Source organism: Corvus cornix, chromosome 1A, assembly GCF_000738735.6.
Source record: "Corvus cornix cornix isolate S_Up_H32 chromosome 1A, ASM73873v5, whole genome shotgun sequence".
NCBI lineage: Eukaryota > Metazoa > Chordata > Aves > Passeriformes > Corvidae > Corvus > Corvus cornix.
In genome coordinates this window covers 39,762,861-40,339,576 of record NC_047057.1, presented here as the reverse complement: position 1 = coordinate 40,339,576, position 576,716 = coordinate 39,762,861, and the positions used below count along the sequence as shown (strand labels likewise).

The 576,716-nt window shown below is 37.5% G+C and overlaps 3 protein-coding genes and 1 long non-coding RNA gene across 4 annotated transcripts; 1 reads left to right on the top strand and 3 right to left on the bottom strand.

Moving 5' to 3' along the window:
* Nucleotides 1-175,342: 175,342 nt before the first annotated feature.
* On the bottom strand, nucleotides 175,343-411,118 carry TMTC2 (transmembrane O-mannosyltransferase targeting cadherins 2). The gene is made up of 12 exons (XM_039571159.1): nucleotides 410,978-411,118; nucleotides 309,254-309,824; nucleotides 272,938-273,766; nucleotides 258,543-258,657; nucleotides 248,984-249,069; nucleotides 247,951-248,135; nucleotides 246,250-246,328; nucleotides 233,458-233,579; nucleotides 219,753-219,834; nucleotides 205,975-206,089; nucleotides 198,981-199,044; nucleotides 175,343-178,248 (listed from the first exon to the last, which is right to left on the bottom strand). Exons 1-12 carry the CDS (start codon nucleotides 411,058-411,060, stop codon nucleotides 178,069-178,071), a joined length of 2,511 nt encoding a protein of 836 aa, XP_039427093.1. The 5' UTR covers nucleotides 411,061-411,118; the 3' UTR covers nucleotides 175,343-178,068.
* Nucleotides 411,119-466,461: 55,343 nt separating this feature from the next.
* On the bottom strand, nucleotides 466,462-518,460 carry METTL25 (methyltransferase like 25). Its single transcript, XM_020584704.2, is given in 14 exon segments — nucleotides 466,462-472,422; nucleotides 473,995-474,066; nucleotides 474,687-474,761; nucleotides 484,039-484,140; nucleotides 485,572-485,665; nucleotides 487,778-487,851; nucleotides 488,881-488,910; nucleotides 491,380-491,474; nucleotides 501,123-501,267; nucleotides 503,555-503,872; nucleotides 503,874-504,188; nucleotides 509,956-510,056; nucleotides 515,295-515,459; nucleotides 518,301-518,460. Coding segments are annotated over 14 exon segments (1,698 nt in total). The 5' UTR covers nucleotides 518,314-518,460; the 3' UTR covers nucleotides 466,462-472,323.
* A 1,272-nt stretch (nucleotides 518,461-519,732) lies between these two features.
* Nucleotides 519,733-525,644, top strand: CCDC59 (coiled-coil domain containing 59). Its single transcript, XM_039570322.1, has 4 exons — nucleotides 519,733-519,878; nucleotides 521,151-521,373; nucleotides 522,145-522,244; nucleotides 524,916-525,644. The coding sequence occupies exons 1-4, from the start codon at nucleotides 519,749-519,751 to the stop codon at nucleotides 525,075-525,077; spliced, it is 615 nt and encodes a 204-aa protein (XP_039426256.1). The 5' UTR covers nucleotides 519,733-519,748; the 3' UTR covers nucleotides 525,078-525,644.
* A 36,430-nt stretch (nucleotides 525,645-562,074) lies between these two features.
* On the bottom strand, nucleotides 562,075-567,250 carry LOC109143243. Its single transcript, XR_002043265.2, has 2 exons — nucleotides 567,212-567,250; nucleotides 562,075-563,097 (listed from the first exon to the last, which is right to left on the bottom strand). It is a non-coding gene; the product is annotated as an uncharacterized LOC109143243 (long non-coding RNA).
* Nucleotides 567,251-576,716: the final 9,466 nt, after the last annotated feature.

Genomic DNA, 576,716 nt, shown 5'->3' with positions numbered 1-576,716 from the left:
AATATGGATGAGATATTAAACTTTGCGAAGTTTGCTGCATATTCAGCAGCTAATTTTCATCAGAAGTGTTCTAAATATTGTGTTGAATGAGCCAAATTCACTCTCTCATTTTTCTCAAACCTCCCATAAAAGTCAGCGGAACACATATGCAATCATCAGATAAGAGAATTTTGTCCTACAGAGTTTTTTGTAGAAGCTACAATAGCATGAATGACCATTCAGGGTCTACATGGGAATCCGGACTGGTAGTTCTGCCTAGCTGATGGATTCACGGACTAACCTCCTTCTCTTGCTGCAGTGCCAGAAGTAAAAATCACTGAAGAATGATAAAACAGTCAGAGTATATGTTATGACAAAGAAAGGCATAGTAAAGAAAAATAATGCTAAAGATTAGAATTTTGTCTGTAAAGGTAAGAATTTTCTTGAAAGGAAGAATTAAAAAATAGCTTAACTGAGGTGAATATGAATATTATGAAGTATAGAGCAAAACCAAAAGATAGGGTATTCTTACTTTTAGGGGGAATAAAACCCAAACCCTAGACATTTAATTTGCAAAATGCATAGAACAAAAAGTTGATTAAAATAAATACAAAAGCCAGGCTTTGTAAACCCAAACCTCTAAGTCTATCAAAATCCTGCTAGGAAAAACAGAAATACATAGTACAGTTTTAAAGGATGCAATAGTGTTTATCGCTAGTATTTTCAAAGTATTTAAACTGACGGAAAGAAAATAGGCATTAGGCTCCTAAATTCCACTAATCCAGTAATTCTGATAATTTCAACCTGTTTTGAATGTTTCTGCACACCTTGGATAAGATTTTATTTCACCTAAAATTTTTCTAAGATATTTATGTATTTTTTTTACAATTCTTATACTGATAGGTAGCAGATTACAAAGAGTTCTTTTGCAACATTTTCAGCATCTTCTAAGTATGAATATCTATGCCTAAAAAAAATCTCTTTTTTTCCACTTTTTTATTTATTTAATCTCATTACATTTCCCAACTATATTAACAATACTGCCACATTAATTTAAATGTTTTTCAAAGTGGAATCAAAAAGCATATGAAGAGAGAGGTATAAGAGACAGAATGTGAACACCCTTATGAAAATATTCAGTTTAGTAAGCAGTAAATTAATTGCTTACAAATTCAACTTTTCATAACTTGCTAGTATTCAAGCATATAACCAAACCCAGAATATTCATAGAATAGCTTTTTTTGTTGCAAATGTTTTTCCCAATACCACACATGGTAGGTTAAAAGTCTTTCAGTTAAAAGAAAACTTGTGAATCAAATTTTACGACTTCTATGCTTCTATTGCACAATCTACCGCAACATGACTCATTTAAAAGTAAAAGACAGGAAGAAAAACTTGCAGCTTCACAGAGTACAAATATGAAGTCAATACATGTCCATTAAACAATTCCCTTTCTTCAGAACTGAAGGATATTTCAATGTTTTCCATATAACTGAAGGTTATTTCCATTATTTAAACATTTTCCAGGAACTCTGCTAAATTACATTGAGAAAATTTGTTTACGTCCAGATGTCAGCTGTATTTGTACATAATAGGAAACAAGAAAGAAAAAATTAAGTTATGGATGTTTCTTCCATCTAAACACCAAAAAATTTAAGTATTTAAAGAAGAACGATAATAAGAAAAAATAGTGTGCTATACATAGGGTAGGAAGTAAAGACTTTGCCATCGCACAAAACTCTCTGTTTCACCCCTAAAGGATGAGAAAAGTCACTATTTCTATGACCTTTACCAAGTTCTTATACTAAGGAAAGATGTATTCCTGAAAAAGATAATATGAGGAAATGTAAGTAAATAATTTCATGCTAATGTTACTCACATGTATTTCCTGCTTTATGATAAATCATAAGTTCTAGTATGAACATATTTTTGTCCTGACTATAAACTTCACTCATTTTCTGAACTGGTCACCAAAAAAAGAATGTTTTCTATCTCTTTTGTAAATAGGTTTCATCTTTATCTCCTTCCTGTAAAAAATCTCCCTGTGTAGTGTGTAAACACCCCTTTTGCTGTGTGGCAGTTAATTTAGGACTCAGTGACAGCCTTGCTGCTATGAGCTACCTTTTTGTAGGATTGCACTCTGAAATAAAACAGGTCTGGATTAAGTGAAAATACAGAATAGTGTGCAAACAGGACCTTGAGGTATTGTATCAACAGTACAGAAAGCAGAACAGTCTTCTAAAGAACTATTATGTTAGTTTTGGGGTCACATTTTCAGAAAGACTGAACGTTCTAAAAGCTTTTAGTGCATTTTATGTGTTTATTTAAAGATATAAAAAGTTTCAAAAGAGTTTATTTTTCAAATCAAATGTTTAATTTACTTTAGCATAGTCAAATATCCAAAGAAACTCAAATCAAATCACTGAATTTTAGGTTCAAGTAAAGTAGAGGTCAATAGAGAATATCTGGTGACAGTTTAAGTTGTTTTAATACAGTAACAACATTAATCCATAACAGCAATAATGAACAATACTGAAATATTCTGAATAAAAATTGCCAAATTCTATATTCAGAGTAGAAAATTCAGATGGTAGGTATTTATATATTTATTTATGTCATATTCTAAAATTATATGCTTTTTAGTGATGGCAATTTGTATTTATTTATTGGATATTCTAGTAGTGTAAAGCAAGATAAACACTGTTGAAAGCTGAAGAACATTTGCACAGATTTAGGTTGTTTAAGGTATTTATTTCACAGCTTTTCTGTATCTACTTACTGTCACCTGAAGAAGGAAGGCTGCATTTCCAATACTTAGAAAGGGCTCACTGGCATTCCACTGCTGTGTTTGCACTTACTGTCAAACACTATCCAGAAAAAAGATGTTTGTGGTGTATGTTTTTTCATGTGAGGAAGCACTCTGGGCAAAGAGGGGGAAAAACTGTCAGCAGAGAAATAAAGACATGGATCATTTGTTATTCAATTAATGTTACATTGATGCAGGTGGTTAAAAAAAATCAGTGAAAGCCACATTTTTAGATTTTGAAGAGGATGTGTTATTAGTGTCATCACCAAAACCACAAAGGCTAATACATCTACAGAAGTTCCTGACTGTATTAGGTATGTCCATGCAGACAGCAGAAGTACTCTCAATAGGCCTAGTTTCAATATGGAAAATAGTTTACTTTTTACCTACCTGAGTTTCCAGAGTGGAAGCTAACAGAGAGTGAACCAGAGTGAAAATACATTGTACGGCATAATGATTACTACTCTAAAGCAAAATTAATTCATTTTCTTGATTTTACTGATGAGGAAGGATGGATTAAATTATCAGTATATTTTTGGCATCAAGATATCTTCCTTTCATAAGTGGCACCAGTTTTGGCTTCCTCTGAACTGGGATCTTAGAGGATCTAAGTTTTAAAGTTTTCTAAAGATTTTGACCTGAATGAGGCAACAAATTTCAAGAAATTCTGAACACTCTGGGATCTGAAAACCAAAAATTCCTATCTTGAAAAGAAGAAAATCTTTCTTCATATGAGAAAAAGAGTTTACTTTTATTATATTGTGTCTGTCCACATTTGGGAGGATAGTATGTGCGAGTGGTGAACCTCAAAGAGCATCTTGGTTACAGTCACACAGGCTTAGGAAGTCAGAGGTTTTATTTGTACTTAACTTCTCACAGAGGGCAGTCCAACAGCCCAAAATAGTATTATCATCATCATCATCATCATCATCATCATTTTAATTCGCATGCATATAGCCAGTGTCTACAGCAAAACAAAGTTCTATAGACATCACTCCTGATGATAATGCCATAATTAATAATTAAAGCAGTGTCAGAGAATGTTCCAACCTCTGAAACTTGATTGTCTTCACTATTAAATTGCTAAAACAGCTCCTAAAACAGTTTTAGCCCGTACCAGGTTTTGACATAAACAGTTCTCAGGCACAGCTCAAGGGTTAGTATGGGTCATGGACTAACTATTCCCAGCAAGCAGCTTCATGATGGCATGGAGGTTTGCCTGTCTATGACTGACTTCAGTGCCAATTTACAGTCTCTGACACATGTAATTTGCTGATTGAGCAAACTTGTCCCTCTAGGTAGGAATTTTCTGAGGGTGGTGAAATTTGTATAATTGCTTTATAGCACAGTTTTACTTGTGAGTTTGAAAGACAGAACCTTTTAACAGGAAATCAGCAGTATTAAAAAAACAAAAAAAAAAGAGGTATTTTGAGACAGATGAAAGTTTTTGTGCTTCTTCAATCCAGGTTTAATTACATTCAGTATTGGGAAGTGGTGTATGTCAAATGAAAATATCCTAGATCACCATGACTGCAATGAATGGTATTTTTTCATACATATCCCACAAACCCCATAAGCCCCTCAGGTTTTGTCAAGCCAGGAGAATGAATAGTTAACTAAAAAATAAGCTACACTGTTTATAAAGCCTCTCATTCCTTTCGTTCCTTGTGTTTCCTAAAGAAAACAATTTGTTTGTCTTCATGGCAATTAGTGAATTCTGTCAGTTTAAATCAGTTTAGAGTCCTTTAGAGCATTTAGGAAAGAATACGAAGAAATAACCCAAACCCAGAAATTATTAGACAGTGATATATTAAAGTAGGATTAGGATAACTATGAAGAATAAAATTCCTTTCCCTGTCACCCTGATACACATCCACACTGACTTCCTGAAGACAATGAAGCCATTTGAAATGATGCAGTTCAAACCAGGAGTTCAATCGGCTGGCAGTCCAATGCTGTGCAAATGTCACCGTACAAGACCCAAGTTGGGGCATTTGAGTCTTTGTCCTGCCAGTGAGAGTAAAGATTTCACACACAGTAAAGGCTATCCCTCAGGGCTAGATGACAGCTTGACCAAAGGCACTTAAGAAAATGACAAAAGGAACTATATATAGCAATTGTGTTTCTTAAAGGGTATTTTAGAAGCTTCAGTACACAAAAAAGGTGTTGCAGATTTTCTTATTATGAGTTTGGTTTATTTATTATAATTGTATCTTATGCATTAAAACCATAAATAATCTGTTTCCATCACTTTTACACACAGAGAATGATTCTAGATCATTGTGCTTGCCTTTTATTTGACTGTGTTTTGATGTTTTTTGTATTTTGGTGTTTATATTTTGCTTAGGCTTTCTGATTAATAACCTAAGTAATTGCAAGAAAATACATGCACTTGTGCATCATTTTTAATAGCTATGGTTTATATCATTTTTTAAGTAGCAAACCTAACAAATTACATTCTGGAACTTAAGATGTACCACAGAGAAAGTCATATACAACACTATGTCAGACAGCCATTTTCTTTGCTTCTTTGTGGCCTTCATTTTACCGAAACAATATGGTTCAGTGCTAGATGAGAACTTGGGGGAACAAAAACAAACCCGAAGACTTCAGCAGTGTTTTTAATTAACAGACTTCTAATTTTATCAATTAATAGACGCAATTAAATTTATCATGATATGAACTGACAGTGAAAATTCTAAACAATTTTCAAAAGCAAATAGGTTGAACTGAGTTAGCTACTCAAATGCCCTTTCATAACATACATTAAATATGAATGCATAGAAAGAAAATTGCAAGCATTTTATAGGTGAATGTGTGAAATCAACTTAGTCTCACAGTAATGCAAAGATACATAAAGATATATTATTAATCCAAGTTTGGCACGGACAATTATTTATGCAGTTTAACTTTGCCAAGCAAAGATAAGAGTCAGATGTTTTTTCCACCTCTTACCATCCATTCCTCTGCCCTAGTGCAGTTAGCAGTGAAGCTGAACCAGCCTCTGGTTCACTTCTTGGGCAGGTTAATAGGTCTTCAGACTTCATTTACCACTAAGATTTCAGACCATCATAAGTTTAAAACATAGTTTCATGCTGACAGTTTAATGGTCAAATAAGAAAAGTAAGTTTAGATGTTAAACTTACTTTTAACATCTAAACCTACTGACCTTTCTTACCAGGCCACAGAAATGAATTTCAGCATGGATTTTCTGATGTGGCATTGTCTAAACCAGCTGCTTGTGTTTACGTTATAAGCCTTTCAAAACATTTTTCTTTTTTTTTTTTTGCATGGCCTCTGTGAGACAGAAGGGTAAGCAAAGAAATTCTCCTTTTCTTACCTTTTTTTTGTTAAGCCAGCCTTCAAAGTCACATTATAGATTGTCTGAGGGGAGGGGATTCTCACGCAAGTTAAACATTCAACTTTGTCTTTTGCCAAGAGAAGGGTCTGGAGGTTGTTTTATTTTAATGAATGTGTCAGACCTGAAAGCATTCACCATACACCAGCTCTTGCCAACAGTAGGTCAAAGAATTAAATCATTGTATTCATGAGACAGAAATGTCATCCCTTCCTTTTACACAGAGACCCTTCGCCTTCTAGCCTTGTAAACACTCTAACTGGCTCTTTTCCAACAAAAGCAAATTAGTTTCTTGACTTCATTTTAACATATGAAGGTAAAAGAGAAATTTGCAATTTGTGTAAAACTCTGTCAATATCAATGAAGTTAGATTTTTGATGGTAGAAAAAGGAGAATTTCAACTTTCAGATTGTAAACAAAGTAATTATCTTAATTTTTAGCTTTTAGTAAGTTTCTTTCTTTGCTTAGAAAAGTCTATAATTTTTAATGGCTTATATTTAGACATGATATTTGTCAATATGGTATTAAATGTTTTTAATACATGCTGTTAAAAGGGAACAATTCTGCTGAATCCTTTCAAGACCTCAGAGGCCAGAAAAAAAAAATCAAAATAACAGTGACTAATACTTTGCATTTTGTCCCCATCAACAAACAACTGGAGAAATAATGTAAAAGTACAGAGTTAAAGGGCAAAAAAAGGAAGAAAGGGATAAAATTAGGCATACTAGTGATAACTTTTGGGACAGTATGACAGCGTTTGAGGGACAATGTTCTACTGAGGTTTTTCACTGTGTCCCACAGTATGCTGAGTACACTGGAGCGCATTAGACCTATTTGGACAATAGTTCACACAATATGAGGAAAAAATAAGAGGAAGTAAAAGCTTTGGCTATGGCATCATTGGCATAAGTGAGGCCTGATGGAAGAGTTCTGGTACTGGAGTGCTGTTAGGGGACGTTACAGGCCTTTGACATGGTCCCCTACAATATTCTTCTCTCTTAGTTGGAGAGAGATGGATTCAGCAGGTGAACTGTTCAGTGCATAATGAACTGGTCACATACAGAGGGTAATGGTCAATCACTCAGAGTCCAAATGGACACCAGTGACAAGTGGTGTCACTCAGGGGTCCATACTGGAACGAGTGTTATTTAATATTTTAATTAACGACATAGAGGGACTGAGTGCACTCGTAGCAAATTTGGAGATGATACCAAGCTGAGTGGTGTGATTGACATGCCTGAAGTTTAGAATGCCATCCAGAGGGACCCAGACAAGCCAAGAGGTGAGCCTATGAGAATCTCATGAGGTTTAACAAGGCCAAGTGCAAGGTGCTGCATCTGGGTTGGGACAACTCCCAGTATCAGTTCAGGCTGCGGGATGAACAGATCAAAAGTTTCTTCTTCTTGTTCTACTGAAGAACTCTTTTTCTCTTGACAGTGCAAACTCAGTGGACAGTAAGCTCTAGGTGGAGGCAGAGCTTATTCTGCCAGTGTGAAGTCAAGGCAAATCTCCCTGTCAAAAAACTTTAAAACCACTTCTGCTTAACTTTAATCTTTACCAAGTCACAGTTCCTTTACATGGAAGCACAAACATGGAAGAGCAAACTGACACTTGCAGATTCTAAGAGCTATGGCCACATGGTAAAAACTATCCTCTAATCTGAATGCCAACAGCAATTCCAGTATATTGACCAGAGAAATTATGGAGTCTCCATACTTAAACATATTTAAAAACATGTTAGACACAGCCCTGAGCAACTGGCTCTCGGTGCGCCTGTTCTGTGCAGTGCAGTGGACTAAATAATCTCCAGTTATTCCTTCCACCCACTGCTGTTCTGAGATTCTGTGATGTACCTCGTTTCAGTGATTTCACAGGTGCATGAACTTTTGGCAGGATAATATTGATGCTGCACAGTTGCAAGGAAAATAGAATAACACATTTGTTATGCACCAAAAATCTTCAAAATTTGCCAGGATAACAAATTTTTCCTTTTGACTGAGAGTCTTTCAAAACTCAATGGTTTCTGAAGGTGAAGTGATTTTAAAACAGCCTTTAGCACAATGTTTGTTTCACACTGAAAATGTCAAATAGGCACTAGAAATGCTTTTCAGTATTCTATTCAGCAAACTAGGTGCCAGTGCAACTGATAAATAGATAACATATTGGTAACTCAAAGCCTGTTAGTAACAACAAAGGGAAGAAAAGAGAGAGAAATTTATAAGAAAACAACTGAAATGTTAAGTAGCAACCCTTTTCTCATTTTATTTTGGATGTTTTTTCTTAAGAGATCTTTTTCAGTAAATACAGAATCCAGTGCTGTGCAAAGACAGCAGTAGTCCAGGATTCTCTGCAATGGCCTCTCCATGTGCATCAATCAAGACTTCAGACATCAATACTTCCTTTCCTCTCTAATATTTATGAACCTGTTTCCAGTTTTCAAAAAGTATATGTCATGGAGTCACAAGAGCTGCCTAATTAATCCTCATATTTTCTCCAACAGGAATGTCTGAAAGTATAATTATGTGCTTTGGGCATACTATATTCTACTCGTACTATTTTAATGACCTTTGTAGAGACACCCATATAAGTCAAATGGTAAAAATAAATAAATTTTTGGAACTTTACACAGGGTTGCTTTACATTCTAAAACTAACTGAAGACTTTTCCTCTCTTGCATTTGGATCCTGTAATTCTATTTGAGTTTAAATTCACCTGTCCTTCAAAGAAACCAGTGACTGGGTATATAAACTTTTTCAGAAAAAAAACAAAAAACCTTTTAACATGTAGGTGAAATAAAAAGCAATGATCTATACAACTTTTAAAAGAGTGGCTATAACCTCAAAGTCGTTATCCTTTTTATGTTTATCATTGCTCTGGTGAAAAATAAATTACATTTTTCGGAACATCTCTATTTTTAGAATATATTTTCTACTAAAAGAATATTTTAATTTTTCAAGCAAGGTATATATTTCTGAGGTTAAAAAAATAATATCTTCCAAAATTTAAGACCAAAGTTTGCCTCTATTGCTTCCTTGTAGGTTTATTAAAGCAAATACCCATTTCATAAAAGTAATACCAAAGACATAAATCAAAACTAACATGCATTATTGCTTTCTGATCATCATGCTATTGACATTTAAGAAGAATACATCAGGTAATGATGTGTCTTCTTCATACTTGATTCTGTAATCCCTTATTTTTAACCCTATATTCCATCCTTTTTTACCTCCTGCACACGTCTATACTTTACTTATATTCTCTTCCTTTATTCACATCCTCACACATCCCCACTTTCTCCAGACCACACATACAGGCATAGACAAGCACAAGCAAACTCCATCCTGAACCCATTTATTTTTCAAATTTTTTCATATTCTCACACCCACACATAGCACCACACAGTCTGGTTTCTCCAGACTTACCATCAGCTAAATTTATTTTAATCAAGAGAAAGGAAAAGGAAGTTGGCATGAGTAGTAACATAATTCTAACCACTTTACAAATACATTAACATGGAATTACTTCCTACCTGTGTCCCTTATAACTTCCATTCAACATGACCCTTCTCAGTGAATAATAAAGGAAGTAACAATTGTTTACTACTTTAAAAAGTATTGCCAGTAGATAAAAAAGTTTATAAACTATTAAAGCAGTATACTTACAGGAATCATGGTGAACTCCTCTGGTTTTAGTGGGAATGTGAAATAACGTAATTCCATAGTAATTTCTACATACATTGGGATTGTCCAGAATACTGCTTTTCTTCAGAGAAAGAAAACAGCAGGAAAGGCAAGGCAAGGCAAGGCAAGGGTCTATACATCAAGATTCCTCCAAGGACAGTGGCTGAGAGACATGTAAAAAATGAGGGAAATAGCAGTAAAATGCTGTGTGGAGGAGCTGAGGTTTTAAACTTATTTGATACTCATCTTTGGACAGACAGTGTTATGGATATGCTGGTAAAGGGATCTGGAATAATGGCTAGTACAATACGTCATCCATCTGAACCTAAACAAAACAAAACCCAAAACACAACCCCAAAACAAAGATGAGGAAAAGAATACCAAAAAAAAAAAAAAAAAAGGAAAAATAAATATGTGAGCTGTAATAAAAGTGATGGAGTGGATGTTTCTGTTTTGAAACAGAGCATGCAAGGAAAGCAGAAACATCAGACTCTTCAGAAAGCAAAAGCAGAAATATCTAAAGAAGAGGTGGGAGGGAAAAAAATACACAAATTTGAAAACAGATTCTTGCGTAAACAAAAATGTTACATCTATTTACAACAGAAAAGGCATAAAGAAGAAGAGAGAAAAATCTGTAGTAAATTCCTCAAGACCAAAGAGTGCATAAAGACTCTTTATGTCTTCAAATGAGCTCTCTCCTTGTATTAGAAAATATCTTTCTTTGCAAAAAAAAAGCTATTTTATTTCCTCATTTAATGTTATTTTGTGGCTTTGAAAGCAATTCTGTTTTAAGGCCCATTGGAATCAGCTTTTTCTTCTAATCTTTAAATGGAGGCTTCATTTTTGTCTATATATGGTATATTTCCCTCATTTTTCTTTATTACAGATAGCATGACTACACTTAAGGGAAAATGAAGGTTTGTGTGCATACATTGTTGTCAACACAGTATATAAATTTAGTGGGTACCAAAGACAGAGAAGTAGATATGCTGGACTCTTTTAGACTTCTATCATTTCAGCTTAGTAACCCTGTATTTTCAGTAGTGGTGTATACACAAAAGAATTCATCTCTTTCTTTCATTGCAGAGAAGCATTAGATGCAACACAAAACTGACTTTTATATTTAATGGTGTTTAAAAATAATTTGGATACTTCAGCTGCTCAGTGAACTTGACTTTTTTCATGATTACTATCCTTTTAAAATTCTCAGTACAAATTATTCCATAGCAATTCCCCTTAAACACTGAACACTTGCTGCCAAGAATAATTGAAACTATTTATAATTTAAAAATAGGGTGTGGTTTTTTCATATTTTAAAAGCTTTATCACTAATAAAATCCATTTTTATTAGTGATCTACTACACATCACTAATATCAACTGATAGCAGTTTCCACTGGAAATTTATTCAAATCTATTTACAGACCCTTGCTGAAGTGTTTGATAAACAGATGTGAATTACAATGGAATACAAAGTTGCACAACTTACACATTATCAGCCATTATATAATTAGCCATAATTAAGTGGTAGTATTCCTACAGGACCCACTGAGTTTGCTACAGAAGTACAAAATAAGGAAAACCACCTCTATGTTTTCATTAAGTTTAAAAAACCCAAAACACACCAAAAAAAACCCCAAACCCCACACAAAACACAAATATATGACCACATTATGTATTTAATAAAATAGGACAAAACTGAGATACTTGGGGTTTGTCTGTGTAAAAATTAAAGGTGGAACCCAGAACTTCAGAATTATTAATTAAAAACATGAAACACCATCTGTTTCTTATCATTTATAAGGAGCAAAGACGTGCACTGTATTACATGTGGAAAGAGTTTCTGTAAGCTTGTTTTGCTTCTGCAGAATCTGTGCCACCCCAAAATCCATTGCTGCACAATGTCTGAGCAATATCAGTACAGTAAAACTGGTGTTTTAAAGGAACCTGCCTAACTACAAATAAGGGCTTCTTTCCCATAGTAGTATACCAGACAAAAATATTCTTCTTACATTTCTTCTAAGCAGACTTTGAGTCCACACACATTGGAATGAAAGAAATAACCCATTCACTTACCTCAAAATCAACTGGGCATAAAAGAATGGATAATATGAATCTTGGACTCAGCTTACAGTTGCAGAGCCAATAGGAAGGAGATGGAGTGATGCTCATTTATTCATTGTATAATAAAGCAATAAATGACTACCTATTTGGAGGCAGCAGATGGGCGAGTTAAAAGGAGAGTGTATAGCATATGTGAACCCGAAGTACTTCAAATACTATTATGCCTTTGGATGGCAGCTAAACTGCTACTCAAGGCTTTCTGTACCATCATCTGTAAGTCATTTTTACTCACACACTAACCTAGCCTTACAGACAGACTTAGCAGAGAGATACCAGTATTTCCTTCTTGTAACAAAGCAATTTACCTCACAAATATTGCTCATTGTTACATGTTGCATCACAAGACAGATGAGATGTTCTTTGGCAGTTCTCTTTTGCAGCGAAACTTCTAAATATACTCTGTCTGACTGTAACTTTTATTTTCTCTTTTCAAATCACTTTAATATTCTTGACTTTCATCCAGAATTCAATAGCTGTGGGGATTATTTCCATGTTTGCATTACAAAATGCAGGAGTAACTATAAAACAGCTCCTCTGTTTGTTACATCTGGCTCCATTCATTTGACACTTAATCCTGAAACCTGTCTCACAAAGCTATTTTAGTCTCGCAATACGGGGGGGAACAGAAAGCTGTTTTATTTTTTCATTGTTAATTATTCGTCTAATTTGATATTTATTTATAATACATTTTGGGGCACTGAATAGATATTTTATTTTCCATCTTGATGATCGGAAAAATATCCACTACTTTGAAATTTGATTCTGACTGCAAGAAAATACTAAAGGATTACTGCTGCTATAATTTTCATAATGATTTTGCTGTTATTGCCTGCATAACCATGGAACATTATATACATTTGCAGTCAGAATTTTTCTGATTCTCAGAAGGCAAATGAAAAGTCTTAAGATCCTTAAGTCTTAAAGAAAATACTGTATAATTTACTCTGGATTTGGATATGGACAGAGATCACTTTAAAGTTTCTATAATGAGAAATATTACCAAGGATTTTATCTTAGGAGATGACTTAACCATTCCAGATATGGTCTAACAAATAAATTCTGTCAATTCTTTCTACATGGAAAAACCAAGAGAAATATCAATGAAGCAGCAATTAAACAAGAAGCAATGTTATTATAGACACAAGGCAAAAATTAACGGAAACCCTTTCTCAGGATTTGTTTGCATGCTGTCCATTTATGTCTTTATAGCCTCTTAATAAGTGCACCTAGTTCTGAGGGCTATTTGAATGTTGCTGCTAAAGATATAGATTGGATAGATAGATAGATAGATAGATAGATAGATAAATAATTATTTCAAATATGCATCAAATCAATTCAGTTTCAGATTTTTCTAGCCTAAGCTTAGTCATCAAAAAGTTTGCCACATAGTTACTCATTCAGACTTCCAAAGAAATAATAGAGAAATACAGTGGCAAATCTCTTTTTGATATTTCTAATAAAATTTTGATTAATTAACAAAATACTTCACTAAAATCTGTAATACATTCTTTTTAACCAAAGGCACAATGAAGAAATATAAAGATATACTTTTATCTGATTTTAAGTTTTACCAGAAAATACTTGTAAATGTGCAGTAACATTTGAATTCTCAAACTCTTTCTGGGCAGACACCCTCAGAAGGGTTTAGAGGTGCAGTCATTCTGGACAACCCCTGCTGTCCATGCAAAACTTGAAGGAAAATTAAACTTATTAATTGTTTTTATCTTAGTATATACATAAAGTTTCCAAGGGCTATAGAAGAAAGTGAAGAGTATGAAAGGATGAGTTCTATCCTAAGATTCCATTTTTCTTTAGATTCATTCAGTCATTAATGTGCGGTTCATCATTCACGTTTCCCCAGAAGCGTAAATGTAATGAACTGAAGCTGAGTACCTCACTCTGTGTATTGAATGGACAGCCTTTCATGAGAGGCAGTAGGCATTTTAGAGGTGAATAATCTGGTGAGGTCTGCTTTAAACATTTAGAATTTTGCTTTTCCAAATCTCTTCTCTTCTTTAGGAATTTTATATTTTGTAATTTACAGCATGTCACTGCAAAGTGACATAATAGCACAAAACTATCTCACAAAACCCATGTTTTTCATAACTGTGTTCAGTTCTAAGTGCAGAAAACATTTTGCAAAACCATTTTAGGGAAAATTCATTTGTCTTGAAAGTAAATAAGTCACCTTCCTTTGTCAGCTGTCAGCTAAGATATTATAACCAGTCTTTAGCTCTATTTAGTGAACGTACTTAGAAGACTGACTATTTCTGTTGGAAAGTAATTCTGAGTAGGAAATTTTACCAGAAGATAGTTAATTAATCTGGAATCCTCACTGACAATCTTCAGAGCAGAACCCTCTCATCTGAAAAACACAGCCACTTAATTCCAGTAACTCATCTACTATTTTAAATAAAATTGAGTCGCAAATATAAAAGCTAAGTGTGTGAGGGTGTTTTGCATTCTTAAATTATTCAGATGATTTTAAATTAGTACCCTAATGTTTTCATTTAACTTTCCAAGAGGGCATACTGCTTTTTAGTTGTCACCTTTTTTTTTTTTTTCATTCACTTTTAATAAAGAAATAGTTCCCAGGAAGGCATTCTGAAATTAGGTGCTTTTTTTGGCAGGAGACAGAGACAGAGAAGAAAGGCAGTAAAATTGCTACTGATATTTGTATGGATTATGTCATCTGCAATGTCCCTATGTATGTTTTCATATATATAGGGACATTAAAATAAATCTAAAATTTGTGCATATACTTCATCATTATGTACCATATAACAAGGGAAATTTGATTTGAGCTCATTAAATGAATAACATGTCCCTCATAAAAGTTTCAGAGAAACTGCTGGCAGTAATCAATACAAAAATCTTTTTTTTTTCCCGTGTGTCACCTAAACATCTCATTCCTTTTAACCCAATTTCATTGAAGGAAATCAACTCCATTTTTGCAATACACCTGAAAGAGTGGGCCATTTAGTGATTTGAAAATATAAATGAAAGCTTCTTCAGTTCATAAGATAATTCTTCTATTATTTCATTGCAGTTACCTCATAAGTATAATGATAAACAGAAGGCCTTGCTATTTTTCTAGCAGGAATAACTTATAAAAAAAGTATTATTTCCCTTGTGGTTTTGCTGAACCAGATGGGGTTTTTTTCTAGGAATATTTTTAGCAGGCTAAAAAATTGACTGGATATCTTATTCACAGATAGCCAAGATATGCTATTACTGCACAGCACTTTGGAGTTCTTTACAGTACAGTTACAGTTATTGTAAGCATGGTGATAGATTTTAATGGTACTATTACTCATTTTACCGCTATCTGTTAGGATGAGGTTGTAGTTTCTTTCCACCTCCTTGCAAAGAAACAAGGCCTTCAAGGACAATCCAGATATTTATATTAATATATTTAATAGCAATTATTAAGTCTGAGTAGAGGAAGGAATTGGCAGTAGTTAAGGATTTTCATTGGATCACTTATTGAGTCTTTTTAGAGTTCTTATATGAAGGTCTTCTACCTTACAGTTTTAATAATGTTGTGTTCAAATGCACACTAATAATAACTTTTTGTAAACAGTTTGTATGAATTATGTTTATTCCTTAATAGACTGCCTGTTACTGATACTGTCATACAACTATTATCATCAAAATTTGACTGTTTGTATAATGGTCAAGTGCCCTCCGAAATTTATAATCCAGTGGAAGCATATACTGGATGGAAGCATACGGTGCACTAAAATTAACATATACCTTCAGATATATTGTAAGATGTATACAGAAGTATAGAGCAATAGAAAACTGCATTTTAATGTTGTGTGAACTCAAAATGAAATGTCACCACCTCACAACCAAAGCAGCTTTTACAGTGTACTGGTCTTTGACAAGGTCCAATTTTTCAACTCAATTAGGTACAAAAACCAAGTGTTGAAATAGCTGAATTTCCCCAAGGAACAGTAATTTTAATTTTTGCTCAGCTCTACTTAACATTACCTCAGTAACCTTCCTTTTTGCCTGTTAGACAAGTTTGTCTACATTACCAGTGGGAAACCATCCTCATTTATGAGGTGGGAAAGCAACCTCTGCAGAGCCATTACTTCCCCCTTCCATAAGGGTGTGAAGAGAGTAGGCTGAGCCTTGATATTACTTCTTTCCCCAATAATGTAACTGCACTAACACAGTGGCACCTGGCCATATAATTGCATGAAGTATAGAGCTGTTGTATTCCTCTATTCTACCCAGAGGTGATGGCAGAAGGTAGATTGTGGCCAAGTTACAATCTGTGTCTGGGGCACTCCAAAAAAATCATTCTCTCTTTGCTCTTTCTATCTGCCATTGGCAAAGTATTCCTACAAAGTCACAGTTTAGCTGTTATCTGCAGCCACTGCAAAGAGTGTGGTCTAGCAGTATATCACCTGAATAACTTTTTGTCTAGGATAACAGTGTCATTAATGTCAATAAAATTATCATTGTACTCTAGGACTGAAAATAAAATTTCTTTTTGAAATGTGATCTAGCGAGATCACAGAGAAAATCAAACAAAAATCATCTGCAATTCCAGCAAATTTCAGATCTACTGTATATTCATGTACCATTTTTTAACAATAATTTTTAGTTTCTTAGAAAGTTACAGATATTATTTACTATTTCTTGCCTCAAAAAAAATTTTTTGGGAGAAAATAACTTATTCTCTGGAGATGTGCTTCAACATTCATTGACCTGATATCTGCACAGCAATGCAAGCCAATACATTTGTACTGCACATTTCTGTATTATATCATTTAACATCTCCCGTGTTCAAGCTGAAAATTAGGAGGAAATAGTGTTTTGATACTCACCACATGTTGCCTTTAAGGGGAAATCTAAGACATCAGTTCACAAACATAAGGGTGTTTTCTTCTCTGTGAAATTCCACTGAAGTTAGCAGGACAGTCCCAGGACAGTTCTGCTGCTCAAATTATGGACCCTGTATTCCAGTCCCAACATGCCTCTTTATTACATCTACATATACATATGGAGTATTGAAATATAATTACCTAAGACATTAAGAGTACCTTTCTAACCAAATTCAACTTAATAAAAGTTTTACATTCACAAAAGAGTTTGGCTTATGCACCCATTTAATTGTGTTTTATTTTTAACTCATGAACGGATCAAAATTCATCTTCTTTTACCATGCTGACTAACTGAAGAGGCACATATGCTAAGTATGATTAGGTACAACCACATGTAAGTTCATAAAACAGTCATCATTCCTCTTTCCCTGCTTTCTAGGAGAAAGAAGAATCTTATAGCAAACTGAGCATACCATTTAATGAGAACCAAAAAACTGAACTTCTACCTAGTGTTACTAGCTACAGATACAAGAGTTAATGACAATAATCTTTGCACCATGATTCAGTGTTTTCAAGTAACTTTGGTTCATTGTTATTTCAGGCAAATCTCTGTGATCAATGATCTGTGACATGGTAATGCTGTATTAAAATCTGAACAATTATGCCTTTTAGGAAATGACATCAGAAAGAACAATTGACAGAATTTTTTCCATGGATTATTGTATTTATTAAAAAGGACTCCCATGGATTGGCACAAGTGTAACAGGAGATTGAACCCAGACAATCATAATTATTACCCAGTTTCTGCCAAATTAACTGTAATCGATATAATCAAAGGGGATTTTTGTCAGTAACTTATTTATGGTTTAATGTTTTCCTGTGTATTAACTTAATAGGTTACAAATGGAGCTTGCTGACTTTCACTGTTAAGGCACATATCTCGAGGAAAGACATTTTCTTAGAAAAGTGCACTAACTTCAACATTCTTCTCTTGGCCACCTGACTATTTGTCTCATTGGCACACCTATGTAACTGTTTTCTAGGAACAGATTGATTAACATCACTTTGGTTTTACCAGACTCGTTATCCATTGGGATTGAGAGCCAATGGTAAATAAGGGTATTGTAAACCCCCTGAAGAATGTTCTGAAATTTTAAGGACAGGTGAGAACAATATTTTTTTGAAAACAGACCTAGAGACTGTCTGCACAGTAAGAAGAGAATTCAAGAACTTACCAAAAACAAAAGGGAAAGAAAAAGAAAAAAAAAAAGGCACTGGAAAGTGTTCAATATATCAAGTAGAGCATTGCATATGGCTTTACAGGTTCAGTGTCCAGAAGACGAATGAGTAGAAACATATGCCAGAGATTAGCCAAATAATCCAGTCTGCCTAGAAAAAGAAAAGCAACTGTATTGATCTTGCACATAATAAAAGCTTGATTTTTCCTTAGACCTTTGGAAAATGCAGTACTGTCTGTTCTCACTAATGAAAGCAGAATCAACTGCTGATATACCATGCTCATTAGAGACAATAACTTCACATAATTCCCATTTATGCTTTGAAATAAAAATTGAATGGAATTGAAGAAATTTTAATCTTGTGAAATTTTAGACTTGGATGTTTCAGTTAAGAAAAGTGTTTATTTGCCTTGTGTCTCTGAGATGCATGCAATAGGAGCCTCATTTAATTTTGTTTTTCTAGAAAAGAATTTGATTTGATCTCTTGATACAGCCCACTGAAAAAGATTTCCCTTTTTACATGGAGTTCCAGTTTGCCTTTTTGATCAAGTATAGCAAGTATGTGCATCTGTTTGTTACAAAATGCACTCATTTCAGAAAAACATTTTTTTTCAAGGATCCTGTTCTTCAGATCCTTTTGCAGTCTCATGGCATGGCATATCGTATGTGCCATGTCATTTATCCCAGTTTATCATTCATTAAGTACAGGTGTTTTATTTCAAAACTAACTTGGACATTCTCATTTACATTAGTGATAGTGCATTCTCACCCAGTAGTCTGAATCTGACCTAGTAATTTAGTAAATAAACAGAAGCAATTTCTGTATAGTTTGATGCATATGATCTATTTTAGGGCAGATGGATGAGATTAATCAGCCCCTAAAAGCACAAACCTCACTATCTTAAAAGTAGCTACTTAGGCTTTAGAAAGTTCAGTTAAGCAAGATATAATTTTCCCATGATGCTCAGTCATGTATTCAACCCTCTATATTTGGCTTAAATCTAAAACTAGGAAAGAGTTAACTACATGCAAGAACTCTGCTATCTTGAAAGAATCAGGCCATTTTCTATATCTGCATAAGAATTCATTATTATAATGTGTAATTTAATGATTTTATGATCAGTTGTTTAGCTGTCTCTCTCACTGAAGTATTTCCTTTTTTACTTGTCCTATAAACAGTAATAACATTTAAAATTGTTTATCATTCACAAATATTCACATATTAATGAACCATCAAATGCAGTAAGAACATCAGATTGCTAACCGTTGTGTAAATTCTATGGAGCCTGTCAAGACACTGACAACTATTAATATGAAAGAAAAGAAAGTTGAAATAATCACTTTCCTATAATAGGAAAACAGAAAGAAAGAAACTCACATCTGTTAATTAGACACAGGTAAAAAATGAAATACCCATGTGCAAAACCACAAGAAATTTGTTAGTGTGAAAAATTCATTAATTCCAAGGAATTAGTTTCTTCCTGCGTGTGTCTCTGAAGAGAACCCCACCATAAAGTCTTTCTCCTGAAACAGTTTTTCTGTGTAGTTAGATAACCCTGAAAATGCAGAACGATGCACATTGATGACAAGTATAGACAAACACTAGCTTGAAGATTATTGTGGAATGATTCCATTCATCTCCATGGGGTGTTAAATGTGAGGCCTAATCAGCTGAACCTGCTCACCATTTTGCTGCAGAACACTCACTCTCCTTTAAATATACATCTAAAGCTATCTATTTTGATTAAATGACATTGTTAAGCTTAGAGCCAGGGGAGCTACTGAAGCCATAAAACCAAAAAAGCATTCAGGGTGCAGAAATTCAGCCTTTGAATATGCTTCTTTTTTGTGAAGTTAATTTTTTATTTAGTTGTTTGTTGTTACCATATTTTTTTTCCAGGGTGAGACATTAATTCCTTAAAGAAACTGTATCAAACTATGAACTACTTACTTAGTAAATAATGTCAGAGATTTTTCAGCTACCCAATCTGTGAGCATATTGAGGGTTAAACAGACGGAGACTTTCCACTGCTACATTTTTCAATATATTTACCACAGTTAAGAAGTAGCTAATAATGGGGTTTTGGTCTTTTCTTTTCAAAGTACTATGTACCAAATCAGCATGGAAAGAAATCTGTGGTGTGAAAATGAAGGGCAAACTCAGAATGTTCCTGAGAAGAAAAAAACAAGGCAAGCCTAAGTTTAAATCCAGAGGCAACAAACTACATATGTTCACCACATGAGCAGGACATGTGATTCTAGTGGGTGTGAAAGCCATTCTGTATCCTTTACATAGACTTCATACACTTCCTTTGAGCATCTGCTAACATTTTAAATTTTGAAGTGGGAGTTTTAAAGATACAGACAAGGTGGTAGCAATATCTTAAAACCTGTGAAATGGAGATGAATTAATAGGTACATGTGAGTTGGAGTAACAGGAGATCTGAGACATCTATGTGTTCGTTACACTCATGGGCAGTACGTGTCTGGGTCAAAAAAGCAAAAAAGTAGCTTTCAAACCATCCTTAATTCAGTATGATTTTCAGTGTGCTGAGGATTATGACAAGGGATATGGAGCATGGCACCTCAAAGACAGAAATGCAGGATGGAGAAAAATAGAACTGTAGTTCAGTGCATGACTGTGTCAGTCAGTCTGTTTAAGAGGCAGGCAAAAAACTGTTACATCCATGAACAGGGATCCTTTTGGCTATGTTCTACTTCAACTCTGAATAACACCTCTGATAGTCAGGGGTCAAAGATATTCTGCTCTTGAAATCTAGATGTACACGTCATGATCAGTCCATAATATTTACCACAATTTTCCCTGATATAAAATAGGGATAATACTAGTGATCTAATTCAGATATCTTGGAAAATTATTAACAGAGATAAACACTGAACTTTTTATGAATGAGATTTCAGTTACTAGGAAGTGCATCAGTTAAAGAGCTACTTGAACTGTAAGTCTGAACACACCTTATTTGAACATAGAAAAGTTAGTGCATTCCAAGCCTCGCTTATGCTTGTGTAAATTTGACTCAATAAGCACCAGAACAAAATAAGGTTATGTATATTGTGGCTAAGAGAAAAGGAAATAATTTATTTTAAGAGAGTGTGGAGAGATGAATTAATCTGAAAGCAGCAAAACGTCTAGTTTTCAAAACCTACCTTATGGAAAATATTTGTGTAAAGAGATTAATAAATATTTCTAGTAAGAAAACAAGTGTTCAAGCAAGGACAATTTTGACTGGAGGTCCTCCTTACTTCAGTATGCAGTTCTCATCAACATTACCATGTGATAAGAAAGTTTTAGGTAAAGTAATAAGAAATTTTTAAGAAAATAGTAAATCAAAACCTTTCAAAACTATATTTTTTTATGAGGAGGTCACTGAATATTTTCTGTATCAGTCAGAGCGCAACACTTCTCTTAGTAAAATTGCCTCTGGTTTCATTTTACAAGAAGTCTGATGTTGATCAAATCAATTACAGAATGCAAGATATTAGTAAAGCTGATTTCAGATACGCTTCCTTTCTGTTTGCATTTAATTTGCATAATAACCTTCCAATTGAGGAAATAGTCAAGTGCTCTGAAAGACAGAATGCATGTATCTTTATGTAATATTTAATCAATGATTGTCCACTTTGATTTGGATGAAACATAAGCCCAGCTGCTAACTTCTCTTATTATTACCCATTTCCTTAAAACAGTATTGTTCTCTTGATTATAGAATGGGTTTACTGGCTAGCAATTTATTCAGATTCATAAATCCTTTCCCAGAGATGTGGAGTTGTTAAATTTTCTTTTTCAGATAGGCATGGGAGTGAGGGTAGTCAGACAATCATCATCACCCTTTTCAAAACACATAATATTTTTTCTGCTCTGAAAATTACTGCATTCACAATTAGCTAGAACTAGTGCTATGGTTTTCACTCCAGCAGAGTTGCATGACCTGATAAAGCTGTGTTAATATTATCAAAATTATGTATCAGCTGTTCTGTTGCAGAGATGGTTCTGTTCCACAATTCTTCTGTTGCACAAATCTGTACACAAATCAGCTGTAAAATGGCATACCAAAAATTCTTCAAGGATCTTTAAAAATTACATGTATGTTGTGTTCCTTGAAGCTATGGATAGAACATGAGTACTGTAAAATAGTTTGTGTAACAACAAGACACCAGGAAATTATTGAGATTTAATGACAATATGGTCCATACTGAAACACTAAAATGTTGGCCATTTAGAGAGTTTCTGGTGAACTTCAGAGATAGAATAGGAACCCTGTGCTCCAGGGGTTTAATTCTAAGTTCTGTTTAGTCAAGATAGAGAAGAAAGAAACCTAAAAGGCTTGAAATAATTATCTAGTGTAGTACCTTAGCAGTAAATTTTTGGCAATGACATAGCAGGAGGCATTTTAAAGAGGTTTTAACAGAACATTTGAATGAATTTTTTATCACATCTGTTTTATTGTGGTAACTAATATGCTTCACCTATTGCAGGTAAGAATTTTGCTTATTAAGACAACCTTTTAACAGTTTTCAGATTTCTCTGGAGCCATGCAGAGAATAAAAGGTTAGGGAGAAAAGACAAGGCTTCTTAGCAAACATGCAACTGTGAACTGCTGTAGGCTTACAGTCTGTAACTTTCTGCCTTTATGCATCTGGACCTACAATTAGCAGAAGAAGCCAATGCTCAAATCCTTGCCCACAGCTACTGTCCTTTTCATAATCTGAAATCAGTCAAACTCTCAAAATAACAAGACTGACTTGATTTTTTTTTCAGATAACATGTACATTTTGTATTTCTTTTGGTTTCCATTCTGTCAGTCTCTAGGAACATTTTATTTTCTTTTTACTGGGGACGGTAGTGTAGGATCTTGAAGATAAAACTAAAGGGTTTCTTTCCATATGGAAGGCTTCTTTTTAAACCTTAGGTCTTATAGACTCAATTTGATCAGAAATGCAAACAATTAAGAGCTATCGATGACAGTGGGCATAAGGTATATAAATGCCTTTTTGTATTTGGGCCCCCTTTCTATGTACCCTGACTTCCCTGCTGAAAGTGCAGATTTTCCAGTATTGTAAGAAATAAAAATAAATATATTAAGCCTTCATATACTACCAGGAAAAAAAGCTATATAGATACCTAAGATAACAGAACTATGGATGATAAAAATTAATCACTGAAAAATTTATGTATTCACATGGATATATAAAAAACCAAACCAAAACAAAACAAAAAAACACAAAACAAAACAAAACAAAAACAACCCCACACAAAAACAAAACAAAAACCCACAAAAAGCAACAAAAAGCAAAACCTCCATCATATGCCAGGATTCATGAAAAACTAGTAGGTAAAACAGTCACAGCAACACACAGCTCATCACTTCTGTTGAAAAAGTATTGTATTAATTTATAGTAGTTACTCTAGTGTAAGCAGATCTAGAAATACTCAGGATATTCCATTCTCTTTATTATAAAGAAAAAAAAAACCAAAAAAAGATGTACTACCTTTCCAGCAGTTGGTCACAGAAAATACCAGTCTGGTAGATTTACCTTAGTATCTTTGTAAGTGTGTTACAGTGTCACCATGGTTATGGAAATATTTCTTTGCATGGTTCATTTTAAAAACACAAATGACATGCAGTGAAAAAGCCACAGCACAAAGGAAGGAAATTCAGCAATGGAATGCAAAAAGGCTGAGTGATACCAAAGATGCAAGTATAATAACATGCAAGATCCAATTACCAACAGCTGGCCTGCATCCAAGCAGATTTTGCAAAGAATGTGTGAAAGATACAGCCAATAACTCATCACACAGCATTATTTATATAAACCGCTAAAAACATGACTTCACATTAGGAAGTATTTGACATAAAAACCTAAAAAATAATTTCCTGGGTTTATATACATTATATAGAGATCACTCACAAATCTGCTGTATTACAAATGGAGTCTCTTTCAAATGTAAGTCACATCTGTATCAGAGATTTCAGGTATGTTTTTAAGGAAGGTTGCAGCAAGTGTGTTCACATGTGGTGGTTTCAAATTATGTTCTGCAATTCTGAACTTCTTCTGAATTTAGGTGGCAATAACACAGCTGCTGCACCATTTCACATGGTTTCTCCAAAACAGAAGTACTTGCAACTAACAACTTATGCATGCTTGTTCTGCTTCAATTTCCCATAATGTATTGATAAAAGTAATTCAAGTAAGCAGAACCTGCAGCTTCCAGCGTTTTCTTCTGATAGTAAAAGCCTCTACAGTAAATTTGTTTTCCTGTACATAAAAATGGTGAAAAATTAAAAAGATGGACCATGGCGCTATGTCATGGTCTTTCAAAAAGACATGAAATAACTCATGAAAATCTTTTCATAGTCTAGAAAAGGCAGGATCTACATGTTGTTTCTTTTCTTCTTTTTTTTTTTTAATAGTCTTGTTTTTCTTCCTCTGAAGTTATGTTCCCTCTTAATAATCTAAGGAAATTATTGTAACAGTTTTACCTTCCTGAGGAGCTGTTGCTGCTATGAATGTACTATTGTTTTATTTATTGTCTACATATGAAACTTTTTTTTTTTATGGTCTGCATCTGAAATTGGGCCAGCCTTTTTCAATCTTTGCAGTATTAGAGCTTTCAGGAGTAAATCTTGGCTGTTTGCAAGCCATAATAAGAACATGGAAGAGTATAGGAGGATAAGCAGCATATTGAAGATACTGGGTTCAGAAATTTCATCACATTTTTCCCATTGGTCCACATCCACTGTGAGCTGGACTTTGAATCATAGAATCGTGTTGGTTGGAACTGACTCCCATGGGCAACTAGTGCAATATGCTTAGAACAGGTCAGTAATAGCCAGTTACTCAGGGCCACGTCCAGGAAAGCTTTGGATGTCTCCACAACCTCTCTTCCAATATGTTGCAGTGCTTTACTTCCTTCACAGAGAAAGATTTTTCTGCCCTGTCTCCCTGCACGTACCTCCATCTGCCTGATTACCTTGGTGACTCTTTGAGTGATACATTGAGGAGTTCTCCATGATAGACACTCACATCTAGGGTGAGATTGTCTGGCCTGCATTTCCTTGGATTCTCCTTTACACCATTACTGAAGATGTCTGCATTATCCATGTCACAATTATTCACTTCCTGAGCCTATGACTGCAGATGACAACCTTCAGTAGAAATCCTTCTGTGGTTCAACACCTACCATGTCCCAAATAACCTTATTTCAGAGTAAGAGGTTATGTCTCATGCTACATGAAGTATCAAATCACAGGCCTTAGAAGTAGACTAAAATTTTTACAAAATATGTAGAAGAGCAGGATTTCATACCCTGACTGTTAACATTAAGGCTTCACATAAGAACATTGATTTAATGTGTTGCTTAAAATAGAGACATTGTTATTACTTCTTTACAAATACATGTATTCCCTTCTTGATGTGCTCACTGATTTCTTATTAGTGCTAACGGAAATTAAGTGCATTTACATCACTCAGAGAGCCTCATTACTGTAAACAAACCAACAGAATCACAAAGAAGCAACAGAGATTATTTTGCCTACCTTGAGGAAACTTTAGATTGTAGATAATTTAATAGCTGTTTTACTGTGTCTTCTTGAATCTAATCATAAAGCTGTACCTGGACAATGAGATTTATGGCCTGGTTATGTTCCACGATGTTTGAATTCTGGAATCATGCCTTTGTGCCATTGGCAATAGCATTAACAACACATCAAAGGATAAAAATGGATCTTTGCAAATCCCCATGTCTCTTCCATTCCGTGAAATACACTTTGTTTGTACCAGGCACCTTCAGGATCTGGGTTATTATCTTCAGGGAAAAACAAAAAAACCCACACCTGTATTATATATAAAAATAGTGAAAAAAAATAATACATTTCTTAAGGTTTGCAAAAGGAACGCCAGATGTGCACTGAATCAGAGATCTCTATTAAGGATGTTAGTGATATGTAGAAAGACTCTTTTCTATTATATATTAACAACCTTCATACAAAATCTGCATAGAATTCTTACAGTCTGTAAAATATGCAGAAAACATGATGTTGCTCAGATTCACACGGTTTTCTGTAAGATGTTCCCAGAGGAAATATTTAACAGCTGTGGTTTATCGAAAGATTGTATCACAATGAGTTGCTAGAATACTTTAAATGTGATTCTACTTTACATTCCAAAATGGCAAACTGAGGAGTTCTACTTTTATTAGTTTACACTGATTGAGTCTTTTAATGAGCTTAGTTTACAAGAGACATTTTTTCTGATTGCCAGTCCTAATCACTAGCCTGTGAATACCTGGAAATATCCTTCTTACCATCTGGAAGCTAAATGATGCTTTCAGTTTTACCTGTTCAGTCTTCTCTTCTTCACTTTATGCCGTCAGGTTTGCATAGGTAAAGGTCAGAATTGGAGTCCTGTATCGCTGGTATAAATGTCAGCATTTCCAGTTTACAAGAAGTCCTGCCTGCATACTCCCAAGTTATACCTCAGCTGTGCACAGACATGGTAGTGATTCAATTGCTCTGTGCTACTTAACCAAAAAAGGAAAGCTAAATAAAGCATTTTCATGAACACACTTGTCATACATCAGCAGGCAACTAATTGCCATATAGTCACAGAGACTTACGGTGGTTTAACTAGACCAACACACTTGATTGAAATGGAACAACTAGTCCCTACGTGACTGAAATACTGTGGCTAAGATCTCTTCCACAATAGTAATACACTCCCATTTTCATGTGTTATGAAAGAGAACTTTTATCAATCAACTTATTTGATCTCCACAACTGTGGAAACACATTTACGCCATCTGAAGTGGGGAAATACTGTGATGGCCATTTCAGAAATGGAGAGATACATTTAGAGCTAGTTCCTTAAAGGGATTTTGGAATACTGCCACCAAAGTGGAAGTCAAAGCTCCAACTAAACTTTCTATGCCATGCCTGGAGGAAATTATCCCTTCAAGAAGAAGATTCATAGCAGTCAGCATGATGAACCAGGGATATGCTTAAACTGGAGAACAGGAAATGGTGAAGAGAGCACATCATTTGACTCCCATACCTCTTTTTGACATTGATATATCAGCTCTGTATACTCCAACAGAGTATAGAAGTACGTAATCTAGCTCTGTACTGAGAGTATCTCAGCATGAAAAATAAGCCAACATTTTGCTCCATTTGATGATGATATACTGCTTAATCTGAATAATTTAGGTTTTTATTAACTTTACATTAGAGTATATATTTTAGGTTGTAGTCTGACGTCCTGAACTTTTTCCTTTAAGTAAAAAACTTAGCTGTTTTCCTGGGAGAAGAGTAGCCAACTTCCCTTTTCTTATAAAACATGGCCAGTGGTAAAGCTGTATTTCATTAGAGTGTTTGAACCCAGGGGCCTTCATTCAGCAGTGGAACATTGAATCTGAATTTTCTAATATTATAGAGGAGTGCCCTAACCCTAAGCTTAGAGGGCAAGCATTCTTCATTAAAATACATTCTGCATTAGGACCCTAAGAAAGGCGATTGGAAACCAGGAGTCAGATTTTCACTGGAGAGCTGTAGTCACTAGTGTAATAATGTGTAATTCTTGTTTCATGGAGGCACCATATCAATATGCTGGCTAGAGCGTTCAGGCTTCATTACTAAACTGCATCCTTTCCTACATCTGGCAATGCATTTTTCTGTACTGTTTCTGCATAGAGGGAGAAGTTGGATTTTAGAATTTTGCAGTCATGGATCTTGAAGGAAAATCCTAGAATACATTCCTTCTCTCTCCCTCTAGATTTGTGGTAAAGTACTTGGAGGAAAAAGAACCATGAAAATTGCTCACATGCAAAAAAATTGTTTTATAGCAGCTACCTGTACCCATCTATCTATACATTTGTGATAAACAATATATATACACACCTATGTAAATACATGTGTTTTCAACTTTTACATTACAACTATATGACATGCGCAGCATTCTTCTATGTTCATATTAAACAGAAGCTTGGTTTTTAAGAACATGAGCCATAAAGTATTTGCTCTTTTTAAACATGCAGTACACACTGGTCAACCACAAAAGTACAGGGAGAGCAACTGGGCAAATTTTTTACATCTTTCAGGAAGGCACTTAAGTCCTATGGAAATGTATATACTCACTTGAAGGCTTAAGAAAGATTACTATTTATAGAATCCATAATTCTATTTTTCATAATTCCTAGCAGTTTTATGAACTGTTGGGTTGAATGAAGGTCTTTCAGACCTGCAGGCATTATGCATTGATACATGTTTATATACGTGCATTTGTGTGCTGGAAATATTCATACTGCAGCTTTTTAGAAAACATCTGTGTTTGGTTCCTAATTTTGACTGATTCTTTACAAATTACACTAGGCCATAGACATAATTTTGTGTATAAGCAAATACACAATATTCAGGGATGACTGCACATCTTTTTCTTATACCAATGCTTAGAGCTTTGAAGTTCCTTTATAAGATAGATACAATCCGTTCTATTGCCTACAAATATAGGAATGAAAGTAATTACCTTTTACAGCCAATGACAACTTACAAAAAAAAAAATCTGAAATATTTATTATAGCATAGTATATATCATCAATTCATTATTCTGTGCTATTACAACATGACTCTTTTGTGGGGATATGAACATGGTTACTGTTGGTACATCTGTAAAACTATTCTCATGAAGAAATTTTATGTGATGGATAATACAAATGTGTTTACATTTTGCTGTTTCCTAATGTTCCAGGATTTTTCACCTGTCCATACACAAATAAAAGTAAACTAATATCTTGATATTTCTTTTTCACTTAGCTGTAATTCAACTTCTCTCTGCTCTAATGAGGAGGATTTGATTGACAAAGGGCTTTCTACTGAAGAATAGTGGTATCTGGGCTTCCCAAGCTGTTGTCTTCCTCAAAGACAGATGGTAAATCTGTCAGCAGTTGCATTCTGCACAACAGCAGCCCAGATGCTTTTAAGCTTTCTGAGTGAAGCCTCTCCACCCCTCAAGAGTACCAATGGGCTACTTGCCAAAGAAAGGTCCCCATGGCAATTAGCTGTCTCTGAATTCAACTCCAGCTGTCTGGAAAGTCAAACGAAGGCAGCTTGTTTGGTCATACACCATTTAATGGGAAGAGTCTGCTTCTTTATAATTAAAGCAGCCTTCTGTGTATCAGTCCAGCTGTGTCCTGAAAAAAATACCTATGTGACCTTCATTGTTTGAAATACCAACTTTCCATTTACTGTACATTTTATTTTTTATTTAGGGAAAGATATAGGTCTAAAGATTATTATTTTGCACCTTTTTTGAATGTATATGTTTGCCATTGCAAGACACAATGTTTGCAAATCATTTAGTGCACACTAAAGGACCAAAAGACAAAGAACGCTGTGTGAAAATTTTCACATTATTCTTCCAACTGAAGGCTTTGCACTTCACTTTGCATCAAAAATACTGTAGTGGTTTGGTCCAAAATACTCATTACTGTTTTTCTTCTGTGAGATAAGAATTAGGAGAAATGCAAAGCAGGCACCAAACTTGAAAGAATATAAAGAAGTTTATTAACAGACCTAAAAGAGGGAAAAAAAATTATACCACACCTTCAGAACTCTTCTCCTCCCCCCACCTTCCTCCCTTCTCCCACTGACAGTGTAAAAAGACAACCCTTGAGATGTTCAGTCTGTTTACCACTTCCATAATAACCTTGTTCAGTCCATTTAGAAAGAGAAGTCTCTTCTTGCTCATGCTATGAAAACATTATCACAACGAGACAGCCGCCCACTTCCAAATATTGTTCAGTCCATTTAGGAAGAGGAGTCTCTCTGCCTGCGTGTGAGTCCTTTCCCCCGACTTGCAGCTTTTCCCGCAACTGCTTTCGAGGGTCCACTCTTGAAGTTTTTTGGGGTACAGTTTTAAGGTTGAGCCATTCGGAAACAAAAACAGAGGCCCTTCTCCTTCCCTGGGAGCAAAGGGTCTTCATCATCTTCATCTTTAGGACTATCTCTGGGAGCATCTCTAGGTACTGAGGTTTTCTCCTTTCCCGTTTGGAGCAAAAGTCCTCATCTGGTTCATCTCTCCCTGTCCAAACTTCTCATGAAATTACAGCTGCGTCAGCATCTGCCTATCTCAGCACAGGTGCTTTTGCTCACGAGTTGAACACTCCACCCCCCATATCTTCATGAAATTACAACGGGATACTCTGATATATCATAGCTTCACAACAGAATTTCAGCTTTAAGCATCTCCTCTCTCTCTTCCCTCAGGTTTTCAGCTCTTCACAGCAATAAAAAGGGTTAATCTCACCTCGGCCTTGCAGCTTTGCAGCTGGAATGTTGAATTTTTCTTATCGCAGTGGAGGGGGGGGAGAGCCGAGCCGCTCCGGCTGCCCACGGCAAGGCAGTGGGGGGGGTTCCACGGCTGGAACAGGTCCATGGCTTCAGGATGGCCGTGGCCCGGCCCAGCCTGGCCCAAGCAGGGCCTGGCCAGGCCCACTGGGCCCCCGCACGGGGCCTGCAGCCACCTGTCCCAGCACTGGAAACGAGAGAGAGCTCTGCCTCAGGGTTTCTATTCTTAAGTGTGGATCACAGAGGTGATCACAACTTTAAGTGGCTTAGAGAATTGTCCATATTCAAACTGGCCAGCTGATAGGTTCTATCAGTTCCCAGAGGAAACTGTAAGCACCCCTTAGCAAGGACATCCCTTCCGGGACTATGCTTGCTAACCTATGACAATACTTACAGAGTGGGTTCACTGCTTGAAACCTTCATCCAAAAAAAAAGGGATTTCTATATGCAGAAGTATGTATCCTACATAAGATCTTCCAAGACACAAGAAACAAGAAATAGATAAATTATGGAGGAAACAAGATAAATAAATTTAGTGTCATTCCTTCAAAAACAGTAAGAATGCTTTGATTTGATACCAGATGTTTCCACTGCACAAGATTTTATGCAGGTTAAGGTCCTCAGGAAAATAATGTGACTGTTAAAAAAATGATATTGTAGATTTTTTAAGAGATTAAGTATTAGTGTTACAGACATGAGCTGCTTAAGAAAATGGTAATGAAGACTGAAAAAAAAAAATGCTAATTCCAAAATCAGTGAGCCAGAAGATGACCAAAAGATCACAGCTGAAAATAGGGAATAAAAATTATACAAATAAAGAGCATTCACAAGAATGAATTTTTGGCAGTAAATAATCACATAATTAATTATTCCTTTTCTTGGAATGGAAGATGATAACTCTTTAGGCTTATGAGATACTGAAGTGACAGCAGTCATGCAAAAAGTGATGTTATCAGGAGAAGTAGAAAGGAGAGAATTCCATCCAGCTCCCAGGCTCTCTTCTTTTCCTCTGTTCCCGTTAGAATTAGCCCAACAAAGGCCCTGTTGGGTGTATTAGCTTGGCTGCAATATAACACATGCTATGGGGTTAGCACCGAGGTTAAAGCCTTGCAATATAAAAGCCACTTACTGAGGCCTGGGTTTTAGACTCAGTGCAAGTACAGTCCGAAACTCATTTGAAAACTAATTTAACAGAGTCTCCACAAAAGTGATGGCAAAAATAGTAATGAATGTTACAAAAACAGCAACCACGTTTTCCAGAATGCTTTAATACACTCAATGCTGTGACCAGAATTATCTTTTTACTTCCAATTAGTCTATGATTATCTGAAATCCTGTCACAAGCTTGCATATTACTTCATTCACCTAGCTAATATAATAAGTAGGGTCTGCTGTCCTGGTAAGGAAAGACAAAAATATCCAGCAAATCAATTCACAATCATGCTTCAGCATGTATTTTACCCAATGCAATATTGATTTTAGAAGCACAAGCTATTTCTGGTCTGCAGCAGTCTGGCAAGTTCTACACAATGAGAAAGTTGGAACCGAGATTTCCAAATTACTTTATGAAGCATTTAGTCCTTTTCTATGTCTTACATGCTTTTGCCATGCATTCCTAACTCAGAATGCTGGATATCTACACATAGAAATAGATGTTAAGTGAAAGAAGAAATTTGAAAAACAAAAAGGAAACCTTTTATCCCATCTATGTAAAAGAGTTAAATCCTACTTCAAATTCAATTCAAATTCAATTTGAATATGTCATCTTCTATAGAAGACAAAAGGAATTATATGTAAGAGACACCTATCCTTGTGTTATAAATTCATCCAGCTGGCTGCCATTCTAGCTTTTTCTTAACTTCATTTCACCAGATTAGCCAATAGAAATCTGCATGTTTTTCTCAGAAAATCCATGTTTAAATTTCTAAATAAAAAGCAACAAAAAACTATCTGTGTAATTAATGATGTTATTCAAACTCTTGGGAGAGCACAGTTATACCCTTCTATCACTAGCTATTGGATAATTGGCTTGAAGTGTGAATGGGTCTATTTGGTGATTAGGAATATTGAGAGTAAGTGGAAAGATTGAATGTGAGAATAGTTTTATCAAAAACCAGACATGGAAGAAACAGATTAGACAAGATGTCCCATAGTCCAGCCAAACACAGGTAGCTCTTTATGATATTTGGTCAAATTTTCTTTAAAGAAGCTAATAGGTGCATGAGTTTTTTTCTTTTCAGTTTAATATGGCAGCAAAAAATGGACAGTAATTCCATTTGAATGTTAACCTTACCTGTGAATAAAGTATTTTAATGAATTATTTACACAAATTAAACATACATACAGGATTTCCCCCTTTCTTTTCCCCCTACCCAATTAAAGACCATCATACTTCAGAACAGTTCTAAAGGTTTCCAATCTACTTTTAGTTAATGATTTAAATTGTCAGTATATTGCTTAGAGATTACAGGTTGTTCATAAATAATGTTTCTGCTTGTTGCATGCAATGGCAATTGGGAAATTGTCCTGTCATTACATTTCAACATGTTAGTGTGCAAATTCAGATTCATAAATGACTCAACTAAAAAAAACACGTGGTCAAAACTTGTGGCTAAATCGTTAAGCTATCTTAGGAGATGTTTAAAATCATTTGTATTGATTAATTACCAGACCTTAAGTGAGGTAAATCAAAATAATGTTAATGACTTCAATGCCACTATGCCTTCTCATTGACAGAAAAAGGAACTTCCCTGGAAAAGTCATGAAGTTTTGCCCCATTCCCCTGTGTAGGTCCTCAACTAGAGTATTTCATCCATTTTTGTACAGTGAACTTTAAGATGTTGTATGCTGAAATGCAGTCCAGAGGGAAAAAAACAACCAATGAAACAACAGCCACAATAAAAAAGATCAAATGTTGTCCAATGAAATAAATAAAAAGAAATATTTATCCTAAAACCCAGACATTTACAGTTAGAAAATGTCTTGAAAGAGTGTTTTCTGTGTTTATTGTGTACCAAAAAAAAAATAGGTTTAACTGCAAAATTAAAAAAAAAAAGGGAGATTGAACTTCAAAAAAGGTTTTCTAAAAACCTAAAAGTAAGAAAAGTAAAGTATGAGAATAGTTGGCTGAATGTCTCTAAAGTATATATCACTGAGGGTTTTAAAAAGGAATTAGGTAAATATGCACTCAAAATCATATAAACATAAAGAATCCTGTGTTGTATCAAAAGAGGTTGAGGTGACCTTGCAGTGATCCTTCCAAGAATTTTTCCATCTTTCTATTATTACTGTTCTTATTTAGCCATTTACTCTTAAAAGCAAGTTTGATTGATTGAACTGGAGGGAAATTTTTCCCCCAATTCCTACAGACGTAAGTACAGACAACAGATTTTGAGAGAGGTTCTCATACACTCTGGCCTTCGTAAGCTATAAGGGAGAAACGCATAGGAAGGGTAAAACATAAATAAGCCACATATCCGAAGAAGGCACACGCATAATTCTAGGAAGAGATACTGCTAAGGTGTACAATGGCAAGCACGATGAACCTGAGAAAACCATCCCTTGCTGAGTTACATCATTATTAGACACTGAGTTTGTTGTAAGCTCGAATGCCTCTTGGTCCTGTTGCTGGGCACTGCTGTAAATAGTCTGGCTCGATCTTTGCACCCTTCCTTCAGGTATTTATACAAGGTCTACTCTGAGAAAATTTCCCCTGAACTGGGCTAAAGTATCCCAGCTGTCTCAGCCTTTTCTCATAGAAGAGATGCTCCAGCCCCTTATTCATCTTTGTGCCCCTTCATTGGTCTCTCTCCAGTATGCCAGGGTCTCTGGAACAAAGAAGCCCAAAGCTGGACAGAGTACTCCTGGTATAGCCTCAACAGTAGGTTGGCACCTACTGGCAATATTTTGCCTAATGCAAACCAGGATGCCATTAGCCACCTTTGACACAAGGGCACAGTGTTGACTCATGTTCAGCCTGGTGTCCACCACAACCTCCAGGTCCTATACATCAAGGTGTTTTCCAGAAAATCTGCTCCCAGAACATGTTGGTGCATGGGGTTGTTCCTCCCCCAGTGCTGGACTTACCTGTGAAAGCTGTCGGCTGGCCCAAAGATTACCTCGCAGAATTGTCCTCTGACCGTGAACCAATCATCGTATACCTCTGAGACGAGAGGAGGAACTAGAAAGCAGAAGCAAGCCAAGAGAAGCAGGGAGGTCGACTGTTGCATTATTGCTGTGGACAGGATGCGAATGATAAGATAGGATGTTAGAACCAACAGCAGTGCAAGATGCTGAAACTAATTAATGAGTTATTGCTATGCCATTTTTGGAAATAATGCTATGCTATTTTTAGGACACTATATATACTGAACCGGTATAAATGTAGCTGATGTTATAATAAAGCCAGAAGAAGATGATGAAAACTCGCTGTTGTGGCATTCTTTGTCCGCCTCAATAGTAACTAACACGCCACACTTTTTGAATTTCCATGAAGTTCCTGCCAGCACATCTGTCCATTCTCTTGAGGTCCCTCTGGATGGTAGCGTGACCCTCTGGTGTATCAACCACTCCCCCCAGTTTTGTGCCATCAGCAAACCTGCTGAGGTGTACACTGTGTCCACTCATCCAGATCATTAAAGATACTGAACAGGACTGGACCCAGTATTGCCCCCTGAGTTACATGACCAATTATTAGCCTCCAGTTAGACCTTGTGCCACTGATCACCACCCTCTGGGCCCAGCCATTTGGCCAGTTTTCAGTCCAGCTAGTCTGTACATCTGGCCCATACATCAACAGCTTCTCTCTGAGGTGTTTGTGGAAAACAGCGTCAAAGGCATTACTGCAGTCACAGTAAATAATATCCACTGCTTTCTCTTCAGTGATTTTTTAGTATTTACATTGCAGTTTGCATTGGGTACAATTTGTTGTCCTGATGAGTCAGATGAAACTCCCAAAGCTGCAACAACCCTTCACAGGTTTAGTATTTTCCCCACCTTTTAAACCTGCTAAAGTGCATGCACTCTGCTACACATCCTGTTTGGATCTGAGCATGCTCATTTAAATCTCTGTGTGTGTGTGTGAGTGTGACTATGCTGTAGCAAATGTACTATGAATGTTGCTCTGCTAGGTTCTTCAGCATTTTAGATTTGTAAGTTAGGCCTTACAGTGAGTTAATGTTGAGCTATAACTTCTTAACTTAAGCTATCAATTAAGTGCTGTTAAACCTTTAAACCTTATCTGTTTGTAAAGTCTGAGGCTCAGTTTAACAACGAGGTCTACTCTAAAGAGGTCTAGTCTAAATCTCTTGATTAAATGGGAGGGTCTTCCTTGTTCCTTTTTATCCTTATCCTTTTCTACCCTTGCCCTTTTCTCCTCCCTGCACCTCCAGCTTCCACATAGATAATTCTTGAATTGATTTTGGATTTAGACTGATTGATTTTAGATTTTAGGGGTTTTTTTCTCTGTGCGCTTTAACCATTTAGTAAGCAGTTGAGTGAACCTTGCTAGTGAACTTTGTCATGCTTTTGCTTGTATATTAAACAAGCTTTTCCCAATTTCTTTTGCCAATACCTTTGATGGGGATTCTTTAAGAGACCTTGAAACACTCATTCATGACAGTATTAATCAGAAATAATCTGCACCTGATGCCATGAATATTGATATTCTTATTTTTAATATGGTAATACCTAGGAACTTTCCAGTCATCAACTAGAATTCTACAACATAAGGTGATAGTCTTATTCTGTGGGAGAAAAATCTAAAGCAAAAAGTGAGAACCAAAAGGAGAACTAAATTAGAAAATAGAGAATAGAAAATAGAAAATAAAGTTGAAAAAAGGAAAATGAAACAGAAAGGGGAGAGGAAGAGGAAGAGAAAAAGGAAAAAAGAAAAAAAAGAAAAAAGGGCATATTTTATATTAACTGATAACTTCTAAATCAATCAATGTACTTCTCCTTAAAGGAAAAAGTGTTCAAATGCAACACAAAAGCAAACATTTTCTGCAATTTTCTCTGTCTTTATAACACCTTTCTTTACCCTACCAACAAAAGGTGAATCTCCATTTCAGTAGCAGCTGTACACAGTATAGCAGAGAATTAAATCTATTTTATTAAATACCAACCTGGCATTCAGCATTTGTAAGTTGAGGCCTTTATGATACCTGCAAGAATAAAAAACAGTCATTACATAAAATAAAACACAGAAAAAAAAGTTATTAGTACAAGAATTGTAAGTACAATTTTATCAGTAGTCGTAATCCATTATTTAATAAATATAACCCTCAGAAAATTGTTACTGAAATTTCAGTTTTCACCAGGAAAAAAAAATGATTAGACTGAGGCTTTCATTCTTCTGGATTAATAGAAGCATTTTCGAAACAAATATTTCTGTTGATATTCATATTCTAGTCACTTAATTAAATTTTCTGTTAGCCAGAAAGGACACAACAGTCACAGTTATGAAAAATGAGACTAAAAAAAGATCAAGTTTCATCCACTAACATTAAACTCTAAGCATTGGAATTCATTCTGAATCTTTCACAAACCAGATTGTACCATCCCTCCCTTTCAGATATTTAGTCACTGTCTCCAGTACTCTACGCAGTCAGAAAACAGATACAGGTTTAGAAGAGCCCAGGATCTAATTCAGAATAACACTTCATAAATATTTAATTCACAGATGTGTTTCCTTTAAAAGGTGTAAGCAAAGTATCTGTAAGAAAGCCAACTATTTTCCCTTATCCCACACCAGACATTTGAAAACTCCCTTGCGGCAGGAGACATGAAGGACTGGGGAAAATGCTTAGTAGTACAATGAAAGGAGCACAAAGAGGCAGAGACATCAGTAAGGTGAATTCAAAGCTGAGGCACTGATAGCATTTCCTCCACGTATGACTGATTTCTAAGAAAACAGTTTTTCTTATAACACACAAGATTTCCCTTCCTCTTTTAAACACACAACTGCCTTATTCAAACTGTGGTTTTGTAGGACAAAATTTACTGTGATTTCCCTCAGCAATAGAGTAGGATTTTTTTTAATTCAGTCCTACCTTGAAAGTGATTATTTAATTCTCTGTTCATTATGATCCAATGATTCCAGTATTAAAACTGCTAGCAGTGAAAATTATAAAAACCCCTCTGCCAGCCACACAAACTCAAAGTCAACCTGTTTCCTTCCTTTAATAGACTAATAAAGACTTTGCACATCAAATTACACCTCAATTACAAATGTGTAGCTTCATTGTCTTCTGATTATATTTTCAATGACACCTGTGGCACTCTATTACCATCAATGATTTTATGCATGTATAATCTTAGGTAACTAACTGGAATCTGCTCAACCTTGTCCTAGCTAGTGCTCTAAAAGAGATTGCATCATGCTCCTCTTTTTTAATATTTCACAAAAATTAACATAGAGAAAAATAATTTTAGAACTCCTACCTTTTTTTGTGATTATTATGCTGGTTTTGGCAGTAGACTAAATTTTTTATGCAGTAGTTTATATATGGGGCTATCTTTGGGATTTGTGATGGAAACAGTGTTGATAATTCTGAGATGTTTTCATTATTGACCAATTACTGACCAATGGTCACACAGAGTCAAGGTCTTTTCTGCCCCTCATCCCACCCCACAAGAGAGATACACAGGGAGCTGGGAGGTGACACAGCCAGGACAACTCACCCCAACTGACCAATGGTCCAGACCATAAGGCTTCATGCTCAGCATATAAAGCTGGTGGAAAAAGGAAGAAGGAGACACTCTGAGGGATAGCATTTGTCTTCCCAAGTCACCATAATGCATAATGCACCCCTGTTTCTGGAGGTGGCTGAACACCTGCCTGCCCATGGGAAGAGGTGAATTAATTCATTGCTTTGCTCTGATAGCGTACACAGCTGTTGCTTTATCTCAACTCATGGGTTTTGTGTTTCACACTTCTGATTCTCTCCCCCATCCCACCAGGGTGAGGGAGCAAACAACTGTGTAGGGCTGAGTTGCTGGCTGGGGTTAAATCACAATACAATTCTTAGTAGAGAATACCCTCTTAAGAAGCTGTTTGTTCAGAATAATAGAAATCTTATACTTAATTTCAGTATACCCTGACAGTCATCAGATACATCTGCATTGCTGAAAAAATCCTACTGCAGATCTTCAAAATTGAATTCACGGAGTATTGTACATTCACAAGAAGGAGGAGCAGCTTCATGGACAAGAAAAGACTTGAGCTGTCCATACACTGTAAATACAGAGTTACAGTGTGAAGTCTAAGATAGTAAAATGTCCTTCAACAATGGTTTTTATCCTGTGGCCATGCTTTAGTTTTTAGTTTTCAGTGCTATTTCTTTTCTAGAGAAGAAGCTATTAGAAAGCCATGTGACGGATGCAGCTAAGTGATGGATTTTAAAGAACATTTTGGTACATAAAGACAGGGGTCTACTAAGTAGGGTTTTTTAGAGTTTCAGTTCCAAATTATGGTTGGAATAAGTCATTAAGTTCTTAAATGCCTTCTAGAAGGCAATAGCTTTAAATTTCAGTTTGATCACTTCTAATCTTCAGTTTATTCACTTCATTCCTTTTTAAGTGATATTTTGCTCAATAATCTAATTTTAATAAAATAATCTACGGAAAAGTCATGCATGCCTGAGGGAAGTTTTGTATTAAAGCCCTTTGGAAGAGGAGACATCTTTGGAGTCCATAATCAGAACATTTAAGCGCCACAGCAATGAAAACACCTTTCCCAGAACAGTGCTAGAGAGCTGCCCTAAGGGACGTAGTTTTGCCCATGAACCGTTCAACGTAACAGCAACTTTTCATTTATTGGATGAAATTGGATTAATTCATTTAGCTAGATTAGTGCATCAGTATCCTCATATATTGTTTTGTTCATATACATCTGCTTGTGCTTTTATGTTTCTTTTAAATCCAAAATATAAATGCAAAATCTATAAATTAATTCATAACAGCTGCATTTTAATGGGATTTGGAATACTCTAAAAGTAACAAAATAATGAATAGACTGTAAAAGGACATAGATTTAATTTTCTAGGCAATAACATCTATAATCCTACTTGAATGCTTTCATACAGAGGAAGTCTCTGTTTCTTTCAGATCAGTAACCTAAAACTTCATTATATAGTCCTACCAGCATGAATGAAATGAGGAATAAATATAGTAGCTCTTTAAAAAGACTCACCATATAAAATGAATAAATGTTGAGGACAAACATTTATTTTCAAAAATATTGTTTCAGATAGCATGTATTTTTTTACTGTTTCTCATCAAATCTTATTATAAACTTCTTCTCTTTTGAGAAAACAGAGGAAAGACATTTGGGGTTGACTTTTTAAAGATAATACTTTTTTTTTTACAACAGAATTGGAGTAATTCTTGATTTCAAGAGACAAGGGATTTTTATTTATTTATGGACTATTTGTGATGGCATCTGTTCCAGCACTTGTGAATGTGTGGAACCAGAATAACATAAACTAAATTTACTCATAATATAGATATAAAATTTTTCTCCAATGGTAAGACAATCTGACTTCTGCTGTTCCTCAGAAGGAGGATTGAATCAATTAAAAAATCCTTATAGCTGTCCTGAAAGGCTAAGGAAAGTTAAAACCTGAAAACCACATTTGTAGAAGGAAACATCTAGTGCAAATACAGGGTTTTATAACAAGCGTGTATATTTATGTATTAATTAAAGGCTAATCAGCTTTAAATTGGAGTCTAAATGGTTTCATATAGAAAAATCAAAGATCACAAAATCACAGATAAGTGAAAGTATAAAGCATGTGGAAAATAAGTTTCAAAACACTGTTTTGGGGTTTGCCAGAAACCTTCAATAATAATACCTATAATATTAAGTTGGAGTTTACAGTCTCAAACAATCTAATCTATTGTTCAGATTTCTTTTAGATGCTTCCATTATCATCATGTGTCATTCCATGTGACAGCTACTCCAAAACTGCTATGTTTCTGCTTTGGTAGGTCTTGAACTCATCACTTTAAATACCCTATCAGCTCTAAAACTCTCTGAAAGCCTAATTTTCTATCCTTGAATTTGTTTTGCCTCATGCCATAAAATCATAGATATCTCATAAAATGAAGCCTGAAGTCTATCTAAGAGCAGCTATAAATGCAATTCAGTCAAACCAGAATGAAGAAACTTTATTTAGAAAACCATTTTATCAAACTTGGTTTTACACAAACAAAACAAATATAAATCGGGATGATATTAACATAAAGTATTTTACACCTTTAATGGATGAATTATTGCATACAAACAACCTCAGTAGTATTGGAACTGCCTCTGATCTGAGCATCCAATCAATATTTCCCTTTCAAATAGTCTATTCTACACAAATATTGAAAATATAAATTCTGGGTGAAATTTATTTTAATAAGACATTTGCCAAGGGTTGAACTTTTATATATGTTGCCTTACTGTATAAAACTATTATATCTACTCTTCACTTACAATCAGAATGGTTTGGTTTGAAAAGGACCTTAAAGTTCATCTAGCTCCCTCTCCCTCTTCACCATGGACAGGAACAAAGCTGATCTGAGAAAAGTAATAGGGGACCTAGTTTTTAACTCGTGATTAGAAGATTTTACCTAAACTGCATTAAAATAAAGTGTCCCAAAATACAATCAGTCAGCACAAAAAAACCCCAAAAATTGTATTTGAAGATACATGAAGAAATTAATTGTCTTCCTCTTTCTTCCTCTCTTCTGCCCCTAAGTATTACAAGGTGCTAAAATGTTATATGGCTTGAAAAAAATAATTCACAAAACCATCTGCAGCTTCTGAGAAGGAAATAAAACTCAATTACCTTGCTGCCATACTTGAAACCCAGAATAAATCAGTGATTCTCAACATTATACAAATAAGGCAGCACCAGCAAGTTGTGAAGGAAAACAAGTGCATCAGAGAAAGAAAAACTCTGATAGAGATTTTTAGACGAAAAAATAGGAATTGAAAATGGCTGTAGAAGTCCCATACACAACAACAAATGAAAAATGAAAACAAATGAAATATGGCAACCCATCCTGACCCAAGAGGAAAAATGAGACTGAGTCTTGAAATTTTATTCATTGATTTCTGGAAAGCTACCAAATGTAGTTCAGTCAGTAGGATGCCTCTACAGCTGCAAAGACGTGTTCAAATGCAAATTCACACTCATATATCACAACCATGTATTTCAAATTCAAGCAAGATCAATACTTAAGCTTTCTCTCACATGTTTGGACATGATACACAGTGAATAAATAGCCAGTGACAAATAGAGAAAACTAAGTTTCTCCAAGCTGTTAAATAAAAGAATGAAAGTCTACACTTGCCTGGTCCAGATTAGTTTTCTGATTACTGTTGTTTTATCAGTTCATAGAATATTCTAGCATCTGTCTATCATGCTTTTAACAAAAGAAAACAAACTACCAGGAACTATTGCAGACTACTATTTTAAGTTTTTCAACTTATCTTTTCCTAGATGTTGCAAAAAGTGGCCTGACTGTAAAGTTTTAAAATTGCCTTTGAATCATTCAGTATGGTCCTCATCAGAAATGTTACACTTCCAGAGGAAAGTAAAGGAAACATTTCTTCCTGACCCTAATTATGGAATAAGTTGTGTTCTGAAACTTGATTGTTAGCCCTTAAAGTTTTATACTAGAACTACTAGGAGAATGCTCTTCTCATTTTTGTGATGTTGAAATATGCTTTTTAAATTACTAGGCTGTATGCCTATCTTGTGTTAATGAGCTCCACATAGTAAATCCCCACATAAAACTTTGCTTTCCTCTACATTTTAAAATTAACTCCTTTAACGTTGAAAACCTTCCTATGTTTTTACTGTGGATGGAAGTAAATGCGTGCAAGTGATTGACTTTTCTGTTATTTTTCATTACTATGTATAACATCCCAAAGTGATTTATATACTAAATATTAAAGCAATACGCCTACAATTTTGAATCTGAGAACTCATTTCAAAGAAAGTCTGAGTGAATACTAAAAAGTGTTTAGTCAGTCTTGATCTTCTTGTTTGAAACCAATGGAAGGTTTCACCACTGATCTCTTGGGAGCATTGCTCAGCTACAAAGACACTGCAAGTCACAGATCAACACAAACATCAGGTTCTCTACCATGGGATGTCTAAAATAAATAAAAGTATTTCATTTAAGGGTCAGTTTATAAATAATATTTTTATTATTATTATAGTTTTTATTTTATTATTGTTTTATTATTATTACATCTTCCCCATTACGAAGAAATTTTTGCATTTTTAATGATATTCTAACACATTTCAAAATGCATGTCCTGACCTTTCACTTATGATGCATTTGCAAGAGAAATTGATGTGCTCAGATCAGCACACTCACATAACGCAGTCTTTTTATTATAACTGCTCAAGAGCGCAGTAGTTATATTTTATCTCCCAGCTCACCTGCTGCTGTGCACCAAAACAATAATCAGAAGGTTTTTTTACTTCTTTCACACCCTATCTTCAAAGGGACAAGTCCTACTGTATAGTGACAACCCAGGTACATGAATAGGCAAAAGGTATTTGGCTCAGAATAAGCACCATGCAGGCTGGGAACAATTCTTAGATTGCCTAAAAACTGAATAAATGACACCTAAAGCTAGTCCAGTTTCTCTGTCTTTTAGTTTTTGGAAACTCTAATCAGATTGCTATCACTCTCTATGTAGAGTTGATGCTAATGTTAATATCTAGCCGACTTTAAACTATTTCAGGTATTAATAGTTCAGGCTGACCTGCTTTCTGTTGTGCAATATGTCTTAAAAAGTTTTACAAACCCATGCTGCAGATCAAGAGTATGGATTCAAATTTTAGCAAGTGTATTAAAACAAGCTGAGGGATATTCTTCTGCCATTGTCATGATAATCCTTCCACTACAGCCTGGGCAAAGTACAATCCTCTGACAATCTGTAGTTGTCACATATTCCACACCAACTGCATATACTTCAGCATTTTGATTCGGTGCAGTAATGTGGTTTTGAGGCAAATCATTCACTCTTACTACAGGTTGCTCCAGGTTACAGAGTACTTTTGTTACACAAGCTAGATTCCTACCTGGGAAAAATAAATCAGAAACTCCCACACAGATACACACCAATTGTGCTCAAACCTCTGACGGGTACACAAGCATTCCAGCCAAAAACTGATCCATTGAACAGCTTCAAAACAGCCCATGAAGAGATAATCAGTGGGTGGAGATACTCCGTTTGATGTTAAACCTTATCTCTGCCTACACTGGTTACCTTAGTTTAAGGACTGAGCTTAGAGAGCTTGTGTCAGGTGACACAAGCAGACCCAATACAGACTGCTTGTATGAGGTGATTATGAACAAATTAGTTCTTAATGATATATCTGTACAAAGATATGACCATAAAACATCCTAGAGAACTAAGTTCTCTAAACTTCTGGCATCTGTGTCTCCTTTATCTCTTCCTCTCATGAGTTTTCTAGCTCATCTAAATTATAACTTGCCTCCAGGTGGAATAAAGTACTTAGAATGTCAAAATATTTATCTTAGTTTGTTTGATTACTCATTCAAATTTCTCTACCTTAAATTTTGGTAGAGATATATTCTTTTCTTTAAAATTCATCCTCTCAGTTTTAGTAATTTCTATGCATATTATGGGTTTTGAGGATGAGTGTTGGGATTGTGAATAGATATCAAAGAATCAAACCAGTAAAGAACAAAAAAGTTGGAGTAGAAATAATTGGGAAAAAATTAAAATATTTTAAAAGAAAAAGACACAATAATAAAATCAATCTAAATATAATCTCCCTCATTAATCCTGAACTGACATACACAATGCTTTCACCAAGAGTTAAATAACATTTATAACTCTCTACATTATTGAGTTGTTAGAAGTACTTGTGAAGCTTCTTTTATAGACATTTTACTTCCAAACTTCAGGGATTATGGGAAAATGTAGCAAATAATTCTGGCAAGTATGAGCAGGAGAAAAAAAGGCAACCAGAAACAATAAAGAGTATTAAAAGCAGAAGTACAAAAGGAAAAATACAAAAAAACCCACATTGCTTACATTTATAGGTAAATCAAGGCAACACAATCTGATTGACTGATTATATGAAACAAACCCCAACAATAAAATAATGCAAATTCAGTAGGTGTGAACCCTCTTAGTCAACTGCTGTCCAGCTGCTACTTGGATTCCATCTCTAGTTTACAATGACAATTTGAGCTGGCAAGTATTTGCAGTGTAACTGTCAGATTTTTGAAAGCTTTAGTAGATAAGAGTTCCCACAGTTCTTACAGTTATGGATTCCAGCAGTAACTTTAAAGAAACTTTTGGCAACGAGTTGCTTTATTTTATTACTCTGGTATATATTTCTTAGAAACCTGCATTCATTAGTTTGATAAATTTAGCCAGAAGTGTCAAGTAACATGTTTCCTGAGAGTTTATTTCTTTGGCTTTGCTAAAAGTCAAGCCTAGTCCCATTAACCAAGAATGAATATTTGTAGTACACTTATTAAATTTCCTGGTAATTAACATTTTTCCTTAAACTTTAGATTTGAACACTCCAGGTAAGTATGGAAACCCTGACATAAATTATTATGTAGGATGCATGTTTTTCAACTCTATTTTGTCACTGTTTATATAAAAATGTTGAGTTGAATGGTGAATTAGATTTTCAGAAAATTACTTTTTCAATCACATCAACTGGTAAATTATTTTTTAAGGTATTGTAATTAAAAAAAACCTTTAGGCAGAAATTTGTATGAAATTTCCATAGAATAAAATTACTTTTGTTTAAAAAATATTATATTAATTAAACATTTTACCATTATAAAGTACATTTCTGTTTACTGATGTACATAGCTGAATTATTTAGGGGGATGTTTATTTCTTTGTATTCACATGACTCTCTGAAGATCACTGAATGTTATTAAGTGATATGGTGTATTTTTCCAGTATACATATTTTTGTTCATACACACTTCTATATGCTGCAATGAAGAATGGAAGTGATTCTAGACCTTCATGTCAGGTTGGTTTTTGAGTATTAAAATAATCATTCAAACCAAAGAGGCTGACAGTCATCTGAAGGGTGTGCACCCTCTAAAGCTAGTCCTGGCACCCGTCGGTGAGTATCATGCCTGTGGCTCTCCAAGCTGGCCTAGTGCAAAACCTCGGAGCTTCAGCTTTCAGGCTTTGAGGGAGGTTCACTTCCATGTGCTCTGCTTTTGGAGAAAGAGAACTGAGAGCTGTAAATAAACTTTCTCCAAATAAGTCATTCCTAGCAGTGATAATTTAATGTGCCCTTACCTTAAAGTTAGGGATTAAAGACCAACCTTAACTGTATGTCATACTTACATATCTGCTATCTCACTTAAGTCTGAAGCTGTTTTTTCTGTTCCCTATCAAGTTACTGTTCTATAATTATTCACGTTACAACACTGTCTGCCATAATACTTTTCCCTGATGTTAAGCTATTGTTTCACTTGCTGGCTGCTGTGGATGTCTTGTTTTTTCTCAGGCAGTGGACCTGTGAGCCAGATTCAGAAGTGATATGTAAGGTGCTGTAAGATAGATCACATAATATTCACTTGAATTCCCTCAATGTTTCATACTCTGCTCTTCATAATGTGAAAGGCAATGTAACCCAGTATAACTCTCATACAAAGTAGCTGAAAGGACTTGGGTAAGCTAAAGCATCTCTTTCAATGAATTATGCTTTCTCCTAGCTGTTTATTATGTGAGCTAACTCTGATTTAAGTACAGGAGGTCTGAGGGAGAGAGTAAGGTGGTAGACACAGATCTGAGGTAATTCTGTTAGTTGTGGTTGCACTGGCAAGTTCATAGATAAACCACGTAAAAGTATAGGCTCTGTGTGGGCTAGTTCAGCTCAAAGACAATTTAACTGTGTTAACTGCAGGTCTGCCTGGCTCCATGCATTTATGAAGACATTATACTCCCAAATCAGCAGAATCAAGCCATCCAAAAAAACATTTTTTGTGGGAAATACAAATGAGACACTCATGCTGACGCAAAGAAGGAAGAGTATATCAAAACCTACAGAGCTCTCTGGAATTTTTCCATTATTTTTTCTTTCTCATCGTCTGAGTAAATAAAATGGGGTTGACTATGAGACACTCTGTCTGCATTACTCCTCACTTTGACCTGGTGCATCACTTCTGAATTCCAGCTACCCTTCAATCGAACTACATACATATGTTTGGAGAAACTTAAGTGTTTTGATGGCAGTCTTACCTTATTAGGAAAAATAAAACATCCTCTTTTTAAAGCCAATTTTGTATTTTAAAAAAAAGTTATAGTTTGTTTATTTCATTGTTTTGAGGTTTTTTGGGTTTGTTTTTTTTGTTTGTTTGTTGTTTTTTTGGTTTTGGGGTTTTTTTTCCTGAAAGAGAGAAAGAGATTTATTTTCTGCGGTGGTCTAAGTGAACCAGTCCAAATTCTTAGGACACAGAAGACATTGTAGCATATAGTGGCTGGTGACAGAGAGAACAAAATGTGAATCAGGGTGTCCAGAAGCTCTGGATAAAATATAGAAAGAAATAAAAGTAAATATATTTGGGAGTAGTAGTGGAAACAGACTGTGAGCATGAAAGTTGACGAAGAAAAATGAAGTAGATAGTTTCTCTGAAATATATTGGTATTTCTAGTGCTGAGAAAAAAGTTCAAGCTCAGAGAAAGCAGTTAGGTACTCTTACTTCAAAAGTTACTGGAGGGAGTGGCAGGAAAAAGGAATCTAATTTTTAAAAAGAAAAACAGGCCTGCAAGGGTAAGTTTCTGCAAGCTCCCACTAGACTAGTGCCTCAATCCTGTCTGAATATTTCCCCCAGGTATTCATTGCCTCTCATGATGCTTTATTCTGACAACTCACATTATAGAGCAGAGTAGCTTATGGGAACTGAAGTATACATTAATAGGCTTTCCATATTCATTTTTCCAGAAGGTGGATGTGTTTGCAATAAAATCTTTGTGCTCAATCCTCTTTGTCACAAGAAGTTTGCAACATGTCTTGATAAATTCTAACCCTGTTGTGGAATTTTCAGCAATAAAAATTTCAGTGTTGCCAATATGACTATATAATTAAATAATGGATAACAAAGAAAGAAATGGCACTCTAGATCCATGCAAATTCTCTATATCTGAGAACTTTTTATCAAGTATATATAGCCATAGAAATTAATAAGTCATGCCTTTTCATTTCTGTTGAACATAAAAATACTTGAATGCAAAAATTTCTTTGTGTTTAAATTAATCTCCATCTTCTGTGCTAGTCAATTTTCACTCCCTGATAACAGAGATCTCCTGCAATAATTGCCTTGAACAAGCATCCTTTAGGCTTTGCCTAACTTGGAAATATTTCTGGAGAAGCATTAATACATTAATTTAACATACAGTTTCACTGCTAGAAAACATGACAATTTTAATATTTGAAACTTGAATCAAATATTAAAAGGATGAACACTTGCATCTTCCTCAATTTCAATGCAAGCATCAAAATTAAAAACAATTTTAGTGAAGCTCCAGTTTTGTCTGCATTATAGAAAATATATAGATATAGTAATATGGAAGTAATTTTTATTGTTTTCAAGAGGAAAAAAGGGATTTTGCAATTACTTTGGGTTGTTGTTCTTTATTAAAAGTCTACATTGTTTCCTAACTCTAATAATTTATAGACAGTCTCTTGTCTTTGACAAGACACAAAGTACTTATCTGGAAGCAGCATCAGACTAATGAGAACTGACATGTTATGTATACAGCAGATCTAGAATTTTGCAAAGTCCAGAAGCCGAGGAATTCAATCTCCTTCACTGAATTGATCATGTTGATGGAAAATGTCTGCAAGCCACATAAGAACATGCCTATTTCTAATAGTCCTGTCAATATCACTTTCTCCTTGCATGTATATAATCCTTATAGTTATTCCACAACAAAAAAAATCCTAAAGCCGTCTAATATTTTATTACATATCTGTAGGTATTTGAGCTCTGTAATTGTAAAAGTTCCCTTTCTCCTATGTGGCATTCCCTTAGTGTGTGCCACATTTGGCAGTTGAAAAGCCCCATTATATGCTCTGGTTCCTATTCAGTCAATTAGCATACACTCAGGAGTTATTCTTCTGTGGCAGACCTACCCATAATTGAATTTATGTCAGATAAGATGCTGTACTTATACATCCTCTGGGAGCAGAAATGAAGATATCAGCCATAAGGCACACAAAGATTTCTCTTCCCTATAATCTCAGTGAAACACCTGCTATTTGTTTTAGAGTATGGTGCACATGCTTAAAGCCAGGGACTGCTTTACCTGACTTCTTATACTCAGTCATTGCTCCAGCTGATAATATATGAAGTCAGGCCATCCCATGGCATGAAGATGATAGATGACAATGTTTTGCTAACCTATCATTAACACTGATGTCAGAATGACCTATGTGCTATTTCAGCAATTACAAATGTCAGAACATTTACCATTACAATGGGTTAATCAATGTAGGCAACGACTGACTCAAAACCTTGATTGGTAGATCCCTACCAGTTTTTCATCTCAGGAGGACTGACTTCTTTGCAAATTACAAGTCATTTTACATTTCTAAACTGAGAAATACAGGAAACAATTTTTTAATAATATTGTGTCATTTCCTTTTCTGGTTGTAAATTTCATTCTGAATATATCCAAATGGAGAAAAGATGTTACCATTAATAAATTGTATGAGGGAAAGCCAGCATCTAATGTTCCATGTTCCATTCACAGGGCCTCCATTTCTCACCCACACAGACTGAAGTCAACTGAACAAGCTAACGCTGATTCATCCACATGGTCTCAGAGCAACACAATATTTCCTTGTGACAAAAGAATCACCACTTGCTTTTTAGTTGTTTCTTTGCAGCCTCTTCACACAACTATTGCAGTGAAAAAGGGCGAAGAGCAAGGTTAGAATCTGGTCCTTGGTTGTAAGGTGATGTACAACCAAAAGTGAAAAAAACCCTAAAATAAAATCAACTCAGATAAATTTAATTAAATTACAAAAGAGCTACAGTATCATTACAACAGGGCGTTCAGTTAGCACCCAAGGAGGTAAGTGATTAACAGATCCATCCATGTACTGGGTCATTTTTCTTGCATAAAAATAAAACAATGGAAAATGACAATGTGTCTTTAATACTTACCATATTGAACAGTTAAAAACTTCCATATTGTGAAGGATTCATTCAATTATGGGAAAAGACTCGTTAAAATAAATAGAGCATTTTAGCTCACCCTGTGAGAAACTCCTATTAAGGACAAATGTTTGAGTCAGAAAATTTCTTCAAATCTTCAAAAATAAACTGTATGGCTAAAGGGGATGCTTCAAAATGCACACTGAAAATGTTTGATTCCTCTTCTGTTTTTACAGATGTAAATCATATTTCATTTAAACTGGCAAAAAAAAATGCAGAATCCAGGCCACATTGTCTACCCAGAGGTACTCCAGTTTTCAATTTAGAATTCTTTATTTTTATCTTCATTTTTATTTTTTTACTGAACAGAGGTAGCATTTACAACAAGTCTCAATGGTTAGAATCACAAAGAAATACCCTGTAGTCAGTGACTGATTGTTCCTTGATTAGATGATCCTCCAGACTGCATTTGTTCACATCACTTGTTTCTGTCTATTTTCAGGATCCACAGTTGCAATCAAATCTCAGACATAAACAAATAATCACAGTCTACTTTAGCTGAGAGTTCTATTTACACAGAGGGGAGTTCCACTGTCTTTATCAAAGCATAGAGAAGGGGGTTTTGCTACACGCATAAAGAAAAAGATCTGAACCTTTAATTTTTATTTCTGACTTAGTGTCACAAAGTCTGCAGAGCGATGTTAGATCAATATGTAGAATATGATACCCTGTAATACCAACTCCCATCCTAACTTTCTAAATTCTAGTTCATGCCTGTTCCTAAGCAAACTTTCCCAGGCTCAGGTGTCCCCTGTCTGTAACATTACTCAGGGGTGGTCCCTCAGGCTGATCTGAGCCTAATCTAAGAAAATATAAACTGCTTTGCCTTATCTAATGTTACTGCCCAAAGCAAACACTCTATAAGCTATCATGAAAATCATCTTCTTAAAGGAATTGGCTTTTAATTTTTAGGACATTTCAAATTGCTGTAGACTATTACGGTTTAACCCCAGACAGCAACTAAATACCATGCAGCTGCTTGCTCACTTCCTTTGCCTCCTGCCCCCACAGCAGGGAAGAGAATAGGAAGGGAAAGGTAAACCTCATGAGCTGACATAAGAACACTTTAATAATCGAAACAAAATATAATAATAGTAATAATAATAGTAATGATAAGGAGAGGGAGAGAGTAACAGAACACAAGGGATGCACAATAGAATTGCTCACCACCTGCTAACAGAGATCCAGACCATCCCACAATCAGCTCCCCTGACGTGTAACTTTCCCAGTTTATATACTGGGCATGACACTCTACGCTATGGAATACTCCTTTGGGCAACTTGGGTCAGCTGTCTTGGCCATGCTCCGGGAGAGCCTTTTATGCAGTGCATGAGACACTGAAAAGTCCTTGACTTGGAGTAAGCACTGCTTGGCCACAACTAGAGCAGTGTGTTATCAACATTACTCTCACACTAAATCCAGACAGCAAAACACTGTACCACCTACTAGAAACAAAATGCACAATTGTTCCCAGACAAAACTGGGACAACTAATACTAGTCCAAAATAAAAGTAAAGGTGCTGCAAATCCTCTTCCTCTGGCTATAGTATAATTTTAATACCTTTTCTTATGGGTGAAATAGAGTATGTTTAAGGATGTGAGCATTTTACTTAATTAACACATTTTATTTTCCATATGTTCTTCAATAACTGTCAAAAGCTGAGACTATTCTTTTGCTATGGGATTAATCATCATCAAACACAAACCCGTCAGAACATAAAGTAACATGTCAAAAATTAGCAAGCTCTATCGATTTAGCAGGCAGTACCACAGAATTTGTCACAGACCACCTTTAATGACCATGTCATTACAAATGCATTCAAATTTCTATGCCCCATCTATGATTGATCCATTCTACAAATGTATTAAATCCACTAAAGTATCTTGCCCAAGAGACTGCCAGAAATTAGATAGCAGACAAATGAGTTAAGAATTAACTTGTTCATTGAATGTACTCAAATAAATATGAAATTTTCATGATCATAAAATCCATTAACTTCAGTACATAGCCTAGTTAATCATGGAGCACTTCCAAGATTGCTCATTCTATGGGCCCAGTCCAGAGAAGGAAATAAGATGGAATATCTCTTCTTTCATGCAGACCATGCCCACATTCTGAAGGAAATCAGACATTTCAGTAGCATATATAACAAAGTCTACTAGCAATCTTGTTAAAAATTATCTTTAAGAAAATTATGTTACTTACCTGCAGAGCACTGTTACATTTCCCAGGCTTCCAATCATCCTTTCTTGGTCAAATACACAGTACAAGTCAGATTTTAGCCAAGATGGAGGTTCCATTTACAGCATATGCTGAAATAAAACATCACGCTCTTTCCATGCCAGCAAAAAGGTATATCAATAGCAACTTATTTGACAAAAACACCTTGGACCATGATTCCTTTAAAGAATAAGGAATATGCAGTGGAAAACACATAACTGTAGATACAGAACATAGTATTTCTATCTTTGATGAATAAATTAATCCTAGAGCCATAGAGGCAGACCACAAACAGCTTGCTCCCCAAGGGAACGGGGTCAGCCAAGAGAATTAGCCACCCCGTAAGGGTGAACACTTAGGGCAAACACGGAAGCAGGACTCCGCAGCATGCAGGAGCAAGACATGAACTGAAAGACTCTCTGAATTCAAAGGCCACTAACTGAACTGCATTGTAGTGAGAAAAATAAGTATTTTGCCTATTTTGCCAGATAGTATCTGGATGTGTTTTGCTATGTATTATACTAATAAATAATAACTGGAATCATCAGCATATGCTTTGTGTTTAATATTTCCTTCTGAGAAGTTAACCCCTACAATCCAAAATTTAGAATCAAGGAGTTCATAGACTTCAGGGGGTATTTAGAGTCACAAGTGTCAGTACCAGGGTCATGGGTTGCCAGCTTCCAAGCAAGGATACACCTTCTGTCCCTGACAATAGGGGTGCAGGGATGCAGAGAAACAGTTTGAGAGCAATCACAGCAGTCTCTGAAGTACCCAGAGAGGGAGGACTTGGCTATGGCTCTCTCAGGGTCCCAATATCCCTGGATGCCTTAACTCATTGTACTCAGGGAAGGAAACAAAAGACTGATATCATAGTAAGAACACAGGATAGCCACAGTGACAAACACAGAGGATGCCCTTTTAAATGTCATTAAATCAATTCTACACAAATCAATTCTCATTGAAATTACATTTATCTAGCCTCCTGTTCACTCTGCTCTGAGCAATAATCTGATTTGCTGCTATTCTCAGTGACCCCTGGGATAATAATGCTTCCTTTGCTTGCTCCATACATCTCTTGGTAGTAATGAGTTTCCCTGTGCATGTGCACTTTTAAACCCAGAGTTAATAAGGCAGTCACTAGTTTATAAGAGACAATCATATTTGCTCCAGTCACTTGATGTTGCGCTGTGACGCATTTCAAGAGATAAATTTCTTTTCCTTGGAGCAGGTAGAATTTCAGCCTGTTCAAAGTTTCTGAGTCACATATATCACATAGGTTTCCTACTTTTGGTTCATCAAGGGCCATAGGGAAGGGGCCAAGTGGTGTTTATTTTGTTTCTCCAGATTGAGAAGGCTATCTTTTAAAGACTCTACTTTTTGGGTTAGGAAAGAGAAAACTGCATTGAAAGAAAGGGAGTAAACATGAGTCAGTATTTTATGGGACACAATATACAATCTTTGTGTATTGCTGGATGCACAGCAATGACGTGAGAAAAATTTTACACTATAGGTGATATGCGTTATGAAGGCAACAACATTAACATTTGATGCCAACAACTTTTGTGTTAGAAGAGGTCTCCTGCCCTATGAATCTTAAAACTAACAGATTTTCTGTGCTGCTTTGTAACTGTGTTAGTTGTTTTTAACATGTTATTTTCTTTCTGAGTTCCCTTTGATAATGATAATTCACAGTTTCCTACCTTAGGCTGACAACCTTATAAAACAGCCTCAGAAAATAAGTGGTCATTAATGCCCACAGTTCTTTTCCTCAGAAGGACATAAGAAGTCATAAGAAAGAACCAAGGACTTTCATTGAAAGAAAGGTAGTCCCTTTTTATATGAGCTAATTTCTACTAAAGTATATGAATCTCCGTTGCAACACCATGGCTGAATTACTTTTCTAATGTGCTACCTCAGTTCATCGGGACACTGGATCAGCTGTACAGAAACAATTAGCACAGTCCCTAACATCTGTTCTGAAAGGAAGAAGAAGATAAAAAATGTTCCTTATTCCATATGGCTGGATCACATATCAGGGCAATGTTTGTTCAGAAAGAGCAAGGATTTTTCTTCCACTTTCCCTTTTCTTTTGCTTTCATGTCTTATGTGGAACAATTCAAAATTCAGTCCTTATTCATGGCTATAAAGTACTATATGCATACTTATAAACAAGAAAATATTATTCTTTACTCATTTAAACAGTATACATAACAGCAAGTATATTTCTAGCAGTTAAAATTTAATTATTTATTTTAAAACTATCTGTATATTTAAATAGGTATAGGAAAATGCTTAGACTCCCTCATCTTGAATTTTGTAAGTCTTCTTGACCCTTTAATGGAAATTTTAAGCAGTTAGACAGCAAATACAATATTTGACCTAAAAAACCATGATGTTCCTCTGACTCATTTAAAGAGCAAAATTAATTTTTTTAATAATAAGTATGCTTGTATACATACATAAACTGTGTAGCAAAATACAGTATTTTCCTGTATTTCAAGATTTTATTATAAAATTGGTAATTTTTATTACAACTACCATTTCCTCCTATTTTTCTTCTGAAAGATACCATAGAAAACTGAAATGGTATGTCTGCAATGGGAATGTTGAAGAATTATTCCAGCAAAATTCCATCTGGATCTGTCCATAAAATAAAAACTAAAAAACCACCTGAACTGAAACTCCTGAGAAGAAAATGAACAGATACTTTAGAGTTTTTGGCATGTGTATTGTATCTGTTCATGTAATAAAAGCCACCATGGAAATTTAAGTACAAATTTAAGTCCAAAATAACAAAATAACTCCATTAGTTTTGTCCTTGCATAATTTTTCCTTTTCTCTGACTCTGGTAGGGGAGCCAGAGACATTTAAAGGTCTATCTTTAAGTTCATGCCTTTGTAAATCATCTTGCAGCATTAGGGCTGATTTTCTGACAAAAGTTTTTTCTGTTATGTAGCAAACAACACTTGTATTACATTGCCAATCAAATAATGATCAATGACAAAGTAAGACATTATTAGTGTGCAGAAAGGAAGAGAAATAATTTTTTTACACTGAAATTTTAGGTGCTTAGCAGTTTTGGCAAGAGGATTTTTTGTTTCTATAGCAGTATCATATTCACATCATTCACAACGTTCAGTAAATGCCATAGCACAGATCTTTAAACCTATTTAACTGAAGGATGTCATTTACAAAATTTTCATGGAAAATATTTTTTACCAATTCCAAAACAAAAAAATTCAAGTGAAACTCTCTGTTCATGGTAAGAAATCAGAGAATATTCTGTTCCATGTGGATCATAAGGGATCATATCCCTTCATTAGTAGCCTTTGTTAGTACAGCCTAAAGGAAATTTGTATCACAAAACACGCACCCAAAATCAATAGAATTCAAGACTAAATAAGCATACCTTTCTTTATTATATAACATTTGGTCAGAATTAAATTTTTTCTCACAGCACAGCAGAACACAAGCTATATTGATAACTCATTATAAACACAGTGAACCACTGACTTTTACTTTGGTTTTATATAAATAAATTGCTTCTATGTCTTTACATAGCTTCAAGGCTTGGCAATAAAGCCTTCAGCTTAGAAGGACACTTTTGATACACAATTATCTACAAACAGTCATCAACCACTGGAAATAAGAGCATAAAGAATACTGGAATAAATTATGAATAAACATCACCACAAGCCAAGCTCTGAGCTTCTTCCTCAGTTTTCACTGAGCCTTCATCTAGGCAGAGCTCTTTTGAAGACAGGAATTTAGAAATGAATCATTACCTACAGCTCAGTGTTTGGTTTAGCCTCTGGTGTCTGCAGGACAGTAAGACTCCCATTGCTTCACATGACTCCAAATCCTTTGTCACATTGGAGGATGGTTGGTAGGACTTGCAAGGGTAGGATTTGCAAGATTATGTGTCCTGTTCACATGAAAGGAAGGTTTCCTCAAACACTTTGGTTTTGGTTGGTTTGTCAATGCCCCAGGAAGGCTGAAAACCTTGCACCCAACCCGTCTGTCAGTGCCCCCTTGTAGGGACCCCAGTGAGCAGCCCGCTGTACCCGAGAGCAGTTTGACTGACTTGTTCAAGGACACAAACAAACAGTGCATAAGAGTGAAGCCTTTATTGCCATTTAGAAAGAGAGACCCCCTCCTGCATCTCCCCAGTCTCAGTCAGGGATGTTCTCCACTGCCAGCAACAGCTGGTGCCCTTGAAGGACTCACACTAAACACTTCACAAAATTACATACTTTATTAATAAATACTGAAAATTGTGACAGGTTAAGTTTTGAAGATCAACAGTAATAGTGACAGACTGCAAAGACAAATTTAAAGCAACATACAAACTCAAATCATTAATGAAATCCAGTTCAAGATAATCATTTAGCACTCACAGAATATGGTTCTTACCTAATAGGTGTCCCTACAGGGAAGAAGACAATTTCAACCAATCAACTCGAAGTCACAAGGGTGTCTTCCCTACCTCATTTTTATACTATGTCCTTACATTTAGGAGGAGCTTGAGTGACTCTGGTCACACATACATTTATTACTGATTGGTATAAAATCCTCTCGCTTTGCTCTGAAAGATATAGTCAATAAATATGGGGTGCATGCCCAGTGAGAAGTCATACCTCGGAGGTGGGTAATTTTGGCATGGAGGTGTGTGTTAGTATTACAATTAGAGGTGTGTGTTAGTATTACAATTAGATTATAATACACCAAGTTCATCCAAGGAGAGTGATTTCACCCCAGATGCTGGTTCAGCAGCAAGACGTCTTCTCCTCTCTCCCTTGGGTGACAGCTGCTGTGCAGTTTATTGGCTGCCTGGCACCATTGGGTTCCCATCCCTGCAAGGATTTTCAACAGAGGCTGGCCAAGGTGTCTCCACTTTGCTCCACCTCCATGTACTTAAGGTTGCAGGCTCTGTGTATAGTAAATTATCATGGAATACATTTCCTGCATGTCAATTGCATTCCAACCTGGAAGTAGCAATTGCATTTAACCCTATAATTTCCAGGCTTTTATAACCTCTATTGGAATGTGAATGTAACTTCCAAGTTTTCTAGTCTTACTCCCAATCACCTTTCCACAGTCCTACCTTTTTTGTTCAGATTTTCCATATTAAATAAAGTACTTCCTCAAAAATGTTACACATTTAGTATGAGACCCATCACATTTTCAGACGCATTTTTCCCATCATTTATGTTGGAAACTACAAAGGTCCATAATTCACCTGCAGCTTCATTCCAGCCTCAATTCTGTGAAACAGAAGGGTCAGGTGCAGTAATTCCCACTGCTTATATGACCAGGTTTGCTCCTGTAGGTATGCTGCCAGAACCACAAAAGATATCTGCTAATAACAGCAGATCCAAGAGCTTATAGGATGTTTCACTCACCAAGGATGTGACATAGGATCATTCCTGGCATGCACAGTGTCTGTTAATATGGAGATTCAAGTCATCAATGGGGCAGATTTTTGGAAAAAGCACACCCAAATGATACAGGCAGCAACTATTGAAAGAAATGGTGAATCCTTTTCCAAATCAGCAGAGATGGGTATATACCTTCAAGATACTCTAGTTAATCCATCCAAGTGAAATGCAAGATATTTATATGGAAATATCTGCTGACTGCTGGCTGCTGACTGCAGACTGATGGCTGCAAATATCCCTGACATGGAGGTGATACCTTGCTACACTGGGGATACTGCAACACGCGTATCCATCAATGAGGCTCGTGGAAAAGAAATATAAGGACCGATTCTTGATAGATGTTTCAGAGATGTTTATTTCTTCAGCCGCATGGCTGGGACCTGCCGAGGAACTGCCCCAGTCTTGGGACCCGAGGGTTCTTCCCGCAGGCAGGGGAACACAAAACAACCAATGGGGAACAAGGCTGACCAGGGGCAGGGAAACCCCATGTCTCCCCCTCAGGGCCCCTCTCCCAGGGCTACATGGCAGGGGGAAGGGACCCCAACATTTCACCCGTTTATTTTTAACAAAAAGAGATTTAAAACTTAACATTGAAACAACTGGATAAGCATGAGATAACAAGGACCGTTTCAAAACAAAACAAGCCACTCTCCTGAGTCTTTAAATGCCCAAACAGATTCTCTGGAACATCTTAAGGCTGACAGAAGGGAGACAGGACTCTCTGGACATGCTTTGTGGGAAACTGAGGCCGGAGAGGGTTTCTTCTATTTGTTACCTGTTGGAATGCTAAACAGCAATAGTTAATTTCTTCCCTCCCCCTCTTCATCCCCCACTCGACATTGGAAAGGGATTTTTGGGTAAACAATTGGCAAAGGCATGGTTTTGTGAGGGAAACCATGGGTGAAAAAATGGATTGGGAATACACTGGGGTAATAGGATATAGGATAAAGGGGAAAGGTAGGATTAGGAAAGGGAGACTGTAGGGGGGGCTTATAATGGAGATATTCTCTAACATGACTACAATTTTTAGCATATATACTGCCTTTTACAGAAACACCATCAGGCCCAGTGACCTCTGCTGCCTGTAAACCTTTCCTTCCTTGGATTATTTTAAACTCTACTATTTCTCCATTTCCTAATCTTGGGATGTATTTTTTGGGGTTATTCTTTTTAATAGCAGTTTTATGAACGAATATGTCTTCCTGGTTGTCACACCTTGTTATAAATCCATAATTTTGTTTAACATTATACCATTTTACTATTCCTAAAACCTTGGCTATGGTGATTTTTTCCTTTTTCTGAGTTGCTGCTGTTTTCTGTCTCTCTGTGTTTTTGTTTTCTCTTTCGCTTTCACTCACTCCCGTGTTGGAACTGCCAGGGCTGCTGGGGCTGTCGAGGCTGCTCGTGCCTGCGCGCTCTTCCCGGGGTTGCATTCGGGGCCACACGGGCTGGGCCGGGCCGCACCGCTCAGCTCCCCGCGCATCGCCTCCTCTGGTCGCAGCTTTGCTGCCGCTGCCTGGCGCCGCTCCCATGTCTCGGCCGGGCCTCTGAGCGACGACCTCCCCATGCCCTGCTCCAGTGCGTGTTTCGGCTGGGCGCGGCTCCACTCCACTGCCATCGCCGCCCACACGCTGCTCCTCTCACAGGGCTCGCTGCACCATGCGCTGCGCGGGGCCGGGCGGGCACCACCGGGTCATGCCGCTCCCGCCGCGCCTCACTCCACTGCTGACACTGCAGCTCATGTTGCTCCGCCCGCACGCAGGAGCTCCCTCGCTGCTGCTCGCAGAGCTATTGGTCCATGTGGCTGTGGTTGCACGGTCCCTGAGGCAGGCTTCCCTTCGCCAGGACACAGCTGATACTGTTCAACAGTCTCGGTAATTAAATAATATTCACGAAAATATTCTTCCATCGGCATATATTTTGACTCAGAAATTAACTGTGTCCAAATGGTCTTCCAAAAGTCTTTGGTAAGAATCAAATCCCAAGAAACGTAATAAAAAAACAACCATGAAAGGAAATGTTTCAGTTCCTTTTGAGCTTGAATTAAGCTAAAATTTACAAATCGTTGTTCAAGAATCTTTTCAAGTTTAAGATAAATGTCCATATGTGGCTTGGAGAGTCGAGAGTCTTTCCACGGTTCCTCCATAGTTTAGAGATGGAACAGCAAAATGAAAACAAGGAGGGAAATCCAGAGTTTACTCACAAATCAGTTGCTGTCCTTAGGGATTGGGGATCGCTCTGCTTGCATTATGCACCATTTGTTACAGTGGGGATACTGCAACACGATGTATCAGACAACGAGGCCTGTGGAAAAGAAATACATATGGACCGATTTTTGCTAGATATTTTCAGAGATGTTTATTTTTCCAGCCGCATGGCTGAGGATCTGCCGAGGAAGTGTGGCAGTCATGGGACCCGAGGGTCCTTGCCCACGCAGGGGAACACAAAACAACCAATGGGGAATGAGGCTGACCAGGGGCTAGGGAGATCCCGTGCCTACCGCCCAGGGCCCCTCTCCCAGGACCACATGGCAGGGGGGAGGAACCCGAACAATACCTAAATGCACATCTTCTTCAGCTCATATTGTTGGCAGTTTGTCCTGATTTGAGACAAATTCAGAGGAACGTCTGAAATGAACATCCTCTGATAGAAGGCAGGTTACAGCCATCCCTCCCCTACCAGGTTTGGAAAGAATTTTCCTTGGAGGAAAGTGAAAAAAACCTATTTGTTTAACAAGTAAAGTGCATGCAGGCATGGGAAAAAAAAAGAATAATGCTAAATAATAAAACCTCTTACTGTGGAGAGAACCTGGGTAGACTTCAGAGTCCTTTGTGGGTATGGCGTTCTCCTCTCTGGAGCTGGGGTTCAGCGTGGGCCCCTCCGGGCCTCAGTGGAAAGGCCTCTCAGTGAAGTTCTGATGTTCTGGCGTTCTGAACAGTTCAAGAAGAGAAGAACCCAGGGCTCCGTACTTTAGCTAATGAACAAGAAACTATCTAAAAAGCAAAAGGAATGTAACTCTCTACCCTGCTGCAGAAACAGACCAGCCGGGCAGGAGAAGCCAGCGAGCTTATCTGTGTTTTGAATACAGCGCCAAAGGAATTCCATCACCTCTCCTTGCCTCTCCCTTAAAGGTGCAGAAAGGCACAGGATTCATGTCTGCGCGTAGAGCAGATGATAGGGAATACAGTATCATACAGTCGCCCCAGGACATTGTTTTCAGGTGGATTTCTTTACTACAACTGTCCCAACCTGCAGAAATAATTTCAGGATTATTGCAAGAAGGATTTGAGTCTCAGATTCCAACATCCTGTGTTTAAAGCTCTGAGGTATAGATTCACTCCTTTTCCTCCAAACACTGTTTAATTACTTGTGCAGCTCTAAAAAAAGTGCCAATAGAAAAAGTCAAGAGACTTTCACAAAAATATGTGAAACCGGTGATTTATCAATGAAGGCGGTAGAAAAAGCAGCAGATAGGGGAAAACATGGTTTCAAACCAGAACAGGCAAAACAAGAGATCTATTTTATTGACTATTATGATGTGGGGTTTTTAGATACTGTTTCTCTCTCTCATCTTTGCCAAAACACCTAAGTTGCATGCTTCTTCTCCTTGTATCATGTTCTATCTAGTTCATTTCCTTCATTGAATATCTTGCTCTTTTGAATTCCTGTCTTGAGTAGTTAATACCCCCTCCACACAGTGTGGCGATGGAGAGGACCTCAGTTAAGACAGCGGCTCCTACTAAACAAAGAAACTTGAAATAATAATAGTAGAACATTCAAGCTCTCTACATTCAAGCATCTCTCTGACAATGGTGCATAAGTCATTATTGCCATAAAATATTTGCATCTTTGGTTCCTTCTGACTTCAGTGAGGGATGCAGGCATTCAACGCTGTGCCAGATGAGGCACAGAATTCCTATCTTTTTCAGAAACTGAACTCAATTTCTTCAGTCATCTTTAAGACATTTGGGAAGCAACATGCATTTCAAAGGTCAAAGATGGAACAAATCTAACCACTAGTATAGAGTAGTTTTTGCACAATAATGGATGAAAAGGAGTTTATTGTAACTTCATTGTACCTTTTTTATAAGAAAAGCTACCACCATATGTTTTTATATTAGAAATACATCCAATACAGAAATCAGCTAAAAGTCCAACCTACACTATTCCATTCCTTTTTTAGTTATTTCTTTCTCTTATTCCTCTCACTACTCAACAGGTCAATTCAGACCTCATTGAACCAGCTACAAGATCGTTCAAATCTATAAAGCACCACTTGGCTCCATTTCTGTCGAAACTGCTAAGACACATTTGATCTAAAAGAGATTATTCATAATAAGGGTATTGATCTGTTCATAACCATTTCAGCTGAAAGACTGTTTCATAAAGGGAACCTCTACTGTCTGCAGATTTATAACTCCATAGTAATGATATGTTTGAACCGCATGAGAGAGGACCAATGTTTTTTATGAACCCATTATTTGAAGCTACCGTTCTTTAAAGTGGTATACAGAATGGAATGAAATAGTTTCATTTTATTTGTCTTACTTAAAACATTCCACATCCCTATGCAACTGGTAGATTGAAATAATGGATTTCCTAGCACACACCACGAAGCAAAACCACAAGCATAACCAGTACCTTCCCTTACGGCCAAAGAAAAATGAATAGTACGTTGCTACTAAGCAAATTTCAGGTAAAGTATTTCAGCAAAATCTCATGACAAGTACACTCACTATCTTTACATATTCTTGTACATTTTGCATACCACTATTTGGAATACTCAGATGTTATTCTTAAAGTTATGCAGTTTGAAATACATGTATAAAACAGGGTGATCAGAATGATGCAATTCACCCTTCTCTAGCCTAACACTAACCCAAATCTGAAACCTAAGTCTAATCCAAACGCCAAACCAAATCCGAACACTAAACCTAACCACTAACTCTAAACCTAACCCTAAACGTAATCCAAACCGTAACCCTAACCCTAACCTTAACCCTAAAAAATCATGCCCATGTACACGAACCATGTAACCTAACCCTAAGCTGAAGAAGCCTAATCTAAACCTAACCCTAAGAGGAACTTAACCCTAACCAGAACCCTCAACCTAATTCTAACACTAACCCTAAAGCGACACCTTCTCTACCCTAATATTAACATAAACCCGAGACCTAACACTAACCCTAACATTAACCCTAACCCTAACACACTAACCATAACCGTAACCAGATCCCTAAAACCCTAACATAAACTTAAACCTAACAAAAACACAAAACCTAAACCTAAATCTAATCCCTAAACTGTGCGATAAAACTAACCATAACACTTACCCAAACCCAAAAATACTAACCCTAACCCTAAAAAACACTACCCCTAGTCCTGTACCCTAACCCTGTACTCTAACCCTTACCCAAACCCAACCACAAAACTACCGGAAATCCTAACCCTTACACTAATCCTAATCCTAACCCTAACCCTAACCTAACCATAACCATAATCCTAATCCTAATTCTAATCCGTCTGTACCCTAATCCAAACCCTAACCCTAAACTAACCCTAATACTAACCTTACCCAAATCCTAACCCTAACCCTAAATAAATACAAAAAATTGTTCTGAAGATGGAGAGTGGAGGGGGATTGTTTTTTTAGAGGAATGGATTTGGAAACACCCCTTGCAACAGCAATAAGTCCCCTCATACCCAGATCACCATGGGAGTTTTCGAGATGGGTGATCATTTTTGGCTTAGCAGTTGAAATCTTTAACCCTGGTAACTGAGGTTTCAGCACATGACAGACCTGAATATATTCTCCTCTGCTTGGTTTCGGGATGCCAGGCTTCACGTGTATTAAATCTAATACATATTGAATTTGACCCAGTGTGTTTTAGGTCTAAGCACTTTTAGAAATCATAAACTTCCACAGGAAGACTTTGCATCTAATTGCAAAGAGATCTGTCTTGGGGTGACTTTATGATGTGTATCCCCTATCTCTGCTCTATGCTCAGACATGAGTCCTGTGCTTTTCTGTGTCTTTAAAACCGGGTGCAAGAGAAAGAAAAAAAAAAGCCAGATGAACTTTTCAAAGCAGTTTGTGCTCCAAGGTCACTCTATCTTCTCTGCATGCTTCTGCAGCAGCAAGAGTGGAGGCAAGCACCTTCCTGCTTTTCCCAGCTCTTGGCTCTTTTTCTCGGAAGAGAGAGATGGAGAGTTAAACTCCTTTGTTTTCCTGGGACTTCGGTTTCTTCTTCTCTTCTGGACTGTTCGACAATACGAGAACACACCGGGAGACCTTGCACCAGCCAGGAGGGTGGGGGCGCCCACGCCGAACTCCAGCTCCAAGGAGGAGAGGGAGACAGAGACCACAGAAAGGACTCTAAAATCTTTCCAGGTTTCGCTCCACAGTGAGAAGTTTTATTATTTAGCATTGTTATTCTTTTCCTGTGTGTTTGTTAAATAAATAGTTTTTTTCCCTTTCACTTTCCTCTGAGGAAAATTTTTTTTTTCTGAACATGGTGGGGGAGGATGGCTGTAACCTGCCTTCTATCAGAGGACATTCAAATTTGGATGTTCCTCCAAATTTGTCTCAAATCAGGAGAAGACCAAATGTTTTAATCTCTCTTCATCTGAAAACCTAACTGTTGGAACCCTGAGTTCTGAGAATTTCAGCCTTTCAGTGCTGACAGTGATCCTCAGAAGCACACTGTATTCGACCTGAAGCCTTTCCCAAGGCTTCCTTTCATCACTGAAAGTCTGAAATTCTCAGATCTCAGGGTTCAAACATCTAACAGCTGAAATTTTACTACAAACTAGAACTATGATTTAAATAAAGAACACAATTTTAGTTTTTCCTGATCTGATATGGGTAACATCAACAGCTGTTTCACTGAGAAGAAATGAATGAAGGAGAGAAGGGAAAAAAGAAGAAAGAGATAGCATTCAGTGGGGAAATGTTTTGGTGTAATCATTCCTTCTACTTCTCTCTATGTTTCCCAGCTTGGTATCTCCAGAAACTATTTCTGATGGGACAGAGTGGTGGGCAATTTTTCAGATGTCACTAAACTCGGATTCTACTTTGTTTGCTATGAAGGATATTAATTTGAAGAGCTTTGGTTCAGCACTATTCACTGAAAACTAAGCAATGTATATTTTGGAATTTTCAATGGTTCTTATATATTTGCTTGTTGAAGTGTCTCATTTGCCTCAAGATTATTTCTCTTCTGTCCAGATTTAGTGAACAAAATGAGGAATTAACTTGGAATCTAAAGGAAGTCTTTATTAGTTCCAGGAGAAGTGACATTTGGTTTTCACTTACTTTGCTTCAGTTATTCTATCCAACATCCATTCTATGAACATATAATGAAAAATGCAAAGCCACAGAAACAGAGAGAAAAGACCTAAGAAAATTTTAAAAAGTTAACAAAGGAAGGATACAAAACAGCAACCAGTAAAAATAGAAATATAATTTCTTATTAATTTCTCTCCCTTCTTTACTCTTCCTTGTTCTTCTTTCATTCTGCTTTAGTTTATATATTCCTGACACCCCTGACTGATCTTCTTTGGCTAACAAGATCATTCCCATCCCCTCTCTTGCACATTAGCTCTACTAAAACAATCATCTGCAAAACTGAGTAACTGTACCACATTCAACACGGCTTTTAAAGAAAAAATCACTGCTTCACATGGAAACATCATGAATTAGGTTTTCACATCTTGAGCTTAATTTACTCTTAGCTTTCATCTGTGAGATTCCTTAAACAGTAAGAGCATGAAGTTTTTCCCGCTGATGCCAGGATTTTCATGTAGCACCTCACCATTCTGCGGCTCCCGCGACAGTTCCACCATCAATTCTGCCAGACAGGCTTGAAAATCTGAATGCTGTACATATCTTACCTGCAAGAAGTCAAGATTTTACTTTAATCACAGCTGCTAGACTTCTTCACTTTCTCCATTCTTCCCTCTTCCAAGATATACTTTTTCACTCAGTCTCTTTAAACATCTGATTACCATTTATGAGGATTCTGGTGCCACAAAGGGTTATTCCACCACAACTGATCAACACTGGCATAGTCAGAAAGGAAACTAAGTTTTTGAAGTTGTGTATTATTATGTGTTAGCTGAAACGACGGCACCTCTTCTCCTCTGGTTTTATGACCTTGAGGGTAAAATTGCTAGAAAAATCGACTGCTTACTCTGGAAAGGTGGCAGTACAGTTCAAGAAGCTAATTCAAAGGGTTGTTTCATTGCAAAAGGCATACATGTGAGAATAGTTTCAAGGTGAAATGTTATCAGCAATTCCAATGATTAATGGTCCAAATTCCAGACATATCAACATATGGGGAGTAATGATACAGTAACAGCTTCAGAACTGCCCACTGATAGACTGTGAATTTTAGGAATATTCCTATCTCCACAGCCCCATCATCCAAGCAATGACCACAGCTTGTTTTCTTGTGAGTTTGGATTGAAATGAAACAGGAGAAAAGACAGAGGTTATTGGCAAGTGTAGACAGTAAAAATATCAGACCACTGGGAGGTTTTGTTGGTAGTTTACTTTTTTTTTTGTCTTTTGACTTATAGAATGTCTCAGAAATATTCCAGTATTGCCAACTTGGATGCATTTGCTGAAATGTTTATGAGATTTATGAATTGAGCTTCTGGCCTTTAACATTCATTTTTCAAAACAAAATCAAGTGGTATTTCACAGAAAGTAAGTGTAATAGTGAAAAGGACCATCTTGCAAGGATTCCTCCTGAAGTGGTTTTCTTTCCTTTTCTCCTCCTTTCTAGCCCAAGCCAGTTGTGCTCTGAAAAGGGAAACTAAGAAGAATACAAAAATGACAGTCAGAAGTGGATAAACAAAAGGCTTTCTTTTCTGCCTTTCATATAGCATAAACTTTTATTACATCCTATCACTGTCTGCTCCTCTGAAGAAAATGGAAGAAAAAACTGCCTTTGCCATGGCTCCTTCTCAGGCACTAGAGTCCTACCTTCTCATGGAGACAGTCATCATCATTCATGCTGGCTGACAGAGGAATCAGCTGATCTGAAAAACCAGTACATAAATCATTTGTCCATCTTCCCTCAACCTTGCACAGATGGGTAGCAAATAGCCTGAATCTCCACAACCTTCCCGAAGAATCTAAGTGGTCAGAAAGAAATTATCTATCTCTCTAGTATTAACAGCACATTTCCTCTTGAGAAGCAAAGCATGACATGAGTAAACCTGAATGAAAGAGTTTTCCCTGTAGATACATCCTTAGATACTTGGATTTTAATGCAATTTTTTTGCTTAGATTTTAGGCTATACAGTCCTGTAACCCAGTAAATACATTATTGTCATTGCTGAGAACAGGCCACAGGCTCTGTAAGGGTTATACAAGGCCTCAGGGCTAGGGCTTGTCTTAACTTTGCAATTTACATGCAACAAATTGGTGGATAATTAAGTCAACCTGCCTGCAATTTTACATGGCAATTGTGTGTGAGGCCCTCCTAGGAAAGCTTTTGGAGGTACCAGGCTGTAACCATTGCAGATGGACAGAAGATGTTCTTACTGTATTATCAAGAATAGTATTTAAAGTATCTCACCTCTGAGAAACCTAGGATGTCAAAATTTAATGTAAGGAATCAGTGGAGAATGTAGGCAATATGGACTCTGGTTTGGGTATAATAACCTGAAGAAGACCAAGGGCCAGTTTCATTACCTTATTCTAAAACTCTCTAATATCTTCTGTGTACTACCATATTCACATAAATCCAGATCCAAACCAGAGTCCTGAAACACCCTCAGAATGCATAATAATTATAAAATTTCTCTAATAATTATAAAATTTCTATAGGAAGACCTGGTAGCTTTTAAGATGAAGAGGGCAGAGTAGATCTGGTGATGATGACCAGAGCTGGCCACAGCCTAGACAGACAGATAGGTCCAAAGCAATGATGGAGGTCCCAGGTGAAGTCAGGGAGTCGGTCCTGGAAGGATACTTGTGTCAGACCAGAGACATTAAAGGCACAGACACCGGCACAGGCAGAACTGCAATGTAGCTCAGGCAAGAATCAAGAATGTAAATCATCCTTCTGCCCTCACTTCTTTTCACTACCTCTGAGGTTTTCTTGTGGTCAGATCCAAAGTTACATGAGAGCAAACCTGGTCTTGAGCATCAGCAGCCAAGTCCTTAGAAGGGGATCACACTTGGTGACTTGTGGGAACCCCACAAAGATCATCCTTCAAGGTCTGTGATGATGGCAAACATGACTTTCTTTGTTTTCTCATGCATTTCTCACTTCTTTCATTACTGAGACTCTCCATCTACGTAGTTATAAAAAAATCACTACAAAAAAAGTGTCATTAATTAGCACAATTCACCTGCCTATACAAATGGATCTGGAAGCATTGATTTCAATGAACACCTTTGACAGCAAAAGCTAAGTAAAACACCCTGGAAACTTTTGTGATACTACAGTACTATATACTGACCAGCATATATTGTCACAGAGACTAAAGTAGTAATCTGTTTGCATCGTACTTTTAAGAAGTAATTTTTCTTACTCTACAGCAGAATAATAACTATGAAGTATTTATCAAAAAGCTGCAATGTAGGGCCTAGCTTGATTAAATCCCTAAATATGAATTTTTATCCCAAGTTCATACAAAGCTCCAGAGTCAGCAAAATTCGGCAGAAAAATGTACAGTATATTTCAAATTCTGGCTGGTTCCCAGAATTGCAGAAATATGCACAAACATGCTAGGTAATAAATGAGAAATTCTATGTTTCAGAACATGAAAATATCTAGCTTTAATATTGATAGAAATAAATATGTAAGAGAGTGATTTAATTTAAACCCATTTTGTCAGATTTCACCTGTTTGAGTATGCATTTGCATGTATGAAAGTAGACAATAAGAATCAGTGTCTGAACACAAAAACTGTGGGAAACCATGGGACGAGTAATTTCAGTTGTGTGTATATTATTGATTAAATAAGAAAAAAAAACACGCAATGAAATAGTCTTTAACATCCATTCTTGTGCTAATTTCAAGGGGTTTGAAAATTGCATTGCTTACTAAATATTTTAAAGGCTTCCATGCTCAAGAAAGACAGGGAATTTTGAAAACATCTATTTAGCTCATTTGAAATCAGGATTGCATTTAAAGTCCTCAAGTAGCATTGCAAAACATTTGATTTAACTTTCCCTGAGATCTATGCTCATTTTAAATTCATTTAATAATGTACTTGATAATGTACTTTAAAATCATCCACACAAAGTCACAAAATTTCATGACTCTTCAGAAACTTAAAATTATGAATGGTGTTTGTGAAACTCAAAATTGACACTTCTCACAGTGTTGAGAGAAGTTCAACATCCGTTTTATCTTCAGCATTTAAAGATGACTGAGCTACCCATCAGATGTGTAAGCCTAGACAAAAAATGCAGTTCACAGTTTCATTCACCAGTCAAATCAGGCCTTTCAAACAAAGAAGAAAGTCTCTCCGAACAGGACGTTGCCCTTTGCAGAATGCTAGTCCAAGTCTGTTGCATGAGGAAATGAGGATTTCTTACCTCTGAAAAATGACAGACATCTGGAGTCACTGAATTTTATTATTTTGCTCCTCCTTAGAAGAACTTGGGAAAAAAATTACATTTAATTCTGTCTCTCAGGAATCCCTTGGAATCTAGTAATATTTAGCAAAAGTTACAGTGCAGCACACATAAAAAAAGCAAGGGAAAAAGTAAAAAGAAAGCACAAAAAGGAAAAGCAATTTAGAAAGCATTTAGAATACTGTTCTCAGTAGCCTAAAGGAAAATCAAAGAAACAAGCAGAAAATATCCATTTCCATATTATTTGTTTTAATGATGGCAAGAAAAAAATCATAACTCTCTAATTTAAACCCTGAGGAACAAGATAAACTTAAAAAAAATAATTTTAAAGGGTTTAGAGTTTTTTCTATTTTAACCTATTCCAGACAAAGTGAAAAATAGTCTGTAGTGAATGAGATTAAAGAGATGTCACTGGAGAACAGTTTTCTTTTCTGTACCTTGTTCATCTCTTGACCCTTTGATTGAAGTTGTTTTATGTTTTAACATGAATAATAGACTGAAAATGCAGATAAAAGTGTCCAGTGTCATCTCCTCAGATAAAATTTGACAACAGACTCAAATTCATAATTTATATAAACAGCAATATCCAGTATTTTTATGCTGTTTTTATAGTACAAGTAATAGGTTGGCAGATTTTGAAACATATTTATAGTCTCAAGGGTTTCTTGCTCCAATACTTCTGAATGTGTATGTTTGTGGTATTTCTGTTTTCCAGAAAAGCCCTGAATCTTACTTCATTTTATGTGATTCTGGATTTTCCTTTTTTATCTCATTGCCTTCTGATATCAATACTCTCCACAGTTTTCTTCAGCCTTCCCAGTCTTAACATAAGGATAAGGCTTATCCTTACAGTTATGAATAGCATTATGGTAATGTAAAAAATTTCCCCCTCCCCTGGCAGGATCCCATAACTCAGCCTCCACTGCAACAATACACAATTCAGTCTAAATTCTCCTTCCAAACTGGAGTTACCCTTTTCTCCCTTTTTTTAACAGATGTAAGATTGAGACATCACACCTCCCCTTACTTTTTATGACTGAGGGGGAAAACATTCCACCTGAAAGCCTTAGATACGCAAATCATCAGAGTATTTCACCCAGCTTTCTACCCTTGAACTCAGTCTCCTGTTTCCATCCAATTGTCCAGAATTTATGGGCTTTGGGCAGCTCAACCAAATCAGTCCCCAGGCTGCTCTGAAACCAGCCAAACTCCAGGAATCCCACCTACATATTTAAGGTTTCATACAACAAAGGGGGAAAGGAGGGCAAAGTAGAGCTGACAGGTTAGCAGGGCTTCCCATTATGATTCCTCTGGGGAAGAAAAATAACACTCTAATGATTTAAACAGCCTGATGTGTGTTGTCAAGCCCATAAGTCAGCACCAAAGAATTATATGTAATATACCCTATAGCAGCTAAAAAATGCATTTGCCATAAAGCAATACTGTGTTATTCACCTAATATGCTCCACAAATCCAGCCCAGGCCCTTTAGTAGGTGACCAATTTAAATAAGGTAAAGCTCTGGAGACTGGTTATACCATATATTGTGTCTTGCAGAACAACTCTGTACTAATGATCTGCCTGAGAAAAATCTCCTTTGCATACACTCTTCTTTTCTGGTCTTAGAAACCTAACTTCCACAATATCAAGGTATTTTAGAATGCAGTTAATTTTCACCAAAAACAAAGCAAATGCTTCTCATTTAAGGAGTCTCCACAGTGTAAACCTGCAATGAATTGGAATAAAATGCTTATCTCAGAGAAAAGTGGCAATCAAAATGACATTGTTTTAATTACAAATTAAAAGCAATACAATATATGCATATTGGATTGCGTTTTTTAAATGCTATCAGGGGAATTATTAATCTGTTGGCAACGATAACTTCACTGTATCTGCATCCACCTGTTGTTGTTTAACCCCAGCTGACAACCAAGCAACATTTGTGTTGAAGTAAGATGAGTTTAATAATTAAAAACTCCAAAATATTTTAATAACTTGGGGGGGGGGGAGAGAGAGAGAGGTGATGCACAATACAACTGCTCACCACCCACTGTCTCAGCCAGTCCCAAGCAGCACCAAACAGCTTTCTCAATTTATATGCAGAGCATGGTGATTTTTGGTCTGGAATATCCCTTTGTTCAGTTGAGGGCAGCTGTCCTGGCTATGCTCCCTCACAGCTTCTTGTGCACCTGCTCACTAGCAAAACATGAGAAACTGAAAAGTCCTTGACTTAGAGTAAAGCACTACTTAGCAATGGCCAAAGCATCACTGAGTTATCAGCATTATTCTCAACTAATTTCAAAACACAGCACTGTACCAGGTACAAGGAAGTAGGAAGAAAGGTATTAGGTACTAGGAAGAAAATGAACTTTATCCCAGCCAAAACCAGGACACCATCTGACACTTCTGTTCTCTCTGATGCACGAGACATGTTAAGGAGACAGGAAATTGATTCTCACCCCTATTTCAAGGAAATCTGGCATAAATACATTCCCAAACTTGGGGATGCAGGGATCTGTGCTAGCGGTTACCAATAAGGTGCATCCATGCCAACGCACTGCACATCAGTAAGCTGTGGCCATCTCTCACTGCTGCTGTCTGCTGGAGGAAGCTACCACGTCAGTGCGATATTTGCCTCCTGGCCAGTGGGTGTGTGGGCACCCAGAACATGCTCTGCTACAGTCCTCCAGCAGTCAGGTGTCTTTCCCTACCAGTGACCTAGGAATCTGCTCAGGATTTGCTGTAAAGTCCAGCTGAATTTGGCTCTGATTTGAATAGGACTACTCTTTATCCTCAAGCAAAGCATCATGTCAGGAGAGGATATGAGCCAAGGTTTGGGTTTGGCCCTAATTTTTCAACCTTTCTGAAATCAAATCTGAGCAAGCAGGAGATGAAAATCAGTAATAATTCTTTCCATGTAACTGACTATTATTCCTGTCATTTGGCCAAACAGAGAAGTTGAGGGTCACCACATTTTAATACAGGCTCTCTTAACTTTCAGTGTTATTAAGCCCTCATGAGTCACTCAAGGTGGTTATTCTAAGTGAGGGGAAAAGTAAGGTAGATAATGGAGCCTACAGGCATGGAAGAGATTTTATTATTCCTGGGAGACACTATACAGAAATGTCAGACAGGACACCTACTGAAAACTGCTGGAAAGAGTATCTTTACGTAGAAGTGAGTAATGATCAAAATAAATTCATTAAACTAACATTTATTCAAATAAAAGAGGAATTGGGGAGAGGGAAGATTCTTATCTGATATTTACTCTGGTCTTTATTTTTCTGAAGATTGAAGTGAATGAAAAGTAATTCTATATTACTTTTACTTTTGGAATCCTAAAACACTATAAGTACTATTCATCTGAACTTAGGTGAGTTGAAGTGCAACAACCCTTCTGGTAAGTACAACATACCAGAAGCTCCCACTACTACCATGACCTAATTTTTCCAGCCTATTTCCCTTCCTTCCTTATGAAAGCTCTTCCCTAAAACTTCAGTACAGCTTATTTTGTCTTTCAAGTATTAGAAAAAGGTGTCCTTGCCTGGAAACAAACTCAGTTTCCAGAAGTAGAAACAAAGCCTGCTTTTGAAAGGCAAGAATTAGTAGCTTAGATACCCATTAGATTACTGAGTTTCAAAATCAAAAAGCTTAATTAATAATGTACTATTAATATTGCTAACAAATCGAAGGTCAGAATCACCATGTTGAGACATAAGTTTCAGCTCTTTTGAAAGTATGAGTACATTTGCATATCTAGCAGAAACTAAATTTAAGGACCTTATTAGAAACACACTTGCCGGCTCAAGAGGTAATTTATTCAAACAAAGAAAAATAGTCTGTTAGGTTTAACAGCAATCTGAGGAAATCTGTCATAGTCATGGACAAAGGCCCCAAGATACTTTTGGTAATCATTTGGTCTGGTCTTTTCTAGTCATTGTTTCCTCTATCTCTGTTCTGCAAGTTAATATTTAGAAAACTAATTAGCAAATACCTTTTTTTTTTGTCCAAAGTTCCTTTAATATGCACAGAATAGATATGACAGGGATTTTTGTGGTTATGGTCATCAAATTGATTTTCCCTTTAATCAGAAACATCTAATTTCCTGTCTACTGCTGATCTATCCAGGGGCAAAATGAAGTTCCAAGAAAGTCCCACTTCATCACATTTCATTACAAGTCAGGTTTGTGTTCCTAAATTTTATAGGAGAAAATATTAGTCACACAGGTCCTTGTGACTGATTACTTAATATATTCAAAATTGAGGATTGTACTTGAGCCAGTCCCGAGCAATCTGGCAGTTCACTGCACCATTATTTAAAGACATGAACTGTGTTTCCAAAGTCCTGTCTTTACATTTCACATCCAGTTTACTTTTTACTCATATAAAAGTAGATAATCTGTCAAGCAGGTTACCAGACTGCTTGTAAAACAACTTCTGCCTTTTTTTTTTTCTCTGAACGATCTCTGCAGGTTTAACAAAATCACAGAATCATCAAGCTGGAAAAGATCACCAATATATTCCAATTTCAACCTAGAACCACCAAAATCACTCTTAAACCATATACCCAAGTGCCACATCCAGAGGCCTCTTGAACACTTCCAGAGGTGGTGACTCTACCACCTCTCTGGGCAGCTTATTCCAGTGCCTAACTGTAGGACATGGGGTTATCTTTGTTAAAATGGTTGGTTACATTTTATGCTCACCAGAAGCCCTGTGGGAAAGGCCCAGCTGCGGGCGGGACGAGTGGGAGATGGCTGAGGGAGGGGTGGGAGGCGGTTGGGAGAGAGGAGAGAGTCGCTCCAGTGACAGCTGGAAGTGAGACTGTGATTGGCTGGAGGGACACGTGGACATGGTATGAGCGGGAAGCTGATTGGGTGATAGGACACGCGGACAGCAGCACCGCAGCGGAGCCAGCCAATGGGCGCCCTTCTGCTGTTGAGGTCTGTCAGGCTTCAGCTTGGTTTCGGTTGTGCCTGGTGGAAATGAAGGGTATAAAAATGGGATGATTTCTGACAATGAACCAATCGTCTTTGGACATACAAGGGGGTCTGTTGGCTTTGTTTCCCATTGCTACACCTAACCACTCTTTTAGTGAAAAATATTTTTCTAATATCTAATCTGAACATGCCCTGGCTCATCCAACTCCATCTCGTCTCATCCTTTCACGTGAGACATGGCAGAAGAGACAGGCTCCCACCTGGTTATAATCTCCTTTCACATCTTTTTAAAGAGTGATAAGGTGGCCCCTGAGCATCCTTTTCTCCAGATTAATAACTCCAGCTCCTTCAGCTCGATACTCATAGGATTTGTGCTCCAGACCCTTCACTAGCTCTGTTGCCCTTCTCTGGACATGCTCCAGTACCTCAACATCTGTTCTCAAATGAGGGGTCCAAAACTGGACACAGCACTTGAGGTGTGGCCTTACCTGTGTCGAGTACAGGCGGACAATCCCTACCCTAGTCCTGCTGGCCTCACTATTCCTGATACAGGCCAGGATGCCATTGGCCTTCTTGACCACCTGGGCACACGCTGGCTCATGTTCCACTGCCTGGTGCTCTTCTGACTCAAGTGCAGGAACCAACACTTGGCCTTGTTGAACTTCCTACAGTTTGGCCTTGGCCCATTGATCCAGCCTGTCCAGATCCCTCTGCAAAGCCTTCCCACCCTCCAGCAACCCCACTTGGTGTCATTTGTGAACTTGCTGAGGATGCCCTCAATCCCTGCATCCAAAGCATTGGTAAAGATGTTAAATAGTACAGCCCCAAAACTGAGCCTTGGGGAGCACCACTAGTGACTGGACACCAATGGGATGCAGTTCTGTTCACTAGCACTCTCTGCGCCCTGCCATCCAGCCAGTTTTTATCTGCTGAAGAGTACATCCATCCATACCATAAACATCCAGTTCCTCCAGGAGAATGCTGTGGGAGATGGTGTCAAACAGTTTACTGACAGCTAGGTAGATAACGTCCTCAGCCTTTCCATGACATTTGGTCATGATGTTTGTACAGATAGATTTCTAAACATCCTTCTCCTCATCACACTCCTTCCTTTGTTCAGGCAGTTGTATAAGGTTTCTCTGTTTGTTAATATGATTTTATTTTTCACCTACAGATTCACTTCTGTGTCAAGTGATATTTCAGCAAAGAGGAGACACATTTCCAAAACATGATGAGAATTCAAGTTCAGGAAGGGAGAGTTTTGGATTTGGTGTCCTATGAATAGAGGAGATTGAAAATCACTGGCTCTGAGCTTAGAGCATTTACCAAAGAACTCCTATCTTTTTAAGTAGAAATGACCCAGTGTGTCCCTGATATAAACCAAAGCAAAAGGTATAAAATTGCTTTTAACTTGGGTAGATTAGGAAACAGTAACAGAACTAAAAGCTTATAGTAGGTGCGTGAAAGAGATATTGACATGTTATGAATCTTTGTAGCCCTTCACGTCCCCACAATTTAAAGCAAGACAGAGTATTTCTTTTCAGTTATGAAAAAAATGCAAACCCCTGAGTCTCTCTGTCTTTCCATCTGAGACATGGACTTAACAATTGACATAATTCAAAAAAAGGAAACTCAAGGTACTAGTTACCATTTTTATGATTTCTTTACTTTGGAAAGCTGCATCCAACCACAAAAAAAAAAGTCTGCTTAGGTAGAAACACCAAAATGAAAGTGTATCCTCGGAATCTGCTGTTTGTATGAAAATATGCTTTTGATGAAATTGTGACAAAGATGAAATTGTGCCAGAAACTTGTTATGATTACATTTTGTAGCCTTGAAGATAAAAACATGAAAAAGAAAGAAATTTTTAACAGAAATTACAATAACCACACTTATGGCCTGTGTTTGTTTTTTTAAATATGCAAAAATTAAAAACTATTTTCTTTCATATCAACAATACCAATAAAGTGTAAAAAACAGAGAAGTTTCCCAGATAATAAGCACCATAAATCTACAGTTTACTTTTCTTTAAAATGTTCTATTTACATGTAGACACCTTACTGAAAGAAATTGTAGGATTCATGGTATTCTTTACATAAAAACACAGCCATTGCAAAAACCACAACATCTAAGAGGACTTCAGTTGAAGGGATGACTAACATCAATGAAAGTTGCATTGAATTCGGACTTTACATAATGTAGGCAAAATCTACACTTCAAATTTGTTCAAAATACCTGAGTTAGTCCTCTAAGGAAAAGTGCATTCCTTTTGCCTGGCTGGGAATATGGATACAGGCAGGGTCTTTTCCAGCATATCCACTCGAAAATTACAAGAATCAAACCTGCAAAGATCCCAGAAGGAGTGATGCCAACATCAGCATTTTTATCATTTGACAAAGAAAAACCATGATGTAGTCAGCATTCCCATATCCTTTGTGAGACAGAGATTCCAAGTCTCCCACAAGCAAAGATATCTTGGTGTGATGTTACTTTTATTCTAAGAAAGAAAAAGATACCATGAAATGTAGCTTTATGTCTGAAATTGAATCAGGATCTCTGGGTCTGATGCACATTTAAATATCATTTAATCTTTGACAATGTAAAAGGAAACTACAGTGCAAGCAAATACCCTATGAACACCATGGTATAAGGAAAGAAATTATCAAATCTCTTTCTTTCCCTTAGACAGATTTTTGTAGTGTTAGGTTCTTTGCTTTAAATAAAAAATGAAACAAGGTGCAAACTTGACTATGAGTTATTCTGCTGTTACACTACCTTCAGAAATTCCATAGACTGCAGTAGGAAGAAGTCAAACACACGTGGGAAGTGTCAGTGTCAATGCCTTTTTTTAAAATTAGTGATGCCATCAAAATATTGTACAGTTTTTTTAATCTAGTTAAAGACTAGCAATGACTAAAAACTAGTTCCTCTAATACATTTTTTCTAATAAAATACATTGCAGCAATAAGAGTATGGCCTCCACCAAGTTATATATTTTTGTAGTCACAAAACCATATTATATCATAGACTTGTTACACAAAAAACATCAGGAAGTAAGCATACATAGATGCTTGTTCTTACAGCAAACATTATAATTAATAATTATAAACAATTATAAGCTTAGTAATTCCCATGAAGGTTGTTCACACTTATCAAGAGTACTGGTTTGGATTGTTGCAGATTCTGAGAAAATATAATTTCTTCAAAGTAGTTGGTGTTTTTAAGGTAGGTGTTACAAAGGGAAATGCTAGAAACCCAGTTTTATCAAATGAAAACAGGATTTTGGAACAAAATACAATACAGGTGAGTTCCATTAGTCCACTGAGTGCAAAGAAAGAAATAAAACAGTACCAGTAAGAGCAAAAAACCCAAAAGGACTTGTTTCACAATGCACAATCATGTTCCCTTTGGAACTGAGACACTTTAAAATGAGTCAATTTTGCAAAGATGGAAATCAATTTACTTTTGAGGAAAAACACCATCATTACATAAGATTGGAGGGCATTACATCTTCCATGTAGTATTGGACAGAGTTATGTACAACAAAATGAAAAAAGAATTATTGGAAAAGTAAAAATAAAGGTGCCATTTTAGCCAAAGGCTCGAGAGCTGTACAGAAGGGCAATTTCTATTCACCTCTAGACTAAGCTGCAGTTAGTTCAGCTAAGAGCCTGAACATATGAAAGAGCTCAACATATCAGCGCTTGGATCAGAACTCTGAAGGCCTTTACATCTGCTACATGTATTTTTTGTATTAGATGCTCAAAAAGAGACAAATGTCTCAAGGGTTTTCTTACTTCTGTCCTCAAAGATGTCTTTGTGTTTGCATCTACCTCATAAGGAGAGTATATTGATATTAACTGGAGCACTTCCACTTATGTCTTGGTCTGACTCAAAGGATGCGAATTGAAGACATCACATAAACTGAGACATGCTCTTTATCAATCAACAAATGACAGCAAAAACTAAAAACCAGGAGATTGAAAATCTGCTGAGCTGTGATTTAACTTAAAGTGGAAATAATTTAATATATTTCATTTTGCAAGGAGGAATATGGAAAAAGCTATTATACTATAACCCATTTGGAATATGAGAATACTGAAAGGAATAAAAAGGAAATAATTGTATAGGGTAGAATATTGTATAGGAATAAAAAATGAAAATAAGTTTTTAAAAAATAAAAGAAATACTTGTCTTTTGATAGTAAGTTCAATAATCAGCATTAATATGTATTTTGCAAAAAAATGTTACCATTAATTTTACAATAAAACACACCAAAAAAAGCTGAGAAATATCCAGGAGTAGGAGTCTGTGGATAAGCAAAGGGTTTTTCAAAGAACTGAAATAAGGCATAATTTGGCAAATATTTCTATAAAAGCTCACAGCTTTTTTCAAATTCCCCTTTTAATAACACCAGAACAACCTTCAAAGTTCAAGAGAAGGCTGATACAGTTTTACAGAGGTCTTGCTGAACCTAACTGAGAAGGCTTTGTTTTGTGGGGGGCCTGTGTTGGGAATGTGCACAGGGACAAAATGAAGATGATATGTTGAGTAGAAGACACAGCATTATCTTATGCAGGGTGCTATGTACATGCCTCAATTTATCCCCTATATAATATTTTGTCTCAGTGCATAAGCTGCACTGTATGAAAAAACATGATAGGAAGGGCAAGTAGGAACCTGATAGCTGAATAAATATTGAATTCTTGTTCCCCAGTGTTCTGACCTACATGTTTCTAGAAAGACTGCCAAGGCCGGAGAAAAGATAGGAGAAAATGCATCAGTCAAGTGCTCCGCCATGAGAAAAAAATGGAAGAAGAATAGTGGCTTATCAGAAAAAGAGGCAAGCAAAATTTCCTCAAGATCCTTTTGAGACAGACAGCTGTGCTCATTTAAACTCTGAGCAGGTGACAAGCTGCAGGCAATTGATCTAATAGTATGAACCCTGACTGCTGGCTGAATTGCTAGGTGAATAGAAAATAGGCCTGTTTGTTCCTAGCTTAATAACAGATGCTTGAAGGTAGGACCTGACAAGCCTTAATTGCTGTTTTGCCTTAATATTGATATGGAGGGTAGAGGTAGGGAGTATCATTTTAGTGTCTGGTCTAAAAATTTAAAAGAGATTTTTCTGATAGATGGATGTATCTGAAGGGCGTATATTTGACCAGTAGCAAGCTGGGGCTGTGGAAAATGGGAATAAAAACCTCTCCCAAACCTCTAACAGGATGGTAGATTATGGAATTTTGTGATCTTTGTGGAACCATCCAGTAGACTTTTCATTTGGATCAAGGCAAGCAACAGTCTGTCACTGGGAAGAAGATCTACAACAAAATGGAGGTGGGGAATCGCATTCTGCAATTATTGAGGTTTCACTGGGCTCTCAGGTAAACACAAATATTTCTCTAGGGAATTGTTCCAAGACATATTTTGCTGTGTAGAGTATTTGTCAAAAGAGGCATCTATTAGAGGACTATTTCTTCCATTTTAAAAAAATTACCTATCATGGTGTAACTTTGACAAATTTAAAATACGTATGATATGATTTTTGTGAATGTCTACGACTCTTGCACACATGGAGCAGTTAGTTTATCTTGTACTGGAAACAGCTGAGCTTATTTTGGTTTTGATGTGAATTATAACTAATTGCATACTCCTAAATGGCTGGTAACACCAGTAAGCAGATATTATTTGCTATGACCTTTTGAAAAAGCAGCTGCATTTGCACAACTGAAAAAAATAAAATTCTGACAGGCTTAGGAAGAAATCAGCATGAAGGAGAAGCCGAGTCAGATGTCAGCACAGGACTGCTGAGGAACATCCTGTTGCTGCCCTTGCTGTGAACTAGAGACTGATGTCTTTAGGTGGTCCGTTTAGATGGACCAGGCAGTAATAAATTTCCACCGTGCTTGACTCAAAGAGGGTGAAGATTAACTTCTGCCCTGAATATTGTTCTATAAAAATGAATTGTTTGGCAGTTTGATGATGAAATAGATTTTACAATATTAATAGACTAATCTCGTTCTTTCTAATGTTGATGATATTTCAGTCCTGTTATCAATTCACCAAAGCTAATACTAGTGAAAATGGACTGTTTGGGTTTTTTACCAAAACCAGGAAATTTGCAGAAAGGGGGAAGACGGGAGGAAGACTGAAATGGACATTTTCAAGGTGTTGATCAAACAAATGCAAAAAAACCCACTGGAAATTTTAGGGCGTCTTTGGATTATTTCAGGGATGTTTAGACATCTTGTCTTCTTATTTTCTAACTTACACATATGTATCTGAAATACGTAAGTGTTTAATCAAAATTAAAATACTAAGTATCTCAATCTTTGAATGCTTCAGAAATGCTTCTATGCCTCAAAAATTAAATATTTTAATGTAAAAAGAAATTAAATTAAATGTTTTTTTCCTTAGAAAAACGGCTGGTTTACTGTTTTTGCTGATTTAAAACAAACGTACAAACAGATACTGAATCTGTGCCTAATTTCAGTCTCCAGTTACAGAATTTTCCCTCAGTGCCATATAAAAATTGTTCCACTCTAAATGCAAGAGTTATTTTGATTGTCTTTCACGCTTCACTCCCCCTCTCTGAGGCCTGCCAATGTTCACGGTTGTCACTTCTATCCTTGGCTTGTGCTGTGTAATGAGGAGCGGACTACACTACAGCAAGAATCAGAAAAGGGCAGAAATGTAAATCAGAATGGCAGGTTTGCCACCCTCTGAAGAGATGCATTGTACAGTCTTTTCCTGCATGGTAGTGAGGTAGTGATAGCTTTTTAACATCTTCACAGTGTTTGTTTTATATAGGAGTAGCATTAATTCTGAGCAATCCTCCTGAATTCACTGTGGCTGTGTGTACAGATCACATCACCTACGCAAGAAGATGTCTAAGCCCCTTCTTGTGCCCTGAAGAGGGAGTCCAGGACAATCTAGCTATCAACTTTGACCATGCAGGTTTTCTTTTTTAATTTATAGTTATTCTGCTCTTTTCTCATTAATCCGTTAATTACTGACCATCTTTTCTTATTAATCCATTAATCACTGACCATCATAACAGCTGTAACCAGTGCCAGCACAAAAGACAGACCTTTTAATTTTACTGAGCCAGTAACATAGGGTGCAGGATGTCCAAATCCAGCGTGCTGTATGTGAATCCAAATGAGAGCCATCTGTAGACATACAGCAGGATGTCTGCTATCCTGTAAGCACTAAAGCCCATATGAGGTTAATTGTTTTTCAGTTCAAAAATACCACTCTTCTAAGTGCATTATTATTTGGTTTGAAGATAAATGAAAAGAAGGAAACAATAGGCTGTGCAGAACAAAACAATTTAGTTTAGGAAATAGGCATCAGAAAAGTGGGTTTTAGCCATACTGCAAAGGTCATTTACCAACAGGGTACTTGAAAACTTACAATGAGCATGTCTCTAGTACATGTGAGTCTTGAAAGAAACAATAGCATGTAAGACATCCTGAGGTGGGATTAGAGCAGAAATCCCTCCCCTTTCATCTATGGATGCAGGACTTAGCCAAACCAAATACTCAGAGTGCCAATTCCTGTGTCATTATGCCCTGCCAAGCTCTGACTTTGGAGTGGTTTACCTCTCTGTGTCTGTCTGTCTCAGGGTTTGTAAAATGAATTATTGCACCAAATACCAGACTGATTTTTTTCAACTTGTGGTAAAACAATGGGTTATTAGTAATTCTATTGCTTCCTGTGTGTACTACCAGTTTGAACAGCATTCTCTGTACCGTCCCTCAGCCTTTCTACAAGCAGTGAGAAGGAAAGACTGTGGAGATGAAGGAAAAAGGTCTCAGATCTTTCCTTAGGAAAATTCACTCATTTTCTTCAACTAAGCTGTTAGTTTTCGTTTTGCCATTAACTTAGCTTACAAAAAATCTTTTCTCTGTCATTAATAATATTCTGATACTTTAAGTTTCTCTGCACTATCCAGATATGGCTTTACTCATAAGTAACAAGAATACAATTGATACAGTCAAAATCTTATGGTTCTATCTCGGTAACCTACATGAAATTTGGGAGGAAAGCAGAAGCAAAGGCTGCAAGAAGAAAGGGCTTGCAAAAGGCAGTAGGAAGTCATGCAAATTTAATGTAAATAAAATAGCTCCCTTGTTACCCACAGGCATCAAAGCTGGAAGAGATGGATTTTTGTCTGGTGATTAAGACAACTCCTAACCACTCTCCCAGCTGCTATCCACTCCTAATATTTTATTTACTGAAGAGCTAGGAAGACAATTAGCCTAAGGAGAATGGAGATGCTCTAATTTGAACTAAATTTCACAGAAAATTTAAAGATAGAGAGCAGGAAGAAAAAATAGTTTGGAGAAATCTGCAAGAAGAAATTCTATCTTGCTCTTTCATTTCATGTTAACAGGAAATGCAGGATCTATAAAAATGTCTTTAAAACTGCCATTATTCTTCATATATATATATAAACACACAGTTTTATATGCATGCATACATAGATATTCAAGTTATGTTTTTACCTCACATCTGGTGTCAAAAACCAAACTTGAGGTATCTAAGTGTCTTTGGCAGAAAAAAAACCACCAACCCCACCCCCCAAAAAAAAACCAAAAAACCAAAACAAACAAACAAACGCCCCAACCAACCAAAAAAAAAAAAAAAGGTAGACATGAAAAACTTACTACTTAACCTCAAAAATTCCCAGAGTGTCAGAGCATTGCAACTCTTACACAGATTCAAATGTTGATCTACAACTCCTCAGATTTCAAGACAATTTAAAGAGCGGCGTAGAACCATTTCAGGAAGAAGTGTGAAAGCAAAGACTGAATGAAATGCTCTCCAGAGAAGCAATGTCCACAGAGGTACCAAATCAGTCATGGGTTCATTATAAAGACATATTTTTTCACATCTTAAAAACATTTACATTAAGCTTATGGTGATTTCTGCAACTTCCCAAGCTCACTGAAAGTTTCCAATCAAAAGCTTTTTTTTCAGTTTATTATGAGTTTGACTTGCATAGCTTTTCTGACCCCATTGCACATTTTCTTTCAATAACTATTATTCACAACAATTTTATAGATTAAAGTGACTTCTGTTTTACCTTTCAACTGCTTTGAATAATGTGTTACTTAACAGTAATATTTAAGATATCTCTTCTGATCTCATTTATCATATTATCTGATTGAATTAATTTCAAATTAGGCTGCAGAGTATTTTGGGCAAAGGTTGCTTCCAGCAGAGTATTTACAGAGCCTTTACTTCAAACGGATCTGCTACAATTGGGCATTAGCAGAGTACAATAGCAAATGTTATTAACAACAACAGTTTTAGGTTCAAAGATCAGGTGAGTTGATGTCTGAAAACAAATGACACAATTCTATTCTGCTGGCTAGTGAATAGTAATCACTACACAAAATGAATTTAGTTTTGCATCTTCTCCTGAGAATACCTGATTGATGGGAGTCCTGGCTGGTGCCACTTGTCAGAGCATAACCTTGGTGTGTACATTGCAGCACTGCCTGCTTCCCTCTGTCACTTACACTATGTGCAGAACTCTAATTTGCTAATTATAAATTGATGGTCATTTTTGGCATTACTGATTTTCTTCATTTAACATTCTTGATACTGTCTCTCCACTACAATATTCATGCAAACACAAGAGAAGTACAAAGTAACAGCTGAGAAATCACAATCACATAAAGAAACTTAAGGTGCATAGTTGAAGAATAGCAACTTGAATTATGATGGGATATTTCCTCTCTTATGCATGATTGTTTTCATTTTTTTGACTCAGCAATTTTCTAAATTGAAATGAATTGCTATAAATTCAGCCTTCAATACAATCAGTAAGGTAATTTAAAAATTTTAAGCCTAGGGTGGCAGCACATTAAAATTTTAAGCCTAACTTGTAGCGAACATCAGTGAAGAGCTATACATGTGACGATTTTAATAACATCATGCAATGTGCTATCTATAATAGGAAGAGCATGATAACTCATGGCAAATTAACATATTTATTAGTCAGCAAAATTGTCAGTACAAAATTGCTGGAGAAATTCAAATAACGTAATGGGCATACATAAGATGGAAAACAGATGGGAAACTACAAATTAAATAATGTTGGAATTAATGTATAAATTTTGTATCATAGCACAATATTGGAAAAGTGAAAATATACCTTGAAGGTAGAATATTTGACACACAGTAATTCTGAGAAATTGTAGAGATTTTATATCTTCTGATAATAACATAAACATTTCATTTCATTCAGAGAGAAAGCTCCCATGTGACTTACCTAGAAAACAGTTTCATAGAAGAAAAACAATAGAAGATGACTTATTATATATGTTTATTTTTATGAGGTGTGCATATAGTCCAGTCTGTATGGTGGAGAAGATTCACATCTTCCAGGAAGCTCAGAACAATTACAGCTTCGTAGACACACAGTGTTTCATATGCCTAAACAATAGAAAATTCAGGCCATTTTTTACCCTAGAATAATTACATGGGACTAGTTTATGTGACATATGACCCACAAGAGACACAGGCCCTTTGAAGATGCTATTGTATATCAGGCTTGAGATCCCAACTATTGAGCCTAGGTGACTAAGTTTACTGTGTTCACCTCTGCTTAGCTGTCTTGCTTGAGCAACTGATAGATATTGTTTTACTCATAGCCCTCCATTCTCTCTTCTCTCTTCTAGGAACTTGTTCTTAAAGAGTCAATACTGGGTCCAATCCTGCATAATATTGTTATCGATCTGGATAATGGGAGAGGGTGTACCCTCAAAAAGTTTGCTGATAACAGAAAACTGGAAGAAATGACTGATACACCAGAGAGTTGTGCTGCATCCAGAGAGATCTCCTCCACAGGCTGGAGAAATGGGCTGAGAGGAACCTCATGAAGTTCAATAAGAGGAACTGCAAAGTCCTGCACCTGGGGAGGAACAACCCCATGCACAAATATATGCCGGGTGCCACCCAGCTGGAAATCAGGTTTGCCTAAAAAGACTGAGGGTTGTGGTGGCTCCCAAGTTGAGCAGGAGTCAGGAATGTGTTCTTGTGGCAAAGACAGCTAGTGCTGTCCTCAGCTGCACTAGGAGTGTTACCAGTAGGTCATGGGAGGATATCTTTCCCTTCTACTCAGCACTGGTGAGACTGCACCTGGAGTATACTGTGTCCAGCTCTGCATTTCTCAGTGCAAGACAGGCATTGAAGGGAGCCAAACAAAGGGGCCCAGAGATGATTAAGGGGCAGGAGCATCTGTCTTACAAGGAAAGGCTGAGAGAGCTGGGACTGTTCAGACTGTGGACAAGAGAAGACTTAGTGGGGAATCTCTTTAATGTGAACAATTATCTTGAAGGAGGATGTAAAGAACACAGGGCCAGGCTGTTTTCTGTGGTGCTCAGTGACAGGACCAGAGACAGTGGGTGCAACACAAAACATCAGGAAGCTCTCCTTTTACTGAGCACTGGCATGCAGTCTCCCTGGTTGGAGATATTCAAAATCTGTCTGGCCATGGTCCTTGGCAATAGGCTCTAGGTGACTGGTTAAGCAAGAGTTTGGACCGGATTACATCCAGAGTTCCTTTCCAACTTCAGGTTTTCTGGAATTCTGTGAAAGGAAGAGCAAAATATTCCAACCACATCTCTACATACCTAACAAAAATAACATCATTCAAGTTCACAAGCTATGAACATCCTAGCATATGAATTTGGAAATCTGTAACTCTGAAGTCTCTCTCAGCACAGAGGATTGTGCAATCTCAAATTACAGTTGAGGAACTATGTTATTCCTGAAGATGTTCTGGAGAAACTCATGCATTGCTACAGATATGGGCCCACCTGTGATGCAGGCACACCTCCATAGCACTGCATTTATTAAGCATATAGTACATAATCATGCAAAACACTCAGCTGTATTCACAAAATTAAATTTGTAGGATACAAGAGATACCACCTCTACTTTAACATGCCTCCAATTGCTTTATGTTTGGGGTTTCTCTCCAGATTAACAGAGATCCATAACTAGCTCCACAAATATTTCTTCAATTAATGTGGGAAATGTTCCAATAAAATATCCTGTAGGGGTAATCTCTATCATTAATTTTATGCCAGTGGTTTTGTGGACATTACATTATAGCATTTTATCTTCTGTTTTGCTTTTTGTGATGCAGTTCATTAAACACATTCCTTCTTTGATCCTGTTGTATTCATTCTGATTCACTAAAGCCCTCTGAGATCAAGAAAAGCCTCCAGGAAATATATGCATGAAACAAACCTGAAACTCTGGAGAACATTTTTTTTTTTTTTTTTTTTACATATCAATATACTCAGCTTAATTTGTTACAGTAATATTAAAATTTTAAAATGCAAAAGCAAGGGACTGTGTGGGAATTATCCCTCCTACACACTTTCCCTTTCAAACAAGTAAATTATCTCTATCTTGTTATTTGTAGTAAAAAAATAAACCAAAAAAATTGCAATACAATGAACACTTCCCAGCTACTTACCTTACAAGTTTTCCTACCACCTTTCCTGTAAAAAGCATGAATAATATTGCAAACTAGTAAAGGGTTACAGAAAGAAACCATGTTTTATCCATACTTTAAGTCAACTGGTTAATAAAAGACGAAAGAATTAGAAAGCCTTGTTTTCAATCATGACAGAAGATATCTCATACCAGCCAAGCTCTGAAGCTGTTAGACATTCGACAGGTCTCAATATTTATTGAATGGAAGCGAGTGAAACAACAGGTGATTAAAATTTTGTTAAGTTTATTAAGCCTTGTCATGGTTGAACTATTCTTTCATAAAATGTTTCACTTTTCTTTCAAGAAAATGGAAAAATTCCATCATCTTGAGTACTTGATTTCTACGTAAAAAGAGAGGTGTTCTGAAGCCATGTTTGGATTGTGTTTCAGTCTTAGAGGAATTTATGAGAGCATGTTAATTTAGAAAGGAGGGAAAGAGGAGGACAGACCAAATGCTGTACCTTTCAAATGTCAAGAAAGTTAACAATGGCCTGTACTGCCACTCACAGTCCACATCTGAAGTTTGATTATAAACAAGTTCCTAGACCACCTTTCCTAATAACAATAAAAGGTTTCTGAGGACCCATGTATTTGTTGTTCCTTATTTCATATTTTCAGGCTTTGGATTTCATTTATATATGGAAATGGATAAACAGAGAACAATCACATTTCTTTCAAATCACTTCCCCCTTATATCTGAAAGAAGCAAAATGGAGCACATACTTGTCCACACTCCTAAAACCTAAGTTTCAACTGAGTTTTTACTGATTATAGATCTCCTGCAGATGCTTACATCTGTAACCATAACTGGTATCTCATTCTCATTGAAGAACAAGTGGGAAAGCGTGAGCCTGAAAAAGCAACTGCTTTTTTAAGATACAAAGATGATGTAAAGTATAAGGTTACTTTAAATTGAAGACATATTAAAAAAAATAGTATTAATTATTTTGAAATTTTCTTCCAAAATTTTTGTTGTTTCTGAAACAAACAAGAAAGTATGGTAAGAAGTTGGCCTGAGCACGTAATTCTTGCAGGAGAACTGTAAGTATTTCATCCTTCTCTATCAAGAACTTCTAAGAAGTAAAGCCCATATGGCATACTTGAAATTTGCCTCTTGGACTATCCAGAAGGCAACTATACTGTCCATATGTCATACAGTTCAACAGGAAGTTTCTCATTCATTCATGAAGATATGCCTTATGATGTTTCAAAGTTCTGCCAATTTACTCAGTCTGCTACTGTGAAGCATTTTTCTCTTCTGTGAACCTCCAGGAGACTTATTTTGAGATTAAAGGGAGTAGAATATGTAATTTTTTTCTCTCTTTGTTTTTTCTTTTTTCTTTTCTTTTCTTGCAAGCAACAGAGATTGTTTTGCTTATTATTATTTGCTTTTGTTGTGGAAAAAGTATTTTATTACAACATATTATACTCTTATGTTTCAGAGATAACTTGTGCAGCCTTCATGTGCTGATTCCAGGTTTTTTACTTATAGTTTTTTTACATTTTCATACTTTCTTATTTATATAAACGTGAGTTGTAGCTGTATAGTTAAATATGTGTTAGACTATATATGGAATGTAAGTAATAGATAAAGAGTACAGTGTAATACATGCTATCAAAATTAATCAAGAAAAATAACTGACAACTGCTGTTATCTTCTGCCAGTGACATAATTTTTTTGAGCTGCAAAGGAAGAATTTAGCAGTCATTTATCTGGGTGATGTTTACCCACAGCATCATGAACATCTGAAAACTGAAATGCAGTAGACTTTTTACTACACTTTGCTTTACTTACTGCTGTGCCACTTATATGAAAAGTAGGACACAAAAGCATGCTAATCAACTATGTGTTTCATATGAGTAAAATCCTGAATCTTGCACAAATTTCAAGTAAGGATATGATCCACAATACGCTTTTGATTAATGGCACCTATTTCTAGAGGCTTCAGTGGACTTTGGATTAAGCTCTCAAAAAAGATAGCAGGGTCCAAGGAACAGAATGAAGCTGTTAAAGTCATACAAAAATATATGATGCACCAAATATGTCCAGGTAAAGCCAGCACTACTGTTTTCCCAGCATCTGTACACTTTCTTATGCAGGATAATGTTTTCAAGGTGGATCCAAATAAACTGTTACACTGACATACATATGTTGGTAATAATGTGGCCAGGCTCTTCTGTACCAAGCTTCCAACCCAGAAAGATTATATATTCTTAGAGCAATGATGTGTTTCATTAGGCTGTGGTAAAATATTCCCGAGGGTATAACAGCATGGATGCTGTACTTGGCCAAGCCAGCTCTCAGAAGAAGCAGCAGTGATGACAACTTAATTCAAGCCCTACAGCTTTGATAATAGCACAGCTGTGAAGTGCTGCTAGGGACATCTTAAATGTTATAATTGGTCTTCAGTGAAGTGACCCATAAGTATCGCTTTTGGAAATATTGGTGACATTACAGCTGCTTTCCTTAGACAAGCAAAGTCCATATGCACCTTCTTTCAGATTCATTAAGATAGCTACAGATCCAGCTAGAAGGTTGGCCAGAGAACAAAAAGATTAGCACAGTGTACCTGCCACAGAGATCCTGACCCAATCTATTTCAAAAGGTCTGTCATTCCTATTTTCACGTGACAACAGAGCTATTGTTTCTGATATTTGTATTTATCAGTAAATAAGAAAAAGGCAATGCAGTACCTGAGGAGAAAGCCTAAAGGCACTGGAGCTTGGGATTAGAACTCCTACTCACAGAAATATACAGCTGCCAAAGTAGATGAATAGTAAGTACTATTTTAGATCAAGTCTTTGCTTGAAACTGAAAAGTCTGATCTGAAGAAATCTTTAATATTCTTTACAAATATTTCCTTTTTTGAGCCCAAAGGCTTTGACTGCTTCACCCATTGTCTCTCTGGGCAGCAGATTCACTATAAGGGGTCATTATCCTTGCCATAGTTCATCAGCTCATTTGTGCTTCTTCATGATGCAGAGCTACAGCTTCAATCAATTAGGGCTAAAAGTAATGTGTCGGGGTTTGTGGCCTTCTTTCTTTTCTTATGTTAGGCCTGTTCACAGGCATGTGGGTTTGTGGTACTTACACTAATTTTTGACCTTGTCATTATGCATAATGGTCTTGAGTCAAGAGTGTTGTCTCATCTATGAAACAGGAAATGAATACCTGGCTGAATGGCACTTTTGTTTTTTCCTACTATTTGATGAAACTACATCTAAAATATGGCTTTCCCATCTCTTTAAATTGGCATAAATCAGCATTAAGACAAAATGGCCATATAATGCTCAATCCTGCCCTCCATGTACTAGTGCAAGCATCTTTTCTGAATGCTTTTTAAACTATTATTTTTTGCTCATCATGTTTGAATTCAGATTATTTCCCCAAATCTGTTCAGTTTTGTGTCTTTATAAATACTTCTTATACCAACAGAAGGGAGGGGATAGTGGCAGGTAGGAAACTGTGGTCTGAGCAGCACAATACCAGAAACCTTCCTCAGCCTAAAGGCTGAGTGACTGCACTCTGCATTATGCAGCCTTTTCCTTGGATGCTCTACAAAGGTGGTGAAAAAAAAAAAGAGTTGAGAGAACATGTAGTTTTGTCCAAAAGTTTGGATTCCAACACCAACTTTCACATGCACATGGTATGAAAAGGCAGCACCTTGGCTCTTGACCAGGGTCATAGCTACTTGTTACAGATTTTCAGCTATGGATTTCAATTTTTGCACATGGATGAAAGTCAAATTAAGGGATTTCAGAGAATTCAAGTGAGAATGCAGGTATCCATGTACGCTTAGCCTTATTTTAGGCCTGTTCCTCTTGGATGAGTGGTTAGAACAAGTCTTAATCAATTTTTGTCAGAAAGTAACTGTGTATTCTTGCAACCAGATGTGAACCAAGTTAAATAGTTAAATAGGATATTCAGTACTGTGGAAACATAGTAGAATGTTCATAACAAAATTATATTTTAAAGAAAACTTTTTACTGGCAGCATGAGATTCAGTAGCATTTTCTCACATTTTCCCAGTGCTTTGCCTTATGTTCACTAGGATTCAGAAGGCCTCCTTTACAAATCGTTTTAATATTTCTGTGAAGGTAACATCAGTTCCCAACTACATACTGAAATACTTTTGATTTTTTTTAAGTGTGGATATTAAAATGGAAGTTTAAATAATTAATTTTGTATCTTTTTTTACACAGGCATTTACTGCACTCAGACAGAACTTTTCTGCTGGCCATCCTTTTAATTCCATAAGCAGGAAGTCCAGAAAAATGAAAAGCCAGTATAGTTCTGGGCCTACTTTAATAGTAATATCTGTGTTATTAATTTCATAGACTGTCAAGTCACTTTGAGGACCAGTCCAAAATTTGAAAATATTTTCATTCAGATATTTGCATTGTACTCTCTTCAAGTCTACCTAATTTTCATGCATATGAGCCACCTTTAACAGTGGTGGGAGTGGTGGGTATGTACATCACAAAAATGAACATGAGATGAAAAAATCCTGATGTATTTGTCTATGCCACTGATATTTTCCCCATGAACAGGAAAGGCAAAGATTTTTAAATCAGAGGGTTTTTTTCAAAATGAGAATAGTTACTGTTGTATCCTTGCTCTAGCACCAGAAATTTTCAAATGCCCTTTCAAATAATGTTTATAGATGTTTTTACATTTGAGATATTGAAAAACTAAAGGGTATCTTCATGTTTATAACACTGCAAGCACCCATTTCAAACATGTGGTTGCACTTAGAAATAACAAAGTTCATAATCTTTCATTAGTGAACTCAGACTCAATTCAATTAATTCCTGCTCCTACTAAAATTGTACAGCACATTTGACCTGCAAGACACTTAGAAAATTCTATTTTCCTTTTAAAGATTTGAAAAAAGAGTGATTTTAATGTACAACCACTTTTTAAAATCTAATAATTAGGATATTTTAAAAACATTTACTTGTGTTATTAATAAATATTTACAGCAAGCCAGCATTTCCATACTGAATCATCACTAACCTGGAAGCGTATTATCTGTTTTACACGTCTGGCATTGCACAGGCCACCTAACTTGTCATGATAAGAAAGATGTTTCCCTGCACATGCCACCTGCATATGACAGCTGACAAGCAAATGATTCAACTACATGAAGAAAAATTGTGCAAAATTTCATTCATCATGCTAATAGAGGAGTTGTTTTACAAGAATTAACTGGGAGACTTAGAAACATTCAACTAATCAACTATATAACTTACAAATATATGAATGAATAGAAAATAGATAAGCTTTCTTCAACACGGAAAAATGGTAGATCAGTGATCCAAATATGCCATTGCCAGGTTACTTAAGGGTGTAATGGACCCTTGGGTAAAAGACAGAAAAATTTTAACAGGTATTATATCTGTTTTTCTAGGTCACATTTGTGATCCATGCATAAAAGAAGAGAAAGCTGTATTTTATGACTTGAGATGGCAGAAGACTCAGGTAACTCTGAGGTGATGCAGAAGAAATGGAAAACATTAAATGGTAGCCACAGTAGTTCTGTCTAACATGTTTAGGACTGCTATATCAACCTTTGAGAGTTAAAAGAAAGAACTACAATAAACTTCAGGATACAGTCTCCAAGACTTATGGGAGAACTGCAAGAAGGTTCTCACTTGTCATACTTATTTTCAGTGCACAAGGTATGTCTGGCAGATAGGAAGGAAACAGTTTCTTCAAAGAGAACTTTGAGGAACATAATGAAAGGGCCAAACAATCCTTATCTATCACATCCATCTAAATTTTAATAAAGTTCTCTGTCATTTTCTGCTTTAAAATATATACAGCTGACTCAAAGATTTCAGCAGCTGATGTGAAATGGTTTTGATATGTCATCACACTTGTTTCATATTTAAAAATGTCAACGTGATACAGGTTAACACCCAGGAAATATTCACCAGTTATATCCTTGGTTCTACTAATACTTTTCAGACTGATTTCCAGCAAAAAACTCTCTTATCTTTGCTTGCCTGTAAAGAGGTCAAAATGATACCTTTGGGTCTACAAATACCCTACACAGAACTGTTCATAGTGTTCAAAGGTGAGGTCCAAGCAGAGACAACCTTTAGCATTGTGCCAGAAAACACATCCAAAAAGTGTCATGCTCACTTCTAGGGTGCCACAGACCAAGTGAACAAGCTGTGGATAGCAAACTTAAGCAAACATAAAATGTTTTACGATTAATTTAACAACAAAAGTTTAGAGAGACATTTCACAATGCCATGGAATTTAAATTTTGAAAATTAAACATATTTAAGAAACTGAAATTTTGTGGCTGGGTTTATCAACCCCCTTCTGCCTTGACAGAGCAGAGCAACTCTGTATCTGTTTAATAACCAGATCTGTTGGAAATTCAACAATTAGGTGTTCTTGAATCTAAGTGCCTTTAAGATATTAAATCCATTGATGTATTTTGCATATCTCTAAAAAAGATGCACAGTACCGAGTAGAAAATCATTTATTCAAATACATGTTGATGTCTGTGAAAATAGGTCATGACGTTATGAGTTGTCCCCCCAGGTCTTATTCCTTCCTCTGGGGGTGCTGCCTCACTGAAGACTTTACTTCTTAGTACCACATACTAGCAATATGACAACACCTCCCTTCAGAATAACTTTTTTATAGGCCAAAACATTCCAAGTTACCGGCATCAGAAGGCAGGCTTTCTTACATTACCGAATTTTTTATACCCAAGGAAAAAAATCTATTACGCCCTTGTAATCACCAAAGTTCACTTTAAGATGTAATTATACTTAAAGATATCTTTGTTTTGCTCAAATATAATCCTCCTGTCTTTCCTTCATACACCTTTTGAAAAGTTATTCCATTGAAAGCACAGCTTTTCTATTTATACTGCCTCAGGTTGTAATGACTCACAATTTATCTATATCCTGCACTGTATAATATGTTACGTGCCAGAGAAGAGCATGAAACTGCATCTCTACCACACTTACCCCATATAATTCATCATAGAAGCTCACTTCCTTCTCATCACTTAAAACAGATTAATAATACCATGGAAAACTTGACATTTTGGAAGCCATACTTTTTTGTTCCAGAAGTTCTTGGCATCCTAAATGTCTATTGACATTCTTCATGAGATTTTTTGTGGTTTTTTAGTTTTTTAACCTATTGCATCAGTCTTTGAAGAAATTATCTAAACCAACAGACTACACACAAGGCTGGGTAGAGCATAATACTCTTCTCAGGTTTTTTGTTTGAGCTAAAATACAGTGTAGCTAGGCGTGGAAATTGTAGATGGAGAAGTGCAGGCAGAGGAAAAGAGCACATAAATTTCAAGCAGCTGGATTTAATAACCTACTGATGAATTCATTCAGGATCTAATTATCAAGCACACCAGGTAGAGATTCAAGAATATTACAAACCAGCCATCCTAATGAAAAAGATAAAAGTTTGATTATTTCTAAATTACAGAAACAATTAGGGAAGGATAAGGTACGGAAATATTACACTGTTGAAGCAAAAGTGTACTGGATGAGACCACAGTCCATATAGTTCCATGTCTGTCCTTTTGGAGTAACATTAAAGGATCTGTGGGAAGACATTTAGATCAAGATGTATAGATAACAATTGTACTCTTTACGTATTTTTTCAGGACACCTTCCCAGTTTTCACTCATACTTTAGAGGCTTCCTGAACTAGTGGTTTTTCTACTAAACTATTTTAATAGCCACTTGTAGTGGGTTGACCCTGGATAAATGCCAGGCACCCACCAGAGCCACTCTATCACTTCCCTCCACAAGCAGACAGGGCAGAGAAAATACAACAAAAGGTTCATTAGTTGAGATAAGGACAGGGACCACTCACAAAACACCATCACAGGAAAAAATAAGGTTCAGGCCTTAAAGGAAGTTTCAAATATTGTTGTAACTTAAAATTTCATGTGTGATTTCCTTTGGTCTATTCTAAGACCCACAAGAGCAAGTCCAACTGAAGCCAGAGAGCTGAAACGATGTCTTCAGAGGTGCAAGAATAATGTTCTTTATGGAAACTTTCCAGTCCAAATGTGAAGAAGTGTTCTCACTGTTGTACCTCTTGGTGACTAGCAGACTGTTCTATGTATGAGGCTTTCTGTGTTTGCTTATTGTGCTTTCATATTTATTACTCAACTGCTTAGATCTGCTGCGATATATTGCCTTTTTTAAATTAAACTGGTTTTTAACCTCTGTTGTTCAGAACTCAGGTCTTTTGGTACCCAATAATACAAATATTTCATTATTATTCTTTCTAATATGGCCCATTGTTCTGTCATATATTATATACTTACTGCCCAAACTACTTTTTAATATAAGTGGAAATATAAACAGAAATGTTTATAGAAAAAAACAGCTGTTCAGTAAGCAAAAAAAAAAAAAAAAACCCACAACAAAACAAAAAAACCAAAACCAAAACAAAAAAAACCAACCAAACCAAAAAAAAAAAAAAAAAAAAGAAGAAAATAATAAGAAAGAAAAAGAGATAAAAAAATCATTCAAAGACAAACATTGTAGTATCTACTAAAAAATGAGAGACCAAGAGCAAATTTTACTGGCAGCATGGAATCAGGAAGAGATATCCTGTGAGTGAGGAAAGATTTGTATTTTCCTTGACCTCAAGTCATTGACACAGAAAATTTATGAGGAACTGGAAAGCATTAAGCAAAATATTTTCATAGATTAAATGAAGTGGCTTTAATGATTTCAATATTTTAATATAGAAAGTTGTCATTCAGAGCTATTGTTAATAAAAGTAGGAGGCATTAACAATAGAAATTTGGTAGTGCACCTTTCAGAAAAGTTGTATTTAAAGACACTTCATACTGTTAAATAATACAGTAACAGATCTGAATAATAAATAATACAGGAATTGAGGAAGAGAGATATTAAACAGCATCGTCAAATGGACTTTATTCTTTCTAAGAGACAGATGAGCTAAAAAAATTAAAGAACATAAGCACAGATAGACTGTTCCATATGATAGGAGCTGTACTGGAAGCAATTTCATCTGTAACTAAGCTGTGCTATGTATAACTAAGTAAGTAAGTATTTGGTGAGTGTTGCATAAAGACATGACATGATAAAATGAAATAGAGTACTGAAAATCTCCAGAGAATGACTGGGGAGAAGAAAACACAGTCTGGAGTTTGGGAGTTTTCTGTTGGTTTCTTTTTTTCACTCTTATACCTAGTGATTTTTATTTTCAAATTAGAACCACTTTAAATGTGATTTTTGTTGTTAAGAGAGGAAAGAGAGAGAAAAAAATCACGGAAGGGATTAATATTTAGGTACTCAAACCCATAGTTAAGCCACCTGCCACCATTTTAAACATTCAGAACTGAAAAATACCCATGCTGACATGGAAAGAGAAAATGGTATTATTAGCTCTAGTTCAGAAACCCAAATATAAGCACTAAATACAGAAGAAGAGATGAAAAATAAAATCTTGGATGAGTGCATCATGTCATCCCTTCACCCACCTGTGTACATGTTGGAAGTCAAGGCCAGACTTCCTCTGATTGGAAAAGACCACCATGAAATAATTTGTCATGGTATGGTAATATTTATGAAGAGAATTCATTTAACAAAATTTGTAAACTGGACACTAGAAAGTCCTAGAAAATTAAATGAACTATCATCTTTAGTAAATATTCCCTTGTGTTGCTGTGTCCACTGGGATAAAGAAGTTCCTCTGTGAAGAACTTAAGTGAATCTGAATCCAAGTTTTAATTATTTATTTTCCTTTTAGAGACATCTCTGCTGTCCTCTGAGTTTAGCAAGGGGCATACTTTACAATTAACTTATCATTCATAAATCTGACTTTTTTGACTGAATCTTAAAAAATATATAATTTTTTAGTATTTCTATTTTACACTTTGTGGGATGCAAACAACATCCATATAACTTTCAGAATTTGTATCTGTGTGATTCTTTTGCAATCAGTTTAGACATCAGAATCCCCTTTCAGATTATGATCACAGCTTGTTCACTATGATAGAAGTTAGGCTGGTAAAAAACATTATTAATTAGAGGAAAAGGTTCAAAGCAGAAGATTTGGCAAAGAGGGAGTGGTTTTGATTAAATGACCTTGTAGCTGGAAATACCAGGGTGGGAAAACTCCATTTATTACACCTACTCCTGTTTTATCCTCTGCCAGTCTTGAGAAGTAGAATCCCTGTGCAGAGATAACACACTCTCACAGACATGCTTGAGCCTCCTGCTGGGAGAGAGAGAGATCAAAAGCTCAGAGATCACAAAAAGCACACGGCATATTGGTAAACTATGCATGCGCGAGTCTTTTGATAAATTGGTGGGAAAAAGAGGCCTTCCATGGGCTAGGATCAACTAAGCCTAATAGTGCCTGCTGTTCCTGTATCTCCGCCTGGGTTTTGCTTTAGGATCCTCCAGGTAGCCAGGTAATGAAATAAATTTACTCTTTGCATTTCAGCCATGGCTTTGTGGTTGTCCTGGCAGCCTACTTGTTCCAATTCACACAGTCTTCTTAACACAGGAGTTTGCAACAGAGTATTGAAATAGCTTGTTCTTAACAGGCACTATGTTGTGAAATTATCACTATTTCAACCCTGTTACAACCATTTTCTTCAATAGTGTACTCTATTTTTCAAACAACTACAATTACTTATGTAAAAATTAATGTACTAAAATTATTCGTATTTATGAAGCTGTATGTTTGGTCCTCCTTTGTCATGAAGTGAAGAATATATAAACTTTTTTTAATAACTGTATTCATTTTTATTTTGCAGAAGTGATTCTTTTCTATTCTAACACAGAAAAGAGAACGCTCATTTTAGAAATGAAGCTCTATTGCAGGATGCTCTTTAACACTATCTAGCACTCACTTTTCAGAAATAATTGGGAATCTTTTGCTAAGATATGTTAAGAGGCTGTAATATTTGATGAACTGTAAACTTTTTCTTAAACAGTTACCTCAGTTTCCATTTAATCCCTAGGTCTTTTATTTTGTAATGTGCAGTTTTGTTTTCATTTATTGAGAGGAAAGGAGGCAAGAATTTTTATTTACAGAATTATAATGCAATTTTTTAAAAAAATTAAATTAAAACAATAAAGCTGGATTGCTTTCTTTTTCTTAGTGTATTAGTATTGGGCTTTGTCATCTGCACAGAGAGGCTGTCCTAATCAGCTAGAGTGGATTGACTTCCTAAATTGACCATACATATCTAACATTCATATTTCAGTTACAAGATGTAAGCAATTCTTGTGTCAAGAATATACTCAAATATTTCACTTTCTTGCCCATTACTCTTTTAAATAAGCTCAGCCTCTCATAACCAGGAAGCAGATTGTGCCTTGTGATCTTTACATCTATCTTAGGAGCTGGAAACGGACTGGAAAGGGGTACCATGGCTTTATTCTGTCTTAAGAGTATAGGATCACTTCAGATACATGGAAAAGTTTTCCACTAGGAGAAGGCTAGGTGCAGCAAAGCTCAGTAGTCTAAAGGCAGAGCTTGTAAAACGTGCGAATGGGATTGCCCAATAGAGTTATTGGTTGGGGCTGTGCTGAGAACCCTCTCCAGTCCAGTGTTCCCACAAACCAGAAGGAAGTCCTCCCCTTTCCCACTTTGGCAGCCTCAAATTTTTCCTTTTAATTTCTGTGATACCATTCTAGGTTTGGAGTAACTTTCCTCCCTTTGCATCTTTGTGGCTGAGTGTAAAAATGCTGTGTCTTTTGCTGCTCTCCCCAGCCATCACTGATTCGACTTATTCCCTCATCAAGGACACAAACTAAGACCATAAAAATTCTCTGAAATCCCGCAAAACATAATCTCTTTAGTTTAGGATGTCTTTCAACTTCTTAAGATGATCTGAGCTCATTAAAGTTATCTGTGATTGCAGTAATTGCAAAACTGATTCTGTTGCGCCACTATTGGGGAATAATTTTTTTTACCTTATAAAACCGTGTCTGCCCTATGTAGTGCCTGACTTGTATCTCTCCTCAGCTCATGCATCATCTGCATTTGATAACAAATGTCATCTAATCACATGGATGAAACAATCTCAGATAGGGAAATAAGAAAAAAAAAAGATTAAAAAGATCAAGGAAAAAGTCCCTAAAAGATTATGGAACTGTTTAAATGTCAGAGAGATGTATATGTTAACAGTACATTGACCCATTCTTAAACCTGACTCAGATAAAATTCCCCAAACACAGAGTATCTAATGTAATATGCACCAGATGTAGAAGAACACAGCCCTCCCCACTCCACACATATTGGTTAATGGAATTTCATCACTCTCAGTACACCGGCATCATATATTGAATGGATCATTATCTGCAGTAGGACTGATGCAGCAGCGCCCTGAAGAACATTATGGTCATACTTTCTTGCTGTGGATGTTACAGACCTAATCACACTGTTATACCCAGGCCAAAATTGAAGAAATATGTCAGGTTTAATATGATTGAATTTGGATATAAGAAGGATAACCAACACAGATAAGAAAACCAGTAAAATGGAATTTCTTAGGATGAAAATACTAGAAACTTTCCATTAGAGTCTACTTTAATAAAAGTTTCTTCAAAATCCACTTTAATTTGGAGCTAACAATTGCCTTCTGGAAGAGCATTGCATTTACCATTGATAATAAAGATGGACCAAATTCCTTACATAGGAACCTCTCCGAAGTTTCAAACTAAATGAAATGAACAGGGTTTTTTTAGTTAATGAATTTCGTATGTATTCTTGAGAGGAATTTTTTAGTGAGAAAAGGAACTGTCCATAACTTGGGTTGCTAGAGTTGCTTATGAATATCTCATATTTCTAAATGGTAAACCCTCAAAAGAGCAGAGGGAGAGAAAGCAGAATTTGATACCCCGGGACTTGCCTTATATTTGCAACCTCTGTCCCCTGTGTAACAGCCCTCAGTGGCAGTGATCAAAAGCAATAAAGCTGAAAGCATTTAATTTAAGAAGAAAAAACATCTGCTAATAGGGAGCTCTCTTAACTCTGGAGACAAGTTTGCTCAATTTTCTTTTTTAATGCAGGACCAATAAAGACTCCAAAGTTCAAAATTTATACAATTTTTTTATGATGATGGCTGAATTCTTCAAGAACATTAAAGTACATATTTTATTTATTTTGTGATTTATAAGATCAGGTCAGCTAACATTTCCGGCCAGCAGCTGTTCTTTCCTCTTATTTTGAGTCACAGTTTTGTCAGGTAAATACTAAACAGCATTTTTGGATGATACAAGATCTTTTTTTTTTCATAAATTGGGAAAATAGAATTTTTTAAAATGCTCTGGGATTTGAGAAAATACTTTATTTAGATGAATATTTTACAGATGAGTTTTAAAATATGATACATGTTTTCCCCAGCCACTGCACATTCTAAGCTTTTTATGCAGTAGTTTTGATGCAAAAATAGTCACTAATAACTTTTCTGAGGATGGCGAGGCCTGTACTGAAATTAGAAGAGAAGCAATTTTTCCTCAGCATTTTAGAACCACATAGCATGTCCCATAGAAAAAAAAATTGTTCCAAATGGAATTTCAAATTAAGCAGTGATTTTGAGAAAGAATAAGGACAATTCTATGTTTTAAATTCAGTTGCATTTGTGTTCCTATCATCTTAAGGTGAAGGACGGACCTTTAAGAACTATAAACTCATTGCACTGTCTAGAATATGCTCACTTACCAAGTAGGAAAAAAATATTCATAAATAAAGACTTAAATATGGATTACATGGCAGTGGTCATGAAACAAATTTTGCCCATACAATGTCCCACCAGTGTTAAAGCGTAAGTGCAGGAGTTTATTCTTGTGGACCTGACTGGAGGGTAAGAAATTTATTTGTTCAACCCTTACTTGCTGGCCAGAAACCAGAAAATTTACATGTTGTGGCATCTCAAGATAAGTTGTGAGATACTTAGTTTTTTCTTTGAATTTTGCAAGATAAATTGTTAATGGAGATACGATAACCTTAAAATGTAACATTAAAGAGACCCTATCCTTTCCTTTTACCTATCTTTATAGGTCTATGGTACTTACAGAGAGCTTTCTCTAGCCTTTCTCTCTAGTTGGGTAAGAAGTTCAGACAAATGCAGTAGGAGATGCAGGATGCTTAGACCTTGCATGTGTGAAGGAGGATGGAAAGAAAAAGGAGAAAATAATGCAGAAATTTTTTTTGCTACATCTGATGACTTAAGTGAAAACTTCCATGGAGATTTCCAGAATACCACTATTTTGAACTTGAAACTGTGTTATAGTGAGGTAATTAACATTTCTAACCCAGTTTTAATGCTGCCATTAACTTGCACTTTCTCTGACATATGTGCATATAGTTTAGAGCATTTATCTCAGTCTCTATTTTAGGAAATCTGCATAGATCTCATATTCTCATAAGTAAGAAATAGATACTCAAACAACCTGACAATCTAGGCTTAGTTCTCTGGTCAAACAGATATCTGAAATGATGTATTATTTGCTTTAGTAGCAAGTTTTTGATGTCATTTCTCTGAAACTGCTAGATGATACTTCAGTCACATATAGTTAAATTTCAGGTTTTTTAGTGTTGATCCATCATCTATGTATATTTTTTAAAGGATTTTAAATAAAAATTGTAATTCAATTATTAAAAACATTTGCAAATTTAAGACACTGGATACAGCAAATGATCTATATAATTGCATGTATATGTATATGTGTATGTATATATCGTGTGTGCACAGACTGACCATACATAGAAACTATGGGTACATAAGTCTCTACACACTTGAGATGTAAACTTGCAAAGAAAAATTAAGTTAACAGAACAGAATAAAGAAACCCTTAGAATAGCAGGACAAGTACTGGAAAGAGATTGGTATTTTTTAGATTTTCACTCTTTCTGCTTTCCCACAGAACAGTTGAGGTAATACAAGGCTCTTTCCTCTGTTGTGTCAAGACCAATATTGGTCTTTGCCATTTCAAACCCCTGTTGATCTGAGCACTAACCAACAGCCAAGAAGGGACCAGTATTTGCTTGAGTCTAAGAGGCAAAAGCTGAGGCAGTCCTGGACACAGTCACAACTGCAATATCAGGGACAAGCATGGAAGAGTATTGGTCCTCTGCTGTTGGAGGTTGCAGACCAAGCTTTCCACCAGGCAAACCTAATGGAATCAGAGTGGTTTTCTTCCTTCAGGTACATGGAGAGAGCATCTGGATGTTCATAGAGCCATAGAATTATAGAATGGTTGGGGTTGGAAAGGATCTTATGATCATCTTATGATCCAGCTCCAATCCCCTGTTCCTGGCAGGAAACCTTCCACTAGACCTAGTTGCTTAGAGCCCCATCCAGCCTGGTCTTGAACATATCCCAGAATGGGTAGTCCACAGCCTCTCTGGTCAGCCTGTATCAGTGCCTCACTACCCTCACAGTAAAGAATTTCTTACTAATATCTAATCTAAACCTACCATCCTTCAACTTAAGTCCATTCCTCCTTGTCCTGTCACTACATGCCTTTGCAACAAGTCCCTCTCCAGGTCTCTGTTAGGCCTCCTTTAGGTACTGGAAGGTGCACTAAGGTCTTCTCAGAGCCTCCTCTTCCCCAGACTGAGCATCAATTCTCAGCCTGTCTTCATAGGAGAGGTGTTCCAGCTCTGTAATCAATTTAGCAGCTCTCTTCTGCACTCTTTCCAACAGGAGCATGTCTTTCTTTTGGTGGGATGCCCAACCTGGACACAGCACTCCAGGTGAGATCTCATGAGACCAGACTAGAGGGGAGGAATCATCTCGCTTGACCTGCTAGTCACTCATCTTTTGATGCTGCCCAGGGTGCAGTTTGCTTTCCGGACAAAACTAGGAATAAAGCAAGGTTCCTGTCTCCAAATAAATGCAGGCAATCCTTTATGATTTTCCAACTAAAAATACATGTAAAATTTAATTCAGAAAAGATCAGCTCTGGAATAATAGAATGAAAAATTTTGTTGAGGCACTGCAAATGTGTGCACATTAATGTCTTGCCAGTAATAGATTTTTTCCATGGTCGCTAACAGAGCCATCTGGTTTAATAGCCATACTCCATGTCTGTTTAGAGACAGTTTCATTTCTAACCTTCGGGTGAACTTAAGGGAAAGACACAATTGGCTGGTTTTAATTTACATTCTAAACACACCGCAGGACAATTGAAGGAGGAGAAGTTATTTCAGTCTTGACTTACAACTAACATAAATATCTGCAAAATGTATGCATGTGTCTAATTTTCCAAGCATTTGGCCTTGATTGATAAATACATACACATACAAAAGGTTGATGTGTCCATTAAAAATAGATTATATACATTTTTAATTATTTAACAATAAAAATATTCTAGTTACAATACAAAAGGCTCATGTCAAGGCATTCACTTATCTCCGTGGGATATTTTTCCTGTATTGTACCATGGCAATGAACCTTTAAGGAATTTTGTAAGTAAATGTGGCAAAAACATTGATTGTGAATTTATTTTTCTTATAATTCAAGTATGTTTTCTTTCTCTTTAGAACTTCTTCCCTTGTTAGATGAGGGATTTGGACAATTCTTTTTACAATTATGCCACAGATTCTGAGGTCAAAAATTTCCAAAGTTTCTGGGTAGAAATAGACAGGAAAGAACAACAAATGATTCCAAAAATATACATAAATTTTCATGGTTACATACAAGGAAAGGTTGGGAGCACATACAATTTAGCTGTGGGAGCTCTCAGAAGTATGTCTTCTGTTAAAACTCAATAAGAAATCCAATATTATAATTATGGTGATAACTAAGCGTGGGTTTTTAAAGGAAGTTAACAGGGCTTTCACCACCCTTGTCATAACATGCTAAGGCAGTGCATGCTACTTTATCATAGGAATGAATTGTGGCTTCTCCCTAAAAAATTAGATCAGCACTCTCACCCAACCAAATATGTTTACACATGTAGACTATGATTAAGACTGTGCCTTTTCTACAAACAGTTAGTAGGAGATAGTGCTTGCTTGTGAAAAAGCCTGAAGGGTACGAATAACTAGATCTGATCTTTAAGAGTCTAAATGATTCACATTAGAACATTATATGGAGACATTTTTTAACTCTGGCCATGTCAGTCTGGTCCTGCACTATTTTGCGAAGATAGGTAGTCCAAATTAATGGAGATTCCTCACTTTGCATCAAATCTCAACTCCCCAGATTAAAAGATCTGAAAATAAAAACAATATCAGCAAGAAGAAAGCAGAACTATACCCTCAGCTTGGAAACCCATTCACAATTATCATGAAGACTTCAGAAAGAACAAAAAAGCTGTCTTCCATTTTTTTCACTTGAAGTATGTATCTCAGCCATAACAGTAGAGGTTAATGGTAGCTGAATTTGTAATATCATGCTTTTTTCCTGGGTAATAGCAAGAATACTTGGCAATCATCAAAGTCATCTGAACCAAGAAGTCAGGATTCATAAGAATCACTGATTCATTCAAGTTTTATGGCACACTCACACAGAGTCACAGAATGTGCTGAGTTGGAAGGGACCCTCAAGGATCATCGAGTCCAACTCCTGGCCCTGCACAGCACAATCCTCAAAAGTCACACCATGTGCCAGAGAGCATTGCCAAGTGCTTCTTGAACTCTGTCAGGCTGGTGCTGTGACCACTTCTCTGGGGAGCCTGTTCCAGTGCCCAACCACCCTCTGGGTGAAAAACCATTTCCTGATATCCAACCTAAACCTCCCCTGACACAACTTCAGGCCCTTCCCTCAGGTCCTGTCACTGGGCACTACAGAGAAGAGATCAGTGCCTCCTCTTCCCTCAAGACCAAGTCAAAACTGCAGTGAGGTCTCCCCTCAGTCTCCTCTCCTCCAGGCTGAACAGCCCAAGTGACCTCATCTCCTCCTCACGTGGCTTCCCCTCAAAGCCTTCACCACCTTCATGGCACTCCTTTGGATGCCCTCTAAGAGCTTAATGTCTGTTTTATATTTTGGCTCCCAAAATTGCCCCCAGAACTTGAGGTGAGGCCGCCCCAGTGCAGAGCAGAGCAGGACAATCCCCTCCCTTGCCCAGCTGGCGATGCTGTGCCTGATGCACTCCAGGACAAGGTTGGCCCTCCTGGCTGCCAGGGCACTGCTGGCTCATGTTCACCTCACCATTGACCAGGATCCCCCAAGGCCCTTTCTGCAGTTCTGCTTTCCAGCATCATTCCCAGATCTTTCCATACATCCAGAGTTACCCCATCCCAGGTGAAGAATCCAACACTTGCCCTTGTTGAACTTGATATGGCTGGATATCATCGCAGGTTCTTCGCTCTTAAAAGAAGGCTTGCAATTACGTTCAATGGAGTGCATAACTGTGCAGCTCAGAAAACAAATAAATAAGACATAAAGATATAATCAGTGTTTTCTCTGAGCAATGTAATAAGTTAGAAGGCTGGTAACACGATCATTATTCAATTTCAGTTTTACATTTGTAAAAACTACTAGTTTAAGCTTGTGTAGTTGTTCTTCCAGAAATGCCTCCCCTGTGAATATTTCTTACATCAGTTTATAGCAACTGCCTTGCTTCTACAAGATTAAGATGCCCTGGAAAGCAAATGTGATTTTAATGTTACCCCTCGAAGAGTACGTGACATCTGCATTCACTACATTCATCCTGCAAGTACCACTAGGAGCAGTTGCTGCCAAGTGTTCCCTAAGTCCTTCAGCCCACTGTGAGAATAAAATCTTTCAGCACTGAAGAAAATCAATTTAAATAATGTGATTTTACTGAATGGTACCCTAATTACACATAATATTAAATGGCAGTTACAGAAGATGCAAAACAAGCTTCAAGTGATATTTAGGATTTGAAAAAGTTTTCTCTTTTTTCCCTAAACTCTGTTTAACAAATCATTTAAATTAATGATTTTTAATTTTTATAATTTATTAGAGAAAAAAAAACCTAAAAAAATTTAAAAAGATAACATCTGCCAACTGTGTAACCATGACAACACTAAATCCAGTTGTAAAACAGCTCTTTCTTGCCACTAAACTCTCATTAAAAAGAAAGTTATTAGCTGGTTTTAACTTATAGGTCCAGGGAAAGTGAGATGAAACAGAAAATTAGTATAGATTTATACCAGAGTCTGGTATAAAGTGTAATGTCACTATAACACATATATAATAGGTAGCAGATAATAGAGACTTCTTTCAGAGCCAGTGATCCAGCCCAGAAGCATTTGCATAGACCAGAGAAAATTCAGTTATGAAAACATACATGTTACTGCATAGAGTAGATACTCTGATGAGGAAGAACTTCTCTGGAAGTCTTTCTTGGGAAGAATTTGGGAAGAGGCTGCAGCTACACTTAAGTCTCAGGTCCTACAACTGGATCACAATGACCCCAATGCAGCACTACAGGACTGGGGAAGAGGGGCTAGAAAGCTGCACGGGGCAAAAGGACCTGGGTGTGCCAACAGTGTGCCCAGGTGGCCAAGAGGGCCAACAGCCTCCTGGGTGACATCAAAAATAGTGTCTAGGACACTACAGTGTCCAGTACTAAGGACGTGATTGGCCCGCTTTACTCGGCCCTGGTGAGGCTCCACCTTGAGTCCTGTGTTCAGTTTTGGACCTCTCACTTCAAGAAAGACATCGAGGTTCCTTCCAGAGAAGGCCAACGGAGCTGGTGAAGGCTCTGGAGCACAAGTCTGATGAGGAGCAGCTGAGGGATCTGGGGGTGTTTAGCCTGGAGAAAAGAAGTTAAAGGGAGACCTTATCACTCTGTGATAAGAAAGAAGGTTGTAGCAAGGTGAGGGGAAGCCTCTTCTCCCAGGTAACAAGAGATAGAATAAGAGGAAACAGCCTCCAATTGTTCCATGGGAAGTTTATATTGGATATTAGGGAAAAATTCTTAATCAAAATGATTGTCTGAGCATGGGAACTGACTGTCCAGGGATGTGGTAGAATCACCATCCCTGAAAGTACTCAAAAAAATGTATAGATGTGGCACTTGGGGACATGGTTTAGTGGTGGACCTGGCAGTGTTAGATTAATGGTCAGACTGGATGATCCTAGAGGGTATTTCAAACCAAAAGTTCTATGATTCTATGATATCAATATTAAAGTAGACACCTATTATATATTACCAGTCTAACTAACTTGTTCATGTAGTGACACTTCTTAGAAGACTCACTTACTCTGAGCCTGATTTTAGACTTTGAAGATTCTTGATAAGATTCTGTTGTCAGATTTAATTTGAAATGGGATATATATTAAAATATGGAAAAACATGTACATATAAATACATAAATACAGTGCCACAAAGTGAGTTCCAATTTTTTCTTTCTATTTAACATGTTCCTGATCAATATTTGACTACTTTGGCAAGCATCCTTCCAATGAGCACAGAGTATTGACAGAGCACAGCAAGGATGCTGACAGACTGCTTTGGTGCAGATCTAGGCTAATTCATCTACTGGAAAAAGTCTGTGGCCAGGAACTTTGAACTTGCTTTTTTATGTCATCAAACTGTAATTCTTACTTGCATTACGTTTAGGAAAACTCAAAGAAAGAAACTAACACAGTTAGCAATTAATATCCATAAGAATAAACTTGATTACATCTTGACTATTTAAGGCAAATCTGCAGCAGGTATAAATAAGCTTGGTTTCATGGAATTCAAGAGACTTATGCACACAAAGTCAAGATGACAGATGCCTATGCTCTCATATAGGTTTGTGATATACTTGGGATTAATTCCTAACATCTTACCATGTCTTTGCAGAGATATAGTCTGGATAGTTGTAGTGCTTTGACTTAATGGCATTAAATTCTGCAATGGATGAGAAAGAAATAAAGCAGGAGGGAGGGAAAGATGGCTTAATATAAATACTCATCTGCAAAAAGGAGATGTTAAGAAATCCTGCCAAATGATGACCATGTTATTCTAATGAGGGATAATTAAGGCAAAGAAACAAATGAAAAACAGCTGGCAAGACGTTTACATACTTTACCAGACAATATCAAATTTGCCTGGATGAAATGGCCAAGGCATGTCCAGATTCAAGCGAGCAAAGACACTGGACATGAAATTCTGGATTTTGAGGCCAATGCTCAGTGCACTCATTCAAAACTCCTTCATCTGAAAATATAGCCCCTACTTCTGCACAGAAATTACTTTTAAGAGAGGGTTTATACAAATAGCTGTGTATCAGAGTTATGAAAGAAGAGAGGTCTGTGTAACTAATTCCAGATGACTCTCACAAATATCAGCCATTGATTTACACTGTTCTACAGTCCCAGTGCTCCTATATAGATACGTATGGAATTCCATCTGGGGGTAGGTGAAGAAGTCAGGAATTATAATGAAAGAGAGAATTCAGAAAATATAAAATTAACCTCATTTATTTTGTATATTTTTCTTAGTTTTAGAAATATAACTGCAAAGACTCCTAGCCTAATTATTGTTTCTTTTACATAATAATAGTTAAGAAAGCAGCAATATCAAATTTCATTAAAATATAAACTAACTCCTGTCTGGGATTTTATTTTTATTTTTTTAGTCTCAACATTTATTTAGCAGTAATCTTCTAGAGCAGAAACTGAGTCACAAGCTGTTTCTGTCTCAAGTCTGTCATACTCCAATATCTGCTTTAAGCGAGATATGCATATTGTCACCATAAGGCACGGACTATCCCTGAATGGCACATCCTTTAAGAGACAAATCAAAACACAAGAGAGTGAAATATTTGCCACACACATGCTAGAATTAACCTGAGAAGTATCATGAAGATGAATATGCTTACCTTCAGTGCTTTTTCCCTGTAGTTCAGAGACTGAAGTGAAAATACTAAGATGAAAATTTGCAGCATCACATAAATGATGATCAACACTGAAAAAAGAATGAGCATGCTGTGTTATTTACTTACAACATAGTATATAAAGAACACCATATAATTTAACTTACCTAAGGCAACTAAATTTGGTTGACTGCAGAACCTGTAGGATTTCTTCTGTCCCAGCCCTGTGGATGTGAAGCTCTTGCTTTTCCTTGTCCCCAGGACCAGTTACCAGAGAGGCTGAGCTCACACACACATGATAGTCAAAAATAGTATTTAGTAAGTGTATAGAACATATTATGATGATGAAGCCACAGACTCAGACAGAAACAGCTATTAACAACCAGCAGCTGCTTATACGTGGCCACAGAATTCTATTTCCTTCTAATTTCAAAAAGTTGTTCCACCCAAGTCTTGCTTGAGTCATTATTTTCTCTGCCTTCAACCTGTCACCTAAATATCCCATAGTAATCTCCTGGTTTTCATTGTGCCTCTGATCCCTGTCATATCTTTGTGCAATTTGCTTAGCCTTTATTCAGATAACATTACAATATCTGAATTTAGTTTACAAAACTAGCATTTATTAGCATTTATTTTCATTAACTGTTTCAAGCTAACATGATTGAGATTATACAATAGTACAAAAACAGCTAACGAAAGTTTGACTACAAGTCTGGTGTACTCCACCTGGCTCTTCAGAACTCCTTACCAAGTAAGCAAGTCATGGGGACTTTTACTTCACTAAAAGACATATAACCTTCCAGGAAACAGTACAAACTTGCATGAAAAACCCATATTAGGTAAAGAATTATGCCTTGGACCTTTTTTTGAAACATGGGAAATTAGGATGTGCCTCTGTTAATTTTTGAAAAGAAAGACTGGCATATTTTCATTTGAATGTTAGTCACTGACCTAATTGAAGCTGCAGTAACTTCAGGCATTCGCAGGACAATTTAAATGATTCTTCCTTAGATGGAAATTATAGGATATGTATAAGAAATTATGAATATAATTGAAAACATTATTTGAGAACAAGCCTTATGAAAGGCCTCACAGCCTTTTGCTGACAGCAAAATTCTCCCCATCCTTTCTTTCCTTTGACAGAGCCTTTGCAGCCCCACTCCATCCACAGTTCTGGCCTTTCTTTTTCCCTCAACCTAACTCTAGCCTTAAATAAAGCCCGAGCCTTACACAAGGACCTCTATCCTCCCTTAGTTTAGAACTTCTCAAAACAAAGTTTCCCTGAATCCCACATTTTCTTTTACCTTCCAGTCCTACTCCAGCTGCATCTTTTTCTTTCTTCACCTTAGCCTAGCCACAAGCATTATTTAAAAAAAAAAAAAAAAAAAAAAAAAAAAAAAAAAAAAAAAAGAGGTGGTTATGTTTATCTTCAATCAGGCTGATAATGACTCAGAACTGTTTCAGCTAATGTTTCAGACTGAATTACAGCCTGAAGCTTTATGAGATTTTAATTACCGGTTATTCATAAAGATTGCACTTCAGGAAGTAAAAACTAATAGTAATTTTATAAATTATTCTTATTTAAGATATTCTAAATGCCTACTTTAGTTGAGAACTACAAATGGTTTTGGTTTCAATTCCTAACACCAAGCTTTCCTTAGGAGACTGAAACCTAGTATTTGAGATTTCTGTCACATCATACAACTTTAAAATAAGATTAGTTATAAAACTGATAAGGACAGTAGAACAGAACAACACTTCACTCTTACCAAATAAACGGAACGAATATAGCCTTGAAGATGTAGGTAAGGCTGACAAAACAAAAGTAATGCAAAATGCAAGCAGGATGCCATCTCAACTTTGTGGACTTAGATACGGCAGACAAAGCAGGAGCCATGCAAAACAATGATGTTGAGGTGACTCAAAAGTAGGGGTGAAGGAACAGCCACCTGAAATACTGGGACACCAGATATTGAAGACTACTGAAGAAGACCCCAAAAGACCAAATAAGGACTTCTGATAAGGGGTGTGATTAGGTAAAATAAAGTAATCCATACACATCAAGTGAGCAGGGAGAGCTAATGAATATGTAATCGGTGTGTATGATAAAAACTCTGTTTACCCGACACTCAGGGCACTTGATTAGAGGAAAGATCCTTTGAGTGCCCAGTGTGCTGCAAAAAAAGAATGCCTGCTTTCTAATACTCAAAACTATGTTAAAAAGTTTTTATCTGACTGATTTTGGCATCAAAATCATGTCATTTATTCATAATTTTCCAATTATGAAAATATTCATACATTTATTATATTAATCTTACTCCTTTTTTTTTCTGTCATTTGTCAAAAATGTCCTGGTTATTAAACACTTTCAGAAAAAGTATCTTTAAAGTTATTATCTCCATGACGTCTTAAAGCTGAGGAAGCCTGTTACAATGTTCAGAGGATGAAGAAAATACTAATTTAATTCTTGGAGATATTCAGCAGTGAGCCCTGGCAGTCCAGGCATCAAATTATATCTGCAGTGCATGGAATATGGCATGACCAGCTGGACAAAAGAGGTGATTATCCTTCTGTACTTAATGATGGTGCAGTCTCTCCTTGAGCACTGTGTGCAGTTCTGGGACCCACAGCTTGAGGATGTGAAGGTCCTTCACCGAATCCAGAAAAAGGCATGAAGAGCAGCTGATGAAAGGACTGAAATGAATGTCCTGTGAGGAGGAGCTGGGAATTTTGGGCTTGTCAGGTTTGGAGAACAGGAGGGATGACCTCATGGCTCTCTCCAGCTTCCCAAGGAGGGGAAGTGGAGAACAAGGTACTGGTCTCTTCTCTGGTATCTGGTGATAGGACTCCTGGGAATGAATTGTAGTTTTGCCTAGGCTTCATGGTCTAAGAAAACAACTTGATAGTTGAATGTTCATTGCAATGACACTATATCAGTCCCAGTCTCTTATGATCCTGATGCTGAGTTTTATTCTTTTTTTTTCTTTCCGCTTATCCTGAACTAAAAAGCTGTAAAATACTAGATCACACTCTCTATATTCTTCAGAAATTCAACCTTAGCAGACAAATAGAATAAGAAATTTCTTTATGACTAGTTGAAGTAGAGCAAAGTAAAAGGAAACTCAGAATCAGATCTAAGAAAAGAAAGTTTTGAACAACTCACTTAAAAGCTTTCTATAAGCTTTACACAAAATACAAAACAGCAGGCAGCAATTTGGTTCTAGAGCAACTCAGCTAGAATGCATCAGTGAACAAGTAAATTGAATAACCTATTTTGCTGCTGTTATTTTCTATAGGTACATGCTTTCTGATTATAAGGATGAGAAATTCAAGTAGCAGTTGTATTAAAGAAATGGAATAAAGGTGCATCTGGAATTCCATTCACATTCCCATAAGGAGTGTAATAAAATATAAGCCAAGGGTAAATCCACACATTTTATGGAACTCCCTTCTTATTTAGTCTGTTTCATAAATACTTCTATTGCAGATAGCATGTCCATAATGTATTTACCTTTACATGTTACAGGCAACACTTTAGAAATCAAATCCAATCCTTACCTATTCTAACTTTTAGTTTTCCAAGCAATCATGCAGCTACTCACAATTTCTCCAAGAATTTGTTCTAAAACAATGCCTGGAAAAGAACATAGGAATGACTAACAGCTTATTTTATTTTTCATATTATAAACTCTCCCTTAGTCAAAAATGTAAGGTAAAGCTTCATCAAATCAGTAAAACTTATTCTTAAGAAATTCTTAAATGCAGTCCCACAGATCTCACATTTTCCTCTTGTATTTCTCTTGACAAATAGATTCCTTATTCTTTTACATCAGACAGTACTCATGAATGTGTAGTATAGTCAGCTTGTCTGCTTTGTTTCTTCCCAAGACTGGAATGCTTTTCCTATCAATCATTATTCAATTAATTTTTTTCTTCTTGGTGAATGGTAAATCCTACCAGACCTTCAGAATAGGCATCAGAACTGTAACAAACTTCAGCACTTCCTTTAGCTGCCTGCAGTTCATAGCTATTATCATACTTCCTTGGATTTTCTCAAAATTTCTGGTAATTGCAGTTCTATATCTTCACAAGTTAAGAGTAGGAAACCCAATTTCATATTAACTTATGGTCCCTTATTAACTTGGACATGAAACAGTAATGGCAGAGACATAAGGCATTTCCAGCAGTTAGCAGCCATGTAGAAGACATGAGTTTCTCATTCTGCCATACATTCCAGGACATGCCTAACTCTGATGTCATTACTTCTGTTAACGACTATGAAAAGATGAAAAAATAAATAACACAACTGAATGTTTTAAGGCACTCAAAGTTGCATTTCATGATGCCATAGATTTAGATCTCTGCTTTCAATGTTTTACAACAAAGCTTTTCCTTGGCCCTTTAATAGTGGACCAGAAATTCTTAACCCAGGTCTCTTACAAACATTATAAACAGTGATGATATGATTGAAGATTTGTTCTGAGAGATTACCAAACTGCTCTTTAACTTTCCAGCAAAAGATAGTTCCTCACAATATGCAATTCAAAATTTCAGCACTTAATAAAATATTTTAATTTCCTTCACAAGGCTCTTATATGGATCTTGAATCCTCTTAGTGACTCACAAGATGCCAGGAATTATCCTTTCCAGAAGCACTTATAATTTAAAGAGTTCAGCCTTGCAGAGCTATTATTTGTTGAGTCTTATCAGAGCCAGCAGCTCATATATTTTTTATGGAATGAGTCTTCATCGTATAATTTGAAGCTGCTAGGTTCAACTGTTGAAAAACATCATAATTTGCTTGTCTTGGAAAACTGATAACACAATAATCCTTCAGCTCTACTAGGTCTAGCATTTGAATGAGAACAAATTCACAGGAGCAAGAATCTGTGAGTATGTATTGCTTTTCTTGGAATATCCAACTCGGACACTGTTCTCTGAATTGGTTTTCAGTAGCCTGGTGTACAGCATGTCTTACAACTCCAACTGCTCAAAGAACTCTCATGAAGGAGAACTAAAGTAAATAGCAATCTTTCAAAATCCTGTACGTGATCTTTTCATGTCAGAAAAAGATTAAATGTTTTCCATGTGGGACACATTAGCAGCACTTGGCTTTGTGTATAGAAGACACTTAGTTTCTGTCAGTCTTGAATCTTTTAGAAGTATTTGGGCGGATAGATGATGGTACCATAGTAATTCAAGAAACCATGGTAATTTTTGTCTCTCAACCCTGAGAATTTACTTCATGCTTTTACAAATATTTAGGAAAATTTAGTAACAATAATAACTCTTTTATATTCATTTTTGCAGTTTAAATAATCTTATAGCATTTGGGTATTTCTTTCATGTCTGTAATCTTTTGTCATTTGTATAATTTAAACTTAAGTTAGCAAAGAATGCTTTATTTGTAATATAAGGAAGAAATACACGACCGATTTTAAAAGGTCTTCAAAGAACATTCTTATGAAGGTATTTAAAAATCTATGTTAAATACCTTTGCCATAAAATTTTGTTTGGCTTCTAAGAAGAAAATAATAAAATTTACTGTAATACAGATGATAAAATTCACCCTTGATTTGGACATATGCCACATTGGAAAACACAGAGGCAAAAAGAGGGAGGTGTTACCACCAGCAGATCTTATGCAGACCTTGATGCATTCATTGATCCACATAGATATGTACAGGTTTTTAACTTCTCTTCCAGATTTTTCAGTTTATCAAGATTCAAATGCAATATACAGTTCTTTTTCTGCACATTGTTTAAATAATGAAAAATAGTTCCAGTACTATTCATAATGAATTATTACAAGTAGTATTGTATACTGTTCATAATTAATTATATGATTCATCATGAATCATAATGAAGCCATTTTTGCCAGCTTACATGGATGGTTTTCTTATCTGATGAACGTACTTTTTTTTTATGCTGTAATTCTGATATATTAGTAGGATTACACATAGTTTTAATTTCATATCATAATTCAAAAAGATGTCCATGTAGTTAGATCAATGATGTATAAGAATCTGAAATACATCTTGTGCAATATATGTCCTTATTTGCAAACAGTAATAAGAGCTATTAAATTAATATATTTTAATCTTATCTCTTATCAAAGATCTTTGCTTTTAAGAAAGACAAGGATACTTAAGTTTTTCAGTAGGCAATATTTCTCTGCTGCATCAACACACAACCCTCAAGTCGACTTGTACAAACATCCAATACAGCATCACTGCACATGATACCAGCTCACACCTTGTTGCTCAATGTCATGGAGAAGTGATGTATATCCCACCAACTCTGGGAGCAGGCTGGCCATAACTTCTGCAAAGAAATTGAATCACTAAAGAGTGATTGCAGGATCAAAAACTGTCCCAAAGGCTCACAGCTGTCTTTGAATGTTATGAATTCAAATGGAATTAATAAGCTGCAGTGCCAGATACTTCAAAAAACAGAGACTTTACCAAGTCTATACCAAGACACATTAAAATCTTGTGATTAATTCCCAGATTATGATATTTATGAGACAGAAAAAGATGATCCCCAATTTAGAGATGGAAAAAAAGGCAAATTTTATTCTTGTGTAAGGAAAATGAATTCCCATTGATTCGATAGGAGTATCGGTTCCCAAACTTATGTTAATAATTAAGAGATAATAGTGTAGGACTAGTGAATCTTTTTCTTCAAGACTCGAACAGAGATTTTATTTTTAAAAGCAGAGTTCCATCTGTCCATCCATCCTATCATCCCCTGAAGGATCAGGAAATTATATCACAAGAAAATTAAAAAGAAACATCTTTCTAAGAAGGGACCTGTATATTGAATATTCAATAATAAGGTTTGTAAATATTCAGGGATTTTACTTTGTGGGATTGAGGCTGGTCCTATAACTGAAGAAAATTAGCTTCTGAAACAGTGCACACCTGGAACACATCTTCCAGTGTGACGTCATCAAAAGGAAACCCCATTCATATCCTCTGGTTTCCTTGGAAGATGTTGGAGAACAATAGACGGATTTTACACCTAAAACACTAATCTACTGTATATCATAAAATTAGATACATCTTAAGGTAGCATGATTGGGTTTAACAATGATAGAGTAGAAAAAAATGAGTCCATGGTAAGTCAGTGATAACTGTGAGAGTTTCTATCCTTGAAAAAAAAGCATAGTTCTAATATTTAGGAAGAGCATGACTACTTTTGGTTTGAGTTTTGTTATCACTAAAGGCTAATAGCCTGATCCATATGAAATAAAAAGTCCTTTATTGTAAAACACTGCTTTCATGACCTGGAATTTTGGGGAATTCAGAAAAAAATTAGATTTAAATCTTAAAACTTGAGCAACAAAGACATCTTTGTGGAGAGAGCAATGTGTCCAGAAAGTTACCATACAGAAATGACTGGCAGCAGCAGGACGACCTGAGTATCTTATTATCTGAGTTCAGCAGAATGGATAAATTGATTGCTGCAGCCTTTTGTGGTCAGTGTCACAGTTAAGCAAGAAATTAATATGTGTCAGCTGTCCTTTAATGAAAAACATGCAGTATCAGAGGGAATTCTGCTTGCTACCTAACTGGGGCCACATCTAGCACTGATACGAAAAAGCACCACTGTGCTGAATTCATTACACAGTATGAAATTGCTGCATTTGGTTATTTTGGAAATGCTGAAGGAACCTGAAGAGACTCCTTGTAAATTGACACCTGCTCTTATGACTTCACTGTGAAACCTGATGAATTATTCCATTATGAGAATATACCTGGCAATTGCATTCCAAGGTGTGCAGGGGGAATAAAATAAAGGTATGAAGGATCATTTGGTCATGAGTTAGCTGAGAGGCTTGTAAATCTTTGGAGCTCAATCTCATGATTCAATAATAAAATCAAGGTTATTTTTTTTAATGGGGATATTCCTTCAGCACTCTGCACACAGTATAAGCAATTTTAGGGGAAAAGAAGAGATGAAATCCTGAAAAATCTGTATAAATCAAAGTTTAGTGTAAGATGCAATAAGTGCTGCAAGTATTCTAGACTCTGTTAAGGTGAAATGAAATGAAGTGGCAGGGTGTGTAAAAATGCTTGATAGACAGGAGATTATTGTGGCATAACTGACATCAGAATTTGGCCAAATTCACAAAATACGCAAACTCAGATGGGAAAGCTACCCACAACCTAACACATCTTTTTGCCTCTTTTTCCGTGAAAGATTTCCTTCTGAATCAGAAAGTGCACATTCCCTCAACAACTTTTAAAAGTGGCATTTTCTGGGTGTTTTTACAATCCATCCAGCACAGTCTTTTGAAAGCACTGAGATTACCTGAAGGAAAGTCACTCAATCACTGTAGATGAGTTATAAAAACTGTCTGTTGATTACTGATCCATACATTAGTGTCATGTCAGCTACTCAAAACTGCATAGCCCACTTGAAACCTAGGAAGCTGTGATGTCTTTCACCAGGTGGCAAAGAAAATTGCACATCCATCTCTATTGATATCTGGCCACAAGTGGATTTCCTCACTGATCTCCAAGTTTTCAGTTAGGTAACAAGCAGAAAAGCTTCCATTTAACTACGCAGTGTCAGAATGTGGTCTGTCCCTTGCTAGTGCTTGTAAGACACAGTTTGTTAACAAAAAAAAAGTAATAAATTGGAACCCAGCCTTTTTATTATCTAATGATCTATTTTTAACTAATTAAGTTAAAAAAAAATCTATTTTCCAGCACATTATATGTCAGCATTATTAGACAAATTACAATTTTTATTTTTGCTGTTTATTCAAAGAAAATATCTTTTGATATAGATGTCCATATAATATGTAATTTCCAATAAATGATGATACAAAATGCAAAACATTAATATGTTTTAGTTATAGAATAGCTTAACAATTTTCTGTTACTCTTATCTTTATACAAACTTGTAAGGCTAATTCTATTCTTAAGGGAATTTCAGGAGCCACTGTGAGAATTTCCATATTACAAAAGGCAAACTTAGCTCCAGTTCTTAGCACAGAATTCTTTAGAATACAATATTAACATTTATTCATAATGAAGAGTGAGAAAGCTTTTTAAAGCAAGTAATATTTTACTTGCGTGCTTAAAATATTCATTCCAAAATTGGTAAAATAACTCTTTGCAGATCTGAATTAATAAAATACAAGAAAAGCTTTTCTTCAGGCCTATGCCATACTTAACCATCACAGGAACTTTGAGAACTGTCTTCTAAATCAAGACTTGTATGCTTGCCTTTGCTGGCTATTCATTCCTCAAAAACCGTGCTCAGCTTCCAGATTTACAAGCCTGAGAAATAATGAAAGCTGCAAACATTTAGGGCAGGAATAAAACATAGATCAAGTTCAAACACACTAGTCAGCTCAACGTAAAGCAGCCCTATCAGCTTCAAATAAAGTTGATATGGCCCTATCAGTCATATGAACTTTCAGCATAAATTTGATCACAGCTCACAATGATTCAGATGTTTAAATCAGATTATTTTCCTCTGGTTTATAATACCTCGGCTGTGCTACGGATGTTTTCTTCATTTCAAAAATCATGATCTGTTCCATCAGCATGGGGAGACTGCTGTCACTGCATATTATTTTGACAGTGATACATCTTACTGACAATATCACCTCCTTTTGATTTACATTGACAGGACCTAAAATATATAATTGGGATATTCTCCAAGGCATATAATCAATTGCATCTGCTGCATTTCTGGTATTTCCTTTGCCCTGCTTATATCATTACCATCTCTGCTGAAGCTGTATTATTACTATAAATGTTTCCAGAAAACATATGTTGGCATCAGCTCACAGCACTGTTTCTACAGCACTAACAATTTGAAACTTCAAAGGAGTATCAAAAGTGTTATTATTTTATTGTTCTAATACTCAAGTTATTGTGATAAATATGGTGATGAAACAGGCACATCAAAATCCTCTGTAGTATATTCTTGGTTAGAGAAATATAAGGTAATAATTACGTGGCATTTTCAAGAATAATTTTAAAAGTCTTATTTTCTTGGAAAAGTGGTAATTAGGTATTTTTTACAAGAGAAAAATAAATAGTGTTCAAATACTAAAATCAGCTAACTTCTGGGAGAATGCTGGCATAAAAATCAATATCCTCAAAAACTGTTTGGGATAATATAACTAACAACAAGAGAAAAAATTATTTAATTTTAAGGAAATATGTGTATGTGCATTAAGTCAATTATGTATTAAGTATTTATTATTTATGTATTTATTATTATTTATTTGTGCATTAAGTCAATTATGTATTAAGTCAATTGTGTATTTTCTGACATAAAAATACTATTAACATGCTGTTAAATATGTTAGCATATGTAAGCATGTTATTAACATGCTGTTAAATAGCACAGCTGAAAATGAAAGGATTATGTTAAAGATGGACAGTAGAAAATGAGCTGGAAAAAAAAATCTGATAAACTACAGGGAGCTGAACAGTGGAGAGAAAAACCTATGCATAATTTAAATTAAACAGCATGGTCTGACATAATTTCGATAAATGTATCAGTCTGAGTACTCTAAAATACCTTTATTTTTGTTAATGTGCTTATCTTAGGCACATAATGATTTATGAAGAATATCTGATATAAATACCATCAAATTGTTTAACTTTGGGATAGACTCGTAATTGTTCCAAATGGTTATAAACAAAAAAAAAAAAAAACCAAAACGTTAACATCTAAAGTGTTCAGGTGAAGAAAGAGAACAGCCAGTGCAACTATTTTCTCTTAGGCAGCTGAAGAAACACTTTCCTGAATCAAGCTAAAAGGCTCTTTCAAGGTGAAATTCTAGAAGAAAATTATCACATTTTATAAAGAGATCTAATGAGGAGCTTGTTGAAGCTTATCATTGGAAGTGGTATCAGGAGCACTGAAAGATAATGGAGAACTAAAAGAATTATTGCAGATCATTTATGAGCTGACTACAATTCATTCATCATAGTAGCAAATATGCCACAAACTCAGCTCTATACTAAACTCCATATGCTTGTGGCCTGCGAAAGTTCAACACATTAAACCTGTTTTGCTGAATAATGTACATCATTTGTATTTCTTACAAATCGCTTGGTCTACCAAGATGACTGAGGATTTCTTTAGACTAAAAATAAGTCTGTATTAAACAATTAAAATTAGATGCCAGAAATTGTTTAAATATCCCTTAATTGACAATTTTGCTTATCTTTAAGAAAATAATTTTTCAAAATCCCATATGTGCTATCATTGTATTAAAAAAAGCAGGGACATCAGTATTTTCAAGTTAGAAGTACTTATTTCTTGAGTAATAAAGGACAATTAGTATCTTTTGGTTTGTGTCTAAATCTGGTCCCTTTTCTTGAACTCTTTATTGAGATTATGTCAATTATATAAACATTGTAATTTTGGGCTTATTTAAAGCTCATTTTCATGTAAGAATGAAGGAATTGGGTGAATTGTCACACAGCAGTAGTCATTCTGAAATCTGGAATTATGTAATTTCAAGGCCTGATCTACCATAGAAATGAAATTAACATCAAAATATAGTGACCCTACGGACAGAGTCATCTTAATCCAGTAAGGATTTTTATGTCATCTAATTCCCTAATGACAAAATACAACTGCCTGGCTGAATTATTTAGCACTTCTCAATGTTTAAAAAAAGCACTTCTTAAAGTTTAAGATGCCATTGTATTCAATAATGCATTGCTTATAAATAGCAAATGATTGCTTTATATGCTCATTTTTTGGGAAAGTGATAAAATAATCTCATTTATTAAATCACTCAAACTATACTTTTGAGTTATTCATATAAAAACTGTGTTGTATTTATATACAAATGTTTGGGGTTTTTTCTTTATATGTTTTAATGGCGCAAAATTTGAGTTGTTAACAATTCATATTAGTATAGTCTTGGTATGTATATCAGGTAAATATTCTCTTACAAAACTGCTTTGGGCTATTTCAAGATTTTCTTAATCTTGTTTTTAGTCAAAAAGAGATCTTAAAATGAACAAGAATAGTTACTTGCTTCAAATACATCACTATTTTTATGCTACAATAATGTCTAAATGGTAACTTTTAAAATTCAGAGGACTTTTTATTCCTAGCTCAGTTACACCAGCGAATGATGCCACAATCAATGTATCAGTTATTATAATCAAATGCAGGCTCCTGCCTAAAGAGAATCAGTGATCAAAGTAGCAAAGTAGCTCACTCGGGGAACACTTATGTTCAGAGCAGATCTATTACTACATCACCTTTTTCTGTAACTGTGATGGTATTAGTTAAGAGTTTTTAGTCCTACTCTTCTTTAGAATTAAAACAAGGATGGTTCAGGGTCCTGTCCAGACTGTAAATCTTAAATCTTATCTCCGACAAATAAAAAATGTCAAAATATATGCCTGCCCCAAAAGGTAGAGAGATACAGGAACAACTCTGAAAATACGTGTATATAAGCTCTATAAATAGAGTACTAGGAGCTTCTATGAGGCATTTCTTAGTATGCCGTACATCAATAAATGTGAAGCCATCTCCTCTTCATAATACAATTCATCTTCAGCTTTCAGTATCTTCAATTACTAATTTTGAAAGCATTTTTTTTCTAGGGTTTTGGATATGATGTAGTTCCAAAATAGAGACTTCTATACAGTTTCTCAAAAGATCTCATTCTTGTATCCTTCAATACTTTCCCTTCAAACGTAAACTGAAATGTAGTTCAAACATGCGTGGGTGCTGGTAAAGAATGGGAAGAACTTTTGGTCTACCTCATCCCTAGAATTCTGGAACATTTTAAGGAAATGTAAAAATACAGTAACATATTACAAGAAGAATAGAGAAAGAAGATGATATTTCCACATTACAAGAATCTTGGTTTTCCTCTGGAAAACTTTCTTTAACTCCTAGAAGAATATGGTGCTTTTAAGACCTGTCCACAGAGACGGCTTCTGCCACTCACTTTCCCTGGCTGTCTGAAAACCAAGCGTTCCAGACTTCAGGCAAATGTTGCTGACATTCAAAAGCCTCCTCTAAGAAAACAAATGCAGTCAAGGATGAATCAATTATAGATACATTATAGGATCCACTTAATAAAAGCCTTACAATAAATAATAGAATCACGGAATCATAGAATATCCTGAGATGGAAGGGACCCGTAAGAATCATCAAAGTCCAACTCCTGAGAAAAACTCAACCATCCTTGGTAGAACTATGCAGTCCTAGGCCAACAACTCACCCACACTGACAGCCACAAAAGGATGCATGGCAGGTGGAGTATCTACTAAATAAAACATCTTACATTTTCCCTACATTTCCTTTCCTCATTGCTCTGAGGTCATGAAAGTAGATATTGACTTTAAAATCATATTTCAAATAGGGACATTTAAATTATTTGTCTGTGATTATCTCCACCTTTCACAGAATCAACTCAAATTTCATTTCAAATTGTGCAAACATCAAGTTAATATTCTTACAGTGGCTTTGCTAGCAGCTATGCACATTTTTGCGTCGATTAGTAGGCCTATACTTACAACAATTAACTAAAGATTATAGTTTAAAGTGGTTATTATATAATATATATTATATAATATATATTATTCCATATAACTTGTCTAGTGTTCTGCAGGGTTTTTTACATTATTAATATTCAGAAAATTATTTCTTGATGGGGAAACATCTTTTGAGAACTACCTGAGTGCAATTTCTGCAAAAAGTAGAATAGAATATAAATTACATACTTCATTTAGTAACAGAGTATTAAGACTGGCAGTCAGTCATCCATTACATCTCATAGCTATAGTATTTTTGATACTTATTTGGTTAGCAATAGCTCCAGGAGAATTAACTTCCAGTCTAGAGCAGAGAAATGGCCAGGAACATCTTGTTTTGACAACAAAAATGCATAGTTTCTCTGAAAGAACAAGTGGGAGACAAGTTTCACACTGCTTTATTAGCCACTTAAGGATAGATATAGATAGTCTTTTAAATAAGAAATTGCAGCATTTCTCCTACATATCAAGGTTTTAGTGGTGTCAACTGTAAGCCTAAAAGGAATGTCCTGTGGTCTGAATTCTTCAGTATATATCTCATATATATATACTAGCAGATAAGCCCACAGATAGGACTCAGCATCTTATTACAGGTGCTTTTAGGAACAGGCAGCCATCACAGCATATCCTGGATTGCTCTACCTAAGGCTGTTGTTAAGCACTGAAGTGGGTTTTTGGCCTTACCTTATCTTCACATATGACATGTTAGGACATCTTACTATAAAGAAAAGATTTGAAATACTTGAAAAAGGATTTATGCCACTCAATGTCTGATGAACATACAAACTGCTACAGTTTGTTGTGCAGAATAGACCTCTGGAGCAATGCTAATTCAGATGGAGGTGCATTATAGTGACAAATCTGATTATGGAACTTAATTTTGTTTTCAAAATACAGTTTAACTTCATAGGTTTTCTGACATCTTATTTCTTCTTGAATATTTGAATGTCCAAAACCAGTTCTTCCAGAAACACAGGGCTTCCAGATGGAGCATTAATGTATAAGAAAATGTATTTTACATTGAAAGCAAAGATGTTTAATTGAACTCATAAAAGGCTCCTGGAGAGAGATGTAAAAAATCAAACAGAAAGTCAGCTCACCAGGCAGGTTCTTCTAATCTTGCAGGGCATTAATCATGTCCCTTGCAATGAGAAAATTCTATTGGCTATTCCATTTAAAATGATGCACTAAAACATTGAAAAGAGCTTATTTTAACAAGTATATTATGTTCAAAGTTTTTAATGGAACAATTGGATTCAATACAACATGACATAAAACACATTTGCTATATATACATAAGTATATAGAAGCTCAGTATTTGGATGACTGGGTATACATTTGGACATGTATTTGGGCAGTCTGGCTGTGTGTTTCTTTTCATTCACAAAGTGACTGTTTCCCTCCACTACAGCTCTAATAATTGAGCAGTAGTCTCACAGTGAAAAGATATTTATACACTGGAAACATCATACTCTGTGAAAGAACCAAGATAAATAGCCAGTCAAGATCATTTCTGTCTCAGCTCACCAAACTTTCTGCAACTGAAACATTCCTGAATGGTATCTAAACTGCTACATTTACCTTGCAGCCAAAAGTACAACCTAAATTAGAGTCCAGACCTGCCATATTTTAAGTACTTCATTAAATTTTTGGATTCTATGTCCATAACAAAGCCAAACATTATTAATGTTAGCCACTTAAGGCAATTGGGCTATATTATAACCTGTGTTCACCACCTAAATGATGTGAAGGATTCAATTTCATTCAGGAGACTGCAGGAGCCTTCTGCTCCTCACTTTGCACAGGATTCAGAAGGATCCTGATTTCAGACATCACACAGCAAACCAGTTTTACTAGCAATAACTAACTAGTAATTTTTCCCACTGGAAACTGAAAACAAAGCTGCAAGTACTGCAAGACAACACTCTCTGTACTCTTGCAACAATTGCACACACGTACATTTGAGTTTCATGTCACTGACAGCCCATTAGAGAAAGCTTTATGTGGAAATTTTATGTCTCCTTTCCCTCCCCACACTGTACACTATTCAAATATCATAAAGTTTTTGGCAAAGTAAACTGGTAGGAAGGGATACTGTACTCCTGATGTTTTGAGTACATTACCCAGTCTTTCTCTGCAGTGCCATTTCTCTCTTTTCCATAGATACAGAAACAAATTCAATGAACTGTCAGGCTCTTAATTGTGGCTCCTGCTTAAATGGCAAGAAATATTATGTGCTTTTTTCACTGAGAATAATCACTAGAATGAAACCAAACAATCTCATTCAATATATGTGTTTCAGCAACTTTGATATTTTTACAATATACCTCTTATATATATTGGACTTTTTATTTCTTTTTTTTTGGTTTTGCTAGGCTGTTGAGTGAGAGGCACTTTGAATGAGAAACTTAAAATGACAGCTCAAATTAAGTTTTCCAGTTATGAATTTAACCAGACAGCTATTGGACACTACAATCAGTAAATACTAACTGATTGTTCAAAACAAATTCAGACATGATTAGCTGTGTAATATATACATATATATTGTATTACTGTGAAAGCTCTGTTTTACTGGGTTTTACTAACCAAGTGCTATTTCAAGTGCTTATAAAATCCAACTACACTATTAAATCTGGTTCTTTAGCCTGGATGTAATGGATTATGTATTATTCAGTTACTATTTGTGACTGCTGTCTGTTGCCTGTATGCTGAGATTGTTAGCATATGGCTGTGTTTTGCTACTGGCAGAGTTGGATGGTCAGTGTCTTCCTGGCTGTGCATCAGTGAACTCACACTGCACTAAACACCAATAAGAGAAATACACAGTGCACAACAGTCCTGTAAGTCCTCATCATACAGCAAGGGCAGCCTTCAGTCTTTTGTAATAAAGAAATCAATGCCTGAACATGACTGATAGCCCCACCTTCAAGGTGACTGAAATTTAAGTTTTGACTCACAGATTCAGAGAACTCTTAAGGTTGGAAGGCACCCCTGGAGATTGTTCTGTCCAACCACTCTGCTCAAAGCACAGCCAGCATATAATGTCTTTTAATACCAGCTACATTAAGGAACTTTGACATGCAGGGCTGCTTCTTTGAATGAGACAACTGAAAACCAAAAGGATACCCTGCCATTAAAACATCTCGCCAAAAGAGACCATTGAAAAGATGCTTTTCAGATAAGCAGATGTTTTCTGCCCGACCCAATCTATTACACTCTGATGAAAAACAAGGAACTGTTGTCCTTCCTTCTTGAACTACAAAACCCAAAAACTTCTTCAAGAAGAGTACCAAATTTCTATTTAAAAGGGCTCTTGCACATGATTATGTTATTACAGCTTTGAGATTTACTCTGCCTCAGCTGAACACGACTGGCTCAGGGAAAGAGGTTTCAGCCAGCACATTATAGTTCAAGCTGGAGTACGTGCACAGCTAGCAACAAACGCTCGGCTGATCAGTAGTGTGCTCATATGTAGCTTTGGTTTATGTCTGAGCCATAACAGAGAGACAAAGGAAATCCAGCACCCACTGCCATTGGAAGGAGTGTCTAATGTGAATCTGTGCTAAGAAAGTTACTACCCTATGCAAAATATTCCACATCACCAAAATGAGTCCAGAGTTTCCAGATGCTTTTTTCTTTCAGTAGAACGTGTTCATTCTTAGTTTATAGAACTAAGTCATCACTAAAATCATGATGACTTGGGACCATCCATACAAATTCCTATACACTGTTAAAAGTGTGCCTAGGGAAAATGCCTGCATAACTACTTGTTAGATTTAAGCTTTGAGTGCGAGGAAAATACATGAACAATAACTGAATCTCACACATTTCCATTTTTAGTCTGGAACTCCCCATCTCAGTCTATTCAGAGAGGTTTCAAATTTTATTGCCATGGTAGTAAAAACAATGACCCAATAGCAAGTCCACATCCAGCCAGTGAAAATTCCAAAACCTAAAAGGCTGATCCAGTAAGATATTTAAACCCATGTGATTCCTTAGTACAGAAGTAGTCCCACTGAAGTAAACTAGAACTATTTTTTCATTGAAATAATGCCTTCAATTAGGTCCCAATATTCTGCCAAACTGGGACCTAAGAGAAAGTGTGTCATAGAAAAGAAAACAGCTATAATTCCTATTTTCTATTGGGGACTATCAATTTCTTTTCCTAAGTTTTCATGTCTGGGCTCAGACTTGCTTGCTTAAATAATTCAACCGGCATTAGGCACACATAGACTCTCCTTTTTTAAGAAAGTGGCTAAGTTGGAGAACAAAGAACTTAAAATGAAAATAAAACAGCACATCTGAAGACCAAAAAGAAAGTTTCCAAACAATTCTGAGGCAACTCTCCAAATTATTTGTGTTCCAGTAATCCTCTGCATGCAACAGATCATTTCAGCATAGTTAAGACTAAGAAATTCAAAGAGCCAGTGAGTTCTGATTGTTCATAATAAATTAAAACCAAATTATTTGCCAAAATTTTCTGGGGAGGCTTTCCCTGATGGTACAGTACATTCCCTGACTACACCTTCAGTATACATTTTCATTCAGAGAAGATGAGCTATTTCGTGTGATCAGGTGGCATCCTTGTTCAAACCTTGCTCTGTAATGCTAGATATCTTAGGGGAATTCAAGCACTAAAAACATAATAACTTTCTAGTTGTTTCTCTGATCTTTCATCAGTAAAAACAAGTCAGCATATAGAGGTGCATACTGCTTGTAACTTAGTATACATTGGAGATTTATTTTTTTCATTCTTGCTAATGTATTATGCTGTTAGGTGACATTGGACCTGACTTAGCCTTTTGCCCTGTTTGCAGCCTTCTGACAATACAAAAATGAATTATTTCTGGGTGTCTAATTAATACCACACTTTTGCAGAGGGAGTTTTATGACTCATCGAGACCATAAAGTCATTGCTATTAGAAGACTCACCCTATATTGTTTTGTCAGAAAATTCTGATTTATATGTCATCTACTGAAATTTAGTGAATTCAATCTGCTTCTAGTTTTAGCACAAACAGGGAAATGCATCTGGTTTTCACATACTGCCCCTCTAATCACACTCTTCAAAGACAATAAATATCCGTTACACCCTTGTACACAACCTAGCATAAGTACAATAAAACCAAATAAGTATGCTTATGACACCACAACGTTTGTAACAAATGGATTTTGAAGACCCTCAATCCTGGAATGGTAATTATATGATTTGATGAGGTCCACAGTAGCTGTAATCTCATTAGAGAACTCATAACATTATTGTTGACCATGAATCTGTGAATATGACCAAATGGCTAATAATTTAAATTGTTGAAAATATATTTGGCAACTGTTATTTAACAGCTTATTTAAACTTCCTTCTTTCCTTAATGATTAATTTAACCCATAAGGTTTTTTACAATGGTGTTCATGAACGATGTGGAAAATAGATTGGTTTATAGTTTGAAAAGTATGGATGAAACAGTAGCTAGTGAGCTATAGGAAATTGAAATTTTTTTCAGTAAATGTAAATACATTAAAACTAGGAAATAGCCTTTAATTTCCACTTCATCATTAATCTTTAGAATTATTTTATAATTTTTATTTGTTTAAAGAAAATAAAATGTGAATATACTTTGAATTATTTTTTAATAATATATACCAACAACATTTTTTTTAATTATCTGGTAAAAAAGAATATAAAAGATACCTTATGTCAACATTTCTGTTTTGCTTAGGGTAAAAAAAGTACCTCTAAAACTTCCCCTCTGGTAATATCACCTGTTAATTGACCACAAAAATTTCAGTGGTATGTCTGATGATGAAACACAGTTTAAATCCGTGTGACTTTCACAGGCCTGTTAAAACTTGAACATTTTAAAATAAACATCTTAAAGCCACATCCTCAGTTTAGGGGATTGAATGTGCCTTCCAGCGACTTTGTTTCTTTCTATTTTATACATTTCAGGAGAGAAGGCCCATCCCTGGTCACCGTAAGTTCTGTGGACCAGGAACCCTGCTGGTTCTGGTCTCTGAAAGTGATTTCTGTCTCTGTCTCACTCAGCCTCACTCACCGCCCTCCCTGCCTTTCTCCTTCTCTAGCTATTCCCTCTCTTAATATATATTAATTCACTCTTCGTGCACCATATTCACGTGCAAACTGGATACATATTAATGACTAGTCCTGACTCTAACACCCTACAAAAACAAGAAATATAATAAAATGATAATTAAATGGGTTTTTAAAAGAGTGGTATTTTATAGCAAGGCACCAAGTAGGCAATAAGATAATCACTACCTTCTTGAGACAGCGAACTCATACCATTAAGCCAGATTTAAAGTCAAAAGTTACGTCTTTGTTCAAAGGTACCCCACACATAATCTTATCTAAATTAAAAATGTAACAAAACAGCTCAATCATCAAAACTTAATTGAAAAGCTATGCAGTATATATCTTACTGCTCTTGAAAATGGACACTTCTGGGGGGGGGGGGTGGTGGGAGTGGCAGTTCAGGTGTTTTCTAATACTGCTTCCCAAGACTTTTCCTTTGAAGCCTTACATAGTTTTCAAGTGACAAACCACATGCTTTTGAAAGATGTCAGTGGCCTGCTTGGAAAAGATAGGGCAGGAGAGGCTGACGAAGTCAATGCATTTTATTTACAGAAAATTTGCCTCAGTGATCAATAACCATGTGGAACAGAAGGATGGTTTTATTCTCCCTTTGACGTGATGCCATCTCCATTGCCTAAGGACCTTTTTCACTGTCACACGTTTTGTTCTAGTATCTATAGGCAGTTTAACAGCAATATAATGTTTTATACTCAGAGGCGCCAGCTACGCTTTCATGTTTGATTTGCATTTATTCCATCAAAAGGTCTATATTCTAATATGCTGTAGCACCTGGCTTTAAATCACTGGCAGAAAAATAAACCTGCTGAATAACAAGTTCAGACTCAGAGGAGATATCAGAAAGTGGTTTTACTGCTAAGTTTCATTTTCTAGAACTCAATCTTCACAACAAAACTTCAAATATTGTGGCAAAGTTTATTATTATTCTCAAACTATTTAGTAAATACGGCTACTTGTGGAAGGTAGACATAAAATAAGCAGTACTGCTGAAAAGTACACATTCCTTCCCTTCTCCACTTAGATTTAAAAAAGAAGGTGTAAATGTGGATGGGGTACAGCATACAAAAAAGCCCGCACGTATCTGGTTGTCACTCTGACATTCACCAACCTTTACATCAGGAAAATCTGGTTTGGATTTAAGATTTTTAAGTTATTAGTCTGTGTTTCTTTCCTTCTTGTAAAAGCAGTTTTTCTTTCAGATTTTCATATTAAGTTTCTGGACTCATGACTAAATGTCATCGTCTTACCCTGATCAACAATTTGCACACTAACAGCTGAGCTGACACAGCTGACCTGCCCTGGCTGGGAGATAAAATGCATTAGCTCAGTGATGAGGAGTGTGCTAAAAGCGTGGCAGTGGTCAGGAAGACCTTCCACTTGTTCAGTAGCTCTAATTCAGTTCCATTTAGCTGTATGTCCCTGCCTTTAAAATATGTCTCTGCTGCAGACTACCAAACATAGAGGTGTGGGTTTGGCAGTGCTAAGTTCATGAAGAAAAAGCTAAGTAGGTGTGATTGTTTATGAAAAGGAACAATTCTATAGAAACAGTAGGTTGTTTCACTGAAATGGAAATATAGATGAAATGCGAATTTCATTACTTAGATTTAACAGGAAGCCCTGGGTTGTTTGTCAGTTTTGGTTCATTAGGACAAAAGTCTTAGAACCTGATCTACTGATGTTTTAGCTAAGAAAACAGAGATTTAAAAACTCTGCCAGAAGTGGTAATCATGTCTATACAGACATGTCTTTAACCAAATGAGTTCAAATTTTTCCTTCATGTGGGATCAGGTAACAAACAGCCCATTTATCGCTGTCCAGATCCTAATGTTAAGTCCTTATTTCCTTTTATGTTTCTTTCCCCATTGCAAACTAATGGCATGTTTTTCTTAAATACAGACCACATAATACATATAAAAATTTAAAAGAATAAATCATTAAAAAGCAAGCAATTTGCAACATAGTTGTTTCTGCTTGGAATCCAGTAGAGTAAAACTGTGTCATTTCCAAGTACTGTAACTTACTACCTGGACAAAATGGACTTTGGGAAGGTAGGAACCAGAATTTATAAGTGTTTTGACCAACTTCATGGGCCAGCACTGGATCAAGGGGCCAGAGACGATTATTATTTATACAAAATTTAATTTAGTCCCCTGTGTTAAACCAATGATCTAGGGAGGAACTATTGTCAAACAGTAGCTCACCAGTTATAAGAAATAAATTAATTTGCAGTCCAGAAGCAGCAGAAGACTGAACTGCTGTGAAAATGGCCTTATCCTGTGATTTTTTTGGTCCTTTTTTCAATTTGTTTATTCAGGCCTTCCACTTTTTTGGTCAAAAAGCCCAGAAGACACTGACCCCAAGTTTCAGTTTTAGTTGCTTAAAAACATCAAGCTTCTGAAAAAGAGATAGGGTAATCAAATCACTTAAAATTCTGATAAGATTTTGAAGTATTAATGTATGTGAAGATTCAGAGAAGGGCAAAAACATGGATGTTGGAATCTCTCAGGCTGGGAGAAATTTTTTTCTTTTAGACAAGTACAAATCTCTTACTAATATTTTTGCAACATCATCACTCATAAAAGGGCTTTTGTTTTGGATATGACTCTGAAGGAATGTTAGAAAACTTGAAGTGGAATTTCTTTTGTTTGCCAGAGCTTCACAAAAAATAAAGCAGTGAGATGCATGGAATGAAGCTGCTTTATAGCTTTGTTTTTTCCTCATGGAACAGAGGAAATGTCAGGGCTTTCACAAGGAAACAGTTGATAGGCAGGTGCTAAAATAATTCAGTGAAATTGAATTTGACTTAGGCAATTACAGTGTTGACAGTGCACGTACGTGTGTGCGTGTATGGGTTTTCATAAATTGTTTGGCACGCTTAGTGATTTGAAAAAGGCACCCAAAGTTAATACAAGATTTGGTACGACAGAACACAAAAACTGATGAAACTATTTGGCAACAACACAGTAGATTTTTCTTTAAAAACCAAGTTATTTCACTGGTTGAAAAAAATTATATTGCAGGGTGTTACACCTGTTCTATTTTCATTTTTATCCTGATGACCTCGTAATGTTAATTTTATGCTTAGTAAAAACAAGGACGTGTTTTCCAGGAAATAAAGATTTTTTTTTTCTTTTTTAATTAATTGTTACAGAAAATAATCTCTGGGAGCCACAGCAGCCTCATTTCTGCTTATAATTATTTAGGGCCTAAAAATGTTCTAGAGATCTTTAGGGAGTTAAGAGAGTCTATTCACATTTTCTCAATACCAGTATAATTCTTGGTTTTGGTTTATGCTCAGTTTTTGGAAAATCACCTTCATGCACTGAGAATAAACAGGAGAAAATGGGATTTTTTTTTTCAAATGTGCACAGAGCTAGATATTTCTCCTGGGTGATACTTCGAATTTGAAGCTTCTGCAGTTTTACTTTGGTATTTTCTCTAGGATCCACAGAGAAATGTGGAAGGGTCTGTGCTGAATATCCTGAATATTTTTGCAAAGATGTCCTGGCAGTAGCTTTAAACCATTTTGCTATTATTTTTGGAGACAATTACATAGAGGCAGTCCAGCTAGTATAGGCTATCTGTTCAAAGTTCCTCATTATGCAACAGAGTTACAGAGGGGGATATCAAGGTCACTGTACCCATCCATCTAATATTTCTCTCCTGCTGATATAATAGTTTTAGTCAGCATGGTCACTTTTTTACTTACCTTGGAAAATTGTTGGGGTATTTTTTTACTACAATTATAGATATGTAATATTAATGGTTACATTAAAGTAATATTAAAATTGCATATTGAAGTAGGAAAAATTTCCTTTAAAAATTAAGGATGTGACAGTTAAGGGTCTCAACCTACAAATAAAAAAAAGGAAATTACTAGAAAATTTTGTCCAACACACCTAGCTAGAAAGAAGTGACCACTTGGATGAAAACAGGTCATGTGATGAGAAAATGTGCACCACTTCTATTGGCGTGTGTGCATTTCTGAGCACTGGAAAATGCAAACAACCTTCCCCGGTATCCAAAAGCCTTAAACTTGATGGAAACCTTCTTACCTTCCTGACTTTTGATGCTTTACTTCTCACTCTTCACACCAAATGTATAAAAGAACTAAAAGCAGTCGCTTAAGGAAGGAATTAAGTTTACAGGTATACTTTTACTTACTAACCTTTATATTTTACAGTTTTCAGAACTGGTTGTCAACATTTTTCCTTAGACTAATTTTCTAGGTTGAGAGTGCGTTTTGTTTTCTTTTCTTTTGCTGTTGCACATTACCTTGCATGACTTCTTGGATTTAATTTGTGCAGCACAGGAGTAACTCTTATCTTATTCACTCTCTTGTTAACTGTAGAAATACTCTCAGAGGGGTGAAGCTGGGTGCCATTTCCTGAACAGAATGAGGTGGACTGGGCCCAAAAACATACTTCAGCATTTAGACATGAATTTGGCAAGATCTGAAAATATGGAAGATGGAACACATCAGTCACTAACAGCCAAGCCACACATTCATGCGAATCTCCAGCTGGTGTAATTTAGATAAGCACAGTGTAATTAGTGAGCTGGAATTTAGATAGAACAATGGAGTTATCCCTCTTCCTCTTGAAAATGTCATCAAGAGACTATTTTTAATGACAAGCAATTAATATCTTGATTACACTCTTCCGTGAAAAAATTCAACTCCAATATCATGGACAATTATGCAGGAACATTAATTTAATTAATATTGAAAAACAGGGAAGAATATCATCTATTAAAATGCCACCATTGCTTGTTTTAGAATCTGAAAATATCCTATTTTATCCAGGTGTATTTTGTACAACTGATGCTCAGAGAGTAGATTCTGAAATGCCCTTTTTTTTATATGCCTACAGATAATAGAAGCCTTTTGTTGAAGGCTAATTTATGGTTTATGTCCTAACACTCATATTTAAAGGGGGGAAAAAACATTTTACAAGTCCACATAAAATAAAAATATCTGATATACAGGCCTCAATTCTGAGTAGGAACACTATCCTGTTACTTCCTTAAGTAATAAACTACCTTTTTCATCTACTGTTGATTCCCATAATTCAAAGCAGAATAGTTTCCAAAACAACTTATACCTTTCAAAGGAAAAAAAGTCACTTTAGACTTGCCTGATCACAGGAACACATCCTGTCAACAGCTCTGCAACAAGATCCAGTGGATAGGTGGTGTGTAAAGAATACTAATCAGGTTTCTGTATAAACAAAGTGCATCCTACGCTTCCGTTTCTGGAAGCTTATTGTCCAAACATTTCACTAAAACAATAACTGCCTTTTTAAAAGTGCTTTTGCACAACACCAATGACTATCAAAGTGCCTGGGGTAAAAGATAAGCTTGCAAGTTAACTTTCATTATGTGTTTTTGCAAGTACAAACACTGATGCTGCTATCAAGCAATTGCTCAATTTGTGCAACTTCACATTCAGGGCATCTGAGATTCTGCCCTTCTAATATTTTAGTAGGGGAGGTAAGTGGGTGGTGGTGGGGAAGGAGAATCTCTTCTGTGGTTTATGTGTTGGGATTTAAAATGTTAAGGTAGATTCCAATAAAAATATTAGAAGCAAGGGCTGCACACTATCCTCTTGCTCATCTCATTCCTTTAAAGCATAAAACAAAGGATGCTGAACACATTTACAGCACAGCTCACTCACTGAATTGTTGAATACCTAATATCAAACCAGCAGCCGCAAATGCAGTAAATTCCTCTGAGGCAGCACTTCAGTGCACAGATTCAGCAGCAGGAGGTCCAGTGTGTCCAGTCTAAATTCTGAGCTCTCAAAGTCCAAGAGACATGCAGCCTAAGGCATACAAATTACAGGTCAAAGTAGAACTGTGAAATTTCAAGGTTTCTTGTTTAAATATTGACCTAGAGAAACAGACGGATGTTAAAGGGTGTTTAGTTTGTATTTCATCTGATTACTTTTTAAGCTATAAATTACAGTCTTCAAGGGGAAAAAGTTTTCTGCAGAACAGTGTGAGGATGTTTTGTTTCAGAAAGCAGAAAGAGGAATGTGAAAGGGCAAACAGTCCCAAAGTTTCTGTCTACACAAACTAAATGCTGTATGGATTCCTGGTCAGGGAAGGATAAACCAGAAGACCTTCAAATCCCAGAACCCTCCTGCAAGAGTTCTTAAACCTGAACTTTCTCTATCTCCCTAAACTTAAAATTTAATTCCAGGTTTCGATCTTCTTGCTAACTCTTTCTAGCAGTAGTCTAAAGAGAAGACTAGTAGGGAAGGCGAGAGTACTGGACAGTCTTTGAGACAAGCTACTGTAAAAACATGGGGATTATCCTTTATCTTCTGTACCAAATCCTTTTCCTATGAGCCCCCTCCCAATTATCATAAATGATCCAAGGCCCTGTCTCTTTTCTCCCTGTGGATGACTCCTTACCCACTGAGTGGTTTGGAATGACTTTAGAAAATCTCCTCTGACATTACCATATCTTCAAAGCACTACAACACTGGATTGCTGCCTTAGCAAAGATCATCATAGCCTCATCCCTCCAAACACCCACCCTACCGCTAATTTCTGAGTTGAAAATGCCTCACCTTGTTGTCACAACATCCCAATTTTCTCTATAAGAAGTTCACCAAATAATCCTTGTCTCCTTTCCCATTTCTTCTTGAAGTTTCTTAATTAAGTCATCTAAAAATAAGTGCTATCTTGAGCCTTCTGCTTCAAAAATGTGCTCAAGAAGCCAGATGTTATTCCTTACCTGTTTCCTTCAAATTTTATCTGTCACACCACTGAATCCCCTACTTATAGCTGCTGTAAATGCAAACTCATCTGTGACCCACTGAATCTCCCAACCGGTTCAAAATCTTCTAAAGCCTCCTGAACCATCCTTAGAGAGGTAACTGTTCACTAAATCCCTATTCTCACCCAGCCATTCACTTAGGATTAACTTTGCCAACCTTATTTCTTCCAAGAAATTAAAAAATCCAGATATAAAAATCCTATAGGGTAGGACCCTATGAAAGGGAAGGGACCATAAGGAACATGCCTCAGGGGGAAAAAATCCCCAAAAAACCTCCAGACCCATGGTCCTATTCTGTTTGCTTAGTCTCTAAGGAAGAAATTGCATACTAGGGTGCAAGGTGTATATGCTCAAGATGTAGGGGTTTTCCTTTTCTGGGTTTCCCTTCTCTTTCAGTAACATAAGAAACAGGCTCCAGGCAATAGCAGCTGTGAGAAGTCATTCCCTTTGTGTCTCACCTTTTAATTTGGTCTCCATCTCAGGTTGTCTGCTGTACTCCCCACCGCTCACCAGCTGGGCAGCTTTTTCTCTCGCCAATTACTTGCACACAACCTGTGGACTCCAGCAGGGAGAGAGGCCAGGGCACTGCCAGCCATGAGAAGCTGTGCTCCTGGATATGCCAGGCACACTCAGCATGCAATCCAACACAGGCACCTGCAGCCTTCCTACCTGTGACCTGTGACCATGGAGAGCTCTGACTCAGGGTAGACTGTCTCATGTGCTAGAACAGAGGGAAGCTGGTAGGTGTTCTCAAAACCTGAGAGATTTCACACCCAAAATAATATCGACTCAAATAGCCCTGGACATTTACAAGATCCAAGAACATTTTCCAGCTGTTTGCCTCAGGGAAAAACATAAGTACCCACCATTTTTCCATACATTCTTTAATTGCCATGGCAGAAGACCTCACCATGGGACTGGAAGTCTGACACAGACCACTCCAGCCATGTGTTCCAGCAGCCCAGCCCAGGGACTGCAATCCCAGGTGCATGGCACAGAGCACTGCCTCAAAGCCAGGAGGTACCTGGACCATTTCTAGATTGATTTCTCCCTGTCTGCCAAGTAGCACTGGGTAGGTATTTTCTGTGGAACTGTGTGGAACAATGTTTTGTGCCAGCGAGGAGATATAGGGAATTCAGGAGTCGAACTGGTCGTGATTGCCTTGCAGGAAAGCCACCACTATCAGAAGATTGTTGGTCTTTCACCTAACACTTCTCCCTCAGGTTCCTGCATACAATTATTATGGATTAAAAACCCATTTTCATACACATCTCAGTAAGATTAACTGGACAAAAGTTTTAATTTCAAGTCTTTATGAATAACTTCTACAGAATAGCCATTGTGCTTTAAATCCACACCAGACAATTCCACAATAACTTCCACATGGAGAAGCCCCCCACACCCCACTCAGGACCTTTTAAGTCTTTGTTGTCTTGCAGCAACAATAGAAATCCAGAGAAAAAAATCTGTTGAAGGGTCCAGATATGTTGCTCATGTGGTGATTTGCTACTCAATATCATTGGGTCAGACTTATTTTTAAATGGAAAGTAGATGTTATTGAAAATGTTTTTATTCATCTACAAACTAAGCTCCCATTGATTTGATAAATAGTTTTCTGCGATGTGTTATTGGCCCGGGATTACGCAACCTCTTCATGCAGGCCTATGCATGTCAATACATGTGCCAAGGTGGTAACTCCTTGGATTAACAGGTATTTCAACAGCCTCTTTGGAAAGAGCTTTAGTTTTTTTAAGTTCTATCAGAATTGTGATGCAAATAAACCCTTATAATGTCATTGACTTCATTGTAGTATAACAGCTGGCAACATTTGCATTTTCCTCAAGTTTATCGCCACAGAATTGACAAGAAGTGATTTTTCCACATCATAATGCTACTAGAGAATTTTAAATGGCAAAGATAATGTCACAGGAATATTCATTAATATGACAAAATTTCTTTTAAAGTTGCCATAAAGCCTCTTTCTTAAAAATTGAATAATAATACCTGCCAAATACATGTCTTGCTTCAACAGAACACCACTACATAAAACAATACACATGTAGACACTTTCAGAAGATCCTGTAAGCATCAGTTGGGTATTCATAAATTAGTTCATATGTGGTATTTTGAGCACACAAGAACTGTTACACACATGTTACTGTAATCTCCTGAATTTGATTTTCCACACTTAGAATAACCTTAATGAATGACCATGTCAGCCCAGCTAAAAAAGCAATTGTATTAAGGAAGAATATTTTCTAAATACAATAGTTATTACACTTTGAAATGCAATTCCTTTTCAACATAATTAACTTTTCAAATGGATTCTCATGTGAAATTACTCAGGAATAACTAATTTCTTGTGTTATCAAGTGCTAATGAAGCTTCACATCTCCTATACTATGCACAAAGTAGTATCACCTTTGTACAGACAACAAATTTGAAGAAAAATATCAAGGAAAAATAAAGTTATTGACATGACTTGAATTAAGACCACCAGACACTCTTGCATACACACACTTAGCATTAACTAACCCACTTCTCTCCCTTATACTTTATAACCTATCACAGGTATTGAAACAAGTAACACAATCTCGTGATCAAAATGAAAATGTTTGCTATCTGTAGAAAATTTTCATATGGCTAACTCAAAATAAATCCTACCACATTTATTTATTGGTGATTCATAACTAAAAAGGGTTTTCTATCTTAAATAGTTGTTTAAGAAGAAAATTTGACAAAGCATAAAGATTCTGATCTGGATAGGCAATCCCAGACATATACATTTCTGAGACAACAAACCAACAATGCCTGCTAGCATACGCAGTTACATATTCTTATCGCTTGAAAAAGAAATGATGTTATAATCACATTGCAGGGTTTGAATAACTTCTCACATGTGCTTGTTCCCTTGAAACAATACTTCATGTCTCCTTTTGGATAACCTATCGACATACACTGGGTATTCATAAATTATTAAAAACCGTTTTGCTAATACTTTTCACATAGAAGGCTGCAGCAGTATTTAAATAAAAAAAACCCACACTTACATATTAGAGTTTAACTTAAGTAAATGAATTTTAGAATAAACTATTTACTTTAAACAAATAATATTATTAGAATAAAACATTATTACATAATAATTTCTCACTAGGATTGACAATTTAATATCCATTTTCTTCTCATAAGTGAACAAATCCTTAATCAAATTCAGTAAAATATCACAAGTTTCTTAAACCCCACTGGCATTAAAATTATTCTTCTGCTTTTAGGTACCATTAAATGTAGCCCTGTGTGTCCTCTTTCTTCAATTATTCTGACAATTATTCAGAGTACTTGAGCAAGATCAACAACTCCCTTGTAGTGGATGCTCCAGCAGTTTGATTGGCACCATGCAGAACTCCAGCTGCTAAACCTTAAATTCTTTAAAGCAGTGAATAAGAAACTCAATTTGCATAATAAATTCTTTTGTGTTTATTGTGATTGCTCATATCATTATGGAATTTGATGGGTGAATAAGGAGTCAAAAATATGGCCGTGAGAAAAGAAGCCTCATTAAGGCTTATTTCTCTTTTCTGAAAAGAGAATGGATGTGAAAGTATAATGCAGTATATCCATACATTGTGGAGCAGCAGCACGAACAAAGAGTAACTTCCCTATCTGTACAAACTGCAAGATGCTTGCACATACTTGAGAAGGAATTCTTTGCAGTTCATTCCACAGAGAAGATGGAAGTGATGCTCATTCTTGTCTTGAAATTGTATTATTACACAAATAGTAAATATTACTTAAAATGTGAATAGAGTTCCTGATTATATAATTATCTCTTGTTTCCTTTGGCAACTGAAGGGTTGAAGGTACTCTTTGACACCAGCTATTAGTGGTCTAACCTTTCCACTCTAAAGACATGAATTCAAGTCATGTTAAGAGTAGGTTTTGTCCCTGTGCCCAAGGACACAGTTAGGCATGCATATTTATAAAACTTGCTTAGAGCTGGACAAGGTAGGCAAGCCTTGCTCTCAGGAAATCCATGACAGCTCTCCTTTTGGCTTCCACCAGCCAGGCTTTCCCCTAAGGCCGAGAATATAAAAGTGTCACAAGAGATCTGCCTAAACTTTAGCTTCCTCTTTGGCTCTTTCACTTCTTGGCAACACTTCAATTTTTCTTGGCCAGCTTTCCAGAATTCTGGCAAAAAGAAGACAAAAAAACAAAGCAAAAAACCAAAATTTTTTCTTGCCTCTTGTCTATTTCAAGATCATGTTTTTCCTTTAAGTTGCATCTAATTTGATCTATTCTTTCTTGCACCAGCCAGAACAGTCCCTCTGGGACATTCTCCTGACTCAAGAGCTCAGAAAATTTTGGACTCCTTTCCTTTCTGCTCTGGCAAATCCTCTATACCAAAGGGCCAGCAGTAAGTGGCTTACATCCAGTAATACAATAGTTATTTGTTTCCATAAACAGTTGTTATTTTCTTCTACAAAATTTTCTCAAACTTCTGAAGACTTTATTTGATTTACTTATAAAAATGGGCTTTGTTTTTTATTAAACCCCTCTTTTAACTGAAATCTCCTTTTATAGCATGTTTTCTGCTTGTGTCACTTGCTGTCCTTTAGATGTGTTGAACTTTATTATGGCTTTTAGCTACAGCTGTGATTTGAATGAGCTTTCTGGTGAATTACTTCAGACTAAGCAAGGATAGCCTCTGGTGTTATTCTCTGCAATCATGTATTTTAAGAAGCAACCACTTAAAGTGTCAAGAAATAGTTTTCACAAGCACTATACCTTTGCATGTGCTACAAGTGGGTAGCAGAAGTCCCCTTTTATCAGTCGTTAGATTTTTGTAGCCTCACTGATCACACTTACTGCTAAGCACCAGAATTCTTCTCCCAGACCCTTTTTTTTTTGTCCAGAGGCTGCTAGTAATGTCTCACCAGCAAAGACTATTACATCTTGATATTCTAGTCAGATAGATTACACTTTTATTAGATAAGGGAAATGAAATGGAAGGGAAAAAAATCATTGAGGGAAGAGATTCCCATGACTCGGATAAATTTAGCAATGTAACTAGATCTGTACTATCAGCAACAGTAGCAGAGCATCAGGTACCAAACAGGGAGCAGTTACAGCTGAGCAGACATTCATTTGTGCTCACCCAGGGCTGACATGCTCTTTGGAGCGGGACACAGCTGGAGAGGAGACTAGAGCAGAGATTTAACAACATAAGCTTGGCCAGAAAAATTTATTCTTATTCTTAGTCTTATTCTTATGACGCTTGTATCCTAGAATAGGTCTCAGAGAAACAAAGCAAGAACTTATGTAATTTTTTAAAGAAGATGGTACATTTTTCTAAGTAAAGAGGCAGAAAACATTTTCACAGAGACAGGACAAAAGAGGTGACAGCCAGCCATCAACCTATGCAAATTTAAGGGCTAATTTCAAATTAGTGAGGTATAAAAGCTAATTTTATGTCAAATCATGCATGAAAAATCAGACCAATCATGCATGTCAATATTATGCTTAGATTAGATCTAAAAAAACATTAAGCTAAAAATAATGCAAATCATTGCCAACTGAAGAGCCTAGCACACAGGGTGTGAAAAAATATATAAAGAAGATGTATTCTTGTGGGAGAAATTCTTATTTATATATAGTTGGTGTCATTTAACAAGGAAGAATTTCATTTAAGGCTTTTTGAAATAAACAGAATTGTAAGTGGATATGTATGAGACTGCTGGAATGACTGATCTATGGAAGGCAGTGAATTTTCTCTTCCTGAAGAATTTAACATTCCAAACCCAGTAACCATTCTGGAAAATGGAGAGTCTGCTTGTTATTTGCTTACTTCCACCAGCATTAATTCTATTCAATTTGTTCTTAAATAGTGCCAATGTTGTTGTTTTCTTCTTTTTTTCATGGGAAACTACAAGGATTCCTCTTCTCTTCCTCTTAAAAGCAGGTTTGCATTGACAGGCACACATCACGCTCTGAACTTGGTTTCATTCCCTGAAGGATTTTGTTCTATGGTCTACAAGAAGTACTAATGACTGAAGGGGAATTCCCTGCTGCCAGTAGATTCTCCTATCTCCACACAAAGCTGATTCTGCTTCCAGAGTCAGTGAAAGGCGCAGTGCTGTGTGATCTCAATTCGTCTTCGTCACAGTACGCAGCCAGTGACAATACACTCCTGAAACAGCGCAGAATTTCAGAGGGAAAAGTCCACCCTTGCAGAGCATGCAGTCAGTGTGATTTGTAATAAAGACAAGAACAGAACTCTTTGCATAAATAATTTAAATGCAGCAACTACTTTAGCAACCACACGGAATATAAATTGCTAATTTCAGAGACTAAATCCCCTGATTTCAATATCAAACCATTAAGAGGCTATATTTGTCAGACCACAGCCTGCGCTTACATGGCACAGCTCGGAGAAACTAATAGCATTTCTGTATTCAAATGGTAATTACAAGAAGTAGAAAACCAGCTCCGCCTTAAACCTTCAGTTATAAATGTTCACTTTTCTCATAAACGAATAAAACAGCAGCCTTTTTTAAAGAGCACTTTTGAAGTGCCTGTGCAGTTATACTGAACCATTTTGCATGCGTGCTTCAAAACGTCCCTCTGCTCTCTGCCAAATCCACTCCTTTGAGCAGACAGGTCACGGCAATTTACAAGAGTTCACTTCCCCTCGAGAGGTTATTCCTGCCTGCCCACAGGCACTGCAGATTGTGCACACTCACATGCATCTGATGAAGTAAGGAAAGCCACGACATGAAAAAAACAACCCCACAGCAAAGCCATTGGATACTAGAGGTGTAATGAAAATAAACTACACACATCTGGAAGTTCAAAGTTCTGCATCATTTGAAAAATGCTAAGTAATCCTGAAAATTGCAGATGCCAATGAAAGTCTCAGCCTCTTTCTTTTGTTATGCAAAATAGTTTTGGGGGTGTTTTTGAGATTAGTTCCATTCAAAGCAAGAGTTCTAAAAACAAACTCTCTACTCAGCTTTTTATCCTCAGGTGAAAAATGCCGGGTAATTTTCAGCCAAATTCAGCAGAAGAGGCTTGATCAGCTGCATTGCTCATCATCTCATCCATTCTGGTTTGTTTGTGGGGTTTTAATGCCAGTTAGGAAAACTCATAATGTCCCACCAAGACATCCTTTCAATACCAACCCTTTCCATACCCAGATGATTTTCTTTGGAAAAGATTTTTCTTCTGAATATTGGTCCTACCTATACTGAACATGGCCTGTATGGACCAAAAAAATAGAAAAATTCCAGCTTTATGCAATATTACTTCCACTTGAAAACTGCTCCCTTTTAAGACTCTGGAAGAAATGTTTTTGTCATTCAGACATATGAGAGTGCTGAGAAAGACTTTTCTTGGATCTAATTCATTCTATTTCTCACAGGAAATCCAAGTGTCTTCATATACTTGCATTTAGCATCAAGAATGAAATGTAGAAATATTTTATATCCTCAGTAGACATAGATTTTACTCGGAATCTTAACATTTTATAGCAACTTTTAGAAGAGACATCTTCATTGATAAGACCCACAGATGATTATGCAATTCTGTAAATAAGAAGCCCTTGAAAATCTTACTCCTGAATACTTCTGAAGACAACTTAGCAAGGATCAAAATTTGTGAAAAGTCACCAAAATCGTGGCCCTGATTGCTTTCTTTTTTGAAAAAAAGACAATAGTTCTGGCCACTTAAAATTCACCTAAAAATTGTTTGGGTTTGTGGTTTTGTTTTGCTTTGCTTTTCCCCTAAAGAATCTGATTTTTTTGATTCAGAAAACACAAATAATTTGCATCTTTATATACGTTTGACACTTGGCACTGTGAGATAGGTGGCACCACTGACACTGACTTGAGGAATCATGAACACTAGCTAGTGACGAAGCACTCAGTTAAAAAATAGCTTCTCCACAATGGTCTATGGAAAATATGGATAGCTGTAGCAGAACAGAACAACATATTACATGGGAAGACATAATCTTTACCACTTTGAGCAGTTTCATAGGTTTGGATACCGTCTCTATCCAAGTTGTTGTGCTACTTATTATACAAATTCCACTGTCCCTGATCAGGGAAATATTTTTTGGACCCTAGAAACTATTAAAATTATTTTCCAGCTGGCAAATTAAGTCATAAAAAATAGAAGTGTCCCTTATATGTGACATTCCAGAGAAACCTTACAAGGAGCAGCTCTTCTTAATGGTAGAGTGGGTATAGACTGTTGACACTGGTGGAAGTCATCATCTTTTATAGAATGGTAAACATTCCTTGACCACACTGGCTCTTGCATCTGAAAGCTAATAATGTGTGCAGCTTCCCTCTATCCCAAATGTATTTCTTCCTTTTACAGCTTTACAATATTTTTATACTCTTTTAAATCCTTCTGTCTCAAAACCAGCTAAAGAGAAGATAGAATGATGGAAAAGATCCCTCTGCTGAGAAAAATCCCAAACCAAAACAGTAAATGCCACTGTTTTAAAAAAACATCTTCTGTTATATCCATTTGCACTGGCTGTCTCTTTATGCTTGTCTAGAGCCTACACTGCATGTCTTTTTAACTGTCTTCATTACTAATCCGTGGTTTTAGCTACATTTAAAACTACTACTCTTTCAAGTCAAAATAAATAAGGCTGATATTTACCCCAATAATGGGAATTCCATAGTAACTCCAAAGCTATATTCTTCTTATTTCTACTTTTTTTCTTGTCTCATTTTTCTTTTTATTTCCATGATGAGATATGTAGGGTAAACAGAATAAAGATTTCTGTGCTGTCATATTAAAGACAACTGCAAGCAGTCATTCATGAGTACTAAATTCTTGGAAAATTGGATCTATATTCATATACATTTATTGCTTTGCAGCTAAAATTCAGTCTGTCAGTTTTACTGCCTGTTAATAGGAAAAGATAAATAAAAGAAACTGCAAAAAAATATATCATTTTCACTTGGCAGATGTTTTAGCATATTTTAAGAATATGAGTTGATACTTCTTTTTTGATTACTTAAAGTAATGAAAACAGATGAAATATTAACTCTAAAAAAACTTATACAGTAGGTCTTTCACCATCTCTAAACCCCTCAAAAAAAAAAGCCAAATTCTTAGGTGAAGGAGTCTACAAACTGTAAAAGTGACTGGAGGAGAGATAAATAAAAGTAGGGTCCTGTTACTGTAGATGCTGCTTCCAAAATTTATTTCCATGGGGACATGAGTAGAATAAGGAAGAGAAGATAGTGGACAAGGCAAAAAAATGCATAAGAAGAAGATCCAAAATGAGGATTTCATAATGAACATGTCATAGTTTATCCAGAGGCGGCAACTCAGCCCCACACAGCCATTCACTCCCAGTCCACCCCGGTGGGATGGGGGAGACAATCAGAAGGGCGAGGGAGAGAAAACACATGGGTTGAGGTAAAGACAATCTAATAGATAAAGCAAAAGCTGTGTGTGCAAGCAAAGGTAAGCAAGGAATTCACTTACGACTTCCCATGGGCAGGTAGCTGTTCAGCCATCTCCAGGAATTCAGGACTCCCTTGCTGGTGGGGCAGTGTGAGGGGCAGAAAAGGCCCTGACTGTGTGAGCACTGGTCAGTGATAGCTAAAACATCCCTGGGACATCAACACTGTTTCCAGCACAAACCCAAAACACAGCACCATTCTACCTACTGGGAAGCAGATTACTCCAGCCAAAACCAGCACAAAAAGACATCAAAGCATAGGCTGTTACAGAGTCCATTTTTTGCATTTCAGAAAAAGAGACAACAACAAAAAAATCATGACTAATATAGAGAATAAAATATATATTAACCAGTCATTATTTAACATTTAACCACTTGTAAAACTGGTCTTTAATGCATCAAAGTTCTTAACTATTTTAGTTGCAGTTAGTATAATTCAGGGAACTGCAGTCTTCTTTTGGTAAACAGCAGCATCAGCACCAAATCACTTGCATCTCCGTGCTCTGCACCAACTGCATAGTTCTACAGAGTTACTATCTCTTTAGCAATACACTAAACACTGTTTGGAAGCTGCCTAACTTAAATTGTTAGAAATTAAATAAAGAGCAAATACTCAGCTTTTATCCTTCCTGTGGGTGCTATTTTGGGGAACTAGGTAATACATTGCTTGGAGTTGAATATGTTGCATGCATCTATCTTTTTTGTGAATCCATATTTATTAATCTCAAAACATAGAAACAGACTTAAAAAAAAAAAATTGAGATTTAAAATCATTGTGGATATTTGTGGGGATTTTTCCTGTGGAATACTTAAGGAATTTTAGATGTGCCCCCATCAATCTCCTTTGCAATGTTTAGCAACACAAAATAAATCTCCAGCACAAGGCTCAGTAACCCAGTACCTACAGTCAGCATGGAAACAGAAGCAAAGGACTGCTAAAGAATGAACATTATCTTTTACTCTGTACAAGGGCCACAACAGTGAAATTCTGATAACTGATACAAGAACTGAAAAGCAGAGTACTTCACTGGAACTGCAGACTAGTTTCTCAGTGGTCTTGGATTTGCTCACAAAGGAATTTCCTTCACTTGTCTGTTCTCCAAAATAAACTTATCTCACTTGAAGCACATATCATATACCAAAGAGAGTAAACTGAGATCCCTATATGGTAAATAGAAGGTAATAGTCCCACTACTTTGAGTAACAGAGAAACCTATAGCAGGCTTTTACTCTTCCAAAAAGCCTGTGGAGAATGACTTCTTTGTCTTACCACCAACATTAAATAGCACAAAAATTCCCCATTTTATTGATAGGAAGAGTGTTTAGATGCTGATGTCTTCAGTACAATTTTCCTTCCTGATGAGAAGAAAGCCCTAAAGCTCCTCTTATTGCTTACCTTCAAAAAAGTGTTAAAGTGCCTTTAACATCTAAAGGCACTTAGAGAAAGCAGTTTCTATATGACAAATTGTGGCAGACCAATATAATCTGCTACATTTCACATGAGTAAAAAAAAAAATCTGGATGCTGATGTAAGAACTTTCTAATTGTCAGGTTTGGTAGACCAAACTGACACTAGTTGTTTATCACATCATTGCTTTGATTGACAGAAATTTAGATCTTTGTGCAGATGAGCATATAGTGCACCTCCTGCACTTGGTTTCATTTCAAAACCATAGGAAATAACTGATGAACATGTAGCAGAATTTGACTTCTCATGAGATTTTATAGAAATATTCACACTTACTATCAAGCTTCAAATACTTTTTTTGGCACACAAACACACATATAAGTTTTGATCACTCGGACTCTCTGTAATGTGGACTCTGAATGTGAACAGAATTAACATCTCCTCCCTGCGACTAAAATCGATAAATTATTATCTACAGCATATTAGTTCAATTCAGTTAAGGGGCAAGAAAAATGTTAACAGAAAAACAGAGGGAGACAAGGTATGAGTGACCAGAGTATATTGGTCTCCATGTTTTTTCAAGAGTTTGCACGGAATAATAGTTTCTGGTTTGCATGATAGAAGCAATACAATTACTGTGAATAAGTTAAAAGTATATGGATGCGATGTGATCTGATGTAGAGGCCTTACATTAAATGAAATTGAAGAGTACTGATGTCTCTTCTGGTGTCATAATGTTGGTTATGTTAACACTAGTTCTTGCAATACAAATACAGCAGGGCATCTAATACAAATTAAAGAAATTGGGGTTCTGAATAGCATTCATCAGGACAATGCAAGGCGATAAAATAACCAGCCAATAAGAAATTATCAACACACAGCGTACTTTGTAGGCCCAATGTAAAAAGAGCCTATATAAGTAAAGACAAAGCCTCAAAGTGTCTCAAATTTTCCCCTTGGCCAAGACTACCAAGTCAAAGCAGTACGGTTTATGGCTGTGTTGCCTACACAGGTTGTTTCATGCTAGGTTGCTTTCCATTGAATCAAAATTTTCTCCTCAACTGGTAAATTCTGACAAACAATGCTGTGTTTCAGTGCTTTGACTCTACTCATAGCACATTTATCACAGCAGAGAAGACTGACTGAAGAATTCCAATCAAACGCCTGCCTGCTTTCTATGATGAGCGAAAATCTAAAGTTGCAGTTATTTACCCAGCATTTTTGTGGCAAGCTTGTAAGATCAGCCAGGAAAGATGATCAGTGTGCAGCTGAACATGTCCACTGTCAGCTCAGTGGCATGGAAGAATGTATTTCCTTTGCTTCTCCTGGACTGTAATATGCACACGTGGGTTGTTTTGACTGCTCCTGTTCTCCTTAGGCTTGCCTAACAGGATTCATAGTGCCACCGTTTCTACATACATTTAATTCTCATTTAATTCTTATTTTGCAAGTTATTTCTTACAAAAACAAACCAAAAATTATTTTCCTACTATTATTATTGTAAACTTCACCACTACAACCCTAGGGCTGTAAAAGAAGGTCTTACTTACAGGACTTACATAGCAGCAGCTGCTGTATCCAAAGTTTTCCAAATCTCCCATGATATTCCTGGGTCACTTAGCTTCTCTCCTTCTTGTATTTTTATGTCTTCTGAGACCAACCTGAAATTGTGGTGATTACTGATATTTTTCATGTGCTTTTTAGTATCTTTCCACATATTTCAAGACACTAAGCTCTTATTTTTCCTCTCTCCTTCCGTCTCCCTGCCTCTCTCTTTTCACCACCACTACCACCCCCGCTTAGTATTTCTTCAGGTAGATGAAATTATAATTAATGCAATATATAAATTATATCTTTAGAATCCCCACATGGGCATTCAAAGTATAAACAAATGTTGTTTTCCACTCTGCTCAAATAAACTTTTAATAGTAGAAATAGATAATTTCTTTTCCCAGAGAAGTATTGATTTAAGCTGAAGTAAGTTACAAAAGTACTGGAAAAAAAAAAAGAAGTACAATCTGGCTGCACTAATAGATGTACCTTGCACAGCTGAAAACTTACTAAAGTATATTTAATTCTTTGTCATCCACAAAGTTTTGTGACTTGTAAAGCAAAGCAATTTTGAAATAAACTACTAATGATTCTCTCTTTCCTGAAAATGTTCTCCTTTCTGCCCTACTATAACCAGTTTTTTGGACACTTTTAAAATGTTTCATTCTAGTAATACACTGAAAGCTCTGATTTAGAAGTTTCGTCCAGCAGACTTCCACTTAGACCTGGACTTTGGACAGATAAAAACCAGAATCGGATTTGCTTCTTATAAGACCAAGGAAAGATTCAGAAATTCCTGATCTGCACTAAATCCCTATTTTTCCCCACCTGTAAATAGCAGACTGCCTTGTATGAAATCCAGGCTCTGGCGATTGGTCTTAATTCAGTCATCCAAATTAATTTGTTGAACTGTCCCACTTTCCATAAATAATTAAATCTGCTTTGGGCTGCAAAGAATAAGACTAAAGGAAGATTTTAATCTAGGTCTCCCACATCCTGCCTAACCACTGGGCTTTTCAGGAATTTTCCTTGAAAAGAAACTACAGACTGATTTTCTTTTTTTCTTCAAACATACAAATCCAGTAAAAATATTAATTTTGACAACTTATCAATTTTTTGAGAGAAAGCAGCTGCTCAAAGATTCCTGCCCAGTTTTTCTCAGAAAGGTAACATCATTCAACATCCACCTGTTCCTCAGTCCTAGGAGCTGTCTCAAGCTGTACTGTGGGACCAATGGTCACTTTTTGGGTTAGAACCCTCCACTGGTACCAGCCCCAGTCTGAGAACATTTGCCCAGTGGGGAAGCCTCAGGGATGTAAACAAGCAACATATTGGTCTGGATTTAGCAAGATTCTTTATTTCACCCGAGAAGCAACTCATTTGGGTCTGAAAGTTTGCTTGCTTTTCCTTTTCGCTATTAGTTTTTAAACGAATATAGGGTCATCTACTCTTGACATACGATTTTGAAGCAGCAATTGACTCTGAAGCAAACACCAAAACAATTTGTACACTGACAAAATGAAGCATAGTTCTTTATGATTTTTTTCAGGTTTTTTCCTTGTTTTTTATGAATATTGTTCATCAGATTAAGAATAAATTCTCAAGGTTTTTCCCTTTGACTGCTATCTACTTAGTCCGTCACAAATCTAGCAGAGTACCTGCATATGGGTAAATACAATAGCCGTTGGATTTTATTGTCAAAAAGTATTATTCAAGACAGCTTTTGATATGAAAAGAGTCCAGCTATTTGAAAGAAAACATGTGGCTATTTCTTTTTCCTGTTGAAAGAAACACATCCCAAATGTGACAAGGCTGTAGCTTTAAAATTTCCTTAAACTTAGCCCATTTTTCACTGTTCTGTGTTGGACCTGATATTGACAGTCTAGCATTATTCCACTAAACCATCTCCTGGGAACCCTGAAGTGTCTTCTGTGATAACCTCTGAGATGGGCTAGGAGGTTTTTATTTTATTTCACTTCATGTAAGCTATTTTTTGCTGAACAAGGTGTTTTTTTAAGAACTCTAGTTTCATGGGCACAATCCTGCACCTGCAATCATTGTAAGTACCAATTAAATTTACACATTTTCCATGCTCAGTTACACATACAAATGCTGACATTTGACTTTACAATTAGGTTGTGGAGACAAAACCATAATCACAGAGCAACACACTGGCTCACACTCACTTTAGCAATTGACACCACAGCAGCTTTAAAATGCCTTATTCCCAGCTAGAACCTCTCATTCCTCACAGCCTTCTATCAAGCACAGGGAGGCAATTGACCCTCCTTTTATACTGCAAGAATGAATACTTCCTAATTGTCTGAGTTGTTTCACCACATTGTACACCTCAAACAATAACTGAACTTATGCAACGCTTTTTTTGGCCCGCATTTGAGTTACAGATGTGGAACTAAGTATAAAGATCCATTTAGGATTAATCTCAACTGGCTTTGCTCCTTAAAATGCTTGTTCACTGAATGATTATATGTTAAGGGAACATCCCTTCAGAAGCTGTAACTCCAGTTCTGTGTACCTCCATACTGTGAACACCTCAGTCATCCAATCTGACAGTGCCATTTTCATCATTCAGTAATCAGTAATAGGTAAAATTTCTGGTGAAAGCAGAGCTGAAACAACAAGTTTATACCTATATATGCAGAGAGGGAGTCTTTAGCAACACCCGATACAAAGTGTATTAATTCCTAAATGTGAACAATAATTATATTAGGCACCCAGTAGAATTGAATTTAATGTGATTTAATTATTTTAAAGTTTCAGGCCAAAGATTCTCTGCAAAGGGTTGTCTCATTCAATAATTAGATTAGCTGTTTCACTTATTTTAAGTCCATTAAAATGCACATTCATTATCTAAGAAATCAGAGTACAATACTAAAAATACATTTGACTCTTACCTGTGCTTTTATTAACTTGTGGTTCAGTTGAATTTATGACAGACAGTTGCATATTTTTTAAGTACTTGGTAGTTATGCTATAAAATTAAAAATTATTGTGAGATATACGAAGAAACAACTTAAAGGAAAAAAATTATAACCATATAGTTATATGGGGTGGGAAGAGAGCAGGATGGACACCATCCATGCAGTATTGTTTGCCACACATTAAAAAGCTGTAGACTGGAATCACATACTGAAGAAAAACCATTATATTTTCTATGTAAATTGTTTATCTAGTTCATGGGGAAAACAGGAGGGAAACTGTTGTGGCTTTCATCACAGTCCTGCAGAGAGATGACAATGAACAACAGGAGGAAATTCAGATATATTTCAGCAATAAAAGAGGAAAGGATAAGCTGTTACATAAAAAAAACCCAACCATGAAACCTCTCTTACTCTAAAGTTATTTCTCATTTAATCTCATTACTCTGAACTGCAAAATGTATAAGACATCTGAAATTCTATGCTCCAGTCAGAGTGGCCTTCTGAATGTGGGAATTTATAAGACTGCAGAAGAGTTATATTTTCTTTGATGGGCTGTTTTCATCATTCCAAACTTTAAATTCTCAAAAACATATCGATATTCAGGAGTTATTAAGGGGAAACTTTGTTTTTTAAACTAATTTATGGTGAAATTATGTTCGGGTTTTCTGTGTTCCAAAACTGTGTATGGAAGGAAGGCAGGAAGGCAGGCAGGCAGGCAGGAAGGCAGGCAGGAAGGAAGGCAGGAAGGAAGGAAGGCAGGCAGGAAGGCAGGGAGTACCAGGTTAAGTCCCATCTAGGCCGGCATCCTGCTCTCTGCAGTAGCCATATATTATTATCTAGAGATGATTATAAGACAATACACCCATAGCACTCACAAATTCCAATAATTTTCAAGTCAGGGATATAGGGATCTAGGTGGGGTTCCTGTGTACATAGTAACTCTCAATATTTATTTCCTCTGAAGTAAATAAATAAATAAATTAAAGAAACAAGTGTTTAAGTAGGTGGTTGTCTTGGGGGGAGAGAAAAAAATAAAAAAGGAGATAGCTGGAGGTGATGGGGAAAAAAATTGATTTCATCCCACGGGGGAAAAAAAAATTAATTAAGTGCTAAGGGATCATAGGGTGGATGGAAAATATAACATTTACAAGAATAAGCTGGGCTAAAAATTTAAATTATATGGTAATATTTGCTTTTCTCTGTTTTTTCCCTCAGATTTTGCAGTCAACAGCCAGTGGCTTCATATAGAGTTGGTTATACTTACAAAATAGGTTGTATGCAGAAACTGCATATATGACACAGATTTACTAATTATTCATGGGATTGTGGTGCCTGGCCAGAAGAGCAGACCAAAGAAATGGTTAAGTAAGCAAAAATCCAATCACTGTTGTTTAAATTTTCAACTTATATACGTGTTTCTGTTGTTTACTTATTTAAAACCTCTGTCTGTACTTCTCCAGAAAACATTACACCAGCCTGGGCCTACAGCACTCTTTTGAAAGAAATTTGTACTTGTCCTTAAATAAGTTTTAGGGATAATTCTCAGCAGTGGTAGGAGATGATGATATCCATCCTCACCTGAACTTTAAGCCCTCTGAATCTCTAAGGATCAATTCCCTATTGCGATGAGCATGGTGGCTAACTGCTGGCACCACTGCAGAGGTGCAGAAGGGCAGCCTGGATGTTACAACAACCTGTGCTGGCTGTGTTGAGGAAGACCCACTGGGCAAAAAAAAAGGATTAGAGCAGTTGATGAGCTGTATGTCTTGGATAAACAACAGGAAAAGTTACTATCTATCATCCATGCTGCTGACTTAAAACATTCAAATTACCATGAAGAAAAAAACAGAAGAAATTTATGTGAGGGTCCAGGCTCCTGCTCAAAAAGGAAAAAAAAAAACAACCCAAAAACAAACCATCCAAAACAAATCTTCTTCGGCAACTTCATTTTGGATCTGATGTTCATAGAATCACACAATCATAGAATTTCTTGGGTTTGAAGGGACATTAAAGATCCTCTCGTTCCACTCGCTTGTCATAGGCAGGGACACCTTCCACTAGACCAGATTGCTCAAAGCCCCATCCAACCTGGCCTTAAACACATTCAGGGATGAGGCATCCAGAGCTTCTGTAGGCAACCTTTTTCAGTGCCTCACCACCCTCACAGTAATGAATTTCTTCCTAATATCTAATCTAAACCTACTCTCTTTCAGTTTAAAGCCATTCCTCTTTGTTCTGTCTCTACATGCTCTTGTAAATAGTCCCTCTCCAGCTCCCTTGTAGGCCCCCTTTAGATACAGGAAGCTGATTTAAGTGTCCCCAGAGCCTTCCCTTCTCCAGACTGAACAACCACAGTTCTCAGTCTGTCTTCAAAGAAGAGGTGCTTCGGCCCTCTGGCCATCTTCATGGCCCTCCTCTGGACTTGCTCCTACAGATGCAATACATGCTCCATCTTACGAGCCTGTAGTTGAGCAGTGTCCAGTACTGCCGCTGCTCACACAGTTGTCTTCCAGGAAAGGAATCAGTTTTAAGGGCTTGGCACCAGCACTGTGTTCTCATCTTCTTTTACCCAAAAAGCAGGAGGACCACCCAGTTCCTTGAAAGAAAGGGCCCAAGACCGAAATTCAGTCTGTGGCAGCCTTTCAGTGGACATGGTGAGTGCTTTGGATGACATGTTGAAGAACTTGACTCTATTGCATTGATCAGTCCTATTTTCCTTCTAGACAGTTTGTTTGGCCTGTGCTAGACCTATGCATAGCTGCAAATATGCAAAATCATACATAGATATAAAGAGCAAAGAAGAAAAAAAAAAAAGGCAAGTTTGTCCAGAGCAAAAAATTCACAAGGAAAAAGCCACATCAGTGAAAAATTGTCCTGGCTTTATAATGTGATCAAATAATACTGAGGTACAAACATGTCAGTTACTGCATTACATGATTCAGACCTCCAAACTGGTAATATTCAGGATAATATTAATTAATTTTACTGGAAATTTAATAAAAAGAAAAAAGTAATCTAATGAAGAAATGGTAACTCATTCGTGCAAAACCAAAATTCTGTAAAACTAAACTGTTCTATAATATGCAGAAAAGATATGCAAATAAGAAACAATTCTGGATTGTTCAATAATTAGAATATCTTCTCAGTTCCTAATATGAAAGAGAATCTTTAAAACAAACAGACTAGAATGCAATTAAGAAGTATCAATGTGAATGATGTGCCTCCTGTTTTGTTTCACTGCCCATTAAATCAAGCTTAGTAGTGTAAGTTGATGGAAGAGAGAAGAGCAGCCTAAAAAGGAGTAACTGGGAATGCATGACTCATGAATGAGAAGTAGATTCCACCACAATGTTGTCAAATACAGCACTCTGTTGATAAATGGAGATGAATTCCTGGGTTCCTTTTTGTGCCTTTTCTTCAACCTTCTATTCTGTCTGTGGGGCATGGTTTGTTTTTCCTGACAGTTTGAAATTTCTGAGCTACTGCGTTGTGGTGCCAACACACACTGTGCACAGTAAGCGAACAAGAAACAATCTGGCTGTTGTTTCTTGCTTTGCAAATAGCAATTTTCTTCCCATGACTGTATTTTAGATCCTAGTACCAGATGCCTGCTTTTAGAAAGCTAAATGTTTCTGTCCCAATTTTATGTGTCTATTTAAGGTTACAATTCTGATGAAAAATCAGAATTGTCATCCAGTTAAAATAACAAACTATGCAAATAATCAGAATATGTCACAGTACTACTTCAGCAAACTAGACTGAAAACAATTGCTGTTTATATTTATTACTGACCTTGGCTTTCTGAGGAATCAGGCTTCCAATTATGAATGGGTTCCTCAAGGTGAAGTTCATTCAACCAAATTTAAATCAAGGGGAAATTTAAAAGCAATTTTCATAAATTGTACTTCATTATTATCTAGCATTAAAATAAAAATAATTCAACAAATCTTTTATATTTAAGACAGATTAGGTAATGAAGTAACAGATTTGCTGCTACCATTTACTCTATTTAGACATCCACTGGCTATGGTTAACTTGATGCCAAATTTCTAACAGCAGATTTCAGATATTTTGCCAGATAGTAATGACATCATGTAAAAAAATGCCTAGACCAATCGGTGTTATAAATGAAATGCCATGTGCAATTAACAGTACATTTAATTTAGTTTTTATAGGCTATTTACTGCATGATCGTCTTATAAATTATCACAGCTCTATTGAAGTCAGTGGAGCCTGCTTTTACCAGCTAAATCTCTTCTCCTTGCTTTTGGATAATTAATATTGCCTTCTAATATTCAGTAGAAAAATATGTTCTGGTATTGAGAGACATAAAGAAAAGCACAGGCAAATAAACATTAAAACTGCATTGGGACTTTCTAAAAGATGTTGAAAGCCAACACTTGTGTAGAAAAATAAAAGCAGAAATCTCATCATAATTGGTTTACAAGATCTTTAAATTAACTCCCAAAGAAGAGGGGGAGAAGGCAAAGAAGTAGTATTGAAAATGAGCCCTGCATAAAAGTAGCCATTAATCACACATGTGAGATAAAATGACTAATTACCTAGTCTAGAGATTATTGAAGATCAGACTGATTCTGCAATAATGACCATTCTTAAACACTGGATTACATAAAATAATCCAGAATCATTCAGTTTAATTTCTTGTACTTTTGTCTCTTCAAGAATGTGCCAACTTCCTTTGTAAATGCTCTAATGAAGAGCATCAGCTGCTCACATACATCAGTATTCATTTCTCAGTGTTGTTACTGAAGTAGTATGTTCTTTCTCTTCTATTCTAACAGACCACTTCACTGTGTTTAAATTTCTGAAAAAAAACAGAAACCATAATGACCTTTACAAAATAATTAAATGTGATAATTCTGGATTATCTCTTAATTAAATCAGAGCTTTGAAACACCCTTTGTGATTCTTTCAACAACTGATTCCAGATAATCTGGGGATAAAACAATTAATCTTTCCTTTTGATTGCTTTCCTTGATCCGTTTTCTGAAAGCAGGTATTAACATTATTTGCCTTCATCATCATCTGTCTGAGCATTTGAATTTAGTTTTATTTATGTGTGTATTATCATATTTCCAACGGATTGGGCACCTTTTCAAGCTGTTTCTGTCATTCATCAAGGGTTTTCACACAAGCAGTAGCTCCACACTAGCCACGCGGGGCTTTTCTTGTGTTAAACTCTTTGGTCGGTTCCTGAGAACAGTCATATTTTGATCTCTCCATTTCAAAGGTCTGCTATATAGGCTCGTTAGTCTCTGTATTCAGCATCATAATATCTGAATAGCTACTGTCAATCAGTCGAAAAGTAGTGGTAGACTTTGGAAAGGATAGAACATGTTAAGGAAATTGGAGCTGAAGTGAAATTTTACTTCACATGATTATTTTAATTGACCTACTTAATTAATGGAAAACCACACAGAATGACTTAAAATCCCAGGAGATCAATATCATCCCTTTTACATTCTGTATTACCTCATTTTGGGAAACTGAAAGTCTGCCATTGAATTTGCCTTACTGGATGTAAAGGTTTTGTAATAATTTAGAACATAGGATTTATTTAAAATCTTTTCTGAAGAGGCTTACACATGTATTAGTGCTTTGTTTCTCTTTCATCCCCATTAATCTCTATGAGGGTTGTTCATAAGGGCCAACATTATTCTAACAAGGCTAATCTCTCCCTGTATATTCAATTCAAAAAGGTGGAGGGCCCTTTAGAAGAGCTACGTCAGGTCTATCTTTCCCAATTAAATTGTAGCAAGAGTGTAGGGAGTTTTATATCACCCTCTGTGAATATCGTTCTCCAAAATTTTCCCATGTAAAAATAGCTATAACAATTTCAGGCTGTTTCCTGTAAGCTATAAAATAATTACAACTGCCATTTGTCTTTCTTTTCATTTCATGTTATCCAGAAACATATTAACACTGAAACAGCAGTTGATTATTAACAGATATGTTGCAGGGACAAATAAAATTTCATAATGAGCAGGAATGTATTGAGTTATAACAAACCAAGGTCAAGACTAGTAAAGAGGATAGATAGAAATTACTGGTCTATCAGCAGTCATAGGTGGAAAGCATTTGTATTACAAAATTTCATTAAAACAGACTTGTCAAAATGGTGCATTAATTTTCTTGCTGGTAGAAGGAAATGGAAATTTTGTTCACATTGATAAAAAATTTATAATACTTACACCTTGAAAGCTCCCATCTTTAAGGGATTCCATGACTTTAACATAAATGTCTTTATTAAATAATTTGTTAAGATGAGAGCAATATGTGACCCAGTAAAAATCTGTTAAATAAGCCAGCATTCAGGTACATTTCTGATGATTATGACCAGGGAATAAAATGGAGAAATATCATGTTTCATATAGAATTTCTGCACATGAAATACCTGAAGAGTCTGTGGACTGCTGAAAATAACTGAAACACACGACAGTGTTGTAGATTTTTGTGCAGTAGGAGTGTTATGTCACCACTGAAAATCAACCCATGATTTTAATGGTATACATACCACATTCCTGAAAACATTAAAAGCATTATTTCACACCTATGCTTTACGAGCCACAAATGACACTGAAGAAGGTTCCTAAGTTTGAAGAAAAAAATTTTTGAAAGGTGTTTCTAAACCCAAGCCCATTTCTACCATAAAAGGATTTTCACAAGTGTATCCTCTTCTCACACACATACACACACTCATATAAGCACAGTAAAATATCAAAAGGATGAGAAATTTTTGACTTCATAAAGTGCCTGCTGATGATAAGAAAATAGTCTCAGAGTTTATAAACAAACTAAGTACATATTTTAGGTAACAAGCACAAACTTACACCTGAACCTCCCAGTTGGAGTATGCAGCAGATCAGACTGTCCGAGAGAATCCATCTGCCAAATCCATAGGCAAAATTGTAAAAATTACAGTAAATTCAAGTAGCAATTCTCAATGGTTTCTCTTCTTTTTTTTTTTTTTTTTTTTTCAAGAGACACTGCTGGTAGTAAGCTAAAAATACAAGCTAAATCATAAGCTATTCCAGGAAAAGGGAACTCCTGTATCTTGGACATAAAAGAAGAGAAGACATTATGCTTATCTCTCAACAGTTACATTTTTATGTGTGGAAAGAATTTTTTTTTTTTTTTTTTTGGTGGTCAAGTATATAAAGTTTAAATTTAAAAGTCAGAATTACACACTCCTTTCAAGGAAACACTTAACTGAGGCTTATTACAGAACTGCAAACACTGGCCATGTTTGTTTAATAGGGATTTTGGTATGTATATAAGTAAAAAAAAATCAACTCTACCTGTGAAAGTGAGGTTTTCCTGTTTCTCCTACTTTACAGGAGTAGAATTTGCTACTGGTTCCACTGTTCCTTTCAAAGTCTTCTCAAACAACAGACTGGGATTTCTTCTGAATGATGAAGAGGCATGTGAACACTTCTGTCTCTTCTAATTAGTCTGCAAACTCCTGAGAGAAGAGGTTGTATCTTGTGTGCGTATGAAGAGTAACAAAGGTACTACCCTTGTTATGTAACAAGTGACCGCATTTCCCCCTCTGTCCCTTTGCATTGCAATGTCCTGTCTTTCGCTGCCCCTTCCTTGGGCTAGAGGAAGAAAGCCAATCTAATCAGGAAACTGAACCAGGAGTATCTAGAAGGTAGTCAATATGAAGACCTGTTTAGACTGAAGCTGTTTCTCAGTTCAGATTGTCCCAAACTGATGATGATGACTCCCTTTTTTCCTAAGAGGCCAGTTGATTGGTTTGTAAGAGCACAGTCCAACACTACCAAAGCCAATGAGAACACTATAATTTACTCCAAAAGGATGGAAATTGAACTCAAAGAGAGAAATGAGTTATTGTGCTGCTTAACCGTTATTTTTCCTACTCACAAAGAAAATGTTTCTCCTTCAAGGATTAAGAACATGGGAGGACAGTGCAAGTCTAGTGTGCCTACAAATTGTGAGGCTTTGAAAAAAAAGGAAATACAATAAGCCACAGGAGGTTCACAGCTCAAAGCAGATATCTGGAGATGTAATACACTCAAAGCATTCACTCAGTGAGGCTCAGAAACTCTACTGCAATTTCAGCTCAAAGTGTACGTACGTGTATATGCACATCATTAGTGCTCTACTTGACATATCTCATATTATGATCATACTGTGAAGTTCCTCTTGTCTCAACAGCCACAACAAAGGAAGTTGCTGAGCAGTACCCAGACTACCATTTGAAAAGAATCTTAAAAGAATGAAAGAGTGAATGCAAAAAATGGCACTTGCGCTATTTTCTGACTTCAGATGGTAAGTAAAGTAGTCTGTGCCATCTGCTGAACAATTTGCCTCCACACTGTCTTGTCTGCCACTTGTTTAACTTGTAATGTTATATGTCACTCTGACAGGAGTGCAACATTAACAGGCCCTAACAGGGTATGTCTCTCAATGGGATGACAGCTGACGCCGACTCTGCTTCTGAAATACCGCCAGTTTCAGTTCTATCCTCCAGACTCATTTCTCAAGATTATTAATGATAGTTTGAGACTGAATTTGCAGCACACTGAGTTTAGCGTCTGACAATTATTCCCTGTCCTTTCCAGAAGGGAAGCCTGTGGGTATTATGACAATATCATTTTATTCTTTTAGTTCACATCTTTTTTCCTTGCTGTTTTTTATCACACTCACTCTGTCAACCTCTCTGCCTTTTTATGTGATTTTTTTTTTTAACTTAACATTGCCTCCTTATAAAGAAACCTCAAGAGTCTATGCTCAATGTCTTCCTTCTCTGCCATCCCTACTTTTGATGCATGGGCACACTGAGGAATCAGAATCACTGTGGCAGTGTACAGAATTTTTGGACAACGGGTGGCTGCTCCAAGTTATGCCTGCTATTAATCCAGAGCACTAAATTAGAGGCAGAAGCAATGTCATACAATGCTACAACGCCCCAGATACTTCAAACAGAAAACTATCTATGATCACTAGCTGTTTACTAGAACAACTGTCATGGTTGCTAGGTTTATCTCACTTTTGTACACTCCTATCAGACCTGGGTCTGATAAATTTTATGGGTTTTTTCACAAGTAGTTAGAAACAAATGAAAATTTTCAAATAGTAACTACTGATCAGTTTGCAGGTCCAGAAGCATTTAAAACATTTCATGCCTTCTTTGCAAATGTGATTTGCGGTCCTGTTAAAATAGAGTATTTTATATAGTAGTTGGAACAAACCATGGGAGCAACTTCATTAAAAAAACAGTTATAGAGAGGTTATTGAAACAAAAGTAGCCCTAGCACTGGTAAGGCTTATGAGCTCCAGCATGGCAATGCATTAACATGTCTTTATGGTTTCCAGGCCAGAGCTGGCTTCCATTCAGACAGCTCAGTGTGCAAGCAGATCAAACGCGTGACTGTCTGCACCCGTCTGTGCAGACAAAGCCTTGGCTGCTTTCTCTGGCTCATCCTGCTTAGGCTGGTTTTGATGCTCCGCAAAGAAAACACACTAAAGCCATTAAAAGTATTTATGTATGCTCTCCTAAGGCCCCAAAAGCTAAGTGCTGGTGGTCAGCAGGGCTGCCATCTCTTTTCTTGTGGAAAAGACTCTGCTAAGTAATCAGACCATAAGCTGAATGCTCATTTGATTACATAGCACACACAAGAAAGAAACTACCAGTGACTCAATATTAGCTTTACGAAAGAATGTGCCATCTTACTGAATTTCACCTACAAATGGAATTAACGATGCTTTTTAACTCACTGCATGGACAGACCATCACAGCTCAGGTTTGATCTGGAAGCAGTAGTCAGAACTGAGTGTGTCATAAATCAGCCCCAGGATGAGACATGCTTCCTAATAAAAGCAGTGCATTTTTCCCAGTTCCCAAATTGCGGAAAAATTCAATGATCTTTATTTTATCAAGAAGACTCATCACCACATGCTGCTATCACACCATGTCTGAACAGAAACAAAACATTCCTTCGTCCTTTTGTGGAATCACCATCCCTCACAGAAAGGTTTACTAATGCTAGACATGCCTCTTCATCTAAGAACCATAGAAAAAAAATTAGAAAAGAGTTATCCTTGGCTTTCTTCAGCAGAAAGAGTCAAGTTTCAGGTCAGATTAGCCAATATTCATAAGTTTTCAGATTTCTATATCTAGCATGTAAAATGTTTACATAAACCCCTTGACAAAAATTATGGTATACAGTTTTCTTGTCTGGCACAACAGAGACTTCAAAGCAAGGATAAATCTTGCCCAACCATTAGAGAACATTTTTACACAGCCTGGTCTGGAATTCTTTTATAGATTTCCATATGAGCTAAGGTCCAAAGCCCTCACTGGCTTCCACTCTAAGATGCTATTTCACATCTTTTTGGCCAAATATGTCCAGCATAAGCTCAAAGTAGGACATCTACATCAATGACATTAAAAAAAACCACTATTAAAACAATAACTACAAAGCAGATTCTAATTATAAATTTAAGTCATTCACATACATTGTCTTGTCCCCTGGGAAGAAAATAAAAATGAGCTACAGGTCAGTTTTCCAGGTCACTTTATGAACTTCCAGAACATATTCAGATACTATTGTAAACAAAGCAATTAAAAAAAAAAAAAAAAGGCACAGATAACACAGTAGAATTGGCAATGCTTAAAACTGTATGTAATAAACATAATATTAAATTCCAATGGTCCATGCTCCCATCGAGTCTGTAATTTTGCACCTCCCAAGCAGCCGCATAAAATAAGGAGATCCCCATTTGTTATGATTCTAAATAATTTTGGATACATTTAGATGAAAGATACAACATCAAGATACTCTATTTCTGGGTGGCCAGTTTCTAGTTCACTGCTTTTGATGGTTTGTTCCTTGATGTCAGTTTCAAAATATGTTTTCGTTTATTGGAAGGTTTTTGGTGTAGTATTTTACACTGATCTCATGACCTCCCTTGATCTCCAGGAATCCCATATTGCAGCAGGAAGTGGGTAACTGAGCAAGCAACTACTGCACAGAACCTTGAACATAACACTGTAAAGCAGTAAACTTCAGAGGGATTCTCTCTTTCCACGAAGAATTAAGACAGAGTGTCTTCTCAGCTGTGGTTTCTAAAAACTTTGTGGATCTTTGGTACAAGAAAGGAGCTAACCTCATTATCTTTCAAAATTTCTAGACACATAATTGCATCTTGCTGGCCTACATTCCTCTGGCAGATGCAATTGGGTTTAGTACTGTTTCTCATTGACTCCTGCAAACGCCTTTGAGCTTCAGTTGCTCTGAAGTGTTAAATATTGCTTTGTTTTGCTTCAAAGGCATTTCTGCCATGGGAAAACTATCACTTTATGACCCTTCTGTATGTTGCAGGAGTGATGGGACATTAAAATATTCTGATAGCCTCAGGAAAAGGTATTAAGGAATACACCAGTATTAATAAAATAGTGAGTGGTGTTTTAAATCTTTCCTTATTTCAAAGCTCTTAATGTGACATTGAAATCTATAGAACACACAGTGCATGAGCAGACTGCCGGTATTGCTCAGCTTATCATACAAGGAATGGAAGTTTTAAAAACATCAAATACACAACAATTAAAATAAGTGAAATTTTCCTTCACTGCTGGAAAACAGGTCCAAAATATCTTATGGCATATACCCCAAAACTATGCATCCAGATTTCAAGTTTCAGAAAAAAAAAAAACCTGCTAGCACAACTGAACCTCTGTACATTAGAAAAACAGGCCTATGAAGTGCAGAACTAATGAGCCCTGGCTTCCTTTGGGTTGTGCCTAAAGGACAGATCCCCTAATGTCCAAAAAGATGCAACCTCTTGTTTTCCAACACTGAGGTTCTCACCCTCCAATGTGGATTTGCTTTTAACATTTCTCTCCCAAAAGGACTGAAGGAGGGGGAGGATAGGGGAAAGCACAATAACAGAAACTTTTTTCCCATATCCAGCTGCCTATTTTCCAGCTACTAACAGTACAACTACATGTATGTCACTCTTGGTGGAATTTGGCCAAGAAAGATCACAAGCTGGTAACAGTGGGATAGACAAACATCATGTAAGCCTTATCTCACTGAAAGAGAAGTCAAACTTTGTCCATATTCTTGTATTTCCAGCCAATTCTTTCCAAAGTCATCTACTTGATGCTGGTCTTCCTTAACCACCGTTTCTGTTTAGAAACCTAGTCTTCATCATACTGATCACAGTAGTACGTGATCCAAGAGCATGCAAGGAAGCAGCCACTTCAATAGGTAAACCTGTTTGCTTATGCAAAACTACTGATGAGACAAGAAAGCTAAATGGCTTTATGAACATGCCAGTTGAGAAAGGTGTTCTTCTACCTGGCTTTGGGTAAAACATTTTGTTTCCTTCAATTTGTGGAGGGTTTTTCTGGTTTCTTTCTTGTGCATCAGGTATTTTTCCCTCCTCTCTCTTTCCCTTGCTTTATACTCCTGTCAGCATTTGATAGTCTTTGTTTAGGTAAGTTCACTTTTTCTGGGGAAATGCAATTCCTTCATCACTTTAAAAACAAGGCAGCAACAATGAAAGATGTCCTCAAACTTTTAAATGCAGAAGCTCAAAGACAGAATAATCACAAAGAAGAATAAAATCTCTTCTGTCAATGGTTTAGACTCTTCTGTTAGAGGCTTCTGAAGTAGCAGTACAAGTAAATAATTTTCTTAAATGTTTGAAATCAATTAACTACAATGAAATGGAACAGCATAATGATCAATAATCTCGGTATTTTTAAAGTAATAGAACATAAACTTCTTAAAGAAACATATTCATTGAGCAATTTTACATTGAGAACATTTTCAAAACATAACATCTTAGAAATGGATTGCCTCTCAACCAACTGAATAATTCTGTCAAAGTCAAGAGCACTTGGAAAAAAAATCTATCAAGTGAGCAAGAACAGTTTAAAAATACACTAAACAGAAAGCATAACAAAATTTCTCAGTAATGTTAAAGGCTAAATTAAACATTAAAAAATAAAGCATCAGTATCTCATATGTGCCAAAACCCAATTACACAGTATTGGACAACTGGAATTAGGAAAAACATAGAATATTTAACTCTTTTGAAAGCAAGTCCTATCCATATTCAAAAACACTGAGATGTTGCACACTTTGTTATGGGGATAGCAGTGCTTCATTGATATTGAAAATTAACTGCTAGGTGTTGTCCAAACTGGAGACAGAAGTGAGTCTGTTAAACATCAGTGCTAGAGTTATCACTGAGCTACAACCACGTATGAAAAAATACATTCTCAGTTCAGAATTAATATTCATAAATTACTCTTATACTGAATTATTTGGAAAGTCCAAAGCACAAAAAAAGTTTAAAATATAATTAAATCCAATATTACTCTTCTAATTTACGTGTAGTTGTGTGAAATCAGGTACCCTTAAATCGCACACGAGGAGTAGATCTGTGGGTGAAATCAGACTTGCTGTCACCATAAAACAAGCACCTTCCCTCAAGGTTAATTTTGTCAGACTCGCCTTTGTTGTAAACCTCCAGCTCCAGAATGCATTTAGCTAGTACCAAAGATAATTAGTGAGCACTCCAGCTCTTTGAATGGCCAGCTTCAGTCAGAACTATCTTGAGTCCAAACGTAAGAAAATCAGAAATCCTCTTTTGAAACCTAAGAGTGCTGCAAGATGCAGTGACTAGTGATATTAGTGTCTCTAACCCACTGTATAAAGGTAATTGAAACTAGTAATTTCCTTTTTCATCTCTTTGCAGGCATTATGAAGCAAGGATTAGCAAGTACAGAATCAAACACAGAGCTGGTAGCTATTCAAATAGTTTGGCATGTGTTTGTTATCACTGATTCATCTGCTGTGGTGGCCGATTGACAGAGAGGGCTCTTGGTAAGAAAGTCTCTGGTGCCAAAGACTTACCGGCTATGGTGAGGGAAAGGAGCCTCTTCCAGGATGCCTTGTTTGGTTATGGAAATGTACCCCAGCTCTGCTACCCCAGCTGGCTCCTGGTGTTAGCCACACCCCTGTACTTAAGCTTGAGCTGCCGTGTTTGGGGTCATTTGCCTCTAGAACCCTTCACGAGCTGTAGCAATAAACCGCTTTCTCTGGAACTCTAAGCAAGGACCCTTCTCAACTCCTTGCCATCGGCTTAATATTACTGAACCCACCTGTGCATCTGTGGGTGCACGTGTATGCCCCACAGAGCCAGGCAGGGACAGTAATAATCTGCAGTGAATAAAAGATGCTGTTAACTTTGTATGGGGGTTTTTTTAAGGGCTTACTTGGAAATAAATCTATGTCTTATTTAATAATACTCATTCTTTAGCACGCTTTCCTTTTTAAGCTTGCAGTAACAAAAAATTAATTACTGCTCTTCATAATTATTACCTGCTAAAAGGAATAAATGACATGACAAATAATAAGAAAAGCCTGGAGTCTTTGGGTTCAATTCTGTGCCTTAGCCTGTAGTGGGACCCTAGGATTTTTCTAGATACGAAACTGTAATGTGTGGGCATTGCTATAGACTGCAACGAGTGTGGGATTAATTCATCGTGTGATAGCTTTCAAAAAGCTTACACGTCTAATCCTTATTACAGCACTGGACTGAAAAACAGATACCATATAAAGGTCATTTTTGTTGTGTTTTTGTAATACATTCTCATGTGGCATTCTCTGTCCTTGATGTATCCTATTCCTTCTACTAATGATGGATTGCATTAGGACCCACTAGCTTTTCTTTGACCAGTTTCAAGTGATCTGTGTATTTCAGTCAGTGTTCTGCTATGCTTGTGGCTTTCCCAGCCAGGCTACTGCTTGTCCTACTTGATCTCAATGGATTTCATTAAGTTCACCTAAAATGGGGGTGATCATATTACAGTTTGGTTTTTGTAGTCCTATTCTTTATGCAGAAAATACTTATATTTCTTTCCTCCTAAGCATTATGGTTTTAAAGGATTAGAGATCACCTATTCTGGAGTGAGTACTGTGATCAATTACATTAAGGAAAGGCCTGTCAATAGATCCAATCATTCTGGCTTCTCAGATGGAATAATTGTCCTCATTCATGTGCTGTAGGCATGAAAGACATCAACTGGTACAACTATAGAAGCAGCTTCAACAAAATGAACTTGTCAATTTGCTTTGTTAACACTCTCAAATATAATTCTAGGACAGCCTAGGATGCAGCTGCATCACTTCCACTCATGTTAACTTGTACTTCAGCAAAAAGTAGATTTTTGATTTCAGCATGGATAATACACAAGTTACCGTAGGTCAGCTGACAAACAGTAAACATCCATGAAAAAAAAATGTTTAGACACATCAAATGTGAGGTGACTAGCCTTAAATTAAGCTTCTTGCATTGTTGCTTAATTAAATTTAATTAGCCCATGCTTGCAGTGACTGTGGATAGTGACTGAACCCCAGCTGGAAAACATCCTGTAAAAGCCACAACAGTTTAAAGGCAAACTTGGACCCTGCAATTAACTGCAAGTTTTGTGTGGGTTTGTTGGTTTTGTGTTTGTTTGGTACTTTTTTTAAAGGAAAAGCTTAACAAAAAAATAAATACAGTCATTGATTTCTCTGTAAGGTGGTCCTGAATGATGAGACCTTCTACAAGCTTCAAGCACCAAAATACCCTTTCTAAATCCAACAAGAAAGTTTATAATCAAAAGTGCTGTCATCACTAATGGGTTGAGATTTGGAGTGGGAAGCTTTCACATTTCAGGTATGTATGTTTAATCTATACTTCCACAAGAACGTTAAGCCCTGATGCTTTAAGCTCCCAAAAAGCCCACTCCTGCCATTGCACAGACCTGCACTGAAGGGATGAAAAGCAGCAGCACAGTGAGAGTCAGGGTGAAGCTGAGCAAGCCTCTGAGAAGCTGAGAAGTAATCTACATGCAAAACAACAATTAACCCTTCCAACGGTTCTTTGAAAAGGTAGAGTTCATCACAGCATAATCAATATTAAAAGTGGTGATTAGGTAAGATTAAAATACTGCATTTTTATGAATTCATGAATTTTCAAAAGGCAAGTTTACTGCTTCAGTAATTCTTCAGCTGATTCTTTCACTTGAGCTGAAAAATTGTTTTGCTTTACCCTGTAAAACTGGAATCTGCCAGCTGAATGACCAGCACTGTGGCAGAAAGCAAACAAACCTGAACTTATTCAAGAGGTGGGATGTGAGGCTATTAGAAAATTCAGGGAGGGAAATGATGCTTTTAGAAAAATCAAGTGAGCATGCAGTAAGTCACAGCTGTGACACTGAAGGTAGAGCTGAACTAAACATGAGAACCCAATCACTGAAAAAAAAATGAAATTACGACAGAAAAAAGACATCCATTACTGAAGTTATTTTTGGATATTCTTTGATAAATAAAGCGAGGTACACATTTTTCATTAAAAGTTAACAATATGAAAGACATAAAAGCATTAGCATTTCAGAGGAAAAAGTTGTTCATCAGGTCTGTGATAAAAGAAAACTAATTATTAACATAAAAGAATTATTATAACTGGACTTTACAAAAAAAAAGTGTAACAGGGATTAATGATACATTTTACCCTCATCCTCATGAGAGAGAATATTTAGAACTAGATTCTTTGGCTGACACCAACTAAAACCTGATCTTTTTTACACTAAGTTGAGGTTACAGAAACCCATATAATTTAAAGAGGCTTGGGATTTATTACGGGTGCTGGTTGTATTTGTGATTTCTCTCTTTTTGTGTGTTAAAAAGTAAAAGAACTCATCTAACTTTCAGAAAATAACAGCTTTTTGTTTCAATTACATTTTGCTAGTGCAGAAGTAAGTTTCAGTCTGAGAATTCTCCTCTTCCCCTTGATTACTTGGGTTCATCCTATCAATCATGATTATGTTCCTGGTACAATAATTACAGTTTTTAATCAATTTTCAAACATTGCTCAGTGAACTGTGAAGTGCATTTGAAGTCCATCATAAGAGAAGTCATACTGAAAGCAACTAAATAATAATGGTTTTTGCAGAATGGGGGGAGAAGGGGTTATACACAGGAATGACAGATCATCTTCTTATCAGGCTTTACCATTAATTCAGTACAGCACTGAAATAATTACCAATGTGCACTTGACAAACTGAAATATAAATTAGTTGATTACTCCAGTTGCCTTAACAACAGAAGCTCTCCCAGCATTTGGAGGGAATGTATCTTTCAATAAATTGTATTTTCCCAAACATACAAGAAAAAAATTACTTTTGCAAAGCATCCTTGTTATAATTTTGTAATGTGACCTTGCACAGTAAAACAACAACTCAGTGATTGTATCCAGCCTTTCTCTGCTCCAGCACTGATGCTTTAAAGCAGCTTCTGTCTTGATGCTCTTAAATAACACAGCTTCACATTGCCTGAGCAAGGCAGCAAGCTCTAGCAGAAAAACAGCGTACCTGAGTGGTTTCTTGTGTAAAGACCCATCCATGTCTATGTTTCTGAACAAAGTATGTGTACTATTTACCGTGCTAGGAGATCAGAAAAACAATCAGCAGAAGCAGCATATAAAGGTTAGTAAGTCCTTATCGCAAACAGTTTTCTACAGTGAAATTTTAGCCACTTAAGTCAGTGACAAAACCATTATCATCTTCAACTGGGACAGAATATTTTCCTTACAAGCAAAGTAAGTGAAAAACAGCAGCACATTGTCTGAAAAGCAGCAGAAACTGTACAGTGACAATTTATGTTATTTGGGAGCAGGCCCTCAAGCAGAAGGACCCTTGATAAGTTTCCTGTTTGAAATAGTATGTTTATTTACATTTTCCAGGTTTGTCACATATACTGCTGTCTTGTTCTCTTAGGATTTTGTTAGTAATCAAAACTTCTCTCTTCAAGAGATTTATTGCCCTCTCCCAGTTTTCAAAGTACCACCAAGACAGAAATGTCTGGCAGGGGAAATTACTGCCAGAAAAGTGCCAACATATTAAAGCATTTATTTAAAAGATATAACTACCTGGACCTTTCCCAGCATTTCAGTATTTCAGACACAGGATATACTGTATCTATTATAGAAGGATAGGAGCAAATCGTTGCCATTGAACTTTGCAGTGAGTGACACTACACTAAAAAAACCACCCTTCAGTTCTTCTATTTGGGTATCCAGCCTTCTGAATCAAGTAGGCTCCAAGGGCTTAGGTATATGCACAGAGCTATCATCCCCCTTGCACCTGGTCTGCTCCACATGTCCATGGTAATCATCAATGTTTAATTTAACAGATGGTTGGAAGCTGTACAATTCCTCTTACGAGGTACAGAGTATGGTTATATCATTCCCAATGTTGAATTAAAAGTAGAAATCCAACACCAAGTGATGCTGCTTATTCACAAGTTAATCTATCATTTCTACAGCTTTCTGAGTCTTTCTGATCTGAAATGTTTGAGGTAATTTTATGTTTTAGGTATTACTGTCTTTTATTGTCATTTAAGAGGCAAAACCAGAGGTGCATATTAAAAAACTATTAACCTAATAACTATTAACCTAATATTAAACTATTAACTGCAATGGAGTAATTTATATGAAAGTTAGATTTGTGTACCCTGTTATTCTAACTTAAAGTCCCTTGAATGAAGCAGAAAAACTAATTACTTTTATTTATACAGTCCCATTAGAGCACTTTACAGCCAACTGGAAGGAACAAATCACTGCCCTCAAGACAGTACTGTCTGCAATGAATACAACAGGGCAAGTAGGGACAAGAGCCAACAGTAGGAATGGGGTTATGGGAATACTAAGGTTAGGGAAGTTTGAGAGATGATCTCTTTGTCTTGCCACCTCCTGAGATTCTAAGCAGGGAACAGTCAAGGTAAGCATGACAATTTGGGATTTGCCAAAAAATGTATTCATGTAGTCCCATTCAACCCAAATTTCTAGGAGCCCAAATATCAGTTGGTATTTTTACAATAAGAAATAAAAATCGTCAAAGCCACCAGCTGCAAGTGCATCTTCCCACATTGCTTGTCTGCCTTTTTTCCTCCCTGAAGTAGTAAGAGTTGTCCCCAGGAATCACGCTGAAAGAAAAAGAAAGAAAAGAAAAAACCCTGTATACTTTATTAAAAGGCTGCTTTTCCCCTTGTTTTGCCACTGAATGCCTTCCTTTCTAAGTTTCTATTTAATTCAGTTTTAGTATTACATGTCTCCATCATGACAGTTTTGCTCGTTAGAGAATTTCTCATCAGAACTTCAATTAAAATGGCTTCTGCTCTCACACCAATCTTCATAGAGTTGCTTTTAGAAAGACATATTTGGTTTTGCCCTTAGGGCTTGGACTAAAATGGAGATTTCCTCTGTGCTTTTCCTTTAGATGTTAGTGAATTGTTATGGCTACTTTATAATTCTGAAGGTAGAAAAAAACCCAAACCAACAGAAAATATGTTTTTGAACCCTCTAGCAAATGTGGACAGTTGGTTCAGTGTGGTGTCTGATCTACTGCATAGCTTTGCAAGGTAATAATAGTCGATTTTTAAAAAAAGAATCCTTTTAAATTTGTACACTTTGATTATAAAGGCTTTCAGGATGCTTTGTTCCAGTATTACCATAATTTTGTATTTTGTGTCCCTCAGGCCTAATGAGGTCACTGGGATTCCACCCATACAAAGAAAAAATTTTCACATAATCAGTATAGGTGGTCTTTTTCATATTGTACTTTTTAATAAGGTGAATGAAATCCATGCATGATTTCCAGCTTCCCTCTCCTGCCTCAATGGCCATTCATTGGGGAACTATCAAGGTCCAGCCTGCTTCTCTCAGCTCAGTCTCTCCCCATGGTCAACGAACACTTGCCAGCTTTCTAAAGGTATTTTCAGTAGAAACAATGCTTTTGCAGTCCCTGTGTAATTTTTCCAAGCATACACCCTGCATATGAAAGATCAGCTCTTCACAAACATGGAAAAAGCTATCAGCCAAGGCCATCAGAGAACCCAAACACCCATTAGAAGGTTATCTTCCTGCTTTGTATGCCAGAAGGCTGTTCAAAAGATGTAGAAAAAAGAAAAATTTCTGATGTAATTCCTGCCAGTAGACATTTTTGAGACTTAGTGTATTATATTCTAGGTGATCCAGGGATGACCATCATTTAGCTCATGTGTTCCTTTCAGAAACAGACTTAGTCTTGAGACTCAGATGGGCTCACCTGATTTCAGGATTAGCAAAATTATGGTAAATGTCCTGACAAGCTGTAGCTGGCTGTTATGGGTTAGCAAAGCATAGTCCCGGAAGTGATGTTCTGCAAAGGGGTGCTTACAGCTTCCTCTGTGACCTGACAGAACCTATCAGCTGGCCAGTTTGAATATGGACAATTCTCTGAGCCACTTAAAATTGTGACCGCCTCTGTGATCCACACTTAAGAATAGACAAACCCCGGGCAGAGGCTCTCTCTCGTTTCCGGCGCTGGGACAGGTGGCTGCGGGCCCCGTGCGGGGGCCCAGCGGGCCCAGCCCAGGCCCTGCTTGGGCCAGGCTGGGCTGGGCCAGGGCCATCCTGGAGCCGATGGGCCCTGTTCCACCCGCGGAACCCCCCCACAGTCCTGCTGTGGGCAGCCGGAGCAGCCCGGCTCCCCCTCTCCAGTGCGGCCAAGATTCAGCTGAAGCTGCCCTGCTGTCCGGCAAAGATCATGTGACCAACAGCAATAAGCAAAATTCCAGCTGCAAGGCCGAGGTGAGATTAATCCTTTTAGTGCTGTGAAGAGCTGAAAACATGAGGGAGGAGAAAGAGGAGATGCTTAAAGCTGAAAATCTGTTGTGAAGCTATGACATATCAGAGTATCCCGTTGTAATTTCATGAAGATATGGGGGGTGGAGTGTTCAACTCGTGAGCAGAAGCACCTGCGCTGAGATAGGCAGATGCTGACGCAGCTGTAATTTCATGAGAAGTTTGGACAGGGAGAGATGGAGGCGATGAGGACTTTTGCTCCAAATGGAAAGAAGACCTCAGTTCCTAGAGATGCTCCCAGAGATAGTCCTAGAGATGAAGATGAGGAGGACCCTTTGCTACCAGGGAAGGAGAAGGTCCTCTGTTCTTAGAGTTGAAATGCTCCCAGAGATGGGTGAAGAGAACTTTTGTTTCTGAATGGCTCAACCTTAAAATTGTACCCCAGTAACTCAAGACTGGACCCTCAAAAGCAGTTGTGGGAAAAGCTGCAAGTCGTGGGAAGGGACTCACATGCGAGCAGAGAACCAACCTGGGCGGCTGTCTTGTTGTGATAATGTTTTCATAGCATGCGCAAGAGAGACTCCTCTTCCTAAATGGACTGAACAAGGTTATTATGGAAGTGGTAAACAGACTGAACATCTCAAGGGTTGTCTTTTTACATTGTCAGTGGGAGAAGGGAGAAAGGTGAGGGGAGGAGAAGAGTTCTGACGGTGTGGTATGATTTTATTTTTTCTTTTTCCCTCTTTTAGGCCTGTTAATAAACTTCTTTATATTCTTTCAAGTTTGGTGCCTGTTTTGCTTTTCTCCTAATTCTTATCTCACAGAAGGTAAATAGTAATGAGTATTTTGGACCAAACCACTACACTGGCATAATTGTAGAGTGAAGATCCCGCTTCGTAATTTTGTGTCTCTTCAAGGAGAGATATGTTTCCTTATCTTCACTTGGAGTTACCTGGGCCCAGGTGCGTGCATCAGACAGAGCCACTATGCTTTATCCATGAATTTTAAGGCAAAGTGCCATTCATAGAACTCTATTGCTATTAATAGTATGTTTGTTTTTTTAAAAAAACAGTTGTTAAAGTCTTTCTTTCACTAACAAGAAGGACAAAAAAGGCTATGAAATGATGGTAGTTGAAAAAAAAAAAATCCTATTCTACCATCTTACATCATCATGTTGTTATATAAAAACATTCTCTGTCATGACAGGAAAAGCAATGCTGTATTCCAGAAACTGTGAGTGTGCAGAAATGAGTCACCTTGGCAATGATTTGCTTTGCACATTGGGTATAAACCAGAAGAACAAATTGATTGAATACAAGGAACAATTCACTGTATTACACACTCATGTACTGTAGAGAAACTTATGGTTGTGGTCGCAACAATCATGACAAAATAATAAAGAAATCAATTCTATGGAAAACTAATTTCTCATTGTAATAAAGGAAAATACTGGGCCTGCAGAAACATCTGTTTTCAAGAAAATTAGAGACAAAATAAAACATTTCTCCAGAAAAGGATACAAAATGCTTTGCTGGCAGGAGGAAAAAAAAAACCTAGAGAAGAATCAACAAAGACTCTCAAATTATCTCTGCTTTCCAGGATTACTTGTAGCAACAAACCACTGCATTATTGAGTTGAAAAATCTGTTCACCTGGGTTAAATAATTCTGGAAGTCAAAACTAAGCACAAGTTTAGCCATCAAAGCTCCATTTCTCCTTAGCTCTAAACAGAACTGGTAACTTAAACTACTGAAATTCTGCAAGAGAGAAAAACCAAAAATATCCATGTAGAAATAGAATGTCATCAGCTAATGGACCAGTGATACAAGGAAAGACAGGCTCACACACAGTTCTAGCAAATGAAAAAAACCCCACAGCTGTTCTCACAACATGGCTTCCACACCCATTTCTTCAAAAGGAAATCTCAAATTTTTTTAAAACATAAATCTGCACTTAAATGCACACAAACTGACAGAAATTTGTATGTACAAACAACAATTTAATCTCCAGCTTTACACACAAATATTTGTAAGCACAATAATTTTAGTAAGTAAAATTACACTTTGTTACTGAAACTCTATTCAAAATAATTTGAGTGTACAGCAAGAGAGAATGATTTAATCTATTTCATCTTAAACCTTTCTAGAAGGTACACTGGAAGGTGATGTTTCTGCCCTTCTGAAATGCTTCCTTATATGTAACCTTTAAAGCTGTCCAGCTCTAGAACTGTGGTACCACTAAAGAGCCAGTGCACAACAACAGGGTAAATAAGATCAAGAATTTATCTTTAAGACAAGGGAGAAACATTGACTTGCAACTTTAAAGGCTTTCCAATCAAGTGGCATAACTTGAGTCACGCATTCAGTCTCTCGTGGGTGTCATGGTTTAACCCCTGCCGGCTACTAAGCACCTCAGAGCTGCTCACTCACTTTTGCGGCGGGATGGAGGACAGAATTGGAAAGGTAAAAGTATGAAAAATCATAGGTTGATTTAGAAAAAATTGAATAATTGAAATTTAAATAAATTTAATACATTAAAGAAAATAGTAATAATAATAATGGAAAATTACAAAAATGTGAGAAAAATAAAGCCCAAGAAACACAGATGAAACAAGTGAAAAACAATTGCTCACCACCAACCAACCAACGCCCAGATGGTTCCCAAGCAACAGCTGCCCCCTGCCAAACTCCACCCCAGTTTTATCACTGAGCATGATGCCATATGTCTGAAATATCCTTATGGTCAGCTGTCCTGGCTGTGTCCCCTCCCAGCTCCTTGTGCAGCCCCAGCCCCTTCGCTGGTGGGGCAGTGTGAGAGGCAGAAAAAGCCCTGACTCTGTGTGAGCACTGCTCAGTGATAGCTAAAACATCCCTGGGACATCAACACTGTTTCTAGCTCAAATCTGAAACACAGCACCATTCTAACTACTGTGAAGAAAATTAACTCTATCCCAGCCAAAACCTGCACAATGGGGAATATATTTTTATGTCCTGAACTTTAAAATACTATATTCCAAGGCCAGCTTTTCCTGTTGGCAATGTTTGGTTTCGATTTATTATTATAACAGAAGAACTCACAACTTTTACAAGACTGTATAGCTTTGGGGGGTTTTTTTGTGGCTTTTTTTTTTTTTTAATTTACTCATGCATATGCTTTTCCATAGTTTATCCTAGAATAACTTGATCTCAGGGCTTCTTCTTTGTTCTTGGAATAAAGTCTGTCCCTCTAAAGGTTAATTAATATCCCCCAAAATGTCTGCCTCTGCTCCCAACCTCCCTCATACTATCCCCTCACAACATCAGACATAGTCTATTCCACTAACCACACTCTTCCAATGTCACACTACTGAATCTCAGGCAGATTAAATGTCAGTATCTGTGTGAAACAAGGCAGGGACTTTTCAAATTGCAGGGTCGGTCTAACTAAGGGAGCTTATATAACATCTGCTCCTAACTCAGCTGCTGGTGACTGTTACCAGATGTGAACTGGAAGCAGTGTCTCTCCCATGCTACCTGAAGCCACCTCTGTCAGGCAAAGCTATGGGAATGCCTACAACAGAGGCCCAAGCCAGATCCAAATGAGCTGGTATACTTACACAGAATAATTTAGTGCCTTACCTTTCTACTAGTTGAAATCCCAGAAGTGATACAGCCATCCATACCAGCTACCAAGAGCAAGTTCAGATGGGTCTGTGAAAGCAGGACTAAAAAAAATCACCAGAGAGCTGTCATGTGCCTCCATCAGAAATGGAGATGTAGCAAGAATCTGCTGCCTGATTCTTGGAAGGCAGAAACATTGGAAACATAGCATAAGGCAGACAGAACAGGATCTACAAAAAAGGCTTCAGAGCTAAGGTGCCAGAGCAGGAGCTTAAGCCCATGCTTAGAATCTATTTCCACAAGAAACGAGTGACACAGTTCAGATGACTCTTTGCATACTCTGCATTCATCATCTGCCATTTATCAACACCTACTCAGGCAAGGAATGTCTGAAGGTGAGGCGTGACCTTCAATAAAAATAAGGCATGACAGGTGAATTTTCAATTCAGTGACCCAAAGCCTCTCTACAGCTCTGCTCATGCCCATGCATGTTTTTCAACTGTAGAGCAAACCTATCAATGCATGGGACCTGAATGAACAGAACTAGGAGGGTATAAGAATATTAATACAGCACTGAGCTAAGAATGCTCTGTCCATAGAAGATTAAGAGGAAGCCAAAAGGCCAAAGAACCATGTCGTTTCATAATATCTCTGTGCAGGAAGCCAGAAGATTTGAAACTCATCACATGACACAGCAGCACGAGGAAAAGGTGACCATACATGAAAAAGACTTCATATGTAAGCAAAATCTGCTCTCCAGCTTTTGCACCCAATTACATTTTAGCAACATTTTTACTGACATCGTGTTTGTATGTAAATATAAAAGTATTTTATAAATATATTCATCAGCTTTTATTCCTATAAAGTTTAGATACAATAATCAAATACGATCATTATCATCCCTTTGGCCCGATTTTGTGAGTATAAATATTAAAAAAGGCTTGCAGGGAACCTTTTTGAAAATATCCACTGAAGTCTAACTGCAATAGGGTATAGAAAAAAGCCAAATGTGACAGGTTGTGTTTTACTTATGCTATACATTTCTCCCATGCAAAAAATAATGAAGAATACTCATTACATTAGAACAATTAAAAAAACCCAAGTGTTGTTACAGTAATACAAAGGAATACACAGTGAATTAGTTATCAATGCTTTATTATTGAAAACAAAATTGAAATTCTTTTATCTGGCACATAAACAATTATTTCTACAAAAAGGAAAGCCTACAAATCTGATAATTTATACAAATAACAGTTTTTCAAAAAATAAAATTTTAATTTAGTAAACTTGTCTTGTGCTCTTTTATTTGTTTTTAGCACTGTCTGCAGTAATCCACCATAAATCCCTGAGCAGAGAGACATATTTTAAACATGTTTTAAATTTATCCCAAAAGAAGAAAGTTATCAAGCTCAGACCTATAGTAAAAAAATGTATTCAGGGACATTCTTGGTAAATTTATGGTAGTCCTTTTTTCTTTTTCTTTCGTTGTTTTTTTTTTTTTAAGAAATAAACAAAACCAGTAATCAATGCAAGCATGACACCGTATCACAGGAGTGCTCCCCTCTTCCCCCTTTTGTGCAATGAATAAAAATTACCAAACAAGAATAAGTACAAGTTGAAGGAGACAAATAAACTGGTGAATGGTTAAGACCAAGAAGCCGTCGAAGTTTGATGGCTGTTGAGCAAATAAAGCTGCAGGATACCACAGTTCTATACCAAGCTCAGTTACAGTTACTATCTATTTCTATATCTTTTCCCAGAAAGTCAGTAAAGCAGGAGAATAAGTTCAAGCTACCATTGTATTCTAACATTGCTTTCAACGATAAAGTAGAAATTCAACTTTTGATCCTTCAATTTTGCTTTTCCAGCAAGAACATTATTTGAGAAAGACTTGACACACTCCACAAAACCAGACAATCTTGCCCCTCTGGCCCTTCTGGTGGGCCAGTTGTAAACTTAGCAACTTATGGTATTTTAGTGAGCAAGAGGAAAGAAAAGAAAACACACATTACTACAGTTTTTCTACTATACTGACTTTGAAACAGCTATTCCCCAATCTATTTCAATACAGATGTAAAATCCAAGTGTAAGGGGAGAATGACCAAGAAGGTAGAGTATAACTCAAGTGTTCTCTTTCCCATTCAGTACGTACACCAACCACAAAACAAATGCAAGTAAAACCAAATAAAAGAATTAGCTACCCTTAGAGACTGTTGTGTTAATGGCAGGTAACATTGCTGCAGTCAAGTAATAAATAAATAAATACAGCAAAGTGTTCTTCTCTACATTTTTGTTGGAATGGTGCTCAACAGTTAAAAAGGAATACATAAACTAAAAACCCCAAACCCTTTCTCAGTAATAAAGAGTTTTTAAGAGAAGATCCTGAAGAAGCTTCAGTTCAAGGTGCTCTACCACTTTAACATTTTATCTATCATTATGAAAGGAATACTGAAGCAGATACCAAAGGGCCATTAAATGAAATAGCAAATTGTCTTACAAGCAATACTACTTATTCCAAAGAAAGAAAGCAGTTAACAAATGTCCTGGAAAAAAAATTACTAAAGCTTCATACACTTCAATTCAAAATAAATTATTTTTACATTTAAAATCTGAAGACCAAAACAGTAATGAGGCTAAATCATTCTGAAACAGAAATAAATTGAGCCTCACCAAAGGCGTATTTAGATATTTGACAGCTCTGCGGCTAGCATGTGTCAGAATACAAACATAATGCTAACATTTGGTTAGAATCTGAATAGATTTGTTCAAAACACCAACAATGTGAAAAGTAACTGGCAACCACCATTATGGATTCCTCTTAATCTACACTATTTTAAGCATGATTGAATCGAGTCCCTTCAGTTATTTGCTAGCCTCATCAATGTATAACATTCCCTTTTCTCTGAGTTGCTCATGAAGTCTCATTTTAGCATATCCAAGCAGTAATATCTTCAAATCTCATTTTAATTAGTTGTTGCAAAAATATCATATGCAGAGTCCAATTTAAAGTTAGACTTATCTGACAGCAAAGTAAAGAGAGTCAAACACGTTATTTTATAATACCAATTATTTTTTTCTAAGATGACAGTCTGATCACACTGATTTAGTATCCGGGCAAACATCACTCTTGCTTGTATTACTAAATCACACCTCTGGTCTTTTTTTTACCAGGCTACATACTACTTCTGATGTAGAATACAGACAGTTCCTTGGTCATTCTGTCTACCTCACAGAAATTTGACTGTACATCTCAAGAAAACTGCACTGTAAGTTAACAAGCTGAAGTAACAGGCATATTCTCAGTAAACAATTTTGAATGCTGTCATCTAATCATGTGACAGGTTTGAAAAAAGATTGGCCATATAAGCTGTGAAATTGATTAGCAAGTGGTTCAAGAGTGAGATACAGCAGCATTAAGACAAACTGCAAACACATTGGATTTAGTACACATTTTAATGAGTTACAGTATCAGCAAAATACTTTAACCTACTATTACCATTTTAACTCCCATATGGCTTAGTATATACTGTGCAATTTTCCCTTTGTATTTCTGTGACAGTATACTATTTCAAGTACCCACCGAAAAGTAAGCAATATGGGATTTGTAATTATTTATCAAATACACCAAAACAACTTCTCTCATGTGCCACTGTTCCAAATATTTTTGTTGCGTAACAAGTTCTTCATGAATACCTCAAAGTCTCCCTTTTTCTATTTATCTAGCAGAACAGCTTCTCCTAGCAGCAGTTAGGACCTCTGATCCTTGCAGTCAAGTCCAACAAGTTCTCTGACCTGACAACTGTGTGGAAGTTCTAGTTTGTGGGTTTAATCACTTTAAGGAAAAGAAGTTCAGAGTTTTCATCATCATGTTTTGGATGTTTTCAAACCTTGTTTCTCCATGATATTCCACAATTTGCGAAGATTGGACTGGGTGATCACATCATCAGGTTTAAGTTGAAGAGCAAGGAGGTAGTTTTCTTCAGCCTCTTTCAGTTTACCATTCAGATGGAGAATGGCTCCCAGATTCATTAGGGCAGCAGGATACTGGTACAAATAAAAAAAAATAAAAGTAAGGAGGAATATTACAAATATTTTCAATTTTTCTTTTCAGACAATCTTCTTCCACCTAAGTTATTCCCTTATGTTTGCTGACTTTTCATGGAAGCAATTTAGTAATTAAGCAAATACAGATAACAAGAAAAAGTTTCTGAACAGCTGCTGTGTACTTTGTGCTTTAAACAGGTCAAGTTCTTGTGTCTACAGACATATGACTTCTCTCTTTAATGAGAAAACACAGAACTCAGTAAGCTTTAAATGTGGTAATGTTGGCATAACACAGGTTCCAAGAGAAAATTAAAGTAATCCAAGAGTGAATTAGCAACAGGAATTTAATTTTAATCAAACTCATTGCCAATAAAGAGTTTATAATCACTGGGAATAGTTAACACATTGGAACTTATCCCTTTCTTCTCTTTGTTTTAATTGTGACTGGTAAAAAATATAATTTTTTCTCAGAATATAAGAATGTTCAGGGGTTCTAGGATATCCATATAGATTCAGGCTGTGGCAATTATTTCTTAATGAATGATTGAATAAAATTAATTATGGTGGAAACACATGCTATTTAATAACAAAGATGTTAAAATTTCATAAAAAATCAATTTAAAGGCTTATGTTACTAACAATTTTTTTGTGTTTAGCTAAGACAAAATGCTTAGCTTGTTTTTATTTTTTTTATCTCTAGGTTATTCCATTATGAAATAATAGGTTCTTCATGATAATAACATGCCTGGTCACTGGAGCTAACAAATATTACAAGGGCAGAAAAGCACATTTATGAAGATGAAGAGAACAGTCTAACCTACCTTTTGGCAAGTACCAAAGGTATTCACATCCTAGTGAGAGCACAGTAAAGGCATTTATCAAACTAGTACCTTGCATTTTAAAGAAAAAGGGGAAAAAATATACCACACAAAGTTCACTATGGTTCTCCCCCTCAGGTCAGTCAAAGTTTCAATGAGCTTCAGGAAAATTCACTTTTGACATCAAATAGTTTTGCCTCAGAAGATAAGTGTTTCAAGTCACCACTCATCAGTGTTCTGCTCAAAACACCATATTCAAAATGTGAAGCCACATGGCATATCAGCTTGAGAGTACTGTGACAGGGTGCTGGTACGCTTTAGAAGCCCTTTAGTGACAATAACTTCAGGAAAATGGTTAGACACTGGAACAGGTTGCCAGTGAAGCTGTGGATATCCCATCCTTGGAAGTGTTCAAGTCCAGGTTGAAGGGGGCTCTGAGCAATCTGGTCTAGGTGTCCCTGCGCATGGCAGGAAGGTTGGGATTGGATGATCTTCAAGGTTCCTTCCAACCCAAACCATTCAATGATTCTATGAAAATATGTGAGGTAGAAGGCAATAAAATATGCTCTACAGTTGGTCTCCCAGACTGTTGTGGCAAGAGGAAATCATTATGATGAGGAAGACTTACCTTTGTTCCAAACCTCTCCACTACAAAGTTAAACTCATTATTCTTACCCTTTTTAATCAAGCTTCAACAAAATTGCCATAATTCCTACGTCCAACACCTAAATTTTGTGGTGAAAATGTTGTTCAGATAATTCTAATGTTTTATATCTTACAAATATTTCATGCTTTTTCAACTTTCTTCTTGCTTCTTTTAACCTACGAATATATGCATCACAAAAACTCATAAAAAACTGCAATGCATCAAATTTTCAGAGCAAACGGTTTCCAGAGTTTCAAAATTAAGCAAAACAAAATTAGTTCAGCTCTCCTTATTGTAAACATCACAATGCTAATGCAGGGCAATCTGAAGATGTAATTTTTAGTTTTATTTTTTTCTTGCTTTACCCTGACAGATTTTTTCCACCTTCTGTAAGTCAGTTACTTCATTCTACTGAGAATAAAACAAACAAAAAAACCCAGCTGGGTTTTATATAGTTTTATCAGTTAAATACTCTCCAAAAGAAGGGAAATTAGGCCCCTAAAATGTAATCTATGCTACAGGTAAATCATATTGGTAGCCATATTTTCATAGCTCCACCTTTGAAGTGCCAGTCTTGCATGCTATTTTATAATGAAATAATATACTCCTTACTTACAGATGTTCTGGGTGCTAATTGATGCTATTAAAATGAAGAATGCTTGGAAATCAGCTCCCATGTATATGGATGACTGTCTAAATATCCCCATATCTAGTTTATTTTTAGACTTCAGATTGTTTGATAGAATTTTCTCAAATCATGAGTAGGAATGTCCATTTCCTCTACTCATGCTATTTCTTTGTTTAATGAGAGTTCATGAATGAAAGAGCTTTCTTCAAGTCATTGACACACAGCTGTCTTCTCACTTGAATTATAACTATGTGCACATGTTTGCACAAAGACAAAGGTTACAATGGATAAGGACTAAAAAAATCTTAAACCTGGAAAAACTCATATAAATAAGACACATGTTTAAATGTGCTCCAAGCTAATTCTACAGCATTCACAAAACCTACTGTGCAGGAAATAACTCAGTTGTATCATATGGCTTCCAGAATTCCTCTCCATTTCCTCCATGCCTTCCTGAAAATATGGTGCATGTATGGGACTAATCAAGAACTTCATATATGTAAGACTATATGCCTAGCTAAGAAATTCTTCTACCATCATGTCTTCAATTTGATATATCACTTCACAAGAGCAAGCAACAAAAACAAATAAAAAGAACAAATTGCATGCTTTTTAACTGAAATTTTCCAACTTCTACACATCATTCCTGATTTCCTGGAGGCCTAACAAATTCTATTAATGCTCTACACAAATGTATCCATGGAAAATGTGAACTGATAAATCATTTCAGGTAGTACTGAAAGTTCATTCCAACTCCTTTACATTTTAAATAAAGAAGTGCACAGGATTTTGGAAAGACTGCTCCCTAACTTTCTAGGGTATCAGTCAGCCCAATAGGTATGGTTTATTGTAACAGTCACAAGAATTTTGTGTGTCCACAAGATTCTACATCGGTGCCATTGCTCTCTGACACCAATAAAGGATGGTCAGAGGATAAGAGAGCAAGAGACATTTGCTATAGTTTTTCTTCACTGGTTGTCTTTTATTAAAGACAGCTGATAAAACTTTTCAGTACGTTAACAAAGGCAGTCAGCAGCTACCACTGCAATAACATGGGACTTGTAGCACTGTATAACAAATGACACCACCTACTACTTCAGAGACTTGAAAGGAGAAACAGGCCTGCCTTCATTTCCTTCTGGAGACAGATGCTTTACATCAAAAATAGCTGACTGGCATTTCTATTGAGGTTATAAATGCTGTCTTTTATGGTCTATTTGGAATTACTCCCTTTATTAGCATTTTATCGTGGTGTGCTTGTTTCCTTAGTGGTTTTTTGGGGGTGGTGGGGGAAGGTGCTCATGGGGAGGAGGGGAGAAGAATAACAGAGTAGTTAATGAATAATGAAATAACACAAGGCAAGCATTTAGTTGCCTGAGGTGTTTTTGGTTTACACTGATGACAGTTTTTCCAAATTTTCCCTAGAGTACCAAAAAAAGGAGAGCACTGGGCCATGCAAAAATATTATCATACAGTTCTCTCTAAAATTAGAGAACTATAGAATCTTCAAACAATTCAAAATCATTCTGAGTAGTATTTCAGGATTACACTAATGTAACCACATGCAGTATTGGACCCATAAACATAATCAATCTTAATGACATGGACGATGAACTGCCTCCTTGTTTGTCATCTCTGGCTCCACACACAGAAAGTGCCATAGCAGAAGTACAGCCCCAAACATAAGACAATTTTACTCCTGCATGGCCTCAGAAGTTATGGAGAGACAAACAAATACAAAAACACTTAGCCTAGGCACAAATATACCATGGCAGACAAGTATGAACAAACAACAGTCCAAACACAAGCAAGGAAATCTGAAATTGTTTTCCTCAAAGCTCTGCTTACAGATGACCTTCTCTGCTCAACACCACAGAGGTCAGAGCAGTAGATTCTGAGATGACAGTGCATTTTGTTGATGCTGGGGAACTTGTAAGGAAATTTTTACTCCAGTAGAATCACAAGTGCAAGATACTTCTCAATTACCCATTTTAAAAAGACACTGAAAAGATGTTGCCAAAATCCATCTTGCTCTTAAGGAATTACTGCTGTGTGTGATATTGTAGATGTTTCAAAACAACTCCAGGACTGTAGAATGAATACTGTTGTAAGCATGGCCAACCTACCAGAAACACAGAGGCTGTGTATTGTTTTAATAAAGTCCAATTAAGGACACTTATTCTTTTACGGGTTCCTTTTGAATTAAGTCCATACTTCCAGAAGGACACAAAATATCAATCACAAATGAATATTTCATGCCAGTACTTCTAGTTCAAAAGGGGTGAAGAATTCAGATACTTCTCTTTGATAACCAAAGACACTTAGGTGGTACATTGACTGAGTAGTCAAACAGCGTATTAGTTGCAGAATGGCACACTAGGCATGAGAGAAAAGCACAGGGGACTGCTGCATCTGATCAGTGGCCACTGGGTAATATGCTGTCATGCCCTTTTTTATCCTCCTACAGTGATTGCAAGAATTTTCTCTTGAACTGTTATTACAGATATTATTGCTACAGCACAGTATTTTCCAAAACAATCAAAATGTCTATAGCTCTTTTTTTTTATCACTAAAAATAACTGTAGACAACAGAATCATTTCAGGTGTGGCACTTGCTTTTGACAGATACCACAACTTTGGAGAAAAACCACGACCTTGGAGTTACTCAAGGTGGAAACATGCTACTTTAAGGCATGGTGTGGGCAGAGCAGGTAGAAGGAGAAGCAGGGGAGGGACATGCAGCAAGATGATTGCTGCCAACTGGATCTTACTCTCCAATGTAATACATTGACAACACTGTAAATTCATCAGTGGCACATGGAAGCAGACCTTTCTATAGGAGTGATCTGGTGTTCCCAGATAAACCAAGTGGCAGTTATGGAGAGAGACTCATGTTTCTGCCTGGTTCTCTACACTATAAGGCTTCTAAAGAACTGCAGTTTGCATATGCTGTGTCTGGTATTTTGTCCCAAACAGCACACGAACCACAACTAAGACACTGATCTCCAGTAAGCTGGCTAAGACAACAAAAATCAGTTGTCTAGGTACTGATAATTTGGTGCAAAAAACATTCTGGATCAAGATGACAGGATGTATGTCAAAGTACGATAGATCAGACAGAATAAAAAAGCTAAAATTCAAAGTTGAAAGGGATTTCCTGTGTCATCATCCCAGACAGCAAAACATTCAGTTCTGCTGGAAAAAAATAAACAAAAAAATCAGCATCTTTGCAAGCTCTTGAAATGGAAAAATGCTCTGCAACTGTTCCTCTACAATAGCTAAGTAGCTAAGTACATCACTTAAATTGCAAATCTGCTTACGAACAATTTTAGTAAGTATGCTTTTGTGTCAAAAACAGTTTTCAGTTTAAACAGTTAAGAGGGGAAATGGACAGGAAAACATTTGCCCTGCCAGGACTAATTTGAACACAGAGCACAGTTTCCACTGTTGTATTAGTCAGAAAAGGACCTAAACATCTCTGCTGCAAAGGGAACCTGTGTCCCTCTCTAATTACCTTAAGAATGACTAACATAAATAGCTTTATAAAGCTAAATAACAATAAGCCAAGGCTCTAGAGGGGAGTGGATCCTTGGATTCAGTCATCATCTTTAAGAGTACTATGTTGTTAACACCGAATAGAGAATAACCTTACCTATTATTTACTAATATGTCATTAAACAGGAAGAGACCTCATTTACTGTTCACCGAACTAACAAATTATTGACTTCCAGGGAAGGTGAACATCCTGCAAAAAAACCGGGCCTCCAAAGAAATAATAAATAAATAAATGAATGAAAAAATAAAAAGATTTTAAAAAGTAAATAGGAATAAAATAGTTTCTGTTGAATACTATTTATATATAGTCTCAGGTTAGGATAATATAGCAAGCTAGTAAAGCAGAAGAACAGAATGAATTAATACCTATCCACCTTAACACCTGATGATACTACAAAAACGTTAGTTTATGCGTACCTTTTAAAATTTTCTTTATTCTTTTATATTTTAATACTCTCATCTAGACATCTAAAGCAGGTGCCACTTTAACCTGCCTGGTGAAAGGAGGATAAAATTGTAAGCATCTAACCTTGTGTATTTTGAAACACTGGAGACTCTCCCATCTCAAACTGCAAACTACATGATATGTGCATTTAAAGCCAGAAGGAAGGGTTTCTCACCATTTTTTTCCTATTTATGGATGACAGATGTGGGAGTCTTCATCCACAAGTATACCATGAAATTACTCAGTTTGCTTGTAGATTGAGACATCAGCACCATTAAGGACACCCACAGCTGTGACTCAGGGAAAAGTTCTAGACTTAGCATAGGAAGGAAGCAGCAAGCAGTCTACTTTGTTTCTCAAATTATCACATCAATAGGGGACGTTTTACTACCAATGTTCTCCAGCCAGTGGGGACTTTTTCTTAACATCTTGTTCATCTCAACCCTCAGAGACTGCTCAGCATACTATAAACATAATTATCCAAAACTAAACAAGCATATATGGATATAAGTTACATCTTGATGCTGGAAAACTATCTACCACTGGCCTTTATGCAAGTTCAGGGTATGCCAGTTTATGTATCAGCAAGTTAACAAAAGCATGTTAAAGGCTGATAACAACAGAGAGGATGATAACAACAGCTGAAAACATCCTACAAAAATGTACCTAATTTCTTATATGTACTTAATGTACTCATAATTTCTGTGTATCTAGACATTTTTTCCAAATGGTCATGCAACAATTGCTTTGGTTTATGGTTGAAAAGTCTCCCAGTAATCACTCAGTTTATATGGAAACTGTGATGGACATTTTTAGATAACATACTTGTATTACCATAATAAAAGCTAAAGAGGAACATACGTTATGAGCATTTCATATTATGGTTGTATTAAAAAAAAAAAAGCAACACTTTCCAGACCTCAAAGTGTTTCTAATTAAGCTTCTTTGCTTCCCAGCTCAAATGTTGTCATCAGTATAGAACAGGATAATCTTATTCATTTTTCCTCACACTTTAGGATCCCATTTAAAACAAAAAAAACATCAAATTATTTAATTTTTGTTTATAGAAATCCAACTGTGCTCTAATGTCTGCAATGTGATGATTTTAATATATAGCTATGATTATGTTATAAAACATTTAAGAACTTATTTACCTTATCCAACACAAATATGCTGCATACTAACTAAGTTTCAAGCAAATGGGAAACTTGGTGAACAGAAATGTCATCTGTACTATGATAATGACAAATAAAAATTGCTCAAAATTTTTCAGTAACAGAATTTTGTCCTATTAAGACAAAGTAAATTTATTAAAATGAAAATAAATGTGAGTAAATGTATTTTGCATTTTCTTTCTAAACCTTGGAAATCAGAAAAGCAAATGGCTTCGTGTTGCTGCCTAAAGATAAAGCACACTTTTAACTTAAAAGAAGTGTAAAATGTTAAAAAAACCCGAACTACTTCACCCAGAAGCTCACATGCAGGGCTGATTAGAATAGCTGTCCACATTAACACAATCAAAACTGGCTAATCTTCAGAGAAAACTAATGTACAGATCATCGGAGTTTTTAATCACAATTATACTCACAATACTAGCATTAAAACATGTTCATTTTTCTCAAATAAATAAAATGTCATTAGAAAATAAAAGTATCTGCTGAGAATGAATGCATCATCCACTTATTTTTGCCCAGATACTTATCAAATACATCAGTACACAGAGAAGGTTGTATAGCTCTTCCAAGATGCTGGTAACAGGCATATTGCATTAGAGTTTCTATTTTTGAGTAGAACAGACAACAACTGCAGTTTCAGAAAGAAGTAGTGTTGATTTCTAGTCTTGAAAATTTCACTATGTTCTAGTTAGGGGAATCTCAATATCATGAGATTTCCAGTATTTCAACTCAAATGTTCAGTCAAACATTAAATTTCCAACAAGCCTTTGCACCTTTGTCTCACAACAGTAGTCGGCTGAATTAAATGCTTGAGAACTAGATTAATATTGGTATGACTGTATGTTTTCCCAAACTATTCAGGTATTTGTAGTTACAAGGCATTGCTTTCAGGCACATTGTGTAAACCATTATGCAACTTGACACACTTGCTCTGAGCACAAAGAATGACAATTTTGTTAATTTTTTAAGGCTTCCATCATGCACAGTTATTACTAAGACAGCCCACAGACAAAGTGTGCTCTTAGAGCATTACAAAAAGAAAAACCTAGAAGATTTTGAGGCATCACATGTTGTTTTGGGTTGAATTTCAGCCATTATCCCACTCCTCCATTGAAATGCTTTCTGTTGGCTAGCTTTCCCTAGACAACAGAACCAATCATTATTCCTCTATTAATAATAATCTCCCTGGCAGGGAAGGACAATGGATGTCTATCACATGAAGTGATACAATTTCCATATTAACATGGTTTATGAATAGTATCTGAAGGTATTTTCAGACTGGTTGAAAACGTAACAGTAGCGCATGGAAATGTTATCAAGGCAATTTTGAAAATAAAAAATAACTACATAACTTTGTAAATAAATTAAAAAAACTTGAGATGACATATTAATTAAAGAACTACAATTTTATTACAGAGTAGGTACAACTGAAAACACTTGAAGAAGTCTTGCTCATAAATATTTTCTTTTCTCAAATTCCAACATGGAAGCCCTATAGTATTTGCATGTCAATCTTTTTTTCTTCCCTTTTGTCCTTTTCATCTGGCTCCTATCACTACCATGCTTCTTACCTAATGCAATAATGTTATGCCCACACTTGTCTTGAATTTGAATTTTACCCACAGAATTATAAGGGCAGCTGAGAAGAGAGGCAAATACTAGAGGTCCTTTGCAAAATGCTGAATTACAGTGTTCTGTGTAATTCATTAAAAATCATGCCTTACTTTTTGGCAGCCAGTAACTTGCAGGTGTTCCCTATACCGTATTTAGCAATTAAATGCACAGTACATATTAAAATTATTAACTTCCACAGTAAGTGTACGGATTTCATTTTTATTCTTATAGCTTAAAGATTTCAGGGCTGCAGTTTTAGTCCTTTGATCGCTAATAGTAAGATGACTGGGCACTAATTGCTCACTAGGCTTTTACAAGGTTGTGAGTTCTGAAAAAATGAAATTACTTGCAGCTAGGGTAGGCTTATTTACCACACCTGAATAGTGACATGTGTTTACAGTAATTAATATCAATAATAGCAAGATATGTTCAGTGGTAGATCTACACATTCTACTCTGAAAGACTGCACTTGATGCAGCATATGCTGACAAATGCTGTTTATCAAACAAGTTTTCTGTATTTGTCAAATAAGGTTTTAAGAAATGGACACATGAAGCAACAATTTGAATAATATTTTCCTTTTTTAAAAGAGTTTAATTATTTCTGAAGGCACAAGAGGACAATTAATATTTTTAGGACTAGCACCAAGAAATCAAAGTTCAGTTCCTGCCTCTGGACTTCAGTGTTAGAAATTATTCAGTGAAAACAGATGCTTGCTCCAAACTGGATCAGAAAAAGTCCTCTATGGCTGGAGCAAAGTATAATCCAGAGCCAGTAGAACTGCTGTGTAATTCTGTAGTTGATGGCTCAGGTTATTTTGCCTCAATTTTCACTACACATATTACTCATTCTATATGAACATCACAGGATCCCACAGAAACTTAACTTTGAGTTCTACCAGTGAACTCTCTGTTCAAGACCATTTTTCCACCCAAACCAAGAAGTTTGCTTCCTGTGCAATTTCCATGATCTCTGTTCAGAGAGAATTTTCTTCCTTTATTATGGGTAAAACATTAAATTTGTGAACTAATCAGCAAAAAACTCTTATCAATGCAGCTACCTGAACAGAATTTTCCAAAAAGAATTAATAAAGGATCATGTATTGATCTTTCAAAAATTACAGAAAATATGTCTGATAATTTTACGTATTTAAATGCAGTCAGAGTGAAAAAATGAAGTAGAACTACTGCGTTGCAATAAAACTCCACCAAGTAACTCCACCATAAAGATATTAATCTTTCACCCTCACAGAATCTAAGAGACATACAGCAAATCTTCCTAAGGAATTCAATCTAGAGGTTTTATTGTGGATTTTATTTACTGTTGCTGTTTTATTGCAAAAAGTTTATACTTTCTTTCATGCTGTAATTGTTTGCAATGAGCTTGAGGCAACCAGATGTTGAGGCAACTGGCACTGTTACAAACCCTAATGTCAGATTAAAGTTATTTATTGTTAAGGAAGACAATCCCTACTGGAACACCTGAAGAATTAGTAAAACTCCCTCATCTTAGTAATAAAGCTGTTCATTGTACGGATTACATTTCAATAGGGTAGGTACACTGGAATGCACATTTGCTCTCCAGTAAAACTAACCGTGGTAAACAGAATCATGTGAATGCAAAATGAAGCATCAATCACAACCAATAAACAGTGGGGTTCAGACAGTCTCAAAAAGGGACTGTTCTTTGGGGGAAACAAGCAGCCATCCATCCCCCCCCCACTGCATCTCTTATTTGCAGGCATCTGATCTCTAGACTAACTTTACGAGGCACAAATACATTCAAACTCATACTGAAGTTACTCTTAAAAATAAATTTCAAGCAAATTACTTCATACAGACACCTGCCACCCATTCCCTTCCTAGCAGTCTGCAAACGTACAGTTCTTCTCAGGCAGATCTCACACCAAAGCCAGCCTCACTACAGGGCATTTCTCCTCTATACACAAAATTACATTAAACCCAAAGGTGTGGGAGGGTAGGGGAGAACACCAGTTGCAGCAAAAAAAAATCTAATAGGATATGTCAATACACAACTAAAAATCATCCCTAGAATGAGAAATACATCAGAACTACAGATCAGCAAGAAAATTAGGAAGCTATTTATTGCAAAACATCCTAATGAGAATGTACAGTTGCTGGGTTTATTTAATGGGCATTAAACCCACTTTCTTATGAGTTCTAATTGCACGATAAATGCATTGTATTGTTTCTAGAATCAGCACTAGAACACTCTATTAGGAATAATCTTGCTGGATTCTTTTTTAATTGAGTTCAAACAGATGGTTTAATCTTCGAAATGCTAATCTACTGGTGTGAGTTCTCTATTTCATGGCACTTTATTTCTGATTGACACCAAGGGCTACATTTACCAGGCAAAGGCAATCTTGCTCTCTCCAGGAAGTGATGCAGGCAGCACAGTATCCCTGCCATATTACAATCAGACTTACTGTAAATCACAATCTAGTGCATAAATCTATCCATGATGCGTCATCTTTGATTCCACAATATCAGCAGAGAGACTGCATCTTTACAAACTACTACCTCTCATCATCTCAAAGCATAATGATTCATTTTATTTAATTCAGTAGTACAAATCTAGACTATTCAGTTTCTTATTAATTAGTTCCAAAAACCTTTTTGAATTATTCAATAAATGAACATCACAGTTGAGTACAAACACAATCATTTTGCAGGTTTTTTTTCATTCTTGAAGAGTAAGCACAGGAAAAAAAAAATCTCTGTCTACTAAGATGTGGATGAAAAACACTAAAACGCTAGATTAAACAAATCTGCACTCCAAGAGACAGGCCCAGCTGACTTCACAGCTTTTTTTTCCTCAAGCAATTTTGATGCTGGACTGAACATATCTATACATGAGATAAAGACTTCAGATTCACATAATGAAAAAATATATATATAAAAAAGTGAGATTTCATTCAAGTTAACTGAGATGCAGTCCTACAAAATTTCTGTATCAAGATCTTGACAATTAAATAGCTCAAGTATTATTTGCTATGAGAATGCCTTCACTTTGGAGAACTTATGAGCTTTCCATGGAGAATTACATCAACCAATGGTATTGGAAGAACAAGGGTAGGTGGCTGGAGAGAAAACAGAATCTATACATTAATACTTCCCTGATTAACTTCTTGAGAAACATACTAAACCAATAATAATATGTATGATTTTTGTGAAAACATTGTCGTCTTCTTTTTAGAGATTTAGTCACATAACATTTGGACCCTGTGGGCAACAGAGCCAACAATGGAAAATGGGTGCATAAACCAAAATACCCTGGGGTACTTTTGTTTCTTTTGTGAAGAAAAGACTTTATTAGCATCTCCAAGCAGCACAAGGGATTGCCATCAGACATACTGAAAACCTGGTATGACCTATGTGCTAAGTGAATAGCATGAATTATCAGAGAGTTACTTTCTCCCAAATTACACGTTTAGCACAAAATTACTGTTTCAGCAGCTCTTGGTAAGAGTAATTGATTATTTAATGAAGTTCTAAGGGTTAAATAAATTAGAAAAGAGGAGTTAGTCTATAGGTGCCTATTTCCACCATTTGTTTTCCCCTTAAGTAAAAGCATGTCTATACATTTCACTGTTCATGAATGGCTTGGAAAAACCATTATGTCAATAATTAGCTGTAGAAGGACTAATATTTATGGGAAATTTGTAAACATTTTCATAGCTAAAAATGAAATGAAAAACACTCTGAATTACCATGACAATGAGTTTCTGGCTTACTTTTACCAAGTGTTTTTATGCAGTGTACTGCTTGGAAAACTTTAAGCTAAGGAGAGCTCTTAAGATGCTTGCATAATTTCACTTGAAATCAGAATCTACAGAGTCCAATTTATCTCTCATATGCAGGAGAAACAGAAGCAACTCTAAACAAGTCAATGGTGCTACTGCAATGCAGTATCTGTATAAGCAGAAGAATTTCAAATGTATTTTCATTTCAGTCATTTAGAACTTGCACAGACAAAATAGTTCCATATTGATTAGAATATCAATGTACAACAAATTATTCTAGATGGGAAATAAACAGCAACTTAAAGGCATTTTAATTCAATTTCAAAGCTCACAAATTACACTGAGCAAGCCAATTGATCCCAGACATTTGCATGTTTAACTGCTTGTGTAATCAGGAGAGTACAAATCAACTCCCCATAACCTATCTCTCATGAAGTTGAAGATCAGAACTGTAATGACATGATTTCCAGCTTGCTCCTCCGCATCTTATACAAAGATGGATCACAATATTGAGAACTAGATTTAAGTATTCCATAATTGCCCAAAAGCACATTAGATGCTTGCTTTTACAGAGCTGCTACAATGCAGGAGAAAACACATGTAGGATTTTCTGGAGTAAGGCAATAAATATTTTCATGTATTTCCCAAAGGAAATTTAGTGTTTTCCACAGCTGAGTAAATCGGTTTTCAAATTACATAACTCATCCTGATATTGTACTTCAATATTACAGGTAAATATCCCCATTCCAATAGCCTGTATTCTTTCTTTGGCCCCTGATGGAGATCACAGGGATGAAAATGAGGTTTTCTGGTTTTTCTGCTGTATTTTTTTTAAGGTGGGAGACACCAATATCTGCTGAAGTAGGAATACTTTAGGATTCAGAGCAACAGCCTGTACAGAAGCCTGTCTTGAAGCTGACAATGGTGCACCAAAAAAACCCCAAATGTGTCTTAAAAATATTTCAAAGGGCCGTGAACAAATATAATTGCAAATATAGAAAGAAATTGTTTTGTTCAAAAGAATAAATGCTGTTTTCCCCAAATAGTGGGATGTAAATAATAGATCTGCCTTGGACTAAGCTTCAGACAAGAAGGACCTGAAAGGGGTGAAGCAAAACAGCAACAAAAGAAAATTGAGTTAGGGACTAATTATATTTTAAAAAGCTCAGGAGGAGCAGAGAGACTTTGTGCATGGATAACTCCTTACATGGGGAAGTATTGCTATTTCTGTGCAAACACTGACGGTAGAAGTCTCTCTACCTAAAATGAAAGGAAGCTTGCCTTCATTTAATATTAATTTTCTTGAATTTTTCCATTCTGCACAACCTTTAGGCTAGGTCACCCTTGCGCTATGCAGACTGAAAAATGTCACAGCTATTCTGATATCAAATCTCAGAGTCATTTTTTTGTGTTTCAACAGGGACAATCTAACCAATTTACAGTAACCAAGAAAGGGCTCTCTTAACCTTTTAAGATCAGAGAGTGATGCCCTCTTTTCGATAAGGGTGTTCCACTATGTCCTCTCCCAGTGGAGCTGATCCATGCCTAAGCATCCCACCCCTGTATCTCTCTGAAGTCAAACTATCAAAAACATGTCATCTGGAAATATAGTTCGCATCAGTCATGCCTATTCTTTTTATTAGGATGCCACAGTACTTGTTTTAGTCCCTAAAAGTCCTGCATTCCCTATAACGATTGGTTCAGTCTTCAACAGGAAGAGAGGAAGAACTGGATCCTAGGAAGTTTTCTTTTTCCTCACACCTTCAACAGAAGCAAAGAAAGGAGGCATTTTCAGGAGGCCAAGAGCATTGCTGGGCTGGAAGGAATCCACAGCTATTCATCTTATTGAGGCAGAAAGTTTGGCACACACTGAGGAAGCCTTAACCAATGCAAGGCTTAGCAGCAGCTGGTGCTAGTAGTAGGAAGATGTGCAGCCCTGACACAGGGCAGGAGAAGCTGGGAGCGTCTCGGAGAGCACACGGGCAGTCAACAGAAGCTCCTTCTGTTCCACAAGGCCCACTTTTCAACTTTCAGTATAGGCAAACAACTGAACAGATCAATCTGCTGGATGCTAACTACTTAAAAATACAGCTTTGTGGTCATGCCACAGCACCAGTAGATAAAGATAAAATACTACCATGTGTTCATTATTTTGAATAAAGAAGTAAACAGGCAAAACAACACTTTAAAACAAGGATTTGCAGCTGGAAATTGTGATGCTTTACTGGCAATAATACATAGTGTTAAAACAATATATATACTGTTTCTCTAAGGAAATAATGTCAGCTTTATCTGTACTATGCTCCAGAAATCAGGAGTATGGATGGCAAGGCACTTCAATTGCATTTGGGTAACAGGCACTAGGTAGACCTGCTCAAAAGAGCTGCAGGAGCAACAGATACATTACTGGTGAGGAATCTGCTATATCTCTGGAGCAGGGTGACAATGACATTGGATCCAAGGTAGCCAGTTCTTTGGTCAGCTGGGGATCAGCTGCAGACAATGCAAGAATTGCTGTTAACCCATTCATTACTCCCATCAGCAGCAGATTTAACATAGCAGAAGTACAGAAATTCTCCCTGGCAGTAAAAGGACCTGTCCTTAACAAAGCTGGCAAAATGCATTAAAGTTTTTTTTCCTCACAATTACTCCAAACCTGGTAAAGCTACAAGAGGCAATTACTGAATTTTCATGAGAAAACCAAATAGGAAAATTTGACACAGAAACATTGAAGGAAAAATTATATAATAAATCTTGATTACAGATGTTTCAAGACAAAAATGTTACATTCATTTTTTTGAAGATGTATGTACTATTGGAAGTATTTCTTTTTAGAAGTCCTGCCATGAATAAACCCCATGCATTATGAACACTTTCCCTAAGAAGGCAGTGAAAGCCTGTTATCTCTAAGGTGCCTATGAAATTACAGTCAATTATGTAGAAATCACCAGCATTCTTCTTTCACCAGTTAGACAGCCTGAGGTAGAGCTTATTGCAAGCCTGGAGCCCTTGGCATGAAATCTGCACTCCAGAATTGGGAAAAAAAAAATAAAAGAAGCACTTGTAGAAACTGCTTTTTAATATGATATTGTGTTAACTGATTACATAAGCCCTTCAATTCAAAAAATGGTTTAGTCCCCCACATCATGATTAAACCATCTAGTGGAAATTGTATTTATTTTGCTTATAGGTACATTTCTCCTTTCCCCCTCACTCTGTATGTGTGTCTTTATGTATGTTGTTACAGTAAGACATTTAATCAAGCCCTTTTGAAGTGGTAGAGTGGAAACAGCTGTATCTGACAATGTGCTGATGACATGGGGCTTAAAGCTGTCATGAGCTCCAGATTGCAAGCAGCACTAATATGTGGTTGGGATGGTAGTGACTTGCAGGTCACGGCACCTCCTTGAGGAATGCCCCTAAGCCAATCAGCTCAAGGTGGTGGCTCAAAGTCTTAAGGCTCTGGTGAGCTCGCTTTCATTTAATACTCTTGAGGTCACACTTCAAAGTGCCCTTTCTTCTCAAAAGCCATTGGCCATATGTGGGGGTTCTAGAGCGGCTTTTTAAAGACTGGCTGCTTCAGGCTCAAACTTAAAAAATTAGAAACGCAGCTCTATTTCACAAGTGATATCTTAAAAGCTGAACAAAGGCCGAAGCTTAAGTCGGTATCTCACATTCTTGTAAAGAATGACAATTTAAAGAGAGTTCCCGGATGACTGATTTTTCCACAACAAAGCAAGCCTAAAGCTCACATTTTAGAGTGCCTAACGATTTGTTAAAACAATTTCCTGGTTTGTGAGGATTACAATATGTAGGGCACCCAGAAGTCATCTCTGAATACAGCTTTTCTTCAGCAATACTCACACTCAGAATAATTACTGTATAAATGAAACTTACATTTCATTTCTTCATGCAACTGAATTTGTTAAAATTAGACTAATGTGATTAATGTACACTCAAGCCAACATTGCTAAAGCAAACACATATGTGTTTCTCACTGAGAAGGCTCTATAATGATTTTGTTTTGATTTGATCATGGTACAACACACAATGCAGTAACGTATTTTCTGCAAAGCATTCATAAAGATGAAGGGGCTAGGGAGGCTAATCTCTGTAAGTTACCTAAAGAGTTGAAGGAAGAAAAGACAGTCCTGTAAGAAATAATTAATTGCAAATAAAAGTAGGCTTGTTTTCTGAACTGCTTCCTGGATTCCTCTCTACCCCTTGGCTGTCCAGGGGAAGTTGACTCTCCAAAACCTAAAATAGACATAACCTTGAGAATGCTTGCTTCTTCAGTAAAGACAAATTGTTCCCATCTTAAAAGCAGCAGTATGTTCTACAGAAAATACTGCTATTCTGAAATTTGTCTGGAAATTACTTTCATGGAGGATAAAACCAACCTAGTGCAAATAAGGCCAATTGTCAACATTATTAAGAGAACACCTAGGTCTGTATCTCCAACAACAATACAGCCAGAGTTGTTTTTAATTTGCACCCAAGCTCCTTTTCAGCTGGTGCAGCTATTGTACCAAAGTTTCTTAATTCTTTTACCATCTGCAGACAGAATGTGTATCCAAAAGCAAAGATGGCATTCCAGATGTGGATATACATTTTAACGCACCTTTGCTGGATTCAGTCGTTCCTTTACTGAGTATAGTTTTCTTGGAAATACTTTATTCATTGTAATAAGGCTTGTCACAAAAAAGTAAATTGTATTCTCAGACCTCTCAGAATTAGTTCAGTGATGAATGAATCACCCCCAATATTGCAAAAATAAAATCTTTTAATGTTTGCTTTCTTAAAAACAATAGGCTGCAAGTTTCAGAGAAGTTACATTTTCTGTAACCAAGTACTGTGTTTCTGGCAATGTTTTTAGCTGTCTTAGTCACAACCTTTGTAAAAATGGATTAGTTGAATGAGAATGTGACTCAGACATGCAGGCGTATTGGTTGCTCTCTCTTGTTCTCCCATTCTGAGACACTGAAATAAAAGGGCTTGTCTAGGAGACAAATGCAAGAGTGGAGACTGTTGTCTGGAAAAAGCACTAAAATAGCCAATCAAGTATCTCTGAAAGTAGTAACTCAGATGGCCATTTAAACTGGACATGGATGTAGAAAAGCTCAGCAGAGCAGTTTCTGGATCCAAAGGGCTTATACATTAGGCAGCAGATGAGGAACCGTGCATACAGTACTGCTTCAATACAAAAGCAACAGGAATGGTTGAGAAACCAAAGAAAGGGATGCAAAAGGAAAACAGAGAATGCTGAGAACAAAACTGTGTCATGATAGCTAAATGAGCATAAAAAATTCACTAACAATCAGTAAAAGATTGAGTTTACAGTATTACTAAAATATCTTATTGCTCTTAAGGACTGTATCTTATAGTAGCAATATTAGAGATATACAATATGTTATATCAGTAAAGACATGGATGCAAGAGAGTGGAAATCCGAGTTTTGTTTCAGGCTGTGCTAGCTGAAAATCTTTCAGGAGCTAGGCATTGGTCTAATTCTAAAGAATAACTGATAATTTAATTGTCTTGGAACAGTGAAAGAAGGAACTTGATAACAATGAAATGGATCTTCAACTTGGGATCTGGCCAAGTGACTGGGGAACCAAAGGTAAAAAGTCATACTGAAAAAAAGCAGAGAGCCAGTTTACTTGGGATGCTGCTCCCTAATTCACTCATGTCGAACAGTACTGTTTAAAGCACCAGAAGAAGGAAGATTCTTGTTAAACAGAAACTTTCAGCACCCAATTATGCTAGTAACAAGGCTGATCCACTGCACAGAATGAGACTTCAATGCTGTCACAGTATTCTCACTGAGAGGCAATCTGGGGACAGACCTCTTAGCAGCTAAACAGGTGCACGCAAATATACATAGAGATATGTGTATACATACATGGAATGGTAGGAATCTGTATATTACATCACATGAATACATCTAGTATTTTGAATTTTCTGTCAAGAAATGTTTCTAGACCATTAAAGATGGATACAAAAAATAAAACAAAAATCCTTCAAGCACTTATTCTGCCTAAGGATATCAGTTAGACTCACATAATTTTGCTGATCCTTCATACTCATAAGGCAGTGAGAGGATACATAGGGCATATACAAAACAACAAAATCAACTGTGGGCATTTTCAGGCTGTGAGGATGGTTCCTACACAACTCTGGACTGGATCACTGCAGTCTCTAGGACAATACCTGGACACACTCTAAGCAGCTGGTTCAGTCAGCACTAGAGAATAGTTCTGGGCACATTTAATTTATTGGTACAGATGGAGCCATGAAGTACACAGTTCTTCACTAATTCGCATTCCATGCTCCTTTGGAAAGATTGGGAGCTTCTGCCTTACCATGCATGCATTAAACTGCTTACTACCAAGTAAGCCACCCTCGAGTTCTTTTCCTCCCAATCTGAAACTATTACGGTAAATTTGAGAGTTAATAACAATAAGAAAGATATGTTTGACTACTTCTGGTTTTGTTTACGTTTTCGAGAAATACCCCTATAAAGTCATCAGACAGTTGATAATGGCTGTGAAAATGGATAGAAGTTTCCCACTCTTAACTAATAAAATAGTCTTAAAAACCATAGGCACACCATGCTGAGCTACAAAATTAAACTATCATCTTGAATATAAAAGTGAAATTATCTTTTGAAGAAAGCTGAACACCAGTACCTATTGGATTTTTACTTACAAAAATCAAAGTTAGAAGAAAATTTCTACAACAAGTTATTTTGATAATCTTATCCTTCAAAAAGGATACTTTGGTCATAATATGTAAAGCTTGTCATCAATAATGAGAATTATCCATTGCTATGAGCTTGCTGTCAGTCACTCCAAAGCTCTCTGAGAAATCTCACACATATAACAATATTTTTATAGGGTTATACACAATAAACTTATTTCTGAGTTTCTGAGAAGCATTTTGAGCATACAATGAACCACAGAAAAGAAGAATTGTACCAATTTGCAGACAGCTGAGAGAATCCTTTCAACATTAAGGCATCCTCTCAGAAAAAAAAATGAGGCAAAAAAGCCTTGCATCTAAAAGCATTGTGAATCACAAAGTCTTTATTGTTATTTCACAAACTATGAAGCAATGAAATAAGTAGTTTTTTGAGAGTTTTTAAGAGACTGTGAAAGTCTGTAATTTCATATGAATACGTCATTATGGGTTTTTTTGATTATATTTTGTTAGCTTGTTTTGAGTCTTAGCTGGTGCTGCTTTTGATTCTTAGCTCTGAAAACTCTTTTAAGCCTTTTTTTTTTTTTAATTTGGATTTTTCCTTTTTGTTTACTGCATTTGCTGACTTGTATCCTCAAATTTGGCACTACAGAATTCTGTGACAGAAATTTTCCTAGATTTGATTTATTGCATAGACAAAATGTTATGTATTTAAAATAAATTCTGCCCCATTTATATTCATGATTTTTCCCCAAAATGTGACAGTAATTGAAAAGAAATATAATATTAAGGAAAAAATGGGAAGTAAAAAATATTTTATTTCTTTAATTCCTGATGCAATGAAAATTGAACATAAGCTTCCCTTTTTAAAAAGCATCTGTCACTTACTCCTACATATATCTGCTCAATGAATATTTCTTTGCCAATATACAACTACATCAGAGATAAGTATCTTTAAGTTTGCTGAACAACGTCTGCCAGAAGTTCATGACAGATGAAAATGCATAAATGTACTATTAAAAATGCCTTTAACAATAGCTCACAGGATAGCCTTTCATTCTCTTTTACTAGTGAAAAGAGATGGAATTGGAAAAGCTTTCCAAACTTAACACATTTAAACATAGATAAATAAATCTAAATCTAGAAGTCTTTTCCAAGTATGTTACCAAAGTAAGACTTATGGCTAGATCACTTCACTGAGGCAATTTGAAAGTGCAGTGGTTGGTTTGACAAATGAACAGCTTCATCTGACTACCCAATAATTAACCATTAAAAGAACATATATAACACAGGCTGAGAGATCAAATGCTCCAGCAAGACACAAAGGGTTCAGTACGTAGCACGTTCATCAACTTAAGTAACAGATATCATTAAGAAGGTACTTACATTAGGTCTTAATCCTGCTGCCATTTCATAGTACTTCTCAGCCTCTTCATTAAGACTGGCTTGTCTATCAGGATGGAAAAGAACAACACGGTTACACCTCATTTTCCTCTTAAAATGAAACCATACCTACAGAAGCATAGCTAAAAACTAAACACTGCAACTACTCCCTGCTGTTTAAAGATATTACCCTAACAAATGCACAAAATATGTAAACCTAGAAGTTTTCTTATAGTTCAGAATGTCCATTAATACAACTCCATTTTCTTTTTAGTTCTGAAATGATATTAGTACATAATGGAAAGAAACACCGAAGGCTGAACACAGAAGAAAACATGGCTCATTTTTTGTAATCAGACATACTTTAAATTCTGAAACTGTACGATATGTACAATACAATAATGTAGTTTCTCACTCTGTGCCTTCCTAAAACCACTATAATTCCAGTAAAAAAAAAGGAAAAAAAGTAGGGAACATAAAGATTTCTGAAAACTAGGTTTCTGTGATTGAGGGAATTCATTCAGAAAGGAGTTCTGATTTCAACATTCACTCACATCATTCTGAGAAGGGATTTAAACATAGATCTCATATCCCAAGAGAGTAAGATGAGTTTCTGGGTACCTGAAGCAACATCATCTTAACACTTTTTCTTCTCCTTACTACTATTGTCAGCATCTACATGGTCCTAGTAGTTGAGTTTTTATTTCTTCTCCTGAGTTTCTAGTTTAATGTCTTCAAACAAAAATACAGTATGTTGCCAAAGAAATCAAAACATGTTTTTGTCTCAACAGGCCCTTTTTATCTCTTCTCTCAAATTCCTCTCTTCTCCTTTTGTGTCCACCTTCTTAATTTCCCCTAACTGTTCATTTTGGCTACTGGTCCAGTGAATATCAGTTGATCACATACATGTCAAGAGAAAGGTGGTAAATCTGTAAGAATAGCCAAGTAGGACTCTCAGGTGGGCTACCTATCTTCTGCTAAAGTTATTTGCTATTTTCCTATGAAAAGTTAAATCCTTTCATAGGACAGTTAGGACAAGAGATCTTCAGCATATTTGTGTTTGTTATGTGATTACAGATGCATTCCTGTGACACAAAATGGAAACATTAGAGAACAAGGATAAGACTGTGTAGGGTTGGCTGTTTGATTTCTTTTTTCCTTTTTTTTCTGCTTTTGTGAACAGTTACTAGTTCAAAAAGTATCAATCAACTGAGCCCTTGTATCTGGAGATTTTACCTTGTTCATTACATGAGCCTTTACATGCTCTGTTATCAAATTGTGTTCTAATTTTGTTTCTATCCACCCAGATTTTAAACATTAGCCACATAATACACGATAGGCAATTAATCCCAATCACCACATTTTGACAGCTATTGGTCTTGGGGGGAGAAAGGGAGAAAAGATAATCCCTTTGAAGTTTCTCACATAATTCCTGTGCAAGCTGAAACCACTTCATGACTAACAATTTGCTAAATAGAACCTGGTTTATACCTGCTAACTGTTTTAAATTACTTTGCACATGTATCATTGACTCAGTGGTTGCAGTGGTTAAAAATGATTGAATGTCTAAAAATATTCATTCAACCTGCTTCTGAATCACTCCTGCTGGGCATCAGCAGCACTTGAAATGATTGCAAAAAAAAGTAATCTCATACTTAGGAATTTCAGTATTTACAGCAAGGTACTATAAAATGAAACATGTTACAGAGTTGGTTTTTTTTTCCTGTTTGCACAAAACTGTCAGGACACAACTCACTTCTGAAAGTGGTGAAATAGCATACAATAAACAAGGTGCCTTACCCAGGAGGCAAATACAAATGGTACACTTCACCTCCAAGAAGAGTTGCTGGCATGTGAGTGTGGAACACATTAAAATCCTGTCCTCCTTTTAGGCCAGTGGAAATACATGGATCTCTTTCCTGCCACGTGTACATCTTGAAACATGGATCATTTATTGCTAAGTTGAAATCAGTTTGAATATATAGTTCTCCATTAAAAACAGTTTATAGAAATGAATGCACAACACAGTAACCTGATCAGGAAAATGCCACTTCAATTTTTGAGGCATTCACCAACAGTTCCTTTAGTTAAGATGCTGCAGAATTCTGGTTCCCATTTTCACTGCAAATCTAAGCTAGAAATTAATTATGTTAAGCCCTGAAACAGCTTTCCCTTGAGAAAAATTAAAGGCACAGAGGTAGGAAATTGCAGTAACCCTATGCCACTGAGCAGTAAAGAGCTCTGGATCAACGTCAAATAATGGAATGACACTATTAAAAGTAACATAAATCACATTAGAGTAAAATATTAGAAAAAATGTTGATAATAAAACAGAGAGGAAGGAAAGGGAGCAAAGAGAGGTTCAGAAGAGAGTCTTTTTCATAGTTATGAGCTATATTTTAACCTCTATCCTAAATCTTTTTGTGAGGACTGACCTTGAAAACACATCTGATTTTCCCCACTAAAAACTAGCACCCAATCTCATTTTAAGGGAAAAAATGTTTCCACTTTTTATTCTCTCATATCTCTTAACCTGAGCTTCCAGACCAACCAATTCCCCATATTTAGTTCCAGCTGACTGTGACACCTAATAAATGTGCTTGACAACACATCACTCTTAGATTCTCCTGACACCCAGCTATAATCAGTTTACATTCATTTTGAATTTTTGCATTGCTACTGGAAAAAATACTGTTTTAAGAGAAAAACATCACCAATGCTGACTGGTTTAGATACATGTGAGTGGGAAAGGGTTAGTTTTAATCTGCCTGCTGCTTGGTACAAGGCTTCAGACTGTTGATTTTTACAGTAAAATCATGGATGTCAGCACACCTACAAAAAAGTTTTCTTCAGTGATTCCTGTGTTAAAATGCTGAATGTTGATACTTGGCATTATTAATGGACCTTTTTGTGTAACAACAGAATTATAATCAGGTTTTATAATTAGCTGCTCTGTTGCAATGAACCCTTCATCTACATTTTTCTGTTTTAAAAAATTATATAGACTATATGCTTTGCCATACATACATACATATTTAAGCACATAGATAATAATTAAAGAATGAATATAGTCTGTTCAGACAATAACACAGGGTTAAGTGGTGCCTATGATACTGTATCAGCAACTACACTCCATGTTTGGTCAGTGTATTCTGGAAAGCCAAAATACTCTTACAGAAAATCACTGAAAAATGAAGACCATGTCATGTAGTACTGCTCTAATTTAGACTTCCGTTTTCAAACAGCCAATAAATATGCTGTAATTTCATGTCATATGAGATTTTCCCAGAACAACCCTCTTACAAAAGCAAGGAAAAATTAATTATTCCTACAAAATGTGCTTTCAAGCAAATAAATCTTTTTCCCAAATTTATTTTCATGTGGAGACAAGGTGAAGTTCTTTTCCTGTTTCAAATTATTATGGCGATGCCACCACAGTGCCATCCCTCATTCTAAAAATAATCATTCCCTAGCCCACGGGAAACCTTGCTCATGGCAGCTCACCTGGTCTACAAGGGCAAAGTGAACCTTAGCCCTTGTTAACACATGGTTCAGTCACTACAGCCACCGTGCCACATTGCACACACGCTTCACTGCTTTGCTGAGAGACTTCAAACTCCTATAAGCAAGAGCACTGCAAATACTACAAACGTAAAACACATGACCAGATACCATTTTAAGAACCACCCAAACAGATGCATGACCCTTGAAGAAAGCTGTCTGGAAAACAAATTTGTTGAGAAAATGAATTTTACAGGCAAGTACTATGCAAGTTAAAAGTTACCAGACTGGTGCAAATAAATTAATTGCATTCATCCCACGTCCCACCCCTCTTACAGATGACTTGAATCATCTTGCATTGCACTAACAGGATGCTACAGAAGTCATTTAGGAAAAAAAATTAGTAACTGTAATGTAATTAGGAAAGGGGAGGTCTCTCAATAATGCAAACAGAACTAAGTCATTAATTTTTTGACTTCAGATTCAGTCAGAGAGAGGAAATAAGCAATGTGGGAATATCTGAATGGAGGAGCAGAAGTTCTTGTGACTGCCAAACTGAGAACAGGCTATCTACAAATACAGCTACTGCATTTGGACCCAGTTGACAATTCTGTTTCAAGTTTAAGAAAAAGAAAATTAACTTGCAGCACTCCAGTTCAAAATTTTTAGAAGTTGTTAATTTTTATTTAGGTTGCATTTTAATTTTTTTCTCAGCAAGTAAGGGGATTAAAAAAAAAAGGAAATATTTTAGCACTAGGCTAGAAAAATAAATTGCATTTCAAGAGAATGGTGTGTTTATTTTCTATCCAAAACAGCTGTAAACCAAGAAATGTCTTCATATTTCTGAGTCTTGTGACACTCCTTAGGCTAATGGTGGAAACAGTAGTAAGAGAGGAGAGAAAGATGAATTTTTCCTAATTCAAAAACACATCACTGTGTAAAATACTTAGTCTGAAAAAGAAAACATCAGAATCTATACAAAAATCTAAGCTGCTGTTATTATCTTGCAGCCATTTTGGAAATCTTGCATCATCCACATTAATATCAATTTCTGTCTCTTATTCCACAACACATCTTTAAAATTTATCCTGTGTCCCTCACAAGAGCAATTTCATTTTCATGCTCTGTGAACTTCTATAATGCATTTTCTATCTCACAGCTGTGCAGTTCATTCAAAATTCTTACTCACTTACCAGTCAGTTTTTACAGCTCTCTAGGGTACCTAAAGAGCAGTTGGTCACCTACTTGAAACTATGTCAGCCTTTCATTTACGACTGCCTTTAGCATTCAGTTTCTAGCTGTGTCACTCTGTGCCAGTTGGAGTACTCCCTTCTTTCCATCCTCCTTTGTGTCTTGGTAACTGTTTTCCTCTTGGAATCACCTCAGCTCTCCATTGTTCTAAAGATCCTAAAAATCATCTGCTTCTGAAGAGCCAGACTCATGCTGGATTTGTAGCTGCTCTGTTACAATGAATGAATATGCATTGCCCTTGTCCAACAAGTATTATGGAAGCAATATATTTGAATCAATTGCTAAGTAAAGAAACGAACAAGGACAGACAACAAAATCATAACCTTTTAGCAAAAATCATTCAGATGCTAACACATGGGGTTTTAAGCAAATACTTGTCAGCACTGAATTCAGCTTTGCCACCCTGACTCTTGCTAAATCCTTCAGATCATTTTAGACCCTCAGAAAATATTAGGAAGACATTATGATCTTCCACAAAGAGAGACAAGTATTAGGTAAAAAAATTAGATCAACTGGGTATCCCAAAAGAGCACAAGGGATTCTAGCTAAACTAAAGCAGGCCCCTATTTTTTTTTTTTAAGTGTTTCAGTTTGGTGCATTTTCTTTGTTTTTGAAGGTTTTGGCTTTTCACTTACAGTAGAAATCGAGAATGCAGCTTAGAATCACTGAGCTCATTGCTTGTCAAGGCCTCCCAAAAACAGTACACTCCCAACCAGATCAAGTAGGGTAACCAAGGCTGATGTAGAGCACAGCAGCATAGCTGTTACTTTAAAAGTGAAAAAATACTCATATCCAGATGTAAATACATGTGCCTCAAAGACCTAGAATGCTACACTCAGTGCTCACAGAGAAAGCAGGAGATTTATTAAACCTATTTTCAAAATACTGTTGATCTACACCACCACATTTTAAAATACACACAATCCTACCACTAAACTACCTTCTATAACACATTCACTAAAATCAGGAATCTGACCCCTCTATACCTTTCTAAATTCAGCTGTCATGCCTAACTTGCTATGCTTGTCTGTGAATTTGTAACATTAATCTAAATGTTTCATATTACTGAATTCTATCTTGAGAGATATCATTCACAAAATAATCATGAGGAAGGGAAGGATCTTTAAAATAGCCTATATGCCTCTGTCAAGTTGAACTATTGCTTACCAATGAGCCATTTGTCTTGGTTTCCTTTCTAATCTACAATCAGTAAGCGTTATTTTTAAAAAGGTGTTTTGGGGCTTATTTCAAAATCATGGCACAGAAACGATAATTCTGAAACACAGGTCACTTGCCTGAAGCTCATTCTACCTTCTCTTTTATACTATTTTCTTTTTCTTTCATTTCTTATTTAATATGCTAGAAGTATAAAGCAGCCTAGTAAGATATCTTCATCAGAGAAATTATCTCAAGAACTGTTTTGTGCTAACGAAGTTTATTTTTTTTATTTCCTTTTTCATGCCTTTTCTATTCTTAGATACCATCTAAATGAAATCAAGTATCCTTAGAGCTGTTAAGCAGACAATAGACAATGATTAGATAGTTATCCTAGAAATAAGCATGGAGGATACCTATTACAGTAATGTGAGTTTAATGATAATGCTAAACTCACAGACAGAAGCTTAATGTTACTGAATAACCAGGTCTGACAGCTTTAAAAGCTAAAATGGAAGTTGAAAGTTTTATTGTATTCAGATAGAAAGAATTAAATGTAAGACTACATTTTAGATCACAGATTCTGAGAATATCACTAATTGGTCCTATGAGTCTCAAAGTCATTATCAGCCCGGGAATATTTAGATTTCTAATTATCACAGTGTTCCCTACTGATACTACCAGAAATCTTCAATATTCTATATTTACATCCAGATGAGAAATATGGTCTCCTCTTTTCAGTTGCTATGCACACTAAAATTTTAAAAATCAGGTGAAAGGAAATCCTGCAGAAGGTTCTTCCCAAAAGAAAGACTTGTTCTCATGTGCAAGCAAAATAATTACCTGCTTGTGAACAATAGAAGTTTTGAAGGCAGGAAATTATGATATAATAAATAGAATTTAAGAAATGCAAAGTGCTAAATGCTGCAGCAATTTCATTCCACTTCTTTGTATCTTACTAGCAATAATATTGAATTATTCAAAAGAGGTGCTGGGCTTTAAAAAGAATCCTGCATAAGCAAAGGCTATAAAGACTTTTTTCCTCCAAAAAAAGAGGAAAACCAAGTGAGGCATATGTAAAAGCACTAACCTGAGCATATGGGCTGCATTGAAAACAACATCGAATTCCGTATTATCAAGTTCAGCTGCTTTCTTTGCCATTTCAGCTGCTTCTATCAGGCGGGATTCTTCTAGGAGGAACTGACCTGCAACAGAGTGCATGAACATGAGCCCACAGAAAATACTGATGCAATGTATTTTGGACAGTGTAGTCAGGAAGAGGAATTACCCAAAAAAAAAAAAAAAGCAACAAACCAACATCTCAGGTTCAATGTTTAATTATTTGTTGATCTGCTCTGTATTTCAATATCTTTAAAACATAGTCAATGCAGAAAAACTGCAATAAATATGACAAGTAATAACAATATTTGTGGAATATATTTCAGAAAAATGAGAAAAACTCAGCCATCAAGAAACAATACTCCCAAACCCCAAGAAGCCTGCCATTTGAGAATTTGCCTTTCTGCCTATACAATGATATTTACCTCCTCAAAACAAATTGAAATAAAATAGTATCTACAAATTAAACACATTCCCGTTTTAAAAGTGTATCCCAAAATAATATAAAATGATAAGTTTTTGTATACATACATGATAACATATTTTTTCAGCCTCAGAATTCTAAGCTGTATTTGCTTTAAAACCATTATACATATATGTATACATTAGTGGGCTGGTATTTTATCATGTATTTCAGTAACACTAAAAGAATCACAACAGGTAGCTTTTTACAAGTTTCCTATATGATACTTACCTCTCACGTTAAACAAAAATATAAGATGGCTAAAATCAAGTGACTCAGTTTTCACAAATGAAATTATAATAATCATTAAACCAAATATAAACTGAAAACAATCAATAATTTAGCATTAACCAAGCTTTAACTGAAGTACAGTAGTTCCAAAACAAAAGATGTAACATACGGTACAACTCCATCAAAATGAGTTTTCCTTTGAAGAAGGTGAAAAAAAGAATTTGGAAGATACTCAAACAAGCTTATTTTTGCTTCTTTCAATGCTTTTCACACCTAATTTGTAAAATGTGTCATTTTTTGCAACGACTTTTTAAAGGAATTCATCTTTTATGAACTACATCATAGTCTCTTTGCCTACATAACTTTACATTTGGAAAAGCTATCCTAAAGCATAGTGATTATACATTCCAGAATCCCATCCCTCCCTTTTTATCTTACCTTGCAAAATAGGATCTCTGAACCAAAACTCCGCCATGCCGCCCCTAACCACAAGCCTCATGAGGAACAATATACCATGAGCAAATGACTTCCTCTCATGGTGAGGGATTTTCTCTTTTTTCTTTCCTCCTTTCCTCATGCATTCCCATTGCTCACATACTTGCTATGTGCTTATGCAAAAAACCCCCTTAACGAGAGCTAGTAAGGTCTGTACAAGCATTGTGAACCCAGTGATGCTTTGGTACAACAAAGACATTTGCAGAAGGAATAATTTCAATACAAAAAGTGATGAAAGGCAGCTTTCTTAGCTTTTTGTTTTCTCTGTAGATACATTTCAGCTTGGGAGAGTTGGCAGATTATTTACTCAGTCTCCAATATCTTAATTATTGAGATCTGCAAAACTTGTAAAAACATTCTGGTGCCTTCCTGCATTCACAGCATAAGGTTTGCTTGCTTTAGTTACATCCACACTCTAATATGAGCCACACTTTGACGCAGTACAATGCTTTGTGCTTATTGCACCCAGAAGCAGATGATTTATAAAAAAAACCTTCCCACACAGGAAAATAAGTAAAGAAATAAATAAAAAGAGAGAAAAAGCATAGGAAGAGAATATGGTTTGAGAACAGTTTGGACCACAAGAAATTAATTTGTCTTCAGAATTATAAATCAGTGGTTGAACTGTTAATGCAAGTCTCTTAATGGAAGTTTCTTCTAAAGGGAAAAAAATCTGACAAAACCTAAAAGTTTACCTTTATTTTTTTTTTTAAATCTCTTTTTGTTTCTTTTGGATACAATATCAGGGTATGCCTTATATGCAGCAGGACAAACTCAGATTTGAATCTGAAAATTCTCCAAGGAAATCCAAATAAAATAGTTCATATCTGTTGATTTGGGCTGAATTCCTATTTTCTTTAAAGAGCAATCTTTGAAATAAGCTTGACCAACTAGTATTCCAATTCTCTTCCAATGAATGAAGCGAAACAGTATCCCTAATCTTTAGGTTCATGTTAAAACAAACCAGCCATAAATTGTTAACATTAAGGTACTTTTGCTAATGAAAGTCCTGAATTAGCAGAGTGAAACACTAGTAAGTAGATGTGCTATTAATACATTCAGCCAGGGGGAAGAAGGAACATATAAGTAAAAGTTTCAGTTCTTCAGAAAAGCAAATTCTAGGACTGTGCATTACCATACACAAGTCTCTCCCCTACCGGAAGTGGTATTAACAGTCGCAATAACTCATGCTGAGTGGGTAAGTAGCAGATGATATATATATGAAACCAACTGTATTATCCTCTATATACCTCTATACAGCCCTTACAGAGCTCCATTTCAGGGCCAGTTCTCTTCATAAATGACTTGGATGCAGGACTTAAAGGCATACTAAGTAAGTTTGCAGTGATACTAAACTGGGAGAAGTTGTGGGCTCCCCTGAGGGCAAGTGCTGGATTATGCACCTGCGATGGGGCAAGCCTGGATGTATGGAGAGACTGGGGAATGAGATGCTGGTAAACAGCACCATGGAAAGGGACCTGGGGGTCCTGGTAGATGGCAAGTTGAACATGAGCCAGCAGTGCCCTGGCACTGAGAGCCAGTTGAGGGAGGTGATTTTCCCACTCTGCAGTGGTTTGGTCTTGCCTTGACTATTGTGTGCAGTTCTGGGCACCACAACATAAGAAATTTATAAAGCTATTAGAGAGCATCCAGAGGAGGGCTGCTGATCAAAGATTTCCTTAATTGCTTGGGCTACAAATAAAATTCGCTGCAACTTTCTCCATCTAGTGAAAAAGTCAATATCGGAGTGTACAGGCGTGTGGTGGGTTGTCCCCTGCCAGTATCCAAGCACTCACAGAGGGTGAGGGGAGAAAACAGAAGAGCAAAACCAAGAAAATCTCTGCATCAAGATAAAGACAGTTTAATATGGGGAAGAAGCCCTCCCCCCCCAACTAAAAGAGCAAACAGCAAAGTGAAGGAAATTTCTCATCACTTCTCACAGGTAGACGGATGCCCAGCCAGTCTCCAAACAAAGAGCCACCTCAGAAGCCAAAAACCTTCGTCTTTCTCTACCCCAGATTTTATTGCTGAACATGATGTTACATGGACTGTTATATCTATCCCTTTGGCCAGCTCAGGTCAGCTGTCCAAGCTGTGTCCCCTCTCAAAAAGACAAAGCCTTGACACTGCTCAAACACTATTCAGCAACAGCCAAAACATTGCTGTGTTATCAAGGCTGGTTTAGTCACAAATTCAAAACAAGGCATCATCCAGGCTGCTATAAAGTTAACACTATCCCAGCCAGACCCAGTACAAGGTGGAAACTTTCAGTTGAAAATTGATTTGCCAAGTTCTCCTGAAAGGCAGACTAGTTTTATTCACACATCTCTATTTAATTTAAAGCACCTAAGTAGAAAAATACCATTTTGAAAAACATTAGCTGCCATTCCTTTTAATCTGATATACCAAATTCATACAAGAATGAACTAGATTAGCAGTTTACTGCTGCACTTTCTTCATTAAAAAACAGACTTCTGAACCTTTCCTGTCAAAGCCATAAAGAGGTTTTCCCAAGAGAAGAGCACAAGCAGGGTGTAATATTGGCAAGGTGTTGAAGGTGGATCAGAAGGTATGATCCACAAGCCCCTGGATCCAGGAACCACTTGTGTGGGTCTAAATTTATATGTAGGATTTTCTTCTCTGACAAGCAGCTGGCAAACCTCATGATTTATGAGATACTGCCCAACATCACAGAGAGCTTACTTATTGCAGGTGTCACGATTCCAACTCTTGCCAACAATATAAATTATGGTAGCCTGACTGTTTTTTGGAATCACAATAGCTTTTGAGAAAGCAGCCTTCCTGAAGCTCCAAATTCCACATTTTCCTACCTAAAGGAAAGCATATTTTTCATTACTCTTCTTCTGAACTGGAAGTGGGAAATCCATAGTCCAGGTTCAGATGTGACTTTCAAAAATACTGTTCTTTGCCTGGAATGTACTTTTTTTAATATAATTTTCCAGCTTTCTTGATAGACAGCACAGGGGTGAGTGTAAATGTGTAGTAAAGAGTTTTTAAAGGCCTTTGATAGCAGAAAACTGATTCAATACTTCACAATCCTCTTAGCCACTTTTCCCTAAACGATCTAAGAATCATAAATAGAATTAAAGCTGCTGAATTCTGTACCTGCAGCCTTGTTCAAACTTATTTTCATATCAAACCATCAACAGTGGTTCTGAGTCTATATTCGACCAAAAAGTTTTGGGGCAATATATGCAATCTACTGAAAAATAAGATATAAGCATGTATGTAATTTAAGCAAGAACAAAAAAATTCCAGTTCCTAGCAATTGAAAAGAACAGTTTATTTTAATCTTTTTTCAATTTTAAAAAAATATTTATCCACAGAAATGAAAGCATACAGCCCTCTATCCTGTATAATTGTCTCTCTAAAATGATCATGAACATTTGCAAAGCATTTGTTAAGACATGCACCACCAGCAATTTAAAAGCTATACATCTGAACTGGTAGTTCTGCTGCTTTCTTGTAACAGGAAAGGTATTAATTGGTTGGGATATGTCTGTGTGTAAAAATCTTTTATGTTCAGAGCACAAAGGCATTAGTGTGTTCCTCTAGAATGGGCTTAACTATTCCTTGCAGGCAGTGTGAGCTTTTATTTTACTAGATAAAACTGCAATTTGCTTAATTTACTAGATAAAAGTGCAATTTGCACCAATCTTTCAGTTGAAATGTTCCCTCTTTTACTCACTGGCAACCATACAAAGGTACTTTGTCCCAGAACAGAGTAGATTTCTGAAATAGCTCATCTTGCTGGTGTTGCTTTTGAAAAGAACCATCTTAAATGTTCTCAGAATACTGCTGGTTCTGCATTTACTCAGGTTGCAATGACAGACTTGTGTGGTGATATCTTTCAATGACAGACTTGTGTGGTGAAATCCAAGCAAAACTGAGTAAACTACCTTCTGAATAATAATGAAAAAAACTTCCAGTGCCATCCTAGTAGGAATTTGATTCATTTAATATACATTTCTCACCAAGTCTTCTGCTTCTTTTCTTCTTCAAAAGAGTTTTTTACTTCCACAACACCAAAAGTGGCTCTATCAAGACTCAACTGTAAAGTCTGTTTGTAATAAACTTCACTAGAAGTTCTTTCAGCTCATTCAACATTGAGGATTTGAAGCTGAATACATGCTGGTGCTTTCAAAGCATTTCAAGCTTCAACAGAAATCAGAAGAGGGAGCAGATTCTGGCTGACTCAATGCATTGTATCTTGTCTTTGATGCAGATGATGTCTTGAGAGCAAAATTACATTGTCAGTGGCATGAGCAGAGCCATCACTGAAGTTACTATCACCTTCAGCTCTGCTGTGGCAATGCAGAGCTCAAGAGCTGATGCAACCAGAGATTGCTAAATGGAAAATTTAAACTGCATTCGGTGGAAGAAATGAGGAGAGACCTTGTCTGCAAGTTGATTTCCAAAGTATTTCAGGTGATGAATCAAGGTTGCAAGATGCAAAGTCAACAGACATGACCTAATGTAACTGTTTCCTTTAGGAGTTTCAAAACAGATTCCCTGGCTGTGAAGGAGCAGTTCCCAGAGCAAGGGAATGTTTGCTTAAATATCCTGCTTTTCCAGGCCTGTGTAGACAATTTTTTGCTGAATGTGGAGGATTTGATAGGAGAAACAAAGGCAATTATTCCATGCAAATGACATACACAGAAATACTAAGTAAGCCAGTGGGTGCTGAATGGTCAATATATGGGCTGGCTTGAAAAAGACTTTTTTTTTATTAGCCTTTTTCTTTGTCTGAAACACTTACCTGCTGCAGTTGTGCTAAATATACCACTGGATGTCATCCAGAGCATGATCACAGATAAGAGAGAAAAAATTAACTAGCAAACCTTTGGGACTTGATGACTAAACTTGTGACTACATCTGGATCACTGAAAGCTCTCACCAAACCAAAAGATTAATGATGAAAATATATACTACAGAGGACCTCATGATTTACAAATATTGAGGAAGATTGTGGACTCTATATCATCTCCCAGACACCTGGTGATGTATAAGGTTTGGAAACGTGAAATTTGGATGAAAAAGAACTATCCAGTTGCACTTTTGTAGCAGCTTCATGCTATCTCTACAAAAATCCTCATGAGATAGTACTCATAGGTCAAAACATATGACCATTAGCAAAGAAGCCTCCAGCATTGTTCGTGCCACAAAGCCTCCAGCATTGTTCATGTACATTTTTCAGTCCCTAGAAACACTACATTTTGACAATATGGAAGAAGCACAAAGGCACATTTCTAACCCTGTCTCTGATCAGCAATATGAATATCACATCTCTTGAGCAGTCCAGTATATTGTGCTGAGGAAGCAGAGTCCACTACGTATTTGAGATGTCAGAACGATTAGATTTAAGGCTAAACCCAAGGGAAGAGCCAGAAGCATGGAAACTCCACAGCATTTCAGGTCAGTGACCTAGCTTGTTTGGAAATACTCCACTGCATTCCACTTTAGTGATTGGTTCTAAAGGGAGTTTGGAAAAAATAGTTATTATAGTGGTCTGTAATAATCTTCTTTTAATGTTGTGTGATAAAAGCAACCTAGAGAGTCACAAAAAGGACTTAAAATTGGTAGATTGTTCTGAATAGCTCAGCATCTGGTACAATTTTTGTCTTCAGTTTGGAAGTAAGATATACTGTTGGTTAGTAGTAGCTGAAGATTTTCTTAAAGTTATTAGAGAGAGTTTGGGGAGCAGAAAGGTCAGAAGCTTAATGAAGTCTTTCTGCAAGGCAGTTACATCTTCCTGTTTCAAGTCTAGAAATCCTGGCTTCTTGGAATTATGTTCATTGATATTGTAGGAGCAGGTATAAGCCATAGACCAAAGTCAGGACCCTGATTTAATGCCACTGTATGTTCAAGACAGAGAGAACCTTTCTTCAAAGAGCACATATGTTCTGTGAACATGTATTATTTGAGTATCATAAACTTGTTTCATTGGCAGAAAGGTTCATGAGTACATACTGGACTTAGTGATGGACATACTATATCTGGTTCACTTTGACCTCACCTCATCAAGGGATTTAATTTCTCAATGCAAAATCACCATGGAGTATCTGGGCTTCCCAATGTAGCAGATCCATGCACTTTTATTTATCATTTGGTATATACTGCATTTAGCTAGCCTATTAGCCAGAAATGGGATAATTCATTCACTGGAATTATGGCTTGTGAAGTTTTTATTCATTTCATTGACAAAAGTGAACACTGACCTACCTATGAACTAGGGTGACTTTTCTACCATCAACATAAAACTCTGCTACAGAAATTAGTAAGATTTCACGAGCAGGTCATGGTTGATGTTTCTCTTATAAATACAACATCGATACTCTGTTTTTCATTAGTGCACTGTTTTCTTCATAGGAGCTTTTCCTTAAATATGTGGGGAAAAAAATACATCTTTCCTAGGCTGTTCTTCAGTCAATGAAGAGAAAAACCACAAAGCTCTAGCACTGAGAACAATGAGACTACATGAAAGTATTATAAATATAGCACACAGAATAATTTAGATTGGAAAAGACCTTCATGATCATTAAGTCCAATCTTTGACTGACCACCACCATACTCATTAAACCATAGTACTGAGTGCCATGATTAGTCTGTTCTTGAACATCTCCAGGGATGGTGACTCCACAGCCTCTCTGAGCAGCCTGTTCCAATGTTTAACCACCCCTTTCAGTGAGGAAATTCTTCCTGATGTCCAACCTGAACCTCCCAGGCTCAGCTTGAGGCCACTTCCTTTTGTCCTGTCGCTGGTTGCCTGGGAGAAGAGGCTGACCCCCAGCTGGCTACAGCCTCTTTTCAGGTAGTTGGAGAGAGGTCTCTCCCGAGCCTCCTTTTCTCCAGGCTGAACAACCCCAGCTCCCTCAGCCACTCCTCGTAGGACTTGTGTTCCAGACCCTTCCCCAGCTCCACTGCCTTTCTCTGGGCATTCTCCAGCACCTCAGCATCTTTCTTGTAGTGAAGGGCCCAGAACCAGACACAGGATTTGAGGTGCAGCTTCACCAGTGCCCAGCATAGGGGGAAAGCCACTGCCCTGGTCCTGCTGGCCACACTATTGCTGATACTGGCCAGGATGCCACTGGCCTTCTTGGTCACCCGGGCACACGCTGGCTCATGTTCAGCTGCTGACAACCAGCACCCCCAGGTGCTTTTCCTCTGCGCAGCTTTCCAGCCACTCTGCCCCCAGCCTGTAGCATTTCATGAGGTTGTTGTGACTGAAGTTCAGGATGTGGCACTTCACCATACTGAACCTCAGTCTAAGCAGAAACATCTAAGAAAAAAATGAATTCACACCTGTAAATAGATAAAAATTCTCACACTCACTAACACATGTAAGCCTAAGACTTGAAGACCAAAAAAAATGGTGCTAGAAAATTCACTGCTATCATATTTCAATGAAATATACTTTGATCCTTAAACCGTAGCAATTCCAACCCATTTTCAGGCTGTGACATATGAGTCATCTTTGGAAGTAAGACACAAAAAAAGTGCTCATAAACTTAGCTAAAAATTTAGGCATCGAAAAGGGCTAAGAGCCATTTGCAGAAACAGTGATTAGATAGACTAGGATGAAATTGAAAAACAATAAAAACAGCAGTAAAGAAATTAAATTTGCTTAAAAAGAAACAGATAATGTAAGAAAATCTGTAAAAATAACTCCTAAATTACCACAAATTCAAAAGTGAAAGACAATGTAAAAACAAAAGTATGTTTGGGAACATGTTAATCTGTTCTTTGTTCAATGAAGATACAGCTAATACATTTCAGTTTTATGTAATCTGAAAGTTTCTTTTTGTTTTACATCTCTAACTGGGAATGCACTTAAAAAGGCAGATGATCAATGTGAACTGCCAAATTAAGTGAATGCATAATTAATATAATGAGAATAATCCATTTTTATAATGAAAAAGGAATCTTTAAACAATTTAGAGTTATTAGAAAACATACATTATTCAAAGGAAACTATTTTAAAAGGAGGTCTCAACACCTATTAATAAAACAGAGTTAATTTGAACATCCTGTTGTATTCTAGACTTTTATATTCCAATTAAGCCATTACAAATATAAGGGAGAAGGGACCTCTACACTGGAAACCTCACTCCTTTTTCCCCTCTCTTTTATTCCCCACTCCATTTTCATCATGTTGGAGAGAGGCCACTGCATGCACTTTAAGAGGTATAGTGGCAAAACCTATTTTTAGCAAACAAGTAAAATGAAGTCTGCTTTAGTGGTTTTTTGGAGGTTTGTTTGGGTTTTTTTGTGTGTGGTTTTTACAGTTTTTGTTGTGTTGGGGTTTTTTTTGTTGTTGCTGTTTGCTTGGTTGGTTTTTATTATTATTTTTTTTTTAAACAGCAAATTATAAATAAAATAAGACATTTCTGGAGGTAAAATCTTTACACAACAAATATCACTATAGATTTATGGTGGGGTTTTTTTTAAGGAAAGCTAGTACAGAAAGCTTTCAACAATTTCTAACTCCTCAATTACACTGCATGCTACTTACAGAATAATTTTTTTTTCCCAAAAAGATGAGTACACAAGTATGCCACTGTTTGAAATTCACCTCATCTCTGTGCAGTGACAAATTTTATTCATAATCTTTCTTCAACTTCTCCTGAGACAGGCTCAGTGCAGACAGAAATAGAGAGCTTTACATCTTTTGTGAATGGTCAATACTATATCCAAACCTACATAGTTCCTGAGCCATAAGGGCACTTGTCTGACCTGACTGAATGTTCCTATGTTGGGCACGTTTGGTAACAAATTTGATGTACTGACTCTTTAGATGTCACTACATTCTTAAAATATTTAGAAGACAGTTCCTTTTAACTTGTTTAGTTCATAGATACCTCTTTGTGGTTTCTAAGACTGACACTTAGATTCATCCCATTCATTTCATTGAGGCAAGCAGCTCAGAAAGAATCAATGGTCAACGGAGACCACTTCAATTATGTAATTATGTCATCAATCTGTTGATGACAGACATTACCAAGATCTTGCAGGATTCAAAATGGCCTACTTGAGTTAAATGATCTAAGTAGAGTGGGATGCATTGACTGCCAATATCTTGAGTAGATATATTGAGTAGTGGGAAAGTCAGTGTGAAGAAAACTTTCCCAGAGAAACAAAATGGAAATTCAAAAATAAATGAATGTTAAGTTTGACCTCTTTTAGTCAAAAGTGTTCATTTTAGGCAGTCTTTAAAAAATGTGTATTAAAAATATCCAGTTAAAAGCATCAAACTTTGCAGAAGCATTCAAACTCAGTATCCAAAATAATTTCCTCCAGTGTTTTAGTTCAAAAACATATATATAGTGCAAAAAAAAAAAAAAGGTGCTTCTGCCCTCTTTCCTCTCTTGCTTTCTCTTCTTCCTGATTCACCAGAATTTTCTTTCATCTGTGAGGTGTTTTTGGTAGTGTACTGTATACTTGAGCAGTTTGCGCCAGATCACTCATCAACACTCATGTATTTGTAAGACAATGGTTTTGCACCAAGTTCAGATGTTCAGAAAACTGGCATGTGAGAGGTAGAAAGGAAAGAAGGGCAAAAGAAACATGGTCAGGTGAGCAGCTGCCTGAATTTCCCTCTGAGAGGGAACTGCCATCCTCTTTGGCCACTAGAGTAAAAGCCACTTCCCCTTATGTCCAATGAAGTGGCATCATGTCAGCAGTCTACAGGGATTTGTATCTCTTCAGCTTTTCCACTATTTCTCCCTTCAGACATCTTCAGGCATAATGAGTCTGGGAAACACTGCTTCAAACTTAAATCCCCTTAAATCCAAAGGCAGCCAAGTACCTATAGAAAACTAATTATAATGCCAGCTTGAGCAGAGAAACATGTTGTGGTGGTACTTTTCAAGGAGCAACTGTGAAACTGTTCCCCTTCCTCCAAATTTTCATGTGATTAAATAAGCTGCCTCCTGCACTAAGTTATACCTAAAAACATCTTTGGCTTATGGCTTGAATTAAAGCACATTATAATACAAACATAAGCCTCTTAAAAGATACAGTATATTGACAGTTTTTCTCATAGCTTCAAAAAAAGTCCAGAAGGTTAGAAGTCAAAAAGAACATCTGCACAACCTGGAAACAAAATTTTAAGTGTATGCAATCCATGTGCACTTGGAAGAAAATCTTCAGTCCATTTATTCCTGCTACTCCATCAACACCCCGTCATGTCCCAACTGACCACTCTTTTCATTTGGCTGTTTTGTGAGGTATTTTTTTTAGGACTGATGCCAACTACTTTATTCTCTCTTCCAACATCTTCATGCTGAGAAAAAAAAGTAATCTCTAAGATTTACATGAAAAATACGGATGTAGTTCCCTATAATTAAACTCTTGGCATATAGTATGTAGAATGTACCTGTGACAAGGTGCTGGAACAAATTAATGAGATGGAGAGGCAAAGCTTAAAGTGTTCACTAGAGATTCCAATGGATTATTTGTAATGCCCCTGGTAACACACAGTACACAGTCCTCATTAATTCAAGAAATAGGTGGAAAGGAGAAGAGAAATAAAGATAGGAAGAAAATAAAGGAAAAAGAGAAATAAAGAAAAAGCAAGGGTAATTTATTTCAAATTTTATAAAGTCCTGTGCCCAAAGCAACAAGGATTTGAGATCAGCTGTACTACAAAGACACAAGAGCCAAGCAGAAGTAGACCATATCTTTCTCATAGCTACTTTGATATAAACATAGAATAACATCACTGAATCGGTGAGATGATCAGAGTTAAACAAATAAAAGGTTTCACATACATTCAGAAGAGCTCTCTGGGTATAATGCTCCAAGAAAGAGACCGAGTGACTGTTAAAGAGAACCTTCTTGTGTCTATTGCCCTTCAGTATCCCTTCTTTCTATGCTGTTATTCCAAACACTGACTAAATTTTGCCCTTCACTCCTAACCTGCTGAGTAGAACCTCACTTATGTTGCAATTATGACCTCTGCACAATGACAGAAACCACTTTTTGAACCTGGGACACAATAAAGGAAAAGTTCACCAATGTTTTTAAGGAAAAACCTTAATGAGGAAATAACACACCACTTTAATATTGTAATCTGGTAATGAAGAAGTCAATATATCAGACATGAATGATGATTTGACTAACCATGCATTTTGTTTATAGGGTACTTGAAAATGAGACAGAGGGGATATTGCAGGAAAGGACAAGCAAGCTGATGAATAATGAGAGAAAAAGAAGACAATTCTAGACCTGTAATAAAATACACTATATTAACATCATTTGCTGAGATGGACTGTCGAGACCAACCATTGAATCTATATGCAAAGATTTCCAAATAACTAAGGACAGATTTTTTAATAGCAAAGGCTGAAAGGGGCTTGAGTAGGATTTCAAGAAACAATCAGCTCTAACTTTTCCTCACTGTCTTGAGATATACATAATACTTACATCCAATTGAAATAATGGGGCTTATATGCACAAATATCCCTATCATCTTTACCTGTACAGGCGTAACTAGAAGACAAGGCCATGAACTGCAATGTTTCATAATGTAAAATAATGCAACACTGGGCTACATTAATTTAAATGCAGTGACATGTTCTAAGTCCAAAGATTGATTCTGGGAATCTAACATACAGAATTTCATACTCCATATGACCAAACAGAAATACAACATGTGAGAAATTCAGACAAAGATATCACAGAGTAAAACCATTGTTATTATGTGAGATTAATTTTCCCTTTTGCCTACTCATTTTTATTTATCAGTTAGAATCAGAGGAGAAAATTAAAATAATACCCAAAGATATATATATTGTGGTTTGTGGTTCTCTGTCTTCTTCCTAAACTAAGATTAAACTTATTACTTTCTATATGTTCCAACTGGCACAACACAGCTTGTATTTTAAGATTTGTCCATTATCAGCTTTAAATTACAGTAAGAATTAGTCCATAAAGATAAATCATTTTGGTTCCCTGAGATTAAACACATCTGGAAATATTTTTTACACATCTAGCAAAAACAATCCAAAGTTACAAAGACACCTTCAAATTAACTGTGTGCTTTATGCACGTACATGGCTTAGAAGGAAAGATACAGCCAACTTGTCAAAACCTTTTGTAATACTTAGCTGTTTCAAGCCAAGAAGGTGCTGGGAAGGAGGAAGATGTAAGGCCTGTAAGACACTTCAATATATAGAACCCACGCACACTAAAGTGAAACTTCTGGTTGCCCACCCACCAGCAATCAGTGAAGTCAGGCCAAAACTGTTAACATTAATATTCCAGGCCATGAAACTTTGACATACGGCAATAGTCACCTTTGTTCTTTCCCAGAGAGACAGCAATACTGAAATTCCTCTCATAGGAGGAAAGCTATGCAAAATATGAAATCCTTCTCCCTCTAAAATGATTGAAAAATTGAAATGAAGTAATATATGGTAGAATATCTTTCCTTTTAAAGAAGATATTTTGCCAGTAGAACTTTTCAAACCTTTAATCACTTGGAGAGATTAACAGCAAACCTGGAATATGTGTGGAAATCCTATCTATCTGAAACGTACCATAATGCATGTAGCAGTTTCCTTTGGTAGGATCCAGCTGAATAGCCTTCATGAAGTACTTCTCTGCCTCACTCTTGCGTCCCTAAAAAAAAAAGGGGGGAAATTATTTTAACAGTGTGTCACCCTGGAGCAATCATGTATAGCTAAAATCTCCAAATTCCAGGCACTGGAGAAAAACAACTACTATTATCACTAGACTTTAACCTAAATAAATAGGAATGTTTAAGTGCTATAGTAAGTTTTGTGGTCAGCTACTTTATGGAGCAGATCTCCAGACTGAGGAAGAAATGTATCCAACATCATCAATATCCAAGAAGTAAGGAAGGGGTAGAAACATTGCAAAAAGTATTATACAGGGCTTTTGGGTGAACATTAGCTCCATGCTACTCTTCTGGACAAGCATTACACTTACCCAAGCTAAAATCAGAAGGGAAACTAGGACAGAGCTTTAGTGATGCTCTTAAAAAAAAAGTGGGTGGGGGGGATGGGGAAACTAAAGCATGCTGTGGTTTTATGAAATCACAGAATCCTAGAAGTTCTCATGTTGGAAGGGACCCATAAAGATCATTCACTCCCACACTCCCTGCTCCTCACAGGACTACCTAAAACCACGTGACTAAGCGTTTTCCAGATACTTCTTGAGCTCTGATAGGCTGGGTACTGTAACCATTTCCCTGCAGAGTGTGGTCCAGTGACCAGTCACCTCCACAGTGAAAAACCTTTTCCTAATATCCCCTCATGCAGATCCGTTTCTTTTCCTCGTATCCTAAATAACACTATATACACAGGCAAAGGTAAAGTTACCACAAATGAAAGTACATAAATACAAAATATTTTAGGGTTTAATGTGGAAAGTAAAAAAAAATATGTATTTCTGATTTTAATGTGGGAAGTAAGATTTTATCAGAAATCAATTCTGACAACCATAAAACAACTGTAATAGAAATGGAAATTTTTAAAGACAATGGTCAATGGAATGACAAAATGGTCATGGGACAAAAACACCCAAAACCAACAAAACCAAAGCATAACAGAAATGATGGTAAAAAGAATAGACATTTTCTAAGACAGAAATTTCCTTATCACTGGAATCACCAACCACTATAGTTGCATTATGGTCTAGAAGTGCCAGAGCAGATCCATTAGTGGTGATTATTCTTAAGAAAACTGTGATATTGGATCAGCCTTGTCTGACACTCAAACACAAATCAACATCGCATATTCAGTAAGACACCTGCGACTTGTTTATCCCTACCCCACGAAGTAGCTACTGTGGTTTGTGCTATAAAATAGGCAGCCTGCAGGATAAAGAACAGTAAAGCTTAACCCCTGTGGAAGAAAGGCATTGTGGTCTGCACCTCTCGAGTTGCCTTGAGTGTTATTTCACAGATACAGCCACATAGGCTTTCTCAAGTTTTGTGGTCTGGAAACAGAAATGGCAGACATCCTGCATTATCCCACAGGTTAACATAGGAATAACAACGAGGTCTGTTCATGATTACAGCTGCTTTAGATTCTCAGTATTTCCCTCAGGGGTCTTAGAGACAATAAAATAGAGTGAAGGAAGTTGTGCAGCACACCAAGAACTATATGAAGACCAGGTTCCACCAAAACCAATACAGAGGCCATATTTCAAGAGATCATCCTGGCAGAGATACAAGCAGGCTTAACATTTACAAAATTCCAGTTTCACAAAATGAATGTTCATTGCAGGTAAGAATTTAGCCTTATTATTTAGTAAGCTTCCTTTGGTAAACCCATATTCCTTAAAGTCAAATCCACATGGCACAAGGTTCCCCTCAACCCAATGGTGCAACTACATGATAGAGTACACTAACTTATACTGCAGTGGCTCATCCCTGCTTTATAAAAAAACCCAAACAACAAAACAACAAACCCACGAACAAAAAGCCCCAAACAAATAACCATATAACACATAGCCCAGACTGATTTTTCCTCTTCTACTAGTGCAGTAAAAACACACACACACACACACATATATATATTAAACACAATTTTTTTTTTAATAGCATATAACTATAGTTAAGAACAAAAAGTGATGAAGAAAATCATCATAAATTAAAACAATTGGCAGGGGAAGGTGATAATCAAACACGCAGTTTTGCACATTTAAGTCCAAGGCTGGCAATTTTGGTCTGGCAAAAGTTACAGTGGCTTATCTATATTCAGTATCTCTTCAAAATGAGAGGCACTAAGCATATGTACCATTAATACTGGCAGAATGAATATATACAGATTTTGCGTAATTGCCTTTTTTAACAGACTAACATAATTAGTTTTAGCTGCTTGCACTCTGTGTCTGTTTCTAGAACATAAAAGGACAGCTCATTGCATACAGTCACAAAATTGTAGCTTCTACCTACAGAACTATAAGGCCACAGACATTTGTCAAACATGATTAATTTTTATTTACTGGAATCACCAAAAATATATGACTGCTCTACTCTTTTTGGCACTTTCCAAATGGCATAGTGCACTCAAGTTCAGGCTAGTCAGGAGACCTACAATACACAGTGATGACAGGTGCCAGCATAAATAACATCGAAGGAACAGTGCTATTTACAGGCTCAAGTGGTCATTTCACAGATAAAGGGGAGAAAAATCTTTAATTATATCAACCAAGACATAAAGTTATCTGATCAAAAATTATTAACAAAGCTCTATTTGCTCATGTTGCCCATCATTTTCATTTATCCATGCTTGTCAAAAATTATTAAAAAACAAAGAATAAAAGTGTTTTCTTGCAGACTGGCATTGTGAGGAACCTTGCATCACACCAGCTAAAACGTCCTCTTTAATGCAGTCTACTGCTAAAATGTCAATATCTCAGCACAGATTTAATACACGTTATTTTTTGTGTCGGATTATGTAAAATCCTACCACTTGACAGAATCAGACTATTTCACAATTAAAACTTAGTATTTATCAACTGTTTTTTCAACTATCCAATGTACACCTTAACTACCCAACAAAATGCACATGCTGTGTAGTTAACTTGACAGTAATCCTGTCATTGTCCCTTTCCCACTGCACGTTCTGTGTTAAATAAAACAGATGGTCTACAGGAATAAAATTACAACTTTTAAAGAAAATCCAAATAATTGTTTAAACAGCTGAAAAACACTGATTTGGGGCAGGAAGGCATTTGGTGTGCATGCTCACTGTTATGTGTATTGACCCATAGAAATGTAGGCATTGAGAGCCACTGGAAACCCCCCAGTTTCTAGCAGCAGGGTTTGCAGTCATATATGCACAACGACATGCTCTGGCACTTTTACAAAGCAAAAAACTCTAAGTTTACAACTGCATGATAGCAGACTTACTTGAAGGATAAAGAAGTTATTGACAAATTTTAATGAAAATACTTGACAGCTCTGAGGATTAATAATGGGATACAAAATACCTTTCCCCTGTTGGTCACCAGTTTACATTCAGTCCAGGTCAGTAGCTAATGAAAAGGTGCTATATGACAGCTACCGGTCTGCTCAGGACAAATGAGTGGGTGGTCTCAGCCCAAGCCCTAATGGAGATCCTCTGCACAGACACACTGGCATATTTATGGCTTCTCAGTGCAGAGACTAATGAGACAGAATCACAAAACAATCAATGTCAATCTCCTTGCTGAGGAAAAGAACATGATGAAGACACTTCAATAATTGATCTGGAAGTCTGGGTGATATTTGCCTTACTGGATCAGGACCTAAAGAATATAATGAGGACAAACTTTCTGGAGTTTTCCACTAATAAAGAAAACATCAATCTTCCTCTCCCCTGTCTGATGCCCAAATAAAGATGAATTGCTCCTCATTACGATCTTCCAGCAAAACCAACGAATTTAAAAGATGAAAAAAAAGTTTAAAAAGTGCAGGTAAGTAACACAGGGCTCTTATATCCTAACACACAAGTTGTCCTGGCTTTCAGAAATACCTCACTCACCACAAATCATGCAGACTTCAAATCAGAATGGCTGTGTGCTTGCAGTTTTGGAAGACAAACAGTTGTTTAAATATTTTTTCAGGAGCTTGATTTTTAAGACCTGTTCTTTGCAGTTGACTGCAAGAGGTTTTTTGTTTTGTTGGTTGCTTCTTCCCTAGAGACCAGAACAATGTATCTGTGCTTGATAATACGGTCAGACATACAGCTTCTTGGGCTTTCCTACAAATGACTGTTATGATCACCAGAACAAACAAAAGAGAGCCAGCTAAGGGCAGTTGATACATTAGCAGGAGACTGTATTTATCCTTAAAATATTAAAAAGCTGAGGACAAAACCAGCATTTCGATATCCACCCCTATTTTTTTTCCTCGCTTTTCTGGTAAACTGTGCCAAATTCATGTTGAGGCAGCTGTTGTACTTCAGGCTGCTGGAAGGCCAGGGACCCTGCAATGGTAGTAAAACTGGAAAAGACTAATACAGCTGAGCAGCTCTGAATAACCCTCCTGTGGAAACTATGATGACACAGTGGCAACCAGTAAGGTGGTTCAACAAATTAGGTGGTCTCTGCAATTTGAAGCCACTTTATATGACATAAATATTCATCATTCTTCAAAACTTATGAGGGTTTCACCAGTAGGACACAGACTTCATTCTTCAATACAGTTTTACCAACTTTAACTGGTAATAATGGGATTGCATAAAGAACTTAATTTATGCCACAAATGCAGTTGACTGTCACTCTCCACATCTGTTATTTTTTTTTTTGGCAAACATTCACATTTTTAATAAAACAAATTGAATTATGAAAAGATTTATTAATGGAAGTTTGATTAAAATGTGCACACTGAATATAGAAAAACAAGCATTATGTTACATGTTTTCTTCTTCCTCTCTAGAATATTTTAAAGTCACAGACTATTCATTGATAGTAAAAATGTTTGAACTGAAGCTGTGCTTCATGTTCAGTTTCCATGTTTCTTCAAGTTATTACAGACCTGCATATCTGTTTCACAACCAGTTCCTTTTCCCTTACAAAAGTTGTGAGGCCAAACACAACTTAAATGGTGTGATACTGAGTAAATGAGTAATAAATTCTTCACAAGCTTTTACTTAGCTGGACTAAGGAAACAGGAACTATAGAGTTGTATCTTACAATGATGTCATTGACATGGGCAAGCTCCCCACCCCTGCGATAAATATTAGTAGTTCAAAAACAACTTTAATATCTAGTACTTACTAGCTAAAGGGAGTCTTCTTTTTCCTTCATTTTGCTGTTATTTCTACCACTCTTCCCTCTTCACTATGAATCACAATAGAATTATCTTGTACCATAATTTGTATGTGAAATGCTAGCCCAACTGAAATATACAGGACTTGGATTATTAACATCAAAGGCCTGAAATTTATCTCAGTTTCTATGCTTCCTGTGCATTAAGGAGATAAATCCTGCCGTCTCATCTCATCTTTATTAAAATAAAATAAAAACAACCGAACATGGCAGAGAAGCCATCTCAGCAAATGGAAGCATGAACTGGATTACTCTGGAGGAAATTACACTATAAATCTTTATCTACCAATTTGCAATAATTCACCATGTACTAAACTTTACTTCATAATAAATGTGAGGCAACTTTCTCATTATTGTCCAGTGCGACACATCCACATAACTTTGTCACTGAGGTCATGACTGACATTCTCCTTCCCAGTCACTTCACTGGACCAGGGTCCTCACATGCACAGTCCAGTACATTGCATACTACTTGCATAACCCAGTACATAACCCAGTTGCTTTTTGAAAAAAAGCCTTGTTAGAAGCAATAAAACACAAGCTCTTTAGTTTAATCCTCTATTTGCATCTTAAGTGATTAACTTCCATCTTAATGTATCACATTAGTCCTCCTTCAAACACATGAAGATTTTTGTTGAGTAAAAATCCATCTATCCATCTACTAGCTTCACTGAGATTCTACTGAAATGTGATTCTACTATGAGCCAAGGTTAATTGGGAGAGCAGTAACATAAACTGTGCTCTTGAGTCTACATCTACAGTGATAATTACAGGCATGATAACCACAGAGCTGAGACTGGAGCAGTGTCCATTGACTTTGGTGGGAATCTACTGGAGATTAAGCATTTTTGAATGTGACACCACTGCATATAAACTGGCACACAGACTTGGAAATTTAAAGCACAGCTCACAACTTTACTGGCTTGGGACATGATTGAAAGACTATTAACATGGTATTGTCTTCAAGTATTATATATCAAATTAATCAATAATATGTTAAAGCTACTTGACATCCATTTTCTTGGTTTATGTGTCTCCTATCACCAAAACCATTCTTGTTCTACTGAAGCATTCAAAACAATATAGAAAAAAAATTTAGGCATAGGGTTTTTTTCCTCTTGGAGGTTTTTTTTTTGGTTGTTCTATTGTGATGGGGGTTTTTTGTTTGGTGGGGGTTTTTTTATGAGGTATCTATTTTTTAGTCTTTCTTTTGGGGTAACTTAAAGTCTAGAAGGAATTTACCTCATTACGTCACTGTTGGAACCAAGAAATATTGTGTTAAGTCTTAAGTAAACTTTTAAAGAACAGATTACATTCTATACCTTGTGATTTATTTACTGTCTAGATCCCTATTGAAATGTTCACTTTGGTCATTAAGCTTTGACCATTTTGTATCGAAAGTATGTAGTGAAATGTGAAGTAAATTTCCAGGTAAGTCCCTTTCTTTTCTGTTCAGTCTTAAACCGCATTTTATATTTTCTGATACAGAAGTGTATTAGTATCTACTCATATTTCACTTGTCAGTCAGTAGAATATAAATTCAGTATTTTCACATGCTGTTTTCACTGAATCCTATGAATTTCTTCTAAGCTAAATTTGGCCTATTTTTCCACAATTACTGACAAAATTACTACACATAGAGTAATTATGGCAGCTATATTCAGCCATGTAATAAAACAAAAAAGATTTCTCTTTTGGTGGCTTAGAACTAGATGATCTTTAAGGTCACTTCCAAACCCAAAGCAGTCTGTGATTCTTTCATGAAAGCAATTCATCCTGTGTCAGTGATGTTCTCTATAACAAGCTTTAAATTTATGTTGAGTAAAGTGAGAAGTTTAGGGCTCCCCCTTTCCTGTCTACAGGAAGTTAGAAACACAATACCGAAGATGAGATCCCTAAAGGAGGTTAGTGAGGGGTTATGTGCCTAAATACCTGTTCCAGAGTCATTTATGAACTAGACAGATTTGTCATATTTAAATGAAAAAACTCTGTTTTACAATTAATTCTATTACAACTGGCATGCAGCCAAGCACATGTCCTAAGGGGACTGAAAAGTATATCTATGGATGCAATACTTCTGGCACACAGCCAGCCTCTGAAGAAATACAAGCTCAATAGATGTCAGCTATTGAAATTTCTGTAGTTCGGAAATCCTGTCATTCAGATTGGAGGTGCTAAAGCTGCAGATACACGAGGTAACCAAACCTTAAAAAAATAGGGCTCACACTTCTGAAGTCAATAAACCTGATTTTCCACATTGAAGAGGGAAACCCCTTCCTTCCAACCCCTACAAGTGAATTGCTTGTAAGCTGGAAACAAAAACGGAAACAACTCACATTTTGCAAACTCAGAACTAAATACAAACTTTATGCTTGGATCAGTTTTAACCCTCAAGATATTTCAAGTGGCAAGAAAGCTCATAGTGTCTGCACCAGGCTCCAAAGACAAACTGAATACAAGACAGAAAAGCAGCAGTGGCTATTGCTTGGCTTAACTTGATTTCTCAGGGCATTCTCATGGATTCAATGTCATTTTTATATTGTCATGATGTGACTTTAACTGAAATATACTATTTTCATTAAAAAAAAAAAGAAATCTTCCTAGAAGCAGTACTAACAGCCAAAGGATATAGTTTCCCAAAACAAAGTACCTAACAGCTTTGCTGATCTAATTAAATTGACCTGTTCAGAAAATGCCTTTTCACTAATTAAAGATTTCTCTATGTGTAAGCATTTATCATTCCCCTAAGTATAACTAAAAATATTTTTGTTTGCTTTAAAGGAGTGTATTAGTAAAAGAAGAAACTGCTCTAGAAAATCATGCCTAGATTTAACATAGAGCATTTCAATTGCTGTGTCTTAAACATAGTCAGGATTCTTTTGACATCATGACTGTTCTCCCTCATTCCTGCTTCCTTCCAATTTGCGCAAATCTAGAGAGACAGAAGAAAAAAGTAGCAATCAACCAGTGACATGAAAGATGACAATATGACAGATTTTTCCAACAGAAATGCAAATTTCCTTTCTGTGCTGAAACACCAGCAGCAAGTAATTACAGAAATAGTAAATATTGAATTAGTCTATTCATTGTACACCATTCTCCTCTTCCCCTGCTGTCCCATTCTCTTCTGTTCTTCCGATCTTCCATCTATTTCTATGTTGTCATTTATTTCTATTTATTTTGAGATGACAGTCAAGGACTACACCAATTACTGAATATAGTAGGGTATTTGATAGCAGCACTATGAGTAATTTCAGAACTAACCAAAAATGGCAGGATACCTCTCTGGCCCTCTGTTTGTCAGAAACATAAGCAACAAACAACTGCAGGCAAAAATATGGTCACTCACTGAGGAGCAATTATTTCAAAACTTAAGGAAAGTATTAAACTTCAATATTGATACTTGAATGTCACAATCCTGTTACTTTACATTAATCCAAAACACTGCCTGTTTCTATCATGTCTATGACTGCTTTTTCCCAGTCCCCTTTTGAAGACAACATTCTAAAATAAAATACTTTATATAATAGGGAATCTTTTGGGATGATTATTGCTGAATTTAAGAGTTTGGAGCTCCAGCACAGAAATTTTACAAGGCAAAGTAAATTTTTCTTACAGCACTTTGGGTGATTTTCCAAGCCAGTAAAAAATAGGAGATTAACAGCACTGCATGGTGCCATGTAAAATGCAAGAAAACACTGTGCAGTTTTTTCGAGAGAAATATAGCAAAGCCTGTAATTCCTAGATGCAACACACTAAATGTTACAATATGAGGCTGTCCCTAAGTACATTAGCAATTACAGCCACTACTGCAAACTATGCAGGGTGGCTTATGGGCTCAAGTTCACTCAAAACAGATAAAACAAAACTTCAAAACATTTATTGATAATTGAAATAAAGCTTCTCAGACTAGCATGCTACTGTAAGAACCAACCACTGAGTGATGGCAGAGAGACCAGCCATCAGGAAGGAGGGTTTCTTAGTCTTCTCTTTAGGACTACTAAAGTGAGAGGAGGAAAAAAAAATTAAAAGCCTTACTTGTAAATGATTTTTTTAGCATGACAGCCAATGCCTTCTCTTCTAGAAGGTCTGCTCATATAATGGAAAATGAATTAGAGTACATGCTCAAGGCATCACCTGGCACTATCATTTTTGACAGACTCATTTTTATCCTAAAGCTGGGAGCCTTGCAATTTTAAAGCCTTTTAAAAAATTATGCTTTTCTTTGTGATATAGAAATAAATTAGGTAAGCAAGGATGAGGCTCATATGCTGCAGTATGAAGCTACCAGAAGATTGGCTGTGTCAACTAACATGTCACATTGACAAATAAATTCCTCAAGTAATTTAAGCAGCTTAACAAGTTAAAGGTATGAAAAGCACATAATGCTAAAGCACTACAGTTCTAAACAGCTACATGTCCTTTCAAAAAAATTAAAAAAGCACAAACCTAAGCCCCAGACAACTGGCTATTTTCCAATTATTCTACTAACTGAACTACTAATCATGATTTTCAACCACTATATTATGCTGTCTTAACATATTTTCAAGAAAATTGTAGCTTAGTGAGCTGTAATTCTTAGATATAAACATATAACATGAACTAATATAGGAGTTAGGAAATTCTTGTGACTTACAATATTAGGTAACAAGACTGTAAATTCATTAGCTATTCTTCTGGAGCTCTTAAGCTGGTCTGGTTTTTCCTGCGTATAGAGAAGCATCCCCAAGTCCATCTGGCATCACTTGTATCTTTTCCAACATAAATGATTCTCTGATTCTATGTGATGCTGCATTCAGTAAGCATTAATACTGGCAACAGACTTGAGAAGGCAGAAAAACTGGGATTAAAATTAAGCCACTTCATTGGAATTAAAGTAAGGAAGTAAAACATAGCTGAATTTGTGAACTTTACAGGTCTAACTTTACTGCTAGGGGGTTTCATACTAGAATTGCTTTTGGCTGGAATTTAGGAACTTGTCAGGAAATTACCTCCTCTCCTCCCTTACACCCCCAATTTCACTGACAGAAAAATTTTCTATCTATATTACCACCCTTCATTTCATCAGCCATCTCACATTTCTCTCCTAGAAAAGAGACATAGAGAAGTGTTATCAACAGTTTTGTCCCCGTATCTATAATCAGAAACAGGTTTGTAAAAAGTTCAAAGGTTTGGTTCCAACAGAAAAGGGTAAAGAAGCCTTCTAACACATCTCTTCTCTAACATCCAAAAACTAACTGAAGTAGGCTTTTCTCTCTCCTGAATTTACAGGTTGTGAGAAAATTATCATTAACCCAGGTAGCAAAGTGTAACAGAATAATAAATCACAGTGGTAACTCAAGTTGGAATTGGGCTGAAGTAACTAAGCTAAAGGGAGCACCTCTAATTCAAATCCCAAGGAAGTTTATGAAGACTTCCAGGAAGCATGTCAGTTACAGCAATCATATCTTTGTGACAGGAACTAATACTAGGACAGTTCAGTATGCCAGAAACTAGACAAAATTAATTTTGTGAATCACTGAGCAGACAGTAGCCTGCAAAACAGATTAAGTGACCAACATGGAGACAAAACCCCCGTATTTTACTGCCAAATCTCTTCATCCATTTTCCTGTTGAATATTTTTTCAGACCTGCAGCTCAAAGAACTAATTGGAATAAATGCCAATTTTCAATAGATCAAAGATAAAGGAACTTTATTTTTCATTAATGGAGTAACCATCAGAAAAATATTGTGCCATCTCTAAATACTTTGTCATCATAACGTTCTTGCTGTATGTTTATGAAATCCTACAAGTCAACAGGACATCAGCACCATCCTTTCAGCTTATACTGCTGTCAGTATAACAGACATCAACCCTATCTGCACATATTGCCATGAATTTGAGAAGCAACAGTAATAAAGAGAAAAGCGTCAAGAGATAATAAAAAACAAATGTGATTGAGAATAGACTACAATTATGGCATAGACCAAGTATAGGAACGTAAGTGTGTGTTGAGAAAGGAAATAAGGATTTATTGCCTATCACAGTGCAGTATTCAGTGTTCAAAGCTGTATACAGCTCTTCTTGCATGAGACACATTCTTCCACAAACACAGCTCAGATGCTCAAGGTGGAATCCACCCCACACATATCTTCCATTTATATCCCCAGAGAAAAGTAAACAGTTCAATTTTACCATAAGGGCTCATGAACATTTTTCATTGCTTCCTTCTAAAAGTTGGGATAATAACACTAAAGTTTAATGCTATACCTGCCCTTTCATAATGAAGGGAAAAATTAAAAAAAAAAAAAATTAGTGGCTCACAATGTTGTACACTTCTGGGACTTGGGGATTTTGCTGTTTTGAAGAAAACTGTGAGACCTTGTTTCTCAGAACCACTGCAAGACTTTCCCTAGCAGACCTCATATGTCACACACTCAGCAGTTGAAAAAATTAACCAGAGGAGTACAGAGGAGTACTGGGGTGGGGGGGGGGTGTGTGCATAATAAAAAAATAAATTTAAAAAAAAAAAATTTTGGATTTTATTAAGAAAACTCTTTACTTCCTGTCCTGGCTCTGGACAGGGTTAACTTTTGCAGTGGCCAAAAGGGGGCATGGCCAGGACCCAGAGGTTATTCCATACCACCTCCCCATCCAGGAAAGGGGGAAGGGGGGTCACTTGTGGAGCGTGGTGGTACGGTCAGGTATTGCTGGGGGTTTCTGTGTTGTGAGCATTCCCATGTGAACTGTTCGCCACTCTCGTACACTTCATTATTAATATTGTTGCTCTTACTATTTGTTTTCTTATTTTATTACTGTTTGCAGGTAATTGTTCTTATTTCAGCCCATGATCTTTACCTTTTGTGCCCCCAATTCTCTCCAGCCTGCTGCAGCAGGAGGGAGAGGGAGTAGTGAGAGAGCAGCATGTGGTTTGGAGTGTTACAGTGGGAACACTAAATTGGGAAATACCATTCCTAAACCACAACACTTTCCACAGCAATTCCAATAAATTAGCACTTTTGTGTCGAAGATCTGCTAAGAAGAAACCAGTAACACCGACTTGCTCCTATTATTCTTAGGTGCAAGATATAAAGATATCTGCTAGAAAAGCAAGGCAAATAAGGAAATTCTCCTGTACAACCTACTTGCAGTTCTATTCCAGAAGAAGGTAACCAGTAGGCGCATATATTTGTCAATATCCTAGCAATTTTAACAGTAACTAGAAACTGTTCAAAAAAAAAAAAAAAGCCTTTCCAGGATGTGGAACTGACAGGCAGTGGGGATATAACACTACCATCCTGACTTCCATCACAAGCTAAAGCCTTCCCTTGCAGGTAGCTTTTAATCAAACTCTGCATTTAACATTACACAGCAACACTCACCAACTTTTTAAGTATTTCAAACTATGTTGTCACCTGTTACTCACACAGAAAACTTTTGTTGTAATTCCTTCCCCTTTTCCAAATTCAGATACTTTTAGCAATAATAGATCTGAAATTTATTATGAGCTGTTGTTTTCCACTGGATATCTACCCTGTGTAAAAAGACATTTTTTGCTTGAAGACTGGACAGCAAAATCAAGGCCATAGAAAAAGCTTATCACTAGGTAAAAAGCTGAAGAACTGTAAGTTGAGGAATATTCAGACTGAGGCATAAGGACTGAAGAGCCATACAGAGGCATATCAGTAGAGCACAGAAAGCAGTTACGAACCCACTACAACGAACAATGAAAGCAAATGTAGAATGGATGAAAATGAAAGAGGATATTAGTCAGAAAAATGTGAACGAGAAACAGAAAACAAATGAAAGGCTGTTTTAAAACAGAATTATTTTAATAAAATAGAAATCCATTTTCATCTTCAAAATGTGTTAAAATCAAGGAGGGACTGGCACTTTGCTAAAACTATCATGAGGCTAGTTTAGCTGGAGCTGCAAGCACATCTACAGTCAAAAGCTAAGTAAATTTTACAGAAATAAAGAAGCCCAACTCTTCTGATTTTTTAGAACTAGCTCTTAGTAATTGAGTAGTTCCTTTCACATGCTTAAAGAGATACTCCTAAAGAAGTGCAAATTTAATGCATGAGATTTTTTTCACAAAGTACAGGTGACACCCAGCCATAGGCTGCTTCAACAGCCGAGTCAAACACTGAATATCTTACTGAATTAATTCCATTACTTGTCATCCAAAGTACTTATAATAAAGGCTTTATTAAACAGAGAACTCCTTACTGTGCATTACAAAGTTCATGTGCCATTATAACTGTTTTCTTCCAGCACAGAGTTGGCACTACTTCAAGAATAGATGCAATGTCTCAGAAAAAAAAACCCAATGCTGTCAAAGTCCTTAATTAAACTGAATGACTGAAATAATGTGACAAATAAGGCAGTAAGCAATTTTCAGGCCAAAGCCTTCCCATCCATTTACCTAACCTACTCAAAGGGCCTGGGACCACTTCCCAGGAGGTGCTGATAAACTCACCGTCAGAGCCAGCAGTTTTCCGTAGGTGAGATGGGCTGGGATGTGGTCGCTCTTGGATCGCAGTGACTCCACATACCAGTGCTCTGCTTCGGGCAGCCGGCTCATTCTCATATAGGCTTCTCCTGCAGGGTCAAACAAACGCTAGTGAGAATGCCCAAAATTCTTCAAGGCTTTCATAATTTATTATCTCATCATTTTCTATGTTTTAAATGTGCACAGATCTTGAAATAGGTGAAGTTATTTGAACACTTGCAATCATACGCGCACAAAAAATTCTTGGAGACATCTGAGTGAGGAGATTAAGTTAAGGCCTTATTAGGGCTGAAATAGCGTAGTTGAGATGAAAACTATCTTTGGAACAGAATTGCCAGAGAGAGCTCCAGTTGCTAGGTTTTAGTCAAAAGTCTCCAAGTAACAGAAATTTTACCTCATCTACTTTAGAAAAGCTACTTCTTTTCCATTACTCTACATTGCAAAGCATGGAATAGCAGCAAGAACATGGAAATTTTGCATTTAATAGTAATAACTCAAGAACCTAAATTTTGTTCTAAAAATTAGGGAAGTTTAAGAAAAAAGTCCTGAAAGTATATTAGAGGGAGGGACAAGACAATAAAAAAACTAATCTCTGAATGTAGTTATATTAGGTCATCTGCCACAATTTGTTCAAATTATAACATAGCATCCATTATTTTAAAATTGCTAGTCTTAAGAAGTCACGTACAAAATGACCAAAACTGGACATTTTTCAAAGTGAAATACTTTATTATGAGAGGCTAAGGCAGGCAGTGTTGAAGAACAATAGATGATGAACGGGATGTCAGAAAGCCTGCTATATTATGTTTTTATATATATTATATATTAGTGTTATACAGGTAATTGCTGTCATGAAGTTTCTGAGAAAGAGTTTAGCATACACAGCAAGAGTCTCTTTCTTCAAGAAGCAAACACATTTCTCAAAGGTTGGAAACAAGCAATATGAAACAAGTATGTAATGTTGAAGAATAACAGCTTTCAGATGAATACTCTGCACTTACACAGCTCTTTCACAAGGGCTCTGGATATAAACGTGCCCTCGCCTAAGTCAATGATGGTCTGAAAATTCCTATTGAAGATTCGAGATTTCATCATCGCTGCAGCTGATCCATTTCTAATAAATGACTAAGTATCTTCCAAAAATTATTAAGTCACAGTTTATCAAATGCTACTACTGGAGGATCAAGAGACTACAGCTGACCCAAGTAAAGATCAGCTAAAGCTGTCTCCAGGTGAGTCACAGCCTCCAGTTCTGCATTACATGGAAATTAATAACTGTGAAGGCATCAGGGACACAGAGGGACCAAAGTTCTTTATTCAAGATTGAAGCCAACTACCACACCCCTAAAACCTGAAGAGAAAGTTTCTAAAAGAGGAAAAATAAGGAACTCATACCATGGGAGCTACTTTATCTCTGTATCTTGAATATTTACAGAGGCTAAGGAAGATTTTCTTTATGAAAGAAAATTGGACAAGGCCAGGTCAGATTTTTCTTTTTCTGTCTTTGTCACCACAGGAGAAGGATTCCAGGCAAAATATGGCACATAAGTTTTGATTTTTGGGCGTTAGGGTGTGGTGCATGCAAAATGACCAAACTTCAGCCCACAGATAAAATGAGCATGACGTGGAGTCAGAAGTCATGCTGAGTCAAGGCTAAGGGAAGCCAACACGATTGTTATCAACAGACTTTTTTCCAAACAGGTCTGCTGTACTTAGAGGCTTGCACCCCTGTTTGGAAAACAGTCTATTTGTTTTAAATCAAAGATCTACATAGCATTCTGTACTCATGCACTGATCTTGGATATCCAATTACATACATTGAAGCACTCAAGTAACTGCTACTGTTTAAGCCCAAACTAAAAGAACAGTTCCCTCAAAAAAGCCTAGGCTAAATTAAAAACCAAATCCAACAGGTAAGAAACCCCAAAAGAGCATGAACATGAAATTCAGTAACCACAACACTGCATGCGATTTTTTCACTATGTCAGCACTCACAAATCAGTGACATAACATTACACCTTATCTGCACAAAGCACTCAGGAATGTTGAAAGGATGGAAGAAGCCAGAAGTCAAGCTATATGCTCCCCTCAACTCCTCCCCCTTGCTGCATGCTTTATGGCAGAATGTTTAATTATTTGATTGCATACTATTTTTCCCACAGGCCCCTGCTTCATTAGTGTACAGGAAATGAGGGATCCATATTATCCTTCTCTTGTCTTCAAGTGAAAAATTCCACCCCAACCTGTTACAGCTTGGCAGAGTTTCAAGCAATTAACAACAAGAAGCTTTAAGAAGTAATGTAAGCAGCCATAAGAGATGGAACTATTATCTGCGGTAGTAAAGGCTGAATGCACTGCCAAATTTCAAATAGATCCAAGGTTCTCATCTATTTTTCATTATGTATTCTGATATAAGAAGAGATTAAAAACTTTGGAGTACTTGCAAATTCAATTTTTAACTGGTTTTAAGAGCTCAACTACTTCACAAACTAAACACCTAAAACTTTGAGGATATTTCTGAGTAGGGCACCTAGAAACGAAGCTACAATATGTGAATCTAAATATCAAACTGTAAAGAAAGAAACTTTCAGAAGTTCACAGATGAAAACTGGGAGGAGCTATTGACTTCCCTGAAGGAGAAAGGCCCTTCAGAGAGACCTCAACAAATTCAAGAGATGGGCAATCACCAACCATATGAAGTTCAACAAGGGAAAGTGCCGGATTCTGCACCTGGGCTGGGGCAACCCTGGATGTACAGACAGACTGGGGAATGAGAGGCTGGAAAGCAGTGCCTGGTAAAGGGTCCTGGTCGATGGCAAGTTGAACATGAATCAGCAGTGCCCTGGCAGCCAGGAGGGCCAATCCTGTCCTGGGGGGCATCAGGCACAGCATCGCCAGCCGGGCAAGGGAGGGGACTGTCCTGCTCTGCTCTGCACTGGGGCGGCCTCACCTTGAATATTGTGTGAACTTTTGGTCACCACAACAAAGAAAGATGTTCAATTATTAGAGAGTGCCTAAAGCAGGACAATGAGGATGGTGGAAGGCCTTGAGGAGAAGCCATATGAGGAGCAGCTGAGGTCACTTGGTCTGTTCAGCCTGGAGGAGACCAAGGGGACACCTCACTGCAGTCTGCAACTTCATTGTCAGGGGAAAAGGACAGGCAGGAACTGATGTCTTGCCTTCATTGCTCAGTGACAGGACCTGAGGGAATGGTCTGAAGTTGTATCAGGGGAGGTTTAGGTTGGATATTGGGAAAATGCTCTTCCCCCAGAGGGTGGTTGGGCACTGAACAGGCTCCCCAGGGAAGTGGTCACAGCACCAGCCTGACAGAGTTCAAGAAGAGTTTGGACAATACTCTCAGGCACATGGTGTGACTTTTGGGGATAGTGCTGTGCAGAGCCAGGAGTTGGACTTGATCCTTGTGGGTGCCTTCCAACTCAGCTGATTCTGTGATTCTGTGACTCTTTGCAGGTAATTCTCTATAAATGAACATTTTTTTTCTGAGGAACCTGTATCAAGAATTCCTATATTTTGAGTAATTAGAACATAGATTACTACAGAAGGAAGCACTGTTAGGGGGTCTGTTATTAATTCCATCTTCTAAATGAGAAAAAGAAAAGGTTGAAAATTGACAACAGCTCCTATCACTGCCATACTCAAAAACCAGAATAAAATCAAGCAATTGGTAACTGAACCATTAATTCAATCAAGTGAATTTATGCATTAGACTGATCCAATTTAATAATAGCTATGCCAGCTTGAGATGATTTTCCAACAAAATGTCAGAGAAAACATGTATGGATTGATTTCTGTAATGCAGGATGCATTTGTGTGTCTGAGATAAAAATAAGAAAAATAATATTTGTCATTTACAATCATGCATTCATATAAACTTGCAACACAAATGATTTAGTCATTAGAAAGATAACAGGAGTGTCCATTGGCAGAAAATATGCAAACCAACATGTAAGCAGATTTCTTTATTACTTTAACAATTACTTTTTTTGCAAAATCTTTCAGCTCTCATGCTAAAAATCTGAAAGATCACACATGGACACTTTATTAATAAAACTTGTCAGATCTGTAAAGCTCAACCGAGGTAACAATGACAGAGAAAGAAATTCATGGCAGTGAAAACATTAAGACATAAATGGGCAGTTTTTTCCAGTCCCTAATCTGTATCAACACACAGACGTGCAGCACTGCCTGCACAATGAGTGGTGGTAATAAATTCAATAGACAACTGGAGTAAAATGGGAAAAATCAGTAATTCAAAACTGTTTCCAGTTTTACAGGGGTTAGTTCAGTTAATATTGTCTGAGTTTTATGAACCTATTTCTTGGCTTATTCTACTAGAAAGAGCATATATTATTAAACTGTAATTCTCATTTACTAATGTAGTGCAAGAAAAACACTGATATGCAACCATTTAAAGAAGTGCCTACTAAGTTCATTAACATTTCTATTAATACCTTCAAAGAAATGAGAAACAGGATACCTTTTAAGTAGATTTACCCCACCATAATTAAAATTCCTGTACTCAAGTGGACTTTATTTGCCACAGAGATAGACTACTTGAAAAACCGTTCACCAACAGTGTTTTCCCATATTTCCTCAGACTCCCTGGAATTTAAAAATAATTCTTCAAAATAAACAAAATTTAACAAAACCCCACAAAAATAATAAACTAGCCAAAACCTCCCCACTAAAATCATGCCAGGATATTAATTATAATGAAATATTTGATTAACATAGCATTAACAATAATTAACATATAATTAACAATAATTAAAACCCAATAACAATCACAATAAATATTAAATATTTATATTAAATAACAATTCTAATAAAAGATTAGCTTACTAGCAGCCATTTCCCCTAAAGGTTAATATTTTACTTGATAATTACTTGATAATTAAGTGGAATGTGTTTGTAAGAAAAATAAATTTTAAAAAAGGACACAAGACTTTCCAATACATACCACATATTGTTAAAAAGCCAAACTAGATAGCATTTACATGAATATATGTTACATGGTTCTAGACTAACCTCTCATGTTGATTTCATGTTTGTTCTGTTTCAGATGCATGTAGTCATACCAAGCAAAGGCAATATCCTGGCAGGGAGCATGCCAGACTTTCTGATCAGAAAGTACAATAGAACTATGGATGTAAAAGCACTGTATCTCCACAGGTGAAGGTACCCATACTTTCAGATTAAGAAGCTATGTCCCTCCAGTGATCCTCCTTTTAGGGCCCCCAAAGATATTGCTGAAAAGACAACTGAAAAATTATCTCCATAAAGGGGACAATGTAAGGTAAATCTGCCTTGCATCATCCTTGTATTTGTTAATTATCTGCCCCTCAAATCTCTGGGTGGTAAAATTGTAATATAGAAAATATAAAATTTGACATGGACAAGACACCAGATGTCAAAACACAAAGGAAGATGGAGATGCCCTTTGAAAAGAAAAATCTTTAATATATACACTCCATCAGGATTTAAATTTAATTTTTTCATCATTTCTTTGAATCGGGAGTAAAAACAAGATGCCTTAGAAAATGATGGAGAGCTTTGCATCCCTGTGTGACACAATACCACAAGGAGTTTGTGTCTTTGACAATGCAACCATGCAGCTTTCTTGTGCAAATCAAGACTGCAGATGTGCCTTACCATAAATGGACCTCTCTAGATATACGACTTCCCTCTTTTTTCCCTTCGGTACCAGTGCATAAAATAACATAATAACTCTGGAAGCACAGTTTGATGTTATACTATACTGATGTCTAAGACATACTGCAACAGATTAACAGTTTTGGTTATAAATATGCAGTGCATGCACATCTTCCCCGAAACAGCTGAAGCATGTGAACATAATGAGCATCAAGTTCTGCACAGACCAAGTACGTTCTGCGTAGATATTTTTCCTTTTACAGACTAATCTCCTTGAAGATTTCAAGGAACATATTGTATTTTATCAGGGTTTTTGATAGATAGGAGTCAATCCACATTTACTTTGGCCGAGCAAATTCTTATAGCCTCAATTAGCCAAAGCTGGTATTATCTGATTTAATTAGACCACTAAGCTACTTTTGAAGGATACACCTAAAGTAGAAAACAGATATAAAGGAAGGGCAAAATAACATCAGTTGCAGCATGGAACAGCATGGATATTGCAGAGCTGCTTCCTGCTGTACAAAGGCTTCCAGTAAAAGAAGTATACTGACAAAAATAGAGGCATTGATTGAGCCCACACAAGATAGGTAATTTCATTTTCATGACAGTATAGGTTTCTTTAAAACACTATTAAGAGAAGCACTTTCCATTAGAACCATACCTAACTGGGATCCCTGTAGTCCAACTTCAGTATTGAACCAAATTTTTGGTCTGCAAATGTTCTGATTATACTTATTTTCATATAAAACCCTGCATGTTTAAAATAAAAATGCATTTCATATTTAGAACCAGCTTTTTCAGACTATTAACTAACAAAACTCAAGCATTTCACATTAAAATACAGATCAAAGAGACAAAAGTAAGAAAATATGGGAACCTGGGGGAAAAAAACCCCAAACATGGTCTCAAACACTGAATCAATTACCATCTCCAGCAATCCACTGCTGTAACCTTCATACCCAGCTTGAATCCCTCAAAGAAAAGTGAAAAAACAGGAGACACTGCAATCAGATTGAAGATTCATACTTAGAATCACAGAATCATTTAGGTTGAGAAGACAGCACAGATCATCTAAGTCCAACCTTTGACTGAACATCATGTCAGCTAGATCAGAGCATCAAGTGTCACATCCAGGCACTTCTTGAACACTTCCAAGGATGGTGACTCCACCGCTCCCCTCAGTAGCCCATTTCAATTCTTGACAACCTTTTCAGGTTGAAAATTCTTCCTGATGTCCAGCCTCCCCTGGCACAGCTTGAGGCCTTCTCCTCTTGTCGTATTGCTGGCTGCCTGGCAGAAGAGACCAACCCCCACCTGGCTACAACCTACTTTCAGATAATTGAACAGAGTGATAAGGTCTCTCCTGACTCAACCCCAGGCTAAATATGCCCAGCTCCTTCAGCTGCCCCTTGTAGGACTTGTGCTCCAGGCCCTTCATCACCTCCACTGCCCTTCTCTGGACATGCTCCAGCACCTCAATGTCTTCCTAGTAGTGAAGGGCCCAGAACTGGACACAGAACTTGAGGTGTGACCTCATCAGTGCAGAGAACAGAGAGACAATAACTTCCCTGGTCCTGATGGCCACACTATTTCTGATACAAGCCAGTATGCCTGGACACACACTGGCTCATGTTCAGCTGTTGGCGACCAACACCCCCAGGTCCTTTTTCTCTGGGCTGCTTTCCAGCCACTCTTCCTCCCCGCCTGTAGTTGTTGTGACCCAAGTGCACGACCCAGCAATGAACCTCATACAATTGGCCTTGACCCATCATCAATCCAGCCTGTCCAGGTCCCTCTGCAGAGCCTTACTGCTCTCCAGCAGATAAACACTCCCAACCCAAATTAGTGTCATCTGTGAACTTACTGAGGGTGCACTCAGTCCCCTCATCCAGATCATCTGTAAAGATATTAAACTGGATTGGCCCTAATACTGAGCCCTGCAGAACATCACCAGGAACTGGCTGCCAGCTGGATGAAGCACTTAGCTACTTAGCTTTGGACACCAGATATAAACTACCACAGTCTGCAAAGTCTCAGAGTGGAAGGGTTAAAGTATCAGGATGAGGGTGGGAAGGGGGAGCAAAGGAAGCCCAGCATTTTATTCCCATCACCATTGGAGAGGACTCCGTTCTTATTTCCGTGGAATATGTAATAAAATGTACATATGAAAGAAAAAAAAATACCCTTTTTCCATTCAAGCTAGTTTTAAAAGAAAAAAAAAAAGACTTGCAAGGTACACTTAGTAAGAAATTACCAGCAAAACTTCATGAGATGCATAGGAAGCACACTGATGACTAAAGCTTAGATAAGTGCAGGTACCATACTCTGCCTAAGTTATGATGTGGGGTACATATTTCACAGCTTAATCATCTTTGGATCTTATAAATTAAGTGTTGCTAAGCATGCACAGTAAAACTATACCAAAGGGTTTCCTGGAGTTCTAAACAATATTTCAAATTAATTCAGTAAGAAAGCATCTAATGGGAGCAAGGGGTAAATGGGATAGGAGCCTTAACAATATTAACAGGTTTGCAGAAACAGCCACATCCACCCAAAAGCATAATCAAGTAAAGTGATAGTTATGTTATAATCATCAACACAGAAAGTCTCTCTGCATGCTAAGCCTTTGTACTTATGATACAAACCTCTGCACCAGATGTAAAATCTGGCTCTCCTTTTCTGGTCTGTACACTTGCATATGATTTGTTTTCTGTCCCTGTGCAATCCAGCAGATTCACAAGGAGAAATTTAAACTTTATTTGTGCATCATGAACTGTATTCACTCCTGCAACGTTAGCTTTTTTGTGACTTGCATTTCTCATTAAAAATGTTTGTAAGGCTTCGCCTGAAGCACATTTGAAAATAGACATTCAGATGTTAGTTAGCAAGGGCAGATGAAGTGCATCAAGACATTTGTCTTTATGACAGTATCTAAACCTGAACAATGCCACCCCAACATCTTTCTTGTTACTGTTTGGTATTAAAATAAAGCCTCCATGGTCCACTTCACACCACTTAACTGTCAGGAGTATGAATTACTGTAGCAGGTGGGCTAGTGTGGTTTTAAAAGCAATGTAATACAATCAACTGTACAATATCAGATTTCAAGGAACGCAAAAAGACATCTAGAGCAGAGGCTGATCCTTAAGCAATCCTAATATTGGCATTAAAGTGTTCAAGATCCCATAGGGACCATTTTATCTTTTGACCTCAGGCTTTAATTGAAACTTTAAACAAAACGTATTACCTATTTAATACAGCTGAGCTGGACTCTGGCCTTTGTAGTGCAAGTTGCCATGCCAAGCAAATTAATCTGTGTAACCTTACCATGCACTTTTTAATTTACATCAAAGCAATATGGTATACAGAAAATAAATACCAAGCCAACCTTATACAGCTCGTTAAATAATTATTTTGATTCTAGTTTTAGAGTTTTAATTTTTAGCTGTTTTGGGTTCTCCTAAGGAAAAAAAAATGAAAAGGTTTTATTTCTTGGTACAAAGCCAGAGAAACATATGGTTTCCTTAGCTGAGTTGTTGCACACCTGGCAAAATAAATCACAGCAACAGGAGACCAAAATCTTCCCTGCAACTTTTTCATATGCACAAACTTAGAACATCTGATGCCGATATTACAGCCCTGTCTTTTGTACCATGAAAAAAATGCAAAGTCAAATGGATGCCTGCTTCTTGAGCCATTCTTCTACCCATTAAGAGGCAAGTTACAGAGTGTTTTAAAGGATGAGAGTGTCAGGCAGACTGACACACCAGAGGAATGAGTCACTGGGCCTGTCAGAGCAAAAGGCCAATAGAAGCAAGCACAGGAAAAGAAATGCAACACAAATAGGGAAAGCAGGTGGTGCAAAGGCTTAGCACTGCTGGAGTGTTAATGCTACTGCACTCAGAGTGCTGGAGTTCAAACCTGATTCAGTTTAAACAGTTCATCTCCTGTTTATTCTCTTTCAAGTAGGTCATGTATATCATACAGGAGAAAAAAAACCTTCCAAAATATCTTCAATTACATGAATGAGTAATTATTAAAAATTAGAGGAAGCACTATTTCCTTATATCACATGCCAATATGTGGCAATATGTGCACCACTCAACCAAGCAAAGAGATTGCCAGAGACTGGGAATACATTCATCACAAATAACAACCACAGCAGATAATCGTCAAACTGTGACTACTCTTGGATTTCACAATAAGCTGTGAAGACTATTTCCACATGTAAGGAGATGGGGAAGACTACTGCCTTCTGCTACTTCCCAAGCAGATGGGGAGCACTCCCCAGTTTCTCCCCCTTCCTCCCCAGCAATGAGCTTACAACAAGCAGGCACATCTCAGTTCCGGTTTATGCAGTTGCAAGCACACGAGACAGGACTGGCCTATTTCAGTTCCTCTAGTCTCCCTTTTAAAGGCAAGAAGTAGGCAGACAAGTTTATGCAATGCTGTTTATCAAAGAAAGTGTTTTAGTGAACGTGTTTATAATTCTGTCTTGAACATCAAAACAGAAATAAACACTCCAGTCGGCCTTCTGATACTCAGTGACACAGTATGGGATGCAAAGTGGATGCACTCCTGATAATGGATGCAGTTCCCTTGTTCTCCTGTCACACAAAGCAAAGAGATGACTGAATAGGCATTTAGGATTTATCTCACCCAAGTTGAGCTACTAAGTCTAAGTTAGTCATCTCAGCTCCTTTTAGAGAAGAAGTATGCTTGCAGGGATTATGTGTATAATCTTAAATAGATGTCTACATCAGATGGGCTTCATTACTCCCCAGAGGTATGGTTTTCTTTCCACACTATAAAGAAGCATAGCTACCTAGCTCTGTCTTGCCATCTCAGGTAGGAGAGACTAAATGCAGTCACGTAGGCTTATGTAGACAAATCCAGAACAGCTCTGAACAAATCAGTCTGAGTCCTGTTAATATAGCTGCACTGCATTCTATTCAAGTCACTACCCAACTTTATGTGGCCTCTTGGTTTGCCTTCACAGCATAACCTACAAGCAACACTTCAGCAATCAGTATGAATCAAGTTCTGTCTTCCCTGCAAAAGCTGCCATCACAACAGCAACCAAAATACAAATATATGCTATGGTAACGGTAAGCTGAAATTCTCAGAGCTCCACAAGGAGCTAAGGTACACTCAGTTGACCATAACTTGTTGTGCCACCAGGACAGCCATGAAGTGCTGGCAGCAGCTTAAAGGAAGCAGAAACCAGAGTCCAGACTATGGAGTGAAGGGAGGAAGTATAGCAGGAGGCAACCCTGGGCAAAGGACTGAGCTAGGCTTTGTGCTTTTGTGAGTTAAAAAAATGCAAACCCCAGGAACAGAGAGAACTTGGACATGACAGACTGTGCTTACAAAGGAAATTGAGAAAGGCCTCCCAAACCTAAAAAAGCAACCAAAAATAATTAAAAATCTGAAGAAACTTATAGGTCATAGTGGTTGTAGAGGAAGCATCTATTCATTGGAAAAGAAAAAGGGTAGCACAAGCCTGCTTTGCAATGGAACAAGCATTACATGCTAGAAACAGCACTGGTTTATGTTTCCCAATTTTGTATTCTGAGGAAAAGAATTATGAAAAATGTATCTACACAAAAGAGGGCAGTCAAACTTCAGAGGATTTGCTGGAGCACTGTAGTATTTCAGCAGTCACTGCAGGACACCCATAGTAAGCAGAGGTTTAATTCACACAGTGGTGACTGTTGATACCATGACCAAATTGATCAGCAAATGTTGATAAATAAAACTGATAAAACAATAATTTCACTAAGACTGACAATGAACAAAAGTGTATGTAATAATCAATTAGTGCAATTTACGGATTTTAGCCGTTTGCATCAATCTGGTAAAGCTTAGCATCCAGGGAGAAGTAACTCTCCATTGAACTGCATGAACTGCTAAGAAAATGTTTAGACTGACATTAGATACTCTGTCACTGTGGCAAGAGAAGTATTTAATTTAGCATTTACATTTACATTTTTCAAACATATAGCATTAGTTACAACTATAATTTTACTTTTTCCTGCGCCCTAGTACTTGTAAGGTGCTAATAAAAGATGCCTTTCCTGAGTAAGTAGTCAATAACTGTGTCAAACCAATTGGTATCAACCAAAATATTCCCTTGTATGCTTGGCATTGGCAGGGGGGAACCACACAAAACCCCACATGCTTCCTGTTGATCCTAATTGTTTCCACATATATATTTTAATTGCTCCACTTTGAACTACTTTAAAATAAAGGTTCTTACATCCTTTTCTATCCCAAACAGGAGAGTAGTGGGCCAAACACTGAGGTTGCATAGCAGAAACACATGTGCTTTGAGAGAGAATTCCACTTACAAGCATCTCTAAAACAATAAGAACCAGCCCTCTTGTTTTTGGAGCTGAGTACTATAAGTAATACCTCATATTATCTTCTTTCTTTTATCTGTTTAATGTATCCTTTATAAGAATGCAATGAAGAATATAAGGAAATGAAGTTAAACAAAAAAACACCTCACAGATAAATTGATTTTTTTTTTTTTTTTTGCAGCACTCAAGGGACTCTTAAAATTTTGAAGGAGAGATAGCTGGTCCTGGGAGAAGAATAAGAAGCATTCTCTCATTGCAGATGTCTAAACTAAAGTATATCAGCTGGAAATAAGTTTTTTGGCACATCCTAAAATAAAAAAGTACAGCTATCTCTGTGGGTCTGTTTGGATACCTTGTTGGTTTACAAGGCAATTCAACATCTAACACCCACACACACGTGGGCACATGGGACCTCCACAGTAGTGGATGAGAGATTCTGGAGACAAAGAAAAACACTAATCCATGCATTCTAAATGTAAAACTGCTGCATTGACACTCTTAAAGATATCCACTATCTAATAGTCTCATCATTTATTGTGCCTTATCCAGCATTGCAGTTGCTGGTATTTAAGCTCTGAACCTAGCTTGGCTTTTATCTACTGAAGGTAATTATTTTTGGGTTTTATTAGCTCATTAATTTGAGCACCAGTTGCCTGGATAAGGTCCTTTGTTTCACCCTCTCTCCTCAAATATCATTCTGAAGCACTAACAATGCACTTACCCATCATGTTATATAAGCTCTGTGGTGCAAACTGCCTTGGCATTTTCTGTATTGCTTCTTTGTACACTGTAAGGGCCTCCTGAAAAGAGACACACAGGTGGGAAAACATAGACTTAAAAGCATCCTTTCAGATGTAAAGTAAAACCAACTATCTTCCTTCCCCAAATGAAAGGTGCAGGGATAAAGAAAACATATCAGCATCAAAAATGCCACAGAAAGTACAAAGTTTCTCCTTTTAAAATGTTTTTTTTAACCTGGATTTTAACAAATTCAGTGAGGCTTACAGACAAGAGATCAAGTTAGTTCCAATACTGCAACTTCTTTTCCAGGCAAAAGTAACAATAACATTTTTTTATACCTCTTAATGACCGATGAGTTTATAAAAATAAAATTCTATAGGCTGTCAAAGAAAATGGAGTATTATTGAACTGCAGACAAAGCACTTTCTGATTATTAACTACACTAAGCGACCTAAAAATAAAGAAATCATTGTTCACTGCCAAATAATAAAGCATAATCCTCACAACTGAAATCTGCTCCACAGAAAGAATGAGATGCACTATAAAGTCAAGAATGCCAAAACTCGAATCCCTTTGCAAATATGCTGTGCCTTAAATTACCTGATCACACATTTATTCATTCACCACTTTGGATGCTTACAGGTCAGTCTGTTAGCTCTGCATCAAAGTCACAGTTTATGAAGGCTGCAATGACCACCAGGAAGAAATCTGAAATTTTATATTCTTAAAAGCACTTGTATCTGACAGGCACTGAACTCCAACTCTACACTCTATCAGCTGTGCAGACAAAATGCTGCTCTTCTCTTCTCTGTACATATGAATTAGCTGTCCATGTTTTAACCAATTAGTAACTCCATGTGACAGAGCTGGATGCAGCAGACAGATGACAGGGAATCTGCCCAGCTTGCACATGCCTGATCTTAAACAGCTGACATAACTGTCACGGTCAAGAACACTTCTACGGATCAAAGCCACTCACAACTCCCGTTCTGAAGTATGCCTGACAATGCAAAGAGAGAATGAATTTCTTCCAAATACTGCTAAAGGTCAAACCTCAAGTGAATGTCCAGTTTCAGTTAAGCTCATCAGGGAAAATGAAGAGGAATCACAACAGTCACAGTTGCACATGTAAATAAGATGGGATGGCTGGGGTGCAGTATATTGTTACATTAAAAATATCTAACCCACTTTAGCACTTAGTTCAAGTTATCTGAAAATAACACACAGTGGGATGTTTTCAATCACCGAAGTTTTAAATTATTTCAACTGGGTCTTATTTTTGGAGACTTAAATGCAAGCATAATGGCACTTTTCCAACTAAAGATGGACTTACTCTGTTTTGAATTATAAAGCCACTACACTTTAGGTTGACTGGCCTTTAATCAGGTTTTATCTTTGCATACCAGCTACGGGTACAAAGCCAAAACCAATGAACTAACACATATCAGATGTGACCACTGCTAATGTTGACTTTGACATGAGAACATCACACCGCTAATTAATATCATTACACCAGTGGCTGTAGAGAACAAATATTCTCTGTACAGAATGCTAATCCTGATCTGGTGAAATTCAACCAGTTTATGCCTGTGATGTATTTTGAAAGTCTGGGTGGAAGCAATAGCTATTATTTGTATATGAAGGTTTTATAAATATATTATATACAAATCTGGAGTCTTACCTCATAGTGTCCTTGTTCATGAAAAAGTTTTCCTAAGTTATAAAGACAGCTGGTAACAGAGCTTTTATGAGCATGAGGATCTTTCAGATTTTCATCAGGGATCTCTGAACACTTCACAAAAGTCCTCCTGGCTTCCTCTGTCTTCCCCTGATTCATCAGAATGATACCAGTATTTAAATAGGCAGCTGTGAAGAGGGAAAAAATGTTATCTTTTAATGGAGTTCTCTCACGCTGTATCTACTGTTTTAATTCTAAGTAGTACCTGATGGAGATCCCATGGTTATCTAATTTGGTTTTTGAATAACATAGATCACTCACTGGTGTGAGTGTGAACATGTAACATATGTGAACATGTAAAAGGTAGAAGTTCAGAGTCAAGGAAAGAAGAAAGTGGTACAAAGACTGAGTAAGGAGAGAAGGAATCACTGGTTAGGCAGGGTGTTCCCATTTCATTCCTCCCTTTGGGGCTGTATAAAGCATATAGCACCACTGTTTGAAGTGTTACAAAAAATATACATATACATAAAATATAAACATATAGAGAAGATTTAATATTGAAGGTACAAAAGTCTCAGCAATCTTAAAAAGCACCACTTGATTTTGGAATCTATTACTGGCAACATCCCAATGATTATTCTCCATTTTCCCCAGGCAAGAAAGAAAAAACGAAAGAATTAAAAAATATTTGTATTATTCACTCACACATACAATAAATATCAGGGTTTAGCTGTAAGAAACAGAAAACAGGAGCCTGAAAATTTGGGCAGTATTATCTGCGGCTCAACACCGCAGATCAGAAGCATTTTAAGTTCTTGTAGTGCTGCTGAGTATTGATTCGTTATCTGCTTCTTACTTGTACCACAGTAAATGTAGTTGTTTACTAATAAAGACTTGCTTCCAAGGGCACAATTTCACCTTTTGCTTTCTGACTTAAAAGCTTCTGAAAGAAAAGAAAGTGTTATTAAAGAGTAGGAAAATTTTCTATGAAAACTATAGTCCATATTATACAAGCTTGTATAGTTAAAATACTTACAAGCTAGTGTGGGTCTGCTACCAATTGCCAGTTTATAGTAATGCAATGCCTCTGAAAACCTGCTGTTTTCCTGAAGTAGTAATCCTCTGCATAAGGGGGAAAAAAAAAAAAAAAAAAGGAAAAAGAAAAGAGAGTAAGGTGTGAGGTTACTACAAAGAGTAACTTGAAAATAAATATTGAAAACAAAACTTGGGTAACAAAGAAAAATATGCTGACTGGTATTTCAGAGATATAAGCACTTACTAACAGTTCAGTGTGAAAATTATTTCGTGTTTAAAGACGAATTCATAGACATCAGGTGCATCCATATGGCTTTAACAAAGCAGATGTTAAACAGAATAGTTTGGGCTTTTTTGGAAACCAGGAAATTAATTTACTCAGTTGAGAAAATGTTAGCCTGTGAGACTTTTTGAAGTGAATAGAGTATGATGGAGGTATTTGTAAGTCATTAATAATTAGCATCTTTTCTTGACCTGAAATAAGCAGGTCTTTTTCAAATGCATGATAAAGTCAAGCACCCAGCCCTTCACATGTGTTAAGGACTCCCCTTGTTGAGCAATTTCACTAGATTATTCACTGTACAGCTAAGCATCTGTAACAGTTCTCGTTTTTCCTGTATTCTTTATGCTCTGAACAAATTTACTAACTGAAGAAGAGGTATTAAAACTTATACTGAATATTTCCAGCTTCATACTATATGGGCTTTAATTTAGCTTTTTAGACAAACATCATTGTGAATTATGATTTACACCAGCCACCCACAAATTTCTGAAAAGTGGTCTGAACATCACTGACATGAATGTACATTGATGCTTAAATGAAGGCCCAAAGCACTGCAGTTTCTGAAGTTTTAGAAGACTGAAAAAAAGCATATACAAATATATTAAAACCAAAATTATTTAAAAATCCTTAAAAACCAGTCATTTCAGAGTGGAGACTCAGACCTCAGTACCCAGGGTAAATGACCCTTGTCATATAACTCAAAATAGCCAGGAAAACACAGCTTTTCCTCTTAGGTGGAAGTGGTATCCTATTTATTTGTAGTTTTCCTAACCTACAGCAATTTTCTTTTCTTCCTCTGTGCTTTATCTGCTGATAGCTTTTCAAACTGCAAAGAGCTTGGACTTCTTCCATCTCCAGTCTCAAATCAGAGAAGATTTGATTTCCCTCCAACATCTCAGGAAAACTTTTTGAATTAAACCAGTAAACTTCAAGGGATGACAAGAGAAGGGCAGTTAGCTAAAGAAGTAGACACCATCTATGTTGTTTGCTTCTTGTCACTGGGTTAGGATTTAACAGAATTGAGGAATACATCCTCTTTTTCTTCTATACTATCCTATCAGCATCACATGACCTCACTTTGAAACTGTCTCTCAATTAACTTCAGATTAGACAGTAAATCACTTTTAATATTAACAGAACTTACATTTAGTAGGTACTTGCAGTAAAGTGATCAATGAGGGAATACATTCAGGATACTTTTTGCCATGGCACCAAGGTTTGTAACTATTGTCAAGTATCGTGCAAATGGCAAGAGGTATGATCATCAGGATAGAAATAACGTCTTCTAAATTATTGAGAAGCTGAATTTTGATTACTCCAATATTTTTTATACACTGTCCTTACTTCAAGGAAGATTACTTATGGTAATTTGATCCTGTTTGCTATTGATAGCGGGAGAATCAACAGAAAAAAATAATGTGCATGGTCTGACAGTTAAGCTGCTTCTTAATTTTTTAAAAAGTAAAATCATTCTCACACACAATCTTGAAACAATTTATCTAAGAAATTCCATTCTTATTTTAGTTCTGGAATAAATAACGCAACATATTGAGAGAAGTAATACAGTAATTGGTCAACTTCAGCAATACAAATTACTTTCCTAAGTGTACATTTGTGGTTTTGTGATTAAAAGAACTTTTATCTGCAATTATTACAAATTAATCTTCTGCATTCACTACATGCTCTAATACTGACTCTTTTGATTAATTACTTGATACTTAGAGGTGCATTTTTTTTTTACTTCTCTTTCAAAAGACTTTTATCTTTCAAAAGCTGTTCTGTTAACTGTCAGTCTGTCAGTGTGTGTGTGTCTCTCTCTCTTTTTTTCCCACATATATAACCCAAGCAGCTCAGATGAAGACCTGAGTGCTGAATTCCACCAGTGTTTTATTTGTATTTGTTTTGAGGTTTGGTAGAAGAAACAGGAGAAGAAGGATATAATCTTACTAAGGCATGAAATTGCTTCTTCTCCTTGTGAAATTGGTCCTGATTGATCACTAGTTTTCACTGTAGCTTCTGGCAGTACAAAAATTACTAGATTTATGAGTCTCCAGTTCTAGTTTCAGATAAAATAAAGTCAGGAAAAACTGATTTTTCTAGATTCAGTGAAAGAACATCCACCAACTGCAGTTCACACCTTGCAGGCACTGCAGATTCCAGTGTCTCACTCCTCCCAGCGGCCAGGGCACTTGGTTGTATAAGGAAGTATCTACTATGGCCAGGAGCAGATCTGCTCTTGACATGCCTTTCACTTCTTTGCTTACACTGCAAAATGATAACTGCTCTTTGGAGATTTTTGGCAAAGGGAAGAAGGAACAGAGAGAAAGACCACAAAAGCATCAATACAGTGAGAAGCATTGGACATAAGCCAGAGGTGGAGCAGAGCCACTGACACATGCTGAGTATGTACCTAACTTTTGTGGTTACAAAGATATAAAGCCTTCCTTTTTCCTTACTCAAGGATAAACAAAGGAAAGCAGATCCTTGAAGTAAGGATGCTTGATACAAAAGAGTAAGTTCAAGTGATCAACTTGGATGAAGACCTTAAGGTCTTCTGGAACTTTTAAACAAACTTTCTACAGTTATTAAAAATGCCAAAATAACTAAATAAAAAAGCCTAACCCCAAAATGCCCCCACAAAAAACCAAAACACAGGAACAGTTGCTTCAAGTTGATACTTCCAATACTTTTTATTCTCTCCAGCTTGCCTTCCCAGTTGTAAGGCAGACAAATGAAAATGTTAAATGCAACATGCAACTTCTGTGCAAAGACAGTTTACTGACATAACTGAAAAAATGTGGCTTCTAAAGTTTAATAAGATGAGTAATGTGAAAGAATAAATGAGTATGAGGAAGTTCTTCACTGTGTGGGTGACCACACACTGGAACAGATTGCCCCGAGAAGTTGTGGAGTCTCCCTCACTGGAGGTATTCAAGAACCGTCTGGACACAGTCCTGTGCCGTGTGCTCTGAGATGATCCTGCTTGAGCAGGGAGGTTGGGCCAGATGACCCACTGTGGTCCCTTCCAACATTACACATTCTTTCATTCTGTGAAATACATGAGGATAAAAGTATTTGAAAAAGAGAAAGCTACTTACAACATTGGACACATAGTAGACAGTTATAAACTGTCCATGAATTAATTTAGGATTAATTAGGAGACAAGTTCTAACTGTCATAAGTAGCAAGATTCTGGAACCTTACAACAGGATTTTTTTTTGCCTGCATTACTTCTACATGGAGCTACTTTTACATGGAGCATTAATGATTTACAAAATGAAGGATATGTGCTGACTGCTTGCAGGAGTAGCAGACTTCTCCTAGTGACTTAGGAAGTGGCTCAGAATCCTAGGGCTTTTTTAAGAGGAAGAAAAATAAAAAAAAATTTAAAAAGATAAGCAAATTCTGACTATCTGGAAATGATGCACATCACTTCTGTAGATAGAATTGCTCATTGAACTCATGCAGGAAAACACTTCCCCCAAATGAGTTGTTTGCAACCTTCCTGAATTCTTTAAGCTGCCAACTTTTACCTATCTTGATTTGCTACAGTGGGAATTACTGTAACACACATATATCAAACCAGGAGTCCCGTGGAAAGGAAATATACATGGACAGATTCTTGGTAGATGTTTCAGAGATGTTTATTTCTCCAGCAGCATGGCCGGGGCTCTCCCGAGGAACCCTCACAGTCTGGACTCCGAGCCCGCCCAGGGAAGCACAAACCAACCAGTGGGGAATGAGGCTGACCAGGGGCAGGGAAACCCCGTGCCTCCCCTCAGGGCCCCTCTCCCAGGGCTCCATGGCAGGGGGAGGAGACCCCAACATTGATTGACCAACAATGAAAAATCTTCCTGTCTTCCTCCTCTGCTTTGGTTTTGACCGAAAGTCACGAAATACTCATGGCACAAAAATGTTTTCAGGGACCAGAAGGCAGTCACAGAATACAAACAAGCAGTAGATGGTCTATGGTCTTTCTCAAGTTTCATATTAATTTCTTCCTGTCGGTAGTCCTATTAAAGCCAGCTGGTCTACTTACAAAGCAAACTGCTCAGTGACTAAAGCTGGCATAAAATGACCAAGTACAATACACAGGAAATACAACTGTCAAAGTAAACATGTATGTTAGTGAGATATTTATAACATGTATCCAAAGGTACAATATTGAAATAGTTTAATCAATTTCGTTTACTGGTTTATAACAACTAATACAGGGCCTGTTAGCTATTATTTTGCCGTGACTGCAATTCTTCTGTGCCTCAAGCTACATTCATCCCATTGATTTCAGGGGGGAATTATCTACAAAGGACTCTATTTACCTAAATGCTGCACTGGTAAACAAAGAAAGAAATGGAAGAAAATCCTCTTTTATTCCCCACAGAGATGTGTCTCCAGTCACACAGCAAGAGAGAATGTGCTTTGCCTAAGGCAACTCTTTCACTGTCATTTGCAAAACTAGTGGGTAGAAAGTTACGTATGGATGCTACCATAAATCTTACTTTTTTAATCAATAAGAACCCAAACATACAGAGAATAACCATTCCCTTTGCAGAACTCACTAGGTAATCTATTGCCCCAGTAATAAAAAAAGCCCCAAAAAACAAAACTAAACAATCAACCCCAACACAACCTCTAGTCTTTCAGATAGCGCAGTAAAACTCTTGTTATGTTCTCCCAAATCTAGGGAAGAGCTTCCGAAATGCAAGCAAATTGGTCAGCAAATATAGCCCCCTTTTTTTTTTTTTTCTGTTACTGGTGTAGTTTGATTGGGAATACTACCCTTTCAGGACCACATCAACTATCACAACTCCTACTTCCTTGACAGAGGGAGGGCTGCTGTGAGGATGAGGAATAGCACTGCTCCTGTCTTTCTCATTCCTCTGGACAATGGGCAGTGCTGTGCTGTATCTGCAGTCCTCAAACCAGGTGCCTCTTCCCTCACATGTGCCCCAGTAGTCAACACAGATAGAGAGCTGGACAGAGCTTCCTACAAGAGGGGTCTCTTTTGAAACTGAATGGGGTCTCTTTTGAAACTGAATGGCAGACTCAAACTATTATTTTCCTCATTTTATAAAATGGTGAAAGTTTATGTAAGGACTATGACCACAATTTCAAATATTGAGGCATTTAATTGAATAGCTAGGTCACTGAATGCCTTTCATCTCTCAACATGACTTTGAAATCTGTACTTCATATAGGCCCTACAAAGTGTCCCAGAGCAGAGTTTGCACCGCAGGAAACCACCAGTCACCCAAGTGACCTTTGGGTGCTACCTCAAGAGCCAGTCTGACTACACAGCAAGATTTTATCAGGACAGCTTTGGTTATAGCAAGACACAAATTTTAGCTGCTGTCTTTGACAGAGGAAGAACTAGCTGGCCAAGCAGAGAGTAATTCCAAACAGGTTTGCAACAAGTTCACATTCATAGCTGAGAAAAACAATGATCAAGTACTGAGACACCAGATGACACATCCTCTTTGCTTTTAAACTCAACATCCTGAATGATAAAAACTTCTGGGCTATCAAGGAACAGGAACCATAACCTTGAGCTGTTTCCTACTAGGTGGTTGCTGCAGGAACTTTGGGGAAGGTTCAACCACAGTTCAACACAGGTTTGTAGGCCAGACTGCTTTTAGAGTTTTTTGTCTCTGATAAGGAGACTTTTATGCCAGCACCCTTAAAAGGCAGGGAACATATTTTCCAATGTCTAAAAGCTGACAACAATAGACAAGGAAGAACTTTGCTCATACTGATTTTTACCCAAGGATGCAGAGTAGAACTTTGCTTGTAAAACACTGCAATCCTAGACTTCCTAGGATAGGTAAAGTCTTCAATAGTGGCTGAAATTTCTAACAGAAACCTAAAAAAATCCACACTTATTGATAAAATACCCTAAGTTTTCCAACGTAAGTTTATGGAAATTCACAATCCAACCTTATTCAAAGAAATTAAATTATATGAATAACGAACTTGTACGCGCAGTCCTGTATCACTAAAGGTAAAATGAGATAGCTCAGGAGAGAAGCAAGGGGATGGCCAATTGCTAGAAATTAATCCTTATAGGGCATTGTATACTCCAAAATTACAACATTTCAAGCAATTAATATAATTTTAAAGGAATATTCAATATCTTTGTGAGATTGAGAACATCCTTATTAATCCAATGAGAAACTCAAGGTAACATAGGTTTCTAATATGGATGACAAAAGAATATTCTAAGCATAGCCAGGCCTAAATACAAGTGAAATAATATATGCAAAACTGTCTTTTAACTGTTAAACAATTTTACTTTAGACACGAATTATAAGCAATTTGAAACAATACAAAAAAACCCACAAGCTTTAAGTAACAGTTGTAAGGTAACAATGATTGAAAAGCCAAAACAAAGTAAAATAGTTTTGTTTTAATCTACTGAACGTTGCCTTGTTTGAAAGAATAAACTATCATTTCTCTACAGCTCTGTCCTTGGTACTTCCCAGTATTAAAATAGACAGTTTTCTCAGTTAAAAAAAAAGCATAGAAAGACAGGTTATTTTATGGTGATTTACTACCCTGTGAAATCTAGTTGAAATCAGCAGAGCTACTGAGAACAGAGCTTTGAGAATACAAATATAACATGCTCATAATCAGGCAAGCCTTCAAATGAAGATTATATAGTTATGTATTAATGCATTTTAAGTTCTTCTAAATGGCAAAAACAGCTGTAACTCAGAGCCATAAGGTATAAGCCAGAAAACAAAATCATAGCACTGAACTCAACTATTCATCTAGTCTGTTAAATTCTTTAGATTTTAAGGTATTAGTAGTCAACTTCTAAGCCAACATTTCAAATTATTGGAAAAGAAGGAAAGAAAACAGATGCTTCTGTTTATGTAGGTTCTCTCTTTGATTGTTATCCATTAAAATCGTGAAGTTAAACCTTAATAACTTGTTCTTAATCAGAGAGCACTTGGATTTGTTATTGCTATGAGTGAACACTGAGCTGCACATGCCAATTAATTTGCATCAAATACTGAGGCATAGGTGCTTAGAAACAATAGCGAACATGTGAAACACATACAGTGCTTCTAAATAACTGTAAAGATACTTTTTTTCCAGGAGTTCTATTGAGTGACTGTTTTAGTTTCAAAGGCACATACTCAAAACTAGAAACAGCAAAACTGACATATAAGACACATTTTTCCATCAGAGGATTTTTGTAAAAGGCTCCCATAGACCTACATGCCAGGGATGGGCTTAACTTGCAAAGGAGCTCTCGAGGACTTGTGCTTAAAAGAATTGATTCATCTGTGCAATATCAAAGGACACTCCATTTACCACCTATTTTTCATGCTGGATATTGAAGTATCTGACACTAAGAAAGCCTACAAAAAGAAAAAAAGTGATGCAAGATTTTTCTTTCAACTAGCTATTCAACTACTGTTGAATAACTAAAGGTTTTGTAAAGCTTGTTTTAAAAATAAACATTCTATTCTATGGTATTCAATATAGCAGTAGAAAGGCTAAGAATTAAACTTTATTTCTTAAGCTCTATATACACCAACCATCCTTTTAGTTAAAATCCTTCCACACAAATTAAGTAGAATTTCAAAAAGTTTTCTGTTCAACAAAGATGAAGGTTTACAGACATATATTTTGTGTATCAATGGAAAACTGGAAGACTAGTAGCTTATTCTGAGAACAGTGAAAAGACTGAAAGCTGATTTCTTTTATGTCCCTGTCTTTATTGTGCAACCCCCTTTCCTCTTCTTACCCTGCTATTAACTCAGCTTCCCTCTATGACACAGTAAGAGACAAAAGTACCCTAAGGCATACAAAAAACTTAATAGTTAAAATTTTCACCTTCAAAACGAATAGCATATGGGAAATATACATGTATCAATCTTGTCACTTTATTTGCTACAATCTTCTGCTGGGTTAAGAAGTTATTTTTTAAATGTGAGCAGAAATTTCCTCTTAAAAATATGTTTTTCATGCTCCTCACTACCTAACAGAGAAGGAAATTATGTGCATACATACATTTGTGTAACTAAATGATTTTTAAAAATACACATATTTTGAAATACGAATTTCATTTTGGAGCAGAAATTCTATAACGAAATTATTTTGAGTTTCATTGTGCTTAACTGAAAGGCAAGTTAATGAAATGGACAACTCATTCCTTGTAAAACAAGGAAAAAATTAGTAAAAAGTTAGTGTTATGGTAAACTTCATTTTCACATATTATATGCAGCCATTTTAAACTGGACTTAGGCAGAACAATATTTTTTGATTGATTGATTTGAAGAGGCTTATTATTTGAATGCAGGTTTTGCACACTTTATGTAACAGTCACACTTTTCTGCTGCACATCAGACATTATTCTCAAATGGCTCCCTATGGAACAGCAGTCACCTGGATTCTGTCCTCCACACACATCACAAAACAAGAGCATACATGGTGGAGGTGACCAGCCTGTCTTGCAGCAGAGCCCCACTCCGACGGCTTGTGCTGGCTGGGTCATGGCAGGAGGGGGAGGAAGGGCAAGGGCCAGCAGGACAAGCAGTGCTGAGCAGGGCACAGGTGTGACACCCAGCTGGGACAGCCAGGGAATCAGTCCCCTCCCTGCTGGGACACGCAGCACCATCCCACCTCAGTGCAAAGCTTGGCACGATGTTCGCTTCCTGTTCATGATTTGGTACATTAATGAGTTGGGATATCTTTTTTCCTGCTGAATAATTATCTTGATGCTGATGTTATTTATCCTTTTACACACCGACAACAGGGTTCAAGTAATTAAACTTTATTTAACCTATGCTGCTCTGAAGTCAGTCACAGGAGAAAAGTAATTTGCTGTTTTAACATTTCAGACCTCTGCAGCTAACAGAAGGGTACTGGTCTATACTTGGAAGCGCTTACACCACTCTGCCCACCAAGTGTTATATAGACTTAAAAAAGAAGTCTAAATAACACCTCACAATTTAATCGAATCACAAACAGATGGAGGCCTGCAGCTGACAACTCATCTATTGGTACTTTGTTTAGTGTGGGGTTTTTTTTTCTCCTTTTAAAGCAAACAGATTTGTAAGTTTACCTTCCATACCCATTACATTAATATACGATAATGTTGACCAAGAAAAAAATCCTGTCCACCCCATAGCTTAAGGAGCACAATTAATGAAATGACTATTACAAAGCAACAAATAACATTGTCTCCATTTCCAGCAAGTAAATCAATAGCTCCATTCACAACAGGTTTCAAGCACAATTCAACCCCAGGAAAGCCACACATACTTACAAATTATAAAGCATATCAGCCATGTTGCTGCGGTAGTACAAGGCATTTCTATAGGCGCTTTCAGCTTCAGAAATCTTGCTCTGGCTCTTGAGAACATTTCCAAGGTTACCCCATGCTGTCGAGAGGAGAAAACAGTATTCAGAAAGAGCTACAATCCAATTACACATGACAGAGTATCCAAGTATCAGGAAGTTTCTCAGGGAGACAAACCCCACAAAGAAACTATTTTTATTTAACAGGAGAGGAGGTTGGTTATTCCCCCCCCCCCCCCCCCCCCAGTCCTCTAGTTCTCTGCATCTTACTGTGAGACTCATATTTCACAGAGGTGATTTACATGCATTCTGCATGCTTATAGCTTTCGGGTGGGAAAAGGAAATTTTTTACAAAAATATGTCTCTAGAAATTACTAAGCAAAGGGAAAGGACCATTTTATTTCATACCACCTATAAATAAGTATCTCCTGAGTGAAATGTGGAACTGAGGCAACTTCCTAGTTTTAAGGCTTTTTTTGAGCCTCTTGACTCTAAACAGCAAGAAATTTTTCCAGAGTAGATGTAGTCCTCACTGAAGTATTAAAATTTGACACATGACACAGGAATTGAAAGAGCAGTTAGGTAAGTAACTAGGATTAAAAATATGCCATATGGATATAAACATACTGCACAGATCACTAAAATGCTTTTTTTTTCTACTAGAAAAACATGAGGTCCCATTCCATACAACTTGTGTTACACAATATGCTTTTATAGCCCATCTATAAAGGACTTTAGGTAAAAAAATATTTAAAGGTCCACATGTGTTCCCTTTGGTGTTTTGTTGAGCAGCACAAAAACTACTTAAAAAAGGAATTGTAACTAACATTATATTGAAAACACAACCTATGCTACTCAGAACTTAGGAAGATAATTTAACTGGAATTATCATTACAGTGTGTGTGAACATGAAAAAAACCTCCACATTATGCTTATAAATGCAAAGTTGTTTCATAAAAAAGTTCTACTTTCACACTTTTTTTTAAATGAAAAAACCAGTGGAAAGATGATGCATGTCCTTTCCACCACACACACAATGTATGTCAGAATATTCTTCCCTCCAGATGCACTAACCACAAACATTAGCTCAAGTAGCAAGTAACTCTGATACTTCAGTCGAGACCAATTTTTTTTACAAAAATTTGCATCAGTTCTGACTAATGCAAAATTTCAAGGTAGTTTTAATATAACACTGCTAAAGAGGCTGATAATTGAGATAGGCATTTTTTTCCACAGAAAAGGCATAGCTTTCAAGCTGCTGTGGCTTGTTGCAGAATCATCCTAGCACAGGAATGGAAACAGCAGCAAATACAGAATTTCCTCTGAGCAGAATGAACTAGTCATTGCTGGGAAAAAAGTATCAAATCCCTTTAGAATTCATAAAAATCATGTCATTCAACTGAGCACATCGTTTTCTGTACACCAAAGAAAGTATATGTAATATTTCCACAGGAAAGGAAACTATCACTTCTGTGAGTCAATTGATTTTAGCCTACTATTTAATGAGAAATAATTCATATATTAGTTATCAATAAATCAACAAAGTCATAAAATGTTCCATCATTTTGAAATACAGCTGCTAAAACTATTCTCAGATTCACTCAACTTTTATACTCGGCTAGCATAGGTGCAGAATTTTCCCATTACTGCTACTCTTCCCTTTTTACACACAGAAAACACTTTAGAAGTACCAATGAAGATGACTAGCCAGTCTGTAGGCATTAACCCTTGTAAGAAAAAAAACAGACTTATATATGATTTTTTAAATTAATGTGAAAACACAATCTGATCTTGCTTCTGCAATAAATGAACATCCGGTTTCCCATAACTGTATGTTCCATATAATCTGTAGGGACTTTTGTTTTCACTCTAATCTCCCGTAACAGAGCATTACATCAAATGACTGTTTGAACTACTGGTAACAATTTCCTGACACATAGTTATTTATTCCCAACCATTCTGAAGCTCAATTAATGAAAGGATGCATAAAAGGATGATTCAGTTCATCTTTTCATCTGTTAGACTGGAAAGACACTGTTAACCCTGTTCAATGTAATAGTTTCTCCTCTACATTTCATTTCATGCCATAGGCTCTAATATTTATCTGAGCTAACAATTTTTAAGGCCATACTTTAATTTACATTTTGCAAAATAATCTGTGTCAGGTTTTTAATATCAATCCTGGCAAACATTTAAAAATAACATAGCAAAGAAAAAGAAAATGCTGCCTTTCCGAGTATGTTATGAAAACTAATGACACAAAACACAGAACTTAAAAAAAATTGATGCACGATATTCACATGAACAAATCACTGAAGTTTGATAATACTATTCTCACCTTATCCTATCAGACTTGCATAAATTAATCCACAAATCGATGAATGCATTAAGGAGTGTGAAGTAGATTATTATTTGAGTAAAACAAACTACTTGAACAAAGACTGAAGTATTTAGGGAACAGCCAAGTAATTTGCAATCAACTTGTCAGCAGTTCTAAACTAAAACCTTTAATTTACAGAAAAATGCACATGAAGCCAAGAAAATCTCTATGGAGCTTTCCAGATATTTGTGTATTATTTATTATTTTTTAGCTTATGAAATTAGAAACAGCAGTTCCAGTTTGCATTCCCTCTCTTTAAAATCCTTCTGCATTTCATCTGACTTGTCTATGGAAAAGAAGCAAATGCATGGCAATTAGAACATCTATTTTTTTCTTCAATAGTGTTTAAGGATGAAGCAATTCTCGTCCAGGAAAAACGGTCCTCTTTTTTTTACTGTTCACCTGTTTATTTTGCAGACATTAGATTTCAAGACTCAAAGATGACTAAAGCATGTGGGCCTGAGAGATTCTGTAAGGGTACAAAGAAACATCTTTCTCAAAACAGTTTGAAATTCCTACCCATTGCTTTGGTAAATCATTTATTTGGATGATAAATGAGGGGTCAGAATTCTAATCCTACTTTTCTTAAAAGCTTTTTTCTGGTTCCAATGCTGTCCAAAAGGATTTTCCATTTGCTTATCCTCCCTCCCAAGGCTTACAATTCAATTAAAAGTAAGATACGCACATCAATTCACTAATAATCTCCTGTTGCTCACAGCATCAATATTTGAAATCTGCATTACAGTTGATGCAAAGTTTTGTCTTCTTTCATTACAAACTTGTTGAGTAAGAATATCAGAGCGAAATAGTTTAGAATAATATGACAAAATTTAAAACATTACTAGGAGGAAATTTCACTTGCCACTTCTAAATCCTGTGATGTTTGCCAGTAATTACATCAGAGTATGCTTTTCAGGGTTTGAGCTTTTTTCTTTCAAGAAATTAGCTACTTGCGTTGTTACCAGTGCAATGGAAATAAAGTAACTATGGAAAACTAGGAGGTTTTACTATTTTCTAGGTGATGCTTCTCATAAAGTGACTAAAAGAGCACAGAGAAGATGCTTTTGACCTTGACCACACCATGTGTGTTAAAAGGTTTGGCAAACGCTAAATTAACTTCTAAAAGTTTGGAGCATAAAATGAAACCTGCCCTAAAATGAAATAACCTCTTCTCTTTTGCTACTAACTTTTACATGCACTTAATGCTCATTCCTTGAGCATGACAATACAGGTTTCCAGTTTAAGCTGCTTTTTTTTTTTCTTTTTCTTTTTACACCTTCTGTTCTTAACACTTTTTTATTTTGCACTATAAGTGAATGCTTTACAGTTATCAATCTGAAAGTCATGAATTACAAGCATTCACCTTTCCACCTCACCCGTGGCAAGATCACCGTGATCTAGGCAGACACAAGTGGAGTAATGCATTGTGAATCTCTCAGCTCTGTGGCAAAGGGGAGCAAACAGAATATTCAATATTCATGGAACTTTGACTATGTTTTTTCTGTTCATTCTTAGCACCTATAGGGAATACATTTTATGAAGCAAATTTTTCATTTTACCACCTATCTGAATCTCCACACTAACAGCTGAAAGCCACATATTGTCCTACAAAGGGCACTGGACCACTGCTAAAGTTACAAACTATTCAAAGATTAGAGAACTTTGCGAAACAATGGTGATAGCAAAAAAGGATGCCTCAGCATACATCACAATGTAGAATGTGGCTTCATTAAAAAAAAAAAAAGGATTATGTTCATACCTTTTTAACAGATACATTCCTGTCACCAGACTCAGCTGTCTCCTGCTGAAATTACAGGTGCTAAACTGCAAATTAAAAGAGGTATATTCTGTTTGCTGTTCTGCTGCTGGTCTGTTATTCAGGAGGCTTTGCCTCCTGATGCCTTTGTATTCTTGAACACTTACTACTCATCTATTGATTTCAAGGTTTTTCTGCCAAGGATTCTATCTTGCTATGGGTTTGCACAGGGACTACTCTTAACAATGCAGGCAGGTACTAACAGATAATGAATATTTTATAACCTCTGGAGGAATGAAGTAAAGGAGGAAGAGGAAGTGTTCTTGCAATACAGAAGAGAAATGTAAGGAACATTTCCCCACATAATTAGTATCCTCTCAAAATGAGGGCCATTTAAACTATGTTATTCACAGTCTAAATATCATGGGAACATTGATACTTGACTAAGATTTTCATATTTTATCTATATTCTTAACTTCTGTTAAAGGGTCAACCTTCTTAACACGTCTGGAAGCAGACAAAGCATTTGTTTGGTTAAAAAAAATTATGAAAAAAAATAGCTGTAAAGTTTGTCATTCCCCTGACTCTTTTGAGGACTTCTGAACATGATCTATCATGAGGCAAACTGAAACATTAATACCAATGGAAATGGTATTAAATGGAAAGTTGATCCTAGTGGAGAGAAAAAAAAAAAAAGGCTGATACTTGCAGCAGAGTTTCCAATATCCAATTATTCCACACCACCTTTGTTTGGTAAACTGTGAAGAAATACTAGCACAGCACCAGTTATAAAATTCACATTCGAAAGGTCATAACCATAGCTATAAAGAACACCACCTTTCCCTTTTGGTCAAAAGGTTAGATTCAGCAGCAGCTTATGGCTTTTCCTTTCCTACTTGATAAAGCAGAGTGGTGTTCCAGTCTTTAGCATTCACATTTCATCAGACAATCACCTTTTTCTTCAAGGGTGAAACAGTTTCACAAACAGAGGAATGACAGGCTTCCCCAAGAAAAACTCTGAAAGCTCAGTTGCACATTCATAAAAACATAATGAAGAGAGTTCAACAGCTAAAACAGTTTTTCTACAATACAGAGCCACTCACAAAGACATTCAGAAGATTAACTAGATCATGTCTGTTGAATGGTTTGAGAATGGAAAAATTCAACTAAATTGCTGCTTTCAAAGTGGGACAAGTTTTGCATAATTTCTGTACTATGGTTTGTATAAGGTATTTATATTTTTCGTGTTATTTCAAAGAAATAAGGATTTTTTTCAAAATATGTAATAAATTCATGCATATAATTTGCAATAATTTTCCTCTAGAAACTTCACTTGTTAATAGAACATTTTGATCAAGCTACCTCCTTTTGCTAACTCAACCACAGAACTGCCCTATTTCTTGTTTCCTAAAGGGATAAATGGTTTCTACATAATCATAATTTATGAATTTAATCTACCTTGAACATCGATTTTTTTTAAATATCAGTGGGTATGTGGTAACGTTGAGATAGACTGTGTTAGAGATCTATCACCTCTTTTACATATTCTTCTTTTATTAAGGTTGTTATTTATATCATTTTTTCAACAGTTCATTTGTTGATCAATTGCAGAGCTTTTGTAATGACAGCAGGTGAAAGAAAAACAGAATTGAAAACTATGCAGTGCTTTGAAAGCTATCCAACAACATGTCAGCATGGGTACTAACCAATTCACTTTTGGCAGGCAGTGCTTCGGTTTTGCTTCTCAGTTCTGCAACCCTGATGCAAAGGGGTGCGAATGCATGTTCTATTGCTGATACAGCCCCTTCATCCCCTGTGTTACAAAATCCTTTGTGTCCTCCTCAAAGGATAGCAGAGTGACCTTGGCAGCTCAGTGAACATGAGAGATGAGACTGAGCAGCTGGTAGTGTTCTTTGGCTTCACCATTACCTACCCTCCACAGCCAATTAAATTCTGCCACACCCTCCCTCATGCTAAAATGATTTTTGTGAAGAGTATGGTATCGATCAGACAACCAAGTTAGGAAAAAAAAAAAGAGAAAAGGATGACCAAAGTACCTCTAACATCTAATCTACTCACTGTTCTGTTCACAGCAGAGCCCAATCACACCTTTGCAGAGCTTTGTTAGCTATGTGTCGCAAGTGTGTGAACACAGTAAGACATTACTGCCACGAAGTTCCCATTCCATGAAACTTCACAATGGTCAGGAACAGAGCTGTGAACAGTGCTGATCTGAAACTCTCATGATATGAGGAACTGTATTTTGTAGAGGCAATGGATATAAACAATGCAAGTAAACGAAATGAGGACAAAGGAGCAGAAAAATGCAAGTGGAACAAGAGGACATTTCTGAGCACCCCTGTCATCCCAGGATGAACATTGAGATCTTCAGAGCCTCATACTGACTCAGGCAAGGTGGTGACCATGTACTAAATTTGTCAAATTATGTAACCTTCTTAACAGCAGGCTTCTAAAAAATTATCTATGCTACGTTCAAAATTATCACTTAGGTCCCAAGTGATGAACTGCAAGCCAGCCTCCTGCAGCAATGGCAGGGTGCACTGAAATGTCAGCTCTGGTCCTCAAAGCTAAGAGTAGACGGATTATTGTTGGCTTCTTCCCAGAAAAGGGGAACAGTGAGAACAGTGTCCTGGAAACATCCCAGAGGAGCCACAGGGAGAAGAAAATCAGCATTTGGGTTTGTCAAACCAAGAGAATCTTCAGATGTGCTCAAACAACATATGTCAGACTTGGAAAAGGCAAATTAGTTCATACCCAGGTAGCAGGCTTTTCAAAACGCTTCAAGTTGTCTGGTTTTGTTTGTTTTGCTTTAAATCATTTAGAAAAGCAAGACAAGAGCCTGTGAAGCTTTGCCAGCCAATACATATCCACATTGGTATGGAAATACAGGTGGCAGGAAGGAAGGTAGGTCATAAAATTACCTCCTTCATTTACCAGTAGTGAAACTAATTAAAGACACTACAACTATTAACTAGCATCTTTAATAGTCCATATTCAAAATACCTTCTGTATTTTAAGACCTCAAAGAAAAGTTCAGTGTGCTAGAGCATTCAAGGAAAGAGAAGGAAAGGGCATTGAGAATTCAGTCATTCTATTTCGTGATCTTTTCAGCAATTTAAAACAAAACTATGTGCAAGCCTCTTGTGCATACTGTAATTGCATCAGCTACCATTTACTTTTTGGATGCATGAAGATTGGCAATGACGACAGTTCAGGTTTAAGTAATAAAACCCCCTGTTACAAAGGAGGGGTACTCGAAACCTTAGAATACTTGTGTTTATCTATATACATTGGGATTTTACCCTAACACAAGTGGCATAAAAATGCATAGATGCAGATTACTGCCCTGCCCACATTAAAGGTTAGTTTCTCTACCACATTTATGTAAGGGGACCTGAATATGTACCAACACAAAATCCATTACAGATAGGAAAATGAAGACATGTAATTCAAGGCAAAAATTTTACATAAAGAGAAATTTTTCCAAGTCATCATATTTTGAAAAAAAGGCAAAATAATGAAACAATTGGATGACTATCTAATGCACTTAGACAAACATGCCTGGCTTGAGAACCAACTCAGATAATCTCATCTTCCTCTAATTAAAAGTAACTCCCTCTGAAAAAAAAACCTCAGGCTAATTCCACAGAACACTCAAATATGGACCAAAAGTTTGTCTTTTAATCAAACTGGAAAATAAAATATATCATTTTCTGGAAAAAAAAAAAAAAGACATTTATGCCATTTTGCTTGATATGCTACAAAAATTCATCTTGCCAAAGCTGATTCCTCCTTGACCAGGGATGCTTGTTTGGTTTTTTTTTTCTACACTGTAGTTTTTAGCCCAGATGAGCTTGTTGAATGATTTTGCAGAGCACCTCAGGGAAGGCAGGAGAGGAAGGAACAGTCTGATGGATCCATGTCTCAATGTCTTATATTTGTTTCTTTAAAAAAGCCTAACTATTAGCTAATGATAGTTCCTCTTCCTATCCCCCTGCAACTTAAGAGTCACAGATTTGAGTTGCTGTTGTACTACACTCCAAGAGGAAAAAAAAAAATAATCCTTCTTTCCAGACCTCTACACATATATACATATATAAAGGAAGAATATCAGGCTTTCTCATATCCTGCTGAAGAAGCACATCCCACACTGACTTGGGTTTCAGAGGAAATTACAGCACTACTAAAGAACTGAGAGAGAACACTGTCACTGCAGAACAAATTCAGAGTTTGAACCGAACTGTAAACCACTTTCCTTCAGCTCTCCAACATATTTGGCATAACCAGACTGTTTTGCTGAGGCTGGGCTGCCTGTGGCATGTTCAAATGCTTTAAATAACTATGACTGTTTCCCAAAAAACTTACTAATGACCATTTCTTCTACACTGTTTAATCATCCAGACCAGCACTACCATGCATTTAGAGAGCCCCACACTGTTTTCAGGGAGTAGGCTTTTTATTTAACTTTCAAGCAATTCTATGTGGTTCATTTGAGCTATGTCCTTGTTCCAGCCAGGACAGAGTTAATTTTTTTACAGTAGCCTGGCAAGGTGGTGCCTGTAGTCCCAGCTACCCCACCAGGCATGGCCAGACCCTAAAGTTATTTGATACCATCTCCCATCACTTACCAGGGGCAGGAGTAAGGAAAGATCTCTCTCACTCCAGTCAGGGGAGAGAGCATTTGGGAGAGTCTGGATGGGGACAGTAATTTGGGGAGCAGTATTCCTAAACCAGGACAAGCTGTTAACAGTGGCAGATACAAAAAGTATTTCCAACTTATTTTAAGAACTTTGAAGAATCCTGTAGAATATTTATCCTTCAAATTCTGGCATTTTTGTTATGAACAGAGACACCAAATCTATCATGGTATATCCTGCATAACTCATATATAACAGACTTATATAGCCATATAAAATTATATATTATAAATTATACTTTTAAGTGTAATTCCAGCCTACAATTTCTTTTCCTAAAAAAGATCATTGCATCTGCCATATAGTAGCTGTTACAAAGGTTCTTACTGGTGGTTGGAAACATTTTACACCATTGACAGAAGATACACCTTAAAGTAATTTCTTCTTAGAAAAAGCTGAAAATTACAGAAGTCAAGGAAAATATCCATGCAACATTTAATCAAAAAAGACTAAGTACCAGAAAGTTCTGGCAAAGGTATTGAGAAAAACTGATAATGACTTGTTATTATGTTTCTCTGACAATTTCTAAAAACATTAACTAAAAAGAATGCCAAGAATCACCATAATGACTATATATTCTGATATGTATTTATCAACTGGCTTAGGAGGGATATTATACTGCCATAAATACAGAGAGGTTTTAAAACAACCATGAATCATCAAAATAAAAAAAAAATCAGTAATATCTTATGATAGTAGGTAGTATGAGTTCCATTCCAGAGGGAAAAATTGAGATTAAAGTGGTTTGTTCAAAGACTAAAGAAGAGTTCATTAGCAAAATTAACTCATGAATACCTACCTCCAGATGGTATGCTCATACCACTCATATCACTCATTTCTTAACAGTGATAATATGCAAAACTTTTAAGTGCACTTATTAGTGGGTTTTATATGTTTAAAATCCGATGTTTTATATGGCAATCTGTGCACTGAAATCACTTTCTCTCTTAAACCTTTTTTTTCCCCAAACCCACATTTTCTATTCAGTGCAGTGTTATATTAATCACACTGTTACCATTTTATTATTATTGAAATTAAATGAACCAAAGGAAAAAGAAATAACTACTGTGCAGAGTAGTATTTTGGGCTGTTGGGCCAAAGATGAGTTGGAGTTTTACTGACAAGCTACGTATAAAAAAACCTGAATATACACAAAAAAATACTTAAATGAAATCCCAAATGCTCAAACTATTTTAAAACACACAAGGTGGTACTTATTAGGACACACACTGCTCTATTTAGGAGGTAAGAAAAATGTGTAGTGAACAACAAGCCGTGTTTCAGAGCAATAGCTATTCAAAGTTCTAAAGGTATTAGAGGAGATCTTGTCAGCATAATGTAAGCTCTTAATAATAAGCATATTTGAGGAATGCTGAACCTTAAAATACTTAATCTCCTTTGGTCTCCAGTCATCAGTAGTGATACAAAAAAAATAATAATGGAAAATGATGTTTTATTGCATTTTTTTTGTTTGAGGGAAATACGGTTTTTCTACCTAGCTTAGTCCAAATAATAGTAACTGTTTTTCCTCACTGAACTGTTAGTTGAATTTTTAGTTAAGCACCCACTTTGTGTAGCAGGTCAACTATTTCCTGGAAGGATCCTCAAAGCTTGCTTACAAATGTCATGGCACCAGGAGACTAAAATTTCATCAGTACATATGACCAAGCAACTAATACTTCTGTGGCAGTCTAGCAATTTAAGCCTCTCTATTTGCTACTTCTTTAGTCAATGTCTGTACCAGGTACAGCAAATATATCATAATGATCTTTGATGTTCAGATGTGGATTGCAAAGTATGAAATGGCCCAGAGGAAAAAGAATACACTTTTTGAAGCTTATTTTTGGTACTACAGGGAAAACTAGAGTTAATGAGGCATAATAAGCACAATTATTTTGTGTGTCATTACAATTTTATATTAAACATAAGGTAATCATCACCACAGAATGACCCTTAGTCTAACTGAAAAAGACATGACAGCTACCACCCACTTTTAACTTTTTTGTTTGTTTTTACATTTTGGGAGGCTTCCTTTGCTATACGAAAATGTTCAGATAATGAGTATGGTTTTTTATCAGTAGGACTGCTCATTAAGTTGAAGGCAGAACAGAGAAACACTTGTGTCTTTCCCTCCCTGCGGTCAAAATATGCATACGCCCACTTCAGAATTCATAAACTGAATTAGTCAGTCTTGCGTATTTCTCCCTCAGGTGCTGACAAACTGTAACAAGGTACTGCTTGGATCACTTCAAAGTTATTTGAAATACTAGTCATCACCCAAACAGCAGAACAAGACCGGTAAAGATGCAGCTAAGGCATCCCAAGTCCTCACAAGGACTCCCTCAGCCAAGGGATGGCAGCTGCCTGCCACACAGTGAGGCAGCCAGGAAATCCGGCACGCACACGGTAGTTTGGAGGCAGCTTCACCACTCTCTTCTCACTTGACTCTCCCACGATGCATTTTGGTGGGTTTTTAAGAGATAACCCATGCACCATGCTTTTGAGTATTTTTTCCACATCGTCAGTGATTGACAAAAACAGCCTGGAGAAATGTAAATTGCAGAAAGGCTGTGGCTGCCTGCAGGGGTAGAGGCTTTCTCACCTGAGGCAGAACATTACTCTGTCTGCACTGCCTGCAAGGTGCCTCTGAAGGGACCAGAAGAAAGTACTGGTGAGGTGATTATCACCTATTTCTTCACTGAGGATTGAAGATGGAGAAGCTGCTGAATATGTTTGCCTGGAAGTCCCACAGCAGCAGATGAGATTATAATCTTACACATATTACAACACAGAGGACTTGATTATAAACCATCACCATGTGAGACAACTCCATTTCCAAAGCAGTTCAGCCACATTAGTACTCAAATGTACCCATGTTAAAAGCTTGCCTCGCTAACACCCTTATGAGTACAGCACATCAGCTCAATGCTGCACAGCATTCAGCCATCAGCGCCTTTCATCCTGCTAGTCCAGAATACAGATGGACCTGGAACAAAACACTCATCTTTTTGCTTTAGCAAAGCTGGTCTTCAGAGATTTCTACTTCTTGATCGGTTCTCACACTGAGAGTTTTTCAAGGGATACCTCATTGCTTTTTAGATTAGTACAGAAGCAGCTCTTGTTCAGAGGAAGCTCTTTGCAGGAGCTAAGAGAAAAAGCAGAACTATCAGGGAAAATGATCCTGCTACTCCAGAATTTTCAGAAGTAAGAAAATACTATTGAGGAGAAACTTGCTGTGAGTTGAGGAAAGCAGAGAAATGAGGAGTGACAGCCTCTTCTGAGTAGCCTAAAAATAAGGAAAACACTTCTCCACTCTACCAATTGACTGAGCAGCCCATTGTCTCACTCCTGAATAGCCTATTTATCACCACCATTCATGAAACTAAAAAAAAAAGAGGCAAACAAAAATAAATTGTTTTTCCTACGTCAACCTCATTTAATTACTGAAGAGTAGTTTGAATTGTTGATCTCCTAATGCCTTAGCAGGATTGGCAGCCAGTCTAGTCCAGTCAGGCTTGCCTGATTGTATGAGAAATAGAAAATAAAATTACCATAGTCAAAGCCAGGAATAATCTTAGAAATATTCACAATAATGAATAGAGTTGGGTGACAGGTCGCATTAGCTAGGGGTTTCCTGTACCCAGCCTTGTTACAATGTGTGTGCGCTAGCAAATATTCAGCAGAAGTTTAACAGGATATTTTAAGGAGATTTAAAGTCAGCTCAGTCATGTCTGTATCATCGCATTGACATACTGTCTTTGCTTTTACACATCTCACAAGACACTTAATGTCAGCTTATACAGCAAGAAACCAGACAATCATATACACACGAGTCTGTGCATACTGAGATGTGTATGATGAAAATAGCTCATCTTGTCTCCTGGGAGTGTAATACCCAGTAGTCTAATTTCCAGACAATGCTGCAGCCTATCCTACTATTGGGCAAAAAGTAGTATAGTTTTTTTTGATCACAAAATTTGGCTCATTGCAAGCAGACAAGTAATGTCTGGGGATCTCCACCAAGGACAAAAATAGAACATGTATTAACTAATCGAATGCATACACACTTTTCTTTTCAAGGAATTACAGTGTTTTAGTACAAGTTTTATATTGTCACTAAATTTGTAAGTCTCAGAGCTTCATATAATCACTCTGGTGTGCTGGCTCGCTGTTCAGTTACTACATTTCTTGCTCTCCTGTGCTAGTTTTGAAAAAAAAAAGTAAAACATGGTACGTGCTTGCTCACAATTAACAAAAGTCACTTACTGCAGCAACAAGTTTAGTAATTCTCCTAGGATGAGAAAGTATATGAAGAAGAGTTACAAAATCAGACTGACCACTAAAATGCTGCTTTGCAAGGTATTTTGTCTGCCAAATCTCCTTTTTCACTCCCTATCAGTTCACAGTAACCACCTGCATCTGCCTCTTACTATCAAGCTTTTAGATTATGGCATGATATAACTGTCTAACCAAAAAGCACATCTCTATCAGCAGATGACTTTGAATCATATAATGGGTTTCTCTGCAGAGGACTGAAAAACCTTGAGTATTCAAGTGCTGTCAAATTTTTCTTTCACAGGCAAAGCAATCAACTGATCCCTTCTCACTTCTGATGAACTGTGAATAAGGAAGGCTTAGTCAATGTCTACATTGACTCACTCACAGGTGATATTTTGACCATTCTCATATAAACTTGCATGTGTGCCAAGAGCAGTACAGCCAGGCAACATGGAGTTCAGGATCCCAGCTGGATCTGCCATGTATGCATGAAACCACAGAGCCACAGATAAACATTGTTACTGATACCTGAATTAGCAGGTCTACTGCCTGTGTGGATGTGTTTACACTAGCTGTGGTCACATCTCATTACAGCATAGATATAACCTTTGAGACGTGGCTGGGTAACGTTACAAATAGCTGATATTTACACATGAACAGGGAGGCATAAGTATTTGACAATAACTCTTTACAGTACTCATATGCAGGGGGAACTACAGTAATTTCATTTCCTAGGCTGAATTATATGACCTCATTTCCTCATTTTTATTACATAGTATTGACGTTATTTGCATCAGATGAAATAAAGGAACAGCACCTCCCTGATGATGTCCTTTACTATTTCCCATATTTTCTAGTCATAGAAAACAGAACATTTGGTAAACATACGAAAAATCTTCATTAGCATGCTAGATACCAGATTCCAAATGGAAAAACACCAGGGCATGCTCTATAATACTAATAATACATCTTTAATTTCAAAATACAGAACTAATACGACTGAAAAAGAAAGTATGCCCTTACCTTAGGCTCTCCTTTTCTCTGTGTTAATGCCAAACCTGTAACACCTAATCAAAACATATTCCTGCTTCTCCCCAATTTTTACTAATGCACATACCACTGCAACCTGAGATGACATTTCTTAAAGTATCCTCTTTAGACGTAGCTGATAAAATCAGACAATTCAAAGGCAGACTGTATAAGTAAAGCAGTCATGATAAAGAGCAAAAATTACCTTTAGCAGGGTTTACTTTTATCCCTGACCTGTACAGCATCTCCTCATTCTGCCAGTCCCCATTCCTGACAACAGTCTTGAGTCCATAGAAAATAATTAATGCAGCAGTGGAACAAAAAACCAAGTTCTTTAGAAAGCGCTTTTGGGCTTTGACATAAAGGGCCCTGACACCTACTGTAACCAGCAGGCAGAAGCCCATACTAGGAACATACAGCACACGCTCTGCTATTACAAAGCCAACATAGAAAAATAGGTTTGTGGCAGGAACGAAGGGCACTATTAACAAAGAGAGAGACAGAATGACAATGTTCTCAGTTGAAGGAAGCTGCAGTTTCTGAATTTCATGCTTTTTTAGGCCATTCTCTTCTTTTGATGCAAAGCTTGACTTCACCTCCAGTGTCTTGTACTCCATCTCTGGGTGGCAGCTATGCCCATTAGCATTTTGCTTGCCATTCATTACAGTTTTCCCATTGCATTCTCTCTCATTGCTGGAGCCCTTCAAGCTGAAGTAGGCAAGGAGGAGGAGTCCTGCATAGAAGGCCACAGTGTGTAGATTCCTCCAGTCACTGACTGCTTTTAGAAGAGGCACAGCATCCATAGACCAGTCAAAGCTGAGGGTATCTGGGCACAGCAACAGCCAGAGGTTCTTGGTTGGCAAGTAAAAGAAGGTCAGGGTACGTGTGAGAAAACTGTCTGAGTCAGCTGCTGGATTGTCAGAATTAGAAAAACTTGGGGGCTTGTTGCCCATCCAGTATAGGCGAACACCCAGCAGCGCAGTTCCCCAGGAGCTCAATAAACCAATGCTGAAGAACAGGGTCAAATTCTTTCTCTGAAAAGAAAAAAAAAGCATTGCATCAACACTATGTATTTAGCTGTGTAAATTATACACAAAAAAGAACGAAGAAAATATCTGATAGAACTTTTTTCAGTAATGGAAACAAACACAGTAGATCTTGGTCTCTGACATTTGGATCACGCCACATTGGGGTACATGGTTGACTACAGACTAAAGGAACTGGCTCTTTCATTTAAGCTGTATCAAGAACGTATCAGTCAATCCTTCAGACATTTTAGGGCTGTCAGTCCTCACTTAAGATTTAGTTTGCATAATGCTTTGGAAACTCTTATTTTAGAGGAATTTATGGAATCTTACATTAGTTCCTACATAATGGCCCAAATCCTTTCACTGTTTCTGGCTGTGACCAAAACACCAGTCTGCCTTAGCTGGATTTAAAGTCTAAAGGATGCTCCAGCTCCATATTCCTTAATCAAAGTCTCTCCTGAGGCATTTCACCAGAGAACTGATTAAAACTTCCAAGAAAGCAAGAGAGGAAAACAGACACAGATTCCATACTTAGGTTTCCTAGCTCCTACCTATTAACTATAGTGATCACTTGGAGCCTTCAGAGGCTACCTACTATTGGAAGTCTCACTTCATTTTGCATAAAACACAAAAAGTTTCACCTCAATATGAGGAAGGGCTTCTTTACATGGCGAGTGGCAGAGCACTGGAACAGGCTGCCCAGGGACATTGTGGATTCTCGTTCTCTGGAGACATTCACAACCCACCTGAATTTGTTGCTGTACAACCTGCTCTAGGTGACCCTGCCTTGGCAGGGGGATTTGAACCGGATGATCTCCAGATGTCCCTTCCAACCCTAACAATCAGTGATTCTGTGATCTCGGAGCCAAACAATACATTGGGGAGTTTGCTTCAAGCACACCATAATAAGCGCTCCAAAACCTTTCACATTTTCATATGCATCTACATAACATTATATGAAGCAGGCAGCTGACTCCACCTACCAATATCATCATGCTAGCAACTTGAAGAATATCCACTTATTTATGGAATAACTGAACATTTTCCAGCAGGAGCTGCTTCTTGGGTAAGTTCTTCTCTCAATTACATGGGCACCCTAAATGAAAGCTGGTTTACATTACTCTTTCTCTATGAAGAAGCTAAAATACATGCATTTTTATATTTCAATTTCTCAGATGCCTTTTGTAAGGAAAAAAAATACCTATTTGCCAAATAGTTCCAGATACAGTATAAGTGCTTTAATAACCTTTTCCTCATTATTAGAAAGAATTATTTGTCAATCATTTTTTATTTTATTAGGTATGTTTTTTCCATCTCACACTACACATTCCTGGATGATTATTCAATGTTTACTTAGTTATTCAGAAGCAGAACCTCACAGTAGAATGTTTTATCTTATTTCTGCAAAACAGCTCATTTTTCTCCTCTTTGGGCAGGATCAACCCTTGATATCATGAATTACAGATGATAGTGTTGACCATTTTAGGTCAATTATTAATAGTTTTCTACCACCAGTCTACTGATGTTCTACTAAGAAGACAGTCTAGTAATGATAATTTATAGTTTATAATTTAGCATGAAGAGATTTATTCCTTTTCACATTTCTATAGAGTTCCTCCTTGTGAAGTTTAAAATACTAAACGTCAGTTAGATTCATTCATTCAGTTTTGATACAATATGGAATTTAATGGAGGCATTAGTAGGGAACAAACAAATTTATGAAGAGAACATTTATGCACTTGGATCACAAACATCTAAAAAACACTGGCACTTTTTATACATAAAGTAAAGCCTGGGTCCAGATTTAATTTGCCATATTAACACCAGTTTGATTTACTAGCTTTTTTACATCTTGAATAATCCACAGTTTTTTGGTAACATATAAATCAAAAGCCTCATCTACACTTCATGCTAACTACATTCCCTGGAAAGCCTATTAGAACAACTTACTTTTATTTGTAAGCTGGATAATACTTCACAACTCACTTCACATATGGTTTCATCCATGCCTGCCAAAACTATTTAAATGCTTTTAATGTTATAAAACTGTGTAAACTGGTTATCACTGAAACTCCCAACTAAGTTTATATTTGGAATAAAAAGATTATTCAGATTTCATGGATTTGCATGTATGCCCTCATAGTAAAACCTCATGTCCCTGGTTCAACTATCCTTTAATTCTTGTCATATTTTTCGACATGAAATTTCTTCTGCCCACCCTTCTGACTCAATTATTTTTAAACTCATTCCTTCAAACACACATATAAACAACCCTCAAATGTTAAATGTGACTAGGTGCTCTTTTATACATCCTTCTTATGAATCTCTTATGAGGAGGCTGCTTAGACAGAAAGAAGCCGGGAAATGAAAGATGGTCTTTTTTGTTTGTTTGACTTACAAATAGTCTTTTCTGGAAGGCTATACACCACTTGAAAGATTAAGATATCCCAAATACTAAGGAAGTGAAACTTGATTAACAGATGAAAAGTGAGCTTTCATGGACTGATTAGACTGCTTTGTTGTTTTGTTAATATTTACATAACAACTGAAAGAAAATCTCACTTTTCTGAAGTCCTAACCACCACACTTTTCAATTAAATGCCAAGAGAGGTCACATTACAAAGTTCTCTGACAAAACCATGCAAGAGCGGATATGCTACTCCTCATGGGTAACAGTGAAACCATCTAAAAATTTTCAGATCTTCCTCATATGTTAAACAACTACTAACAATTAGAAGTTTGCCTCTTGCTCCTCCCCCCAGAAATGTTAACAATATGTAGCTCAGAGTTAATCAATCTTCACTGCTCGAGTAACTATGAGCAGCCTCTCTTTTAAGCTTTACACTTAAGGTCTGTAATATCTGGATCCTCACACTGGTTGGTTCTAAAAAGAACACAGATTATCCACATACAGTTTTGTGTTTCATGCTGTAACAAAACTTTTTTTACTATTTTTTAAGCATTTTACAGAGCTTTCAAATGAAATATGTAAGCATTCACTCATGGAGCTCAGAGATATCTGAGTAGGTTTACCACCCCAGCGTATCAATATATCATGCTCTAAGGCACTAGTCAACTGCAGACAGAGCTCTGGTAGATTCTTAAACTCAGTTAACTGACCACAGGAGTGAAGCGCAAATTTCCTGTTGCTGCCTCAGACACAAATGGTTTGCATTCTTCCCCAGATTTCTGACATGGAACTTTTCAATAGCCAGTAGCTTTACAACTTTTTAAAATTAACTACATGTTAACTACAGTTAGCAATAACCTGTGTAACACTGACATGCCATTGTGAATTTTCAGATTTCAGCGGAGGCTCAGGCTAGAGCCAAGAAAATCCGTCCCTAACATTTAAACGTCTGATACAATAATTTGAAGTAGGATGCCTTTTTTCTTTCTTGTTTTTTAATTTTCAATTTTCAAATCTCACAGATAGCATTGGCCTAGAAGGGAAAGACAAAGTCATTCCCTTTTTTTCCTGTCTCAACATTCACGACTTTTGCATCGCTTTTATCCCTCTTTGCTAATATAGTCACAGATAATGAGAAGGGTTTAGCACACATTTTGGCTTTGCTTTCTTTCAGGCTTTGGAAGAAAATCATTCCAGCAATTTATTAAAATTAAATAATATAGCCAGTTCCCCAGTAGACGTCTGCCTGCAAAGGAAGTGCTTTTAAAATGAACTCTGCTCAGACAAGCACTTTCACTAGTGACTCTTCCTCTGAGCCTCCTGACAACCTGTGCTCCTCTGATCTGATTGTGTACATTCAGTGCAGTCCAGCAGCAGAAGAGATCCTCTGTAATGCCTGGCAGAAAGGATTTGGATTACTATACTCATAAATCCAAATCCATCCCATCTGCCATATGTTTTGACACCCCCATAAATCCTCCAACCTTTCATAAGTAGTCATTTCCATCTGAGGAAAAAAATGAGTACTGATTGAGATGAGATTTAACATCTCTACTGCCTGCTAACAGCCAAGTACCACCACTGCAATTTTAGTCTCTGTGACTATAGAAACCTTTTTCATTGCCCTATCAAAATCCATCTGCATGACCCACCCACTCTGAACATTTATCTTGCATTAAATCCTAATCCCTCACTTCATTATATTACCCTTAAATAAGGCACTTAAGCAGATTTCTTAATTGGGCAGCCACTGCCAAAGCTCAGTCATCACCTAAGTGGTATCCAAAGCATTTTCGAAAGACACTGTTCTTTTAACCTCACCTTGTCCATTTCACAAAGCACCGTTAAATATGGCACATGATCAAGACAGTCAATATCAAAATCATCACACACAAAATGTTATTTTTAGAACTCAGGAAATGCAGAGTTGAAAGAAGATGTGTCATCAGGCATTATTCACAGGAGTTTCTTTTCCAAATTAGAGCCCTTAAAAATATGTTGGCTTCAAAACTGGGACTTCCAAAAGTAGTAAAATGCTGCCATATCACTAGACTGACAGTATCTTCTTCCCACATTAGATAGAGGTTCCTGGATAACAGCTCATGCAAGCTGGAGCCAAACTAGAATTCAAAACATATCCCCACCAGGAATGAAGCTATTTACTACAACCCCTGCTGGGTCACAGTACTGAGATGGAAGTGGCCTTTAACGCTGCTTGATCACCTGCCCAGTTTGTTCCTGCTCACATGACCCACTAAATGTTCATTTTCACTGGTGATGCAACAACTGGCCTGAAGGTCTGTTTTTACTCAGAGCTGGAACTCTGGCTACAGCTTGTCCAATATTGGGACCAACTGTGCATATTTAATGACATTTATTTCTAGTGTTATGACCCCACACAACTCTTCTCCAACAAGGAAGCGATTGCATTCACAAAACAGCTGAAGATTATCTGCACATACTTTTATTGTAATTAGGCTGTAGCACAAGCTAAACAGTCCTTATCACTATGACTTGCCTTACATTCGAGTTATAAATACTGGCATTTAAAAATGCCAAAGTCTTACTCTAAAATTCTTCATTCTTTGATATGAATCTTTAATTACCAAAACAAAAAAAATCCAAAACCACAAAGACTCTAACCTCTCCACTGAAAAACAGTTATAAGGACTACAGAGGAAAAGACAGACTGCATTAAGATCAGAAACTGTGTGAATGACTGGAGATAGTATAAGAGCAGAAGGACTTGATAAGGACAGGAGAACAGAACAACACAGCCTTGACAAAAGATATAACTTGGGCAAACAGAAGTCAAGAAAAATACAAGCAGGATGCCAACTCAGCTCTGCAAGGCTGACAAAGCAAAAGTTATGTAAAACAATGATACCACACTTACTCAAAAGTGGGGGTAGAAAAGCAGCCACCTGAAAAGGACACTGGACACTGAAGACCACCAAAGAAGACCCCAAAGAACCATAAAAGGACTTCTGATAAGGGCTGTGACTATGTAAAATAAAGCAATACATATATATCAAGTAAGTGGGGATAGTTAATGAATATGTAATCAGTGTGTATGATAAGAATTCTGTTTACCCAACACTTGGGGCACTCAATCAGTGAAAGGATCCTCAAACTGCTCAGCGCTGCAATAAACAGTGCCTGCTTTGCAATACTCAGGAATGTGTTAGAAAGTGTCTATCTGGCTGATTTCAGTATGAGAATACAGTAGCTTGATAAATCTGTTTGCATGATCAGTGCAAGGCAAGGCTTTCTCGAAGTCCACACAGCTAAAAGCTGTGTGATAATGGTGATGCTATGGATATCTATCCAGAGTTCATCTATCTGCAGCAGAAAGAACTTTACACAGGAGATTAGAAACTCATTGGGACCAAAAGACATTTCTGGACTGCCAGACTGCTCTGGGATGCTGTCCAGTACTACTGTTACCACTGCACAGTAAGAGAGGTGGTCATCACTACCTGCATTTCATTTAACAAGTATTGTCTTAACCAGAGCTTTTGCAGTGAAGGAAGGGTGCTGCACTTTCCACGCTAGACAAAACACTGAGAGCTCACTGATCATGCAAGTATGTTGTGAGGCAGAAGTGGAATTCAAAATGATTTTGAAATAACAGAGAAATGTTCAGAAAATTATACCTGTATAAAAGGCAGGGACAACACTGATTGCTTAAAGCTACACAAGTACAAGAAGTGGAACACGTGGTTGGCCCATCTTCAGAGAAGCATGAGGGATTATCACGTATCACAAGCAACTCTTTTGAACCACTGCTAGAAAGGTAAACACTATTGAGACTACAAATGAAAGCACACCCTCCAAGATATGCGAAGCAATCCTTCCACTCTCCTCAATACTAATAAATCCTAAAAGGTCTGGTTCCAACACAGATCTTTCAGAAATAAAAGATGGAACTGGATAGAGCAACGCAACAGAGTAATTTGTTTAATTCAAAGGGAACCAGAGGAAGATTCTGGCTGTGTAAAATGGAACCAGTTTGCTTCTGCCACTGCCACATGGACTATAAGGAAGCAGGACAGTCTCATAGAGGAGTGGCACAGCTGAGATGGGCAGCACAGTTCAGCACTACACCTGAGCAAATTGATCAGTAGGCCTGCAGAGCCCCAAGGACAAAGGAAGCCTTGCCCCAGTCTCACTGGGAATGCAAAGGCTGCAACTGCTGTATAGCTGGCCCATCCTCTTGAGTAACAAACACACATGAAAATGAGTTTCTACAGCTAAGGCTCATGATAACATTTATATCTCCTACATCACATTAAGTAAATCTGACCTGACAATGCAATTTACTAAAGCCCTGCTTGTTGAATGGATAGATATGCTGCTTTTTCGTCACAAAGTTTCTTCTCCTCTTCTATACAATGTACAGCCATGCTTAAGAAAAAAAGAAACAAAGTACAAAATGGCAGCACAGACTGCAATCCTACCTACCACCAAAAACTGTAATGGCACATTCTATGCTCCCTACACTAATAAAAGGGCAATAAAGGAAAATTAAAGCCTATGGGCTGGTTTAATATGCAGTGGGAGAAAAACACACACTGTTAAAATGTAAATAGACACATACTGACCAATGGATTTTATGAGCAAAAATGTCATTAAATCCCAGATTAAGCCTCTGGCAATGACTAAGCAACTTTACCAACCCAGTAGAAGAAAGTCATCAATAACCAATTTCTGCACACGGGATAAATAGCAATTTGGCTCTAGGTCTGACAGAACAACCTCTCTAGGTGTAACAGAAGTCTATCAGTAGGAAGCCCATCAAGCTACAGCAGTTATTTGCTACAGTGGATAACAGGATTCTAGAGTGGATCATGGATAACAAGCAGCATCTTATGTGCAGATAATTTTGTTTTTCTCTGCCTACTGAAAAAAATCAAGGTGTTTAATTTTTTTTAATTGTACTTTTAAAATACGTCAAGAGAACAAACAGCAAAGCAGTCTTAAAACTATACTCATAACAAAGAAAATACATTACAGTCTTGAACGTTTAATTGCAATTTTTCTAGTAAAGCTTAAAACCCTAAAACATTTCAAAGAGAAACACAAATAGCATTGGAAGTCCATGCAAAACACAGAACCTGCTTATCAACTCAGAAGGCATTTTATACCGTCAAGGAAAATTCATTTAAGATCATACAAGTAGACACTTATTTCCTTTAAAAAAACATTTAAACCTGATTTTTGTGCAGTTATTTTATTTTCAGATCTAGCAGTTTAGCAAGATAAGGAAAAAATTATTAAGTGACTCAAAACCTATCTGTGTGACAAACTTAATACAGGCTATGTTTTAAATAAAACATTATTTTTAAAAAAACTCACCTTCCTTCTACACCCACAAAATATATTTATTTATGAGAAGGCACAGTAGGATCACCAAAAGACACTCCCAAGTAGATAAGTATTATGTTTGAAGTCAGTACCTTTTAGGAGCAGGAATAAATTTCACAGTTATCAGCTACTTACTGGGCATTTATTTCAGATGCAGTGCTTATTATAAATAGCAGCCTGAAGGACATCTCCTGCAGTCTGGATGCAATCTCTGTTTAATTACACCTTTTTTTATGATCCACTAGGATCACAGTTCAAAAAATGGGAAGCACAAAGAACTGGAGAAGCTAAAGGCAACACAGCAACGACTAACAGTCTCAGAAAGCCTTAACAAAAGTGACTTAAAAGCGAGAACTACACACCTTCAAGATTTAACTCCCACCAACAGGAGATGAAAGGTAATTCACAAAGAATGCTGACAAATAGTAGTTCACCCACCACTGATGAAAAGCTTTGTTCCCAGGTGTACTGACAGGAACTCCACTCAAACTCCTAGTCAAAACAAGCAGTCTGACGCACATCTACATGCCTCCTTTCTCACCTAACCTAGTCGTGCCTCCCATGTAGCCAACCAAGTAGCTATGAAGCACTAGCAATAAAATTCTGGATATATGTGCAAAGAAATTAAATTAACAACCTTTTTAAGGCCTTACCAGCAAGTACTGCAATCTTGAGAAGCAAGACTGGGAAAACTACCGTTTTAGTAACAACTTCATTTATTCCTCTTTTTCATTAGATTGCTAGCTTTTTAATAGAATTGGTTATGGTCAAAGATTAATTTAAAGAAAAGAGCGCTTGGTGTTTTTCTGTGTTAATTACTGGGGAAGCTTTTCGTATTCATTCCCTATGGAATACACTAAACAGAAATTGGAATGAATACCTATTAGAAAATGAATAGAGAAAGCAAATTAAACTTTTTGCAGCAAACAGTCCCAGCTAACTACATAAGTAATTCCTGCTCAATGATAGTGAAGAGTGTTGCAAAGATACCACAGGAGTAAAAATGCACAAATATAAGCATATTTAGCCAATAATTAAAACTGTAAACACTTTAACAGAAAATTTCCTCCAAAGTATGTTTGATAAAAATAACAGAATACCTTGAATGGGATGTCCTCTACTTTGTTTCCTTATACATGAAATATGAAGAAAACAATATAAAAAACATTGGCGCTAATTTTTTTCTCCCCTTATTCTAGGGATCCTTCTAAGGTGTATTTAAAAGGATATTTAAGCATAGCTTTTTAAAAATACAAACTGCATTACTAGAGTCTGAATCAGAGATAGAGTTCAAGGTAAAGCAATTACTGACCTCCATATTGCAAAACCAAATCCTTAATAATTCAAATAAAGAGAGATTAAAAACAGTGAAGCAGAATATGGATAACGAAACTTATTTCATGACATGAAATGTCATTACTCTCCATTAAGCTAATGTGAAGAAATGAGGCAGTTAGTAGCAATGTCCCATGAACCAATACCAAGATACTTCTCAACTATTAGGGGGTGAAGTACTTAAAAGAGGTCAGTTACTGGTACTGTAAGAGGTGCGCTGAAACCCCTTAACCAATTACATTAAACTTATTGAAAGCCTGCACAGTTATCTTGTTTGGCCCAAAAAAAGATCTTTCATATTTCCTGTGAGGCAATGATCTGTGGTCAAATTAGTCTACCTGTAAAACAACCCAGTTTCTCTGAAGGAAATGAAAAATTACATGCTCTTTTAGAAGAAAGGAAGAAATTTATTTTGTCTTAAATACATTCAGTACCATTATCAAAGCTTTTGTTTTAAATAAATTTCTCATTTTTTATAGCCAAAATGGAAAAATAACAAGAAAAAGAAGAAGTGCAAATAGACATCACATTGCCTGCATGTATTCATCCACATTTACACACACAAACACACAGAGCTAGCCTTGGTAATTCCTGGTTTGTCCAGGTCCAATGCATGGCAAATGTGTTTTAGGCATCAAGAACATAAATGCAACAATCTTTCCTTAGCACAGCTCTGGTGCAAACAGCCAGCTATTACTAAATTCATTCCAGTCTCACTAATGAGTGGAGTTTGGAAGCACAGCATATTTGAGCCACAAAGAGATGATTTATAATGAGAAGTCACTCAGCAGGGAGGCTGAAGTACAGCAGTTCTCTCTGCAAGTTATCATAACAGAAAGCTATTTAATGAGTGTGGGTTTCTTCAAGAATTCAAAAAAGTCGAGATTTGGAATAGGATGTGTTACATTATGCAGACACCCACATCACTGAACATTTCTGCTACAGTAAAACCACCAAAAGAAAAATCCTCGAAGTTGTTCCTATCTTGAGTTTTTGGCTCATTTTTTTAGTAAGTTCTTTCAAATGTAAAACGTGGATTTGTAGAGATTAGCAGATAGACACAATTCAGTACAAAAAAAGTTAGTGAAGTTTAATGAACTAAACTAGGTTGCCTAAGGTCAGGCACTCCACAGTGCAAACAAGAAAAAAATGTGCCCTGAAGCAAGACAGTGTTTGGCAAAGACACAATAAAAGAGGAGAGAGGTACCATTCCTCAGCAAGCCCAGGAGAGGCCCGAGTTACCTGCAGTTACCCACTCCTTACAGCACTCTCCCCCGCAGGGGAGCACTACGGGTGCTGATGACTCAAATTCACTTACACACAAACCTGAACCCTCCCCTTAATCCACCTCCAGATCAAAGCCACATCCAGCTGCCAATAATCATTTAAAAATAAATACTTTTTCAGTAAACCATATGCCATAATCTTCACGCATGTGATGGGGACACAGGGGCTTTGCATGCTAGAAAATTATCCACCTTGACTTTCAGATTAAGTTATTGAGTTTGCTAAGGAAGGATGCCAGCGAGAAAGGAAGACAGTGGAGCACAGTATACCAGAATTTCTAAAATCAAAATGTAGGCATAACTGATTCAGGTTGCATTTATTTTCTAACCAGTAAATTTAGACTGTGGCTTCTTGACAATAGGAGAATTTAAACAGTAATGATGCTTTGGGAACTTTTGTGTTTATTTTTTCCCATTGTTTCCAGAGTGAGCAGTTCTTTGTGCAAAGTGATCTTGTGTCAGCACAGTGGAGGGAACAGTGTATGGAAGTGGAAAGCTGAAGAAAGGGGTTAACTTTGTTAAGCCATGACTGCTACCAAACATACCTATCAAAATGTGACTTCCAAGAATATCACTAGGGCAGCTGCAATCTTGCCATGCATGGTAAAAAAAACACAGCAAACTGAGACTTGTAATAGAAATATTTATCTGAGAACAGTTATAACCATTATACCTCAAGAAGTAACATTTCATTTTCCTAAGTCTTGAAAAATGAAACAAGCTCCACTAAACAGAAGATATACACGACATTAAAACGAGAAGTCCTTGAGTTATCATGCACAAAGAAGCATTACATGGCCACAAAATTCCCTCCCACCTGACAGTCTTAAAAATACTCATTCTACACCAGGAGCATGTTTTCAGGGTCACTACACAGGTTACCTAGATGTCATGATAGTAAAGGCCCAAATTTCTGAATCTTTCAGAAAGCCGTGTGACATATTTCCTTGTCCCTTGGAAGAATGCACATCTTCACCTTCATGATGATAGGATGATGATAGGATGAACTTCATTGCTAGTGTTTGTCTGCACTTCAAACCATCTGCCCAGCCTACAGATCCTTCATCAGCTCATCATTCTTCTGTCAAAAGCACCCTAAGTCTTCCTATGAAACCTTCATCTATACCTCATAGACAGTAGTTACCCTCAAACCATTCCAAAAAGTTAAGATTCTTCAAAGTTTTGCTGTAAGTACCATGACAAAATGCAGCTGATAACAGATCAAGATGATGCTTCTGTCACCAGCTCTTGACACAGATACGCTGAATGATATTAACCAGATGGCTTAACCACCTTCTGTCTTCTTTTGCTCTAATCTTTCCATACAGCCTCTAAATTCAGACACCATATTTCTAACAGTAGTAGGAATTTGCAATTTTGCTTTCTATGGAGTTTAAGAAGGTTCTAGCCCTACATAAGGATCAATTACACAAATAATTAAGCACCACAGACAGCAGTGGACTCTTCTACTGTGTGATCTGCAAATTGTCATCCAACATGCTTCCGTTGCATATTTATCCAGCCTAAGTAGCAGCTTTCAACAATTTTATTTTCATCTTTCTCTGCCCCTAGCTCCTTTCTCTGTTTGTTTCTGCCAAATATTACCCAGAAATGCAACGGTGTTTTTCAAAGTGGTGCTGTCCATCATTTTACACACAGTGTGTTGTAAAATCTGCCATGATTGAACACTGCATCCTAGGAAGCCCATATAAATATTCAGTCACAGAATAGTTTGGGTTGGAAGGAACTTTTAAAGGCAATCTAATTCAACACCCCTGCAATGAGCAGGGGCATCTTCAGCTAGATCAGGTTGCTCAGAGCACCAAAAACCTCAGAAATTGTTAATCATTCATGTACTTCTCAACTTTGCTAATCAACGAACAAAATAGATTTCTTTACATTGCTTAGAGAAAAAAATGAGAATAACCTTCAAAGACTGGGAATAACCACACATTATGGATTTACCTGGCTAGCAATATTCATTTTAGTGGTGAAAAATTTGACAGAAAAGACTAACATTTTAAATTCTGTACCTACAATTTTCCTTAAAATTCCTTCTTATCTGCACAAGTACATAAAAATCATTAACCAAAATACATTCAGGGACAGAAATGACAGCTGCTAAATTTTTCAAGAGACTCTATGAAAGGACACTGAAGTTCTTCCACTTATTAAAAACTACATCTTCCACAATTCACATATCTAAATAGAAACTAAACTGTAAAGACTACCCTGTAGCAGTATTTGTAGTTCTTTGAAACAAACTCTCTCAGTATTGTAGGGTTGTCTGCGGTGACTTCTGAGATTAATGTTTTTAATACTACAATTATGAAAACTATGAAAATGATAAAAACATCATGATGACAAAAATCCGTTTTTAATCACCTACCAATTTAAAAGCATCAACATCTCAAATGTTTGAAAGTGAAATGCCTTAAAGCAGAGGCTCCACAGAAACCATCACTTTGTCAAGGCTAGTCTCCAAGTTTCTTAGAAACCATACTTGTCTTAATTTCACAAACAGAATAATTAGGCAGTTGGACTTCTTTTTTAGAAGACAATATATTTTCCTTCCTTTTGCTCAGTAACTTTCCAGAATCATGGAAAACACTCCTTTCTAAGGAGAAAACCAGAATACCCACATTTCAGTCCCTACTCATTATCTGTGATAAGACTCCAGACTATACAGACGTTCTCTTCCAAAGACTGCCATGAGTACACATGATTTGAGTCCTTTGTTTTGGAGGAGACCTGAGCTATGCCATCTCACTGAATAAGTATTTAAGTACCTATCTGAGCACATTCTCATCACTCAGAGCTGAACGTGCATACTGCAGCCCTGTTACGCTAGAGCACAAGGGGGATAAAACATCCTGACAACACAGAAGTAAAGATTCATGGTTGGACAGGCTTTACAAACACTCTGCACATAAACCAGTTAGTGCATGCCTAAAAGAAGCGAAGGATGGTATGCAGGGACACAGTTCAGCTGCAGGCAACAGATGAACAGGACCTTAAGACACAACTTTTGGACTTGGGTAATGCAACAGTATAGAATCAACTGCGTCCCTACCTCCTCCTTTGTATCTTGGCCAAGGTTTACATACTTTCCACATACTGCAAGTATAAACAAAGAGGAGTTTAATCCAAGAGTTAAATTATGAAGAACACCTCCTACTGCCTGCAACAGGCTTCCCTTGGACCAGTGCATTAACAGCTGGGGCTGACCTCACTTCTGTCAAACCCACAGTCAGCCTTTGAATCTTATCACAGAAATAACTGGAAAGCTAGAAAACCCACTTCATTTTAATTTTTGTTATTTGCTTTCTGAAATCCCAGATTAAAGAGGTTTACATTCTTAAACACTGGCCAAAACCATGATGACTACATATACTGGTCTGGTTTGGGGTTTTTCCCGTGAAAGCTGAGATTCTCACTGGGACAGATGTTACAAGTGTATAATTCGCTGCTCTACCGTACGTGGATGTTTTGTTAAAGGGCTGTGGCTTGTCAAAAGAGCACCGGGCTGGCTGCTTGTCTTACCAGGCAATTTTGCACTGGTTCAGCTGGATGTTGGGAAGGAGGAGGGAGCTCGCTCTCAGAGAGCAACAAACTAGGAAATGCTGCTGCAGTGCAGGGGTCAACAGGGAAAGCTGTGGGAAGCAATGAGCCACGAGGCTGGAAATAGGCGGCTTGAGAAAAGGAGGGAACTACATCTCAGAGACAACTGAAGACTTTTCTAGAGGCCTACAGGAGACCACGAAGATCCAACATGAGAAAAATAAGAGGCTTTACCCTTGCAAGGATGATAGTAGACAAGGATGAAACATGCTTTCAAACACAATTATTTGAATATACACCCCCCAGCAAATCTGCAAATCTCTTTCATGAGATCCCCCTTTATTTTACTATTTGTATTCCAAAGAAACCTAAAAAAGTTTTAAAGATTCTTGGTGCATTCTCTTTAATGAAAATATCCAGACAGGACATTTCTCAGAGCTCTGACATGGCATTACTGGCCTAAGATCTAAAGTAGAAAATGCTGAGAAAACTGACACACCATTTGGAACTGCATGATGTGCCTTCTTCCTCAAGATGCAAAGAGGTGCTTTCTTTACTGCTGTCAATAAACTATTATTTCTACATGAAGGTTCCCCTTTGTTCTAAAAATATCACTGACTCTGACATAAAAAAACCTCATTGAATAAAAGGCCAACTTGTCTTTACAAGAGATTTGATTTTTCAAATGGAAAAGATCAACCAATATACAGCATTTTGAAACTAACAGCAAAAACCTTCCATTTCTACACGGTCACAAGCAAAACCAACGCAGGAGGAATTTTAGCACCACAGAGAGTAGGGATTAAAAAGCATGCCCAGAAAGCTGGACTGTCTTTGCCTGGGATCTAAGATAGGATACAGTCCTGGAAGGGTTTCCCCCAGCCCAGGACTGCAACATCAGCATGTAGGATGTTGAGTACGCTTGTTCATGACCTGACTTCCCCATCAGCTTCAATTATTGCTTTTTAATGAGCTTCTTAAAGGATAGGAACTTGATACAATTTTGACTATTTAAGAATCCAACTTCACCAAAAAAAACCAAAAAGTAACCAGAAAAATCTTTCATCAAATGCCTGTTTGTTCAGTATATCAGTGATTCAGCATATCAGTGGATTAGTTCTAAAAACACAAGAGTGACAACAGTTGCAGCTTCATGAGGGAGAAGGTGGTGAGACAGTAGAAATGTGCATTAAGATTCTTTAAGTTGCTGTGGATGAGTACAAAATACTGCAGGATGTCTAAGGATTATGCAGGAATAAAGTTCTTTTCTGGAAAGGAACACAGATGAGTAGAAGGTGCTTGAACTTTGTTTTTTGAATGCCCTAATTTGTTCACATTTACCCTGAAGCTACCTGAAAGCTGTATTTTAGGCTAATCTACCTGTCTTTTGAACATTTCCTAATTATTTACAAAGCCAGACAGTACTGGACTCAAAGCAGGGTAATATCTAACCTTTTCTGATGATGCCCTATTGCTAGAACACTTGCTAACTTCTTAGAAGGTAAATTTTCTTTCATCCCACAACTGCAATCCATGAAGAATTTATACTTTAAAATGTTATTAATGCTAAGCATGCTGTCCTCCTATAGCTACAGCCTGGAAAAGGTTATTTTACAAACCAGTGGGAAAGAAAAGGTTTTCTTTTGTATGTTAAAATATGGACTTCCAAATTTTGAAAAGAAATAAAAATCAAAAAACATAATATAGCTTGCAAAAATTTCAGCATTGTTTATGCCACATTGTCTTTCTGTGACAACATACATAGTGAATAGAAAAAGGCTTGTGAAATTGAGAGCATGCTTTAAAGAAAAATACATTCAGATGAAGACTTATGGATATGTAAATATGGTTAGAAAAGGAAAAGAAGCAGCTAAGAGACACTTTTTTATTGCAATTTCATTTAACAAAGACTGTGCTCCAGAGAAGTCACTCTGACACCTCATCACAAGCATGTTTCAGTGCCATCTAGCTAATGCTCAAGTTAACTTGCATCACTGCACAAGGATCTTTGTTTTCCTGCAAATATTCTTTCTTCAATAAAAAAAAGAAAAAAAATGGAGAAGTGGCATATTGGTTTGTCTTCAGATCCATCAGTGTGTTGAAGCATAAAGAATTTGGGTTGTTCTTGAAATACTTGAGCTTTGATGCATTTATGTGAGGAATGTTAAAAATGTAACCCCTAAAACCCTTTATGCTATGACTGAGTTCCTGATCTGGATGGATCCACATGACTGAGTACTTTAAATACTGCTCTTTCAAGTATAAACATATTAGGTGTCATTATGCAACCCCTCTGTTCAACTATTTTGTGCCAGACATTAATGGAAGAGTTGAGACAAAGGAAAAAAAAAAGAAAGTGCAATAAAGGAAGCCCATTTCCACTTGTTTTAGAAAATGCAAAGAGTATTGATTTCTACAGAAAAGAAATTTGTAAAAGTAAGTGAAGAATGTATTTTGAAGAGTGGTATGCTTTAAATCCTCTGAAAGTTCATTTTGCCTCTGCCACAGTATACGTTTCCATACAAGAAAAGACATTTGCAGTCCTGAACATGTCACTGTGACCATGTAACACTGTGCAAGCTGTTTCCAAATTTTAATCAAAATTCTTCAGATTAAAATAATCTGATAGGCTGACAAATCTCCCTCCATCCCAAAACAGATGGGAGTTTCCTTTGACTCAGCAATGTGATTTTATATCCTCTAAAAATCATAATTAAATCATAATGGCCCAGTTTTAAATCCTTCTGCCTTAAAAGTGTACCTTCCAAACCTCTTTAGAACTACCAGACTAGCCAGGATATATCTGGTAAATTATGCCACTGAAAACCTCAGAAAATAAAATCTATAACCAAAATATGCTTGGTTTCCTCTGCACAGTAAGTGCATTTTGGATTTCAGACTGTGAAAGGATGCAAAATGAATATGCTCAGGAAAAAAAAAACATCAGCAGTTCCAAATTCTGTTAGTGAAGTGAAAAACAAACTAACAAAAAAACCCACCAAGAAGTTGCAAGTTGCAAAAGCACCAAGTACAAGGTTGGGGATTATTGTACCAAGATCAAATGTAATTACTAGACAATTCTTCAATAAAGTAAGACTTAATCCTACGTTCTTTTTTTTGGTAGTATTTTAATTAATTTCCCTTCACATACCTAGCAAAACTTTTTACCAGTAGTTTAACAGGTTTCTCAAAGAGCACTGCAAAATTTTTCAGGAAGGATATCCTGAAAAATAAGAAATGTCACTGAACAAAATGTGAGTGGGATTAAGGCAAAGTACAGGAATTTGCTCCTGAGACCCGTTGTGTTTCCTCCAGTTGAGCAAAAGCAGCACCTAAAAGCTTGCTCCAGCAAATTGCTCTTTTCCCCCCACCCTCACATGTCAGCCCCAGCTCTTCCTCCCCTGCCCACCTTGATTCTCAGTGCAATACACACCCCTCTTCTCCCCTCATCCTTCCCACCAGCTGTCCCAACTGAAACTCCCTCTTTTGCACCCAGCTGGGACAGCTCTTGTGTCTGCAGATTGGTAAGGAGTAAGGGAAGAGCAGGACGCGGCAGCAGAAAGCATGACAAGGCAGAAGGTGCTTTGAAGGGCATCTGTATAACAATGAAACAATTCTCCCTGAAAAAACAAGGAGCTGGTAAGTGGACTAAAGATGAGGTGTTTGGCACAGTGACATTTTTGATAGACTGTACTATTTTAGACTGAAGAACAATTTCAGATACTGAAGGCAGAGAGAGCACACATACAATGAATTGGTAGGGACTTGGCTGGTTGAGCTGCTAGAATAACTACTTAAGAGCTCTCCCATTCTGCTAGGCATACAGACAAGCTCCACAACACCTAAAGAGACTACAATTTGTTTCATTGATTTGGGGTTTTTTGGTGGGTTTGGTGTTTTTAACACTGCAATTGTAACTTTATTTGGCTGAATAAAACAACTGTTCTTTAGCTGACCACGACAGTTTCCAACTGGTAACAACCATCAGCTTACACAAACTGATCTCCTTCTGTGAATTAACAACCTTCATTGTTTCATTAACATTAACTGCTTAGCGATAAACCTGAAAGTTTCCAGCAGAGTCTAAAGAGGGTTAAAACAACTTTGAGAAATCCAAGCTTAGCTTTTGGGGTGGATAAACAAATGAACAATGAAGGAAGCTGCTTCGAGATATTTTTGGTTGGCTAATCGTCTTTATGTTATCTGAAGTGAAAAGTTTCCATCTTGGATCCTACTTTGTACAGCTACTGGGCAACTAAAAACAGCTTGTACAAAATGTTGCTGTCTTCCAAAAATTTATCATAAGACCCTACTATCAAGGAAATACTTTCATGAGTAACTTAAAGCAGTGGTAGATGTTTTTTTCTACATCATATAACAAGCACTTTGTACACGTTAAACACAGCCTTGTGTGAAAACCTGAAGACTAACAAATTTCAGAAATTATTTAGAAAGTGATCATCTGACCCCACACCATTTGTCCACAATGATTGAAAACCATCAGTATGTGTTAACTCCATTGCCAAAACCGACATTCTCAAAGAACCTTCTTCTCTGTTGACCTATGAGATTAGACAACTTGTCCAGAGGATTAAAGTAATTGTATTAATTCCTAGATAAATATGTCTAATGGGAATTCTGCCTGGTTTGGCCATCATGGCTGAGCTGAGGCACTTCCATCAAGTTGTCAGTCGTATCCTGATAGGTTTTCAGGATTCATGAGCCTGCTGGGAAATGCTGGGTGGTACTTTATCAGGTGCAGCACTCATACAGAGAGCAGGAGGAGGGGAGCAGCAGGGGAGGCACTGGGCAAATTTGTGGAATCTGACCTTTTGCTTTGGGCACCTCCTTGGATTTTTGCCTTGTCCCAGGTGGCCAACAGTCATGCTATTTTATAGAAATCTTTTGTTAAGTATGTGTGAAGTGTTGCAGTGAAAGTTCCTAATGGATTGCACATCTGGCATAGTAGGCAAACATGGCCCTCATGAGGCCCCAGACTTGCAGACCAGCAAGGAAGCCTGTACAGGTGGGAAACAACCACCTCTTTAAGAGAAAACCTCTGTTGTGCCAAACTAACTTAGCTGCAGCAAAGAGTGAACTGTTGAGGAGTAACTGCAAGACCTGTTGACAGAAGTATGGAGATAGAATAGGTTTTCATAACGCTATGGTGGCCAGTGCAGCAGATAAAGCATGAATGTAGAAACTTACCACTGAACAGCACAGGTATTTCCTCCAAAAACTATGAGATGTATATGCAAATCACATTTCTCTAAAGACTAAGGTATTTCCAGTCTTTAAACTGCTTTCTCCATGATTATTGTAAATTATACAATTTGACAAAACTGATTGGAGTCTGATAAAATTAACCTACATAAAAGAAGGGGAAGATCTACCACTTGAAGGAATGAAGGCTTAATGCAGTCTGAAAGAGAGGTAGATGAGAAAAGTTACTAAACAACTCTTATAATGGAGTTAAATTTAGAGTGTAAAATTCAAATTTGAAAATTTTACCACTAGATAAAACTATCATCTTCTGAAATTCTTCTAACACCAGGCCTTTTCTTCACACAAATTAATCTTCAAAATTTTAAGACCAAATATTCCATATATTTTTTTTCTAAGTCCTGTTTGGAAATCTTCTCAGTAAAGGAATCTCACAGACAGAAGAGATGTCTTCTAAAATTGCTGGTCTCTTACAAACTTTATAAAAGGACTCCATTCATACTTGAAACCTGAAACCAAATAGAGTACATCCTTCAAGGAAGAGGAATTTACACCACCAATGCCATTTACAGACAATCCCATTCCTTTCTATTTCTCACCCTGAATTCTCGTGAGCTGTTTAACTGCACTACTTCCAAAAATGTATCAATAAACTTATAGCAAACCAGCCTATAGAAATTGAGCTTTTTAGAAGATAACTACTTGTGGAAATCATGGAAACAGTCTACTACTATTATTCCTAATCCACAGAAAAAGAATCTAGACAGAATAATGGAGTTGTCTAGGGTAATAATGGGCCAATGGTAGAAGCTGACAGAACCTGACATTCTTAAAAATCCTTCTCATCTTGCCACAGCAGTTTAATACATGTTGGTAAACACAGCACATGGAAAGTATTTTAACAGAGATACTAAAGCAGAGAGGGGAGAACGCAAATATTGTCAGATTCCTCAGGGGAAAATCTACAGTTTGAAGCACTGCCCGTTACGATAAGCATTCCTTTTTTGGGTAAATTTCTTTGATAACCAGCTGCAAGGATAGTAGTCACATTATTTTGCCCTTTCCTCGTCACATTTTCTAGAATTGACAAAAGCATCTATAACTATTAAGAAAACAAAGCAAAATGAAATCTATATTTTTTAAAATATTAAAGCATTTAAAAAACTGTCATTAACCGTTTTCAAGAAACATTTCCTCCACCTACAGCCAATTGTTTTATTTTTAAAGCAAAAAGAAACAAATTTTCTTTCTGTGAAAGCTCTGAAGTAGCTTTAGAAAATCTGTAAGGGATTGAGAACTTTGATCAAGTAACCACAGAGAATATTCTGTCTTAAACATTCCAAAGAAAGGACAAAAGAGGGGAAAAACAATTGCTAATTATCATCTTGGTAACATTTTTAAGCAGGGAAACTTGTCTCTTCTCTATTACAATTTTAACAAAGCTTTTAAATGCTTCTTCACCTTTGAGAACATTGTTCCTCCGTCAAATTGGATTCTCCTTGACTGATGGATACTAAAGTAAATAAGTAGAAAGGTGGACAGAAATTCCAAGCATATTAATGCCATCTGTGTCTTTTAGAGTAAGCTTATGCTAAAACTAGTTTCTGAGACAACACCATCCAGAGATTGCTAACTTGCTAAAGATCTTCTGTGAGATAGAAAATTAGCAAGTTTTATCTATAGTTCAGGAATACCGGTCACTTTATGCTCTGTACTAAATTTTGACCTAAACATCATTTATAGCTAGGCTATAAATTCTAGAAGTTTAGAACTAACATCTGTTTGTCGAGGCCACTTTAAGAGGACACTGGAAGGAAAGTAATAAAAATGTTATTTTGTTGAATAGGTAGGGAAATGTTAACACTGAGATGCCTAAAAATGCCAAGTTTCAAGTTTTATCAGGAAGAGTTTTGACATTAAATTCCTTCTAGAGTACAAAATAGAACTTGGAAGAATTAGAAAAGGAAGACACTCAGAAGAAAACACAGTTACACTAATCACCTGTATTTGCCAGACATGGGGTTTAATATATTTCTATTTCTCTGATTCATAACAAATTATCTGCTTCCAGTATTTGGCATCAGGTCTTTGGTTCTTAGAAGCAAGTTCCAAAATGTGTTGTCCCTTGCCCCCTCCACACAAGGAATTACACTGCTGAACCAGTCCATTCCCTTGACTTCTGGAGCCCCCAGTGATTGTGACAGACATCCTGGTACTCCTTACAGTGCTGAGCTGCCAGGATGGTACTTTTCTGGTTCATGCCTGAAATGTGCTACGAGCAGTCGTGTGCACTTAGGATTAGGTACTAGAACTGTTCCCTTATTTTTTCCCACTGAGTTTTTCTTAAGCTACCTCAGTGATGCAGATCTCAACAAGCTTTACTCTTGCTTACTAACTGAGAAGCACCCTGGGGTCTGAAGACTGCGTTATAAATATAGTGACTGATCAACTTTCATTAATGATGCTACCTTCAGACTGGCAAGTTTAGTTTTAAGTGGTATCAAACTAAACGTAGTTCATAAAACAGAAGGCACGGGACTTCAGCTTTCTGTAAAAATGTATCATAACATTCACTGATTTTGAGGGACGGTATTTTCCCTTTTAGGATTGATGGCTGGAGGACCTCCTGGTGCTCCACACATATTATGATTTACTTGACAGGAGAGAGACATGACAGCATAACTTTCTAAGAGGTTAGTAATACCCAGAGATACACAATAAAACATTAAAATATGCTGTAAGCTCTTCAGCTTATCCCACGAACTCAAAAAAATCTGCTGTCACTCATTTGTCCAGGCATTCTAATCAGTTGTTAACATTTCCCTAAATAACAGTTGACAGTATAAAGTAAGATTGGTCAAATACACATTTTTAAATCCTTTCTAGTAAGAAACTCTGCTAGACCTAGAGAGCAACATACACACCATTCAATCTCACTGACAAAGTAACTTTTCACACAGTTGATAGAGAGATGTGGGCAATTACCAGGTCTTTCAGGTTCAGCAATTTTTTCCTACTTCATTTCCTTGCTGGGATTTTAAAGATTATATCTTTAGATAAGACTTTAAACATTTTGCCTTTAGGTTATCATTGACCACACTAAAACAAGAATAAAGAAATGGGTCCATGGGACAATACAGAGCTAACATGAGAGCAACTGGGTTTTGTCTTTCCTGAAAGAAAGCCTTCTACAGCAAATTTACAGTCTTGGCACGTATAAATTAATTATGTTTAGGTTTGGTCTGTATTACATTGTTCTTCTAAAGCAAAGGGCTATTTTGCAGAAACTAATTAAATAAAAGTCTAGTTCATGTCTTGGCCTGATCTGTTGTATGTTTATGGCACAGTCCTGACTGATATGTCTTGCCAATAAGCTTCTACAGCTAACTTGTATTTTCACCTCTCTTTCTTTAATATTTACATTTTTATAGGACATGTTTCTTCTGACAAAGCATGAAGGTAAAGACAAGATCTTAAGATATCAGACTGTGAATTAGGAACACATTCCACTTCCACAATTTATCTATTTTTTTTCCTCCTGATAACAAAGCCTTTCCAATCTGGCTTTGTTCACACTATATAAAAGACTTCCTTCTTAACTTGAAGGAAAATTCCCACAGCCTGGTAAAAAAGGTTCATTCCTTGACGGAGAACATGAAAAAAAACTCCTTTCAAGCATTATATTTATATTATTTAATTATTTACAAATTAACAGCCAACTCTGTCATCATCACACTAAACTTGCATATTTTGTTTTCTGACTTCCCTTATTAAAAAAAAAATAAAACCATCTAGCCCACAATTTTATGCTGCTTTTGTCTGGTTTCTAATTTTTTTTTACCCATAATTATCTCATGTGGAGAAAATTCTGGAAACAAGTTTTGGCTTTAAAATATTAAAATGTTATATACCAAGAAATAACTTCATTCTTGCATTATTGCAGAATGACACAGCGCACAGAATCTATTTCAATGACAGTTTCTCTCCTACGACAGCAAACAGACATTCAGGTTGAATTCACTGATCCTTATTTTTAGGAAGATATGGCAGGACATACTTTCATAATTGGCAACTTCAAATTATTCCTCTTCTAACATCTGGTTTGTATTTTGCAACACCACCACCCAAAATTTCTTTACACAATTGTCCTTTTTTCAAACAAATCCCCTGCATTAACTAGCACTTTCTTCAAACAAATTCTCATATCCGTATTTCTGATCAACTTTTGGTAGTAGCTCCTAAATGGTTGCATATAAAACCCTCTTTAATGCAATCCCAAGGGCAGTCTTCTGAAGTAACAGCTAATAGCATAACTTAGCAATACTTTGAAACATTAAGTGGAAGATAGGAAGGGCAAAGCTGTATCCTGACTTTAGGTATGGTAATTATTTCTTATACCTGAGTGAACATCTGTGATCATTAGTTTTAGATTACAATTTCTCAGAAGCAAATCACTCTGATTTCTTAAAGCCACTTTGAAATTGCACATCATTAAAATTAGGTCCCCCCTTCCAGTTCCAAATGTGTATTTGAGCACTACAGTGCCCCTATTAAAGAAACATTTGGCAGCATAAAAATTGCAGCAGATGTGCAAGGTGCCAAGAGGCACAGGGGTTGAATGTAGTATGTCAAACCCCCCCCAAAAAGCACTCTTTTCAGATCCTGTGTTCTAGTAAAAGAACAATATACAGAACCACAGAATGTACTGGGTTGGAAGGGACTCACAAGCATCAAGATCACCTCTTAGCCCTGCACAGAATCATCCTCAAGAGTCACACCATATGCCTATTGTCCAAATGCTTCTTGAACTCTGTCAGGCTTAGTGCTATGACCACTTCCCAGGGGAGCCTGTTCCAGTGCCCAACCACCCTCTGGGTGAAGAACATTTTCCCAATATCCAACATAAATCTCCACAACACAACTTCAGGCCATTCCCTCAGGTCCTGTCACTGGGCAACACAGAAGAGATCAGTGCCTGCCCCTCCTTTTCCCCTCATGAGGAAGTTCTAGACTGCAGTGAGGTGTCCCCTCAGTCTCCTCCAGGCTGAACAGACCAAGTGACCTCAGCCACTCCTCATACAGCTTCACCCAAGGCTCTTCATCATCTTTGTTGCCATCCTTTGGATGCTCCCTCTAACAGTTTAAGATCTTTCTTACATTGTGGGACCCAAACCTGCCCCCAGCACCCAAGGTGAGGCTGTCCCAGTGCAGAGCAGAGCGGGACAATCCCCTCCCTTGCCTGGCTGGCGATGCTGTGCCTGATGCCCCCCAGGACACAGGTGGCCCCCCCGCTGTCAGGGCATTTACACCTAAGTAGGCTTTCAAGAGGAGTTTGTATTTCTGCAATTCACAATTGGCTGTATCAGACAGCTAATGATGGAATATATCAGCTTACCAAAAAAACTATATATAGGAAACATGATAAACTTAAATTTCCAGAGCTACTGACAGTATCAATGGGGGAAAAAATGGGAAAAAAATTACTTATTTCCTTTAACGCACAGAAAATTTAGCTTCCTTAAAAAAGACTTCTAGTAGTTCTAGTTAGAAAATTTTGGAGCCATTTTGCTGCACCTCTTCATGTTGACAGGCTTTGAAGTAGTCTGTTGATGTGAAGCAGCACAGCTTTGGGACTCATGAAAAGGTTAAGCCTGCATTTTCAGACAAGTACATTTGGGGTTCTTTTAAATACCTTTTTCTATAAAAAATATTAGCATTTTAAATTATTTGTGTATCACAGTAATACAACATTTAATCAAAATACTGAAACCATGCCCAGAGGATAAAATAGCAAAGCAGAGCATCTGACAGACGGACTTATAAGCTCCCCCTGAGGGTTTGAAGCTGTCTGCTACACTACAAGCAAAACAAATAACTGTATTAAAACATGAATTTATTACCCCACTGAGGCAGTACGTTGGTTGCTAACCACCAATGCCCTGGAATGGAAGGTCACATATCAAGTAAGATTTTATAAAATTTCACTTTTCATTACTTTGCCAAAACTTACAAGAAAAAGTACAAACACTGCATACAATAAGAACAGAGGAAAGGAGCTACATCATCTGGCTGATAAGAACAATTCTGCTGATTAATAGAGATATTTGACCTGTATAGGTTCCCAAATTTTCATATGCTTGACTTTCAAATCAATGCCTTTTTTTTTCCACCTTTACTAATTTCTCCCTTTTTTCCTTATAATTTCAGCAGATAGTCCAAAGAGTTGGACTTAAGCAGGCAATGAAATTCTTTCATTCTAAATACCACAGGGAGAAAACCAAACATTTTAATTAGGATTGGTATATACCTGAATCTAAAAACACCGAGCAATAAGGACTAAGTCAAAGAGCACTGTCTTCATTAATAAACCTACTAATAAATCTCTGCTGTTTCAGAGTAAGGTTTAGGTCTCAGACTGAATTCATTTCCAGTAGAAAACCAGGCTATAACTGAAGGAGATATCTATGCCATGTAGCTGTTACACAGACATATCCCCTCCTTACCGGATGTAGATTTGCAGCCACAAACATGAGTAAGGCAGATAATAGTGAAGAAGCTACACTGACACCTGTATCTTCAGTATTTCACCTGATGATGCCTGGGGTGATTAGCAGAGCACAGAGGCACCATCTGGGTATTTCAGAGCCTTGGAGACCAACCTGAGAGCACAAGGACACATCGACCTTTTTCTCCACTGTGCAATCACAGATTGCTGACAACACGCCATACCATGAGCAGGGCAGTGCCAAGGCAGAAATGGTTATTTGACAGGATCCAGAGTTAATATAGTACCGTAGATATAGTGCTCATGTCAGAGTGCAAACAATTTTCTAGTCCAAAAATTTAAAAAAGCACTGTTTTTAAATCTATCAAAGATGCATTTAGAAACCACATCTTCAAAATATATCAACACACAGCTATCAAAACAATAATTAAAATATAAACATATCTTAATTGTGCTTTTTCCCCCAAAAAATGTAATTGTTTAAGCAAACAAACAAAGAAAAATCACTCTACGAGATTGCTAATATTGACTTTCCACAGATTTCAAACTACAAACAGCCAAGAACGCTATACATGAAGCGGTCCAAAGAAGCAAGAGTTAAAGTTAAAGAAATTGGCATTTCTTCTGTTTTAAAACTTGTAAGAGCTATTTTGTGGTGATGTTTTGCTACTTCTAATAATGCTTTAAGGAGAAAAGTTTCCAAGTATAGAGATAGAAATATAATAAACACATATTTTAAGAATAAACCATAATCTCACAATCCCTACTAAATGAACACGGCTGTTGATGCAACCTTCATTGTACTCTACAGCAGTACAAGCTGCCCAGGATACTTTTAAAACATGCAGACTAAAACATGCAAAAAATTTATCCATAACCCCCACAGTCCTGTTTTCTGAGAGAGGAAGAAATTAAGGAGACTCAATACTATTCTACCCTCTCTTTTCCCTTGCTCCCTCATTGCCTTTATTAACTCAATATGTCCCTACACTCACTTTAAGACTTTGTTGCTATGGGAATTTATTTCCATATTTTATTGTCAAGGAGAAAAACAAGATTTTGGTGATTAAATGTCACAGAAGCTCTGACTTTTGCACAACCTAATCAAATCTACAGCCTTAAAAACAATCTGTGTATGTAAGTCTTACCATTCTGATCATAAAAAAGTACATATGTTCTACCTGGCATTTAAAAGCCAAGTACAAAAATTCACTCTCCCTTCCCCCAAAAGCTTCTGGATAATTTTAACATAATTTCTGCATGCACATTTTCAATTAGTTTCCTAGAAACTCTGGAATAAAACATATTTTCTTTTCCTTTTCTCCCAGTGAGGACCATCCACAGCATCAAGAGATTCTTTTCTTTTCTAAGTGACATTCAAGGTTAGTGAGGCTAGAAATTCACCTCGTAATAACTGACCCATAAAGACAGCTACAAAATTGTAAGCATGGGTTCCTTCCCTCCCCATACCTAATCTATATTGCAGCTGGAAAAAGAAATACATGCAATAGGTACAAAATATTGTTCAATTCCTACAGTAAATATGCCAGAAGTGTTTGCTGTCTTCTATCAAACTGGCTGCTGTTTCCACTGTAAATCTCATACACTTGTACTTACCCCCTTTTTAATATTGTAACTGTCTACATAGGTTAATGTTTAGAACCACTCACTTAGGAAAATTGTGTACGTAATCATTAAATCATTACGATTTAAATAAAACTGAGCATAAGCCAGAAAATTCAAAATTAAACCAAATATAAAAAAAAAGTCTCCGTTGTGGCTCACGGTTTGTGTATGTTTCCACTCCTTCAAAACAAGTTCTCCCAGGTCTGGAATCAGAGCTCATGCTCATGTACCAGGAACTGCTCTCTGTTAGGTAGGACTCTAGGAACACAACTGAGAATGCAGCTCTATCAACTAGACTCAGGCAATGCTGTCGGAGGACTACAGTGCTGAAGCTTAGATGACCACAGTTAAGATGCTCAAAAGATCAGGAGCCTGACCTTCACACTCAGTAGCCTTATCTTTCCCAAAGGTGCCAAACAAACTGCTGGGAGCCAGAACTCGGAGCATCCAGAAGCTGCACCTGCTCCCTAGTCTATTTGATTCTGACTGAGGACATACTTCCAGGTTTTCCCTCTTCTGACACTATTATGGTATGCCCTGACTTCTGGGAGCAAGAGGTTTAGCTTGCTATTTAGCTGTGATTGACCAAGTACAATGGGTTCATTAGGTAAAGCTCACCAGGAGCTACAAGCATTCAGCACTTCATCAAACCAGGACATTTAGGTGTCTAAACATGACATTAGGAGGCTAATGTAAAGTACTTATGATTGAACACAGAGGCACAGGTATAAACTTTCTGTGTGGCATTTAACAAACACAATCCATACTTGATGAGTAAAACCATGAATGCATGCATTTTAGCCACGGCACTAAACCAGGTTTAGGCAGATAGGCATAATTTCTGAGGCAAATCTGCACAAAAGGAATTACACCAGGAAACGTTTAACTCATTAATATACCACTGAGCTTTAGCACTGTTTTTCCCATTTTGTGGCCAGTACCCACCCATGGGAGAAGCAGAGCCAGAGGGGAAAGGAACATGGCTTTCTAGCTAGTGGAGAAACGGAAAACTGAAGATTGGCCAAAGCTGCATGTATTTCTTATCCTGCAGAGTTTGCAGGTACCCAAGTCCCCTTATCTCAGCATAAAATACATTTAAGTATTAAACATTGACTAACCCTACCAAAAACCATGAAATTTAACTGTTCTTTAATACTTATATTTTAAACAGGAAAATTGTCAGCTTCTGGAAAAACAGTTTTACAGAATCCCTTTAATTAGGAAGCTAACTAATCACTACGATGAAAAAAAACCTACATCTGTAAATATGCCTAATACTCTGAACAGTTGCTAGTCACTACGATAAGCTTGGTGCTTTCAATTGATTCCTTAAATATTTTAAAAACATTAAAAATTAGGAGACTAACATTTTCTGATTGATATTATTTGCAAAGGTTTTGTAGAGTGGAAAGTAGCAAGGCCCCCAATACCCTGTAATTAAAAACCACAGTGAAAAAGTCATGCTGTTCTTGATGTCAGTAATTGGCATGTTCCTCAGAATGAAAAATAAGTTCTAGCAAAAACTATGCAAAGCCTTTTAGAACTTTCTTACTTTGTGCCCCTTAAAGATATCCTTTTTAAGCCAGGGACAATGTGCTGGTTTTGTCTAGGATAGAGTTAATTTTCTTCATAGTAGTTAGAATGGGGCTGAGTTTTGGATTTGTGCTGGAAACTGTTGATGTCCCAGGGATGTTTTAGCTATCACTGAGCAGTGCTCACACAGAGTCAGGGCTTTTTCTGCCTCTCACACTGCCCCACCAGCAAGGGGGCTGGGGCTGCACAAAGAGCTGGGAGGGGACACAGCCAGGACAGCTGACCATAGGGATATTTCAGACTTATGGCATCATGCTCAGCATATAAAGCTGAGGGAAGAAGCAGATGGGCAGATATCCAGAGTGATGGTGTTTGTCTTCTCAAGTAACTGCAGTGCATGATAGAGCCCTGCTCTCCTGGATGTGGCTGAACACCTGCCTGCCCATGGGAGCCAGTGAATGAATTCTTTGCTTCGTTTGCATACACAGCTTTTGCTTTACCTATCAAACTACCTTTAACTCAGTGTCTGAGTTTTCCCCTTCCCCATCCCACTGGGAGGGAGTGAGCAAGTGGCTGTGCGGGGCTGAGGTACCAGATGAGGTTAAACCACAACAGGGAAGAATGGAACAACACAGTATACTGTGTATGCTACCATGCAGTATAAATCTTATGCAAGACTGAAGACAGTAACAACCCTTCTCTGGCAAACTAACCTCTCTGTTAGATTGAAGGTTCTCCATAATTCCTGTAAATATGAAAAGCCTTCTCTCTTTTTTTTATTTACTTACTCATTTACAGAAGAAGACTTTGCCTTTTTCATCCTTCTACAGAGGCATTCTCAAATATAGGCTCCTAAATATTACTGTAGACTTCAAGTCAATAGATAAAAGTAATGGGGATTTTAGTGGCAATTCTAATAAAGACATTACAGATATAAAATTAAAATATAATCTATATTATGTCAGTGTCAGTGACTTCAGCAAGACAGGTTATGATTCCTCATTTTAAAAAAAAATACAACATTGATAAATTTGCCTTAGGATGCTGTATTTCTGTCATATGTGATCTGTGCCAGTGGTTTAAATCACCCCATGAAAATATTTTCAGGAAACAACAGCTATTTATACATATTGATGTCCAATTCAGTACTGCTCCACCGACATCACAGGGACCTGCAGGAGATTAATATCTCTGAGAAGATAGCGGAGGCCAATCTTGCTTTTCTTATTTCAGGATCAAACAGAAAAGCAGCAAGGAGCTACGGGAACTACAGGAAACAGCAGTATTAGCTACTTGAAATTGTCAAGGGAGAAGTAAATTGGAAAAAGCTTCTTTTGTCTAGGAAATATCTGCTGGGGGGAGGGGGAGCGATGGCCAAGACCACACAGGCCTCATGCTGTTGCCATCCAGCAGAGTGAAGAGAAAAGCATCAGGCTGGCTCATCTGCAAATATGAGCAATGTATGTGCAGGCACATTCGTCTCACCATTTTCAGTATTTTGTACAGCCTTAAAGCTGACAGGAAAATTAACCCCCAGCTGACTACTCCAGAATCAGAGATGCTAGGGATAAATGGGGCCCCAGCTGGCACTGGAGCCCCCAATCTCTTCCATAGTTCTTGAAATGCTAAAGGTTACCCAGTCCACAAATGCAATATTTAACAGCTCAGTGCACTTGAATATGTGGCTCTTGTTAGACAAAATGAACCCATGAGAGGTCAAGTCATGTTTTGAAGCTGTAAGTTATTTATTATTTTTAACTGGAATAAAAGCAGTCTCTATGAAAAGCATATTTACTAAATATCTGACTCCAAGGATTAAGTCTGTCCTGCAAGGGAGTAGCTGCTGCCCTAACAGTCTAAACACTGTAAATGCTATACTTCAAAGACATGGAGACAAGACCAGACCATGCCCATCCAAAAGGGAAATAACTTACAAAATAACAGGTTTCTGATCAGTTGTGCCAAAATATCAAGACTTCTGGGTAAGTTCAGCATAATAAAATTGCTTAGATGGTGGGAAATGAGCAGAAAATAAACCGTTGAGTTAGATTTTAAATAATGATGGAACACTACTGCAAAACAGTATAACTTGCAAACGGAGAAGAGATGAACAATAAGCAACACTGACTACTACATTACTAAGGCTTTCAAGTTACTCAGAAGAGAAAGATAAAACTGTAAATTTAAATCAAGAGCAGCATTTTATTTTGACATTGCTTTTCAAAGCACAATAGTTCTAAAAGTAGCAACTTCAAAGACTAAAGAAAGCAGAAAGTGGCCTACTTGAAGTTTAGAGTATTCTCAAAAATCAGCAGCTTTATCTAATACCAGCAGCATATCACCAACAACTAAGACTGCTCCAAGACCATAAAAGAAAGTAGAGTTTTATAAAACTTGGTTTGGTGGTTGACCATGTCATCCATGGATGCCCCAGGTTTTCATCATTACCTTAAATAAAATATAGGCCTCCAATAAAATTGCCTTTTACAAAACGAATACTGTGATAATAGCACAGGAGGCTAGATAATGCATCCTGCAATCCAGTTCATGGTTCATGTTAAGCTATAGACACCAATAACTAATTCCACATGTGAGACAGACTTCCCAGAGGGAGATGTTAATCAAATAAGTGATAGGAAAAGATACATTTCCTTAATTTAGTATAACAACCCCCCTGTACTAACAATATGTTGATCTGGTAAAATGTTACTCTATTGTAGCAGTGCAACATTAGCAGAACATACATCTGGTTTAGTTATTTCTGTAAGGCAGTTTGTATACATAAGACACAGAGCAATACTTTATCATTACCATTATATTAAAAATGAGATTTAAATGCATTTGCCCCATCTTTTTAACTGCTAATGTTATTCAGATACATTCACACTTTAAAAAAAAAAGCAACAAAACACCAAAACAACCAAGCAAACAAAAGAAAACCTAAAAAACTCACAAGATGAAAAAAGAGCAGCACAGTAGGGTCTGTATTAGCTTTGCACTATTAATTGACAGAAGACTGATGATTAATGCTTCTGCACTCAAGTTGAATATTGCAAGTACAAAACAATTAAGCCTCTGTATTTGCATATTTTCTACAATAACAAACTTGATTACAGCTCTCTCCTGTAATCAAGTTCCCCCCTCCCAGTCCTATACCTCTGGTGGTTTAACTTGCACAAGTGCAGCTGCTGACAGGTACAATCATCTGATCCCTATCACACCTGACAACTCAATCTGCATACCTGCTATGCAACTTGCACTGGAAATGACTCAAGGTCTAGAATGCTGAAAAATAAAACAGAAGTGTAACTTACTTCCATAAGGAATGCTTTGCCCCAGTAGAACACCACTTTTTGAATTACTCTCATTTCAGGCAACTCATTTATGACTGCAATAAATATAATTCCATCAAAGTCTTCTAATTTAAAGACAGTGAATACATTCTTGTCAGCCACTCAGAATAAAACAGAGCTAACCAAATGAAATGCAGACCAGACAACAACTTTTCCAGCCAGAGTGAGAGCATCACAGGCAGACGGGAATACAAGACTTGGCAAAAGAAAAAAAATCAGCAGCCAAGTTCTACTGAATAACCAATACACAGATGACAGAAAAGAGCTGGGTAGTTTAGTAAGTGGCTACAATATAAATTTTTAAGATGCCTCAAGAATAGCTTCTAAATAAGGGGTAGCATTCATCTGCTCTGCTGGTGGTCCAGTTTTGCAACTACCTTGTTTAGAAGTCCAGCCAGTCTACTCGAATTGCCCTGGGATGTTTTCATGTGCTCAATATGACAAATCAGGATGCACATGATAACTGGTCTTGTATAGTAGCCATCATTTATATCACTGGATACTTGGCCCAAAGATAAGAACACAATGGAAAAAAATAGGCTTGTCCCCCTCAGTACCATATCCGCCCATCAGCTGGAGCATTAGTCGTTTGTGCCAGCTCATACTTTACTGACCAACCTGAAGATAATCAGTAGTTTTACTATTCTTGAAACATAAATAATCATGCCTCAGTTTCCCCAGTGGTATATTCTGAAAAATGTCATAGAAGTTGAAAGCCATAGTCTGGCAGCATACCAGGCCAGGTCCTTAACCAGCCACTCCCCCAAATCCGTCTCTATCCATTCCTTGTTTCTGTGCCCACACTTCACCTTTCTTCTCACTGTTTGTCGGTATGGCTATTTGTAGTGCAATCACAAGGACTGAATATAACTGAACCGATTCAGATTTAAAATAATTCCTAAAAGATGTATCTGGGATATTTGGGGTGAGGGGTATGGTTATGTTTTTACCTGCATTTCCTCTCACTTCAGTTTGCAGCACAGCCTAGGAAACAGCTATATCAGCTCAGCTGGACAGGGCTGAGCTAAAGGTTAGGTAGAACCTAAAGGGTTTAAAGGAATAGCACCTTTCTATTGTACCATTACAAAGCATTCAGTTACTACTTAGATAGTACAGACTTGAGCTAACCAACTTTTAAATTATTTTCCTTTCTTCTTTGGCTCCATTCTACACTTTTGCCCTCCAGCGCACTACAAAAGACCATAACTTTTCGCTCAACTTTCTTGATGTGCTTTCTTTCCCCTGTCTCCTGAAGTTGCCCTCTCCCAATATTACACTAGGAAAACACAAATAACAAATTCCAGAACAGGTACATGGACACAATTCTTTCTAATTGCCAGCAGCACTCAGCCTGAACATATGTGCAAGAAACATGCAGCCCAGTAATTTAGTGAATAAAAAAATGCATTTCTGCCCAATTAATCAAAATATTCATGTTTTCATTCAATGTAGACTCTCCCCGTAAAACTGTCTCCAGCAAAAATCAAATCTCCACAAAGGTCTGCAATCGACAAAACACAGAATCTTCTATCATTACAGAGGAAAAAATAAATTTTGAAGACACTGGCTTTCTGTCCAAGACAACTCTGATGCTGCGTGCAAAAAGACCTCACAAGCTAGGCATCCAAATTTTGAGCTCCACACCTAGGAAGAGAAATCTCGTGTTCAAAAAGTTGGGATGTGGAAGCTTGGATTTCACCTGTGTCACTTAGGTCTCTTCTGGACCAATTTTACTCTGGGCCTGGCATGGAAAAGAAGGAAAAAGGTGAGAACTTTTCCCAATTAAAAGTCCATCAGAAACATCTGCAAAGATTTTGGGTTTAAGCAATGAGTGTTGAATAATAAAAACTTTCTGGATGTTCAGAATTTTCTGTCATATGAATGTTTTTACTACTGTTTAATTCCATAGGATAGGCTAACATTTGAGTTATTAACTAAACTTCTCAAAGCACTTGAAAAAATCTCATTTTTGTACCTTTCAGTATAAAGCCTGCTGTTACAGATGTACTTTAAAGGAAAAAAAACCCAAAAGAACGACTTAATCTGTTTACTGTTTGTTTCTGCTCCGCATTAGGTGCACAATGTACCATACAGTATATGGCTATTGACATTCAGAGGTCTTACATACTCCATTATACATGAGTAAAAAAACCCGAGTATGTGTGTATATATATATGAAATTATTCTTTCCTTTTCCATTTTGTCAGAAAAGAGCATAATAACTAAGTCAACACCTCAGAGCAGTTTAAGAGGAAACTACCAGTGACTGGTGTTTTGTTTCTTTTTTACTCCACTTTATATTTACTCCACTTTACTCCTTTTATATTACAGCTTTATAGTCTGTACAAACAGAAATCATCACAGCTTTATCAAAAAACTACAATTTCTTTTCAATCCATTTGGAAGAGAAATCAGAATTTTCAAATCAAGATGTTAGAGATAAATAAGAAAAGCAATGAAACAAAATACATTTTTGCAATCTACGTCTCACTGAAAAATGTGAAAACACTGTCCTTTTGTTAAGACAGTATTCTTCTGAAAGATAGCCATTTCACTGAAAAGAAAATTACATATACTCAGCTTACTCATTTGTACACCAACTGCTGTAAAGGATTCTTGATTTTGACTGTGGTTTCTGAGTACCACTAAAATACACACAGTTTTGTGAGTGGGAAGCTAGGGGATTTGGTGCGCTCATTTGTTTGCTTATTTTACTTGTTTGTTCTTGGGGAAGAAGTTAAAAATAGGAAATACTTATTTTATTAAGGCAATAATACATTCAAGTCATAGCTCCTACTAAGAGAAGAAAAAAATACATGCCCAAGGCATGCACCCAAGTCCTATGCATCTCCGTTAAACTAGAACAATAAGAGGTTTATCTTTGCCTCAGGGAGCAAAGCTGATGATATCAGCTGCCACACTTGCATGCCTGACCAAACTAAGCTGAGTTTGCAAGATACAAGAGGATAAGAGCATGAATGAATTCTTTGCAAAAGGCAGTCAGATATTCAGTGCTTGGTGGTAAACAGAATAAGGGAGATGCTAGAAGTAAGGGAAGTAATTGAAAAAACCCACACCCAACATCAAGTAATAGCATTAATAGTACACTGCTTAAACAAAATGTAAAAAGACCACACTAAAGCTCTTGAAGTGTTCTTTTAAGCATTAAACATCTGTGCTTATTTCTGGGAGTTGGCTAAACTACTAAGAATTATTGTGTACTCAAAAACTCATTTAGCACCTGTTTAACAGTGAATGGTGCCTCACAAATAGCTTACAGCAAAGAAGACTCACCTTGTATAAAGCAGAAATGAGCTGATGCATTTTCAGTCGATGAAATACAAAGATATCGTACACGGCTGAAATGGCCAGAACAGTCACTCCTTGCTCCTTCCACAGCATGCTGCATCCTGCACACAGCCCTGCTCCCAAGATCCAGCCCCAAGTACTTGATGAGGAACGTCTGGTAGAGCAGTGCTTCACATAACACATGAGGGAAAGCAGAAAGAAGAGGCAGGCTCCAATATCTGCCCTCCCTACGATCCCCGCTACGGCTTCCGTGTGGATGGGATGAGATGCAAACAGCAGGCCCGCTATCAAGGTCCAGTACCCATCGCCAAACAGAATCCTGGAGAAGTTTGTGAAAAGGCCTGTGACTGCAGCATGTAAGAGGACGTTGACAAGGTGGTAGCCCCATGGGTCCATTCCCCCAAGAGCATGGTTAATGCGGAAGGAAAGTGTGCAGAGAGGTCTGTAGGACTTGTGGCTCCCACTGTGAGTAAGCAGAGTCCCCCAAAAGTCATTGTAGAAGATATGGATCCACGGTGTCTCAGGCAAAAGGTCCTGGTTTGTCTTGATAGCTCGACTACAAAAGACAAACAAAAACTTCATTTTAACAGAAGAAAATGGCTACAAATGAAAGGCTGTGAAAATGCAATCACACTGCTACAAGAAAAAATGGCATTGCTTTGGTGCTGCTTCTATTCAAGTTTTGAATTTTAACAGGAGGTGTTAAAAAACTACATATCTATTGACTTCCTTCTAGAGCAAAATTTCCATATAAATTGGCTTTTAAAACATTAGAAATAGACGTTATGCTGTTTCTGTTAAATTAAAACACCCTTCAGTGACATTCTTCTGAGTCTAACCCAGGAGTAATCAGTTAAGATTTGATGAGTTATAATTAAAATGTAATAGAAATATGAAAATCTTGCAAACATTACTGTTGAAACAATGGATCCTCCAGTAACTCAGAACTAAAACCCCAACTGGCCTTTTATACTGAAATTTTAATTCAGATGTTGGAATGGATTTTGCTAACATGGATAAACAGTAAATACAGAAGTAGGTAGGAGTGTGCAATTTTCTGCTTCTGGACAGAGCATTCTCACAATTGTCTTCTACATATTTAGACTGACCACATTTTCTGCTAACACCTTGCTGAAGACAGACAACAGATTATTTTACAGACGAAAATACACTTTCTCTTTAAATTCCTTGTATTTCCAGTTGAGGGAAAAAACCATATTGTATTAGCTTATGAATTCAAGTCTATCAGCTTGATTAGAAAAAAAAAAATGCTGCAGCTTTCAGCATTTTATGCTTTCAACCACCCTGGCAAGGGCTCGTGCCAGCCATTAGCAGTCTCTAAGTCTAATTTGTTACTGTAAAAATCTGGCTCTTGTAGTGTTTGTACAAATCCAAAGATTTGCATTTAAAATTTATGCAGTGGGAGAAGGTGTGAGACCTGCTTAGTGCAAAAAGATGACTAGAATTTAATTAGTTACTTGTATTTAAGCAATTATTTAAAGATGCATTGTTGTTATTACTGATCTTAACTCATTTAGCATTTATTTTATTAGGGTAATTAAGAATCCAGCCAGCTAAAGACTCTTCTACTCAAAATACTAAACAAGAGAGATGATTTATATCTCATTCTCTATTCAAAACCTCTATCTGCCTTACCAATAAACATCCTCCTATAATTAACAATTTTTCAATTCAGATGAGGAAGGGGAAAAAAAGGTGTGAAACTCAAGCCCACATTTAAAATGCATGACTAATTCATACTCCAAGATTCCCCTCACATTCTCCATTTCCCTAGAACCTGTATGCAAATTGCCTTTTTTTTTTTCTTTTTTTTTGGTATTAGTTTCAGGAATGTTGTCTTGTTCTACAAAGAAAAATGCTCAAAACTGATATACCGCACCACAGAATCTCCATGCAAATACTCCAAATTCCACACAGCTCAGCATTTCCATTGTCCAGAGCATCCTGCTGTAATGCTTTCAGACATGCTTCCTCTCAGCATGTCCTTTTGTCTGTGAGCACACAGAGGTTATAGAGAGGTCACCTTAAATCCTTTAAAGATCTGATGATGCTTTTTAGAATATTTGAAAATTTTCATTTTGACTTCTGCTTATGCAGTGGATCAGGTTGCCAGTATTTGTTTTCCCAACCCCACACACATTTTTCTCATTTTAGGCAAGTTGCAAAAGAACACTGGAGGAAAACAAGATCTTTGTTTTCACATTATTTATCTTGTCCTTCCATGCAGTCCTTTCTTGAAACCTAATTCCTCTGTTTGAGATTTCCTTTTGTAGCATAACTCTCAGAACCACTATCAGAAACTTAGGAATTTGGCAAAAATAAAGCAGGTGTCAGGCAAGAAAGAGTCCTTTCTCTGAGAAAAACATAATATATTAGACTACAGGCTCCCAAAGGCTAAGAATGGCTATCAGATGTCAGGATTCAGAGTTGAAACCTTGAACTGCAAAAGTGTTTTTTCTTGGGGAAATAATAAGAAAGTGGCAACAACATTGCCGCACAACCACCCTCCCCCGAGACAGAGCATTCTGCTACAAATAGCCCAGACAGTTCACAGATTGTTCCCAGCTTTTAGTATTTTTTTTGCCCTCTAAGCTGATAGTTTTCATGCAGCAGATATTCATATTGAACTCTTCCCCACCAAAAGTAAACTGTTTGTATCATAAAGAAACCTAGTGTACAATCCAAAGGCATTAATTCAGTCAAATCTTATTCACAGCTTTAGCAACAAATTTTACGCCTCCTTGATCCTTTTCTGTTTAGACCTGCCCATATTAAAAATTAAAACAAAGAAACAGACAACAAAAAAACCCACACACACAACAAAAAAACAAAAGGAAGCCCTGAAGATACAGTATTGATCAAACTGTATTTGGGTACAGATGTCAGCAGGCTGTTATAAAATACTCCTAATTTCTTGTGCATGTAAATGCAACGAATTCTACTACCTGCCCATCAGCATGAAGAATACAGAACCTGACAGTTCCAGCTTACTCAGTGTTTAGTCAGGTCAAATGCTGTATTTTCCATAAATCAAAATTTTAAATAAAGTTAAAATTTCTTTCCATATGATTATTTTTATTAAATATTTATAAGAAAAAAAAGTCTAGCTAATGCTTTGAGATTATAACAAAGTCTAATACAAGAGCAAAGCTAGAGGTCCTATAGCAAAGAAACAAGTCTCACACAGTTTGATTAAGTTCAACTACTCTTACATTATAAATGTAAGAAAAAATATACTTGGACATCATTAGACTTGACTGTGCAGGAGGATGCAGGAATATGAGCACCTGAGATACCTCAGCCAGGCAACTCCGTGTCATTTTGGTCTGAATAAAAGTGAACAATGTCTCAGTAACCTGAGGACTGGGGTCAGACAGAAATAGTCTGTGGGCTGAGTCCAGCCCATGCACAACTGGCCAAGCTGTGCCCACCTCCATCCCTCACCTGGCTGTCCAACAGCACTGGCAAGGAAAACATGAAGAGAAATGTTTATCTCTATGAAGAGGTAAGAAATACAAGCTCCATATCTAATAAAATAAAATAATAAAAATAAATAGCACTAAATTGCTCATGTTAGGGCATTAATGAGCCTTGATAGCCTGACCCTCCTCCGGAGGTTCCCACAACCTGCCCACAGTCCCAAGACCTCATGCCAGCTCCAAAGCTCCCTGGAGGCTGCCCAGGGCCCAGCACCCCATGTGAGTCTCCCAAGGCCATCAGCCCCTGCCCCAGGGACACCTCGGGAGGGTCATTCTTCAGCTCCCCAGGCCCTACTCTGACAAGGGTCTTGCTGAGCTGCACCCATATCCCAGCCTGTCCTTGTCCCCAGGGAAGTGCTCAACGCCCAGAGCTTGGGCTGCCCTGGCTCCTGGCTGTGGCAAGGCTCTGTTTTTTCTCTAGTTACTAAATCACCAAGCTGTTAACCCTGCTTAGTCTCTAGTTCCAGCAGCAATTCTGAAAGCAACACCTCCTCACAGCCTGGTAGCAGTGCCAGCTTGTCTCCAGCAAAGCCTCCTGTGCTAGCAGCTACCCTCACCCTCCACAGGTAGAAAATAATATTAATTGTTGGCTCTGGAAAAGACTCTAGGATAAAGGAAATGACAAAATGCCTTATTAGCCTTGCCTCCTGCTTCACTCACAGTTTACCTTGAGGTTATGTCCTGCAAATTAGTCCAATTTTGCTAATGGGCATAAGAGGAGCTTTCCAACTGCACTCATCATTCTTCACCAGAGCTGCAAACTCTGCTCTCACTAAAAGGCAGCAGGTCTCCTGAGAAAGTCATTTCTCAAAATTCCAACACAATTGGCATTTTACTTCCAAGCAGCCTCTGAATAGGGTTGCACACTCAGGCAGGGACCTTGCTTTCTCCAATTTGCAATGCCTATTTCACACATCCCAGGAGAATGGGATATCTTATTCAGTATACAACAAATGGACATGCTGGGGGGTGGGGGGAAGGAAAGTAATTAGATTCAGCTATCAGTCCTTCAGAAATGGAAAGCTGAAGAAAGACAAAAAAAATTGTAAAGGCAAAATCATCATTTCTAATCCACTTGAAACAATGCTTCTGCCTCCTGCCATAAATCACTTATTTGCCACAGGTCAGTATACACCTTGAGCATGACTCACCAAGCTTTTATACATCAAATTTAAAAATGCCAGAGAGCCAGCCATTCACACATGCACATATACATGCATACGCACACAAAAAAATTTCCAGATGTTTTCAAAATTAACAGCTACATATGTCCTAAACTTCTGTGGTGGTGCTAAACTGATCCAGGTGTTAATACTAGGGTAAAAAAACAGATGCGACATTCTAAAGTGATTTAACGAGTTAAGCCTTATATCCAGGTTCAGTATTGCTAATGGTCCCCATATGCTGAAAATTAACATCAGCATTTGAAGTAGACAACATATTTTAGAGGAAAAGGAGAATTCCCAACTGTGCATGCAGGAAGCCATTGACCAGACATCTCTCACATAAAATAGATAGTCAGTGATGGACTGGCAAGGTTGAGTATGGAGGTTCATTGTTGTTTTTCCTCAAAGTCATTTTTAAACAGTATTAATTTGGTGCTTTTTTCTTGAACAGCAATGGGAAAACACCCTAGAGTATTTTTACAGTGGATCTTAATGAGACACCCTAAGGATGCTTTCAAGACTTATGTTACTTACAGAGACAACAAGACTGAAAACACAGCCAAGAGCCTACTTTTTTGAGTACAAACAGCTTCACATCCCCACAACGTAACAGCAGCTAAGTAAATCCTCCAAACTACTTACAGGCTATCTGTTAGGCAGGTGGTGGTCAGAAAGCAGGGAAATAGAGCTGTCATACCTTAGAAAGTTCTTGTATTTGCCTGCAGACTACAATATATATATATACACACACATATACATTGTCTGTATTGACAGGATAAAGTAGAAGTCAGAAAATACTATTTCGTATGCAGAGATGTCAAAGTAATAAGCATAAGTACATGAAAACACATTCATCTAAATGTCTAATGACTCAAGGGAACTATTTGCCATTCTGGTAGAATTCTGGTGACAATTATGTCTGATATCCTGTGTATTAAAGTTCCTCTTTCTCAACAGTTGTGAAAGTGGAATTCACCTCCAAACCCAGCAGGTAGTAAAGTTTTAACCATGCCTCTTCACAAAAAAAAAAAAAACCAAACAAAAAAACAACGAAAACCCACCACAAACAACAAAAAACCACCACCCCCTCCCCCCCGCCCCCCCCCGCAAAACACCACCCCAAAAAAAAAAAAGCCCAAACACAAACATATTGTATATCAAGTAGGGACACCTGCAGGAGACCAGAATCTGTGCATCCTCTGAGTTTCAAGTTGAAGCTTTTGGTTTCTCTTAAGAAAATTAGTTCTTAGGTGAATCCCTAAGGAAAATCTAATACTACAGCTGTTTTCAGAAAGGAAATACTTGGCAACAACTAGCTCAGTGACATATAGGATCCTGAATTGCTAGCTGGCTCTGAGAATGGGTTTATACATACCAAACAGACTGATGGAAACACCTAGGTTCAAGTCATATTTTAAACTAATTAATGGAAAACATAACATCACGAAAGGGAAATCAGCTTACTAGAATTTTGTATCTAGTTAATTTCTGCCACTAATATGGTCCTTTTCTAGCTGTATAGAAATATCTGAACTCAGAACTCAAACACTGAAGACAACACACAGTTTTAATATAATTTTCCTATCTTACGGAATTACTAGTGAAAGCTATTAACTCTATACAGAGTTAGTACAGGACCTCTGGAAAATATGTTAACAAATGATAATATTAATTCTGTATTTTGGACTATGACAGCATTTCTATAGCCAACTTCAGTTTAGTACCAGAACAAACAGGAGCTACAAGTTAACAGGTCTGTAAACAGTGTTTTACTTGTAAAACTTTCTTGGACGAGCCTTTCCTGAATTAGATGAAACAGAGAGGAAAGATGGATGAGACAACTGTAACTATACCCTTAGATGATTGCAACCACTGCCAAAAATAAAGACAATGAAACAAAAATACTGAAGAAAACAAAACAGTAAAATCACAGAGAAAGGTTATGGTCTTATACCACAGTATAAAGACGCAAAGTTTCTAAGAATTTTCTATACTGCACAATGTCTTTTAAAGAAATTGATCTTTTAAAATAAGCAATAACCTGTTCCTTGTTTATTTCCATCAACGACTTTATCAGCTGTGGTTTGACTTTGTCTGCCAGCAACTGGCTATGATCCAGCAGCCCATCAGCTGCATGCTTCTGGACTTCGTAATTGTGCAACTAAAGATGCAGGATGTTAGTCAAAAGAAGGAAGTGGTGGCAATGCTTACATATAACACTGAATGCTACTAGGAATTGCTTTAACTACACGGAAGTATGCTACATCTATTGATTTTCTTATTGACTAAGAGACTTTTGAAAACTTTAAGTAACTAACAAACATTCAAAACATTTTTGTTACAAGAAGGTCAAGATGGCCTTAAACATTTTTTTCCATCCAGAACATAAATATTTCAAAAGCTAACTATAAAGGTTTTGAACTCTTTCTCCATTGTATAAGCCTTTCCATTTCTAGTTATGTCCTCAGATGGGGAAAGAATATGGCCTTAACAGTAACCCTAAATGCACCTCACTCCCCTCAGTTTGAGATTTAGCCTGACATAACAAACACTAAAAGATGGACTATGTGAAATTTGAAACCCTAATTAATTCCAACTGCCTGGCATAGTATTATTTGATTATTCACTCACAGATTAAAAAAAAAAAACACTGGAGGGAAATGAAAGAAGTAATTAATATTTTCAGGTGCTGAACAATGGGATGCCATCAGTGTCCTCTTAAGAAGCAGCTGATAAAAATGTAAGGAGAAGAACAGCTCCTATCTTTGTCTCTGCTTCCTGAGTTTCTTCATCATGGCACGTACCATAGGTCTCTGAAAAGATACTTTCATTCCTAAATCGGAAATGCTTTCTGTTATCCTCACAGCTAGTTTATAAATTAGCTTCACTCCCCACTACACCATGCAACACAAAATTGCATCTTCTAATTCTGTTCTTCTGAAACTTCAAGATAGTTTGCTTTTACCTGGTAAATATTCTTTCAAACACACAGTTGAAGTTGTTCTTTAAAACATTCTTCCGTGCCAAACGACTGCCTGGCAATAACTCACAATTTGTTTATTTCATATATGTACGTAATACCAGCTTCTGAAGCATAGTTAGAATTCATAGTTAGAACCTCTGCTGCCCTTTTCAAATCTATTTTAGATTATAAAAGTGGGCCCAGCAGGCCTTATTAGATTTACTGTTCTGCAGCAGAACATGGCACTACATTATTCCTCTTCCCCACTTCCCGTTGAAAAAATTAAACATAAATAATTTTTGCCACTTCATTGTACAGCAACTCATAACAGTACAAGGACAGATATTTAAAGGCTTGAGAATATAGTGATCAGAGCAGAAAAGTTTGTTTTCTTACCTAAATTAATACTATGGAAAATAAAGTACCTTTTTTGACAGGTCTCCTTCTGAATATACACCAAGCCTTTCCAACACACACATTTTAAGCCATTATCTGAAAATAGAGGCACACATACTGTAGCAACACACAACAGAGTTTATCAGTCATACATCAGTTTATCAGTCATACATCAGACTATTCACTTCTCTGTTTTTTTTCAGTATTTGACAGACTATGGAGGAAAAAAATTTCAGCAATTTAGTTTTGGAAAAATTAGGGGGTTTTTTCCCACTTTTTTTTTTGATAGTGCATTTTCAGAAAGTTTGAGGAGATTGTACAGAATTATGCCTAAGCCCATGACTCTTGTGCACTCTAAATTTAAAGCCTGGAAGAATTTTTAGGTAACACTCTGATTTTGATTTTTACAGAAACACTGAAGAGAATAACCAGGGACACGTACACATACCAATATAGAAATAATGACTAGAGGAAAAACCACTGAACCACAACATCACATTCAAATACTGTCCTTTTTTATTTTTTGGAGGGGACGAAGGATAAAGAAATGCAACAGGGTTTTAGTGCATAAGCTTCTTTCTTCAAGTCTTTTATTTTAGCAGCAAAACAACCCTTCATTAACAAGGGCTGGTCTAAACTTAGTTTTACTGGTTTAACTGAAAAGTATTATTTGAAATCTAATCAGTGAAAATAATTTTGTGCATGCATATCCACAGAGGTCAATTTAACCTTCACACTGTCTTTAGAACTCATGCTGAAGAAATATCCATATTGGCATAGAGGGGAAAAATACCCAATCACAGAAAAAACAGCTATCACTTACTTGTCATGTTCATGTTATTCACTGTAAGAATCAAGTGATTCAGAGAACAGTCAGACCCACCCTGGCTTTCATTATCCACGGATTTGGAAGTACAGACTGTGCCACACTACAAACTATCAGACATGTGCTCACCCAGAATTCTCCTGTCTCCAAGAAATCTCCTCTTCCCTCCCTCCAGCCCCACTATGAGATACACAAATGCATAAAACTGATGTTCTGACACACATCAATTGTACACCCTGAATCACTTTTCCTACCCAAAGGATATCATGTTAGCAGATTTGTGGGTTGGGTTGTTTGGGTTTTTTTTAATAATACTGTACAGAATAAGCATTTTCCATTTCAACAAAGCCTGTTTTGGTATCTTACAAATGTTGATGCTGAGGCTTTAAAAGACTACTTTGTATGGCAAGAAACTAGAACTCTTGCATATTTTTTCTTGCAGTATTGTCCTTTTTTAACATACCTGCCCTCACAAGTTGCCAAATTATGTACATGAAAGATTGCCCACAAGTACATTAACACACTACAAAAGGTATCATTTTTAGACAGCAACTTCTGCTTAAAATTTTTCTTTCCTGAAATCAGTCTGGTCTAAGAAACCAAACAGATACTACTTGACCTTCAAGTCACTACTATCTTCCTAGTCTGATTTACCAACTTGCCTGATATGCAGTCAATGGTGATTGTAGTCATAGTCCCGCTTAAAGGCAGATATTAAATAATAATGAGGGCAAGGGAATCCTCCCTGAGGATTACAAAAATTTATTCTGCATCAGCTACAAAGTCATTTCAGTATAGAAAATAGTCTTGAGGAAACAGAAAAAGCAAAGCAAGCTTAATTTGATGAAAAAAGCAGCAAGAAATGTTAACATACAGTTGAGGCTTACATTTCTCTGTGATGAAAGTTTACTCACCAGTGAATCAATCAAAATATTTTAAGTGCCTTCTCAGACAATTCCAAATTAAAAGATAGTGCAGCACTGTTCCTTCTCAGATGCCTATTAATCAAAATTCCTACATAATATATAGAGGTCCTAAAATCTGACTAGAAAGCATTTGTGATGGAGGAAGACTTTATCTTCAGTCTTTGCCATAGACATGTCAGACAAATTCCTGTAAGCATTTTTATAATTTTATATTTTTAGCAGGGAAAACATGGAACTTGCTACAGACTTATGTCAAAACCAATTTTTACAAAAACTAAATTCTCCCAAAAAGTAAAACAACCAGATAATTAAAGGCAATATTTGTTCATGCAAAGATGTGTAACGACTTCTAGTGAATAGAGAGACTGTTCAGCATAGTCCTGGAACAGGCTCCCCAGGAAAGTGGTGAAGTCACCATCCTTGGAAGTATTAAAAAAATAAGCAGATGTGGCACTCTGTGGTAAGGTTTAGTGGGTATGGTGGTATTTCATCAAAGGTTGGACTTGATGATCTTGGAGATCTTTTTCAACCTCAATGATTCTATGATTCTATGAATGAACTATGCTTTTTCTACTCTTCAACATCTTCACAGAGGGCACTGTGGGATGCCCTTCAAAAATGTACTTCAACAGAGCAGATGGCACCCACTCGTTCGGAAAGCGCGAATCCTACTGAAAAAGGCTCAAATTACTTTTACTGCTTTGTTTCACCTTTGTGCCTCAATAGTTTATAGAGATGCAGGGATTCAAAAGAGTAAACCAAATTTTGTGGCATGCCATAGCAACTGTGAAACACTAGAAATTGAAACCATAGCAGTGTTTAAAATAAATTTTATTTTCTCTTAATTGCTTGGTTAGAGCACCCAGTTAGCGGGAAACAGTTTGGGGGTGACATCAAGATGACTAATCACAGTCATTTTGGAATAAAAATGTGCTTTATAGTTACCATTATATGCAAGTTTGTATCAAGTATACTCTGGAGGATTTTACTGGATGCAGTCAAAGATAGAGGTAAAAAGGCAGGAAATCACAAATTAGTTGAATTATGTTATCAGAACACACAGGATCAAAACCTGATTTCTGCTACAGTAGCTTTAATTCACATTGGTATTGGAATAACCTGCACTTTATGTCACTGAAACCAGTAGGTTTTACAATCAACTGCAATTGGCCTAAGCTTTTAGAGCCTTTCAGTACACTTTTTAGAATTCCAAACATAAAAACAAACAGCAAAACCCCATTCCATTCTGTGTTTTAGAACAGCTATCAGGATGCAGGCACTTAGCAAAAAGGATCTCAGACAGCAATTCAGGTAAACTGAAGCTATTACCTGAATCACATAACTGATCAACCTTTCTTGACAATAAAACTAGAGCTAAGTCAAGCTGAACTACAAAAGCAGGGAACTTTGAACTGAAACATGCCAGATTTTCAAGTCTCTCCAGCTCTATGCTAGACAAGTGCTTGCACTCTTCTCCACTAGTGATTTCTGTGCTTTTGGGGTTTTTTTCTCTCAAGTAGCTTCAACTTTCCAAAGTAGTATCCTTCTATAAATGAAGGTCTGAAGATCTCCTGGAAGATCAAACCAATATTTAACTGCTAGGCTTAACTTCCCTACTATAGCATTAAAGTACAACCACCCTTGAAAGCAGCACAACAGAGAACTGCATTTTTTCCTGGCAGATGAGAAACCCAAGTGCCACAAAAGGTTATGGTATTTCATAACACTGGCCTTTAGACAACAACAGCTGTAAGTTCTGCCTAGAGAGACCCATAGAGGAAAGCTGATCACACACAAAGGTTTATGAAAGCTTTAAAACAGTAAGTAGGTTTGCTTCTTTCGGCAGTCTTCATCAAAAAGAAATGGTCTATGAGAGCACAATTCATGTAGCATTTTATCACAACAGAAATTGTACGTTAGCTTTTAAAATTCCAGCACTGCTAAAGAACAGCAATACATTTTCTCCTCTTGCCAAAGAAGGACTGCTTGAGATCACAATAAGAAGAAACTTCAAATATGGGGAAAAAAACACCGGTAGATTAAGAGAAAAACATGCAACTCAGTGCAATGAAGCTGACCCAAATGAATCACAGAACTGGCTGCCTTGGAGAGGTCAGCTGGTACTTACAGACTTCAAAAAGGGAAAAAAAAAAAAAAAGTGGGTACTGTGTTGCTGCATTTGTTCACAAGGCAAACGTATTCTCTTCAAGTATCTACTATCCATAAGTGAAAAGATGAGCAATACGGAATTTCACCTTGCAGAGAAGTAGCTTCAATTTCACATGGCTCAGCTTGAACTGAGATTCTTTTCTGCTAGGGCATGAAGACATATGATATGATATATGATGATGTTCGATAAGATACATGATAATATATAAAACACAGGTTTTATGTATCATTTAAGAAAGAGCAATGTGATGCCTTTTTTTATCCAAAGAGCAACAGTCCATTTGAATCTTTTACATAAACTAAACAAATTCATATTGCCTACAAAGCTAGGGGAAGGTTACCTCTTCAGAGTTCAGGGGCCCTATTTACTGTCTCCCCGGCACTGTAAGCCACTGAAAGTTTAATGAAGAAAATTATAGTTTGCTGGCCATATAAAACACCAGGATGTATTTATTTCTGCATAATAAAATCAAACTAGAATAGCATAAGGAATAAGTAATTTCTGAGATACCAGACTTGCTTCTCTTTCTGGGGCTCTACATTGATCTTGCTGCAAAATAATCAAGAATTCAAGATTTATTTCTTACCACAGGAAATCAGTTGTTTGGAATAATACAGTGCTGTGTATGCATCATAAATTTCCCAGGTTCCTCACATGCTGTGGTACACAGAAAGACACTGAGAAATTAATTACGACATAGACAATAAATAATTACAGCTCTGCAACCCATATGTTCCATCCAGAAAGACAGAGTGGCAGCAACACTGAAGATTTCAGTGTAGGCTGCCATGTTCTTTTAAAGAAATCTGAAAAAATAGTGGGACAGTAAGATATTGCTATCCAACTATTTTTCGAAAAATCACCTGGATGATGCACATAATCAGCCATAAACACCTCATTCAAATCAACTTCATTGCCCCCTAAAGTTCCTTCTCCATCCAAGGCTTTTAGGACAAAAGCATGTAGAAATTGTGGTGGAACAGAGGCACTGAGAGTCCACAGGAAACCCAAAAGTTTTCAAACTCTCTGGGAGATGAAGTCCCACCCCTGCAGCAGTCTAACTGGGAACTGCAGCAGTGCTGAATATAAGGCTTATTTCACTTATTTCAATGAAGACATTCAACTAAAATCCCAACCTTACAGCAAATGCTTAACATCAACTTCTAAGAAAGATAAAACGGTATTTCTAGAGACACAAGTGGTTGTTGATTTTATATTACAGGCCAACAAGGTGAACGTTTCTAATTAAACAGTCCTTCTGTAGGCTGATATTCTGCAATTTTATGTATAAATCAAGCCAGGTGACTTATTTCTAGTAAGTATGAAAATAATAAAATTGGTTTCAATGACCTCAGTGATACACATGCTTATTTGTGGTTATGGCCCCAGGCAACCCTGAAATCACTCATTCCATTAAGTCAAAAGCATGGCACACAGCCAAGCTCCTGTAAGAGTTAGAGGTCTTGCACATACTTTCTTTGTGTGTTTATTTGAATAGAGTGGTGACTTTGGGTTTTGGGCCACCCATCACTTATAGACCTCCCATAATATTTAAAGGAACTGTTCAACTGAATCTTAGCATACACCAGTTATCCTTGGGACACTAGCTCTTTAAACATGATGTAGAAACACCAAAAATTGAAGCAACAGGGAAAAACATCACAACAGTATGTTTATCTGGAGATATTTTAATGTGTATATTCCTCTACAGTTGAGTCAGGCAACATTTTGGGTCTGGTTTAATTACAACAGTAGAATAAAGAACCTAAATGCCCTTACACAGCCAAAAGAAATATACAAACTGTCCAGTATAATAAAACAAGAAATAATGGTGATAATTATCACAAAACAAAGAAAGTAATTCAGGCCACCATACTGGGCTTTTTGGGTCTTTTGGGTTTGTTTTTTGGCTGTTTGGGTTTTGGGGTTTTTTAATAAATAAAACTTTTTTCCTTTTCTTCTCCAGGGTCACAAAAAAGAAGCTGCAACAGCTAACTCATATTATCAGGAACATCACAATGATGTGGGGAAATCAAAAACAAATTAATATTTGAACATTCAAAAATAACAGTAGCCTTAAGGGCACGCTGCTACTAAAGAAACATGCAATCATTTTCTCATTCTGGGCTACATTCAGAAGCTTCAAACTTCTTGGTATTTTTTAATTAAGGGAGTTTTCACAGTACAAGAAAACATCAGAATATCCCATTTCAACCTTTACAGCTGAGGTCTCTCAAATAAGAGAAATTCACAAGGAAAAAAAGCTATGTGAAATGATGAGCAGCAAGAAAGATGTGTCTAACTGTTGACCTCACACACAACAGAAGTTAAACTTACTGTTCTGTTTTCTTGCTGGTGATACTGCTATCTACCATAAAAGGTATTTCTCAAAGACAAGTGTCAAATTGACCCAAATAATGAGAATGAAGTTTTTAGAACCTCCTAATAGCAGCCATTCTCATCCATTCTAAAATACATGGCCCATGTCTATATTTCAGACTGTGAAGAAAAGTCATCAAACAAAAGAAAGCAGCAAGCAAAATGTACTAGAATAGGACAAAACTGTGATGGTTTTTATCTTTGAACAGGTACTATAATAAAACTTGGCAGGTACCAATTCCAGCAAGTACCAGTTCCAGCCAGATCAATTACCACTTTGAACAGTGTGCAATAAATTATACAAGTGTATATATACATACACTGCAATTGAGGAACTGCTGTTTTAGAGAGTTCAATGCTAGCATCTAAAGTTTTCAATTTGGCTTTTGTATGACTTCTTACTAAATGCTAAGGAAGGGATTCAGTGCACCTTTCAGTAATAATAAACACCTGCTAATAAAATTGAATTATTATTATTACTATTATTAGAACAACATATTTTTTAAGTGCTCTTTTCTTTATGGCCTTAAATAAAGAGAGGAAAGTATTGCCAAGAACAGCACACATTCTGAGTTCCTGAAACTCCACCTTTCCAAGTATCCAAAAGATTGCTAAAAAAAGATAATGGTTGCTCCAAACTGAATTCCACAGAGCTCTTAACTTCAAATGGATTAACTCAGAAAGGAAAATTGTTAATTAAGCACAGGCTAAAGACAACACCTCTAACCAGTTAGCATCTGTGATCTGAAAGACTGCATCTGAATTAATCCTGAAAACTAAAACAGGACAGAAATATACACAAATGTCTAGGTTGTATATGTAAGTAAATGTTTTAATGGCCAGCTCAGCTTAAGTGTTCAAAAAGGAAGAAAAAAAAAGCCAAACCTGCAGTAGGGTATTCACCACATAAGGTAGAGGTGGTAAGTACTGATTCTTGCAGCATACTTGCAGTTTATTATGTTCTCTCCATCAAAATAGCACAAAAACTAGTTTGCAGATACCTCACTCTGATATGACACCCCACTGGGCTTCCTTCCCACCAGGCATCTTTTGCCTTTGTGGAATTAATTTAAAGCCAGGAACAACAATCCACCCTTCCTCTCCATATTTATTACACGGCTTCTTACCCTCTGAAGGACACTGATGTCTCTTAGATATGTTTTTGTAATTTTTTCAGAATGTAAATAGATGCTGTGTAATTACTTTTAAACTGAAGTTTCATGGTGATGTTTTTCAGGTTCAACTGATTAAAGCTTGTTTAATGGATCTTGAAGAAAATATATTATTCACCTTAATAAGAATTTATGCAAATCACTGCCACTAGCTTTTACAGAAAAGCTTTTCAATTAATTATAGTTAGGCTTTTTAGTTCTAGGTTTCTGGGCATTTTGTTACTAGAAAATTATAAGCATGGTTTGTTGGAGGTTTTTTTCAATTGTGGGAAATAAAACTTAATTGTTGTGATGCAAAAACTCCTATACAAATGAACTTGTAAGTGCAGAGCCCTTTTCATCTCTGCCATTCAGATCAGGTCTAACTACATACCCCCAGATATCTGTGTCCGGAAAGAAGACAAAGCAATTTCATCTCTGGTGTTGATATACAGAGATTACTCTTTGGCTTTAGGAGAGAGATTTTATAGGAAAAAGAAAATAATTCAAATAAATAAAGTATTCAAATATAGGCATATCTTCCCATCACTTCTGAAACTCTCACAAATACACAAAGATCTCTCTCTAAATATAATATTGTAAAAGGTTTTTTTGGTACATATTTCATGGCCATTTCAGTGTCTTGTCTACTTAGCATTAATGGAAAAAAAACCACCTTTCTTAAGTGAATAACTATTCTCTGAATATAGCCAGAAATATTCCAGTAGAAAAGCTGCAACAACTCAGAACAATGCACTTACCAGTAATAACACTTGAACCTTTTTTACAGGTATGGATTTACAGTGAGGAAGAGGGTGCAAAGCTTCATATCGTAGAGTTTATAATGATTAATTAAGAAGCTCCTCATATAAAAGTGAAATCCTTATTGCTTTGCAACTGATTTCCTAAGCCCAAGTGCTTTTAGCTCTTCTGAACTGAGAGCTACCAAGCACCACTTTCGTTCTCATTTTATTAGTTGAGGCAAGGGAGGGAAAGTGGGAGATTTCTGCTGCAGTCTTTCCAATGGAGCATCTTATTTTTACCAAACAGCACACATGCAATGAGTCTTGAATGTTCCCATCATGCTGGAGCAGGGCAAAATCCAGCCACTGTTTCGTTCCACCCCCTTTCTTGAGCAGTGAAATACCATCCCTGACCACAGAAATGACAACTCAAACTTCATCCACTCTCTTCATCAAATTCCTTATTAATTTGAGAGAAGGAAAGACAATATGGGAAGCAACTGCAAGGCTCTTAGCTAGAACTAGAATTCAGGGAAGCCAGTTTCTGTCTGCTCCTATTTCTCCCTTGAAGTCACTGGATTCCAGTCCTAGAATGCCAGTGTTAAAAGCAGTCTAACCTACCTTGCTCTGTTCTAGCCATTCTTTAGGTTTTCCCATACTGGAGAACAGTAGGGACAGAAATTAGGCAAAAAATGAATGACTGCCTTGAGCAATCCAAGTTCTACAAACAAAGCTACTCATCGATGACACCTCCCTTTATGTCCCTTTTTCAAGTCTTCAGGCATGGCATGTTTTCTGCTACAAAATGGAAGTTCTAATCCATGCTTATGGCTGCAATCATAGCTGCCATTCATGAAACAGAGGAATTAATAATTGGACATAGATGTTTCCCTCATCTGTCACAACTCTTTAATGCTGTGTCATTTAACCAGAAATAAAAGAGCACTTCCTCTCAGAAAAGCAACCGTGAAAATGACTGACTGGTTCTAGGTTTAAAGCCTTCTAATCCAGATCAAATGTGCTCACAAAAAGAAGTCACCTATCTCCAACTGTTGCCTCTACAAAATCAACCAGGGTTCCGCAAACTGCTCCCCTTTGAAGCTTATACGGCCATTGATTTAGGACTAAAACTTTGGTGGACTAATTACAACTGCAGTGACATTTATGTAATGCAGTGTTAAAGATTACAGACCACAACAAGACATGCATAGGAGTACAACTACTGTGCCCAAAACAGTAACACTGAAAATTAATGTACAAGGACAATCAGTTTGAATTGAACATAAAAACAAGAGAAAGGCTTTGGAGCAGCAAGCAGATTCATTAGAAATTAAAAGGCAAAGCAGAATATTAAATAGCCACGTAAACAAGGTGAAACTGTTCTATGCTTCTAATTTGCAGGCAGAATTTGGCAGCTGAAACTTCATTAGCAGTTCTCTAGGTGATGTATGAACCAGCTCAGCCTCCCACGCCTGTACCTGTTCTGCAAGGCCAGTAGTAGTAAAAATGACATAATAGGTGGAATCATAAAGACAGAGAACACCACTTTTCAACACCCCAGTAAAATGATGTGGTTTATTTTTAAGCAGCCACTTAGCCCTTTTGGAAGCGTGGTTATGGTCAGATGACAGAACTCATCTTTTGAACTTCAAAATTTACTGCCAAGGGGATATTATGATGCAAACTCACATCTCCTTGTTTTGCCATTAACACTGTCTAAGCTGCCAACTTCTTTCTTAAGAGTAAATCAGATCTTGTTTTACAGAAAAATAACTTGCTGTGGATTATTTCTTTATTAATCCAAACAACTAAAATATTCACCAATTTCCTAGATCCAATTTCCATGTAGATGTGGCACTTACGGATATGATTTAGTGGTGGTCTTGGACTCTGTGATCTTAGAGATCTTTTTCAACCTAAAGGATTCTGTAATTCCATGACCTCCAGGAAGAGGTACAATAACATAACAGCCACTAGAAAACAGTGTTCAGGAGACAAGTCCAAACTATTAGGTATCTGGAAGCTCTTTCACTCCTGGGGTAAAGTGGTTAGTATAAATAAAAACTCAGGCATTCCAAGACAAATATTCCTGTAGAGAATTATTTCTACATGACTGATGCATTATTGGCTAATTTTCCTTTTTTAAGACTCATCTAGACGAACAAAGACAATCTAGAGGAAGAAAATTACAACAGCAGCAGGAATCTAACATTCAGTAGATTTTCTTCTTGTAAGTGTACTTCCACACACACAAACATTCAATACTATAATGGCAAACTGGCTTTACACACTGCAATTTCAAGAACTACAGATTCTGAGTCTCAAATATTTTTCTGCCATAAGACTTCAGACTTATTCTGCTCTGGTCAAACCTTTTAACATTTCTTCAGTTCTACATCAGATTAGAAGACATTTCCCTCTCCTCCAGCTTTTCTGGTTTTTTTGGTTTTTTGGGTTTTTTTTTTGTCTTCTCTCATTTCCATTTAAGAATGTAGGATTACTAAACCACACTGGGGGAAAAAAACTGTCACACAATATATAATACAATTATTTTCCCCATGCTGAAGAAATGAAATTTCAATACAAAGCCATTAAATTGTCCAAATATATGATGATCCTTGTCAGAAACAACAATTCCATCCAATAAATGTTTGGGACTTTTTTTTTCAAATCACTTACTTTTAAATGGCACAATAATATAGAAATTAATCAATTTACAATAATTACTTTTTTCCTTGCTGATAGCTGGACTAAATGCTAGGGGTTCTTCACTCTCTGACCAAGTGTTAATTTAAAATGTAGCATTCAGTCTTAGGAACTTAAACACTCTATCAAGCAAGTGATCAAAATTTCAAACAATCTGCCTTTTTGGATTATGTCACTTCTTAATAGTCTGGCTAAGAACTTCTTCATAGCAAGTTCTAAAATCTTGCTCCTAAAAGCAGGTCAGAAAACTTTTACATCTGACAGTGAGCTGTTGCAAATACGCACCCTCTATTTTTCCCCAATTACATCAACAGATTTATCATCAAGCACATTGTTGTTTTATGGTTTTTTAATGCACATATAAACTTCACACCTTACAATGTCCCTCTCTAGGCACCACAAACACATTAAATATATTTAGGCAGAAACCAGTCAGCATAATTTAGGGGGGAGAAAGCAAAGAAACGTGGAATTGTTTCTTGCATGCTACTGTCCCATTCTGCCCAGAAGAGCCAAGAGTCCTAAGGGCAAGCACAGCCATCTACTGTTCTTCATGAACAAAAGTTAGGGTTAGCAAATTACGTCAAACTAAATTAAACAGGTTTTTAATTTATAACATCTTTGTTCAGTCATTTTTATAGCCTTGTGGGGACATTATCAGTACTGCTGATGGGTATTTAGACACAAAGTTTCTCACCTACAGTACAGGGGTGTTTTGAAAATTAATGTTAGTACAGCACTTCAAAAGTGTAAAATACTACATAAATACTAAGTACATGCAGTCAATAAGAGTAGTTTGGTTAAATCCTCATTCATCATACTGAATGTAAACATTTTATATTTTTGAAGTTCACAGACTGTCTATAAAAAGCCTGGCAAACATTTAATAGGCACTGAAAAGAACACTAAAAGCATGAACAGCCTCAACTTGTTTCTATAATCAATTCTAAATGAAGTCAACTCAGAGCAGTCACCTCACAGAAACAGGAAGCCCCCATGAAATCACAGTTCCCAAATGAAAGGGCAAGGAGTGAGTGCCTTTTTGGCTGCTGTGACCCAAAAAGTCATAGAGGACAATGAGATTGCTTTAACTACTGTGAACTTTGAATGTTGTAGAGGTCAACATCTACTAGCTGAGTAACAAAAAGAAGCTAGCATCTTCATTACCTGAAAAATTCATTGCAGTAGAAAAAGAAGTTCCCATAACAGATCCCTGGTATCTTCTCCTTCCTCCCCACCACCAGTTTCTGACAACAATATGATGCTGATTGGTTTTCACCTCTGCTGGAAAAATTCCTGGGTTTTAAAGCATGAAAGGCCAGCTTAAATAAATACACATGCTACAGCATCTAACTGCTATCTACAACCTACATAACCAACATGAGAAATATTTTATCTATTCAAGGAATCAAATAAAGAAGAATATTTATCAACCTTGCAGTAAACAGTACAGAAAGTGGAGAAAAACATCACTTTTGGACAGCACTGCCAATTCTTTGACAGAAGAAATGGGTCTGGATGAAAGGACAAACATTTTTATACACCATGTCCCATCTTCTTGTCAGTCATACATACTCCACCTGGCTATGCTTCCCAACAGAGAGGTTAAACACTCCATTATGCCTTATTTACAAATAAAATTTTTAACCCTCTAACAAGATAATTTACTCAATGCCAATATTAAATAGTCTCCCATCGTCATAGTTTAACCATAACTGGCAACTCACTTAAAATTTACATGGGCTACTAAAACCAGGTGAACTTACATAATGATAGATATATAAATGTAACTACTTTGAATCATAGAATATTCTGAGTTGGAAGAGACTCACAAGGATCACTGAGTCCAACTCCTGGCCCTGCACAACACAACCCCCAAAAATTACACCACATTCCTGAGAGCATTGTCCAAATGTTTCTTGAACTCTATCAGGCTTGGTGCTGTGACCACCCCCATGGAGAGTGCCTTTTGGTTCTTGACCAAACCCCTGGGGAAAGAAACTTTTCCCAACAACCAAACTAAAGCTCCCTTGACACAGCTTCATGTCATTCCCTCGGCTCCTGTTACTAGTCACCACAGAGAAGAGATCAGTGTTGGCCCCTGTGCTGCCCCTCATGAGGAATCTGTAGACCACACTGAGGTCTCCCCCTCAGTCTCCTCTTCTCCAGGCTGAATAAACCAAGCGACCTCAGCTGCTACTCATGCAACTTTCCCTCCAGGCCAGGATTCCTGTGACCCGCCTTTGGACACTCTCTAGTAACTTTATATCCTTATGTTGTGGTGCACAAAACTGCACACAGGACTCGAGGCGAGCACCTGCGGCTGGAACAACAAACGGAAGATTTCTATTAATACTTGTGAAACCAGAAAGGACTGAAAATATTTCAATTGTTCTGTGTGGGTATATAGAGGTATTACTGCTCTTTTCCATCATGCCTCCAGCAGGGAGATCAGTAAATGTACTGGAAGTCTGTGCAGAAACATACCTAAATTTAAACTTCTCACAGCTGTGTAATAAGGAGCTTCATTTAACAAGATGATCTGAAGCTACACTAAACAGTTCACATTTTCAAATCAACATCAGAAATAAAAATAACATACTTTGAATATGCACACACAAAATCAGTAGGAAATCAGCTCAATTCTCTTTGCTACCACTTCCAGATAACAAAAATAGGACCTTCTATATTCTGCAGAAGTTGATACATTTCAGAGTTCAAATGGCTGGTACTACTACAGCAGTGTCAAAGCTTGATGCAAAATGAACAAGAAAAGGGTTCCTGGCATTCACATTTAACTTAAATCTCCAGTTCCAGATGCTTGGCTTCAACACTAACATTGAAAGCGTCTTCATTGACTTGAAAGGCTTCATTTCAGAACATCATTTCTGTTCTTAAGACTTTAGTAGCAACTTTAACCACCAGTGAGTTTTATATTCATAGAAGGCAACAGCAGTCAGTCAGATGTTGGTTTGCGGGCCCATACCTGAAAAGACACCTGAACACATGCTGGGTCCTGCCATCACCACTCAGACAAGCCATGCACAACACTACCTGTTCCCAACAGAAATGCTATTTATGCACCTGATTTCTACAGCCTAAATCTGTCCACCACATCTGGTAGGATCCATTTTATTGGCACCTCCAAATCTCCAGGGTCTTCTCACATTTACGTACAAATCATCGTCTGTCGGAAAGAACACTATTAACTATAGCAAAGACAGAGGGCCAAAACTGGCAAATATCAACACTGAATATAGTCCGTTTCATTTCAGAGTAAGATTTCCCTTTAGAAAAAGACAGATAGCTAATTTAAGCAATTTGAGAATAAAGAGTGATTATCACAGTTTAATGGCAATTAGACCACTCCTAGAACACTATAGCTAGAATACTCCCCCCAACACTACATTACACTACTTTCCACTGTCATTCCACAAGAAAATAAAATACTTGAAAAACTGAATATATTAGAACCCCAAAAGCTAGTTGTTCTGTGATAAAGTTTTTCTGTTATTAAGCTAAAAATAAATCCACTTTACAATTACTGTTTTTAAAAAAAAAAAAAGTATTTTAAAATCTCCAAGGAGACCTTGCCTTTTCATGCAAGTATTTTATTTTAATTAAAGTTGATTGAGTAATGCTACTATCCTTCTAGTAGCAATGGTTTAGTGCCCTTGCCCCAGGCTTTTTGCAAGACCTGCCCCAAAGAGACAAGTCAAAAAATCTTCAGACTCCTTTATTGAAGCAGTTTATCTATCCTCAGTCAATTTTTACTTCACTCAGTTTCCTTGTAAAAATATCAACAACAGGCATGGAATAAAGCAGCAAGTAACCAGAGGAGATAAATAAAACCCCTATGAGTTACAAACGGAAAGAACGATGTAAGCAACACTTTATCACACAACAGTACAGCAATCCTTCCTTTCTCTAAGTTTTCAGATCTTCAGGATTCTTGAATGCAAGAATGAAAACCCAAGACCAAGAATATAATAATTACAATAACAACACATGAAAAAAATTATCACGATTCTTTAAAATATCTAATCACAATGATGTGCCTAGGGGCAGAACTGCCCACTTGGTATCAGATTTTATTAATTAAGGTTCTGTCACAAACAGTAAAACTATTTAATTTGTTGCCAGTTCACTGCTTAAATGATATGTGCGGTACATTTTGTTAGGGAGATGTGTAATACGGCTGTCCCTTGACACCAGCTGATTGCTGCAGTTTCAGGTCACACTGAACCATCTGAAGAGGAGGAAATTATGTCTCCATGTCCCAGAGAGCAACAGAAACCTCTCAAGTGGCAGGAGCTTTCATAGCTGGCTTTGCCGAAGACATTACCTCTGCGATATAAGGAAACACTGCTTAGAGGCCGGGCACCCATCATTACTATTTGCCATGCTCACATCAAGCAAAGGCAATACAGCTCCAGGCTTGGTGGGAACACTACTCAGATTACCAGAATTTTAATGCCCATTAAAATCATTGAAATACACAGAGAAATTCTCTAAGATGTAACTTCAAAAAACTTCTTGACTCATAATTACTTCTCTGTAGAAAAACACTTTAAAAAAATATTTACTGTGCTGCAATGATGAGTACTACAAAGACTGTGAGGAGCTCAAGTGCTATGATGATGTAGAAAGGAGAATTCCATTTCAAATGCAAGAAGTGAAGACAGAACAAGCACTAACTTGCTTAACAAATGAAAATAATTACAAATAGCCCTCCCTTTTTCCCTCACGTATTTTCATTGGAAGACATTAGTTTGATGAAATGCAGAGGGATTACATGAATAATGGCAAGAGTACGAGCAATACTGCTAAGACATTACACGTTTTTCTCCTGTTGAAAAGAAAAATAACAGCTCAGTGTCTGGGCCTCCACTCAAGCTCTGCACTGAAGGCACTCATCCCTGTAGAGGATTCCATTTGGGAATTTTCTTTATTCTGTTGTGGAGAGAGAGGAATAAAATCATTATGTAAGCAAAGAGAATAGTCCTGGAAGAAAAATATTAAATGCTAGTATTTCCATTCAACAACGTTTCAGGGCAGACAAATTGAAAAGACATGTAAAAAAAGAGTTATTAAGATTACATGGAAGTCCATATCTGGATCTTGCTTCACTGATGAAAATGGGATTTTGACAATGAATTAGCTTCAGAAAGATCTGGACTTTTCTGAATAGCCTAGCAATATGAAAAATGGAAGTTCAGCAATGAATCAGTTGGCTTTGCAAACAATCACATTTCATGCCAGATTCTCCCTTCAAAGACTTCTTCTGTCCTTGTAGGACATAAAGTAATTTATAGGCTTTAAGAATACCATATAGAGTGCAGGATTTGCTGCTCTGTGCCTATGACTATGACCAATACAATAACTAAATATCATTCAGTAGGTTAGCCATGAATTTCTTTAAAATCTGGTACACTCGATAGAAGTTTGGAAGTGGTTGCTACTGAGCATATACACCCAGTGTCTGCCCTGTATGTACAGAATTCTTTATTTACACATATATACTTTATTTGTAAATATTGGATTGCACAGTACTCATAATACCAAAACATGACTTTTATTTTTAGAAAAACAAATCTTGCTTGTCCCTTTCCATAGACAACTATCTGAAATGCTCATGTTTCACCACATACTAGAAATAACTTGAAGTCTGCAATTACCAAACCAGCATTTTTATGGCCCCCCAAGTGAGATGGCAAATGAAAATCTTTTCAAGCACGAAAACAAGATGCGTGCATTTTTCGTGATATTCAAAGACTGTATGGAAAAAGCAGGAGGAGGAAGGCAAAGGCTATCCAGTTAAGAAAGTTAGAAGTACAGAAAGCAATACAGAGTGCATGCAGATAACAGCATAATTTAACAATCTACATTTGTAAGCAGAAACTATCAGTACTAGCACCCTTAATTTCTCATAATTTTTTTAAATAATTAGCTTGAATTATGCCTGTTACACTTCTGAAAATTCCTGCTTTGTTTTCTTAAACTTTTGCTGAAGTTTATTCCCTACTTCTCTATTCAGACTGTGGAAGAAGTGGCAGCTCAGTACCTTCTGAATAAGCAGCAAAGACATGTCTGTTCAATTCCTTCCTCGGTTAGCTGAAAAGGACTTTTACTCAAGTGATTTTATACAAAAGCAGATGTCCACACTTCTTAGAAGTCTCATGTAAAAGTCTAACACATCATTCCATGGAAGCTGCATCCAGGGAAAAAGGCATCTATTCACACAACAAACACACACTTATGCATGGGTTCACAACACAACCCATGCAGAATTGTGAGGCTGTTCTGCCAAAGGCAAATTAGACCCTTTGAATGGGAATGCCTACTTTATGAAGCTGGTACTGAAAGTCTGTTTCTTTTAACACATTTTCCAAAGAGTAACAGAACCCCTCTGTCCCTCCCACATTTCTGGACAATACACCAATAGATCAGTGAAAGGTCACAGACCTGTGAATCAGCTGTGTTTGATATGAGGTGGAAGCAAGGCTGCGCATCCAGTGTCTGAAACATTTGGACCACAGCAGGAGATCATGCAGCAAGGGCCAAAAGAGTAAGCTTATGCTGAGCACATAAGACATAACAGGTCTGTAAAAGTAATGACTTCCAGCCTTCAAGAAATACTCTGTGGCATTCCAAATCAATATAGCAGCCAGCTCTTTGCCTACCCTGACCTCTAAGATGTCATCCTCTAACAAATGACCCAGATGACTATTATGCTGCCTTTTTTATTATTATTATGAGAATACAGAATTACTTTTTGGCCAAAAAGACAGGATGATTTAGGTGTGAATGAGCATATCCTATTGAGAACTTCCAGCAGAAACAAAAGTACAAAGCAAATTTTACAGCAACAGCCAGTGAACAACAGCAGACAAGGACTATACAGAAAGCATGTCCATCCTGGAAGCTTTTAACAGCCGAACAAATGAAAGAAGTGCTGTGCCACCCCCCAGCACACACCTCCCCAGTTCAAGATATGTCAGCACCTGCTTGGAGCCACATATACCCAATTATCTTCCTTCGACAAGGACTGTCCAGACAATCATAAAGACCTGCATGGCCACTTTCCCTGCTAGCACCAAACTATAAAAGGTGAGGGAGGAAAAAAACCAGGAACCACGAATTAAGTCTTAAATAAAGGAAGAAGGTGAGAGAAATTCATTTGTTTGTAGTTGTGCTGAATGAAAAACAAGAATTAAAATCACTTCCACATGTTAAACAGTGAGGATGTGCCTGTCCAGAATGACCTGGTAGCCCAGACAGCATTCTCATACTCAGCATCTGCATGCCGCCAGGGTTTCCCAAACCTGCTGCTAAACTCCCACCACAATGCAGAAGAAACAATTTACACAACCCTTCTCTAGCTTTACCTCTTGGGTCTTCTGAAGGAGCATTTGAAAGCATCAACACTTAACATCTGCATCTTCCATGCACATGCACCTACCTGAACAACCACCCCTTAAGCATCAGCGAGCCCCTGAGGCAAGCCCCTTTCTTGACTGCACTCACAGGACAAAGATGTCCATCTGTCACCTCTGAGTGCAGAAGAGCAGCATTCCAGGAAAAATAGTAAGGACTTGGGTTTGCACTAATCTCTTTGTCGATTTGAATTAATCTCTTCAATACAAGGTCTTTCTCTTGGGTGTGGTCACATCAGATGCTAGACAACAAAGTCTGTTCTTAACTGTAACCCCTCACAACTCCAGAGCAAGTACAAGTGACAACAGACCTCTCTATTTCCCTCACAGTTATTGAGAACAAGGTTGGGTGTTTTCAGCTGGAATGTCGTACCTCAGCTGGGAGGAGGCAAGGGAGGGTGACAAGGAACAACTTCAAGCTTTAGGACATTTAAGGCATTAATTCTTGTGTAGAAGAACAGCTATGTATCTCTGACTATCTCACTGCAAATAGCATATCAAGACAAAAAGCAGCAGCACTCATTATTAATCAACACAATCTGCTATGAATTACTTTGTTACCTCAAACACTCTAAATAAATGGTATTAGCTAAGTATTTCCCAAAGGAACAGACTCTACAAAGAATGAAGCAAATGAAGCCAAAGGACAAGGTCTCCAGCTTCCCAGCAGCCTTCCAACACTGAAATTTACTACCAGGTTATAAATAGAACTAACCCCACCACCACCACCCCCAAAGCTATTTTTCCCCATACTCTTCAGGGAGGAATCCATCATAATATTTAGTACAAAATCATTATTCTTCTGCTTTTAAAGTACTTCTGTAAGAAAAAACCCCAAGCTTTAAGTGATCCACACACTTGTATCCCCATACATACACATGTAATTAGTGCCACAATGCATTTAAATAACGAAACACAAGGATACACCCAAGTACACCAGCACATGATCTTGTTACAGATCCATCCTCCATTCATCCACATGATCTTTTTTCCTAATTAGAAAAGTTCAACCCACTACAATAATCTAAATAACATAAGATGAGAAATTCAAGTATGCAACACATGCATCATGCTTTAAAATACCAATGGTCTACCCCAAAACAATCAAAATTTCTAAATATTAAACCAGTAAGGGGTTTGCATATGGCAACATTTAGTCTATGCATGCATACAAATCCTTTGATAGCAAAGGTCTTGTTCATGGTCCCACCAATGTGGAAGTTTACATTACATTAGAATAGACTGAAGACAGAATAATGATGGTTTTCAATTTCCACTGACAGTGGAAATGCCCCAAAATGTTTTAGACAAAGGTAAAATAAACCCAGCTTTGCTTTCCTACACACCAGCTATAAAACTTACTACATCTATGCTTGCTGCTAAACAGAAAAGTTTTTCTTCCTAAAAATTGCAACTCAGCTAAAACAAGCAAACAGCTTACTTAGCTCTCACATTTGAGAGAATCAGGAGGAAGTGTGAAATGGGGCAATGAGCTCAAAATAAAAAACAGCAACTATGTTAACTGTTGAAAGGAGTGAAAAACTGAGAAAATAAATTCAAAGCCAAATGGATGATACCACAGAAGAGAAATACTACATGAAAGAAACACTGTAATAACACCAAAGTAATAAAATATACTATTTTAGAGTTTATAATATGCTAAATTAATTATGGTGTATAGGAAGAAAGGGGCTTCTTTATTCAGAAAGTTTAAAATCCTGTAAATTACTTTCAGGGTGCAATTTTCAGTAACAAAACGTATATGCTTTACAAAAAGAAGTAACTGAAAAAAAACCCTAAACCTATGTAGATATGATTTCACTTTCTTTGCTAGTGGGCATCAGAACAAGAGCACACCAGTGCTACAATTTCACTGGAAAATATCTAGCTGCATCCTTCATTACCACACACCATCAACCCAAATTATGGTTTTCTGCTAAAACCCTCTTTTATTGAAGGGTAAGCTGTAGCATACTTAAAAGTGAAAAATATCTGGATGTTGAGGACCGTGAGATTGATTCTACATGGAGATATAAAGCATTTTGATGAGCATTACAGGGATGAAAAGAAGGACAGCCCTTACAAATGAAATATTGCCTCCCTCTGCAGCCAGAATTCTTTAGGAGATTTAAGAAAACAGTGGGCAAGGAAGCAGCCCTGAATGTAGGTTACATGTCCTACATCAGAGGCGGTTTAAAAAACAAACAAAACAAAACATAGCCCTGGTAACCGCAGAGTGAGTAGTAAAGTCCTGTCACAGCCTGAAAGCCAGCCAACAGGTAGGAAGCAAAGCAGTATTAATAAACGGCAGACTCCAAGCACAGAAAGAAGTTAACAGCGGTGTGCCCTGGGGAGCTGTACTTACACTGTTCCATGTACTTATTAATGACCTAGAGGAGATGGAAAAAATGCTGATGGCAGGAAATTATTTAGGTTAGTCAAGATGAAACAGCACTGTGCGAAGTTCCCAAGCAGCCTAGCAAAACTAAGCTGGAGGTAAATCTTCCTGCATATTTAAATAAAGCCTGTGTACCTTCATGAAAGACAAACTGCATATACACTTCTAGGTTTACAGTTTATCTCTCAAAAATCTGTTCACTACCATGGCTAGTGAAAGTAAGATAGTCAATCTTATTTTAATTTGCATAAAGTGATAGTGACCATTTATGTTGATCAAAATTCTGATACAAGAATTCAATGAAAGAAGAACCAGATCTTCTAATACTTTCAAACAAAGCTAAATACAATAGAAGATTAAAATAGAAAAATGCATGTATTATAATACTAATAAGTAAACTAAAGGTTTGCTTTCATCCTAATGAATTCAACTTCGGTGTTTTCTTCCAAAAAGTCAGTGAATCTCCAGAACCGCACACTGGTTTTGATAAAAAGCTCAGGAGATTCAATGCTGCCATGTAAGGATATAATTAAAAGAAAATGCTACATTTAAAACAAGACAGCTAGAACAAAGGCATAAACCTCATGACAGGCTCAAAATATATTTTTAACACCCATTGGAATGTCTTTAGAAAGATCCAAAAAAGCACCTCTGCTGTTCTCATTTTATTAAGCTATTGAAAAACAGGTGTAGGAGCAAGTAACAAGAGAAGTAACAGTGAAAATAACAAAGTTTGCTGGGTTAAATCCAATAGTACGAATTATTGCCAACTCTGAGAAAGCCCTCAAAATATTTTGCAGGCAATTCATTACATGAAAATTATTTAATTAGTAAACCCTAACATATTCTATAGATGTACATTTAGTCAAGCAGAACATATCCTGAGTGTACCTATTTAGAAAGTAATGAACTTGGACCTAGCTATTGCCCATAAAAAAGAAAAAAGAAAAAAAAAAAAAAAAAAAAAAAAAAACCACTCAGAAGTTATTAAATATTCATAAGCTTGTGTTTTAATGCTGATTTATTACAAATTTCAAGTGGAATATAAAGATATTTTTAAAAAAATAAAATCTCATGCTATATACTTGTGCACGCCCCCAATTATTTATTTATTTAGAGAGCCCATGCTCTCTTTGTTTTTCTCTTCTTAAAAAGGAAACCAGAAGTCATACAGAGAGAAAAAAGATAAACTTATTTCATATAAGGAGCAGCTCAACAGACTGAGAACTTTCAAATTGGAAAAAAACACCACAAAAAAGTCACGGAACAGCTATGTGTAAACATCTGGTGGTATGTAGGAAGTGAAATACAAAGTGAGGTTTTTGCTTTATTCTAACACACACTAATAATACAGGTATTCAGTGCAGATCCAAAATGCAGATTCTTGGTATTAAGGTTCCAAGAAAGTCTCACTGTGTTTTCCTCTGCTCTCATTCACACCTTTACTCACTTGCTGTTCACTCCTGTGAACAAAATAGTAAGATGGATAAGCAATTTGATCTAGAATGACCATTCATACATTCCTATTAGCGAGAATAAAAGCTTATGATTGAAGGACACTGGGAAAATTACTAAAGAAATGACAACTTGGAGGTTAAAGTTTGTACGAGCTAGCATTAAAAAACAATAAACTGCTTCATACAACATCCTTTCTGGGTTTTAAGTGCTATAAAAGTCGAATGCTGCTGATAATTAGCATCACAGAACTTACTCTCCTTAACTTAAAAAGCTTATTAATAATTTTAAACATAGTCATACAAAAGGCATCGTAAATGACAACTTGAAGGCACCAGCAGTTCAGCAAAACATTCAGATTTAGAAATTTGGTATGAAAGAAAAGGTTCTGTTACACCTCAAATTTGACTCTGCTTTGCTTTGCATCGTATAGTCACTTTTACCAATAGCAGAAGTGTTGGTAGAAGAGCCAACAGAAAGTCTAAAACACTGCCAAATTAGAGCACAGTGACTTATACCTGCCCTGCAATAGTCTGAATAGCTGCAGAGTAATTGAGCATTAAGACCTGATTTACTGTGAGAAAAAGGGGATAGAAAATGCCCAATTATTTAATGACCTTTTCTAACCCCACTCCACCGGAGAAATACATAAATAAATAAAACATTCAGGATGCAACACAAATAACAAAACAATGCTCTTAAACAAAACTAGTCAGAGAAGAGAGCTCTCTAATTTAGACGAAAATTAAAAAGAACAGATTTCTCTGTAGAAGCAAGAGAGTGAGGTATGTGGAATTAACTCTTGAAGGATATTGACTCCAGCAGTCTGGTAAGAGTAGCAGCAGAGAGAGCACCATCCATAGTTATAGCAAAATAAAATAGAATTACAAAGGGTATCGACACTTAAGTTCTAGGATTTTTTTAAACCCCTAGGCAGTCTAATTTTATATTTATATATTTATATTTATATAGTCTAATTTTAATATTTATATATTATAAAATCAGGTGTTTTCACACTTGTTTTTATATAACTTTACTCACTTTTAGAGGAAAAATATTCCAGTACATTTCCCACATAAGATCACAAAGTTTTAAACAAACTTTTAAGGTACCCCTTACATCAAATGGCATCAGCATATCAGTTTTGAAATCACATTAAGAGGTATTTTATGTTTTATCAAAATGTTCAGGTAATAGTTCAAAGAGTCACAGATTCTAAGCAGAGAAGACTCTAACTGCCTTTTTCTTTAATAAAGTAAAAACGAACCTGTTTGGAAGTAAAGTAACATTCAGGAAGGTATCTGTAAACCAGAGAGTGATGAAGGGGTGAAAACCTTGATGCTGCTTTAGTAAGAGAAAAGCAGTGCTGTGATTAAAAACACCTGAAGAGATCTTATGTGTCATGATATTTTTCTATATTACAGGTCTTCCTCTTGTTCACTTAATAGTAAGGTATCTTATAACTATAGTCACAGACAAGGTGCATGCCAAATACATCAGCCAAAGCACTCTTTTTTAAAAATGACTGGACAAGGTTTCCTGTTTAAGAGCAATTTGGGGCTGTGATAGGATCACAGAAATCTCAGCAGTAATCACTCACAGCAAAGACACTGGAAATAAAATGCATGCACACATGAAATCCACGTTCCTACATTACAAACCACAGATACATGCGCTAAAAAGCTTTTACTCCTGTAATTTTTCTTCTATGGGTAATTTTTCAGTCTGATGACCAACCAAGATGACTCAACGCAATCCACTCATTATGGCACTTCTCTAAATATTCAAGCATACCAACAAACATTTAACAGAATAGCTCTGTTCACACATAAAACAGTGTAACAGTTCAGGTAAAATTATGGAGAAAATTATCCTGGAAGGTACTGACAAACATCTGAAGGACTACACAGTCATGTGTCACAGCCAGCATGGCTTCATGAGGGCAAAGTCCTTCTTGTCAAAATTATTTCCTCGTATGACAAGGTGACCCATCCAGTTGATCGAGGAAAGCCAGCTGATGTAATCTTTTTGGATTTCAGTAAAGCTTTCGATTCCATCTCTCACTTCTGGACAAAGTGCCCAGCCCACAGCTGGATAAACACATCATGTGATGCATGAACAACTGGATAACAGGTCAGGCACAGAGAGTTGTAGTGAATTGGGTGACATCAGACTGGTAACCTGTCACCAGTGGGGCTCCACAGGACTCCATCCTTGGCCCTGTGCTCTTCAACATTTTCATAAATGACTTGGACACAGGCATGGAAGGAATACTAGGTTTGCAGAAGACACTAACTAAATTGGGAAGAGCTGTTTAGTCCCACAAAGGCAGGGAGGCCCTGAAGAAAGACCTTCACAAATTAGAGGTCTGGGCAATCACCAACCATACGAAGTTGAACAAGGGGAAGTGCCAGATTCTGCACCTGGGATGGGGCAACCCTGGATGTACGGACAGACTGGGAAATGAGACGCTGAAAGCAGTGCCATGGAAAGGGACCTGGGGGACCTGGTCGATGGCAAGTTGAACATGAGCCAGTGGTGCCCTGGCAGCCAGGAGGGCCAACCCTGTCCTGGGTGCATCAGGCACAACATAGCCAGCCGGGCAAGGGAGGGGATTGTCCCGCTCTGCTCTGCACTGGGGCAGCCTCACCTCAAGTGCTGGGGGCAGTTTTGGGTGCCACAACAAAACAAGGGTATAAAGGTATTCGAGAGCATCCAGAGAAGGGCTATCAAGATGGGGATGGGTCTGGAGAGAAAGCCGTATGAGGAGTGGCTGAGGTCACCTGGGCTGTTCAGCCTGAAGAAGAGGAAGCTGAGGGGAGACCTCATCATGGTCTATAGCTTCCTCACAAGGGGAAGCACAGGGGCAGGCACTGATCTCTTCTCACTGGTGACCAGTGACAGGACCTGAGGGAATGGCCTGAAGTTGTGTCAGGAGATACTTAGGCTGGATATTAGGAAAAGGTTTTTCAACTAGAACGTGGTCATGTACTGGAAGGGGCTCCCCAGGGAAGTGGTCACAGCACCCAGTCTGACAAGAGTTCAAGCATCTGGACAATGCTGTTTGGAACACAGTCTGATTCCCGGGATTTTCCTGCAGGGCCAGAGGTTTGACTGCAATGATCCTTGTGGGTCTCTTCCAATTCAGGATATTCTATGATTCTATGAATAACAATCACCCTTAGTGTATTGCATTGTATGTTTGTATTTGCAATTTTTAAAAATAGTCAGCAGAAAGTAAGTTTTCCATCTTAGCTGAGTCTTTTAGCACTGTCTAATCACTTCCAAATAATAAGGCCCACAGCTCCCAATTAAAAAGTGACTGTGCACAGTCCTTTTTGCTCACAAATTTCACTCAATAGAGCACTTAGGTCTCACTAACAAAATTGCAGGAATTAAAACTTGTCACATTTTTGAAGTTTTACAGACTATTTCCTTGACTAGACAAACTTTATACACCTGCAAATATGCATATAAAAATGTTTCAGCTGTTTTTGAGTACGGATTTATTATTATTCATTTGATAAATACAAAAAGAAATCTAACAGAAATTAGATTTTGTGCCTTTGTTAACTCAAAATAGCTTGGATTTTAAAAATGGTCCTCAATTTATAATGGACTCACAAGCAAACTTATCTCATCATTCCTAACACTTACTACTCTAAACAAAAAAGGGAAAAAAATAATCAAAAGCATCTGCAGCTTCTGAACACCACCATCATCAACCTTTCTCAAATTATGTAATCGTGATACAAAGAAAACGACAGAAAATTATAAGCAGAAGTTTTAGTTCATATTATTTCTAAGCCATCCTAGCTATCCAAGGACCTACCTGTGAAGCTGATACTAACCTTACTGAGATGGATTTAGGCAACTCTGTTTTCTATCAAAGTATTTTACAATATAATTACAGGATATTCTAGTAGATTGGTGCAATATAACAATGTTACACTAATTATTCAAAAACCAAAAATTCTATAGGCAAAATTCATAGTTTTAACAAAGTCCTGCACAACAAAGAAAGAACAGAAACAGGTCATTTGAGGGTAATTTATACATTGGTTTTGGTTCTATTTAGGCAGCTGCTGCAAAATATTCACATTATTTTGTGAAACCCTGACACCCAATGCCTATTAGTTCTGTGCTACTTTTAGAAGAAATACAAAGGCAGCCCAGCACACAAAAAGTCTTGCACTATTTGAATTTCCCACATAATAGTCTTTTATATAGCACTCTCCGTGTTTTGAATCAACAGCTACATTTAATAAAATTAAACCAGAATGTCAGCACAGACAGGCAGGACACCAGCATGCTCCTTTCCGAATGAGTTACCTAGCTAGTCAGAGAGCAGGCCAATGCTACAGTGTTTGAGCACTTGATACCTTAACCTCATTGCTTAATAACTACATAATGCACCTCACATGGTAACTGCTCACAGTGCAGGCAGTCAGGGCAACTGGGAAAATGTGTTGCATCACTCTGTTTGGGACCACCAATGTGGTCTTTAGACAACATTCTGCTTTCAGGAGAACACAGCTGAAAACAGCTCTCTAATTAGCATCAGACAGGCACAAGCTTGAGCAGAAAGACAAGGGTCAACAGACTGAAGAGCAGGTCAAGCCACCAAAACTCTACGGGACAATACAGAAGCTACAGGGCAGCAAAGCTTCTCGACTGTGTAGACAATAAGCTATGCTAAAATCTCTAAACCCTCCTCCTCCCTCTCAACTGCCTTCCCCTTCCTAAAGGGGAAAATAACATTAAATGGCTCTGTTGTTACTGTTACACAATCACTAATTTGCAGTTACAATTTCCTGAAAAAAAAAAACAAATAAGCAGAGGCCAAATCCACACCACTTCCAGCCCAAAATGTTTCTATTATATATAAGGGCCCAATTAGCTGAGCATTAAGAAAGTACAAATATTCCCTCAAAAAATTTCACACTTCCCATTATACGGAGGATAGAGAATACACAGAAACACTTCTGTAAGGAATCAATTGTACCTATTCAACCACTGTTTTATTTACTTACAAGGACTGAGGCTTTAATAAAAAAAAATTTTTTCAAAAAGATAGTAATTTAAGTTCAGAAAGTTTGTTTCTCAAAAGCAAAATTACTACTGATTGTTGCTCCCAAGTAAATGCTCCTCATCCCTGAAGAGATTCTCCTGTGAGATAACACACTCCAAACTTTAGGTGAGTGCTTGTTTCTCAAAGGTAGACATCTGACCATTTTCGACACCTGCTTTAAACGAGTCATGCCCAGATTGTCTATTTTCTCTGCTGGCTAGTCCAGAATCCTAGCTTAGATGCTAACATATATATTGAAGCTCTGTTGCTGGTAGATTTCCTTTTCTTTTCCAAATTTCATGTAAGATTGAGGTAAACACAACACTGTACACTTTTGCTAAACTGTTACAATTAGGACATTTAATAAACTTCACATTTTCCTTAAACTTTGATGAATTGCTTGTCCTTTTTCAAAAATTCCCTGTGGAAAAATATTAAAAAAAAAAAAGAAAAAGGGGGGGAGGGAAGCAGGAAAGTGTTGCTCTCATCAGAGGACTAAATTTACCTGCAGCTGCTTTGCTCAGGAACAAGCTGTCATCAGCCAGCAAGACCATCACTTCTCATTGCTTCCCTGGCATCAAGTCAAACTTGTCTAAGCCCAAAGGGCCAAACCTCAATATAATGCATAGCAAAGGCAGGAAATGGCAATGGGAAATGAGTGTATGATGGGGAGATGTGGAGGGCAAAAACCAGGTTTACACATGGGAGGAGAACGGAGCTAAGGCATTAGAAGAGCAAGGGGAGAGCCAGACCAATGAAGGGAAGAGGAATGCAGGGCATCAAAAAAAACCTGAATGGGAAATGAAATTACATACCAAAGATACTATGAGTCCTGTTGTATTTGGTGTTTTGTAGTGATTATTATAAAATGTAGAATAAAAAATTACCATCTACGTGTTACCTGGAGGGGGTCAAAAAAAAAACAAACCAAAAGAAACCAACAAAGCACTTCCCGGGACTCCAATCTTCTAATTAGTTAAGGAACTTTGGTGAAATGGGATGAATAAATAGTAAGACATCATGTAATTATTTTATTTAAGGAGGTATACACTGCATTGCTAATCCTGTAAGCCATGTACTTATAAACAAATGGGAAAACATTTTAGGTTAAAATGAAATAAAAGAATGTGTTTTTAAAAATACTTCCACATTTTGGGACGCTTCAGGAATTATCACTCAGTATATTTTCCAAAATAATTAAGTGACTAAATGAGGAGACCACTAAAAATATGAGAGTAAGAATAAACAGGTGGTCACCACTCCAAAGACAGTAGAAGGATACACATGAACAGAGCCAGAGCTCAATGACCAAGAGGAATACACTAAACATTACTAAGACAAAAACACTAAGATAATTCTAAAACTCTGAATTCATGAAGGGAGGTGGGAAATTAAGCCTTGGGAAGATGAAAGAAAGGTTTGTTTTTAGGAGTCAAATCTGAAGTCATCATTCTAATAAAATGAACATCGAAGAAGAAATTCAGGGAAAGCCAATACACAACCTGACTAAATACTATAGGCCTTAGACTACTTCAAAACCTAAAAATTTAGGGCGACAGATGTTCCAGAATAATATAGGTCAGGAAAAGCAGTTCAGCATGTTAAAAAAAAAAAAAAAAAAAATCAGTGCTTTCACATTTGAGTGTTGTTTACAGATAGATTAATTAGAAAAGAATAACCTTCCTAAACAGAATAATGCCATCGGCCACTTCAAAAATAACACCTGTATATTAACTGTTTGTTAACTGGCATGTTTTCTATATTACTTATTTTAATTACAGTGAATGCTCTAGAAATTGTAACATTTAAATGCAGATCTATATTCCTATTGTTTCAAGTTGAGAATTTAAGAAATGCCTCATGCTATGTCTTAGGAGTGATAACTATCACAGTGCCTGACTTGCAGGAAATTTTCTTCCAAGGAGGGAGAAAAAACCCAACTTATGCTCATAGTACTATATATGCCTACACATGCCATAGGTATAATGTGTTAAACATGCATTCAGTTCTCACTTCAGTCACAGATAGGAATTAAGGAAAAAAAAAGGTCACAGACAGTTCCGATTTTGGAGTACATTTTTGTCTTGAAAAACAGCTGTTTTTTTAAATACAATTTGTTTTTAATAGTTTTCCTTTAAGGAGCTGTTTTGAACATAATGGGGCAATTTTTTTTTTTTTTCTCCTTGCTTATGCGCAGTATTGTACTATGCTGCTTTAAAGAATGGAAGAGAATTTAAACTTCAGGGAAAGCCCATCTAACTTCCCTTTTCAAGGTCTATCATTAAAGTGAAAAGACTAATTATTTTGAAGCTTCAGGAGACTTATTTTCATGAATCTTTAAACCAATGAGTTAAGCAAAGTTAAGGTGGGAGAAAAGACAGAGAATGGAGGTGGCAATTAACTATAGCATTATCCAAGATAAGCAAGTAGCAAGTTGTGTTAAATATTTCAATCAAAGAAATTGAAGAACAAATGTTGTAACAGCAGAATAACCACTCTGGTTTAAGCAATTCATCAGCTCCTTTCAAAATACCAGTTTGGGTTATGACTGAAAAGGAGGACCATGGATTTTAAAATTAACTTCAGAAATTGTACTTTAATGATTGTAGCCTGGTAAGGACGGATGGGATCCACCTGCCCAAAAAGGGCAAGAGACTCTTTGGCAGCCAGCTGGCCAGGGTGGCAAGAGGGGCTTTAAACTGAAGGACTCAGGGGTTGGGGGCTGACCTACTAGAGAACAGCTCTGTAAGAAAGGACCTGGGAGTCCTGGTGACCATGCGCCCGCAGTGCCCTTGTGACCAGGAAGCCCAGTGGTCCCCTGGGGTGCATCAGAAGAGTGTGGCCAGCAGGTCAAGGGAGGTGATCTCCCCCCTCTGCTCGGACCTAATCTGGAATATTGCCAACTCTGGTCTCCACAGTTAAAGGAGCTGCTAGAAAGGGTCCAGCAGAGGCCAAAAAAAAGATGAGGGGTCTGGAGCATCTCTCCTATGAGGAGAGACTGAGGGAGCTGGGCCTGTTTAGTCTGGAGAAGACTGAGAAGGGATCTCATCAATGTATTTAAATATATCAAAGGGTACTGCCAAGAGGGTGGTGCCAGACTCGTTTCAGTGGTGTGAAGCAACAGCATGAGGAGCAGTGGCCGTAAACTAAAACACAGGAAATGCCACCTCAACCTGAGGAAGATCTTCTTTACACTGAGGGTGGCAGAACACTGAACAGACTGCCCAGGTTTTGGAGTCTCCCTCTTTGGAGACAAATCAACCCACCTGGATGAGTTTCTGTTTAACCTGCTCTAGGTGACCCCTGCCTTGGCAGGGGGGTTAGACTAGATGATCTCCAGTGGTTCCTTCCAACCCTATCTATTCTGTGATTCTGTGAAATAAGCCCATCAATAAAAATGAAAACAAATTCTTCTTCATTTTCTTTATAATTGCTTTTCCTATTTTCTACTACTTGACACAAGAAGTGACCATTTTTACAGTTAAGTGTAATTTGGAAACAAAATTTGTTCTAATTTTGTTGGTGAATTCAGTCACTTACAACACACTTCCTTTAAAAAACATTACAGTACATTCACATTCTGACCTGCAGCTCCATATGTATTAGTTTTATGCTTTTGGAGCAATTAAAACAAATGCATTATTTTATGCTGATCTGAAGTTTTACTACACAGGACCTGCACTTAGCACATCTAATAACCCCAAAATTCAGTATTCTTTTTCTTAAAAAGAATTTACTGAAGAAAAACTTTTGAGATAACATGCTCAAGACCTTAATGTAATTCATTTATTTGAGAGGGATTCATTTAGGACAGGCCCTTAACCAAAGGATTCCTCATCTAATCACACAAAACAAAACGTAATCTTTCTGCTTTTTAAGTTACCTATAAAAACTTATTTGCAATATTATTCCACAGCTGGCAAAAGCATAGCTTGGACAAGAGTTCACAATTTTGTTAAGCCAGACTTGAATGCTTTGGGTTTCATACACAAAAATCACAGGTAGAACCATACCTCAACTTCTCTAACAACAACTTGATCCCTTAAGGCCATTCCTCACTGACTTCAGTATAGAAAAGCTCTAAGGTACTAAGGAGTAAGTGCCCAAAATTATTCCACACCTGTAGAGCTACAGGAATCCTGACTTAAGGAATTGCGGAATATGGGTTTATTCATCTCCTTTTCCTTCCCCTTTTCCAAATGAGACAGTTTAATCATGACCTGGCACATCACAACTAGCTGGAATTTGATGCTATTCCCAGTACCAATCAATCAGGACCTTGACATTAGATGGATGCATTAAGGCCCAGAACATTTTAGAGTGTAAGCTTCAGTTCATATGGAGCTGGCAATGGTTTTGCTCCCCCCCTATTGTTCAGCAATCCATAGAGAGTTCTTACAGATGCTGAAAGTTATATTGCAGAGAAACCAAACCTTTAAAAGAGAAAAAACAGAATGGGATTGAATGAAGCTGCAAACCAGAGTGAAGACAGCCTTTAGCAAGATTCTCTAAAAAGGAAAAACAGGCTTAGTATTTTGCAATTACATAAAAAAACCTTCCACGACTTTGAGACTTTCTTCCAAAAGAGTTCATGAATCTGGATAGAAGCCTGCTTTGTACAAGCAAGCTGAATACCAGAATACTGATTGCAGCACTTCTTCACCCCTCACCTGCCAGTTTGCTGACTGTCAGTGTAAGTTCTTCTGAAACATAGCTCTGCTTGCAAAATACAATTCAAATGACTGCAAGGGTATTCTGTCTTTCAGAGAAGAAGGCACATACTGTAATAAGTATCTACACTGTCCTCTACAACACCATTTTATTAGCATGCTTGCTTGCTAAGGTAAGGGGGAAATAGATGCCATTCAGAAACTTAATGAGAATATTTGTTGGACTGTGCTTTTTAAGGTCTCCTTACAGTGTCTTCATTAGGGCACCCAAACTGCATGTTGGGCTGCTTACAGATTTAACTCCAGAATCCACTAGTGGAGTTTTGCAGCATCAAGCAAAAATGGCTCAATTCTTTCCTCCCTCATGTGAAGCAGAGTGTTAATTTGGTTCCTGTACTAATGTTGTGACTAAGGGCCTGGGACAGACCAAGACCCAGTAAAGGCAGGTGCTGTGCAAGCATGATAAAGCTTTGCCAACGTGGCTCCCTCCCTATCTACAACTACCCATCCGTTCCAGTGCTGAGCCTCTGCGGAAGACAGGTTGCCAACGCTGTCACAATGTGTGATATTTCTCTGATGCAGACAAATGTCCCCAGAGGGAAGAGGATGAATCCCATGAACTCTATCTCACTCCTGCGTCATGCCAGAATGCACATGTAAGAATAAATAAATAATAATAATTTAAAAAGCAGCTGTTCAATGTTAAAAACTATAATAACAAGAATATTTCTCCTCTGCGCCACTCCAGGAACCAGAGAGAAGTCAAAATGGAGAGAGCAGAAAGGAATTCCCCTTTCTCACACTTTTAAAACCACACAAACAGCTCTAGCTGGTAAACCTACAAGAATGTAAACCACACATAATCAAAAGTAAAAAAAAAAAAAAAAATTTACATTTCAAAGACAATGCAAGCCATTAATATAAAACAATAATAATAAAGCCCCTGTACTTCAGAGACAATATTAGAATCCAGTCTCAGAGTCACATATGATTATGGATATTAAAAAATTGTTTCTCAGAGAATCATTAGGGGAACAAGCAGGCACTCCATCGCATGTCAAAATTTCATATTTATTCCCCAATAAGAGATTGGTGTTCCACAGAAAATTCTGCATCTCACCTTTTTCACTGAAAGCTGGGGGTAATATACATTACTCCCTTCCTTTTCATTCCTGACCCCATAGGGCTTTCTACTTTAAGCTACTGAACAGTACCAACATAAGCACTGTCTTTAAGCGCTTCAGTTGCTCAACAACATCAGTTGGGTTGAAAGAGAAAATAAATACATAAGGTAAAACTCTTGTTGAGACTCTAGAAAACAAGAAATTTTGTTTCATTCTGAGGAGGAATCATCAAAAATACAAGAATTTTACTTTAAATCTCAGGTGCCAAGGTATACCAGGGAGACTGTTGCTCATCATCCTCATGACCAGATAAAAGATTTCACTTCCTTCCTGCTCTACTTCTTGTGTCTCCCCAGGTATGTCAGTTTGACAAAGTAAACAGAAACAATGACGTCCTTCTTCACCATCACGAATCTTCAAGGTTGTTATCCTAACGCCATCTGCTCTGGCCTGGGTTAAGAGCAGCTTCCAAAAGTAAAAGACACTGTGAATGACAACTCATCCATGCTCAAACTCCAATGTTTCCTCAAACAAGTAGGATAGGGTTGGTGCTGGCTATTGCAACAGCAGATCAGTGGGACATGCTGACACTAGCAGTGGACATTTTAGTGAGTATATTACAAAGAGAATAGAGTTCTTCAGCTTTCTGGGAGATCCATGCCTCAAAACTGGAAATAGGGATCCAGAACTGAAATACTGAAGACTGCAGGGACATTCTTATAGGCTCTTCTCCTATACCTGACAAGCTCTTTCCAGCCTCTCTTAGGAGGCTCACTTGCACAACCATTACTTGAAGTACACCCTCCTATTTTACTCAAACTCTGTCTTGGTGCAGAGACAGAACTGGTCATTTCCAGCTTTTCCTTCTCTACATGAAAGCACAGCTTCAGTGAACTTGAGCAAACATTATTCTCCTCCTTGTTCTCATAAGCAAGAGGCACACAATACCAATGGCAGTGCATTATACAGCTATATGCTGCTTTTTTTGCTTAGAACCATTATTTCTCTGGATCCAATGAAGTAGAAAAAGCAGTAAGCATTCCAACATTAAAATAGTCCCTACAAAGTTTTGTAGCATGTTAGCATCACATATCCTTAGCTCACATTCCCAAAAATGCCTTTTCTGATGGAAAAAAGATTAGAACATTAGTTGCTCATGACATCACCGAGCAACTACAATGTAGTAACTATTAAAACAGAATGATAAATGTCTTCAGGAGTACATCACAGGGCAGACACATAGTAAGAGTACAGCTGCTTTATTCCTAGAATATGGATTTCTTGATAAACTTTGGAGTTTGGATCATACTTTCCAGGCAAATTATTACACTGTACATCACCTGAGCTAAGGAGAGTAAGCAAGCAGGCAAAATACAGCAAGGAACATGTCCAATGATACTGTGAAAGCTAGCGATATTGTAGGTAACTTAACACAGCTAAGAGACATTGGCCGCACAGAACTAATGTGCACATGAAGTCCAGCCAAAACACTTGTCAAAATTGCAAGTGCTGAAGTGCCAGAGCTGGAAGAAAGAGGAACAACAAGCTATCAGTTGATTAAAAGTTAAAGTCATCACTGTATAAGCTACTCTGGAGAAAACACACAGGCTCAGCTCTTGAGAACAGCTTGAGAAGCACTCCTATGCTACAAGAAATAACAATTAGACTCTGGAAACACTCAATACCCCTGTGCAATTGGCAGATAGGACAGCGTGTCAACCAAGGAAAGTAAAAAAAGTATTTAATTTGTGTTAACATTTTTCTCCTAGTTAACCTAAATTTTCCCTAGAGGTCTACACAGGAAAAATAGCACACAACATTCAGTCAATGAAGAGCACTCAAATTTATGAGAGACAAACAAGCTGGAGGTGAATTACATTTTGAGTGCTTTTCTTGAAAATGTTTCCTCTAATTTTAAGTAAGTAGCTAGTTCTCACCTTTCTTCCCTTCAGGAAGCACAAGGAACAACGTGTCTACAGCAACAGCAGTGCAGAACAAGAAAGCAACAATATTAACTTTGAGGCTGCAGAGCTGCCTGGATCTGTTCTTGATGTCTATCACAGTAACAGCACTGACACAAGGTGCCAGGATTCATTCTCTGGGGTAATTGGTTGGAATTGGGCTCTGATTAAAGTGGAAGCAAATCTGTTGCCCACTGCTCAGACTATAAAACAACACCTTTCACAGCACAAAACCACCAAACATTTCTGCAAAAGCCAGCAGCCTAACAGACCCACCAGTACGAATCACCCGGACAACAAATGTTAAGCCACTGGCACTCCGTTGGACGTCAAGGTTATCTGCTATTTTGGAAAGAGAAGGTACAGAAAAAGTATATCAATAATGCAAGAAATGTGGGACATGGATGATCATGATGTATAACATTACCTTGGATGCTTTCTATTTTTTATTATGAATTATCCTTACTCTTCAAGTACCCCTAGTAAATCAGACAGCTCTGCTGCTGGCACATGCACACAATCCTCTCATGCAAGACTTCACAGCACAACACACTGCCAACATGTCTTGCAACACATTAAAGCCCCTCCAATAATTTCTTAAATATTAAACAGTTCATCTACAGCTAAAAGGAACAAGGTATTCACTATGTGTTTCTATAGATGTTCATACAATAAATATTCACAGCAGATTCATCATAAGTGGGGGAAAAAAACAGCAAACCCACTTCAAAATGAAAAAAGAGGATTTTGCATATTTTATTGGAAATACCATTTTACATGGTCTGAGAAGTTTAAACATTTCACTGCTCCCTAGAATTCAAGTTAAGCTACAGCTACACTTTTAGTGGGGAATTTTATTAACTCATCAGTTAACATGATACTGTAAAATTCCTTTCTATGTTTGAAGTATTTTGTATATAATAACAAAACAAATTATATATTGATAGCTACAGAAAGCAACTACTAAGCTACTCTGTCTATCTCAGCCCTAAATTGTCTTGCTTCATTATGCATGATTATACATTCACACCAATCTGACAAGATTACTGCCTGGGACCACAGATCCTCTTACTGCAGGCGGTATTTCCAGAAGTTCAGTGATGTCTTTCCTTTCCACAGAACAAATACTTTATTAGTTCCACTCAGCCACTTAATAGGAGAAGATACACAATTCGTTTTTTCCAGAGTTCCACAACTAAGAGTTGTGATGAAGAACTCATTGAATGGTGAGGGATTTTCCTCAGAGAGACAACGGGACTCTGCTCTACCTCCACCTTACCTGCAAGGAAATCCTCCCCTCAGCTGCTTTAAATGACAACTGATTTTCTTGTGGTTGGTATAGCTTTCTCAACACATTCCTTTGTTAAAGTGTAAAGCGGTTTACCAAAGAACATCCATAAACAGAACTTAATTAACTTATTTAACAAATTCGATCTTGTGGCTGCTCACACCCTGCCCCCCTTTCCTTGAACTTGTATTTTGCATATTATGGCCCAGAGACAGACTGAACAGAGTCCAGGTTTTCATTCATGTTTTTCTTCTGGACAACATAGAATCCAGTTTTGAAATCACAGCACTTCCTTAAATTTGTGAGGCCTGATTTTGATTAAGCAAAATCAACCTCGCTGTATGAGAGGTCTCTAGGGAGGAAGTAAATAGTTCCAATTCTTTGTCTCCTAAATTCAAGTCAGACTAGGTGAATGTGATCACAAGGAAGTCTGAAAGACAGACTGCAACCCTAAGAAGAAAGATTAATTGGCAAGTTTCTTATGCATGCAGGTAGACTAGGCCAATAACAAAGCTGTAAGATGAGAAATGTTTGCATGGCCAGATTACAGATCATATCCAGAATTTCCAAAATACCATGAAAAACAGATTGCATGAAGGTAAGGTAAGGTATAATGAGGTTTGGGTCTGTTCAGGTTTTTTTTCTTTTTGCAGGGGGAGGCGGGAAGGATTTTTTTTCCCTTTTTTGCAAGTAGGCAAGTAAAAATTTTATTCTATTTCACTAAAGTCATTAATGTATTTGCAGCTGCTTATATTTCATTACATGATCCTCAAAAGGGAAAAAAACCTCTATAAAAGTATGTTCAGCATTACGTCTTTTGATTTGCAGCTCTTCAGCACACAGGAAGAAGTTTTGATTCATATTGTTTCTGTAAGCCAGTTCCTCCGAATTTAGACTGAGGACATGAAGATGCTAATTACTTTCATGTTGATTCTTTCTTATTAATTTAGTAACAGCAAGGAGTGTCACTTGCATTCAAAGTTTCAGATACTCTGTATCAAAAGACATCACTGTAACATGCAATATGCTTTGAAATTTAAATATCAGCATAAATTGGATTTCTCTAAATGAGAGAGGCTGTGACAACTTGTAGGGAATTTTACATTGTCAACATGAGCCTTCAAAATTTCAATTTCCTCTACTATCAAAATCATTGCCATAACTCTAACCCTTATCTCATTTTCAAGTCCTGACATTTCTTTTAACATTGTGATCTTTAACGAGGTTGATTCAAGGAATTTACAGATCAGTGAAGTAACCTGGTGAATATGTCCAGGTCACAATTCCCAATGGCACCTTTCTTTTTGTTTTCCATTTTTTTAATTAACAAAACAAAGAAAAAAGGATACCTCTCAGCCTAGAAATACTGACAAGACACTGACTCTCTCTCTCTCTCTGCTTTACCCAAGCTTAAGCCACGAGGAGGTAACAACATGAGTATATGAAAGTCTTACAGGCAACAAGGCTCAACCTGGCCTGAAGAACACCCACCTCTCACAAAGAGGTTCAGCACCCACCCCTCTCTGCAAAGTGCACATGATGAAGACTTAAATCTTTGGGACTTGAACCCAAGCTCTGATGAAATCCTCCCAAACAATATGATACTGCTCTTCATTGCATCCTATTATAACAACATAATTGTTCACATTTATAATGAATAGCAGTTGAGAAGCATTCCAGGTCATTACTGCAACAAGCTTAAATCTGGAATAAGCTACCTCTGCTGATGCAGTCTTTGCCTGGAATTCACTTGCTCCAACAGTTTACAATACTTTAACATCATCTCTGAACCAGCAAGATTGTTTTCCCTGAAGCGAGTTCAAAGTTTAATCCATTTTATCAGATATTTAATCTTACTCATTAAGTGAATAGGCATTTAACCTGTTTCTTGGACTTACATGAGACTTTCTGTTGTAATAAAGTATAAAACAATACTGATTAGTATTTCAGAACAACAAACAGCAAAGAAATGAGAATTGTTTTCTCTGAGATCACAAAACAGAAAAGTTAAAATATTTGAAGAAACTGTATCATTCTCAGAGGGCAAACCTTCCGCAATCTTAACAGACTGCACACTCACTACATATACTATCTGTTCCCATCATACCTTTTTTCCATTACAATTCATTTTATATTCTTTTAAAACCTACTGTACACAAGCACATCATCATAACATGTAAATTCTTTAGTTGCCAACTTCATTAATGTGGGTGAGCTGTATTAAATAATGCTGCTTTCCTCATTTGCCAAATTAAGAGTATTGAAATAACCCCCGGGAATTGGAAACTAGACAACTTAAGTCTCCTTTTGAAATACATACATTTAGCATTAATAATTGAGGAGATAAGGCAGGTATGTATATCTGGACATAGCAATAAAATTAAGATTAATCCAAATACAACATAGGTTTTAATTGTCAACAGTCTTTCACAAAAGCACTTGTGGGGACAGTGAATGTATCTGCACCCAATGCATGTGTACATGCATTTTAATGATTCTGCCCTAATCTACACACACACAGCTGGAGGGGAGGAGGGAAAAGAGCATAAAAGCTTTTAAGGTTTGGAAAGACTACTTGAACCACACACGTAAGACCTCTGAAAAAGCCTGCTTCAGTGGTGTCTGTGGGAAGAATGAATTATTTCCTAGCCTCTTACTCCAGGATCCTACCATCCTACTGAGGGCCTGTTTACACAATGCACACCAGAAGCTGACAAGTTTAAGGCTCAAAAGTTCAGAATATGCTTCTTGGATATTTGCATAATAAATGTTCATATTGTTTTGACAGAACTATTTTTTCCACATCCTAAATATAAAGCTAAAGCTGCTACATGATTTAATGTACACAGCTGATGGGAACAAGACTTGTATATTCAACATCAACTTTCAAGTTTAAATACATTTTGAAATATATATAGAAGATCATATTTTCATAGCTTTGACTTGACATATTTTGCTTTCATTCTCAGATATGGCTAATATCAAGGGAGAGGGGTTTTGTAGGGGGTTACAAGCATGCTTGAAGATCTTTCTTTAAAACAATAAGGAACAGTTTAATCTGTGGACTCTTGGCATTAGGAAGACAACACCTGTAAAAAACTCATTTCATTTGAAACCCTACAGGCAAATGCTCTTGCAGTCTCCAAAAGCTACATCAAATCATACAAACTGTTAGCAAGATGTTGTAGACAAAGGAAACTTGCTTATGCTCAAAAAAGCTCAACACATTTAATTCAACTCTTGTGTCAAAGTGAAACAATCCAATATTCAATTCAATATTTTCAGGAAGAATTAGTACACACAGATTTTTCAAGTAATTACTTAGCAAAGATGTTTGTGCAAATCATTCAAAATGGAGAGGAACTGTAGCAAGTTCAGACATCTGCTTACTTGTACATGTTAGAATATATTGCACGATAGCAAACCAGAGACTTTTAAAGCATTAAATACTGTAATAATCAATTACTTGCTTCTATTTTTTGCATTAAAAAACCAAAAATAGTGCACCTATATCACTGCAGGAACTTGTCTTAAGAAGTCACAGCTAAGCCTACTACCTCCATCTGGAAGAAAAGCAGTCTTCAGTCCATCAGGAGGCGTATCATCATTACCAACATTTTAGAAGATGATTAAACAAATTCTGTGACCTCTATAAACCAGAGATCAGGCATTTCATTTTTTAAACTGAGATGAGCTATTAATCTGCTTACTTGAGTATATAAAAATGAAAAGCAACTGAACTAGGAAGCAATTCTTGTGTGTTTTTTTACTAAATAAGTTAGTTATTCAGTTAGTAAATTACCTCGATATTGTAACCAAATCACCAATCACCTTACTGAAAACAAAACTGTCATTTCATGGGAATGAGAATGGCAATCCTTTTAAATACTGTGTGTCCCCTCTGGGGACATATAAAAATATCCTTTAGCATTCTGAGATACATAAAAAAGGGTATATTCCCAAATTTCAGAAAACAAAGCATGTACTAGCCAAATTCTGTGTCTGTGCCTGCATTTAAAAAAAATCTTAAACTAAGAGAACAAGTCAAATAGAGGACAGCATCCGTAAAACAGGAACTGATTGTCAGGGTAGCAATGACAGCCTTGTTGCTTTGACAGAGTGATGCTTTGTGTACTTATCCTATTATAAACTACAAGAGGTTTTAACTGGAAAATGTCTAAATAAAACATTGCTTACCTAACTAAATAGCAAATGATATTTTACCAACAAATGCAGCTGATTAGTGACAAACTGCATTCATTCCTTGTCAAATTCTAGAAATCAAATTCAAAAACAGTGACTGCTTCCAGAACAGCTACAAATTTAGTACTTGTGAGACCACAGCTATTGGCACCTGGTTACACATACTAGCTACAATATCCTCACGTGTGCTTTCGGTTCTTGAAATTTTAAAATTAAGCCATGATTTTAGCATCCATTACATGTAATTTGAGAAGTCCAAGTATTGTACTGTTTTAATGAACTTTAAGTTACTCTCTCAACCTTTCCTTCTCCTTTTAAGAATTATTTTCACATGTTAGTTTGTTTTTAAAACCTCTAGCCCAAGGGAGTAGTACTGCCTGGCATTCACACAGGCTGCTGCTTTCCATTGTCAGATTTTGGTCAAATGCTTATTTTACTGCTCATCTACAGAATACCATGAACCAGTAGCATTAGCTTGCTTCAAATATCAGATAGCAGCATTAAATACCTCTAATATTTGCTTTCTGCAGCCATTCTACTCAGAGTCATTTACAAATCTTGATGTAACAAGACCTTGACCACACTGACACAGCCTGATAATCACAACAGCATTACATTTTACACAGAAGTTGGAAGTCAGAAAGCAAGAATACATATTCACATACAAGCACAAAGTCTTGGATCTGGATAACTAGTAGTGTATGCTGTGAGCATTTGATAAAAGAAAAAAAATAAGGTAAATATTCTTGGTTTATACAGTACCAGGAAAAGCCTAATGGTCTACAAGAATTCTAATTATTTCAACTGGTTTTGTCCATTTCATTTTATCAAATTATGTATGCCAGTAAGCCTCCCCATTCTAATGTTAAACAACAACAAAAAAAGGCCTCTAATCACTCTTCCTTCTGTCCATGCTGAGATCTGCAAGATTATAATATGCCAGGAAAAGTCTGGGCCAGGAACAGTAAGGTGCAACACTCGTATAATTCAGGAATTGCAACTTCATCTACTATAAGGCAGACAATAACCTGGTGTTATGAAGACAAACTTTTCACTTCTCTTGTCACCCATCAATGCTTCAATTTTACCATTTTCTTTGTCTGACAGCTGACCTCGAGGTACAATTCTGTATGTAAATTCCTTTTTTTTTTTTTAATCTCAAAATATATAGATACTCTGTCACTTATCCAAGCACCTTTTTTCAGATTCTTGTGCACAATGGAGCATGTATAATGTAGAGAAGTAAATTAACATAATAAAGAAATTTGTACCAATTTAAGAGCAGAACCATATTGTATATCCAGACCTTACCACACCTATGAGCTAGAGATCACATTCAAAAATATTTAAATGGGTAAAGTTGCATTTATTTTTACTTCTTCCACACAGCTACTCCACTGATCACCAGGAACACACTAGGAGAAATTCAGAGCATTTCCTCTAAAAAGTATCTCTTCTATACAGAGTCCTTTATGTCTCTCCTAAGTTGTACAGGGAAAAAAAGTTCAGCTCATCTGTCTTGAACCTATTACTGGGTTTAGTAATGGGAACAGAGGAGGATTTTCAGGTATGCACTGCAATATGACAGGCAAACCAGAATTTCTACCCAAGACATTAAAGAAAGGTGACAACACTCAGTGTTTTACTATTTCCCTTATTAACAAGCCAGGATGATTAATTAATTTAGATTAATGAGGAGGGGGGAGATTTCACTTTCTTCCAAAGCATGACAGATCTATCACAACTATAGAGAGGATGCTTTAATGTTTCTACTTACATTAAACTGATGTTCCCTGCTCAAGCACTTAGTATCTTATCAAATCTCCACAGCTGAGTCATGACAAAACTCTTCCCCATGTCAGACTGGCAGAGTGCCACCGAGATTTATAGGTACGTACTTCTCCACATCCTTATTTAACATGGTATATATGCTTACTAAACAAAACCCCCTGATGAAACAGACCACCACAGAGATATTTTCCCCACCTCAGTCTCATTTTTTTTGAGGCTAATGGTTGCTTCCCAACTCCTAAAACCCATAAGGGGTGTACTCAATAGCTAACAGCATATGGGTTGTGGTTTCATACTGGCACGCAAAGCAGATGAATCCCTCTAGACCAGCCATGTACCACACACTTTCATAGTAGACATGATTCTAGCCCAACTTTTCCAGCAAAAAAACCCAGCCACAAATTGTGGAGGTCATTTCAGTTGAGGTCATTTCAGTTGAACTGCTAAGTGAACAGCTCAGCTTTTAAGACTCAGCTGGCTCTGGACTGCAGGCTTCACTCAGCTCTGCTTCTTCATTTTTTGGAGAACTCGTTGTCCAGTTTGTATTGAATCAGAGTGTTTTCATGCCATATTAGAGCCTCATGGCATAAACCAGCTGTGGGACAAAAGTCACTGTCAACCAAAAAAAGTAAAATCCATAACTTAAGCACTCGGAAGTTGCTGTAGCCAGGAGACGCATGTTGATCCATCTAACCAAGGTACAGAGCGAAAAGAAAATCTGACAGCAGCATTTACTTATTGCCATGGGAGAAAAATATTTAATAACAGGATGAATTTAAGCACATTTTCTTAATTAAGAATTTTAAATGAGAAGTTATTTTAGAGCTTCATTTTTTAGAGTGCTACTCAGAAACCCCACACTATTTTCATTATAGTCTTCCTCTCCTCCTGGTGTCCAAAGACTGAGATATAAATGATGTGCTAGGCTGCTTAGAACAGCAAATTGCTCAAAAAGCCTTCACTAATGCTGCTGATATTGAAAATTACGTGTAACATTTGAATGGCATCTTACCCAGCTCTGTCAGCAAACTGCACAGCAAGAGTTAACAACCTATTCCACCACTATGGCTCACAACGGTCTTTAGATTGTATTTGTTATCACTCTGCAAATCTCCCAAATGGAGTAAATTACAGAGAAGTACGAGTTTTACTAAGATGCAGTTTGTTAGGAGCATGAAATGTTTCCTATGTTTGTTTTCAACTCAGTCACTGAAGAACATTTCTGTACCCTGACAATGGTATCATGTTTAAGAGCAATGTATCATGTCCCCTGAGCTTTATCCTGTCATCCTCTAAGGGCTACCTTCCAGAGGGCCACAGTCCCAAAGGCAAAAACTCCTACACCACACTTTAAAGCAAAGCTCCTGAACTAGCTCTGAGCAGTCATTGTCCACAATGACAAACATCAACCACACCAGCCAAAGATCAGTGAAGGGTCAGCTCTCATAAGATAAAACATCACACAAGAAGGTAACCAGGAATTTCTGCCTAGCATTGCAGTAACCACATACTTAAATATAATCTCAGAGTACTACAAATATCTACAGCCTACATCTCACTTCTTCAGTTTTACGAGGGTAGATATTTGCAATCTGAAATACCCTGACCACTCTCTAAAACTGCTTAATTGATTCAGTCTCAACCACACCAAACATCTCCATACCCTCCTGATTAGCAGGACAATACCGATTTTTTATGGTCCCTGCAGTCACAGAATCCATGTCAGGGTTACAAGGGTACACAGAAAAGAAACTTAAAACCAGTAAGTCCCATAAATGAAACCCAGCAAGCACCATGACTGCTTCAGGCAGTTGTTCTATAGTGAATCACCAAGGAACAGAAAAGCTCTCCAGCAGCTAAACTTTGTCTAAACATACCGGCTGGAGTCATCTGCTGCAAAGAGCTGTATTTGCTGTTTCTTTTTTTTCCCCATCTGTTTAAACAGTAGAAGCTTGAAAAGGATATGATCAAATTGTGATTCCATGCTCATTTGAGAGAGGAAAGGCTTTCAGTACTAGAGAATGAACTGAAGAATAGACTGAAAACAGGAAGTACACTAAGAAGCTTATTCACTCTAATTTTTTTTTTTTTTTTCTGTAAAATGGCTACATAGCAAAAGTTTTGTTCTGGTTGTACCATGTGAAATGTTGCAGAGGTACAAACTTGATGAACTAGAAGGCACCAAAGACATTTTTCATTACATTAGACAAAACTTGTCTAAGTGATCTCATAAGCACCCAAGCAACCCATTTTTAAGTCAGTGCTTTTTCTTTTCTGTTTACAGAAACCTTTTCAGATATCAATTACTATCAGCTGTCTTGAATTCCTTTCTTGCTATATGCATTTTAATGAAATATTTTTCATTGCATTCTGTACTAAACTGAAATATTAAAGTGAGATACATTGAGCAGCTGTAGGTTCCTTGACCAGCCAAAAGAGATGAAGAACTAGCTCTAAACAACTAGCAGTGACTTGCAACCACTGCAACCATTTGCACCATTTCAGTTAGTATCAGTGGAAATTCACTTTAAATGTAGACAGCCTTAACTGTATTTTCATGTGTTCTTCCCAGTAATCAAGCTTGGAAATCAAGAACACCATTTATATTTACAACCAATGTGATTAGCTTCTCCCTCAACTTACTAAATAGCGTACACTGGACTCTAAAGGAACTTCATAACATGGTTTGACATTAGTTCTATGAAAGGCCAAATTTTAAACAATTATCACCTCTTTACAATTCAGTTGCTTGAAGCAAACAAAAAACTTCATTAAAAATTCTGATCTCACACCCCAGATATCTGGATTGCAGTTTGGCTACTGAGAGCTTCCACTTCAGCAATGAATCGGACACACTTTCATCCACAATGAATAGTGATGAAAAGGTATTGCTCTGAGGTAACTGAAGTTCTGATGCCAAGTAAAAAAAATCCTAAATGTTTTATTTATTTAAAATCCATTGTTACTGTAGGTGCTTTTATTCAATGTCAGATACAGCCAATACTTCAGCAAATGTATGTGAGTTCTGCTATTTAAGTTTAAACTAAGAATAGATTTTCAAGATAAGAAATGCCAAAGCTAAAGATTTGTACTTGCTAAAATGCCAGAGCAAAAATAGCAGTCCGTCCTCACTTCTCCCACGAGAAGTTTTGCAAAAACACTTTCAAACTGAATTCCTGAACTGTTATCCTGTCTACATTACCCCTGAAGAAATTCGTTACAAAAATTCTAGGCTTGATTGAATTTTTCTGTGTCATTTCTTCCCCTCCTCTACATCCTGAAGGATACTTCTCTCATATAAAAGCTATTCTGGTCTCTTCCTAGTCTAAGGGTCCAGTTATAGGAAACTAACTTCCTTCTCACACTGATTTTTTTCTTCCTAATAGGTGCAAAGACTGATCTCTGATAAGACACTTAGTAATGGGAGGTAGGCAGAGGGGAGCAGAATCCCTTTGGCTGAGATTAAAGGAAAACACTGATTCAGGCCAGATCAGCCATCAAATAACTTCATGCACAGGAAGTTTAACATTCATAACATCATCTCATTGCTACTCACTACACATACTCTTACATGAGAAAGAAAATATCTGTTACTTTCAGTTACAATAATGGGAAATACTCACAAATCCTTAATTCTGTTGGCCAATAATAAGTATTTTATTACATTGGTATTTCCTCTGTACTTCATCGAGCCCACCTTGTGAATGAGGCAACTGAGCTTCTCTGTGACTATCACTCACAACATGGTCTAGACATGCATTTACACAGATTTCTTAAAAGCCATCAATTAAACGTGAAGATCACTATAGATTTGTTGCAGTCAATAATATTGGCCATCATGTGACTGATGCAAACTGCCAAAGGAGAAGCATTTCACTGCAGGGCACTTCAGCACACTGCACCAATTCTTGCGATATCCACTCAATGCAGGTGTCACTTCTCCCCGTGCCAGGAGTAGGAGGGAAAAGCTGCAAATAGAGGACAGAAGATGCAGCGTGGCATCAAAGCCAGCTCCTGCTTTTGTTTTATCTACATACAGTAACTCTAACCAACTACAAGCACCTTGGAATTTCTACATAAAATGAGACTGGCTTGTCTCCCCCTGTACATAGCATTTTAAATAACTCATTGCATCCCAAATGTTTCTGCACAATACCTACATATTTCTGTTCTGCAAGACTACAGCATTGTTTTTAAACTTTCAAGAGAGAAGTAATTTTATTTAAATATTCCTTCTCACGCTGGTTATTTTTCTCCTTGATAGAAGCTACTATCAACTTAATTCAAGATGAGGAGAGGAGCACTATGTATGGTTAAAAACTGCTGTCATCTTTGACCTTATTTTCTCAGTTTTGCACCATCTCCAAACCATAAAAACATTTCTCCCATTTTACAGATGGTACTGGAGTGAAGCCAGATTTGCCATCCATTCCTATTACAAGATACAATGAAACCTATTTGCCTTCAGGGCTACACAATAGCAACGCACATCGAAAAGTAATATTACCACTATTTCAGTATCGGATGAAAAAAATACTGCTCACCACCTTCACCCAAGAAGAACTTTGAACACCACACTACCAAAAGTGAATTAAAAGCAGCTTCTCAATCATCTAGAATTGGGTACAAATCATATCAACACTCAACTTCTTACTAGTATTTCCAGTGTCAACATGTAGGAAAGGAGACCACATGAGATCTGCTCTTAAACAACTTACATTATTTCAGGTATGTTTAAGGCTTCCCTAAGCATTATAAGATAAACCAGCATGGCAGACTGTTTCAGTTTTATCCTTCTTTGCAAAAGGAAGTCACATGTCCTTGGCTACAAACCTTCACTCCTGTGGACTACGTGGATTTCCTACAACAGATCTTATCTAACCTTCTTTGATGTAGCCAGAAGAAATATGTCATTAGATGATGCACAGCATTTCTTGTTTCTACTAATCCAAGGTTATGCAGTACACAGCTTAAGGGATCAAAGAGATGAAAAGGTCACATGTTAAAACAAAGGAAAAATATTCTGCATTTCTAAGACTGCTATCTATAGCCCTTCCTAATGATTATATGTTACTGCATCCATCCTATTGTCCAGACTTAAACACCACAATGAAAAATACACTTTTTTTTATTTCCTCTCCCCTTGTACATACAGCAAACAGCCATAAAGAAGAGGGTAATTATGACACATGTGTACGTTAATATGCAAATTCAAAATAATGATAATGAAAGGTATTGACAATCCTTGTGTCTTATCATCAGCTTAGGACAAAAAAGCTCAGCAGTACTTATTAGGTAGTAAAATGGGACACCAGCAAAGATGATCAATACAAATCATCTCAAAACCACTACTCTGCATCTGGTGCCATCATTTTAGTCATTATGGGATAAAAATGCTTTTCAAATAAGCTAACATTTCCAGCAGATTGCATCTTTCTCAGTTGACCTTCAGCTACAGCATCATCCCCGCCCCCCTCACCACTGCGGGAAGAGCTGACAGTAGAGCCAGAGACAAATCTCACAGCACCAAAGCTGTGCCTGCCACCACTGCTGACCCCTAAAGCCAGGAGGAAGATCAATTAATCTAACATTATTCATAACCTAGAGATACCTGCAAAGGCCAATAACACACACCTTCTTCCAGTGTAATGCTTTTCTTCCTACAGGATAGCATCTGCTTGATTTCACTTGTAAAAGACATAAATTGGAGCATCTGAAATATGTAATTGTGGTTGTGATCATTCCCATTTTGCTGTGAAGCTATCTAATAGAAAAATACTATTACTAACACATTACATCAGTTATATGCTTTATAACCTAATTGCATTGTTTCTAAGTTTGTGGTCTGATCTGTGCCTGGAAATGCAGTTTGTTTTCTGCACAAAAAAAAAAAAAAAACCAACCATGAATATATTTCAAAAGCAGATAAAAAAAACCAGAACTCCATTCCTAATTATATTAAGAGGAAACAGAAAGGATAGTTTGTCTGAGACAAAAGAACACTGTGTATCATTTTGCTAAAGCAATGCTGGGTGAGCCCACTGGTCTGTTTTCTCCTTTACATATTTCCTCCACAGTTAAGCTTTACCTTTTGATAGTAAAGAGCATTTACAACCAAGAGCATTGAAAGAGCCATTGAACATGACCAGAGAGCAAAACCCACTACAGAAACAGTGCGCAATATACACGCATGGCTGGCAGGCGTTTGACCACACCTCAATATACAGCCAAACCCTTCTTGCTATACACTCTTCTCACCAGACTGTGAACCCTCAGGACACTCACGACATCACCATGCAGAAGTTTTGTGTCAAGCTTTTTGTCTGCAGTTTCTAGAGGTTTTGGTGGGATTGCTTTGTTTGTTTCCTTGAGGTTTTGTTTTGCTGGGATTTTTGTTTGCGTTTTTTTCCCTCTGAATCAAGCAGGGTATATGAAGAGTGTATATATGGCAATAACCTGTCTATAAAAAAATGAGATGAAGTTTTATGCTATTTCCCAGTGTTCTCAATCCATCTTAAGATAGAAAGCAGTGATTCTATCATTATTACATTTCTAGGTACACACCAGTGCTTTTAAAGAGATCTCATAGTCCATGGGCACAGGGATCAGTGCTGTTTTCACCAGCACCTCCACACCCCAGACTGTCCCTGAAACACACATGGTGCAAACTGAGAAAAGAAGGAACAGAAACCAATGAATACTCATTTCTAAGGAACTACTTCTCCACTGCACATGCCTCCTAATTTCACCACCCACAAAAACTGCATGCTAATGGGGAAAGGATGTTTGAGCCATAGTGTATAGTTTGAGCTACATGTATAGTCAAAGAAAGACAGTGATTCAGGTGCTGGAGAAGTAGGAAGAATGTGGAAGATGGAAATGAAAGAACATAACCTCTGGTTTAGGTCAGTCAGGGAGACCAAAAGGATTGCCAGTTAAGAGACAAAATAGAAAAAAAATGGGGAATGGAGAAGATACTAAAATAATTAATGAGCATTTTTTTTTCCTCCAATCCTATCCCTTGCTCCACTCCACACACACTCAAGAAAGTCCTTAACATTCTATAGCCCTGCCAGGGAGTTGCTTGGAAAAGATTAAGATCTGGGACACATGAAAACAATCACAATCACAGACAGGTAATTTGAGCTGATGATCAGCCCTTCCAGTTTTTTGAAGGGGATGTACTGATGAACAGTGCTGTTCAATGACATTTCCCAGTTTCTTTCCCTACATTTAGTTCACAGTCAACCAAAAAACAAAATTACTGTGCTGCTGAGGCAAAACTTTGCTGAGGCAACTTTGCTCATGGCACCAATTTAAAACTTTCCCTCCATCTCAGCAAATATTCAATTCAAAAGCAAGGAGCTACATAGAGGGAAAATGTAACAATAAAATCCAGTCAAACAGCCCAAGTTTACAGGCTACACTGTACTATCTGCTAGAAATTTTCAAAACAAAATTCCTGTCTTTTTAATCTCCTTTCCCCCTAAAAGGTCCTTTTCATGCACACATTCTTTACACTTCTATTCCACATACATAATGCACCTGCTCTCCTTGGCAAAGAGAGGTGACCAAGACAGGTGAATTTTAACGCATGCAAAAATGTACCAACATGCTCAAAAAGAATTATGACTGCATGACAATACAAGAGTGAAAACTTTTTAGTGAGCTTTTAATAAAAAAACCCCACACAATACATTTATCTGTCTAAGCACATGTAGTTCCTTAAAGATAGAAACCAGCTTTGACCACTGTAGCATGTTTTATGCATACAGCAAGGCTCTGTATTTTTTCTTTTTATCTTGGTTCATGCCAATAGCTCGATTCAGTTACCAATTTATTCAAAACTGATGGACCCCTGAGGAGTTGCAAAAACAGGAGAGCTTATTTTCCAGTCCATCAGTAAAACTAAAGTGGGATCTCTCTTAGTTTCACAAACAAATCTGGAGGGACAATGGTAAGCAAAATTAATTAGGTCTAGTCCCTTAACTACAAATACCTCCCTTGGTAAGTAGACATTAGAGAGAAGGCTGTCATAATTTCTCTTATTTAATCAGTGTATGTAAGGCAACAAGAACTTTAAAAAAATTAATCCATCATTCATAGGGATACTCAATGAATCAGCACATACTCTGGGTTGGGAGAGACTTTTGGAGGCCATCTTGTCCAAGCCCTTGCACCAGACACGGCTAATTAAGAAGAAAGATCAGTTTGCTCCGTTACCTTGATCAGTCTAGGATGCTTAAGGGCTCCAAGAGCACAGAAACCTGAGAAATATTTTCTACTGCTTAGCTCCATACACCATGGATGTTTTTTTCCTTTGACCTAATCAGAATTTTCCTGCAACAACATGTGACTGTTGTCTGCCATTTCCAGTAAACATGCCCAAGAAGATCTATCTCTTCTAAATGCCCTTCTATAGAGCGCTGAAGTCAGCAGTCAGATCCCCCTTAGTCCTTTCATCTTCAACTTCAGCCAATCCAATTTCCTCACCTTTCCCCCTGCACTTACACCTTTACCCCCAAACCACCTCAACATTCCTCTGCTGGACTCACTCTTCTTCATAATCTTCCCTTGCACTGGGAATCCCCACACTGGACACAATTCCCCAGATGCAAGCTCCCAGGCACTGGCTAGAGGGGAGCCACTGCTTCCCTTTACCTTCTGGCTGTACTCCTAAAATGGAACACTATCTGGTTGACTTTAACTGTCTCAAGAACACAATACAGTAATATCCAAGATACTGCAACAATATTTAACAGAAAGTAGCCTGATAAAAGCTAATTTAAGAAAAAAAAAAAAACAAAAAACAAAAAAACACCAAAACCCTAGGGAAAAAAATGCAATTCAAAATGTCATTCACTGTTTTATAACAAAAGAAAAATTAATACTGAACATATACATTGGAAAAAGAACAAAAATTAAGCAATAAATATGTTTATTTTCATACTAAATAATTATATACTTAATCACTATCCAATATGTCATGATAGTTAGAGGTCAGAAAGAATGAAATACTCTTTAAACTTAATATTTCCTGATTTTTTGAAAAAATAATTATTAGGGCAATTAAAATAGCATTTTAGAATCATTCTATTTAGATTAATCCATTGTGTGGGGGGAAAAAAAAAAGAAAATGTTGTCTTTTTTGTGCTGTTTTTCTTCAGTTCATATTAGTTGCACTAGATACATCCAGATCCTCAGAAGAGACAGAGGATTAAGCTTCTGAAGAGACTGCCTGAGCAGCCTAAGCAACGGCACGCAGGGAACCAGCGTCCTGTCGGCCAAACAGGCTTTGCTCTGAAAGGCATTTGGCAACACAACTGTGGTCTCCATTTATGAGTCTGAGGATCAGCAATGAAACCCTACTGATGAACAGCACAAAAAAAGCTGAATACGCCCTTATAAACCCATAAATCACAGCAAACTTAAATGTCATGAAACACAAAGTATTTCTGGCAAGGCATTTCCTTATAGACTCCTGGAGAAGACTAAGCCATCTGCTTACTCAAAAATCAATCTTGATGAAATTAAGTGAAACAGTATAGTATTGCATGAGATCACAAGAACAGCACTTAGGTGTTGCAGAGCAGTGTTTTGCAAATGGTTGAGCTCAGGATGATGGGATTCAGTATGAAAATTATGAATTTATCACCATCAACGAGGATCTAAAATCGTCATTTAGAGTATTGGCCCAGGAGAAAAGATAAAAAGGAGAACTGCAAAAATGCATTAAAGATGCTTTTTAGCAAGTGTCAGTATTTCTGCCAGCTTTACAGAAAATGAGTATCTGGCAAGATAATAAAGCAGTCTGTTTACTTATCTGGAAATCACATGAGTATGTACCAGTGGACTAACCTGGGATTTGATAGAGACTGTGTGCTGCATCAGTGATTTTCGGAAATCTCAGCACATCACAACAAACATGGTTACTCATACGAGAAGTCAGATTTTGCTCATAGTGCTTAGAATATTATCTTTGAAATACTGAAGTGTTGTGCCGCAGCAAAATTTATTCAGTAAATCAGACAAAAAGGACAACAAATGTTCCTAGCCATTTTTTGGTACTGTTCACTGTACAAAGATACAGTATTTGTATCCCTTAGACGTAAATTATTTTGGACATTTGGGAGGATAAGACGCTGGATTACACGACAGTCATAAATGCTATTTCCACATTTTGAAAGATCTGTATTCTCTCATTCAACATTTTTTTCATGAAACATGAAGTATCAAGCACTGATTCTGCTCTGAGGCTGCTTCTGGCTGAAAGCTCTACTAAAACAGATACTCTGGTTCTCGCCTAATATTGTAAGTGATTTTAATAGACTTGTCTCAGAATAGAGATGAGAGGCAGTATCAGCTGAGCATCTTTGACAACCTGTGTTGTCAGGAACTAAAAACAGATATTGTAATAAAAACCTTTACATATTTTATTAAATAGTAAAACAGTATAGGAAGCTCACTCCTTCATACATATCATGTCTTCAACAGTAGTTCTTTTGTTTTCCCTTTTCTAGGTTTTTTTTTTTAGTTTTCTAGTTTTTGATGTGCCCTTATTCCTGTACAATTAAAAGTGAAGGCTAGTCAGCAACCAGAGAAATGTAGTTTACTCAAAATCAAGCAAAAAAACCCCTCAGTGCAGTGAGGGTGCTGCAGTGCCCACTTACATTGAATCTCATAACTAAGAGATTCCCTTTATTTTCTAAAGAAAGGCATACAGATGTTAAAAAACAGTCCAAAAAGAAAACCATGAAAATGAGGTAGAAAACAGTTCAACTGATAACACCAGTCTTTGATTTGCTCCAATAACTGGTGTAGTTCGACACTCATCCACTTTCCCAGATCTCCAAAGTCTCCTCTTGTTCCCAGGAATCACCCTAGTGGAGATACTGACCAGAGCTCTCTGGACCAGCCACACCCACACGCCCTGACACAGCCAGGGCACATCCTGAAGCTTCATAGAGTGCAACCAGAGTGTCCAGAGCAGGAGTGGATGCCCCCAGGCACACAGTCACCGCTCTGCCTCCAGCAGCAAAAGCTGACTGGGGCCCAGGCGGGATATCACATATGTGACTCTTTGGAGACCACCTGGAAGCAGCCCTCAGAGCAGCACTGACACTGGTCACTAAACTTCCCACTATATGGCTGTACATGAACAAAAGAAAAAAAAAGTAGAAAGTGAATAAAATACTACATTTTTCCTTCTCAGAATTCAATAGGATTATTGCATTGTGCATCATCACAGAAATCTAGAAAGGGATTGAAATGAAAATAATATCAAAAGGTGCAGAAGCAACAACACTACACACATTACACAGAAGTGTTGCTTTGACAGTCTGACACTTTTCTATGGAAACCAGATTTTATGGATTTATGTTTTGGCCATAAACAAGCTGCAAATATCATCAGGCTTTTTAATAATCTGATGCTTGTGTGTGATTGGTTTGTTATCTGAAGTACTAATTCTCCTGTAGAGAGTCAAATTATGAAATCTTGCCTTCTAATTGCATTGTTTGGCTTCAATTATTATAGTCATTTAATTACTTGTGCTATAGACACTGCAACTCAAATGTCAACTAAACAGAATGTTGCTGTACTCATAAGGTAGTCTGACTCCCCTACTCCCTCTCCCCTCAGAAAGCTGATGAAGTAAACACTGAGGAGCACTTCAAGAGAAGTGGAGGAAAGAATTTGGGTTTTCAACTTTTCCGATAGTACAAGATGGTCCTTTTCCCTCCAGAATTTTACCTTCCTCTAGACAAGAGAATGGCAGAAAGAGTCCTTATAACCAAAACCCACCTCCTAGACTCGCTTCAAGCTCTTTTAAGACACTTCCCCCAAACACCACTGTCCTTTAGTGGGGATGCAGGACTCATCCAAAACCCAGAGACTACAGATTTTAACAGAAAAATGTCCAAGAAACCAACTCACCTCTTTTTCACACTATACAAAGAAAGATGAAAAGAGAAGTGAGTTGGAATGACCACAACTGCAGAAATTATGCATTAGGCGAGGAAGCAAATATATTTGTCTTCAGCTTTCTAGGAGCCACAGATGTACAGGCTGCAGGTCTTGATTAAAAACAAAAACTGAAAAAATAGCGAAGTACTCTAGATTGTATTTTTGTCCAGTAATTTAACACTTTTACAAAAGGGATAATTGAGTGAAAGATAGAAGTATCTAGTATAATTCAGATCACAGGGTGTCCTAACATTCCTGCATGCCTTACATTGTGAATTTATGTGAAAATATACTTTTTATTATCATTTTACTCGAAGTCCTTTTGGGCTTTGACTGTGCTTCAGTTTAATATTTTCTAGCAGATCATGCAGGCAACAGCATACTTGTCTCCTCTTTTTTTTTTACACAAGGTATCCATAATATTTTTTTGACATACAACCTTTTGCAGCAGATACTCCAAGAACAACTTTCTTGCATCTGTATATTACCTACTTCCAGAAAATAGCATCTGGGGATTTAGAGAACAAAAGCTTTTCCCCCTCTGGGCTATATTTTGGCATTAAAAAGCAAATGCTGAGCCAGAAGTTTCCCTCACTAACACAAGTGCTAATTCAACCCTGCCACACCTCAAAACAAACTTAATTTACAGCAATAGAGTTCAAGGTCACAATCAAACCCTCTATTACCAGCTAACTAGCAACCCATTGTTTAAATGTATTCAGCATCCCTACACACACAAAGCAGAAATGTGACCTTTTCCATCTCAAAAATACAAATTTGTGGCCACTCCAACACACATTTTCATGTGGCTCTGAACTGACAACATGGTGTAAGCATAACCAGCCTTACACTCTGCTTTACTTGACTTATACTGTTACAGAAGCATCTGCCTCTTACTCTCTATGTAGGTTAGTAGGAGATTTTTGGCTTACTTTTAAGGAAATAATAGCATAGTTATTTTTGTAGAGTGTGTATAGCTGCTAGCTCAAAGTCATACAACTAAACATAGTTTCTCAGCATAGTAGTCTAAATTGAGTGTGGGTTCAAACCAAATTCAAATCAGTGTTTCAAGAAAGACTTTAATTATTAATATTATTCTCATACAAGTGTCACTTGTCGGAAAGAATGTATTTTAAGTGTCATGCCTACTGGAACTATTGTGTTACCTGCACAGGATTCCGCACACACATAAATCAATGAGATGTCACTTATTGAGAACTGGCACGGAAGAAACAGGAGAGCCCACACATGCAAACACACAAGATCACATGAAATACAGGGTGGTAGTGGAATCACCTCATGCACACCCCTAAACAGAGAAGAATGCTTTCTCAATAAAAGGTCTTTGACAGTAATTTTATTACAAAATATTTACCTGAGATCATTCATGTTCTCATTCTGTGTAAGGGACTTCAATGGAGCTCAAGTCTGCTATAAGGATGGGGACAGAGGCCCTATCCTACATCAACTTCAATGGGAGAGCCATATTGAAAATGAACAATAGATTATTTCCCCTAGGTCAGTATAAACTCTATTCCTCCACCACACTTTTAATATATGTAAATTGGGGGATAAATAAAATACTGTGTCTCACTCCCTTGGCTCATCCAAGAAGTAACCCCTTCAGAGAGACAGCACCCTTCCAGTGGCTGCCTACCATGAAGAGGCTGAGAAACATCAGGAAGGACACTGCACAACTGCCAGCACTCCCTTCCCAGATCCCAGCCAGACTTGGACTCAAACCCAGCCCCCTCCCTTTTTTTTTTTTTTTTTAATTTCAAAATATGATCTCTTACCTTTCAGCAAAAATGCTGTAACTTCCAGGTTCGAAGGCTTCCCAGGGGTCAGCAGAGGACAGACTCCTTTTGGAACTATTGCCAAAACATACTAAACATGCAGTCAGAGGAGAGAGAAAAAGGGCAGGAAGACAACTGGAAGGCCAGACTGGGAGAAGTAGGATGCTCACTTACAGGATGGCAATCTTGACTCCAGCCTGATGCTTAGCAAAATTATTTATATGCTCACTAAGCATTTTAGGCAGTTTTATTTCCAAGTAGTACTGCAGGACTAAAATCTTCAGCCCAGAGCTACATATCCCATTATTAAAATCACGGTACATTACAACTGCACAAACATTAATAAGGCTAATGCAATCACATAGCTGGATTTCTGAAACTGAATACATCTTTCACAGTAAAAATTTCCACTTAAAAAGTTCAAAGGTGTCAGAGCCAAAGACACAATAAAAAGCACACATACATATCTCACTGCCAGCCCTCCCCACAGACCCAGAGAGTCACATCTGCACACAAAAGAAACAACATAAATGTCAACAGACCACTTCGGGAAAGAAATAAGCAGCAACACTGGATCCTAAATTCTTGTTACCTGAGTTACAAAGTACCATTATTTTTGCTCAATTTCACAGTGGATCAGATGTCTGGGGATGCTGAAGCCTATCTGAAAGGCTCCAGCTTTCTCTGGTGTCTCCCAGGGCCAGTTATTCTCAAATCCTTCACACTCCTTTGCCTAAAGCCTGGAGGAATTCCCTGTGAACAGCCATGCTGTTACCCAGCTTAGTAACTATTCCAAAGACAACAAAATAATTCTGTCCTTAAAAACGCACTCCGGTTTCCTATCAGGTGTAAATCCCTACAAGATAATGCTCAGAGCCCTATTCCTGCCTGTTAGTATTAGAGTCCGGGGGGGAGAGGGGGGGGAGGAAATCAAAGCCTTGTTTCATATTTTTGGTTCTTCTGCATGTTTGCTTTTTAAGCACACATCAAATTCTTTGATACTGTTCTGTGAACACTGAAAAGAAAAAAGCATGCTGCTTCTACTTCCTGTATTTATGAGGAAAACAATCCTCTTCTCAACAAAATGTTTTAGACCACTTTATCACTTCAGAGGACTTTACAAGAAACAGTACATTTGCAGAGAGTGACTTCCATCCCAACGCCATTGATTTCACACACAGCACAAAGGTGATAGGCAGACATGAAGTAATTTCAGTCATGAAATCAGGGGGATGATTTCCAAAAACCACTGATCTGCTAAAACCTGCCTTCAGAAAGGAAAAACCGAACATGTCTGTTTTGAAAAATTGGAAGACTATTAAAATATTTTCTAATGAACACCACATTAGAAGTTCAGAGCCATAAATGATGACTGAACAGTGATTAAAAACTCGTTTTCAAAGACACATCATTAAGTACATGAATTAACTTTTTTTTTTTTGTTATGATAATAGCAAGCTGAAAATAGTGAACTGTGTCAGATCACAAAACAGCAGAGAAAGGTTTGTTTTTCTTGTCTGAATAGGCTGCCAGGCCACTACCAAAGGCTTCTAGATGAGTAGAGCACCAGTGGACCAGGCACAATGTGATTGTAGAAAAAAATGTGTATTTCATTTACGTAGTCTTGTGTCACCTGATTGAACTTCATAACCTTTACATCAGCAATGCTTACTGATTCAAGCACGGCCACCACTTCAAAGCCACCAAAATGTATCCAGAACTAGCCTTTGATCCTCACCATAGAAAAGCCAGGCAGGTGTGCAGGTTAACATCACCCATAGCAAATCCTATAATCCCTCCCTCCACCTTCCAGGCACAGGCTGCAGATGACATTTCGCAAAATCCTTCTGAACTTCTTGATAAATGTTGCCCTCCCTTGTCAAAAACTCAACTGTTCAAATAAATACCACAGGACACTGCTGTAGCCATGTCTGCATCTTGCACTGACCTCAGAAGAAGGAACCAAGCTAGTTACCATGACTTATAAACAGAAGCTGACAGCCCAACCACTGATCACTGGGAACAAGGAGCAATCAGGGTGGAAGCACAGCATTTTAGGAGATTGCCCAGCTGACAGTTGCATATTAGCAACTTTCTACTGGACAAATGTGTCTCCTGCAAGGTCTACAGCCTCTATTTCCTTCCTGCTGTAGTCACAGGTTCAAAGAGGAAAAACATACTCCCTAGGAGGAAAGCACCTTTTACAAGCATCCCTCCTCTCTTCCTCCTCCAACTATAAAAACAATATAGCAACAAAAACGTCACAGTTCCTGCTCAGCTATCATCTCCGGTGTAGATGTGCTCTCCACAACCTCAAATGCCAGAAGACTCTGGGAACAAAGGGCTCCTCTTCCAGAGCTCTTCCTCTCACCCTGCCTTCCTTAACCCACAGAAAGTCAACATCACCACAAGCGGCCATCTCCTACACATCAGAACAAAACCAGACTGACGTTTCAGACTCACCTTTCAGTGATTACCAACCTCCCACTTCTAGGACTGTGCTAGCTATTATTTGGTTTATAGCTATTGTTGGTTTTAAATAGTGACTATGACACTAATCCCTTTTTTAGGGCTGAGAAGGACCTCCTGAATCTCAATATATGGAAGATGCTCCCACCTTCCCTGAAGAAGCTTGAGGGCTACTTGAGAAGTCTTAGGTTATACTGTACTAAAGACGTCAGGTGCTGAGTGCAAATACCATTTTAAAGACAGTTTCCTGACAAATACGGTGTGCCAGCCACTAAAAACAAATACCCACAAGAGAATGTCTAGTATAGCAAAGATGTAAACTTCTCTCTCATCTTTATTTGATCAGATTTGAAAGGAAGCCAAATGGGACTCCTGACAGAATCTGGAGCCAGCACTTCAAAGAGGTGGATACCAGTGAGGGGGAGGTAACAGAGTGACTGGCAAATATCTCCCCAGCTTGAGTTGCATCTCCATCTCCATCCATCCATCTCCATCTGTTACCACCTGCAGCTGAGAAAGCTGCTGCTTTAGGAGCAGACCTTGGCTACACTAGGATAACCTTTGCTGCTAAGGAATCTGAGCTGCATAACCAGGAGGGAAGAACATGTCATGACTTTTTTTTCCTGTTTGATTGTTATGAAACGCTAAGAATCTACTAACTCAAATGCTTTCAGCTGGGCATTTCTCCTGACTCTCAACACTTCCTAATTCAACTTAGTTGTAGGCAGACCCTTACGATGCGTCATTGCAAGCTCCCAAGGAAATCACTTTAACTCCAAACAGCACAAAAGAACTGGAAGAACCACTGAATTAAAAAGTATTTGGGAAACCATAAAGTGGGGAAAAGATAAAGTCTTCATAAATTTTTAGATACATTTTTAACTTTTAAAGCCAGACATGTTCTAGTTCCTCCTTTTTTTATTTACTGTGTTAAGAAGATGCAAAGTAGAATTCCCAGATGTTGTATACACTAAAAACAATTACAATTATCCTACTTTTAATTCAATGTTTTAGGTATAGATTTTGAATGGAAGGCTCTTTAAAGCAGAACAAGAATTTCATTTTATTAGCTACATGGTAGCTATATACATAGCTACTTTTTTTAACTTACTCCTTCATGGAGTAAGACATTCTCATGAAAAAAAGAGAGGAGATGAGGAAAATTTACTATGCATATTTTCTCATAAGTTGTATTGTTTACTGTACCTCTCAAAATCAGCAAATATCAGCACTCATAGTTATATGTTTATCAAGAAAGAAAATACTATACCCTCCCATTCAAGGTTAGGAAACATTTTATTAGCCACAGACTTTTATTCCCAGCAGGAAAGAAGAAAAATGCAGCATGTGTTAATCAGATTGTAAGCACCTCCATATTATCAAAATATCAGCACAGTCAGAGACATCTCTTAACTAAGTTTGCAATAATTCAGGGGGAGTATTAGAGACTTGATCAGTTCTCATTTTGTTTGTTTAACTGAAATAGAATAAAATGATAGTACAAAAGGAAACAGTTGTGTCTTTACACAGCCCACAGCCTCTAATGCTTAGATCTTAAAATCTGAGACAGAAGGAGAACACAGTAAGAATACCACTCCTCTTGATTAATTTTTAATATCATTTGAAAGTTTAAAGGTCTACATTCTTTTTGCTCCAACGTAATTCTCTTTCTATTGTCATCAAAACCACATTCAGCAAGTAGAAAAAAAAAAATCCCCCCTAGTAATTTTCAGACATTGCTCCAGGTAGCATAGAGTACAGGGATATCTATTTATACACAGCCAGAGGCTCAGGGTTTCATGAAAAAGGTTACCAGCTAAATAAATTCTCTTCCATAAGGTGCACTCCTTGCCAAAAACCCAGAGAATACACTGACTATGGATGAGAACAGTGTTTAAGGAGAGTAAAGTCAACATAACCTTCTCTTCCTAAAGTCTGGGAAAACAGAATGACTTCACAGCCTGCTTCAGAGATAATCCTAGTTTGGACTATTTCACACCAGTCAGAGGGAAAAAGAAACTAAGTAAATTCCAAGTGAAGAAAACCCCAGACCCAAACAGCCCAGTCCCTTTCCAAGCAGCCTGAGTTTTGGGTGCCTCTCCTAAAGACACATTCATTGCAACAGGCAGTGGAAGACACCTGCTTCTCAGAGCCTATGAGCAGATTCTCTTGCAGACTCTGCAGACAAATCCAAGCTACATTTTTGCACTCATACATAGTGGTAGAGGCCATCTAGCAATGGTAAGGAATACCATTAACAAACAGCACGCTCTCTTCTTGCAGCGACTTCATTCTTTCAAGAGATTTAAGGAGTGGTTTAGAACAGTAGTACAGTAACACAGAAATCAAGACCATGATCTACATCTGCATTAAACTTGATGACCAAAACTCAATGCGCAGGTGAAAGGTCACCAGTCAAAACTAAAGATCATATCTCCCTAGTGTGAAGCAATGGAGATGAAAATACGTGACTAATACATAGCTATTTCTCTCCACTGTTCTCAGTGTGTCGTGGAAAACCAGTTAACCATCCATCAACACTGAATGTGCTTTGTTTGGTTCCCAAACTCTACCAGAGAAGTGACCTTTGTTCCAAGCATACACCAAACAAGTTGGTAAGATCCTTTCTTACACAATACAAAATCAGAAGGCAAAAAAAATTTTTAAAAGGGAGGGAGAGCAGGAAAGAAGAGAAAACAAAAGACACAGCACTGTACTACACTCTTCCTAACTACTTGTATGCACTCATCATTAACAGAGAAAACTTCACATTATTCTCATATAATAACTTCAAATTCAGACAAAAAATAAAATGTTATAAATAAACAAATATGATTTGAAGCTTCAAGATTCATGATGGGACCTATGCAAACTGAAGGGGTAGTTGTAACCATCCAGGGAAAGTATGCTGCAATCCTTTGCAGATTCGCCGCCAAGGAGTGCAGCATACTTCACCTCTGCTTTACATTCTGCTTATCCATATCATTTATACATAGGATAGCTATTCATTCTTTTAATGCCTTTGATAAAAGCCTAACCTAGGAATGTTAAACCCTACATGAACCATGATGTAGTTATTCATTATGTACTTTAATGCAGTGTGTACCAGAGCAGTCAGATAAATGAGTCTACAATCGTTTTTGTACATTTTAAGTACAGCCTTATCTCCTCATTTGCTGGCTTCCTTGATAGGAACTTCTAACTATGACTAACATGTAGAGTACACGGTATCTTAAGTACCATATATCCGTGAGAGGTGAGATCTTATATTCACCAGTTGAGAATCAACAGCAACACCATTACTTTACAAAATGGGACAAAACACTTCACAATTCTTGAACAGCCAAGGTTTCTTTTACTTCTTGGAAGAAAAGAAAAATAAATATTTGGACGTTTACAGTCTTAAAAGGAAACATTCCTAAATTTCTTGCCAAGAATTTGCCTCCCCCTACAATTAGTATATGGTATGCTATACAGTTTTCTTTAGCTATTTCCTGATAGAATGTCATTTCTCCTCACCAAGAACATTATTGTACTTAGTAAGCGTAATTTCCAGCAGAGGACTGAGACAGTACACCATACCAAGTAATTTCTAGCGAGGCACTTTCCAATCCTTCCACACTGAACAATGGCAATGTGATACACTGGCAAGGATTTGGCTTGACTATCAAAGCAAAATGCTGGAAGGACTTATCCTCAAACATCAGAGTTCAGCAATTTCACAATTAAGCACATAAATCTTTTATGTGCCTTCCTTAACTAAAACTTACCACTTCGTTTACAAGTTACCTTTGAAGCAAATGTGAAACCATCCATTTTCAAAGCTGAATTCTTGTGCTTGCAGCTCAAAAGAATCCATGGAAGCCTAGCTTGATGAAGAAGTGTGATATAAACCTCTGCTCGAGAACTATGCAAGGCTTCCTGTATCAAGGAGGTTAACACATTTGTTTCTAAATAAATCTCATAATTATTTAGTTCATACAGCTCTGTAAGCTATTTTAAAGGTAATTAACATTCTAGGATATCAGGCCTTCTTTTGGGAAAGGTTGTATTTTCCCTGAGTTCATAACACAAATGGATTAGTTCATGAGCAAATTGGACACATTACACACTGGCATTGTACAGATATAATTTCAAATCAATCTTACATTACTGGTGGTGACAATACTGTCAAAATAACGAAAGTCTATGAAAACAATATGCAACAGATATATGCATAACATTTCACAAATCATGAATGTATCATTTAACAATCTTGCAAAACAAAACAAAATTGGAAGAAAATGCTACTATCATGTATCAAGGACACCAAGTCCTAAGTGATATAGAAGAAATTATCTTCAGGTAACTAAGCCGGGAACACAGTCCCTCTGAAAATGTTCCCTTTGTCTTTGGTCCTCAAGCACTCTTCTATACTGACAAGAAGATTAGAAGCATACCTGGAGGTCACCTGGAAGCATGAATTAGTATTTACAGCCAGAATTTTCAATTAAGCAATATCCTTACTGACAAAAGAATGACACTTTAATAGTAGAAACTGCTTTCTCTGAAAAATTGGTTCTAATGTCAGGTAAAATAAAGGTTTTACTGCTAAAGTGCTAAGAGGACTCAAGAGAACATAGAAAATAGGGGATTTATGTGGAACAAGAAACACAGATGGAAATCACTTTTAACTTGTTTATCCATTAATCCAACTCAATTACACGCTCTAAAAAAATTCTTTCACTACCAAATACTAAACAAACTTTCATAGAATATTTAAAATTAGCCTCTCTCACTGTGAGGCAAGAAATGCATTTGATTACAAATGTTAATGTAATTATGCACATGTCAAAACCTTCATCATGTCCTGCAAACAGTTCCATCCTTTTGGGAGTCTTATCTATTCCATTTATTTTAAAATGTGCTTTTTCATCTCTTAATTGATTCTCTTCTGTCCCACCTCACCTCCAGGAGGCAGCAAGTACAAATTGGGCTGATATCTTCCCTGCTAGCCAAGAACACTTCTGACAGCAGACAGCATAGAGTGCAGCTGTAATTAAGGATGCCTTCAGTCAGAGAAAAAAAAAAGCAAAGGCAAGGCAGAAGTAGAAGCCAAAAAGCCAGGCTGGCCTCCTAATCCCTTGTTCAGATTCCTGATGCTCTGATGAAGATGCAGAGAGCAGAGTCACCAACATTTCTGACAACCTGGGCATCCACCCAACACACGTAACACAGATGCTAAAGAAAGCTGAACCCCAGCCGTGAAGTTTGAGACAGACTATATTTCTAAGAGCATTCTTCATGCTGTCACTCACTATCAGTGCTTAACAATAAATCAAGAATACAAGTCATAATTACATTCTCTCCTACATAATGAAGCAGCCACATGCAGCTTCCTTCCCTTCCCACCAACTGTGAAACTTAAAGGTTCAAGAGAAAGATGCTTACATCAAAAAGGTCATTTTTTGTCTTACTCTGCAGCAACATGAGCACCATTAAGTTCATGTGCGCTCTTCATGCTATATGCTTCCTTCACTACAGAACACGAGCACTTAAAGGACTTTGCCCATCTCCATTTCTTCTGCACTGCATATCCTCACCCTGTCTTCCCACTGAGAAAAAGCAGAAGCCCCACCACAAAACCCATTCCTTCATTCTACCTTTGCTCTGCAGGAGAGAATGATGCTTTTGCCCAGGAAGAGATACAAGGCCACCATCCTTACAATAAACTGTTTCCATAAAAAAAGAACAAAGAACATAGGGCCATATGGTACCCTGTAAGAATTCTCTTATATGGAACCATTTCATAGCACACTCAGAACGCAGGAGCGATTGCATATTCACCTAAGCCATGAAAACCACTCTGTTTCCATTTCACTGTCAACAATGACTTATGGTAAGACTTCTTATCTGAACGAATAGTCAAATTGCTTTAGGAGTCTCAGTTTTACATTATCATACACAATTATATAAGCACAATGGCAAAATAGATGTTATCTAACTGGTAGAAGGATTCCCAAATCCTTTGAAGAGAGATTGTCCGTTAACCATAAAATTATGTAGGCCATGCAATTGCACAGCAGTGAAGTGGAAACAAAAAGATCACATTTATAGAGGAGATTGGTTAAATTACTAACCAAGAATATTAGACATGGAAGCATGGTTTTAAAAACATTACTGGAGGCAACAGTTTCACAATGCAGAAATGCATGCACACAGCATGGCAATGCACTTGAGAAGATCCCTGTGCTGCCAGCAGGATTCAGTTGCTCATGGAGGGATCACACCAAAGGTTATTGAAATTCAGGAAACCAATACACTGCAGGTAAAGTGTTATCACCATTTAAAATGAGACGGTTTAGATAGTGCTCAGATGTATGTATTCAAAGCATTTATGTTTCCTTTTTCTTTTAGCTTAGCCAACACATCTTATGATGATAGCTTTAAAAATTATTAAATTATCCCTGAATTGTTAAAAAAAATGCCACTAGGAGTGTGTTAGTTAACACTGCAAGCACACTGACAAAGCTACTCCCAGCTTTGATACCAAGTATCACACCAAGCAATTACAAAAGCAACTGTCAACTAAGAATGGTGTTGAACTTCAGAAGTCAATTTTCTATATGCACAAACATGTGCAACAGCATACTGGAACTGCATCTGCACAGAACAGACTAGCCAGTTCAGTAATATCATCCTTGAAAATGGTCTGTGCATTTTTAATTGGTTTTTTCCTTAGGTCATCTATCTATGCTGAGGAATAAATAAAAACCAAGCTCACTCAAAAGGCAGTAAGCACAAGCCACGCTGTATTTCATCTCCTCTGAACATGGGTGTTCACTTGGATTTTATTCCTCTTTGAATAGGAATTCAATGATAATTCTTTCTTTCCCATGCAGCATTACTGAGACTCGGAGCTGTTGTGATAGCATATGCTCGAGAAACAGCTGTATCTCAGGCAAAGAGACTTCCTAACAACTCACTTCACAATGTCCGCTTGTTCTGATGCAATCTGATTTCTGCCGCCCGTGGTGGAAGAGATATGCCAGGCTTCTTAAACTGTTTAGAGAATCCCAAGACTGAGGAGATATAAGCATACAACTGAAAACTCTCAAGATGGGAACCTTGTCAATTAAGAACAAACTGTTAAGGGCAATAAGCAGCTGCTAACCACTTCCATAGGCTGGGAACAAAAATTACATTGTCCCACAGAGCTTCAATACACTTTCCACCCTACCCCACCACCACCAAAAATATCTGTGCTGCTATTTCAGATTTAATGTATTTTTTTCCTGTCAGTCTTGTATTCTGTCATTTACAAATACTTAACTTTCACAACAATACTGAGAGGCACGAATTCCTTTTTCATTATAACTCAAGACTCAAGTCCCTATTCCACTACTTGAAATAAAGAGCAAAGCAAGACAACTTTAGAGCTTACTTGGCACTACTTACTCTCCAATTCCCCCCCCCCCCCCTTTTTTTTCACCTGGCAAGCATTTCAAAATTTAGCATGCAAGTTACACGGGCTCAATTCAATTCCTAGATTAGATTGTTAACCCTAGATGTATGAAGCACTTTCAATCCAGGCTCCAGTATGAGGGATTTGAGCAACTCACAAGATTTTTGTCCTTAAACCTTGCAGATTTCTAGAAATGCAGGGTCAAATCTGAAAAAACAGAATCTTATCCTTCTGTCAAAAGGCCAACATCCCTCCTCCATCCAACCCAATATCCTTCATGTATCTTATCTTCTCTGGGTCAGTGCCAGGTTGTCTCAGAATGCCCCCAAGGAGGCTGAGAAAGGGACTGAAAAGGCCAGAAATGGTGAAAAAAAGCTTTGTAAGAAGCATACCTATTACCTCCAGCTGATTATATAGTGGTATCACTGAATAATTGCAGCAAAAGGTTTTCTGGGTCTGCTACAATCATGCAAATTCGGTTCAAAACGATTCACAAAGGAGCTACTAAATGAGCACTGACAGCCTTGTTTGCTAAATTTCATCCAAGCATCTTTCTTCCAATCTTAAAAGTATGATAATTGCTGAAGCCTCTGGTATTTCCCCATGAAAAACGCATTAGGCTTTAATGAAATACGCAATCTCATTCCAACATACTGAGGCAGATTCAACCCTGCTTAATATTCCACAGCTAGTACCAAGCAGCTCCTGAAATCCAGGGTAGCCCTGGCAGATGAAGCTTCCCCAGCAGTCGGTAGGCATTTGCCTGCCTCCTGCTCCATGTCAGGGATGCCAGACGTGAGGAATGCGTGTGTTCCATCACTGACAAAGCCACCCGTGCAACACCAGCAATGGGCTGTCAGCAACCAATGGGAATGCACTTACTAATGTACCCAGAGAGTCCTAAGTCTCATTGCTGGTCAGCTTTTAATCACTGTGATTTCATTTTGAATTTTTGATTCCCATGTCCATCAACAAACACAGCAAACTAATAATTAGGATACAGGACCATCATTTGAGAGAAATTAAATGAGACTGAAACTACAACAGGTGTACACAGGCAGCCTGCAGTAATCCTATACACTTACCTTGAAAAACTACATTTCAGTTGATTCCTGATGAAAGCTTATCCCATTTTACTTCTAAGTCCTCCAGACTTTGAAGGCAGAGATCAAGGACACTTTTAAAGAGGCACAGATTACAGAAGGAGGGGCTTTCACATTCTAGCCTTCAGCTACTAAAACTGGACTGAATTTCTGAGCTGCATTAGATGTGAGAAGTTAATTTCCAAAGAGTGAGGGCTTGCATTAGAAGTCATGATTTTTCTCAAGATCAGGTGGTGGTATCACTTCACATGCATGCCTCCTCCTTTCACTTTGTTTTTAGTGTTAGGCAAGGCTTTTTCTCTTTCCTAGTAGCTAAATCTAGAGCACAATAAAGGACTCTCTACTTCATTTGTCTCCTAGCAAGGCAGTGCATTCCTAAACAACTTCTGTGTGCATTTTTCCAAAATTAAGAAGTTACAGTGCTTTAACAGGTAATGCAACACTTCATATTTTTATACTGAACTTTGAAAACATACCATGGTTCTTGCAGAAGCAGCAACACAAAAAAAAAGAAAAACCGTCTCCCAAGTCAGACCACAGTGGGAAAGCATGTATTCCTAAAGGAGAATGCTGTTCCATCACATTTTCAAACAGCTTTGTAAAGTGAAGCCAAGCAGAATTAGCTATTATCCGAACACTACTTAATCGCAGAGCACTGTATATTTCTCGTTCAGAGTGCTGCTCCAAGGGGCAGAGAGGTCCCTGGTCGCACAATAGCCTGCTACCAGGTGGAAACAATTAAGGAAGGAAGCTCTCCTCCACTGTTCAAATTATTTCCTAGCAATCCCCACTAAAGCTCATGCCACAACCTAATTTAACCACTTCACTTGCATCATGTCTCTGTCTTCCTGCATGCCTAGGGAAAGACAACTCCATGAACTCTCCTTCTTTCTACAGAATATTTTGATTTCTTTCCTTTGTCGTAACTGTAGCTGTTTTTAGAAATCAGTCTGCCTTCTTCCTGCATCTGAAAGCTGAAATAAGGAACATCTTTTTTTTGCTGTCAGTCTAATTCTGTTTACTATCTATGTATTAACTTACAGCAGCTAAAACTTTAGCTCAGATATAATAGCACCAGGGTATTTTCTTGGTTGTTTTTTTTTTTCCAAACATGAAGAACAGGGGAAGGGAAGAAGGATAAAAGTTGATGCCACTGATTTTGTAATGGTATTTTTCTAGTAATCCTGCTTAAAAAAGACTAGTATTCATGTGCACAGTAGATCAACAACAATGGTAGTCTCTCTACCTTATCATCTTTTTATATGATAGTTTTCTCATGTAGTATTACAGGCAAAGGAAGATTTTTAAAACAAAGGTTAACATGATATATTCTGCACATTTTAGCCACACTATTTGGTCATCTTCAATATCTTTGTCATCTAAAGCAAGAAACTGGTATCCACTCCTTATCAACCAAGATGATTATTTCTAAAGGTTATTAATAAAGTTAAAAGAGACAATCTTATCATGCATGTAGGAGGAGTAAATATTTTAAGACACTTGACTTGAAATACTAAACCATTATGAATGGACACAGAGAAGGGGAGAAGTCTCTCTGGTAATGAAAGTCATTGAGCCCACATGAACTGCACATCTTTGTTCCCTCTGAGCAATATCCTTATCCCCATGACAACTTTCAACTAGACCGAAATATTTTAAGAAGATGAAGTTAGGCAAAATAAATCTCGCTCATACAGCTAGTATAACATCAGACCCAAGTTTTTAAATCAGCAATGGGTTACACAGCAAGAGCTATCAGTATCAGATACCACAGTGCCCCACCTACCCAAACGTGCACCAAGAACATGCATAGCAGGAAAAAGTAAAATTCAAACTGCCTCCAGTTATGTTTCCTCTTTATTCAATAAAAAAGGCATCACCACGTTTGCCAACATCAAAAGTAAGGAAGGACATGGCTTCCTGTCTCTCTCTCGGAAACAGCTAGAGGAAGAGGGTGAGGATGCAGCATCATGGTCTCACTGCAGATTGGTCACTCCTGAGTCTTTCACTGATGTTCTGAATTCAAAGAGGAAGGAAAAGTGACCAGTACCTGAGTTAACATCACTTTATCATGAGCACAGATACCCAGTGCATATAGTAAAACTCTTAAGTGCAATGCCCTTAAACACACAGGTAACTGCAACAGAGAGCAACCACAGTTTCTGTATCTTATTTCCTAAGTACATGTACCAAAGGAAAAAAGAAAGGGATGAAAATAACACTTCTCACTACGAAGAGATAAAGTAGGAACAAGGCAGTTATGAATGGGACGTGGGTAACAGCTCCTCCTCCCAACAATGACCTACAACACCAAGGAGTAGTAAAAAGCAGCAGCAGGAAATGCAGCAGGGAGAACTCCAACACACTTAATCCTCGGTAAAGGGAGCCTGGCTTAGAATGTCTGTGGAGCTTTTTAGACCACCAGTGGGACAGAGAGTGCCTAATTACTTGCTATAATTACCAAAATTCATTAAATAGGGAGTCCATTCCTCTGTCACCTTGAGAAAAGAGGTTTGGGGATTTTTTTAGGGAGGGAGGAAGTGTAAAAATATATTTTAGTCCCATCAGAAACATTAGTAAGAGTCCTTGAATTTTACATCATCCTCAACAATTGAACAGCCTTGTTCTGAAAATATGAAACATCAGCAAAACTGTCAGACCCATAACATGGTCATTGCTTTATCTCCTTGGCAACAAAGGAAACTTTTAATGGAAAGAGATTTAAACTACAGTGTGCACATTCCTCTCCAGACTGTAACCTTTTCCAATAGACTCTAGTTACAATACATCTGCTGACTATCTCTTCTAGAAGGGATTTGTAAGGCCAAACAGGTCATACACAATTTAAGAGCTTACAACACCACTTGATTAAAAGTACATTACTCTGAAAATAGTAGTTCACCTCCTGGTTCTTCTATGTACCTGTTCAGGAAAGAAACATCACAGAGTTAGAGAGAAAGTCCTTAAACAGAAGCAGAATTCAGTGAAAAGCACGAACTAAGCAAATGCATCCATGACTTCTGCTTACACAGATCTGTGCTGGGGAAACTCCCACTCTGAAGCACAGCCACAAAATAGGTGCTCTCCATCTGTGCACTGGACTGGTGCTGGTTCAAAGCTGACAGTGTGCTTAGCCTGTTGTCTTGATAGGTAAAACAAACAAATTAATAAACAGAGGTGTTCTGCAAAAGGCTGATCTTGCAAATATATCATCATCTATTAACAAACGTACTGCAATAACTAAGCAGATCTCATCAGTCTTAGCACTATCAGTAATACTGCTCAGCAATCCAAAATTAAAACCACTACAAAGAAAAACCCTATCTGAGTAAATATCAAAACCAGGAAATACCTGGAAAAGAGGAAAAAAAATACAGATGGACCTTAAAGCACCTGCCAGTAGGTCTGCCTGCATTACAGCTAGCAGTGCCCAGCTACATCAACACAAAGACTCAGGTAAAGCTGCCTCACCAAAAGCACTTTTGTGTCATTTGTTACAGGGTCATTTTCAAAACTGTCATAAAAAACCAGGGAATTAACAGCTAGTTTTTCCACAGTAAAGAAGAAAAATCTGAGGAAGGTAGAAATGCAACACAACTGAAAAACCTAGACAAACTCAATGACCCACATCAGAACCAAAAAAAAAAAAAAAAAAAAAAAAAAAACAAACAAAAAAAAACACAAAAAAAAAAACAAACAAACAAAAAAAACACCACCACCAAAACACAAACACAGACCAAAGCAAAACAAAACAAAACACCAAAATCTGTGAAATATCAGATGGGAAAGAGAAAGTAAAGCTGCTGAGAAACTGCATTTTACAGAGGCTAAAAATACCTTTTTCCCCATTGTACATTATCTCCTCAAACAGTTTAGAAGTTTAAATATTTGGGCAATTGTTCTGGTGGTAAGAATGCCACAAACTGGAACTCCTGAAAATTGCCCTGGGTAAGAGTCTGTAAACCTGCAAGACCTGGAGAGATCCACTGGACAGCTGAGTAAAGCTTGACTAGCTCAGCAAAGAATGGCTAAAGGCCAAGTTGACTTCAGTCCCCATCCAGCATTCACAGAGTGACTGTGTAGCACACTAGGAGCTACACACATAACAACTATTTTCAAAGCACAAACTACAATCAGTATGTGAGAAAAGCCCTTTTCAAAATCAGGAGAAAATTAATTCAAACACTGATTTTGTATTTTCTTTCTTTCCTACCACCTTTTTCAGGTTAAAAAAGAAAGCGATAAAAGACGGACTCCCCTTTCCAATACATAAATGCATATTTCTTGCTTTGAAAGAATGAACCGAACAGACACATTAGGTGTTTTTTTTAATTAGGAAGCCATGAAGCGCACAAAGGAACAAACAATCACAAAGGGCTCTGTTTCACTCTGGGTTTTGAAATGGTGATAGGATGGTATTCATAATACCTTGTGCAAAAAGCACTTAGGTACTAATTCTACCCGGATGCACCAGCAGCTCAGGCACCCGTAAGCAGGTTCTCATGTTCCTGCCTGGGTTTTAGCTCTCAGGCAGCCAGAAGCATGTGTGGCCCCTGAGGTCCCCAGACACACTGTGAGTGGGGACCTCGGGCTGCTGCTTTTACCTGCAGCTTGTCAGATCAGTACTGCCAGCAGCAGGACAAAGAGAAATGCTTCAAGACTAGGTGACTTCGGAGCTGAAAACATCTTCAGACAGGAGTTTCTGATACCTCACAGAAGGGTCAAAGCCAAGCTTACACTGGCCACCTAGTAACAAAGCCACAATCTACACATTTTGATAACAACAAAAGGGAGGAAAACACATGTTTAATCTCATGACATTGCAAGTCTTTGCAGAAATACATTTCAATCTTGTACATGTACCCTTCAGCAGTTATGCTGGGATTAATACTGTGTAGAGGGGCTGAGGGTACGAGGGTTATTGCGAAGTCCAGTTCCTCAAAGAAGAGTGTTTGTAGGTTGAAATAATAAGGCATAATCTTTGTATCACCCCTGTACATTTCTAGACATTGAAAATGTTACTATTAAACAAAGTGACGTGGAAGCTGTAGAAAAGGCAATCTGCAATTCCTACATACTTTAAAAGGTCTCATGTACCAGGTTCCAATGCTAAAACTATTGGATCTGCCTAGCTGAGTAGAACATTACGTCAAAACAGAAAGAGAAAGTAGATTGCGCTAATACAAGTTAAACCCAGATTAATTTAAAATTAGAAGATTAAATTTTTACCTATAGGAAAACAAATTATTTTAACAGATAATGATGTCCATAAAGTGGAGGTAGTTAATCCGAGCCGTATATGTTCAAACTGTCTATCAGTATTTATGGAATTATTTAATCACCTACCCTTCTCACTGCCAGCCTCCTCACACTGCAGATTATATATTAAGCCATTTCCAAAACAGTGGGGATGCTTTGCAGGAAAAGAACGGAATCAACGGCAGAGCACCCTTCCTGAGTACAGTTAGTTCACAAATGCATGCTGAAGCAAGCATTATAAATAGTAAGAGGAAAACTTTTAAGAGACATTTTTTCAGGGACAGTGGGACATCATCTAAAATAAGGGATGTGTGGTTCCACTGAGCCTCACAAATACCAAATACAACAGGACCAACTTGGCAGCTCTGTGTTTTTGATCTCTTGCTGCCTAGCAAGCAGCTCCCCCCCCATCCTGACATGCACTGACAACACTTTTTGCACTGGATCACAACAACAGACAGCAGGCAGGTCTCAATCAAAATTGAGTATAACCTGATCTACAAACACCCACTTTTTCCCTCTAGATGTCACAAGCAGGGATTCAATCACAGGGAACTGCTGACACCACATGACTACTCCACACCCTACCCACAGGGGCACTGGGGACAGGGCACATGCAGCTGGCATCACTGGGGGACCAGCGATGGGGGGAGGACTGCCGGTCACTCATCCTTGGAAATCAAATCAGGGATTTTATTTTGACCATTCTCCGAGCTGAAATAGGGCAATGGTACACAGGTTCAATAAGGATGATGTTGCTCTTATCTCCACCAGCTCAGCAGGGGTCAGGGCTAGGTTTCTAGTGTCCCTGCAGCTTTGCTGAAGCCAGAGGAATCAAAGGGAAACTCCGACAGCTGCTGCAGGATTATCCGAGCAAAGCAGGCAGGGAAGGAAAAGCCAAAGGCTTTAAGTGAGGCTGACACACCAGTTCTGCAGCAAACACTCTTGGAAACCAGCACATCCTCCAGACTCCCGATGCTCCAGATCTAAAGGGGGCCCTGACCCTTGACAAGGGGAAGACTCTCACCTATCTGCTCTGCTGGCAAAGGTGTCCCAGAGTATGTACTGCAGCTCATGAGCAAAATTGATGAGTAGAACACATTTTACATAAGCACAGTGGTTTCCTACCATTTTTCTATTTTATGATCTCATAGTGTTCAAGGACTTCATGTAATATAGAAGAGACACCATTACCTGTATTCACCAACATCAACACTGACACTCATCCTGACCAAATACTTACAAAAGTGAGAGGCAGCAGGTTACATGAATTATAAGAATCAACAAAAATATCAGGTTTAAAGAAGAGAGTAACGACATTTAAAGAATTCAACCCATCACTGAAGATGCTTTTTTCCTGCAAGACAAGACATGTACAAGCTCCAAGCAGGTTTATCCTTGGCCCACGGGAAGTGTAAGAGTGAGGTAGAAAAGAATAAGTGAACACAGACAAAGCAAATGACAACAATAAAAAAATAACAATTTAAAAAGAAACAAACACAACATCACAAAAACCAGGAGACAGAACAAATTTAATATTGACTTGTGAGAAGATTAGTTGAGCTTGTATCACTTTCACAGTTCATGGTCTATGATGATATGAAATTGCTTTTATTCCCAACGTTTTTTTTCTGATAGGATTTGGGTTTTGCTTGATATTGAAAATGAGCTTCCCTAAAGATAAAAAAAAGAGAAAAAATAAACAAACCCAACACACAGAAGAAAGTCATGTTAAAACAATTAAAAGGGAAAAAAATTTGTAAAACACTACTGAAAAATATGCATAGAATTATTTACCTAAACAAAGCTATACGCTGGTCTTCGTTAAAGATGCAATTTTTATTCAGTTAATCAATGGATGAGTGCAACTTCAAATATAACACTCTGAAGGCTCACATCACCACCTCAGGCAAATTCACAGATTAGCTTGTGGCACTGCTGATGATTCCAAGCTTAAAACCAAAGTAAATATTTATTAACATTAACCATTGCATTTTGATTCAATGATTTAAGAAATATAACTACCTTCAGGAAATACTGAATCCCTTCTCTCCTAGAGATAGTTACACTGAAAGAGGACAACAGACTTTTCCAAAAGCTTTCTGAAACATGAAAGGGAAGTTACGAGTGTATGATTTGGATACATAACCAAAAAGAAAAAAAGGTACAGCAATCCTCTATTAAACACAATTAATTTTGATTGTAATAGTCAATGCTTTAATTATGGTTGATGAGAAACATGGCACACAAATTGCTTCCCCCACAACAATGCTCCAGATACAGATTTTTATTATCTCATCAATACCCACAGCATGAAGTAATCAGAAATAAAACATGAGCAAAATCTCTGAGATTTTTATATTGTTAAAAAAATAAGACAGCCATACCAATGTTTAGGTTTATAAAAGCAATCCTACTAAGTAAAATAAAAAATGGGCAGGGGTAGATAGGAAGTATGTTGGTTTTGGGTGGGGGCTTTTGTTCCAGAGTAGGGGTCTGAACAACAACCTTTTTAGGGCTAGAACAGCTTCTATTTCTCTAGTCTCTCAAATAGCAAGGACGCAACTCTAGAAGGATCAGACTGCTTCAGAACTCATGTTGTGATAATAAATTGGAAATTATATAGCATATTCTTCTGAACCACTCATATTGCAGATAAGCCATTTATTGACTAAGTCTGGTCCTGGTCTCCATCTCAGTTTTCTGGCTACATCTGCCCTGAAGACAGAGGTATAACTCTAGCATATAACTCAGATTAACACTGAAGCACACAAACGATGCTGTTTCAGCTCAGACTCTGAGTATATTTAGATCTCAGAGGAAATCAAGAGTATGCACTGCCCATATGTCACCCTGGATGATTTCCTGCTTTTAGTCCTTTCTTAGGTCGGACAGAGATTGCAGTTGTTCCTCATATTTAAAGAGTCTTCAAAACTCCAACTTAATCACCTTGAAAATAGAATATTATTGCCACACAAACTTAAGATAGTTAACCAAATCACGTGATGAAATCATTACGCAAAGTACTAGCATTCCTGAATGCTCACTATAATTTTTTTTTTTTTTTACTTTTACATATAATAGGTCTTATTATTGCCTTCTGAATTTTGCCATTATCTACCTAGCACTTTAATTGTTTTCATAGCATTACCTTGACCAACAGCTTGGGTGGAAGCAGCACTTCCAGGGTGCAAGAAGACTTTCTCTGCAGTTGCTACTGGCTCGCCTGTGCAAGCACGCTGCTCCCACACCACACACAGACCAGTTCTGCCACTAGGTACCAAGCCAATCCCACAGAATACAGACGCATTATAAGAAATGCTGTATCAGCTAAAGATGAACACAGGCCATAACCATTAGCACTTCTAGAGCATTCCCCTTACCTAATAAAATGGTATATTAAAAAAAACAAAATGGCAACAATGTGAAAATCTCAGTGTTTTCTTCCTGGTTTAAGATGAGAGAGGGAGATACATGAACAAGCTACTGGGGATGGGGAACACTATCGCTGTTCTGTTTTTCATGGTAAATTGATAGGTCTAATTATATAATGCATTTTTACCTAGATTATGCCAGCATTAAAAGTCAGGCAGTATATAGGAAACTACAAGAAAACTTTTAAAGCTTCACTCATTGCTTTTGAGAGCATTCACCAAACATTTCAGTAAAACGCCACACTGAGTTGGTCTCTGAATACATTAGTTGTGGCTACATTTCCAGTTTCAGACCAGAAGTCTTGGAAGCCTGGGAGTATAATGTGTCTTTACAAATAATTTCTTCTTTAATGTAAAAATTAAGTTTTCCTTTGTCCTTGAAGCTAAGACATGGTAGGAAAGAAGAGTAAGTCCAGAAAGAAAGAGAAAAGCCTATCTACCTGGAATTAAATATGTGTGTCTTCTATAACAATAATCTAAGCAAACATGGAAAAGAATACTTGTTTAATTTGTAACATTTAATCTAAAAGTGGGGTAATAAACAACTACCACATGCAGTGCTATGATTGACACTCACAGTCAGTTCTCATGTTGAGAAGGATTTGAAAACTTCTTTAGTATAAAATATTCAAAGCACAAGGCACAGGGCCAGTTTTCAAGAGTTTCTGTAACTTTATATCAACTATTTCTTCATACACATAGCCCTAAAAATAGCCTTGTCTCTGATGATAGTTCAGCTTGTACTTCCATCCAAACCGCTATTGCCAAGACGAGGTTAAAGCCCCGTGCTTCATTAGCCACACAGCAGCCTTGGCAAGGGCCAGTTTAAAGCAGCAGCACTCCGCATCATCACCGTCTGTCCCAAACTAGGAATTAGTGTGAGGAACAGCCAAACAAGGCAATCACAAAACTGTAGCTTCTGCAGCCATCTAGTTTTTGCACAGCATCACCCAAGTCTCTGTTTTCAGTCACATTGTTTTATCCATTTTCCTTTTCCAAACAATTTCTCTCTTTTTTAGGCCATATTGTGTCTTTCTTCTTGAATGGGCCTAAATCTATTAAGTAAGTCATTGCTCACTTCTCTTCCTTTGGTTCCAGCATCTGTTTTCTGTATATGACTTAACAGCTTTCCATTATAGGAAACATGAGAGGAGAAAAACCACCCAGGGAGACAGAGAGAACAGGTTAGAAGAGCAAGCTGAAAACCCATGAAAGGCAGGAGTGAAATCCCCAGAGACCTCTCTGGACAGGCTTCCCTGGTACCCTCCAACCAGATTATCTGCACTGATTGCTTACCCTCATTTACTTTAGTAACACTCATCCCTTCAGACCTGATGACCATGCTGATGGTGTAATCGATCTTAGGTTTGTTCCCATCAAGCAAACAGGCTTAAGCAGTTTGAGCCAGCCTGGCTTGCTACAACAGAAACAGCTGAGATTGCCAAAGCCCAGGGACAATGTCTCTCAGCAAAGGCAGCAGCAGCATTCATACTCTGAGAGATTTTTCTTTCAGCTTGTGTACTGGGTTTGGATCTTTTGCATCTCACTCACTTAAGTGCCAACAAGGTCTATATCTCATTTCACCCTTCTCCTATGTCTTCTGCTTTGCCTTTTCCTTTCTTCGGACCTCCCCTATTTGACACCATAATGTTTAGATGGCTCTTGTACCTGCAAACACCACTCTAAGACACAGGACCACTATGCATACACTGCCTCTTTTCCATGTGCTGCTCTTCTCCTACCTTTCAGTCCAAAACTCCTCAGGGCAGAAAATCTCTTCTCAAGAGTTCATGAAAGCACCCTAAGGCATTGCTCCCTCCACAGCTGGATAAAGCAACTGAATTGAACGAAATTGCATCAGTATCTTATCAGACTGAAACAAAAATGCCTTAAACCTTAAAAAAAAAAAAATCAACAAAGACTGAGTAAGAAGTACAGAAGTATTTACCCCAGTCATCTGCGCACAACAGCCAAAGAGCTTGGTACCAGTGTCAAACCTTCTACCGTCTTGCTGCTTTACTTCTTTGCCTTCTTGCCCACTACACCAAGTCTCCCCTCTCTATTCCCCAGCAACAGCTGGACTGGATTGCACAATCAACAGGACAATGCAGCTGGGATCTTCTTCTCCATTTTCCAAACACATAGGCACTATTAGTCTCCAACTTGGAGAAGAGACAAGGTTCTACACCCACCTATGAGGAGAGAGAGAGAGCAAAGACAGAAAGAAGCTTTGCAGCCTGAATCTCACCTCACCTAGGAGGTCATGTTCCTCCCATCACTGGCATTTAAAGCCATGCACACAGAGAAAAAACAGCCTTAGTGTGACAAAATGAGGTCACTCAGAACAATGAACAGTACCTATTATTTTCGTAAGACCTCAACATTTCTCTCTTTATGCAAGTTCATCATACAATAGAGCAGGTTGAGTTTAAATGAGAATTAGACTGCAGCTTTTTAGTATGCCCCAGGTAAAACAAGTGAGCACGCACAAAGGGCACCTGATAACATTATCTGCACATGCACTACTTTGTAACTGTTTCCATAGGCACAAAGGACTGTCAAGCTGCCTTAAGACTTCATGCTAATTGCTTTGTGTGTGTTATGAAATGTAAATTAGGACTCCCTCAAAAACCCGGAAAACTGCACTTATCTAAATCTCACAGGATTCTAAGAGGGCAGTCATTCAATAATATTTCTCACCAAGAAACGTGAAACTAGGCTCTGCAAAGATGCTCTGCACAAAGAGAGACAGATCTGCTAGTGTATATAACAGTTGTTTTGCTGCACATGCAGCTCCAAATCAAATTTGCAAACTGGTGAAACATCTGGAGGGGAGAGCCTCAGATGGTGAGAACCATCACAATTATGGTAATACCCACAGCGTTTCTTTACCAAGTGTGATGTAAAATTAAGTAGTTAATATACATGATAATTAAAAGAGTTGACACAATTATCGAATGTTGCATGACTCCTACAACTGAAAGGACAAGTTGGAGGGGGGGGAGGCTGCCCTGTAATTTCTATTTTACCTCCCCTCTTCCAAAAGAAAGTGTCCTGCTATTAAGTTCTTCTGAATAATGAAACACGATAATGATACTTTCATGTATTTATGCCAAAAATATAAAATAAAAATATATTACAAGGACATCCCATAAATACTTTCATTGCTTCATTATTTAGGACCAACCAAGCATTTTATGAATTGTAGTTATTTATGATGTTTTATATACTGAATTTGTTTATGCACAAACTGGTCACCTACTTCCTCACTGTGTCTCTTCATCATTCAGCAGCAAGACAGGTCAGACTTCGAACTGTGTCACAAGGGTCTTAGCCTTGTATCCTTGCAGGCCCTCTATCCTGCAAACACTCAGCCATGTGTTAGGCTTTATGTATACAGCTAGTCTCACTGAACTCATTCATGAAATTCTAGCCTTATTTAAATTGCCATAGGTTTTACCATCGATTCCATTTAGACCCAGATTTCATCTAATGGGACTATTTACATCTGAAAAGCTGAACACATGTCCAAGTGTTTGTAAAACTGAAGTCCCAACTGCAAAGCCAAAGCATCCGCAGCCATTTTATCTCTTACTAGCACATCCAACCTACAAAATTATTTGCCTTTCTTTTGATTTTAACTAAGTTAGGACAAAATAAACAGATCATCACTAAAGCAGATTATTAGGTTATATTTATCCTTCTTTTTGAATATTACTAAGCAGGATATCCATCCTGTCTAATCTGCTCATTTTTTCCATGCCAGTAAGCAAGAAATAGTTAATGCATAATTGTCTAGGCACAAACACTGACTTTGCTCAGCTGAAGAATTCACTTGTTCATTTGTACTTCAAAAAAGAATAAATTTTAGGCAGGTACAAGAAAAACAGATTAGTAAGCTGCAGTTCTCTTCCTTTAATTAGAACAGCAGCAATATTCAACCAATCTAAATTGAATTCAATTAAATCAAGGTTTAGTCAGTTCCTGAAGCAACACCTGAAATATAATCTCTGCATTTGCTTCCTCATTTAGTTTTATTTTAACACATGGATAGTAAGATGACCCAAATAGCTGACTTCTAACCTTCAGCAGAAAAAAAGGAAACCCAAATACTGCAAAGTCAGAAGAGATCCTTTGCTGCAGAAAGTAAGAATTTAGCAGTTCCTGATGAAATTCAGAACAATGACTAAAGAAATAAGGACTCACTAAACACAAAAAAACCATTTTGCTTTTTCTGATTACCATACTGCTTACTATATTTATAAGCTCAGAAACTCCCAAGGGCATAATTGGATAATAATTTAACCACTCTGTTGGAAGAGTCACCGATTGCAGGGTCCAGCCCTTCACTTTATCCACGACCTGTACTGCTGGTACAGACATAAGATAGCATGCCAGTATAAATGGGATGAAAAACTGTGTCTTTTGTGTGTGTATATATATAGCTATATATATAGTTATATGTGCAATTAAGTATGCATATTAAATGCAACCATCCTGTTACGAAAAGGGTTCTTTTGCATTTTACAACACATAATACAGCATAACAAGCAAGTCTTCCTTGAGCACTTACTCTGCAAGTGTGCTCACTTACTCTTGGCAAAGGACTAACTGGTACAGTTTCAGATTCATGCTTAGAATTATCACGGTATCTACTATTCCTTAACAGGACCATTCTCTACTACCTCATGCACTTCTATATAGGATTTCAGTCCAAGAAAAATGAGGATGGAAAACAAATACTCTCCACTAATACAGCATACAGCAGCATATAAAGTACAACATCATACATTTCCGTACTCTACACACAGATGTTTCCCCATGATTTCTTATCTTGAAAGAAGTATGCAAAATAAAGTGCTCTCAGTGCCCTTATTCAAGCAAAAACCTTCAGCCATCACTCCCACTATGCTACACAAAGACCAGATGTCCTTATATCCTTGCCCACACTAAGATCCAGTGCAATTTGTATTTTGGAGCAGAATTTTTTCAATTACACAAGACAAGCAGGAAAAAAAATGATAAATTATTTCAACCACACTCATTACTGAAAATTCTCACCCACATCACTTATATTATTCCTTAAATATTTACAGAAAGACTGAGGGACAGGTAGTAATAAAATAACTCTTTATTCTGGAATCCTGTAATGTTTCCCATACTTAAATTTACCTGTGTCTTAGTTCTTTATTTTTATGCTTTAGAGTCATTTTACTTAAGAAAACAGTACCCTAACATTAGGATTCAGTAGGAAGAAACTGAGTTTTAAATCTTCTTGCTATAAAATAAACTCCTGTGCTCTTTCACATCATTTACAATTAGCAAGCATAGTGCGAACACAAACTGAAACTTCCTGCCTACAATAAGCTACAACACAGAGAACCTCAACAAAATGTACAAATTTCAGTCTGCAAGGTGTTCAGAACAAACCAAGCACAGAGCCAAATTGGTAGATTGAAATATCACACCCAGCATGTGTTCCTAGAAACTGTGCCTAACAGGGTGGTATTTTGTGCCAAGCTACTGCATCAGAGCCTTTCAAGACACGTATGATACTCATCACCATGGTACCTGTACATCTGTACTACCCAAACTGACTGCTTAGAGAAGCCTTCTTCTCCAAGACTATCATCAAGCAGCCCCAAGATCTAGAGCTGCAAAGAGCAGCAAACCTTTTTTCCTGAAAAGCTAGTTTATTTCCATGCACATCAAGTCAACAGCTCAGAATTACAAGAGGGTTAACACTTATCTTAGTGATACATGGACAAAACGCTACAGGTATTCCTATATCAGTCAGTATTTTCATCATTTTTCAAGAGTAAAATACCAAATGGTAATAATTATTAGTATTGCAAGCTAGCAGACTAGGTATGTGGCACACAAATTGGTGAAAGCCAGTATTCCTTAACGCCTTTCTTCTTTGTGGGATCCTTTCCTCACCACACACTTGCACAGCCCCTAAATGAGGTGGCCTTTAATTGTTCTCGGACAGGATTGTTCATATTGATTGAAAACAGAACATTTAGGAAAAAAGTGGAAGAAAGAGCTGACTGTCCCCTAGAGGAGAAAAGTTTCCTGAAAATTCTCACAGGTTTACTGTAGTACTTTAGTAGATCAGTTTTGTTAACATATAAACATCACCTTTTTCATTAATATCCTATTTTCTTTTGTCACATGCTAGAAGCATGCTCTAAATTCCAGAGGACCAACTAACTTCCTTGGTCACTGGACATTCAATCCTTCCTTTTGCTTTTAACCTGTATCAGTCAGGCATGAAACTCCAGTTACTCAACTCCATCAGGGTAATCCCAGGTTCTACTTGGAACACATACAAATCTACTCATTCAACATTAAACAAAACAGATTTATAAAATCTAAAAATAATTTAAACATTCATATAATTACTACTTTTGAGAGGGACCTCTGGAGGATATTTAGTGCAAGACCCACCCCACTCCATCTAAATAAAGCAGGTTCACCTGGAGGAGGTTGCACAGGATTGTGTCCAGGTGGGTTTTGATTACCTCCAGAGAAGGAGACTCTCCACAACTTCTCCAGCCTTTTAATTAAAGCAAGTACACTGCTACAGCAAAACACACTCCAGAGAAATGAAAACTACCCTGCCTAAGCAGCATCTAGACAGCTCACAGTTCTGGGGGAAAGTACACAAAACAAGTTCCTTTCTTAAAGCCCAAGTCATCATTTCAGAATAGCCAGGCACCCTTATGAAGGCTTGAGCCACACGGAACCATCCAGCACAACAGACCTACCAAAGATGCGGCTTCAGCTGCCCCAAGTTTGCCATCACATACTGAGCAAGAACAAGGAGGGAAGAAGCGAAGCAGTAAGAGATGTAGTGACTTGCACCATCACTCAGGGCCCATCCTGACACAGAGCCCCAGGCTCATTCAGGTGGAGCAGGCACCCATCTGAGGCTTCACCTGCCAGCCATTATCCATAAGCCACATCACCACAACCATCTCCATACCAGGAGCTGCTTTCAACAGTCAGGCAGAGCAGGAATGCACCTGGCAGCAAACAGCAGCACAGACAGAACTCCAGGTGATCCAGCTTGGGCTTGGCTTTTTTACCATGAGTGCAACAATGTGAGGAACCATTTTCTTTGTGGCCTTTCCCCATCCTTAAGTCTTTCGTCTTCTGGATAAAAGTGCATTTTGCGAACTCTCCAGAAGCACAATGTGTATTAAAGAGAAATACTAACATTTTTAACAAGCCAAGTGATGTACATGCAAGAGATGAACAATGTACTGTGAAATTGAATAGAACATATAACTACATCTTTTCACAAAAATAGAAAATTTATTCAAGTACACTGGTGTTACAAAGAAGCTATAAAGAACTGTTTGTGCTACAAAATAAGAGCTGCTAGACACAAAAATGCCATTTTAATTGGTTCAACTTTTTCATTATTCTCTTAGAACTTTTTCTTTCAGCAGGCTTTATTTATACAACCATGCAGCATTTAAATTATATTTTTGGCACTGGAACCTTAATTCAGATCAAAGTGATTTAAAAAGCCTAAGTTTTCTTCTCCTTTAATTATAAAAATGTAAGAGAGCAGAAGTTTAATTACAAATAATTAGTCAGAAAAGGAAACTTTTCTTCTGCAAAAAATGCTAATTTTGCCAGAGCAACCCTCTTTCCTTTCTCAAAAAAAAGAAAACAACCCCCACAAACAAAACAACCTTTAAAAGTTTCTTCAAGTGCAACTGAAACGGTTTGTTTTAAGAAAATGAAACACATATACCGAAAATTCATGGAATTTATTACAAGGAAATTCTTGCTATAATTCAAGATTTTGCAGTAACGAAATACATAGAGAGATGCATACCATACCTAGAATTATCTTCCCAGGAACTGTACAGTGTTTCTTTTCGGTATGGGTGCTGGAAGGAGGCCTGGAAAGCCAAAGAAAGGATGGCAGAATGGGAGCAACTGTGCTAGAGACTCACAAGTCAAACTTCCAAACCAAGCTTCAGGAATCCTTTCAGAGAGGTGCCCAAGATGGTTCACCAACTAAATTCTGGCACCAACAAGGTCAGATGGGCCAATACAGAGAGGCTTAATCCAGGACATAAATATTCTTCCCATTTTAGTGGCATCTAGAGTGCTGATGTGCAACACACAAAATAAGGCTTGTTAAGATCCTGCCTCAAATGTGAGTCTAATTTATTCATCTTCTTGTTTTATCTTATATTAAAACAATCAACACTGTTGCCACTCTAAGTAGTAATATCAAATAAATACAGTATCAAATGCAAGAGAAGACATGACAGCACCTTCACATAACTGTTGGAAATGAGAGGATAAAACAAGGCACAGTGTTCCTTCAAATCTATTTTTATTTTAAAAGAAAAAAATGTATTTTTAAAAAGCATATGAAGCATGAAAAGAAGAGTATATAGCAGAAAGTTCATAACCTACAGAACAACAGCTACAACACAGCATGGGTTCCTTCCACTTCAGTAAGAGAAATCCACAATTTTTTTGGAAATAGGAAACTTAGGAAAGTTACTCTAATGGCCAGGAAGCGACTGCAGGCATCTCATCTGAATTTCCAACTGGACCTAATCCTCTTCTCAATGCAGTCCAGTACAAGTCCCCTCAAACAAAAGAGCCAGCCAAACATAACTGATTCTGACCCAGGAAAGTTGACAGGCTATAAAATGAAACTAAGAACATTCCAGTGTTTCCACAGTGCTACAATATCACATAAAGACCAAAAGTAACAACAAGATCAGTCTGCAGAGGAGAAACTACTAAACAGCCTATAAAGGCACAGGCACTGTGTGCTTCAAAAGGAAGATTTCTAAGTGTATTATTTAATATGCTGCTTTGCACACTGGGCAGCAAGATCCTCCCACATCTTTTAAAAGGTCCACACACTCTGAAAACAATATCAAACTGTACACACACACAAAAGACTTGGAGAAACCAAAGTTAAAGTCACAGAAGTGGCAAACTTTTGAAATTAATTCCCACTTCATGATTTCATGTGAGAGACCTGAAACAAATCAGACATTTGTGAAAAAAGAAAAATCAAGTTATCCTGGATTAAGAATTCCAGTTCTCCCCAATTTGCCTCCAAGACATTGGTTATTACTTTATAATCCAATGAATTGCATGTTTCAATGCAAAGTGTCTACTAAAAGCCTGTCACATTTATAGGCATTAATGTAGTAAAGAACTTCAATTTGACAACTCACAGCATCACTTACAGAAGGTTTAACTCTGAGCATGCCACAAAACACCTCTGGGAAACACCCTGGGCAAAAATGCAGGCTCAGGAATTACTGCAACACACATGGTTCCAACACCAGCCACACACTGAATATTTACAATTTAAATGACAATGGAACAAACCTCCTCTGCCTACCTTGTAGAGGCAACTTCAGCACACCAACCTTTTCTATACACAACCTGGCATCCTCCTGAAGTCTTAAATCTCCTGTTGGAATCTTGATGAAGACATATCAAGGGGCATTTTGACAAAAGCAGTTTCACGCTGGTTGGCTGGATTTCAGGGCTTGGTTTTAACCGTGATATTCCACAATAAAGGGCTTGGCTGACCCCTACGTACAGACAGGTTTTAATTTTCCTTAATTCTTAAAGATCTTTGTAACGGACAACATCCAGTGACTCCGGGGTTTTTCCTCCTCCCCCCACTAAGTAATTATGTCACCTTAAAACTGCTCCAAACATAAGCTTCAGGAGACTATTTTCAGTAGAAGAATATCTCTTAGTGCTTTATTCATTATACTGGAACTCCATGGTGGATTTTTTAATAACAAAGTAAATAACCATTATCAGCTTCAATAGTTGCTGAGAAAACATAAAAACTATTTTTAAAAGCATCAGCTGAGAAATATTCCTGCAGAGAAATTGGAGGCTGGATATTGCAAAGGCACTCCTGATGCATCATGACATTGGAAGCCCATGCACTTAGCCAGGCACCACCTCCTAAATAAAAGTACCTGATTCACAGAGCCATCCAACTTTGAGCTACGTTCCCTTTTATCAGTGGGAGAGAAAAATCTTAGACAAGCAGTTAACTCAAGTAACACTTAGAGAAGGTAGCCAAGCAATTGGAAACACTGTTGAAATGAAATACTGTCTCTAACTTGAGGCTGCAGATAAACATTTGTGGTGTATCTTTTAGTTAGGTATTTGAGAGTGTTCAGAGACTGGTTTGCCACCTAAGCACTGGGTGTAGGTCTTCTACAGCAATGATGGGCAAGTGGCACACTAGAGTCTGGTTCCTGGGCCCAGCATCAATTATTAACTGCTGCATGTAAAAAGCCACAGAGGTGAGAAGACTGGACAGAGACCGCAGAAGGGCTCAGGCTGCTGTTGAGCAGGTATGTTTCCATTACAATTCTGGTCACTGAATAGTAACCCTGCTTCAAGAGTTCAAGTCCTTTTTTAGGATTTAAGTACGCAAATTACCAAGCTGCATGAAAATAGCATCCAGGCACTGGCAGAGACTTTACAGCAGGAGTTCTGCTACCAATTACTGCGTTGTTCCCCTGAATGTGAATTGGACTAGCTGACTAAAACACGTAGGAGCTAAAAATCATACAAGCCTCTCATTAGCAAAATAGCCTAGAGTAACACTAAGTTCAGAAACACCCATCCTGGACACAGGATGCTAAATTCAGAAAAACCTGTCCTCCCTTGAAGTCCAGGTCAGAGGTCAGGGCAGGGCTTTCTGGGTCTACTGACAAGTTGGTGAGTAATAGGGGATTCCACAGACCAGTCCAGTCATCTAGAAACAATGGTTTGTACCATCATCTAGAAAATCCGTGTTATCTGTCAGTCTCTGGCTTCCTGGGCCAGCTGGGACTGGGAACGCTGCTGAGGCCAATGTGCTTAAATCCTGGAGAGAAGGAAATGATCTGAGGCAGTCAACAGTGACCCCCACGAATACATTAAGGAGCCTTTGTGGCAGACTAATAGCAAGCCTGTCCAGCTCTCTGTTGGAAGAAAGATGATAAAAAAGGCATAGTCTCAAATTTAGTATACAATAGAATTCTCATACTATAATGATAGTATATACACCCACAGTGTTTTACAGATTACAGTGATTCTTAGTTTTTGAAGCATTAATATGGGTCACTTAAATAAACCACTGGACAAAAAAAAAAATCAAAATAATCAAGACATATAAGACAAAATATCTTATGCTGAAAGCACAATATTTCCAATAAAACAAAAAGCAATTAAAAAGATGAAGAGGTAAAGGAAACAAGGGACTTGAAGACAGTAAACAAGTATTATTTATCTCCAACTGAAACCTGCCACTATTCTTGAAAAAGTTTCTCATGAAGCCACTAGGACAATGAAGGCTAACAGAGTAATTCAAAGTGTCCTAGGGAACACAAGGATTAGTATTCAAGGAAGTCACTTTTACTTTTTCTCCCTCTCGAAGCTTAATGAGGCCAGGAATGGTCAGTGAAGCGTCATTGATGAACCTTCCCCAGTTACAGAGGCTGGGCCACAAAATTTTATCAGTTTCAAACAGTTGGATTTACCAATTTTCTTTTTCCTTGAAGTAAAACAGAGATTGACAGATTACTTGATCCTTGGCTGCTGCCACAGTGACCCAGCTTGTTTCTTTGTTTCACAATCAGCTGTCATACACAAACAGCAGCAACCCTGTGCTAGCCTGAAGCATCCTCTGAAGACAGAGCCAAGTGCATGTTGCTGCCTTTGGAGATCTGTCATAAGCCATTCACAGGTCCACAAAATATTTCAACTGTCCTGAAGTAACAAACTGAGCAGTAGAGTTGACATGTTAAGTAATATTTAGGATGTCATTCCAAAAACCACTTTCCTCTGACTCTTTGAGTTTCATTCACCAACAGGCTAGCCTTTGGGGAAAAATGGTTTAGTATGGAGCTCTGCAGAGGGTAAAACTGGGAAAGAAATTGCAAAATTTACACCCTCTTACTAGGGAGGGACTGCCCACACAAAAAATGACACATTTTAAGTCTGGATGACTATCCTGAGACAGGATAAGAACCTGATCTAGTGGATGTGAAATGAAATCCTACTGCCATCCTGACTTAAATAACCTGCCCACAGAACAATCTCCCACTCTAAAGGAAAATAAGGAGAGTTTATATGATCAGTCGCCCCAAGTGGAAAAGTGGAGGGAGTCAAAGGCTGTCAAGCCCAAAGAGAAACAATAGGCTTTCACAATCAAGAGAAATTCCAAAATTTATTTTAAAACTTTCAGCTTAAGGTTCAGGTCTCCAGATAAAATGCTTCCACCTTTTAAACAACCATTTCAGACAAAAATTAGCTAAAAGAACAGAGAAGGAAATGGACAGTTTAAAAAGGTTTCTTTTACAAAAAAACAGTTAACCCAAAATCTGAATAAAGCCTATAAAATATTTAGAAATAATTTTTTTTAAAAATCTAACATAAAACACTGGCCCAAAGAACAGATTCACCTTTACATAAGTAACAATAACACTAAGCATCTCCACCTTCAGATTTAGTCTGTTTCTCCAACTGTGTATTTGGAGCAACTCTCACCACGGGTTGCCAGCAGTCCTGCATCAGTTTCAGCATCAAATATTTCAGCTAAAGAAAGAAACTCCATAAACAAACAGCAAAGTCTGATTCAGTCAACTTCACAGAAAAAAAGAATTAAAAAAAAAAAACTAGCAGCAAATAACAAGGGAAGGGCAAACTTCCAGACGAGGGAAGCAAAGGAACTCTAATTCATCACTCTTGCAGCTATCAGATGGTTAACAAATTGAGATGAGATACTTCTGAGCCTTTTCAGCGACTTTCACTCTGGCAAACTTCAAGGATTCAAAAGTGCAGCTGGAATACATATGGGAGATGTTGGAAAAAGTCAATCATTTGAATTTGTAACTCCATTGTGTGCTGGAAGAACTTCCTGCAGATGAGGCACATCCCATCAGTGACTCAGGGAGATTCTCCGTCTGCTAACAGGGATGAATTTATTCTCTGAACCAGCTACCAGAAATTACATGCTTTATGCTAGTGCTACATATGCAACAAGAAACTTAAAATAAAGCCTGTGGGGACATAATTTCTTTCTTGCTTTCTAAAATTTCTATACTACAGCATCTCAAATGTAAAAAAAAACCCAAACAAACCGCCCACCTATATTTTGATGAAACTAAGATTTCACATGTTGATCAAGGTGTTTCATTCAACATAATTTTTTATGTAGAAACCATTTTTAAATGAAAAGTCAAATACATATTTAGGTTATGTTCAGCATTTAAAAAAGAACTGGTACTAATAGAATATTATTGTGCCGGGTTCATCCTATTAGATAATCGGGTACTGGTTCACTCGGTTAATACTCAGATACAACACAAACTCAACTATAAACCTTTATTACACAGGCTAAGTTACTCAGGCATCTTCTCCAAGTTGCCTTTATTCCTTTATGAAAATGTTAAAGCTCCTTTATATATCTGTATGTGAAATACGTTTCATATACAAATTATCTTTATGGTGCTTTGAAATTAGCATGCAGAAGATGGAACAGAGGGGACAAAGGGAAAGCACTACAGAGAAAGCACGCAAGTCCCTGTCTCCCCATCACCAAACTCACTCCTAGAATTCAGAAGATTGCAGCTACCTGTAAACTGGAGATACTAAAAGCTACTGGAGAGGTGCACTTGGAGCTGAAAATTTGAGAAGACGACAAAAAGGGGCCATAAAAATCATAGATGTAAATTAATAATCAAATATACACACACATCAAGGAGACAGATGGCAAGTAATTTTCCCCAGTGTACTTACACTTGTTCTTCTAGTGCACGTATTTGGGTCACTTGCTAGATTAAATCCCATGTGGAAAACCCAACAGAGGTACTGTCAAATGTGTATGGGCTCGGCCTGTTTTTAAATGATGCAAGTCTGACACTACAGGGTGAAAACATTTAACAGGATTTCTTCAACGCAGCCTGGAATATTGCCCAGCGGCTTCGAAGCAGGGCTGATGGATATTTTCTACCATCAGCAAGGCTGCCCCATTCAGGCTTGCTAAATAAAATGCAGTGCAAGCTAGAGAAAGTTAGCCTGTGCTACCAAATTTCATGGAAGAGCCCCACACAGACAAATCTGTACACATTTTCCAGAATACCGATTTTGTCAATGTGTCACTGAGACAATACATCACTCAAGGTTAAAGCTTCCTACCATACTCTCCCTAAAATATGCCTTTCTTCTGAGACTTAGAAGAAAGGACCAGCACAACAGATGAGTTGTTTTTGCCATGTTCACTGTAAAAATGCATGACCTCAGATACTCAGAGCACTAAATCTTCCCCAGCCCAGCTATAAACTGACAGTGACCTGTCTTAGTCAGCACAGGCCACATGAAGGACGACAGCTTCAGTGTAAGGCACCTGCAGGTCAAATTGCCAGGTGGGCTGGTGGGGCTTAAATGGCAAGACAAAAATAGTCATGTGTAAGCCTAATTGCAGCAATGGGTTTCCCTCCTGAAATACTGGTAGATACTAGCATGAAATACAAACTGTGTGTGCAAAGATTAGCCGCCCTTAATCTGGCAAGAAACTGGATTTAACACAGTGCAACAAGCAAGATCTTTAACACATCTAAAGGAATGGAAATTGCATTTCTCTCTACCCTGTTACCAGTTTCAAGACGATTTTGCTTAGCAATAAATAAACCTTTATTAACAAGAAATGTGATCTACTGTGGCATTAAATATTTTCCCCCTTCTTTCCTCATTCATCTCTTGTTTTGGGTTACTGCATGCCACATTCAGCTTCAAATGAATAAGTAAAAAGAGGGGAAAAAATACATCTATTTGCTCCTAGCTGAACAAAGAGATTTTGAGCCGGGGAGGTGAAACTCTCAGTAATAATCTACACACGTTAACTAGGAAATATCACAGCTGTCTGTAAGAATTACTGTGGCAGGGACCAGGGTGGCAAAAGCTTGTGTTTTCTAGGTCTACATCTACAGAACAAAAAAAAAAACAACCAGAAAAAACTCCAACAACACTGGCTCTTGTCTTTAGAAACTGACTAGAAACTGACACCTGATACTTTCATTCAAAATAATGAAGAAGTCAACTGCTCAAAAATATCAGGATTGCACTGATTATGTGCAACATATCTGCTTAGCCTGAAAGAAACAAGTTAGGCAGACTAATGATAAAAAGCTCACTCAACTTCCTCAGGCTTAAAATTCATGCTGTTTCATGACTGTTTAAGTGGGTAAAGGGTGGGACACAAAATATTGAATCTTTTGATACAGAGTCAAAACCCAGACTACAAGCAAGTCTATTATATCACTGTCCATACAGTCTTTAGTTTGGTGCTGTGCTGCTGCTAAAATATTAAGTTTTACCACTGGAAAATTGATTTTGCTATAAGAAGTTTTATGATGCCACTTAATCTTGCCCAACCTACATAAAAAAATACAGATAGCAATTACAGACACGCTTTATGTAGTAAGTTTGATCACTATATTAAAAAGAGAAGAGTCTGATGTAATTTCAATATAATGGCAAAGGAAGCAGAAAAAAAGCCATGGCAATATGCTGCCCTCCTAAAACAAGACATTGCTGGTTCCCAGCTTAAATGCACAGTCTTAGTTCAGTTAAAGTTAGTAGTATGATCCATCTTCCACATGGAGGGCTGTGTCCTGCAGCTCCAGCATCGACCTCCTTTTCTACTGTTACATTTTAAGCCGACCCCTGTGGGGCAGCAAGATTCTGTGATTACAGTTAAAAGAATACTTTGGGTCTGAGAGCCTGCCTCTCTGAATAGATAACCCTTTCTAGTTCAACAATTACTAGCATTAAACAGCCCTTTCTGCCTTGTCCCTTCCAGTGCTACAATTGAAAAACATCCTAATTAGATGACCCCCACATACACAAATGCCATTAAGTGGCTTTTAGAGCACTCTAGTCAATGCCTAAATCTTAGCTACAATGATGAGAAGTACTTTATTTAGTTAGGAGGTAAACACATGAACAAAGCCATCTTTTAGAACACCTTTTAAACAGCCTGGGATTAGTACTGGCAAAATCAGTGTGTGATTATCTTTTCCACACTTTCAGAGATGCCACTCAAATACCACTTTTTTCTAACCGCATTAAAGCACACTCAGGCAAGACCAAGAGTAACCTTGACCTCGACATCAACAGCACCAGAAAGTACTTCATACTGCTTTCTATGCCTAGCCCATTTGAACTGGCCTGCAGGACAGCCTTTTAAGTTTGTGCTTAAACAACCCAGTTTTGCCCAAACATTGCAACATATGCTATGTAGTGTTATGTAAATATTCCACAGCTCCTGCAGTTCTTAACTATAATAAGCGGGTTTATAATAGCGTCACTGTATCAAAATATTCACTACTTCCTGTTGATCCAACTCAGACCTCACATTTCAGGGCAACAGCAGACTTTTCTCCTTTATTGTTTACGAACGAAGCTTCAAAACTTTGAAACAGGTTTAAGAAAAATCACTGTAGAAAATTGGAAGACTCACAGAAACCTAAAACCATTTAATTGCTCACAAGGCTTCAAGTACATGTAAATGACCTGGAGGGTTGAAGCCTGAATTGCCACATTATGTAGCCAACTCTGCTCCCAGCCGGAGACCTAAACCAGGACTAACACTTGGCATTTGCCTCCAGTATAATAGGTTTAATAGTAGCAAGCCTTGAAAACAGGGGGGAGTATTCTGGAAGCCGTGACAGATCTTAAACACGGCAGGTGCACTGTAATACCGCTTAAGGGAGGAAAATTCCAAGTTTAGTAACTAATTACTCCAGGACAGGCAGGTTATTTCCCAAGGCAAATGCCCAATCAAAGACACATTTGACCCTTTCGCATCCCATCAGCGTGCAGGGAAGTTCAACTCATCCAGCAAACATCTTCCTGATCAGGCACATCCCTCATCCCGCCTCACCGTGCTTCCTCGCGTTCCTCCTCTCACACCAAAGGCTCCAAGGCACCAACCCTGCCTGACAGCTGCTCAGAGAGTTCGCCGGCACCGTGAACCTGAGCCGCGCCGTAAGATCCTCCGCTCACACACCCGCCCAGGGGCACTCCTCCGTCCCTCCCTCGCTCCCACACAGGCACCCCCGCACGCGTGGCCAGCTGCCGGCTCCCGCAGGATTCCAGCCACACTGCCGGGACGGGACGGGGCCGGGCCCGCCGGAGCCCCCTGCACGCCCGTCCCCGGGGCAGACGGGCTCTGGCCACAGAGGAGAGAGGCTGATGAAACGCTGTCGAAGTCAATCCCGGCTCACTTTTTGGATGGTTTAATTCCAATGGAGCATGAATCACCCCAGGACGGTTAATAAGTTTAGCCAGGCGTGCTGTTCTCCCTAATAATACATTATAATTATGCATCTGTTTTAAATGCGATCAGATTAAGTCACCGGAAAAGGCACAAATCGGAATTTCCCCTGACTAAGAACAGCGCCTTTTCGCAGCTCCGGCGGGCAGGTACAGCCAGGAGAGGAGCAGGTGGGCAGCCCAAGCCAGCCCAGCGTCGCTCCCCGCCGGCGGGGCTCCGCTCCCCGCGGCCGCCCAGCGCAGCCCGGCAGCGGACAGCAACTTCCCGCGGGGGCTCGGGACGGGAGGCGGCCGGCGCCCCGCTGACACCGCGCATAAGGGATAACCCAGAACATGCCAATTTAGAACGGCGGGTCCCCTCTCGCTGCGCGGGGCTAGAGCGGACCGAGTCCGAGCTGTCAAAGCCCCGGGAGCGGAGGGTGCCGCCGCGGCCACCCGGAGCCCAGGAGCCACCGGGACCCTCCGGCGCCGCCCCGGGCACCACGAGGGGGGCGGCCGAAGCTCAGCTCCGCTCCCAACAGGTGAGCAGCCCCCGCCCGCCCACCCAGCCCCGCCGCTCCCCGCCCTACCTGTCATCGTAGCAGAAGTCGGCGTTCAGGGTGTTAAGGTACAGGGCGAGCCCTAGGGCGCTGCTCAACAACTCCGCGATCATCTCTCCGCCTGCCGCCGCCGCCGCTCTCGCACCGGGGCAGCCCCCTGCCCTGCCCGGCCTCCCGCCCCAGCCCCGCCGCGCCTGCCCCTCGCGCCGCCCGGCACCGCGGGGCGCCGCTCCGCTCTCCGCCAGCGGCCACAGCCTGACGGCGTCCCCCCGCTCCGCCGCCCCTACCCCATGGCAGCGGGGCGGTCGGCGGCGAGAGCGCAGCTGGGCTCAGCGGAGTGGGGCTCAGCGGAGGGGGACTCAGCAGACCGGAGCGGGGCGCGGCTCCGGCTCCCGCCTTCCTCCCGCGACGCCCCGGCGCTGCCGCAGCTCCGCTCCCGGCCCGCGCCCCCCTCGCTGCCGAGCCGGGCGCCGCCGCCGAGGCTCTGGGAGCGCCCGCGTGGGGCGCCCCGGGCTCCCACCGCGCCTGCGTGCGGACCCGCCCCGCGCCGCCCCTCCGCGCCCGCCCCGCGCCCCGCCCCGCGCCCCGGCTGCTGAGCCGGCCCCGCGCCCGCGCCCGCTCCGGCACCGGCGGCTCGGGCTGGGCCGCGTCCCGCTGCCAGCTGGGCACAATCAGGGCTTCTTTTCCTTCCCCTTTCCTGCTTTCCCCGTTTTCCTTCTCCTTTCTGTTTTCTCTTCGACTTCTTTCTTTCTGTCTTCTTTCTGTCTTCTTTCTGTCGTTTTTCGCTCTTTTCAGATGCTATTTCTTTCTTGACATTTTTATTTTCTCTTAGTTTCTTTCTTTTCCCTTTTTCTCTGTTCCCCTTTTCTCTTCTTCCTTTTCCCATCGTTATTTTCCTTGTTTTTCTGTTTCCCTTTCCCCCCCGTTTCTTCTTTTTTACTCAGCAGAATAGGTCAAATTAGTAGGAAAGAGAGGGGCCATACCATTGGGGATGGAATGCCAGAGCAGGGGGCTCCACACTTGCCCACAGCCTGTTATTTCTCTATCATGTAAACATCCATGGGGAGCTCCTAGCTAAGCTTACAGTTAAGCAAAATCACTGAAATTTGGCAGAGGGGGTCGGAAACAAAGACACCCCAAGGCAAAGAGTGCTGCAAGCTGGTGCTCCCGCAGTACAGTCCCGCAACTGCTGCCCATGAGAGGAGGGATGGGTATAGCCGGAGATGCACACTTTGAGTGGGACAGATAAATAGACTGGAAAGGAAAGCCACCTGTGGAGAATAATGTACTGAAACCAGAATTCATGGGATATAGAGGCATGAAGTTATGGAAAGAATTTGGGTACATCAGGCTGATTATTTCTTTTTTATAGAGAGTTTTTAAAACGTTCCCCTCCTTTCACCGCCAGCCAGCCCTTTTATGTAACTATTTCCTCATGATTTCCATCAAGTGGCACATCATGCTGTCCCAGAAGAATGGGAGTCTGTTCATCAAGCTGTGTCTAATAAATTGGGGAGCTTTTAACAAGTTTTCTTTCTCCCCTATGTGATTATTTAATGCTGTTCTTTGCAACCTCAAAATATATGAAGTGCACTAAGACCTCTATTCATGCAATGCTTAAAGTGCTCCTGGGAAGTCTGCCCCAAGTGTCACAAACATCTCAGCTGCTTCTACTTAGATTCAGGGAGTGTGTTATCACCATCAGTGGCAGTAATTGCAGACATTGGGGGAGGGTACATTTTTTTTCAGAATATTAAAGCTTTGAGGGGCCTTATTGAACCCATTAGCAGATCACATTGATCTGGCATTAAACTTTTCAGCCTGAAGCACTGAACATAGTAACCTAGAATTTAAAGAGCTGGTACTCTTTGTCAGAAGACCTGTGATCCTTCCTTTCAAATACCAATTTTCAATATGCTTCTGCACCTAGTGCCAAGATCCCAGTCATCATGACTTAGTCCTTCTTGCTGCAGTGGAATTGCTGAATTTACGCACTAGGTTTGTACAGCTCCTTCTTTGGAACATCCTAATAAACTCTGCATAAAAAGCAGTATAATTGCTGCTGAGTCATAGTGGCAGAAGCCTCTTGGTATCCATCAAAAGCATATGTATTTTTTTCTTCAAAGAGGTAGGACTACTGACTGGGGTAGATGAGGTCTGGCAGAAAAGCTTTAGAAACAAAATTGATCCTCCAGGAAAAAAAGCTTAACAAAGCCAGGCACTGTCTAATAAAAGCAAATGTCAAGAAAGGGTGGGATGAAGTGTGCAGACTGTGTAGAGAGTGCCTGTTCCCCAGGACATCCCAAGTGCTCCAGGGTGACAGGAAGTCGCATTAGGGCTCCACCAGCTTGTCCAAGTAGATTTAGCTACACTATGAGAATCCACAAAGTCTGATCTCTCAGAGACATTTCTCTGTATAAACAAAGGACAAGTTTCCTCCCAGTGGCAAGAGCTGTCTCCAGTGGAGATAACCCGCTCTGTAGAAAGATATAGATGGCAATATGTGCATGCACCACCCCACCTGTCAGCTCTGGGACTCCACAAACCAGGCCACGCTGGGGGCAGCAGACAGAAAGAGCTGGTGCAAAAACCTGGAGGCAAATTGAACATAAAAATTATTGACCCCGTTAAACAAACAACACCACAAAAGAAAACAAGAGGGTAGAAATCAAATCATGATAAAAGAATTCCTTCTGTTCCTCAGTTAGTTAAAAGTATTAAATGCATGTAGTTATGAACAGCATTATATTTTACTATATCATTGAGAGATATCAGACAACATTCTGACTCATAGCAGATTCACAGTGTGATGTACAGGAAGCAGAAGGTGTCAGAAGAGGTAATTTAGAAGTTCAGATCTGTCACTAAGCAGACATTTCAAAAACAGTCTTTACCTCCAGAAAGGCTGTGGTACTGGGGAAAAGGGAAGCGGTGTAGCGTTGTAATAACACATAATAATAACAGTAATTGTAAAGATAACTAGAGTTATATAGTCTAACAGCTGATCTACAGTGTAGAGCTCAGTAGACAAATTCACTTTGTTTTGCTTTATTGCAAATATGACAATCAAAATGATCTGTTTTAATACCAGCTGGAAAATTTCTTCATTAAAGACATTATGGGGTCTGAGTCACTGTGCTACAAGATATTTCACCTAAACAGTGCCTGAAAGATTAAGTTGTGGCACAGCATGTAGAAATACATGTCTGTCACAGTGACAGATTTGGTTAAGCGGTCACTGACTATGAGACCTTAAATGTCAGGGTAATGCATGTGGTACAGATCCCTCAACAGATTAGATTAGACACTTCAATTTCTATACACTGGGTTCATTTGCTGGAGCCTGTAAAAAATATTTGTGCCAACTTCCTTAAAGCATCTGAGAAGAGAAAGGCTAACCCCTTGAAAGCTGCTAGGTTTTTTGATTAGAATGAGGTAACTGGATATTAAATGTTACTATAGGAATAATTAAGTGGGATTTTTAATTTTTTTGCCAGTTCTTTTGCTCAGATACCATCAAAGAAATGTCGTAACGTACTGTGCCTAATTTTGAACAATCCAAATGACACCCAAAGATGTAGTTTAACAAACCTCAGAAATGTAAACTTTGGTGCATTTTGAAACACCCATGCTGTTAAGAATAAACTGGTGTTATCTAAGGAAGGAAAAAGTCATTTTACTTGATCAAAAGTGGAGAAAGTAGAGTAGAAGAGAATGCTTTAGCCAAGTGCTGCTTTCACAATTACTCACTGATCCATAGAGGTAAAGCTGTTGGATTCTGTGGGCTAGGGTCCAAGCTGTTGTTTTCCTTTCATGCTAACAAGATCATGTTAATCCTCAAAGACACCAGTATTTCTGCTTTCTCTAGGCAATTGCTTGGTTTTTTCCTTTGCTAGTGTTATGATAATAATATCAGCAATGACAGCCAAAGTAAAAATAAATTGCAACTCCAAAACTGTAAAATTTAATGAAAATCTATGTGAAATACGACAATAAAAAATAAACAGATGCAGGAAAACCAAGCACACTCAGGACTTCCATCAGTACTTGGAAGACATTTTAACTGAACACATTTCCTAAGGATGTACATTTCTGGGAGGCACCAGTTCCTACTTTAGATCAGTCAGTGGAGCTAGAGTATTGCTGCAGAGCTGGAGAGAGAGAGGGGAAGAGAGAGGGAGAGAGAAAACCGGTGCATTTTTAACTTGACCTAATCTAATTATGCAGACTCTCTCTATAGAGAAAAAAAGATAGTTAAAGGGAACTTTCCTCTATGCACAAAACATGCAGGAGCATTTGTATGACTCATAGGTGAGCATATCTCAGTGACAGAGGAAAAGGTAATTTTTTGTCTCTTCTGAATTTTCAAGGATTATTTTCTTAATATTACTCCATTCTAGACTAATCCTAATCTGCTCTGCATATTTATCTCCCGTGTCCTTTGAGATAGCTCAAAGAGAGATCAAAAAGAGTTTTTAATCCTTCTTGTTCAGAGTAAGTCGACAGTGTAAACTTACTAAATGCAGATATGTCTATTTGTCATCTGCCAGAACATGAGCCTCTTACTGTTTTTTTCATGCTTTATAAAAATAGCAATATACCAGTTTGGGATTTTTGGTTTTTGGAGTTTTTTTTGGTTTGGTTTTGTTAGGTTGGACTTTTTTGTAGTTCTTTTTATCAAAACAGCTCAAAGAAATACAGATTCTTAAAAGATGGCTCTGGAAGTAAATTAGAATTAACCTAATTCTATATAGGTGGAAATCAAGGCAACTGGCATTTGTTTCAGTTTATCCAAATCATATGAGAATTTTACAGCAGAAGAGGAATCTATCCGAGGTCCTGGCCATGATTCCAAGTCATTCATTTGCTTTCATCATGAGATCATCCTTCCGTTCACAGTAATTGATATTTCCTTAGACAAAACACAATGGAATTATCTCAGGGATTAATTTGGCCTAGGACACTAATTCTGTAAAAAGTCCTGCTTGACAGATGGATGCCTGCAACATAACCAAGAGGTCTGTGCTGCACAGCCTGGATTTTGTGCAGGTGGAGGATAGGGACTATGAGTTGTATATCACATCCTGCCTCTCATAATTTTTTGGCAGCTGTATTGCCCAATAGATGGAAAAGTTTCATCAGCAGCTGAAAATCTGTTCCTTGTCATCTTCCTTCCCATAGAAAGAAGCGAATCGTTGTCCATAAGTCCTCTACTTTTCAGGGTATTGACACTTCCCCTGTGATGCAGATGTTGAAAGACAGTTTTTACTCTAGATCTATCTACATCTGCTTCATTTGTCTTCCAAATGCACAATCTGGGACATTGGCTGTGAAAATTGGACAAAAAATTATACATCTCTGTGACAGCAAGATCAGATCTTCATCCCACAGCAGAGCAAAAGCAGCCAAAGATGCAAGTGTAATTTCCACCTCAATCCCTGCAGATTTTCTATGGAATAACCTAATTTACTTCTTCACTTCAGTACAATCCTGGCTTCCTGCTGTACAAGCCTGAAGTAAAGCCAGGAAAACCACGATTACTCTTATTTTAGAGGGAATATGTCAACATTACCAAAACATATCTAACACCAGCAGAAGCACAATTTTCAAAAGTTAAATTAACTAGGGAAAATTGTTATAGGGAGTAAACCTTTGAACCTCTCTAAACAGAGTCAGTTTGATTTTTCATAATAATATTGGAACAAAATGACTTTTTTTACTGCAATATAGACAAGCCCAGAGAGGATAATTCAAGGAGTTTTAGGTTCTTAATGAACAATATAGCAGAAACAGCAACTAAATTAGCAGGAATTAATGTTTCTTCTCATCTGCTTACTCAGTTTGAGAAACATCTTCTCTGTATACATAAAATTCTGAAAGAAAAATTCAGATGGCCTCTGTCTCCATGCCTCAAAATATAATTAACACATGCTAGCAATAAAGACACATTACATTTAATTTTTAATGGAGTAAATACATTACTGCATTTTTTGTGGTTTAAGGACATTGCTATGTTGATTTAGAGGTAAGGCAATTCCTTCTTTTATTTTCAAATATGGTAAAATGCAAAATATGAAAACGTGTGAGGGGGTTTTGTACACATGATTTGTATCAGAAGTTTAATCAGTTCAGTGGAGCATTCACAGCTTTTAAGTGACTGCAGTGACTCAGGAAATCCAGGTGACCCAGATTTCTCCCCTGCTGTGTCACACGAACAGATAGATACAGAATTGTATACTTTCTGTGAACAGTGAGTCAATTGCTTGGCTACTGGCTATTACATATACATGCTGGATTCCAGTTACAGTGATGTGTGCCATAGGATGCAATGAAGTGAAGGTTATAATCTCCAGTGTGCACACCAGAAATAAAATTCCTTGGAGACTATTCCAGCACTTTTCCCTCCCATGTACATTGGCAGAGAGGAGAGAATTCCCTGTGTTTTGCAAAGTACAGCTTTCTAATTTATTTCATCTTTTCTTGCTTTTATTCTAGTAATGTTTGCTTACTTTGTTTGCTTGGGAAAGTACAGCTTGGAAAATATACCTAGCTCTAGCTCCCATAGAATTTACCATCACCAAACTGGCCCATTTATACCAAGGTCTTTCCACACTGGTAATAGCAAACTTGGACTTTGCTCAATCTCTAGTGACCTTGAGGAAAATTTAGCATCATGAGATTGTTTTTGTTATAACTTTTAGATAAAGTTGGTAAAAGAATGTTATTCCTTTCTACTTCCATTAGGAATTTTTGGAAAACAACAATGTCCTATTAAATACATCTCATGGAAAATACTGACTTCTTGTGTTAAGGCCTTCATTTCGTTTCCTGAATCTGCTAATGAGTAAAAGATGCAACCTGCACAATCAACAAAAGGATTTTCCCATATGCTGGCTGCCATGTGATTAAATCCTTATTTTGTAGGGCAGGTATGTTGTCAGAGATTTTGGATCATGTTGGCAGCTGGTATAACTTGTCATATCTTCAGCAGAACTGTCACAATTTCAATCATCTAGTGTCTATTCCTTAATACAGATCGAGGCATGAAGAGAGATAAACAGGTCTAGAGAATGTTGACATTTTAAATTCCTTCCTACCATATTTTGCACAAGAAAGATCATTAAATTTGGCTATGTAAATAGAACCCAGATTTTAAAATAGCCAGGTTCTCTTATGCATCAAGGACAAAGAAAGATATAAACCAGAATTATTGGCTTTCTGTAATATTTTATATTCAATTTTCTCTTGTTACATTCATGCCAAGTAATTGCGTGCACATGTGTACATGCGTGGTCCTTATTGCGCAGGGTTACAGCCAGATTCTTGTTCATTTGCCAGAGCTCTACCGGGGGTTCAGGGAGTTGCTGCTGCGCTCTCCTTTATTCTGTGTACAACAATGAATGCTCCTTCCTATATCTGCCAAATGCATGGTTTGATCCCATTGATATCCATTTGGCATCAGGCTGTTACTCACTAACCCTTCACCACAGCTATTAATCACATGCACATGCAAGGTGGGTCTGCTCAGTCGTCTTGTGTTATTAAAGCCCATCACCAAAATACGTAGTCACGGGTGATTCCTGGCTCTCCAGCCTATTCCCAGCGCCGACAATGTATAGACCCCTCCAAATCACCAGGCATATTCCAACGGTTTTGAGGAAACTGCCTTGTCCATTACCTCAGAGTTACCCCTCTTTCCCTGGACTCACCCTCAGCACTGCACTGTTGTACATTGCAGCATATTTTAGCAAAGGACTTGGAAGAAACCCACACATTTTAGAATGCCATTTTGAAAATTTAACTGGCTGCAAATTCTTCATTCTTCAGATGATTCGATCTCAGAGACTTGCCTAATTTGGGCCGGTTTAGACAGTTTCCATTAGCAGCAGCAGATGGTAGTTGGCTGAAAGGTTCCTGTGACACAATCCTCTGTGTGTACAAATAACCCACAAACAACCCACCAAGTACTGTTTTCGCCTGGCCATGGCTGAAATCAGATAAGAAAAAAGGTTCTTTATTTGCAATTCCAACCCTTCTTCAATAAGAATTCAACTTTGAAAGGATCCTGACAAAAGTTAGTCATGAATACTGCCAGATAAGCATTGCCCCAGGGCTGCCAAGCAACACCAGCCGGGCAAAAGGGCTACCAAACAAGACTCCAAAAGTGCTGCTGGCAACCCAAGAGCTTTACCAGCGAGAAGGAACTGAGCCATGAGCCGATTTTGAGAACAAGGAGCAAATCCTTAGCTCACTTACATTGTCATTGCTTCGGTACAAAGACACCAAAGCTGGCTGCCCGTCTTACTTGGGCTATCTGTATCTCCATCTTTGCCATACACTCTATGGGGAGAGTGCTGTAATATTATTTATACACACACCAAAAAAGAGAAATGTCTAATTTTTGCACATGTTTGAACTCAGCTTCAGAGAAAATTTCTGATAGTCTCTATAATGTGCTTTCTAAAAGCAAACCTTCAGTGGCAAAACATAAGGAATAACAAATTATTTTCCAGCAGAAAAAACAAGCTCTTGTCACAGGGACACATTTATCTGATTCATATTCTCCAATGTTCACTTTTATTGCAGCTTTTAAAGCCAAATGGTTTAGTTTGAGTTTATAAGTTTTCTGATGTTTAAAGTTTGGCAGTGGATAGACAAAAACACTCACATAGCAGAGGACGTGATGGAAAAAAAGGGAGAACAGGGTTGGAATGGTCTTCCTGCAATGCTGAGCTCAGGGTCCTGCTGCAGGCAGTTCTGGAGGCCAGTACCCATTATATACTGTGCCAGTTTCCCAGTTATATTCCTCGAGGTGTTTCTTCTGGTGTTCCTATCACAGAATCTGGTGCCTTTGAATGCTTTTTAGAGCATTTAGGGAGCTCAGAATTACAGAAACAGATGTCAAACATCCCTAATTCTCAGTGTAGCCATTAGAAATCATGTTTTCTTAATCCCGTTGTCAAAATGGAGACAAGACAATCTTTGCCACAATTAATGTCTAGAATTTTCCCCAGCCTGCTTTGCTTATCAGGTGAAATGGTGAAGTGTTTGGGAAGGCCTCCAAAACCGAACAGCAAGCTCAGCTCTACATCCTCAGACAGATATGTACTCATCACCACTAGAAAAAGCACCTACTTGGTGCTGTACTTTTAGCAGGTCTTAAATGCCCAGTGCACTGCACTGCAGCAACAACCTTTTTATCCTTTACATGAGGAATAAATATGTGTGGCTGCACAACTTCAGAAAGGAGGAAACTTTCGTTTGTTGAAAGAGTTTGAGGAACTTAGAAAAACAATAATTTAAAAAAAAAATAGTATTGCTGTCAAAATTGACCTTTATTCTAAATGAAGAGAAGTGACTACACAGCAGGGAGGGCATGGCTGCCCACCCTTTGCATTAATCACTTCTGCTGGAAAGTGCAGAGGGGAGTGATTAAACCAAAAGCAGTGTGAGGATGGCATTCTAGAAAGGGCACAGAAGTCCCAGGTCCAGAAGTTCCTGGTATACAGTAGAGGATGATATCACTTCAGCAGGCAGTTGCAGTTCAATGCCACATTGTCAAATTTTACTCTGTAAGTATATAATATAACAGATCAAGAAAGAAGCATGTTATTCTTTCTAAATCACAGGGATTGAAAGGTAATAATTTCCTCTGTCTGTCTTTCTTCCTTTCTGATTGCAGTATTCTCTCTCCTCAAATCCTAAATAAAGCTACAATAAAGTCAATGGTTTAGAGTGTCTTCCAAAATGGCTTTGAAGAATTCATCATGAATTGATGAAGGAGTTTACTTTCAGGCAGTATTTTAAGTTAGAGACATTTCATAACAAAAAAAGGAACTGTGTTTGTTAGCAGGTGCAGAGGATAACTGTCTCTTTTCACTTAGAGACACCCCATCCATTCTCAATCTGCTTTCAAGTTTGTTTGAGATTATTTTAGCAGTGCAGAGACTTAGGAGGCTTTAGAAAGCCTGTGTTCCTGTAGTTTAGAATATATACTCTTGGTTTTGGGTTTGAGTCCAGTGGAATGCGGAGTTGTATTTCTTCCCTTTCACTGTTTCTCTTGTTCTTAATCTGCATTGATTTTTCCCCTATAATGCAGAAAAAAAATCAATTTTCCATTATGTTTTTTAATCAGTCATAGTAAGATTTAAATGGTCCTGGACACTGCAGGTAAAAGAGCTGATAATCAGTTGGGGAGTTCTCTCATTTATTACTCTGAGTTGACAGGGGGTTAAATTCTTCCCTTAGTATCATGGCTGAGGCAAGTGGAGCAGTGGTGCCTTGCATCCAAGTATAGTGCTGGCCAGAGCAGAATCTACCCCAGAGCCCTGCCAGGTGCTGTTAGAGACAGTCTGCCATCCTAGGGTAGCTCACACTGATGACTGAGACATCTAAAAAGAAAGAAACAGCTAGAAAGAGGCAGCAGCCTGCTGTCAGAAGACTTTAGAATCGGGAAGTGATTCTCCAATTCTAAGTATTTGTTAGTCACTGGCTGGGAGACCTTGATCTGCTGCCATATTACAGAGACAACACAAGAAGTGCTGAGACAAGGGCTGCCCGTGCAGTGACTCACCCAGGGCCTGAAGCAGCTTTCCTCAGAATCAATGGGAGCCTTTCAACTGGTTTTACAGCAGGAGTTTGTTCAACAGCCACCACTGTGTGCTGGGAATTATCTGTCCAGTGGAAAGTGCAGTGAAAAAAACAAACATTCCCATATTCATCATCCTTGACTGACAAGAAATGAAAGGATCCTGGTAAAATAATACTGTTTCAACCAGCAAAAAAGACACTTAAGGAATCTGAAGACTGGGATAAGCAGATCTTTTTCTTTCTTGATTATTATAGTACAGGGTCAGAAGACTGCTCTATGTAATAACTCTCTGTGGCCCAGCTTCAGTTTCACTACTATGAGTCACCCTCAATTGCTCTTAGGTAAGTGCCAGATGCCTTCTTATTGCTCTCAAGCTTCAGTTCAGCAAAACATATAAGCATACGCCTAAACACTTTTCTGAATAACAATGATTGTCACACATAATTAAAATTCAAAGCACAGTTAAATGCATTGCTGAATCAGGGACTTCATGCTCAATATGAGTGATTAAAGGATCATAATCTAATTGTTTTTGCTGACAATGTGACATAATTTTTCACTGTACCTCTGTAAAATTTGGACATGAGCTTAAAATTAAATTAAAGAACACCTTTAAACTAGCTAAACATTATGGTACTGAACAAAAACCAACAAAATTAAGGTTCAGGTCTCTGCTGGAAGCAAGGGAATTTAATTGTTCCATTAATCACACTTTTGCACTGAATGACATTAAAGTGTAAAATATCGATCAATGGTACCTTCGGTGTAAGTCAGGGCATTTTACAAATCTCCATATTCTGTGACCTCTCTACTCTGTACCTCTAAAAAGAGACCAGTGCTGGGCACTCTCCTGTTGACTGGCATCTACAGGCTCTCAAGGCCATTTTCACAACCACTGCTTTATTTATTTATTTGTTTGTTTGTTTGTTTATTTCAGATATCCGAATGGTGTCATAGGGATAGTAGGGCAGATCTTAGGAAAAACATGGCAAAACAATTAAGAAAATGCTGCCCCTTGGTGGTCATTCCTTCCTTATCACTGCTGAGTGGCAAAGGACTGAATACTAGTCCCTGCTTCCACCGTGTTTTTTCAGGCAAATCCAGCCAACTTCCATCACTTTTCGGTGTCAGTCTCCTCTCTGACTCACATACAGATTTTGCTTCGCCTCCATGGTGCTCTGGGTACATTGTAGAGGTATGCGTGAAACACAAAGAGAGTTGAATCCTTCCAAGCAGTTTGGGTATAACACCCGTTACTTTTTGCTTTGGCAAAATACCAAATGTTTCTGCTGTGCATGGCTTCAGACAGCACTAAGTTGCTAGTAGCAATCAAAAAAGGCAATGCTTTTCTGTAGGGATGTTCTGGCAGATCCCACAATGTAGTTTACCAGCCACTCAGCCCTATCAGAGAAGTCAGCTAGAAGTTATACCATTAGGTTAACTGCGTGTACTGAGAGCAGCAGGGTTACCCAAGTCTCGTAAATCAAGGTTACATGTTTAGTGTTTTACTCTGTTTTGCAGTATGTTAATTTTTACCAAAAAAGCATGTGACACTCTTATGTGCTGCAAGTTTATCTTGTGCTAGTCCACCTAGTGATTCTTTCTGTTCAGTCCCGTTGACACCTCAGTAAGTGTTACTCTTTCCCCAGGCACTAGGTCATCAGGAGCACCTGCAGTCTCGTGCAGCTGCACCACTGTGGCTCACAGCCAGTGTGACCCTTAGATTTTCTTCTTCATCATTGGGTGATGGTGATCCAGGGGTGAGCATCTACAGACACCAATCACTTTCTGACATAATCCCAAAGACTTCTGTTTTCCTTAACTGACAGAGAGCTCTTAGCCAGCTGCCCTGCTTCATAAGGTCATTTGCAGGACAAACTGCTTTCAGACCCCAATTGATCTTACAGACCACTTTCTGTGATGGGTAACTGTGGAATGGGTATTTCTGTCTAGCTTCAACTTTCCCTCCTGCTGCTCTGCTTTTCCCCCCTTATATACACTCCCCCAGGGATGCCACTTTCACTGCTGGCATCTGTCCTGATCCATCCTTGAGAACACGGAGCCAGGGTCGCCCACATAATTCCTGGTGCTCTGTGAGGAAGTGTCTGGGTCCCTCCTGGATATTGCTTGGCCATCACAGCGATTTTCCGCTCTCAGGCACATCTTCCTCTGCCAGCAAGCACACTTTGTGGTTTCCTGTATTTGGCCATTGGTCTAGACCACATGAACTCCTGCTATTGTTTTGTTGCCTGCTTTAAGACCTTTTGCTAGGACACACTTTTACCACACCCAGATATTGTTGATGCTCTTTAAAGACTTCTCATATGATCCTAAACCATAACAAATCATCCCTCCAGGCTTTGTTTGTGGTTCTTACCTCATACTTCCTGCTCTTGTATTGCTCTCCCTCCATCAGGAGGATGAAATGACCAGCCACAAAACTCTTTAATTCTATTACTTGAATCTAGCTTTGTGACCCCTCAGCTCAGCACCTGCTGCTTGGTAGGCTGAGGGTACCACAGGCACAGCCCAGACTGTCTCTGTGAGCTAGCTCTCCAAGTTGACAAAATTTCATTTGTCAGGCCAAAATTAATCCCAGTGCTCATGGGTAGTTTTCCCAGAGACATCTGACTTGTGGTTGCTTTCCAGCATAGTTCAGAGAATACCCATAGTCTCCACCAGCCCAGTGAAACTAGGTCATTTTTAATTGACATGTCCTGTCTGCCTTGAAGGCTAAATGGCTTCTTCAGCTACATTATACAGAGGCTCTTTATCGTCTTGAAACTATTCTAAAAACTGATGGACAGAGGTATTCCAGCTTCTAGCCTTTACTTGTGGGGTGGGTAAATCATGCCGGCTTCTTAATCCTGGGCCCTGTACAGTAGATTTTTCTGTGACACTCAGAATGTCACCAAAAATACACATATTAAAAATACTTGAAAAAATAATAAAAATATGTATTTATATATGAAAATACATATATTTTCTATACTATGACACCACACTTCCCACTGCACACTGGCCCTATCCTACCCAGTTTGGGATGTCCTTTTATAGGACTGCAAGAACTGATCAGATCATTACACTGTAAAATGCTTAGGGGAAGTGGGGAAGAAGAGGATGGTGATGAAGGCAGAGAAAAATTGCATACCCCACTGCCAGGAGTAAATTGTCACAGGTTAGTACTTTCCCAGGGATATGCCTGGGCATCCGTTGCTGCTCACCACAGTGGAGCGCTGTTCTCTTTTATCTCCTTACAGGCCTTTTAGCTTATTCCTCCAAATATCACTATCTCTCAAAGTAAGCTGGTCATGTAAGAGTTGTAGCCACTCTAATATTAATCTAGCCACAGCCACAAAAAAGCCTCTGCCATCTTTGATGGATTGCATTCCCTAAACATTCTTCATTCCCTTATAAACAGTAATGATGGCGGGAAAAAAGTATATTTTTTAAAATGCATTTTACCTGAGTTCAGCTTAAGGTGATTTTTTCACAGCCAAAAAAAGCAAACACAAGCTCCCAGGTCTACTGTTCAACAGGGAAGTCTGACACACAGTACCCATTTTGAGTTTTAGTCACTGTGTTCTTCAGCTGTCTGTCATGGGAAAGAACTTTAACATGGATCTGCTTCTCTCCATCTTCAGATTTCAACTGGGTAGGTGTAAGTATGGCACAATGACTAAAGGAAAGTGGCCTTTGCGAGATATGGACATTGTGAAGGCTGAGTTCTTTTCATTTTGGGAAGGGACATTAATTATTTTCTGATTTGTATGATATTTGCACATACCCCCTACACCTAAAACACCACACACCTAACATCTATGCATTTAATATGTGAGGATTGACAAAAAGCAACCCAGACCAACTGCTTTGGATTGTGTTTTCCATGATGATTGTCAAGGCAAGAACCAAGAAAGAAGGAGTTAAATATTGAAGTATGGTTGTAGAGGCTTTATGGTCCTCTGGAGCATGGCAGAAGTATGAGCCCAGTTCTGCATTTCCTGGGGTTAGTCTCTATCTAACAAAGCCTCACGGATAAGTGTCCAGCCTGGCAACACACTTTTTCCATTAAAAAGCAAGTAGCTGGAGTATCTTCTCTTGTACACCCAGATCTCCTGGCAGTAATGAAAGACACCAGGTGTTTCAAGGTTTGTTGTGCATTGCATTATTATTATTGGTTATTATTAATTATTATGTAGTGTCTACTATATATTAAATTTAGACATCATAATTTGTTCTTCGTTACCAGATTTTATCTAATATCATCGAGCTTTTTATAATTCTAGTTCTATTTTACTTTGTTTGTTCAAAGGCAGTTATCAGAAATACACTGATGACACAATGACAAGTGGAGAAACAGGTAAGTTAAATGACCTGTGCAAAAATTCTTGGAATTCCTGGGTCTTAACTCTGATATTGATTTAATTTAACAGAACAAACCACATTGTAAGCAGTTTTAAAATCTTTTAAACTTTGTTTCACTGTGATAGGGGAAGATAACATTTTCTAAAATTCTACATCTTGTCTACTTTTCAGTGCTTATTTCAATAAGAAACGCCCACATTTCCAAAGATAATAAAATGCACATCAAAGCCTTATCATCAATGTTTATCAGAAAATCCATAGCTTTAGAATTTATACAAAAAAACCCCACAGTTTATTAAACTATAATATCTGTAGTATCACTTATATTCTTGTATAATATGCTTTATCTCAATTGTTTTCTCATGGGATGCTTACATGGATAGAGGAAGCATAGCCGATTCTAAAAGAAGGTTGAATGTAACTCTTGGGATGTCTTCTGAAAGTGATGAAGAAATGTACGAATATGGTGACTTACCAAATTTATGTAACATAAATTCCAGACACTTGTCAAATGAATAGTCACTTATGTCAAACACACACATATATTTTCCCTGATTCAAACAGAGATTCCACACTCCTGCTTGTATTTTTAGTTTTAAAACTAAAGAAACAATTTGATGCGACCACAAACCTTTTGTATGTTAGATCAAATTAATAATTATTAACAGACCTGTTAAATCAGCAAATGTGTTAGTAATAAATCTGCTGTGCAAAAGCAGATGTAATTTTCTCAGGTACTGTAAGAGTTATTTATGCTAAAATATTTGACAAGTTAACTGATTAAGCGCACACAAAAGAAAAGTGCAGAAGAAGCTCTCTGATGTATATTTCCCAATAGAAAATTTACCTTTCCTCTGGACTTACCTGTTAGTTGTACTTTCCCACCAACTTGGTTTTGTCATATGAAACCTTATCTCCATCCACTCTATTAGGAACAACTCCATTCTTATGCTACAGAATCCCATTTTTATGATCATGGAGTCAAATCTCAACTTGGTGTTAATGGAAGTTTTGTCTAAGTAAGGCCTCAGTGAGGCCAGGACTTTGGATATGGCCCAGTTTCGTTTCGTAATTAATATGGTACTATAGCTACAGTCCATATTTACGAAAGAGTCAGCAGGCGTCAGGAGGCAGCTGTGTGGAAAAGAGGATGGGGGAGAATCAGTACTGGCAGTGCTCATTTTCCATCTCTCTGGCCCTGATTCAGCAGAGCACTTAACCACATGTTTAATTTTAGGCGCATGAGTAATCCCATCTCTGCAGAGCAAAGTGTGTGTTTCGTTCTCATTGACTTTAATGGGGCTACATAAAGACCCGTCAAACCTTGTGTGCTGTGCGTGACACTTTCACCACTGCCTCCACCTTGCTCGCCCCTGCAGCAGGGCCTCTGGTCTGAATCTTTGCAAAACACCAGAGCCCCTTTTGCTCTGCAACCCCATGAGCCTTATGACCTTGTTCCACCTAATTGTGTCCTTATAGGAGTATCTGGCCTCCAGGAAAATGGACTGGGAGTAAGTGGGAACTATGGTATTTATTCAGAGCATTGTTAGACCAAAACCAACCAGTTTCATCTTATTATCCACCTTATGCAGTCATGCTCAGCACTTTTGCTGAGTCAGGCTCTACCATTCTAATCACCTGAGATTTCTAGTAAAGATACTCACAGAATAAGCTGTGTTGTAAGACACCCACAAGCATCATCGAGTCCAATCCCGGCCCTGCATAGGACATCCCTAAAAGTCACACCATGTGCCTAAGCTCTTGAACTCTGTCAGGCTTGGTCCTGTGACCACTTCCCTGGGGAGTCTGCTCCAGTGACCAAGAAGTGAAGAACCTTTTTCTAATATCCAGCCTAAAGCCCCCCGACACAACTTCAGACCATTCCCTTGGGTCCTGTCAATGATCTCTACAGAGAAGAGATCAGTTAGCTATCCCAAGTCTGGATAAATAAATAGTCCTGATGGACAGTACATTCTCTACTCAGGACACATGCTTAGACCAAAATAAGCCCAGATCCACGGTTCTGCAAGTCCTATTTAGGAGTCTAATTCTGCAGTTACAGAAGTCAGTGGATGTTTCCAATAAAAATAGGATCAAGGTAGGTCCTCATTCAGTTTAAATATTTAAGCAGATGCTTACTTTAAGGACAAGATTAAGTCTCTTTGAAGTCACTGGGAATGAAACACATGCTTAAGTACTTCAGTGAATGAGGGATCTATTCCAGCTTTGGATCCACAGTACTGGAAGGTATCAACAGAAGCAGTCCAGCAATTTCCTGTTGCTGCCTACATCTCTGGCTGCAGCTATGGTATTATTATCAGCTTATTTTGATAAATATAGTATTCTTCCCATTTCAGTATTTTTTTTTCTTTAATATGGAGGGTACTATAAGTATGTCTACTATAAGTATCATTTTCTGAAGTGACTATGCATGGAACCTGATGCTGGTTTATTCTACTTCAGCCTTTCTTTAGATTTTTGCCCTGGCCCATTGATTGAATCATGACAAATGATTTCTTGAGCATGCTGACTGCATTCAGCCCTGGTGGCATGTTCAAAAGCCTGCTTGTGATGGCTGATTTCATTTTCAAAACTTGCAGGGGCTATTTATGGCAAAACAAAAGCCCTTTAACAGATACCTAACAATGGATTTGGCTAGTTAGTTCATTTACTGTGCAAAAGGGGAAAACAATCATCAGCTCTTTCTGCCTCTTATGTTCTCTTATGAAATACTACATTTGGTTTTGAGTCATCAGCTTATCAATCTTTCATGCCAAACTGGCTTTAGAGGTAAAGACTAAAATCTTTACTATAGCTATTATTGCAGTGCCAGTCAGGAAAAGCCAGCATGGGATGCATAATTTGGCAGTCTGCTGACATAGAAGGAAGCACTTTTCTCGCATTGGAATCAAAAATAGGCTTTTTGACTAGAGATCCTGGGGGGCTCTGGAAATGTCCAGGATCAACAGACACAAAAGCCCTTATCTCTGTTGAATAAATCCCAGTGTACATTATTCTAATGTCAGATGTATAGGAGTGCAAAACTGTACCACAGTACATTGAAAAACTTTTCCTTCACTTGTGCACAATTAGAGAATAGTTTGACTTTGTAATTCGATCTGGGTCAACATAAAAAATACTTAATATTTTGTTTGGAAACTTATTGTGTATGGACATATACAAGAGGCAATAGCTTAAAGTAAATACAAGTGACAAAGTCAATAAGTAGTATTTTCAAGGCTGACAAGGACTCAAATTTTATAGAAGTAAAGCTGTCTATTGGGCGTAGAAAAGGCACTAAAAATTAGGGATGGATGACATCATACTATTTCATTTCAAGCACTGCATTTTTGGTTTGAAAGTTCCAGCCTTCACAGGATTTCTCTTTCAGTTTATTGCAGTTTGTGGGACTAAAAGAAGCAGAGACTGGGAGAGATGAAGAAAATTACCAAAAAAAGTACATAGTGTACTGTGTGTGCAGCCATACACCAGTTCATGCCAGCCTAGCCAGGGCACGTGGCCTCCTTCAAACAAAACACAAGTACATTTTCTATAAAGAAAGGGAGTGTTTCAGCAGAAACTTCTCCCCTCAAAAATGTTTCAGCCATGAGAGAAAATATTTATAAATGTAAACAAATTCTGCAAGCCTAATCATCCATCTGTGAGATTAGTTACACTGAGGACAAACAAAACTATTCAAAGTGCTTGAACATTAAAAAAAAAAGCCAACAATCAGTGGACAAACTTTTGGTAAAGACAGACAGCCTGTAAATTACAGTTCACAACAACAAAACCACAAACCAAAGTTCTGTTTTCAGTGCTAATATGCATTTGAGACCTTTAAAAATTATTGCAAAGATATTTGTACGCCTTATAGTCTCTGATGTTAAAGGGAATTAGGCATGTGAATGCTTCTGAAACACTGTACAAGATTCAAACCACTGGTGATATTTAAATGGCATTATATTATATGCACACTTCCAAATAAAAATTTCATGTTACTCTGTTATTCATTTAGGCACTTTTTAAAAGCATCTGATTAGTCATTTTTTCCAAGGTGTGTATTCTGATGTACGTTTTAGTCACATTAACTGACTCATATCAACAATAAATAGAGATTTTAGCCATGCTAAAGATATAAGAATACCACATTTCTCCTTATCAGGTTTGGGGCCAGCTTTGGGTATTAAAAAAAAGGTAGCTCTCCTGCATCAGAACCCCTACAGTACCTTTGCTAGAGGACCTGTGTTGGCTATTCCAGAGGCAGATGCATCTCAAAACACCACCTCATGGCGAATAAATCTGTGCTTTTGCCTCCTCATCCCATTTCTCTGTGGCAGCTGCAGAAATAGGAAACCCTGCTGCCCAGGCGTTCTGTTTCAGTGTTTTATTTGGGGTCTGTGAAGGCTGATGGTCTGATGGTGAAAGTGCATTATTGAAATGAATGAAAATGAAGGTCTCTGAAGGAAGACCAGTGAGAGGTCCACAGTTCTCCCCAGAATCTCCTAGGATGTCCCAAACTACCCTAACGGCTCCCCTCCAATTGGCGTGTCTATGCCAGTACACATCATGCATATACTGAGCTCATTCTCAACTCACAGGCTTTGTTTAGAGAAAGCTGGCAGGACTGGGAATATCTTATTTTAAATTGTCTTGTGATGGAAAATGATATAGTGTGAATACCAGAGGAGATGGCTTTCCTAAAGTACACTGAGTTGAGAGACACAGGCATTGTCAAAGGCAAAGTTTTTTACTGTTCCCTTCAAAAAAAAAAAAAAAAAAAAAAAGGAAGCTGTTTGCAATATGCCGGCCCTGAAAGCTGAACCAAAAATAACAATAATACATAGACCCTCTGGTCACAGAGTGAGTACTCTGTGAAATATAGAGGATATAAATACTGCCGTTCCTGCTTGGGTTAGGCAAAATGCTGAAAGATATACAGGGAACATAAAGACAGCCCCTTCCATCTTACTCTTTAAAGTAAGATGACAAATAAAAAGTGTGCTTAAAGCTCTAGGATTTGTTTGGAAAGAAAACAAGACTTAGTAAGTGGCTTTCATCCACTGTGTCCTCCAGGGCAGGAAAAAATATTTAGGAATAAGGATGCACACCCTCTAAAATTTAACCTTCAAAATCTAGGACTTCAGCTTGAGATTTTCAGGCAATGGATGCTTTCACACCCCATCAGTATGGTGTGCCCACCCCCGGTTTGCACAGGCTTGCAGCAATGTGCAATGTTTGGCTGCTCCTGTAGGTGCAGGATGGTGGGACTAGGAAGCAGACAGCTGAGGTGCACTCCATCAGCACACGGAGGAGGTATTGCAGGCACTGTAGGAAGGACAGGAAAATGTGGTTTTAAAGTGCAAATATTTTCAATTTTAGTTGATCATTAGCCTCTTGTGCCAGGAACACCTGATCATTCTCCGTGAAATGTACAGTTCACCAACCTGGCACTTTCATCACAAAGAGAGACCACATGCCACTGTGAAAGTTCTCAGATTTCTCCCTTGTTGCAGAACCCAGTATTTTCTGTATTCATGGTCCTCTGTCTGAGTCATGGAGATAGGTCCAGGGCAGGCCTAAGAGGGAATCCCATGTGGAGTAGATTATAAATAACACAAGTCTATATTTGTAGACTCTTTGAACCTCCTAGTCAATATAGAATTAGGCTGCTTATTCACTTCCCTTGAAATCCATCCTCTGGACAAGATCTGTGAACTGATTTGCCTATTCTGAACACATTCATCCAGGAAGCAGCATCTGAAAGAACCCTTTGATTTCCATGCTGATTTCTGCATATGTTGACTAGACAATAAAAGGAGAGTGTTCAGTTCAGCTAAGAAGGGACATGGACTCACATCACAGCGAATGATTTGCAGACTTTAGTGGTCATCTGCTGAAGGTGGTGGCGGCAGTTTGATGGAAGGGGGAGAAAGAAGAAATATCAGGCTTTGTACGTAAGAAGGAGACAGAGAGCCAGGCTATCTCATTGACATATTACTGCCTACTCATGGCCTCCATCATACTGCTCTCTCTTCAGATTGTGCAGCCGAGTGGGGCTTCAGAAGACTTCTTCAATGTTGTAGTGCCAGAATTATTTTCCTGGTTTTCCAGGCCAGGCTTGGTGTACCCTCTCACTCGCAGTAACACTAATCTAGTATTTTATGCCCTTACTTTAGCTCTCATGGTGTGAGGGTTGGGTGTGTTTTAATGAGCCTCAGCCTCATTAAAAGCTTTCAGGAATGTGCAGGAACTGCTAAACTTCCTGCTACATGAAACATTTTCCTATGTCACTGCCCAGGAGTGGGCGAACATCTGGAGAGCAAGAGACAGTCTGTTCAATGAGTGTATTTGGCTCTTGGGCCCTGTAATGGAGGGTGGAGAAAAAGAATCCTCCTGTCTCTGGCATGGAGCAACAATGTGAACTGGCACTTCAGGGTATTTGTACATTCAATAAGGGCTCTCCATGTCTGTTTTAGACAGCCCCTTGTCAGGACTTTGTCCTCAGCTGGGCTGCAAGCTTCTCACAGGAGGTGCTAGAGTCTGTGCACCATTCTCCCACAAGAGATAGCTTCCTGTGCACTGAAAGACACAGAAGATGCCAGTTAGGATAAGTTAGGATAAGTGAAGGAACTAGGCAGGCAGACAGGTATGAGTGTCTGTTCTGGGGCTTGAGGATGGGCACCTGGAGGTCCAAGTAGTGTTAGAGCTGAGGACAGAGCACAGGACTGCTAAGGGTTGCATTATAGACCAAAAGTTTGTGAGCTGCTGCCTCAACACATCCCTGCTGCCTTGCCACTACAGCCACTCTGACTGGGTACTAGCATGGACAGTGAGAGACAAACTTGAGCTTTGGAGACAAAGAGCCCTATGGTGATTTCATCAGAGATAGTTCTAAAAATATACTTTAAAAAAATTACAATAAAACAAAAACTTTACCAAGTATTCCTATACTGACAAATCTGACTGTTGAGAGAAGAGTGTCACTGGTTCTTCTAGTGGCATTCTCAGAGAGCTGGGAAAGGGAATGAATCTAGCAGTCCTGACAGAGGCAATGGCTGTAGGTGATGATAGATGATAATCAGGTTCATCTGCAAGTGATTACTAGGCAGATATTTCTTATCCAACACTTAAAAATGATTGCTCAGAACATGAATCCACCTCAAGTGCCCACAGAGAAGAGGGGAGGAGAGTATGTGACTGAGCAAAAATTAGAATAAGGCCTCTTCACTGCGAGACACCTCAGTTTGTACACTTGCCCATAGTAAAAATCCCTGTAAAGTTGATGGTGGGGATCAGGGCAGGGACAATAAATTAATCAGAAATATTTTATTGCCAGATGAAGTCTTTATATGATGCCAACCAAAAACAGTTGTCAATTAAATAAGAATGTTATTCATTTATTATATTTCATTACATAATGAATTGGTTGTCATCGGTGTGACTTCAGAAGGCTGAAAGTAGGAAAGGCAGGCTAAAGCCAGTAACATGCAAACTAAGGTGCATAAAGGAATACATTCAAAATACTAATCATGGGGCTTTGGGAACTGGGAGCAAGGAAGAGAAGTCAAATGAAAAAGAGATAGGATAATCATCTACAAATTTATGGTGTACCCTAGAGATTAGTTACAAGAAATAAAAAAGCATCAGAGAGAGATCTATCAAGGCTAAGGCATACTGGCCTGGTACAGAAACTGCAAAATGCTGCAAGCCATCTAGAAGAGAGCTATACAAAGTTATCTACCTTCCTAGAATGAAACTGGCTAAAAAGCTCCCCACTAAGTTGCACAGGGTCTGCAGCAATCACAGATGGTCACTTAATGATTTTTTGCCCAAGCTGATTTTGAGCCAATTTTGATGGCAGTACCTTAGTTGTCAGCCTGAAGGCATGGTCTGTTGAGGGATACATCTGGTGCAGGTAGCCTCTATTAGCAAACTGCAGACTGAGATGCAGGTTAAGCTCTGGGTGGGAGCCTGAGAAAAGAGGCCATGAAGTGCCAACCCTTTGGTTGACAAATGGCACAAAGTAGGTGGTTCCAGCCAGGTGGGTGGACACTGGGAGACACAGCAGGAAGGGAGGCCTCAGGAGGAAAAATGAGAGTTGAGCCTGGGTAGACTGTGAGGGTGTAAAAGCCCAGGGTTCCTTTGTTGGGGGTCTCTCCTCGGAGGCACCAGCTCAGGCTGTTTCTGTGTTGCTGCACTGTGAATAAATGGCTTTGTGGAATGAGACATCTCAGACTTTGCTATGGAAAACCTGGGGTTAAACCAGTCAGGAAACCTGGTCTGACTGTGTGAGTGGGGTGTGCAGGGACCCAAGAGGGGCACCCGTGGGCTCACTGGAGCTTTGAAGGGGCTTCAGTCCCAGACTGCCAGAGAGTCTCGTGAATGCTCAGACTGGGTAGTTTCCTTAACAGGTCTACAAACTCCTGTTAGGCTTTCAGCACACAGTTGGTTTCCTGATGATCCTGTTCCTAATGGGCAAAGTCAGTAGATGCACAAACCCAGTGCTTAACAGCAGTGCAGTGGGACACCTGCCCTCTCCTTCACCCCAGCTAAAGACGCTCAAGTCACTGAAAAAGGAAGGAGAGCAAAGTCCCCCAAGAGCAAAGAGACTTTAAGCTGGAGCAGAAGCAGGACTACAGCTACTAATATGGCTAGAAAACATGCAGGTAATGGATCTTGATGTGCTTAAATCCATTCTCAAGGTTTCAGTAGATATGATTCTGGGCCTGTGTTCTTCCTGAATAACCTGGATAGGTATTCAGTGAGTAATAGGTAGATTTCCTCACAGAGGTATAACTGTGACTTTGTAATACCTGACTAAAGGGGAGTTTTGCAACACTTCTGTGAAACACTAATTTTCTGATGCTCTCTGAGGTTACAGAGCTCTCCAATACCTCTCACTGTAATTCATTTCTCAGTAGAATAGTATTATTCTGTACTGTGTGAATTGCCTGAGGCTATGCAGACTGAAAATACAAGACTGCCCTTTGTGCAAAAAAACCCAAAAAGTAAAGAAGAAATTTTTAAGACAGCTCTTTCAGTGTGAGTTCTCTTCTAATAGTTTCTTGACAAACTATAACTGACCTGAATGTTGGAGATCTGGGGTGTATACTTCTACACTGGCATAATTTATGAGACTGCAATATAATGTTGAGATAGGCAAGCTAACTTTAATTTAAATAGCTCATGAAGTAGCATTGAGAGTGAAGCATCACCAGCTTATAAACAAATCCTTAGTCAGGAACCACCAGTCTCAGAGGAGGTTACAACAACATTAGGTAATGGACCAGTTTTGCACCTCAGTTGGTTTTCTTTATTATTTCTTCATGGTACAGCCTTACGTATATAAAACAACATGCTCACTTTTACTCTTCTTCAAAAACTCCAAATAAATAAGAATACTAATTTGTATTCCTTAGAGATGCAACCTAGTTTTCTAACCTTTATTTTTCAGCAGTCAGTAGAGCTACTTCAGTGTAGCTAAAGAACTGATTTTCAGTGGGTCCAATGGGTCTATCCCTGCTGCCTCCAAAGCCCCATTTCCTGATTCTTTGCCATGCTGTTTTCACTGGACCCTTAAAATTGTTTACTGTAGTCCTATAGAGTTACTATGTCAGGCCTGTGCCTAGGGAAATCTTGTGGTCTGTGGCTGGCATAATCCAGCTGTGGCTGGTACTGCAGCTGGTACATAATCCAGACATGGCGTGCCGGAGTCACTGCAGTATCAAGTTGTGCCACTCATGTCAGACAGTCTGCACTGTCCAGAGTAGGGTCATAGAATCACAGAATCATAGAATGGCTTGTGTTGGAAGTGATCTTAAGGATCATCTTGTTCCAACCATGGGCCCCATGCCACATGGCTTTGAACATTTCCAGGGATGGGGCAAGCTGTTCCAGTGGTTCACCACCCTCACAGTCAAGCATTTCTTCCTAACATCTAATCTAAACCTACTCTCTTTCAGTTTGAAGCCATCCCCCCTTGTCCTGTCACTACATGCTCATGTAAAAACTCTCTCTCCATATTTCCTGTAGACTCCCTTCAGGTACTGGGAGGCTGCAATTAGGTCACCCCAAATCTTTCTCTTCTCCTGCCTGAACAATCCCAGTTGTCTCAGAGGAGACAATTCCTCATAGGAGAGGTGCTCCATCCCTCTAATCATCTCGGTGGCCTCCTCTGGATGCACTCCACCAGGCTGATGTCCTTCCTGTGCTGGGTGCCCCAGAGCTGGATGCAGCACTGCAGGTGGGGTCTCACCAGAGCAGAGCAGAGAGGCAGAATCCCCTCCCTGGCCCTGCTGCCCACGCTGCTTTGGATGCAGCCTAGGATATGTTTGGTTTCTAGGCTGTGAGTGCACATGGCTGGGTCATGTCCAGCCTCTCATCCATCAGCACCCCCAAGCCCTTCTGGGCAAGGCTGCTCTCCATCTGTTCATCCCCCAGCCTGTGTTGCCCCCAGGTCAGCCCGTGTCACTTCGTGGTTAATCCCATAACTGAAAACACAGAACAAGCTTGAACACTGAGAAAAAGCACATTTGTTTCATTATATATAAATAGTGTCATCTGTAATAATCAGATAATGGTTATAACAATAACATGAATATCATTTGAGAAACTAATTTTTCAGCCCAGCTGTGCAATTTATACTAGTTCAGTTGCTTTACTAAATTTGGCTAGGATTATCATTAATTTGTAGTGTCTTAAGATGTCTGCAGTGACACTGGAGCGGATATCTAGGTCAGGCCCAGTTCGGAGGGAACCCATTCTCCAGGGACTATGAGAAAGTGACTGCAGAGTCACACAGGGCAACTAATGGCTTTCACACACTGTACTATAACTTCACTGGGAAAGATGTGAATTAATGCCTCCGCCTACTCTCCACATGTTCAGAAGGGGACAACTCATGCAATTTATCTAAGTTCAGCTTCTTGCTCTCCAGGATCACTGCGGCATGTGAAAAGTGACATGAAAAGCAGTTCCACAAATACTTTCCTGCTGTTGTTCAAAGTATCTGTGCTGTGTTCTGCTCCTCAGCTGGAAAAGGCTTGCCTCAGGAAATGTCTGAATACAGACAGATAGAAACAAAAATGGGGGTGGAAATAAGGTCTGTGTGTCAAGGAACTTTTCAACTATCTTTCCTGTAGCTCATCAGCCACAAACAAAAATTTAGAATAAGGACTAGGATAATCACAGAAACTTTGTAAGGTCTGTTAACAGAGAAATTCAGCAGGTCTGCTGACGTGAAACAGCTGGAGATGCTGAAGCCCTTAATAAACGGCCTCTCCTGATGAGATTTACAAGAACTCTTGATCTGCCATCATGCTGGTTGCATCTGTCACTTGCACCTGGTATGAATATCTTAGTTAGATATCATATATCACTTTTATGTGGTCCAGCAGGACAGCTGGAATTACTTCACCTTTGTGTCAAGACCTTTACTAGTTAAATGTGTTTTATAAGATTCATCTGTGCCATTGTTTGCATTGTTTAGTGTTGGATTCTCCTAAAACAATAGTAGATCTGACCACTCTCATCCACTGGCCACGCTCAGCTCTCACAGCTAATATCATAAAATTATCTGTGTTTCTTTCCTCCCTTTTACAGTCTGTCATGTACAGAGTTGGTTCGAGGAAGGGGGATCCTCTGGGGACCTATTTCAACTATTATCTGAAGCTTGTATTTTGATTTAGGCATTTTATATACATCTCTTTGTGGACCACCTGCATTTCACAGAAGGTTATTCCTTTACAGATGTTAGGATAGATGAGCATATGACCTGAGGTTTCCATTATACACTATTTCTTTCTTTATTTTGATGCTACTGTCACTAGAAATAGTGCTTTTATCATATGTCAGTACCCTGAAGCAACAAAACCTCTTTGTTTCAAAACCATAGCTCGGCCTCTCTCAGCTTGGTCCCCTTCCTCAGCAACAGCTCTGTCTCCTGATGGCTCTCCAGGTCCATAGGGAAGTCAGGAGACTGATTAAGTGCCAACCACTCAGATATGATCCAAAAGAGCTGTATATACTGGAGCAGCTGCGTAACAACCAAAATGAGTAGTTACCACTACTAGGGCAACTTTCTGCAAATGAAACAGAACACAATTATCAACATGGCATAAGATTTGGATCTCTCTGTTACAGATATTCTCCACAAACAGCCAGACTGTCCAGCTTGTTATATGGAACAATACTGTGAGCTGCCCACTTTAATTTAAGCAAATTTAAAATGGAAGAGCTATAATTTCCACATGTAAAAATAAAGGTATTTCTAGTTCCTCACTGAAGTTATTTGCTGCAAGGTGTGATACAACTGTTTTTTAATACACAACGCAGATACTCAAAAAAGCAACTTTTACAAGTTTTTAGCAAGTCTCCCAGTCTATGATTTTGGCAGCGTGTCATTACCATGATTCACTCCCAAGGTTTATGAAGCACTTAGGATTTAACATAAAAAACCAATCAGGCATGTCACTTGCAATTGAGTAATCAATACAATTATCTATAAAGTAAAAACAGTGGATTGAAATCATCTGCACATTTCTCCACTTTCCTTTTAAAGTTATATTTCTGCTATAATATTTACATCCCTGCAAAAAGATGCTACTGAATCTCCTTATCTAGAATTATTATACGACGAATAATTTTTTCTGTAATATGTTACATATTAGGTCAGAGTCTAATAGCAAAATATTAAAGACATTATTCTTCTAGGTGAATAATGATCTTACCATGTTCCCTTTTCCCATATTTGTAGGCCCTTAATAATATTCCTTTAAATTTATGTTCCTTCAACATATATTCCTGATTCAGTCCTCCATGTAGTATTATAAACCAGTCTGTGACAATGAAATGCTGAATTTTTCCTCTTGTATTAAGGTTTTTCTTCTATTGTTTCCCAGTTTGAATTATTTCCATGTCTCCTGTCTTCTTGCACACTAGCTTAGTGAAGTCAGAAAAGGATTTAGTGGGTACCTTTGTTTTTATCAGGCCTTGTAGTAGCTTTCCTTGTTCTTTCCTTTTTTTATCCTCTCACTGTCTCTCATGGACATGCATTCAGATATAATTTTTATTCGCACAGTGAATTCTTTATTTTGCCAGAGGAAATGTAAAGAAGAGTTTGTGTCAATGAGAATAAGATGCTGGGTGAAAATGCAGTGCAGGGCAAATAGTATGGGAGGAAGGGGAGACCAAAGAAAGGCAGCCAGGAGCACAGGTGGGCTGTGAAGGGGTCAGTGCTCCATGGAGGTGATGGGCCAAGGCAGAGTGAGCATGACCAGAAGGGGCAAATATGGCTAAGGCTTGCTGGCTTCTGCCGCTCCAGAAAAAAAAGTGGCAGTGGTTGAAAAGAACTCAAGGAAAAAAAAACTCAAGGATAGCTGGAGGGAGTGAGGAGAAGGAAGAGTGATGACAGTGGGTGCAAAAATCTCTTAAAGCTCTTGGCTGTGGAAGGGCCTGACTAACCCCTTCCATCTTCCCACTCACATGGGCTGATCCTGGCTCTCTCTTCCAGCTGGCCTTTTCCATTGGCTAGAAATTTTACTGAGATGAGCAGTTTGAAGCTTATGCATTTTCAGGAGTAATTTAAATTTAATTTTCAAGATGTCTCTCCCTCATTTCTCTCCAAAGAACATCCATGAAAGAGTGAACAAACTCTTTGATGTACATTTCATTAGGAAATCTACTGATCTCACAGTCAACATCAAAGGAAAACTTCCATAAAAATACAAATGTCAGTGTAATGAGCCCCAACAAAAATGTGTTGAATAAGATAGCTTGGGCCACAGGTGAACTGAAAGAGGAAAAAGAGAGGGAGACGTGATAAAGCACTCAAGCATCCATACAAAATACATGCATCTTTAGGACCTGCATGCAAGAAATCTTCAAAAAAGGGATATTGTGCAGCTTCACTGAGTGCTTCCAGAGCATTTGGAAATGATACATGATGAAACACAAAGGAGGGAGAGGCATCCGTGTGCAATATGGTTATAAAGCTGACAGATCACTATGGGGTTGAGAACAGGAAAAGAAGTCAAAGAACAATTTTTTTCAAAGATATACTCTCTTAAACTACCCATGCCAAGTTTGCAGCACTGGAAAAAATTAATGCACTGTTTTCATGTTCAGGATATTGTGATAACCTGCAAGTTTATCTGGTGACTGACACAAGTTGTAGAAAAAGAGAAAATGCATGACCACTAAAAACCTATTGAAGAAACATTAACAGTGAAAATTAAACAACATCAGCAATAAAAATTAAAAGAAATTAGCATGACAACATGCTCCACTTGAATAAAATAAGAGATACATACTGGAAATGCTAATAAAAGTGGGCCAGCTGTGAAGCTATTCTTTCCAGTCACCTGTCTTTTTGGCATGTCACTCTGAACTTCTTCGGAATGTATACATAGCAATTTTTACATCTTTCTATGAAAAGATGAAAAATTATTAACAGGGTCACTTCTGAAATGCAGCTATATGGATCAATTTGTGGGGATCAAACAAAGGAGACAGAGGTATAGTTACTGACAAATTGAAAATATTTTGAATAAGGCTGTATTTGAAAAATATACAAAACCTGTTACATGAGCAAATTATCCCTTAAGTTGTATCGACTGAATAAAGCAGAGTGTATCAGTCTCTTTTCCTTGACACCTGTTCTAGCTCTTCATCACTCAAAGTACTGCAGGTATTTCAAATGACATAAGTTTTGCACACTATAAATCTCAATAGCGTAAAAGTTCTCTATGTAGCCAGTGTAAATAATAGCCACAACAAGCAAGAGTAATAATAATAATTATAAATAAATTCACCTTTTTAACTTGGATAGGATTTTGTATTTGACAGAGAAAAGATAAATGGAGAAATACTGAATTTTTTTTTTACTGAGCTGAGTAGAAGTGGTCACTTATTAAAGCTTATACGTTCAACAGCTTTTGCTGAACTAGTAGGCCTGGCAGACTTTAAGAAAAAGTGTATTTTCCAAGACCCTCGGAAATTTGTTGAAAATGTTAAAAATGCTTTCTACAAAACATCTATAGCTCCTTATCAAATTATTTCAAAGTGATGCATTCTCTGGAGCTTTTCTCAATATTTAAGCAGAAAAATACTTATAGTCTAAGAGATTCCAACTTAAGCCCCTTTATCCATGATTTCAGCTAGAGGATAAGAGCTCTTCTGTATGCAGTTTTCCTGACATAGAAACTCAATGATGAAATGTGATGGCAGGCAAGGTGGCTCTGTTGTGTCAGAGAAGATTAAAATGTGAAAAGCATAACTATCCTGAAGTCTTTTGAAATCTGGGTCTCTCTTACATTTCTTCTTACTATTGCCAGGAGATAATTCGTCACTGAGTAGCTGGTTTTGACATGGCAGTCAAATTATACTTTGGTTCATGCTTTTTAGGGCTCACACTAAATGCAGTGTGCCTTCTCTTAGAGTGATACTGATGGGAAGTATGTGTAAAAATCTGACTTCTGGGAAGAATTGTATTCCAGCATTAGAACATTTCTAGCAGGTTCATTCACTGTCTACAAGGAAAACGTTTTTTACTATATGCTGGCTCTTTGGACAGCCAGGCTTCCTGGTGGTGGAGTCACCTTTTTTATAGCCACACCATATGGACTGCTAAGAGGGAAAAGGCTGCTTCCATGCCCAGTGAAGAGGGTTTTTCTTTTTAATGACCTGTCTCCAAAGTGCCATGAAGGGACGTAGATTCATAGGATTTCAGGACCAAAAAGAAAACTTCAGAATTATATAGACAAGTTTCGTTTGGATCTTAGATTTCATGTGCTTATCCCTGGGTCAAACCAAGTAACTGTAGCTTAACACAAGCATAAGACACCATTTTCTCTCGTGTTTACTGCTTCCATTTTCCTGTGGCTTACTTCACACCGAAAGAACCACAGAGTAGGAGTAGACTTCCAGATGAATCATGCCTCCCTTTTCTAACTGGAAGAAAAGTCATAAAGTGACGGCTGCACTGAAAATGACGGAGGAAGACACGCTAATCTTTTAAGCATGGTTTAAGGAAGTATCTCTTCTAATTCCACTCAAAGACTTGACTACCACTAAACTTACCTATGTGAATCTGAATTAAAGCAGACTAAGGCTAGGGACTTCATGGAGTTCTTCCATAACACAAGGTATATATTCTTTGGTATTTCTTCTGCCTCTTTCTTCCCTTTTTCTCTCTCTCACCACAAAGACACAGGCAGAAAAAACATGATAAACAGATATGTAGAGTTGCCTTGTGTCTTTCCCTTCTTTCCCTTGCCTTGCCACACTTCTTAAATTCAGGTTTTCCTGGACCTGTCCAAAATAGTTTTCCATTGCTCCTTCTTTTGTTAGAGGAAAAAAGAGCTGGGCAACTACTGGGCCTCATTTACTCAGAAGAAGATGTAGTTTTCCTTTTTGAAAGTCTCAGCACAGCAATGTGCTGCCCAGCACCCCTCAGTACTGAATGCATTGCTTTACTTCTGCAAGTTAGCTGTAACTTCAGGAATCTTAACTGCATTGTGGATTTTGTCTGATGTTAATTTATTAAAGTTATTAAGAAAATGGGTTATTAAAATAAGCCTTGTTATGGATTTAAAACAAATATACTTAATCTTACAGTAAAAGCTGGTTTAAGATAGAAATAATGTGATAATAGTAAGATGAAGGTATTTCAGTTAAAAAGAACTAGAAACCACCATGTCCTTATCTTACATAAATGTTACATTGTGAAAATCCTCTCAGGCTTAGTGTGACTTAGCCTGTGTAACATTTCAGCTGTTATATTTCAACTGTAATAACAAGCAAAGTGTAATCTTAATGGATCTTATCAAATCACAATCCTTCCACACTCAAGGACAAAATAACTCCTCATGAATGCTATGTACTCTATATGTAAGGCTCTTCTGGGGTTTAGGACTTCTATCTTCCCTTTCCTTCCCTTTCTGAAGGAACAACGAAAGTATTTGCTAAAAAATAGCCCAGTCTATGTTCCTGGGAGCTTAAGAACACTGTCTCCTTGTGGATTACAGCTGGCAGCTGTAAGGTGTAAAGTTTTACAATTTACAGTGCTGGAATTTCTTCTTCTTTTTAATCTCCACTACTGAAACCCCTTTAGTTTTCTTGGCAAACTGTGAAACTTCAGATTTCTAGTTAAATAGAACATTCTGCCTGCAAATATTATGATGTATATATGGACCAGAGGGAATGTATAGTAAATGAATGCAGAATACATTAACATTATCTAGTCTGGGGAGAAAGGGTGAGACTACAGGAAATTTTAAGCAGTTACAAGAACTGTCATAAGGATGAAAGATGATTTAAAATGGGAATTAATCTTTTTCTCTCTTTATAGAGAAATCTTGCTACAGTCAGTGTAGACCTAGTATACACTTTTAGCAGAATGAACATATTTCTCCATTGAGTTATTAAGATTGATTTTAGATATTTTTAGAAATGAGTTCTATAATATTTTACAATACTAATTTTATTGTATTAAATAATTTAATTTCTGTGGCATTCTACTGCATTTTTCCTACTAGATTCATTATCATTATGTTTTTGAATTACTGTTTACAACAGCTGGACCACATCATCCCCTTCAGTGCTACAATCCTCAAAAGAGAGTTTTAGAAGAAGGCAACTTGGTGAGGACTTCTTTGGAGAGAGATGCAGGCTCTTTCACTGGAGAGCCCCAGTTTTCTTTAGTCAAAAGAGGCACTGAACTATTAATTTTTTCAAATTCTTAAGCAGATGACTATGTCTATTCCTGCTTGCTTTGGCCTCAGGCAAGCCTTCTGGCTTATAGGCAATGTTGCTGTAGTGTACCTGCGCTGTATGGGATTTCCTCTGGCTCTGCCGGACCCTAATAAAACCCCGAAGAGGCAGAGAAGAAATAATAATAATACCAGGACCCTAAATCAATTGTGGCTAGAATGGATGTTTGCCATTTCTCTAAGCCCCATACCATTCACTTCTTTAGCCTGTCCAGTCTTTCTTTAATCCCATCCAGGAATTACGTTTCCTCCTGTCCATCCTGTCAGCAAATGAGCATGTAGTACTACCTACTGCTTAAAGAAGAAAACCTCTGTGTGGAGATGCCATGTGCATACAGTAGGTATCCAGTCAGGGTATTTCAGTGGAAAAACAGACACACATGTGTTCCCCTTCTTATTTTAGAAGACATACCGCCAGCTACTTTCTACAAGTCTAAACTGATGGTTAACAGACTTTGTGCTGATCCAGCTTTACCTTCATTTAAAGGGATGTTTCAGTGATGTGCAACCTGGGGTTACTGAAATGGCCAAAGAAAAAGCCACTGAAAACAGGAGTTCAGAGAGGGTGGAACAAAACTGTTACCAGTCATTAGGTTTTGCACCCTTCTGTTCTCAGCCACAAAATAGATATGAAACAGCCACTGTCTTTGATAAAACACTTCACACACAAGCAATTTTAAAAATAACTTTCATAAATTAGCTGTGACTTCACACCCCAAATTTAATCTATGTCTCTGCAACTGCTCCCTCAAGTCTCCTCACTGACACATGCTTGGTCTCACCCTCTTCTGCAGCCTGATTGCTGTACTTCTGCACCAGTCTCAGAACACAATATAACCTATGGACAGAATTTCAGCTGTAATTGCAATTTTGTCATCTTTATGGGATGAAGCAACACCTTGACTTTGGTTTAAAACTCTTCTTTCATTTCGTGCTTGTATAAAAACAAATGGAGAAGCCTCTTCAATAAAAGAATTAAAAGAGCCTACATACAAAATCCTTCACTTCAGTATTTTCTGAAAACTTAACACTTAGGCAACTTTGTGTTAGCAACATTTTCATGGCTATTGCATTTGAATTATCAAGTTCCCCCTTTCAAACAAAATGAGTTTGACATATAATTTGTAGGTATATTAAAGTCCTATGGATATTGTTGTCCTTAGTCTGTGAACATTCCTTCTACAGCCTATCCATGAAAATACCCAAATGCAGCTGAGTACATTGTGGTATCAGCAAGAAGTTGTGCATTATTAGGAAGGCAAAATACAGTAAGAGAAGTCATATGTTTTAAAATTTATGAGCATATGTGCTAGCAAACATAGTTTACCCTCTTTTTCACCAGCTGGACATCTGTAGTTAGCATCATGGTAGTTCATACATTATTTGTAATTGTGCTCAGCATGGAGCTTGAGCTTTACTTCAGAGCTAAAATGAACACATTTGGATTTCACTTTATTATTGATGTGTTTTAAAGGGCACGGATCAGACATTTTGCAATTACTCTCAGAGGCACTGGACAAATTACAGGGACTAGTATACAATGATTAGTTAAGCAGGACAGTTTGCAAAAAGGTTTCCAATTCATGGCAAGGATATTGAAATGGTTATTAATTACAAACACTTTAATGTTTGTATTCTTTTCCCAGAAGTCAATTAATGCTGCAGCATTTACAATGTTCCTCCCACCATATGTGGCCATTTGCTGACTACAACTCTTTCAGAGTTTCAGATCAATTCGAGCCAATGTTATGTGAATTGGTGCCCAGTCTACTTCCCAGCTGAAGTTTGGAGACAGGTGGAGCTTGATGTGTGGTGACCTCTGCTTCCTGTGCACTGCTATAGTCATAGAAGGTTTAACAAAGAGCAGCACTGCAACAAATATAAGTATTTCATGGAGAAAACATAGAGTACTTTTTCTGCAGTGTTAGCTGGGACTACTCTGGGAAAGTTTCAGATAACCAGCTGCAAAATAAACCACTTGGGTCTAGAAAAAACAGTGTATATCAAAGAGGGTGTGCCTCTTTCACAGATTTATAATAGTGTTGGAACATTTCAGCTGAAATGGTGTCCAGTGTAACTCCAGGTGTTTGGCCACATCTGTTGTTTACTCAGATGAAAATTGTGCATATTGATTAAAACATGCTCTCTGTAATTTCTTTTTGTGAAAAAAACCCTCATTATTGCTTTCTAAATTATAAATTCCAAGATTTAGCATGCAATAAGGTATAGAAGCATGCTAGAAAGTATTTACTCTGTGCAAAATTCTATCACCAGCTTATCAGCAATCCATAGATTCTCCATACAACCCTCACTCTCACTTCACAATATTATCGCAGAAAGAAAACTCTATCAGTACAAAATTATGACTCCAAGGACTAACACAAGATCCATGACTTGCACTCGCATATGTTTTGTTGCAACTTTCAGACTCCTTTTAAAATCTGAAATGACAGATAATTTAAAAGATGGGTGTACCTTAGTCAATATAAACAGTGCTACCATTTCACTCTCTTTCTGGAACAAAAGACTTTTCCAGGCTACCTTTCCTTTTCCTTGTCCAGTCAGTAAGGTTATTTATATCCTTTCCCAGAAGGTGTGGCAGCACCCATTGCTGAGTGAGATTCAGTAGCTGGGACTGTGATATTTGTCTAGGACCCTTTGGTAGATTCAAGATTAAAAACATCTTCTGACATGTTGCATCTCTTCCAGGCACATTTTATGTCATGCAAGGCCTGAACAATGTCATTTGGTGTTGGTAGAGTCCCAGGAATAAAAGAAATTTAATAAAATTCTGTTCAGGTCAAAATATTTTAAAGAGTTGATGTTGCCTTTACATTCCCATTTTCCAGCTTTATTCTTCTACTTGTTCCTATTCCCTTTCTAAGTGATAAAAACAAAAATCAAGGGAGCCAGGGAAAGAAGTGGGAAAAACCAAGTTTGTTTCTAAATCCTGAAACTCCAGCATAGTTAAGAGATTAAGGTGCATGAATGATTCCACAACTTAATTGCAGGTTAGTCCTTCATCTGTGCTTTAACTCCACCCTGTTTCATCCAATATAAAATAATCCTCAAAAATTACACCAAGGGCACCCAAAGATTATTGTAGGATGCCAAAGGAGATTTCAAATATGCAACAGCTCTAAAGAGCTAGTAAATGTACCTGGGGCAAAACTGCATCCCAGAGGTGATTCCATGCAGCACCACAGCCCATGATAAAGGCTGGCCCAGGAGTCCTGGCCCTGTGTGTGCTAAGCATTGCCTGCTCAAACTGCTGTGGCACAACTGAGACACCCGGGGCTGAGCGCATAGAAAGTTTCAAGGTGTGTACTGCACCCAGAGTATCCTTGTGTATCCATAAGCTTGTTTGGGTTTGGTTTTGCTTTCTTAAAAAAGAAAATGATCACAGCACGGAAGAGATAAGGAACATTTCCTTTGAAGAACCTGTAAGGAGGCTTTAGTGAAAAAAGGGATGTTTTTGCATCACACTTTTCTAGGCACACACAGGGCATGCAACATCGTGAGAGGTACAGGGGAAAGAAGGTACATTGCCTGCAAAGGCCGCCATCCTGGGCGCTATTATCCCTTTGTCTTTGAAGCCATGCAGCCGTCTGTGAGGGCCGCCACTCTGTGGGTAGGGTCAGACGCCATTTTCCCTTTGACTCCCTGCATGCCCTCGGCAGCGGAACCCACCATCTTGAAAGGGGCAGCACCCCAACCATGTGGGTGTCTCTCTCTGCTTGGGGAGTTCCTGAGATTTAGCAATTTTGTTTCTAGAGATTATTTACTGTCATTTTTTACCTGCTGTAGTTTTGATTGTTATTAAACTGGGGGTTTTTTTCCACTTATATCTACTGGTATTTGTTCCTTACTGGCAGAAGGGGATTGGCTGGAACTAAGGGGAGGTAACTCATTTTAAAGTGTCCACCTCTTTAAATTGTCTTAAACCAAGACAGATTGTTATTGCCTCTCCCTTTCAGAATATGAGTAAAAGTCCTTCTGGGCTTTCCATGAAACATTGTAGAAGTTAGTGCAAAAACACTGCTCTAAGATACTGCAGTTACTTTAGATTAATAGTCTGCCCTTAGATCAGGAAAAAATCTCAGTAATATCCAAAATTAAAATACCCCATAATACAAGTGTTCATAGTAACCAAAGATTTTTATTAAAGAAAATTTTAAGTCACTTTTAAAATGAAATCACTTAAAAAAAAAAAAAAAAAAGAAAGGCTGTTCTTATTAAGCTTCCCATTCAGACCTTCTCATGCCTGCTACTGTTTAGGCAATGAATATTCATGAACATAAACATGATATGTAACATCTGTATACCAGTGGTAGAATGTTAGCAAGACATTTACACTCCTTTGCTTGGGATATGTACATTTATACAAAAAGAGAAAGTTTCCCTTCTGATCTTCTCCAGAGATGATTTCACACTCCAAAGTCTGGCTTTAAAAATAATCTAATGTCTATCATATGACTCTGCAGGAGCAGAAATGGAAGCAGAGAGTTTCTCACCCACAGCCAAACCCTTCTACCTTGCCAGAAAACAAAAATTAAGTTTAATTTGTGAAACCATTTCACAGCCTACCTTCTTAAACAAAACAAAAGTAGACTGCATCTGGGCTTGTCAGTACATAAAAAATGGGTCTTCTGAGTTAAAATTCCCCTACTCCATAGCATTTCTTTATTCCAGTTATCCTACTTAAATTAGATGAGGTGACATGGTTTATCACATGAGAAAGTCACACTGATTTACCCAACCACCTATCCTTTAACAATCACTTGCAACTACGTGAAGTCTGTTATTTCAGATTCCCACTCCTTGCGCTTGTTCTTTTTAAATTAACTCAAAATTGTGAATATAAATGACCATTTTAAGTTAATGCCTACCCTTTTGTGCCTAGTCCCACAGGTTTTAATGGTATTTTCATTCAATTAAGAACTTACCTAAATGGAAAGTTCCTCAAGGTAGAAATCTAATCTAAACCAATTAGTTAACAATAGCTAGGAAGGGTGGTATCACACTTCAGGGTGTGAGGTGTGCTCAGTGATGAACACTAATAAAGACTAAGAAAACAACCATCTGTGACCTGATAACACTATCTTTCTGGGCATCCTGTCGCAGCTAAACCTCTTAAAATAATAATAGATAATATAATTTAGCTAGATAATATTACCAAACTTGGGTGTGCATGCACATATTGGAACATCTCATCTGCTGATGAATTATCTACAACTACCTGTCCTGAACAGCAGAACATCTTCAATACACTTTCTTACCTTCTGGTCACTTTGTTCCTCTGCACTGTTTGCACGTAAGAGCATAAATAATTTTGATATTTATTTTCCTCCAACTTACTACTTCCAAATTTTTCTGTTTCTGAGTCTCAGGTTCCTCCCTGTATAGAATTCTTTACATGTAGGTCATCCTGCACTTTGAAAGAAGCTCTAATTTGTCTGTTGACTTTTAGCAGTTCAATCACTAACGTGAAGTGAGTTGGTAATTACACGTCACTCACTCAGCTGGCAGTCCTTCCTGACACAGAAGTGAGAGAACTCACAAATTCAGGATTCATGGAAACTGAAATGAACAAAGTTATAAAACTGATTACAGAAGGCACAGGATTGCAGAATAGTGAAACCATTTTTATCACTTGACAGTGTAGAATAAAATACAGTCTGTGATGCACCAAAAGGCTTCCATGAGAGATTTCAAGTTTTACTGCAAATGCATGTCCATGAAATGAAAAGCAATATTCCTGTGATTGTTTTGTTTGATTTTTAAACCAAACTGCTGTGTGTTATTGTGGTCCACTATGTGATTCTGCAGTCAGCAAATTCAATAGTCTATCCAGTTCCTTTGGAAAGAGAATTCTTTATTAAGCACTAATCTTTAATTGGATCTGAAGCATTTCTCTTCTGGGATGAGAGCTCTTGCCAATGTGCTGAAAAAAGCCATTAAAATTTTCATCTGTCATATTCCTAAATCTTAATCAGAATAATCATCACATTCAGACTTCTCAATCAGCATGAAAACAGTCCATCTCAGCCTCTGTACAGATAAGGTAGGTAGGCTTGAGTGGAATATTATATCTATTCCTGGTCCTTAAGTGTTGCTACATACAAAATACAGATTCTTTGCTAAAACTACATGGTATGAACCGTCAAATGGCTTCAGTTATCCTATTATGTCCACATTTCAGATTGACTCAAGCCTTCTCTTCTGGAAAGCCTGTAAGAGAAAGATTAATGGCAAATAGGAAGCTTTAGAAAACACGGACATCTGGAAGTAAAGATATCATAGTGGTGTAAGTCACAGTGGAATAAAACATTTGTTTAATTCAACCTTTAGTCTCTAAAGCCAGTCAATATGGAAGGAGAGCCAACAATTTAACAGCACACAGTAGTTTACGTAAGGTCTGCTGTGCAAGAGTCATCCATTTTGCAAAACCAGCAGGTGCTGGGTGTGCTGAACTGTCAGCGCACCCAGTTCCTGGGTGTAAATACATGTCATGATTCATGTAATCTCTGAACCCCCTCTGGCTGGCTGATGACCTTTGTCACCTCCACGAGCCACTTCTTGCTCAGCCTCTTGCAGCAATGCAGGCTCAGAGAGGCTCAGGGAGGAAACCAGCAGCAGTGACTTCATAGGGATGGCCCACATCTACTCCTTACTCCTACCCAACACAAATCCTAGGGCATGTCTCATCTGGACGTGCAGCTGCTGCACTATGGGAATAGCTGGCACAAAAATTCAAGTGTGGATATGCAATAGTGTTATTATTTTTGAATATGATGAGCTATTTCCTGGTGATGTTTACATTGTGCTGATTTTAATTTCCCACTCAGCAGGTCGAAATATTGTCTTCCAGACTGTCTTTCTCCTTAATCGTGTAAATCTGTTTCTAGTTGAAGCTGATATTAAAATTAAGTAATTCTTTTTCCTAATGTCATTTCATGTAGTGCATTCTCAAACATCTTTCCTTGCACAGTAGCATTATCAATAGGTAACATAACAACTATAAGTACAGTATTTCTTAGCATCCTGGTTTGCAAGCAGCATTGCACCGTGAAAAAAAACACCCAAACTCATTTGCACTGTGTGATCCTTCGGTGAAGAACAGAGGTTCAGTTGAGTATTTTGTAGACTTTCTAAAAATGAAAATACTTTATCTGGTAGATGGCTTGGTAGTAGAAAGTACCTTAGAACATCAATAAATTATAAATTTTATAAATAAATTATAAATAACTGATGAATGGAATTTTGTCGGCTACTAAATTTAACTTCTGTTAAATTTAAATGAAATTTAACTGTGTGTATAGGCAAGGTTTGAGAGACAACAGTGATTTACCAAATATTGGTCACAACTCTGTAGAGCAGTGAGTCCCCTCCATTTTATTCAAGTCAATGTAAGTCAAGACTATTTAGCTCTTTGCAGAACTGAATGATAAGATCATTGATTATTCTATGAGGAAAGAAAATTAACTGTTCTATAAAAACCATATAGGAGTTTTCAAGAGGACTTGCATCTTCACTATAACTTTGATTAGGACATGTTCCTGAAAAAAACTCTCTTTATTTACTGTCAAAGAAATCAAAACACCCCATTCCTAAATCCAAATCAAGGGTGAGGAACAGAAACTCTTCTAGCCATTGCTACTGAGCACTATAAAATTGCAGATCAAAAGATTATGGCCATTCTGACATCCTCATTTAAAAAAAAATACAAAAGAAACTATGGAGCAGCTATGGAACATAGTTGATAAGTGAGACAAAAAATCTCTTTGCAAGGCACCTTTATGTATATGAAAGAACTAGAGCAGAGTCTATTTCTTTTTTAGATGAAGACTGAACAACTAGAATTGTCCAAGCTTTCCTCTTGCAAAAGACACGTGTCATATAATTAGTCTTTTGTATTTGTATGAAATTCTACACCAGTCGGGGAGTATCAAGTCCAGTCTCAAAAAGCCAATTATAAGCTTATGATTAATTAAGCTAAACAGTAATGTGTATATTCAGGGTAGGAAGAAGTAAAAGAGGGGGAAAAAAAGAGGAATAATGCAACAAAATTGCATGGGGGGAATACAGTATAGGCAGCAATTTTCTAGTCTGACATTTTGCAGCAGAAGTTAGCAAATTTCCAATGCAAGCATAAGAATGCAATGTAGGCATAAAAGCTCAGTTCCTTTGTTCAAAATCCTCCCAGCTGATTTGACACTTTTTCTCTTATTAATTTAATTAGAAAAGAATAAAAATTAACTACCAATAGCAATTAAGTAGTTTAGCATCCTAATCAACTTCTGCTTTATCTGACAGAATCATATTTTTCTTTGTTTGAGAATAATGTTTCATTCCAGGATATAAAAGAAGAAGCAACTGACAAAAAAATAGCAAGGTTGAAACTGTATTAGGAAAGATTGCAAAATATTTGTTATTTTACATTGAGCAAAAGCATGGAAAATTCCCAGCAAATGAAACCCATGTATTATGCACACTGAAAGGAGTGTATCCTAACTTAACGCTTCTTAGTCATTGCATGTTTCAAACCATACCTGGACCCAATTTAGTAGAATTTCTGAAAGACAATTTCTGAATGCAACTTATTCCTAAGATTTCATGTAGACTGCATATTTCTAGGGTGGTTAAATTATAAAATGTCTCAGTGTTACCCATTACTTTGAGAAACAGTTCTAGGAGGAATGTGATACATTTCCATTTTAAAGGCTCAGGAGTCTTTTTGGGTATTACTTTGAAGAAAGGACAGTCCTTACCCTCACAGCCAGACTCTGAGACTCTCTTCTGGTGTTAAGCCGAAAAGTCTTCTTTTGGAAGAAAGTCAAAAGTGCAATTGATAAATCAGATAATTTCATGATATAAGCAGGATCTCAGCAGAAATGTTATTGCCCGTCATCTCTGCTGAGTAAAAAGTCTGTTTTTATCTCCTTACACAGACATAGTAAGTAGATTCTCAGTCCCACAAACGTTTCTCATAGAAGATTAGCTGAGACTGCTGTAAACTAGAAAAAAGTAGTGAATACATTCAGAATTTATTTTTAAACTTCCTCTTGCTTCTTTCCCTTTCCCTTCTGTAACATTTCTATCTGCATGAAAGTCTTCCACCATCTTTTGAAAGCTATTCTTCGACTTTGTCTTTCCAGAAGTGCTTATATCACATGCTAATTGGCTTAATTAACTACAAGTCATAGCTCCAACAAAAGCATTTCCTATCTAGTCAATGTGACCATTAAAAAGTGATTTGCATTACATTTGGAGCAGCAGACGCTTAGCTTGTGAAAGGGGCTAACGAAGCATGTGTTCTGGGCACACAAATCAGGTGCTAGAGGTATAGAAAGCAGTAGACAATTCCTTTGCAGAAGCAATTTAAAAGACTTTAACTAGTGGTTTTCCAATAAAAACTGACATTTTTTTTTGCAATGATAAAATAATTAAGAGAAACTAAGAACATCATCTCAAGCAATTTGACAATTATAAGAAAAAGCAGTCTTTTTTTGTAGTCATTCACGTAAGTGATTCCACATGTACCAGGTCAGAAAGTTATTCTCTAAATTATAGTTTGAAAATAGAATTTGGAAGGGAAAGTGCAATGATCAAGTGCTGCTAATGACCTGCAGAGACAAATCTGCATAAACACAGGGCTGTGCCCTTACAATCAGTAACAATGTGGCACTGCAGGCACCAGAAAAGGACACCGTTGCAGGTGAAATTTAGGTCACATGTAAGTGCCAATGTACCAAAATATAATCCTGTGAATCTCTGTGCAGCTGCTAACAGACCGTGGATTTGCTTAAACTCTTATTTTCATCACAGACTTTCCATTGGTATCTGTAGCTCCTATTCTTGGCATGTGCACATGTATTTCTTGTTGGCAGGGCTGAGCAGGGCTGTCTGCACCTGGTGCTGGGTCTAATTTAGGATTAGAGGGATGGAATTGGGAGCCCCTGCCGAAGGCTGTTGCACTGGTCTGGGAGGCATTCTCAGAGCACATCTAAAATGCCTGCACTCCACATAGCACACAGGTGAAGCAAGCAATCCCTTCGGAATATGGGCAGGAGAAACAAGTGTTTAATTGTCTCCCTTTTCCCTTCTATTTTGCTACAGTTGTGATCTCTGCAGCTCCAGAGATGTGAGGAAGGCTAGACTGAACCCCCACCACTTGCTGTGCTCTGGCCACTCACATTATAAATGGAGAATGCTACATCTTCTTCATCTTAGCTTTTGGCTGACTTTGGAGTTAGGCCTGCTTTGGGGGCTGAGCCGCAGAGGTCCCTTCCAGCCTAAGTTATCATGTGATTATAACACCTACTACTCACATTCAAAAGCCAGCAGTAGTCCTTGCTAATTTTCTGCAAGAAAAACTGTAGACCTTTCTTTGGAAATTCCACAATGAATAAGGGGGTAAGTATAAATAAAGAATAAGAGACTCAGGAAAGTAAATCCTGTCTATGGAGTTTCTCACACTGGTGAGATACAGATGGTTTACAGATGCTTGATTCTGCCATCCCTTAACTTTAGTAGTACCTTTACATCCCTTTACTTAGTAGTACCCAGATCTCCTGGGTGCCTGAAATTTCAGTCCCTAAAATTCAGATACCAACAGGATTGCCTCTGGGGAAAGGGAACTTCAAGTCCAGCCACTCGGATACCAGCTAAAACGCATTTCAGTTCCTCAATGAGATCCTTTATTCAGCAAGTTGTTTTCTGGTTTTGCACTGGAGAAGCCTGTCAGAGAGCTCTTTTCACTCCTGCACCATTTCGAGCTCAGCAGCAAGCTATAAACCAAGTCCTCATGCCCACAGATTATGGCTCTGGTTACAAAAGTGCTTCTTGAAGTTTTAATTCCTTACCATTCTTTTTATCCAGCCGAATGTAAACTGAAAACCAATAACTGAAAATCATGTAAATGCAGCAAAAAATTTCAAAATATTGTCCCATCTATCTGTAAGATACCAGCAGAGCACAACTAGACTAGAGAATGTCTGTACTCATAGGCAGAAACTAGAGGACCCAGGTTCAAGATAAACTCCTAATGAAGCAGCCCTGGAGAGGTTCTGGGTTGTGTCAGTTGTCCTGGTTTTGGATGCTGTTCGGAGTGCCAGGGCGCAGTGTGGGGGCCGGGGCTCCTGAGTGCAGCAGGGCAGGGCCTGGCACCAGGCCCCATCCCGCCATCCCAGACAGGGACAGCCTATCCAGGGGCACTGGGCCCTCCCTGGGGATGGGGCTGAGGCTGAGCCATGGGCCTGTGGGTGGGAGTGTGTGGGGAGCTGGGGAGTGGAGCTGGGGAGCGATGCTCCTGCAGAGCTGCTGGGGCGTAGGCTCATGGCTCAGGGGGCTCACAAGGCTTCGTCGCAGGCCATGGGCAGGGTGGGGGCAGTGCTGGGAAGGGGATCAGGATCCTGCGGACTGTGGTGCCATCAGGACCCTGAGACAGGGCCATGGAACATTCCAAATACAAAAGGATGGAGGAGGGCAATTTTTTTAAGAGAAGGAAGTAGACATATGGCTAGAAGCTCTGCAAAACTTCTCCCCAGGCCTGAGCTCTTCCTTTTCACTAGAATGGACAATAAACAGATACAAATAAATACAATAAAATGTAGTTTGAGATATCGTGGAAATGTCCCATGACAACAGCTGTTGGCCATTATAAGTTTCTGCTCTCATGCATATGAACGATCTTAAGTATCTATGGGCAATCCAGAAGATTTTTCCCTCAGGCTCATGACACCATAGGCCTGGGTCTTTATGTTTTTCTAACTCATTCCTCAGATGTGCCTCTTGCAGAGCCACCTCAAACACCACAGTTTTAAGCTCTGACTCTTGGGTGGGGGGGCAAAGGGGCACCCCCTGGCTGTGGCTGAGTGGGCATAGGCTCCTCCTCTGATCCCCATGGACTCCTCCTCCAATCTACACATGCCTCTGCCAATTATAGGAGACTGACACTACCATGAAAGGGGCTGGCTGCCTGTGGGCTACCATGTTCATCCCTTGCTTCTGTTCCTTGTGCTCAAAATAAATTGTGAGGTTTTAGATCTATATCTTTGGTAATGACTGGCACAACACAAAGCTTCTGGTCTTCCTCACATGCTTATTTCTGCCAGCTAAGAGATCTTGTGTGGATCCCTAACAGTAAGCAGAACTTTGCTGGAAGTGTGAACTGTCAGGTCTGTCAGACCTGGCAGGTACTCCTTTGGGAAATACGTTATCTTATCTACTGGAAAGCATCCTTAAATTCTTCCTCAGTATTTTGTTTTTTCTAACAAAGATTCTTCTCAAAAAGATAATTTACAAAAATGAACACCTTTTTTTGTTTTGTTTTCAGAAACTGTGAAGTTTCCAAGTTATTTTTATCCACATATTTTCTTCCATCCTTAATAGGTGAAAGATCACTCCTATTTAACTCTGAACTCTGGCTTTCCTTTCAGTGATAATATTGTGGCTTCTGGCTGCACACAGGCTTGTGCACCTGTGTCCAACTCAAAATGAATAAATGTTTAATTTGTTTTGGACTGGTGGTTAATTCATTTTCTGATGCAATGACATCCGAAAGTTCCTGTTTCTTCATCCTCTCCTGGCACCAGTCAACTCTTAAAACATGGTGTAATTACTTACAGTGTCTGCATTCTCTTCTGAAGGCCAGGCATTGTGTTGTTTATTGCAATGCACGGAACTGTTTCATGTACGCTGCTGTTCATCTCCATGTGCTTTATTTCTTCCTTATTGCAATAGTTCATCTTTTGCATCTTCTGGGTCAAAATTGCCTCCACTTCTTCAAAGTAAAAATCCAAGTAAATGTTTAAAGATTTGAAACTGGATCCCCTATTAATTAGTGTCTTGTTTCAGATCTCCAAAGTGATTTGCTATACAGAAACTTAGCCTCCAAAATGTGAGGTGTTTCAACCTTCTGAAAGGTGGAAAGTCTTGTATCCTCTCTTTCCATTCTGTGATTAAGAACACCTCACTCCCATTTCATGTAACATGGAGCAGAGCATTCCTCGACTTCTGTGAGTTTGATTGTGCCTTTTCTGTCTGTCCTGGAATTTGTGAGGACAGTCAAGTTCTGGTCGATGCACTCCACATTTCTTTGAGATTAAGATTTCACGTATTTTTAAGTAATTCTATTTATTCTTCAAGCTAGGTTTTAAATTTTTTTTTTTTTTTTTTTTTTTTTTTTAGTTTCCTTTCTGGCATCCTGCGTCCTTTAGGAAACATAAGTATCAAACTGCTTGACAAACGTCTGCTTTAGGTTGTAATCTCCCAGTCATTAACACTGGATTGATGCATTTCCAGATCACCCAGTAATAAACTTTTGATCCAGATCAGGTGTAGTCATACAAACACTGTTTCGTAAAATTAGGAGCACACAACGGGGTGTTAATGCTGCCTTTACACTGTGTGATTTTTGATCTGACACCATAGACTCTAAACCTGACTCCAGTGTGCAGTCAGAGCATGACCTCAGTGCCTGAGTTGTAAGCTGGCAGCACACGCAGAAAGTGAGACTCAGCAGAGTACAATGCATTCCCTGCAGCTTTTGCAAAGGTTTGGGATATCTGTAGCTCCTTACTAGTTTAGGAACTTATACAAAGGAACCTCAGTCAAAGCTGAAGATATGTAACAGTGTATTTTTCTTGATACTCAATGATAAAGGACTTCTTGATATTTAAGAAAAAATTTAATTTTTTTTTTCATTTTCTAATAAGTTTGTCATTATTCTGTAAATTTTTTCCCTGCCTACATATTTCAGAGTCCAGAATTGCATCATCACAATATATTGCTTTGGGTCTGAATGCAAATCTAAATATATATTTGATGAATGTCAGTGTATGTTTAAATTGATTTTCAAATTCAAGTATTAAAGTGCTCCCTACATACTACTGATTTTTTTATTCCTGTGAGATATGCCTTTAACTTTTATTGTAGTTTTAGCTATGAAGTCACTGTTTTAGACAGGGAGAAAGTTGCAGGTTAACCAAAGAATATTTTACTTCAGAAGCCCCATCATAAAAACGTGAATGTAATTGTCCTAAAAGTGAGCAAGATGACATGTAGAAGGAGAGCACCTATTTCCACTTTGTCTCTTCTACAGAACACAGTTTATTACATTTGTCTTCATTCTCTCATTCGCAAAATAGGTGTGGAAATGTAATATTCTTAGGGTCAAATCTAGGAAGAAGCACTTATGAACACACTCTTTATGTCACTATGACTGCCAGTACTAACCTTATTTCATAATTCATAAAAGGCTTCAGTGGTTGACTAGAGCACTGGGAAGATTTGAAGCCTGACATTGTGTAAATTGCTGTTTCTAGCTTTGATAAGGAAAGTAAAACATTTGGAAGATGATACACTGGGATAAAGACATAAAGATATGGGTCTGGAAGGGCTCTCTAAGGATCATGTAGCCCTTTTGATTCTAGTGAGTAGAGGTCACCTATGAGTTAGATTGTATATCAAGCTTCCCCAGAGTTGAGTTGGCTCTGTGCCGACCGAACACCTTCTGTGTCATCATTTTTACATAAAAACATCCTAATGCAGTGAAGCCTGAGTGCCCTCAGATGCATAAGCAATGGATTCAGTGAGAGATGAGGATGCAGATGAGTGGAAGTGAAGTGGCAAGCAGGATACAGACACAATGCTAAACTGGGAAGGCTGAAGACAGCATTCATCCCATATTAATGCTCCTCTTCCTGCCAGCTTTGTGCTCATTACTGTGTGCACTGAAAGGCTGTATGCTGCGAGTTACTGTGAACAGGGCTGGAAGACAACCTCACAAAAGATGGGATGGGAGGTGTGGAACCCTGTGCCTTTGGGGCCAGTCACATATAGAGACATAGCAGGCCTGGGGTGGTAGCAGAGAAAAACTGATTATCTGTGACAGTCAGTGATTTACTGCACACATTGGTATAAAAATCATTCTTTCCATCCCTTGTTACATGGCCCTGTAGCATCTCTCTTCCTTACTCTCAGAGGAGAGCTCTGCAGATTTTCTCTGAACCTTCACAGGTATTCTGCCTGTGTTTGGAGGAAAAAAAATATGTGGATTTTGGAGAGGAAACATTCAGTTGTGAGCTAAATCCATGTGCAAATACCAAAATTTATATTCTGTGGGGACCTAAATGGATTTCTGAAGTCTGCAAGCTTAGAAGACTGGAAAATTGCCAGAAGCCTGGCAAGGTGACATCGTCATCTTTCTGCAATTACTGTGGTATAACATAACCTAAGTTTTCTTGAAGGGAAAACAATCCATACGGAGTTTGTACAATAAGCCTCTGTCAAGCGCTTCCATTTTCAGGAATCTACAGTGTAGGCAGTGCTTTGAACTGGAGTAAGTCAAAGGTTAACAGAGGGGCTTATGGAACCTGAAACCATAGATGAACAAATTCCAGTCGACAAAGAGTAACCTATAGTTCAACACTTTGCATTCACAGTTTTCTTTTCCAGTACGACTTTTAAAGTCCAGGTAGGACTTAAAAAATATATAAGCATAGGACACGTTTATGTGTACATAGACACAAAAGTGAAATCTGAAAGAAAGGAAACCTAGCAGACGAGGTTTAAGCTTATTTTCTTGGCAAATGCAAGGATTTTACTTTTAAGATAACTATAACATTCCTTAGTTAATGTGAGGTGATGGCTTTAAAAGTTCATGCCTTGAAGTCTTGATACTGAAACTTAAAATTTAGTTTATATGGTGAAAAAGATATTGTGCAAATTGGTTGATTTTTTACTTTTTTTTCTGCTTATTGCTACAATAAAAGGAATATTTGTATTAATAAAAAAATCTGTAATTTAACTTCCTGGGAAAAAAAATGTGTGAGAACTAGTCTGGGTTGTTGATATTTGTTTGTAATAAAAAATGTACTGGTGTCCTTGCTATATGCCATAAAAATGGTACAAAGATCAAGAAAATTCCTTATTTTTTCACTGAGTAGAGGATGTTTTGATTATATAGGTCACACAGAGAAGAACTGTCCTCATCAATCAACTTTTTCCTTTTTCATAAGCTATACAAGAAATCCTGGACTGGTAGGAATACAGGTAGAAATGCTGATTATTTGGCTGGTGACTAACTGTCATGCTAATAAAGGAAAATCTAAAAATATTTCCAGAAAACTCTACTAAATTCTTCAAGAAGAGCATGCACAGAACTTCTACTACTATAGAAGAACAACACAGAATGAACATCTTTCATAAGGATTAAAAATCTCCTTTCAGTAGCTGCATAACTGGAGGAAGGACATGAACTGAGGAATGTAACCAATTATCTCTGTTTCCCAAAAAAATGATAAAAATCCTTTTAACTGGTCAAAACTTGTATTCTTCATGCATCCTTAGTAGAAGTGGTTATAAAATATTGCCACAAACATCCTTGTCTACAACTTGATAGCATGCAACACTTCATATATAACCTTCAGAATGTAAAGGTGACTTTCCTGGTACATGGAAGTTGCTTGTGAACTCCAACCCTTTCTTCCTCTTGCCAGTATTTTTGGCATTGAAGTATAACCCTAAGAAATCACATTTGGCAGTTTTCCCTGAAATGCTTGGAGTCAAGTGGCTACAAGAGAATCTCTTCAATTTAACAAGTATTATCCCACTCAAACAGTGATGGAGGTGAACCATGAAGTTAAGAAAGCAGGAAATGCATTAAAGTAAACAAATAAATAAATAATACTTCTTGTTCTCACCATTAATAATACTGACTTCTGAATGCCTGATAGATGGCATAAAGCAGTCTTTGCTCAGATCTGAGCAGAAACTGCTCCTCCTTAATTATTTCACACTGTTAGTGCAGGAGAGCAATACAAAAGGACTCACTCATGCACAATAAATACAAAAAAGCATGCTCAGACAGTGGATTTATCACAGGAGTGATTAGGAAAAGAAGCAGGCAGAAAATACATTCTAAGAAAAGCCAACAAGGATTTTCGACACTGCTTCTTCCCTGAGCAATACAGCATTAAAACAGGCTTGCATAAGGGAATGGGGAACGGGAAATGGGAAGAAAAAAGCTCCTGGGGTTACTATGTAATGTTTAGATTTGTATTAATCTGACATACCAGATTGAAATTGGGATGATGTTCCTTGCATGGCAGTATTACCTCATCTCATATTCAATACAGAGCAGTGAGAATATTTACTAAAATACAAAAAGGTAAGGTGACTTTCTTGCCCGGAACTGAAGAAATGAAACTGAAAATGAAAATAGAAACAAGATAAAACTTAATGGAAACATAATTATGGCTTTGTCTAATTTGCAACTTTCATCAGATCCTGACATATTTGTAAAAACTGTGAAACACAGATGTAGACACAGTAAAATCAATTACAGAAATTCATCACTCTGTGCCATTCAAAGCACAATGCTGCAAGGTGTGTATTTATACACCATGACAGTGCACACATGATAATTTTTTGTAAATCAAATAGTTATATTCAAACGTATTTGAGTCAAACATGTAACCTCACATCTTTAATGCTCACCAAGTTGGCTTTGCGTATTCCCATTAGAGATAATTATTTATAAAACTTCATGTCTGTTGAGCATACAATGTGTAAAAATAGATACACTAACTGGAAACAATTCTAATTTATATTCTGCTCAATTATTTTGGTTTACATTTGCTATGTTGCAAATGGTCAACATATTTTTTTTCATTAATTAATTCAATCAGTCTTGCTTTTGTTTTGTGTTTTAGCTATACAAAGTCTAAAAAGTTTCCATTGTTGCTGTTGTTGGGTTTCCAAAACATCCTGTGGTATGTCCGATTCACTACATATTTGGCTGTATTTTGTGCACTTTCTTTCGATGTTCAGTTTCAATGTTCATGCAATGTTCTTTCTGGCATCAAATGTCTGAATTTCCTTCCTAGGCTCTCTGGTATTGGTTCACAGCATACTTAATTTGATCACGATATAAACATAAATATTACATGTGTATATTACACATACCATATTAATCTTGAAGGAAAGTCTGGGGCAAATATGTTTCCAAAATGTTTACTTTCTTTAACTACATAATTTATTTTAAAAACATATTTCTTTGGCTTTTTTTGTGCCTATTTGGTGTACATGTTCCATAACTGTTTTTGTAAATGCTGTTCATTAAGTGAGTAGTTACAACTGCTAATTTTGATCAGATGCTCTTATAGTTGCAGGAAATACAGTTCATAATTCATATACCATCATTAATCCCCAATTCAGTTTGCCACTGTTGCAGTTCTAGCTTATGACCCTCTAAGATATCTCCCACTTATCTGTACTACAATGCAGTTCCTCTGTAGTACAGTGCAATGACCTAGACTGGACTAAAGCAGTGAGCCTAAGCAGATGAACCAATGTCTGCACAAACATATCTTGCTTTACTGCAAAAATTATCCAGTCAGAAAACAAAGCAGTGGAAAATAATCATTACATACCATTTGTGAACCATCTGCAGGCCAACAGTTATTCCCTGAAGAAATTATTGTATCCTTCAAGACAACAAGTACGAGAGATAAATAGGATCTGCTAGTACAATTCGTATCAGGGAGCAACCACAGCAAACAATGAGACAGAATCAGGTAGGAATCTGCATTTTAGCTCTTCAAATAGGGTTTAAATTAAATATAAGTAGATAATGTATTTTATACCTAGGATCAGAATTCACATAAACCAAGTGAAAAGTTAATCAGTCTGTTGCAATGTTTTCCTGTTCCTCTAAGTAGGAAACAGACACTCAGTGAAAAATATTCTTTTGACAAGGAAAGGTGACATTCAGTTCAAAAAATGAGAATACGTTGTAGTATTCTTCTGATAGGGTTTACTGAAGTATCCTTGTTTGGTATGGGAAGTCATTTATTACCTGTCTGCTTTTTAGGGCAACTTACCAACAAATTGTAGAGGTAAAAACCCCTGGCATTTTAAGCCAACAAACAAATACACAATTTTTCAGAAACTGAGTGTAAACACTTCTAAGGTCACTTTCAACAGAAGATACATTGATTAGACACAAAAAAAAAAAAAAAGAAAAAATTTTAAAATACTAGTAAGTCTGTAGCTAGCTTTCATAACAAACATTAGGGATTTCAGGTTTTCATTGTTACATAAAACTGCCTGTCTAGAATAATTTGCTTAAGTTTTTGGGAAAGCAGAGCACTGGAATTCACGCTGCTCAGCACCTCACTGTTTTGTTTTCGAAAGCCACACAAACGGCGTCTATTGACTGCGTATATCAGCATTAGAACTTTGTAAGTTCAAAACTTCGTAATGGGCACAGACCTGTTCAGCATCTACAAAACAAAATTCAGATTTCTTCTCTATATGAAATCTTATTTAAATTATTCCAAAATATATGTTACACACTTTTACTTCAACTGGAAAATAGTACTTCTCTCCAACACGCCATTATTCCTCAAGTGAAGACAAAACCCAAAAAGAACAGGTGAAAAGTCCATGGAAAGTCAAGATAAAAATTACATTTATAGTACAAAAAGATAGCTGCCCTGAGGAGATGTTTCAAGAGTGAAGGTCAGTTTTTGAAAAGCACTTTGAAGAGCATTTTGTTGTTAGGAGGGTTGTCAGAATGCAAATGCAGTGATAATGCACGTAGTGTATGTGCTCTTCTACCAGCAAAGGGGGATGTTTATGATTTATCACACATAAAAATACTCACCTGTCTGAACAGAAACTGTTTTGTTGTTTTTTTTTTTTTTTCTTTTAAATAATGTTCTCTAGGCAACCTGGGAATGATAAGATGTATTGCAATGTTCAATGGCAAGCCTGTGATTTCACTGTTCAAGGGAAGCACTCCAGTTCAATAAAAGATGCTCAGAACAAACTGGAACAGCATGCCCCACCATACTGCAAAGCACAGTGTCACTTCTAGAAGAGAAAGCAAATCCTGCACCAGTTTCCTGTAGAAAAGAACAGTTTTCCTGTAGAAAAGGCCACACCATTCCATTAATAAGGCTACTCTCTGTGAGGAGTGGACATAACAGGTAGAAATCGGGCTGACTTCCACAAAGGGAATTATCCTGCCTTTGGTGGTAGCATGTCCCAGGCACCAATTACATGGAAGAGATATGCAGGAGCAATGCTTGACCCTCAAGCACTGTGTGAGCTGTTCACTGCTACCCTTAGAGAGTATCAAAACCTCAGCCCAAAGCGCTTGAAGCCTTAACACAAGGAGTGGGTGGGAGAACAGGAGTAATAAAAAGTTTTTACTTCTTCCTTGTTTATCCTGTCTTAAAAACTCAGACAATGCTCAGAGCATGCATGTGCTCCTCCCCTGGGCTATACAGGAGTAGAACCATATCAAGGCAGCACTGCACCACAGTCAACTGGTGATGCTGCAGAGCATAGAATTAATTTGGGGTAATCCCAGACTAACAGGTTTATGTGGCCTCTGGGACACAAGATAATAATATAGCAGTTTTACATGGTGTAAAGTGATCTATCTTTTCTTTCCTGAGATGGAGAATCAAAATACAAAAATACAAGCTGGTCTCAAACCTTAAATGACTAAAAAGCAGTGAATTAAGTTGACATTAACTTCTGATGACAAACTGATAAAGAAACTAAGTGCTTACTGTGAACTGTAATCTTCTCTTGCATGTATTTGGATTTGTTTTGGCAGCTTTTTTATGGAGAAACACAACATTACTTACCATATCATACACTTCTATTTCATTCAACAGAACTGTAAAACACTAATGCATAAAGACATGAATGTTCCTAGATTTGCTCTTCCAAAATCTTAGGTGCAGTTCGCCAAAGAAAAGTAAATTAGCAACATATGAGGCTGCTATATTTCAAGAAAGTAGATCTGAATGAGTAATTGTGATACCTTTTACACTTTATTATGTTGTTGCTAAATCATAACAAACCAGATTTTTATTAAGTTATCCCCACTGACAACCTGAATTATTTTAAATCTCCACTGAGATCCTACCTCCAGTTACATAATTTTCAAGTCCTGTTGTAGAATATTTTCAATAAAATAATCTTTAAAAATGTTTTCTGTAGAAATCCATTCTTAAAATACATACTAAATGGAATTATAAGAATTAATCAAACTTTTTGTCTGACTATCAACATTTATAGGTTCTATTGAATTAATGGGCTGTGCAGAAAGTTATTAATTGACATTCCTTTCTTTAACACATGGCTCATGAATAAGGGATGTGCTGCCTGCAAAGTGCTGGTAGAAGTGGCTAACTGGGGAAACACACCACTTAAATAAATTCAATTTTTTGTTTCACAATGTTTTATAAAATTTCTGCACAGAAGAAAGACAGAAAGGGAAATACAGGTGAAAACGAAAAGTGAATACAAAGTGAAATCTTGCTGTGAAAATATTCTGTTGAAGTACTGTGACAAGTGTTTCTTTTTTTAAGAATTACAGCTAAATCTTATGTTCCTTATTCATAAAATCAGTTATAATGGTGTTCATGAGAATTATACCATTGGATTCAGTCTAAGTACAGGCTGTGACACTTCAGTAGTTCTTAGGAACAAAAAGTGCCATTTAACTCTGTTACTGTAGTCAGTGCCCTCATTGTTAAGGACTAGTGAGAGAAGAGAAAATCCTGACGGTTTTGATGCATTCAAACATATTATCTGAAATAAAAGAACAAAAAGCCATTTAAATCTTCTCTTACTATATGTCAGGAAGATTTCAATGATGAACCAGCATTCACAATCATTTCTATACTGTTCAACTTCAGTATGTATGGATAAAGGAAGCGTACATGATCTCTTCACCTTCAGAAATGTAAATTTGGAACTGTCCTTGTACAAAAGATATTTGATCATCCACACTTTGTCTTCAGCAGATGCTTTTGTAACCAAGCCTGCTCCCATGGAAATCAACAGAAATTAGCCAGTGACTCAAAAGACAATTCAGGTCTTCGCTACATTGTTGGACAGACATCTTTTACTTAAATCAAGAACTTGTCTAGGGGTAATCTTAATGATATGCATTTTTACTATGTGACTCTCTACCAGTATTCATATTCTCAAATTAAAACTAAAATTTCTATGAAATGAAGGGTTTCCATTTTTTAATTAGCTAATAATAGTCTGTCAATAAACACTGGAGAGCTTAAAATTGATAAAACTTGTTTTATATGCTGCTCATTGAATATTTTGTGAGTTGTGTTCTTTGAATTGATGTCCATGCCTCAGAGTATAAAAAGCTTAGCAAATGGCACATTTATTCAAGCAATGTACAGCTCTTTTTGCACTTTTTAACATCTGTGCGTCCTCTTGATGACTTTAGCCTTTCTAAGACTAACAAGTATATTTAGGATTTATAGTTGAGAAACAGCGTGGTTGCTTCTGCTGTCAGCCTTTATTCATTACTCTAATAATAGGAGGTGTAATAAACAACATAGATTTACAACTATATATTTTAATTATTGTTTCTGAAGGTTTGTATAATTGGGAGAGGTGATCACTGCTCCTTTCTCCTTTGGAATTTTCTCCTTCAGTGCCAGACACTACTGAGTTATTCAGTAAGCAGACAGCTTTGCTCTTTTCATCAGTGAGTCATGAAAGAGTTGACAGTGTGTTAAGGCCATCTCAGCTTCAGTCTAACAATTTGATTTGTTGGCTCAGTAGATTTACTGCATCTTGATTTTCCTGATAAATTCCATCCGAAACCCAATACCAGCTACCCTGACAACATCTTTATCTACATGAATAAGTTATACTGGTACAGATGCAAAGAGAAAGAGACTTACATAAATCTGAGAATTTTGTAATGAAAACTCAAAGAGTTTCACAGGTTTCACATGCAGAATTTTTTAATCCACAGATAAACTGTACCTAAATTTAGAAGTAATATTTTGCTTTTGGACCGTCTTTGTTAATCTTAAACAAAGATATTAAACAATTGTATCTTGTTAGCATGTGTTAGCTCCACGAAGAAATCGAAAGTCCTTGCTTATTACACATAACCACTGTGACTGTAATTGCAAAAACTGAAAAGAGATAATTTAATAATCAACTATTACACAAAAAGCCCACAAAACCAAGCATAGACTTGGATTATAGAACAGGTACAAAATAAATGTTGTGTAGAAAACAGCTTGATTTCCTGGGGTGAACAGTATTTCAGATGGTTGCCCTAAAAAGACATTGTCACTTTTGCAGCTAGTTCCTAAATTGTAAGGCAAGTTTAAAATGTGACTCTCCTCTTTACTTACTGAAAGTTTCAGCTTTCCTGTATTCCAATTAAATAACATAATTACATTTCTTCTTACAGTTTATAAAGAACAACAATACATTTTATAGTAACTGCAAATCTCTGAGATATTTTCTCCATGTAATCCTGTCTATGTGTTTTGCATTTGTGAATTATCCAATTCTGGCCAACAGTGCACCTCATGATGTAACCTGACATACACTGTGCTTTCCTACCCAAGAACTCACACAGTACCATTTCAATTTCTTTTAACATTTAATTGGTAATCTATAAACCATTTTCTCACGTACTTCAAATGCACATTTCTGAGAAAATTATAGTGTATAATAGGATTCCACTTGGATAAAACAACTTAAACTTACTATAAAATCCATAAATAAACCTAGGAGTAGCTACCACTCCCAGCAATTAGTTGAAGTAATTTACTGTTTGGACAAGTATATTATGAGAAAGGTCCACCTATAGAATATAAATCACAGGATGTTGTAGACCTATTGATGATAGTCAGTAGTGACTGAAGTAAGTAACAGACTGAACTGACTGAAGAAATCTGTTAAAAGGATTTCAATAATGGTATCAGGAGAAATCTTTGAATGTTGGGCATACCCATTCTGAGGGTTCTGTTGCCTTTTAGCATAAAGCAGAGAGTAGAATGTCATTCTCTTGCTGATTTCATGAACGGCATCACTGTCAATGTGAGACAAGTGCCTATTTCTTTCCAGTTTGATACAGACATTGCAGACAGCCTTGAAGAGAATGTAGGTTTATACTGGGAAGATTGGTGTACAACAGCATGGTTTAACAGTTTGAGGCCAATTTTCATTGTTTTGGTGGGTTTCCTTAGATGTCTGAGTTTAATGATAATGTGCTCTGGAATTCCTGTGAAGAAAATGCCTCAGAGCTCTTGAACTGAAAGACTCGTGAAGAGAAGATCTTGTGCACGGTAATTTTTAATTGCCTATGCTTCTCAGGATGTCTGGTGCTTACTAATCTTTCTGATCACCAGGAATTAATTTAAGGGAGAAAGCAACAAGAAGAACTGTGGTGTAGCTTCTCTGAGGCATCCATCTCAGAAGGATTTTACTCTTTATCTCAGAGCACACTGAAATACAACATTGACAGAGATAACAAGCAGGGATAAGCAAATTCAAAGAAACCAACTTATTCAGCAGTTGCCTGGAGATACAGAATATAAACCCACCAATCTGAGTTGGTTATTTCAGATGGTGAGAGAACTGCAGCTGGATTCCCAGAGAATCAGGCCATGCTCCCATCTGGCAGGATTTTGGAACCCAAAATTTGAATGGACTTCAGAAACTGAGGGAGCTAAAGTCACAGTTCTAAGGGTCAGGTGTTTAAGTGTCTGGAAAACTATACCTCAGTTCTGATTTAGTTATGAATACTGAAAATCCTTCATGGCCCACAGCCCAGCATGAATTCCCCTTTTTTCAGTGCACTAGACTATACATCAACAAGAAGGAGAACAGGTATGAGTGAGAATGATAAGACACATGGGATAAAGAGATTTAAAGATGCTAACAGAGGTTGGTATTTGGTTACTTCCCCGAGAAAGGGAAGTCTGAAGTGCCACACTAAGTTGGCTAGTTCACACATGGCTGCCACCATGCCACTTTGCCTGCTCCAGGGGAAGGGAAGCAGGGAAAATTTTCTTCGTGCTGGTCCTATTCTACCACTTGCCCTTAGTACCAGTGATCTCTGACAATATAATGACACACTTAGGATAGTTTTTAGAAAAAAGGAAATATAAGCCAATAAGTACTCCAGTCATCAAAAAGACATACAGCTGCCACAAAGCCAAATACATTTAGCATGCTTCCCCTGTGCAGATTTTATGCCATCACGGGACATAGAGTCTCAAGATTTTAACTGCATCAAGGCATAGCAAAAGCATGTTAACTCTGAGCAGATATTAAGCACTTTAACAGTAATGAATAATGTCAATGAAGAAGATAATTTACCATAAAATATACCTAATATTCAATCAGAAAAAACCCTTGAAACTAAAATCCCAGAAACTAAAACAGCACCGATTTTTTTTGTGGTGTGGTAAGTCACAAAATCAGACCTAGAAACACAGAATCATAGAATGGTGTGGGTTGGAAAGGACCTTAAAGATCATCTAGTTCCAACCCTCCTGCCATGGACAGGGACACTCTGTACTAGACTAGGTCTTAGAGCCCTATCCAACCTGGGCTTCAACACTCCCTGGGATGAGAAGTCCACAACCTCTCTGGCAACCTGTTCCAGTGCCTCACTATCTTTTCCTAACATCTAATCTAAACCTACCCTCCTTCAGCTTGACCATTCCCCCCTTGTCTTCTCCCCAGGACTCATCTCAATCCATTCCCTGCCCAGCCTGTGCTTGTGCTTGGGATTGCCCCAAAACAGGCACAGGACCATGCACTTGGCCTTGTTCAACTTCATGAAGTTCTTATGGGCCCATCTCTCAAGCCTGTCAAGATCCCTCTGGATGGCATCCCTTCCCTCCAGCACATTGACCACACCACACAGCTTGGTGTCATCTGCAAACTTGCTGAGGGTGCACTCAATCCCACTGCCCATGTCTCCAACAAAGACGTTCAACAGCACCAGCCCCAACACCAGCCCCTGAGGAACCCCACTCAACCTGCAGAATCAAAGTTTGTCACAAAAGCAGGCTTGGAGATTTTAGGGCTACAATGATCTCTTGAATATTAAGGTTGCACACATACCCTGCATATACTCTTATTCCTCCATCGAAGAAAAGGTTTCAACCCTAAGAAAGATAAATAAAACACTCTGAATCTGTTAGAGAATGCATAGCTGTGCCACAAACAGAATCAGGCAAACACCTGATGGAAAGTAGGTTCCTTAGGGAGCACAACAAGATAGATAGTGGTCTGTCACACTGAAAGAAAATGGAGATTCTTTCCTATCAAAAGACTTCATCATATTTAGGATACAGTTTACTTTATGGGAGAACTTCTGGCAATAACCACGAAGAAAAGTGGTTTTATTCATCTTGATTACTGTCGGGGATTTTTCCATTGTGTAAACAATAACTCATAGGCATTCAGGCATCCAAAGCTTTGAAACAGCTTTGAGAGCAGACAGCAACTGACTTTGCTTGAATCCAAACTCATCTTATAAACCTCTTGATAGTTATTATTCTAAGAAGCACATCGCCTCTGTTTTTGCCTGCAGAGACTACAAAGTGCATGAAAAGTACTGAAAGAGCCTGAGAAGTTGCTGGGGGAGGGAATGCAAATTTATTCAAACCTTTTTAAAACACCAGACAAGCATTTGTGCTAATCCTAGAGATGTGCTTGCTTTTCTAAACTGTTGCAAATGTTCTCCTAAGATAGTAATAAAAATTTAACTTTGAATTTATCTAGCATTACACACATATCACATAAAATTAACACTAGTCTGTATACCCTTTGCAATTTCAACTGTGTTCAGATTAAATGAGACGGGGCTTGCTCAAATGAGTATTTTTGGGTACTTTTAAGCCCTTATTTTCAGTGGGAAATTGTGCTTTCTTTGTTTAAACATCATATATGCCTAGTTTTTAGAATTTGGTCTGAAAAAGCAGAAGAACCAATTCATAACAAAAAAAAGGCAATTTCTTCCCCCAGTACATTTTTTCAACAGCACATAAGACAGGGATGACTCTAACACTTCACTAACAATTAGTCATCATGTCTTAGCAGAACATAATGTAATAAAACCTATTTTCCTAGGATTTTTGTTCACCTTTTTTCTTTTTAATGTCATGTACTTTAGATTGCCTTTTTGTATCAGGTATTATTGGTTTTTTCCTTCCAGATGCTTAGAGGTTAGGAAAGGATTTTCTTTCTTTTGATTCCTCTCCTGGGAAAAGAATTCAGCAGCTTGTTAGTTTCCTCAGTACCGTCTGTATAAAAAAAGGTGGCATATATGGAAGGCCTCATTTTTCTCTTAGCTCTACTGCTCCACACCTGCAGCTTCTGTTAATTTCCTTGGGCACTGAAGATGTTCAGCAGCTCTAAGGATTGAATATATTCAGACCAAACAAATATCAGAAGCTCATAATGGAACCATGGAGCTAATAAGGACTGGAGTTCTAAAACAGATAGCAGCGACCTTTGACAGACATAAAACCAAAATATTTCTTCCAAGTGAATACATCAAGAAAGATGTGACTTGTTAGAAAAGTACCTTATGTCTCTTTTCTTGAGTGGCCATGTTCACAAGCTCTCATTATATTTTGCAAGCTGCAACAGAGTAAGATCCATTCCTACTCATGTCTCAGTCTCACTCAGTATAAATTACTGCTATTCTACAGTTAATATAAAAATATTTTTTGTTATTCTCATCTTCCATGTGTGTTCTCCTCTTTTCTTCTTTCTCCCCCTTTTCTATTTCTTTAATACTGTAATTTATTTGTTGTCCTTTTTTCTGGGCACTAGGAGTTAATTATATTTTACATATGCTGAAAAATTCTAATAAAAGCACTAGGACTTAGAAAAGAAACTTTTCTCTTTTTTTTAATTGATGGAAAATCTGCAAGCTTAATTAGGCAACCCATTGAGATAAATGCATCAACAAATAAATTTCTCACTCATGAATGCAGCACAGCTAACAAGAAACTGCCTAGGAAGTTTCAATTCATTTGGGTACCCAAGTATTTACACCCAACAGAGTTGAGCCAGATAAGGGCTTTCCAGTACAACCCAAGGATTACAGAGTGAACCCCAGCAGGGCAGCTGATTCTTAAGCACTGGGAAATCTCCCACTGGATTAAAGCACACATTTTTTCTTTCACAGTGACAGGCAAACAAGTGCATGCCAAGAAAATGCCTGAAGGAAGAAGGGGTTAATATAAAACTGTCCTTTGCAGGTAGTCGCTACTTAGGCTTTTCTACACTGCTCTATAAATAAGCTGGTCCTGATGACCTAAGAAGAGGAAGTACAAAGATCCTATTTAGTTTGTGAGCCTCTTGTCTACAGTGCAGGTTATTTTTCTGTTTATACTCTGCACCATGTGAATCCAGAAAAGAAGAAAGATGAGCCTAGTCTGAGACTGCTGATACCAGGCACTGGTAAAAATTGAGAATGTTATCTTGAGATTAGAAGTATCAAGAGAAAGGATATTGATACACAAGCATAATACCTTAAAAAGAAGAAACATAATGTTATTTTAAATAATAATCATATAGTATGGGCTGTAACATTTATAATAAAGTCAGATGTTCAACATTGTTTAGTAACTGACATAAGGAAGAAATCATATTTATAAAGGAGATATGTATTTCTGAAGATTCAAAAAAGCATTGCACTTTTTTCTTTTGCATCTGAAAAGCAAACATTGTACTTGAGGAATCAATTAAAAATAACAATAAAAGGGAGGAAACAGCAGTATCAGTTCAGAATTTCCAATCTCTCTGCAATTTGCTTCCACTTAAGAACATGACTGGTTCTTCAGAGCAATAACTGCATAGCATCTGGGGGACTTCACAGGATCAAATAACTTCACAAGTCCAGACCAGGCAATGTTTTCCTGAAAATGATATATAATTAAAGTGCATAAAAATGTGTTTGACTTATAAGCTAAGATATGCTAATAGGTCCACATTTCTAAATAAAAAATTGAAACTAAAAATAATTATCCTAGTGCAAAGCAGGAAAACCACTTATAAGAAAATCAGGGAAAGTTTGCTGTGAAAAAAAGGACACCCATAACAGGATGTATTTTAAAGTCATTAAATTATTTCTGGTGCTAATAAATGATAGCTTCCGACCCCCTTCACCAATAAAGCTTTGCTTTTTGGTTGAACTAGAGCAAAGAAATTAAGGATCATGTCATACTCATTTTATATTGCACATTCTACTACTGAAGCTAATTAACTGACTTTTCGAATGAATCAGGCCAGCTGGATCTGGTCATCACGTTGCATTTGGCTTTTATAATTCCTATTTTTCTTCCTAAACACATTTTGCAGATCAATCAGTACAAGATTAAATTCATGCATATATTACATTTAGAAAAGGTGAAGCAGTATTACATACAGCAAGTTTGATCTCCCATCTTGGAAATCATACAGATCTCTATGCAATTTTTAACTGGTTGGCATTTGGGAAAATACATCATTATTTAAATATTTCAAATTGCCTCTCTGTAAAAATACCAGTTAAAACAAAAGCATACGTTTACTACAACTCAGTTGTTCCAAGTGCACCGTGACAAAGAATAAAGTGAGTTTTCACTTATGATAAAATGGAGCTGTTAAAATGAAAGGTTTATGGTGGAAAAACACAGCTATTCACATGAATTGAGTTTGAACTTTATTTTAACATTTTATTTTGACCATGGCCCAGAGCAGAAGCTGGAAGATGCTACCACTTCCTCCTAGCAAATTATTATTTGTGTGAAAGATGTTTACTCGTTCAGAAAAAGTATTACCACTGCTTTCGAGCTAACCAGGCCAAGCTCAAAATTAGTGTTAGAAGAAGCAGTGTAACGGAAGTCTTCATGGAGTAAATGTAGTAGCATTTGCTTATTATATCCCAGATCTATACTTGTAAAATATTTATCCAGGCTGTATGTTAGTCAAATATACCTCAGCTGACCCATACACTTGGAAAAAGTGCACCCTCTCTCATCATTGATCTTAATTAAGAAACAGTAAAAGAAAATCATAAACGTTTTGGATCTAATTCAAAATTTATTGAATTATATGTTCCAAAGCACATTCATGGGAAGTTTGAGTATTAACAGCACAATGTTTGTTTAGCATTTCCAAATTTTTTTTTAATTATTAAATATCTCATTATGTTGTATAAAATGAGATTTGTTGCACATTTGATTAATTTATTTTTTATTGTCTATTGACTAGTAATTACCGTACAATTAAAAGAGCATAAACTTTACTGTTGCTGCTTTGCTGAAAACAAAAACATCTGTTGGGCATATGTTTATACTAAATGGAATGAATGCTTATACTTTTGCAAATATGATGAGAATAATAATTCTGCAACAGAGACTTTTTGTCTGCACAGTAATAAATTGACTGAAATAGCTTCATTTCAGTGATGTAACCTTTAGGTATTATAAAAGAGAATGCAAAAATACCTGCTCCTTGAGGTAGCAAAGACGATCCAGAAGTATCAAAACTTCTATGCAAGGAGCCAGAACAACCTTCAACTGAAAGAAAGATTAGATACTATAATCCTTTTGGGAAAGACAGGCAATACACTTCCAAATGGCTACATTTCCTCAAAACAATTCCACGAAGGTCAATCATTTTTTAGGGGTTTTGTTGTACAAATGTCACCTTGCTAATTTTCCCTATGGGATGGACATCTTCAAAGCCGGTTATATTAAAGATCAAAAATACACGGAATGCCATAAAGTCAGGGAACAATGTTATTTGGTTGGTTTTCAGACACTGTCCAACAAGAAAATAATATTAAATGTAGCAGACCAATTTTAAAGAGGGAAATAATGAATTTTAATAAAAAGAGTTTTTTATGAAATAACTGCATGGAGACCAGTCTAGGTTTAAAAGGAGACTGACATTCCATTTTCCAGTGCAATAGTCCCTCTTGAAAAAGAATCTTCCATGTGTTCACTTTATTACTTTACTTACACCTAATATAGTTTTGGAATAGGATATGCTCCAAAGTATGGAAGGGGGAATGGCTTTGTTTTTTTGATTGCATACCACAGTGTAAGACAGTCCACCTCCACATAAAACTTAACAGGGCTTTGTTCTAGACTAGCACATATATACAAGGTAATAGTATTAATCCTATAACTTTTACCATATTAAATGCTTCAAGCTCATTCATTCTGTGCTTGTACTTTTCATAGTAATCCATGATACAGCTGTCTGGGAGCTGCAAGGGATTAAAAAAAAGGATATCAGAGTTATTCCAGTTACTTTTTCAAGAGAACTTCAGAATTGAGAATCACACTACAAAATGAAATCCATGTTTTGTTTTTGAAATTAGCACTTTGCTAATATTTATAATAATTTTCCAATAGCAGTTTCTCAGTTCTAATTTACAAGAACTGTTTTGCAGACAGCATTTTCCACTGACATGAAATACTGAGATATATCCATTATTCAGAAAGCTCCAGCCATTCTTAAATGAGAATTACACAGTAAAGTGGAGATAACATTCTCATTTCCTTTCCATGTATCTTATCCGGTCCTCACTCCCACACCCAAGAAATTTATTTAAATAGCTGAGAATTAAACTCTGGTGTGAGAGCAAAATGGACGGTATTTCACATTCCAAAACCTACTATTGGATTCTGGAAATAATGCTTTGTTTCCCTGTGCCTAAAATTACCCATCTTTAAAGTAAAACTTTTTCTATTTGAACTACTGCATGTTCCCTCTCTTCCCAATCACCCAATGTGAGATTGCCAGCACTGCCACCATGACTGTAAATGCTGTGATTTGGGGCTGAATTTGATACAAAGGCAGTTCAGAAACTTGACTAAGCCTTTTCAGCCCTTGCTGGCCAGTGCAGCACAGCAGGTGCTGCAGCTGTGACCATGACTGCTCTACACAAAGTGTGTTCTCTATAGGGCAGCCAGACCACCACATCTCACCACATCTGAAAGTCACGATGTGTCTGCTCTGCTGACCACAGTCCTGGACACTGAACAAGACACTTGAGCTGGCCACGTAAGGAACATGCCAAAGGAGTGGGAAGTAGGTCTGCAGCATTATTGGTGATGGAGGCTGCTGGGAAGAGCAGAGCTGAAAGGGCCTGACGCACTTCTGCAGTACTGGGAGCTTTGCAGTATGGCTTTTCTGTTGTGGCTATGGAATGAGCAAATCCAAACTTAGCAGAAAAGTAACAGCTCTGACAGCTGTGTAGATGTGGCACTGAGGGACATGGTTTAGTGGTGGACTTGCAGTGCTAAGTTAACTATTGAAATTGCTGCTCTTAAAAGTCTTTTTCAGCCTAAATGATTCTACAACTCTCTGACAAAACACTAGGAAAGTTGAAATGCTTAATACATTTTTGCACACTTTTATCAGAAGAATCATCTGAGAGCATGTGGCTAATCCAGTTGCAAAGAAGTAAAATCTTTGCCTAAAATAGGAAAAAAACCCAGGAAACATTAAAAAAATACGTAAGTTTTCAAATCAGGTGTGTATTATAAACTTTATCCTGGGACAGCCAGGAAGGGACTGAAGTGACCTCAGAACTATTACTCATTGTCACTGAGAAGTTCTCATAGTATGTCAGACAGATAGCAGATATATGTCCTATTACAGAGCAGACAGTTCAGATTCAATGCACTGAAAAAATTGAACAAATAAAGAATTTAAAACCACTGAAAGATAAGCAAATGAGTAATAATCAACATGAATTCATGAAGAATAAATCACAAGTCAGTCTACTTCACTTGTAAGGAGGGTAAAAGGATTCATGACAGAGAAAAAGAACTGGTTCTCATATATTTTGATTTCAAAAAGACTTTTGATAACATTTCCCATAATAATTTTATAAGCAAATTTAGGAAACAAGCTTCAGATTAAAGTGCTACAAAGTGAGTGAAAACTGTCTGAATGACCATAACCAGAGAGTGGTTCCTAATGAGCCTCTGAGCAACCGGAAGGACCTGATGGCTGGAGGTCCATCATGGAATGCAGCATTTTCATTAAGAATTCAGACAATAGAACAGAAAACACATTAGCTAAGTCTGCAAATGTGCAACATGCAGGCATTGCCAGAACTTAAAATAACTCAGAAACTGGAGCATTGCTTAGAGAAGAAGTTTGAAACGCTGTACAGAAAAGCAGAAGGGCCTAGGCTCAGGCAGAAATAATCAGCTGTTCAGGATGGGGAGCACCAGATGACAGTCTGGAAGATAGAGCAGATCATAAGCTGAGTGAGAGTCACAGTTGTGCTACTGCAAAAAAAAGCAACCACCATTCTGTGACATGTATGGGAGAGCAGCCTGCAAAGTACAGGAAGTAATCCTTCAACTCTGGCAGTGGAAAAGCTCTAGCTGGAATACTGCATCCATTTTTGGGCATCAGATTTCAAAGAAAGAAATGAACTGTCTGAAAAAGCCCTGAAAGAGATCAATGATCTAGAAAACATGACCTATGAAGAAAGACTCAGAAAACTGGAACTGATCAGGCTAAATGAGACAAAATTGAGAGTGGGCATAATAACAGCTTTTACAAGGCTATCACCAAGAAGTAGGGAACAGTTTGCTCACTGTGTCTGCAGTGGATAGGGTGAGAACCAATGGGCTTGAATTAAAAGAAAAAAAAAAGAAAAAAATTCAGCCAAAAACTTGAAGAAACATTTTCTCTTAGAGGTAAATTAAGGACTGGCAAGGTTGTCAGTCTCCATCACAGGAAGCTTTTAGAAAATCTTGCAAATATTATTTTCAGGAATGATGCGTAATTCCAATTCTGCTTTAAAACAAGAGGAGATTACAAAACCTTTTGTAGTATTTCAGTCATATTTTTTTAATTTAGAAAGTACTTTTTCCCAACTGCAAAGGCAAGGCTGCGTAGCTGATCTGGCAGTACTAATGTGGACTAACAAGAATTTTTTTGGGTCTTATTGCTATTTTATTTTCTGTGAAGCTGTGCAAATATTTTAAGAGTTCTTTTTGTTTTTCTCTTCCCCTCTAAACAGTCAAACTAACTAAAATATATCAGTCATGAAATAAACAAAAGAGTTTATTTAACCTCTGCCCTATAAGCTTTTCATTTCAACTGAGTATTAATAGGGTTTTAGTATAATGGATTTTAGATATTACAGGCTATTTGGAATTAAAATACAAAGATCTATATTTGAAAAAATGTGATCTTGAAGCCTTTCTGCTTTTGCTTCCTTTATGTTCCCCATTTTTCAAGATGAAGCATTCAAATTAAAAGAAAACAAGCTGTGAAATGTTTGGCAAATAAAAAGTGGGTCAAAAATGTCTCTTGGACACTGCCATACTCAAGTATGTGCTTTTCTACTCCTTCCCTGCCTGTTATAAATTCTGACTGAATGCGTCCTGCTGTCATGGATAGACTCGGTGCTACTCCACAGTGTGCCTGAGACAAAAGTTTGGTGAGTGAACCAATTCAATGCAACAGCTCAGCTGGAAAAGAGAGAAAGTGTCCTTTGAAAAGCATTGGTAGAGAAGGGCATGAAAAGGGTAACTGGTAGTTTGCCACAGTTTATAGGAAGACAAACAAAACTCAGGTAACACTGGCTTTGTCTGAAACTGCAATGGCTTTCCACCTGCCTTTAGTACCCAACACAACCTTCAGCTCTCCTTCCAAGGTGAACTAGGAGTAGTTTACTCTTTGCCTTTTTGAAGAAGAATTGTACTTCCATATGCAATGCAAGCCCTATTCAGCCATTGAAGTTGTCCATGCAACTGTTCTCTGCATTGTCACTCATTTGTGTACCCCAAAAAAATTCTTCATATATATGCACTGAACTTTTTTCTTACATTATGATGTTGATACTATGAACATGAAGAAACTCAAATACATGCATTTGTCTTAATAATGACTCTGCACTCAAAAATCCAGCTTATGTTACTGACACTTGAGTGACCTTCCTTTCATTTTGGCCAGTATTTCTTCCCTGATACAGCTACAGTGTCTCCTGGTCTTTATCAGGTTGTGAACAAAAGGGCCTCGTCTCTTTGCATTGTGATGGTGGTGCAAGCTTTCTTTTAAACTGATTTCTTTGTGGATTGACGTGGTCACTCAAATAGCTGAAACAACTGAGAGGACCTAGCAAGGTCTCCAGTGACCTAATTGTAACTATACCATGTAGGTATACCATTTATACCATTTATACCATATATACCGTATGCTGGAGGTGGCACTGAAGATGAGCCACAGGACTAACTGATCTGTTGTGAACAAGGTGAGACTGTCACAGAGCCCTAAGAGCATGTGAGATATCACACACCTGAGCACACCCAGCTTGGACTGCAGCCCCACAGGCATGCTGATAAGAGCACAGGCTGAAAGGAAAATGCTCAGGCACAAGGTGTGGGACAATTAGTGACACCACACTTCACATTTCTTCAGAGAGCATTTTTTCAGAGCTGTATCCTTCTCTAGACTAAAGAGAATGAAAGTCTCTTTTACTGTCCAATGCTTCACGTGCCCTCCAGAGAAGAGACAGCCTAAGGATGCTATTCCACAGTCTGTCAGATGCAGTTTCTCCTTGCTGCCTCAAAGGGACTGCTTCTTCCTGCACTGACTAGAGAATTCCATGTTTCCTCTCTTCCTGTACCAGCACTGTCAGGAACACTAACGAGAGTACAAGAAAACTGTAAGGCAATCCTTCTAGCAGAGCAGTGCCTTAGATCAGTTCAAAACACTTGGGAGAACATACCTTACGGGAAATTTTACAACTTTTCCGTAACTAAGGTAGTTAAAAATACTGTAATGTAATATACTGTAAAATAATGTAAAACAGATAATGAAATTACCGAGAGACTTAAGTTTATTTAGAACTTCATTTAAAATGCATTTCAAATGAATGTGATCTATATTATTTATAATTATACCTAACTGAGATACAAATCTCTTAAGACTCCTTGTCAGAGTAAATTGCTACAGTACCATAATTGGGATAGTATTTTGTCTATTTGAAAAACAGTTATGCTTAAAAACAGCATTATGTGCTTACACTTTATAGAGTGCTATGCAAGTATTACCTGAGCTGCCATTTAGTACCTCCCTAACTAACAAAGGAAACAGGAAATCTGTGAGCTGAAATTCCTTCCGTCCAAGAAAACAGTGAAGAGAGTCAACTCTTCAGCAATTGTAAAATGCATTGTGTGTAAGTCCATGTAGTACCTTCATTTTTTGACTGCTTAGTCTCAGTTAATTGCTGGTTTAAGATTCAGGAGAAAGTGGAGAGCATTGTTTTGGCTTTGGCATTGTTTACCCTATGGCTGAACACAATAAAAAGTATCAAAATTATAAATATTCTTAGTAAAGACCAACCAGTTTCAGATAGTCACTGTCATTTCAAGATATACACACTGACATTGGCTGTGGGGTAGACATTAAGGTCATAAGAAATCTCAGGCTAGAAGTCCCTCTCTTCCCCAATTTCTGCAAAAATTCTTTTTAATTCTCAGTACAGTTGCATATATTCAGGTTAGTTCATGTGTTAATGTATTACACAATTCCACTACTGACAGTTTCCCAGTCTTAAGTGAGTGGCTTTTCAAGACTTTATAAAACAAGAGCAAAATTAAGCCACACAGTAAGCTTCATGTTATCTCCCTTCATTTGCAAACTGCATTTTATGATATGCCACTAGTCACTGCTGAGGAGAATTTACAAGTCAAGGACAGTCTATGGTAAGCTAAGAGAAATCCATCTCCACTTATCAAAACTAAAAAATCCAAACTTGTCTGACAAAAAATAAGCAATTAGTGAAGAAAAAAGAAGTATTTTTGCACAAATTCTGATTTCAGTATTGTCTACCAGCTTTAACACTCAAAATTAAATAGCCTGGAGTTTGCAAAAGCACCGAGTCAACAGATCCCAAAGTCTGTCAGACACATCCAGGCCTTGGCTTTGTAAGCACTTTCTCCATTTAATCACCTTAAGCTAGGCCCTATGAAAGGTCTTTTGCTAATCTACCCCAGTAAGAACAGGACATCAGGAAACCTAAAGACTTTTGAGTTTTCTTTCCTAAAAGCTCTAGAAATACATGGACACTTACATGAGGACTTTTGCTGTTTGTAGCACTTATTGCCTTAAGCAGCAAGCAAAGGTGTTAATAAAGAGGCTTAATTTTAAATGCATTTTTAAAGCAGCTACAAACAGATGAAACATGTTCCGAGCTGAAGAGGAAGGAATTGCTCTCGCTGCTTGAAAGCAAAAAGGCTAACAAGTATCAGAAGGGCTAGCTACCCTAGGAGAGAGTACAGGATGAATGCTCCATTCTCCCAAAAGAGGGTCCCCCACTCATATTAAGTTAGGCAAAATGGTGAATAAAAGGGAAAAATCTTCTGATAGAAGGAATTTCTCCAAAAACTATGTGACCCTTAATGCTCTATCTGTACAACACAGAGTCTATCAGGAATAAATACTGCTTTGGTATGTATCCAGACCAGTTACTGCAGCCCTGTGCAAGCAGAAAGGAGCAGCTGCACATTCACAAGCCCTGGTTCCTCATGGGGCCCTTCAGCCACACCAGTATCTGTTGGAGGGACAGCACAGCAGGGCATAAGCAACCCAGCAGGTTCCTGGAATGCACTGATGAGAACTTCCTTTCCATGAGATAGAGGAGCCAATGCTGGATTTTATTCTCACCACCAAGGAAGGCCTCATGGGGAATGCGAAGCCCACGGGCAGCCTGGGCTGCAGTGACCATTAAATGGTGGAATTCAAGGTCCTTGGGGCAGCGAGGAGAGCACACAGCAAGCTCATTACCCTGGACTTCAGGAGAGCAGACTCCTGGGATCAGTTTGACAGAGTACTACGGCATAAAGCCCTGGAGGGAAAAGGGGCCCATGCAGGCTGGTTAATACTCAAGGGTTACCTTCTCCAAGCTTAAAGAGGAAGTCAGGAAAAAATACCATGAGATCGGCATGGATGAACAATGATCTCCTGGCCAAATCAAACAAGAAGAAGGAAGACTACCAAGAGTGAAAGCAAGGACAGGTAGCCAGGGAGGAATACAGAGATATTGTCCAAGTATCCAGGGATCAGGTTAGGAAAGATAAAGCTCTGACAGAACTAAACTTGACTGACATCAAGAGCAACAAGAAAAGCTTCTGTAGGTACACTGGCTACATGGGTGCCCTCTCCAGAACAGATGACTGCTTACACAGCTTACAGAGAATGTTGAGATACTCAACAACTTCTTTGATTGAATCTTTACCAGCAAGTGTTTCAGCCCCACCACCTGAGCTGCAGAAGACAAAGGCAGGGACTGATTAAATGAAGAACTGCTCACTGTACAAGAAGATCAGGCTCAAAAACATCTTAGGAGCTTGAAGACACACAAGTCCGTAGGACCTGATGAGACGTGTCTGTAGGTCCTGAGGGAACTGGCAGATGAAGCTGCTAAGCCACAATCCAGTGTATTTGAGAAGTCATGTCAGCCTAGTGAAGTTCCCACGGAAAAAGGGGAACATAACCCATAACTCACTTTTAAAAAGGGAAAAAGTGAAAGACTGGGGATCTACAGGTCAGTCAGTCTCACTTTGATGCCTGACAAGATCATGGATCAGGTCCTCCTGGAAACTGTGCTAAGGCACATAGAAAATAAAGAGGTAACATGGCTTCATTAATGGCAAACTGTGCCTTCAAATCCGGTGGCCTTCTATGAGGGAGCTACAGCATTGGTAGATAAGGAAAGAGCAACTGACATCATTACCTGGACTTGTGCAGAACATTTCACATTATCCCACCTGACATCCTCCTCTCTAAACTGGAGACCACTCAGTGGATAAGGAATCAGCAGAATGGCTGCACTCAAAGAGTTTTGGCCAACAGGCTAAGAGCATTGGGGCTGCACAGCCTGGAGAAGTGAAGGCTCTGAGGAGGCCTTAAAGCACCTTCCATTAGCTAAAGGGGACCTATAAGAGAGCTGGAGAGGGACTTTTTACAAGGGCATGTAGTGATAGGACAAGGGGGAATGCCTTTAAAATGAATGAGGATAGGTTTAGATTACGTAAGGAAGAAAGTCTTCACTATAGGGGTGGTGAGACACTGGAACAAGTTGCCCAGAGAAGCTGTGGATGCCCCATACCTGGCAGCGTTCAAAGCCAGGCTGGAGGGGGCTTTCAGCAACCTGGTCTAGGGAAAGGTGTCCCTGCCCCCCAGCAGGGGGGTTGGAACTAGACAATCATTAAAGTCCATGGCCCACAAAGAAATTCCATTAACTCTGAAGCTATAAGCAATATAGCCACACTTGTGAAGCAACATGCTCACACTAAAAGACTTCTCTCTGCCCTCACAAAATGAGGATGTTTTGTCAGAAATTCAGTAGTCATGGCTTATATCTCATTTTTACTACTGAGGTAAAGAGATGTGTGAAGGGAATGGTCCTGTACCAAAAGGCAGAAAAAAATATTTCATTTGCATCTGTTTAATGATGTTTAATTGACAGGCTCTTCAACACTGAAAGGAAACACCATGAATAGAGGAAATTATTTTGGCTCACTTCATTGGAAACTTTAGTCCTTGAACAGTAACCGTTAACAAGGAATGGTTATTGATAAATGTGCTTTTTTCTTTTTTTTTTTTGGTAGAAAAACTATTTTACTATGTTGTCTCACTCTAACTCATTTCTGATTAAGACTGTTTTTATAAAGAGTCTGGTTCTTGCTTCACATAAGCAAAGGACTTCACATCTATTCCACAAAGGAAAGAAGCAGAGGGGTTTCTTCACATGAGCTATTGGCAGGATTCAGGAAATAATCTTTATTTAAAACCCGTACCCAAAATTCCTTAGTATTTGGATAATTATACCTGATGAGTCTTCATCAGTGTAGTATTTAGCAAAAGGCACACACTTAAAAAAATGAGTATCAGGGCAGGTTAGGTGTTTTATATACTTGCACTCTTTATCCTGCCTCCACAATTGTCCAGACTGGAAAATGACTGGATTGCACCAGGGGCTACCTTTTGATCAGAAACAGAGGTAATGGTGTGTATAAAGGAAGCAGCTGTGATCCTTATCATGAACCATTAAGTTTGGAAGAATGTTTACATCCCACAGTACAGATTCAGCTACAGTGATCAAAAGCATCCAAGATTTTACCATACATGACAAACTACCAAACCCTGGCAGGGAAACAGTGCCTTTACCCCTCTATTTTCCCTTCCAGTACTTTTATTATCATACAGAGATGAAATTATTTTTAATATTCTGATAAGCCTAGTAAAAGACTGGAGACTTGCAGTTTCTTGACTTCTGTTTTTTAGAAAATATCTTTGCATGTGTAAAACAGAGACCCATATGGAAACGATTTTTTCTCATAGTTCTCTGGTTGCATTACACAGTACCACTAAGTTTTAGCTGCTTTTTTAATATAACCTAAATAGATTTATGTATTAAGACAATGATTGCCTCCCTTTTTTTTTTGTGAATGACAAGGACACTTTGGATTATTCTGGAAGTATGCTTCATATATGCTTACTCCCACCTTATATTCTTCCCAAGGCATCAGTTTTTGTCCACTGCCAGAGACAAAGTAGACTTTTGGTCTATGCAGTACAGCTGCTCTTTTGTTCATTTCTAAATAAAGCTGAAAAACAAACCCAGCATGAATTTCTCTTTGATTTTTGTTGTCTTTCAGAGCAAATGTTTAGGTTGCATCACAGTTCTAGCTATGTAAGTATTTTTTTTTTTTTCTGAAGAGAGGAATTTAACACATTCTCCAATATTGTGTAGATGTAGTGCTGACTCCACCATGAAAACTGCAGGCTCAGAACTGCTGTTTAGCGAGCAGTAACAACTTTCCTCCCAGTAGTATCAAAATAGAACTGTTTTTGTGCTGCTGCAGATTTCAATATAGCTGGGAAATAAAAAAATAATATTGTTTACTTCAGCATAAAATCCAGTCTTCAGTATGCAGCCAGCTGCACATAAAATGAGGAGGAACATGAGCAATAGTGAGCATTTACTTGATTCAGGTCTTTAGCAACCACATAAACATGCAGCTTGAAGCAGTGTTGACAGACATCTTTGTCTCAGGGCAACTTGCATTTGTCCAGACCCTTTTTAGCAAAAGGCAACACACCTAAAATCAGACCTCTTGACACAAACTTTCTATGCTCACTGATTTTAAAGAAAACAGTGACAAATCTGCACCAGCAGATTTAACCAATGATCTTGTGAACTAATTATTGCACAAACAATGCACTATTGCTTTTAGGTGACTGTACACACACAAAGAAAGACATAATTTTACTTCTAGCTGAAGTGAATGCATGAATAATGCCTATTCATACAGAAAAGCAAACGGGTAACTACATTTCTTAGATGTGATTTGCTAACTACAGAATTAAATATAATCCTTTTAATATACAGCAAACTTCAGGCATAAGTCCTTTTCTTAATACTGTCAGGATGATTCCAATTTCATTTGAATTTACTTGCTTATTTGGTTTTCCCTGTTTCTCCTAGTTCATGCTTTGACGTGCCTGGCAAATCTTAAGTGATTTGACATTTTGACTACAGGTTTTAAACATTACTTTACCAGAGACTACAACAACATTTACCTTAAATATTTTACATGCTTGCCACTCCCGCTTTTCCTTTGATTGTACTTAATTTGTTAGCAATCTGTCTAGTACTCCCTAGTGTCTCTTTTGCACAACTTGTTCTCACAACATGGTTGTGATCTTCACACAGTCATGCCTAATGCTATGTTGCCATCTGTTGACCAATTGAGCAGTTGTAGGACTAAGACAAGATACTCAAGAACATAAATAAAATCTCAAAAATATTTTAAATCTCTACTTTATATTTACTTTATTTTTCTCCAAGTTATTTAAAATCTTAATATATTTCCTTAACATTTACTAATTTAAAGGCATTAGGTCTTCAAATATATTATTCATACAGCAATATACAACATAAATCAACTCAATGGCTTAAACATTGCATTGTATTGCTGACTTCAAGAACTAATAAGGATATAACAATTTCATATAGTCTCTAATTAGTGACTCACCTTTGAATCATCCAGTTCCAGCTTTTTCAGAGACCTTCTGACATAATCTATGAAGGAGGATGATTTGGAGAAGGTTTTTCCAACATGTCGATCACTGCAAATACAGTACCGAGGTGTAGGCTTTTATACATCCAACAACAGAAATTCAGATATTTTGAACAGGAGAAATAAATCAGTTGGATGGCTACTACTGCCAAGTTAGTAATAACAACTTCCCTTTTTCCCCCTTCCACTTAAAACAATCTAGCTAATACTTGCTAGACACAGCAACTGTATTATGGTTATAACAAGGTTATTATTTTACCTAAAAATTTGAGATATAGCTGAAGGTTCTTTTTAATTTCTTCACTACTTTTATTTCCCTATATGAATGACAAAATTCTTATTCCCATTGACAGAGACTTCCTTCTATACTTCTATAATACTTCCATAATCTACTATAATGCGGCTGTAATTTATTTAACACAAACACTGGACTAAGCAAATGCCACTTTTGCTTGCTACCTTGTGTTCTTATCCTTGCAATTTTTATTTCACTAAATGATGCCATAATTCTGTCTGTTCACAACTCAACAGCTTGCATTTCAAGCCAGCCAAAAATGTGGGTTGTTTCAAAAAATACGTTAAAATAGTGCACAAAAACTTAAATAAACATATAGGAAGAATGAATCCTAGAAGACCACTCGTATTTGTTCTCTTCTCTGTGTTTAAAATATCTTGGAGAAACAACACACAAAGATTTTTTTAGTCTGAATTCACTTTCTTAACTGAGTCTAATGTTATTCCTCTTCCAGATGTGCAGTGTAGGAGTTAAATTTTCAGGTACAGAATTTTCAGCTACTGAATTACTTAACAAGAAATACACTTTCCACCCACCCTCTCAGTAAAAATCTGGACAGAAGTTATCTTAGTTTAAAACTTCTCCCCCTCTTTATTCTTAGTAAAAACCTATCTCCTTACCTAAAATCTAGAACTAACATCTGAGGTCAACAGAAAGATTTCACTCAAGTGGCAATTCTAATTCTGCTTAGCTGTCAAGGTCCCTCACTCACTGAAAATAATTTCTGTTGTCATACTTAATATTAAGATGCACCTAAACATTTAGGCTGATGCAGTCTGAAAATCAGTTAATGATTATGCTGTTACATCATTTCTAGGAAGATGGGCATTTAACACCACGCTCAGAAAAAAAAACCAATGGGTGTGAGAGAGGTCTTCCCAAGGCAGCCATTGAATTAATTTCAAAAGCATCATCTTAATTACTTCCTCCAAATTATACTTCCTTCAAAAAATGAAAAGTCTACCTCAGACTTTTTCTTCTCTTTACAATTTAGCAGCCATGACTTTTTGTGTGATATTTTATGCAATTTTAAAATAAAGAAGCCTTTCTTCTTTCAGGAATTTGACCTTCTGATGGGTAAGCTGACACTACATCTAGCAAAAGTTTTGAGGGTATCTGCATTAACACTTATTTTAGATCAGGAGTATACTTCTGAAGTGAATTTTCTGGTTTTCCCCACCTCTCATGCCTTGGTTCACACTGTGGAATATTATCAGACCTCAAAAAAATGGGTAATTTTCAAACTAAATTAAACTGGAAGGTGTGCTTCTGGATGTGCTCCAAGTGCTAACAGGCATACATCCCACAGAACAAGATATAATCTTATTATAAAATCTGCAACCACAAAGGAGTATAATGCAGATGTCAGGTCCTCAGCAGCAGCTCTCCAAATCCCATTCCTACAAGAAAGCAGCGCTTGCCAGTGTAGGCACAGGCAGTGAGTAGCTCTTTACAGCCATGATGGCCATTGAGCTGTCAGCAGCTTTTCTCAGGACAAATGAAAATGTATTTTTCCTTCTGCAGTATCAAAGCTCAAAGGACCTCTGCATGACAGGGCAGCCCAGGACTGCATTAATGTTTTAGTGCATTTGCTGAGTATCCTCAGGTGAAGATGTGCTTTACCCATGTACCCAGTACCAAAGAGGGCCTATTTCAGCTACAGGTAAAGCAAGGGCAATACTTTTGTGATGTGGATTTAGGATGAGCAAATCTATCTTGCATTTTAATACTGATGTGTATATACAACCAGATGAGACTGATTCCTACATCCTTCTGCCTTCCAAAACCTACTTTCTCTACAACACAGAAGTGGAAGAGAATCAGATCAACCTTTGGTTGGTATTCTGTGAATTCAGAGCTTCCTACCTTTTGGTGACACCATAAATTTCTTCTATAATAACCTGAAGAACAGCTCGATAAAACAATGATTCCGTAGGCAGCTGCAAAAAATTTTAGAACAGCAAGGATTTAAAATTGGCACTGAAATTAAGATCAGAGTAACAAAACCAGTATTGGCTTCCTTCACTATTTATTGAGTTGTATACTTTATGATCAGTCATACCAGATTTAAGAGGATAATTTATTAACGTTCCTGCATCCAGTTAAAATTCTGGTTTTGAGTTAGATTCTAACATAACCATAAAACACACTGTTCACGATCCGAATTCTAATATGCAAAATAAATAACAATTATCTAAGTTGTTTAAAAGACAAAAGGAGCAATTCCCTAGCTGAATCATCTGTGCTTAGACTGTAGTATGAACCATGCAGAAAGTACTAATGTAAAAAAAAAATACTGAAAATTTCACATATTTGTCTATGGAAAATCTGTTTGCATAAAAATAGTTCATGATTGACAATTAAAAATTCAGAGAAAAAGACTACTGGGGTCAGTGGGCTTACTGAATATGGAAAGAAGTCTCTCAGCTTTCCCTTTTAAATACCTGCACAGTTGGTGCCCACCATGCCTTAAGGATAACTTGCACAACAATAATTCAAAATATTCACAGGGAAAAAATATACAGGGATTAAAAATGAGAATGATAATGTTTCTAACAGGTTCAAGCTTTTGTCATAACAATGCCTATTTTTACATTAGTTGATAAAACATTGGGATAGAGTGATCCAAACCAGGGATATCAGAAAGACATCTGCACTGAATTTATGTATTAGCTGAAAGATAGCAAAGGATGTTAGGAAGGGTAGTTTAATGCCTTAAATTTTAAGCTGTGCTTTTTTTTTCTCAGACTCTTAATTGTCAAAAGAAAACAGATTCACTAAGTACAACCACAGCAATAAAAATGCAATTTCATGATGACACATGGTATCTATCAGGATTTGACACAGTGTAGGCCAGTATTTCAGATTCCAGATATGCAGAAGTTCAATAAAAGGCCACGGATTATGAACATTCAAGGGGGGAAAACACATTTTATCTTAGAATGGCTAAAATAAACAATATTACTTACCATTTGGCCAACTGCAACTCGCTCCAAAGCCTTTAAGAGTCAAGGAATTAAATTGCTGATATGTTTATTCTTTATCATAACATTTTATAAACACATTGTATAAAAGCCAGAGGAGACGACATTTTAAAAGATTAGTGGTGTGACATAACATGAGCTTGCACACTTTAAAGTGTTAATACCTTTAGACACTCATAAGCAGCTACTCCTGTTATTTTGGTTTATTTATAGGAGAAGCAATGACATCCAACTGTGTGGAAACAGATACATGGAAAATTTGCTTGTTTTTCTTTGTATTGTATAGGAATTTCAAAGGATTACTTTCTGTGAATGTGCTAAAAACAAATGCATTTTTCTTGAATCTAGTCCTACTGAAATACAAATAATTCATTTTTCATATTTAATTATTTTAAAGTAAATACTAGCTCTATGGACAATACTAGTTTCAATCACTAGTACTCAGAAAAATTGAACTGCTGATATAGAGTCAAGTAAAGTAACTTCAGAGAGACTGCAGTTTAAAATACTGTTGCATTTTTTTTCACTAGATTCTTTGCATTATAAATGCTGATGTAGGTGTGAGACTACTTGATTTTTATGATTCATAGTGACAAAGAATGACAAATAACCAGAAGCGTGGAATATTCTTTCACAGTTGAAAAGATAGCGTGCCTACAAAAATTTCAATAGCGCATTAAAGATCACAGTAGAAATGAAGACAAAACCTCAGTATCTGATTATCTGATATGATATCAAATTAGGTAGCAAACCAAAAATGCCTCGCCACTTACAGATCGTCATCACCTTTAGTCCCCAAACTTCACTACAGTAAATAAGACTGCTTGTTACACAATCACCCAGTCTTCCTTCTCCTTGTTGTAGAACTAATCTTGTATTTCTGACTGCTCTTCAAACGCAGTCAGTGTAGTTGCCACTCCTCCATTCATGGCTCTGGCCAGCTATCAGGTTTGCCCTTTGCTGTGTAAGCTCTCATAGCAGCATCTACCTGCTGCTGCCGAGGAGATGGATACGGGTTCCAACGCATATTGTAAGGGTCTGAAACTGGAACTCTTGCCCAACACCTCTGGCACTTGGAACTTCAACCAGTTTGAATTCTGAGTATCATTGCTCAGCAGACTTTCTGCTAACCAGCCATTAGCCCTAGAAATGTGGGTGCTTAGTGGCTCTGTGCTGGCTCCCTTGTACCTCCTACACGGCAAGGAAAATGCCAGTCACGAAAAATGCATATAGAGAATTACAGACATAACAGTAGAAGTATCTAATTACACAGGAGAACTCTGCCTTTTGTGAATATTCAAACAACAGGTTTTTAATTGCCAAATTTCTGTGATTTCTGAGACATCTAAAATAGATATATATAGCACGATCAGTACTCTCTTGGGGGTCATTTGCTTATAAAATTTATCTTCCTACTATTGTTGAAAAACAGCCCAACCTTTTTCTTTCCAAAAGAAATGGAAGAGGAGAGGAAACAGCTAATGTGTCAGCTGAGGAAGGACTGGTATTGTATGACACTGGCAAGAAAAAGAGAAAAGGCAAATCCCTTTAGAAAGCACTTTTCTTGTGCTAAGTTTTACAGCTACATCTCTAAAATGAACAATTCTTTTCTTTTACTTTGCCAAGGGTAACACATTTAAGCCTTATGGATACTAAACAACTGTCCTCCTATATTTTCTCCTGATAGCATTTAATTATCGCGGTAGTTTAAGTTTACATAACCTCAATACATTAGTCTACACTGAGTCTTTAGTCTATGCTCTTCTCTGTAACAGAGGTACAAAGCTAGCAGCAGAGCCTAGACAGAACCTGATGTGATTTATCTGGATACCAAAAATTAAAAATTAATAGAGGGAAGGAATAGTGGTCTTCTAACTGAAAGAGTGGTCAAAATTTTCAGTACCTACCTGTTTTTTCAAATTAGACAACAGCCCATCATCCTATCTTGATGAGGCTAAGTCCTTAAAAGTACTTCAGCTCTTGGTGCAATGTTAAAAAAACATTTCCAGACTCTTAAGGCACATGGATTTTAGAGCTCCTCTAGTTTTTGGAATAGGCAAGGTTGTTCAGGTTTTAAACAGCCAGAACATTCAATATTATGAATCATGAAGGCATTGGGGGAGTTACTGATTGCAATCCTTCTACAATTACCTTGTTTCCCCCTCAGTCCTTGGCCAAGAACTATTATCTTGAGGGGTTACCTTTTTTAGGTTTCAGCAAAGTTTTGGCCTTTCTGTCCAATCTTAAAATACATTTCTATCAATACTCATTTTTTCATGCCTTCAGCAAGTATAAAATATATAAAGCTGGAAGGTCAATACTATTTTTTTTAGATATAATTCATCATGCTCACAACATTAATGATGTTATTCTGTAGATTCTTGGATTAAAGTCATGGCTTTAGGATTGGAAGCCAAAAACAATGAATCCTGAAACATCTGGACAAAGCTCTCGGCAGGAAAAAGAAAGGAAGGGGAATCATACCAAGCATGCTGACATCCTGGCATTGCGACCACAGCACCAGCCTTTGTCCTTCAAGTACTGACACATGGGAAATCCCCACACTTGGTCGTGGCATTCTGCAATATGGAGGGGAAAAAAAAAGGCACAGCTTTTCCTCTTATTTACAGAATACACAAAGGATTGAGCAAGATGAACAGTAGGTAATGTAGCAGAAACACTTAACTGTTCTCATCCAGTACCAAAACTTGCGGTGGTGCTACAAAAAAAGTGTTTTCCCTGTAACAGATGTTTTTGGTTTATGCTGAATTTCTGGTAATTTCACACTTTCCAAAACAATTTTAAGTGAGTGTCCTTTACATAAATACACTGAAAAAACAGTCAAAGGGACAAGAGAAAAGTTTGCAAATACTCATGACAATCTATGCCTATGCCATGAATCACAAGATGTAGGCCAGGCAGTCGTTCCATGCAGCAGGACTTCAGTACCACTTCTCATTGTCTTCTTATTCTATCAAAACCATCTTTTAAACATCACACAGAACAATGTGTATTTGTTTATTCCAGTTCTGAAAGACCATTCTGCTGTGAGGCAGAATGTTTGTTTTCCAGAAAAGAGCAGCTGCAAAGGCTCTTGCTGTTTCTTCAAAATACCAAGAAGCATTTGCATCACAATCTGTGCTCAGTTTCAGTATCATTTATATTTTGAATAACAACACAATTCTCCATGTTTAACACAAATGCAAATGTGGGAAAACTGAAGCACAGAGATTACTTTACGGATGTTCTTAATATTCAGTTCTAAATGTACACAAACTCTAAATGTTTAGAGTTTTCATTAGCACATTTGTCAGCTGATCTTTTAAAATGGTGAATAAGAATTACTACTTTCTTAAAAAAACCCCCACAAATTGGCTGAGACTCTGGCTTTTTAGCACAGGAAGGTGACTGAGGCACATTTCAGAATACATCATGTAATGGGGTTAAAAAGGACAGCAGAAAATTTACCCACAGCCTGAGATAAATACATGTAAGTAAAGTTCATTCCATAAAAGTTAAGCAAAGAAAAAGAAAAAACTGTGAAGAACCCTCCTCCTACCCATGACAGCCTTTGGCTTTCTGGGACTAGTGCCCAGTCTCAGCTGATCATTAAAGAGTAACAGCAAGCAGGCACGAATCCTCTGCAGGCAACCTCACGCTCTGCTCTCCTTTTAGCCCTGAGGAATGCCAGAGGCTCTTAGGGGCTGAATACTGTTTTGGGCCTGTGATTTAAGAACAGGATTTTAATTATGGATTATTAACAGAAGGAGAAAGAAAATTCTTTAGAAATAAATATGAAATTTGACAAAACATTGCAATTGTTTGCAGCACTGGAAATGTACTAAGAATTTGTAAGTGCCTCATGACAAGCTCTAAAATATGAATTAACTTCAAGTCTAATTCTAGAATACATGGAACACATGGTTATTTCTACTGCAGAGATGGCAATAAAAACTTATTAAGTATATTTATTTTGCAAAGAAAACAATGACTAACATGGTTCCCTATTGTATGACTCTCACTAATATGTCTTTCTAATATATATGTTAAAATATTTTAAAAAAAAAAATTGCAAACTGAGTTAGAAAGATGAAATCCTTGATGTCTTCAAGCAAATCCCTTCTAATTTATACCCTGTCCTCTAGGCAAACTAATCATTCATTCAAGTTAAAGTTACAATCCTGTCAGCTACAATCTCAGTGGCACTGTACTCATGCATAACTCTGAGGAAACTATGACACCTTTGAAAAAGATTATCAGGCAAAGCACCATCTTCATTTAAATTATTGAAACCGTGAAGTAGGAGAAAAAGAGAGGGAAATTAATGTTTTAAATTAGAAAGAATTTTTTTGTGTATATCAAAAGTTGATCACACATCTACAATATTGCTGTAAGTACTATTTATTTTTCCACATCCAGTCTGCTCTCAAGCACACTTACAAAAATTTTAGGATGAATATATTGCTATAAAGTTCATGTATTTGTAAGCTACAATTTAAAAAACTAGAAATTCTTTTAATGCCTGCAACTATTTTCAGATATACTTACTATTATATAGCTCACTAAATACCTTACTGTGCTTTTATCTAACAACACAACAGGTGTTCTAAACTGTATAAATCTCAAAAAATATTCAAGAAACATTTTAAGTACAGGTATTCCATGGAACATTTCACAGTAAACAGCTGAAGTGTTCAACAGTGCCTGAAGCAATCACGTTATAATTCAGTATAGAGTAGCCAATCAGAATTCCTCCTATGAACAGTTAACAAAATGGGGAGTTTCAGGTAATCATTTGATGAGCTGAGTTGAAGCTATACTGGTGTTTAATATCAGAAGAGATTAGTTAAATAGCAAGGACTTTACCTCTAAGCTAACTTCTAAAAAAGACCAAATCACGCATTAAATAAACTGCTGCAAATATCGCAACAAAACATCAGCATTTTTAAAATTGATATGGTATTTATAGAAAAAATATAAGGCAGTACAAATAAGATAAAGGTAAAATCCTTTCCACAGCTGCTAATTTTGTATGTGCATAAATGATGACAAGGAAGTTCGAGAGAATGGGACAAGCTTCTCCGATACCTTTAATTCTAGGCCATCCATAGATTTTCATCCCTAAGAGTAATACTACAATTTTTAGTGTGCTAATATTCAAATTTTACTTCACAAAGCTTTAAAGTAAAATATGGTCTTTATAAAACAACAGGACCAACGGGCTTTACTGTTACTGGGAGCCTGATTTGAGTTCCATGGGATCAGAAAGACCCAGATCAGAAAGGTGTGGAGGCAGCAATGTTGGTGCAGCGTCAGGTTCCCCTTGGCATGCCGCTTCCAGCCCTGGTGTCCCTGGAGCTGTAGGCTTTGTGGCTCTCTGAATCCCAGCCCTAAACCTAATGGCTGCTTTTGGCTGATGATGTAATTCAATGGATCAAAATGGCATTTTCTCTTCTGGGATTTTTCAGTGGAAATTAACTTTTATTACCCTCCTCAATATTTTTCCCATACATCCTACTTTGTATATATATTGTGAACTTCATCAAAGTAGTACTAAAACACAACTAACCTCTTCCAGGTCCTCCATAGCCTCTATCTTGCACAACATTGTAGATTTTCAGTCTACTTCTCTTATTCCAAACAAAATAGATAAAATACTAAACTGCCTTTTTCCTTCATGGGAAAGACTAAATCTTCCCTGGCCATATAATTCACTGTTCCTTGAATTTGTATTTTTCAAAAAATGTCCCCTGACTAAGCAGGATTTTGATGAGGGAAGCAGGGGGCAGCCGGGAAGAAAAATGTTTTCTTATTCCAGGAAATAGAATCAGTTGTCACCAAAATAATTTCCAAAACCCAAACCTAGAGTACGTTTTCATTACTGTGCATTAAAAATTTGGCATTCTCAATTCTAACCTCATACTCTGTACACACTGAAAAAAATACAGATATAAGATGGTTCCAGGTTTTAATATATTTGTGCTACAATTATTAATGAAAAATACCATAATAACTTCAATAGGTAATACTTTCATTTAACATCTGTAAAACTTACCTAGTTAATACTTTTTCAAGTTTCATATTTTTTTCAGAATCAATTTTTATAGAAAACATCTGGGGTTTAGTGAATAGTTAGCTGTGTCACAAATTCATGGAAATGTTCCCTATGCAGCAATATCTAAAGATGCCTTGGGAAGGAAATCAAGCTTTTTGATCTGTTGCTTGGAAGTGTTTTCCTGTGTTGCCATGGTATCAGTGGTAGCTATTTTAAGACATTGGCTGTGGAATATCTTTGAAAATATACCTAGGCAACACATAAATCATCTGTACACTAATACCCTGAAACAGTGAGTAATCTTTCATATTTCAGTGGAACAGAGTGATATGAAGCCATTATGTTTGTGTAAAGAATCCTTTAGATAATTCAGTTTCAGAATTTTTGTCCTCTGAATCCACCTTACTCAAAGCTTTTCCACGTTTCACAAGTCTGATAAAATTCTGTATGTGAATTTTGACTACCCTTTGCAACCCTTTTGGTTCCCTTAATTATGTTTAATCGCTTTTAATAGTCAAAGTTTATTCTGCAAAAGCTTTGCTGGCTTCTTCCAGACTGCCTTATTGAGAAGCTACTTTCCACAGCTTCCTGGAGGGCTTTAGAATTCCTCTGCCCCAGCAGTGACCTGGCTTTGGAAACCCTTAGAAAATCTGGAGTTTATGATTTGTAGTACTCAAGCCAACCTCAAAAAGAGCTTCTGTCAGATAGCTATCACCGGAAGTATCTATACAACTACACCTATCTCATATTTCAAATTACAGAGTCACAGAATATGCTGAGTTGGAAGGGACTCAAAGGATCATCGAGATCACCTCTTAGCCCTGCAAAGCACCATCCTCAAGGATCACATCATGTGCCTGAGAGCATTGCCCGAACACTTCTTGAACTCTGTCAGGCTTAGATCTGTGACCACATATGCTGAGGACTGCACATGATCCAAAGTGTTAAAACTTCCCCCAGCAGGGGAGGTACCTGTGCATTCCCACCTGAATCTGAGTGTACATTAACCCTTGAAGTGTTCGTTTCATGGCTTCCCCCACCCCTGATGGATCAAGACTGTGACCATTGCTTCAACCAATGGATATCTGAAGTGCAACAATCAAGTGTCATCACTGGATACACGGGTGGGGATATCTTTCCTCTCTGCTAACTACTCTTACCCTTCCTTTCTCTTCCTTATATAATTTCTTAAGTGATATTTTCATACTTTCATATTGTCATATTACTATAGATAATAACCAAAATGGCTACATACCTCCTTTCCATTGCAACCAAATTCTTCTAAAATATACATACCTATATGTATATTTTATACGTATATATTTCTATATATACACACACATACATACACACACCTGTCATTTGTTTCACTCCAATCCCCACCAAGGGATATATTAAAAAGAACCTCAGTTACCCCGTTTCTGTGGTTGGTCTTAACAGTAGCTCCAGAGCAAAAGCAACATTCATGTGTTTTTTTCCTCAAAACAGAGGATATAATATTGAAGAATTTCACTGGTTTCTAGACTGATACTGATGTATTTGGTGGTATGGAGGATGGAAATAAGAGAATCAAAATACAGAAACCCAAATTCCTTTTCAAGGAAAGTAAAATCTTTTTTAAAATACCTTAAATTTGCCATTCCGGTCTGTTAAGAGATAATCATAGTCCAGCTGGTACATTGCCCCAAAAACTTATTAGCTGAATGTAAGATAACACAGCTCCCAAAATTCCTAAGAATATCTCCTGAACAGAGGAACAGAGTTTGTTTTACCCTAAAAATCATTAGCGAACTGATTTTTTCTCCAGAAAAACTGACACTATGGCTCACTATGTAAATAGGTTTATGTAAAATGTCTCTAATAAATAGTAAAATCCTTTCTAGTCTGATGTAATTGACTATCCAATGCAGTAACAGAGAAGAAAACCCCCAAAGGAATCAATTATACTAATGGCTATGTATATTTTATCCATACAAGAATCTCTGTATAAACAGACAATTCTCCTTAGAGAGAGCCAAAGTAAAACTACTTAGAATTTTCCAAGAGCTGTCATATTATTCCTTATTAACTGAAACTTAGAATTTCATACTGCTTATAACAGCAGTGAAATTTAAAGACAGGTGTTAAAAGACATTGGCTTCAACTTTTTAAAATTGAGTTGAAATTTGACATTACACAGTAACTCTTGGTTGTTTTAGCTACTAATAAATCAAAGTACAGGATTTCATGATCTTAACAGGTCAAAATTATTCCCAGCATAACTGGAAATGTGGTCCCATTACAAAAATTCCCAGATTAATTCAGCTTATTTACAGACACATAGAAGGACACTGTATACTGATTGCATTATTATTCAAGATTGTGACTGCTGGCACCTACTTTCAGCAGAAATGCTCCCAAAGTATTCACAGCAGGTCCAACAGCAAACTGAATCAGCCAAACTTGCAATATCTGTACTATTTTTAGAGTATGTGAGAAATGCAATGCATTATTCTCCGAAGTCACCTCAGAAACAAAAAAATCTCAAACTTGTGATAACCAAGGTGATTCAGTAGCCCAACAAAAATACCATAGTAACATTTTGTTGATTTTTGTCAACTCAACGACTCAAACTTATAAACACTGTGTTAGGCATAATAACAGCTAAATTTTATTCCTTTGAATATCAGTTAATTCCAATTAACATGAAGTGAAAAAGCAATTTTTCACTGGCCAAACAAGACTGATCGTGGTATTAAATCTTAAGTGCCAAAGAACATACTGCCCAGCCATACCAAGTTATGGCAAACAGCAGTGCACTGCAGCTCCTCTGTGAGCTGGCTCATCTGCTTCAACTGTGCTTATGAGAACAACCCTCTAAGTTTACATTAAAAAAACAGCAAAGATGGAAGATGTGCTACTTTGAGGGCAAGAGCTCTGAGGTGGACTTGCCACAACCTTGACTTTAAGGGTGTGCACCTCAAGAAAATAAAAAAGCTTCAAAGAGGACAAATGACATTTTTAAAACATATTTTTAAAAACTTTGACGCTACTCAGTCAAGATAAAATATCTACAGAATTCTTTATAACAGAACTTCCCACTGTGTCCTTGCAGGCAAGCCCTTGCTCACTGGATGATTTCAAATGAGTAAGTAATTTCCTGTGTTGCAGCAAATTCTGCCCAATTCTCTTTGCTTCTTAGGAAGATCTGTCCATCACTGCAGAGATGTAGCTCTAAACCTGCTTCCTAATACTCAAACTAGTCTCTTCACATAAAGCTTCTGCAAGCTCTGATTCATGAGTAGATTGGCCAGTAGCTTTCCTGAGTTTAGTGTCAGCGCCTGGGCAAGCAACAGTACAGATGATATTGGCTAAAGTACCACACAAGCCAACTGGAAAACACAACTGCATGTGGCCAGATGGGATGCATTTCCCATCTGGAATTCTGATCACGTAACTCACTGGTGTCACATGAAGACCATACTCTATCACCTTTGACAGGTCATGTCCATCAGGGGAAGTTCCTGGTTGCAGGAGAAAGGCAAACACCACACTCATCTTCACCTGAATAAGCTCAGTTAGTCACAATAAGTTTATGGAGCACATTTTCCTAGAAACCATGCCCAGGCCCACGAAGAACAAGAGGGAGGTTGAGAATAGCTGGCTGGAATTCATCAGGCATTGACAAACTACTGCCTTCCGTGATGCAGTGACTGGCTCCATGAACTAGGGGACAGCAGAGTCATAGTTTAGCTTGATTTTATGAAGTCTTTCAGCAAGGTTTCCTTAGTATCTTTATAGACAAAATGGAAAGATATGACTCAGATAGGTGGACTCTAAAATAAGAAGAAAATTGATAGTAATCTGAAGCTTGACAGTGAAGCCTGCAGATTAAGGCATGTGTTTATTCCCCCTTTTTAGCACTTGTGGGAGTATCTGGAGTGCTTCTTTGGGCTCTTCAGCCCACCATATTGACTGAAATGAATTTATTGGTGGCAAGAGGACTAAAAATTCAAGAAAAAATCAAGAAGGGATCTAACTGCTGTTTTAAACTACCTATAGGAAAGGGAACAAGAAAGATTAAGCTGGACTATTCTTGGCAGTGGAAAATGAAAAAGACAATAGATAATGCACAATAGCTGCAAATCCTGAATAGATATGAGGGAAAGAACTTCATGGTGAGGGCTAACATTGAAATGGGCTGCTGAGTTACTGCCCTTGGACATATTCAAAGCAAGAATGGACAAAGCCCTGAATGACATGATCTAAATTGGCCCTGCCTTGTGCCATCATCTGGCCCACATGACCTCCAGAAGCTACTTGCTACTTAAATGCTATGATTTGGTCCATTTTGGAAGCAGTATTAAAATCTACTTGCTTCCAGCGGCTGCAAGAGGAGTTTGTTTACTGCTTGTACAAGTAAATTGTTGGATCAATACCATCTGATTAGTTAGAGTCCTCTAGCATCCTCTAGAATGCTTTGTCAGTTTGAAGTCCATGCACAGGAAATGCCGACACAAGACACAGTCTGACTTCTTTCCCATTTTCCCTTTGAAGAAATCTTAGCTCTTAGATACTGTCAGTCCTTGTTCTCTTAGCCCTCTACTGCATATTTAAGAACAAGCCATACAGTAGATGATTTAGTAGGGGAATACAACAACAGCATTATACATTTTAGAATATGCACCCTCACAGTAATAGGAAAAACAAATAATTTTTTAAGCATTACTGCAACAATATATGTATTCTTTCCTCAGAAAAGAATACTGTAATTTCCTTTTGTTCTGTCCAAATGTTCTCCTTTGAGAATAATTTTTGTCCTTTCAAGCAGAGAAAAAACAGCTAGAAATTCTAACATGCAATTTGACTTCATTTCCATACTGCTATGAGACTGCAGTATGTCTGATTACTGTGCATGTATATCTGTTTCAACTTTGAAAAGTTACCACACCTGATCCTTTGGTGGTGTCTGAGTTTATGCACTGGTATGGAAAAAGTAATCCTATATAGCTAGCACAAGAAGCCCTGTCCTCTTTGCAATAATAAGAAACAACCAAATATTTCAGGGTTAATGACAAGTACCCGGAAAGTTCTTAATTTCTTAAAACCCTGATGTAAAAGTAATTGTATGCTTTTTCTCCAACTGCATTTCTGTAACTTAGGAATTTCAACTGTATTTTCTCTGTTTTTGGAGTGAGCTGAAGTATTTTGAAATTATTAAGACTAACATACTGAAAAACCTCTTAAAATAGCTGCAGAGCAAATTAAAAACAACATGCAAAGATTATTAAAGCAAGCAAGAGCTAGCATGTGTCATGGTCAGTGTGGAGCTGTGCCATAACTGCCTAAGCAGCTAACTCTTAAAGAGCAATACCTGGGTCCCACGTGACTTTGTGTCTGTGAAGTTCCCTGAAAGAGCTGAAGTACACCTTGCCAAGCCTCCCCTTCCTCAGATTTGATTGATATGATGATCAGGTCCTAGAATGCTGGCAGGTGCTCATTTAGACAGCTCAGCTATGTACCACTTGTCTCAGGAAAGCCAGCTCCTTAAATGTTTTTCATTATGCAGAATTTCAAGTAAAAATACCAACTTTCTCTCAAAAATGAATCCCCCCCCCCCCCGCATTTCTAGAAAAATTTGTGTATATTCTGAATCCCCAAATAATTTTCAGGTTATCTCCCCAAGAAAAACTCTTACATATGTACTGTTTCGTGATGGTCTAAACTGGCAATGACCAGCACAGCACCCAGATGACAGTTTTTTTGAGTATTACCTTATATTACAAAAACTTAATTCTGCTCATAGTTGTATATGTCCAACTCAACATAATTGGATGTTGCATGCAGACAGCCAAGGACAAAATCTGGTACAAAGCATTTCAAAAGGATGGTAACATACAGGACTAAAAGAGCCTATACATTTATAAGTGAATCACTGGAATAAAACCAGCCATAGTCATAACCACATAAAAACATTATGCACTAGTGTCCCTAATTTCACTAAATATATTAGGAATATTGGCATAACAGAAAAGTAACAATGTATCTGGGAGTGAATGACCTTCATAAAGTAATTAAAACCAGTACTAAATAAGCCACTGGAAAGGAACAAACACAAGGAGGTTATTAATTAAAAGGTATAATACTCTCAACATGCAAACTGGCAGCCACAAGTTCAGCTTAAAAGAATTACCTTCTTGGTTTTCAAACTGTTCTGACAACAGATGGTAGCAGCAGCCCACACTGCAAACAGCTTTGATTTCAGGCTTGGCAGTAAAAATTCGTAGCGTATTTGCAGCAAGATCTCCACATGTATGTAGACCCACCATCATACAGTCCTAAGAAGAAAAAAACAGGCAACAATAAATTATCTCCTTCATCAACTGAAAGAGCACGAATAAAAACAAACTCCAAAACCCAAACAACAGTGCAAATAGTGAGCCGTAACGTAGAAATACCCAACTCCATGTGGACTCCTGCTGCTCTCGAAAGCTAGTCAAAGCTTACCAGTGCTAAGAAAATATGGTGAAAACTGGCCATGATTCAGCAGAAGTTCAAGACTATTAAGTAACAGCCGCATGGAAGGGAACATTTGTATGTTTACTGGACATAGGCCATTTTCTCATGTCTTTCCTAGGTTTCCTATTCTTGTTATTAGTGCCACTGCTACTTCCTCTTCTAAGTAAATATTTCTTGCTGTAAATCTGGCTGGACCTATCTAAGGCATTTCTGCTAGTTTGAGTTGCTGAAATCAAACCAACTTCCTAAATACAGGTGTAAGGTGAAGAGCAGGCTTTGTTATCTCCCACACTGCAGTGCTGACAGTTTCACAGTATGCCCACTACTATTCAACAACAAATGGGCATTTTCTTCCACAGCACAAAGTGAGAACTTCAGCTTCAGATACTCTGTTCTTCTGTCCATTCTATTTCCTACTTACCTTTTTTCTGCAACTTCCCTTTTCCCTCCATTTCTCCATGAAAATTCTTTCTCTTCTCACCATTCATAAACACAGCTCCCTTCTGACATTATTAGTTGGAATCCACATGGCAAACATGGTGTTGCTTTGAATTTCAGACATATTTATTAATCATAGAATCAAAAAGTCATGGGATCATTTGGGTTGGAAAGGACCTTAAAGATCACCTAGTTCCAACCATCCTGCCCCACTAGAGCAGGTTGCTCAAAGCCCCATCCAAGCTGTCCTTGAACACTTCCACGGATGGGGCATCCACAACTTCTTTGGGAAATTTGTTCCAGTGTCTCATCACCTCACAGTAAAGAATTTCTTTTTAATATCTATCTAATCTAAATCTACCCTCCTTCATCTTACAGCCATTCCCCCTTGTCCTATACCCTTAAAAAACACAGACCCTTAAAAAAATTCTCTCTCCAGCCTTCTTGTAAGGTCCCATTTAGGTACTGGAAGGTGCTATAAGGTGTCCCCAGAGCTTTCACTTCTCCAGGTTTTCAACAAGAAATTAGGCCAGGGCCACTCAGCTGAGATACCTTTCTATAATCATTCTGATTTTATCTGATTTTCTCACCCATCTGTATTACATAGTGCACGCATGTGCAAAACACTAAAATTCCTGCTTTCCTCTTTCACCTCCTCTGACAGTATTTTTTTTGTATCAAGAAAGGCAGGGATATAGGATTTCTTCCACCTTTAACACAGTACAAATTACACACTAAGAGGATGCAAAATCCAGCTGTGCAAATGTAAAGGCATATGCTTCATCAACAAACCCTGCTGCTTAGGGTGTCTTTTGAAGACAGACATGAGCTTGCTCCACATATTCTCAGATACTCAGCTGCATTTATAGCTCAAGTTATAGGGCCATCAGCACAATACGGTCTTGAATCCGAGATTAATTACACCCTGGAATAAAATACTTTGGTTACTACTGACCACAGAGAAGTTCTTATCATTCCATAAAAGACTGAATGCATCTACTCAATCAATCTATGTTAGTTCAGGATACAACCACAGAGTATCTAGACTTGCGTCACTGTCTTTGGGCAGGTGAAATTGGGCTTGTTTGTGTATACACAAACCCTGCCAGCTAGTAAATTACTAAATGAACTTAAAGTAACTCTGTAAAGTCAAAATCATTCTTTAGAAACTCTTCATCTTGAGTACTATATACAATAAATTCTCCTATGCCTTCCCAGTATGATTGAAATTACAAAAATACGTAACTTGAAAAAATAAGAACTTTCAGGAAAATTGAAACTCCACTGCTTAATACATGCATCTACGTAGTAAATAACAATAAATCCAAAATAATTAGATTTTTTATATAATGAAAGCAGTAAAATAACTGAATATGCTGTTAACTTTGACAGCTGATTATTATTTACCTCATAAATTCTAAAGACTGATTCAAAATAATCCCAACACATATATCAAAACAGAAAAACAATCTTTATCTGGTAGACATACTTCTGCTACCTGGTTAAAAACCACTATTGGGCCAGAATATTCATTTACACCAGAGACAGCACTCTATGAACACTCATATACATATGAAAATACATATGAAAACAAATATGTACACATGAAAAAGGCAATATAAAGACAATGGATAATCTAAATACAGTAAATATTTAGAGTAAAATAACCTCCAGATCTGTTATGATGTCATTGAGTTCCGTTTCTGCAGTGATGCAAGAGGTCAATGGAAAATACAGGTTTGAGTCACTTGACTTTCTTGCTTTAGTCTTGAGAGATGTCATTTTTCTTTGTACTTTTTCCTCTTCACAGAGTTCCTCACAGTTATTATGAAATGAAGAAAAGCCTTCTACAGCATCAGCAGAAAGAACATTTAGAATAGCAAGAACCTCTTCAGAAAGTTTGGTCTCATGAGATTGTGTCCCAGTCACTAAATCAGCTTCAGTTTCTGTGTTGGTTGCAGGTGTAGCCATTTCTGTGAAACCAACAAGAAGGAACTAAATCTTGGAGAATCACTTGGTCCTGATTTTGAAGACTGTTGGCATTATTTAAGAGCTCTTCACTGATTGTTTTACATTTAATTTTACTTTCCACTGGCCTGTTATTTGCCTTTTCCAAAGTCTGGCTTTTGAGGCTTTCTCTTCCTCGACTCTGATATGCTCTCCAGTGTTTCTTCAGTTTTCTGTTTCTTTCATGAGCACCATTCGTGTTGGAGCTTGAGGAGTCAATGCCATAAACTTTTAAGTTATATTGCATGGACAAAAATGAACTCAGGTAGCCTTTTCCAGAACCTATATCTATCACCTAGATAATGGAGAAAAAATAAAGGAAAAGAAAATTGCTATATTAATGAACAAAAAAAGGCACACTTCAAACACAAAACTATTCCCTATAAATTTAAGTATGGATTGAATGTTACCTTATCAGTATCATACTTCTCAATGCACTTAGTTCTTTAGTGTTGTTGGTCCACTTTCTGACTTTAAAACACAGAATTAAGTCTTAACTGATGTGCTCCAGAAAACAGACACTGCAATGTTTATGCAATGCACATTCCCTGCCTCTTCTTGTGAAGACTTCCAGTGTATTTTTTGACACAGACCTTTCTTCTGCTAAAAAAAATAACCATAAACCACAAGCAATTCCACATGCCCTTGCTAAACTGGATCAGAGTTAGCAAATAAACTGCTCACAGTATTCAGCTTTAGGCAACTAATTCCCATTGAGGAGCCTACTACAAGTGGGTGTGCAGCAAAGAGCATCTTTAGTTTCAGTGCCTAATTTAATCCCTTCAGATTTAACCTAAAAATGGGTGATATTGATACTCTTTTATGTCAGAATGTTCATTTATTCTGCTTTCCCATTCTGTGAAAACAATCCACACAGCTTTGTTTAACACAAGGATGCATTTCTAGTAAAACAAAGGGGCTCATAAGCCACATGTACCTTCCACTGCCCGTTCTGGAAGAAGTGATAGGTGACAGTTTAGTTTGTCTCACAGCTGATACCACGTGCTAGTTCAGTGACTGATATAACCCAGGAAGGAAATACCCTTACAAAGTATTAGCAGAAACAAGAGTAACCCGAGATCTTTCAGTACATAATCACAGCTTTATATAATGCACGTTTTAATATGCAATAAATACATAACACAATATTTTATGAGAATTGGCAGACTGACACTTCTCTAAGGAAAGAAAATTATAATGTTCACTTCTGTCCAAGTATCCACCAAAAATAATATTGATCAGATATAAGGACTTACTTGTCGAAGCTCCTGAAAGTGTTTGATTCAAGAACGCCTATGTTTTGTTCTTGGTCTGTCACATGTTCATAAGGAAGCTTACACTGATACTGCTAAGTCCAAACTGCAGCATACACTGCATGCATGCATCTTAAACTCAGCTGCATAGTTTTTTACCAGGTAAAAATAATATATATTCAATATAGCAATATTCTTACTCAATGAAAAAGAAGGATTTATTCCCCATTTTAATAAAGAAGATTTGGACGGCCATGGAATTAGAAAGAAAAATTTGAGCTAATGTCACTAAAGACAGTGGAGAATACATGATATTAGGTAAAAATTGTTTACTCAGGTAGCACATGGCTTTCTTATCTGTAGTCATCATGTGATATTGATGTATATTTGCAATCTAGACATGCTGCAACCATAAAATTTCTTGAAATAAACATGCACAGGAGTGAACTTAGTGAAATGGAACTTATATAACCTAAGCATACCTTTGAAAATGTCATTTATTTGTCACATTCATCAACAATATTCTCCTCTACTGAGCCCTAGTGAGGCCACATCTGGAGTGCTATGTCCAGTTCTGGGCACTTTAGCACAGGAGAGACCTGGAGCTCCTGGAGCGGGTCAAGCAGAGGGCAACAAAGATCATGAAGGGACTGGAGCATCTCTCTTATGAGGAAAGGCTGAGGGAGCTGGGCCTGTTCAGCCTCGAAAGGAGAGGAATAAAAGTATAAGTATCTGAAGGGAGGGTGTCAGAGGATGTTTCCAGGCTCTTCTCAGTGGTGCCAAGCAATAAGACAAGAGGCAATGGGCAGAGACTGATGCACAGGAAGTTCCACCTGAATATGAGGAAGAACTTCTTTACTGTGCAGGTGACTGAGCACTGGAACAGACAGTCCAGAGAGGTTCTGGAGTCTCCCTTACTGGAGATATTATGGAATAATCTGGACACAATCCTGTACCATGTGCTCTAGGGTGACCCTGCTTGAGTAGGGAGGTTGGATCAGATGACCCACTGTGGTCCTGTCCAGCCTGACCCATTCTGTGTTTCTGTCATTTGAAAGGAAAGGAAAGTGTTGAAGGAATAATTTTAACCACTATTTTATTTATCAGACATTACAATTATGTAGAATATGCACACCTCCATTCTTCAAGTTTTGAATTATTTCAGTAAAAAGCAGCATTTGAACACAAGAGAGGGGCAGTGAATAATTCCTAAGTGTGACCTCTAGTGGCTGTACAGACCAGCTGCAGCTTGGGGAAAGTTTCTCAAGAGAAAATAGTAATACATGGTTAAATTAGCACTGGGAGAACAGCTTAGAAATGAAAGGAAAAACTGACTAAAACTAGCAGGCAATGATCTTGTACTAAACAAATAAACTGCATTAAACTATTCCCTGCTTTATCTTCCGTTGATTACATAGGGAAAGGTAATCAGCCATCCACAGCATATCTGTCAAGCATGAACTTTCAAAATGAAATTTCCATGATATAATAAACTCCAAAGGTCCTGTCCACAGTGAGTTGGGTCCTATGTTTAAACACGGTTTCTGGCACAATCAAGCATTCCAACATTTCCCAGCACCAAATCACAAATGTAATGGATGCTGAATGCAGAATTATATCATCCTTACATTACATACTGCAAGTCTTGCTGCACATGCTGCAATTTCCAAGGAAAACTTTGACTAATACATTAAATAAAACAAATGTGCACTTAAGCAGAGGAATCAACACTGGCTTCTTTTCAGAGTTTAACCAAGAACTCCTTTAAAAAAAGCAAGTTCCACTTGTATGATAGTAACAGTGCTTAAAAGGGGCACCAAACAACTGAAAAATTAAGAAGTCTTTTAGTTATTTTGCTTTAATGTTTAAATCCAAATTGTTAACCTAGAAGTGATTATAGTGGTAATTAAATTTTTGCTTTTATTCTTATTTTACTCTTTACTATTGTACATTATAGAATACCAGCAGAGAGCAATATCCTCTACCACCCGTAATACAATGTGGGTATGGAGGTGAAATGCAGGGCATTTTTCAAGCTGTCATTGATCTGTAATATCTGAAAGAAACACCCTGAGGACACATGCTGTTGTAAAGCATGTGTTATGTTTTCATAGCTCTAGATTTTTTAATTAAATGCTACATATATTTTGTTTTGCAAGAAGGACGGAAAAAAATCAGTAAGGAAAAACTACTAAAAATTTATAATTGCTACTTTTTTTTAAGTTGAAAGAAAACAAAAACAAAAGGAGTTGCTTTTTAAAGGCCAAGAAGGAGGCTTTTCATTTTTTTATTTTCCAAAGTAACAGGAAAGCTCTTTTCATATATTAGGGATTTGTAACTTTGCACAAATAAATATTGTTATAGTGTATGACTATAATGGAAAGAAGTTAATATAGAGCAGTTGGCATTTCATATTCAGTGATATACTGCAACAATATTTTTTATTAAATGTTGTAATTTAAAAAAAAATAAACAGAAAATAATCCTATGTATAAAGATACTCCAAGCTATCTGATAAAAATGCACAATCACTGGATGAAATTGCAGCATATTGACAGATAATTAATAATGATTGGTTTGAGATTTTATAGTAACCAGCTACATTGAAACTTCGGCTAAGGTATTAAGATGGCTTTACTTTTTTACTTTCTGAACAGGGATTTTGCTTTCCTTTCATTCCTGAATCTCACAGGAACTATTTAAATCTAAATAAAAATGCTATATGAAACACCACTTTCCACCAAATACAGAGACCACTTTGCTACTTATTGCATTGTAAGCAAACTATACTCTACAGCTTTTCCAGTACGTGAAAGTCTTCAATACTTGAACACCTAATACTTGCCTGAAACAAAAGGTAAGCAAGGCAAAAAATATGCTCATGACAGAACAAAAGACTTTCACAAATGTGCTGCTAGTGTATTTCTGTTCTCTACAGAGCACACCCACTTTTTAGGGCTGTGGAGGGCACCCATGCTTGTCACTGGGGCTGGCTCCTAAAGTGCTGCTGGAGAGATCACCTTCCGTCGCTGTAAGCGATTGCAGATGCTCACGAACTGATTGTGTCTCACCCAGTAATGTTTGGCCTTAATTAAAGCTCTCTATTTACCAGGCAATCCCAGTTGTAAGAACAGCGCCTAAAACTTTGTTTTCATCAGCTGTTCCTCACTAAACAGATGGTTAGGACTGAGAATTTTGATCTCTGTTTCCAAGGATGCCACAGGTCTGATCTAAACCTGTCAAAGAGTACTGGATCATTTACTTATCTAAATTAAACTCACTCTGAGCCAAATAACCTCCTAACCAAAGTTCAGCTTCAGCAATTCAGAGCCAAATCCAAGTTTTGGGGCTTTCCCTATGGAGGTAGCAACAGCAACCTGGGATGCTGCAGGTATGTTAATTTTAAACTATACTCATACATATTTACTTACAAAAAAGAATGCTCAGAGAAAATATCCTCATCATAAAATCTGGGCAGATACCATATTAACCTTTGGTTTTAAACAAATATAGTTTGTTCTCCACAAATCTTTGTGGGAATGAATATTAGCCTGGAGGAAATAAGTCTCCATTTACAGTTACAGCCCCTTGCATGGAAAGCAAGGGCAGCTCAAATGTAGAAAGGAATCAAATGTAGTGTGGAGAGCCACTAGACACCTCTAGTTTAAAGCAAGGATGAAGCTACATTGGCCAGTTACCAGCATTAGTGAGATTAAAATGAATAAACAAACTCAGCTCATACTGAAAAATTCAGAATATTTTCATACTGAAAAAAATCAGTACCTATTTCATAGATACTGAAAAATTTAGCCTTACCACTACACAGGCCTAACGTATGGAATCTAACAGAAAGTTTAACACTGAAAAAGCTTACAGAGAAAGTATATGCATGTAAACCGAAGAAATGGTATTGGTGCATCTTGTCTAACAGAATGTGAAATACACTACTCAAAAAAGTTGAGTATTGCTGGGGTGCTTGTGTTTAGTCAACAGATCCATAAATAAACCTCTACAAGGTTTTAACGAAACAGTGATCTAGTGCACTGTGCAATCACAATTACATGTATATAAAAAAAAAGGCTTAAGTTACAATCAAATTTGAGAAAGGAATCCTGCAATTCTTCACCATCCAAGGACGAACCTACCATATGATGTACGAAACAGCCAAGCTGGTTGATAATGGTGGTGGGTGCCCAGGCATTATACAGATCCTACCAAATGTATTTCATATATATTCTTACATAGATCTCTGCTTAATTTGGTCTCTCTTCAAACTAAAAACATCATAACTAAATTCCTAATTTATAGATCTCAATCCATGTTAAATAGAGGTGAACAGTACTAAACAATAGGAAATAATTTAAATCTTGCACCAGAATAAGATGAGCTTTCAGCATTTCTCAAGATACTCTGCTTTGGTCGCTATGTGACACCCTTGTGTCCATGACAGAAGGCAGCTCTCCTACTGACACCTATGCAAAACTGCCAGCAATATAATACTGACAAACAAGGCAGTATCTGTCCAAAAAGCAGTACAGTTTTTAGCTGCTCACCATACAGAGGATGATTATAACTTCTTAAAACTATTCATGAGTGATTATGAGTCACTGAAAGGCAGCTCCTTTGGAATAATTCATTTGTAAATAAAATTGTCCTTCAGCTTGGCCCCAACAGCTCTTCTTTAGCTCCAATTATGTACAAGAAAAGTAACAACAGCAGTGACAGAATATCAAAGTGATGTATTTGCACACAATAAGGAGAATAACTCAGAAGGTACCTGGTAACACACAGTAAGAAATGCTTTCTTACCTGCTTTATCCCACAATAATTTGCTATGCTGTCTACCAGCTCTGACATCACCTGCACTTCATGGGATTTCTTATTATTCATAAACTCATCTGGTTTGATACCTGTCTCAGATTAGGAAAAAAAATACACATTAACACAATCTGTAATAACAAGGATTTGTGATCAATCATTAAAAAATAGCTTTTATATGCTATAGTGTTTATATATTTTCAGGATAGTAATTTTTTAAATTAAAAACTCATTAAACTATTACAAGATTAAACTTCTGAATTATGAGTGAATTAGCAAGATTCAACACACTGTAAAACTCAGTTTTTTTAAGACGTAGCATATCTAATACCTGACCAAATATTACACAATAGCTACTACTATAAAACTGTACTATTTCTTCCTGTCCATTGAAAAATATTTATTTTTGTCTCATTTATCACATTTACCTTTCCATAAATGAAATATAAGGGCAGGGACAATTAATAATTAATAATATTGATTAATAATAATTAATAATATATAAAATAATATAATAATATATTATATTAATATAATAATAATAATAATAGTACAGCTTGTTAATGCCACAGATTTGCTGACAATATCAAGAGGGAGATATCTCTAATAAAAGCTATGAGCAATACTGGGAAAATTCAAAGGAAGATGAACTTTCCTTTTCTTTATTTACCCTATGTACTGGTTACAGAACTGTTAAACCTTTTTGGCAGAAAATCACTCATTTCAGTGTTGCTGGAGAATGTGTTAATGAGATGGAGTCAACCTCCACCATGGGTTTACTGTTTGTGGAGAACACCAAGCACCCACTTGCTAACCTCTGTGCAACTCCAGCCAAAAGAGGAGCTCAAAAGTCACTCCCTTGGGAGAAACCCACGTATTTCTCTTTGGGATCCAGTGCTTCAGTACACTTGGACCCAGTTAAATTGATGGAAATTTTTGTAAGTCTGAATGATGGTAGAAGAAACCGGACCATTACTGACGAGCATGCTCCTAGAAAACAGGACTTTTCTACATGAGTAGGCAGATTAATATACTTTCCCATTTTCTGCTTTATGCACAGTACGTGTTCATCTGTCCAGAAACTGATCATTAGGCAAAAACTATGTTTGTTTTTTGATCAGATCATGCTGGGAGAAGAGCCAAGTGTGTTACTTCTTTAAAAGAGAGTGGGGAATTGAACTGAGCTTGTAAGAAACCCAGCGCTTTCTCTATTTTTCCCAAACCCCAAGGGATCTGTCTATTTCTTAAACATCTGGAGCTTTTATAATAAACTGCTATGACAATACTTAAAGTCTAATATAGACTCTATGAACTGACAAAAGAAAAATAGACTAAAAGACTTAAACAATACAAATAGCAGAAACAAGTGTTTGTCATTTCATTGAAGAATCTCCTTAATGCTAAAATTGTAGAGATCTACACAGCATCCTAAAAAGCTCTTAATTTGTAAGCATATCAGATTAAAGAAAAACAGACAGGAAAATAAAATTAAAAAGAAAAAAGGTTTCTCTTTTTGTTTATATTTGAACATTTTTGTGTCCGGATAGGCTCATCAGAAGAAGCAGAAGAATTGGAACAAGAAGAAACCAACATTTAATTTCTTGACAGAAATAAAAGTTGCTTTTTCTCCAAAGCAGCACTGTCACTTTGGACAATGACCACATACTGCACCTTTACTCTTTTCTGTATTATGAACTCAAGAGACTGAATGGGGTAATGCTAGATGAAGCACTATGTCAGAGAGTACTTAATCCAGATTAAGTATTTCAAACATGGTAGAAATCCAGAATGATTAATTAACTTACAAAAGCTGAGGTTCCAGATAGAAAAAGCATAATTTGTTTATATCTACATATATAGATTACTTAACACCTCAGCTACATAACTTTCTTAAGGATTTTTTTTACTTCTTTCCCTGCTTTCTGCAGGATAACACACTGCTTATATTTCAGCTCAGGGAAAACTATACTGTTTGGAGAAAATCATGGTTTTTAAAATAAATTTTATTTTTCCTGCATTTTTAGCAAAATTCTGATAGGTTTTTACATTATTCTGAAAAACAAGCAGACATATTACAAACTAATGCAAACAAATGTATCTGGGGACAGTTTTATATCACCCAGACAATTTGAAAATTTGAAAAAAAAAAAATACTAGTTTGACACAAACTGTGAAAATTCTTTCTGCTATCACAAAATTACTTTCTTGAAACAAATAATTATACACGTACAATTCCTTATTATGTGTACAACTGATGCAGGCAGAACAAATACTAATTTCAAAAACCATCAGAAATTTACAGAACCATCTCCCTTTGTGATGAAAAAAAATAAAATGTAGTTTCAAATACATTACAGAAGTAGCTTGGGTATGACAGAGTAACAGAAAGTTTAATTGTACTAGTTTTAGTTGGTACTGCAATGTTGCTCATTCCCACTGCAAATCCCTAGTATAAGCCCCTGTACTCCATTTGAAGAACTGCTTTAACTCTGTAGTTAGCTACAGCTACATCTTCACCTGTGATGCTGAGCAAATTGAGGAGAGACTGTTTTTCTGTCCTGGGTTGCAGTGTATTCTATTACCATCCCCATCAGCTGTTGCAATCAGGTGGGGCAGTGTTTCCTTGCCTCCTCCCCCCAGACTATCTTTCTGTTAATTGCCCATCATTGTCCTGCCGCCTGACTCAGAGATAACTCCCTCCGAACTATCTTCTGTTAATGAGCCTAATCAACACTTGGCCTCATGACTCATTACCCCATTGTGAGATGCTCCACCCAGAGGGAGGAACCAAGAATTCCATCCTGGATATAATCTGAGATGCCGTACACCAGAGACAACCTTTCCACTGGATTCCCAGGAGTTACACAGCCACCACTGGACCTTCTGAGAAAGAGCAGATCCTTTTTTCTACAGGATTACTGCTTCAGAGGACTGCAGCCACCATTCTACCAGACTGCTACCACCACACTGACTAACAGGGTGTCAGGTTATATCTTGACTCTGTCAGTTTGAACCAGTGTTTTCTTTTAGTTTTTAATCTTTTTTTTAATTTCCCCATTAAATTGTCATTCTGACTTGGTGCCTCCCACTGGTTTGTTTCCAAAGTAGTACATTTTCATATAGGGCTAACACATATATTTTTAAGATCTCCTATTGCAGGATGCAGGGGATTTATACCCCAGCTACCTGTGGAAATTCAGATACACCAGCTAAAAAAACTATACATTTATAGTCCACACCATACAACCCCATCTATACAGAAGTTTACTACTGTGATTTAACTCCATGATCCAGAGTGAGGAACTGGAAAAACCATATGCTCAAAAAAAACTCCTCTAAGGCAGAGTGGTGTTCTAGCACCTGGAATTTAAAGATGGATTCATTAATAGTCACCACATGACATGATTATTACCTTGGCCATAAACACACTGCAAAGGTAGAGTACTCTTAATCCAACCCTCACTTCTGGGTGGTTAGGAAGCAAAGTGGAACACCCTTCAGACTCAGAACTCCATTCTGAGTAGTTGTGTCCACAACGTGCTTAAAATGTTCGTGCTTCCCAATTATTCCCAGGAAGGATAGCAATGTGTCTATATTAAGACTGCAAAGAAGCTAGAGAACTATGTAAGTATGCAAACTGTGGCAATAGGCTCAAAAGTCTGTTTGTCTTAGAAGAAGAAAACTTATTAAAAACATCTGAAGCGTAAATGGAATTATCCTGATGTGTATTTTTCAGAATATATGCAACACCATCATAAAGTTGCCAGTTTTCTCAGACTTTCACTTCTCTTGACTTGCAAGCTTTAGCGTATCAGGAACAAACATATCTTCTGAAATACATAAATAAGTCCCAAATATCTAAAATAGCTCAAAGTTAAAAGATCACAATTTCATTTGGCAACTTGCACGTTATGAATCCATAAGTCGGTATTTCACTTCTGCCAAAAGATTACCAGGAACTACAATTAAATTAACTGATATTTACTGCCAATTCAGCACAAAGGTTTTGAGTTATAATTCTACTGTACACATTTGGAACATATTTTATTTTCCCAAGAAGTACAACTCAGAAGTACTGCAAAAATACAAACCCAGGCCCCAGTTACACAACCGAGCATCACTTCTACCACACAGAGAACAAAATATTCAGCAATTGCCTTATTCCTGATGCTCCATTATGCAGGACACGAAGATGACAGAATCCTCAAAGTTTTGTCTAAGAAAGTTAATCCAGGTATGGACTCATGTACAAGAATGTAAAACTAGAGAATTACAGAAAATTAAGAGGAACATGGGGAACGTGATATAGTAAAAATGAAAATAGCTATAAAGCTAGTGGGAAAGAAATGCAGCATACAGTTGTCAGGTAAGAAAAAAAAAAGCTTCTGATGAACTAAGAGCATAAGGAAAGAAGCCAGAAAGTAAGAGGAATGCACAACAAATCATTAAGAATATCTCAGCAATGACATTCTAGTACGTCTAAAAAAACTTGGGGAGCCAACCATTAAAAATGGCAGAACTGGAAAGAGATCACTGTAGAAAATGGGAGAGATGCACAACATTTATATAATGGTGCTACTACTTAGGATAAGAAATGTCAGGAGTTTTAATGCACCTAGAGATAAAAGGCACTAGGAGGCAAAGGCAGAGAACTGCTCAGTCTGTCTCTTAAAAACTAATAAGAAATCTCAGTGAGAGAAATGTGGAAAGGCTGAGGACTACATGAATAGTACATTTGCAGTAAAAATGACAGCAGTCTAAGTAAGGATAAATGCCAGTTTATCACCTGATTTAAAAATACAATTGTGGCAAGACTCCCAGTGTCCAACTTGATGCCAATTTAAAAGCGTTTTAAATCAATTCTTTTAACTACAGAAAATGAAATTAGTTTTATCACATATAATTGGTATTAGTCCCAAACATACAGAATTAATAAAATCTTTTTTTTCTAAGACATCAAACATTTTCCATATTTTAGGGTGATACTTCTCAGAAAAGCATGAATAGCAATTATGATTCTTGCCACTCAGGGACAAGACAAACAAAGAGAATTAACAAGGTATCTCAAATAGTGATGTGCCCGCATCTCTGTCCCATCCCCTTGAAAACTGAAATCTATGATGGGTCTACAGATACCGAATGTTCAAATTTTAGCAAGAGAATCCATTTTCTAAGCAAAGACAATGAAGAAACTATCTAGGAACCAATGAAAATGGAAGTGAGGATCATGTAGGAAAAAACCCTTAAATACCAAACTACCCTCCAAAACCAAAACTCTCTTATAGTCCTATAGTGAATAAGTAAACATTTAAATACAAATGTAAATATACCTGTTGCTCCTTCACTGTTTCCTTTCAGTGCTTCAAGCACATCTTCTAATGGGGTACACACTCCAAGGCTGGACAAAGAATGATATTTAGCAGCCAGGGCAAACAAATGTACATTGATAAGCTTCTCAGAGTTTTCACAAAATGCACTGGAAAAGATGTCATCATCTGCACATAAAAAAAAAGGAAAGGATTTTTGTAAACAGCGCTTAACAGCTCTCTGATAGTGCTGACAGAGAACTACAGACAATAAATACTTAGTATCAGACACAACTGGCCATTTATCTGCTTCCCTAAATGGGAAAACTCATTATTTTTCTTCAGCTGTATTCCCCCTTCAGAACCAAGGTCAAATTTTGCTCTTAGCTGAACCAGAGTAAATGTGGAAAAATCTGTTGTTTCAGCAGACCTACTTTAGTATAATTGACAAGCTAATTCAGTCAACATTATCACTTCTCTTTTGTTTACAAAACTTGCCCATTATACATGTCCTAGTCAGCCTTATGTGCCAATATGCACTACCAGATTTTTTTTAAGGAATGCAGCTGTTCAGCATATGAAATGTTTTGATTCACAATCACTCAAGTCATGTACTTTCCAAGCTGCTTTGTAACTGGTGAACACTGGGAGAATTAAATTAATTTTTATTTCCAATCAGGTGTGGGCCAGTTAGATTCCAATGCATATTTTGTTAGATTCATGATGAAATACTTTATTTTGGTATTACTTAGTACTGAGTTTCAAAAATGTACATTTATTTTTAAGTGAAATGTATTAATATGAATAATTTATTAATTATGAGATTGCTTTGTATTGTCTAATTCCTCTCTATTTTAGCTAAAATGTGAATTCTACATAGTTTTGCTAATAATTTTTATATATTTGCAATTATTTTAAATATATAAAAGGTAACCAGTCCAGCAAACAGTTACAAAGATTTGGAAGAAGTCTCCTGGTTTGTCTTTTCTGTCATAGGTAGATTTTGAGCAAGTACATACCTAGCGCAGTAGCTCTCCTGAATCTGCCATGACAATGGATACAGCTGTTTTGATTGACCTCAGCTCTAATGCTCTTAATTTTCTTGCATGACCACAACTGAAGGTCATGCATATACTACGATCCACTGAAGACAGTCCCAACCATGTCAACATGTTAATTTTCGTGATATGACACTACAAAGGCATGAGCACAGCAAACAAATTTTGTATCTAAGAAAGCAAAAATACTGTCTAAGCTGTGACCAGAATTAACATGGTTTTGTTGTCTGCACAGCACTTCTTACTCTATTTCTCTGTGCTACAAAATCAAGAAAGAAAGCTGCCTTTCTCTATAAACAACTTCCTTGTCTGAACATCCAGCAAATTTTAGTTAGTGCAGTCTTCCTGAAGGATAAGATTTTAACAGGATATTAGAGACGAGAAATAAAGACTGCAGCTTTTAGGGAAAAATGGCAACTTTGCTTTCCAATGTCTCTTCTGTAAGATTTACTTCAGAAAGATAGAAAATAGATGTGCTTTCACTTCTTCAGCAGCTGACATAAAATATATCTACTGTTCTTAGAAATCTCACTTAACTGAAATCAAATGCAGCAATACCCATGTGCTATAACATCCCAGAACTTCCTTATTTGGTGGAAGAACATGATAGAACGAGCAGGATCACATGCAAGATTGCTAGTGTATCACCTGTAATAACACTCCCACCAAATTTAAATTGTTGTCCTAGCTTGCCAACTAAAAGAAAGGAACCAACTGCATTAAGGCATCTGAAGCCTAACTTCAAGCTACGGACTGGCAGTTGGTGAACTATGCATTATTTATGAGTATTAAAAATGTTAGTTTACTTGACACATTTCTACTCTGGATGCTCACAAGAGGAAATCTAGCATGTCTTTTAAACAGTCAGTCGATACATCTGTAAACAAATCTTCAGAGGAAAGAAACATATGCCCCAAAGTTGGAATCACAGCACAAACAGTAATTTACAGTAAAATATGAAAATACTTAAACACAGATTTGTCTGTGCCTGTGTCCAATTTACAGCAATGGTGTGATAAACAGAATGCAATATGGCAAGTGTCAGCTTTTTGATGTATATAAACCAGTTTCTGAATCTAAAAAGGGATCTTACATTTTTCCTCAGGGTAAAAGTCAAAACAAGGATTCCATCCTTCACATGATCATTATAATGAAATTATTTTGAACGAGGAAGAGCAATCTCTGTTTTTGTTGGGTTTCAAGATCTCTAATGGCTTGTTTCTGATCCCTAATGTTATTGAGTTGCACTAATGCACTCAAATAAGCTTTGATACCACATTTCTCTCTCTCTCCTAACTTTAATACAGGCTAGCAGTGTATTAACTTGCAAATGTAAGAAGATGTTTTCAGGTATCTTCACTGAAAAACTCATATTTTACTCCGAAGTATTTTCATCATGTGACTGGATGGACAGATACCACGCAGTCAAATGAGTAAGGCATGAACCAACAAACCAGTAAGCACATGCCCTTTTTTACTACAGTGCAGTCTGTTAAACAGCATAATTTTAAAGTCAGAAAAAAAACGGGCAGTTCTTCCCTTTTTTCTTTTAATTAGCAGAAACAATCCCTGCAGAAACCAAAGAAGAAATGTTGTATTTTAGCCACAGCTAAAAAGCTTCATACTCTTCAAAAGATGTGCCTAATTTTAGACATAAAATGTCTTTTTGTTCCGGTAATTTCTGCATCAGATTCTGTAACATGCATTTTAAATGCAGATTATTAAATTATTTGCCTGTTTTAAAATCTACAAAACAATACTGTGCCCTCCTGATTCTCATTCTACTCTACAGGCCACCACTTTGGTGTTTGAATCATTCCATGGGCCTTCCCATAGAAACAGGATAGATCAGAGTAATTTTCCTTCAGTTTTCTTTATGATGATTTCATCTAACAATTAGTTTTGTTCCAGCCTTTATTTGCATTCAATTTTATGCCCTGTTGCTCTGAATCAGTTCTGACTCTGACACTACCTGTCAAGAACATTAAGCCTGTCCTTGCTGCTTCCTAACAATTTTGCTTGCTGACCAGACCACTATCTTGTTTCCATCTGGCTCTTGAAGTTAATTCATAATCCAGTGTCTTTTCCATGCGCAAATAAACTCGGTGGGATTTTTCCCAAATAACTCAACCCTTTAAAAATGAGTCTTACAGTTAATATTTTGAGAGGTCTTTAGATCCAAGGAGAAATGTTGCTAGTGATGTAGCAATTCACAGTCCTTCAATCTCTTTCTGAGTCCAAATCATCAAGAAGCACAGAAGAGCTCTTGGGGGAAGCTCTGTGGAGCCTTCTTTTAGACTCCACACACTTTCCTGCCTCACGTGCCACTTAATACAGGATTTCAGAGCTAACGCAAAGTGACATCTATCTACACTCCATACGCTTTGGCACGATGTAGCCTTTTCTCAGCTGAGTGCTTTGTCCGGGATTTCACCTTGGGTTTGAAAATGATCTCTTTGCTGGGCCTCAGTCCTCCCAAATACCAGAGCTCTCAGATGCTTTATCTTCATTTCTGTACCCTGCCTGAAGGAGCATTATCGGTATGTTTCCCTCCCATTTGGACTGCAGTACATTCAGGAACAGTTTCCTAGCTGGCTTCCTCTCCAGTTACGTGAAAATTACTAAAAATATGAAGTGCTTCTTAAACAGATCTTGTCAGAAATAAAACAGCTGTCTTTCTCTGCCAGACACACTGACTCTTACAGATACACAGGGAAGCGGCGTTTCGGCCTTTCCAGCTGTCCTCCGCATCTCCAGTTTCAACACTCGGAGGACTTTTAACTGTTAATCTTTCCACTCGTGGAGGCTTTTTGTATGCTTTGTTCGGTTTGGGGGCTCTTTCATTCTACTTCTATTCCGGAGAAATCAGTCAGAGTGAAGGAATCTGACACTTCGGAGCTTCATTTCGTTTCCAAATGAACAGGATGAAATTAGCGACATGAGACCACCGTCACAACCGCCACTACCGCGAGACCCGGCAGTGCAATTCCCAGCCCGGCTCCGCTCCCTGTGAACCGTGACGGTCCAAACACGCCCCGTTTCCCGGCCGCAGCCGAGCGGCGCCAGCTCCCCGCGCTCCCCGGCCCCACTCACCGCACGGCGCCGCTGCGGCGCCCGCGCCCGCCGCCAGGGGGCGCGCCAGCGGCCCGGCCGCGCGCAGCGCCTCGAGCACGGCGTCGGGGCGCGCCGCCACGAGCCGCTCCCACAGCCCGCGCGTGAAGAACTCCACCGTGTGCGCGCGGCACAGCGGCAGCGCGCGCCCCACGAACCGCGCCGCGCGCCGCAGCGCCCGCGCCGCCGCCGCCGGGGGCAGCTGGGGCGGGAGCGCGCGGGGCGGCCGCGACATGGCCCCGCGCGCGGCCCGTCGGCGCCGTGGCGCAGCTCGCTGACGTCGTCTCTGTGCGCGGCGCCGGGAGCGCAATGGTGGCGGCGCGGCGCGACGGGCCGGCATCGGCGGCGGGCAAGGCGGGCGCGGCGGCCCTCGGGCCCGGCCGAAAGCGGCGGTGGAGGCCCGTCCTGCTGCGCAGCGTTGTTGGCAGCGTCCAAGAGGGTGAGTGGGGGCCGCCGGCGGGCCTGAGGTGGCGCCGAAGGAGGCCCGACTCCTTGGCCCAGCTTGGAGCTGGCCCGACCCGGGCGTCCCGGCTGGGGCCAGCCCTGCCAGTCTTAGCGAAGGGTTTGGGCTGGGGGAGCCCGCAGCCCCGCCTCGCCCGAGGCCCGAAGGGTGTTCGTGGCCGTGAGCTCGGGGCCGGGGGCTGCAGGGCTGGCTGGGGGCGGAATGTTTGAGCCGGAGCTCCCGGCGCTCGGCACTGCAGCCCCTGGGCCGGGTAGCCATGGTCCTAGTGTTTAGGACTCGCTTTTAGTTTTCTCTACAGAAAGCTGTGCGCTTAAAAAGGACGCATGTTTGAAAAAAGTTTCATATTATTGATGGGTAGTTATGCAGATGTAAAAATGCATAGGAAAAAGAGCATTTCCTTCAACAGCACTTTGCTGAAGTTGCAGCTTTGGAGAAAGAATAAAAGAAAAAGTTGGAGCTAACTTGATTTCTCTTTAGAAACAGTTTTGTTAGTGAATATTATCTTGAGTAGATAAGTAGATCTTAAGACTAATGCAATGAAAAATAAGATATTAGGAAAACAAGTGTGTTTAGCTTCAGCGTTCTTATGTCTTCTGTAGTGGTCGAGACTGAAACAGCCAATATATGTGCTCTGCTTTAAGCAGAAATGATTCTATGATGCAGGTATAGAAAAGCTCTTCCCGGACACGTGTAGAAAGGAAGTAGTAGTAATAAAATACTGTTTAAATGAAAAGATGTAATGGATTGTTAATGTAGAGTAATACGGCGATTTAGTGACTTTTTTTCCTGTGTCACAGCAGCTTCAGGCTTCTGCTGCCAGTGTTATTACTGATGTCTTCTTGAGAGTACCTTTAGGAGCTTATTTTAAAATCTATTTTGATGTTGCTTACGAGGTTGTCAAAAGTAGGAGTGAAATGAAATGTTGATACATCTTTTCACTGGATTCAAAAAACATTGGCAAAGGTGTGTGCTGTTAAGTGGGTGTTAAGTAGCAATGTTTGCAATGCTTTCTCAGGGGTTTAGGCAGTAATTTTCAGTAAATCTGTACAAGCTGCCATGCTGCAGTAGGAAACAGACTAATAATAGTGGTTTTTTCCTTGAGCTTATGATCGGTCCTTATTAAAATTGCCACACGTAGTGGCTTTTTTCAGTTTGGAAAGAAAACAAATTGAAAGGGTCCTGACAATTGAATGGTTTGGTACTATTTTAGTGGAGGTGTATTTAACTCCCTTTTTCTTACGCTTTCAGGACGTGGATTTGCATTTCGGAGGAAACAAAAGATTGAACGACAGTACAGGAAATTATTGAAAAAGAGAAGACAAGTGCATTCACTACAGGATAATCAATTTACTGATACATATCCAGAGCACTTGAAACATCTTTACCTTGCAGAGGAAGAAAAGCTTAAGAAGCGGCGCAGGACTCCAGGTGATTCAGTGCCGTCAGAAGAAAAGCTTAATAAAGCAGCAGAGTAAGTTTTCAAAGTATGTCTTTAAAAAAAGTAATTATTTCCACCACTAAAGAAATATTTTAGATCTTAACAGTTCATATGGACTTTAGTGTGGTGATTTGCTTTACTAAAAATGCCAATGTGTCTTAAATATTTTTTCCTGGTTGTTGGAAAAATAAATGGCAGTGTAACTGGTTTTGTACTTGAGACAATGTGGCGTCATTGCACAGTATTGCCACCAGATGGAGATGAGAATAAAGCAAAAATTTTTTTTTCCCTCCATAAGAGAGTGGTATTTCTAAATGAATGTTCTTGTCACTCTGCAGTTGCTTCCATGTGTTGGAACTAGTAAGTGAGAATGCAGCTCTAAACTAGTACATGCAGGTTTTCTAGCTCTGAGGAGCTCGCATGATGGGAAAAACTTTTAGGCAGTCTTTAAGCTTCAGGAAACCTTATCCATGTGAAGGTACAGCAGATAAGGTGTATGTATTACTAAAAGTTGTGTGCAGTCTGGTCTTTGGTACATTTGGCATTGAAGGAGTTTAGTTTGTTGTGTTTTCATGCTGACTGCTCACGCATGACCTGGAATGGTGTTTGGTATCATGTAAGAGTGGTGCAAACAATTCATTCAGTGTAGAAGAGTGAGTCTTCTGAAATCTGTACTTGTAATATTCCCTGAACATGCAAAAAGCACTGGAAGACTATGCTGTGATTTTGCAGTGGCTGTGGTGTCTATGGTTATGTCTGCTTGATGATAATCAGTGTCTCAAGAACATGTACTTTTTCTTCCAGGCCAGTTGTGACTCAAGAGAAGTTTAAAAATAAAACATCCAACCAGAAGGCAAAAGAAGAGTATGAGAAAATAAAGGCTGAGCGTGCTAGGAAGAAAGAGGTAAATCTTAAACAGAGTTCTCTCTTGATTTTAAACAAAATGTAGATTAATACCTTTCCTACCTCTCAGTCTTGCATCTGAACCCAGAGAAGACCGTAGGAGGTATTGGTACTCTTTCAGTCTTTTTCAACTTGACAGTAGTAGTCAGGCACGCAGGCGTTCAAAGGATCATTCTCCTTGTTCTTACTATTTTTGTCTTGCAGTTGCCGTTAGCAGGATTTTATTATATCAGTTGGTACATGAAGGAAGGCTTAGAGCTTGATCTGCATACCCCAGTGGATTATATTAGACCCCTTAAATATTGTAGAAAGGGAAGGAATAACAATACTATCATGTGATGAAAAGTGAAATACCCATCCTATTTCTTATGGCATTATCATAATGCAGCCTTCATTTTACCTTGTTATGTACTTTGACCAACAGTGAAACAATTAAATGTAATAGTATCCACAGCCAAAATCTTTAGCAATTTCCTGCGTTTGATTTTAATTGGAATTATTTTTACAGGACATATTTTAATATCATTATTGTCAAATAGCTCACTTGAATCATTAATTTGAGAGATCCTTATTTAACTAGGTTTTTTTCTCTCCCAGGGTGTTCTTTGTTGCTCTGTAAAATGGCACAACGTGTAACATTGCAGAACTTTTGTAACCTCCTGCTAACATACTAAATTTTGGTAGCTACTGTAAAAATATTACATAAATACATGGCTGGATAAAACACACCATTTCTTCAGTTCAGCTGTATTTAGTTTTGTGCAAGCTGGTCTGTGATTCTGGGTGAGTTACATGGTTATTCAGCTGATGGCTGCTTTTCTGCATATTAGCTACAGATGTTGTAAAAACGAAATTAATGTTATGACCAGCTTATTTAGAGAAAATGGGAACAAGCAAAACCCCAGCAAGACTGCAGGGACTTTGCTTTGAGCAGCACATAAGAGTTGCCTCAGCAGAGGTGTTTGCATTTTCAGTTTTGTTAAAGATAATTAGGCAAAACAGTAGCTAAGTGCCCCAATAGCAGTAGTCATTTAAATGGAGTACTTAAGTCGAACATGATGAAAAAATGAAGTATGTACTTTGTGTTCGTGTGTTAGCAAACACTAGATTTGCTGTTACTTAACTTGGGAAGAGAAATAAGCCTAAAGACACAATTTTGGCCTCCTCAAAGGCCTTTTTTGGCCTGAAAAAACAGGATTTAGTAAAGATCAGAAAAACTATGAATGTGAGTAACAACTGTCTAAGTAAGGTGAATGTTCTTGCTTTGAAGTAAGCATTTGGTTGGTAGCTTAACTGGATGTTGTTTACCTAGAGTATGCTGAAGAGCAGAAAAATGATTAGATAGGAAGTGAATTTACAGGTAAGTTAGAGCTGAGGCTACTCTAGTTTTTTAAAAAAGGGGGAGTAAATTCCATTCGTCATTATGGTAAAAAAAGTCAAGGATTCTGAATGGAGAGAGGTTATCTGTTCATATTTTTGCAAATGCTTGTTTGCTTGATTGTTTGGGGTTTTTTTCCCTGTGGCATCTTAGATTTCTGTTCAGAAATCTTTTCTTGAGTTATGTCTGGTTAATTTTATATGTCAGATTCTTATTAATTTTTGTATATCACTGAAGCTATTTATTCTGTGGAAAACAAAAATATGATCCATAAATTATAATCTGTTGAGGCATTCTGCAGAAATGCTTGCCTGTGTGGTCAGCATGGCACTGCATTTCGAAGAGTAAACCTTATGAAAAGAAATTATCCAAATGAACTGAAACAGTCTTTCAGTCTGATTTGTGACTGCATTGCATATTTTGGTAGGACATGATATAAGTAAAGTAAGCCGGTTATCTTGATTGTTGTGGATGTTTGCACAAATTATTGAGTAAAATTACAACACTAGAGAAGGGTGTGAGATGTTGGATAAAATCTGAACATAATATTATGTTGGTTATCTATATATGGATGGAGTGTCCCATATATAGTTAACACTCCATTAGTGGTTTGGTTCCATGTGGGCTTCATGGAAGGTTTTACAGGTTGATTTGGTTAGGGTCTGTGGTTTTTCCCTCTCTTTTAAAGGTAAAGACAGCGGTCTGTGTTGCTTCAAAGAGGACAGGCCACTAATAGTTTGATCTGGATTAATTTCCCCTAGATAATGCTGTCCTAGTATCACAAACCTGCCCAACTCATGGTCCAGATATGTCCCATATCCTATCTGCCTGTACCATGCAGAGGTGTCCAGTATCCTAGCACTTGCCACTATCTGGATTGGCAAAGTACTTACATGGGAGCTGCTGGATCACCTTTTTCTTTCTTGAACTCAAGAGGAGAAAGTGGGGATTTTTTTGCGAGTTGGTCATTTAAGGAGAAAAGTCAAGGAGCACATTTCACAGAAAGGAAATAGTATACATTGCAGCAACAAACCTTATTGTAGGATGTTCTACTGAAGAAGACTTGGCTCTTCCCTTGAAGCTGTATACTCTTGAGGCTGTATAATGTGTTTTTATTGCAGTATGTGCTGGAAGAGCATCCTGATTCAGCTTTAGAGAAATGGTGTTTCTAGTGGCAGTACAACACCTAATTGCCAGTACCTATACAAAAATAAACTGTATTGCTTATAGATAGCTTCACAGTCATAGTAGGTTGGTAATTGTTTCATAATTTTACATATTTATTTAATTTCAGGAAGCAGAAAAAAGAAAACAACAAAGAGAAGAAGCTCAACGTTTATACAAGCAAAAGAAAATGGAAGCTTATAAAATACTGAGTAAGAAGACAAAGAAAGGACAGCCAAATCTAAATTTACAAGTAGAATTTCTTCTTCAGAAAATACAGCAAAATGCATAACCCCTGCATGTATTTGAGTTAGCTGTGGACATTTTATTAAATTACTGTTAATAAATAATGTCTTTTTGCTTCTATATTACTTTTGTTATTGCCTTATCTCATTAGTCCAGTAATTATATATTCATCCTGAAAATATGTATTCTATTTGAGAATAGAATGAGAGTGAAAGGGATCTGGTACCTTGAAAATAAATGGTCTGTATTTCTAAACTTAAATTCTATTAGCTGTATAACATCCTGAATTCAAAATAATAGGCCATAGCACCATCTGAACATGAATCTAATACTTCCTGCAATTGGGACTACTAAAGTTACACTTACTTGGGAGGACTAAAATGATCCATGTGACATATTTGATAGCTCATGAACTGCCAGTTCTAGGAACATGTTTTGTCTGCTCTTGGATAGGTTTGGCACATGAAAACAAAGCAGATAGACTATACTTGGATGGCTATTATTTATTGTTCTTCACAAAGAATAAAACTTGCTGAAGGTCCAGATTGATTTGAATGTAAAGATCTTGGTAAAATAATTGTTGCTGCATTCATAAAGCTGCTTTGTAACTGGACCTACCAGGTGTGAATTGCTCTACCTTTTGTGTATAGCTTTGTCATGAAATTTGTTTTCTTCTGTGTTGCTTTTAATCAATAGCAATTTGGGTCAATACTTTCAAGTCTGGATTTATATATTTTCCCCAAAAGTGAGGTTATCCCCACATTTGTTTCTATTTTTTTCAATATCTTGCCATCAACCCAGTTGACGTAATGCAACATTGGTCTGTTGAGAAACTATTATTTGAGGATCCCACTTTGTGGATTAAAGAGGGAAAAAATTTTAAACTAAGATAATAATGTTTTAGAAACTTTTTCAATGCAAACTTGCTCACTAAAAAATGTGTGTGCTGGTTTTGGCTGGGGTAGAGTTAATTGTCTTCACAGTGGCTGGTATGGGGCTGTGTTTTGGATTTGTGCTGAACACAGGGTTGGTAATAGAAGTTTTTTGCTGAACAGGTCTTGCACAGAGCCAAGATCTTTTCTCATCCTGCCACAGTGGCACGAAGATTGGGGGTGCCCGAGAGGCTGGGAGGAGACACAACCAGGACAGGTGACCCCAACTGAGCAAAGGGCTATTGTCATGTAGTGAAAGGTATTCTGAGTAAGTGATAAGTAAATGTGATAGGGAATTCCCAGAGCATTTTTTTTACCAACTGAAGGTAGCTTTTTTGTCCTGTTTAAAGAATAACATTCTAACTAATGTTTTTAACATATTCTGTAGTGAGTGAGGGTACTGTCTAGAGGCAAGTAATGTCATCTGAGTATAAATCACAGGTATCACTTGTTGAGATGTATTCCATAGGGAGTTTATGGCAACTAGTTCAAACACCTAGACTTCCAGAAGTAGTTGAGATCAGTCCATCTTGTGTCTTGAAGAAGCCTTTGCAAGGGTCATTTAACAACACTTAATTAAAGTCTGGGATTCACGGTGCAGATCAGTTAAAATTTAGACACAGTGCAGAATGGTGGAACTGTCCTGAATGACCACACACAGCTGAACACAACAGCCCCGCAGGGTACTGTGTCTGCAGCCACTTTACAGAGAAACCTTAATTTTGTTCAGTTACCCTTTCTTTCTCCCTGGATTTGGTTTTTATTTTTTTAGTTCAACAGTAATTATTTATTATAAGGTAGGGGTTTTTTTTCATTTTTTACTTGTTTTTGTTCTTTTGCTCTCTTGCTTTTTCCTTTTTTCTTTTTTTCCTTCTGCAGTATTATGAAGTATGAGGACTTAAACTGCCAATGACAGATGGAGAGTACATGATGCACAGTTGCTAACATGTCACTTGAATCTAAAAGTCAAATGTTGGCATATAACTAGAAATAATTCTCATATTCAGTGCTTTAAAAATTAAAACTATTGTAATACATTATATGTTTTCAGTGCTCAACAGAAATCAGTTACACATTGCTTTGTGTTAATATTTACATTCAATTTATTTTATTGTCCAGTTAAGTTAGATTAAATACAATGTAAAATAAATAAATACAGATCTTTTCAAGATAGAATCCCAAACTACATACTTAAAAATGAATTTTTTAGTTTGTTCTCCGTCTCAAGGCAAGGACCACTTGTAGATTTGTTTATAAAAGTATCCACCAGAATAGTCAGGCTGCTGCTGCTAAGTGCTTGTTTCCCTAAGAGTTCCATATGTTAATTGAGTGTTTATATTATACAGTCTTGAGGCTGATACATTTCATGCTTCCTACCTACACCAGTTTTGTATTGCTCACTGGTGCCAGGACTGCTGTATTTTAGTTGAGGATTTTCCAGGGAGGAGTGGAAGAAGCTGCCCTCCACAGATGGCCATCTTATTGGCTGGAAATTCATCTGGTCTTAGCATGTGGGATTTGCTGTGCGCATATGAACTCTGCATTCGGTGTGCACACAGTATATCTGATCTGGCCCAGACTCGTCAGATTTATGGCAGGAGGCTTTGCAGCTGATCTGCACAGATACTGAGCATTTGAAGCTTCTAGAAATTTTACAACATGTTTACATACATGGCACAAAATTAGCTTTCTCAGCATCACTGAGTGTTGGCAGCACGACATCCAAGTCTGCATCCGCACTACTGGGTATTCAACAGTTATGTGAAAACATTTGATCATCAAGCTTCATCAGACAATATTGGATACAAAAAGTCCACTAGCACCAATTATTTAATAACCCTATTTGTTAATAAATTAAAGACAACCTTATTTTTTATAAATGTATCTCCCTTTGCTTTAGTGTCCCTTTTCAGTTTGTGTGTTATTTCCTGATGGTAATTAATAATCCCCCAGCATTCTGCACTCTGGAATCAAGGAGCATGTATCTGCTGGAGACAGAGTGTCTCCTCACACTATAAAGATGTAATATGTGATATTTTGTATTCCACTGTAATCATTAATGCGAGATTTTGTCATCTCAGAGAAATATGTTAAAATATTTGCTTTTAAATACAGCACATACATTTAATTCTCAAAAGACAATGCAGTTAAAGCTTTTTTTAATGCTTTTTGAGTTCTCCAAATGGTCCATTCTGTAGAAATTACGGATATAAAAACCATGAATTCATTCTCTGTCAAAGTTTTTACTGATATTCATGATTTTTTTTCTCCTACCTAATTAATTTTGGTGGGGTTTTATATTTTGTTACTGACAGATAATATAAATAAAGCTGTTATCTTCAGTGGAAAATGGTGTTTGAGTCTAGTGAGGTAGACAGAGTTCCTTTTAAAGTAATCTGGTATGCATTAAAATACATTTAGAGGTTGATAAACCGGCACACATTAAAATATCAACTTATTTGAGGTGTATTTTTTGCAATTATTGTATATGTGTCAATACGTTGAATTGCACTGCAGGTCTGAAAACACAGAGCCAGTTAATATGCACTGTACTCAGGATTAAAACAAAGGGGATAGAATATCTACACATAGGTACCTGTAAACACTGGTCTGATTTTCGGGCAATTTCTTAAGATAGTCACTTTTTATTTTAAAACAATGTCATCTTGTCCAGGCAGTAGTGATTACTGTTGTCAGTGTTATTTTAAAACCAATTTTATATATATATATATATATATATATATATATATATATATAATTTTGTGGTAATTTCAGTCTCTGAACATGCAAGTTCAGAGCTGCTGCTCCTTGATCCATACAGTACTCCTCGCCGAAGGCAGTGGAGGCATGCTGATAAATTGCCTTTGCACTAGGAGCAATAAATCATGCCAAAACTTTAAAATGTTTTATATTTAACAAATATTTTCTTTGGGAGTGCAGAAAGGGGACAAAACACAGTTACAACATACACAGGAACACCTTTCTCTTCGTCATCATACTTTGTATTACAGCAAGTTATCCAATTTTCAGCTGCATGAGTAGGGGCAGGGCAGCGCTTCCAGCCCATGTCCTCACTTCCTATCTCTGTTCAGAAGAAGCACCCGTAGGAATGGGCTGCACCTTCAGTCAGTGGGGCTTAAGCACATCCTTGGTGTTAAACATATAAAGAGAAACAAAAAGGAAAAATAAAAATCTACCTCATCATTCCTCTGCCCTCTTATCTTGTCTGGTTGGTTTATTCCTGAAGTTGCAACCTAAGTCTTATTAATTTCTGACAGAGTAGTTACCTTCTTTTATTTTACAAGAAGAACGAGAAGAGGGTCTGGGGAACTACAGGTCTGTCAGTTTGACCTCAATGCCAGGGAAGGTCATGGAGCAGATCACCCTGACTGCCATCACACATCAGGTGCAGGACAACTGGGAGATAAGGCCCAACCAGCATGGGAGTATGAGAGGCGGGTGGTGCTTGACCAATCTCATCTCACTGTACATAAAGGATAAGGGAAAGTGGATAGTGCTTAGTGGATAAGGGAAAAACTGTGGATGTTAACTACCTCAGCTTTAGCAAAGCCTTTGACACTGCCTGCCTGTAGCTTGGGTGGGCGTACTCTTCACTGGGTTAAGAACTGGCTGGATGGCCAAGGCCCAGAGAGTGGTGGTGAATGGAGTTCCATCCAGCTGACAGCTGGTCACTGGTGGTGTTCCCCAGTGTAGATACAAAAATGCTGCTAGCAAGGATTTTCTTGCTATTTTCTAAGTCTGTGAGAGACTTTTCTCTCTCACAGAAGAGGTAGCGGAGTGTGTAAACAACCAAGCCACCTGCAACCTTGAAAAATCTTGTTTATGGTATAGTAGAAAAATATTTTGACAATGGATGTTTTAGGATTTTAGCCAATCACTCCAAGGGGTGGCTGATCCTTTGTCCAATTAGACTATGAAGAAAAAAGTCTATAAAAGAGTTTGTAAAATAATTAAATAAATCAATCTTGCTGCGCAATTCCTGCCTGCTGGATCTTCCCTCCTCCTCCTCCCTATGGCTGCGGGACACGGTGAAATACCCTAGGGCCCAGGTCTGTGGTAATACCCCAGGGCTCAGTATTGGGGCCAGCCCTGTTTAATATTTCCATCAACAACCTGAATGAGGTGATCGAGGGCATCCTCAGCAAGTTTGCAGATGACACGTAATTGGGCAGGAGTGTTGATCCATTGGAGGGCAGGAAGGGTCTGCAGAGGGATCTGGGCACTCTGGATTGCTGGGCTGTGGCAAGTGGTATGAGGTTTAAATAACACAGAGTACCAGGTTCTGTATTTGGGTCACAACACACCCATTAAACACTTCAGCCTGTGGGAAGAGTGGCTGGAAACAAGCCCAGAGGAAAAGGACCTGGGGGTGCTGGTCAACAGTGACTGAACATGACCCAGCATGTGCCCATGTGGCTGAGAAGGCCAATGGCATCCTGGCCAGTATCAGCAATAGTGTGGCCAGCAGGACCAGGGCAGTGGTTTTCCCCCTGTACTCGGCACCGGTGAGGTCCCACCTCAAGTTCTGTGTCCAGTTCTGGGCCCTTCACTACAAGAAAGACGTTGAGGTGCTGGAGAATGCCCAGAGAAGGGCAGTGGAGCTGATGAAGGGTCTGGAGCACAAGTCCTATGAGGAGCAGCTGAGGGAGCTGGGGATATTTAGCCTGGAGAAAAGCCTGGAAAAAAGGGGAGACCCCATTACTCTCTACAACCACCTGAAAGGAGGCTGTAGCCAGGTGAGGGTCGGCTTCTTCTCCCAAGTAACAAGTGACAGGACAAGAGGAAATGGTCTCAAGCTGCACCAGGTAAGGTTTAGACTGGATATTAGGAAAAATTTCTAAACCGAAATAAATTTTTCATGGAAGTTTTAAATTCCAAGTAAATTCTGAATATTGCTTATACCTTCAGCATTCACAACTGAAGAAATCCTAAGGATCTTGGTTAGAAGATGGACCTACAATATTGTTTGCCAAAATCTTTGATTCTGGAACATACAGGTATTCTACAAAAGTAATATATAGTCATAACTTTGAGAGTAAGACACTTAATTTTTAAAATATTTTAAACTTTCTGAAGATTCTTGGGCTGTATTTTAAACTCTTTTAAAATAGATAATTACCTTCCTTGGATTTGGATTCACAAACCAAAAACATTGGTATGGTGAAGTTTGGATATTTACTATTTAAGGAAAAACTTGTAACTGAAAAACAAAAAAAGGGAAAAAAACCAGATCAGAAGTGAGCTTAACCTGAAACTGTAATGTGTAGGTAGGACTCTTTTTCATTTCCCTAGAATGTCATTTGGCAAATGTTAAATTAAGCTATTGCAGACCTCTAGCAGCTGTAAAAAGCCACAATACTATGAAACAAAAAAACCAACCCCCCCTCCCCCTCCAAAAAGCAGGAATAGCTAGAAGCATCTCTGTCTGTCAGTTTGTATTAGGTATCTCTCAAAACAGTGCAGTCTCCTAGAAAATTATGAACTTGATACAGAAATGATTCTTTGACCTGTGGTATAAGAAATGTAACAACAGAAGATTAGTGTATGACTTGTTTGCAGTTTGAATTATTATCTAATATGTTTGGGCTATTATTCCTACTCCACCAAAATCTAATTTGTACTGAAGACTGCAGACTTTTGCATCTGTTAACAGTTGCAGATTAATTACAGGCTGAAAAGCTTTTCATTATCCTTTAATTTCATTGTGTTTCAGTATCAGTCCTATGGTAGTATTAATAAGTCGTAAACAGATATTTGCAGAGAACAGCAGAGCATTTTATGTGAAAGAGGTTTATTCTGGAGTGATTTTGGTATTAGATGTAAGGAAGATGTCATCATTAAAGTGGTGGGGAATCAGAAAAGTGTATTTTTTATTTCTCAATCTGGAGTGGAGGAAGAGATCGTGTTCTCCATGGGCACGAAAGTGTTTCCCTAAACTGTGTTTCTTTCTTTGATATATTAAATGTGCACTTCCTCATAAGCTTATATTTTTTAATGTATAGTGACACACCACAGTTTAGCTGGGGGCCTGACAGAAATAAAAGGAATGGAAAGCACAGACAGTTGGAGAACTGGTAACAACCGTGTGTTTCTTTATGTAAACAATATTCAGCATATATGAACCACTGTTTTATAAAACCGGTGTGTGTATCTGAAATACCTTATGTAATTTAACAGAGAAGTTGGCATCTAGAAAACTTATTTTGTTATAAGCTCTTCATGGTATATATCCAGGATGGTTCTTGCAGTTTAAGGCAGGGATGGCATTGCAATAAATAATCTCAGTTGGAAAGAAAAAAGGTAAAAATACTCTTCCTTAGTTTAAGTATGGAAAATAAGTACTACAAAGTAAAGGGTTATTTATGATCACAAGCCAGGGTTGTAATCTGTTTCACATTTATTTTAAAAATTAGAACTCATTTCAGATTTTTAGATTAAAAAAACCCCACTATGAAATTTAAGTTTTTGTCTGGTGCCAACTGGTTTTGGATGTTTCCCAATTACCGTCTCTGTAGCAACCGGAAGCATATTATGGAAACAATGTTACAACATTTTTTAAGATCTCACATTTGTGGTTATCTAGCTGCAGAAGGTAATATCAAATACCTGTCTACATTTCAGCTGAGCCACTCCACAGAAAAGATGGAAAGAAATAATTCGCAACACCAATGCTTCCACTGGTACCGTGTGTGTGCGTGCACCTTTTAGGGGCTCTTTTTGTTCTTGGTTAAGAAAAGCCCACTGGGTGGAGGCATGGAGCTAAATTTCACCAGGAGACAGTATTTTGTAGATTCATAAATGTAAAAACAGAAAGGGACATTAAGAACAAAACCCAGAAGCCCTGTTTAATGAAGTCTTTAAGACTTTCTAGCTATTTGAAGTTGTGCACATCTTCCTTAAAACCTCCTGATTATAATTTAGAATTATTTCTGCATTAGAGAATCAATGGAAAACTTTTGCAAATGGCTCAGGTGTATCCCTTACTTTTAATTTTGTGCTGTTCACTTACAGTTTTGGCCATATCCTGCCAGTTACACAAACAATATTGTAACAGTTACATATGCATCTATTCTTCCTAAGATACTCAGAAGGAAGCCTGAAGTCTTGCAGTATAGAATCTGCTTCAGTAATTTTTTGACTTTTCTGAGAGCTAATTGCCAGTTTATCAACATTTTTCTCTTAATAGGGGCATGAAAGCTGAACAAGGCTAACTGTTCTACAAGCCATTGTGTGTTGCACAACACCTTGTTTTCTACTACGTTATACTCATTATACCCAATGCTAAGTAAGAGTCTTGGCCACAGTCCCTCCTTTCTCACTTGCTGCCCTGGTAATAGCATCAGCGAACAACCCTCGTTGCAACAGAAACTAATCAGAATTCCTCAGTTTCCACGGGCTCAGCTTTCTCCTGCAGGTGCTGACAGCTGTGGCTGAGCATTCTGGTGGCCCCAGAGTCAGAGGCAGCTCAAATACTTTCAGCCATGTGAGCCCTTGCTTCAGGGGGCCAATCTGAAATGCCTGCAGTAGTTCCACTGGAGGAGTTGCTTCAGCAGGGCCTGTGACCTTGCAGACAGAACTGGTAGTGAAGGGCCAAAAGCAGATTATTGACATCCATTATATACATATATAGGGATTGTTAATGGAGCACTGTGAGGTGCTAGGATTTGATAATCTCTGCCTAATCTGCTTTTCTGGGCCTTGGACCGTTTCAGACCAGGGCCTCTGTCTGTCAGCTGTAATGGTGGTGACATCTGTCACTGTTCCTCTGTTGATGTATCTCAAAGCACCTTCGTATAACGTCTTTTCTGCAGAACTGTGTGGGAAGAAAAAACAAAGTGAAATGAGACCTAGTTAGAGTTTTGACAAATATCCACACAGTCAGTTCTAGTTAGTGGAGGCACAAGTACTACAAGGTTAGGCTTTGTAATTTTGTCTATAGATGCCTATTCTGTGCTCCTTATTCCTGGGAAATGCTTGTAGAGAGTCTCCAGAGGAATTGCAATTACTAAGTGGAGTCTTGGCAAATATTGACCCATCTGTGAGACAAGTCAATGCCCCAAGGTCAACCCATGTGACTGCTGTGCTGCTGCAATGCTGTTATACTCCTTTTTGGGCTGGTTCACTTGGCCATCTTCAGCCAGGCATAAAGACAGCCTGAAGTCAGATGCTCCTTAAAGTACAAAAGCAAAAATTTAATTTTTAGCATAAAAGAGATAGCTAGGAGTTAATGAGCTGTTACACTAAACAACAGTGTGCCCACCACATCTGCTGTGAAAAACCTTGGCAGAGAGGCTGGAATCAGTCAGAAGGAGGAAGGGTTGGACACTACCACATATCCTCACTGCTTCAGTGTGCTGTCTGCCACCAGCAGCATCAACACTGACAACACTGCCAGTTTGACCCAATGCTTCACAAGTGGTTCCAAGCTAAACAGACCATCCCAACTAACCTCCTGCTGTTTTCCCATTAGGCCTTTTCATATTTCCATGCTGGTATTTTCTCTCTTGTATCTTTGAGCTGCTAATGATACTGTCTCAGTAATACTACCCCTTAATGAGACTTTTGTTTTTTCTGTCACTTTACAGACCTTCTCACAGCACTTGCATGGTAGTCTGAGCCCTGGTTACTTTACTGTGGCACCTGAGACCCGAGTCTTGGATTACCAGTCCACTGGAGAGAGTGAGGGCAGCCTTCAGGTGGGGTTACAGAAGGAAGGTTTTGGCCTGTGCACTGACGCAAGGATAGGTGGGCAGGACGTCCTTCCTCTAGAGAATTGAATTCCAGTATTGCTGGTTCTGTAATTACTGGTTCTGATTGCTTTTCACAACCCAGTGCAAATTACAAAAAAAATTGATCATGGAAGCAGTGTTTTCATCCAGGTCAGAGTGCCCTCAAGTTCAGGAATGGATCATATGATGTGGTACCAGTTTCTTCTAACCCATGTCCAGGACTCGCATTTGTCCTTGCCCTATTTGCTTGTTCCTCTGGCCTGCCTAGGTCTGAATCTAAGTCCTGCTTTTGAGCATGGCAATTGGTATCCCCAGTTTTGTGCCCAGGTCACCAATAAATATGGCAGACATGACAGGACAGACCCTTGTGTGATTCCACTTGTCACTGGCTCCACGTAGCATCCCATGACCCTCTGAGTGCAGTTATCCAGCAACTTCTTACCCATCTCCTAACCTGTTAAGTAGTACTTTTCCTTGAATGGTAAATACGCAATGTGTATCTCATTTTCCTTTTTCCCCAAGTAGCAAGTAGAAATATTTATTGAAAATTTAGGCCATTTATGATTCTTTTTTAATCAGCTTTTTACTGAAATAGAATTGATATGATTCCTTCTGTCCTAAATAGAGCTTAAATTAGTTTATTTTCCTTGCTGTCAGCTATAGAGTTTCCTTGTTATCCTTTAATTTCCTCTATTGATTTTCTACAATTTCTTATTGATATTCATTTTGCTATTCTTCTTTGTTTCTGCTCTCTTGACGATAAAAAGGATTTTTTTTATTAGTCTGTGCAACTCTGTGATGTATATATGTAATAAAAATGAAAATGTAGAAGTACTAATTTATGTGCATAAATTCAGCTCATTTAGTATTATTGAAAAAATGGCATCATAAAAGAGGCAGTGATACTCCACATAAAAATAGCAATAGCTCTTATACTTTTAATGCCTAAGAATCCTGAAGTACAAGAATATTTTCACAAGTATTTTATCCTGTTTTCTAAAATAATCAATATCATCTTGTATGTATAGCATCTAAGGGGAAAAAAAAAATCTTTCCACTGAAGATTTTAAACCCAGTGTTATCAGCTGTACCAAGATTATCCTAAATGTCTTACATAATTTGAAAATAACTTAATTCAGCTCAGTAATATTTGGTCTTATCCTTCCTGCTGATGGATTATGAGTTATCCTACAGAATTATAAATTTTTGTAGCCCAGTTCCAGTGACCATGTCTTGATTATATTTTGATTATACTTGTTACGTGCAAATTACATACTGGGGAGTAATACTTGAAAAAAATACTGACCCTGGCAGACACTTCCAATGCAGGCTTCTCTTCATTCTAGCAAATAATACAACATTATTACAATATAACCTTGTAAAATAGCTAGACAGCTTCTTTATGACTTCAGATACTTTTATCTTGTCGATTTATGATGAACTAAGCCAATCCAAAAATTTACAAGAGAAAGTGCCCCATGCATTTATGCAGATTTTAGTCTGACTGTTATTCTCCTGAGACTAAATGTGTAGTATATATAAGTCGTGGCAACTTATAAATTTGATTTTTCTTATGAGTTTTATGGGTCAATGGATGTTTTCCAAGTGAAATAATCACTGAGAGCTTGTTTACATAATATGATTGACAAACACCTCAGTACAATTAATCGCATACCATGAAAAAATTCCTGGGGAAAAGCATAACTGAAGGGATTACTTTGTTTGCTGGAGTTCTAGCAGTATTCTAACAACAACAGTGTATGTACAACAAGGAATGTTTTATGTAACGATGAGTGTTTGTTAAGTGTTAGGTTTTGTTCCAGATGGCTTTTGGAAACACTGTCCTGGTAGACCATTGAATTTGTATTCTACAGATTGAGATTTCTTTGATACCCGCTCAGGATAATCGTGCTGGGTAAAAATTGTGGTTGGAATCTGTGGGCTAGAGCCATACCTGAGGAAGTAAAGCAGCAATTCATGACGAGCTGGAGTGAAGCAGGGTGAGGAGGGCACACCCAGCCAGCCAGTCAGTGTAGTGTCTATCACTTGAAGCTTCAAGGGTCATGTCAGTTAGAACAGGGGACTGGGTAAGGTATTGCCATCTCAGCTCTTTTCTGTAAATCCCTCCCTTCTAATCACCTGCTGATATTAAGGTGTGAATATAACAGACAGGAATGATGCTGGCTTGGCACTGCTCTCTCCTGTGTGGTGCAGGGAATCCTTTTTTCTTTGAACAGTATTCAGCAGAACCAGTCCTCTAGTGGGCAGCAGGAGCAAGTGGGGCAAATAAGTGATTCTCCTGTTTTATACCATTTATTCATTGCTGTTTACCCAGTGCTTGATGGAAACACAATTCAGCCTGCACATTATGCACATCTTCTTCTGCTTATGGCACAATAGAATCTGATTTGATATATTTACATTCTGATTGTTGTACCAAAACATTTTAAATAGTAGAATGATTGACAAGTAGTAGGAAGCAATGATTTTTTTACTCTTCATTCTGTACCTTCATAAAAAGAATATTAATATTTTAGTATTATCTGTAACATTATCTCTTCCACAGTCTTCAATGCCTCTGCAGTTTTGACCTGCAGAGAGAGACCTGTAAAGACACTGTTTTTGTGTGTCCATGCCCACACTCATGTATGTGTACATGCGTGCACATGAGTGCACACGTTTAAAATGTCAAGATGTTACATAGCATTGCTGCATACTTTCCACTGTCTGGTTTTTACCTTGGATCTGTAAAACAATTTGTTTTAAGAGTGATCAGTTCCAGGGAACTAATCACATTCTTTACACAAAGACATAAAATACAGTTTGAAAACAGATGTTAAGAAACCATGGTACAGTTGGAACCATACCTCTGAAGTACATGATATCCTTCTTTGCCCACCTATTTTGAAGGCTGTTGTATTTTTCTTGTAGTACTTCATGCTAATAATATTTAGTGACTTTTCCTCTGCACTGGTTATATTATTTCAGTACCTGAAAATTGGAGTAAGGTTTCTTCACTGGGATTTATCAGAGCCTGCAACTGTTCTGCTGGAAATCAGGAAAACTGATGTTTTAGTCTGAAGATGCTACTTTTTTACACTCACTATCGTATGAAGAACTTTTCTTGGCCTGTCTCAGAGCAAAAGTAACTGTCAAATGAAGTTTAGCCCCTGGGGAGCAGAAAAGGAATAATCTTATGGGATGTTTCTGGTAGCTGGTCAGCTTTCTGGAGTGAACAGAGTATACATTCCAAGTCAATACCTTGATTATGCTTCTTGTTTTGTGGTTTTACTATCTTCCAAAGTAAAAGAGAATGAACATGAACATTTTTTCCCCACTTTTCTTATTAATAGCCCTTTCTCACAGAGCTTCACAACAGTATTTTCTCCAGAGAGCCTTAAAACAGTGCATCTTTTCCAGATTGTACAGCTTCTTTTTGGTTCCTCTTCAAGTCAGCAAAGCCTGCTTTCTTGGCCTCTGCTTTTTTCCAATGTGGAATAAATTAATGAAGCCGACACATTTGAAGTCGATCCCTATTGCAATTTTAGGTTTGCAATGTACTGGTGTGCAGCCTGAGCCTTGAAAAAACCCAAAACCAACCAACCAACCAACCAACCAAAAATCAAAAAAACAAAACACACCCTCCCCCCCCGCCTCTTCCCCCACCCCCCAGCTCCCTGGATCCAATCTCTACTGCTGGATCTTCTGCCAGAGTTCCTCCTTGTGGTTACATGAATCAAGAGAAGAGGCTGTAAGGCAAATCTCAATGTAGGATGAGACCATGACTCTTAATGGGTAGATTTCAAACAGAGTAAAAGTCATACTGGGTAGCAATGCCCTATGGAGTTAGCATCTTGTTCATCACATTGTATGTTATCATAGCATAGCAACTATATCTCCCAGAAAATAAAGTAACAACAAATAATTCCATTATTTTTAAACTCACTACAACTATTCTAATGAGAAAACATCAGATATTTAAAAAATTTGTTTCACTAGAAGAAAATTAAATTTTTGTCATAAAACCATAGTAGCAGTACTAGCAGTAGCAGTACTAGTAAAATTATTCAGATACTTTAATATTAAAAAAAGAAGACACGTATGTAGGTATAATGATTAGTCATAAATGAAGCAGCTTGTATTAATTTTATTTAATTGATTCTTAAGTACAATTTTGATCTTTTGAAGGCAATCAGGTTTCCATCTTGTGTTTTCGACATGCCAGATTTTCTCTCCTGTTTCTTTTATTAACCTTTTTGGCTCCCATTCTAGTCTTTCATTTCTTGAAATGATAGAGTTCAAAGATCTGATTGCAACATTTGATAAATCTTGTGGACCATAGCCCTTTATTTGATGTGTCAGTGTTTTTAAGCTGTAAAATCAAGCTTGCTAGACCTCCAGATGAACGTATTTTCTTTCTTTCTGCTAGCATATGAAGATGGTAACACAAACATAGTGCCTCAAGGCCGGGCTGTCCCTGTAACAGCAAACACACAGATTTTTATGAACTCAAAGAAAAATGCAGTTAATTGAACTGCTGATTTCTCATTACACCCCTCCTTCTAAAATAGCTACAGCTAGAGACTTCTTCTGCTTGAAAATACCATGTATCAGTGCACAGTGAGTATTTCATCCTGTAACAAGCATAAGTCACCTTCCCTCTGGTGTCGAGAAACAAATGCATCACCTCAGATGTGCACCCAGGGTCATGTATTTGAAAGGCAAAACTGTTTGGTGATATGACAGTGGCTCAGGAAAACATTCTGTAGAACCTGCAGCCTTCTTGACGCACAGAGAGGGCATTTCAGGGCATTTCAGAATGTATATTCCAGTAACTCCTAGTTTTGATGCTCTCAGTTCACTTTAAAGGCAGATGAATGAAACTTTCTTGTATCCTTTACAAAAGAAAATTAACAACCTTAACAGAAATCATATCGTTCCAGATTTCCTTTGCACATCCCAAACAAAATTTTCTTGGGGGAAAGCCAAAGCACTTTTTCATTTCAAAGCACTGTTAACAAATGTGTAGTCTGAATAAACATGTTTCTCCATTCAAACACTAGGTCAATAAAACATTTACAAAACGCAGTTCTAAAAACAAACTGCACATTTCTACAAAGGAAACTCAGTCCTTATGTAGTTACTAATTTTACTACTTCATGGATTTAAATTCACAGGTGGATTTCATGCTAGTGTAAAATGAAGTATAAGTTCAGTCAAAAATAATAATATGTCTAGGTTATTTATACCCTCTAATATTATCAGTTTTTACTGCCCACAATCCTGCTACAGCATACAGTTGCATTATGCTGGAGTGTGAGGTGTGTGTCATTGTGTCCAGTCGTGGACTACAAGAAACTTTCCAGTTTGAACACTTTAGAAAAAAAATCCCAAACCAGGCAAACAGGTTGCTGCATGACAATATATTGCCTTCGGGTTTCTTGAGAAATATTTTGTTAGTTCACAACACATAGTTCATGGAACCTTATGAACATGTGGATCATAAGCTACAAAGCCTTTTTAACTGTTGGAAAATCCTGTTTATGACTGGGGTCTGGATAATGAAGTCAAGCCAGAACAGTTGAGCCTTGAAAAACACCAGCTACAAATCACATACAGAAACAAGGGGAAATAAAGTTAGAGCAGTATCAGGTCTTTAGTCACATCTTTTGATTAGAAGTCTTTCTTCCAGATGGATCCCTTTTAAATCAGGCTTTTCTTAATGTAGTGATTTCATAAAAGTAGAGCTGGAGTCCTCCACCACATCAAAAATAAGCTGGGAAGTTAGGGATTGCTTGCAAGTAAACATGATATTTTTGGGGTTTTTTTTTGGTGAAGGGCAAGTCAGTCCTCTCACACACTCCTTTGCTGCTGCTTTACTTATGACCCTTCTGCCATTTGCATACAGCATTTCTCTTTACTAAATTTTTGGAGGTTATTTTGTTTGTTTTGTTGGTTTGATTTGGTTTGGCTGTTGTTGAAAGATCTTGTTGTGCCACTATGTGATACTTGAGACACTTTCTCTGTGGTGAAGCAGTTGATTTCTTTTTTCTGTTGTTTAGTTAAAACTTCTGGACTCAAAGAACCTCATTTAGTATTAGGAAACACGAGTTGTGGATGAATACAGATTTAAGGGACCTGAACGTCTATGCAGCTAATCTGGTTTTATGCTATGCTAGAAAATGCAGGAAACATTGCAAGCAATGCATTTACTGCTTAACAACAGTGTCTGGCTTTCAGCATTTCGAAAGTGGTCATAAAAAACCTAACTTCTTTTATGTTGAAGATGCTAAGACTGTGAAGAAAATAACAATTTCCTACAAGATCTGATTCCATCAGGACCACTGCTAGTGTGACCTTTTAAAACCCATGGAAGAATTTGGAACCAAATCCTGAAACTGTATATTCATGTATTACGGTGTTGTATTTTAAATGGGGATAATAGCAAGAAATGCTTCTTCTTAAAGGATTTTTTACTTACATTTCATGATTCAAATGTTCATTTTGGTTTATATTTCCTCTTGCCTTGCCTGTCTGTGGAGCATTTAGACAACTAATGAAATATATATTATACTATATTCTTCACTACACCAATACCCTTTCTAAAAGGATATTTTTCCAGTGATAGAGCCAGGTCATTGATAAAGAAACCTTTTTGTACTGTCTGTACATTTATAACAAGACTGATTTGTGCCTTCTTCATCAAATTGCTTTTCTATATGTGGATTCCTCAAATGTAACATATAAAAATAAGCAAGTCTTAAAGGCAATTCTTAGCAAAACTTGGGATCTTGCTTAGTTGCATTTTCAAGAGGTATTTCCTAACATAATGAGAGTTCATACATGGCTGAGATCAACAGTACTTTCATTCACTTCCTGGGAAAATGCAGATTTCTGGATGCTGTGCTTCAGGGAAAAAAAAAAGAAAATAATCTCTCCCTCACTTTACAAGTATTTCTTTCTTAGAGGGTGTTCAAATTATGTTAGATTTTGTCACAGAAAAGCAAGAGAAGAAACGTTGGTAACACCCATCAAGGCATCAACATAAATCAGTGAGTTGGGAGTGGAGGAAGAACCAATATAAGTCTCAGTAAGTGTTCTTCACAAAATATACCACGTACCGAAAGAGAGGCTTCACTTCAATTACTTTTTCCTTCAGATTTCATCCATTGAATTATGAATTTCATACAAGAGACTTAAAAAAAAAAAAAAAAAGTGCCTCACTTCTCCAGAGAAAACACCAGACTGTCTCAAGTAATGAGCTGCTGGATTTGTGGAATTGCCTCCTTTGTTGTCATGGAAACCAAAGTTAGGAAAAATTGAATGAAAGAAGCTGATGATGCCTCCTGTAATTTTTCTGTAACTCCTGGAGTTGTTAATGTTCCTTAACACAGGTAATTATTTGTAAATACTTCGAAACAAATGATGGAACAGTATGGAGTTTTACTGAAGAGTATCTGAATATTTATGGGCATAGCTGCAGCATGCTAATGCTTGTTAATAGCCTATGGATGAATATTAAAAAGTCATATTCCCAGTAAAGTTAGGCCAACTTTACCAGTAAAAGCAGTAGGAACAGAATTTGATCCTAGTGATCAGGAATTATTGTTCTACATTCTTGGGAATTTCCACCATTGGGAATTAATGTCTTTCTAAAGGTTGTTGACAGGTATTCTAGGACTACAATATTCTTCAACTGTTATTTCCATAAGATTAGTGTACAAGAATCTCTAAAAAAAAAAAAAAAAAAAGAAAGAAGAAAACTCCAGAACCCCAAAACACAAAACCAAAAATCCACTGTCTCCTACAACAAGAATTACCTGAACAAAATCAAGAAAGTATTTTTTTTAAAAGAACTGTCTTGTGGGATCAGTCCTGTAAAAGCCTCTGGGTCAATTGATTTAGCCACTTTATATCTATAGTCTTCATTATATTTATAACTGGCTTCTGAGAAAAATCCTGGGCCTCAAGGTTCATTAACATGGGCATGTTACTTCAGTAATTAACTAGATCAACTTCTATTAAGAAGTTAATATATCATCAGGGAAACAGCCAAATCAGAGCTACTTTGCACCTGAAATGTTGAGCATCAACTCAAATCCTAACTCTGGTTTGTCCTTTCTTATGGATTTTGCAAGTAATTATTGTGTTTTGTTGGCGACAGGAAACTTTGTAAACAAATATTGAACATCCCAGATCTGCTTCCCCTAAATAATGCCTTTTAAAGCCACCTCATTTGACCACATTGGTTTTCCAGAACCATCTCCTGGATTTCTGTAGATAAGTAAGAGTTTCAGATGCAAGTTTTTTGTTTGTCTTCTCTATTAAGCGTTCTGTCTTTATAGAAGTAGATAAAAACTAGAAAACATGACTTTAAAAGCCCATAAGGGCACACATTGCAGAAAACAAGTAAAAATAACATCACTGGGTTTTTTTATAGCTGTTTTTATAACCTAGTGTCTTTGAGGTTATATCTTCAGTGATATAGAATCAAAATTTCAAGACACATGTAGCAAACAATGACATTTTTCACGACAGGTATAATTTTGCATCAGTGAAAGGAAACAAAAAAATCCTCTAGTCTTGAATATGAATGTAGGTTTTTTCATTATAAAAGCAAGGAAACAAGGTTTTGTTTTAACCTTTGGAAGAATGAAGACTGAGAAGTGCTAACTTAGGTTACATCCATTATATAATTTGCATTTTTCAAACTATTTATGAAGGTAGCAAATTTTAAAAGATATTCTTTTACCTTAGGCAATCTGTTTATCCACAAACCAAAATGTGTTTGATATATGACCAGTTATAGTTCTTTTTTACTGGATAATAATAATACTAATATTGATAATTTAATAACCAAAAGTTGGATGGCATGGAAATCTTATATTTTTTAGAGATAAAAGGAGCAAGAGGGCTTTTAAACCTTAACATGTTTTTTAGGACAATTTTATGCACAACATTAAAATATAACCCCCACAAGGCTAGGCTTCTTCTACTCTCCTGGGTTTCTTCTTTCATTGACACAACTGTTTCCACTATTCTGGAATGAAATTAGATTAAACATATATACATAAATATATTTTGGCAATCTCAGCATGTGATAAGGAAGCTACATTTAACCATTGGAACATTTTACAAAAGCTCCTTCTCCACCAATGTAAATTTCCAGGAGAACCCCTCAAAGAATTCTTAACCCCATATCTAATATACTTTTCAATAGCTGTGATTCTGATTAATTGCTAATTAACATTTTGAATTCAAGGTTAGGTTTTTTCCTAAAATGTATGATCTTGTCCCAGTACTAGTATGAGATACGAAGGAAAAAATAATTAAATCCTGTGGGCTGTTGGTGCCATTCTGAAAATTGGATGGGATTAATCTCATCCAACTTTGAATTTTTTAAGTTTAGGCACTTTGTTGAAGTTAATTGTTTAGGATCCATCTATATCCCATGAAGAAAATTGGTAGTGATAGAGAGGGAGTCATCCTGCTTTAAGACAAGTGTCTAAGGCAGGACAGAGTGGTGATAGCTCAATGAGAAGCATTAAGCAGATGATGCCTAAGTTTTTATTAGTAAAATGATGGACAGTAAAACTCATTTTTTGATGAAGTTCTCACCACCATAATTTTTCAACACCAGGAAATTCAGATTCTTGTCTGTCTCTTCTGTGCTGTATCCCAGGACCATAGCATCAGTACTTTACCGAGCTCCATAACTCCTGTCTGCTGGTACTACTCCCAGCTCCACCTTTTTGGTGACTGGTGGGGCCATGCCTTCCTCTGCCTGGTGCCAAGACTAAGTGCCTCAAAGGAGCAACTTACTGAGAGGGATAACACAAATTCATCTTCTAAGCAGATAATTGTAGCCCTGAAGAGGAGAGGAGAAATTATGGAAAGGCCAAGAGAAAACTTGAAGAAAAAAAAGACTGAAGGGAAGTAAAAAAACAGGAAAAGGATAGGTGTAGCAGAAGAAACAAAATGTGAGACTTATTTGTGTATGCATAAAACCAAGGTGGTATATAAAGAACCACAAAGGAAGAGGGCGTTGAACAAATGAAGAAGCATAATTTAGATTTTATGATGGACTTGAGTTGTCTTTGAACAGCCTGGCTCATGAATAGTTAAACTGAATCTCTTGAATAACCTATAGAGTGACATTTGTTTCCATAAATTATTCACTGAATACCTACAAATAACAAACTCATTTGTTGTAACTGGCTTTTAAGCAAAAAAAGGGTGAATTTTTCAATACATTATTCAAACAGCTGGAGTTCAGATACGTTTTTATGTATGCCAGCCACAAATACACTTGAGGTGTTATTAGATGGCAAGTGTGATAAACTGGGCATTTCCTTTGCATCAAATGCTATTGATTTTGAGCTCAGAGAGCCATTGTCTGCTGGAAACGTGGAATATTTGAGCTTCTGCCAGTTTCTTGTTGCTGAGCAACGGCATTTGTCCCTTCCAGTTTCTTGCGTGTATATAGCTTGTACATATGGATTAAATGGAATGTGGAACAAAAACTATCTTAACTATTTAATGACTTTATAAAATATCTCCTCCATTCTAAAAGACCTGCCAAGCAGTAAATTTTCATGGCTTTCCTATGCAGTTTGGGTTAGAGAGAGGATGCAGCTGCCGGGGAGCTGCCAGAGCAGGTCCAGGCAGTGGGGAGCCCAGGGATCCAGGTGCTTGATGGGCAGGGCCTGGAGACAGGGCTCAGCCCCACACTGAGGGAGGGAGCAGGGCAGGCTCAGGGGTCTCTGCCAGGCGCAGCTCATGGTGACGGGGCACATCCAAGGGTCAGCCACAACATCAGGCCCACAGAGCCCCCGGAGGGTGGGCAAGGCCATGGGGGTGGCAGTGGGCTGAGGACAGCCTGGACATGGGCCCACTGGCAAGCCCAGGCTGTGTGAGGCTGGAGGGGGACCCCATGTGCTGAGGAATAACTGCGGGACGGGATGATGGCATTGGGGGGCTGCCATGGGGTCCTGGAACTGCAGGCAGTGTAGGGGAAACCCAGGGGAGGAGTCTGATGTTGGGTCTTGGGCCATGGGTAGGTTGTGGGGAGCCCCAGGAGTCTGACATGAGGCTCTTCCCCATGGGCAGGTTAGAGGAGTGCTGGTCTCCCCGGGACCCTGACAGTGGTGTTGGCTAACATCTCTAGTCAGAGTCACATGTTCCCACTGCTGTGTTTGGATTATTTAATAATATTTAATTTCTGGGAAAAAAAAGTAAAGACCTTTTACTTCATTTTATGCAGTGTCTGCATATTTTTTTTCATTCCATTATAGTTGTGCAAACAACAACAAAAAAAAGAGTATTCTTTAGCAAAGAGCATGTTCTCCAAAGCTTGTACTGTCAGCAGCATCTCACCATCATGGAAAATGAGAGCATCTTTGTGAGATCCAAAGATAGGTAAAAGTGGAACTCACATAACAGTGCTAAAGATTATTTTGACCTTTTCATCAGTCACTTTGAAATGTCAGATATTTTCAACTGACTCCACAGAACACCTTTAGCTCCATTAAGCACCTGTTTTCTATCTGATATTTTAAATTTTAATAATGAGTTGAAATCTCTGCGTGCTAATTAACACAACAAAAAGTGATTTCCATTGCATTTCCAAACAGAAAATGTATAGGTAAGTTCAAGTTCATTTCTTTTCAAGTATGAAGACATCACTGAACCCAGTTTTCAAATCTTTTAGCTCCTATGAGGTCAGTGGTTACCTAATTAGAGCATTTTTTGGACTCACTGATAAAGACCAACAGCAAATGTTAAGTGTGGTAAGAAACAGTAACGCAGGATTGAGTTACTCACATCTGAAGGTGTTTTGGTCCAACTCTAACTCTTACCTTTTTTCTAGCAGTTCTAACTGGAGTTTTAACTTCTGTCAGCAACGTAACTTTTGCCTGCCAGCTAAAAGAGTAACCAGTAGTAGTAGAGCAGTAGAGACTTTATATCTGATTTGATAACTAGAGTGAAACATTGGCTTAAACTGAAGCTCTGAAGAGCTGTTAACAGATTTCTACTAAGAGGTAAGGTCATCCCAGGAAATGCTGGCCATCATTTTCTCTTTACATTCAGGGCTGTCTACATCAGTACCAAACTGGTGTCTGCTGTCTCCTTCAAGAACAGTGTAATGTGTACAGGAAATGTAGTGTTACAGGATGACTGTCACAATAAGTAAAGTAAGAGAATAAATTTAGTGAGCTGTAAAGTTTTCTATGAAAAAACCTTTTCAGGATCAGAAAAAGAAATTGCAAAGGATATGTGAAAAACCATGTCTAAACAAATGAAGAACACTTTTTTTTTCATTTTAGGAAACCTGCAAGTTTTCTGTTCTTCCATACTGCCTTACTGAGTAAATAAAGAAAGATATGAAAGAGTTTTTCATATGCAGCTCATGCATGAAAATTATTTCTATATAAAAGGTCACAGAAACTTATAACAAATAATTATTCATTATGTACATCTGAATTCCTCAGCCTCTCTCTGGACACAAATATATTTTATTTGGATGTATCAGAGCCCCCCAAATATTTGAACTGTTTCAGACTTTCATCGCTCATTGTAAAACTTCCTTCCTCCTTTTCTAGCCCAGTGCCAAGAACAGGCAAGATTTAGTTCAGCATCTGTTTTAATTTTCTCCGAGATGAAGAAAGCACAATCAGAGTATCTTCTCAATGAGGCTGATAGTTGAAGGTAGAGATTCCAAGTGTATTATAAAACAGATTAGGAAGTTATGCTTTGGCTTTTTATCTTATTTGCAGATATATTCAATCATGAATTTACCTATTGTGTTAGATCCAGGTTTCATATAGTTGAATTTGGATTTACCTAAAAAATTAATGGGATGTACATCTTCCCTCCAGTCCCTCATAGTCATAATTTTTGATTGAATTGCATATATTTCCTGGTCATATGGCATGGAAGCTCATCTAGAGTACCACAGGATCTGCATTAAAAGGTGATGTTTAACTTGTGAGGGCATCATCAATTATGCAAGGAGAGCTGCAGTGCTACTTACCTGACACAGTCCATACTTATAACCACAGTCATTTTAGTTTGCCTCAGCTGATCCCCAGCATTTGTGCTAAAAAAATAGATGACGAGATGTTCAAAGCTGTATGTTCAGAAAGGCATCCATTTAATGGTCTTTTGAAACTAATATTCACATGGCTTTGCAAAGCCTACTGTTTTGTGGCAGTATAAATGAGAGTAATGATCAGTGGGGAATATTTTGGTACAGAGCAGGCATCATTTTACTGAGGTTTTGGAGACAATGTAATAAAATTCTCTTCATAAACAGAGAAGACTCCTGGTTTGAAAATCCTGAAGCTGTATAACTCCAATTACAGCTGTAAGAAGGCTATTTTGCAACTGTACTTCTGCTGAAAGGCCGTCTAAAGTCTAACCAAAATTTATTCATAGCCAGTTTGTTTCTACTTGTTTTAATGCCAATATCATCCCTTAGATTAAACGGTTCTTATTCCTCTCCCTTGTTTATCCCCAAAGTGTTTATAGAGAGTGACTATATCTCTCTCAGCTTTTGTTTTGCTAGGCTAAACAAGGCAAGCTCTGTTGACAGATGGTTGGCCAGAACCCAGCCAGGCGAAGCTAACACACCAGCTTCAGAAAGCCAGGAGCAATCACTCTTTGGAGGTTACCTCCAGACTCCAATGCAACTCATCAGAGATCTGAGGGCAAATAAACATTCTCTTGGGCTGCAGCAGTGTCACTTCTTTCCATTCCACAATTACTTATACTCCATGAACTAATTTCTTTCTTTTTAATAACTGTCAGTCAGAAGCTCAAATCTTTTTGTAGACATGGGAATTGTAATTGTAGCCTGAGTTGACATAAATGGACTGCTTTTTATCTAATTAATTTGTACACTGAAAGAAATGAAAGATGAAGAACCTGAAGATAGAACAATAACAAGCCATCATACATCTCGAGTCCTTATTTCACAATTTGAGATATGGTCAAGTCGTTGCTATCAGTGTTCTTGCTTCCTCTATTCAGAAGCAGTTTCCCTACATATACATGTGTGGCAGTCATACTGATGGCTGCTGTGTGTACACATTTTCCCCTAACCCTAAAAAAGTCCTCTCTGAATTCTTGTGGAAAACCATAGTGTTAAAATTATTGATAAATCCTGGATATTTCCACCTCTCATTTCTTTAATAGGGAGCTGGCAAAACCAGTTAGTTTCTCCTTTCAAGCCACAAATGTCGTGAATAAAATTCAAACCAAGGTGTCTACCTTCTGCCAATATAGGAGAGGAATTGCTTCTTTCATATTTATTCTCCTTCACCATCTTAAAAATATTTTGAAGTCATGAAGTGGCTTCTTACCAACAGTGCTGGCTGCATGTCAACATGGGTGAGGTAATCCCTACATATAGTGCTCAATCTTAAGAACTGGCTAATCTCCAAACTGTAAAAATGAATATGTTGGGCTGCTGAAATACGCTTTGAAATTGTGTTCCTGTAAATCTTGTACAGGAAAAATATGGATTCTGCCACCTATGGATAGTTTTACGATTAAAAATTCTGGTCAGGAGTTGCCCCATGTACATGTTTTGCTTATAAAGAAGACAAAACAAAAAGCAGTATTTGTCAGGACCAATGATCCATAATTGGATGTTTCCCTCCCTCCCTGTGGTCACTCCCTGCCACACATCCCCTCTCTTCCCCACCCCTCCCCTCTCCTCTCCACCCACTCTTTTCCCTCCTTCCTATCTTCCATTACTCAGGTTTCTCTATTTTATCACCCATCATGGGATGATGGCTCCTGCTCAAATGTTTACATGTTCAAATGAATCAGGAGCATAATTCTAGTGTCAAAGTAAATCCAGTAGCACTATTCTTGATTTATTAGGATATATGTAATATGATTACTTTATGCTAAAATTGTCTGAGTTTTGTCAAACTTGTTATTTTTCAGCATATTTTTCCCTTACTTCCTAATTCTTCCAATTTTTCTTTGTTTTCTTGTTCAAACTGCATTTAAAGGAATTTGAAAATTATGAGAATTGAGCAAATACATTCCATTTGACATTACTGACACTTTGCATGTATGTTCTGTCATTTTCCCATATTTCATCCTTCACGTGAGTGAGCATGATTAAGTCCTTCAGCAGGAGTTGAAACTTTGTTGGCTGTGGATGGACTTTTGGCTTTTGGATGCTATCATAGTACAAAAAACGTATTTATTCATTACACTTCTTTCAACAGAGAATGCTGCTGCACAGGAAAAGAACTTGTACCTTCCTCAGGGGCCTGCCAACTGGGATTTTTCAGGTGTATGATGTTCCATGTCAATAAGGATAGCTGCAAGATCTGTACATATCGCATATTATATCCAATATCTCAGTAACCAGTCTTAATACTGTCAGTATAAATGCTGCAGTTTTCATCAATAAAATTAGTATTCATGGTATTAAGGCAGCAGTCTTTATTTGTGGAGATTTTGATATTTGCAGATGTAATTTTAAAATAAACCCCAATTTTATTTGTACAGTGACTGAGTAGAGAAGACTTGCAAAATATCTAACCAGTTCACTCTGAAAATTAAAATTCTTTAAAGTATAACATTACATATATCGAGTGTTATCACATGTAGAAGAAATTCATTAAATGTCTGCTTGAAATGCTTCAAAACTTTAGTGCATATGTGAGTGTGGGGGTAGGGAGTACCTAAGAGTATTGCAGGGAAGGCAGCTGCTACCAGTGGAAAGGGAGAGAGGAGAGGGAAAAAATAAGATAGGAGAAATGGAAGACAAAATATCCCCATCAAACAACTTTCTATCAGTGTCTCCAGAGCAGTGATATTGAATGGCCTGAGATGAGTGCCACAAGAAACTGGGACTTGACAGATGTACCAAAAAACCCATTAAATATAAGAGCAGTGCCAAAATACCTGTGTACTTGTTGGCATGGACAGCAAGGGACCCAAAATGACTCCTTACATACAGGCACTCACAGTGCCACCATACACTTATTATTCCTTCCTTAATGTTTTTCTTTGCCTGACTGGATTTCCGTATGTTGTACTCCGCCTTACTGCCATATGGTGTAATGAAATGTAATATCTTCTACATAAAGTTGTAATCAAAGCATTCCATAACAGCTGAAGGATCATATTGCAGTCTTTTCACTGGAAGTAGTCCTGTCAGTTTCTGGATGATTGTCTCATGCGATTTTTATTCCATTTACCTTGGTAGCAAACATGTATTGCATACTGACACTGTTTTCTTTCCATTTATATTTTGAGTGGTTCCTTGAAAATATTTAGGTCTCAAAAGTGTTCTTCTGCTTTGATTCTCTTTCTTGGCCGTTGATGCTGGTGACTGTTTTATAGTTATTAGAATTTTTTAATATTGATTCTTCACAATAAAAAGGTTAACAGTATACTAAAGTATTTCAGTGTTTAATATTGTCCAGTGAAATTTTTTTTAGAATTTTAGTGACTGATTCTTGATTATTAGTTTTTACACAAACATGGGGTTTTTTTAAATGAATGAAACTCCAGGAAAATAAGTGACTGATGAAATGGAACAATCTATATGTTTTGGGGGATTTTTGTATTTTTCTTGCTTTAAAACTTGCTCACAGCTCTGTATACTTTTACTACATATTTTATCATGTATATATGTGCTAGCACTATAACTTCCTCAAATGGGATGATGAGACATGCCATGCCTGGAATGTACATGCCATACAGGCAGTGGTAGATTACAGTCATTCTTGAACAGATAACTGCCAGAGGCACAATTCTTTCCAGGGGCTACCTGAAGGTGATGTAAACCTATTTAATAGTGGGTTAAGTGTTTATGCAAGAATACAAAGTCCCATTCTTGTGCACTAAGCTGACTCTTGAATCTGGCCACAGAGAAAACTTACTCATTGACAGAAAGACCTCACTTTCAACTTAACTCTGTTTTGGTAGTTAAAAGCCTATATATACATTCATTACTGTATTAATTAAAGCAGCAGATATCACAGTAAAACAATTAGCTCCCTATGTCACATGCAAGCTTATGTAAGCACTCTAATAACTGTAGATGACTAAAAGGTTCAAAATGCTGAAATATTTATTGTAAATGCCAAACACAAACTAGTGGTTTTTCCTGTCTACAATGAGTTTTCAGTATGTACAGAGAAGTGTTTATTTGAATTTCAAAAACAGTTACAAACAAATCTGTCTTTTAATAGCAAGCACTCTGAAATCACAACTCTTTTGCTCCAATAAAATTTTTGTGTGTATACCACAAAAAACTCCCTTGGGGAAACTGGAGTTAAGCAACTGGTACACAGGAGAAAGGGACTGAGTTCTGAGGAGTAAATCTATACTGAATATTCAAGAAATGAGATACCAGCTGTGTTTAAGGAAGATGAAAGGGTAACTTCCACTACTGTAACTGTGTTGGGGGATGCTCAATATGAAAAAAACCCCAGGTCAAGGAACCAAGTTAGTTTAATTCCACTGTTGGGGGATATATTTTTTTGTTGTTTTGTTTTAAATATGATTTTCCATATTTCACAAATCAAAGGCATTTTCTAGGTACTAAAGACTTTCCACCAAGTTATTAATACTTGGACATTCAATGTTGTATTTAGCAGTACTAGAATTTTTAAGAAGTGTGCTTACCTATACTTGCTAAAATGTGTACTTGCAACTAAAAGAGAATTTATATTCAGTACCATCTCCATTTCTACTAAATGAGTCAGAGTATTGTACAAAATGCCTGCCAGTTGCATGTTTGCAAAATGATATTTTCAACTGCTTGAGTGTAACACTAATTGTGAAGATGTTGGATTCATTTCCCAGAAGTGGACAAATCTATCTTGAGGAAGAGAGGAAAAATATGAAGGCAGCTTTGCAGCATATTCCTTAGCAGATGTTGCTATGTGATAGACGTTGGTCCACAGGGAAAGCCACAGAAATTTGTGCACCTAAACAATGCTTTATGAGAGACAGAACTGTTCCTGCTGAGCGATAGATACAATCCAAACTATATAGTCTGTGTGGAAAACTGGTTCTCACAGATAAATATATAATTAACAAGAAATAAAATGTTGTACTGATGCCTTAACTTGAGAATATATTGCTCCAGAAATCAAAAATCAACATGTTCTCTAAGACACAAAGCCTTGGTTACATTGCTACTAAGCATACGTTCTCTGGAAGGAGCTGGCTGTTATAATGATGGCATCTGGCATTTGGTTTAAAGCCTTTCATGCTTGTTGATTTATCTGGTTCTTAAAGTACACCCACTGGCTCTTAAAATTTATACTGACAAAGAGAGAAGCTGATGAACCTCTTGAAGTACTTAGCTCTGATAATATTTGCTAAAACATCCTAACTGGAGAACTTGAAGTAGAGATACTAAAATATTTTAGTGAAAGATATAAAAGGAAAAGAAAGGTCTTAGATTATTTTAGCTGTTTTCAAATAGGCAATTTTTGTCTGTGCATCGAAGCTGCAATGTCTCAGAATTCCCAATTAATTTTGAAAGTGATGGTCTCATTGAAACTTTACAAAGAAAATGCATTAAACATGTTTTAATATTTGCTCCATTAAAACTTTTTATCACTAATTCTTTGATATCTATGATTTGCCATGGAAGTCATAATCAATTTATTTGAGGTAATATTTCTTTAGTTTAAAAGTGAAAGAACCAGAAATTCCTGGGACCTTTTCCTGAGCACTCTCTTGTGGACAATAGCTACATTTAATATAGAACTTCATGTGGAAGTATCTTGAAGGAAGGAGAGACCTAATTGTCTTGAGAGCCTCGGTTTTTATATTTCTAAACTCAGAAGGTACAAAATTAAGTTATGTATATGTGAGCTGAAGAAATGGCAAAGATACATTTATATCAATTAAATATTAAAAATTGTAAGTTTGAGGTTGAAGATTAATGGTTTTTATAATTCTTTAAATCTAGAGCAAAAATTCAAATGAAAATTGGCTTCTCAATAATGATTTATATTCTATGGAATTGGTTGTTTTTCTACAGCACTTAATATTCTTCTTAATTTTTTCCCTTTATTATTGCTGTAAAATATCTTTTGCTGTGAACAATACGTACAGCTAATAGGTGTGGCTCCTTCAGGTTTTGAGTGCTGAGCACAGGTCTCAACTGATGCCTTATGTTTTGACATCTGATTTAGCTCTTGGAACCTGATTTTGGTAGCTCCTTATCACAAATCAACCTGGGATCCTTCTAGCCAGTTTCATCTCTGAAGAGAGGCCATACTGCTCTCTTCTTCCTAATGTAACGTGCTAAGTAAGCCACTAAGACCATTGCATTGGACCATAGTCCTACAAATTTATACCCCCAGGGCTCAAAAAAAAAAAAAAAATTACAGCTGATGAACCACAGCTTCAATGTGTTATTTTCATTCTGCTTGGATGTGTTCAATTCCCTGATTTAGTGTTTTTAGAGTTCTGTTTACTTTGCACTCTCTACTGCTCAGACACTTAATGCTATTAATTAGCAATAATGCATATAACCAGGCACGTTAAAGCCAGATAAATGCCTCCTACCATTTTAATGAGACACAAAGGAAAGGCAGACCTATTTATTTAACAGCTGAAAAAGAAAACATTTGTCTGATGACCATATATCACTTTTTTATCTTTGCTAGTAATAACAAATGATGTAGTTAAAATAGGCTGGCAAAACCAAAGGCATATAGTGAGATTTTTTTGTACTAAAAATTCAATGAATTATTTTTATTTATTTTGGTTTAGTTCGTTAGGCACAAAGACTTTTGTCTTAATACGCAGCAAGTTCAATTTTTCTTAAGTAGTTTGCTTTACAATGCTTCTATCAGAATAAAAGTAGTCACATTTAGATAACTTTTTTTTTGTCAAATCTTTCATAGCTAGACGGAATGTGGCCTATTTAACTCATCATTAAATCCCAGTTGCCCAGGCTTAAACCAAACTTTCACTATGGGTTTGTTAAATTCCATAATATAATACTTGCCATAGTAAAGCTCAATATTAATTTAACTAGGGATTTTGCTTTAAATAACCCTTTGCTTCTGGATGATATATGAGCTATATATATTATAGATGTTATTTTAACTATTGCTTGTAAACATTAACCATTCCTCAACTGACTTTTGAATTTTTTCTGTCTAAATTTGGGCCATAACTTGGCTTGCATTCTGCTGCTTAAGAACATGCTCAGGGGAAGAAGAGGATTGAAAGGTGGAGAGGATTTGGGACACATACAGTCCTAAACACGTATTTACCCATAGCTGAGCTGAACAAGTGGAGTTGTGGGTAAGCTGATTGCTGTCTGTCTTTGAGGCACTGTCATGCTATTGCTGTTTGAGACACAGGAAAGCATCAACATCATATCTTGGGTACAGAATGTTTTGTTGGGAGGCTGAACTGACATAACTCTGGTACACTGTAGAGATACCACTAAACAGGCACTGCTTCTAGGAACTGAGTAAACTTACATCATGCTCAGTAAGAGTTTGATTCTGCTACAAACCTGATGGTAGTCACGCTTGTGCCACCAAGGCATGGCATCACATATACAAGACGGAAACTTGGCAAAGAATGGGCATGCTTCTCAGCCTGAAGGCACTAGTGTAGTTGTACTGCTTACTGCTCAACAACTAAGCTGCTTAACCAACAGAAAATTAATGAAAGATAAGCAGAAGCTATTGCTCTGTCTGGGTTACATTCAATGGTAATGAACTTGCTCAGAAAAAAAAAAGGTAAAAACCCAGCACACTCATGATTACTTGACCATTTTTGCTGGGAAAAGCCGCATCTCTTAAGGCTGTTTTTCAAACCAGGATGCTTCTCAATGATCAAAATCAGTTTTTGCACATCCTCTGAAATTTAAATAATTTCTATTTCATCAAGTAGTGAGCAGGAAGGTGAGGGAGGAATGGCTGGCAGGAAAAAGGAAGGTTTAATGCATAGCTAGCAAAGCACAAGCATACCAATAATCCTGAGATACCCAACAGGATCACACAACAGAGACAAGTAGGGCTTGTGCCAGCAGACAGTGGAGTAGGGACCCCCATCTCTGGAACAACTTGTGGAGCTCAGAATGGCCTGAGAGTCTACCCCTGCCAGTGGTTAAAAAGAGAGTAAGGGGTGCAAAGCAACACATGGACAAGGCAGCCAAGAAAGGTGGTGAGGCACCACAGCAGGAGTGTCAGAGAGAGCCCAAGGCAGCATGAAGCCCAGTGCTGGAAGAAATAGCTGTGCAAAGGGCAGCCAGCCAAACAAGGAACTATGCTGAACCAGTCCCCGCACCTTACCTCCCCTCACCTTATCCCTTTGATTCCAACCAGGCCATGCATCCCTGCAACACTTAATGATGACTTTACTGCAGAAACCACCAGACGTAGTAGTTGCTTTCCCAGGGGAAGAGGAGCATAAATTGTTATATAGCTATCTTTCAGGAGTTATAACTCTGCTTATCTATTTGTTAAGAGTTATTCCTGCAATAAAAAGATGAACATACTTAGGTTATTCTATGTAGTACAATCATAGAAGCATAGAATATGCTGAGTTGAAAGAGACCCATCAGAATCATTGAGTCAAACTCCTGGTCCTGTGCAGGATACCCCAAGAATCACACCATGTGCCTGAGAGAGAGCATTGTCCAAATGCTTCTTGAACTCAGGAAGGCTTGATGTTGTGAACACTTCCCTGGGAAGCTTGTTCCACCACCCTTTGGGTGAAAAACCTTTTCCTGATGTCCAGCCTAAACCTCCCCTGACTCAGCTTCATGCCATTTCCTCAAGCCTTGTCACTGGTCATGAGAGAGAAGAGATCAGTGACTGCCCCTCTACTTCCCCTCATGAGGATGTTGAAGACTGCAGTGAGGTCTCCCCTCAGTCTCCTCCAGGCTGAACAAACCAAGTGACCTCAGCTGCTCCTCATACAACTTCCCCTCAAAGCCCTACACCATCCCTGTGGCCCTTCTTTGGGTGCTTTCTAAGAGCTTAATGTCTTTCTTATGTTGTGGCACCCAAAACTGTGCACAGGACTCGAGGTGAGGCCACCCCAGTGCAGAGTAGAGAGGGACAATCCCCTCCCTTGCCCAGCTGGGGATGCTGTGCCTGATGCACCCCAGGAGAGGGTTGGCCCTCCTGGATGCCAGGGCACTGCCGACTCATGTTCAACTTTCCATCAATCAGAACCCCACTAAAGATCTTTCTTGGTGGCAGGAATCATGAAAAATAGACATGTTTTTAAATAAGATTTCACTGTGATCACTGTGATTTCACACTGAAGTTCTGCCTGCAAACTACAGTTCAGGTTTTACCCTGGTGCTTCACATATATGCTAATAGTACTTCATGCTGTTGACTGTTATTTATGGGACTGTCTAAATATAGATCATGTTTAGTTTTAATAAAACCTTGTGGACTCTGTTCTGCCATTGAGTTTTGACATCAAGTTGTCTGTGAGTAGAAATGGCTGCAGGTGGATTTCTACTCCATCATGAACCTCCATGGGCTGCACATGGAGGCATATCCTGCCTTACCATGGTCTGCACCACGGGCTGGAGGGGAATCTCTGCTCTGGCTCCTGGAGCACCTCCTGCCCCTCCTTCTGCCCTGACCACAGTGTCAGCCCGGCTGTTCCTCTCACATATTCTCACTCCTCTCTCCCAGTAGCTGCTCTGCAGCAGTATTTTCCCTTCTTACGTCTGTTATCACAGAGGTTCTACCACCATTGCTGATGGCTTGGCCTTGGTCAGCAGCGAGTCTGTCCTGGAGCCTTCTGGAATTGGCTCTGTAGGACATGGGGGAAGTGTCTGGCAGCTTCTCACAGAAGCCACCCCTGTTGCCCTCATATAGCAAAGCCTTGCCACACAAATCCAATACTCGCTTAAAAATACAACATGGTTTACTAATGAAATTCTGCGTTTTTTAAAAACTAGATGCTATTTTTCAGCCAAGTTTTTCTAAATGTCTTCTTTTTTTTTTATGTAACAAGTACTGAAGCTGTCCTTAAAAAAGAAAATATCATCTATAGTTAAGTAAACCAATGCAATTTGAAGTGTGAATTGACATGTGATGTTTAATAGGCTGAGTTACAGAAGATGTGAGAGTAAGAAATTAATGGACTAACGTTTTCATGGCTAATTCTCATGTTACGTACTGCTATATAAGATGCTGTTATCAGTGCAGCTGATCATTTTAAATTGCAACAGATTAGGCAAAAATCAGGCTATTAAGTAGGCTAGACAATAATTCTAGCCACATACTATTGTTAAAAGCTAAACAGAACAATTCACTCAAAGCTTGTGCTCCCTTTGAAAATACTTGTTGCACTATTAAAAACAGATGAAAACTTCACCTTATAGTTAGTCATTTTGTCTTTACTTGTTCATGAATAGGTAAAAAGATTATTTTAGCAAGCAGTGTATTAGTTTCAGAGGGATAATACAATTCTGTAAGCACTGGGGATTTGTGATTCTCTTACAAATCAACAGTATTTTTTGGTATAGAAAAGTTGCTGCTGTCAGCTGCCAAAAATTGCTATAAGCCATCAAAGTCAGTGGAAACATGGTCATATACACTAGCTGACAGCAGGATCAGAAGATTCAGCTTCAAAACCATTTGAAAGAATCAGAACTTCCTGCATGAAATAGCTACCAAAATAGAATACAATGTAAACAATACTTTGGCATGAGATGTAACAACCTCAGAAAAAAAATACATAGAGATGTGTGGATATAATTAGAATCCTCTGAAAAATATCAGTAAATTCAGTGAGAAATACAGTAATTGAACCGAAATAGAATTTAAAAGCAAAAGCAAATTCTGGGTTAATATCATAGCAACCAAACAGCAAATGTGACAAGCAGCAAATAGGTCTGCACCATGAAGACTCCAACACTAAGAACAGTGACTAAGACATGGGAGTCTCCTTCCTTTCACAGTCACCAAATAATTTGCTCTGTCTTAGCCATGTTCATTATTACTCCTTATGTATTACTTTCTGAGAGAACTAATCTAATAACTCTTATTTGAAACATTTGTATTTTCTAATTCTAATTTATTAACTTAATAAATGTATTACTTGCAACGGATATTTTTATTTATCTCTTCAGTCCTCATGTATTTTCTCTTGCGGCCCTTGCTGGCACCTGAAAATTAACTCATTTTTTTTAGTTTTCCATTACCGGTGGAATTGCACTTTTGTGTGATAGATATTCAATATTAATCTCTTAAAAAAACCCTTCTATTCTGCATGCATAATTTTAGACTGCAGGAAACATTGTATTCTGGTTTTTATATATAACAAATCCAGTTATTTAAACTAATTTTACTTTTTGAGCTAGGTCCAGGTTAAGTAACTGAGAGATTGCATTAATTCCGGCTGAGTTAATGAAACTGGTGTGCTAGTTAGCAGAAAATTACTATTAATTACTAAGGGTCAACCTCTGAAAAGGAAAAAAAGAGATTACCTAAAATGAAAACCAGTTCAAAGGTAGGATGGTTTTCAGTACTAATAAACCAACATTGAACTCCAAGACAGGCATCCAAACCCTCATTTTCTGGTTTTATATATTTTGATGGATCAAAAGTCTGGATCAAGTCCACTGAATCCATAAATGTAAAATTTTACTTGATCCAATGCTGTTTAATTCTGAAGTTTTGCGGGCTTAAACAACATTGGATGAAGTAATTCCTATTTCAATGGATTCCAGAGCCTGTGCTGAACTTTATGGAGTGAATGTCTGGGATTTTTTTCTTTCAAATCCCCTGCTGTGTAGGTACTTTTCACAGCTGCAAGTGCATTAGCTTCAGTACACTTTGGATTTATATCTTTGAACAGAAAGGAAAGAGGACCGCATGTAATTTTAGCCATCTAAAAGTTAAGGTTTCAGCCCAACTTGCCTATCTGTGTTTTTTCTATTGCAAGTAAGACAAAAGTGCACCATCAACTGATAACCATCAGTTAGTTTGAAGGAACATGTCTTAGGATCTGGTGAATCTTAAGAATAAATTTGGTTTGCCTAAACTGTTTTTTTTGTGTGGTTTTTTTTTAATGTGATAGATGCTCTTGCCTGTAGACATGTTGTATACAACCACAGTAAACTCCACCAGTGTAAGAGACATTGCTCTTGCTAGACCAGAAAAGGCAGAATTCTCTCGTCTTCAAGAAGGAAACAGGTAGCTGAAATATATTTAGTTGCAAGTACAGAAGAGTAAGGTAATATTTAATGATTGATAACTTAAAATTCCGATCTTGCTAGGTAAAAAAAACCATGGAAAAATCCATCCCTGTGGAGGAAGGTTCTTCACTAAGATGGTGGTTGTGCACTGGGACAGGCTCCCCAGGGAAGTGGTCATAACACCAATCTGACAGAGTTCAAGAAGCATTTGGGCAATGCTCTTGGGCACATGGTGTGATTCTTGAGGATGTCTTGTGCAGGGCCAGGAGTGGACTTGATGCTCCTGATGGGTGCCTTCCAACTTGGGGTATTCTATTCTATTCTATTCTATTCTATTCCATTCCATTCCATTCCATTCCTGCACCTACTAGAGATGAAAGCTAAAGAAATACAGTGACAAACACCCTGAACCAGTTTAGCCCTTTTAGGTGAGCAGGTCGTCTTGGGGTGTCTTTATGATGTCTATCCGCTATTGCTGCTCTATGCCCAGAAATTAACTTTGTGCCTTTCTGTGCATTTAAACTGAGCCTGAGAGGGGGGAGAGGCAAAAACCGAGCGAACTGTTCAAAGCAGTTGTTCAGGGACACAGACACACACTCCTCTGATTCTAACAGCAGCAAGAGTGGAGGAAGCATCCTGCTTGCTTTTCAGCCAGCTTTTGGCTCCTTTGCTCCGGAGGGAGACAGAGGGTTGAACTTTGTTTTCCTGGGACTTCATTTTTTTTCCCCTTCTCTTCGTCTGGACTGTTTTAACATCAGAGCACATCGGGAGAATTTCCCACCGAGGCCCTGGAGGTGGGCCCACGACCCAGCTCCGAGGAGGAGGAGAGAGACCACATCTACAGAAGGACTCTGAAATTTTCCCAGGTTTCTCTCCACGGTGAGAGGTTTTATTATTTAGCATTATTATCCTTTTCCTGTGTGTTTGTTAAATAAATAGTTTTATCTCTTCCACTTTCCTCTGAGGAAAATTTATTTTTTTCCCTGAACCTGGTGGGGGGCGGGGTGGTTGTAACCTGACTTCTATCAGAGGATATTTTTCCTCCAAATTTGTCCTAACCGGCACACAGGTGCAGGTGAGACTAAAGATTCCAACTGTCTTCTCCACAAAGAACAAGGGAGAAGAAAGCACCACAGATAAAGAAAGCTTTTCAGACTAACATGTCTGAAATGCTAATAAAACTTATGTGGATATTCAAATTGCTACTTATACTTCTTGTTATTTCTGATTTTAATTGCTTTTGGGCCTTAGAAGAACTGCAAGGGTACAAAATACACAGCAGATAAAGGAGTCTATCAAGTTAAAAGGCTAGTGTTATCAATTACACTGCTTGAAAAGAGGAAACAATGAGAGGAAGTCTGCATTGATTGAATATCACAAAGACACACTGCTGGCTCCAGCTAATGGAGTTATTTAGGAAACTTTGGGTTCTACTCCCAAAAGTAACTTCTCATAATTAATTTATTGTATTGTATTGTTTCTGCAGCCCATTAAGCAAGAACGTTGTCACACGGAAACCTACAGTGTTGTCTCTTAAATGATGCCTACAATACAATTCCTAACCACAAAGGAATTTGTTTGGAAATTATATGAGATAGGAACAAGAATAAATATAAAATAATGTCGTATAAACAATTTTAATACAAAACTAGAGAGACAGAAAAATGCCATTGAAAAGCTTTTCTGTCTTTTTGGCCAAACAGCACATAACAGTTTTTGGGGGAAATCATGGAAATTTTTTTATCCATACATGACTGAATATTCTAAACTGGACATGTAAAGGAGTTTGTACATATATTATACACTGACATATATAACTACTGTATATCAGGTTACATGCTAAACCAAACAGTGAGGCTGGAGGAGAGCACATCCATTCAAATACCAACACAATGTACACTCAAATATTGAAATCTAATAATTTTAAAAATAATCTTTTTATTCCATGTGCTCTATTATATTCTTGAATTCTGCTGAGTCAGAATTTCTCTAGCCAGTTGAATCAACCATTTTTCCTTAAATATCTCATAGCCCAGAATTCAAGATTTCAAGACCTGTATCTGGTTTCTCACAACATTTGAAATTAATATGTAGATAAGTACGTGGATTAAGAATTCTGAAAGGGCTCCAAACTCATAATCAGTTCAGAAATCACTTGAAGCACAGACTTCTAGAAGATTAAGAAGATGATTTTAATAGAACTGGATAAAGTATAAATCAAAATTGACTGTTTAGTGTAGCATTATGAACAGAAATAGTTTTCAATATAGTAGCAGCAGATAATTAACACTGTCTGTATTATATGGATGCTGATGAATTTGATCTTAGTTTTCTTAAGCGGAGAAACGAAGTAATTCAAAGTTGTCAAATAGAAGAAGGAATTGTTTCACTTCAGGCATTCATTTTTGACATCAGTAATGGATGACCACATAGAAATACATTTAATGATTAAACATTCTTGTCTAAACATAGGAGCCAGAATAATTTTTCTGAATAACAGTACAGTGCCTTTTCAATGTAGTTCAATTACTTATGTCAGTCATCTGAGACCATGCTTTATTTCACACAGATTCATATTCCTCCACAGAAGACAGGCGAAATCTTATGGCTGTGATGATGGCAGACTCCTTTCTGTCAATCCTGTGGCACTTTGCTACTTATTGTGGCCCAAGCAGGCTTGGCTGTCCCATACCTTCTGGCAGATTGCTGGGATCTCCAGTGCTCCAGGAGCCATGCCTATACATGAGAAGCAGACCAGAAGACTGACACTTCACTGGGTCTTGTCACAGTGCGTTCTTGAGACTGTGGACCACTCCTGCTCCAGTCCAATCCCAGGGGAGGCTCAAACAATGCACACTGGGCTGCACCAAAGGCTTGGAGAGGTGGCAGGGAATCTGGAGACTGTCCCTGCTCATCACAGGGATATGAGGAAGTCATGCACATCTGTAATTGGTGACCCAGGGGCTGACATCCTCTGTAGTGACAGAGCAGCTGATGGAGGATGGTGGTTGGAATCACCAACCCATCAATGTCTTGACAAGCTGGACACCATGTAAATGCCAGTGGGGCATGGGGGACGCATAACATAGAACTGTGGAGCAGCTATGGAGGTTGACTCCATAATATGAGGGTAGAACTTCAAGCTAGCCATCAAAGTCAAAATTTGCCAGGAAATGCAGCTCTGGTCTAAAACCACCTGAAATAGACAAGAGATGTTTAACTATTTATTGGTTACACCAAGACTAAAATTCTTGACTTGAGAGCTTAAGTGTTACATATTTCCATTACCAAAAGAAGGCAGATTTTGTAAAGGTACTTAATAACCTGAAAATGTCAGTGGATACCTAGTGGCACTTAGCAAAGTTTTGCCTCTAGTTGTCCAAATGTCCCTAAGGCTAGGTTCTTGGCTGTGCATGTCAGCTTTCAAGTACAGTAATGTAGTCCACATGCAATTTTTCAGTGACAGTGGTGTCTAAAAGAATTTCAGTTTCCCCCCTGCTTTCCAATAACTCATTTCCGAGGCCAAAATATAACCAAGGGAAATTAGGATTGTTCTTTTTATAAGCTATAAAGTTTATAAATCATCTGGTTGGGATTTAAAGTTGAGTCTGACTTGGTTGGGAGCCCAGCCCCTGAAACACTTGTGCTGGAGGCTCTGAGGGAGCAGCACCCTAAAACATACATGGCAGGCAGGAAGGGTCAACAATGCCTTTAAACTATTGCAGAACATGACCCTTTGTCTTTAGGCCTTATTCACTTTGGTGCTTTCAAAAATGTCTCTCTAAGTTCGTCTTGTTGTTGCATAAAAGCTCCTTGTTCATCTTGGGACGTGGGAGTGTCTCTGTGTGTATGTGGAGAGAACAATTTAGGAGAGAGTAAGGACACTTTCAGAGTTTTTAAATTCATGGTAGAGGTAGTTTCTTGGGTTTTTTTAACTACATGGTGCATTTTCTTTTTCAGTGCAGTCCTTCACAGCAGCATGGATGTCTACATTTTCTAATATACATAGAAGTATGGATATTCAGTGTACATGGAGAGATGCATGTCAAACGCATAACACAAGGCACTTTTTTTTTCAGTGAATCATTGTGTCGTTTCTGTAAATCATTACAGTATAGTCAGTGCAATTCTCAAATTCTCATTTAAGCTTGGAAAGATACACTTTTATAACATTAGGACTGAATGAGATTTGCCAAAAACTGTTGCAAAATCAAGAATGCATGCAATAATTCATCATTAAGGAGAGATAATCAATGATTGTTTAACGTATTATCACTGATACTAAGTAGGTAATTCAACAGAAGTTATTTTCTTGCTATTTAGAAGCAGAAACTTTGATTAAAGCAATAGATTAAATGATTAGAACAATTATACTGCTTCTTGCAACCACTTCTGCTTACATTCTCAGGAAATTAGGGTGATATCTGCACTAGTTTTGTATTTAGACTTTGCAGGCTCACTAGTCATTGCCTTGATAATTCTTCCTGGTCACATCTGTCAGTTCATGGAAGGACATAACTGGGTGTGGCACATCACACAGAGGTAAAATGTCAGACTTCAGAGAACGAAAAATGACCCTGAGGGACTCCCAGACATGATTTAAGATAAACTACATCCTGAAAAGAAAATTGAAAGAAAAATATGAGGGCATGTGATGAACCTGGTTTGTCCTTAGTGTACAATGGAGAGGATAGGGGAATATTTTCTTCAGCTACAGACTGTACCACATTTTTGAAAGCAAGTGTAGCAACAACATGCTAGATTCCAATCACTCTTCTTTTGATGTGCAAGGAAACTGGTGTGTGCTTGGAATGAAGAAATAGGTTGATACTTTATATAGGAATTTAGGATTTTAAGGTGACCCATGCATAAGGTCATTGTTTATTTTTAAATAGACTTAGTTTAGAACAGAGCAGCCCCCAGCTCAGACACTTTAAACAAGTTACACTGCATAATTCTAAGCTCATAATTTTGCCCCCAAGCAGGATAGTCAAAATAACACAATGTGAATCTCCTCTAAATCTTTAGATTCAGGTTGCATTGATTTATAAAAGCTTGCGTGTAGCTGTGATGAAAGCAAGGAGGACTGTATTTCTTTGTGTATATTGTTACAGTTAATCCAAGGTGCGCTCTGTATATTGTAATACTGAAATACAATGAGTAGGCAGCATGGTAAGGAATGGAAGAGACGTAGAATTAATATAAACACAGTTGTTGGCAAATAGATGATGCTACGTCCTCCCTACAGTAGATTTAGACAGTAAGTCTTGGTCCACCTGAATGCATATTTGTAACCAAAACTCCTACATTTTGTTTACTTTCCAGCATCAGACATAGTGGTTTTGTCATCAGATTGGAAATACTCATCCTTCACACTCCATCAGAAGCTCACAAAGTAAATTGTCAATAAATATACTGTTTCCTTAGTAGCTTTATGGCTCAACCACTATTACTGTGCTATCAGTAAAGCTTATATGCGATTGCACTGAATTCAGATATACCTGAATGCTTATCTTTGGCATATTTTTAGTTGAATATATATCTCACTGCATAAATGTTGTAAAGCTTAAGATGTAGAAAATTTAGGAAGAGATTTTCAAAAGAAAATTACCTTTTACCTGTATAGAAATTGACTTCAAAAAAACCTATAGTTATAAACTATTAAACTAACTATATTTTTTAGAATCTGAAAACAGTTTTTCATTATTATATTACATATGTTTTCCTATTCATCATGTGAATCAGAATTCCAGAAATCTTAATGTAAGGAATAAATACATATTCTGGGAAAAACAGTGAACTCAGGCTTTCATGGGACATAAAATCCATTAGGAGGCTCTCATCATGGAGAGCAGATGATGATAAAAATAGTGTGACAGAGATCTTTTTATTCTCTGGTCTCCATTGTAAGAGTTAATTGTTTTAGAAGATAATTTCCTGTCCTATGGCAGACATCTGCAGGTCCCTCGGCTGTGACAGTTTAGGGTAGCCTCCTACCAGCTACCCTACTTCACTGTTAGCGCTTTGTAGACCTTCTCTGTAACTTCAGGCTATTGATGGGGTTTCCAAATGAAATGTTCCAGAAAATGATGGACATTTAGATCCTTCAGTGATTCATCTGAGGTTCCCTTTAAAAGATACTGCATGTATTTGCTATCTTTATATATTAAGAACTTGGGGTCTACAATTTCATTTACACGTGTATCGTACACATATGTGTGCATACATACCCTATGCATGATTGTATTTTTAGCCTCCAAACATGTTAAGAGATTACTTTAAACCTTTTAATAATACAAGGGTTCTTTCCATGTCATTAATATATACACTGGGGCATACTTCAGAAATAAATGCGCAGTATAACTTACTGGTGTGCACAACTGTATATTTGTCAATAATTTGTGGTGTTATTTGTGCTTGTACATACTTCCAGTAATCTACTTAATAGGCTTACTGTTTTGCTGTACACAATATCTAAAAATAGAAACAACATATACATGACTTAAAAAATCTGTTGTTATTCCTTATAGTAGGATATTACTTGGTTTATGTGTTGATATGTATTATAACAAAAAACAAGAATTTTTTTTTGTTTCTGTGACCAAAAAGATTATTCCATGTGTAAAAAAAGAGACATTTTATCTGAACATTTTCCAAACCATAAATAAAGTAATCTAAATCAAAACAGGCACTCAAAACATTTCTGAAAGGAACTTATTGTATGTTACTGAAGATAGAAAAGATGATGGATTTTACACAGATATGTGTAACTTTGTTAAATTAATGTAATGAGGATTTTTCATTTAAGTACAGTAAGATCAGAAAATTGGACCATTTTGAAAGAGGATTGTAATGTCTGTCTGTGGGGAGCAATTATCTTTAATATACTGATAGCATTCCCCTGAATCGGAAGTCTTCTACATGGGACAAGGCTGAAGTGCTAAAATATTAATTTTATCCATCAGGTTCTTCAGGTTTCCACTTCTCAGTGACACTGTGAAACTTCACACTTATATTTCCTATCACTTCTGCTATGAAGCTACACAGGGTCTACCTGGAATTTTGAGAAGAGTAAAGAACCCTATTATGCCTCTGTGAATTTTGGCACTAACCAAAGAAATCACTTCCTGACACCTCAAATACTTAATGATTTGTTTTTCACACAGGATTCATATTTCAGAATAATATTTCCTTTATTTTACTGAACATGTTTAATATGAAATTAATAATTAAATTATAATCACATCAAATTGCATAGCCTTTACATGCATACATACATACACCATGTATAATATAAAAATTGTATGTACCTGTTGTGCCGGTTTGGCCAAATTTAGAAATATATCCTCTGAGAGAAGGCCGGTCACCACCCCTCCCCCACCAGGTTCAGGAAAAATAAATTTTCCTCGAAGGAAAGTGAAGGAGATAAAAACTATTTATTTAACAAACACAAGGGAAAAGGATGATAATGCTAAATAATAAAATTTCGCTGTGAAGGAAAAAACCTGGGAAAGTGTTCGAGTCCCCCCTTTGGTCTCCTCGGAGCTGGGGCTTGGGCCAGGGCCAGGCCCTCTGCACTCGGTGGAAAGTCCTCCCGATGTGCTCTGATACTGAAGTAGTCTAGTAGAAAAGAGAGAAAATCCAAAATTCCAGGGGAAGAAAAAAGTTCAACTCTCAGTCTCTCTCTGGAGAAAAAGAAACTGAACAACTGGCCAGAAACTGACCCGGCAGCCGCAAGCCGGGTGCCTCCTCCCTCCCCTGCCCCAGCTGGAAAACAAACGCTATCTCTGTGTGACCTTGAACAAGCTGCAAACTGCTTTGAAAAAGTTTTGCTCAGTTTTTCCTTCCCCCTCTCAGGCTCAGTTTAGAGGCATAGAAAGGCACAAGAATTAATTTCTGGGCATAGGGCAGTGATATGGGATACACATCATAAAGTCACCCCAAGACACCTGTATTGAAAAAAATTAATAACTGCATTGTTTTAGAAGTTAAGCAAAAAAGTATTAATGAGATTGTGCCAGGAATGTAGCTCCATATTACACTGTCTAATATGTCAGTATTTACTGGAGTGTTGTTGGGTTAATATGAAGAAGGAATGGCTGGAAAGGGTTAATTATGACAAGGTTTTATCTGCTCATGACTTCTAGATAGGTCCATTACTGTTTCAGAAAATATCCCCCTGACATGGAAATAAGGTCTTGACTATTTCACCAGTGTTGATTAAAGCTAAGTCCTTACCTGAAATTGTCAATGACTATTGAACTTACATGTAAATTACTTCATATCTTTAAAGATTAGAGAACTTCCATAATTTCCATCAGTATTTATTTCAGCTGTGTTGGACTGGTCCCTTCAGCAATCTCTGCAGGCATGGTAAGAAAATTTCATCATGCATAGGACTTAAACTGCATTGAAATGAAATAACAGCTATATCAGAAGCTGTGAGACATGGTTTTCATTTTTGTCAAATTTTCTAGGCTTTTATAATTGCATAGAATTAAAACAAATGCCCATCACTGCTGTCATTTTTATTGTAACATCAGAAAAGTTTGCAGCAGGAATATTTTTTTTTTTTTTTAATCCTGACATGAGCTGTGGGAAAAGTTTTACTTTTGGTGTAGACAAATATAGCCAAATAAGAGTTCATGTGATCCATGAATTACAGTTTGGTGCTCTCCCCTCCCCGCCCCCAAAAAAGATGGCCGGTCTTGAAAGATGAATATGAGGGAAATCCACACATTAACAGGCACATACAATCCTATTCACACCAATGGCAAGTTTTTTGCTCTATTTTTTAAAGTACTGTGGGAACAGAACTTACGTTGGAAATATTATTTCAAAGTTGCTTATGCCATGATTCCTATGTTTTTAGACCTTACTCTTGATCTGTTAAGAAGGTAAATTCCCAGTCATTTAACATTAGACGTGTCATCCCACCACCAGAAGACTATTTGCATTACTGACTCTTCCACTTTCACTCATGTGCCCATAGGCAATTAGATTCCTGAATTATGATTAGCTAAATGCATTCTCCATTGGACCACCTTCATTAGAGTGATGAATCTTTCATTTTGTGTGATAGTGTGACATAAGGCAAAATGCAATCACTTCAAGAATACTCTTCTGTGCCATAGTCTCAAAGACATCATCAATGGACCTCTCAAGATGATTTCAGATTTCATTGCATTTAATACAAATATTAGGTATATGATTATTAAAACAAAATAAAAAATAGAATTTCAAAACATGTTGTAGGATGCTCATGCTTCACCAAGCCAAAACTGATTCCAATTACTTTTTCAGCAGTTTGTAAAATAGGAAAAAAATGCTGAAGTGAAGCAGAAAGACATAGGGTAATGTCTTACATATCTTAGGACAGGATGAACTGTTCCTCAAAAGTGCTTATTCCTCTCCTTTTACTACCTAGGAGACTGGCAAACCTAGATATACCATGTGTTTTAATAATTATGTTTTAAGATTATTATCATTAGGGAAGATGAATTCCATTTTAGCATTTTATAAAGAAATTTAGAAGTCCATTAAATTTAGACGGGAACAAATTTCATCCAAAATTCAATGCTTACTCAGAAAGTTATGACATTAAGGTAGAGTCAATATTTATTTTGTATTTTGTTCTGTATCTGCAGTAGTTGTATTAGGGTACAGGACTGACACAAAACACTGTCAGCATTTGTTTTAAGTGACTGAATAGCTTTTGCTTGGTTTTCCTATGATATGTATTTTAAAAATTCTAAAAAATGAAAGATTATACCATTAGTTTCACTCTTTTAATCACCAGACTAAAATGAAAAGATCTTAGACTTCAAACCACAGAGCTCAGAGATAGGGACTTTTTTCACCCAGGACTTGCAGGATTTTGGTTTTTAGGCAGATTTGCTGACAGGCTGTTAAATGAGCAGGTATATCAAATGGCAACAGCTCAGGACAGGCTAAGAAATGTGTGCAGCAGATACACTTTTTCAGGTCTAGATTGTGTCTGACCAAAAGCCTTCGCTCAGCTGTCATCACCATGTCTTCCACAATGCCCACTGACACAGTTTAGAAAAATTGGTCATGAGCAATTTGTTAGAGACAGTTATAGTTCACAATCCTAGGCTAGGCTCTTCATGAAAAAACAGTGCCTCTTCTGAGATGTAGAACTGATATTTTGAATTAAGATCTCCAAACATCTTAATGAAACTGAAATACATTTTCTGTCACTATAGCAAAGTGTATTTGCAAAAAAGGGTTTCACTATTTTTCCCTCCAGACTGAAAACTTACAGAATTTTATCTCATTTAATCATAACTATTCTGGTCCCAGCCTTTACCTCAATGTGCTTGATTAAACCCTGTTTACTTAAAACATACTTCAAACTTCTGGCAGCTACAAGGAATGATTAGTCATTCATTTGAATCAGAATCTTGTCAATTCACACTTCAGTTTGGAAAGCAAAAACTACAAACATGGTTCCAAATAATTTATAAAATTACATTTTTTTTCTTTGCTTTCAAGTATAGGTTGGGGCTGTAGGAGACTTTCAAGTATAGGTTGGGGGTGTAGGAGCTGGGCTACTTCTCAAGTGTTTCTTATTAACATAATAAGTAATTAGTAACCAAAATCAGAAGTTGCCCCATGTTTACATTAAATCTATTTTTATGATTTGCAAAAAGTACGTGCAAAGCTTTGTATAATTGCTCAGTACGGTTCACAGGGATTAAACAAATCAGCTTCTCACATTAAAAGATCACAGAAGTGAACGTATTATAGGATTAATGTTTTGAGTCACTTTTAGATATTTAAAATATTTAACTAATATGAGGCAATATTATATTCACACTTCAAAGATATTTTTAAATTAGTTACCCAGCCAGGACTAATCCAGTTAAAAAGAGAAATGAAGTAAAGATTTTTTAACATCAAACTAATAGTGATGTGAAATTTTTATTAGTATCAAGAGTCCATGTTTTCTCTATCTTCCAGAAAGGGATAATGCAAGTCGAAAGATTTGTAAATAGAGAATAGATTATTAAATGCTCCAGTGCCTGTTCTTGTTTCAATAATAAAAAAAGTAAAATCCAGCTTGAAGTAATAACATCACATCTTAAAACATCCTTAACAGAAAACCTGGAGTTGAGTCAGTTTGCTTTAGAAAGGAATTTAACAGGGAATCTGGCTGGACTAAAGACAGGTAAGCATAATGTAGATGCAGTACAACTAGGCAGAAAATGAAAGCTCTGCTTATTCCTGTGTGATGCTCTTTGTTTGACAGGTTGCTTGCACTTGGCACAGAATTTGTGTAAAGCAAATGCTGGAATACATTCAGAAGAACAGAGCCTTGACAAGAATCTTATGTTGAATTTAGCATTTTCTGTAAGATAACAATGAATATTGACCTTGAAAAAAGCATAATGAGATATTTTTAAGCTCTTAGCTGCACTTCAGTGCAGTGAATTGCTCTTCAGAATGTTTTTCCAATCATGTTTACATGTAAAATATAAAAGTGCTATTTCTAGTTGTGCTAGAAAACCTATTCCTCTCTCTGACAGAAACAAAATATTTGTCAAATTCCAGATCCTGAATTCTGTAAGGTATGTCTTGTAGATAAATGACAAGCATTAGTCTTCATGCTGCTTGCTTACATTCTTTCTTATTTTCATAGTACTGTAGAAATGTCTCGTGATGCAGATTTTACAGTTAAAGTGCCTTTCAGGGCTGTAGCCATTTCAGATATTCTGTGATGTGAAATTCTGTCAAAAATGGGTCAACCATGAACTGAAGGTTGGTTCAATAGAAGACAAAGGATGTTATCATTCAGAAAATGAGTGATTCCTTTCACACAGGGGTTGTTTCACTGTAGTAACAGTTTCCATCCTCTTCCACAGATATATATTTTTCTTTTTGCCATTAAAAGGGCTCTGTATAGTTAAGTGCAAGAATGTGCAATAATAACAACAGTTTGTTATATCACTAAATCCACTACTTTAGGTTCTAGAATGACAGTTATATTTTTGCATGAATAGTACATGAACCTTATAACTCACAGAAAACGAGAATGTATGCATGTACATACATACATACAGATTTTTATATATATGTCTATGAATATATATGCATCATCATAATCTGTACACTTGTATTCATGTTCATTTCCATGTGGCATAATTATCATTCCACTTTATTTTCTGCCTTTTTTCTGCACATATCAAATCTTCTAGTCAGTGGTTGAATGTTTAATGTTTGTGGGGACTTTTCTCCAAGATTATTCATTTTCCTGAGACCTACAGTCTTGATAACTATACAAAAATTACTATTATATCTATGGCAGAATTAAAAAGCTAGAAGGCTATAAATAATCCAAGAGATGTATTTATGAAGGGAGCCTGGTGACAGCTGCACACAAGTACTTTTTTAAAGAAAACAATCACCTAGGTCCTTAATTTAGAAATCTAATAACATTAGTATGAGTACTAAGGATACCCATGAGTGCTCCTTACATTAACAAGTTTATAACCTGTGCTTATACCTTCATATGTGTTGAGAATTTAAATATCAAATTATACATACAATAATTATCAATTTACTTCTCTCCCTAAAAGACTGTATTCTTGAATTACTGGGTTGCGGTTTGTAACCAATATGTTGTAATAGATCATATTTAGGACAACAGACTTAGAACTCACAACTTGCAATGGTGTACACTTCATGGTACTGTAAAACAGGATCTGGATATACTAATATGTTTTTTCACAATTGTTCTTTTTCTACTTAATGATGCATACACTATTTAAAACACATTATGGACTTTCTGAGTAAGTGGAAAATAATAAGGAAGACATAAAGGTAGCAATTGGGAGATGTCATAGAATCACAAAATATCCTGAGGTGCAACAGACTCACAAGAATCATCTTTAACTCCAAAGATAGATTTGTATAAAGGAGTAAGGCTCAGAACTAAGGTCTAGTCTAAATAATTTTACCAAAAATTATATGTGTGACATTTTATTCACTTGTCTTTTCCAAAAACAAGTAGGTTAACCTTTGTCATTTTCCAAATCGGGACACTTTAGGTTTTGATGTTTCTGCTAAGTGTACATGACAAATTTCCCATGTCCCAGGAGATGTGCCTCTCCCTAGGCTCAACATAAGAAAGTGCAATATAGTAACACAGCTGTGGGCACAAAAATATCCTGATATTAATGGAGTGGGAGGGAGGAGGGTGCTGAGCTTGCTTTCCTCCCTTTCCCTTCCTCCCCAGTTCTCACTGGGCACATAGCTGGCAGCTGTGTATTTGCTGGGTGTGAGGTGGGCACTCTCCTGGTAGGGGTCTTATGTGCCCTTTCCATCCCCCCACTTCCCCTGCTACATTTTGGCCCCCATTTTCATCTCCAGAGCCCTTGTGCAGATTTTGTCTGGCTCTGTTAATCTGGTAAATAAGGCCTGGGAGTCAGAGCAAAACTGCAGTTCTGCAAATGTGACTAGCATACGAGTCTTGTGGGAAGGACTAGCAAATGGGCTCATCTCATTCTTCTTACTCCTTGTCTATAATTACTGCGCTCTGGAGGCTGCGGCAACATGCACTAGTAGGAAGTTTAGATTTTTATAACCTCTAAGCTTCAGGAATTTGGATCCATATTTTCCACTTCTGATAAAGTGCCATAACCAGAAGGTGAATCAGGCAGGGTAAAGTTGCTTGAGCCTCCTCATGCAAAGCCTCACATCAAAAGAAAAAAGCTTTGCTAAGGCAGAAGAAGGAGAGGAAGCATGGCTCCTTCAATCCAAACAGGAGAGGAAAGTGGGTTTGGCACCCAGGGCTACCTGCCCTTTTCACATTAATGAGCTGCTGGCCACACCTCCCTACAGAGCACTGGAAGAAGTGTAGATAAATTCAATCTGGAGGGTTTAAAGATGATTACATAAAGCAGATTATAAAACAAGTATAAAAAACAAACTTTGAAAGGAAATGATGAGTCAGACTTACCAATATTTATGCTATTATTCTACATACATGTTTTTAGTTAAAAGGCACCATTTTTCTCTTTGAGGACCGGTGAGGATCTTGTCAGTGATGCTGAGGTGTATTCTGGTATGTGGAAATAAAAATCCCAATCATTCTTGTCAGCGTCCACTGTACTGAGCTGCCCTTTATGTTTTTAATTCAATATTTAAGCATCAGTCAATTAAAGGTCAGAACATACAGGTACACTTTAAATTAAAAAAATACATTTATCCAACCATTTCAAATGCTTGTATCTCAAGACAGCTTTCCATTCTGTAGATTCTCAGGAAATTCTCTTTTATTTGTTAACTTGAAAGTGAAATTATCATATCAGTAAGAAGTATACAGAGAATATGCGATCAACCATACAGTGAATTTGTAAATTAAATTTTATTTATTCTGATTTAAAAATAAATTTACATCACCTAGGTGGTTGATGATATACAAGGATTATATTCTTATTTATTTTACACATCTTTAAGTTTTTTTTCAGGATCTCTCTTTAAAGGTTGTTTGTTTGTAAAGGCAGTGGAATGATTTTGAGAAAATTGATTTGTTTTTTCTATTTCTAAATATTTGAAGGACATGAAATTTTCTAGTGGATAGTGGTACCTTCTCCACTGGTGTTTTTCTGCCAATTTACTTCAGCTACTGCGTGTTTTGTTGTGTACCACACTTATTCTACCCCTATGATTTTCACAGTTTAGGATCTTCTTAAGTATTCTTACAATGATTTCATGGAGAATTCCCACATACTCTTTCATCCAGGGCTTAGTCAAGCCCAGGTCCACCTTCACTCTGAAGATGAAATGCTATCGGTTTTACTCCTCCATGGATTATCCCATACATAAAACAAGTTCTGCATATTTGGTTAAAGAAACAAAATCAAGTGACTGAATGTTAAGATGGCATTTGACTCTCAGCAGAGTATTTGGGTACTCTGCATATCTTTAGAAGATTGAAATTAATCAGCAGTCAGGTAATATGGGCAATTCAGGTATACCAGCTGTTGTGTAACCACAGGAAGAGCATAGAGGTTTTGGAAAAATGCCATCTTACAGTTCATAGAGCTAAAATTTGGGTTTATCCTTATTTCTTGCTGTGTTGTGTCCTAAATATACACTGCAAGGGCACGTAATCAGAACAACCCAATGTCGCTAACACCACTTTAGATCAAACAATTAGATACAATTATTTTAAAGCTTGTAAGACAAAACTTACATAAATGGCAGAATGGTACAAGATACCAAAGTGGTCTGAAGGAAAGGAGCATCCACACAGCTCACCTGGGTTTGTTGTTGTCCTGTTATTTAGTTGACTTAAGGCTACAACAGTTACAGAAGATGTCCTGAGCCTGAATTTATACTTCAGGGAACAATGTCCTCTACATCATATAAATAGGTGCCAGAGAACTCAGTTCCTCTGGTATACCAAAATATAAGTAACAAACCCTTTACCGCTTTCTTCATGTATGTTTTCACTCTGGTTTAAATAGTAGAATAATTTTGACCCTTGTATCCAGAATTTCTCCATTACTGTCATTACTTTTCCTTTATTTTTAATTTCAGTGATTATTATTTCTGAGTTACAATGACCAGAATTGAACTGAATTATAAAAATCAGTTGGGTTTGTTTTTTTTTTTTTTTTTAACTGCAATCAAGAAATTGTTATTTTGTGTGGAGTTTCACAGATTTGCTGACTGGCTGAGGTTGGGAAAGAACCTCTGGAATGCATCTGGTCCAATCCCCCTGCTCAGTTAGGGCCGCCTAGGACCAGTTGCCCAGGACCATGTTCAGATGGCTTTTGAAGGGTAGAGACTCCACAACTTTTCTGGGCAGTGTGTGCCAGCTCTCAGTCACCCTTCACAGTAAAAAGTGTTTCCTGATGTTAAGAGGAACCTTAACATCAACTTAACAACACTTAACAACAACTCTCATGTTTCAGTTAGTGCCCATGGCCTCTGGTTCTGGCACTGGACACCACTTTCTATTGTCTGAAATCTCTTAAAAGTTATCAATCAATATATTTCTAAATCTAAAGCCAAAATTTATACAAGGAAGAAATTATATCAATGCTTGATAAAGTGTCTGAGTTCCATAAATATTCCATGTAATGACAGCATATAATATCTTTAATCAATTATTTACATCTGTTGTAGATAGCTATGAAACAGATTAAATTAATTTAATGAAATAATGGAGTTTAGAAATATTTTCCCCATGATGATGTTAATCCACATCGGAGTAAGTAACAACTGTACACTTAAGAGTAATTTTACTTCTGAGATTTGGGGTTTTCTAATGCTACCTTTCACGTAGTTACAACATATCTGTCATATTCTTTAACCTATTAATTACAAAAGCATTCTTTCAATCTTAATTTAGTTTTAACAGAGAGTATTCTCTGTGGTACACCATATAAGTTTTTGGTTTTTCTTCAAAAAATTTAAAGTTACAGATCCAAAAGAATGTTCTTAAAATACAGGCAGACTCCAGTTTAAAGATTTTAGGTCTATGGAATAAAGATTTGCTTTTATTTAAGCTAACATTTATAAACTGCATTGTAGAAAACAACTGACAGTTTTTCTGCCAAAACCCCTTGGGTTTTTAGGAGCTCAAGGTAGCAATGGTACAGGATGATGCCCCTGTGCAGATGTCCATGTAAATATGCAATTGTAAAATCTTTCAGGAGCAGTCAGTGGTAGAAGCAAGAACTTCTTGCTTTATTATTACATTCTTTTGCAACCCTACAGAATTATTACTCTACAGAAGTACTATAGTGGCTCCCAAAATTGCCAACATGAATTCCTGCTGAT

Bases quoted from the DNA above. Each gene is read 5' to 3' on its own strand.
- CCDC59 (XM_039570322.1), top strand. From the start codon at position 519,749: ATGGTGGCGGCGCGGCGCGACGGGCCGGCATCGGCGGCGGGCAAGGCG. The intron at 519,879-521,150 runs GTGAGTGGGGGC...TTACGCTTTCAG, and splicing joins TGTTGGCAGCGTCCAAGAGG to GACGTGGATTTGCATTTCGG. The intron at 521,374-522,144 runs GTAAGTTTTCAA...TTTTTCTTCCAG, and splicing joins AAGCTTAATAAAGCAGCAGA to GCCAGTTGTGACTCAAGAGA.
- TMTC2 (XM_039571159.1), bottom strand. From the start codon at position 411,060: ATGATCGCGGAGTTGTTGAGCAGCGCCCTAGGGCTCGCCCTGTACCTT. The intron at 249,070-258,542 runs GTAAGTATGTGT...CCCCTTATGCAG, and splicing joins GCTGATATGCTTTATAATTT to AGGATTACTACTTCAGGAAA. The intron at 206,090-219,752 runs GTACGTTTCAGA...ACTCTGTTGCAG, and splicing joins AAACTGCTACATGCATTATG to GTCAGTTCCTCCTAGAAGAA.